The sequence below is a fragment of the Sceloporus occidentalis genome, unplaced genomic scaffold (genome assembly GCF_023333645.1).
Source record: "Sceloporus occidentalis isolate IW3139 unplaced genomic scaffold, rSceOcc1.0.p SCAF_5, whole genome shotgun sequence".
Classification (NCBI taxonomy): domain Eukaryota; kingdom Metazoa; phylum Chordata; class Lepidosauria; order Squamata; family Phrynosomatidae; genus Sceloporus; species Sceloporus occidentalis.
The window spans coordinates 605,039-1,181,754 of NW_028316985.1; the positions used below are offsets into that span (position 1 = coordinate 605,039).

The 576,716-nt window shown below is 46.7% G+C and overlaps 3 protein-coding genes and 1 non-coding gene across 4 annotated transcripts in view; 2 read left to right on the plus strand and 2 right to left on the minus strand.

Moving 5' to 3' along the window:
- Positions 1 to 19,416: 19,416 nt before the first annotated feature.
- On the minus strand, positions 19,417 to 444,451 carry LOC149311503 (SH3 and multiple ankyrin repeat domains protein 3-like). Its single transcript, XM_089526562.1, has 24 exons — positions 444,419 to 444,451; positions 443,381 to 443,716; positions 357,193 to 357,396; positions 351,583 to 351,654; positions 297,796 to 297,904; positions 289,596 to 289,747; positions 283,835 to 284,002; positions 282,626 to 282,742; positions 281,936 to 282,013; positions 273,874 to 273,940; positions 254,670 to 255,003; positions 212,860 to 213,083; positions 199,461 to 199,541; positions 183,772 to 183,885; positions 143,801 to 143,876; positions 116,814 to 116,896; positions 103,644 to 103,768; positions 85,301 to 85,436; positions 75,554 to 75,634; positions 72,931 to 72,954; positions 67,123 to 67,250; positions 66,109 to 66,202; positions 48,771 to 51,078; positions 19,417 to 24,552 (listed from the first exon to the last, which is right to left on the minus strand). Exons 1-24 carry the CDS (start codon positions 444,449 to 444,451, stop codon positions 24,009 to 24,011), a joined length of 5,688 nt encoding a protein of 1,895 aa, XP_089382688.1. The 3' UTR covers positions 19,417 to 24,008.
- Positions 260,737 to 260,849, minus strand: LOC149311504 (U5 spliceosomal RNA). Its single transcript, XR_016281543.1, has one exon. It is a non-coding gene; the product is annotated as a U5 spliceosomal RNA (small nuclear RNA).
- Positions 444,452 to 549,321: 104,870 nt separating the features above from the next.
- Positions 549,322 to 571,997, plus strand: ARSA (arylsulfatase A). Its single transcript, XM_089527324.1, has 9 exons — positions 549,322 to 549,382; positions 550,939 to 551,433; positions 554,841 to 555,081; positions 557,283 to 557,501; positions 561,569 to 561,738; positions 562,278 to 562,402; positions 564,712 to 564,839; positions 569,690 to 569,792; positions 570,488 to 571,997. The coding sequence occupies exons 2-9, from the start codon at positions 551,165 to 551,167 to the stop codon at positions 570,799 to 570,801; spliced, it is 1,569 nt and encodes a 522-aa protein (XP_089383450.1). The 5' UTR covers positions 549,322 to 549,382; positions 550,939 to 551,164; the 3' UTR covers positions 570,802 to 571,997.
- A 4,230-nt stretch (positions 571,998 to 576,227) lies between these two features.
- Positions 576,228 to 576,716, plus strand: part of LOC149311506 (uncharacterized) — a 9,264-nt gene continuing 8,775 nt past the window's right edge. Inside the window, exon 1 of the mRNA XM_089526563.1 lies at positions 576,228 to 576,342. Coding sequence (XP_089382689.1) covers positions 576,228 to 576,342 — 115 coding nt within the window. The remainder of the gene's footprint in view (positions 576,343 to 576,716) is intronic.

A 576,716-nucleotide genomic window follows, 5' to 3' on the forward strand; every position in this document is an offset into this window, starting at 1 on the left:
ATTAATAATAAATAAACATAATAAACGTTTTATTTATATTTCCCGCTTCTCCCAAGATCGAAGCGGGATTCCAACAAAATATAAAACAGAGAACAGTATAAACATTTACAATTTACAATTTAAGGTATAATCACCATAATATAAAATAATTTGTTAAAACAATCTATAAAAATATTATTGATCTAGCAACATATAATATCAGTCATAACATAATTTGGGCTTGATTTAATTTCTATAATATATACTTTATAACGAATTGGAAGGGTATGCCAATTGAAAAAAGTAGGTTTTTAGCATCTTCTTAAAACTTTCTAATGTAGGGATACACCGCATCTTCTCTGGGAGATTATTCCAATGTGAAGGGGCCATAACTGAAAAAGATCTTTGGTGAGTTGATTTTAATCTTACTCTGAGGAGCTCTAGTAAAAGCTTCCCTGTTGTTCTAAGGGTGCGGGGTGGATTGTGTAGGGAGAGGCGTTCCTTCAGGTAACTCGGGCCCAAGCCATGTAGGGCTTTAAAGGTAATGACCAACACTCTGTATTGGGCCCAGAAGCTGATTGGCAGCCAGTGGAGAGATTTTAGTCCCGGTGTTATGTGATCTTGCCTTGAAGATCCGGTGACCAATCTGGCTGCAGCATTTTGAACTAACTGAAGCTTCCGGACTTGGTACAAAGGTAGCCCCATGTAGAGCGCATTACAGAAATCCAAACAAGAGGTTACCAATGCATGTACTACTGTTTCTAGGTCCTTTCGATCCAGACAGGGGCGCAGTTGGCGTATCAGCCGAAGCTGGTACCAAGCACTCCTGGCCATCGCATCCACTTGAGATGATAATTGTAGAGATGAGTCCAGGAGTACTCCCAGACTATGAACTTTGTCCTTTGGGGGAGTGTGACCCCGTCCAGGACTGGGTGACAAATTCCTCCGTCTGGATCTGGGGTACCTATCACGAGTACCTCTGTTTTCTCTGGATTCAGCTTGAGTTTGTTTTCCCTCATCCAGCCCATTACTGACTCCAGACAGGGGTCCAGAGGAGAGATGCCTTCCTTAGTCACTGTCTCAGTCGGAGACATGGAGAGACAGATCTGGGTGTCATCAGCGTACTGATAACACCGAGCTCCATGACTCCGGATGATCTGTCCCAGTGGCTTCATGTAAGTGTTAAATAGCATGGGGGATAGAATGGTGCCCTGCGGAATGCCAGATGTCAGCTCCCTTTTATGAGAGCAGCTTTCCCCCAGCCTCACCGACTGGAACCTTCCCGAGAGGTAGGACCGGAACCACTGGAGCGCAGTGCCCCCGATACCCAACTCTCCCAGGCGTTCCAGAAGGATACCATGGTCGATGGTATCGAAGGCTGCTGAGATGTCTAAGAGCACCAACAGGGTCACATTTCCCCTGTCAATGCTCAGACAGAGATCATCAACTAAGGCGACCATGGCAGTCTCGACTCTGTGTCCCGTTCTGAAGGCAGTTTGAAATGGGTCTAGATAATCGGTGTCATCCAAGACTGCTTGGAGCTGAAAGGCGACTGCCCTCTCAATCACCTTGCCCAAGAATGGTAATAGGGAGACCGGTCTGTAGTTGGTCATTAACAGGGGATCAAGGGAGGGTTTCTTCAAAAGAGGTTTCACCACTGCTTGCTTTAAGGGCAGTGGAAATATACTTTCCTGAAGAGATGCATTTACTATAAGATGTAGTGCAGTTTTTATAGCATCTCCTCCCTGGACGGTCAACCAAGAAGGACAAGGGTCGAGAGGCCACGTCGTCCTTTTCACCTGACCAAGGAGCTTGTCCACGTCCTCGATACTAACGAACTCAAAACGATCCAGAATAACCTTGTTTCCAGAGTCACTGGACACCTCTACTTTAGGATCTATCAAAAACCTGGCTGAACAGAATCCCCAGACTGTCCTTGGCCTTCAGGGTCAGGTAAACACACTCGATGTGTCTGTTTCGGAACCGGATGCCTGGTCAAGGTAATGTGGCTTTTATGGACTATAGCCACGCAGTCCTGCTCTGGCCGGGTGCCTTTCGGTACCTTCACTTTGAGGGAATCTTTGATGAACTACTCTGAAACGCATCAGGCATAATGCATATCACATTAGCATTGACTTTTAACTGAAAACAGGGCAGCCAAATACAAGTCTAATAGGGCCTCAGATATTACAGCCTTTTTCTAGAACAACTGTTTTTGTAAAAAGCCAATCACATGTTTAAATTATCAGCCAATTGATTGGAGACCTGGTCTGGTGTTGTGGTTTCAGTGCTAGAGTATGACTATGGAGACCTGGGTTCAAATCCCCACTTAGCCATGGAAACCCCCAGGTGACCTTTGGCAAGTCACACTCTCTCAGCCTCAGAGGAAAGCCAAAGCAAACCCTTTCTGAACAAATCTTGCCATGAAAACCTTGCTGTTGTTGTGTGCGTTCAAGTCGCTTCTGTCTTATGGTGACCCTATGGCCAACCTACTACAGGGCTTTCTTGGCAGGTTTCTTCAGAGGGGTTTGCCACTGCCTTCCCCTGAGGCTGAGAGAGTGTGACTTGCCCAAGGTCACCCAGTGCATTTTCATTCCCAAGTGAGGATTTGAACCCTGGTCTCCAAAGTCATAGCCCAAACCTCTGCATCACACCAGCTCCTAAGACCATAGGGGTCACCATAAGTTGGAAATGACTTTCATGCACACAACAAGTGACAAACTGTTTGGCCGATATCCTCCATTCGGCATGTAATTACAAGGTTATGGCTATGCTTCACCTCCCCATCTGAAACCCCCCCCCCAACCCACCTTAAATTCATACATATATTTGCGAACACCTGTTGCAACTCCGTTTTGCACAATGGTGGGAAGGGGTCGGATGCCTCATCCTCCAGCATCTCACCCTCAGCACTGGTGACCTTCTCCCTTGATACGGCTGCCTCGATAAGGTGGATTTGGCGGGGCATGGCCAATTGCGGTGATGATCCCACAATAAAAAAAAATGTGCACATCAAACATTTTTTAGGACGAAAGCCCAGATGATGATATTGCACCTGCCTTAGGATGGGGGACACCTGGCTTACGGAGACTTATATGTGTGAAAGGGATCTAGGAGTCCTCATAGACCACAAGTTGAACATGAGTCAACAGTGCGATGCAACAGCTAACAAGGCCGATGCGATTCTAGGCTGCGTTAATAGAAGTACAGTGTCTAGATCAAGGGAGGTAATGGTACCACTCTATTCTGCTTTGGTCAGGACTCACCATTTCTGGGAAACAGCATTCAAAAAGCATGTTGACAAATTGGAGGGTGTCCAAAGAAGGGCCACCAAAATGGTGAAGGGCTTGAAAACCATGTTTATGAGGAAAGACTTAGGAGTTTATCCCACGGGAGGAATTTCTCTTAATTTCGAATGAAAAGAAAGTGGGGCCAGGAGGACGCATTCATGTGAATTTTCTAGTGCAGCCAATTTAGGTGAATGCAAACTGTGTTTGAACTGGCTTCCCATTGCCCAAATATACCTTGCCATTGCCTGAAATTGTGTGTGGTAGTCTATCACCGCCATAGCTCCATGCTATGGAATCCTGGGACTTGTAGTTTGTTGGGGTACTGGAGCTCTGTGACAGAGACTAAGCACCTCACAAAACTACAAATCCCAGAATTCCATAGCATTTAGCTGTGGCTGTTAAAACAATGTGAAACTGCATTAATGCTGCAGTGTGGCAGCAGCCCTAATCCCTCTTTTTGGGACTACAAATAATGTTGGGATTACTGATTTTATCCAAGCCCACGTTGTGGTTTTAAATGCAGTTTTTAAGTGCAATTTTCTAACTTTTGTCAAATTGTTCAACACCCTTTTAGTCAAAATATTCCATATTGTCTAAATTTAGCCAAACTGGTTTGATTTGTTCCCACTCTGGATTCTACGGCAGCAGGATATAACTACGTATTTTGTCAATAACTGTAAATTAAAAGCGAATAACTCCCATGATCCCTCAGCATACGATGTCACACAGCCAGTTTAATTCTGTCCTCGTTTTGGAACAGGCAGTGTCTTATGCTTTGACTTAAATGAGAGCTAGAGGTTCCTCTTGGCAGCCATCATGCCTTGCTGGGAATGGGAAACAAAATGGCATCCCCTAGAAGGCCTTCCCTCAACTTGGCTTATTATTTCCCTCACTGCCTCTCCAAGAGGATCTTGGGAATTGTTGTTTTAAGGCCATGCTGAGGCCCACGTCATGAAAGGCCTCAGGCCTATCACAGAACTACAACCCCCAAACTCCTCAGCTGCCAACCCTGATTATGGCTATGATGGTTTAGAATGTAAATTCCTCAGTTGCCCTTAATGTAAGTCTAAACTAATCTTAATCTAAAGAGCCTGAGGGGCATCTGAGGAAATATATGGGATGATTTTAAGTTTTTGAAGCAGCCCTGCCTCCCTGTAATGGTTCCTTCTTCAGGAGGAAGGCCATGAGGCACAACAACATGGCAGAATTTACCTCAGGAGGCTGATGTGTGTGTGTGTGTCCATTCCTGCCTTTTATAATATGGGCCTATCTAAAGTATAAACTCTTAATTTTATTTCTACTCGCTTCATACACACACACACACACACACACCCTATATATTAACATAAACTTTTTTATATGTTAAATCCAAACATTCATTTCCCTCAGAATTTCCCTCAGGAGGCTGATGGTGTGTGTCTGTGTGTCTCAAAATCCCTCTCCCTTAATGTTTTTATTATTGTATTTTTAAAAAACCACTGTGGAGGGCATTTCTGCCTCAGGTGTGCCTGGAAAACCTGCCAAACATTGGCCCACTTTCTCTTCCGGGATGCCTCTGTTGTTGTTGTTGTTGTTGTTGTTGTTGTTGTGTGCCTTCAGGCCCTTTATGACTTAATGGAACTTATCACAGGGGTTTCATGGCACGTTTCTTCATCGCCATACTCTGAGGCTGAGAGAATGTGACTTGACTGAGCCACAGTGGTTTTCCATGGCTGAGCCAGGATTGAACTCTGGACTCCAGAGCCATAGCCCTCAGACGACTACACCACGCTGGCTCCATTTTGACAACGCTTTAAGTACCATCGCTCCATCTTACAGAATATGGGGATTTGTAGTTTTCTGAGGAACCAGCACACTTTTGGCTGAGAATCAATGTAGAAGTAATGCCATTTGACACCACTTTTAACTGCCATGGCTCCGTTTTGCAGAATCCGGGGATTTGCAGTTTTTGTGAGGCACCAGTGTTCTTTGGCAATAGAAGGCCTTATAAAACTACAAATATCAGGGGTCTCCTTCCTGGATGGGCATCTGTCACAGGGGATGCTTTGAGCAGAAGAAGGTGTTGGACTGGATGCCCTTTTTGGGGTCTCTTCCAACTCTATGGTTCTGTGATTCTCTGCCAAAGAGTGCTGATGCCTCACAAAACTACACATCCCAGGATTCCACAGGATGGTGGAGCCATGGCAGTTAAAGTGGTGTCAGACTGCATTATTTCTGCAGTCTAGATGCCCCCTCACTTTCTGAAACGATAGAAATATAGCGATGGCCTCATTTTGTCCTTTTGTAGCTACACCAACGTGGCACATTGTGGCTTGAGTGTTGGACTATGTATCTCTGGAGATCAGGGTTCGATTCCCCACTTGGCCATGAAAGCCGTTGGGTGACCTTCAGCAAGAAGTCACACTCTCTCAGCCTTGGAAGAAGGCAATGGCAAGCCAGCTCTGAACAAATCTTGCCCAAGAAAACCCCAAGACAGAGTGGCCTTAACGTTGGGAAGACGAAAATTAACAAAATAGCCAATTAGTACTAGCTAGAAGGCCTAAAAGAAAAGATAAAATAGACAAGAATGAGCTAGGAAACAGAGCAGTTATTCTATGAATTCTGTGTATTATATAACATGTTTTATGCATGTAAGCCGCCTCGATCCACAGGGAGAGGCAGGGTACAAATCAATCATAATACTAATAATAATACTAATAATAGAACTGTCTGCATGATAGATAAGAGATGGGTCAGAGAGGTCTCCTCCTGGTCTTCAGGGTCTGTTTTTTGCTGTCAAGTGGTGGTGCCTTAATGCCTCCATGATCTACCCAAAGTAAGGAATGCCAGGCTGGTACTATGTGGGACAGGGATTGAACACATTCTGGGTAAGAGATGTCAATAATGGAGACCACGACTAGGGCCCAGAAAAGTGTATATGTTTTGTACCCAGTGACTGAAAAGGGGTCTAAGTGTTTGTATCCAATCAACATAAGGTTTGTAAGGTCTTTATCTGAAATCCTGTAAGAAGGTAAACCCACTTCTACACCTTGGGTCGAGAATCTGGAAAAGATTCCTCTGGGGCCACAAGCTAATACAACTGCTGGCTTTCCATTCACTTCTGGGTCCTCCTGTCTTGTCTTCCTAAAGCATCTGCAATACCATAAGCGGGAAACTACTTGAATGCGCACAAGAGCCAACAAGAAAGCTACACCTTTGGTTTCTTGTCTCTTAATGTGCTCAGCTCAGGATTTTCTTTTCCTGCTTTACAGGCAGCCAAGGCCCAAGGAAGAGGCACCCACCGAAACCTTTCAGCCAGAATTCGCTAGGCCCCTTTGGAAGAAGAAGGCAATTGAGCAGAGAGCCCCCAGATTTCTTGTGCTGCAGCCTGAAAGGAAGGAAGGAAGGAAGGAAGGAAGGAAGGAAGGAAGGAAGGAAGGAAGGAGGTGTGGAGGTAGGTCCCCTTAATTAATTCTTTTGCAGGAAGGAGTATCTGAGCTCCTGGTGAGCACTGGAAATGTGTGCGCAAGTAAGGCTGGGCAAGTCCTGTGCAAATTGTTAACGCTTAGGAGTAAGCCAGCATGGCACAGAAATCTGTACACTGGACTTACTGTATTTACTCATGTATAAGAACAGGTTGCTCACCGGTAACTGTGTTTCTTCGAGTGGTCATCTGCGAATTCACACAAATGGGTTTATTCTGCGCCTGCGCAGCAATCCTTGGAAACTTCTAGAATCTCCAGGCAGAAAGCAATGTATCTTTCTGCAACTTTTTGGCGGTAGCTCCGCCCACCCATATATAAGGCCCCTGGTGGCCCGCTCCTCTTCAGTTCCGAATGAGCCGCTAATCAGCGCGGCAACAAGCGTTGTCAAATGAGCAGACACTGAGGGGATGGATGGGCGGGTTTGTGTGAATTCGCAGATGACCACTCGAAGAAACACAGTTACCGGTGAGCAAACTGTTCTTCTTCTTCGTGGTCTCTGCGAATCACACAAATGGGTTTAGACTAGCGAGCTGTAGTCTGTGCAGGAGGGAGTGTCAAGATCAAACAGTCACATGACAATAAATATGCAAACTAATACCTGAGTGATTTATTTACAGTAGACAGGTTAGTGCATGGCAGACAGTAACACTGCCCTCCCAAAGGCTGCATCATGCCTGGCCCTTGCGTCCAGCCTATAATGTCTAATGAATGTCAATGGCTGGGACCAGACAGCTGCCTTACACACATCCTCAAGGGGGATCCCGGTCAAAAAAGCTGAGGATGCGGCTACCGCCCTAGTTGCATGGGCTCTAATCCGACCTGGTAGAGGCTTCCCTGCCAGTTCGTAGCAAAGGTGGATGGTGTTGGCCACCCACTTGGAGAACCTCTGCGGTGACACCGGCAGCCCCTTCTTAGCTTCGGAGTAACACACAAAAAGTCTCTCTGAACGCCTGGAAGCAGCAGTCCTGTTCAGATAGAACGCCAGCGCCCTGCGGACATCCAGGGCATGGAGTTGGCGCTCAGAGTCTGTGGTCGGATTGGGAGCCAGAGTCGGCAAAACAATGTCCTGGTTGATGTGAAAGGCAGACACCACCTTAGGCAAGAAAGTGATGTCTGTACGGAGCACCACCTTGTCCTTATGGAAACGAAGGAAGGGTTGGTCCATCCTCAGGGCACACAGTTCACCAGCTCGGCGGGCTGACGTGATGGCTACCAGAAAGGCCATCTTCCAAGTCAGGAGTCTCAGGTCCGTGGTAGCTAAGGGCTCAAAGGGCTTGGATACCAAATGTGCCAGGACGGTGTCTAGACACCACTGCGGTGTAGGGTCTAGAATCGATGGATGCAAATTGTTGAATCCCTTAAGGAACCTCTTTATGAGAGGATCCCCAAACAGGGAAGGTTTGTCCTGAAATAGGTAGTGAGATGAAATGGCTGACAGGTAGCACTTGATAGAACTCAAGGAGAGACCTGCGCCCGTTAAAGTCATAAGGAATTCCAGGACTACCGGGATGGAGACACGGGATGGTGGAATGTCCTTTGCTTGTAGAAAGGTTAGGAACCTATCCCATTTGTAGGCATAGGACCTCTGTGTGGATGGTCTTTGTGCTGCCTTAATGATATACTGTACACCGGATGGAAGTGTCATCAGGATCGTATCCTCCATGCTACCAATGGGAGAGATTGCATCTCGGGATGGTGGACTTGTCCGTCGTGGAGAGATAGCAGGTCGGGCCGGTGCTCCAAGCGGAGATGGTCTTGCGCTCGTTGTAGGAGCGGAGCAAACCAAGGCTGCCTGGGCCATCACGGGGTTATCAGGATTGCGTCCGTGTGGTCTGCCAACATCTTCGAGAGGACCCATGTGATCAGAGGAAACGGAGGGAAGGCATACAGGAGGCCCTGAGTCCAATTGAGCTGGAAGGCGTCCCCTTCCGATCCTGGCTCTCTGTACCGTGAGCAAAATCTTGCAGTGTGGGCGTTCAGCCGGGAGGCAAACAGGTCGAGGAGGGGGGTTCCCCAGCGATTGAAGCGTCGGGACACCACCTCTGGATGCAGTCTCCACTCGTGGCAAGTGGAGGGTGACCTGCTGAGATGGTCTGCAAGGTCGTTCTGGTCGCCGGGCAGATGGATGCATTGCAGCAGAATCCTGTGTTTTATACACCATTCCCAAATGCGGATGGTGACTGACAGCAGAGTCCTCGACTTTGTACCACCTTGTTTGTTGAGGTAGTACATGACGGTGGTGTTGTCGGTGAGAAGAAGTACCACCTTGCCCGCGAGGACCGACTGAAAGGCTCTGAGTGCTTTCTCCACGGCAAGCATTTCCAGGACGTTGATGTGGAGAGTAGCTTCCGCCGGTGACCATTTGTCCTTTATTGTAAGGTCCAGTGTGTGGGCGCCCCATCCTTGCAGGGAGGCGTCCGTAGTCAGGGAGAGATATGGCTGAGGGGGTAGAAATGGCATCCCCACACAGACGTTGTCGGATTGGAGCCACCATCGTAGAGACCTCTGTACAGTCCTCGGGATGGTGAGCAACTTGGTAGCCGTGTCTCGGACGGGGTCGAAGACGGAGAGAAACCAAGATTGAATGGGTCTGAGGCGCAGTCTGGCCCACGGTGTGACGAAAGTGGTGGAGGCTAGGTGTCCCATGGCGACTTGTACGGCACGGGCCTGAAGGCGTCTTTGGCGGAGGCAGGGCTGCAGAGATGTATGGAGGGTTTGGAACCTTGTCTCTGGAAGGAATGCCCTCATCTGTACAGAGTCCAGTGTTGTTCCTATAAAGTCTATTCGATTGGAAGGAGTCAAGTTGGACTTGTCGAAGTTGACCTGTAATCCCAGTGCTTGCAGCAGGGATAGGGTGAATTCGAGTTGCCCGAGTAAGATGTCCTTGGAGGGTGCTGTGAAGAGCCAGTCGTCCAAGTATGGGAAGACTGTGATCCCTCTTTGACGCAGGTACGCCATCACGGGTGCCATGCACTTGGTGAAGACCCTGGGAGCTGTGGAAAGGCCGAAGGGAAGGACCCGGTACCAGTAGGCGTTCTGGCCGACGGCGAAGGCGAGGAACCTCCGGTGGTCCTCCAGGATCGCAATGTGGAAATAGGCGTCCCTCAAGTCCAAAGTCACGAACCAGTAGCCTTCCTGCAGGAGTGGTAAAATAGAAGCAAGGGTTACCATCCTGAATCTTTTGTAAATAATAAATTTGTTAAGGGCCCGTAGATCCATTATGGGTCTGAGGCCAGAGTCTCTCTTCGGTACGGTGAAGTATCTAGAGAAAAAACAGCGCTTGAAGTCAGAAGGGGAGACGGGTTCAATGGCGCCTTTGTCCAACAGAATGCGCACTTCGTCAAGAAGGGTGTCCGAGGGGGCAGTGGAAACAAAAGCTCCAGTTGATGGGAGCTGGGAAAACTCTAGGGCATAGCCCCTACGGACGATGTTAAGTGCCCAAGAGTCACTGGTAATGGCGGCCCAGGTGTCAAAAAAGGGGCTCAGCCTGTTGGAGATGACGAGGTGCGCCGGAACCCATCAGAATCTCTTCTTGCCCCTGCCGTCCTTCTTCCTATAGCCCTGTTGGTATCTGGGCTGGGAAGATGGACGCCTGTCGGTTGGAGGAGCAGGTGACCGGGAGGATTGGCCTTGAGGCTGAGTGTCCTGATGGTAGGGACGGTCCTGTGGTTGGAAGCGGCAGTGGCCGCCTGGATGCCAGGGGCGCTGACTAGTGTACCTCTGTCGGGGGGACTTGGAAGCGGAGGATGACATACCGTGTTTTCTGGCGGCAGTCTTCATCCTATAACGGAAGCTGAGTTTCTCATCCGTGTCCCGGTGAAACAAGCCCGAGTTGTCAAAGGGCATGTCTTCTATGGCTGCCTTCACTTGTGGAGTGAGGTCTGAAGACCGGAGCCACGCGTATCGCCTGAGGGCTATGGAGCCAGAGAGGACCTTTGATGCACAGTCTGTCGAGTGCCTCGCGGAGATAATCTGCTGTCCGCCTATCAGGTGGATTTCATTCCTGAGTGCAGACATCATCCACCTCCTGTCATCCGGCAGGTCAGCGATGGTGGGGTCCATCTTCTCTATGAGGTACTGCACGTAGGCCCCCATGCAGGCTGCATAGTTAGCCACCTTCAAATCCAGGGCCGCTGAAGCATAAAACTTCTTAGCTAGGCCATCCAGTTTCTTACTGTCCTTGTCGACTGGAGAAGACAAGGACTTTGGGACGAAGGTGGACTGGGCTCCTTCCACGATAGCCGAATTAAGCTTAGGGTGGTTGGAGAGCCAAGAAGGTGCCGAAGGAGTGACCCGATAGAGGTTTTCAATCCCACGGGATGTCGACGGGATGGAGGCCGGTGCGTCCCAGGAGCGTTTGGCAATTTTCTCTAGCGATGGGAGATATGCCAAGGCTGGTGGAGCTGGGGCGGAACCGTGGATCCTTCTCTCCACCGGGTCGAGGGCATCGTCCTCGGGGTGGGCGACTTCTAACTTCAGGGCATCCGCCATCCGGATTACCCTGTCGGCAAAGGACCTGACGTCGTCTGTAGGGGACGGAACCGCAGGTCCCTCCGGGACGAATGGAGCCTCGTCATCGTCGGAAGGTGACGCAGAGCGTGGGGATCTCGATCTGGATCTTGATGGAGATCTGCTACGCTTCCTGGGCGACAAGTCGGTGGTGGTCAAGTCATCCAGCCCGTGGGAGGCATCAGTGTGGCGACGGTCCCGTGAGCAGTCCTGGATGTTGCGCCGTAGGCGGGACGGATCTACCGGGATAAGATACTGTCCGGTACGGTGATCAAAGACGAGATCTGGGAAGGCATCAAACAGGTCCTGGTCCCGTTCCATTGAGTCTGGACAGTCCGAATCTAAGGCGGCATCCGCCTCAGCCCCTAGTGTGGCCCGATCCTTCCTCGGGGGGGAGCGGGGGCGCTCTGTGTCCCGTCTGGCGGGACGTGGTCTCACCACAGGAGAGGGAGAACGGGGTCTAGCCCTCTGTGGGGATAGGGGAGCATCGGAGTCATGGAGCTCCCCTTCAGACTCCGAACCCAAGTCCACGATCTGCAGGGCGTCCGCCGGTGCAGAGAGGTGGCTCGCAATGAGGACCCTGGGTTCCAAGGGTATAATCCGGGAAGACGCCGGTACAGGAGTCGGGGTCTTCGCCGGTTCGGCCACTGGGGATGTAGACGGTGCTGGCCTCGACTCAGGCGGAGGCACTGAGACCGTACTTGGAGGGCCCTTGCGACGGCTCTTGGCTGGCGGAGATGAAGAGCGGGCCCGTTTCTTCTCGTGGTCGGAGCGTTTGTCTCCTCTCTTCTTGGAGGCCCTGGGAGCGTCCGCGTCTCCAGAACCACTGGGCTGGCTCAAAACCTTCTCGTAGAGCGCAGCCTTAAGTGTCCGGTCCCTGTTCTTTAGGGCCTGGGCCGACATAGCTTTACAGTGGGGGCAGTTGCCAGGAATATGGGACTCCCCCAAACAAAGGACACATTTTTCATGGCCATCAGCCTTAGGGATTTTCACCCCGCACTTAGTGCACTGCTTGAAAGAGGCCATGGTAATCAAGTCCGTTACCGGTCCGAGGTCAAGCCAAAAGATCACGTAGAAGACAAGCCGATAGGGAAAGTCCGAAGAATGGTCAAGTGAAAGTCCGAAGGTCAAATGCCAGAGATTCAATTGTGGAAAGAGCAACAAGATGCAAGTGAAGTTCCTCGAGCTGCTTAGCGCGGCGGAATGAAGGAACTGAAGAGGAGCGGGCCACCAGGGGCCTTATATATGGGTGGGCGGAGCTACCACCAAAAAGTTGCAGAAAGATATATTGCTTTCTGCCTGGAGATTCTAGAAGTTTCCGAGGATTGCTGCGCAGGCGCAGAATAAACCCATTTGTGTGATTCGCAGAGACCACGAAGAAGAAGCCTATTTACGTTAAAAGATTGACCCAGAAAACCTGAGTCGACTCATCTATGGGTCATCAGTGAAAGTTCTGTATCTTAACTCTTATGTAAAAGAAGGAACCATCCCCTGGTAAAAAGCAAGAGTGTAATGTGTGAAGCACCAACCTGCTCTGCTCTCATCCATCCAGTCTTAAGAGTAGGCACAAAGAGTTATGTCTGCTGGAATTTTATAAGTTCCTTGACATTGTATTCCTTTGCTTCATCTTTTAGATCCTTTGCTATATGCCTTTACGTTTTAACCTTGACGTATCCACGGTTCATAGCAAAACCCACAATTTTGGCCCCAAAACTTGCCCTCGACTTGTACATAAGGTCGACTTTTAGTCAAGTATATACAGTAGACTGGAGACCAGGGTTCGATTCTCCGTTTGGCCCCGAAATCCCATGGGTGACCTTGGGCAAGTCCCACTCTCTCAGCCTCAGGGGAAGGCAATGGCAAACTTCCTCTTCATGCAACACAAATTTAAAAAATAAAATGATTGATGTGCTTATAGGGATGATATAATTTAGCTGAGACTATCAGACCATGCTTATCGCTTCTGTCTAACCAAAAGAAAATGGACCCCAGGAATTCCATTATGATGTTTCTCACAAGAAACTGGAGATTCCTAGGCTTAACTGATTGGGATCTATGTGTCTTCGCATTGTTGATTCGTTTGTATAGGTTTCTGTGGTGGGGGTTGTTGTCTACATGACCGATAACAGTACATAAATTCTGTTTTCCTTTAAATTCCTTAGTTACGTATGTAATGTATGGTAAGTAGACATTGTCTTGTTGGATTCCAAAGTAGTGACAAGCACTATAACGTTGCCTATGGTATAAAAGGATTAAGGGGCCTGTCATTTCTTTGCTAAGACCAGATTTGAGTTGCAGGACTCCGGTGTTAGCCATTTTTTGGTTGTAAACCAATAATAAATCTGCAGGGGTAGCTGTGTTGGCCATTTAGTAAATTCAGACCAAAAATCCATCAAACAGTGATGCCTTTATTGGCCAGCCAAAATGCAGAATATTGCAAGCTTTCGAAGCTCCCTTGGCTTCTTCATCAGGCAAGATGTAAATATTTAAATCTGATGTAAATAGATCTAAATAATAAATCTGTTCCTGCTTTGAATTCTCTGACTCTTGTCTGGACATTGTAGAATGTGCTGGACCTTGTTATTATTGCTTGGCACATAGAATCATAGAGTTGGAAGAGACCGCATGGGCCATCCAGTCCAACCCTCTTCTGCCATGCAGGAACTCTCAGTCAAAGCATCCCCAGCAGATGGCCATCTAGCCTCTGCTTAAAGACCTCCAAGGAAGGGGACTCCACTACACTCCGAGGAAGGAGTGTGTTCCACTGTCGAACAGCCCTTACTCTCAGGAAGTTCCTCCTAATGTTGAGGTGGAATCTCTTTTCCTGCAGCTTGCTTCCATGGCTCCATTGGGTCCTGTTCTCTGGAGCAGCAGAAAGCAAGCTTGCTCCCTCCTCAGTATGACATCCCTTAAAATATTTAAACAGGGCTATCATATCACCTCTCATCCTTCTCTTCTCCAGGCTAAACATCCCCAGCTCCCTTAGTCCTTCCTCATAGGGCATGATTGCTTAATTTCTTTTTACTACATTACTGGTATGAATTTTAAACTATGTTTGTTTTGACCATCTTGAGTCAGAAACCTGGGGAAAGGGTGGGAAAATCATCACCATCACCATCATCTTTATTATTTGACCTGTTTTTAAAAATAAGTTCCATTTTTCACTGAAGGAAAAATGGATGCGGTTATAAATGAGGATGTCGTGTTTCATGCACACTCAGAACATCCGGGACAAACCTGTTGGAGGTCCCTAGGTCTAACCTTGTACGGACCTCTCAGAGGGCTTTTGCCATCGCTGCCCCTTCATCTTGGAATAAGCTCCCCGCAGAGCTTCGCTCCGCCGCCTCACCAGCTATCTTCAAGAAAAATCTGAAGACGTATTTATTTCGGTTGGCCTTCCCGCCTTAGTTAGATTGTTTTTTCCTGCCCCTTATTTTTTTCCCCTTTTGACCCCGGTTTGCTGTAAATTAACTCTTCTTTTTCTCTGCCCTTGACACGCGTATTTTATTGATCTCCTGTTCCTGTTTTTGTAGTAATGTTTTTAACTTTTATATTTGAATTTTTCTTTTCTATTGTACTGTTTTTAAATTTTGTAAGCCGCCCTGATCATATCTATGGAAGGGCGGGGTAGAAATAAATTTATTATTATTTATTATTATTATTATCCTTGTGGTGAGTTAAACTGAAACGCTGTATGCACTACGCTACACTTTCTTGCAATTTGTGCTTTGCAGGGAAAATATTGTTGTCATGATCTGCTGTCAAGACAACTTTGATGATGTATGGCAGCTATGAATGAGAGACTTCCAAGTCCTCCACCGCGCAGCTCAGGTCTTGCAGAGCATTGTGGCTCTGATTGAGTCTATCTGCCTATAATTCGGCCTTCCTCTTTTCCTACTGCCTTCTACCATGCCAAGCGTCATTGTCTTTTCTAGGGAGTCATGTCTTCTCATGATATGGCCAAAGTATGACAATCTCTGTGTAGTCATCTCGGCTTTTAGGGAGAGTTCAGGCCTGATTTGCTCCAAGACCCATTTATTTGTCTTTTTAGTCATCTCTGGTATCGGGAGATATCTCCTCCAGCACCACATCTCAAATTACTGGATTCTTTTCCTATCTACTTTCTTCACTGTCTAGCTTTCATAACCATACAGTGGACCCTTGCTTTATGCAGGGGATCCTTTCTGGACCCCCCCCCCCCCCGGACATGGAATGAATTCTGTGCATGCTCAAGCCCCATTTAGATGAATGGGGTGTGCATGTCCCGTGCGCGTGCGCCACTAATCTACATGAGGCTTCCCATTCGCATGACCTCAAGTCCGTGTATGGAAAGCCCTCGTATGGGGCAGTCCAACTGTACATAGAAACTGGAAATACGATGGCATGGAGTATCCTAACTTTAGTATTTAGAGCTATGAATACATGAATAGTGCAAGGCTGATGACAAACTGAAACAGATACCTAGATTTTAGTTGGTTTGGCATTTGGAAACATATCTTTTTAAAAATAAACCAACCAACAAATAAATAAATAAATAAAGGAATACTGCTCCTGGAATCTCCAGCATGGCCAATGGCTGGAGGATTTGGGGGATTGTCGTCGAAAAAGGTCATGTTCCCAGGCCACAGGTCAGACCTGAGATACCTAACCAGAGGGACAGCAGTGGGATATTGCTAATATGGGTTCCAGACCTAGATGCTTTACTTGTAAAATGGGTAACGGTACATACATTTCATGTTTGTGCAGGATTTGAACCCTCCCTCCCTTGATGAAACAAAGAAGCAGGAGCCAGTTGAAAGGTTTCTTACAAATTTATTACATAATAATAATATTAATAATAATATTAATAATAATAATAATAATAATATAATATAAGAAACATAGATCTCTGTGTGTGGGGGGCATATCACAACGTCAGGGAGAGGGAGGTGTGTGATCCACTCCCCTCTTATTTTGCAGAAGGAGAGATCTCAGGAAATCCATATAAAATAAGGGGTGAAAGTCAAACTGACCCTGTCAATTAAAAAACAATTGAACAAACCAAAGGGCACAGGTGTGTGTGTGTGTGTGTGTGTGTGTGTGTGTGTGTGTGTGAGACAGACAGGGGGATGAGACCGGGAGTTGCTTTTCGGTATGTGTGTACCTCTTCTGTATATTCTCTGTGTGTTCAGGAGAGCGAGGAAAAGAAAATTAAACCGTATTGTACTTTATTTCCGTTCTCAAGCGAGCAGCAGGTAGTATAGCAGCTCACTATTGAGAGGTTAATGCTGAGGATTTAAATTCCTTGCTTCTGAAAGTCTAGAAATACAAACCCAACTTTATGACTATAGGAAAATTAGTGGACCAAAGGGAAAAAATGGAAATTAAAAACCAACAACCTTAAAAAATAAAATTTCCAAAGAGAATAAAACTCTTTTGTCTTTAATTTGTACAGAAGGTAACAAAAAGTCATTGAGAAGCCATGAGAAATCACAGTAGGTCCGCGGGCGGCTGGATCATCCCCAGCTGCCTACCTGGGGTTGGTTCTACGAATGACCTTCTTGCTCAGGTGTCTCGGCCAGGTTCCTTTGCCTGCCTTCTCCAGAATGGCTTTTTGAAATGAAAGGCATGACTTGCTCTGGAGAGAATTGGGACAGAATTGCCCTTGTGGGTAGAGTAGTAAGATTGGAAAGGAGCTATCTACAAATGAAAACCAGTTCCCTTTGCTCCAGCTGGGAGCAAGACACCGAGCAACATCAACTGACTGAACTGCAAAGAAAGCCAACAGCCTTGTTGAGGTGAAAGCAGACATGGGCACTTGCGGAGCCAGCGGTGGTGGCAACGGAGGGACCGGGTACGGAAAACGTTCCTTCCAGCAAAGCGGCCATCTTGGAGCACAGCATGAGTGGAAAGGAACAATGCATGAAGCCTTTCTTTACAACCGGGGAAGCAAAAACAAGAGCGAATGGGCAGAGCCCTGGGAGTGGGCTACCAAAGTGTCTGCAAGGCTATGAAGCAAGAAGCATCTGGTTTAGAACTCAAGACAAAGCCTGTTAAGTCAGTGGGCAAACTGGATGGGCAGGAGAGACCACTTTCCCCTTCTCCCACCTTATTATCCCTTCAGGGCCAAAACAGGAGATTCCAAGCCACTGAGCAAAACTGACACTTGGTCAATCACTTTTCTATTCCAAAGTAGAAGGCTCTGCCTCAGCCATTGCTTCTTCTGCAGACAGGCAAGGATTTCGTTTTGAAATTGGAGCGTGTCTGGCAGGACTTTAAGCAGAGCCTGGGAAGTCACTTTTCTTTCCAAGGGAGCTGCTGCTGCCTGTCTTCCCTGGCCCTTTCTTTGAGGGTATGTTTGGTGAACCTTTTAAAAGGCGTCCCATCAAGTAAATAGATCCTTGCCTCCTTTCCCGTTCTTTCTAGAGCCTGCCGGGAGGGTGCTGCTTCCAAGACTTCTCACTTGGATTAAAACACGACAAGGAGGGTCCTTTTGACTGGTCTGGTCCCCCATACTGAACACTTGGCAATAGGATGCCAAGTCTGTCTTACTATAAAATTACAAACAACTGCGTTATTTAGGCCCTTGCTGGCCAGACTTTTGTTTGCATTGTTAGGGGAAAAGGAATGCTTGGGTTTAATTGATTTATTAGGAGGTAAGTGATGGGGTATTAGGTGATGAATTTAATCAGTTAGCAAAAATATTTGTAATTGTGTTACTCTAAAGAGAAGAAAATGCCCTCTTTAACCTTGTAAATAAAATGATTAGATAAGGCCTAAGTGAAGAGCTGAGTGGATCATTTTTGGACAATCTTTAGTCAATGTTATGTAAAGAGATCTTGTAGCACCTTTGAGACTAACGGAAAGAAATGAATTTTAAGCATGAGCTTTCGTAGGCTTCAGGCTACTTCCTCAGATGCCTTTTAATTTAATTTTAATTTTAATGCATCTGAGGAAGCAGGCTGAAGTCTAAGAAAGTTCATGCTGCCAATTTCTTTCTTTCAGTTAGTCTCAAAGGTGCTACCAGTTCTTTCTACGTACTGATTCTATAGATTAACACGGCTGTGTCTTTGAATTGAGATAGTACTGTCAGTGCTGGAATTATAATGCTAATTTGTTTGAGTGCTAAACTGCAGAGTCCCAAGTGTGTTTACTAAAATGGTAATCCCACTAAGTTTACTAGGGTTTACTCCAGGCCTGGTTTGGGAATTGAAGCAGCCAAAGCTAGTTTCAAAGGAATTAAATTGGCCAAAGGAGAGATTTGATGGATACCTCCAAAGAGAAATTGTGAAGTTCTCCAGAATGCCATAAGATTTGGCAAACATGCATCTGGATTTGGGGTCTTTGGCATCTGGGGGTGGGGGGATTTGGACATGGATTCTTCTTGAGTCTTAATGTCTCATCCAGCTCTGAATTCAGTGGTTCTGACCTCAAGTTGCTCTGTATTTTTCTTTACCCCATTTATGCACCAACATTCTCTCATTACACACAGAAGATGCTTTACATTTTGTAATAATGGTTTACAAAAGAGTAGAGAGCAATTACAGAAAATGGACCAGTTTCAGAGAGATTTAGGCAGGGTTCCTACTAGGGATGTAATTGAATTGTTTTCTTGTTGGATGCGAGGATGGACAATTAAGTTTTTGCCCAGCTGGGGGAAAAGGGAAAAGCAAGCATTTCTCCGCATTATTCTCCTGCTATTACAATCTCTCATTGAGCAGGAATTATTTGGTGAGAAAAACAGGTGGAGGTTTTTTGCATGAAAAAACAGTTTTTTTGCAGAGAAAACAGGTTTTCTGCATAGGAAGTCTATTTTCTGGATAAAAAAGGTTCCAGAATCTTATATTCTATTTACTTACATAACTTTGTGTCTATTTAGCTCCATAGCAGAGGTACTGAGAAATCTTGCTAGTGAACTGCAAAGATGCACACTGGACACCTGTAAGAATGCCTGATGCACATGAAGACCAATGTGTATCAGTGTGTGGCACTTATGAAGACATAACCTCCCTACAAGATTCCCACCTGGATGTTTTTTCTTTTCTCTTGCACGGAAAACTCATTTCCCTCTGCAGAAAAATCCTAAGCAACACTTTGGGATGTCGAATAATAAGAGAAAATTGTACAGAATTGTTGCTGGTCTATTATTCTTCCAGATGGGGGTTCCTGACTGACGGGAAACTCTTTTTTCAACCTAAGCATAAACAATTACCACTATTCTTTCCATCAGTGCTCCCAACTTCAGCTTGGTCTGGTTGGAGGTTTCTTTCCTTTTTGTGTGCTATGCCTGACCAGGACTTAGCCGTGGTGTCCCTGCGGCCGACATCTCGGCGCCGCAGGGTATCACCCAGTGTTTGCAAACACAGTTACGGCTGCAGCTGCTTAGTAGCTAGAAGCTGAGCGGCCCTGCCCCATGCCAAGGGGGCTCAGCCGGCCTTCGCGAGGAGGAGCAGCAGAAATAAGGGTTCATTGCCGCTCTCCAGCCCTCCCAAGAAGAAAAAAAGAGCACCAGGGCAGCAGAGGGCTTTCCAGAGGAAAGAAGAAGGCATCCAGCTTTTCCTAGTCCTGAAGTGAACTTCCTGCAGATAAGTTACAGTCTGCAGTCTTCAAGCCTCCATCCAGAGGAGGCAGCGGGTGCAGGCAAAGTCTCCTCACATTGTCCCAGAAACAGCTGCAGAAGGGACAGAGACACTGAGCCCACGACAGTGTGGGCCTTCAAAAGAGCCTGCACTCAGGCTGATAGCCAACCAACAAGACTCCAACCACTCTCAGGGGCAAGAAGGGGTCCAGGAGGGAGGGTGGTTGTGGGGCAGTACGACGCTGCTGAGGAGGAAGGCTAGCGTGCTGCAGAGCGGTAGGTAGGCTGCAAAGAGAAGCAATTCCTTCCTTGCTAAAAGGAATGCCAATCTAGGTTGCTAAAAGTAAAACATGCCCATCCTACCCACAGGGTTGGTTATGGTGTGTTGGGTTGAGGTGCACATACCATTGCTCTCTATAGATAATGTGGTCATTTTTGTTTCTGGTTTCAGCAATCTCAAAACATGAGGTTGGTTGTATGTTAAGAGTAGGCCAGAGCCTTTGGGTGGGCCTACTCTTGCCTATGTAATTGCTTGGAAGCAATCCTAAATGAAAGGCAGAACATTTTTATTTCTGGAAGCTTCAGGGAGAGTGCAAAGTAGGGTTTTAATCTGATAGCATTAAGCCTGTTTTAGGGGTTAGTGTGTTTCATGCACATTGTGGATTGTGGTCATGAGGACAGAGCCTGAGTGGCAAAGGCTGGAGGATTGCTACCAGCACATTGGGGGGATATTAGGTGTAAAAGGATGCTCTCGAGGTTGATGTCAGCACCCCTGACATTGGACAATATGGGATTTGGCTTTACAGTCGGCCTGTCTACTGTCTGAAAATGGAGAATCGCAAGGGAGTAAGCCATAGCAAAGAGAGTCATACCTATCTGCAAGTACACATACAGAGGACTGTGCTATAAATATATTAATACTGGATATTAAGTGGTGAGGCAAGACATACAGAGTTTAAGGTGGTGGAATGAGGCAGCACTCCTTAAGCTGCTGCCATGGTTGGAGAAGATGGGACTTGTGGCCCAACATATTTGGAGGACACCAGGGTGAGAAAGACTGTTGTGGCATTTTGAGTGTCTACTGTATAGGGTTTTTAACTAGACTGTAGTGTATGAATAAGCTTGGAATGATGGCAGCATATATTACTTTCACTGTTTTCAGACATGCTGTTTAAAAAGTGGACTGAGTAGGTTGGGCTCAAAAAAGGTTTCATTGCTTTCAATGGGGTGATGGCACAGAAGCCCAAGCAGGTATAAAGTACCTGTTGCACTTTTTCCTGGGGTGCAGACACAGATAGCCTCACAGCCCAAGTGTGGTCAGAGATTAGCAACCCTCCTTGAGGTGGCTGCAAATCTTTTGCTGGAGTGTTTACGCTGCCTGGGCTGATTTTGGACGGTTAGTGACCAGCCCTTCCGTCCCTCCATCAGCCCTGCCTACGGGAAGGAAACTTGGCAAAGCACCCCCACCATCTCCCAGCAAGATCCATTCAACAAGAATAGTTTTGGGGGTGGTGATGGTGGTGTATGCTGTGTCTTTGTGCATCCTTGGGCCGACAACCTGCCACTTCCCCCTCCCTGCATTGGAATAAGCTTGGAAAGGTTAAGAGATGTGTGAGGGCAAGTGAGGATTTCCCTCTTCTGCCCCTCTAGCACCAGAAGAATTAATACCTTTTCTGAGGAAATGCACTTTGGGGCACACTGCTCCACACCAACCCACTTTAGGGGCAGAACATTTCTTGCGCAGATGGGACAGTTTGTTGAAGGGAACAACGCAGTCCAGTGGGATGTTGCAGAGGCAGACCCCAGCATCCACAGGCAAAGCCAGAAGCCTGGCCCTAAGCTGGGGAGGAGGCCTGTGCCCATCCCTCTCTCTTACACCTTCATCCTCCACTCCCTCCCTCAAGTCCTCCTGGGTGCCTTGTAGGGCAGGCAGGCTCAGAAGCATGCAACCAGATGTTCTGGCAGAGAAAACTGTGATGATGTTTCCCTTCCAGACTCGGAGCAGGCTTGGTCAAGGCTGCCCATGTCTTTCTGGGTCCTTCTTTCTGGAGGGGCTGGCATCTCCTTGAACTTCTGGCTGTGTCCTGAGGAACAGACCAGGGGTATAAAGGAAGCAAAGTCCACAATGGAGGTCTGACAGAGTGCATGGGCCCCTCATTTTATCTGTGTCCATCTACCAGCTGAGGCATTTTGTCAGATGGAGATGAGCAGCATAGGGTTTTATTTGCTGCAGTCCCCAGATGGCTGTCAAGTAGGTGTTTCGGTCCACCCCCACCCCACGGAAATGCCTTTTGAGGGACACTACCTGACCCCAGTTCAGAGCAGGTCTCCTTCCTTTTCCTGCTTGCCCCAGGGCCTGGGTTCCTGAAAGGGGTTTGGGCTTCCTCTGCCTTCTTCCAGCTTCCCCAGTGGGGCTTCCCCCTACTTTTGTCTTGGCAACATGGGCATTCCTGGCACTTGGAAAGACTACAGTAGATGCAAAGGGGCCGTCCTGCCCCCTTCCCTGGCTCCCACCCCACCCCACCCCACCGGACCCCAGGAAGGGAGGCAAGAGATGGGGCTAAGGCAAGGGAAGCTCTGGCCAGGGTCTGTCCCGCAGCTCTGCCCAGCAAGGATGGAAGACTTGGTGTGTCCCCAAAACCAAGTGCAAGGTTGTCTTTTGGTTCCCCCCTCCCCTCCCCACCCCCCAAATCTGTAAAATTCAGAGCATCTGAAAGGAGTTTAAAAAGACTATTTTTTCTTTTGTTTCTCTCACATTCATTCAGTCACTAAAAACTCCCACAAGCTTTGCAGAAAGGGGGGAGCAAGCCCCCCACTTTCCCTCTAGCCAGATATAGCTTTAGTAAACCATAACAAAACAATGTGGCTATAGATATAGATATATAGATATTTGTTTTTTTCTTCCTTTTCAAATATATAGCTGATTAAAAAGATGCAAAAATGAGTGACTAGGATAGAGTGGGCGGGATCCTGGCATTGGCATCCTTCTCAATAGGACTGCCAAACCTACAGAAATGCACAGAGATTTATAGAGACTCTTTCAAATGCGTCCCACGACCCCCAAGAAAATGCGACCTCCCCCCTCCCCATGAATGTTGGCAAAGCGGAAGCGGCTGGGTTCTCCGCTTGCCCCCTTGGATGCCCCCAAACATGCTTCTATCCATGCGACTTCAGCCCTCTCTCACCAGGGCCAAGGAACACAGTCTTCCAAAAGGCAGGTCCTTCTCTTTGTGTATGTGGTCTCTCTCTCTCTCTCTTTCTCTCGCACCCTCACCCCCCACCCAGTCCATATCAGTCTTCCAGCCTTCCTCCCAATGAGATGGTTCTGTTGGAGCAGGACTTAGAGATACTGGTTGTGTGTCTGTGTCTGTGTGCATGAGTTAGGGGTGGGCAGGCCAGCCCTTTTCTGATTTGTCTTTCCTTTTCTGCTTCGCCAGCAAGACAGCCATTACATGCATTCTGGTATTGCGCCACTCCTCTCCCCAGCATCCTGGAAGGTGCTGCCCAGCCAAGGTACCAGGGCTCTTCTGACCTTCGTGGCCATTGCCAGTCAGAGCCTGCTTCTCCCTCTCCACAACTATTTGCAGAAGGCACACCCAGGCTGAAGTCTTTGGCCCACTGGGCCCATTCAGACCCTTTCTAAGGATGTGCGTTTTACCTTCTGTGCAAGACAACTGGCATACCAGAGCCACAAAGCACAAACACTGCTGTTAACCGATGTGCTCCCCTCAGTTTCCTCTCGTTTTCCCCCCATCCCCAGCAACCCAAACTGACTGGTCTCCATCCAACCCAGAAAGGCCCTTCCTCTTTAGTGCCACCTGCCTGCCACCTGCGCCCCATACACATACAACCCATTCAAGAGGTGTCCCCTGATAATGGGGCACCCTCTCCCGTTCCCCAGAAGCACCTGTCCCGCAGTGACTCTCTTGGGGAAGGGCACGCCAGGCGATAGAAAGACCAGTCCCCCCACTCCGCTCTGGGGTGGGTTGAGGGGTGCATTTCCATGCGGCATTCTTGGCCTCCCATGTGCGTGTGAGAGAGATTGAGAGAGAGATGGGGGAGAGAGAGTAGGTACTTGCCAGCTCCCTGCCCTTCAGTGCAGTGGTCAGAGTAGAATAGAAAGAGAATCCCACGGGTTCCTGTTTACTCGTCTAGTAGAAATGTCCCGTCTGGCCCCTGCGAGGAGGAGGCCAGCACCAGCCGGGATGGTCAGCTATCTACCAGCTGTTTGAGTGCCCGCTCAATGTTCATGCGGTGCCCGACCCGCGTCACCCCCAGCTCTACAAAATCCTCCTTAGTCAGGGCCGGCAAGTGGGTGCCCTCGATTTCATTGTCCTCAAACTTGTCTCGATGCTCCACCAGGTTGATGCTTTCCAGCCAGTCCCCCACATCATACTTGTTCCACAGGTGAAGGGGCTTCTGCATGAAGGGCCGCGGCGGATGGAGGGCGTGCAGCGGGGGCCCCGGAGAAGGAGAGGGGGACGGGGACCGGCTCCGGGCGCTCACGCTCCTCACCACGAAGCGCACCTCCTTGGGTTCATGTGGGATGGAGAGGCTGGAAGATTTGAGGATGGTGGGTGGGGTGAGCCCGTAGGGCCGGACACTGCTCAGCGGGTCTGTCCTGTCCAGGGCGGACTTCACCGGACTGGGAGTGCGTCGGGTCACAGGGTAGCGGCTGCCGGGCCGGATGGTATACGTGGTGCCCGAGCTGCGCTGGGAAATGGTACTCAGTTCTCCTAAACTACTGAAAAGTCTGCAGAGAGAAAGAGAGGGCAACAAAGCAAAGTTGAGGGTGAGGGAGGCACTGAGGTACCCGACCACACACACGCACACGCACACGCACACAAAACCTACAAAGGAGAGCAGGGGATTACTGTGGTTCTGCAGAGCCCCAGGGAACAACCCCCTTGCACCCCAAGGCAAAGCAGGACCCTCTCAAACTCTCCTCCTCTGCGCTCACTCACTATTAATCCTTAGTAAACAGAAAGGAAAACCACCCTGAGATTCTTGGCTTGGAGATAAAAGGCTGGAGATAAATATTTGCATTAGTAAAAGTAGTGATGTGAACTGCATAATGTTAATAGGTTTAGCTTCCTTCCAGAAGGTAGAATCTCTGAAGGGAAAATGGCCCTCACAACCTCTCCTCTGGCTACTGAGCTATTTGCCTTTGGAGGTCAGGCAAAGTGGGCGAGAGCCAACATGGTCTGGTCATTTGGGGGGGTTGGGCTAAGTCTCGAGACCAGGGTTCACATCCTCGTTCGGCCATGGAAACCCATTGGGTGACCTTGGGCAAGTCATATTCTCTTGGCCTCAGAGAAAACTGTCCTCTGAACAGATCTTCCCTTAGGGTTGCCATAAACCAGAAATGACTTGAAAGTACCACAACAACAAGAGTGGGTTTAGCTTGTGAAGTTAGCAGTGTATGTGTTTGAGTGAGGCAGGCAAATGGCAGTGTGTGGGAGGGTGCCAGACTTTTTGCTTTGTTCCTCCATTTTCTTCATCTCTGAAAAACCATTGTGGGTTTTAAGAACCCCAAAGAATTTCTTCTGCAATAAGCAAAATGGCTGGCTTGGGGAAACGGAGGGTTTTTCTCTTCTGTGCTGGTAGAACCTGGATTGTGAGTTTTCTGAGGGCACTTAGACCACAAAAAAGGCATTGAGGATGTTTTGCCACTTGGCCCAGGCAGCTCCTTTGATGGGACTGTGAGCAGCATCCCTTCCCCTTCATGTTCGTTTATCTTGAGAGGAATACTTCTTTGCCTCAGTGCATACAGTACTTGATCATATGGGATTGTGAGACAAAAAGCAAGTCTTGTGCTGGCATGCCACCATTTACGCTTTTCATTGGGATGCCCAACTTTTGCGGTTGCAAAAATGGCTCAATGTTTTTAACTTATAAACTCTGCATTTCCATTATGTGCCAACTGGTGTTACTGTCTGTTGGCCACTGCTGCATGTGATCCTTTGCCTTGAGATGCTTGTTCTTCCTCTGAATGAGGGAGTCTGTAGGCCTCTCTGCTTGTACTCACTTGAGCCAGAGTCTGAGAGCCCTTGCCCAGTGCATGTGTGTGCCAGGCCTCAAAGGAGGAACTGGAAGCCATTTGTTCTGAATGGTTTAATTGGGAGAACAAGGTGGCAACTGGATTTCCAAGGCAGAGGCTAATAGGCCAGAACAAAACAAGGCCTTCATTTGTCAGACCTCTGGCCTAATGCTACACGCAGTGGTCAAGGGGCTGGGAAACAGCAGAGGCATCTCCAAGCCCTTGTCTTTTATAGCTGTTGATGAACAGGCTGTCCTATTCCTAGCCACAAGGACAAACAACACAAAAGGCAGCAATGAAAGATTTTGGTGAACCTGTGGGTCGTGGCATGGAGGAGCAGTGTAGGAGCTGTGGAGCATGTGTAGGAGTATAGTCAGAAAAGCTAAAGCGCAGCATGAGCTCAGGCTTGCTAGAGAGGTTAAAAAGAATAAGAAGAGATATTTTGGATATGTCTGCAGCAAAAGGAAGAAGGAAATGGTAGGGCCACTGCGTGGAGAAGATGGCAAAATGCTAACAGAAGAGAGAGGAAAGGAAGAGTTACTCAAGACCTTCTTTGCCTCAGTCTTCTCAGAAAAGGAAAAGGGTGCTCAACCTGAGGATAATGGAGCAGAGGACAGAATAGGGGAATTTCAGCACAGAATAAGTAAAGAGATAGCAGAGGAATACCCTGTTAATCTCAATGAATGTAAGTCTCCAGGACCAGATGAACTCCATCCAAGGGTATTAAAAGAACTGGCAAATGTCATATCGGAGCCATTGGCCATAATAGTCTTTGAGGACTCCTGGAGAAGAGGAGAAGTCCCAGCCGACTGGAGGAGGGCAAACGTTGTCCCCATCTTCAAAAAGGGGGAAAAAGAGGATCCCAACAATGATCCTCCAGTTAGTCTGAGATCAATCCCAGGAAAGATTCTGGAGCAGATCATTAAACAGAGAGTCTGTGAACATCTAGAAGGCAATGCCATAATCACAAAAAGTCAACACGGGTTTCAGAGAAAGAAGTCATGCCAGACAAACCTTATCTCTTTCTTTGATAAAATGAAGGGAATGCTGTGGATGTAGTAGATCTTGATTTCAGTAAGGCCTTTGACAAGGTTTCCCATGACAGTCTGGCAAACAAGCTTGTAAAAGGTGGGCTAGACAAGGTAACTGTTACATGGATTTGTCATTGGTTGACCGGCCAAACCCAAAGGATGGTCAGCCATGGCTCCTTTTCATCCTGGAGAGAAGTGACCAGTGGGGTGTCCAGTGGGGCTCTGTCCTGGGCCCAGGGCTATTCAACATCTTTATCAATGACCTGGATGACAGAATTGGGAGCATACGTATCAAATTTGCAGATGACACCAAATTAGGAGGAATAGCTAATACTCCAGAGGACAGGATCAAGATCCAAAATGATCTGAATAGACTAGAAAGCTGGGCCAAAGCTAACAAAATGCAATTCAACACGGAGAAATGTAAGGTATTGCACTTAGGGCGGAAAAATGAAATGCACAGATATAGGATTATGGGGGACACCTGGCTGAATGAAACTACATGTAAAAGGGATCTAGGAGTCCAAGTAGACCACAAGTTGAACATGAGTCAACAGTGCGATGCGGCAGCTAAAAAGGCCAATGCAATTTTAGGCCGCATCAATAAAAGTATATAGTGTCTAGATCAAGGGAAGTAATAGTGCCACTGTATTCTGCTCTGGTCAGGCCCCACCTGGAATATTGTGTCCAGTTCTGGGCCCACAATTCAAAAAGGACATTGAGAAACTGGAGCCCTGTGTCCAAAGGAGGGCGACTAAAATGGTGAAGGGTCTGGAAACCTTGCCCTATGAGGAACGACTCAGGGAACTGGGGATGTTTAGCCTGGAGAAAAGAAGGTTAAGAGGTGATATGATGGCCCTGTTTATATATTTTAAGGGATGTCATATTGAGGAGGGAGCAAGCTTGCTTTCTGCTGCTCCAGAGAACAGGACCCAGAACAATGGATGCAAGTTACAGGAAAAGAGATTCCAGCTCAACATTAGGAGGAACTTCCTGAGAGTAAGGGCTGTTCGACAGTGGAATGCACTCCTTCCTCGGAGTGTAGTGGAGTCTCCTTCCTTGGAGGTCTTTAAGCAGAGGCTGGATGGCCATCTATTGGGGATGCTTTGATTGGATTTCCTGCATGGCAGGGGATTGGACTGGATGGCCCGTGCAGTCTCTTCCAACTCTATGACTCTATGATTCTAGTGTTTAACAGCCCAGCACTTAACAAAGCTTGCTTATCCATAATTCTGCATCTGAAACTGTCTGTTCAGACCCAAGCCTGAAGCTGACACTGCTGAGATGTGGTTTGAATGCAGGTTAATGGAGGCTAAAGCAGCACATTTGCGCAGTCGTCAGAGAACCGGGATGAAGCGCTACCTAGTAGGACCTGTCTGTACAAGAAAGCAAGGGAAGGGTCTAAGCTGAGACCCCACTGGGCCAGCAGGAATTGCTCTAGAAAACTGATTTTTAGAAAAAGTCCCAAAGAGAGATCTATCATGAGATGATAATGTGACGTAATAGAAAAGGCAACAATGGTCAGCAAAATGGAAGCCAGGAGAGAAAAAGCAAGAATGCATTACAGGTGGATTCGCTCCACCAAGGAAGCCACTGTTGCCCTGAGTTTGAGCAGGGCAGGGGATGATGGGGGACTCTTCTTGGAGGTCTCTCATTCATAAGGTTGCCATAAGTTGAGGTTGACTCAATAGCAAATAACAACAAACATCATCCAAGCTCTTACTATGTTATTTCTCTGTTCCCTGTGTGGGACTCTTGTGGCCACTGGATAGAAACCAGGAAATTCGAGCATCTGTCTAGGAGAAGCCACTCAAAAATGCTCCCCCCCCCCCCCCGTTAAAAATCCCACATATATTTTGGAGGTAGTGCCATGAATATAATGAAATCACAGTCTTTAGAGTTGGAAAGGACCAGAAAGGCCATTTAGTCCAACCTCATTCTGCCATGCAGTAATGCACAAATAAAGCACTCCTGAAAGGTGAGTCCTAACTCTAAAGACATGGCAGAAAATGCTTAGCTGTCAGAAAGGAAAAGGTGCTGAAGTCCTCACTGGCCAGCAAGAACTCACGAAGCGTATGGCACAGAGACCCACTTGCCTCTTTCCTCTCAGAAGCTGTGGATACAGATATGTTCTGCTAGCCTTGTGCCATCTCCCAGGCCTTGTGCCATCCTATGATTACCCAGGCCAGGGGCACCAAGCAGGTTGAGAAGCTGTCACACTGCTAGAAGCAGCAGTCAACATGTCTATGGATGTGCAGCTTTGTACTATCAGCAAGTGGATGCAAGGAGGCAAAGATGTGCATGTAAATCTCCAAAATTTACAGCTTTCCCAATTTTCCAGTCACTTCCAAGATGATTTCATGGCCATCTAGAACAGCTGAACTCAATGCATGCTCAGCAGTGGCTCCTCTTCTTCATCCTGGAGAGATGTGACCAGTGGTTTGGATGAAGGAATAGAGGGCATATTTATCAAATTAGCAGATGGCACCAAATTAGGAGCAGTAGCTAATGCCCCAGAGGACAGGATCAAAATTCAAAAGGACCTGCATAGATTAAAAAACTGGATCAAAACTAACAAAATGAATTTCAACAGGAAGAAATGTAAGGTACTGCACTTCAGACGAAAAAATGAAATGCATTTCATGGGTACTTAATAAGACTACATCTGAAAGAGATCTAGGAGTCCTAGTAGACCAGAAGTTGAACATGAATCAACAGTGGGATGTGGCAGCTAAAAAGGCCAATGCAATACTATGCTGCATCAAGAGAAGTATCGTGTCTAGATCAAGGGAAGTAATAGTACCACTCTATTCTGCTTTGGTCAGGCCTCATCTGGAATAACATTATGTCCAGTTCTGGGCACCACAATTCAAAAAGGACATTGAGAAACTGGAGCCCTGTGTTCAGAGGAGTGCGACCAAATTGGTGAAGGGTCTGAATGAAGCTCTATGAGAAGAGACTTAGGGAGCTGAGCATGTTTAGCCTGAAGAGATGTTTAAGAAGTGATATGATAGCCCTGTTTGAGTATTTGAAGGGGTATCACATTGAAGAGGAAGCAAGCTTGTTTTCTGCTGCTCCAGAGAATAGGACAAGGAGCAACAGATGCAAACTACAGGAAAAGAGATTCCACCTCAACATTAGGAAGAATCTCCTAATAGTAAGATTTCTTCGATGGTGGAAGACAGTCCCTCAGAGATGTTGATGGAGTCTCTCTTCTTGGAGGTCTATAAACAGAGGCTGGATGGCCATCTTCTGTTGGTTATGCTTTGATTGAGAGTTCCTGCATGGCAGAAGAATGGGATTGGCCTGGATGGCCCTTGTGGTTTCTTTCAACTCTATCATTCTATGGTTGCTTTCTCTCTCTCTCTCTCTCTCTGTATAGGGAAGTCTTTTTTGTTGACATTAGGGGATTATGTCAAATAGGATAGCAGCCTGGGGAGAAACCCAGAAAGGACCCTCCATTATGCAGTGATTTTAACTGCAACTGCAGCCAGTGTTAACAGCTGGCCATATGTCATGGCTGCCATCCTCTGAGGAGCTTGCCATGTGAGCAGATTCCCAATCAGTGTCCAAGGAGGTGATTCATTCATAGAATCATAGAATCGTAGAGTTGGAAGAGACCACAAGGGCCATCCAGTCCAATTCCTCCACTCATTTCCCAGCACATGGTGCCAGTCCATGATGGCTTAATCAATGAACCACTTCACTAGATAACCATCATTAAATGGGAGTCAACTGGAACTGGTCCCATCTGTTCTGAGGGAAAGTGTGTATGTGTGTTTGGGGGGGGGGGGTCACAAAGAGTCTTGTACTTTGGCATATGGCTAGTTGGCAGACCGTGGATGGCATCTTACATAGAGCTTCAGAAATGCTTTACAGTGCTATTCTTTGTAATGTCTGGTGGACAAAGCTTTCTTTATTCCTGTTCTTGATTTCTGGCACACAACGTCTCAGTTTTGTGGGGTTGCAAGGCATCTGAAAGGGTGGTGTGGATGCGGCTTAAGGATTTTAATCTAATTACTGTTTGGTTGCGCCAAGCTGACCAGGCAGCAGATGTGGCTTGGGGCTCCTTTACTTTTGGGGTGGGGAATTCACTCTGGGTTTTTATGGGACACACTCCTGGTTTTAAGGGAATTTCCCAATAATATCATTGAAAAAGTTGATAATGCTTGATAATGCTGAATACAGTAGACAATGAGGATCACACTATAGGTGGATAGACTCAAAGAAGTCATGGCCTTCAGTTTGTAAGACCTAAGCAGGACTGTTGATGGGGCCCTTGGAGGTCTCTTATTTGTAGGGTCACCATCAGGAGTTAATTCTTCACTATGTTTCTTTTCAAAGGGAGCAACATACAATTTTAGCAGATTTACCACTGTGAGAAATCACAGTTTTCAGGGTCTTTTCACAATTAGGGACCAATTTTGCACAAAATTCTTACATAGACATTTTGCACAGAAAACATTTTCTGCACCAGAAACAGCATTTCTTGTGCAGGAAATATTTCAATACAGAAATATAATTTTAACAAAATGCTGTTTCCGGCACAAAACAAGTAAGTGCAAATATTGTACAGAATTAGTACTGAAATTTGAAGATTCTTGCCAGCCCAGTATTTTTCTCATCAGGGTTTCTTGAGACTCAAAAAAGTTTTTGTGACCATTTTCCAAAAATTATCCTGTCTTTCTCCCAGTATGGGGCACAAAGTGGGATCAAAGATCTGGAAGCCAAGCCTTCTGGAGAATGACTGAGGGAGCTTGATATGTTTCGCTTGGAGAAAAGAAGACCGAGATGTAAGATGATAGATGTCTAAGTATCTGAAGGGAAGTCATACAGGAGATGGAACCAGTTTATTTTTTGCTGCTTCAGAGGCAAGAACATGAACCAATGGATTCAGATGGCAAGAAAAGTGGTTCCTCCTAACCATTAGGAAGAACCTACTCATGGTAAGACCTGTTTGACAGTAGACACCCTTCTTTGGGGGTCTTGAAACAGATGTTGGATTAGCATCTTTCAGGAGTAATTCAGTTGTGTCTTCCTGCATGACAGGGGTTTGGATTATATGACCCTTGTGGTCCCTTCCAGCTCTATAAAGATTCTATTATTCTTCCCCTCTTTTTCCTACTGCCTTCCATTTTACCAAGTATTAGCATCTTCTCCAGTGGGTCACATTGCCCCATGATATGTCTAAGGTATGACAACCTCACCTTAGCCATTTAGCTATCTAGTGAGATTTCCTTTGGCAATACATGGTTACCCATAGCACCCTTCTCCCACAATACTTTTCAAAGGAGTTGATTTTCCTCCTGTCTGCTTTCTTCATTGTCTAGGATTGACACCAGACCACAAAAATATCATTTGGATTATTTTAAAAGCCTTGAAAACTACAGCAACAAATACCATCATCTCCCAACACTCTTGCCCAGGATCTCTTGAAGGCCTCTTGTTCACAAGGTTGCCATTCCTCCTCAAATAGTTCCAACACTCTGGAGAGCTCTTGGAAAACTGGGACTCTCTCCTGCAGAAGCCAGCGTGGCTTGACCACCCTCAGCAAACTACCACCATCCGTCTCTGCCAGGCCACACCGGCAGCAGTGGCTATTTGGGAGGCTCTGGTGGTCATACTTGGATGAAATTGCTAAAGGAATTTAATCCCTCATTTAGGTTTGATCTCTCTAAATCTCTTGTGTGCTCAAACTGTTCATAATTCCCACCTTGGCCTCTCAGCAAAGCTGGCACAATCCTTCCTCTGCATCGTGGTGTCTCTGCAGCTTTGCATGCAGCTACTGAAGTTGAAACTGGGAATCCCTGGCCAAGGGACTGGATAGCAGTGCGCCATGGCCATAAACAGCAGTGGTTTGAAGAGCTAATGGGGTGCCGCATGAAACTGTTTGCATTTTAAGGCTCTTGCTGATCAAATGATGAGAAGGTAGGAGAGGGCTGCAGAGAGTCCAGAGGGCTTTTAATGGTGGGCCTGCAGCAATGCTTAGGAGCATCTTCTCAGATGCTATTGCCAACCCTTGCTTTGTTAAGACAGCAGCAATCTCATCTGCACTCTGTCTGGAAGAAATACATTCTCAACAGGTGGGTGTCATCCTCAAAACCACTCTCCTCTTAGGTGAGCCTCCCCCACTGGCTTTAGTTGGACTTATGTAATAACAGGTTATGGCCTAATCAAAATTAAACACTGTTTCCATTCATTTCAATGGAATGAATGAACTTAATATTCACACTGAAATCAACTTCAGTAAGACTGAAAAGTGCTTAAGGGGTTTTGTATTTGTAAATGTTCTGGGTACATTCTTTACAAGCAAAATGGAACTGTTTCAGTGGAGGAGCAAGGTTTTCAGCAGAATGGTATCGGGGAAATGGTTTCCCAAGCATTTAGATCTTGCATGCAGAGCGTTTGTACTGTAGCATCTCTTCTTATCTGACTGACTGCAATAGTCAAAGGATGGACAAAACGGGGCAGTGGAATACCTGACCCGAATGTGTAGATGGGAACAGATTTCTATGGAGAGATGACAAGCAAGCTGCTAAGCACGTAGCCACTTGGAGTTGTGAGTGCAAAATTGTGGTGGGCTTTGCATGGTGGCAGCAAAAAGCATAAGTGACTGGATGTTCTTGCTGATTCTAGTGCCTGTTCACTGTAAGAATTGGGCCATCCTTCTTGTACAGTCATACTATGCCACCACTTTTTTGGAAATTTTGGGGAATGAAATGTGGGAAGCTACTTCATAACCACATTAAGCCTCCACTTCCCACCCAAGAAATGTGAAAATAATGGCTGTTCCTCATTCCCATCTCCCTTTCCACAATCCAGTGCCAGCTTCAAAAGCTTGTCTTCCTATAGACCTTTGGCAAGGTGTGCCCAGGCCAGGCTTGCTGGAGGTGGAAGAGCATCGTACCCATGTTTAGATGGATGAAGGAAATGGCACAGGAGAAGCCACAGCACTGAGAACACCAGCCAAGCTTACATTCAGTCCTAGACTGAAGCACTGGCATGTGTGCAATGGATGGAGCAACAGGGAAGACACAAAACATGGTTCCAAGATCACACATGACTGGATGGAGGTGACACAGGCCAACCCAAAGCTCATCTTCCCAGGGGCTTTGAGACCGAGGTTCCAAATGGAAGCGTTATTGGGCACAACGTGTTCAGGGAATGCCTGCGTCAGCCCCTTGAAAGGTGCAAGAAGGTCAGGGCTGGAGTGAAGGGGAGGTAGAGCCCAGAGCTTTGAGGAAAGTTTGCATGTATGGAAGAAAAAGACTAGCAGTCTTTGGAGCTAAGGTCTCCTCTACACACACTCTCTCTCTGCCTGACCTCCTGGCTGCTCTTCCCTAGTCTCTTTGAGCACCAGTCTCCCAAGAATGAGCCACCCACACATGCAGGTCTGTAAACTGTGCATGTCACAACAGCCCCCATTCCTCCATTTGTAAATAACTTGGAGGAGATCCATGACTGCTGTTTTGTAGACACTGCTATCTGACCTGTGCAGATCAGTCTTTTACAAGGATGTGGGGGGACAGGACAAAAAAGAAAATATGGTCTCAAGCGCTCCTCTCCTTGAAAGTTGCTTCCTCTACTAACACCATGGTCTTGGGATAACTGATGATACATACTCCCAGGGTACACACTCACACAGCTGGGCTTCTGCAAGGATTGTGTTGGACAGGCAGGCCTCAATGGCCTCCCAGCACCCCTACTCTTGTTCAGATGCGAGGAAACTCTGAGTGAGCTGGAGTCACATTTCTGTTGGTGTCCCAAGGGGGTCAGGAAGAGCTTCTAAATACCAGATCACTGAGCTTGGAACCCACAAAGAACCGGCTTGTGGGGTCAACTTGCCCTAAGATTGTTCCCTGGCCATCATGCTGGGTTTGACCCAGAGCAACAGAAGCTGAGCTGCTGCACAGGGGACCATGGAGGTGGCGTGAGCAAGCCACAGCAGAGAATATCAGGCAACCTTACAGAGCTGCTCCCCACTGAAGAAACCCCACAGGACAGCTGGACCCTGGCAAGGCAGTGTGCTGTTTCCGCCTCTTATGTCTGTGACTGATACAGTTCCTAGCGGTGGTGTGGTGATACGTTAGCTACCCCTTTGCTACTCACTTTCTCCAGGATGCAAGGATACAGAACGCAGGTGCCTCCAGGTGGCCCCTCTGCGCTCACGTTCTCCACCAGGGATGCCTCCTCTGGGCCACATGTTTAGCCTCAGATGGGAGCTTCCTCCTGGGACTTGGTGGCACAGAACATCACAAGACAGGGAGACAGACATGCTAGGGGCCACAGAGGGGCAGGACGGGGACAGATCCACACTGCACAGCAAGCGTTGCCCCTCCTCGTCCCTCCCCCTCCCCGCAGGCCACCAACCCTGCCCACTCTTACACACACAGCAGCAGCAGCAGCAATAGCAGCAGCAGCACAAACAGACGGACGGACAGACAGACAGAGGACATGGGGTTGCTATGAGATGAGAACATGCTCACTTACACAACTCGCCCACCCTCCTGAGGCCTGAGGTGGTTCTAGACAGAGCAGCGGAGACATGCAGATGGGAGAGCAGGAAGAGAGGCAATGAGAGAAATGTTAGCATCAGTCCAGGGCGCCAGCAACAACACTGAGAAGAATGAACAGACTTCATCACAAAACCAGTCTGGAGCCACTGCAGCTCCCAGAAGCCACTGCCTGCTGGCCAGGAACCGGCTCAGGAAGGGGAGGACTGCCAGGAGCCATTTTGGAAGATTGGGTGGGTGCTCCTGGATGGCGGCGATGGCAGCATCATCAGCATGGGGGAGCGTCTGCCCTCTCCCCAGACCAGGAAGGGGCAGCGGGACAGCGGCTGGGGTGGGGTGGGGAGAGGACCTCTGGCATCCCACCACCAGCGCTGTTCACCTGCTTGTCCACGCTGGTCCACCACAGACACACCCTTTTGGCCTCCAGGGACAGAAGATGGAGGTTCTTGCCACCTGGGGCCAGTGGATATAACTGGCCAAGGAGGGCTGAGGGGTGAGAAGAAAGATGGTCATGGGATCCAGGCCATTGGCACCAAAGGATTCTGGGAGGCAGCTCAGTTCTGGTCAGTTCAATGTCCATTGAATCACATTCCTGATCTGCAGCTAGAGGAAATGGGACATTCATAATCGCATGGATTCAACAGCCAAAGCCTGAGACAAAGCAACAGTGGATTTTTCAAGTGACCACAGGTGAAGGGGGGGGGGGAAGGCGATGGGTGAAGGAAGGGAGACTGGGAAGGAGGGTTGAAGGAGAGCATTGAGAAGGAAGGAAGGAGAGAGATAAGGAAGGAAGGAAGAAGGAAGGAAGGAAGGAAGGAAGGAAGGAAGGAAGGAAGGAAAGAGAAAGGAGGAGGAGAGTCACATGAGAATGGTGCATCGCAATTCAGCATTGTTTCTGCTGCTTTCCCCAGGAATGTGCAAGCCAGGCATAGCAGCCTTTTCTGTGTTGGCACTGTTGGTGGTTAATGAGAAGTGGCCTGAGAAGAGGTACTTGTGCCCATGAGAGAGACTCGCCTTTGGTAAAGGTCAGTAGATGGGAAAATGTTTCTGCTCACTGACGAACAGATACAGCCTCTCTCCTGAAACCACAAAGGTGACTTGGTTCAATTGGTTCTACCCTGAATTCTCCCTCCTTTTTTTAACATGGGTTGCTAGATGTTGTAATCCCTGCAACTCTGAGAGCTATTCCTGAGGTCTGCAACACATTGGTCACTTCCTAGAATGGCATGTGCCCACTCTGCACCTGCAGCAGGTTGGCAGCTCAACAGGTACAACAGGGTATATTCCGCAGTAAAATTAAGTAAATAAAACTCTAACAACAAAAAGGCCAGATACTGCAATAAGCTAAACCACTTGTCTGGGATATATAAAATTTATGCCACAAGCTATGCAAATGCATACTACATAACTAAGTGTGGAAGTATGTTCACACTTACCTGCAAATAAGCCTCATTGGCCTCAGTGGGACTTGCGACACAGTAAGCATGCATGGGCTTATTCTGCTTCTTTTTAGTCATCTTGGGGTAGTGAATGGAGTTACAGAAAGCAGGGAAATCTTAATTAAATACTGTTTTGGGCTTCTGACATTTATCAAGTGCCTCTGCACTTTTGCATATGAATCTTTGCAATAATCACAACCACGTTTCCTGCTTTTTTTCTTTTAAAAGCTATCCTAAGCCTTCCAGATCTGCTCTCAAGGCTTGCTTAGAAAACCACTGCTTCTAAGCACTAGAACAGCTTTTCAGTTTAAACTTCAGGAGTGTTATTGCTCCGTTGCTGCAGAGGGGGCAAGGGTCTTGAAATGGCAGCTGGGCTTCTGATGTGCACCTGTCCTTCCTTTCCATTTCTTAAATGATTTGAAGTCAGGGAGATAGCTGTGGAAACATCTACATGGTCACATGCTCTCTTCTGTTGTTTTATGTGCTCTTAAAATTGCTTATGTGTAACAGAAATGAGGTTTATTCCCAACTCGGTGTACTTAGCACCAGGGCAGTGGAAGCAAAGCCCATTACTGGTGCACTAGTGTGCTGTGATTTAAGTGCATTTAAAATACAAAACTGCACGTTTACATAGTACTCCACTTTTAAATTGGGAGCTTTGCACTAACCTACTTTTGGGATGTAGAAGCCATTGTCAGGCATGGCATGATAGTGGGCAGGGAGAAGGAAAAAACTTGCTGTTGAAATAAATCCCACAGTGCTCCAAAGGGCCCTTGAGGTTCTGCCTGTCCTCCTGGCTGCAGGGACTGGAAACCTTCCACCTCTTCTGATTCAAAGGGCAGAGGGTCCATCCGCTGGCCAGTGCGGATGCCCTCCCCGCAGTCAGTTCTAAAACTGCACCAGCAGAGGTCAAAGGTGGGGGTTTGCACCTGCATAGTAAGTCAAGTTCAAAGATTCAAAGGGGTTTGCATAGGGTTTTGGAAATCCTGCCCCCGGACAGAATGAGGGGGAGGACAAGCATCGGACCCTGTTGTCCTCATCATCGTCTCATAATGAGTCCCTAAGCCATTCTGCTTCTCAGTTGCTTCTATGGGATGAATGTCCAGTCTCTTCCTGTTAGAAGTGTCTCCCTTTTCTTTCAATCCAGGATGACCTCCCACTTTCCTCTGCTAAGTCTCTCAGGCCAGCTGATGCCTTTGTTTCCATTTCAGAAGAGAACTGACTCCCCCCACAAAACACCCTGTTTCTCTCTGTGTTATGATGTGCACATATTTAAACTCATGCATTTTTCTCGCATCCTAATTAGTCTAACCTAATAAATAAGCAGTCCCAAGATAGACTCCCTAGCAATCCCTTCACCAGTAACTTCTAAGAGGAAAGCCTGACCTTTGATAATCCCTCTGAGCGTGGCATGGACACAGGGCAACTTCAGGGCAAGAGGAGGAAGCCGGGAGCATGGTCCACCAGCAGCCATGATTTGTTTCAGTGAGCCAGGAAAAAGCTTGCTTTAGATTTGGGAGTGCATGCTTTGTAATTTATGAGACCCACACCGTGACTGAGCCCTGTTTGAGACTTATGCAGGTGTATGTTCCCCTGCAAAGTGGTTGGATATTTTTCTCTGATGAGGAACATCTAATTTCATTTCAAGGACATTGAAACAGAGTGCTATATGGGCATTGATACACACTGTCCATGGATGTGCATGATCATTGTGCAAAATTATATCTGTACAACTTGAGTGTACATTTGGTTGTAACCTGATGCCTTGGTTCAGTTGTGCTTTTGCCTTTTAACACAAGGACTGCACAGCACACAATTAATGCACAATTCTGCATGCAGAAGTTTAAACTACATGGGCCTGTGTGGGTTCTTGACCAGTGTTTGCCCTGCCTTTGGGACTGATAAGGAAAAACCCTCAGTGACTTTCTGCCTTGCTGCCCCAGACCTCCCTGAGAATAGAGATTAGACTGTTTTCTCCCATATTCCAACCCTCCACTTTTACCGCCAAGCTTATCTTGTGACTCTGAGAAATGGAAATCATTGTTTTGGGGCTGATAGGAAAAGCTTAACTACCTCCTTTCCCCTGTCCTCACTCCCAGGAGTATTTGTCAGCTGGAATCTTCCAAACTAGAGGGATAAAGAAGGAGAAAGAAAGGATTAAGCCCTTGGGACCCAGTCCAGGTCATGCTCTGTGTAACAAGTCAGGTCCCCACCTCGGATGAACATCCTCATTCCAAGATACATCCAGCCCATCTGGTAGTAAGCCCTGCAGTCTAGCAGATCCCCTTCCTGAAACCTCTAATGTATTTTTATGTATTTACTGACTCTATTTATGCTGACTTTCTCCCAGAGTGAGACCCAAGGAAGCTTCCTTCTCTTACCTATCTCTAAGCCTGTAAGGGAGGTTGTGAGGCCAAAAAATAGTTGGTTCTCAGACAGGTTGTACCCTGATCACAAACATTTTGCATAAGTTGCAGGAAGAAGATGGTGTGGGAAGAATAATGGACAGCACAAGGTGCTCAGATCACAAGAGATCACCTGTGGCATAAACTGCTCCAAAATCTGTGCCTGTGTTACTCTACAGAGGCTTTGCAACAGGGGCTGAAGCCTTCCAAGGAATCCAGTCTACAGCTACCTGAAGGGATGCTTTTGCATGCTGTCACTTTTCAGTACCAGAATTGGCAATAGCAGGAAAGTGTCTTTGGCTCAGATGTAAACCTTTCAGAACTTCCAAGCTGTCTCTCAGGGGCACAGCGTATTGAAAGCACACACTCCTAGGGAATGCATCGCCCCTGCCCCACAACTCCTCCACCCCACCTTCCATGAACATGCAGGAGCCCATGGCCACAATCCACTTGCTGGGCAGAAGAGTGGGGCATGTATGCCAGGATTAGTAAAAGGTTAACGTGGGGATGGAAGTGAAGCTGTCGGGGTGTGGTGGGTTACAAAGCATGCTGTGACTTGTGACCCATAAAACCCCTACATCCTTGTAGGCTGTGCGCGCTCACATTGGAAGCCAAGAAGGTGCTCTCCCCCTCCTGCCCGATTTCTCCAGCAATTCCTTTTGGATTAGATTAGGACCCTTCCTGCATCAGCTCTGTTGGAGGCACCCTTCCCAAATGGATTCTGCAGTTCTTTGTCTTGCAAGGAAGTGAGCCTACAACAGGAGCGGCAGCTGCACCGAGGCAGCGGGCCACGTTTTGCATTGCCCAGGCGCTGTACTTTAATCCCTTTTTTTTCCAGTCTACAAAAATGGTTGCTCCTTGTTTTAATCAAAAGAAAATCTATTCCCTTTTAATCAGAGGCACAGGGGTTGCGGTTTGATTAATCAGTAGTAAGAATAATGAATGTGGCAGTAAAATTATCTGACTCCAGAATTCTTTCACTATTGCCCATTAGGCTGTCTTTAACTACAGTCCACCTCCTTATCAGAGAACTTAACATCCATGGATTTAACCATCTGTAGATGGCATCCCTTGTTTTAATGAATGGTGGCACGTACACGTGACTGTGCTAGCGGGCGCACAGGTGCTGCCATTATTTTCACTGGCACTTGAGCATGCACAGATTTTGTTATCTGTGCAAAGGGATCCCCACAAATATGGCGGTCCAACTGTAAAATCTGATTCTTGTCTGTGATTCTTATCTCTTCCTTTAGGAGGAACTTCCTGACAGTAAGCGCTGTTTGAACACACTCCCTCTAAGTGTGGTAGTGTCTCCTTCTTTTGAGGTCTTTAAACAGAGGCTGGATGGCCATCTGTGAAGTATGCTTTCGTTGAGAGTTCCTGCATGGCAGAGTGGCGTTGGACTGGATGGCCCTTGGGGTCTCTTCCAACTCTAGGATTCTATGATTCTATTATTCTCTTCCATCCCCTCTAAGGGGAATCACTTCAAGGGCCCTCTGATATCCTTTTGATTCCTATTTTACCAGCAGCAACCGACCACAAAAAGCTGTGCCGTCTTTCCAAGTCTTCCAGACTCCATGGCAGTGTGACAGAGGGTCCTGGAGGACTTGGCAAGATTGTCCCCCCTCCACATGATCTTGCCAGGTAGTCCAGGGCTTTGTGATCATTAGACATAGAGCCATGGAAGGCTTCACAAGATTCCTTGCTATTTGAGGAACCAAGCAAGAAAGTTTACAAAGCCATTTCCAGTTTTTTACAACCTGGTTTTGGCCAATTTTTGAAAAAGTAAGGATTTGGGAGTTGGGACTTTTAACAAAAAAGACTGGATAGTGGCTGGAGGTTTTTATGTGTGATCTTTCTTTCTTTCTTTCTTTCTTTCTTTCTTTCTTTCTTTCTTTCTTTCTTTTTTAAGGTAGCAAAAGCCCACTGGTGGCTCCTTCTCTCTTACCTATCTGTTTGTATGTTTTTCTGGGGCTCTAAATGTGCTCCAGGCAAATGGGCAGGGGATGGGTTGGCATCAGCTTTACTAGATCAGTAGTCCCCAAACTGTGCCCTTTAAGAGATTTTGGACTTCAGCTCCCAGAGGCCTCAGCCATGTTGGCCAATAGTCTAGGATTCTGGGAGCTGATGTCCAAATCCCTTAAAGAGTACAGTTTGGGGACTACTACTGTACTAGATGAATGAATGACAGAACCTCTCTGGGGCTGGGAGATGTTGCACACAACCTCTGCCAAAGGTCTCCCTGGCAAGCTCTCTCTGGCAACACTGGAAAAGATGGTGCATAACAAAATGATTGCCTAGAGCAGGGGTTCCCAACCTTTTTGACTCACGGAGCCCTTTTTATAATCATTTTCTATGGCAGAGCCCCTAAGTGGCCTACCCTATATATCTTACAAGTTAACAGTGTTTAGGCATTACTTTTTGGTTTTATCCTTTAATTTCATTCAATTTTTAGTTCTTTCATTTTCCTGGAGAGGCCGTGGAGCACCTGGGAAGTGCATGCAGAGCCCTAATGGCTCCACGGAGCACAGGTTGGGAGCCGCTGGTTTAGAGGAGCATCACTCAATGAATATTATTAAAGACCTTCTTTTCTAATCTTGCAATACTGGGAGCTTCAGCTCTCCAAATGCCAGAGAGATCTGCTTTTCCACTCATGTTTGAGCTTGGAATCACAGAATCATAGGGTTGGAAAGGATGCTAAAGACCATATAGTCCAACCTCCTGCCACACAAGAATACACAGTTAAGACATTCCTGAAAGATGCCATCCAAAAAGATCTCCAAAGAGGAGAGTCTGAAGATGTGCATTTTATTGATGGACATGGATCTTACAGTAAGCAAAAAATAAATATAAAAATTCTCCCTACTGTTTAGATGGAATCTCTTTTCCTGTACCTGTAATTGGAATCCATTAGTTCCTGACTTTATTTATGGAGCAGCAGAAAACAAGCTGACTCCATTATCTATATTTGTGTTACTCAAAGTGGCAGTCGGTGGAATGATGCCAGTGCTGTCTGTCTACAGCTAATTTCCCAGAAACAAAGAAAGAGGTGCAGCCAGTGTTCCCCAATATGGGCCTGGTCCTTGGCACGTTGCAAAATATATATATATATATATATATATATATATATATATATATATATATAATAAAAAATAAAACATTAAAAATAACCTGTGAGCCCACCGCCAACACCAGCTATCAAGAAACAGTGCTCCGCATTGCATTCCTTCAGATATTTAAATCACCTACCCAACGTCTTTTTAAAGACCTCCAAAGAAGGGGAGTCTACCTTGCTCCAAGGATGTCAATTCCACTATCAAACAGCAAATACTGAAAAGAAGTTCTTCCTAATGTTTAGGTGGATTTTCTTTTCTTTGCAATTTGAATACATTGGTTGTTCTTTTTCTGTTCTGATTCTGAAGCAGCAGAAAACCAGTTTGCTCCATCTTCTGCATCAGCGCTTCTTAAGCTATCTGATATGGGTGACCAGGATCTAGCTCCATATTTGTACCCACTGAGTACAGCTTTTCTTTCTTACCTGAAAGCTTGCTGTGGTCCAGCAGCCATTACATTGTGGACTAGCATCAGTCCAGAGACCACCATTTTGGGGAGCACTGCTCTACATGACATCGCTTCTGAAATTTAAAGAGGGCATTCATCTCTTCTCTCATGCCTTTTCTTCTCCAGGCTAAACATATCCTGCTCCCAGGGGATTTCCTTATAGGCCTTGATTTCCAGACCTTTAACATCTTGATGACAATTAAACTGGAAATGTGATTAGGAAAGACTGAGGCTATGGCAAACAGCAGACAGCCATGAGGTTCCATAAAGGAGCAGGGCAAGGGCTCATGCTGCTGGTTTGTTCTTAAGAGGAGCAGAGGAGGCTCTCAAGTCAACTGGAGCAATCAGGTTTTCTTTTAACCTGTTTCCTGCCCCATGCAGTTTCCCTGATCTGAGCTGCTAGTAACCATGCAGTAGGAGGGGGAATGCCTTCCAGGGTAAAGAGCATCTCTCACAGGGGTAGAATTTAGCTCAGTGTGATGGGCTAACCTTCCTGACCCCAAGTATTGCTGCTTCAACAAAAGCCAGCATCACCCAGAAGGTTAAGGGGTGATATTATTTATTTATTTAGGTATTGATATCCCGCCCTTCAGTCCTAATGGCTCTCAGGGCGGCTTACAATATTATTTTTAATCAGACAGTTCCCTGCCTTCAGTCTTACAATCTAAAAGTTATTATATTATTATATTATAACCATGTATAACTATTTGGAGGGGTGTCATACTGAAGAAGGAGCAACCTTGTTTTCTGCTGTTGCTGAGCAATGGATGCAAACTACAGGAAAAGAGATTCCATCTCAACATTAGGTTCCTGACATTAAGGGCTGTTGGACAGTGAAAGATGCTTCCTTGGAGACTGGCAGAGTCTCCTTCTTCAAAGGTTTTTAAACAGAGGCTGGATGGCCATCTGTCAGGGATGCTTTCATTCTGTGTTCCTGCATGGCAGAATGAGGTTGGACTGGATGTCCATCTGGGTCTCTTCCAACTCTGGGATTCTACAATTCTATGCTTTCAAGTGCTAATAGAAGTGTACAAAAAGAAATAGGAGCATCTCATATCATTTTGAGACATCAGCTTCAGGGAAAGAGCTAAGAGGAGAGGCATGATTAATCTGATTAATTACAGGGCTCTTCCTCACTCTAAAAGGGCAGAAGGAGAGGTTGACACTAACAGCTGCTATTCAGGAGGCTTTGGAGGGAATCAGAGCATGAGAAATACCTGGGAACTTGCTGCCCTTCAAACAGGTGGGAGCTTTGCCAGAGCCAGGGGCCAGATGTCTGCCTCCGGTCTTTGCTCAGCCCCAAACAGCAGAAAAAATGCAAATAAATTTTAAAATTATTTTAAATTAGATCAGTTAACTAATGCAACTAATTTTATTTTTTTATTTATTTAAAAAGGAGGTAGCTGAACGTCTACTTTGGGTGTTGCCTTCTGGTTCTGGCTTGTGTTGCATGTGTGAATGTAGGTGAGGCTTGTGTTCCCTGAGCTGTGCAACAGAAAAGCACTGTTCCTGGGCAGAGGCAAAAGCTGGTTGTTTTCCTGTGTGGGCCATAGACCAAAATCAAAGCTAGGTGTGGATGTGTGGAATGAGCTCTTTTCCTTCCCTTCAATAGCAAGGCAGATTCAAGTCCCCTTAGTTCTAAATGAAGGATAGACTTAGATAGGAACCCAGGGAATTTGTGATTGTTATCTGGCTGTCTGACAATATTTGATGTGATGTGATTTGTTTGATATTTGATGTTGTTAACCTGTTTTTTCCTTTCTATATGGTAATTTTATCTATTCCTCTTTTAATTGTTATTATCTTAGAATGTACGCCTTGGGCAGGCTTTTATTTACTCCTAATTTTACCGACTTTGTACAGCGCTGTGTATAATTACAGCGCTATAGAAATAAAGTTTAATAATAATAATAACATACTGTCCATCCATCTCCATATCATTTGCACTGCCTGGAGCGACGTCTCTGGGGTTGAAGCTGGACGGCCTCCCCTAGACTTTCTGAGAAACACTGGTGTGTGTGTGTGTGAACCCAGGACCTTCTGCAAGGAAAAGAGGTGTTCCCCCCCCTCCCTCCAACTCAATTGAATGATCCCAGTGTGGGCTCTTCTGTTTTTGAATGACCAGCATTTGCCATGACAGATGTTTTTGGAATGGAGCTGCCATTCTGTTTTGGCACCTTGCACGACTGAGATGAAAACAGCAACAAAGCCTACAAGGAAATAGGTAGCGGTTAAACTGCAGTAGTTGGAAGCTCACACCAGAACATCAACACCTTTCAACTGAAACAGAATTAATTGATGAGTTTATATAGAAAGAGGAAGCTTTACCCTAGGAGCTAAATGCCTACATGGCTTATTTCTCTTCACTCTCTTTCTCAGATCTGTAGGAATACAAAGCAATGGTGGGTTTTCCAAATTGCATTCCAAATATATATTAGTTTTCTACCTCCCCCTTTACATCTGGATACTGACTTCAAATTATACACTAGAGCACCTTGGGGCTGGTTAGACAGAACAATTTGTGACAATAGGATCCGGCTGGTGGGGCTGGGTCAGACTCTCACTCCAGCAGGGAGGCTCCCTCCTTCCCGGCCCGGGGGTAAGTGGAGCCCGCCTGGCCTTTGGGGCTCATGTCCACCTCGTCCCAAGGTCCTTGGCCACCAAAGGAAAGTGGTGGGCCACTAAGGCATGGCCCCTTGCCTTTGCAGAATTTGTCGGGTTGCGAGGCAGCTCAAGACACAGGGTATGGATGAGAGGTGGAAAGGAAAAGACGGAGGGAGGTCGGAGACAGTCACAGGGAGGGTCACCTCTGGGGAAATCAGCCTCCCTGCAAAGCACTCAAAGCATAAACAACGTTTAAAAACCCTGTTTTGGGGATCAGTGCTAAATGTTGCTATTGTTTCCAAAATATCAGTTGCTGCGGTTGTTTTGTTAATTGTACTGCCTAAGAGCCTTATCACCTTATTCAACAAACTCAGCAGGGAAACGAAAAGACACATGCTTTTTTCTCTCCCTTCGCATGACTTTCCCTCTCTTCAAGTTGTAAAAGCGTGGGAAAACATTGTAAAAGCGTCATTTTTACCAAATGGATTATTTCAGCTTGGCAAATGGGACACTTTTACAACACTTTTACGACCCTCTCCCACAGTTTTACAGGTTTGTTTAATAATGGGATAAGGCTCTAAATGACTTGATATGGAACACAGGAAAACTCCCTTGCACTGAGTGAGAGACCCTTGGGAGCCTGTCTTAGCCCCTGTGTTTCTAACACTGGCTGGCAACAGCAGTAGCTATCTAGGCAGGAATCTTTCCTAGTTGTACCTAGAGATTCACCCAATCTTTCCTCCTGTAGTCTTCCATCCAAGGACTAGTCAGACCCAGCCTTGCTCAATTTCCAAAACCAGACAAGATGAGGTGTGTTCAGGTTGGGATGGTGGTCAAAGCATGCTGTGTCTAGTAGGCATTCTTCTAACTAAACAAATACAGTATAATATCTATTTGGGCAGTTGGTGTTGTAGATTCTCTAGACCAGAGGGTGCCAGGGTGGGGGAGAGGTGGGGCCGTGGGGTAGACAAGTTTATGAGTCCACCTGAGTTACTCAGGGAGGCAAAATCCCAAGGAGACCTTGAGAAGCTCCAAACTGGGTACCTGGATGACAACAGATGCAGTTAAAAACAAATCCAAAGTCGTGTGGACTCAAATGAAATAAAATCTGAACTGGCATAGAAGTGGATGGGCATATGAGTGGGTGGCCTTCACAGACTCACAAGGGAGCCATTAGGGAAAAGGCTGGCAAGCAAAGCAGCAGGTGACACAATGGCATTGTATAAATGTGCTACTTGCATATTTAGGATGCTGAACTTAATTCTGATCACCCCATCCTGAAAGAGATGCCATTGAGCTGGAAGAGGGGCCAGTTTTGGGTCCCACCAGATCCATTAACTGCTGCCTGGGGAGTGGGCCCCGATGCCATCCCCACATGAAGGGGGGAAATTGGGAGTTTCCCCTCTGCTCTCCCTCTATGGCAAAGGAAATTCCTGCTGCTGTGAAGGGGGGATTTACATGGGGAAAGTGTTGCTGTGCACTGCTGGTCCTACCAAACTGGAGCTCCTGCCAGCACCGGCAGGGGCCCAAAAGTTATGCCTTCAGGTTCCCAAAAGTGGGATCAGTAAAAAAAGGGAAGAAAAAGAGAGGTCTGAGACACTGGAGGGAGGCAACAGGAAACAGCAAAGAAGAGATGTGTCCATCAGGAGAGTGAAGAGTCTGTCCAGACCAGCCATTCTCTAGGGAATCTGTTACTGGGCGCTATGGCCCATGTGGGGTAATCCACCACAGGGGTGTAGCTGTGGGGGGCACAAAATGGAGTTGTTGCCCCCCAAAGAAAAAATATTGCTGTTCACTTCTGAGGTCAGAGCAAGGCACCCAGTGATGATTCTGACCTTTGAATGAGTGACCCATGGCAGCAGCGGATGCACAAGGAAGCCCAATGGACATGCGTGCTGAGAGCCATGGTGGCATGGGAATGGAGGGCTCTGGATCTTTCCAGAAGTAATAGGTGTATTTTTAAAAACTCTTTTAAGGGTGTTATACCATGGTTCTGGTGCCGGACATAACTGCTCCCACTAGAACCAGGGGCTTGGCCATGCATCATCCAAACAGGATTTTTGTTGATGCCAGAACTGGGCCGGGGTGGGTGGGTAAGTGGGCCTTTTAGCCTGTGCAGACGAGGTCAGAGTTTAGGCACCCCCCCCCCCAAAAAAAAAAGGTGGCAAGCCAAATGGCCACAAGAAGGCAAACACAGCAAAGAGGAGTTCTAGGTATGAACCATTTTCACTGTATCACTCTCCAGTGCTAGAAATTTGGGGAAGGAAGAAAGGAAGATTTCATTTCGGCTGCAGAATTCCCACGGGGGCAGTGCCCCCACCTCTCCCTGCTCCATCACCTGTTCTCCCTCCACTTTTTTATTCTTTCCATCCCCAAACAAAATCTTGCCTCTCATGAAGGGATCCTTGCGGAAGCTTGCCTTGCATGTCCCTGTTCTGCCTCAGCCTTCCTCTTTATCAGCAAAGATGATGGCTCATGATGAAAGATGCCCATGGTTCTCTTTCTCATGCAAAGGGCAGCTCCACCTATTAAGTTTGCTTAAAAAGCTGTCGACTATGCAGCGTGTGCCCATAGGTGTTTCAGGACACATTTTGGCCATGTACACCCACTGCAGGAATCTGCAGGGCAATAAAAGCAATGCATAGCACAATTGCTATGTAATGCACGGAGAAGCGCTGATTTCCTTTCCATTCCTTTTAGCAAATGCTAAACCCAGTTCTGTGATCCTCTCTCAGAGTTTGCCCTTCGCCAGGTTTACCAGCGTGCATATGGACACAGTTGTGAGAATTCAAAGTTATTTTGGGGGGTGAGGTGGGGAAGGACACATGTAGGCATGCAGGGTCAGCACAGAGCAATAGCCTTTCCACACAACAAAGTTATAGCACTATGATTCCACTTTATCTGACTTGATTCCATCCTATGGAATCCTGGGATTGGCACTTTGGGGAGAGGTATTTGAAACTCTCAGCCAGAGAGTTCCTTTGGTGCCTCCCCAAACTACAAACCCCAGGCTTCCATAGAGTGCTGCTATGGCAATTAAAGTGGAATCATTAAGCGCAGTAACTGTGCTGCAGTGTAAAAGGGCCCTGCGGGACAAAATTGAAACAAAATGGGGGGAAAGAGTACTGGTCTGGACACACCCTTTTGGAGCAGGGAAGGATGGGAAGAAAGAGAGAGGGATTGTGCCAGGGGAACCGGAGAGGGTCACCCAATTTCTCCTAGCCGCCTCTTCTCCCCGCCAACTCTTGAGGTCTTCTGGGGTATTTCCTCCCTGCCCCTTTGGAGCCCTAAGCCTCCCCCGCCCCTCCGCCAAGGAGTGGGGTGTCTCTTGTTGGTCAGGACAGGGCTGCCTCTGTGCCCAACTCCCCTCGGCCTTACCGTGCTGCAACCACTGGTGATTTCTTCCCTGGGTCTAACGCGCTCCCAGCAGGCTCTTCCCCCAGGGACCGCGTGTCCTTGTTCAGCTGCTGCAGCCGGGAACTCAGCTCGCTGATCACAGTTGGTTTGTCATCCTCAGCCCCGTGGATTGGCCTGCTGTCCAGGGGGTCCCCCCACAGCTTGGACCTTCGCTGAAAGAGGTAGCGTGGCCGGCCGATGCTGGCAGAAGCCAGAATGGCCGCATGTTGCTGGGAGATGAGCTCGCTGTCCGAAGACTGCTTCAAAAGAGGGTCCCTGAAGGTAACCGGCCCCTTGCTGAGCTGGGACTTGAGTTTTGGCTTTGGAGGCACTGGCGGCTTCTCTAGTATAAAAGTTTGTCCGTCCGCAAAGGAAGTGTACGTGTCAGTGGGCTCCCCACTCTCAGAGGACAATGTGGACATGCTGGAGACAGTGGAGATGGTGCTTGTGGTCTCCAGGTGGTGGTCACTTGAACTCCTGGTGTCCACCTCTTCCACCCCTGAATCTGCGGCAGACTCAGGGGCTGTGGGGGCATCAGAGGGCTTCCCTGAGGGTGTTCCACCAGTGGTAGAAGGTGCTACTGCTGCCACTGGCATGGATGGCGTGGCAACTGCTGGAGCAGCCAGTTGGCTGATAGGTGTGCCTGGGGTGGTGACCAGGACCCCGTTTGCAAACTCATCCGGGGGAGGCACCAGACCAATCTTGGCCAGCTCTTCCCGCGTTTCTTCATCACTTGAAGACAGCTGAGCCGGGGGCAGCGTCACCGTGTACGGCTCCACTTCCTCTTCTGAGCTACCTTGCCCTAGGGTTTTGTCAGAGGCTGGGCTGACGGGGGCCTTCCCCACCGGACTGGGCTGGGCCTCCACCGCTGACAGCTCCCCTGGCTCAGGGCCTGCCTCGGGGACAGGCACCTTCTCCTCCTTCCTGTCCAGTCCCAAGTCTTGGCCATTGCTGGTCGCATGCACCATGATGAGCCCAGCTGTCTTCTGCTGCGAGGTGTCCACTATGCTGATGATCATCGACTTCCTCTCTTCTGCTTTCTTCTCCTCCTTGGTGGGCGTCTCGGGTCGCACCTCCCCCTCTTTCCTCACAGTTGTCGGTGTCCCCCAGTGGCTCTGCGTTGGGGTCAAGGTACCCGGTGTTGGCGCCTTGGCTCCGGGAGAGTACGCAGGCGACACCAGGCCCTCCAGCTCCCCCCTCTCTTGTTCTTTGGTTTGGATGTCCACAAACAGGGGTGCCGCACGGTCTGAGTCTGGGCTGTGGATGGGAGTGGGCACTCTGGAGGGGACCTGGGTGGAAAGCGCCCGCTCCCTTGCGGCCAGCGCAAGCGCCAGTGGCGAATTGGGGTCCAAGGGTTTCCCTGTGAGGGGGTGGATGAAGGTGGAGGAGGAACTACTTATTAATGGCTTTAAAGCTGAGACGGGCGAAGGCAGAAGCACATCCCGGCTCCCCAGCAGCCGTTCGTCGATGGACCGCGACTGCTGTAGAGATGGCATTTCTATGGTGGGGGGGCTCCCTTCGATGGCCCCCACGGAGAGGAAGACAGTGGATTTCCGCTTTTCATCCAGGCGACGGTCTCTGTCCTTCATCACCCCAGCGATGGCCGTTGCGAAGGGGAGGCTGGCCGTGTCCACCTGCTGGGGCTGGTACTCCATCCCGCTCAGGCGGTGGCCGCGCCGGGTGGGAGAGGGCTCCCGCGTGAAGCCCCCTGCAATGGAGAGGGCCGCACGCTCCTGGGCGTCCTCCACCTGCAGCTGCTTCACCAGGGGGCTCTTCTTCCTCTGCGGCTTGGTGGGGGCGAAGAGGCTGACGTTGAACTGGCCCATGTTGGCATAGGGGTTGTCCACCATGCGCCCCTTGCGCTTCAGCTTCTCGGGAGGTGTGGCGGAGGGGCCCGGGCGGGGGATGTCGGTGGGCTCTACGGGGATGTGGGAGGAGTCCTGCAGGATGATCATGGAGCGTGCCCGCTTCTGCCTTTCTGGGTATGGGATGGAAGTCCTTGCTTGGTCATACATCTCGGCCGCACTTATCACTTGGGGCAGACCGTGGAGTTTGGCCTCTAAGCCTGGCTTAAAGCTGGACCGTATCGTATCGTAGACTCTTCCGGGGGGTGGAGGGGGGGAGAAGGATGGGGGCGGGGCCGTGTCAAAATAATAGGGGGAAGGGGGAGGGGGAGGAGCAGTTTGGGGTGGGGGTGGGATGCCATGCCCTTCTCTGACTGTGTCTTGCATTGACGTACTCCGGGGAAATTTCCCATCCATGAAGGAAGCAGCAAATTTCTCATCTTCACCTGTAAACCAGCATAACAGGAAAGGTCAGAGTTGCTGAGCCAAAGGACACGGTGGGTTCAGAAGCCAAAACCTCTGGGTTAGGAGCAGAGCCAAAGCCTGCCCCAGGGTTCCTCCCTGTTCTGCTGGCCAGTTACACACATGTTCAAGTCTCAAACCTTACACTGAACCTATGGGTTTGCAATGTTAGGGGGCAGTGGGCACCCAGGGAATTTTGAGAGAGGGTTAGAAATGTGTTCACAAAAGGGCTACCCTGGAGATTCTGGCCAGTCCCCAAACACCCGTTCCCCAGAAGAAACAGTAGGGCTAAAAAGAAAAGTGACTTGCTCAAGAATCTGAATGCAAGCCAAAGGTGAGAACTGGGCCCCCAAACACAAAACAGCTGTTCTGAAAGCACATTGTTATGTTCCAAAACACTTTTTCAGAAAGAAACTAGTCCCCAAATGACCACACATTTGCATCCCCACAGCACCAGAGAATATATATTTCACCCAAGATGAACTGTTGATGCCCAGAGAAGCACGCAAGAGAAAATGTCCTCTCAGGCACACACATCCCAGGCAGCGTGTACAAACCACAGACAGGACACAGAAAGCATCCAGGTAACACATGCCACATGAGAGCTGCGCCTTCCCAAAAAGAACATTTTAACCAACCAACCACGCAAGGCAGGAAAAGCACTGCCTTGATCGCTGCAACTATTAAGTCCAGAGGCGACCTGAAGGCACCCCCTCTCATATCTCCCATCGTTCTTTTTCCTGTGGTTGCTTCCACGCTGGAAGGAGGTCTACTTTGCAAGATGGAGGGGGCAGAGGGTCAGGAACCCTCACCCCTGAGGCTGCATTGCCAGCACTCCACATATCTGAAAAAGTATGCTTGGCTTTCATGTGGGTAAGCACAGAGGTCCTACTTTCAGCCTAGCCGGATCTGATTAGCCAAGGTGGCACCAGATGCTGGGCCAACTGTGGCTACCAGCAAACTGGGCATTGATGCCCTCTCTGCCATCTACTCCTCTCTGAGGCATTATATACAAAGTGGAAAAGCCTGAACATAAGTTTAGCATCATTCATTGAGGCAGAAGATGAACAAAGGATGCCTGTGTGACTCACGGTAATTGCTTTTCCCTTCTTTTTGACTCACATATACACACAGCCATGCTTATACTGGAGTCTTCTGTAATTTGCATGGATTCTTCCATGTGGCAACCTGAGGAGCTTCTGAATTCATTCCAAGAAAACCACATCCCTTGATGTCTTTTAACTATTCATCCATGAAAGAACCCCAAAGCCCACCTGTGAAGGCTGAGTCTCCCTTATCCAAAGTGTTTGAGACCTGAAGTGCCCTTGGAGTTTTTCAGATTTTGGAATATTCACATGTACATAATGAACTCTTAAAGATATGAGAGTCCCTCCACATCTGACAGTCCTGATGAGAAATCTGTACTTAGGGCAAGAGGCTACTGTCAGAACAGAATTCAGAGAAACAGATTGTTCCCCAACTGGCAAAGGGGTCAGGCAAGGTTGCATCCTTTCACCCTATCTGTTAACTTTTACACAGAAAATACCATACAAAGAGCAGGCTTGGACACAGAAGAAGGCAGAGTGAAGTGAAGAGGAAGGAACATCCATAATCTGAGACCTGTGGACAACACCATACGTCTAGCAGAAAACATCACAGACCTGGAACAGGTACTTAGGAAGGTGAAGGAAGGAAGAGCAAAGGCGGCAGGGTTACTACTGAACATAAAGGAAACAACAATAATGCTCATGGAGGACCTACACAAATTCAGCCTGGACAATGAGGAAATCGAAATAGTTAGAGTTCCCGTACCTTGGATCAAACATTGATCAAGAGATCAGAAGAAGACTAGGAATGGGGAGGGAAGCTATGAAAGAACTAGAAAAGATCCTAAAGTGTAGAGATATACAACTGAGCAGCAAAGTTAGAATTGTGCAAGCCATCGTATTCCCCATCACCATGTTTGGATCGGAGAGCTGGACAGTTAAGAAAGAAGATAGGAAGAAAATCCATTCATTTGAGATATGAGGCTGGAGAAGAGTGCTGAGAATATCATGGACAGCCAAAACAAGACAAACAAATGAACAGATCAAGCCGGAACTTTCTCTGGAATCCAAGCTGATCAAGTTGAGGTTGTCGTACTTGGGCCATGTCATGAGAAGGCAGGACTCATTGGAAAAGACACTAATGTTAGGAAAGGTGGAGGAAGTAGAGAGGAAGACCACTTGCTAGATGGATGAACTGTATTAAGGAGGACACAGGTAAGAATTTGCAGGACCTGAGCAGAGCAGTGGAGCATAAGGAGCCTTGCAGATGCCTCATCTGTGCGGTCGGCATGAGTTGAGAGTGATGTAAGGGCAGTTAACAACAAGAGCAGCAACAAGAAGAACAACAAAATGACATAACCTGGAGACAGGACCCAAATATAAACATGAAGTTCAGTTAAGTTTCATATACACCTTATACACATAGAATCGTAGCGTTGGAAGAGACCCCAAGGGCCATCCAGTCCAACCCCTTCTGCCATGCAGGAAATCCAAATCAAAGCATCCCTGACAAATGGCCATCCAGCCTCTGCTTAAAGACCTCCAAAGAGGGAGACTCCACTACACTCCGAGGAAGGAGTGCGTTCCACTGTCGAACAGCCCTTGCGGTCATAGCCTGAAGATAATTTAATACACAATATTTTTAATAAGTTTCTGCATGAAACAAAGCTAGTGTACACTAAATGATCAGAAAGCAAAGGTGTTCCTATCTCAGCCACTGGTGGACAATTTTGGATTTTGGAATTCTAGATAAGGGAGCTTCAAATGGTGCAGATTTCACCACAATCCATATGGGTTTTATCTCAGGGGCATCTCCCAGTGTCTTCTCACCCTCTTCTCCTTTCCTTTCTTGCCTTGGCAAGGTCACAATGCCTCCTCATTCTGGGGTCCCCGCATAGAGTTGGGCCTGATGAACAGGGAGGAACCCAGAGCTCCTGTCATCCCACAGTCTCTATGGCCATATCACACAGGCATGGAGCCTCGGAGCATGAGATTAGGCAGCTCTCTGAGCTATAGGGGCCGGCAACTCCCCAAATCTCCCTTGTCTAAGATGAAGTTGAAGGCTTTCATGGCCAGCATCTGTCGTTTTTTGTGGGTTTTATGGGCTCTATGTGGCCATGTTCTTGCGTTTATTCCTGACCTTTCACCAGCATTTGTGGCTGGCATCTTCAGAGAACTTGTCTAAGCTCTGGCAGAGGCACACTAGTGGAAGCCATTCTGGCAAAATTCCAGTTAATAGCCAGGTTTAACCAGAGGGATACATGCCTTTTAAAAAGAAAGCCTATAGACAACAGCCCATAGGAACACATTATGGCACTGAAGCAATTTGTCATTGTAGGCACTCAGAAGAATCCCAGGCATTATGTCAACAAGAGGCCAGTGCAGTCTAGCTTTACAAGCGAATAAGAAAACTAAAGTGGCTGTAAAAGTTTTTGTCCCCTCTGCTTATAAGAACGTGGGGCTGAGATCCTACACCGTCACTGCAGTGTATATCTACACTCACAGTGACATGGTGGTTGTGCTACACTACACTTCTGCTGAACACCAACCTTGTGCAGCCAATGGCACGTCTGCCAGTGTCCCTGCTCACTGTCCCCTTGTGCAATGGGGAATAATGCACAGTGGCTGTTTCTGCCATGCCAGGGAATCAAGAGATGTGCTGAAGGCACTCAGAAAGAATCATAGAATCATAGAGTTGGAAGAGACCACAAGGGCCATGCAGTCCAACCTCCTGCCATGCAAGAAATCCCAATCAAAGCATTCCTGACAGATGGCCATCCAGCCTCTGTTTAAAGATCTCCAAGGAAGGAGACTCCACTACACTCCGAGGAAGGGGTGCGTTCCACTGTCAAACAGCCCTTACTGTCAGGAGGTTCCTCCTAATGTTGAGGTGGAATCTCTTTTCCTGGAGCTTGCATCCATTGCTCCATTGGGTACTGTTCTCTGGAGCTACAGAAAACAAGCTTGCTCCTCCCTCAAAATGACATCCCTTAAAATATATAAACAGGGCCATCATATCACCTCTTAACCTTCTTTTCTCCAGGCTAAACATCCCCAGCTCCCTGAGTCGTTCCTCATAGGGCATGGTTTCCAGACCCTTCACCATTTTGGTCTCGCTCCTTTGGACACATGGCTCCAGTTTCTCAATGTCCTTTTTGAATTGTGGGCCCAGAACTGGACACAATATTCCAGGTGGGGCCTGACCAGAGCAGAATACAGTGGCACTATTACTTCCCTTGATCTAGACACTATACTTTTATTGATGCAGCCTAAAATTGCATTGGCCTTTTTAGCTGCCGCATCGCACTGTTGACTCATGTTCAACTTGTGGTCTACTTGGACTCCTAGATCCCTTTCACATGTAGTTTCATTCAGCCAGGTGTCACCCATCCTATATCTGTGCATTTTATTTTTCCGCCCTAAGTGCAATACCTTACATTTCTCTGTGTTGAATTTCATTTTGTTAGCTTTGGCCCAGCTTTCTAGTCTATTCAGATCATTTTGGATCTTGATCCTGTCCTCTGGAGTATTAGCTATTCCTCCTAATTTGGTGTCATCTGCAAATTTGATACGTATGCTCCCAATTCTGTCATCCAGGTCATTGATAAAGATGTTGAATAGCCCTGGGCCCAGGACAGAGCCCCACTGGACACCCCACTGGTCACTTCTCTCCAGGATGAAGAAGAGGAGCCATGGCTGACCATCCTTTGGGTTTGGCCGGTCAACCAATGACAAATCCATGTAACAGTTACCTTGTCTAGCCCACCTTTTACAAGCTTGTTTGCCAGACTGTCATGGGAAACCTTGTCAAAGGCCTTACTGAAATCAAGATCTACTACATCCACAGCATTCCCTTCATTTTATCAAAGAAAGAGATAAGGTTTGTCTGGCATGACTTCTTTCTCTGAAACCCGTGTTGACTTTTTGTGATTATGGCATTGCCTTCTAGATGTTCACAGACTCTCTGTTTAATGATCTGCTCCAGAATCTTTCCTGGGATTGATCTCAGACTAACTGGAGGATCATTGTTGGGATCCTCTTTGTTCCCCTTTTTGAAGATGGGGACAACGTTTGCCCTCCTCCAGTCGTCTGGGACTTCTCCTCTTCTCCAGGAGTCCTCAAAGGCTATTATGGCCAATGGCTCCGATATGACATTTGCCAGTTCTTTTAATACCCTTGGATGGAGTTCATCTGGTCCTGGAGACTTACATTCATTGAGATTAACAGGGTATTCCTCTGCTATCTCTTTACTTATTCTGTGCTGAAATTCCCCTATTCTGTCCTCTGCTCCATTATCCTCAGGTTGAGCACCCTTTTCCTTTTCTGAGAAGACTGAGGCAAAGAAGGTCTTGAGTAACTCTTCCTTTCCTCTCTCTTCTGTTAGCATTTTGCCATCTTCTCCACGCAGTGGCCCTACCATTTCCTTCTTCCTTTTGCTGCAGACATATCCAAAATATCTCTTCTTATTCTTTTTAACCTCTCTAGCAAGCCTGAGCTCATGCTGCGCTTTAGTTTTTCTGACTTTACCCCTACACATGTCTGCTATTTCTTTGAATTCCTCTTTGGTGATTTCCCCCTTTTTCCATTTCTTATATATGTTCCGTTTAAAACTTAGCTCCGTTGAAAGTTCCTTGAGACACCTCCCGTTTTTCTTTCTCAATGGAACTGTTTGAAATTGTGCCTTCAGTATCTCCCTTTTGAAAAACTCCCATTCATCTTGAACTCCCTTCTCTTTTAGTATTTCTGACCATGGGATCACCCTCAATACTTCTCTAAGTTTACTGAAATCTGCTCTCCTAAAGTCTAGGACGTGTCTGACTCTGCCTGGCTTCTCCAGAGTTACGCACTGCCTTAGAATGAGCAGCTCCATGGAATGAAACCTGCCGTTTGGCCCCATTTAAAGGAGAGCCATTCAGGGGCTTGCTGAATGTTGTTGAGCCAACATGCGGGTCAATCCTAACAACTGGATTTAGGCCCATGTGAAATAGTGGCACCTGTGGAGTTCTGTTTATGCAATCATTAACTGAGTATGTCCATTCAAAAGCAGCCACGGAAGTACAGCTGTGTGAAAAAGGGAAAACCTACACACACGTAAGGGGGTTCCACAGCTGAGCAGAGATTCGAACTCCAGAGTCATGGGCCAACACTCAAACCACTGCACCATGCTGGCTCTCTTGGAATACTGCTGACACACAGGCAAGACACCATCAGAAGTCTTGGCAAGGGCAACCCACTGAATGATTTGAGTCCATCTGTGCCAGAAAACTCTTTCCATTGGTGGAAAGCCCAGAAGCTGGGCAATAGCACTCCCCTGCAGTTGGCATGCAGCATGGAGCCTCTGATCCTGGAATCAGTATCACACCCTCAAGATTTGTTGGCGGTGATGGCTGCTTCCTCCTTCTTTTCGTCTTCCTCCTCAGATCTGTCTAATCCCTTTATATAAAGCCATCGAGGCCAGTGGCCTTGCTGCATCAGCCTAACTATGTTCTTAGTGAAGTGGTACCTTCCTTTTGTCTGCCCTCTGTCTCCCACCATCCCACTTCACTGCATGAGTCACAAAATCCTTTTGAGATAGCCTGACTGTTCACAAAAATGCCACAAAGGATGTGGGGATGCACCTGAGATTAATGCTCTGTTCAGTTTTCTTAGGATTCATAAGAGTTGAATGCAGGCGAGGGACTGATTCCAAGTTCTGGCATAAAAGCAGCCACTGTCCAGAGCAAAACCTGTGCTTTAAGGGCTAAGCCCATCAAGATGCTTTCAAGGTTATTTGAGACTGGCTTTGCAACGGGTCCAGTGCAGCTCAGACTCTTAGCAATTCTGCAGGCACCCAACACAGTGGAGGAGAAACTCAGCCCAATCCATCCCACTGAGGTTTCCTGCTCCCCCCATCTCTCTCTCTTGTTTCCCAATGGAGAAGAGCCCCCTGCGTGCCTCCTACCTTCCCAGGAAGAGGCCATGAAGGCACCCTCTTCTTGTGCCCCACAAGGGAGAATGGGCATGGACCTGGAGGCCTCTCTCCTGTGGCAGCTGGTGGGGTCCATGTCCACCCTGAACCTTAGTTCAAGCTTTAACAGAGCTGCCAAACACAAGTTGCTGAACCTGTTTCAGAGGTGGGATTCAGCCTCTTGGATACTCTGTTAAAATTCAGAGTAAAACCTGGAGCGAATGCTTCACATCCAGTGATCTGGAGGCTACCAGCCAACCAGCACCAGCACCTCTCTCTGAATGGAGAAAGTGAAAAGGGGTAACAGAGCAGGGCCAGAAGACAGTGAGGTTCAGGCTTCTGTTGGGAACCCCCAGAGACATCACCCAGCACCAGTCTGGTCTTGGCCTGGAAGGGAAATTCAGTTCCTAGGGCCAAAACAATGCCCTGCCCCTGATTAAAGAGCCAGGAGAAATGGCTCTCACTTGGTTTCCGGTGTCCCTGAACCACCTTTTATGAACCAAGGGGCTCAAGATGATCAAGGCCTATTTTGTCTCTCTTTCTCTCTTACAAAATGCATGGACAAATGAGAAAGGCCAGCCTGGCAGTCAAGGGACTGGCCTCTCCCACAAGGCAGGGGAGGCACTGGTGAGTCTTTGCATATGTCTGATAGGTGTATTGCCCTTGGCTATGCCGAGCAGCATCTCTTAGACCACTTATCGCCCCTCCAGAGGAGACAGCCCCCAGCACCATCTGCTGCCAGGTAGGCCTTGGCCTTTCCTTCAGATTATGTGGGGCAACTGCTTGAGATGGGAGAGCATTAGGCTGGCCCCACAGAAGGATGCCAGGCTGTGCAAATACCCTTCTAAGACCATAGGATAGCTGGAGTGGGATCAGCACCTGCCCTCTTAAGAATTTTAGCACTTCTGTAATCTGTTAACCGAATAGTGGTTAAATCTATTCAACAATTTTTGAACGGGTCTACTCTAGCTATCTGTTAGGGGCTTGTTAGGATGCTATCCTGATGGTGGCAAGAGCCCTCTTTTTCAGAACCTGGGCAATTGGTCCATCAGCCTGGTACCCAAATATACTAGACCCTCCTGCTGCCCTTTTACCTTCCTCCTCCTCCTCCTCCTCCTCCTCCTCCTCCTCCTCCTCGCAGTCTGCATTTCTGCCACCGGAGCATTTACACTTCTAATTCTGGGTCTACCTGAAAGAGTTCCACTCCAGAGAGCCATTCTTGGATCTCTGTTTCTCCGTTAGCATGGCTCAGCGTCACGCAGAGGAAAAAAACAGTTCAGAAACTGCTGGGTTGTGACTCATAACCATTTGTCAGCTGTTCCTGCTTCCGGAACAAATGACTTGCATCGCTCCTTTCTCAATGGGAACAGCGCTGCAACCATGCCTTCTGAAGCTCAGGCCTCTTGTAAGAGCACTTTGGGTTTACCATTCATCTCCTGTGATATTTACTGGGTTTGGACTCCACGGGGTCCTTCATTCCAAGATGGAATGAAGTTCTCTGTTGTGACGCATTTCCCATGCTATAAATCCCAGCTGCCCTAATGCCAAGCCTGTCTTTCTCTCCGGCTAGCCCACCTCTCTCCACCAAGAGACCTGGTGGGGCTGTGGATACGCAGCTGATGTGATGGAAATACAGTGAGTGACCTTTAATGACAGAGCACAGTTATTTGGAGCTCTGGTGGGAACATTTCCCAGTGAGAAGTCAAAGGCTTTCATGGCCGGCATCCATAGTTGTCGTTGGGGTTTGGTTTTTTTGGTGGTTTTTTTGGGCTATGTGGCCATGTTCTAGAAGAGTTTCTTCCTGACGTTTCGCCAGCATCTGTGGCTGGCATCTTCTTCCTCTGAAGATGCCAGCCAGAGTTGCTGGTGAAATGTCAGGAAGAAACTCTTCTAGAACATGGCCACATAACCTGAAAAACCCACAAAAGAAACTATTTCCCAGTGAATTTGTTCCTTCTTCTTCCAACCCTGTACCCCTTTCATACCCGTTTCCTATTCATTCTTCTGTTACTCTGTTCTGTAAGTTAGAGAGGGCTGTTGATTCTCTTCCTTTAGTGTGAAATCCTCTGTGCAAATCGTGATTCTGCCGCTTGATGTACTGAACTCCGATTGCCTTACTGCGTGTAACCAACCTCCAGTCGCACTCCCCAAAGAACTTCGATCTGGGACTTGTTTTAAGTCATTGTTTTAATTTATATGCTGCTTTCAATCCATTCTTAAGAGACTGTTTTATTTCTGCTGAGAAAAATGGGTTCTAGCAGCCGGAGGACAGAGGCTGGTCTTGTGACCAACATATAAAATATAGCTTGTGATGGACCGACTGGGCTGTGGCAGCACGGTTTTGCATAGGCTCCATTACCCTCCTGGATCTGAGGAGGTAGACTTAAGCTCTGATGAAGCTCTCTTGGTATGAAAGACGGGGGAAATTGCTCGATTGGCCTTTATCAAGCCTCCAGTTAGCCTGTTTGGTAACTGCTTCAGTTTGCCAAATCTGATAGTACACCAGGCTGTAAGTGAAGTGTCTGTCTCTTGGGTGCCTCATTGTCCCAAAGGGCCCTTTTCTGCATGGGTCTCTCGAGAACAAAACTTGCAAACTAATATTATATCTGTGGTTTTTTGTGGGTTTTTCAGGCTCTTTGGCCATGTTCTAGAAGATTTTCTTCCTGATGTTTGACCAGCATCGTCAGAGAATATTTTATCTTATTTTGGTCAGGTCACTAGTTTAGTAGCGGGGGGGGGGGAGGGGGGGGATGCTGTAGATATCATTTATCTGGATTAGTAAAGTCCCCTATGATATTTTGATTAGCAAAGTGATGGAAACATCATCTGATGAATCCATAATTGCTTGGAAAGCCATGTTCAAAGTAAAGTCATTGATGGCAGTACTTCAGTCTGGAGGGAGGTTTTGAGTCGAGTGCCGCAGGGTTCATCCTGGGACCGACACTCTTCAATATTTTTATCAAGGACTTAGATGGTGGGATGAAGGGAAGCCTTATCAAGTCTGTGGATGATACAGAACTGGGACGGGTAGCCAACACACTGGAAGATAGGAACAGAATGCAGAAGCACCTGGATAAACTAGAAAATTAAGCTGCTACTAATAGAATAAAATTTGACATGGACAAATGCAAAATACATTTAGGCTACAAAACAACAGCAACAACAAATGCACAAGTATAGGATGGGGGTTATATGACTCAGCCATACTACATACGAGAAGGACATGGAGGTTATTGTTCACCACAAGCTGAACGTAAATCATTAATCTGGTGCTCCAGCGAAGAAGGCAAATAATATTTTAGCCTGCATTAACAGGAGCTTAGTTTTCAAGGTGAAGGAAGTAATAGTCCTACTATACTGTGTGCTTGTCAGGCCTAATCTGGAGCCCTGGGTTCAGTTCTGGGACCTCATTTTAGGGAGGACATAGGCAAGTTGGAGTGAGTTAACGGAAGGGCAATGAGGATGATAAAGAGGTATGGACCAAAATAGGGACATTGCCCCACAAATAAGAATACTATCCTCCAATGAATTCTTCTTCCAGTCCCAAACTTCTAGCACTGCAAAGAGTGAGACACTGAAAACCATTTGCATCTAGGATTCTTACTATATTTTTTGTTGACCCTTCCTTGGTTGCCTTTGCCTGCTGACCCTTTTCTTTGGAAGCCTAAACTGTATTTCTCAATGCTCAGCTGGAGGTTATGGTGACTACAATGCTGGAAATTTGGAGATGAGGGAAATTCTACGGAGGGGAAGGAGGCCTTCATTTTGTGCCCCGCTGTGGCAACATCCCCTGCTGTGACTTCTACCTGACACAACCGTCTGGGATGTGGATGACTGTAAGCAGACAACAGCCCTTTGAGATGCCCACAAGAGAGGGAAGTGCTCTTAAACAGACACCTCTTGCAGCAATAAGTGCAGACCCAACGGGGATGGGACATTTCATGAAAGCTGCAAAACAGAAGAAAATAATAATGCTGCATGACAGAGAACATTTAGATGTCCTGCCGCACATGAATGCAGAACTGCATCTAAAAGGACCCCCCTCCAGGGAAAAGACTCCCTTTGTTGGAGAAAGGGAGCCTTTTCATGTGCTCAAGAAAGAAAAAGAATCACCAAAACACTATGTGAAAACAGAAAATAACTATTATTTATTTATTTCATGGAATATCAGCGGAATGAGCCATACAAATCTATTGGCTATACTGCCAAGAAGAATGGAACAGAGTCGTATAAATGAAGAAATGACCGATGACTGCCAGAAACCGTGGGCTGCTTTAATTGCATTGCCTCAATGGTAGGGAATTCTGGGAAGCATAGTTTTGTGAGACATTTAGCTTCCTCTGTCAGAGAGCTCTGATGCCACAATAAACTACAGTTCCCAGGATTGCCCTGAGCCCAGGCAGTTAAAGCAGTGCGTTTTGGGCCATAGCGACTGAGATAAGTGTGTGTTTGTGTTTGCAAAAGAAGCATATTTGCCCCTCTTCTACATTCCTTTCATTTATGCACAGTTAAAACAGACAGCCTCGCCGTAGCCACAAGTTTTTCATAAAGGTGTACAGAAACTATCCCTCATTTTAAATTCAGAAGACTTGGCAAATGAAATCGAAAGGCCAGGGCAGATTTCTTTTCATATGGCCCTTGACTGGCACAGGAACGTGGTGCGGTTTGTACGGTGGGCCCTTGTTATCTGCTGAGGTTTGGTTCCAGGAACCCCCCATGGATAGCAAAATCCATGCACACTCAAGTCCCATTCAATACAATGGCATAGAAAAATGGTCACCCTTATATAAAAATGGAAAAATTAAGGTTTGTGATATGGAATTTCTATATTTTTAAAGTATTTTCAAGCCAAGGATGCTTGAATTTGTGAATAAAAGATCCATGGATAAAGAGGGCTGACTGTATTGTTTAAGGCACATCTGAGAACATCTGTATTTTCTCTATCAAATGATTTGGGCCTCAGTCCTAAGCATGGGACCACAGTGGAACATTGGCCTGGTCTACCTCTTGGTCTTACTTAGATAACAGACTAAAAGCACACTATTGTCCTGAAATATACAGGACAAGAGATTCCCGATCAACATTAGGAAGAATATCCTGAGGGTAAGAGCTGTTTGACAGTGGAACACACTCCCTCAATGGAGTGTGATGGAGTCCTTTTTGGAGGTCTTTAGGCAGAGACTGGATGACCATCTGTCAATGGGGATGCTTTGATGGAGAGTTCCTGCATGGCAGAAGGGGGTGGACTGGATCGGGGCCCTTCTTGGGGTCTCTTTCAACTCTAGGATTCTATGATCTCCAACCCTTTGTTGGAACTGCTGTGGTGTCACAGCATAGTGCCATCAGATTCACATCTTAGGGTAAGAGTATCAGCAAAAGAACGTAGGGAAACAGTGCAGCTTCTCCGTGGCCAGAGTGGGGAAGAAATGCCCAGGGTTCTTGATCCTGGAAGGGTTGTGGGCTGCTGTCTGAAATCAGTGGGGTGGGAAGGGTCAGAGGTAGGACTATGTCAGACTGAGAGGCCAGAGGAGGACCAGCTGGTCCCCTAACTAGTTGTCCAATTGAGAGAAGCATCTCTTTCCCAACAGTGTTGGATGATGAAAGAGATGCCTAACCAAGTTTTTCTCATTTTTCCAGAATGCCACCACAGAGAATGGACTTTTCCAGCCAGCCAGGAGGGCATCAGTCCTTACTCACATCTGGAGACCCTTTACTTAGGAGGAAGGCTTCTTGTCAGGTATTTCTAAGAAAGCACATTTGGAATCCATAAAGAGAACAAAATGTTTGAGGAAGGAAGGTCCCCCCCCCCCCAATTATCCTCCAGAAGCCCTTTCTGCAAGAGGCTAGGCTGGTCTCTCCTTGCTTTCCTTTCGCTGGCAGGAAAAACCCTTTTTGTTCCAGCAGACTTTTAATATGCAATTGCACCAAGGAGGCATTCTCACTGGGCGGGTGTGTTTTATTTTTATTTATTTTTAACTTTTGTATGCTTTAAAATAATTTTATATTGTTTTCATTGTGACTATTTTAATTGTTTTTTAAACTGCACTGTAAATTTTGATTTTGATCAATAGAGGTATAGCGTCTAAATCAAGGGAATTCTATTCTGCTTTGGTCAGGCCTCACCTGGAATAGCCCTGTGCCCAGTTTTGGGCACCACAATTGAAAAAGGAAGAAGCTGGAAGATGTCCAAAGGAGAGTGACTAAAATGGTGAAGGGTCTTGAAACCATGAAGCCCTATAAGGAACAACGTAGGGAGCTGGGGATGTTCAGTATGGAGAAGAGAAGAGGTGATATGATAGCCCTGTTTAAGTGTTTGAAGGGGTGTCACATTATTATTATTATTAACCTTTATTTATAAAGCGCTGTACATTTACACAGCGCTGTACATACAATCTTTTAGTTAGACAGTTTAGTTAGACATTGAGGATGGAACAAGCTTGTTTTCTGATGCTCCAGAGAACGGGACACAATGGAGCAATGGATGCAAACGACAGGAAAAGAGATTCCACCTAAACATTGGGAGGGACTTTCTGATAGTAAGGGCTGTTGGACGGTGGAAGATGCTGCCTTTGAGTCTCCTTCTTTGGAGGTCTTAAAGCAGAGGCTGGATGGCCACCTTTCAATGGGGATGCTTTGATTATGAGTCCCTGCATGGCAGAAGGGGGTTAGACTGGATCAGGGCCCTTCTTGGGGTCTCTTCCATGATTGATTTCCTTCTGTGAGCTGCCTTTGGAAAGAGGCAGCATATAAAATAAATGTCATTGGGCCACATGCAGCCCCTAACCCCTTAAATCCTGAAAGCCTAGAATGCCTCCATTAAAAAAAAGAAGAAGTGAATAAATCACTCATAAAAATGCTCCTGGTGATGATTGGAGTATCACTGAGAAATGAAATAACCTTCCTGGTTCCCCAAACCTGTTTTAAATAGGAAAAGCGCCTCCCAATCTACAAAGTCTAAATAATCCCAGAATTATGAAATGGAGGTAAGCCCTAGTCAGTTCTGAGCCACACTTTCAACCTACAGTGTGCAACAGCATCCCACTTTTGGGGATGGAGGGACTGGCCCCATGGCATTTGGGCAGCTGAGCCGAGAGCACAGTCTCCATGCAAATGCCATGCCATGCTTGGTTGAGCTGCTGTTCTAGAAGCAGCAGCAGTAAAGGGCCTTGTGTCTCAATTTTGGGCTTGAGGCAGGGTATAAATAAAGAGACAGACATACTGACAAATAGACAGACAGATGGATGAATTAGGCCTCTGCCGGTGCAGCTGAAGGTGTCCTTAACCCATTCAAATGATGCCTAAATCTGAGAAAGGCTGCCTCCATCATGATAGCAACCGCATGCTAAGCCTTTCTAGTACTATATCTCTATGATGCTTTTAGGCCAAGACCTTTTCTAGGAATGCATGTCAATGGTAGTTTTATTGCTATTAACTTCCCCTCCTCATTTCCTGTTTACCATGAGGACACCTAATTACCTTTGTTCTTGGGTGAAGAAGCAGCAGAGATGAGACTCCATTACTAAACTTGCTTACTTACTAATCAGCATGCCTATGCCTGGAGCTGAGAAGATGCTGGGATAGCGTACTTCTTAAGATGTATGGAGACTACCTTTTCTACCTCATTTTTCTTGCAACATGAAGCTAGACCTGTGTATCTCTTCATACACATGATTTTGTAAGTAAACTTATTTTCTTTTTCACTTTTAACCAAGTGAGTGTGTGTTTTTATTGGGGACACGTGGCTGGGAGAGGAGTGAGTTAGATAAAGTTTTATTCCTGCTTGCACCATCATCATCATTTTTCTGCTGAGTAAGCTTTGCTAGTGAGATTAAACAGTCTTGCTTACTTTCTGAGTTTCTAACGATCCTCAAGGAAGAACTACATTTCCCAACAGTTAGCCTCAGAGAAACACAGGCGGTTCTGCTGAAAACCCAAGGACCCCGGGAGCCGCTGGGGTCCGTGTCTGGTGCTCTTAAGGGATATCAATGAATTTTGGGTAACAGAGGGAGTATCAGGCTTACCTACAGATTTTGTCCGTGGGATTCCTTTGCGTAGGGAGACATGAGGTTTCTCTGGCCCACCATGCGCTGCCATCCCCTGCCGCTCAAACAGTGACTAGAAAAGAAACAGGACAAGAAGGACCCCCAGTTAGCTGGGAACAAGACATCAAGGTATCTTTTTGGGGGTTTTGGTTTCCATCAGTCTCTGAGAAGGAACATCAGGGCCATGAGCGCTCCCACCCCATTACAAACAAGAGATCCTGGCTCCAAACTCTGTGTCTGACACTTACAGGACAACTGCTCAGGACCCTCTAAAGCTCCAAAAAACATTAGATGCTGGTCTCAACCCCAAAAGCCGCATGTGATGGGGTCGGGCCTAGCATGCCTCTGGCTGGGATGCAGCTGCAAGGAAATGAAGCATTTCACCAATGCCCAAGTCAGCTATCTGGCACCTGTTGTGATAGAGAGACCAAACCATGCAAGCACCTTCTGGTCAAGACAGCAGAGAAGTCAAACTACAGTGAGTTACCTTCACTACTTCTTCTTGCAAAGCCTTTAGCCCATCATGCCTAATTCTAACGTAAGACTTAAACCCAACTAGCACCCAGCAAATACTAGAACACTTGGGGACTAATCCCACAAGAGCCACCGAAATTCACCTCTGTCCACTTGACTTAAGTTCATGTCTTCCATCTTTTCAGGTGTGCTAAAGAGTGATGGTTTTTTAGTGCATACCTAAACATGTTCTGGCTTAACAAGGTCATGCTAAACGTTTTATGGAGTGTGTTGTGCTGTGTGTCTGATGAAGATCGCAGCAAATCCTAAGGATGATTCTGCACACTCGAGCCTTCACTCCCAATCTCCTTGTGTTGACTTTTCAGCAAAGGAACATTATCCAGGTATTAATTTGGCCTTGGACAGAGGTCTCTGCTCCTGCTGAGATTCTCCCCTTCCTGCCCCAAACTTCTTCCCAGTTTAGGGCTTTGGCATCCCCCTCCCCACCCCCTGCCCCAATTGCCCCTCGGTTTCTCTCACACTGATCTCTGCAGGGGTGATTCTTCGGCTGGTTGGTCTCTGCTTCACTGTGGCTGCCCTGGAATCTGCTTCAACAATGTCAGCTCTCAATGAAGGCTCAGCAGCTGCCAAGATCTCATCCAGCTTCTCTGCAAAGTCAGACACACCAAACCTGTTAGCTGGGTCTTGAACCTATCAAGTGGGTGAGCTATACTGCAAAGGGGAGGGTTTGGGGTGGCATCAAGGGAGGCTGAAGGCCTTTGCAGGGCCCAGGGCAGAAGAAGGGATATGGCACCCCATTCACTTGGCAGAGAAGAAGTGCCTTCCCCAAACAGCGTGACCCCGCAGCAGCCCCTTGGAAGAAGACTACAAGACAACTCCAGCACTTGGCTGGCTGTTACATCACTGGAATGGAGGAAGATGCCGTCATCCCAAGAGGAGACAAAACACGGCTGTGTCCAAGCAGAGCATCTCCCAAATGATCATTGGGGGCCACATACGAAGAACCATTAGCTGGGAATCACAGTTGCCTGAAAAGCACCCACTTTTGCTCTCCAAGCCCAGGCAGTAGCCATGTTAATGCAGCCCTATTTAAAGCGTCTTTTAAAAGAATGCTAAGTAATACTGCCTTATGTGACATGAACTTATGTTTATTATTTTTTTAATGCACCTAAGCTTTTTATGCCATTCCAGTGATTTTTATAACTGGCCCAGATCTATGACTCCATCCTTCTCGCTGTCTAGGGTCAATATAGACCACCCTTCAACCCTTAAAACTGGTCCCGTCTGGCCTTCCTAAAATCAGTCAATGGTCTTCCAGAAGAAGCACAACAGTTTCAGTTCAGAGCTCCCTCACTCATTCCTGCTCACAGTGATGACCCAAGTGGCTTCTTGGGGTGCAGGTATTTTTAGGGGCATCAACAAGCAGCTTGTGATGAAAGAGAGATGGACCAGCAATCTCAGCAACATGCCCAAGGCTCTTGAACTTGCCTCTAACTTAGTCTCTGCCATGGGTCGCCCACCTTTTCCACCATGTGACTTCCTGCAGCTACCAGAGGCATGGCTAGATACTGATAGCAGCTCAGACTTTCAGGAGAGATATTCCAGCTTCACATATTTATCTCAAGAAGATGTGGCGAAACAAATGAGGAGGAAACATAAGATAGTCAGGAATGTTTCTTAGGTAGTGTGTGATGACACCCGTCTCTGGGACTGCATGCTGCTTTTGCCATTTTAATATGTAAGATGAATGTTGATTCAGGTTACATATAAAAATGGTATTCTCCATTCATGTACTCCAAACATGACACAGACTGTTGCCAAAAGGGAGTAAATGTGAATTTGTCTCTCTTCAGAATTAGCTGCTTTTATTAAAAGACATAGCCATGTTAGTCTGGAAAATCGGTAGGAAAGGGATCTTGTAGCACATTTGAGACTAAGGCACCTTACAGATGGGCCTAAGCAGCACCGTTGTTGCGCCAGGAATACACGCGAGGGGCGGCGCTTCCAGACGCGCCTTGCCCCTCGCGCGTATTCCGTACAGCAAGATGGCGGCGCCCTATACAGACGGACGCGGCCATCTTGACGTAACGGACGCGCAGCGTCCAGACGTCTAAACCCGGAAGAGCCGTCGCGAGTGCGTGCTTTGGCACTTGCGGCGGCTCTTTCGAGTTGCCGGAAGGAGTGCGATTTCTGCACTCCTTTTTTGCAGCGCAGAGGAGTCGCGCGGTTTGGCTGCTGCGGCTCCTCCGCACTGCAACCGGCAGCGGCCCAAGACCGCCCCTTTTGGGTGGTCTGTAATGGGCCATAGTGAGCAAAAAAAGTTGGTAGCATGTGTTTTTGTAGATTTGAGCATCTGAGGAGGTAGGCTCTAGTCTACAAAATCTCATGCTACCACTTCTTTCTTTCAGTTAGTCCCAAAGGTGCTAAAAGATCCCTTTCCCTACCAATTTTTATTAAAGCTCACTTTACGTTATCTGAGCCACCTGAATTATTTGTCCAGAAATCACCTTGGATTTATGCTACAGCAAGTACTTTTTGGGATGCTGTGCAAGGCGACATGCAGTAGTCCTTGCACAATGCTTCCCTCTCCATCTGTGTAATGGCAGGTGTACTGCACCATGGCACATTTCTTCCCTTTCCCTGGCCCAAATGGGCACTGATTGGCGTACAGAAATGGTATGCCAGGGGAGCGATCTCATGAACCTGGCTGGCCACCATTGAACTCAGGACCACCCCCATGGGTACCCTGGTGAAACGTTATACTCTACCCAGTGTCAAAGGGGATGCTGGCCCTTTATATATTTATTTTTGTAAACCAGGGGTAGGCTACTATAAAGGGCATTTCCCCTCCTGTGAGCTCCCTAACAGCTGACTGCGCTTCCACTTTTGGGAAGTCTAAGGTATTGGCAGGCAAGGAGACAAATCTGTTTTGTGATGGCTTGGAAGTATTTGGGAGCTGAACCACTGGCTAAAATGTAATGAGTGGGGCAAGGGACTTTCTAACTCTCCTTGTGGGGTTACAGGCTCCACAAAATGGGCCTGGGTCCAATGTGCAACCCACAGACTGCAATTTATCCACCCCTGGTATGAATCCCTCCATACAAGTCCCAATGTAACTAATGGCAGCACGGCCGCATGCACGCACCACCACTGGAGAGAACAGGGGCTGTCCCAATGGCGGTGCGGCCATGTGCACACACTGCCATTGAAATTTACCATCTATGGACTTTGGTATCTCTATGTGTGGGGTCCTGAGCGGATCCCCCACGGATACCAAGGGCCGACTGTAACAGTACTGTCCGTGAGCATGTGCAAAATGCTTTTTCTTTCATGTCATCCAGTGGCACCTGACAGGGCAGAAAGTGATGCCAATGGCTTTTACTTTCAGACACTGTTAGGTGCGTCAGCTTTCCCTGCCTGATTCTCTCCTCCCCAAATAATGACCCATCTAAATTCTGTTCTTGGCACCTAGAGGCTCAGAACATACACACACCCCACCACCAGCCCATCTCATTTCTGCCAGGCTTTTGGTCACAGGTACGCCTGCCAGCCTGACTCCCGCAGCCTCCTCACATGCAGTGGCTGTGAAAATGTTCCTTTTATTAATTTTCAGTTTTCTCTTCTTGCTCCCGATGGGCTAAGGTCAGCCACACAGAAAGCTATCAGAAGCTTTCCTTCGCTTCCTCTGCCGCCTTCATGCTTGGCAATGCCTGCCCTGCCCTCCTTGACTTCCTTAAGACCAGGTCCCATTTACCTCCCATTTGGCAGTCTGCATTGCCTAGGTCCTTCCAAAAGAGCCCCCTTCCTGATTCTACTCTGGGGAGACTAGAGACCCAAAATGTGTGTCACAAAGGTCTTTGTCTTAAAGAAAAGCAGTTCTGTGGATGAACAGAATGACAAACTGGTGGAGGAAGGCTGGAGATTGGGAAAGGTGCTCCTTAGGTGTGCTGGATGAGGTATTCCAGGGGTTACACTCCAAAGGAGTACCTTTCCTAAGCTCTGGTGAAGGGTTTCTAACCATTGGTGCACCTAGCATGCTTTTACTCTCAACCACTCATGGGGGCATGCACACGTATGCCTGAAAAAAGCCCCATGGGAATAAAACCCCCATGAGAAGGAACAATTTGGGTAATGGTTGGAGGGTGAGAGAGGCACTGCCTCTCTTGCTGCCATGGCAGGCTCTGGGGTGAGCTACCTGGACAGTAGGCCAAGAGGATACAGATTCATTGTGGGTAACATGCAAAGAGCAGCTGGGGCTTGTGGAGGGTACCGTCCAATTGTTCCACTGCCTCCGTATACCATCCTTTCAGTCCTCTCGGGTGGGGGAACTGGGGGCTGGCTCAGTTGCCCCTTCTCAGAGAAGCCCCGCTTGACTTAAGCGTTCCCTGCTGCCTGCTCCTCTTCTCCCTTCTTGCTTCCCCAGGCTGGCCGCCAATCCTTGGCACCCTCCTCCCCTTAAATGGGAACGTCTGGCACACCCACAACTTCCTCCTGCCGGGAGCTCTTTGTAAACATGTTGTTGTGTCTTGCTTTGGGTGCATTTGTCTCTGGTCCCTCCAGCCCTCTAAGGAGTTTATCACATGAAGAAGATCGGGAGTTTGTCCCGTAAATATCTCAGAAAAATCGCATAATTACGCGAAACAATTTCACATGACATTGTGCAAAACCCGCCATTAAGGTGGTCAGAAAGAAGCATTAACGGGCATCTTTTTACTTTCGGGATTTTAACAACAATGCATTTCCAATATCACGCTATTTGTGCAACTGCATGTGATAATCATTCACACAATTATTTGCAATTTCTGCTTCATTTGCGGGATGCTTTAAATGCACTTTAACCTCTCTTCAATGCTAAAATTAGCCCCAGTGTGATAAGCTCCCAAGCTTCTCATCCTTTCTCCAGGGCCTCATTTCTGTCCTACCTGATGGCCTTTGTGTGGCCTCCTGTACATCATGACGGTCCTCTATAGCTTCCCTGGACCTTCCTTCTGAGAGATGTTCTGCGTATCAATAATTCTAGGCTCTAGTTAGAAGAAGATAAGAGATAATTTCCTGGAAAAACCAGGCAGTGGGAGCCTAGGCTACAAGCTGGGTTTTTTTTTTTTTTGGGGGGGGGGGTGAACACTCTTGCCAGCTGGAGTAGCAGATGCCCTTGCTCTTTTCCCCCCATGCCCTTGACCTCTCCATTTGCTGGGCAGCTTGGTTTGTATGTATGCTCCATGATGTTATTCTGCCAGTTTGTCACATCACTATGGTTTCTGCTGTGTCTTCTATGTCAAGGGGATTAGTAGCACCCAGTTAGGTTAACCCATCAAAATCCCATTTGAAGGTGTGAGAATTCATGCTCGCATTTACTTTAGTGACTGAGATTTTGTAAGTTTATGTAGGTTTTAAAATCTGGCTACACTCAGTTTTGCTATCACCGGCCCCTAGTTCTGCTTTGAATGTGAAAGGAGCTCTGCATGTCCATTTTGGGAGCAGTGAATGGAGTTAACAGAAACCTTTCTTGATGTTTTAGTCTATTTTCATCTATTTCTTGCATGATGTATTCTGTTCCTCTGGATATTGAGTATTACTGATTGGAAGCATGTTAGCAGAGAGAAGAAATGGGGCTTTTATCAGAATTGTTCTGATAAATGAAAAGCCCTATGATTCCTGAGCATTGCTCCCATGTTCTTAATGGTGTTTCATTAACTCTTGGTTTTTGATATTTCCCCCACCTAGTATTTTAAATGTTTATCATCTTCTGATGACAAGAAACTTAAAGTACTCCCGAATTCAATGAGTCCCAATGTGGGAGAAAGGCAGGATATACATTTTGGAAATAAACAGTGGCTGCAAAAGGCTGACCAGCCACAATTCCCCAATCCCTTGCAATGTTGCGGAGGCTGTCTGGACTCACTCCTGAACCATGTGCTGCTTTGAGGGTGCCCCACAAATGATCAGTAAAGTTCTACCCATTGGCTGAGAAAGTGCCATCTGCTCTCTTCCTACTCTCCTTGCACACCTGGGGGAGAGAAAGCAGCCTTTGCCCCCTCCACTCCCCAAGAACCCATGGAAACATGTTGGTAGATATGTATACTCTGCCAGGAGGTCAGCAAGGTCTGGCCAGAGTCCAAAGTGGCAGAGAAGTTTCACTTATTTCATTCCCCAAACTGAAGAGTGTCTCCTAGAGCCTGGGAAGGGGCCTCCAGCATAGTGGTCAACTCATTTCTTTCTGGCCAGTCTGCAGTGCACTGCTATGGGGCACCCTCCTGCCACTGGCACTGGCGGGGAGGGGGGCAACCCAGGGTGGGATGAGCCCTGAACCAGGGCGGGTGCACTCACCCCCTTTCCTCCTCCGCATCGAGGCTTGGAATAAGAAACAAAGCACAAGACATCAATGGTTGGTTGGCATGCTTCCCCCTCTGACCCTCCCATCCCACCGTACTCCATCCCACCTGGGCATGCTTGCACCTTGTCTGCAAGCTCTTACGGGGGGAGGGAGCAGCATTTTGGGATGAAGATACAGGCACACTTCCAGAGAGGGAGAACTCCAGACATGCTCCTTTCATGCACTACTCTTCATGCATCCTCCTCCCTTGCTAGCCATGGGTCACGGAGGGTACGGTGCAGGGAAATTCGGCCAGTCATTTCTGCCAGTCCCTGAGCACTTCCTGGGGTCTGGCCTTCTCATTCCCAAATCCCTCCACTGCCCCCCTCCTACCCTAAGGAAACACTCAAGGATTGCCCCACAAAAGGCCAGCAAGCCACGCTTGTGCTTCATGTCTGAGCTGTAAAACAGAAGGCAAGCATGTGAAGGCCAAAACTTGTGAAAAGTTCCTTTGTGGGACCCAGAATTCTCCAGCTAGTTTGGTCACAAGCCACTGGGAGTTGTGCACCAAACATGTCCCTTTTCCAAAGTCTGGTGCAGGTGTCCTTCCCTTCACTACAGAGTAACTCCAAGGGCAACAGGCTTGCTGGCCTGTTCTAAGCCATGGCATTGCTCTTGTTGGCAACCCATCCCCAGGAAGAGAGTGCCCACTTGGAAGGACTCCATCTTTGCTAAGTCTCCCCAACATTTCAGCAGGCCTGGAAGGAATGGAGAGTGCAGTGCATCAGGCAGAGTACTTTGGGTTCCCAGAATATTTGGGTCTCCTGCCTGCTCCACTGTGGTCTCCTTCCCTCCCCTCCCGTCTTTGCTTCATCGAAGGTGAGTGTATTCATGCCCCTCCTGGTCATTTCCCTCTCTGACCAGGAGGCCCTTGGAAAACTGTAAAGGAGGTAAATAACTTTAGTGACAGAAAACTGGCACACAGCCTTCTGAGGGGGAGGCATCATCATCATGCTTCCTAGGGGTCTTGGGAATACTGAAATGGCCTCCTTGGGACTTCTGTTTGAACAAGGTCAGGGACTCCAACCTTACCCCTGGTCTTTGGCCGGAAAGGTCATCTCAGGCCTTCTGAGACCCCACAAAGCCAGAGACAGGTTCATTTTCTCCTCTGTGCGCACTAACTCTTGAGTCAATGGAAGAGATGACAGCCAAACTGGATTAGGTGCCCAAAGGGGACCAACAACATTTCAAGTCACCACCTTACAGAGTCCATACTGATCCCTTCTAATAAGTTATCCCCATGCAATTCTCAAATACATTGTGGATCCACCATCCAAACAACCTCTATTCCAGCATAACAGTCCACAGTCTTGCTGTAATGGGCACCAGGTGGACACAGCCCACCATTCTCTAGGCCTGTATTGGGACTGTTGCCACCCTTGCTCCAGCACTTGACCTGTCCTCTACTGGACACAAGGAAGCTCTAGAACCAGAAAAGGAGTGACCAAGAACATGCACAAAGGCCCTGGCAAGGGTTTCCCCATGCAAAAATGCCAATGAAAGGAATAGAAGGATGAAGTGGGTTGGGAGGGAAGAGAAATGCAAAGGTCTCAAACAAAATAGCTGGAGGGTTGTGGAGAACTGGAAGGGGGGCACTGCTAAACTGGCGCAGACCTCTGTGGAATGGCTTAACATACACCAAAAGAGAGGAGGGAGGCCTGAATCCTTTAGGAATGCTGGACTGCTCAGAAGACCCAGGGGTTCTGTGGGGACCCTCAGGAGGGTAAAGTGGGTTTAGTGGAGATGTGAGAGCACTGGGCCAATCCAGGAGGGACCACAAGGGCCCACTTTGCATGCAGGAGGATGTAGTCCAGCCCCTGAAATCTGACAAAAATGTATCTCTTGCTGCGGCTCTGGGAAAGTCCTGGGCTGAGGCCCTGGCAAAGCTAGATGGGCCAAATGGGGCCTTCTCAGCAGAAGGTATCTTTCTGTGGGGTGAAGGGTAAGGTGAGTTGTTGGGATAGAAGATTCCTATTAGCCCAGTGAAGAGGTGAATGAGAAGGCATGGCCTGAAAGCACCCGGTTCAGTCACCATGCAGGAGTGCCTGGATGGTAGGCTGGCTAGGAACCCAAAATATTCTGCTTTGAATTCCATCTTGGAAGAAAAGAGTGGCATAATACATAGCAGGACCATCTTTGGAAATAGCTTGGCCTGTGGTCGGGTAAAACAGGAGCTTTGCAGGGTTCCAAAGAACCAGGAGGGCCAGTGACCCTCCACATGGACTCCTCCCAAGGAACTTCCAAGAAAGAAGACAGGAAGTGATCAGGAGCCCACGCTTTGTGGCACTGACCTCCAGGAAGAAGTGGGAGTGCATGCAGACCGTAGCAGAAGTGGTGCTGAAAGTCCCTCCCCACAATCTTCACCGATGGCCAGGCATGGAGAAATGGCCCCGAAGCAGCCTCAGCTCAAGTAGATGTGGGGGGAATGGCTGCCAGTAAGGAACTTTGGGCTTCTGGGACTCCTGTGATGATGGGATATGATGCGTCTGTCTGGGGAGGTGCTGCCCACTATCATTGCCCACCCACCATGCATGCTCTTGCTATGTCCGCCCCACAGTGCCATGCGCTGAGACTTACCCAACTCCTCCAATTCAGCGGTCATTGACTTTGAGCGCAACGTCAGCGTCGTGCTGGGGGCCCTCTTGGGGGGCGGCGGGGCTGAAAGGAAGAGAGAGGGCATTTTGCACTTCCGGTCCAGCAACTTGCGGGGGGTGGCCAGGTGGAGGTGCCACTTCTTCTCCACGGCCTGGATCTCCTCGTACTCCCGGGAGGAGGAGTCGCACTGTTGCAGGATCTTGTTGAGGCTGCGCGTGGAGGCAAACTTCTTCATTGTCCCGTGGCTGGGTAGGGGCAGGGCGAGGGTGGGGCGGGCAGGAGGGTGCCAAGCAGGGAACAGCAACAGGCAAGGACTGTAGCAGGGACCCACGGCCCCTCAAGTCAAGAGTTTCCCAGAGATAGACTTCATGGGCTCTGCTTGGTCCGAGAGAGTGCCTCTAGCCAGGGAAGACCTCCTGCTCAACAGTGTCTTTCCTGGGCAAGCGGCCTGCTCCCTGCCATGTGTGCCTTTGGCAGCGGCCTGGCTCCTGTTCTCATGGTGAGGCTCCTATTTCCCTCCCTGCCCGGCTCTCTGCTAACTCAGTAGTTGCCCGGGAAGTGGAGGGCATGGCCCAGGGGCGGCTCCCGCACGTGCCTCTGGCAGCAAGCTGGCCAGAGCAAGCGCTGCCTTGAAGACAGGGCTGGCAGGGGGACTTCCTAGCCAGCCCAGCCAGCAGCGATGCCAGAGCGAGACTCCATATGCCATGGGATTTGCAGGACTGGATGGGGAGGCTGGCTCATCGCGTCGCCTGCTTGCTCCTCCGTAACAATGCGGGCTTCAACGCTCCACGTTGCTATGGAAACCAGCGCTTCCAGCTCCTGCTGGAGATGCCTGCATCAGAGACCCCAAACAGGGGCGGATGGAGCAGAGAACACGATTCCCACACATGGTCCTCACAAAACTGAGAGAGAGGAAGCAGGGTGTGTTTGTGCATCCATCCAGCCAAGGCCACAGAATCCGGAGTGCCAGCGGAAGACCTGGCCCCACAAGGGGCTCTGTGGGTCAAGCCCTCACCAGAGGAATTGTCCAACTTGTACCACAGGAAGGGTGTCAGCTGGATTGATGAACAGGTGCCAGCCTGCTCTGCAAGGAGAGCATTCGAGGATGCCGGCTCGCTGATCAAAGGCAGGGGGGTGTCGGCAGGGATAGAAGGGTCCCTGGTACCAGCCGAGTTGCTGATGGAGATCCTTTGGCGCCGGTCCGCTCGGCACAAGGCAAGGCTTGCTTCGGTGACGATGTCTATGGCACAGACAACGTATGGGTGCCAGTCTCTTTGGCACACCTAGACTGGCCTGCCCTCTGGCAGCAACAGGGTCTGTCGCTCTCCCTCCAGGAATGGGCAATGGCAAGCAGGGTTGGCAGCTCAATCCCAACCCTCCATCTCGTGCGCTTGTGCGGCGAGGATATAATTACCACTCTCGGTGTCAGAGTAGAGAGTAGCCTGCCGCCTTCCTCTCCCCTCCCGTCTGCTGCCTGGTGGAGCCTTCCCTGGCTCTGGGTGCCAGGCTCCCTGCCGGAGAAGGCGGAGTCGGCCCCAGAGCGCCTTCCTCACAACGCAGACCCACATGAATAAAAATAGGCAGAGAGTCTGCCCTCCCCCTCGGTTTCCTTCACTGTGTGGGAGGGAAGCCGCCTCACCTTCTCAGCTCCCTCCCTGCTCTCCACAGGCAATGTTTCTGTGGCATCGGGGCACTGAGACGGCCGCTGCTGCCCTTGGGGCTGGGAGGGTGATGGGTAGCCAGTCTCCCTGGCTTGGCACTTTGCCCTAGGAGGGTGAGATTGGGGCCAGAAAGGGGAACCGGTGTGTGTGTGTTCTGATGTGGATTTAAGGCACCTCTGGCTGAACACGCCATGTCAGCCCCACTTCCCTGCCACTCTGCCTCCTCCTGTGCTGCCACCAATCCTTCCCTGAACCCATGCCTGTCCCATACACAGAAAGACCTCTTTCTTTCTCTCTCTCTCTTTCATTCTCTTTCCTCCAGGTATTATGGACTGGAAGCCCTTCTTGGCTGATGCTAACTCCACACCACATGCATCCAGGAGGCCCTACAGATGCGGCAGTGCACACTGGTGCTCCAAAACTGGAGTGCCCCAAAAGTGATCAGACCCAGCTGACTTTGCTATTTCATCTCCTGTCAAATGTTATCCTGTACTAGTTATACAAAAGGCAGGCTTGGGCAAAGATGGAGGAGGAGTGAAGCTAGAAGGAAGGAATATCAACAATCTAAGATATATGCAGATGACACCATACTACTAGCTGAAAACATCACAGACTTGGAACTACTACTAAGGAAGATTAAGGAGGAAAGTGCAGAGACAGGCTTAATGTTGAACGTAAAGAAAACAAAAATAATAACCACAGAAAATTGTCACAGATTCAGCCTAGACAATGGGGAAATAGAAATAGTAAATGAATTCCCATTCCTGGGATCAATCATTGATAGAAATGGGGACTGTGGTCAAGAAATCATAAGACTAAGACTGGGGCTGCTATGAGAGCACTAGAAAATATCCTAAAATGTAAAGGCATACAACTGAGCATGAAAGGCAGAATCATACAAGCCATTGTGTTCCCTATTTCCATGGATGGAAGTGAGAGCTGGACGATTAAGAAAGCAGATAGGAAGAGAATCAATTCAATTGAGATGATGTGGGGCTGGAGAAGAGGGCTGAGGATCCTATGGACAGCAGCCAAAAGGGCAAACAAATGGGTCCTAAAGCAGAGCAAACCAGAAATCTCCCTGGAAGCCAAGATGACTAACTGAGGCTGCGTTCTTTGGCCACATCATGAAGAGGCACGGCTCACTGGGAAAAAAACAATAATGCTAGGAAAAGTGGAGGGAAGCAGAAAGAGAGGAAGGCCGCATGCTAGATGCATGCTAGATGGATGGACTCTATTAAGGAGGTCATTGGTATGGATTTGCAGGAGATGAGCAGAGCAGTGGAGGACAGGGACTCTTGAAGATGTCTCAGCCACAGGTTCACCATGGGTCCAGATCGACTGGAGGGTGGATAACAACAACAACAACAACAACAACAACAACCTCCAAGAGTACCAGTGTGCAAGGGGCACTTGCCTTTTACTTTGTCAGGTGCTGGTGTGGGGGGGCATTTGTTAGCAAGAGGAGGTGTGACAGCAACAGGGACCCCTAACTTTAGGTCCTTTCTCTCCACACAATTATAGTGGTATCATGCCACTTTAACCACCATGACCACATCCTATGGAATCTTGGGATTTGTAGAGGTGTTACAGCTTTCTGGCAGATGATTTTAAGTATCACCCAAACTGCAAATCCCACAGTTAGGATGGAACCATGGGAGTTAAGATGGAACAATAGTGCAATAACGTGAAAGGGCCCTCTGTAGTAGTCAGGACAGGGGCAACCTTGGCAGAGGAGCCAAGGCACAGATGCTGCTGGGGGAGTGTGAAATCTGCCAATGACAACCTCTGGCTTCACAGGCATTCCTCAGCATTAGAAGTCTAGGACTAGGGAGTCCTAGTAGGAAGAGCAGCCTTTCCCCAAACAGCACCCTCCAAATAAACAAGTGGGACTTACCAATAAATATTGAGAGAAGACCCACCGGTGAAGGTCTTATTTGCCTGTTGTGCAGTGTGGAGTTATGCCAGGGTAGCAACACTGCATTTCGGTACTACACTATTGTGCAATCAGCTGAGCAAGAGGAGGGCCACGGGCACCAAGTAGCCACGCTCTACTTTTGCACATCACTGCTCCTTACTCACCCAACCTCTGAGTAAGTCCAGGCTTTTGCATAAAGCCACAACAGGATTATAAGCAATGTTGGTCAAGTCCTTACTAGAGTATAAAACCCTCTGCCATGTAGGAATACACAACCAAAGCACTCTTGAAAGATGCCCATTCAGTCTGTAATTCAAGGCCTCAAAGGAAGGAGAATCCACTGCTCTCTGAGGCAGTCCATTCCACTGTTGAACAGCTCTTATATTAAAGGCGTTCTTCCTAATGTTTAGGTGGAATTTATTTTCTTGTCATTTGCTTCACCTTCTGGTCTCTGGAGCAGCAGCAAACAAGCTTCCTCCATCTTGTATCTGAATACGGGTGTCATCAGGTCTCCTCTCAAGTCTTCCCTTCTCCAAGCCAAACATACCCAGCTCTCCAAATTGTTCTCCCAATGCTTGGTTTCCAGACCTTTAATCATCTTGTTCTCCTTTCTCTGGGCACGCTCCAGCTTGTCGATAGGCAATCGATTGTCAAACGGTGAGTCTGCATGAAGATAAATGCCGTGGATCCCAAGAGGCTGCTCTGCTCAGGACTACCCATAGGATTCAGCTCTCTTCCCGAGAGATCTGGGGAAAGTGCAAGGTTGCCTGTGCTTTTCTAGATGGGTTGGTAGAAGCTAGGCTTCTCATAATACAACCATCCGGGGATTTTGCCTGTCGTTTCCCCAGGTTCTGCCTTTTGTTGCCTCTGCATCCACTCCCTCCATTCTTTTGCAGCGCTGCTTGTAACAGTATCTTGAATCCGCACTAGGGCTTGTCCAAAGGGTTTTGTTTTCAAATGAGGTGGTTTGAAGGGAAAATTTTCTCCTTGCGGATTTTTAAAAGAAACATCTTGGGGTTACAGCACTACGATACAAAAGTGATATTTTACTGATGCCGTGTAGCTGTATAACTTCATTTTTCAAAAAGTTGTTCTGTTATATCTCAGAATGAAAAAGAAATCCACTTGAGGATAGGAATAGAACCCTGCAGCTAGTGCCAGAAAATAGTCTGGGACAACGGAAATGACAATTGAATTATTTTAAAGAAAGAAATGCTGTCCAAGGGGTTTCTGGGAGGGCTGAGGATGGCTTTTCTAAATGCCGGATGCTCAGAAGAGAGCCGGTGGGGAAATGAAACCTAGTTAATGCACCCTCCCCTGACCAGTTGCACTCAGAAGCCACTTTGGGGCAACCTGCCGCCAGCCCTTGGCCCACTCCCACCACCTTGGATCCCTGCTGGTTTCCTTCCTATGGCCACTCTGCTGGCTTAGTGTTGGAAATACCAGATATACTCGACTCTAAGTCAACCTCATGTACAAATCGAGGGAAAGTTTGGGGCAAAAATTGTGGATTTTGATATGAGCCACGGATAAGTCGAGAGTAAAACTTAGGGGCATGTAAGAAAATATTTAAAGGATGAAGCAAAGAAAAACAGTGCTAAAGAACTGGATGGCCCCCTCTTTGCTCTCTTCCCAGTGGCAGGCAAAACTCTTCTCTTACTCTGGCAGAAGGGTCTTTCAATGGGGTGTGCTATGCTTTCACCCTTGTTAAAAACATGATTTAATGATTTTAAAAACTGTTTTGTATTATTAATAAACCGTTTTTAAATTTTTGTATCAATAGGTTTTGATTTGTTGTTGGCCACACTGGGTCCTGTGGCAACAGGATATAAATTGAATAAATGAATACATGTCATGCCCAGCCTGGAGGATGGCTTGGAGGACTCAGAGGATGAGCTAGAGCCCCTGGGACCTGAACCTGTAATGGAGGAGCCAGAGCCCCTGGGGCTTGAACCTGTAACGGAGGAGCCAGAGGCTGGCCCTAGTTCTGCTGGAGCAGAGTCTATGGCCCCTCCAGAGATTCAGCAGTCAAGTTTGCCTGGTGCCGAGGCTGTGGACACGGAGGAGGATCTGGACAGTGTGCCTACCTTCAATGAGCGTCGAGCAGAAAGAGAGGGCCTTCGAAGATCTCGGAGGCTTTATCAGAAGCGTCTTCGTAATCAGACACAGCTGAGGGCCGGCTCCTTGCCTTCTTAAGCACCTGGAGCATGTGTGGTTCTTTGCCAGTGGATATCTGACTCTTTTAGAGGAAAGACTCTGTCTCTGGCTCCTTTGGCTTCTTGTCTTGACTACCCGGAAACCTTGACCTTGGACTGCTTTATCGACCTGCCTATCTGTTGCCCTGAACCTCGGACCGTCTGACAATTCTCTTGGGAATCCCTTTTGGTAGAACTACTGTGAATCTCCAGGACTGTGTAGTTTACGCTGACTTTGCTGTGCTGGGAGGGGGTTTGTTTGTTTGAGAACTAGCTGCCTTATCAGCCCTTTGGCTGCTTTCCCGGACAATACATGAAATGTTAATCCAGGATTACCTGGGATGTTGTTTTCTAGTCCTGATTCTCACCCCACACCCTCCGCAGCCAAATGGTCTCCCCCTCCTAGGCCCCATGTGGACCTGAACCCAGGAGCTCCTCAACTCCCAGGACCACTGGGCAAGATTTCATGAGTTACGGAAGGTCTGCTTTCCAAGGGCTGTTGGTACAACCAGGGGATTGGCACTTCTGAGGGTGGTGCGGCTTCCGGTGTGTCAGGACAGCCTGTGTTTCATGTGGGAACCAGAGAAGTCGGTGCTGTGGAAGACGAGATGGAAACCAGGAAGATTTCCAGGACTCTGTCTGGACTGCCATCTGCTCCCCGGGAAGAGAAGGTCCGCTGGAGGCACTCGAGGCCCCAGCTGGGAAGACCAGCAGCCCTTCAACGCTGCTGAAAGCAATTTGCAAGAAAGGCAGCCGTGTTTAAATATTTAAAAGGGTCTCATATTGAAGATAGAATCATAGAATCGTAGAATCGTAGAGTTGGAAGAGACCTCACGGGCCATCCAGTCCAACCCCCTTCTTCTGCCATGCAGGAAATCCAAATCAAAGCATCCCCGACAGATGGCCATCCAGCCTCTGCTTGAAGACCTCCAAGGAAGGAGACCCCACTACACTCCAAGGAAGTATGTTCCAATGTCGAACAGTCCTTACTGTCAGGAAGTTCCTCCAAATGTTGAGGTGGAATCTCTTCTCCTGTAACTTGCATCCATTGTTCCAGGTCCTGTTCTCTGGAGCAGCAGAAAACAAGCTTGCTCCCTCCTGAATATGACATCCCTTCAAATATTTAAACAGGGCTATCATATCGCCTCTTAACCTTCTCTTCTCCAGACTAAACATTCCCAGCTCTCTCAGTCGTTCCTCGTAGGGCATGGTTTCCAGACCCTTCACCATTTTAGTCACCCTCCTTTGGACACATGGCTCCAGTTTCTCAATGTCCTTTTTGAATTGTGGTGCCCAGAACTGGACACAATATTCCAGGTGGGGCCTGACCAGAGCAGAATACAGTGGCACTATGACTTCCCTTGATCTAGACACTATACTTCTATTGATGCAGCCTAAAATCGCATTGGCCTTGTTAGCTGCCGCATTGCACTGTTGACTCATGTTCAACTTGTGGTCTACTTGGACTCCTAGATCCCTTTCACACGTAGTTTCATTCAGCCAGGTGTCCCCCATAATCCTATATCTGTGCATTTCATTTTTCTGCCCTAAGTGCAGTACCTTACATTTCTCCGTGTTGAATTTCATTTTGTTAGCTTTGGCCCAGCTTTCTAGTCTATTCAGGTCATTCTGAATGTTGATCCTGTCTTCTGGAGTATTAGCTATTCCTCCTAATTTGGTGTCATCTGCAAATTTGATAAGTATGCTCCCAATTCTTTCATCCAAGTCATTGATAAAGATGTTGAATAACACTGGGCCCAGGACAGAGCCCTGTGGGACCCCACTGGTCATTTCTCTCCAGGATGAAAAGGAGCCATTGTTGAGCACCCTTTGGCTTCGGCAAAGCTTGTTTTTGGCAAGCTTGTTTTCTGCTGCTGCAGAGAACAGGACATGGAGCAGTGGATTCAAGCTACAGGAAAAGAGATTCCACCTAAACCTCAGGAAGAACTTCATGATGATAAGAGTTGTTTGACAGTGGAAGATGCAGCTGCCTCTGAATGTGATGGAATGTCCTTTGGAGGCTGTTTTCAAGGAGAGGCTGGATGGCCATACATTGGGGTGGGGTCTTCCTGCACTGGACTGGATGGCCATTGGGTTCTCTTTCAGTTCTAGGATTCTATGGTATCTCATAGAAGGAAAGATGAGGGTTGTTTTAAAAGTGCTGCATGAATGTCCAGATGAACAGATCATCATTCAGGGACAACTCACAGTTTTTGCAAGAACAGCATCTCCTGCTGTGGCCACCAACCCTGGGGACTAGCAGATAACGGTCTTGGTAGTCCTGATCATTACTCATTTACCAGAAGACACTGGCATTACCTTCAAATGTGGAGCTTCACAAGTATTGACCTGGCATTGCTTTGGTGACACCCCCCCCCCCCCAGTGCTCTGAGCCCCCAACTGTCATAACTCACCCACAGAGCAAGGGTTCCCAAACTTTTCTGTGTCTTACAGCCTTAGGAAATGTTTGATTAATGTTTGCACCCCCTACAAAAATATTATCACATTTGAAGACAAAGAGGTCTAATTTATAATTTTTGAACCACATACAAAGCTTCCGGTGAACAAATTGAACTTTATAAAATGAGCTTTTAACTCATTAAACTGAACAATTAGATTCTAATTTACTCAGGAAAAAACGAGTGATGACTTGTGACTCATCACACAGGGACACACACCACTCTTTGTCACATCCCCTGAAATCCCACCTCGCACCCCATGGGCTGCAGGCACCCCAGTTTGGGAATCCCTGTTGGAGTTAGATGCAGAAAGGCCTCCGGCTCTCCCTCCAAGAACCTGTGTAGTTAATGGCCAAAAGAGCTGATGAGGAATTTCTTCAGGGTGGGCTTCCACCTTGGCTGGAGCTGAGGGGCACGGAACAAATGCCCCTGCCATTTGTGGAACATAATCACAACAAGGAACAGCAGCGAACGAGCCAATCCAGCACCTGGTATCCTGTGGTCAAGCAGCTATAAATTACACAAGAGCTGCTGGGTCCATCGCATCTCAGGCAGAGCCACGGACCTTCTCTCCTGCATAATCAAAGACTCAGTCTTGCCCAAATGAAAATATGTCATAGAACAGACCCACACTTTATTCTGCCTCATGGTTTAGACTTGAGGCTAAGTCGGTTGTCCTGGTCCTTGAACCACTATGCGCTGCATTGATCAGGCATCTCCTGCCGCTTTCTGTTGGTTGGAACACGGCACTGATCCTGGTCGTAGCGCAGCAGCACCTTATGCGGCAGGAGCTCTGTCCGGCACTATGCAGCCTCCCCTAGCACCACAGCCGTCCGGTCCATGCCATCCGGTCTTGGGCTGCAGCACTCTGCGCATGCCTCTGCATCTCCTGTGTGAACTCTGGCATGGCAGTTGTCCAGAAAGGCTGGCAAACATGTGGATCCTTTAATCTGGAATAGCTTTCTTGCTCCAGAGCACAGATTCTCTCTCTCTGAGAGGTGGTGGTGGGTTTTTCATGTGGTCTCTCCTGTGGTTTATGTTCTCAAGGGACACCCCTCGCAGGCTGAAATGGGTCCATTGCATCTCAGGCAGAGCCACGGACCTTCTCTTCTGCATAATCCCACCTGGATGGCTGCAGGCCTCCACTCTCTTGGCAAGTCTGATCAGACACAACCTTGGATCCCTCCGGTCACTCCTGGTAGCAGAGGCACATGGGCATATATCTCCATGTTGGATAATACACTGTTTGACAGGGTCAGCTCACAGTGTCCAGACTTATATATTGGGGCAAACATTGTGCAACACCATAAAAACACAGTGGGCCTGGAGAACAGGAGCCGGGCAGAAAAAAATGAGAGCCATCCCCAGAGAGTGAGAAGGAGATGCAAGCCATTCTGGGTTGTTTGGGCAGGGAGACCTGAGAGCTGGACGGCACCACTGGGGCAGAGGGACCGCATGCGCAGAGGTCGATTCTGTGGGAGCCGCTCTGAACTCACCTTTTTTCCGAACAACGTCTTCTGACTCTGGCTTGCGACTGACAGAGACCACTTTCATCACCAGGTGGTTTCCTCCCTGGCGGATGAGCGACACCACTTGCTTGTGGCCCACCTTGACCACATTCACACCGTTCACCTGCGAAGGAAAGGAAGGAGCAGTGAGGAAGAGGAAGAAAAAGAGGCACCCGCCAGCCCAAACTGAAGCTGGTGGCACACTTGGCAGGTCAGGGAGCTGCCAATTCCCACCCTCTCCATGAGAAGCAGGCAAGGATGTTCTTCTGTGCAAGGTACATGGATGTCATGCCTCTAAGCGCAGGTGGGTAACCATGTGGGTGCCAGGGCTCACTACACATGCAAACACCTTCACTTTCTCTGTAGTCCTTCTCAGTATATCACTTCCTTGTTGCCATTTTGAGAAGGACTGCAAAGGTATTTTTGAAACACCATCGAGTTGTGAGGCGCTTGTCTTGTTGAGGCTGGGATGCTTTTATAGGTTTGTGGCGATTTCTCCATGGCTTGATAGCAAAAATTTGTACCGACAGTGATTTTAATTTTGGGGAGAGTAGGGAAGGGTTTGGACACTTGTGGCACAAAAATGGAGTCCATGGACTTCCTGTGGCCCATGGGCTATAACTGACCCACCCATGCCTCAGTCCGAAACCTCACCAAGTCACAAAGTTCTTCAAAGTGCTTCCCATATTTTGACAGTGACCATATGAGGGTCACAATGAGTCTGGTTCCTTCTTCAGAAGACAAATCTTTTGCTCCTTGCATGCTGCTGGGGAAAGGCCGATTCCCGACCTACCTGTCCCCTCGGACGATGCTTTTCTGCTCAAGGCTGCCACCCAAAAGAGCACCGCTGGCACTTTCATTGGTGGCACCTTAGTGGGACTCAGCACCCTCCCGGTCTCTGCAGGCCTAGGTAGGAAGGTTCAAGGCTCTGAAAGGGAGCAGCACACCGGGCCTGAGATGCCTGGAAACATTGGGACTTGCTCCCAAAGCTGCCAAAAGGTGTAGGTTGGACTGAGCCAGGATCAAGCCAGGCACCTCCATCTTCAAGCAGATAGGTAGCATTTACTCAAAGTAAGCCACCCACTTTCAGTGATGCTTGTTCCCAGGAAACTGTGCCACCTACTCTGTTTTTCTTCCCCTTAAACCCTTGGAATTTAATGCTATAGAACACACACACACACACACAGAGCAAATAATGTACAACAATATACCAAAACATGCCAAATAACTGTCCCTATAATTCAGTAAATTTTGCAGTCTATAAAAAGAAATGCTGGAATACATCCCCATCTCAGTCCAATGCTACAACTTCTTCTATTCCAGTAATTACACGTTTTTAATATCTTCTATTTTATTTCTACTTTATTCAGCTTTCAGACTGAACACGAAATATCCATTTCAAGCAGTTAATAACACCTTAATGTTTGTTTTCCATTAATTTAATTGATGGTATTCTGCATTTCCAAATTCTCATCTGCTCATTCATAGGTTTGTTCTACTCTGCTTCAGCATTAGTAAGATTTATGCATTTAAATCTGTTGTTAGCCGCCTTGGGCCCCACTTTGGGAGAAAGGCGGGATAACAATAAATGGGTCCCACAGCAAAGAAGGTCCTGCTCCCATGTCCTCAGGCAGAGCCTTGCTCCGCTTGGCAGGGCAGGGAGCAGGAGAGCTCCCCTCGGGAGCATCTCAGCTCTTTGGATCAATTTTGGAGAACGTTTCAAAGGCAGCCCCAGACAGGGAGCACTGTGGTAATCCAGACAAGACGCAAGCAAGTCAGGCCAGACGCTCCCAGGAATGGGCACAGATGGTCTTCTGCTTCAACTCGCAAGACATGTTAAACGGAATAAAACAGAAACAAGAAAAGCGTCATCATCTCGGAGAGAAGTGACAAGTGGGGCTCCTCTGGATTCTGTCCTGGGCCAGATGTCGCTCATGATTTGGGTGAAGTGATACAAGACACAGCAGATTTGCAAATCATACCGATTGGGGAGAGGTAGCTAATATCTCAGAAGACAGAATCAGGATTCAAGATGACTTTAACAGATTGGAGAAGTGGGCCAAAAGTAATAAAACTGAATTTCAATAGGGACAAACACAAGTCATATATCTGGGCAGAAGGAATGAAATGAAGCAGGTCGGGTGATACCTGGCTTGACAGCAGCATAACTGAAGAGAACCGAGAGGACATAGTAAAGGACAAGCATAACACTTCAACCAGACTTTAGTACCTAGGTCAAAGGGAGTCATAGTGCCACTGAATTTTGCTGTGACTGGACCTCCCTTGGAGTACAAGATCCAGTTCTGAAGAACCACAGTTGAAGAAGGACAGCGACAAGAATGTGTCCAGAGGAGGGAGATCAGATGGACGGAGGGTGGAAGCCAAACTCAATTCAAAACAAAGGTTTAAGAGGGACCTTGAGCCTGGAGAAGAGAACAGCTCAGATAATACAGCCATCTTCAAACATCTGGAGTACTGTCATCATCTGGAAAGTGGAGCAAGCTTGAGATTTTTGTTTGTTTGTGCTGCTCCTGGACTGGAATCAATTGATTCAAATTACAGTGCAAGAGATTCTGGCTAACAGAATAATAATAATAATAATAATAATAATAATAATAATAATAATATATTTATTTAGGTTTCCCCGCCTCTCCCAATGGATCGAAGCGGGGTTACAGACTACTTGAAATTGTACAAAACATACAATACAATCCATACACATGTAAACCATTAAAACCATTAATTCATTAAAAGCCTCAACAGTTAAACAATTAATAAATTCAACAGACATCAGGCGGCAGAAAATTCTTGGCCATGTCATATCGGGGGGGAGGGGGGGTTTGCTCGACGGAAGAGTTCTGTTTCCACTGCCTTTCTGAGTGGCTCCAGGGAGGTCATCAAGCGAACCTCCTCTGGGAGGCTGTTCCACAATCTCGGAGCCGCTGTAGTAAAGGCCCTTTGCAAGGTTGACACATAGTGAGTAGACGTTGTTTCCATTAAGTTCTTTCCTGATGTTCTGAGGGTGCGGGGCGGATTATGTAGGGAGAAGCGGTCCCATAAGTAACTCGGACCCGAGCCATATAGGGCTTTAAAGGTAATAACCAACACCTTGTATTGCGCCTGGAAGCGAATGGGAAGCCAATGAAGATCTTTCAAAATAGGTGTTATATGGTCAAACCTAGACGAACTGGTGACCAATCTGGCTGCCATATTTTGTACTAACTGAAGCTTCCGAACTTGGTACAAGGGTAGCCCCATGTAGAGCGCATTACAGAAATCTAAGCGAGAGAGTACCAGAGCATGTACCACAGTTTCAAGATCCGCTCGGTCTAGGTAGGGTCACAGTTGGCAGTTGATAGCAAGCACTTCTGGCCGTCGCATCTACCTGAGATGTCAACTGCAGGGATGAGTCCAGTACTCCTAGACTGTGAACTTTGTCCTTCAGGGGAAGTGTGACCCCGTCCAGGACAGGTTGGCAAATTTCCTTCCTTAGACATGAGGGACCTATCACCAGTACTTCCGTTTTCTCTGGATTCAGGCTGAGTTTGTTTTCCCTCATCCAGCCCATTACGGACTCCAGGCAGGCATTCAGAGGAGAGACGCCATCCTTGGTCACTGCATCAGTCGGAGACACAGAGAAGCATATTTGGGTGTCATCAGCGTACTGATAACACCGCGCCCCGTGTCTCCGGATGATCTCTCCCAGCGGCTTCATGTAAATGTTAAATAGCATGGGGGACAAAATTGCTCCCTGAGGGGCACCAGATGTAAGCACCCTCCTATTGGAACAGCAGTCCCCCAGCTGCACCATCTGGAATCTACCCGAGAGGTAGGAACGGAACCACTGGAGCGCAGTGCCCCCGAGACCTAACTCCCTCAGGCGCTCCAGAAGGATACCATGGTCGATGGTATCGAAGGCCGCTGAGATGTCCAAGAGCACCAACAAGGTCACACTTCCCCAGTCGATGCCCAGACGGAGATCATCGGCTAAGGTGACCATGGCAGACTCAACTCTGTATCCTGCTCTGAAGCTGGTTTGAAATGGGTCCAGATAATCGGTTTCATCCAAGACAGCTTGGAGTTGGAAGGCGACCGCTCTCTCGATTACCTTGCCTAGAAATGGTAAACGGGAGACCAGTCTATAGTTGTTTCTCACCAGTGGGCCTAGGGAGGGTTTTTTCAACAGCGGTTTAACCACTGCTAACTTCAATTCAGATGGAAATTTACCCTCCCTGAAGGATGTGTTTATTATAAGTTGTAATAATGTAATTACTGCATCTCCTCCCTGGGCGGTCAACCAAGAGCGGCATGGATCGAGAGTGCATGTTGTCTTCCTATCACTTCCAAGCAGCTTGTCCACTTCATCGGTATTTACAGACTCAAAGTGATCCAGTTTAACACAGACCACGGAAGTGCTGGATATCTCTTGTATCGTTTCTGTTACAATGCCGGCGTCAAGATCAGCCCTTATCCAAGAGATTTTATCTGCAAAGAAGTTGTTAAAGTCGTCACAGCAGGCTTTAGTTGGTTCTAGTAAAGGGTTCGGGGCGGGGGGCTGCTGGACGGGACTTTGCAGACGCAATACGTGCAACACAGAACAAGTTCTTAGCTGCACCCATTGCCACTCCATAGGAATTCAAAAGATTCTCAAGGAGTTTCTTGTCGGATAAGCGCTGATGTTTCCGCCAGGAGCGCTCGAGTCATTGCGCGGCTCACTTCATTTTGCGGCAGATGTTTTGTTGTCTGCTATTAACAACTCTAACGGAGCCACTTCTCTAGGCTTTCAGTCTTGTCTCATGGAATTCGTTCTAGAGAGCCTATCAATGATTCCTGATGGACAGAATTAATAACTTATCAAAGACTCAGTCTTGTCCAAATGAAAGTATGTCATAGAATAGACCCACGCTTTATTCTGCCTCATGGTTTAGACTTGAGGCTAAGTCGGGTGTCCTGGTCCTTGAACCACTATGCGCTGCTCTGATCAGGCCTCTCCTGGAATGATCCTGTGTCCAGTTCTGGGCACCACAATTCCAGACAAGCTGGAAGGTGTCCAGAGATAGGTGACCTTCCAAACGGTAAAGGGTTTGGAAGGCAACCCTAAGTGAGGAACGGCTTGGGGAGCAGGGTATCTTGAGGGTGGAGAAGAGAAGATTGAGAGATGATAGATGAGAAAGATCTGAAAGATAGTCATAGAGAAGTGGGAGCCGGTTTGTTTTCTGCTGCTTCATAGACTAGGCCATGAACCAATGCTTTTAAATTAGAAGGAAAGATATTCCAACTAAACTCTTAGAACTAAAGGTTTCCCTGATGGCTAGAGTTATTTTGACAACGGAACAGACTACCTTGGAAGGCAATGGATTCTCCTCAGTTGGAGGTTTTCCAGCACCATTCCCTTCTAACTCTGCAATTCTACGACTATAAAGAAGTCACACCTCTGAAAACATGGCGACAACGACATTTCTGTATACCCCGCCTTATTCTTTAGGCAACGTACAATAGTTAAAATGAAAAATATTGCTGCAAATTCACAACATGCAAAAGTTCAAAATGTGACTGAACTATCAAAACAATTAAACCTATTAAAAACATCAGCCATTAAAAGCAAGAAACAGAATGAAAGTCCAGCACATTATACAGCCAATTCTCCAAGGCTGAATCAAACGAAAACGTCTTCACCTGACAGCAGAAAGAGAGCAAGGGGAGTGTGGGTCTGACCGCTCTGGAAGGGAATTCCAGACCCAGGAAGCAGCCACCGAGAAGCCCCTGTCTCCTGTGTCTCCACCAGATGCATCTGAGAAAGTGGTGGGACAGAGAGAAGAAGGCCCTCCCCGGTAGGCCTCAAAACACAGGCAGGTTCATATGGGAATCCCAGAGTTGGAAGAGACCCCAAGGGCCATCCAATCCAACCCCTTCTGCCATGCAGGAACTCACAATCAAAGCATCCCCAACAAATGGCCATCCAGCCTCTGCTTAAAAACAGTCTCCAAAAAGGAAACCCCACTATTCTCCAAGGGAATGTGTTCCACTGTAGAACATCTCTTAGTGTCAGGACGTTCCTCCTAATGTTGAGCTGGAATCTCTTTTCCTGCAGCTTCCATCCATTGCTGCACTGAGTCCCAGTCTCTGGAGCAGCAGAAAACAAGCTTGCTCCCTCCTCAATGTGACACCCCTTCAGGATTTAAACATGGCTGTCGTGTCACCTCTTAACCTTCTCTTCTCCAAGCTAAACATACCCAGCTCCCCAAGTCGCTCCTCATAAGGCTTCATGGTTTCCAGACCCTTAATCTGGATATGGTCCTTCTAATAACCTGGACCCAAACGGTATAAATGCTAAAAATCCCAGAGAGAAAGTTGCTGTTTCCCTCCCACTAGACCAGTGGTCCCCAAACTGGGCTCTCTTAAAGGGATTTTGGACCTCAGCTCCCAGAATCCCAGACTATTGGCCAACATGGCCAAGGCTTCTGGGAGCTGAAGTCCAAAACCTCTTAAAGGGTACTGTTTGGGGACCACTGCACTAGACCAACCATGGGGCGAAGGAGGTGGATATCTGGGCATATCTACACAGGCTAAATAAAGCAGTTTCACTTAGTTTTCACCGCAAACTGGCCAAATGATGTTATGGGATGATTTGGGTCAAATTTGGGTCTTTTCATCACCTCAGAGTTTTAGTCTGGAGGAAGAAAGAAGGGGGGATTTATCCTGGTTTTTAGTGGAAAATCCAGATATTCACTTGTGTGTATGAACTTCACTCCATAGCAATGTTGGTGTGAGACCAGGAGCACGTGTTCAAGAAAGACGGACATTTACCCGCATTTAGGGATGCCATATCCCAGTGGCCGCCGGGAAAATCACGCTTTTGGGGGCCCCTCCCGGTCATGGTCCGGTTTGCCCCCAGCCATGCATTGGTCCCGGTTCGGGGCCCGCTCCTGCGGCCATTGCCGCTGCCGCTAATACGGCTGGCCACAGCGCCAACCCACCTACTCCTCCTCTTCTGGAGTGGTGGGCAGCGCCAACCCACCTCCTCCTCTGCAGGCCTCTGAAGCAGGAGCTCGTCCCCTGCTTTGTTGCCAGCCAGCCATTGGCCAGCTGGCCAAAGGGGACGGGCTCCTCTACGTGCGCTGCCCGGGCGTCAGCAGGGGCCAGGGGCAGCGATCGCAGCGGGCCCTCGTGCGCCTTCCTGGCCTTTAAGGAGGCCTGGGACCCCTTAAAGGCCAGGGAAGAGGGAGGAGGCCGGCCGGGATCGCAGTGATCGCGGCCAGCCCTCGCTCTCCTTCCTGGCTTCTAAGGAGGCCTCGGTCTCCTTAGAAGCCAGGGAAGAGGGAGGAAGCCGGCCGTGATCGCAGTGATCGTGGCCGGCCCCCGCGCCCCTCCCTGGCTTCTAAGGAGGCCTCAGTCTCCTCAGAGGCCAGGAAGGAGGGGCACTTTTTTTATTAAATGGAGGATGCCCCGTGCCCCTTCCTGGCCTTTAAGGAGGCCTCAGTCTCCTTAGAGGCTGGGAAGGGGCGTGGGGTGTCTGCCATTAAAAAAAAGTGTCCTACATTTGAAAATGTTGTCCTACATTTGTCCCGGTCTGGCGGTCCTGACGTATGGCAACCCTACCCGCATTGGGGGTGGAGGGGAAAAACCCTGGAGTGGCCGCAGTTGTGTGGCGATTTATCAGACCGGAGTGTGTTCAAAAGGGAAAACTGAATGGGCAGTTCTCCCAAACTTGCCACGGCGTGTGTAGAGAAGCTCATGTTCTCTGCAGATTGGGGTGACCCAAGGTAAACTGGATTTTCCCTTCAGTATAGATGCTCTGTTTGTCTCCAGTTCATACTGAAAGGAGGAACAGAGGCAGGTCCTGATGGGAGGCCATCAGAAGGTGCTCAGCATGGCTCACATCAGTGTCCAGAGGACCTCCTGCCTACAGATCACCTCCCTTCCCCCCAAAACCCTCTCCAGCCTTGCCTTTAATGAAGCAGGGAAGGTTTCAAGAGGGGCCTCAGGGCTGACAGGGAACCCGGAGGTGGGCTTGCAGCAAATCAACACTTCCAGGCAAAAGCCATTTGCTGGAAATGCCAGCTTCTCCCAAAGGCCCTCCTGATCTTAATTCCTCCCTGGTCACGAGTCTGAATGTGTTGGTTCCAAACGGAAATTGTTGTTGTACAGGGTTGGATGTCATTTCTCTTCATCAGAATTGCAAAAACAGTGGGGTTCTACACTTAGAAAGAAAGAAAGCGAGAAAGCAAGCCAGCAACATCAAAAATGCACAATTTAAACAGAGGTGTTTGGACCCAACAGGTTTGGTTAGTTAGGCCTAATCAGGGTTTCCTCAGGCCCTTTGCTAGTTCAGCCTCTGAAGGTGGCACAATGAAGAGTGTGTGTGCGTGTGCGTGCGCTTGTGTGGACACTGAAAAAGGTATCTCTCGATCTCTCCCCATGTTCAGATGCTGCTTCTCCCTCTGGCAAATCTCAGCACTCCAAAGCAAAGGCAGATGAGACAATTCCTTCTCCCAAAAGGCTGGAAACAGCCACCTCATTTGCAAAGTCCCCTTTCGCCTTTCCAGAACCAAAATCCACCCGCCGCTCCTTCCCTCGCTATTTTAAAACCTGAATTTAAAACTTCCTTGCTTCCAAAAGCATTAGTTTTATGCTGTTTTATAATCCTGTATATTTGATTACATGTATGGGTTAGTCTCTTTTATAATACATTGGGCTCTTTTTGTATCCTGCCTAGATAATTTGTTTTATAACTGCATTGTGTGGTTTTATTTTATCATTCCTTTCCTTTGTGTGCATGTGTATGCACACACTTCAGACTGTACACCTCTGGCAGGACTCAGTGTTTCTGGCTATTGTAGCTGCGAAGCGCCTTGTAAATTGATGGCACTATACAACTCAGCAACAACATAACAATGATGGTGATGATGCTTCTGCTCTCCTCCACGCTTTCCTGGGTGAGTGAGGACTGCAACAGCATCGCAGGTCACCTGCAGCATCTGTGTCCCTTGCCATTATGGCTTCATTTTGATCCCAAGGGAAAAACATTGGGGCTTTACCCTTCTTTGCAGCTTTGCAGAGGGGCATTGGGAGCTACTGACGGGGAGGGATCTGCTCTGGGTTTTCACCCACATTTTAAAGGAGCTCTTCATTTTGGGGAAAGAGGTCAGCAATTTGTGTATCTGTTCCTCAAAGTTAAATCAAGTTTTAAAGTCCAAACTAAAATTTAGACCACAATTCACCACAAAACTGAGATGGAAGCCACCAACTGGCACTGGAGAACTGGATCCCTCACCCCGAATGCCGCAGGGCAAATTTATGTCCCTATCATAGAATCATAGAGTTGGAAGAGACCCCAAAAAGGGCCCTGATCCAGCCCAACCCCCTTCTGCCATGCAGGAACTCTCCATTAAAGCAGCCCTAAGGGATGGCCACCCAGCCTCTATTTAAAGACCTCCAAGGAAGGAGACTCCACTAACTCCAAGGAAACACATTCCACTGTTGGACAGCCCTTACTGTTAGGAAGTTCCTCCTAATGTTGAGGTGGAATCTCTTTTCTTGGAGCTTGCATTCATTGCTCCATTGTGTCCTATTCTTTGGAGCAGCAGAAAACAAGCTTGCTCCCTCCTCAGTGTGACACTCCTTCAAATATTTAAACAGGGCTATCTATCACCTCTTAACCTTCTCTTCTCCAGGCTAAACATACCCAACTCCCTCAGTCGTTCCTCATAAGACTTCATGGTTTCCAAACCCTTCACCATTTTGGTGGCCCTCCTTTGGATACGCTCCAATTGGTCAATATTGTTTTTGAATTGTGGTGGCCAGAACTGGACAGAGGATTATTCCAGGTAACCAAGGCAGATTAGAGTGGCACTATGGCTTCTCGACACTATATTTGTGCCAGCTTCCAGCAATGCTCCTCAACCAGAACACTTGGCAAACCTTTTGGGGATGCTGCAGAGCGACCATGTTTTCATGCCACAGAGATTGATGATAGCCCTGTTTAAGTATTTGAAAAGGTATCACACTGAGGATGGAACAAGCTTGTTTTCTGTTGCTCCAGAGAATAGGACACAGAACAGTGGATGCCAAGTACGGGAAAAGAGATTCCACCTAAACATTAGGAGGAACCTTCTGACAGGGAGAGCTATTAGACACTGGAATACGCTGCTGCATTTTTGGTGGTGGAGTCTTCTTCTTTGGAGGTTTGTAAACAGAGGCAGGGTAGCCATCTGCCAGGTGTGCTTTGATGGCATCTTGCTGCGTGGCAGAAAGGTGTTGGACTGGAGGACCCTTGGGATTCCTTCCAATGCTAGGATCCTGTGATTCTATACTCCAGTTCAAGGGTATGACAACTGGTCACATTTTATTCTTCTTCACCTCTGTGAATGCAGCCACCTCCTCCTCCTCACTTTAGCACCAGATGAAGCTGTGAATCACGGCAGCATGCCTGGCAGAGGCAGCGCATACCATGAGCCTAACAGCTGACTTGGGGCTGTTTCACACCTGGAGGTTATTTTCAACACTGAGGTGGAGGCATAATCCAGAGACACATACTCTGGATAATTTGGATCCACATGGAGCTGAACATACAGGCAAAAGTTTCCCCCTCCCCACAACATCCTCTGGATTGAAAAAAGCATGCAGGAATGTGGTTAGTGTAAGAGATCTTTCTAGGGCAGCTCAAGTGGGGAAAGACCAAGACGTCAGGCCAGAGCAACGTTAAGGGAGAGGAGGCTGTGATCCTAAAGCTCAGCCAACACTGGGATCATGGGTTCCCTCTCCCATTAAAAAGGGAGTACTTTGCTCTCAGAGTCATGATTGTTTTAAGGCCAGTTGAGTTGGAAGCGTGGGGGAGGCAGCGAGGAGTGGAGGCCCAGTCCTTGCTCCAGCCTCTGCCACCAAAGCCCATCCAAGTGGACAAGAGAGTAGGGTGGCCATGTTGGGGCACTCATTCTTTATTAATATATTACAATCTCTTGAGTCTTTTTCATCCAAATCACTTGGGACCAGAAGTGTTTGGGAGTCTGGGTCTTTTTGTTTTTGGATTTTGTTATAATTGTATGTACATTATGGAATACAGTGTGCCCTCCTCATACATGGGGCATCTGTTCCGGACCCCTCCCACGTAAGGCAAACTATGCATACGACCAAGCCCTAGCCATCTGAATGGGGTGTGTCCCTGCAGCTCGCAGCATGGCATGCACCCCATTCACCATATTAGGGCTCACTGCTTGTATGACCTCAAGTCCGTATATGATGAGCCTGCGCATGGCGTGGGCACACTATACCTTGAAGATTAGGCTCTAGTCTAAGCATGAAATTCATTTAAACCTTATGCACATAATCTGAAGGTAGTTTCATACACAATATTTTTAAATAATTTTCTGTAAGAAACAAAGTTTGTGCGCACAGAACCACCAGAGAGCAAAGGCATCACTATCTCAGCCATCCATGTGGGCGATTTTGGAGTATTTTGGATTTCAGCATTCTGAATAAGGGATATGGGCTCTTAATGCTCTGTACAAGTAAAACAATAGACAGAACCCTAGCTCATGCTTCTGTAATGTAAATCTACACTCATGTAGTTCCACAGTGGCTGCCCAAAACGATTCTTCCGCTTATTACTAACATTCTGCAGCCAGTGGTGTATCTACTCCTTGTCCCCTTGTGCAAGGGGGGCATACAGGGGACTCCATATCCACAAACTTGCCATCAGCAGGATTTAAGCATATGTGGACGACAAGCTTGCTTTGTCACCAATGGCAATTCATGCATGCGGCCACATCACCATTAGGGACAACAGGATTTCACCTGAAGTCCTGTTGTTCCTAGTGGAAGAGCAGCTATGTGCATGGGCCACCACTGGGGACGATGGGACTTGAGGTCCCACGGATTTTGGTATCCACGGTGTGTGTATGTGTTTCGGAACAGATCCCCCGTGGATACTGAGGTCCCACTGTAATACACAGGGGTTGTTTCTGCCATCCCAGGGGATCAAGTGGCAACACGAACTGACAAATGGCTACACACCATCCACGAATGTGCAGCGGCATGGACTGAGATCCTCTTGGTTAGTCCCAACTAGAGTAGACCCATCCAGTCGATTGCTGAAAGGAGAATCAGCATGGAGGTAATTCAGAGACGCTCCTCTCTTTGGGACTAACAATAGGATTTAGGCCTACTTGTGAACTCCACATACACAATCATGAACTGAATACATCTCTTGCACAAGGGCCAAAAAAGTACAACGGCACACGGAAGGGAACTTGAATGGGAACAGAATACTAACAGGACTGTGGCCCAAAATTCTGGATTTTAAAACAACAATAATATAATTTTAACCGGCTAAAATATGAAGCTAATGGTTTAAAAGGGCTTAAAAACAGTCTTATTAAAAAGATTGTATGTACAGCGCTGTGTAAATTTACAGCGCTATATAAATAAAGCTTAATAGTAATAATAATAATAATAATAATAATAATAATACCATGCACATAAAAAAAAGAGAGAACAGGGTTCCCAAACCCCTTTCCTCTTTTTCATGGTACCAGCCTAGAAAGGGGCCTGGTTCTGCCCTTCATAACTGCAATGGACTCCAGGGCAAAGGAAAGGGCAACAAGGAGACAGGAGCAAAAAAACTCTCCTTCCCTCTCTGTGATGCTATGGATCGGTCGGCTTTAATTATGCCATGTGGGTCTGGAGAAGACATTCCCTGGGCATATTTTGCTTTCTCCTGAAGCTTGGCTTGAGTTGCTTAAACAGAGGCCCTCTCTCCCAGGGAGGGCTTGGATAATGTCTTCCTGCATGGCAGAAGGGTCCTTGGGGTCTCTTCCAGCTCTAGGACTCTGTTCCGTTCCATTCATTTGTGCCAGTGGCTCAGCCAGTGCAGAAGTCCCAACAAGTGGGCAGACAGATGGGATGGAGATCGAGAGAAATCGTAGTACTACTCTGTTATGCTTTTGTCAGACCTCGCCGTGAATATTGCGTCCAATTCTGGGCTGCACAATTCGAGAAGGATGCAGACAAGCTGGAGTGTGTTCAGAAGAGAGTGACCAAAATGGTGAAAGGTCTAGAAACTACCAAGCCCTACGAGGAAGAGGCTTGGGGAACTGGGTGGGCTTAGTTGGAGAAGGGAAGACTGAGAGGTAACATGATAAGCCATCTTTAAATATCTGAAGAGATGTCACATGGAAGATGGAGCTTGTTTTCTGTTGCTCCAGAGACTAGAACATGAGCCAATGGATTCAGATTACAAGAAAAGAGATTCCACCTAAATGTTAGGAAGAACGCAACTGTAAGAGATGTTTAACAGTCGCACGGACTCTATCTTTGGAGGCCTTTAAAGAAGGTTGGGTGGGTCTTTCAGGAGTGCTTTAGTTGTACATTCATGCATGGGAGAACAAAGTTGGGTCAGATGGCCCTTGGGGCTCCTTCCAACTCTAACCTTCAATGAGATTGGGATGGAGAGCTCCACTGCTTCCCTCCGCTCTGGCTGCCTTTTATTCTGTTTTTCATTTTCACTCAGCCTCCTGCAAGCCTCCAGAACTGCTTAAAAGTTCTGCAAAACTCAGCCAAAAAGAGATTTTGGGTTGCTTCCCATTTCTTCTAGCTCTCAACAGATTCACAGGTTTTTAAGGGGAGACCCTCCCTCCCCATCTCTCCAATGGTGCCCCAGTGCCTCAAAGTGCGGCTGTGCCAGCCCTGCCTGGAAGTACTTGGGGCGAAAGAGCCAGAAACATACCCGGCTTGACTTGGGCTGCGTTCCCACTATGATTGAAAGCGAAATGTTGATCGGGTTTAAGACTGTCCTTCTCATTTGAAACCGGTTATGATCCTAATGTAATCAGTTTCAATCATGAAGAAGCAAGGCAAAGGCAAAAAACACACTCTTTCCTGACACTAGTTCTTTGGCGGTTCTTTTGAAAAATATTGATTCCAAACAGTGTTCAACAAGTAGGAATGACGGCTCTGAAGCACATCATTCTGGAGGGAGGACTAATGGCAGAGGAATCTACCATTCCTCCTCAGTTTTTGGTAGATCCCCACTTTCCTCTGCTCTCGGCGCTGCCTTTCCGCTTCCGATGGGACCGATGGGCGCATGGGGTTTTTACAAAAACATTAAATGGATAGATTGGACTCACTGATTTTGCAACTACTTGCAATTCCTTGGGTGGCAAGTCGGGCAACCAGTGAGGCAAGTAGTTGCAAAACTACTGAATCAAATCTTCTATCATTTTAAAAAACAATATATATAGTTCCCAAGCTGGGCTTACGTCACGTGCGGATGACTGACATGCAATTTGAAGTGGCACAAACTAGTGGGGAGGACAATTGTGCCCAAAAAGAAGCGATTACAAGGGGGATAATGAAAAGATCCATTTTCATAGTGGGAACAATGGACCTTTTGGAATCGATTCACCAACACGGAGTGAAGGCGAATCTCAAACTGGTCTAAATGTAAGTGGGAATGGGGCCTAGGAGGCTCCAGTTTATTTCTCACACTTGGAGCAAAATTAGCCAGACTGTTTTCTCACTCCACAGTCTCTCCTCAACCCAAGAAACACATGGCTTTCCCATTTTCCTTTCTGCAACATGAATAGGCAGCTGGGCGGATGGCCCTTGCTGAGGCTCCGGGTTCTTTCTTACCTCTCTCTCTCTCTCTCTTGTAATGAGAGTGGAACTCAGGATCCTCCAAAGACTGGCAAAGGATTTGAGACAGGAAAAAGCAAGGAAGGGGATTCTTTGCACCCGAAACAATTGTACAGTATTTCTGGAATGTTCTGGAACATGATGCGGGGCCTGGGCACCCATGGCCAAGCCACATCATAATGTGGTCAAGGGGGCAAAAGTTATGAACAAGGAAGAACAGACAAACTAACAGGGGCTGCAGCAGTCTGCTTTTGCCTGAGCCTCGCAAGGGCTGCATGTGGGCCCCAGCCCCCTGGGATAAAAAATTAAATGGGGGGCACCAAATACCCTTAAGGGCATCAGGGGCATTTGGCCATGTTTCTGGGTCATCTTGAGAGAGGCCTTGGGAGAAGGAAGGAAACAAGAAAGGACTTCCAGGTCTCTTTGGATTGTTAGAAAGAAGAAGAAGAAGAAAGGCCTGAAATGGTCTGGTGGGGTTTCTAAAATCCTTTGGAAAAGCCCACATACCCCCAGGGGCAATCCCTAGATTTTTTTAGTGCAACGCATGGTCCTCCAAAGTGTTCTGGGGACTAATGTGGCTACCTGATTTGTTGCAGAACAAAAAGGTCTAGGGGAAAAAAGGAGCAATGATCATAAAAAAACAACAGTTTTATAGGAAACAAACTGGAAGAGCTGGATAAAAAAAAGGTAGGTAAAATATATTCATTCCTGCAAACAGACAAAAATGCTCTGGTCTGTGTGCAAAGCCCAAAGATAAACTCTAAAGCTTCTGAGGCAAATGAGTAAAAGAGCCGGTGTAGCCAATATGTTCTAGGCTTAAGAACTATAAATCCCAACGAATAAATCAAATATTGGAGATGTCATACATATAAAATACAAATACAAATACAACTGAAGTTTTCAACAGCTCCAAGGACACAAATAGGAGGGATAACATAGAAAGCCCATTACAAGGGGTAAACTGAAAAAATAGGACCAAACGCCTTTCGACAAAGAGTCTTCATCAGTGGTCGGAACAGGCTGTGGTTGCAGCATGGGGGGCATGTCAATGTATGTGGAAACACCCGGTGAAAGTAAGTAGTTAGTTGTCCAAGATGGACAGTAACCTGGATGTCCCACAGATGAATAAGGCTTATCCAACTCTTTCAGTTTGTTACCAATAAAACTATTGTTATTTTATGATCATTGCTCCTTTTTTACCCCCAGACTTTTTTGTTCTGTAACTCTTTGTTTGGGTTTAGGGTCACACCTCTCTGTCTTCATCAGCTACCTAGTTTTGGACTGAACCCTATACAGTGTACCCTTTCTTTACAGGGGGATCCGTTCCAGACCCCACAACATAAGGCAGGTTCTGAGCGTGCTTGAGCCCCATTGAAACTAATGGGGCTTGTGCATGTGGCGTAGTGTGTCACATGCACTGCAGGCACGCACACCATTTTCTCTTTGTCGTGCAGCTTTTAGCGTAAGCTGAAAGCTGCGTATAGCGCACCAGCTTATGATGGGGGCACACTGTATTCCAAGGCAGTGGGGGTGTGGGGAGGGAGGGGAGGCCAGCAATAGCAAAGACCTGCTGTTTTCATGGCCTGCATGTTCATGGGTTGCATGTGATCCGGCCATTTCTGGAGGCAGGTAGAGATGGAGCTCCCCCTTTGCCTGGAAATTATAAAGTCCTCTGAGGAGCACCTTAGGAAGCTGGGGATGTTTCGCCTGGAGAAGAGAAGCTTAAGAGGTGGCATGATAGCCATGTGTAAATATTTGAAGAGGTGTCATACTAAGAACGGAGCAACCTTGTTTTCTGCTGCTCCAGAGACTAGGACACAGAGCAATGGATTCAAACCACAGGAAAAGAGATTCCAGCTCAACATTAGGAGGAACTTCCTGACAATAAGAGCTATTTGACAGTGGAACACAGTCCCTGGAAGAGTGGTGGCATCTCCTTCTTTGGAGGTCTTTAAGCAGAGGCTGGATGGCCATCTCTCAGGTTTGCTTTAATGGTTTATTCCAGCACGGCAGAATGGACTTGGACTGGATGGTCCTTGGGGTCTCTTCCGACTCCACAGTTCTATGCACCTGTAACAAGCAACAGACCCCAGTGCTTATCCTTCATGGAGTCTTACTGAATTCTGGAGATGTGGCCATTGGCTACGAGGAAAAGGCACAGAGATCTTTTCCACTAAAGTGGCAACTACAAAGGGCAAGGAAATGCCAAATGTGGCAGGAAAGGAGAGTGGCCCTGAGAAGCTGGGAGGCAGCCTCCTCCTGATCCCTTGCAGCGCCTGCCCCATGTTCCAGATGGAAGCCCCCTTTCCTCAACCTTTTCTCAGGGTTGTAACCAGGACCTTCTGCATATCCCTTGTGTGTCCTGTCACTGAATGGTCCTCATCCTCCACCCTCCAGCCACCGCTGTTTGCTAAAGAGACTGGCAGTAATGCTCAAATATTTATGCATGACCTTTTTAGAAATGCACACATGTGCAGTAAAACATTAAAACGACAGATTAACATCCAGCAGTCAAAGGCAAAGTTTTTTTCTTTATAAAAAAAGCTAATAAATAAAACAAGATGGCCACATTTTCAAGGCTTTGTAAACATGACCCAAAACCCTATAGCACCTAACATATAAGATTTCATAGAAAACAGTTCACCTGGCTGTAATTCAGGGCTCCTCACTACATTTGGTAGTGAAAACTGACACCCGTTCCTATTATAAGCTGTATTGGTGGCAAATGGATGCAGCAAGTGGTCAATGGAAAATGCCACTGCAGCCCTTTTGCTGAAGGGTCCTGGCTCAGCGAGTGTTGCAGACCTGGGCTCCTAAACAACAAACACTACCCTGACCTTACTAGGGCCACTATGGCCATTCTCCGTGGCTGGACGATGGGTGCCTTGGGCTCCACAACCAGGTCAAAGCAACTGAAGAATGGAATTTCCCCCTCAAAAGACACTGAACTTTGCAGGAATGCCCCCCCCCCCCCCATCCTCACAGATACAAAAAACACACAAGCAAGTTGCTCACAGGAAGGTTTGCTTTCTTTGACCTGTCCCCATCCTTCAGTACTTCCCCAGCGTTGAACTCCCAGGCCACAGCAAAACTGTCTATCTAGCAGGGCCTTTTGAACATGAAACAACCCCTTTATTACCACTGTTAGCCTTTGGCCATGGTGCTGACAAGGGCCGTATCCCCGCAGACCAAATACCGCATCCTCCCCTTTGTCCTCATGGTGAGTAGTCCTGATGACACAGGGCCCAATCCCCAGTTACAGTGCGGACGGTCCGGATGATGTTCGGTCAGTTCAACACCGAACCCAGAGTATATTCCCCTTATGCTCAGAGGCAGAGACCCATGGCAGCAGCAACAGGTAGTAGCACAGTCGGACAGGCGTGCCAACAGATGCCCACTGTCACTGTGGAGTGCCAGGTAAGGGATGTCAAGAAGGCTTTGAGGCCAGAATACCCTGGTCTGCTCCCAGAGTATTCTGGCCCATGCAGACATCATCAAGGACTCTAGACACCATCTCCCTGGTGGCAGAAGCCACAACGGCTGCACATTCCCAGTCGGAGTGTGGAAAATGAAACAAAGCCCCTATCCCGAGACCATTTCTGGACGCCACGTATCCACAGCAGACTTTTTGAGGCCCCGCAAGCGCCCCAGTTCCTGGGGGTGGAGGGGGGCAGAGGAGAAGCTCCCCTTTGAGACTCACCTCAATCAGGAAGTCTCCGGTGCGCAGCCCTGCTCTCCACGCCACGCCTTCCACGTCCACGGATTCCAAGTACTGGAGCGCAGGGAAGGCTGGCGTTGGGGTGAACTCCTCGATTGGAGTTTCCGCTGGAAAGGAAGAGGACTCTGGTTCAGAAGGCAGAAGTGGCATTTGGCAATGTCAGAACATGTCCGTGAGAAACACTGCGACCCCAATGCGCAAGACAAGAGGAACACCTCCTGCAGCTACATTAAGGGCCTCAAGGCCACTCTGTGGCCCTTGGCCAGACCCTATACCTACCAGTAAGATGACCATGAAAGAAAATAGGGGGCACTCCTCAGTACTTGGATGGGGGGAGCTGGAAGTAGTCCCATTGACCTAGATGTTGACTAGTGAGTCAACCTGAAGGGAAATCCCACTGATTCAATAGGTCTACTCTAACTAAACTAGCCATAGGATTTAGGTGACCATGCTTCCACTTTATTTCTTTAATGTTTTCAGACTTAGAAGCCACAATCCCCAGAGAGTGATAATTCAAACAGACCATCTTCATCACTACCATCCTTTGCCCTCCTTTGCAGTCTGGGAACTCTTTCCCTTTGAGGTTCCCTACAAGACAAAAAAAAAATGACCCTCTTCCTCATATTCATTGCAGTTTTCTTGTCTTTTGTAAGCCTCCTTGTGTCCCAGACTGGGGGAAAGGGGATGATGTCAATAAAATGGATGGATGGGTAGACAGATGGATGGATGGATGGATGGATGGATGGATGGATGGATGGTGTCCCAAGCTGGTTGCCCCATGATGCAAAGGGGAAAACAGATTTTCTTTCTTTTTTTAGGAAGTACAGTGGGGGGTGAAGCTGATGTGGCCCCATAGCCTTCCATAGTTGCCCAACCCACATGTAGATAGAGGCTCACATAAAACAAATAACACAAAGGAGAAAGAACACACACACACACACACAGATGGCAATGTGGCTCAAGAGCAGACAGGGAGCTATCCAGGGAAAAATGGCTTCCTTTCAAAAAGGAAGGAGGAAGAAAAAGGCGTATAAAATGCCTGCAAAATAAATGAGAGCTGACAGCAAGCAAAGAAGGAATGAAGGAAGAGTAGCGCTAGGTGTATGTGCCCATGTGCCTATGCCTGTGTAAATCCATCAGAAGCAGGGAAGGAGCCAGAGAGGCAACAGGGGCAGGAGATGGAGCCTGCTGCTATAAAGGGGAAATTGCAGGGAAGCCAAGCGAGTTCTTTGTGCAGCCTCCACTGCACACGACGTTGGAAAGGTGCCCACACCTTAAATCATTGGGCGACACTGAGCTAATTCACAAATTAAGACTGCGTATGCATGTGCTTTCATTCCCAGAGTTAACACACAAAGGTATGCACACCCATTTCCCTCTCAATGGTAGGAAGGAAGGAAGGAAGGAAGGAAGGAAGGAAGGAAGGAAGGAGTGGTGTGTGTGGGGGGGGCACAGAAGGGTTACGATGGAGGATGCTATTGTATCATGCCCCATAAAATCCCATGATTTGAGACAGGAGGATTGCAGGATCCAAGTCTCACCCACTGGATGTGCTGCATAAGGCTTCTTGAACAAATCAGAGGTTACGTTCTAGAGTAGCCATGGAGTGAGCAGAGTGGTCTTCTTGCAGAATTGTATGAATTCACTGAAAAATCAGCTTCCTTGAGCAATGAAAGGGAGGGCCAGTGTGGCATCTATGTCTTCCTCTCTTTTTCAATGGCCCATGGAAACTGAACCCCTGTTAGCTTAACCTCTGCATCCAGGGCCCAGAGGAGAGCCTGGGACCCCATTGGCAGTTCCAGCTAGAGTAGAAACTCTCTGGCTTCCTCTTCAAACGATGGGAATGGTGGGACTGTTCTCTACATGGGCTACTTTAAGAGAGCCAGCGTGGTGTAGTGGTTTGAGCATTGGACTACAACTCTGGTGAGCAGGGTTAAGATCCTCTCTCGGCCATAGAAACCCACTGGGTGAAGCTGGGAAAGTCACAGTCTCTCAGCCCCAGAGGATGGCAATGATAACCTCCTCTGAAGAAACTTGCCATGAAAAGCAAGACTTGTTTTCTGCTGCTCCAGAGAATAGGAAATGTAGCAATGGATGCAACCTCCAGGAAAAGAGATTCCAGCTTGACATTAGGAAGAACGTCCTGCCGCCTCAATGAAGTGCGATGGAGTCTCCTTCTTTGGAGGCTGATTTTAAACAGAGGCTGGGTGGCCATCTGTCCCAGGGAGAGCTTGCATTGTGCCTCTGCATTCCCTGCAGAATGGGATTGGACTGGGTGGTCCCTGTAGTCTCTTCCAACTCTATGATTCTATGAAAACCCTAGGTTGATTTTGGCGTCACCATAAGTCAAAAATGACTTGGAGACACACAACCCCAACAAGAACAAGAAGAGTGGACTCTCTTTGTAATTGCCTCTGGCCGCAAATACCAGCTCTGGCCACAGGAGGGCGCCAGTGCACTGTAGGAGCCATATTCCTGGGGAAAAGGAAGCCATGCAGAAGCCTGACTCTCTGCAAAGGAGGAAGGCGATAGGGAAAGAGAAGACCACAAGCTCTGGACAAGAGGGCTCTGGGGGGGTTATGTGCTGAAACTCACTTGGCAGCACATAACAACAAGAACGTTGCTGAGACAGCTTTCTGGGGGTGCAGCCACACTGCAGAGTTAAAGCACTTTGGCCCCACTTTAACTGCCATGACTCTGTCCTGTGCAACCCTGGGATTTGTAGCTTGGTGAGGCACCAGAACGCTCTGTCAGACCAAGCTGAATACCTCACCAAACTACAAATCCCAGGATTCCACAGGAGAGTCATGGCAGTTACAGTGGCATCAAACTGCCTTCATTCCGTCAATGTGGCTGCACCTTGAGTGGACACAGGCATAAAAGTGAGCTAGAAAAGCAGCTGCGAGTTTGTGGGCTGCAGGGTAAGCTTTAGTGTTGTTGTTGTGTGCCTTCAAGTTGTTTCTGACCTGTGGCCACCCTAAGGCAACTATAGCATGGGGTTTTCTTGGCAAGATGTGTTCATGTATGTCTACATGTAAATATATATATATATATATATATACACCCCCCCCACCCACTGGTTTACTTGCAAACAGCCCATATGCCCAGAAGGAATCAGTATTAAAACCACTCCACTGGCAGCCCATTAGTTCCTGAGCGCAGTACAAAGCGTTGGCTATAGCCTTGAAAGTCTGACATGGTTTGGGTCCATGTTACCTCCAAGATCCCCCCCCCCCCGCATAATCTGCCCCATATGCTTGGGTCCTCAGGGGGGACATTTATTCCAACAGGCAAGAACTAGACACACAACTGTCACCCAGAAGACCTTTCCATCAGCCGAACCCAGACTGAGCTGCCAGCAAAGTCTCAACAGCTAAATACAGTGGTCCCTCCACATTGGATGGGGTCAGGGGTGAAGGACCCCCGCAATGTGGAAGAAACACAAATAAAAACACGGCTCTTTTTACGCGAAAGAACACCTCTAGGAATCTCATGGTCCTCCAGTGCAACTCTATGGTCAACATCTGCCAGAAGTTGATACAGAATCATGCTGGAGGACCTAGAAATGCCTAGAGAAGTGTTTTCTCTAGGAACCTCATGGATCTCCAGTGCAACTCTATGGGTGTGAGATCCAGAAACCTTCAGAACAGTGATCCACAACAAACCTCTTGAATGAACAAGTGAAATTTATTGTAAGAGCAAGCAGAACTAACCAAACACACTTTTTTGCAGAATCTAAAGCATAAAGCTCCTTGGCCCCCAGCCTTTTCCCCTGTAGCCCCCCCCCCCACCTCCCTCCTGCCAGAGCCATGAGAACCTAGCCCCACCACCTTGAACCCTTAGCATCTTCCCAGCCCATTATCTCATTGCATTCCAATCCCCAAGTAGGCCCCAAAAGAAAGCAAGCAGACAGCAGTAATATTCCACTGCACCCCAACCCCCTCCCACCAAATAAGACAGAACTACAACTTAAAGCAATACTTCATATCAAACGAAACAGTGCATACATAATTGAACTGAGAAGTTTTGGTTATAATTGACTTTGGAGTGCTGAGAATGGGCAGCTTCTGGAAGAGTTGGGCTGAAGGACCTGGAGATTCCCAGAGAGAACATATTAATCCAAACTGCAAATAGTCAAAGCCGCAAATGTGGAGGGAGAACTGTACACTGAATTTAAAAATGGCACTGAAGAGTTTGGATTTGGTTCCAGGGCCCCACATAGATACCAAAATCCATGGATGCTCAAGTCCCATTATATACAATGGGGTCCTTTATATATATATAAAAAAACCTCCCGTATAAAAATGATAAAAGCAAGGTTTGCTTTTTGGACTTTTTTGCAGGGAATGTTTTCAAGCCGTGGATGATGGACTCTGTGAACCATAGAATCCATGGATACAGAGGGATGACTGTGATTCCAGTCTTCTTGGAGGTGTGAACACAAAAAGTGCTGCTTGGCAATGCCCCTTCAGCCCACTGGCCATTGCCCCTTGGGGATTCCTTGGGCTTGGCTTTCCCCATCCCGGATGAACATGTATCAGAGGCTGGGGTTCAGCGGCACCAGTCTGCTAAAGACAGCTCTCCCTTTTTAACACCCAAGAAACTTGTTTCAACACTGCACTAGCAGTCAATAATGGACTGGTTGGTGATGAAGAAAGGGAAGCTTCCTCCACAGAATCACAGAATGATAGAGATGGAAGAGACCCCAAGGGCTCTGATCCAGTCCAACCCCATTCTGCCATGCAGGAAATCTCAATCAAAGCACCCCATTGACAGATGGCCATTCAGCCTCTGTTTAAAGGCCTCCAGGGAAGGAGACGCCACCAGAATTTCCGAGGAAGGAGTGTGTTCCAATGTTGAACTGCTTTTATTGTCATGAAGAATCTCTTTTCCTGCAGTTTGCATCCATTGCTCCATTGGGTCCTATTCTCTGGAGGAGCAGAAAACAAGCTTGCTCCCTCCTCAATATGACATCTCTTTAAATACTGCAACAGGGCTATTATCATATCATCTCTTAACCTTCTCTTCTACAGGCTAAACATCCCCAGCTCCCTAAATCTTTCCTCATAGGGCATCATGGTTTCCAGACCTTTCACCATTTTAGTCGCCCTCCTTTGGACACATGGCTCCAGTTTCTCAATGTCCTTTTTGAATTGAGTTGCCCAGAACTGGACACAATATTCCAGGTGGGGCCTGACCAGAGCAGAACAGAGGCACTATGACTTCCCTTGATCTAGACACTATATACTTCTATTGATGCAGCCTAAAATTGCATTGGCCTTTTTAGCTGCCGCATCACACTGTTGACTCATGTTCAACTTGTGGTCTACTTGGACTCCTAGATCCCTTTCACATGTAGTTTCATTCAGCCAGGTGTCACCCATAATCCTATATCTGTGCATTTCATTTTTCTGCCCTAAGTGCAGTACCTTACATTTCTCTGTGTTGAATTGCATTTTGTTAGCTTTGGCCCAGCTTTCTAGTCTATTCAGATCATTTTGGATCTTGATCCTGTCCTCTGGAGTATTAGCTATTCCTCCTAATTTGGTGTCATCTGCAAATTTGATACGTATGCTCCCAATTCTGTCATCCAGGTCATTGATAAAGATGCTGAATAGCCCTGGGCCCAGGACAGAGCCCCACTGGACACCCCACTGGTCACTTCTCTCCAGGATGAAAAGGAGCCATGGCTGACCACCCTTTGAGTTCGGCCGGTCAACCAATGACAAATCCATGTAACAGTTACCTTGTCTAGCCCACATTTTAGAAGCTTGTTTGCCAGACTGTCATGGGAAACCTTGTCAAAGGCCTTACTGAAATCAAGATCTACTACATCCACAGCATTCCCTTCATTTTATCAAAGAAAGAGATAAGGTTTGTCTGGCATGACTTCTTTCTCTGAAACCCATGTTGACTTTTGTGATGATGGCATTGCCTTCTAGATGTTCACAGACTCTCTGTTTAAGGATCTGCTCCAGAATCTTTCCTGGGATTGATCTCAGACTAACTGGAGGATCATTGTTGGGATCCTCTTTCTTCCCCTTTTTGAAGATGGGGACAACGTTTGCCCTCCTCCAGTCGGCTGGGACTTCTCCTCTTCTCCAGGAGTCCTCAAAGGCTATTATGGCCAATGGCTCCGATATGACCTTTGCCAGTTCTTTTAGTACCCTTGGATGGAGTTCATCTGGTCCTGGAGACTTACATTCATTGAGATTAACCAGGTATTCCTGTACTATGAAATTCCACTATTCTCTGTCCCCTGTTAGCATTTTGCCATCTTCTCCATGCAGTGTCCCTACCGTTTCCTTCTCCTTCCTTTTGCTGCGGACATATCCAAAAGAGCCCTTTTTATTCTTTTTAACCTCTCTGGAAAGCCTGAGTTCATTCTGCGCTTTAGCTTTTCTGACTTTCCTCTACACAGGCTAGCTATTTGTTTGAATTCCCCTTTGGTGATTTCCCCAGACAAGAGAGAGGTGTTTCTAGAGTCCCAGAGTCGGAAGGGACCACAAAGCCCATCTAGACCTGGTGAGCTGAAAGGCAGGGCAGGGAACAGGGACTTGGCTTTTGCTGGGTGGGCTTAGGCTCCCCTTAAAGATGTATGGAAGTTGCTCCCCGGGTGTTGATGCCCAGGTTTCAGCAGTGGCAAAAGTGCATTTGCACAGTTAAAGCTAGTGAATCAGCTGAGCCTGTTCCTTGAGATGTCAGATACGGTGATGCTTGCCTTCATTATATCCATTTGGAGTACTGTAATACCCTTCCCTATTGCCACGTACGGGTGCGAGAGACAGACAGGGAAGAAAGCTGACAGAAAGAAACTCGTCTGAGATGTGATGCTGGAGGAGAGTGCCCAGGATACTGTGGATGGCTAAAAAGACAAGCAAATGGACCAAGAACAAATCAGATCTGGATGCTCTCTGAGAAGGTCCCCAGAGGACAGGGATCTTGGAGATCCCTCATTCACAGGGTCACCAGAGGTTGAAGACAACCTGAGGACAGTTGACAACAAACAACACACTTTACATGGGGCTGCCTTTGGAATCAGCCCCAAAATTTCTGTGGGTCAAAAACTGCTATGGCCAGAGTGCTGACCCAGGCTGGCTTCCCTTGCTGAAACAGCTTCACTGACCATGGTTTGTTTCTAGTGTGATTATGACCGACAAAACCCTACACAGCTTGGGTCCCAATTATCTGAAAGACTGTACTTCATATCTGATCATAAAAGTCTTATGATCTTTTCTTATTAACTGCCCTGACTCTGTGGATGAGAGATCTCCAGTCCCTGCTATGCTCCACTGCGCTGCCTAGCTCTTGCAATTCAGACCCATGGACCCCCTGATTGCGTCTATCCATCTGGTGTGCGTTCTTCCTCTTTTCTTACTACCTTCCATCTTCCCAAGCATTATTGACTTTTCCAAGGAGTCCTGCCTTCTCATGATGTGATCAAGGTACGACAGCCTCAGTTTTGGGGAGAGTTCAGGTTTGATCTGCTCAAGGACCCATTTGTTCGTCTTTCTGGCTGTCCATGATATCCTCGGCACTTTTCTCCAGCCCCACATCTCAAAGGAGTTGATCCTCTTCTCATCTGCTTTCTTCATTGTCCACCTCTCACATCTGCACTTGGCAATGGGGAATACAATGGCTTGGACAATTATGAGCTTGGTGTTAAGTTGTATATGTTTACACTTCCATCTGGTCCAACCCCCTTCTGCCATGCAGGAAATCCAAAGCAAAGCATCCCCATTGACAGATGGCCATCCAGCCTCTGTTTAAAGACCTCTAAAGGAAGGAGACTCCACTGCACTCCGAGGAAGGAATGTGTTCCTCTGCCAAACAGCTCTTACTGTCAGGATGTTCCTCCTAAGGTTGAGGTGGAATCTCTTTTCCTGGAGCTTGCATTTGTTGTTTTGTGTCCTAGTCTCTGGAGCAGCAGAAAACAGGTTTGCTCTATCCTCAATATGACTTCCCTTCAAGTATTTAAACAGAATCAGTCTCCTTAATGTTGTTCCTTACTCCATCCCCCATAAAGGATATATGCCTGCCAAGAAAGCCAACATCCCCCTTGCCCTTGGCAATCAACTGGCGCATGCAGCGCATACACCAACTGAGCAGCTCAGGTTCAGCATTCCAAACTTCTGTGTAAAAGTGGGCATGATCCAGCAGTACAGCATCCATGAACCTACAAGGGAACAAGCAAGTCTTCTGCACATGGGAGGAAAAACTTCCTAAGAATGGATGTATCTCTCTTTGGACAAAGGTGGAAGTCCAGGTCCAAAGCCACATTTCCTGATGCCATAAAATATGACAGCTACATTTAAGATCGGACAACTATATGTAAATACCCGAAGGGATATCATGTAGAGGACAAAGTGAGCTCCTTTTCTGCTGCTCCAGAGACTAGACCACCGTTCTGAAACAGAGCTGTGCTGTAGCTGACCAGGGCTAGAGGCTGCCCTGAGGGCCACTGAATGACCCTTGCAGTGTCCATCCATGCCTCTTTCTGTTCTTCTGAGGAGGGGATCTGCTTCATGGCTTGATCACCACTTTCTCTTTAAATAGTTGGGGGGATGCAAAGTGGAAGTTGGAACAAGCTTTTTTTTTTCCAGTTCATATATACCAGGGACTACTGGATTCAGGTTATAAGAAAAGAGATTCCTCCTAAACATTAGGAAGAACTTTCTGACTGTACAACTGTTTGACAGTGGAATGGACTTCCCTGGAGGGTGATGGAGTCTCCTTCTTTGGGGTTTTAAAAAGAGAGGCTGGATGGCCATCTGTCCCAGGGAGGGCTTGGATGGTGTCTTCTTGAATGGCAGGGGATGGAGATGACCCTTGCAATCCCTTCTAACTCTATGGTTATGTGAGAAGGAGAAAGAGACACTTCACACATGCCTCACACAGAAGGCCCCAATCCCCAGCAACCACCCTGAATCAGGTGGACATGGCTGGCTGAGAACAGATTTCCTTCTTGATAAAGCAATTCTGTCTCTTCCGGAGATCTAGGAGCATCATCTCTGGGCCTTTCTTGGGAGATGCCTTCTACCTGCTGACCCCTCTTTGGCCACAGGTACCTCCTAAAACCTTCTGCACTGACAATTTCCATGATTCCGTCTATCTTCAGTGGCGCCAGACCCAATTCCAGGAGCCTGCTGAGAAAGCCTGACTGAGAACAGTTGGAAGACACTCTGGTTGACCCACATCTTTCATAGAGGAGGGCGGCTGCAGAGGCTGCTTCTGTCATCTCCTTCCAAACACTCTTTGAGCCTCAATTCAAGCCAGAGCCCAGAGCAGCCACTGGTGAGATGCTACAGCTTGCCTTCTGCTTCCCATTCTTGGAAGAAACTTTCTTGCTTGGAGAAAAGGTGTCAATCCTTTTGTCCACTTCATGAACAAGAGCAAGAAGGAATGACGAAGAGGGTCTGTCAGGGAGAACATCTTTGGGGGCTCAGGGAGATGCTGGGTGCCCACAGTTGTTTACAAACACTCCTTTTGATGCCAGGAGAGGACCTGGCTTTTGAGCAGCGCTTTTAACCCTGGCTTCCAAATGCTTACTCTCTCTCTCTAAACCACGCAGTTTCTGTTTACATGTTTGTGTCCACGTGTTCTTCTTAGTAGTTCTTCTAATAATCCAAGGTCCGCTTGTATAGAGAGTGCAGTTGCAACTCCAGAAGTGTCTTAGAATTGAAAAGCCCTTGATGAAGGCCAACTGGTGATAAGGCTGAAACATATTGGGCTTTTGAAGAAATAAAGTTCTGGCCGTGGTATATAGCAGCAGGTGGGACTTTGTCTCCTTGCATTCTTCCACTGTTCTTCTTCGCAGGTCACTCTGAGGGACACAGCTGAAGACTGGCTCATAAATGCATAATAAGATTAAAAGGAGGGAGGGAGAAGGAGAGGGAGGAGAGTGGAATGACTGGGATGAGGTTGGAAGGCACCCCCAAAACCTAGCTAAGTCCAGGCCCCTTTTTTCCAGTACCAGAATCTACTATGAACGTACCCCTGAAGGTGGCCATCCAACCTCTGCTTAAAAACCTCCACAGAAAGGGAGTCTGCCACCCTCTGAGCAAATCTGTTCCACTGCCGAACAGCTCTTACCACTAGGAAGTTCTTCCTAATATTTAGGAAGATGAGGAAGAAGATGAGGAGTAGGAGGAAATGTCTGTGATGGGCATTTAGCAGTGCAAGGTGGAGACAAGCACTCCAGCAATACAAAAGGCAAAAGACCTGGGAGACAAGAGTACATACCCAGGAAGCAAAGCTGTTTGGAGCTGAGCACTGCACACCTGGGAACGTCACACGATCCACACAATTATTATTATTATTAACCTTTATTTATGAAGCGCTGTAAATTTACACACAATGCAAAAACACTTGGGGAAGAAACTGGCAAGGCTGCTGAAGCACCCCTGATGGGGACCCCTCCTCCAACCTCTGCTCAAAAACCTCCAAAGGAAGAGCCCATCACCTTCTGAGCAAATCCATCACCACCATCTGGTAATTTGAAACCATGGACTCGGGTCCTAACTCCTGCAGCCATCAAAGAACAATCTCATTCCACCATCTAGATTTTAATACCATTGCCTCATCATATTTACACTTGGCATCACTGCCTCGGCATGCTTACATCAACCCTGCAAGACACACAACTGTTTCTACTACACTGGAGGCTGAGAAAGAGCAGCTCCCTTAAGGCCTCGTAGCACATTCATGGGGAAGGCAAGGCTTGAATGGAGGGCTGCCTCTTAGCCACAACGCTGGATCAGCCGGCTGCCTGGAGCTCAGTCTCCGTTGCCGGCTGCAGAGCGGAAGCCACATGTGGCCGCCTCCACCAGCCTTGCAGGGCACTTGGGAAGAAGCCTCAGATGATGGAAAACTCACCCCCTCCAACTTTAAGCATGGGGAGGGGGCTGCTGAGGGTTAAAATAAATCACCCCAGACCCAAATGAGCCTCCTGCCTCACTGTCCTGCCTCCACAGCTTCCGTGAATACGCAGAGGAACAGGTCCATCTCCTTCCTTCCTTCCTTCTCCCCTGTTGGCACCAGTCAGGCCTTAAGTGTGGAGACCCTCCCCACAGAAGAAGGCCCTCTCCCTTCTCTCCACCTGATGGGATTACTCTCTTTCCAACAATTTATTCTCTCTCCCAGGATGCAGCTTTTCAGAGAGAAAGACAAGCAGAGATGGAAATACGGCAGGGATGAGCCCCACGGATGCGTACTCAGGTCCAAAGAGATTCCCACTGCCCCTCCCTGGCAGAGACCAGGAATGTGGGGTACCAGAATCAGGGGGTTATAAACAGCTACCTGTGGGGGGGGCAGGGATCAGTGTGTACTTTGGGGAGGTTTTTGCTGCCCACATCTGACCCTATGGATTTGGAAAGGAAAGCAAAACCAGCCAGGTCCCACTGCCCTTCCACCTCCACTAGTGGTGACCCCAGAGGAGGAGGGGGTGCCCTATGGGCTGCCTTTCTTTTATGGGGGGGGGGCTTGGCCTCCCTCTTCAGGGAGCTCTCCCGGCCTCTTAGCCCACAATGGCACCCTCACCCCCCATATCACAGAGGAGATGGAAGGGACCAGGCTTTGTGCTCACACTCAGGGAGGCTGTGTGCCTTTTCTGTGTGAGAGTTGTCGTTTTCCCAGGGAAAGGGATGCTCTGGCTCCATCACCACATTCCTTGCAGCACCTTCCGCTCCAGGGAAGACCTCTCCCCAGCCTCAGCGGACCCCCTGATGTCGCGCTGCAGAAGCCACCCTTCCCCGTTGCCACCAGCCTCTCCCTTCCAGCTCCTCTCTTCCTCCTCTTGGCTCCCCTTTGGAGGCTCTTTCATTGATGTGTGTGCCCCCCCAGCACAAAGCCCACCCCACCCCAAAGGTGCGTGCCACCTTGCACACCTCTCTTTCCCCCAAACACACTGGCTGGAAAAGGAAGACTGTTGCAGGACCACACCAAGGAGCCAAGCCAGTTGGAGAGAAAGGGCCATGCCAGGCAGGTTGGGGGGTGGGAATTTGAGCCCCCAAAGGCAACCCCCCTACTCCCCTCTTCCTTGTGAGTGGCAGGCAGCAACAGGGGGCCTCAAAGCCAGACCTCCATCATTTCCAGACCTTGCTATAGGGAGGGGGCACAAATGCACTTCTGTTGGAAGCCCCCATCTCTTGCCAGAGCCAAGGGCAGCGGGGGTCAGTGTGTGTGTGTGTGTGTGTGTGTGTGTGAGGTGGCGTAGTTAGCTGGTCAGTCCAGGGCAGAGGTTGGGGGTCCATGGGTCACAATGGGGGGGGGGCATAGGCAGGTTCAAAAGGAATGAATGGGAGGAGGGCTGGGCTGGGAATGGCAGAAGAAAGACCCTCCCCACTCCCAAGGAAAAGAAAAGCAGAGGGGGGGAGAGGTAGGGGGTAGGGAGAGGCTCTGAATGGCCCCCTCCCGCTGACCCCCCCCCCCGGTTTTGTGTCTTAATTTGTCTTGAGAGCTGGAGGGGGTTCTGTTTCCAAATGGAGCATGGGGAGCCCCCCAGATCCCTCCACCAGAAAGAAAGCGAGAGAGAGCATGCCTTCCTCATCAGGGTCCCTCTCTGGCCCCCTCCCCAAAACACAGGCATACATGTTCCCCAGACAGAGGGGGCAGGGTTGCTCTCCTTCCAGACACAAAGGCTCATTTGGGGAGAAGGGGGGATGGAGCAGCTCTCCCTTACCACCCCCTCCCCCCAAAGGCAGAGCAGTCCTGGATGAAGAAAGGTCCCAAACCCTAACCCTGAGCCAGCCACTGGCAATGCCCCCACTCCAAAAAAGGTGCCAAGAACCTCCCCCCACCCCAATAGAAGGGAGAGAGAGAGAGAGCTAAGAACATGGGGGGGGGGGGAGTGAGAGCCTTCTGGAGCCCTGGATCCTCTTTTTGGGGTCCCAAAGGGCCGGGAGGAAGGGGTCCCTGCGCAAAGCCCAAAGCCTGGCATGCTCCTCCTTTGGAGAGAGGCGAAAGGGGAGCCATGGGTGCCAGTCTCCTGGGCTAGAGGCAGACACACCTGGAGCCAGGCATTGCCCTTCGGGGTTGTGCCCAGCGCCCAGAGACTTCCACATGACCCACCCCTTGCCAATTCCGTGCAGCTGGAGCCAGGATGCCCGGGAGGGTGCCCGAAGCAGCGGCGGTGCCTTGGCTCTGGTGGCTTACCTTTGGCCCCTCGGAGGACGAAGCCGAAGCCCTCATGCTCCCGCTTCTGGAGGACGGCTGCCTTCTCCTCGATGATGTAGTCACTGGGCAGGAAAGAGCAGAGGAAAATGAAGCTGGGGGGAGGCAGCGTCAGCACCATGGCGCTCCTGGGGGGCCCTCCTTCGCCCGCCTGGCATGGCAGCAGCAGCCCCCTCTCCTCTCTTCTGTTCTGGGGGGGCAAGGGGAGGAGGAGGAGGAGAGGAGGCTGAGGCTGGGGATGCTGGGCACACTGGGAGGAGGAGGAGGAGGAGGAGGAGGAGGAAGAAGGGGGTGAGGGTGGCAGCAGCAGCAGCAGCAGCCTCAGTGGTCCCTGCGCTGCTGGGCACAGAGGAGGCGGGAACAGGGCTGGCAGAGGGTGGGGGGCTTGGGGCTGAGGGGTGCCCTCCCCAGTCACCTGCAGCTGCAGGGGATGCCGAGGGCCTCGGGGTCCCAGGGCTGGGCTCCCCTTTCAGTGGGGCAGAAGGGAGGGAGGCAGGCGCTAGGCTGGGCTGCTCTCCTTGGTCCTGAAGTGGGAAAGATGGGGGTCCAAGGAGGGAGGAAGAGGAGGGGCAGGGGCTGGCAGGTGGCCAGGGGGGGATTAAGTTCCCCGGGGGGGGGGAAAGAGAGAGAGAGAGAGAGAGGAGTTTCCCTCCCGCCATTCACATATTCGCTCTTTCCCCCCTCCCTCCGTTGCTAAGTAACTGTCTGTCATAAAAAAAGAGGGAGGGAAGAAAAGGACCCCCCTCCCCTGGTTCTGCTCAGACCTGAATAGAAGGGGCAGCGGGGGGGGGGGGCTTTGGGATGAGAAGGGAGAGATAGCAGAGGAATGCCTCTGCCAAGGGAGCAGGGGCATGAAGGACAGGTGTTCTCTCTCTCTCTCTCTCTCTCTCACACACACACATTTTAGGAAGGTGCCCCACCCAGCCGCCCCTTGCCCATCCCTTCTGGGTCTCAGGTCTTGGTCCAAACTGTCCTTTAGGACTGGGGGGGGGCAGTGAGGAGGATGGGAGGGAAGTGCAGAGGATTTAGGGGGGCACTCCTGTTCTCCCCCACCCCTCCCCAGACCATGAGCCAAGTATCAGGACAACCCCCCACACACACACACACACATGTGCAAATGACCCCCTCCCTCTCCCACACACTGCAGCAGAGAGACCCCTCCCCAGTGCCTCAGGGGCAAAACCCTCGCGGTGCTGCCTTTTTCAGGGCAGAGGGAGCATGGCAGCCCTTGGGGAAGGGGCCCTTCCTGGCTGAGGATGCCAAGGGGCCAGGTGGGTTGGCAATGGGTGGGAGCAGGGGGCAGTGGGAGGCCTCCTGGGGCAAAGAAAAGGCCAGAGTCAGCAGCCACCAAACCCCACAAGGCGGAGGAAAAGAGAGGAGGAACAGGGGGGACCCACAGCCCCGGCCTTTGGCCCAGTCAGGAGGCCAAGAGGGGAGCAGCCCCCCATCGACCCAAGTTCAAAGGAAGCGGTTGTGGTTGCTCTGTGCCTTCAAGCCCTTCCCAGCTTATGGCCACCTTCAGGCCTCCTTTTGCAGGACACAGTCCTGCAATTCCACTTTCCCTCCAGGAGGAACTCCAAAAAGTCCTTCATTCTGAGCATGATTAAGAAGCATGGCTTTACATTTATATTCGTGTTTTTAGCTTTTATTCTAGTGCCCTACATTTCAATCTCCTACATTGCACCTTGAATGTCCTACATTTTGCAGTGCCTTCTTGGGACATCTGGTCCCCTTGCCCTAAGGTGGGCCTATCCTGGGGGTTTCTTGGCCAGATTTTGTCCGAGGAGGTTTGCCACGGTTGCTTTTTTCCTCTGAGGCTGAGAGAGTGTGGCTTGCTCAAAGTCACCCAATGGGTCTCCATGGCTGAGCGGGGAATCAAACCCTGGTCTCCAGAGCCATAGTCCAGTGCTCAAACCACTACACCATGCTGGCTCTAAAACACACATAAACCAGGGAAATGCCCCCAAAGAAGATTTCTGCCTCTCCAAAGGAAATGGTCCTTCAGTCCTCCACTTTCTAGCAGTGCAGCAACTTAAAATTTCAGTTGATTATTGAGAAATACAGCTTAGGCACTGAAAGAAAAAGAGGCAGCCAAGAGAAGCAGAGCAAACAAAAGAGTTCTAGGAATCGATGGTTTTCAAAATTCCACTCTCTGCCATGCTAGAAATCTGGGGGTTGAAGGAAAATTCATTGGGGTGGAACAGTGAGAGTTCTGTTGTGGAGAGCCAAAGGCTTTAATTTGTCTCCACCATCATCGCTACCCTCTTGCTCAGGCTGCTTCTCTGTCCCAATTCGCTCTTCCCTTGCCTTGCTCTGGACATAGTGGGCCTTGGCACACACCTGGCCCAGGCGCACCTGTGCCCCTTGCTCTGCGCCAATCCCTGCAAACTGTGGTTTGCAGCAGCCTCAGGCAGCAAATCTGCGTTTTGCCACTCTTCAAAACCCAAGCTGGGTGCTTTTGGCCAGCCATGGGCTGCTTGCTTGGCCCTGCAGCTGGCTCTTCATCCCAAGAACCACCAGCTAGTTATAGTCAGGTGCAAAGGTTTGCTGAGGCTCCCTTTCCCTGACTGCTTCCAGTTTCAAATCAATGCAGAGGGAGGTTTGCCCTGTGGCATAAAACACCCGCACCCACAAGGGCCCCATGCCCACTTACAGATAAAGCCATGTGCAAACCAAATCGATGGATTAACTCAACAGCGGAGCATGGTTCCCACTACATTTGCCCTGATTGCATCCCCCCCCTCTAAAATAAATCCACTTGTGCTTCCCATTCACAAATGAATCAATTCAAAATGATTCGGTTCCAGCCAGCCAAAGGGGAAAATTTAATTGATTCTGATCCACATGTGGTTCACACTTGCGCAGATTCAATTTATCACAAAAGAAGCAGAAAAAATCAGCAACAAAAAGACACGGTAAAATGGGTCTGGAGCATGGCCCCCCTTTTGGAATCGCTTCGGCAATTTGGATTAAGTGGGAACCAGGATCGTTTGAACTGGTTCAAACCGATTCATGATCCGATTTAGAAGGTAGTGGGAATGAGGCCAAGGTAGCTTGCTTTCTGAATGTTTACAGCAGGGAAACAGAGGAAGGAAGTAGGAAGGCAAGGGAGAGTCATTTGCCTCCTTTTGTAGACACTTCAGTATCTTTCTCCACTGGAAAGATGGCAGGCTTCTCCACTCAGATCTGAATGCTTCCTCCCTTTCCTGAACCTGTGCAAATTTGTCATTAAGTCTTCACGGGTTCCTAGAAGTGTCAGGGCAAAGTGGAGGTGCCACTTTCCTCCGCCAACACCTGCCACAAATGTTCTGGAAACCAAGGAGACCGGAGTAGGGCCGACCGGATCCTTTTAGGAACCCTCCTTGCAAACAAGCAGACCCCAGCTGCTCAGAAATCAGCCGATTCCTGGGGCCTCCGCGCCCACTTGCTAACCTTAAGACGAGGCGATACTTTTCCAGGGAAATGCCACACTTCCCACCACCCACGTGTGCGCTCCCTCTCTTTCTCTTTTTCCTCGCTTGGAGAGGGTGCGCTTTACAAGAGGAGATCCTCCAGCTGACTCTCTCCTTTAGCAAGTACAAGGCAGTAAAACCAGAGTCTGCCTGCTGAAAAGTTCGGCAGAGATCGCCAAAATCTTGACAGGTTCTTCCAATGGAAGAACTTCCAAGGGAGGAGGGAGGAATGGTGGGGTTACCGAATCCAGGAAGATCCCTCAAAACCAAACCCAGAACATCACTGTGCACAAATAATCCAGTGATCCCAAAGCTTATTTAGTAAAGACAGAGATGCAATACAGTTGACCTTCCGCTTTTGCAGCACTGACATTTGCAAATTTGATTATTTGCAGATTTGATTAATGTGTTCTCTCTAGGAATCTCTTAAGTCCTCCAGTGCAACTCTGCCAGAAGTTGACCATAGAGTTGCACTGGAGAACCTAGACGTTCCTAGAGAAAACACTTCTCTAGGCATTTGTAGGGCCTCCAGCATGATTCTTTGATCAACCTTTGCCAGTTGCATCGGAGGACCTACAGATTCCCAGAGAAGTGTTCTCTTAGGTAAAAAGAACAGTGGTGTTTTGCTTGCGGTTTTGCCACATTCCCAGGGGCCCTTCACCCGTAACCCCAGCGAATGTGGAGGGACCACTGTACATTAAACTCTAGGAAGCCATTGATAAAAGCACACAAATGGAGAGGGACATAGTGCAGCCATCCAACGCAAACCTGCCCTGGGGAATTCCTCCTGCCTTGTCTCAAGAAAACAGGCAAAGCTAAAAGTAGTCCATCATCATCATCATCATCATCATCATCATCATCATCATCATCATCATGCCCACCATCTCAGAGTCTACCAGGTGTGACTGAATGGAGTTTTTGACCATCACTGATTTAGATTCTACCCCAAAGTCAAGACATCTCTAAGGTCTCCTCATATGATGGGGCACATTCCAAGCAGTGTGATGTTTGCATTTGTGCTCTTGTGATCCCACCTATGGAAGTTTCATTCAGACGTTTTGTCACAGAATCTTAGAAATGGAAAGGCCATATCTAGTCCAACCTTCTGCTTTGCAGAAGCCACAAGAACTCCTGAAAGATGATCATCTAACCTCTGTCTGAAGACCTCCAAAGAAAGAGAGTCCACCAGTCTCCAAAGCAGTCCGTTCCACTGTCAAACAGCTCTGACCATCAGGAGATTTTCAAATCACAGAATCACAGGGTTGAAAGGAATCACAAGGGCCATTTAATCCACCTCCTGCCATATAGAAACAGACACCTAAAGCGCTCCTGAAATATCCATCCAAACTCTGCTTAAAGACCTCCAAAGAAGGAGACTCCAGCCGACCCCAAGGCAGTGTATCCCACGGTTGAACAGCTCTTAGAGTCGGGGAATTCTTCCCAATGTTTAGGGGGAAGCTCTTCCCACCTAGGCTTATTTGGGATTGCCCTCCAGGACCCTGGAATAACCACTGCTTTCTTTTTCTAGAGGTGCCAGGGAACATATCAAGGTATAGCATATCTTGATTACAGTAAGGCCTTTGACAAAGTCTCCCACGATATTCTTGAAGACAAGCTGGTAAAATGTGGGCTAGACAGTGTGACTGTTGGTGGATTTGTAGTTGGTTGACAGGCCAAAGCCAAAGGTGCTCAGCAATGGCTCCATCTGGGACAGAAGTGACCAGTGGGGTGTCCAGTGGGGTTCTGTCCTGGGCCAAGTGCTATTGAATATCTTTATCAATGACTTGGATGTAGGAATAGAGGGCATACTTATCAAATTTGCAGATGACACCAAATTAGGAGGAGTAGCAAATAGCACTGAGGACAAGCTAAAAATTCAAAATGACCTGAATAGATTAGAAAGCTGGGCCAAAGCTAACAGAATGAATTTCAACACGGAGAAATGTAAGGTACTGCACTTCAGGCGAAAAAATGAAATGCATAGATTTAGGATTATGGGGGACACCTGGCTTAAGAAGACTTATACGTATGAAAGGGATCTGGGAGTCCAAGTAGACTACAAGTTGAACATGAGTCAACAGTGTGTTGCAGCAGCTAAAAAGGCCAGTGCAAATTTAGGCTGCATCAATAGAAGCATAGTGTCTAGGTCAAGAGAAGTAATAGTGCCAATCTATTCTGCTCTGGTCAGGCCCCACCTGGAATATTGTGTCCAGTTCTGGACACCACAATTCAAAAAGGACATTGAGAAACTGGAGCCATGTGTCCAAAGGAGGAAGACTAAAATGGTGAAGGGTCTGGAATGCATACCTGATTAGGAGTGACTTAGGGAGCTGGATATGTTTAGCCTGAAGAAGAGAAGGTTTGGAGGTGACATGATAGCTATGTTTAAGTATTTGAAGGGGTGTAACATTGAGGAGGGAGCAAGCTTGTTTTCTGCTGCTCCAGAGAATAGGACCCAATGGAGTAATGGATAGAAGCTACAGGAAAAGAGATTCCAACTCAACATTAGGAGGAACTCCCTGACAATAAAAGCTGTTCAACAGTGGAAGACACTCCTTCCTCAGAGAGTGATTATTATTATTATTATTATTAACCTTTATTTATAAAGTGCTGTAAATTTACACAGCGCTGTACATACAATCTTTTTAATTGGACAGTTCCCTGCCCTCAGGCTTACAATCTAAAAAGACACGACACAAAAGGAGAAGGGAGTGGTGAAGGGGAAGGGGCCTCTCTAGTAGGATAATACATATAAAATACATAGCAATACAGGAAATGGTTCCATAAAACAGGCAGCAAAAGAACATCAAATAGCAAGTGACAATTATGCAATGCTGGGAACGCTTCTCTGAACAGGATGGTCTTCAGCTCCGTTTTGAAGCTGGTTAAAGAAGTGATCAGGGCCCTTGTGTCTCGCGGGGGAAGAAGGTTCCAGGAGTGAGGGGCAACGAGTGAAAAGGGGCAAATCCTAGATGGGGCAGAGGAAATCCTGGGCTGAGACAGGAACCCTTGACTACCAGAACGGAGGGAACAACAGAGTGGGAAGGTGAGGAGAAAGAAGGTCTGATAAGTAAGGAGGGCCAGTCCATGGAGGGCTTTAAACGTCGAGAGCAGGAGCTTATACTGAATGCGGAAAGGGAGGGGGAGCCAGTGAAGGGATGCCAAGACAGGAGAGATGTGGTCAGAGCGGTGGGTGGAAGTGATCATGCGTGCAGCTGAATGCTGGACAGAGATTAAGGGACGGAGGTGAGAAAGAGGAAGCCCAGCCAGGAGGACGTTACAGTAATCCAGTCGTGAGATCACTAGGGCATGGACCAGGATCTTGGCAGAAGAGGTGGAGAGATATGGTCGGATTTTGGCAATATTGTATAAAAAGAATCTACAAGCCTTGGCTGTGGTTTGGATCTGAGGGATACACAACAGAGAAGAATCAAAGACTGTGGGCTTGCTGGGCTGGTTGAATAGAAATGTTGTCCACAGAGACAGAAAAGGAGTGTTGAAGGGTGGACTTAGGAGGAAAGACAAGAAGCTCCGTCTTGGACATGTTGAGCTTCAAACGCCGAAAGCGCATCCACTGTGAGACAGCTGTGAGACAAGACGAAACTTGCTGTTCAAGCCTTGGAGAAAGGTCAGGGGTGGAAAGATACAACTGGGTGTCATTGGCATACAGATGGTAGGAAAAGCCAAAAGAGCTAATGAGTTTTCCTAAGGACAGTGTGTAGAGAGAAAACAGAAGGGGACCCAGAACAGAGCCCTGGGGAACTCCAACAGAGAAGGGAACAGGAGAAGAAGTCTGACCACTAGTGACCACTGCAAAAGATCTGCCAGACAAGTAAGATCTAAACCAGTCAAGAACAGAGTCTGAGAACCCAAGGTCAGAGAGTATGTCAATTAGGAGACAGTGATCAACGGTGTCAAAGGCTGCAGACAGATCCAGAAGGATGAGAACAGAGTAAAGGCCATTAGCGTTGGCCTGTAAAAGGTCATTGGAGGTCTTGGTGAGAGCTGTCTCTGTGGAATGCCTTGGGCGGAAACCAGACTGAAAGGGATCAAGGATGGAATTGGCTTCAAGAAACTCAAGACAGCGAGAATAAACAACCCGTTCCAAAACCTTAGAAAGAAAGGGGAGAAGAGAAATCGGACGATAGCTAGACAAAGAGAAGGGGTCAAGAGAAGGTTTTTTCAGAATTGGGGAAATGAGAGCATGTTTGAAGTCCGAGGGGAAGGAGCCTGTAGAGAGAGAGAGATTGAAGATATGGAGAAGCGAGGGCAGAAAGGAGGGAGCTATAGAGATTAGAAGACGAGTAGGAATTGGGTCAAGAGAGCAAGTTGCAGGTTTGCAAGAGTTCAGAAGTGAAGAGTTCATCCAAAGAGGCAGGAGGAAACACAGAAAATTTGTTAGGCAAGGGCAATAGAAGATTATGAGCAGAAGAAGAATCGGGAGGGACTGTCTCAGAGTGAATAGTGGTGTGATGGAGTCTCCTTCTTTGGAAGTCTTTAAGTAGACGCTGGATGGCCATCTCTCAAGAGGGATGCTTTGACTGAGAGTTTCTGCATGGCAGAAGAAGGGGTTGGACTATATTCACAGTGTTGCCTGTATGAAAATAAGGCATTTACATATTTCTGAGGCTGTGGTCCTGTGACTGCTTTCCTAGGAGTAAGATCTTCTAAACCTCTCCTAAGGACTGAAAAGTTGTGCTAAGCATAAACTCTCATGGGACTCCAACCCCCCAATGCATGCAATAAACATGAGCAGGATTGCTCTGTACATTTCACATATATGCAAAGCAGTCCAACTGTATATGCTCCTTATAAATGATGCATTTTCAAGTGAGGAACCCAGTGATCAGAAGTGAAGCGCTGCACTTCTTCTGATCTGTCCCCTTCCCCTCATTCCTGCCGCACCACAATCCAAACTGTGGGGAAAAACACTTCTCCCCCACCTCTTTGAACATTTCAAAAAGCAAAAGACGTTGAGATCTCCAATTAAGAATCAAAGCAACTTTCAGACCAGGCATAAATAAATAAGCAGCAAAAAAAACCCCAGTCATAAAATGCCTTCTAACAGCAGCAGCAGCAGCAGCAACAACAACAACAACAAAGTTCCCTGCACTAATTTAAAAATGAGGATAATGTGTGTGTTTGTGTGTGTGTGTTACTCGACTTCCTTAGGGAGAAAATTTACACAGCTCTCTGAGGAGGATTTGTGTTGGCAGCCATTGACTGAGAGTGCATCTACACTGCAGAATTACTGCAGTTTGACACTGCTTTAACTGCCATGGCTCAATACTATGGAACTCTAGGGTTTGTAGTTTTGTGACATAGAGCAAACTACAAATCCCAGGATCCCATAGAATGGGGGCAATGACAGTCAAAGCAGTGTCAAACTGCATTAATTCTGCAGCGTGGCAGCCGCCTCCATCTCTCCTAGCTAAGGGTCTGGTCAGGTTCATATGGGCATTTGTGACCCCGAAAGCCCCTGACTGCTGAGAGCCCTAGAGGTTATTGCAGCCCTTTAAAGGGAGCCTCTAAACGAAATGGGAATGAAATTGTGTGGGATCCATGTAGCGTCACCTCCCCACGGCGCTTCTACTACCGGCATCCTTTGCCTCCGCTGCAGCTTCAGAGCTGTCTTTAAAGGCAGCCCCATGGGGAGAGTGTTGCTAACCATCCAGCCTAGCAATGTGAGTAATGCATGAGTAACGGAGGTCACAGCCACCTTGGCAAACTGGTGGAAACTGGTAAAAGATGCTCCTGGTGGCACCTGGGCGGATAGCTCCGGATCCAGGAGCTTCCCAGTCTGTAGGCCTGGCTCTTGTTGGCTCTCCTGTGTGTCTTGCAGGTGTGCAGTGACAAAATCAAACCAAAACTAGGCCCAAACGGAGGTGCCAGCATTCAGCACTCTCTGAAGTGCTTGACCTCCACAGAGCAGAGTGCAGAAGCACGACCCAGTATGTAGTATTGCAGTATTTGGCAACCTGAAATGAGGCACAGACAGTCTTCCAAAGTCATTGGAGGCTTTTATCTTCCTGTTGCAATATGTACAATATACACAACGAAAGCTCTGACTTCTGTCAACATACACTTGTCTGATCTATTTACACTCCAAATGCTCCAAACCCACTATCCTCAACCCACACCTGCTCTGGGTTTCAGAGTCCTTATATACATTACTAACAACTAAGGGTTGACACCTGTGTTCCTCACCATTTACAGCCATATAATTATTTTATAACGTCTTACAGGGGCATTTTACCCAACAAAGCTGCCAGGCACTTGCCTCATCATCAGGCATCTTGCGCTAAATCAAATCGTCCACAACTTTCCAGATTTTTACAAACAGCTGCAACCACAGAATGACTGTGTAGTGATCCCTCCGTATTTTCTGGAGTTCAGGGTGAAGGACCCTCGTGAATGTGGGAAAAAAACCCTATTCTTTTTACCTAAGAAAACACCTCTCTAGGAACCCCCAGGTCCTCCAGTGCAACTCTATGGTCAATACTTGCCAGAAGCTGAACACAGAATCATGTTGGAGGACCTACAAATGCCTAGGGATGTGGTTCCTCTAGGAACGTCTAGGTTCTCTGGCACAACTCTATGGTCAATATCTGGCAGAGTTGCGCTGGAAGACCTAGAGATTCCTAGAGAGAAGATATCAATCAAAGCCGCCACTAATCAAATCCACAAAAGTCAAAGCTGCAAATGTGGAAGGACAGCTGTACTCCATGCCAGGAGAGCTCCTTTCAGACCTCCATTTGGGTCTCCCACAGCAAGTGTTGGAGAACCTCAACTGGCCCAGAGCATTGTAAAGCAGATTGTTTATGGGGCTGGGGAGGAACGCCTTTCTTGCTGCAAGACCACTGCTGGCTGCCGTTCTGTTTTGAGCATAAGGGCTGCCCATATCCTAGAAAGCCCTGCACATCCTGAGTTCAGGATATCTGTAGGGCCATATCCATCCCTTTGGGTAAGGCTCTTCTGTCAATTGCACCAACCTTACCATCAGCATGTTGGGTTGGAAGGAGAGAGGAAGGGGCTTTTTGGTGGTTGCTCCCCATATCTGGAGCTTCCTAGGAAGATTAGACCTTTTTGCTGTCTTTTTATTGGCCGGAGAGGACCTTTTGATTCCAGTTGACTTTTGGGAAGAGCCAGCACAGTGCAGTGCTTTGCATATTGGACTATGGCTTGGGAGGCCAGGGTTCGAATCCTTGCCTAGCCACTGGCACGAATCCCACTCTCTGAACCTCAGAAGAAGGCAAAGGCAACTGCACTCTGAACAACTCTTGCCAAGAAAACCATGTTATAGGGTTGCCTTAGGGTTGTCATAAGCTGGAAACGACTTGAAGGCAGACAACAAACTTGTTTGGAGTGGAACACACTTCCTTGGAGTGTTTTGGAGTCCCCTTCTTTGGAGGTTTTTAAGCAAATGCTGGATGGTCATCTGTCGCGGGTGCTTTTATTCTGTGTTCCTGCCTGGCAGAAGTGGGTTGGAGTGGATGACTTCACAGTTCCTTCACAGCATGTGCCAACATGTATCTTGTGCCAATGGGCAATTTAAGGTGATTAAGGCCACTGTTTCTCATACACACCTGCAACTGCCACAGGAAAAGGAGTGGAAGGCAGAAGCCATCTCCAGATGTTTTTCCAAGGTATGTGCAAAGCAGTGGAGGAGTTTCTTCCAGAAGAAAAATGGGAGACTATGGCCAACTATGTCAATTGCCTGTCAGCGCCAGCCCTGTTATATCCTTCGGGCCCCAAACCCCAGCGCTCCCACGATCGCATGGCTCACACGGCCTCTTCCTCCGCTTGGCCTGTCACTAGCAGGGCCACCTGGTGCGCCTTCTCCACCGCTATTCACCAAAGGAGAAGCCGGCACTAGAGATAAAATAGGAAGCACCGAGTGGAAGTGCTTGTCCATCAGCCTAACCGGATTGCAAAGACGCTCAGCCCTGTAGCTCCAAGGGCCTGCTTTCGACTTCTCCATCCTCAGCTCACTTAAAAACCGCTTTGAAAAATGCGAGTCAAATGCCGCTGACATTACAGTTTCCATGGAAACTGCACCAGGGCCCTTCAAAGAACCGAAAGAGATTGAGAGAAAGAGAGAAAATGAGAGAGCAAAGGAGGAGGAAACAGAGAAAGGCAGCATCCATGCAGGAAGCAATGGCAAAGGCATGAGGAGCAGGAGCAAGATGCCAACGCAAGTTGGGAGTGGATCACAGCCCTCAACGAACGAACGATGCCACTGTGGGCCTCCTTGCGGAGCACACCTTGGCCCCTCTGGGATAAATGGAGGGTGATGGGGCCTCCTTCTTTGGGGGGCTTTATGGCTGGGGGGGCCATCGGTCCCAAGGAGGGCTTGGATTGTCTCTTCCTGGATGGCAGAAGGTGGCCCAACTGTAGGATTCTGGGATCCATGTAGAACACAAATTGAACATGAGTCAACAGTATGATGCAGCAGCTAAAAAGGCCAATGTGATTCTAGGCTGCATCAATAGAAGTATAGTGTCTAGATCAAGGGAAGTAATAGTGCCACTGCATTCTGCTTTGGTCAGGCCTCACCTGGAATAATCCTGTGTCCAGTTCTGGGCACCACAATTCAGAAAGGACATTGAGAAACTGGAGCCATGTGTTCAAAGGAGGGGAACTAAAATGGTGAATGGCCTGGAAGCCATGCCTTATGAGGAGAGACTTAGGGACCTGAGGATGTTTAGCCTGGGAAAGGGAAGGTTAAGAGGTGATATATTTGAAGGGATGGCATATTGAGGAGGGAGAAGCTTGTTTTCTGCTGCTCCAGAGAGTAGAACGTGGAGAAATTGTTGCAAGCTCCAGGAAAAGAGATTCTACCTCAACATTAGGAAGAACTTCCTGACAGTAAGAGCTGTCTGACAGTGGAAGATGCTCCCTTGGAAAGTGGTGGACTCTCCTTCTTTGGAGGTCTTTAAACAGAGGCTGGATGGCCATCTGTCACAGGGGGTGATTGAGAGCTCCTGCATGGCAGGGGGTTGGACTGGATGGCCCTTGGGGTCTCTTTCAACTCTATGATGCTATGATTGTCTGAAATATTTGAAAGGAAGTCATACTGAGGATGCAGCAAGCTTGTTTTCTGCTGCTCCAGAGTCAGGGACACAGAGCAGTGGATTCAAGCTACAGGAAATGAAATCCTACCTAAACATTAGGAAGAACCTCCTGATGGTAAGAGCTGCTCCCTCTGAGAGTGGCGGAGTCTCCTTCCTTGGAGGTTTTTAAGCAGAGGCTGGATGGCCATCTGGATGGCCATCTGTCCCAAGGGGTGCTTGGATGGTGTCTTCCTGCACGGCCGAAGGGGTTGGAGTGGATGGCCCTTGAGCTCTCTTCTAACTCTTGGATTCTATGGATGCTTCTGGCAACCAGAGTGATGGAGGCCAGAGGCATCACAAGGGTTGGGGACACCTGGCACAGTAACTCTTGGTGTCAACCCCACACTGACTTCCTCTCAGACCACATCTATACAGAATCCTTAATACAGTGTGCCCTTGCCTTACGGGGGGCATCCATTCCAGACCCCCCCCCCCCCACATAAGGCAAATCCTGCGTGTGATCAAGCCCCATTCATTTGAACGGGGTGTGCCCCATGGTGTGTGGTATGGCACAGCATGCGCGTCCCATTCACCTTATTGTGACTCGCCATCCATGTGACCTCAAGTATGGTGAGCCCGTGTATGGCGCTGATGCGCTGTAATGGTTTTTGTAATGGCTTACTCATAAATTGTAATTCCCATATATCACTGAGTGTAATGGTAATAGTTGCGACAGAATTAAAATTATAGTTTTATTATAGGAGCCCTGGTGGCGCAGTGGGTAAATGCCTGTACTGCAGCCATTCACGTTCAAGACCAGCAAAAGGGCCCAAGCTTGACTCAGGCTTGCATCCTTCCGAGGAGGGAGCTAAAATGAGTACCCAGACTGTTGGGGGCAAATTAGCTTACTTGCTAATTAGCTTACTTGCTGTTCACCGCTATGATCTTTGGAATAGCGGTATATAAATAAAACAAATTATTATTAATTATTAAATTACAATATCACACACACACACATAATAAATGTGTTTACATATAATACTGTATATCCTCATGTACAGTTGGCCCTCCTCATCCATAGATTTTTTTTTATCCATAGATTCAATCATCCATGGCTTGAAAATATTCAAAAAAATATACATTCCAAATAGCAAACCTTGACTTTGCCATTTTATATAAGGGACACCATTTTGTATGCCATTGTGTTTAATGGGATTTGAGTGCCATGGACTTTGGTATCCATAGTGGGGTCCTGGAACCAAACCCAGCAGATAACAAGGGCCCACTGGGTAAGTCTAGATAGTTACCTTAAAAAATTGACCCAGAAACCTTGAGCGACTTATCCATTGTCAATGTAAATACTGCATCTTAACTCTTATTCAAAAGAAGGAACCATCCCCTGGGAAAGGCAGGAGTATAATATGTGAAGCACCAACCCGCTCTACTCTCTCATCCATCCATCCATCCATCCTTAAGAGTAAGCACAAAGAGTTATGTCTGCTGGGATCTTGTAAGTTCCTTGACCTTGTTTTGCTTCATCCTTTAGGTCCTTTGCTATATGACCCTAAATCTTACCCTTGACTTATCTCCAGGTCATAGCAAAATCCACAATTTTGGCCCCAATCCTTGCCCTCGACTTATACATTATAGTCAAGTATATATGGTAGTTTCACGTGGTTAAAGTAAAGAAAAACAGGAAGGTGTCATAAAGGAAGGAAAAATATTACTCCGGAAGATGTTCAGGTTCAGGTAATTCAATTATCTATTTCATTTTGTAAAGCATTTTAATGGTATTGTTGGATAAAGACAGAAGAAAAAAATGTCTTACTACGGGAGTTGCTTAGGTTCAGGCAATTCGGTTATGTATTGTATTTCGTAAATCAGTTCAATGGTATCAATGGATCAGAACAAAAGCGAACAAAGCAAACACAAGGAAGGATAGAGAATGTAAGGTAAAAGAGGGACAGGATTCAGATGCGGTCTATTGTTTGAGTTACGTAGCATGGCACATATGATAATAATAATAATAATAGTAATAGTATTTATTTATATGCCCCCCGATCACTGGGAATCTGGGTGGCTTACAACAGAGGGGATAATATAAGGAAGTGTTTAAAGTGAAATAATATTTTGGTGCATTGTGTGTTGGATTATACTTGGCTGTGTACATGTTGTATAAAAATAACAATTTTAGAAGGGTCATGCCACGCAGGCCGAACGCCATTTGGGCAGAGAGTCGTCTTTGTTTTGTACACACCTTTCACACATAGCCTGCTGGGAACTCTATAACATCTTAAAACTAATTTTGTGCCTGAAACAAAATTTGTGTACACTGAACCACCAGAAAGCAAAGGTGTCGGCTATCTCTGGAGTTCATCACACGGGAAAAGATCCCATGCAGAAACGGGATTTAAAATCTGGAAAGAACCCTCAAAAGCAGGTTGATTTTCAGACACATCGGGGTTCAAAAGCAGTAACGCAACATTAACCCAAACGGAAAAGCGACAAAGCGTCTTCCTTTTTACTTTTGGGATTTTCTGAAAGCAAAAAGGAGCAGATTTTGTCTACTTCCCATTCAGGTTAATGTTGCGCTAATGCTCATGAACCCTTATGTCGTGTGACAACAAACCTGCTTTTAAGGGGTCTGTCCACTTTCTGTTTGGGATAACCTCCGACATCGGCTGAAAATCTACCCACTTTTGCGTGTTTTGTCCAGTTTCAGTTTCTTCATGGGATCTGTCCCATTTGATAAACCCTTATGACTGGAATGTGGAAATAGAGGGGTATAACCTTTATAAGAGAAACAGGCCAAAGAGGAAAGGAGGAGGAATAGCACTATATGTCAGAGATATTTACACCAGTGAAGAGATCCTGGACATCAATCATGGAAGCCAGGTGGAGAGCATCTGGATAAGAATCAAAGGGGAGGGAAACAACAAGGGTGTTACGGTGGGAGTCTACTACAGACCCCCAAGTCAGACGGAGGAATTGGATGATGCCTTTCTAGAACAGATGACCACACAGTCAGAAAAGAGAGATGTAGTAGTGATGGGCGACTTCAACTATCCTGATATTTGCTGGAAGTCAAACTCAGTAGTGCTATTCACCTGGAATAATCCTGTGTCCAGTTCTGGGCACCACAATTCAAAAAGGATGCTGACAAGCTGGCACTCCAATGGAGGTTGACTAAAATGGGGAAGGGTCTGGAGAAGCCTAGCCTGGAGAAGAGAAGGTTAAGAGGTGATATGATAATAGCCCTGTTTAAATACTTGAAGGGGTGTCACATTGAGGAGAGAGCAAGCTTGTTTTCTGATGCTCCAGAGAACAGAACCTGCAGCAATGGATTCAAACTAGAGGAAAAGAGATTCCACCTCAAGATTAGGAAGACCTTCCTGATGGTAAGAGCTTTTTGACAATGGAATATGTTCCTTTTGAGTTAGTGGAGTCTCCTTCTTCGGAGGTCTTTAAACGGAGGCTGGATGGCCATCTGTCAGTGGGGCTGCTTTGATGGAGAGTTCCTGCATGGAAGAATGGGGTTGGACTGGATCAGGGCCCTTCTTGGGGTCTCTTCCAACTCTAGGATTCTATGATCCTATGATTCCTTCTCAGCCACTCATGTAGACCATTAGGAGAATTTTGGATTTTGAAATTCTGGATAAGGGATATTCAACCTGTAGTATAAATGTTAAAAAATAATAATAAAGGAACATTTCTGTCACAAACTATAAACATACAAGGTGAATTTGAAATGTAGTACCTCCACAATCTGATGTGGCAGAAGGGCAGCTTTGCCAGTTTCCAGCACAGAAGGTCTCCAGGGAGGGCTGGGGAAGGAGTCCTGCCGGAAAGCCTACTAATGCCAGACAGAGTTGGCCACATTGAGCTAGATGGACCAAGATGCTGACCCACTGCAAAGGGTTTCAGGGATGGAGACGATCCCTGGTCCACTCCCTGGTGGCATTTCCTGGCAGGGCTAGCGCTGAATCTTGCCTGAAATCCCGACAGAGTTGGCAGTACTGGGATTATGCAGACTGCCCCCCCCCCCCCCCACTTCCCGGTCTGGGTCACTCTGACTGCTTCTGCCCAGGTTTCCAATGGGAAAAGCTCCAGGTTCAGCCCCAGTGGCATCTCCACAAAGCCTTGGAAAGTGCTGCCAGACAGGGATGGCCACACTGGGCTAGATGGGACTTCCCAGGGTTTGAGTTGGCACAAGGGCATCTTTTTATGCTACTGTTGGGAGGATCCTGGGCTCAGTCCCCAAAGATGGCTGGAAAAGACTCCCGCCTGGAAGCCTGGAGAGCCACTATGGTTGCCAGTCAGAGCTAGCAATATTGGGCCTGGCTTGGTGTAAGGGCCACGTCCTACACATCTGTGGATTCAAATGGCTTTGAAAACGATGTGGCTGCTATGGCTTCTCCATCAAGGCAGCGGAACGCCGTGCCCTGTCTCAAAACACCTACCTGCATTTCCCAGATGGAAAACTGATGAAGCTTTTCCAAAGACATTGCGGGGTTAGTCTGGAATATCAGGATGCAAAGGGGTCTTGTAGCAGCTTTGAGGCTGAGAGAAAGACGTCTGTAGCCTAAGCTTTCCTAGACTTTGTCTTCAGCACTTGCACCTGATGATGTAGCCCCCCTTATTGCAGCTACACTGCAGAAGTAATGCAGTTTGGCACTATTGTTATTATTATGCTTTGTTTATGTAGTGCTGTAGATTTGCACAGCGCTGTACATACAAACACTAAAATAGGCCATGGCTCCATGCGATGGAACCCTGAGATTTGCAGTCTGTTGTGGCACAGAGAAGGCTACATATCTGACAAAACTACAAACCCAAGAAGTCTATGGACCTTACCACACAGGGATTTTTTGAGCACAGAAGTAGGGTCAGTTCGCATTGGTCGATTCGTATTCACTTTATATCGCATCGTTCATTCACACCCGCGCTCTCTGAATACGCTTTGCCGATTCGTATTCGCATCATATCGCATCGTTCATTCACACCTGGGCGGCCTTCCGGATCGAGGTTTTGTGAATCAGCCAATGCGTATTCAGGCAAAGCAAGGCAAGTGCAGATGGGATAACCACACCAGCCCAATACAATGTGTATTGGCCGATGCGCATCGGCAGCCTTGCGCATGCTCTGTGGGACTCTGAACGGGGGCAACATTTTTAACTTCCGGGGTGAAGAATGAGGTCACTGTTTAGCGCATAATATCGTGAGAATTGCTGCCTTTAGCCACTTACGAAAGGAGTATGCACCATCTGTATATGTGTGTGTGTGTGTGTATGTACATATATATATATATATATATGCACACACACATAAATACATACATACATACTTATATATATACACACAATGGTACAGCCAAAAGTGAGATGCCTTTTTTTATGTGTACACACATATTTGTCTGTATGAGTGTTTATACACACACACACACACACACACACACACACACACACACACACACAGATATACACACATATACACATAGTGGTACAGCCAAAAGTGTGATGCCTTTTTTATGTGTACACACACATTTGTCTGTATGAGTGTTATTATATATATATCTACATATACATATATATATACACACACAAATATATACAAAAACACACTGTGCCACAGCCAAAAGTGTGATGCCATATTTATATGTGTACACACACATGTCTGCTTGAGTGTTTGTATATATATATATATATGTGTGTGTGTATACACACACACACACACACACACACACACAGATATACACATAGTGGTACTGCCAAGTGTGAAGCTGTATTTATATGTGTACACACACAGCTCTGTGTGTGTGTGTGTGTGTGTGTGTACATACATATACATATATACACACATATATATGTACTTGGAGGACCGCCTCTCCCCATATAATCCGCCCCGCACACTCAGGTCAGCCGGGAAGCAACTTCTGAGGGTTCCTCCTTCGAAACGCTCTACAAGTGCACAGAGGGCATTTTCTACCTCAGTCCCGCAGTTATGGAACTCGCTTCCCGAAGAGCGCCACTCGGCCCCCTCCTTCGACCAATTCAGGAAGAGACTCAAAACCTTTCTCTTCGAACAAGTTTCCCCCAGATGTTGTAACGCTTCTTCCCCCCCCCCCCCCCTTCTCTTGCACCTGCACTTTGGCTAGTTTTTGTATGGTTTTAATCTGTGCTTTTAATTCTTTGGTTTTTATGTTTAATATTGTATTGTTTTTGTTTGTCGTTTGTTGTTGCCATGATGTTGTAACCCACCTTGATCTCAAGGAAAGGCAGGCTATAAATAAATGATTTATTTATTATTATTATATACATATGCATATACATAATAATAATAATAATAATAATAATAATAATAATAATAATTTGTTTTATTTATATACCGCTATTCCAAAGATCATAATCTGGGTACTCATTTTAGCTCCCTCCTCGGAAGGATGCAAGCCTGAGTCCAGCTTGGGCCCTTTTGCTGGTCTTGAACTCACAACCTTGTGGTTTCGAGTGAATGGCTGCAGTACAGGCATTTAACCACTGCGCCACCAGTATACATACACACACACAAACTGTGGAGCAGCTGAAAGTGTAATGCTGCATGTATATGCTTACACACACATCTTTGTGTGTGTGTGTGTATATATCCAAACACAAACATACATGAGCCCCCACACACAAACACACACATACACATTTGCACGTGTGTAGATGCAAAGAGACATGTCAGGAAATTTCAGCATATTACGAATACACACACACACACACACACACACACACATGCGCATGGCAATAGACCTAAGTGTATACATATATGTACACACACACACATGTTGACATGTATACTAATGAGGAGAGTTAGCAGTATATGCCTGCATCTGCTTGCGTCTTTCCATGTATAAAAAAAAATTCATTGGTACAGACCAAGACTTAATGCTTGACACATCTATCTATCTATCTATCTATCTATCTATCTATCTATCTATCTATTAACATATATATGCATATATATATACATATATATATATATGCAGATATTTGTATACACATACATGTATGTACACATGTGCACATTTGAATATGCAAGGGGGCCTATATGGATATGTGTTTGTGCCTGTGCATGCATATGTTTACATGTATAGACAGATACATAGATACATATATACATGCACCGGAGTTATAACGCGACAATACTAATGTAATAAAAACGCTGAATGCTTATTCCCCCCCCCCCCCCACAAAAGGTTTCTGCTTTATCTCGTTGGTCAGTGGAAAAATGGCTCCCCAGCCCCGGCGGTTGTCCTGAAAGGGGAAAGGGCCAACGGAAGGAGAAGGGGGAAATTCCAGTGCAGCATCATGGGAAATTTGTAACCCGGTGGTCTTCAGGAGAACCAGCGGATTGGATGTACACACCAGCCAAAGCAGCAGAGGTTCCGCACTGGCCATGGAGTCAATCATCCACAGCTTGGTAATTCTCTCTCTCATATATATATATATATATATATATATATATATATATATATATGAGGCACACCTTGCTTTTGTCATTTTATATAAGGGACACCATTTTACTATGCCACTGTATTCAATGGGACGCAAGCATCCACAGATTTTGGTATCCATGGGGGGGGGGGGTCCTGGAACCAAACCCCAGCGGACACCAAGGGCACACTGTACTTTGTTGTTGTTGTTAACTGCCCTTGATTCGATCTGGACCCATGGCGACCCTGGGAATGAGACACCCCAAGACTCCCTGTCCTCCACTGCTTTGCTTAGGTCCTGCAGATAAATACTTGTGACCTCCTGAATGGCGTCCATCCATTGATCATGTGGCCTTCCTCTCTTTCCACTGCCCTCCACCTTTCCTAGCACTATTGTCATTTTCCCATGATGTGTCCGAAGTACAACAACCTCAGTTTTGTCCTCTTGGTTTCTTCCAAGGAGATTTCTGGCTTGATCTGCTCTAGGACCCATTTGTTTGTCCTTTTGGCTGCTGTCCATGGGATCCTCAGCCCTCTTCTCCAGCCCCACATCATCTCAAATGACTTTTTACATGTATTTATTAATATTCATAGGTGTGCTTTTGTCTCTGTTTCTTTTATGTCATGTAAAATGATGCCTGAGTCCCAGTTTTGGGAATGGGTGGAATATAAGTGAAAATGATGATGGTGGTGATAAAGGCGACAACGATAATAAGAAGACTGAGAGGTGAGAGGATAGCTATCCTTAAACATCTGAAGAAGATGGAGTAAGCCTTGTTTCTGCTCCTCCAGAGACTAGAACGCAAACCAATGGATTCACATGACAAGAAAAGAGACTCCAACTAACATTAAGAATAAATTGGGAACTGTTGGACAGTGGAACAGATTGCATTATGGGCAGTGGACTTTCATGCTTTGGAAGCCTTGCAACAAAGGTTGGATGGGCATCTCACAGGAGTGTTCTAGTTGTGCATTCCTGCATGGCAAGTCCCTTCTAATTGTAGTACTGTATTCTGTGATCCGGTGGTTCAATAAAACTACGGCTCTACAGAAATGGTGCAAAACGGAGGGAATCCAGACAGTTTGGGGAACAGAATCTCTATACAGATAGAAAGAAAGATCCTGTTTTGCAGGAAAAGGTGGATTAGAAGTGCAACAAATAAATACATTAAAATAAATAAGAAAGAAGCCAATACGTTCATATCTGCAAAATGTCGAGCCGAACATCTTTCTGTCCACAAAGATCCGTTTGCTGACCCTTCCATCTTCACCTTCAGTGAGAGCACAGTTCAGCAGAGAAAAATTACCATCTTGCAAACAGTAAGGCCTGCTGCAACTGACTCTGGGGTCACCATACCAAGGTCTTGCTTTTTCCCTAAGACACCTTCATTAGCAAGCCAGAGACTCCATTAAATACCACCTTTGCCCTAAGGCACCCAAAGGAGGTTACTTGGCTTCAAGGCAGCCCCCAAGTTTCAGCTCCATACTTTGGGGTGAAATGTGCCGTTTGTTACCTTGGATCACCAACTTTTAGTACCTCAGTTAATGCTTGTGTGCATATGTTCTCCTACGGAAGCTGTTCCCATTTTGGTAAACACAAAATATCCACATTCCCTTCAAGGGTTGTGCAACTGGAATGCAGTGTCATTGTTGCATCTAGTGCACCTGAAGTGCGAACACAATGTGGACCCACATTTGGCTGCCCCTTTGGCTGCACACTTAGTGTATGCAGCATTCCCACAATGTTGCCACTCAACAGAAGCATTGTGCAGCATAATCAATGTATAAACCCACACGGAGTGATTTACACTACACAGTCCAGAAGCAAGAGCTGAGTGCAGCTGAGGAAGGTGCCCGGTTTACTCCTAGAGCATTATGTCCAAAAGGAAGGTTTGACTCAACGGGGCTCTGAGAAGCCAACAAGGAAGGTAAAAAGGAAGCCTCTGTGACGCTTGGGGCCTGCGGAGGAGGAAAAGAAGAAGAAGGAAGAAGTCTGCACTATCTGGGCAACAGAAGACTAAGCATGCCTCTGGCTGGTGCATGGAGGAGGACTCCTTCCCAGCGGCCACCCGTCCCCACCAACACCATTCCCTCCAGATGGCCTGGGAACGTTCCCTCTTTTAATCTCTCCTCCTGGACTGCTAATCCTCCCTGATTGAGTCAAAACAAGACCTAAATTATCAGCTCATTCCCAGCTTCTTCATCTCCAGGCCGGATGCTCAGCCTCCCCCTTCCTTCCACCTTTGGTCCAGACAGACTCTTACTAGCTGCAGGGTCTCTCTCTCTCTATGTATGTGTGCACACACCTTCATCTTTTCTGGGACTGGCAAGGCCCCTGCCCCATCGCTTGCCTCTCTGTCCTCTTCTTCCCTGGAGAAGCACAGGGCTGAGAAAAATTGGCTGTCCCCTGACTCCCCAAACTCTCCATCCTTCTTGTTAAGTGCCTTTGAGACAACATTGACTCATGGCAACTCTGTGAATGAGAGGCCACCAAGTTACTCTATCCTCAGCAGCCCTGCTCAGGTCCAGCTGATGGTGAATGGACGGGAAACCATATCTTTTGAGGAAAGACTTAGGGAGCTGGAGAAGACAAGGTTAGGAGGTGATATGATAGCCCTGTTTAAATATTGGAAGGGATGTCACATTGGAACAAGCTTGTTTTCTGCTGCTACAGAGACTAGAACACGGAACAATGGATGGAAGCTCCAGGAAAAGAGATTCCTCCTAAACATTAGGAGGAACTTCCTGACAGAAAGGGCTGTTTGACAGTGGAACGCACTCCTTTCTCGGAGTGTAGTGGAGTCTCCTTCCTTGGAGGTCTTTAAACAGAAGCTGGATCGCCATCGGTTGGGGATGCTTTGATTGGGAGTTCCTGCATGGCAGAATGGGGTTGAATGGATGGCCCTTGGAGTCTCTTCAACTCTATGATTCTATGATCCTATGGTCCATCTGGTCCGGGCGGAGTCCATCCATCTGGAATTTTAATTATTTTATTTCTATGCCACCTTTCTCCCAAAAAGGGATCTAAGACGGCTCACAATGGAATGAGGTCTACCTCTTTTTTGCTGTCTTCTACCTTACCAAGCATGGCTGTCTTCTCAAGTGAGTCATGTCTTCTCATGATATATGGCCATCTCAATCCAGCCATCTTGGCTTCTAGGGCCAGTTCAGGCTTCATTTGCTCTGGGACTCATGTAGTTGTTTTTTTAGCAACCCTGTGGCACCCCACTGGTCCTTCTCCCCAGGATGAAGAAGAGGAGCCATTGCTGAGCACCCTTTGGGTTCAGCCGGTCAAGCAATTACTAACCCACAGAACAGTTGTATTGTCTATCCTAATAGCTTGTTTGCAAGAATATCATGGAGGACTTTGTCAAAAGTGGTGGACTGGGGGAAATCCAATGGGACCTCCTATGGCAGGGAGTTCCACAGTTTGGAAGCTGCCTCTGAGAAGACCCTCTCCCTCTTGTGTTTCACCAAAGGTGCCTCTGATGGTGATGGGACCAAGAGAATGCCCTCCACCAAAGATGTGGAAACTCAGGTTGGCTTCTATAGCTGTGAAAGATGTGGTCTTTCAAATAGTCAGGGCCCAAGCAGTGTGTTAGCCGGTGTGCGGAGAGAAGACAGCAAAGCAAAAAGGAATGTCTGTTTTTTTAGCACCCCCCTGCATACCCTGCGCTGTATTTTGGGGTCCTCGTATCTTCTTATCCCACATTGCATGGAGCATGTTTTTGAGAGACTGAGGACCTTTCAGGAGAACACTAGGTCAAGTTCCCTGGAGGAAAAGAATAAGGCATGTGTACATCCATACTTTGGGGTAAACAAGACCATCGGGTCTAACTGAGTGCTCCTTCCTTCCCCCAAGTAATCTGCATTTCCTCTAATGACTTGAGACGGAGGATCTTCTCGCACCCAAGCAGCAAGCAAACTTCTCTGCCTACACCACGTTGTGTCTGCAGACAAACATCCCTCTCCATTCATCCCAGGGATATCCTGATCCAATCAATGGTTTTTGTCAAACTGAGGCCCTGTCCAGATAGGCCCTTTGTGGTGCATCCACAACATGCTAGGGTTGCCTCGGGATGGTGTGTGCACACACCCCGCAACCCTAGCACGTCATGCATGCACTGCAGTTGTGCAGTGCCATACATACGGCGCGCACAACTATTACCTCGCAGCTGTGCCGCCTCTAAACGGCACTGCGCAGCTGCGATGTAACCGCGCCGTCTTTGGTGCTTTGCGGTGCCGCAAACAGGAGCCGCTTGGGGGAGCTCCTTCTTTGCTGCACAGCTGCGCAGCACAATTTGTATGCTGCGGCGCAGCTGCGCAGCAGAGAGAGGCACCAAGGAGGCACCTATTTTTGGCAGTCTGTACCCTGCCTAAAATTAAAGCTTGTAGGTAAAGACATTCAGCCTTTGTTACCTGACCAGACAGCCCATCACCTGGCCTAGTTTTAAGGTATAAATATGGTTCCAAAACCTAACTTCTATGGACACAGCTGAGTTATGTTCTGTGTCACCCACAGACCTCCCAATCCGAGCCATTCCGGCTTTCTGTGGTCTACTCATCAAACAGGTATTTATAACAACCCCACTTCTACCCACTGGGGATAAATAATCCAAATACATCAATAGAAGAAACACTTCAAGCAGTAAAGGAGAGATGAGAACCAAAAGAAAAAGGAGACTGGTACAGAACCAGGGCCATGAACACAACTGTGTGCAAGGATTTACTGTAATCTATAAAGCAATGCTGATTTCCTTCTGAAATGCCTTGAAATGCTCCATTATCCACTGTATGTTTGCAATGTGGTCCTTAGTGCCTCTTCCTTTCCTGAACCTTGCTTGAACTTCTGGGATTTCCTGCTCAATAATAATAATAATAATGTATTTATACCCCGCCTCTCCAATTAATAGGAATCTCTGCTGGTGAATTGTGAACAACTTTGTTTGTGTGGGAAATCAATGCAAGAACCCCTTATCTGGAATAACAAAATCCGAAATAGTGACATCCTTTGGAAATCTCATCCCTCTTTTGAAATCATACCTAGAAAAATATAATTATTTTTGTGGTGATGGTGGCTTGAGATGGACCTTTGCCAGATTTACCTTTACAGGAACCAGGTGGCCCTTCCTCACTGCCAGTCTCTGCCAGCTGAGTGGCCAAAGTGCAGCCTGGCTGGAGTGCCCCATACGGCTGGGGATGAGCAACCAGAAACGCTGGACCCAGAGGAGCCCTAGCGGCAACCGAGGGGCTTCTGCTCCGGCTGAGCCCCCAGATAACCGCTCAGGAATGGCTCCTTCCACAGTGTTTTTGTTGTCCTCCAGAATGGCCATTTTCCTCCAGCACTTTGAAGCCTCAAACAATGCCATCAAGCTATTGATCTTCCCATTTGGGCGCTCTCTAAAAGGAAGTGAGAGCCGACTGTGGAGAAAACACCCTCTCAGTTCTCTGCTATTTTAATGCACTTTTGAGGCACCTTTAGCCCCATCCCAAGTGGCTCCATTACAGGGAAACAAAGGTGGCTTGGTGCTTTTACGGGAGACAATTCTCACTGCTGGGAGTGCTTTCCCACCTTCCGGCTCAGCAAAAGCCTCCCTTCCGGCTGGACCCAGCATCTGGAAGCCCACTTGGGTCTTTGCCATGAAAACTGGGGAGGGGGGAGGATCTGTGCTCCCCTCCCCATAATACCATCTGATTGCAAAAGGATATTGGCTGGAGAATAGTGATGTTAGAGGGAAACCAAAAGGACTAAGCTGGGGATACCAAGTGCTGGATGCATCCTGGGAGGACAGGACTCATTGGAAACATGACCATTCTGGCTGGGGAAAGTGGAGGGCGGGAGGAAAAGAGGGAGCATGGACTCCATCACAGAAGCCACAGCTGCTGCCCAGCTGACTTTGTAAGACCTGAGCTGGGCTGCAGATGTCCAGGGCTCTTGTAGAAGTCTGTATGTTTGCAAAATTAAAGCTGACTTAATGGCACAGAACAACAAACGAGACCTCAGATCTGACCAGTGAACTCCCAAATTTAAGACTGAAATTTAAGACTCCCCAAGTGTGCTTCTTTACTTGCCCCACATCTTTCCGCTCCCCTCTTTCCGCACAGAGACACTCTGAAGGGTCTTGTCATGCACACAAGCAAGAGGCAATGCAGAAATGGTCTTCTGCCCATTGCATCTCATCTGGACTAGATCCCAAGAGCCAGAGCCATTCCATAACATTGACCTCTCCATCTCCAACCTGAGTCTCTAGACAAAATGCTCCCTTCCTTTAGACACCACACACTCTGTCTTCACTTCCCTGGGACACAAACACATCCACACACATAGAGAGAGTGAGGCAAAAGTCACTTCACAGTTAGATGCAAAGGGATCTTTGAGAGTGAGTGAAAAAAGCTTTCATAGGCAGTTTTCTTCCTCAGAAGTGAACAGTTAGATGTATTTGTTAATGTATGTTGTGTGTTAATGTACATACGTGATAGGAGACATGTTCTCTTCCATTAAAGAAGTGTGCATCGAAAACACCAGATACAAATATGGCTCCCCATGTATTAAGTAATGCATATATATGTTATCCCAACCCTTTCAATGGATGTTCAATATTGGTTGATGTCAAGAGACTTTTGCCTCATCCTGTATTCATTTTCTCCTGGCCTGTATTAGGCACTTTAAAGGAAATTTGAAGAGACAAAGACTGGGTCAAGCTGTAGCACTGCTAAAGGATTCACACTCTGCTTTACTGGCAGCACTTTGAAAGTACACCTTCCTTTGAGCAAACCTGCACACGCTCTCTTTCTCAGTAAATTCAACAAGGAACGGAAGATCCCCACCTCTGACACAGACGCATGGGAGCATCCGCATTTGGAGGAACCGACTTCCCAAAGCCACCCACCCACAGCCTCCCCAAATGCCCTTTCCCTGAGGGGGGGGGGAGTCAAAGTTGGGGGAAGCCCTCGCACACTTGGAGGATGAAGCCAGAAGCCAGAGCTCACCTGTGAGAAGTGAAGTTGTCATAGGAGCCCACAGTGTAATGCCGGAAGAGTCTCTTGGTCCTGTCTTCTCTGGTTTCTGTAAGGAAAGAGCAGAGGTTTCTCAGAGACTGGGAAGGGGTCTGCGCGCTTGCAGGGAAGACCATTACAAGCCACGCAACTCCTGTCGCCTTTCGCAGATCCTTCGTGGAGTTTCCATCCCACCCTCTTCACAATCACAATCACAATCACCATCATCATCATCACCATCATCTCCCCCTCACTCCTCCCCTGTTCTTCCTCACTATCTCCCTTTTTCTTTTTCTCTTCCTCTTCCTTCTGTCTCCTTGTTTGTCTCTTTTTCTTCCTTCTCCTCTTCCTCCTCCTCCTCTTTCTCTGCTTCTCCCTCTTCCTCCTCCTTTTTTCCTTCTCTTCCTCCTCTCACTGCCTATTTTCCCTCCTCCTCCATAGGCCACAGCTGTGCCCTTAAGCCCCCCCCCCAAAAAAAACCCATCCCTCCTGTTCCCCCAACCAACTTTAGGTGGTGATAAGATGTGGGTGGATCCCAGAAGTGTGCAAAGGATGCCATGCACCCACCTCCCAAGGTCCCACTACTCCGACATGCGTGCCACTGTTACCACTGAACCCCCAGAAGTGAATCTACTGGTATGTGTGGTGTGCAGTGATAAACAGACTGAGCATATGGTGAAAAGGGCAATCCTCCTCACCCTCCTCACCCCAAAGACACAGACTGTACCCACATTTTGCCAAATGCCCCTGGAACTAGCACCAATCCTGTCCCATGGACAACGGTCAATGGGGACCAGGGGCATCAGAGCAGGTGCTGTTGACCAGGGATGGGAGGACTGTCCATGGTGGTCTCTGGAGGATTACACAGCCAGACAAAAGGATTCCTGCATGGCAGGGAGTCAGCTAGATGGCCCTTGGGGTCCTTTCCAAGCCTTGAAACTGTAATTCTATAATCTGGTAAGTGGTCATCTGGAAGTTAATAATGGAGCTTCTCCAGCAAGTGCTCACAGGCTGCGCAAAGTCAGCCCAAACCCATATATTTTCAATTACAGGGAAACTATTTTTAAAAGAAGGAGATCTTAAAACACAGTGTAATACACAAAAGGCAGCTTGATGAAGGACCCATTCTGTAAAATACAGAACAGTAAACACCTGGGAAAGAGATGGAGTGTAAATACAGTTCATCATCATCATCATCATCATCATCATCATCATCAAGCTCCAGTGAGACGAACTGGTTTATTCCAGCATGAGGTTTCATGGATATGCGCTCACTGATGTCCATGAAAGCTCATGTTGAAATACTGGAATACCTGGAATCCTGTTTTCCTTTCTGGGCATCACAATTCAAGAAGGATGTTGACAAGCTGAAGGGTGTCCAGAAGAAGGCCACCAAAATGGTGGATGGTCTGGAAACCAACAAATCCTATGAGGAACGGCTGAAGGAGCTGGGTATTTTTTTCTGTGGGGTTTTTTTTGGGGGGGAGAGCTATGTGACTACGTTCTGGAAGAATTTATTCCTGATGTTTCGCTTGCAACTGTGGCTAGCATCTTCAGATGTTGGTGGCATGGAAGTGTGTGGGGTATATATACCTTCCATGCCATCATCCTCTGAAGATGCCAGCCACAGCTGCAGGCAAAAAGTCAGGAATTAATTCTTTCAGCCCCCCCCCAAAAAAAAAAAAAAAAAAAAGCCCCACAGAAAACTATGGACACCGGCTGTGAGAGCCTTCATGTAGGTGGTATGTTTAGCCTGGAGAAGAGAGGAGACATGATACCTGTGTTTAAATATTGGAAAGGTTGTCACTTTGAGAAGGGAGCCAGCTTGTCTTCTGCTGCTCCAGAGAACAGGACACAGAACAATGGATGCAAGCTCCAGCAAAAGAGATTCCAGCTCAACATTCGGAGGAACTACCTGGCTGTAAGAGACGTTGGTCAGTGAAAGATGCTCCCTTGGAGATTTTAGTGGTGGAGTCTCCCTCCTTGGAGGTCTTTACACCGAGGCTGGATGGCCGTCTGTCATGGGGAAGGCTTGGCCTGTGTCTTCCTGCATACAGAGGGTTGGACTGGATGGCCCTGTCGTCATCTCTTTTAAATCATGAGTCAACAAAAGAAACCAGATACTCTCAAAGTTGATGCTAGTTTCCTGCATTTGGAAACCAGCTTTCCATTTGATGCTGAAATAGACTAACATGGGGATCTATTTGAAAATGAAGTCATTTGTATTTCAAAAATACAACAGAAGCAGATAAGCAATTGAATGAGTTCACTCCTGGGACACTCTGTGTGTCTTGACACAAGAGAACATAGGTGATAAATGCTGTATTATTCACCAATAAAGCCTTCAAAGGCCAAACCTCCAACAGAGCAGCCCACACAAGTAAGGAGCATATATTCTCAAAACGCAGGGCTTGTTTATTTTGACTTAATCAGGTCATTTTCTCTGTTTCGTGGTCCTTTCTGCTTCCATTTCTGGTCTCTGAGATCTTCTTGGTGTGTTTCTGTGAGGACAGGGAGTCTTGCCTGCACTTCTGGCGTCAGGAGAAGGGTCAATACATTCAGGTCAATGAATGCCTTCCAAAAGTCTCCTTGCAGATCTCAGAAAAGGAGAGGATGGTGGTGATGGAGGAGGAGGAGGAGGAAGATGCAAGAGGACTCCCTCTCCAAATGCCCTTTGCTCCTCCTCTGGACTCCCCAAGGGCTTTAATTTTTCATCTCCTGACTCCCGCGAAGCTTAGAGGGATGAAGGACCGGTGAGAAAAGCTTCTTAAAATCCCTCTCCTCCAGCTGTCCAGCATCTGAGGCAAAGGAGGCAGCTGCACCATCCTCACGGAAAGGTAGAAAGGGGCAGAACTGTTCAGGGAGGAGAGAGGATTTGTGGCCGTGTCTCGCATCTGGTGGTCTCAGGTGTTAGCCTTGGGATTATTTCCTGTTGAAAACAAAAGCCCCTCCTAGGACCACCTTCCCCCAAATGGGATGAATGTACTCTCCAGGGCAGTGTGATGTAAAACATTTCTTTCTTGAATTGGGGGGGGGGGGGTCTGATAAATGAGAGTCCCTCCTCTAATCAGAGTTTTCGTCCAAGATAACGAAGGGTCAAATGACGGGGAAGGCACATTTTAATGAGGGTTACAAGTGATGGGATGGCAACTGTCCAATGAGATGGGAAGTTGGGCAGAAGCGCACACCTTTGAGATACTTCTAAGAGAGGCTTTTAAGAGCCTGGATGCAACACGAGGCTTTGGGGTGTCTGCCTTTTGGGGTCTGTCTTTGTGGGTCTGCCTTTTGGAATCTGTGTGGATCTGCCTTTTGGGGGTCTGTCTTTGTGGGTCTGCCTGTGTGGGTCTGCCTTTGGGGGTCTGTCTTTCCAGGTCTGTCTTTTGGTGTCTGCCTGTGTGGATCTGTCTTTTGGAATCTGTGTGGATCTGCCTTTTGGGGGTCAGCCTTTTGGGGGTCTGCCTGTGTGGGTCTGCCTTTTGGGGGTCTGTCTTTTGGGGTCTGCCTGTGTGGATCTGTCTTTTGGAATCTGTGTGGGTCTGCCTTTTGGGGGTCTGTCTTTTGGGGTCTGCCTGCCTGCCTGTTGGCTGGAGATGGCCTCAAGCTCTCCTGAGGCAGACCATGAGGAAGATGGTGGAGCTGGACAATGGAGTCCAGGCCCCAAGTTATCCAGAAACACCAAGGACTACAAATCCCATCTGAGCTGTAAATAATATTAGGAACATGTATTAGTCAGTGGTGTTAGATTTTGATTTGTTGTATAGGTTTGGCTGAAATGACTGTACTCTGTAACTTATATTTTCTGTTTGTGCCTGAAGTACAAATTGGTCCTTCATGTAATAATATCCTTTTCCACCAGAACTTCTTTAAGTTAGAATAAAGCTTTTCTTTAAAGCATTCTGCTCCTTGGACTCCTTTTCTCAGGCCTTTAGCTTGGCTAGTTCTTTCCCAAGTTGGCAAGGGAAAGTATCTGTGGAATTGCCCAGCAAAATCCTGATGTGCTGCTGAGGCTGGAGAGGGCCATGCATCCGGTGGCGGCAGCAGCGAGGTTTATTTTGGGGAAACCGTTGGTCTCAAGGGGTCCCATCCAGCTCAGAAGACCCTTCACATGGTGGCTTCTATGTCCACAGAACACTATAACAGGCGGAATCAGGCGGAAGAGGCTCCGGCCGCCAAGGTCTGTGCAGCCCCTTCACCTCCAAAAGCCGCCCACCCCTGCCCCAAAGGGACAGCAGGGAAGCCAGACCTCTCCATTCTCTTCTTCTCTTTCTGCTCCTCATCCCTGAACTTGTAAGGACAAATTAATGCAGCCTGCAAGACAGGGATCAATCATTTTCAAGATGAGCGACGATCCTGTCGAAAGCCACTGTTTGATCCCTAAGAGGCAAAGTGGTGAAAGATGCACAGCAGGGCTTGAACAGCTGCTGCTTCTGCACCACAGAGGAATGATGGAGGAGTGTTTTGAAGCATGTGCAATTCATAAACGTGTAGAATTGTGCCTTGGAAGGCACCCAAAGGCCATCTTTTCCACTCCTTGCCAGTGCAGGAATCTTGACAATCCCCACAGGATGCTGCCTCTCCCTGTGGGTTCTGAAGGCACTTGCGGCAATGGTTTTGGCCCATGTATGTTACTTTGGCCCTTGGGGTCCCTTCCAATGCTATGATTCTATAGTTTTTAAAATTGTTGATTAACTGTATTTATCAAATTATCATAAATTCTCTCCTGCAGATAATGCAGCAGTTCAGGAATGTAAAAATAGATGCCCTACAAAGGCTCTCAGTTGAACTGGGTGTTTTGCTAGTCTTTGGGCATCCCTGTATCAGTCAACATTTGCATTCTTCCATGTCCACCTGCATTAAATGGGGACAGGCCACCCCTGAAAAGCCATGCAAGAACAGCCACAATAATGACAAGGAAAGATAGTAACCCATCAAGGCATTGAATTTACTAGTGCCTTTTAAGTAACTCTCGCACCGCTTGGTGGGTACCTTTGGACCATTTCTACATCCTTCTTAGAGCTTTGGATTTCCCCTTTGGAAGTCTGGACTTGCAACTAGAAAACAGAGGGCCTGGACGGGGGTGTTTCCAAGGGTGGGAGCACTTCTGAGGATCCATCCATCTTTCAGGCTGTTACTGGTGTAGCATCACTCTGCAAACACCAAAACGCTGCTGCCAGGAAAGCGGCCAGAGAGAGGGAGAAGGCGCAAAGCCTCCCATCACCAGCAGATGGGGCTCTTCCCCTGCACTGGAGACACTGCAGCCGCTCAGAGGCTTAGGAAGCGTTTAACCTGCTGACCCTCTGAGCCCTAGTTCCTCATCTCAATCATCAGAAGCACTTTAGCAAACAGATGTTCCAAACGGAGGCCAACAGTAGCCGAGTCTGAGAGCGGGGTTAGCCTTGCTCCGTCGTGGCAAAACCGCCTGTTGCTATCATAGGCAGCCAAGGAAGTCAGTCCCTGCAAAGCAGCTGGGCTATTCTTCCAAGCATAGCCACAGAAGAAGCCTTAAAACAGGGCCAGAGATTGCTCTGCAGCACTGGTTTCCAAACTTTAGTCTTTCACATGTTTTGGACTTCCAATGCCAGAATCCCTTAGTCTGTAAACTAAGCCTTATGAGGAATGACTTTGGGAGCTGAATGTGTTTAGCCTAGAGAAGTCTAAGAGGCAGCAAGATATCTTTCAACATCTGAAAGGATGCCATTCAGAAGACTAGGAATCCATAGACACCTACAATTTCTACCCCCTGCTCCCCATAGGAACATGCAATAGCTTCTCGCATGGAAGGCAGAAGTAGATTCTGCGTTGGCCAGTCAGGAGCATCCCAGGCCTCAAGACTTCAGGACCAAAATCCTGAGACAGAGATGCCTTCTGTTGGTCTCATCAAGTACATGAGACATTAAGCATCAACCACAGCTGGCTTTGAACAGTAATTCATATAATAAACAACAAGACTAACCAGGGACATAGCCAGGATTTTAGGAAGGGGGGGGGGTCCAGACTAAGTGCCACCATTATAATGGGGCTTGGGTGCGGCGGCGCAGCAGCACACACCATTCATTTTTCTAATGGAAGGGGGGGGGTCCAGACCCCAAGATCCCCCCCCCCCCCCCCGCTACATCCCTGGACTAACACAAATGAGAAAATGCTTGTCTGGTTGGAAACTGAGTTCTCCAAACTTTATACTGAGTAGAAAAGAAGTAGTCTGACCAAAGGACAGTTTTCAGCCTTCTGTGTTGAACAGCAAGCAGACTGCAGCAACAGGGGGCCAAGAATACAGAGATGTGCCTTATTTTCCATACAGTTCACTTGCCCTGAGATTCCTCCCCCTTTGCCTTGAGGGCTGGAGGAGAGGCTTCAGGCTCTGAGATTTGGGAACCCAAAATGGACTACGTGGCCCTGGGGGCAGGGGGGGTGTCCCTTTCCAGCTCCATGATTTCTAGGAGTCTATGATTCTTCCCGCTCCATGATGCTATTATTTATTGATAAATAAAGGATGACGTTTCCTTCTCTCTGCGCATGCACACAAGTCCCGCCACGTTGCCTGCTGGCCGGGAATGACAGGCCACTGGTGCAAAGAAAGGCCCCTTTCAGGGGCAGCCAAAGACAGGGGTGCAACAGGCAATTCAACATCCCCCGAAACCCAAAGAAGCCATTTGCTCCATGTGCAGACATGCATGCTCTCCGCTAGAAGGACAAAGGTGTGAGTGTTTCTGTGTCACAATATTCCCTAGTGGGCAGATCAGGCCCTAGGGAGATGAGAAAGGGAAGGGTGGTGATGGGGAACAGTGAGAGGTGACTCCAAACAAACCGTGAAACAAACCATTCCAAGTGACAGTGGAAGCAAGTGGACCTGAGGCATAAATCTTGCAGCAGAAGGTGGTGAAGGAGCCGTCTAATGTGAGAATACAGCAGGACTGGGCAATGCCCTTTGGGAGCGTGACACAACCGGCAGATGGCACATCCTCATGGATCCATTGTGGTGCCACCACAGTCAATGTGACGGTTGTTTCCTCCATTCCCTACATGCACTTCTGCCTCTTTCAGTCCCGGTGCCATGCAACTTGGAGCAGAGGCAATGGTTTACCTACTCCCGAGAAGGACCTCTTGTTAGGCAGGGCAGAGACAGACGGCCTCAGGGCTTCCAGGCGACTCCTCTGGTTCCTAGGCTTGGCCGCTTTTTTGCCAGGCTTTGGTGCTGCGGCCGCCGCCACCGTGGGAGAAACCGGCCCTGAGCCAAGGAATCAATGGCATATGTGTTGTGCTTTGGAACTGGCATGGGAAAGATTGTTTCGTATGGTCATTTCTTTTTTAATAAAGATATTTGTTCATGCGCAGCCTTCCCCAAACTGAAGGCTTCAGGAGGGTTAAAGAAAGACCAAGCAGAGCATAATATTAGATTCTGACATAATTTAAGAGCAGATAATGCAGAATGCTGAAACATAGTCTGGTTTTCATGGAAAAGGTTGGTATTTTGGAGAGCGTGAGGTGGGCACAAACAGCTCCCCTGATGTCTGCCGTCACCCACTTTTTAGATGCCTGTTGCAGTGACACACAGCTCTTGCAACTTGAGAAACGTGTCAGCTGAACCTGACAATGAGCCTTATGGCATTAAAAACAAACCCAGCGAGCAAACGGAGAGAACTGCGTTCATCCTTCTGTCTCCACATGATGCTGAAGCACTTACATTCTCTTTCAGTCGTAAAAGTGTGTTTGTGTTTGTAGGGCGTGGTACAAATGTCCCTTTTGCCACACAGCTTGGCAAAAAGGAACACTTTTATGACCTTCTTCCACGCTTTTACAACTGTAAGAGTAAGAAAGTGCTTCTGCGTCTTGCGGACACAGAAAGATAAACGCTTCTCTCCGTTTGCCTGCTGGGTTTGGTTTTAATGCAATAAAGCTCACTGTTATTTTTTAAAGGACAGTAAACACTTGTTCTTTTTGGAATACCTCGGGTTACACTACTCCCTCCACATCTGCGGCTTTGACTTTTGAAAAGTTGATTATTAATGGATTTTATTAATATGTTCCCTCTAGGCACTTGAACCAAAGGTCACATTGAAGGACTTAGAGATTCCTAGAGGGAACTCTCCACTTGACATTTGTAGCTCCTCCGGTGCAACTCTATGGTCAATGTCTGGCAGATGTTGACCACAGAGTTCCCTGGAGGACCTAGAGATTCCTGGAGAGGTGTTTTTGTTATTTGTGTTTTTTCTACCTTCATGGGGGTCCTGTGCCCCCAACCCCAGCGAATGTGGAGGGACGGGTGCAGTTGCTTAGGAGCTCACTCCTGCCAACCCCTGCAAGGGGAAATAATATTTCAGCCACAGTTATGCCAGCTAGAATGTAATGCTATCTGCCCTTGGCAGATTCACCCAACACCTTGGTGCTTTTCTCATGTGCGTCTAAATGCTGCATGTTCCCTCTTGCTTTCCCCCAGTTCCTTGTGACAACATTGTATTCCTGGAACAGCTTTGTCTATTAAATGATGGTGTGATTGATAGCTCTGAAGGTCCCATCAGCCTCATTGATACTAGGATGCTTCCCTCAGCTGTAAACCAGCTGCTGCTTCCATTTAGCATCAGTAAACCTCATCTTAGACTAGCACTGTGGGTCAGGTTTGGGCCTGGAATTGCAACCGGTTCAGGTACCGAAGGGGGGCAACTTGGGACTGACCCTTGCATCACTGTCATCAAGCACAGTCCGGCAATTTGACCAGGTGTATATATAGTCCATAGTCCAGGTGTGTGTGTGTGTGTGTGTGTGTGTGTGTGTGTGTGTGTGTAGTCCATAGTCCAGCAACTATCCCAGGTATGTCCAGTGGACATAAAAGCCTCCTGCCATCCCTGATTTCCTGAAGGGAAGAAAAGGAGCCAGGCCAGCAGGAGGAGCTCACAGCCTTAAGACGGCCGGCTGCTGTGAAAGCAGAGAGGGAGAGAGAGGGAGGCTCTGATTTGTCAGCAGGATCACAGGGAAGAAAAAGTAGGGATGGCAGCAAAGCAAAGCAGAAGGAAGGGATGCTGACAGGGATCAAGCCCTTGGAAGTGCACCCAGCCTCTTTCTTCTCCCCAAGTTCACCCACCCTGCAAAGCTCTTGGGGTGGGTGGCAGGTGGAAGAAGCCAACCCAGCTCAAAGGTGCCATATTCAGACTGCTGCTACTTTAGATGATTCGTGACAGTAGTGAATGGTATGCAAACAGGCCCAAACATACTCCATCTGATCTTCTGAGCACTAAGCAATATCAGGATTGTTTTTTGTGACTTTTTCATGCTCTGTGGCCATGTTCTAGAAGAGTTTATTCCTGACGTTTCGCCAACATCTGTGGCTGGCATCTTCAGAGAATGCCAATATCAGAATGCTCTGGGCACGGGATGGTGGCAGGAGGAGAGAAGGCAACCAGGCCAGCCAGTGGCTCATGGATCAGACGGGCTGAGGATCTGCACTGGCTTTCAGTCCAAATTTTAAGACCACCTAGTCCCCATATAGGTTCATCTCCCACGAAGTTGGCAGTGAAACCTAACAATGCATCCTGCTCCATTTCCCTCTAAGGGCACTGGATCCCATCTGATCTTAGAAGCTAAACAGAGTCAGCCCCAGTTAGTACTTGGATGAGAGACCACAAATGAATACCAGGCGCTGGAGGCTACAGAAAGGAATTGGCCAACCACCTCTAAGGATTCATTGCCTAGGAAAACCCAATGAGAAATTCATGGGGTTGCCATCACTTGGTTGGTGACTTGACTGCACACTGTTGTTGTGTTCCTTCAAGTCATTTCTGACCAATGGCAACCCTATCGGGGGGGTTCTTAGCAAGGTTGGTTCAGAGGGGTTTTTCCTTTGCCTTCCTCAGAGGCTGAGAGAGTGTGCCTTTCCCAAAGTGACCCAGAAGGTTTACATGGCCAAGTGGGTACTTGAACCCTGGTCTCCGGAACTGTAACCCAACGCTCAAACCGCTGTAACATGTGGGTTCCTAATGCACAGTATGCAAAGGCCCTCACACACACAAATGTTGGGGCAGTGAATCTGCTGGACATGGGAAGGGTTGCTAGTAACCCAGTGACTTGGGGGTCGCTCATTCATAGGGTTTCCATAAGTCAAAGTCAATGTGGCAGCAATTAACAACAACATCATGTTGGAGCAAAGAGGATCTTTGTAGTTGGGGGGCAGGAATCCCAGATATCAGATGAAGACGCAATGAAGGAGAGAGCTACACAAAGTCCATTCCTGCCCCCTCCCTGGCCTGTGAAGATCATGCTTTTCAGTGCTTCTCTGTTTTGCCAACTAACCAGCCCCCAAGTTTGCTTTCTAAGAAGAAAAACAAGCCCCCAGAGTTCAATGTTAGAGCTGTTGAGGAGTGTGGCTCCTAGGCTGCCACTGCTTTGCAATGTTGCACGGATAGGGCAGCAAGAAATGAAACAGCCACAAACCGACCACAAAATGAGCAAACCAGGTGAGAATCCACCTTGTTGCAGAGGATGGAACCATTTTAGGAACAACAAAAAGCAAGACTGAAGCCACTTTCTTCCACTATCTACTCCCAGAGTTTGGAAGCCCCACCATGTGCTTCAAAACACATGAATTGTGTGCCGTCTTGAATCCCATTTTGGGAGAAAGGCAGGATATAAATCCAACCAATAAACAAATAAACAATGATCAATGCTTGCTGAAATTCCATGAGGTCACAGCAGTTCAACCAATGAGAACGGAGGTCTCAAGGACCCCTTAAGGAGAGATGCCTGCAGTTTTATGAACAAGTTGGGGAAAGCTACATCTGTCAATATATTGGTCACTGACCATAATAAATTTTATTCATCTGTAAATAAGGACTCAGTGGGAGCCATGCATCAGTCTGATGCTCAGTTGTATTTCCCCAAATGGCACCAAGTGCCCAAAAGCCACATCTGCAGTGTGTCCATTTGTGTGTGTGTGTGTGTGTGTGCGTGCGCACAGCGTGTGAAATGTATGCATGAGTGCAATAGAGAGACATTCAGAAATCACAGATGTGCGTCTTGTTTGTTGTACTTTGGCAAGTGTTTGTTTTGATTGAAAAATAGGACTGGCTTATGAAACTTTCTGACTTGCAAGAGATGAAGGACAGACTGACCGCTTGGCTGGACAACGAGGATATTGGGGAAAAACAGAGCAAGCATGCTTTCCCTTCCTAGGATTTTGCAAAAAGAGATGGCAGTAGCAAAGGGTTAAAGGTTTATAAAGGTTTATAACAGAGTCAGAATTGAAGGAATCTTTATAGTTTATAGAATATAAAGGACAAAAATGACGAAGTACAATATTTGGTTAGGAGCATAAGGGTCTTAATGTCAGGAAAGCCGAGGACGTTAATTTGGTTCATTTTCGAATATGAGGACAAATATTGTTGAAACGACTTAATACGTTTTGATAATGTTTACATTATATTTTATATATGTCACAAGAATAATGAAATGAGAACTGAGAGCATATAATTTTGTCAAGTATTAATAAAATATATGTATATAAAAGAAATAAAAATAGGACTTTGTTATTTATTTATTTATTTATTAGCTTGCCTGTATGTACATGCTTCTCACATGTCACAAAGACACAGTCCCACACTCGGCCCACAGACCCCTCTTTCACATGACCCAAACCATGCATTCACACATGCACACACCTCCCATTATGCTCTCCATTCTATGTTCCTTGCTCCATACGTAGCAACCATCTTTCTCAACAACAGGTAGGAAAGGTGGCCCTTGGGGCCCCCAAGCATGACCCTTGAAGCTCTCAGGCCCCACAGTATTTTTTTTAAATGGTGATTTTGTACCCCTTAAAATGGTTCAAACATTAGGCACCTTTGCTTTCACAAGCTCCCCAAATACTCCCAAACCTTGAAAAAAGGCAGAACAATAGGCAATAAACAAACAAACAAACCACTCAACTTTGAAACTGGAAGAGTTATCATTTCCAGTTGTGTTGGGAACGCTGTTGGGGAAGGGGGAATGAGAAACAGCCCCCATCACATCCGCAGCAGACCACCCCTGAACCAGGTAGATAAACAGAGGCTTTATTCACCTATTTGGGTGAGATCTGACCTGAAAGATATGAAACATACATTTACGTTCACAGAACTATGTGGCGAATGCATCATGCCACCTGGTTAGCCAAATGCAAAGCGGCACAAATGAACACATGACCAAATACACATTTTCACCTACACCACAATTTGTACTTCCATGTTCAAACTGTGTAATGCGTAATCACGCACAACACGCACCTATGAGCAATGACAGCACATATGTAACTCCATCCTCACAACCTTGAACTTACTACAGCCGTTCCACACTGGATGCAAATGTCCCGTTGCTTCCATGGGAGAACTTAAGGTGTGCATAAGACACCCACAGCATTCTGGCTTTTCTACCTCCACACACACACCAATGCACACCCTTGTCACACACATGCCCCGTTGGTATTCAACGCCACCCTCCCCTTCTTCTGTAGGGGCTCCAGAAGGCTCAGCGCGGGTGAGCTGCCTGCCAAGGTGCTACTTTCGCTGACGAAAACCTAAGAACTGAAGCAGGGCTGTGCGGGATCAGAATGAGTTGGAAGAGACCACAAGGGCCATCTAGTCCAACCCCCTTCTTCTGCCATGCAGGAAATCCAAATCAAAGCATCCCCAACAGATGGCCATCCAGCCTCCGTTTGAAGACCTCCAAAGAAGGAGACTCCACCACAATCTCTGAGGAAGGAGTGTGTTCCTCTGTCGAACAGCCCTTACTGTCAGGAAGTTCCTCCTAATGTTCAGGTGGAATCTCTTTTCCTGGAGCTTGCATTCATTGTTGTGGGTCCTGTTCTCTGGAGCAGCAGAAAACAAGCTTGCTCCCTCCTCAATATGACATCCCTTCAAATATTTAAACAGAGCTATCATATCACCTCTTAACCTTCTTTTCTCCAGGCTAAACATCCCCAGCTCCCTAAGTCGTTCCTCATAGGGCATGGTTTCCAGACCCTTCACCATTTTAGTCGCCCTCCTTTGGAACCACTTGCCCAGAGAGATGGTGGGGTCTCCTTCTCTGAATGTCTCCAAAAAAGCAGGACCTTCTGCTGGGGATGCTCTAGTTGGAGATCTTGCCTTGATGGCCTCTGGAGGCTCCTTCCAATTCTATGATTCTATGCAGAAACTCTTGACTTCTCCATTTCTGTTCTGCCATCACAACATATCAAAGCAAAAGCTCCACTAAGAAAGAACAGAAAGCTAGTTGCAGGCCAGGTCTAGATAGATGGAGTGGGGCTGCTTAGGAACCATTTGCTCCAAAACATTTTTCTCCTGCAAATCTTATTGCTGGAGACCTCCAGTGATCCTGGGCAAAATGCCATGGCCAAGATCCTGCATCAGAGGCTACCATGTATAACTTTGGGATGTCAGAGCTACGCTACTGATAGATGTCCCACTACACAATAGGGGCTTCCACTGTGCAATGCGTCCCAGTGCGCAATGCATCCCATTGTGCATTGGGACCACGGAGTATTAGGCCATGTTACGCACTGGGATACACTGGACATCAGAACATATTGCACATGAACATGTTGTACATTGGGACAGATTGTACAGATTGGGACACACTGCACATGGCCCACTGTGCAATGGCCATGCTGCTGGCTTCATTTGCACAATGGTCCCAGAGATGTAGCAATGTTTCTGCTCTCCTCCTGAGAATGCAAATGCTGCGTAACATCACAAGTCACCTTTCCACAATCATGAGTCAGTTTATGAAGACGCAAACACCTAACAGGATGCCTGCCCACCTATTTTGCTAAATTGACACAGTAGAGTTCAACAAGCGAATGTATATGCTCAGTAATGTGGACATGCCCTTAGCATCCCATTCCTGTCAACATTTCTAGCATTAGTGTCATTATATAGAAATGTGATGTGACAGAGCCTTCTTAAAATATCTGAAGGGCTATCAACATGTAGAAGATGGAGGGAGCTTGTTTACGGCTGCTTCTCCAGAAGTTAGTACATGAGCCGCAATGGATTCAAAATTATAAGAGAGTAGAAGAGAGGAAGAATGTGACACCGGAACGGGCTTCGTATTTTCCTGTGCCACAGTCAGCAAGCGACCAAAGAGATGGGTGACTGTAGGGAAAAGAACTGTAGGGTAGTCAATCCAGTCCAAGTCAGCCTTGGGTAATCCAGCAAAATGAAGGGAGGAAGAGGAGGAAGGTCTTTAGTTGGTGGAAGGCCTTCAGCTGGTCCAGGTGTCATTATGTCAAGCTAGCAGTAGGGATAACAGGCCGAGGAACGGGAAGACACTGAGGCAAGTCATGGCAAGTTTAAAGGTCAAGATCATGGCAATGGGGAGAGGAGAGGACTGTCAGTCACAGAGATAGAACGGCTGCAAGCAACAAAAGCTCTGGGGAGATTTATAGGCAGCCGTCTCATGACACCAGGCGCTTAATGAGCCAGCATCTCCTATTTGACAGCTGCTGGGACTTACGAAGCCTCTCCTTATCTCTTCACTCAATTTCAAAGCATGGGCAGTGCATCCCTGGTGTCTGCCTGCCAAGTCCTGCTGAGGAGAGGACCCCCTTAACTTCTTCAGCCCCCCGCCCCAATTCTGCAGATTTAGAGAGGCTGCCATTATCTGAAGCTGTAAACTCCTGCCAATCTGATTCTTTCTCCAGCTCTTTAGATTCAAGAGGGCATTTTACTGCACTTAGGAGGTTGGTGGGCTCTCCGTTGTTGGAGACCTTCAAGACAGAGTGTGGGGGTCTCCCTGTGGCGGTCACTTTAGCAGCAGATTCCTGCAGGGCAACCAGTTGGACCAGTGGCCCATGAGGCCACTTCCAACATTTCTATGACAGATCTCCTGGTGAGCTTTAAAGGTCGCTCCTGGTCACCCATTAAGGTGTCTTAGATGTAAATGCTGGCACTGGCTGAAGATGGTTGGACTACATGACATAACAGCCCTGTTTAATAGAGCAATGGATGCAAGCTCCAGGAAAAGAGATTCCACCTCAACATTAGGAGGAACTTCTTGACAGTAAGGGCTGTTTGACAATGGAGAGCTGTGGAGTCTTCTTTTTTGAAGGTCTTTAAGCAGAGGCTGAATGGTCATCGGTCAGGGATGTTTTGATTGTGAATTCCTGCATGGCAGAATGGGGTTGGACTAGATGGCCCTTGGGATCTCTTCCAACTCTATGCTTATATGATTTTATATGGCCCCTGGGTTTTTTCCCACTCAACAGCTCCATGACTCTGACATGAAACATACCCATGTGCTGCATATGGCGCAGCCCCTTGGCCTCCCACAGTTGTCCATCCTTGGACTGCATCCTCCATTAGATGGAAAACTTTATCTGGGTAGAGCGGAGCCCCCAAGAGTACCCCAAGGGGTCCACCAGAATCGGCAACGAGGACGGAAGGGCTTGGGGTTTCCGCACCGCCTTTCCTGTCTCCTGCCCTCTTCTCTCCTTCCTGGTTCAGCTCATCGATCCCTTTTCTGGTTTGCCCAGGCACTTGTTTCTCATTTGATCTCATTCCCGATAAGAGAATAGAAACAGAACAGAGTTTGTGTGTGTGTGTGTGTGTATGTGACAAGGAGAGCTGGATTTATGGGCTGTCCGCAGCCAGAAGGCTCATTCTCCCCCTGACTTCTAAATATAGCTGCTGCTAAGCTGGTGCTTAATGGATCTGTCAAGTAGATTTGGGGGACAAGGAGAGATAGGGCCTGGCGGATGGATGGATGGATGGATGGGACCCAGGAGAAGGGGGTGGTCAGTGAAGAGGGGCTGCTGGACAAGGCGGCTCTGGATCAGAGGTGGGGAAAGGGTGGGTCCTAAGCTTGGAAGCCCTTAACAGTGTCCCAAGCCCACTAAAGCCCCAAAAGGTTTTTCTAAATTTGTTTCAGTGACATTTTTAGGCACAAACATAAAACCTCCCCCCCCCCCCCCACACACACACCCCTTCTTTTCACTCTGTTTTCCTGCCAAAATGGCAACAGGAAGAGAAGCTGCATCACTTCTGGTTACCATTGTGGACAGAAACAGAGAGATATGGAGGTATCCCATACCCTCCAACTGCCCTGATCAGCTCCCATTAATTCTGGGTGGTCCCTCATTTTCAGGTGCCTTTAAAATGACCTGGTCTCTCCTCCAGCTTTCCCCCTTTGTCCTCAGCCTACTTCAACGGCTGCAAATAGAGTTCAAAAGTAGTTTTTGTGGGTTTTTCGGGCTATGAGGCCATGTTCTAGAAGAGTTTATTCCTGATGTTTCTCCAGCAGCTGTGGCTGGCATCTAGGGAAAGTTCGGATCCATTTTTCTCTTGTACCCATTTGCTTGTCTTTTTAGCCATCCACGGTATCCGCAGAATAATAATAATAATAATTTGTTTTATTTATATACCGCTATTCCAAAGATCATAGCGGTGAACAGCAAGTAAGCTAATTTGCAAGTAAGCTAATTTGCCCCCAACAGTCTGGGTACTCATTTTAGCTCCCTCCTCGGAAGGATGCAAGCCTGAGTCGAGCTTGGGCCCTTTTGCTGGTCTTGAACTCGCAACCTTGTGGTTTTGAGTGAATGGCTGCAGTACAGGCATTTAACCACTGTGCCACTCTTCTCCAGCATCACATCTCAAATGAAGGAGTGCCATTATTATTTTTTGCAAAGCTAGATGGATTGTGCTTTGCCAAGAGCCATGCTCAATAGTACCCTGGTGAAACCCCATCGCTGTGACTATGAACTGAATGCAGACATGCTGCAGCACATACAAATGTCCAGCCTCTTCCATAGAGAACATGCGCATGGCTAGGACATCAACATCATCCCAGGCACAGAACTTGTATTTAACAGAGCAAGGTGGGCTTGAATTTACTTTGCTTGACAGAGAATGATGGATTCAGTTGTACAGGGAGAATGGAAAATGCAAGGCACTCACTTCAGATTTCATTTTTAAATCATTACTTCTTTTTTTAAAAAGCAAAACTTGCAATGGTCTTGAAGCTGGTGGCTTAGGATGGCATGAGACCAGTTACATTGGTGCAAGTACTTTTTTCAGGTGGGCATCTATCCTGGCTAAGGGCAAACAGCTCCTAGCTGCATCCCTGGGAGCCTTGGTGGCGCAGAAGTTAAAAGCTGGTCCTGCAGCCACAAGGTTGTGAGTTCAAATCCCAGGGCTCCAAGGTTGATTCAGCCCTCCATCCTTTTGTAGGTCGGTAAAATGAGTACCTAGCTTGTTGGGGGCAATTGGCATACAGACTGAAAACTGCTTAGAGAGTACTGAGTTCACTGGGAAGCTGTATAAAAATGTAAATGTGATTGCAATGGTTTTCCCTGCATCCATTGAGTGTCCAGTGGGGAAGAGGCACAGTTGGAGCCCAGCTGCCTTTGCACATGTGGGGAAGGAGCAGCAACCATCTCCCCGACCCACACAACCCAACTTGCTATGGGAGGCTTATGCTCTGCCAGTGAGCCAACAAAAAAGCAATAGCAAGTACAGTGGGTCCTTCCGTTATGCAGGGCACCCATTTTAACCCTCTCCCTGTAAGGGAGATCCTGTGCATTGCAAACAATGGGGTGCACATTTCCAGTGTGGTGCACACACCACAGGCACACACGCCATTTGTTTGATTGCTGCACGGCTTCAGCATATGCTTGAAGCCACGTATGGTGCACCCGTGTATTGTTCAGGCGCACTGTACATTTCTATGCCACTTATCAGTGAACTAGCACTCTAAGCAATTTACAAAGTCTTAGTCAATTCCCCCCCCCCCCACCAAAGTTGGGTACTCATTTTACTGACCTAATAAAGGATGGAAGGCTGAGTGGATCTTGGAGCCCTGGGATTGAACTCACAACCTTGTGGCTGCAGGCATTTGACCACTGCGCCACCACTGTTGGAATTTGCTTTGATTCCTTTGTGAAAAAGAGGAATGCAAATAAATATTATTATTATTCTAGGTTAGATCCATTAGATCCGTTAGGGCTCTGCACCAAGGTGACTTAATCCATGAATAAATGAATCAGAGCAATTTGTTTCTCAGTTTTAACCAATTTTGAAGTAGAGTGCAAGCATGGTGCTGGGGGCCACAAAATGGCCTCCAGGGGTTACTGGTCTATTTTCCTCACTGGTCACTTTGCTCCAGGACAAAGAAGAGGAGCCATTGGGGAGAATTGGTTTTGGCTGGTCAACCAGCTAAAGATCCTCCTGTCGGTCACCATTGTCTAGCCCACGTTGTACTAGCTTGCCTGCAAGAATATCATCAAAAGCCTTACTGAAATGAGGATTCACAGCATCCACCTTGAGAATATTGTGGATATTTTAATTTACTTCCTTTTCTTCCTTTATTGTTTACTTTATTTTAAAATATGACCACGCTAGACTTGAGCAGCTGGGACTGAGGCAAAGAGCCTGCTGCTCAGATTGGGAAAATCCATAGTTTGGGCACAAGGTCTTTGCTCTCAGGGACTGTCAAGGGAGGCGGGGGAGAAACCCAGGATCTCCTGCATACAATGAACCAGATAAAACACTCTTCTTTTGCACAATACTTAAGAATACTTAAGCCTCTCCTTAAAACCAATTGCTTTCTTTAAAAAAAAAAAAGCAGCAACAACAATCTGCACTAAGCAAGCTCCTTGAAATCCTTTGATTTAATGCAAATCCAGAGGAGGAGAACATTAAGGATTTCATGGGAAAGTGGCAGAGATTTCAGGGTGCAGCTGAATGAAGGGCTGAGCGCTCTATGTCTGCCCCTGGGCGCCTTCCTCATGCGGCACAGAGGCGGATCATTGCATTGGTTCAGCTGCTGAGATGCGGCTTGTCAGAGCGTCCCAAATCTATGATGCTAAAGCCGGCACCTCCTTTGCTCCAGTTCTGGAATGAGCCACAGGAAAACCTGCGGGAGGCAGCCAAGACAACCACCAATGTGGAAATTTATCCTCAGTATAAGCACTAACTAGTACGTCTTGTTAATGTACATGGTGTTATGATTTGAGTATTGGCCTGGGAGATGGGGGTTCGAATCTCTGCTCAACTCTGGAAAACTGCTCGCTGGCCTTGGGCAAGGCACACTCTCTCAGCCTCAGGGGAAGGCAATGCTGGCAAGCCTCCTTAGAATAATAAAGCTTGTCAAGGGAAAAAAGGTTTTTAGAGCCAGCATGGCACTGGGGTTCTTGTGTTCAACTAGGACTCTGGAAGAGCAGGGTTTGAGTCCCTGACAGTGCCCCCATCTATTCCACATTTAATCAAAAGATGGTGATAGGATAGAGCCATCTTCAAATGGCTTAAATGATGCCATGATATGGAAAATGCAGTGAGGTTGTTTGCTGCGGCTCCAGAGATTAAGACACGAACCAATGGGTTCAAATCACAATAGGAGAGACTCCACCTAAATGTAAGGATTTCTTGATTGTAAGAGATGTTTGATCAGACTGTCTCAGAAGCCTCCTTGGAGATTTTTAAACAGACGTTGGGCGGTCATCTTACAGGGGTGCTTCAGCTCTGGATTCCTTGTACTCGTTGTGCAGGGTTGGATTAGATGGCCCTTGGGTACACTGCCCAACTCTTGAAACCTACCATCCACTGAAAAGGAGCACATATTCCAAGGCTAAAGGCCAGTCTGGATCCTTGAACCTGGTGCCATGCGCTGCCTCCAGGAGCCAGGCATGTCCTCTGAGCCTGAAGAAGAGACTGAGAGCCCAGGGGACAATCCAGGATTGCAGCCACTTCAGCAGTCTCTGGAAATCAGCCTGCAGCCAGTACTGGGACCATGTTCCCAGGAGCAAACTTACCAGTTCCACTTGAGCTAGACTTACCAGTGCCTACTCCCACAGAGAGAGAGACACCAGGAAAAAGGGAGGCAAAGGCAGCCTCTGAGGTTAAGTAGGAAGCAGGCAAGTAATAGGGAGCACCTGTGAGATCCAGATGGGCTATAAATATTCTAGCAGCTTTCTCGGTCCAGTATGGTTGACAACCATTCCTTGTGCTTGAGAGATGTCCTGCTGTTCCCTTGTACCTTGACCGATCGCCTGTTGCCTGGAACTTTGCTTGGGCCTGGACTACTCTTTTGGGTCTTCCCTCTGAACTTGCTGTACTGGACAGACTGATGCCTCGCTACAAAGCTCCCTTACTCCTTCTCTCTCAGTGCTTGAAATGTTGTAACTCAGGACTGAGGGCTTGACTAGTGTCTCAAAGGCCATGTTACATGTACAAACTCAGACATCCCGGATTTCTGTTCTGAGTCTCTCCCCCTTCTCTCTGCCCCACGACCTTTGCGGGCAACACCAATGTCATTCCCACAGTGCTCTATCCATGGCCCAGGAGTCCTGGGTGGCTAGTGCAACCTCCAGATTTGTTCAGAGCAAGACAAATGGTCTGGAACAAATCCATGACCTCTAAGACTCTCCAAGGACTTCCTGCTGCCAACTCAAAGAGCGTCCGAGGAGGAAACATTGACCAGGGAGCTCCCAGCAAGCGGTTAGTGCTGGACATCCTCTGGACAGATAAAAATGGACAGCTTCTCCCTCCCCCCATCCCCAGGAAGCTCTCTGCACATGATGTGCAAAGAGACGCTTCCCCCATCCGGAGCTTTCTCAGAGTCAGCCAGTCGCAGTTAAAAACGGCCCCAAACTCATGGTGATTGTGAGCAAACCTGATTGTAACATTTAAATACGAAAATGTTAATGATAATCAAGAGCCGCTTAAGAGTAATTAGCTAGATGACTGAAATCGACAATTGCATACGAAGGCTGGAGCAATTATAACCTTCTTGATTTGGAGAGAAAGAGGGAGGCAGCAATTTACTTGAAAATTCCCCAAAAATTATTTCTTGTAGAAAAAGAAACTCAAATGGGGAAGAAGAAGAAGAAGAAGAAGAAGAAGAAGAAGAAGAAGAAGAAGAAGAAGAAGAAGGCGTCAGAAACGTTCCCCAGCCTTCCAGCGACAGAATCTCATCAGCGGCATTTTTTCTCTGATTCTTACAGCTGCCTTCCAGCCGTTCAGTCACATCCTGAGCAGCAAGGCTGCCTCCCTCATTTGGGACAAGGAGCCTGACTGCTCTACAGCCCCATCCCAGGTTGCCAAATGTCTCTCTGGCATTACATGGCCTCCTCTTTGGTGGCCCCCTCCCAGCTTTAATGGTCTGCTTCAGTGCAGTTCTAAGGCTTCTTCCACTGCATTCATTCCATCTACCTTCTATTTAAACCCCACACTGAGCCACGACCATGCTCCTAGTCCTCTCTTTTTGAGCTCTGTTCTCCGTTCTCCACTCTTTCCAACCCTCCTTCTGCCCTGCCCCATTCTTCCTCCACATTCTCTTCAAGAAGGTGAGCAGAAAAGCATTTCCCAAAGTCCTTCTGTGATGTTCCTTGGCTCTATGACCCCACTGCCATCTCTGCTTTTCATGAATCCCAGAATTTCCTAGCAGTTTGGGTTTTGCCCTTGTTCTGCACAGGCTGCTGAGCTTCTTCTGGGAGCTGTGTCCCTCCAGCGAGTATAGCTACCAGGGTGGTCAAAATTAAGGCAGCCCCTTCCTCAAATAAGAATTTGCCCCCTTAACCAAAATTGCCCTCCAGTCTTCAAATGTCTAGCTTTGCAGAGAGAGGAACACTAAGAACTGTTTACACCGAGGACTCTCCAATGAGATTGTGCACATTCACTACAGTCTTGGATCAGATCAGTCTTGGATACTCTGTTCTGCTTCAGCTAGACCTCACCTGGAATTCTGTGTCCAGTTCTGGGCATCACAGTTCAAGGAGGAGTATTGGTCAGCTAGAATGTGTCCAAAGTAGAGTGACAGAGATGGTAAAAATGGTCTGCAGACCAAGTCATAGATTCATAGTGTTGGAAGAGATCTCTAGGGCCATCCAGTCCAACTCCTTTCTGCCATGCAGAAACTCACAATCAAAGCCCTCCCTCCACCATCAAACAGCTCTTACTATCAGGACGTTCTTCTTAATCTTGTTATTATTATTATTATTAACCTTTATTTATAAAGCGCTGTCAGGAAGTTCTTCCTAATGTTGAGGTGGAATCTCTTTTCCTGTAGTTTGCATCCATTGCTCTGTGTCCTAATCTCTGGAGCAGCAGCAAACAAACTCGCTCCATCTTCAGTATGACATCCTTTCAATTATTTAAACATGTCTATCACTTCACCTCTTAACCTTCTCTTCCTCTCTGAGGGAACATTGAGGGAGCTGGGTATACTGAGCCTGGAGAAGCTGAGACTAAGAAATGACTTGACAGAGCCACCTTGAAAGGCTGAAGGCTAAAACTGCCTTGGAGGGTAGTGTCTTCCCATCCCAATGTTTAGCAAGAATCTCTTTTCTTGCAGTTCGAACCCATCGGTTCACCTTTTCTGTGGTTTACAGCAAACTAGACCTCAAAAGGAGGAACAATGACTTGCAAAAGTAGCCAAGGCATTTGAGAGGAACAGTGAATTGCTTAGGGCCAGGGGCAGACACTGTAGTACTGCATTCCCCTCCCTTTGCTCAGCAGTCAGAGGTTCCTTCCCAGAGATCCATCAGAAGACCCATCTTCCATACCTACCCCATACTCCCCTCCCTTCCACCGAGACAACAGGGAAGGTGGGTCAGTTGTTCCACCCCACCCACCGTAATTGATAATAATGATGCTGGCAGAGGGAGAGATGGAAAATCAGGGCAGGTTTGCCTTCTCATCCATCAGGCTAGTGCTCCTCACTTCCACTTGCTCCCCGGCTAATGGCACTCCACTCAGGTGCCCTTCACACAAGGGCACCATTGGCTCCTGAGGCATTTGTATGGGCAGGTGCCAGAATGATTTTGGGGAGGGGAGGCAACCTTGCACCCTCCGTTCACAAAGAACATTGCTGTTGTTTCACTGCTGCCACCGACTGAGAGAGGGGAACTGGTAAAGGCTGGGGGCAAGGACCATGGAAGCAAACTGCTGCAAAAGCTCAATCTTCATCTGCTGCAGCTGGCAAGAGAGGAGAGTTGTTAGGGAGCAGGATAGGATAAGAGGCACTGCCCGCCTCTCAGGAGAAGAAACCTGCTCTTGCTTATGCAGGTTTATTCATCTCTATGCACCTTGCAGCCTCCAAAGTTCTGCACCGGTCGCTTGCTCTCTACCTAGCAAGGAAAACTCAGCACCACCTCTGAGGCTTCTAAATACTCCACTTCTTGTTGTATGCCTTCAAGTCCTTTCTGACTTATGGCACCTCTAAGGCAGCCATATCATTGAGTTTTCTGGGGCTGAGATTGTGTGACTCACCCAAGGTTACCCAGTGGGTTTCCATGGCCAAGCAAGGAATCAAACCCTGGTTTCCAGAGCCATAGTCCAACACTCAGTTCAGGAAAGGAAGAGGCACTAGGGACCAGATTGCAAACATACGATGGCTAATGGAGTAAACCAGAGAATTCCAAAAGAAAATCAGCATATGCTTTATAAACTATATATAGCAAAGCCTTTGACTGAATAGATCATGAAATACTATGGAATGCCTTTAAAGACATGATGGGAGTGCCAACACATCTGATAGTCCCAATGAGAAATCTGTACTTTGGGCAAGAGATTACTATCAGAACAGAAGATGGAGAAACAGAATGGTTCCCAATTGGCAAAGGGGACAGAGAAGGCTGCATCCCTTCACCCTACTTGTTCATCTTGTATGCAGAAGATATTATAAGAAAAGCAGGCTTGGACATAGCAGGAGGAGGAGGAGGAGGAGGAGAGAAAATAGGCGGAAGGAATATCAACAATCTATCATATGTAGATGACACCATAGTACTAGCAGAAAACCTCCTGGACCTGGAACAACTATTGAGGAAGATCAAGGAGGAAAGTGTAAAGGCAGACTTAACGTCGAACATAAAGAAAACCAAAATAATGACCACTAGGACCTTCACAAGTTCAACCTAGATAACAAAGAAATAGAAACAGTAAACGAATTCCCATACCTGGGATCAAACATTGATAGAAATGGGGACAGAAGAAGATTAAGAATGGGGAGAGTGGGTGGCTACGAAAGAACTAGAAAAGGACTCCCCCTGAATACCTGGACAGGTAAGGCTGGCTGGGGGAAGGCAGCTAGATGAGGATGGCATGGGCAGAGGTGGGAAGGGGCATGGAAAGGGAAGACATGTTAGAACAGTGGCTTTTATCCCTTTGCATCTTATATCCAACAGACCGCTCTTTCTAGGATAGAAGTGTCATTCCCAGAGTAGGGCATTCATAGACTTGGGACGTTTCTGTTCTTTCACTCTTATTTATGGTACGTTTTGGGCAGATGGGGCAGTTCTGTGTCTGTGATGGGGAGTTGACTTCTTCACTGCCGCATCTTCCATGTCCCAGCATTTGACCCCTCAAACTCATTGCCTCCCTCATTGTGTTCTCTTTTGAGGGCAAAATGGCTATCATCTTTCCAGAAGCACAGCAGAAAAGACCAGGCAAGAAGTGGCACATCCATGGCATTCTCAGGGGGATAGGAGGAAGCAGGATTAGGCTCAGATGCCAAATCTCTGCATGTGGAGGTGCACATTAATTGTGCGACACAACCCTTGTGCTAAACAAAGCGGTGGCTAATGTGGCCCTTCCCTTTTCCTGTTGCCTTCCACTTCACCAAGCATGAGCACCCTTTCCAATGAGGCAAATCAATTTGTGATATACTCAGCACATCTTAGCCTCAGTTTGCCCATTTTGGCTTCTAGGATCCTAAGGACGACCAAAAGGAGTCACTCTGGGTAGTCTCTGAATCCTCACCACTGCATTTCATCTGGTCTCCTTTCTGAATATGAAAACTTTTCAGGCAGTTGCAGCAAACAGATCAGCATGCAAATTAATTCAGGACTGGGGACTCATCCTCTGCACAGACCCACCTGCCTGATGCCAAGGACACTGAGGTGGCACAGACACAGACACATGCACACACACTCTTGGCCTCTGTTCTTCCTGATGCGGCCTGCAAACCTGCCTGGTTGCAGCATCAGGGGATCCTCTTGTCCCCGGTTCCTTGGCTAGTCCTGGATGCTCTCAGGCAGCCCAGCCCAAACCAGAAGGGAGCCCAGAGCCTTCCTGTTTAGGTCCCAGGTGCCTTGTATTTGTGTACAGACATCTCCGTACATTCATGCCTTCCCACTTTTATTATTCATCACTTGCTGCAGTCCGTCTCTACCATCTGTTCGCTAATTTTAAATTGGAGGAGTGTGCCAAGTTTCTGAAATTAAGGCAGCCCTCCCCTCAACCTCATCCCCACACCTCTCTCTGCGACTCCTGCCCAAGATAAAGCTGCCAGGGGTCTGCCAGTTTTTCAGCTGGGCAACTGCACAGCGCCAAGGGCAGCAGGATTAGGCCTCCCAAAGAGCTTTTCTCTGTCTTCAGTTTTGCTAGAGCCACCTCTCTGCCACAGGGAATACGGGCGTTTTCAAAGAAGGCAATTCTTCGGGCACTGGAGGGCACTGCATCAGGACGGCCCCATCTATACACCTCTGAGCTCCTTGCTTTGTGCCTGGGGCAGAGTAAGTGGCAGCTAGGAGTAGAGTTATGTGAAATAAAGTTGGCATAAATCGGACACGACTTTGCGGCACGCTGCCACCACCAGCACCACATGCACCTAAATACACATTTGGCATGGTTCCCTCCCTAAGCTTGCAGACATCAGCTCTTCAGCAGAAGTGGCATTCTCTCCATGGCCACAAGATCTTCTACAGTGGTGGGGAATTACAGCTGCAAGTGGTTCCTGGAGACCCTCCAGGGTCAAAATACCCAAAATGCATCTCTATGGGGTGCTCCAAAATGCTCAAAATGATCTTTAGGGACTGTAGAGAAGCATCCACATGTTTGCAGCCCCCCTTGCTCCCCCCCCCCCCCCGGGGCAAACTCAATTTTTTTGAAATTCTTCAGTGTGATGCAGCGGCTAAAAAGGCCAATGCAATTCTAGACTGCATAAATAGAAGTATAGATCAAGGGAAGTAATAGTGCCACTCTATTCTGCTTTGGTCAGGCCTCACCTGGAATAATACAGTTCTGGGCACCACAATTCAAAAAGGATGTTGAGACCAAAATGGTGAAAGGTCTGGAAACCATGTCTTATGAGGAAAGACTTAGGGAGCTGGGGATGTTTAGTATGGAAAAGAGAAGGCTAAGAGACCTTGTTTAAGTATTTGAAGGGGTGTTAGGGGGCATTCCCACTTGGCAGATAAAACGGATTATATTGGAGCAATTCTGATTCGGATTATGTTCCAGGAATAATTAGAATTTTTTCCATCGTTTCCATTACCAAAAGGGGCAAATTACCTTGATTCATTTAGACCCTGTTTTCGTTCCCATTTATTTTAAATCGCTTTATTTTAAGCGGATTAACTTGCTCCCCATTCCCATTTGTGTCCACAAGCTGTCAGTCAAGTGCGTATGCTTCAGACGTCACAAGTATTGGGTTTTTTTTTGGGGGGGGGGGGCAGCCAATGAAAATCGGCTGCATCCAAGGCTCTTCTGTTGTGTCTCTCCAGACTAGGAGGAGGCTTGGCAAATCGGATCAAGGAGGAGAAGGCAGCGGGCTTCATTATTGGGGAGAGAATCATTGGGGAAGAGAGAAGATAAGGCTCGATCCCGCCCCCTCAGATCCCTGGGCGTCCAGGCTCTCCATTCCCCAACATCCCTTTGCCTCCCCCATTGCTCCCTGGGCTGTCTGGGGGGCGATCAAGCAGGAATGTCCTGCAAAGCCCATCTGCTGCTCAGGCAGAGGCAAAAAAAGAACAGTTCAAATTGTGTTCAATGGGTCTCCTCCCACATCGGTCTATGAAAGAGGAGCAGAGGGGAGGTTGCAATCTTCCGGGGGGGGGGGGGGAAGGCTATGCGAATTGAAGAAAATCGGGCTAGCGATGCAGAAAGAGACCAAAGAGGGTGACACCCCCAGGCCAGCCCCTTGAGGGCTGCTCCTCCCATCTCCAGGTTCCCGAATCAGACACCCTTTCGTTCCCATTCGGATACAGCGAATCGTACCCTGCTTTCAAAAATAACCCGCATTATAACCTACTATTTTTTAAAACCGGTTTATAGGTGTCTAATTCGAATTATACGATATAATTCTATTTTGAATCGAATCGCAGTGGAAACGATTCCGGGGCATTGAGGAACTAATTTGGGCATCAGTGGGAATGACAACTCTTAATTCGCTTCATGATCCGCTTTATAGGCAAGTGGGAACACAACCCTAGATTGAGGATGCAGCAGTTTTCTGCTGCTCCAGAGAAAAGGAGCCAGAACAATGGATGCAAGCTCCAGGAAAAGAGATTCCACCTGAACATTAGGAGGAACTTTCTGACAGTAAGGGCTGTTTGGCAATGGAAGACGTTGCCTTGGAGGGTGATGGAAACTCCTTCTTTGGAGGTTTTTAAACAGAGGCTGGATGGCCATCTGTCAATGGGATGCTTTGATTGAGAGTTCCTGCATGGCAGAATGAAGGGTTGGACTGGATGGCCCTTTTTGGGGTCTCTTCCAACTCTAAGATTCTATCATCATCCTCATCCTCATCTTTTATTTATATCCCCCCTACTCCAATTAGGACCGAGGCAGCTTACAGTAAAATAGTCAAATCTTAGTAAAATAACAATACGCCCCAGTCCCGAGTTCTACCCTGCCCCTCTAAAAATAACAATTAAATCACAGTTGTATTAAAAATTCATACTAAAAAGATTAATTAAAACAAATAAAAACAAATAAACCGGAAGATGGGCCTTATTATTTTTGGCCCCAGTTCCCTGTCCCATGAAGGGCATTTAGGGGCCAAAGGGCTGGTTATATTTTAACAAGAGCAGGTGTGATGGAAGCCCCCTGGGCCTTGCCTGTTGCCCACCCCTGTTTTACAGTTCGCCTTTGCTATCTCTCTGGTGTTGTATGGCTATGATAAAACAAAAAGAGATGGGAAGAGGGCAGTGATCTTGGGCAGAGAAGCCACAGCCTCATGGATCACTCCAGAGGTTCACTGGAGGGCTGTGGAACAAGGGACCTTACCACACGGGGGCTTCTTGAGCGTCAATTCGCATTGGCCAATGCGATTTCACGTCATATCGCATTGGGCATCCACATTCGCACTCTCTCAATACGCTTTGCCAATCCGATTTCACATCATATCGTACCATTCATCCACACCTGGGCGGCCTTCTGGATCGGCCAATGCGCATCGGCCAATGCGTATTGACGCAAAGCGAGGCCAGTGCGGATTGGAGAACCACACCAGCCAAATAATGTGTGTTCGCCGATGCGCATCGGCAGCTTTGCGCATGCTCTGTGGGGCTCTGAACGGGGCGCAACATTTTTAACTTCCGGGGGTGAAGAATGAGGTCACTGTTTAGCGCGGAATATCGCGGGAATTGCTGCCTTTAGCCACTTACGAAAGGGGTATGCTCCATCTGTATATGTGTGTGTGTGTGTGTATATGCACACACATAAATACATACATACATACATATATATATATATACACACACACACACACACACACACACACACACACACATAGTGGTATAGCCAAAAGTGTGATGCCTTTTCTATGTGTAAATACACATTTGTCTGTATGAGAGTTTTTATATATATATATATGTACTGTGGAGCAGCTGAAAGTGTAATGCTGCATGTATATGCTTGCACACACATCTTTGTGTGTGTGTGTGTATATATATATATACACACACACATACATATACATATACACACACACACACACACACAAACTGGAGCAGCTGAAAGTGTAATGCTGCATGTATATGCTTGCACACACATCTTTGTGTTTGTGTGTATTTATATATATATATATACACATACATATACATATACACACGCATATATATATATATATATATATATATATGCAGGAATTCCCTGTTACAAGGAAATTTCCCTGGATGGCAATTGCCAAGGATCCACTCAGTGAAATCATGCGGTTGGTACATTGCCACTCAGGAATACTGGATCACCCACCCATGGCAATGTACCTACCTTTCCCTTGGGATTGGGATGAGAGTTTATATATATATATGTATGTATGTATGTATGTATGTATGTATGTGTCTTTTTAGATTGTAAGCCTGAGGGCAGGGAACCGTCCAATTAAAAAGATTGTATGTACAGCGCTGTGTAAATTTACAGCGCTTTATAAATAAAGGTTAATAATAATAATAATATATACACACAAACACACACATATATATACAAAAACACACTGTGCCACAGCCAAAAGTGTGATGTCTTATTTATATGTGTACACACACATCTGTCTGCTTGAGTGTTTATATATATATGTGTGTGTGTGTGTATATATATATATATACTGTGGAGCAGCTGAAAGTGTAATGCTGCATGTATATGCTTACACACACATCTTTGTGTGTGTGTGTGTATATATATATATACACACACACATATACACACACGCATATATATATATATATATACACACACACACACACACACAAACTGTGGAGCAGCTGAAAGTGTAATGCTGCATGTATATGCTTGCACACACATCTTTGTGTGTGTGTGTGTGTGTGTGTGTACACACACACACACACACATACATATACATATACATTCCCCCCTCCCCAGACACAAAAGGTTTCTGCTTTATCTCATTCAGTGGAAATAACGCTGCCAGCCCCGGCGGTTGTGCTAAAAGGGGAAAGGGCCACCGGAAGGAGAAGGGGGAAATTCCAGCTCAGCATCATGGGAGATTTGTATCTGGTGGTCTTCAGGAGAACCAGCGGATTGGATGTACACACCAGCCAAAGCAGCAGGGGTTCCGCACTGGCCATCAATACGGATCCAGCCGATCCCCTAATTTTGCGCACTCGGAAAACAGAGGAGCCGGCTGCCTTCAGTTCGGAACCCAGCCGTGAATACGCATTGACCAAAGTGTATTCACATTATATCGCATTGGTCAATGCGTATTCAGAGCTCACAGGTGTGGAACTCCAATGCTATATAACGCGAATACGCATTGGCCAATGCAAACTGACGCTCAAAAAGCCCCCGTGTGGTAAGGTCCAAGGGAATGTGCACCAAGGCAACAAAATGTACGGCTGCTTCAACATGGGATTTGTAGTGATTGTTATAGAATGGAGCATGTGGCTTGTAATGGAGAACACTTACACAATCCTAGAGTTGGAAGAGACTCCAAGGGGCCAACCAGTCCACCCTCATTTTGCCATGCAGGAATACACACTCAAAGCATCGCTGTCATATGGCCATCCAGCTTCTGTTTACAAATCTCCAAAGATGGAGACCCCACCAGCCTCCAAGGCGACAGCGTCTTCCACAGTCAAGCATCTCTCACTCTCAGGATGTTTCCCCCAATGTTTAGGTGGAATCTCCTTTCCTGTAGCTTGGATCCATTGCAGTTGCTTCAATGTGGGGCCTGAAGTGCTTCTATATCAGGGGCTGATATTTCCCTGAACATTATGCTGAGAAAGTTACTAACCAGCTATGTAAGCCTATAAAGAAGTATGTTATAAATTGTACTCCATATGCCACCAGCAAGGTCCAGACAGGCTGATTCTTCCCTGTGCGACATCTATCTGTCCAATCTTCTTTATTGTGGGAAATGTCTCTATGCGCTGTACGTTTTCTCCAGTAAAAGTTTTTCTCTTTGTAAGTAAACTTATGGCTTTCTTGGGATCTCCAGGCTGGTGACTACTGGAAGGGAAAGTCAAAGTCAAAGCCAGAGCTACTTGTCCAGAGACATTCTTGCAAGCCTCTTGGTGGAAGGAAATGCATAGGAAGAGTCTCCTGGGAACCACCTGGTGGATCAGGCCCACAATGCGTCCTGAGGAGGTCTTTTTGAGGGTGGTTTCTTACTTGTGAGGCAGACCATCAAAGGCCAAGAGCCAAAGGCTGTGGACTGTCGATTTCCTCACATCAAGCTACACATTGGTTTTGCCGTGCAAGCCTTGTGTTGAAAAGCAATGTTGTGCAACTCAATGCACAGTTGACTATGCACATCTGAGTCTGCACCTCATGCAGATTTACATTTACAATATCAGTGCATGTGTAACTCCTCTATCACCACCTTGAGTGCAGATGTTGCCCAACAGACAAAATGTCCAACTATTTCCATGGGCGGGTGAGGCACACATAAGACACCCACAGGGTTGCAACCAGAGTCCAAAGGGACTTCCAGCTTTGGTGCTGAGGAATCGTCCTGCAAACATCTTCCATTCTGAGCCCCTCGTGTCCTCCTCCTGTGGCTTCTTCTCCACCATTAAGTAGGAAAAGACAGAATAGCTGAAGGATGCCTTTGGTGGCACCAGGAGCAATCTGTCTGGAAGCCCATCATTCATTAATGGGCAACGCTGGTCTGTGCTTCCATCTGTGCAGGAATCCCACAGTTTGTAACAACACAGAGCCCATATGGCATTCTAGGAGTATGCTAGAAGGGTCACGAAAATGCCAAAACCTGGTAGATGCCAGCTGACCCTGTGCCTCTGCGCAATCACTCTATTGCTGTCCCCAGAGAATTATCTGAGCTGCAGTGACAGCACTGAATGTCCAGCAACATTCCTCCTGCTGAGAGGGGAGGTGTTGGCACCAAAATGTTGACCAACGGTGACACTTCGCAAGGGGAAGGAGGAGGAAAAAACAATCTCCCATAGGATGCAGAGACAGGGATGAATGTAACTGGACAAGGGGCAAAGAGAGGTCTTGAGACCAAACACACACACAACAAGTGGAGGGGAAAGGAACAGCTGAATGTCCCTCTTGATTGCAGGCATCTGCTGCTGTTTGATTTCAGATGCTGATTTCAAATTGAAAGAGGTGGGGGTGCTTCTGTGGAAGGCGTATTTGCATGTCTCAGCATGCGCAGGAAAACAAAACTTAACAAGAATAAATGGGTCCAGACAGCTGCAGCTCCTTCTTGAGACAACAAGAGATACAACAAGAGAGGAATGAGAGAGACAAGAAAAGGCTGTTGTCTGGTACAGAACAGCAGGGCAGGAAATGGTCTTGAAGCCTTGGGCCCAGGGGTGGCCAGTGGCTTCCATGTCAGCAGGACATGACATGGCATGCGCTCTGGATTTGATTCCAAACTTTGGAAGAGCTATTCAGTGTTGAAATGCATCCTGTCCCCACTAGATTCAGCATCTTGGACAGCCTTTTAAATGTCTGCTCATTTCCTTTTGCTCCAGAGACTAGGACACAGAGCAATGGATTAAAGCTATAGGAAAAGAGATTACCCCTAAACCCTAGGAAGAACCTCCTGAGGGTAAGAGCTGTTCATGGTGGAAGACGCTGCTGCCTCGGAGGATGGTGGGGTCCCCTTCTTCAGAGGTCTTTAAACAGAGGCTGGATGGCCATCTGCAACAGAGAGGGCTTGGATGGTGTCTTCCTACATGGCAGAATGGGGTTGGAATGGAAACTCCAACTCCCAGAATTCCATAGCCTTGAGCCAGGGCAGTTAAAGTGGTGCCAAACCAGCTACTTCTCCAGTGTGGATGAAGCCAAAGAACCAGAGAAAAGGGATGCCAGCAAGTGTCTGCAGGATCAGGTCCCAAATATGCAAGGGGGGGGGCAGAGGGACGGAGGAGGCCCTGTTTGGGATTCTGCCTCACTTGTCGAACCTTCAGGGAGATGAGAGGTTATCGGTGTTTTGAGACGATGGATTGCAATTTCCCCATCTTGCTCAGAGCAATCTGTCTGGCCCTGTCAATCACAGCTCTCAACCGTTTCCGGGCTCCAAATGTTATCAGTCCTGTGTCCCCTTCAGCAAATGGCTGCTGAGTGTTCGTGCCCAGTGTTCACAAACACCCCACTGCCACACTGAGAAAGCCTCAACCTAGAAAACACACATTCCCCAAAGGCTCCTGGGCTTCCTTCTTCTGCTCTTGGGGTGGAGGCAGGAAGCCAAACAGCCACCATGGAGCTGAGCACCTTCTGTGCCTTTCTATGTGCAAGACCGGCTGACTCCGGTGGCCACGGGTGAGACCCAATGTTGGAGATGGTCAGTGTGTAAATCTCTCCATGCAGAGGCATGGATCAACCATGCTACGGAAATCTTGTGTTGAATGGCAGTGCACACAACTGAAACGAAATGATGGCTGTCCAGCCAAATGCACAACCACACACACAATGTGCATCCATGTGCAATGTGACCTCATGTGCAACTCTGATTCTGCAACCCTGAGCTGAATTGTAGAATCCTAGAGTTGGAAGAGACCGCAAGGGCCCTGCAGCCCCCTTCTGCCATGCAGGAACTCACCATCAAAGCACCCCAGAGAGATGTCCATCCAGCCTCTGTTTAAAGACCCCCAAGGAAGAGACTCCCCCCCCCAAAGAGTGCTCCTCTCCCCACTGACACCTCTGCTTCTTACGCTCTCGGTGGTCAAGATTTGCATGTAACTCCAGCTCTTGCCAAGACAGAACGAAAACACAAGCAGCCCTCCTGCTCCTCCAGGCAACCGATTCCTCAGGGAATCCTCCTGAAAGCGCATTGACTTTCTTAACCATTCCTCACTGTCATCTGGCTCTCCGCACCTGTTTACAAGCATCCATTTTAAAGATTCCACGAGGTTAAGATTTCTTCAAAACTCCCTCGCCCCCAATTCTTTCTTTTTCTGCTTGGTACATGTTTTATCCCACACTTCCTCCAAGAAGTTGGAAGCAGCAATTGCCATCCCTTCCCATTCCGCTGGATCCTCACAACAATCCAGACTTGTAGATCTGTACAGTTATAGATCTGGAAGGGACACTGAGGGCCATCTACTCTAACCCCCAGCCAGCAGAAAAATCCATTCTGATCATTACACCAAGTTGCCTCTCTTTATGCACAATTTGCATCAGTTATGATATGCTGAAGGAACTTAGCAACAGTATGCTTTGACCACATGCACATTCAATTGATCTGCAGGCCACCTTCAAACTCTATGATTATATTTGTCACTTTACCAGTACCAACAGTTAATCAGTATGTGTCTGTGTGTGTGTGCGTGTGTGTGTGTGTGTGCGCACGCACACACACACACACAGAAAAACACACTGGTACTGGTAAAGTGAAAAATATTTACTGATGTCACTATAGCAATGGCAAAATGTGAGAAGGGGCCCATGCGTTATTTCAGGGGTACATGACCACCATGCTACCTCAGTGGTGAATAGAGCTTCTCCAGGTGCCAAAACTCTTGGTCTAACCAGGAAAGATCGATCCTCATCTTGGTGAATCCCTGGACCATAGAATCATAGAGTTGGAAGAGACCCCAAGGGCCCGCATCCAGTTCAACCCCATTCTTCTGCCATGCAGGAAATCTCAATCAAAGCATCCCTTGTGACAGATGGCCATTCAGCCTCTATTTAAAGACCTCCATGGAAGGAGACTCCACTACACTTTGAGGGAATATGTTCCACTGTCAAACATCTCTTTCTGTCAGGAAGTTCCTCCTAATGCTGAGCTGGAACCTCTTTTCCTCTATCTTTCATCCATTGTTCTGGATCCTGTTCTCTGGAGCAGCAGGAAACAAGTTTGCTCCCTCTTCAATATGACCATTTGATGTCTGCATTCTTCTATGCCCACTGGCACTAAAAAGGGGGCAGGTCACCCTTTAAAAGCCACATGAATAGAAAAGTCACTAAAATGACAAGGAGAGATGGCAATCTGTCAAGGCATTGGGCATCGCAGCTGCCTTTTAAGCAACTGATGTACAGCTTGGCAGAGACAGAAAGGCAGTCCTGGTGGCTCCATTTGCAAGTCTCCTTTTATATACTACCTCATTTCAGGCAGAGAAAGGGGCTCCCCCCGCCCCAATTCCAGTGTGGCAGTGGCAAAGCTGTGCTCCAGTCCTTAGGACTGGAGCATAGCTTTGGTGCGGCTTCCAGCCTCTTAGGGCGCATGCAGCATTGAAACAGCATACCTCCAAAGTGACCCAAAGCAGCTTTATTTTGGCCTGCCTGTTCAGGCCCTCTGTTTCTATAGCATGGCTTCTTAGGCACTGGTTCTCCAGATAATTTGTACTTCAAACTCCAGCATTCCTCTTTCTTGCTGTCTTGGCTGAGGCTTTGGGAGCTGAAGATCAAAACAGCTAAAGGACTCTAGGTTAAGTATGGCCTGAGACAGATGGGCCAAAAGCGGCGTGGCAGTGGCAATGCTAGGGTTCCAGACCATGCAGCAACTGCATGGTCCAGAACCCTAGTGTGTAATGGTGGCAGTGTCCCATCCACATGGGCGCCGCCATCTTGACGCATGGGAAGCGCAGTGTCCACACATCACTGCACACCACTTACGTCATGAGTACGCCAGTGGCACACTCATAACGTAACCCAGGCACCGCAAAAAGAACCTGGAAGAACTTGGTTCTTTTTACTCCAGAGGGACGTTGCGTGGTTTGGCGGCTGTGGCGTCCCTCCGGAGTTAAAACAAGTGCCTGCAGACCGCCATTTTCAGGTGGTCTGTCTCGGGCCAAAGACTCATCTAGGAGGCTCCACTGTTCCCTTCTGAGTTTAGTTGCTATATACAGTCGCTGAAAGGGAAAGCAATTTTCCCAGCAACAACTTTTTGTTATCCATATAGGAAGCCCCCACTTATCTGATGGCTTAGGGACTGGAAGACAGTCAAAAAGTGGAATCAGATGAAAAGAGGAACCCGGTCTCTTTTTAGCTTGCAAATGCAAGGCTTAACACTAGATGGTGCCAAGTTGACAGAGAGATAAAAAGCAGTGTGCGGTTGAAAGTGTGGCTCAGGGTTCGAAAGTGCAATTTAGATCTATTGATACAGTGGGACATACAAAAACGACCTGTCAAAAAGAAGGGGGTGCCTGTGCAAGTGTTTGGAGGTGTCTTGGTCTGGAGTGAGCAGAATTCATTACCTTTAGGAAAGGCCTGATCATGGCGGAGACAAAAACTGCCAAAGCGTCCCTTTGCTCTGAGGTTTTTAAAGCCCAGGTTAGATGGGTGCCTTCCAGGGGTACATTAGTTGGATTTCCTACAATGGCAGAAGAGGGTTGGATTAGCTGCCCTTGCGGGGTACCTTCCCATTGTGCAGCGTTTTAATTTTATGTGTACACACACACACACACACACACACACACACAGATACAGTACACACACTTTTATATGTGGATGTGTGGAAGTTTTTCGGACTCTCCAGGAAAGATGAGAAAGGCTGGCAGAGAGAGAGAGAAAAGAAAAACTGGCAAAGTTCAGAGGAAAGTTACTTTTTCTCTTCCGAGGGCTCTTCCTTCCTGCAAGCTTTTCAAGCATCAAAACGGGACACGAAGTGTAATGCCACCCTCTCACAGCGCCTCAGTATTGGGGGGGGGGGAATCAATCAGTCCCTCAGTCGCTGCTACAAATTCAGTCAATCAATCAATACAAAATGCGTAGTTTCCGTTTTCAGTGCCCCCTTCAACATCCCCGTTTTCGAAATAGGAAAACTTAGATATGAGAGCTTAGGAAGTTTCCTCTCGTATTGGATATATTTGCCATTTCATTGTACAAATCTGAGGCGTTTTGTGCCTCTGAATGAGTTATAGAATGAGCTCCAGCAAACCGCGCTGTTCTTCTTCAGGCTAAACCCAAATAGTTCTTCTTAAAGAAAACTGCCAAGGGAAGGTGTTTCTTTCAAGCCTAAAGGACAACCTTCAAGTATTTAACGAAATGCAATTGCTCTGATAATGCCACCTTTGCTCAAGACGGCAGACGGGATGGAAATGGAGAGACTTAGGCCCTGACTTAAAGAGAAAACAACGGGATCCAGTCTTAAAACCATGGAAAATAAAATGGACAAGTCTCAAAGGCATCCTATAAAGCCAGATTAACAGACTGATAGTGGTAAATGAAAGGGAAGGATTGAGAGAAACACAGAAAGAGAAAATAACAACAACAGAAACAGGTAAATAAGTAAAAGGCTTAAAATAAAAGGAAAGGTTTTCTAACTAGAAGAACGAGGGAAACGGGGACATTTTTGGAGGAACAAAATGTTAATGAGAAATACTGACTAGATGGGAAGTTATCATAAGCAACAACGAAAGGCGTAAAATGTAAATAACTGTCTTATTTTAGTGTCTGTTGATCTGTTCATTGATTTGTTTGTTTTGTGTTTTGATGTTAATAAGAAGAATACCAAAAAAGCTAACGCCAAGCAGTTCCGTCTTCTGCGCAGAGCAAGTCATAAGTGATGCATTTAATGCAGTTATGGCACATCTGGATGCGACAAGAACGTTAATATTGCAAAGACTGTGATTTTTCTTTCTTTAAAAAGAAGGTCCAGGTTTGGGAGGGAGATGCAGGTTTTGGCTGGAGCCCCTCCACCTCCATGATACTGGCACATTTCCCAATCATTTTACAACTCGGCTTCAGCAAATGGGAAAAGCCTAAGAGAGTGATTTCCTTCTCTCCTTCCTCCCGAAACTACTGCTTCCATCCCAGCTCCAGCGGAAGAGCAATCCTGTCCTATGTTCAAAAGCCAAAGTACCAGGAAACGTTTTTCTCCAAGTCAATCATGTCTTGCAAAGAGACCTTTCCAGGATTCAGGAGCAGCCGGTGTTTCAAGATGGAAGCCCAAGAAAGCCTTATGTCCCCCTCTGTTCTCAAGTCTAAAGGCAGGGCTGGCCTAATTCTCTGCCTCGGCAAGCACTCTGTTCCGCATCCCAAGAGCTTCCATTGTTTTAAAGCAACTTTCTAGCCCTCAGTGATGTCTCAGGAACCATGATGGCCCAACATGCAACGCTCAGATATTGTTTATGAATGTCAGAGTTTTTACTGGGAAGCGGTCCTCCACTTGCATTGTGATGCCTCCAAGCCAATTGAAGCTCCTACAACAGAAACAACATCTGATACAAAATGTAGGCCCATGACTTTAACATTGCCATTTTTCTTCTCCTTGACGGTTTATTCAAAACACCTTTTTCCTGATGCAGAGTAGACAGCGGACCTTCAAAAGCTTGCATGATGCACTTTGTGCATTAACTGTATGGCTCTTTTGTAGGTTTTGTAGATGTTGGACTTGGTTGTACAGTTGGCCCTTCTGATACGCGGATTTTTATACACAGATTCAAGCATCCACGGTTTGAAAATGTTCCCAAAAAGTATAAATTTCAAATATCAAACTTGATTTTCCATTTTTTATAAGGGACACCATTTTGCAATGTCATAATATTTAAAGGGACCTGAGCATCCGTGGATTTTGTTATACACAGGGAATCTTGGGACCAAACCCCAGCGGATAACAAGGGTCCACTGTATTTTGCTTTATGGTCACCACAACCAGCCCTGGATATGTTTGTTAAGGATGGAAACCTTCCGCCGTTCCATCCCCACACAACAAGACCAAGCAATTTCAACACCTTTGCTCCTCGTTCCAAGAGGATGCGAGTCTTTCTGCACAGTTTTCAAGCATTATTCCTACTTTGGCATTTTAATGGGGGAAATTCATTTCTGCTAAACAAAAGTGGTTTTCCTGTGAAGTAAATGTATTCTTGTGGGGAAAATCATTGGTGGGTTGTTTGAGCAGAAAATACATGCAGGAAACTTTGTGCCATTTCCTCCCCACAAACAAAAGTGCAGTTTTCCTGCATCAGTTTTCAGTGCAAAAACCAGTACATTTTTTTGCTCTAAATGTTTTTTTCTGCATAGGAAAACCGTGTCTATTTTTGTGCAAATGCATTTCCACCAACAAACTTCCAAAGTGTGAAGAATCTTGCAGCTGTTCTTCTTTTCCTGAGCGGAGGATCTTGAAGGATCATCGAGGATGCAAATATTTATTTACCTTTAAAATGTATATCCTATTTTCTCCCAGGAGAGGAAGCAGGAATGCTTACAACAAATTATTAATACGAATGAGCTTTCTTTGCCATCCCAAGTCCTTGAGCTCAGCTAACTGTAATCTTGTGCACCTCGCAGTGCCATTCGTTCTCATCCAACATGTTGTTGCTGTTGTTGCTGTTGTTTTGGCAACAGAGTCAGTTATGGGGCACATTCACAGGATGCGCACACATGCTCACACACCACAGCTCCATCACAACAATAAAAACATCACTGGACTCCAGCCAGCTTTCATCACAAGAATGGAAACAGTTTGGTCACGACTGAACCAAAGCAGGCATCTTCTTGCCTGGGAGGTCACTAATATAAGCTGTGTTCCAGAAAGGAAGCGGAGAGTGTTGCTGTTGTGTTTTGGTGGGGGTTATGGCCAGGGACATGGCCAGAAGACAAGCCTCAGGGCCAGAGACAGCAGGCCTCCAAGCGCCCGCTACCAGACATGGAGGTGCCTCTGGGATCACTACGTCACCCAACTGGTGCAGCTCCATTGCCACCAAAGATGGGCATCCTGCCAGGCCATGTCACTGGGATAGACCCTGGTGATGTGCTTGGTTGTGTTCCACAGATGCATGAGTAAGGAGGGACACCAGCATTTCCCCATTGGCTAAAAGTGCAAGGGGCAAGCTGAAAAGGCTGGCAGTGTATGGGCTCCGCTCTGCGCCAGGACACGGAATGGGACTGGGATAGCCAGGCTGACCACAGCTTTATCCTCTCTCTGAGCAATGAGCTGGATCTGGACCCTGGACCCGATGCAACCGGTGGGATGCTCCATGGAGCAACTCCTACATTCAAGGGAACCCACTTTGAAACAGATTTGCCATCCAGGAATGCCCGCATCTTGAAGCCTTGACTGCAAGCCTCCTATTGCAGGGATCATGCGGCCAGTTGCCCCTTGGGAACTCTACTGGAATCTCCAATCTTCTTGCCAGACCCTCCATTCCCCCCCCCCCCCCCAAGCAAACCAGTCACAGGAGCTTCAGAATACAGAACAAATCTGTTTTTCCCATTCCTGTGAAGCAAAAACCGCAAACAGTATAACCCCATTCCCTTCAAACTCATCCCAAATGGCAGCCCCAGCAATGCACTGCAACACTCCAGACAGAGCAACCGAAGATTGGTGGCATCAGCATATGCCCTGAGCATATGCCCATCCACTATACAGGACTCAGAGCAAAAAGACCTGGCTGGTGTCTGTGGGTCGTGTGGCACCAGGGTGCTTACCTTGCCGTGGGTCGTACTGCCGCATCTGCACCTCCTCGACACATTCTGCGGGGAACCAGCCAGTCCGTCCTTTCACAGTTCCTTCCCAAAAGCCTCCTTCTCCAATACTCAGCACTGGAGAGAGAGAAAGAGAGAGAGGTTAGTGAGCAAGCTCCAATATGGGCAAACAGTGCCTCAGACAGTGGAGCAACAGCAAGGAGTGTCTCTTACATCGCGTCCACACGGCTTCGTCCCCTTGAGGACCTGGACTGAACCCAATCGCTTGACCCAGAACCCATAATGGCAGCCCGACTCCAAAATTCCATGCATCCGAAAGTGACTCTCATCTCTAGTTGAGACCCTGATCCAGCCTGGCAGGACTGACTTCTTGAGAGCGGAGCCTTCTTTGATGGCTGGTGGCTTCCAGGTGAGTCGGGGAAGTGACCCCACTCCAGGTTTTAGTGAGACTCTTAAAAGATATCCAAGGCAATGAATCAGAGTGCTGATTTCTTTTCAAATTCAGAATGAAACCCAGGAAGGATCCAACATTGCAGAGACCTGGAAGCCACCAGCCAATTATGCAAACCATGCCCAGAAGTTTGGATAGTTCCTTTCAGTTAAAGGTATATCCAGAATGGATTCAACATCCATCCCAATGACAGGGGAGCTATTGGCCAACATGGTTTCAGCTCCACCGCTGTCCAGGGTTTAGATCTGGGGTGCTTGGTAAATACAATATATGCTTGAATATTATTTCTACCACTACAGTTGGCCCTTCGTATCCCTATATTCTGCATCCCTATATTCTATAACCATATATTCTCCATTTATATATTCTGAATCCTGCTGTGGAATATAAATCCTTGAAATAAAATAAAATAAAAAATCCCTGGATTCAAACATTCACAGCTTTGAATATATATATATATATATATATATAGAGAGAGAGAGAGAGAGAGAGAGAGTTTACTTAACATTAAGAGGTATCTAATACCAGTAATATGGCTGCTTCACATATACATGTAACTGTATTAGTGTGGAGATATATATAGGTACAACTACACTTGTATGAAAAAGGTTTAAAAATATAAATAAATAAAAATAGACTAAAATCATAGTTGACTGAGATGGCATTACTCAAGAAAAGCCCCAGGACTCAATGGCTCTTTTCTAGTTGTTAGTGTTGTTGTTGTTATCATCATTATAATTATAATATCTGTTTGTATTCTGCTTTTGCCCCAAATTTGGGACTCAAAACAGTTTACAGTCTAAGAGCACAGTACCATTAAAAACTTACAAAAGTGACCATTAAAATGGAATTAAACTATTAAAATAGTAAAACAGATGATTTGCTTAAAGATAGGTATAATTAAATTAAAAGAACTTAGTTGAGATTCACAAAAGGACTAATGCCAGCACAGTACACAAATGACAGTAATGACAACATTAGATCCATTCATTCTGTTGAATGGCAAGTCAACATGTAAGTAAATCCAGTGGATTCAATGGGTCTCCCCTAGGATTGTGACCCATGTGAAATGGCGACCCATAGAGAATGCTGCTTACACAACCATGCGCTGAATAGGTCTGTTGTGCCACAGCCAAAAAAAGTACAACATATAAAAGGACACATCACAGCTGGTGCACAATCTGGGTTCCTTATCAATTTCTGAGTGGAGAGAGAAGAAGAGAGAGAAGCCGCAGATGGGAGCTTTCCTCCACCGCCTTCCTCCTTTTGCACAGGCATTTTACACACCAATGCTCCCAGGGGCTGCACAGAATGTCTCCATTTGGAGATGTGTAATTTACTCTCTCGCTCCCCGAAAAGGGAACCAGGAGCCGTTGGGCCCAGGCCAGCGACATCAAGCGCAGGAGCAGCAACGGCGGCCTTTACTTCCACCTCATTTCTGGCTACTTCCAATTAAGAGGATGGTAGCGTTCCGCATGACTACCCCAAAAGATAGGCTTAACAAGACCCTGAAAGTCTTATGGCTGCCCAGGGCTGGCTTAAATAAATGCACACAATTACCATATTGCGCATCCGGAGACGGGAAAGGAGAGCGGGAACTGGAGGGAGGGCAGAAAGAAGACTCAGTAAAATCCAACAGTAAAGGCTCTGCTTGATGTCCACAAGTCAATATCTATCGACAGAGACATTGAGAAACAAAAAGCACATGCCTTCCTTTTGCAAAAAAACCAAATAAACCCACGGAGCATGCAAAATCTGGTGGTTTTTAGAGGAGTAGCTAGTGGTCAGTGATGAAAGTCTTGAATTCTGAGATCAATTCTGCCTCCCTGACATCCTTGGCTAGCAGTTCCTATACCTGGCCAGGTCTGCTAATGCACAGCTAAATTGGTGGGGGATTCTGGGGGTTGTGGTCCAATCCTCCACCTCTTTTTCCAAGCCCTACCACTTTCTCCTCTCCTGCAGTGCCAATGGAGGGATTGGACTCATCATCCGTCTTGCAAGCCTTGGTCACTACAGGAGCCAGAGGTGTGCGGCTGCCAAGAGGAGAGGGCTCTGAAAGGCAAAGAACACTTAAGGGTCAGGGACTGGAAGGGAGTCGACTGGCCATTCTGCCTCATCGTTTACCCATTCTAGCTGTTAATCTAGACCAGTGGACTCCAAACTGTGCCCTTTACGAGGTTTTGGACTTCAGCTCCCAGAAGCCTCAGCCTTGTTGGCCAACAGCCTGGGATTCTGGGAGCTGAAGTCCAAAATCACTTAAAAAGGACCGTTTGGGGACCGCTGCTCTAGGCAGAGATACACTGCGCTCACACCTCCTTCCAGCGCAGGGCCATCCTTCACCAGTGATCAGACCTTCCTCCCAGTCTAGGGATGGAAGCACTTATCCGGTTCCTAACTGAAAAAATGGGTTTGCCAAGGGCAAAATGTTGAGCAATTTGGTGTGCATCTCCCAAAGTGTTTTGGGAATAATTCTGCGCAGAAATACATGTGGGTTTCTCCATGAAAATTGTGCTGCTTGCACAAAAGCACAGTTTCCAGAGACACAGATGGGCCTTTTTGTGTATAATTTTGCTATTTTCACAAAATTACAATTTTTGCATTAGAGATTAATGTTTGTTTCTAGAAAGTGTTTTTGTGTTCCCAGAGACCTACGTAGGAGCTGAACCCGACTGTGACTCCCAACTAGTTCACAGTGTTGAATCAAATGGGTCCACTCCAGTACCTCACCCTTCCTCCTCCGCTGATTCAATGGGCCTCTTCTAGTTGGGAATCATTCACCAAGACAGTATTTTGTGCAAAAATGTGTAAATGTGTCTCTGGAAAGTGGGAGGTGGGTTGCAGAGCTACAGCTTCCAAAGACACACATGGGGGTTTCTGCGCAAAATACATTTTCCCTCTTCAGAACAATTGCCTTTTAGAAAGCAGCATTCCCCCTCCCCCCAATGCACATCTATCCCAGTCTGACCAGTCTATCCCAGTCTGAGCAGCTTCTGGGGCCTGATGGGCGCAGCAGCTGGCCTTCAAACATCGTTCTCTCTCTCTCTCTCTCTCCTCTTCCCTCTTCTGCCCTACAAGTTGTTCTGTGCCAAGGCCTCGCTTGTTAGCAATTTAAAATGTAATCACAGGAACACATTTGCAACTACCCAATTAATCTAATAAAGAGGCTGCATGCTGTGCCTCTGGCTGACATCTGTGGGGCTGGAGCATTTCAAACCCAGGCAGGTTTCAAGCAAAGGGAACCCAAGTGCAAGGGGGGGGGGGGCAGGGCAGATGACAAAGGAGCATCCCTTTCTCCAAAAGCCTTTGGTTCTCAACATCCGACAGGACTGGAAAAGCCTTTGGCCTGCTGGCAGGAGGACTGCAAGCCTCTCTAGGGAGGGAGTTACAGAACCTGGAGCAGCCAGTAGGAAGACCCCGACTCACATTCCCACTTTGCAGTGATGCCTGAAAAGGTGGTGGGACAGAGAAGGCCCTGGCACTAAATACCCTGCACTCCTCTGTGATCCTCTCCACACATCCTCTCTTCTCAGTTTCTGTGGTTTCCCAACATGGAAATGATGAGGAGGAGTGCAGAGTGAAGCAAAGGTATTGCACCCAGCAAATGAAAATTAGAATCACAGAATCCTAGAGCTGGAAGAGACCGCAAGAAGGGCCATCCATTCCAACCCCATTCTGCCATGCAGGAACCCACAATAAAAACACCCCAACAGATGGGCATCCAGACTCTCTTTAAAGGCCTCCAAAGAAGGAGACTCCACTCTACTCCAAGAGTGTGTTCCACTGTCGAACAGCCCTTACTCTCAGGAAGTTCCTCCTAATGTTGAGCTGGAATCTCTTTTCCTGCAGCTTGCATCCATTGCTCCATTGTCTCCTATTCTCTGGAGCAGCAGAAAACAAACTTGCTCCCTCCTCAATATGGCATCCCTTCAGCTATTGAAGGGAGTTGAACTATTGATATAACTAACAGGTACAACTCTCATTAGCTATGTGTTGTTTAAAAAATAAGACAGCATGGTGCAGTGGGTTGAGCATTAGACTACAACTCTGGAGACCAGGGTTCAAATCCCAGCTCAGCCATGTAAGGCAATTGAGTGAGCTTAGGCATGCCAAACACTCTTAGCTTCAGAGGAAGGCAAAGGCAAACCTCCCACTGAAGATACTTGCCAAGAAAACTCCACAATAGGTCTGCCTTAGATCTTACCATAAGTCAGAAACAACTTAAAGGCACACAACAACAGCCTTTAAAAACAGTGTTCTTTTGGGTGCAGTCCTAATTTTAAAACTGCAAGAGAAGTATATTCTGTTCTCTTCACATTATCATAAATGTCCCAAGAAAATAATTTCCACACAAAGCTTTGAATGTGTTTGAACATACTGCAATACTTAAAACTAAATGTGCTAAATCAGGTAACATTATCCAGAAAACTAGGGTGGGGAGATCCAATTCTGCTTCTTCCAGGAACCCTCCACCCTTGAAGCTTGCTCACCGATGGCACCATCATCGCTCAGTGGCTGAGCACATGCCTTTTCTGCAACTTGCAATGCCCCAAGACCAATCCTTCCACCAAATCCCATCATGGAGCCTTAGAGAATTGGGATGGGAAAGAGCTCTAGTTCTGCTGGAAACCCCAAAATTCACAGGCAGACATCTCGAGGCCAGGATACACAGACCAGGATACTCTGGGAGAAGCCCCGAATGTCTTGGCCCCAGAGGGACTCGACAGACCGCCCCTTTCCTAGACGGATTGGGGCTGCAGCAACCGCATGCCGCAGCCCCGATCCGGCCTTTCCAGGGCATGAAAGCGCTGCATCATATGGACGCAGCACCCAAGTAGTGCAGTGATGCCACACACCATGTGGAGCAGCGCGCAGCATCACAGTGCCCTGGAGCGGTGGAGTTGGGGCGTGCATGGTGAACATGCTACACCCAACTCTGCCCCCATGCTGGCCCAAAGTGCCAGTCTGTATAGGGCCAGAGTTGCCCTGACCTCCCCTCCATCTCATGGCTGGGCACCTTGTTCTGATTTAGGATTAGCATTTACATTTCTATACAACTTACTAGTGAACTCAGCACTCTCTAAGGGGTTTACAATTGTAAGGCAATTGTCCCCAGTAAGCTGGGTACTCATTTTACTCACTTTACTGACCTATGAACAGATGGAAAGTTGAGTCAACTTTGGAGCCCTGCAGGAATCGAACTCACAACCTTGTGGCTGCAGTACTGGCATTTAACTGCTGTGCCACCAGGGTCGTTGTCATCATCATCATCATCATCATCATCATCATCATCATCATCATCATCATCCCAACTTTCCCAAGAATGACCAACGCTCTCCTGGACTCTTCTTTTGAGACCACCCATTTTGCTCCCGGATGGGGCCTGGATGCCGGCAACGAGGGCATTCCCTCCAGTAGCCACTGCTCGCCCCTGAGTCCCCAGCTGCACAGCGCTTGATCATTTCACACTCATTATGTATTTTAATTAAACATTTATGTATACAAGAGGTGCCAATCAAAGTAAACCAAGCTGGGGGGAATTAATGTATTCTCCCCAAAGTTAATGAGCACTTTCCAGCGTTAAGAATTCATTAGTCCCTTGGAATGAACAAGTGGGTTTTAAATACAGGGTCAGCGCTGCCAATCCAACCCCGAGGGAGGAGGAGGAGGAGGAGGAGGAGGAGGAGGCTGGCTGGCAACAGGAGGAAGAAGGGAAGGTGGCCCTTCTTTCTCGGCTTCTCTGATGTCCCTGTGTGTGTGTGTGTGTGTGTGTGTGGATGGAAAGGGTGAGGAAATTAGACAGATTTGACACCCCCCCCCCAAAAAAAAACAACAACACTGCAGTGGGACACAACAGGAGCCCTTGGCTGCATCTGCACTGCAGAAATAATGCAGCTTGACACCACTTTAACTGCCATGGCTCCATGCATTGAAATTCTGGGATCTGTAGTTTAGTGAGACATTTGGCCTTCTCTGACAGAGAGCTCTGGTACCACAGCAAACTACAAATCCCATGACCTCATAGGATGGAGCCATGGCAAGATATCAAAGAAGAAGAGGAGGAGGAGGAAGCAGAAGCAGTCCAGTGGGGGAAGCGGCATTTCTGCTGCTCAGAAACTGTTAGGCTCAAGGGTGACCTGCAGAAGGAGCCTGCTAGGAAGGCAAAACCAACCCAGGAATCTAATCCCAACCACAAGCGCCATGCCATTGCTCAATTCTCCCACAAAGAGGAAAGTGGAAGAACCAAGGGCCCTTTCATGCAATTATAGTGCTACCACTTTATTTGAATTGCTTTGGTTTTCTCATCCTGTGGAATCCTGGGATTGGTAGTTTAGGGAGGGGTATTGAGAGTCCTCAGCCAGAGAGCTCCTCTAGTGCAGCAGTTCTCAGCATTTGGTCTTCTAGATGTTTTGGACTTCAGCTCCCCAGAGTCCCAGCAAGTATAGTTGGATTGCCCCCCCAAAAGCAAAGCCTGATTTTTCCATTTGACACAAGGGACATGAAACCCACTGAGTAACCTAGGAAAAGTCACACTCTCTCAGCCCCAGGGGAAAGCAATGGCAAACCTACCTGTGAACAAATCTTGCCAAGAAAACCCCAGGACAGGTTGCCCTTAGGGTCGCCATAAGTTAGAAATTACTTGAAGGCACACAGCAGCAGCAGCAGCAACATTTTACCACATCCACTGGTACTTGAACATCCACTGATTTTGGTATCCACAGAGGGGTCCTGGAACAAAACCCCAGCAGATACCAAGGGCCCACTTTACCCACAGGGAGAGAATAGTGCTGACAGGTGTTCAAAGGGGCTGAATGGTAAGTTCCATTGACCGGAGAGTTTATCCCACGGGAGGAATTTCTCTTCATTTCGAATGAAAAGAAAGTGGGGCTAGAACACATTCATCTGAATTTGCTAGTTCAGCGAATTTAGGTGAATGCGAACTGTGTTCGAACTGGCTTCCCATTGCCCAAAAATATCTTGCCATTGCCTGAAATCGTGTGTGGTAGTCTATCGCACAATAACATGAAACCCCATGACTGCGTTCGGATTGCCATTGGATTATACTTCCAATTTCCCTTGTCTGATAACATCCTCAGTGGCTAAACTCTCTGTAGGACTAAGAATAGGACCAAGGCTCTTGTCAAATGGCTACACTTGTGGAACCCCACTTACACAGCCATGAACAGCACATCCCCATTGCATGTGAGTGGGGATTTACGTAGGAGTAGGACATCAACTGGGATCTGGCCAGTGTCAATGCATTATTAAATGTGGCCATCTTCTATTGAGAATAGCTCTTGGACAGTGGAATACACTGCTGCCTTGTAGAGTGATGGAGTCTCCTTCTTTGGAGGTTGGCCATCTGTCAGGAGTCATTTGTGTCTTTCTGCACGGCAGAAGGATGTTGGTCTGCATGGCTTTTGGGGGTCTCTTCCAACTCTAGGATCCCATGAAAGGGGAGAACCTTTGCACATGGGCCACCAACATTCCCCTCATCCCAGGGATTTGGGGAGGAGGTGTTTCATAGGGTCCCAACTTCCCATTGTATTTTTATCTATTGTTCTATGTTCTTGATTTTATTGTTCTTTCTTTTGTATGCTGTTACCCACCTCGATCCAATAAAGGGAGAGGCGGGATATAAATAAATTATTATTATTATTATTATTATTATTATTATTATTATTATTATGCAGGCAAGGTTCAATGCCTAGCATGTTTTGTTCTAGAAAAGAGTCCTTGGAGAGCTGAGGGAGGATGCTGGGGCTTGGGATGACTTGAGATGGTACAGAAAGGAGGAAGAGGGGATGTATGGAGATGGTCACAGAGGAGTACTGGGTGCGTGATGCAAGGGCCTTCTCTGTCCCACTGCCTTTGCATGTACCACTGGTGGGAATGTGAGTTGGGGTCTTCTCACTGGCTGCCCCAGGCTCTGGAACTCCCTGTGGAGGTTGGAATGGGCTCCTCCTTGCAATCCTTCCACCAGCAGGCAAAAGGCTTTTTTATTCTGGAAGGATGTTGAGAACTGAAGGCTTCTGTCCTTTCTCCATCCCACCCCCAGCATGGGTCCCCTTTGCTTGAAACCTGTCTTCCTAAGGTACTCCTCAAAGGGCTTGGGGGCTTCCAGACCTTCCACCATTTTGGCTGCCCTCTGCCGGACACAGCAGAGCTGAGCAACTTGCTTCTGTTCTGCTCCCTGTCCTTTCCTTTCCCATCCTACCTTAGATTCCAGCATAGACACAAGGGATCCCCCCCATAGACCTGCCTGTTAGCCCCTCCTGAGCTGCATGGGCCAAGAGCTGGGCTCCTTCCAAATTCTGGAGCCGCTGCCGGAGACAGTCTTTCTCAGCTCCTGCTTTGGTGTTCCCTTTCAGTCGGAGCAATTCAACCGCCACCTCCTCCTCCTCCTCCTCCCTTCCTCTGTGGGGAGCCCTGCCTTTTCATGAGCATGGATAACAATCAGAACTTTTGCATTATTGATTTGATTGGGGAATAATCTCACATCTTTCAGCTCTGCAGGCCTGCCGACAAGCAAGCCACCAGCAAAGGCACTACAGGATCGCCCAGCGCTGTCAGCAGGGTTAGGCATGGATCATTACTACGCATGTGGCCAGAAGCAGCTGTTCTGAACAGATGTGTAGTTTTTCTGCCCTATAGACTGGGGCTCATTGTTGTATGCCTTCAAGCTGTTTCCAGCTTTTAGCAACCTTAAGGTGATGGGGTTTTCTTGGTGGGATTTGTTCAGAGGGGGCTTGCCTCTGTCTTCCTCTGAGGCTGAGAAAGTATGACTTTCCCATTGTGACCCTTATTACACTGCACAGGTCTTTGAAATTTGAACACCACTCTCATCCATGGGTTGACGTATTCACGGGTCAATGTAATTACTGTACTTTAACTCATATATATATATATATATATATATATATATATATATATATATATCCCCTTTCTTTGAATAGAGTGATAAAAGGTGAGAGCTTAGTCCATCATGGGAACACCAAAAAGAAGCATGGATTCCCTCTACTCTCTCTTCCATCCAGCCTTTAGGATGAACACAGAATTTTCTAGGTTCTTTGGCATCATTTTCCTTGGCATCATCCTTTACATCCTTTGTTACATGCCCCGCCTACGTTTTACCCTTGACTTATCCATGGGTCATATCGAGATCATAATTTTGGCCCCAAAACCTGCCCTTGATTTATACATGAGGGCGATTGATAGTCAAGTATATATGGTCCTTCAGGATTTTCCATACCTTGGCTCAGTCATTAACCAAAATGGAGACTGCAGTCATGAAATCTATAGACCAGGACTTGGAAGGGCAGCTATGAAAGAATTAGACACAAATGCTGAAGTGTCAAGATAATACTAAAGTTAGCATTGTCCGTGCCGTAGATTTCCCCATTTCTAAGTCTGGCTGTGAATGCTGGACAGTGAAGAAAGTGGACAGGAATAAAATCAACTCATTTGAAGAGTGCTGCTGGAGAAGGGTCATGCAGATAGAAAGACAAATAAATGGGTCTGAGAGCAGAGCAAGTCTGAACTTTCCCTAGAAGCTGAGGTGGCAATCTGAGGCTATCATAGCTTGGCCACATCATGAACCCGGAAGAATGGATGCAAGCTACAGGAAAAGAGATTCCAGCTCAACATTAGGAGGAACTTCCTGACAGTAAGGGCTGTTCGACAGTGGAATGCACTCCTTCCTCGGAGGGTGATAGAGTCTCCTTCCTTGGAGGTCTTCAAACAGAGGCTGGATGGCCATCTGTCAGGGATGCTTTGATTTGGATTTCCTGCATGGCAGAAGAAGGGGGTTGGACTGGATCAGGGCCCTTGGGGTCTCTTCCAACTCTACGATTCTATGATTCTATGAGAAGGCTCACTAGAAATGACTAAGGGAGCTGGAGATGTTTGGCCTGGAGAAGAGAAGCCTAAGAGGTGATATGATAATAGCCCTGTTTAAATATCTGAAGGGATGTCATATTGAGGAGGGAGCCAACTTGCAGCTTCAGAGAACAGGATCTAGACCAATGGATTCAAACTACAGGAAAAGAGATTCCACTTCAGTGTTAGGAAGAACTTCCTGATTGTAAGAGCTGGTCAACTGTGGAAGATGCTGTTGCCTGAATGGAGCGTGGTGGAGCCTCCTTCTTTGGAGGTTTTTAGGCAGAGGCTGGATGGCCCTCTGTCCCAGGGAGGGCTTGGATGGTGTCTTCCTGCATGGCAGAATGGGATTGGACTGGATGGCCCTTGAGGTCTCTTCCAACCCTATGATTCTATGACAATAATGTAGAAGGCAGTAGGAAAAGAGCAAGGTTGCATGACAAGTGGATAGACTCAATCAAGGAAGCCATGGCTGCCCTGAGTCTGCAAGACCTGAGTGGCGCTGTTCAAGAATCATAGAGTTGGAAGAGACCGCAAGGGCCATCCAGTCCAACCCCATTCTGCCATGCAGGAATCCAAATCAAATCATCTCCGACAGATGGCCATCTAGCCTCTGTTTAAAGACCTCCAAGGAAGGAGACTCTCTCACCCTCCGAGGTGCACCCTGCAAGACTGAGGGACTTGGAGGCCTCTCATCCATGGAGTCACTATAACTCAAAGTCAACTTAGCAGCAACAATTATTTTCTCTAAAATCCATCCATTTAACAATGGATGTCAAAAACAATTGCCAAAAATGACACTACAAAGAGAAAAACATAGGCAGCCCAGTCAGGCTCTGGTCCTTGTGCTCCGCTGGTCCCCAGTCATTTGTATCAGCTTTCCCTACAATCTTTTGCAATACAGATGGGAAGGTAGCAGTACAAGGTTCCTTCCCCGCAAGTCACTGCTGCAGCAACCAAGAGAGCGGGCAGGGGATGGAAAAAGTTGGGGAGAACATTATGCCATTAGTTACAATGGTGTCCAGGGGCACTTTCCAGCTCCACGGGTTTCTGAGTGTGGCACTAGCCCCAGGTCTGCAAGGATAGACCTAGGCTGGCACACATGCCAATGCACACGCACACCTCTCAAGGTTTGTTCATCAGCTGTGGTGAGGAGGGTGGGCACCCAACAATACTGAGCATCACTGGCACTGAGGATCACGCAACCAGAAAGTGGGCAAGCAAAGCCCCGGATGGGCGCCAGTGGGATGGAGACACTTTTGCAAATCAAGGCCAAGCAAAGCTAAAATTTATTTTTAGCCCCACTGCTGCCTGGCTTTCAACTGATTAATTTTTGGAATATATTTGCCTAAACTAATGCAGGCTTAGAAAATCCCTGGCAGCTTCTCCTCCAAGTACACTCGTCCCTCCCATTCGTGGACTTGGGATTTGCGGTTTTGGTCCTTCGTGGATGGTAAGCAGGGAGGGACAAAAAAGGACGCGGGCGCAGGAACGCACCCCCATTATAATCAATGGGGCTTGAATATCTGTGATATTTCTGATTCGCAGGGATGGATGGATCCTCCACCAATCACGAGGAACAAGTGTACTTTTAATATTCTCTCTATCTATCTGGTTTGAAACCGATTTAACTCTCATAGCTCAATGCTATGGAATCCTGAGATTTTTAGTTTTGTGAGATCTGTAACCTTCTTTGTCAGAGAACTCTGGTGCCACAACAAACTACAAATCCCAGGATTCCATAGGATGGAGCCATGACAGTTAAAGCAGTGTCAAACTGCATTACTACTACTGTGCAGATTAGACCTCAGGCAAATTAGCTAAATGTTTCGTATTCTGCCTTCTTCAGTTGCTGAAAAGGAAAGGGAGCTGCCTCCGAGGCGCCATTTAGGACACTCCATCGCCCACATCCTTAAATGGACAGCGGTGTGAAGCATCATCTGCTAGACTGAGACTGGGAGGTGTTTGGGTCTTAAGACTTTGGATCCAGAAATTCTTCCTTACATTCAAACTACTTGAAAGAGGCGACAACTCATTTCCAAACACAAAGAAAGCAGAGAAGCTTTGGTGCCCAGAGTTAAAATGTTTCCTCACCAATGACTCCATTTTCCTGGCCAGGATTGCAGCAGACCCATGATCCCTGAAAGGCATCTCCATCCAGGTCTCTGGTCGCCTCACCCACCTACGGAAGATGGCATTTTGCACATCTGAACTGAATCACGTACATAAGGTTGGAAGCCATTTTAAGCTATCTGACTTCTGTTTTTGTTATTAACTCTTGTGTGAGTGTGTGTGTGAGAGAGAGATTAAATGCATGCTTCTGGGACCCAGAGCAAAAATGCTGTTTGTCTCCAAATAATCTATATATATTCTCTCACACACATATGCATTCCTAGCTAGTAAAGACCTGGATCATTACAAGTCCTGGATCCCGACCCAGCCACAGGTGTTTCAAACAGCTGTGGTTTCCACCTGAAACATCCTTGTAACACCTAAAACAATGGGATTTGCCAGGTGCGGAACGTTAAGATAGATAGTTTTCAAGAGCAGTTTGCAAGCAGACAACAGATTCCATGAAGCACCTGCTCCCCCAAATGGAAGCCACACTATTAACACTCTGAGGCCTGCAGGACCATGAGTTTAAATGGAGAGCCATGGAAGATCTTGAAGATGAGCCTTGGAGGGTTTCCAAGCCCTGAGCACAACTGCTGATGACCTTAGTGGTCTCTCCATCCAAGGGTCACCTAAGATGGCCAACTCCACAGCAGATAGCACTAAACTGTTGTGCTTTATACTCTTAACACATTTTACATTAGCCAGAGAGTTTGGGTGAGTGGGTAGCTGAAAGACACAATTTTAAAACCAAAACCCAAATATCCTAGCAAAGGGTGTGGGCGGCTGGACACCTCAATCCACAACACATTGTTGCAGGGACTATTCTGCCTGCCCAATGGTGTACTTTTGAAGCACAGCAGGGCTTCTCCGGAATATAATTCAGCATCCCAGGCAAACTTGCTTCCAAAGTTTACATTATTTTTTAAAGCACATGTATTTTATCACAGCCCAGTAGTTGAGACAAAACGTGTTGGGAAATGCTTGGTGGAATTCCAAAAGCCCAGAGAGAGACTGGATGGCAAAAGCAGAGCTAAGCAAAGCTCCCACACTGGGGTTTTGTCCCATAGCTCTCTGCATGTGGAGGGTACCTGCAAGGGGAACATTTGCCACCCACACACCAGTCCTCCCAACACAACCAGAAAGGATGCTGCACCGTTATCTGTAACTATTTTGGCCATTTGTTGGCTGATGGGGGCACTCTGGATATTGGTAAAGGCTGGGAATGGGCAGCGTGGATGAAACCACCACATTTGTAATGGTTTTGAGCTAAGAAGAGCCAGCGTAGTGGAAGGGTTTGAGTGTTGGACTATGATTCTGGCAACCAGGGTTTGAATCCCTGCTCAGCCATGGAAACCCACTGGGTGGCCCTGAGCAAGTCACACTCTCTCAGCCTCAGAAGAAGACAAAAGCAAGCCCCCTCTGAAGAAACCTTGCCAAAAACCCATGTGATAGGTTCGCCTTAGGTCACCATAAGATGGAAATGACTTGATGGCACAAAATGACAACAATTTGAGCAAAACTATATTTTACAACCAAGGGAGGTTAGGGGCTTTTGGGGAGGGGGGGTTCATGGATTCTGTCAGTGAGATGCATCCCCTGGTCCACACTTTCCCCACCCCTGAACTACACACTGATTGTACATCATGCACCTTCTGCTAGGTGGCAATGTTGCACAACTGAATGTACCAATGAATGTGAAACAGAATGCACATGCAATTGTACATCCATGTGTAACACCACTTCCACGACTTTGGGCTCAATGAGACTGTTGCATGCCAGACAAAAAGTCCAACTGCTTGTGTACACATGCGTAATGCTGAGAATTTCTAGTCCTCCTTCCCACGCCACTGCCTTCTTGGGCTGTACTGACTTCATCAAAAACACACAACATTTCTTGCTCGTGGGAATAGATGCTCCTGCCTAGCCCCCTTGCAAAGAAATATAAGATAAATTGGGATATGCATTATAGGCAAAGGAGGCAACCTTCAATTATTTTGCACACATGTTTCAGTCTTGGCATCACTGGGTCAGGTTTCCCCCTAACCTACATATGAAGCCCCCAGCCAACATCCACAATGATGGGGACTTATGTTGGTGGTTGAAGGATCATGCAGAGAAAACAGGGCTGCTCTGTAGAAAGGGAGTTTCAAGGGATCCCCCCCCCCAAATGTTTGAAATCTCTTGATTTGCAAGAGAATCCCTCTTGTGCACACTCTCTCTGGCATGTTAACATTAATGCCATTCTCAAGTGGCCAAGATTGCTCATTAGAGGGAAGAATCAGACTAGTCGGGGAGGCAAATGACCCTCAAAAACCCTTGAGGAAACAAGCTGGACCAGCTTTTTCAATTAAAGATCGAACTGGGAGCTGCCTGTGGGATGGATATGTGTGTGTGTGTGCGCGCGTGCACGTATATATGTGTGGATCTAGCAGAAGATGGATTAGGAAAGCCGAAGGAACCGGTGTCCCCCTTGAAGGAATTCCTGACCCAGCCCCAGGGACTGCTTGGGTTCTAGCTTTGGAAGAGGGATAAGCTGGTGTTTCCCCATCTGATCAAAGGCATGTGTTCCTCCCATCCACTCCATGGCACATGTGTGCTACATTTGCAGCAGTCTCTGATATGCGCCATTAGAAGGTTCACAGCAGAAGTTGGGAACGTGTGACCTGAGGAGCACCCCTGGCCCCCAAAAGCCTCAGGAGAAGCCCCTCTTAGTCCCACCAGGCGAGATTTGTGGGAACATGAGACAAGGCCTTCTTGGACCTCTCTTCCAGGAGTACAGAATGGCCCCCTCTTTGCAGCTCCTCTGTTAGCAAAGGAAGACTTGTTTAGTCCAAAAGGTCAAGGGGCTGGTGAGGCCATTTGAAGCCTTAGGTATTGTGAGTAAACATGAGAACAGAGCCTTCTCAGCCATGGAAGACCTTCCCCTCAGAGGTCTGATGGGGCCAATGTTGGGCTCTTTTCAGCATCGATCCAAAACATGGGATTTTGATTCCAGTTTCTGGACACTGTGGCTGCTGCTGGGGGTCCCAATACCGGATCACCTCCCAGCCCTTTCCCCATGCCTCCCCCCCAAGCAGCTACACTTTTGAGGACCACAAAGGAGCATCAAGGGACGGAGCAAGAGGAGAGGAGTGGGGAGCCCTCCGCCCGCAAAGGAAGACCCCACCAGATGACAGAGAAAGGATGAGGAGAAAAGGGGTGAGTGGATGAGTGAGGAGAAGCAAGGATGGTGGGAGGAGGTCATAGTTACCCAGCAGAGGAGACGTCTCGTCTCGAGTGGAGCATGGATGAGGATGAGAGAGAAGAGCGAGAGATGGGACAGAGCATCCAGCTGGCAACAAAGCAGATGGTCAGAAACACAAACAGTTACAAAAGGAGGCAAAAACCGGCTCGCCAGCCCAGAAGAAGCGCCCTGCCACCCAACAATCCCATCGGTGCCTTGCACACTCCAACTCCATACTATTTCCATGGAGGAAACCCATGAAGTCAAGGAAAGCCTCATCTCCCTCCATTACAGTTCCTCCATCCCAGCTGAGGCCTCGGGGGTTTGGCGCACCCAGCCTCTCTCTCCAGGGTCCTGGTCACTTTTTGCTGGTGCCCAGGACACAGCCAACGCCACTGGCACATCCACTGGGCTCAAACTGTTTGAACAGACTCCCAGTTGTGCCCACTGGTCAGATGGCTTAATACAGGCTGGTTAGTTTTGGGGTTTTTATCCCCTATTTCAATTATTCTGTAAGGACATTTGTTCCCAATTTATGGACCTAATCCTGATAACGTTTCCAGGCAGATCTGAGTGCTTCAATTTTCCTCTTCTGGTTCTTCCACAAATTCTGTTTGGAAGTTCTTTGTGGGTTTTTCAGGCTCTGTGGCCCTGTTCTGGAAGAATTTACTCCTGACGCTTCGCCTGCATTTGTGGCTGGCATCTTCAGAGAAGGCTGGCATGGAACTGAGTGGTGTGTGTGTCTGTGTGTGTGTATATATATATGCACTGTGTGACTCTTGGTTGAGAGGAAGTGATATGCATGGTAATCTCTGTGTTGGACTGTTGGAAGGCTGCAAAGCTTTGCATGCAATAGCAATAGCATATACATTTCTATACCACTTAATAGTGAATTGAGCATTCTCTAAACCAGTGGTTCTCAACTTTCCTAATGCTGTGACCCTTTAATACAATTCCTCATGTTGTGGTGACCCCCAACTGTAAGACTGCAGTGTCTCGGTTCCTAAGGCCATCAGAAATATGTTTTCCGATGGTCTTAGGCGACCCCTGTAAAAGGATTGTTCAACCCTCAGAGGTTGAGAACCGCTGCTCTAAGCGGTTTACAATGTATACACCAATTGCCCCCAACAAGCTGGGGACTCATTTTACTGACCTACGAAAGGATGGAAGTCAACCTTGGATTCCTGGGATCAAACTCACAATGCTTTGGCTGCAGGACACATTAGGGACGAGACAACATGTTAACAAGTGGCTCAAATCCTGGAACAGCTCACTTTAATCCTAGTGACTAATCCTACTTGGCAATGACAGGGAAGCTGCTCTTGAACCAGTTGGCCCTCCATATCTACAGATTCTGCATCCACAGAGTCAACCCTCCAGGACTTGGAGAAAAAATTAATTCCAAAAAGCAAACCTGGATTTTGCCATTTTACGTAAAGGGTGTCGTTTTACTATGCCATTGTATATGGTGGGACTTGAGCATCCATGCACTTTGGTATCAGTGGGGGTTCCTCCAACCAAACCCAGTGGATACCAAGAACCCATTGGAGTCTTCATTGCAGCTTTCTGATATTTCTCTCTCTCTCTCTCTCGCACACACACACACACACACACACACAAGAAATACCAGAAAGCTGCAATGAAAACTCCAAATTCATGTCAAGTGACTGGTGTACAGAAAAACAGACCTTCTATAATGTCAGTTTCTCACTATGGTGAACATGCCCGGTTATGTGTGAAACATCAGCACCAGATATTATCATTTGCAAGCAATAAAACCTAGTTTAGAGCCAGATATAAACTGAATGATTATAATATGTATTAGTTTTATATACTCCTTTAACTGATGTTATTATGTGTTTTAGCTGATGTTATGTGCCCATCTATTGATGTATTTTGAGCTACTGTGGAAAGCGGTTACTTAAATCTTTAAAGGAGTGTTTCCAGAGGTAAAGGTATGGGTATAGTTAAGGAAATTCTGGGATTGTGGCTCCCAAGAAAGTCAAACCATCTTTGGAAAGCCCTGGGGCAGAAGGGGAAGGAGAATCATGTGAGGGAACCATGGAGATGACGGGCCACTCCTGGGCCCTTGGGCAGCATGAGCACATGGAAGAGAAGACATGCGCTTGAACATGAGGAGAAGTTAAGAAGGGGGCAAAAACCCTGCCACATGAGAAAACTGAAATAACTAAGAGGGATAGAGAAGTCCTAACTGTCAGGGAGGTTTAGGTGGAATTGCTTTTCTTGGAATTTGAATTCATTGCTCCTTATCCTAGTCTCTGGAGCAGCAAAACACAAGCTTACTCCATCCTCAATATGGCACCTTTTCCAGTATTTCATAGACTCAGAGAATGCTAGAATTGGAAGAGACCCCAAGAAGGGCCTTGATCCAGTCCAACCCCCTTCTTCTGCCATGCAGGAACTCTCCATCAAAGCATTCCCTGTGACAGAGATGGCCATCCAGCCTCTGCTTAAAGACAGCCTCCAAGGAGGGAGACTCCATTACACTCCGAGGAAGGCGTCTGTTCCACTGTCAAACAGCCCTTACTCTCAGGAAGGTCCTCCGAATGTTGAAGTGGAATTTCTTTTCCTGTAACTTGAATCCATTGTTCCAGGTCCTATTCTCTGGAGCAGCAGAAAATAAGCTTGCTCCATCCTCAGCTTGACATTCTTTCCAATATTTAAATAGGGATATCATGCCATCCCTTAACTTTCTCTTCTTCAGGCTAAATAGACCCTGATCTCTTCATAAGGCTTGGTGGTGGTGAGGTTTCCAACATTTTGGCTGCCCTTCTTTGGACATCCTGCAGGTTGTCAACATCCTCTTTGAATTGTGTAGCCCAGAACTGGACACGGGATTATTCCAGGTGAGGCCTGACCAAATAAGAATAGGGTGCTTCCACTACTTCACTCGATCTAAACACTATCGTCTGCTGATGCAGCCCAGAATTGCCTTGGCTTTCTTAGCTGCTGCCTCAATTGCTGGCTCATGTTCAGCCTGTGGTCCATTAGGGCCCCTAGGGCCCCTTTGCATGTGCTGATATCAAGTCAGGTGTCACCCATCTGTGCATATCTGGTCATTTCATTTTTACTGCCTAAGTGTAGTACTTCTACCTGTTGAAATGAATTTTGTTAGTTTTGGCCCAGTTTTCTAATCCGTTAAGGTCATTTTGAATTCTGATCCTGTCCTTTGGGTTGTGATAATAAGTGTGTACCATGTTTAAAGCAGCTAACCAGGTGAAGAACCACCTTTTCTAAATGGCTGGCGGATTTTGCAAAGGAAGGCAGCGATGCATCCAAAACCCTTCCAGCACCAACTCCAAAGAGAAGTCCCCTGGGACATAAAAAGGGCTGCCTTTAAAAGACAGACACAGTCCTTACCTAGTCCTTGTCTTGCTTAAATTGTGATTGTAACATTACAGGAATCGCAGGACTGAGGAGCTTAACATCTCCATCTGGTGAGGTTTTTAGAGTTAGCTCCAGTTTGCATGTGCATCCTAAATCCCATAGAGAGCCCCCCAAAAGAGTAGAACCACTCAAGTCCCAGAGAGCTCCTTTGGCCTCCTCTTGCTAACAGACAAAGGCCTTTTTTATTGAGACACTCCAATAACTGGTTCTTGCAGGCAAGTGCCTCTTAATGCAACCTTTACTTTTAGCCTCACCATTATGTTGTAAGTGCTTTTAAACCCTTTAAAATTAGTGCCACTTTTAATAGGATCATTTTAATAGGATCAGACACCTGTCCTTTGCTTTAATCCATCCCATGAATGGCCTTTAGCTTTCCTGTTAGAAGAAGGGTGAGAGATTAAATGGGAGATTAAATGATAAAGATATAGATAAATCGTTGTATGTTGTTGTGTGCCTCCAAGTCATTTTTGACTTATGGCGATCCTATCATAAGATTTCTTGGCAAGTTTTTCCAGAGGGAATTTGCCATTGCCATCCTCTGATGCTGAGCGAGTGAGACTTGGCCAAGGCCACTCAGTAGGTTTTTATATTCGATCGGGAATTCGAACCCTGATCTCCAGAGTCTTGGTCCAATGCTCAAGCCACTACACCACACTGGTTCTGTATAGACAAATAGGAGCAGGGAAACCCCATGATAAAATCCTAGAATCCTAGAGTTGGAAGAGACCACAAGGGTCATCCAGTCCAACCCCATTCTGCCATACAGGAATCTTAAAGCATAAATAAATAATAATTAATAAATCGTTTATTTATAGCCTGCCTTTCCTTGAGATCAAGGTGGGTTACAACATCATGGCAACAACAAACGACAAACAAAAACATTACAATATTAAACATAAAAACCAAAGAATTAAAAGCACAGATTAAAAACCATACAAAAACTAGCCAAACCCCTGTTCTGGAGAGAAGTGACCAGTGGGCTGTCCAGTGGGGCTCTGGGCCCAGGGCTATTCAGCATCTTTATCAATGACCTGGATGACAGAATTGGGAGCATACTCATCAAATTTGCAGATGACACCAAATTAGGAGGAATAGCTAATACTCCAGAGGACAGGATCAAGATTCAAAATGATCTGAATAGACTAGAAAGCTGGGCCAAAGCTAACAAAATGAAATTCAACACGGAGAAATGTAAGGTACTGCACTTAGGGCGAAAAAATAAAATGCACAGATATAGGATTATGGGGGACACCTGGCTGAATGAAACTACGTGTGAAAGGGATCTAGGAGTCCAAGTAGACCACAAGTTGAACATGAGTCAACAGTGCGATGCGGCAGCTAAAAAGGCCAATGCAATTTTAGGCTGCATCAATAGAAGTATAGTGTCTAGATCAAGGGAAGTAATAGTGCCACTGTATTCTGCTCTGGTCAGGCCCCACCTAGAATATTGTGTCCAGTTCTGGGCCCACAATTCAGAAAGGACATTGAGAAACTGGAGCGTGTCCAAAGGAGGGCGACTAAAATGGTGAAAGGTCTGGAAACCATGAAACCTTATGAGGAATGCCTTAGGGAGCTGGGGATGTTTAGCCTGGAAAAGAGAAGGTTAAGAGGTGATATGATAGCCCTGTTTAAATATTTGAAAGGATGTCATATTGAGGAGGGAGCAAGCTTGTTTTCTGCTGCTCCAGAGAATAGGACCCAAGGGAGCCATGGAAGAAAGCTCCAGGAAAAGAGATTCCAGCTCAACATTAGGAGGAACTTCCTGAGAGTAAGGGCTGTTTGACAGTGGAACAGACTCCTTCCTCGGAGTGTAGTGGAATCTCCCTCCTTGGAAGTCTTTAAACAGAGGCTGGATGGCCATCTCTTGGGGATGCTTTGATTGAGAGTTTCTGCATGGCAGAATGAGTTTGGATTGGATGGCCCTTGGGGTCTCTTCCAACTCTATGATTCTATGATTCTCCCCCCAGATCCTGTGGCTTTCCTCCCTTCTCCCTGCCATCTTCTGACAGGTTCCTCTGTGTTCCCACATGGCTCCGACAAGAGCTTTCCGCGTAACCATGGCAGTGCGGCTCACTCAAGCCCTTCCCCGACAATCGCAAAGCCTGATCCGCACATGCAATGCACAAAGGGATCGCACAACAACAGCAACATCCTGGTTTCAGATTTCCCACTTTTGCCAGCAGGAAAAGACTTTTTGTTCTGTGGCCCTGAACCCCTTTCCCCGCTTCTACTAGAGGTTCATTCTCAAGGGGCACTTTCTCCTAGATTAGGCCTCTTTAAAATATATTTTACTACTTCCCTTCCTGAGTTGCATCTGGGGATACAAATCTACACAAGTTGTGTTCCTGTCGTTGCTGTTGTTGTTGTTGTGTGCCTTCAAGTCTTAGGGCAACCCTTAAACAAACCTACTGCAGGGTTTTCTTGGCAAGATTTTTTCTGAGGGTGTTTGCCATTGGATTCCTCTGAGGCTGAGAGAGTGTGGTCACTCAGTGGTTTTCCATGGCTGAACGGGGATTTGAACATTGGTCTCCAAAGTCATAGTCCAGCACTTAAACCACTGCACTTACTACTAGCTCTGTAGGAATGAGCAAATCACTTTACAGTTTCTCTCCTTGCTGCAAGAAAGTCAGACCCAGAATAAAGCCTATGCTGCATTGCAAATGGAGAGCAAACAGAGATGGCAGATCTGAGTGGAACTGGTGAGAAGGAACGGAAGGAATATGCAAAAGTATTTAAACAATAGCTGAAAAGTGGCTTTCCCTCCTTACTCCAATGAGGAAAATGATGGATGGACAAGAATCTTTGTCATTCAGGACTTAATCGGTTCAAAAAACGAATGCAGGTTTTCACCCAGAAAGTAGCATTTTCGGTGCAGAAAACAAGTTTTCTATGCAAAACAACAACAGCTTTTCTGCACAAAGAATATTTCTGTGCAGCAAGAAAAATCTACACAGAAAGTACTATTTTCTTCATAAACCCCACATTTTTAAAAAAATGGTGAAGGGTCTGGAAACCATGAAGCCCTATGAAGAAAGACTTAGAGAGCTGGAGATGTTTAGCCTTGAAAAGAGATGGTTAAGAGGTGAGATGAAAGCCCTGTTTAAGTATTGGAAGGGATGCCATATTAAGGAGGGAGCAAGCTTGTTTTCTGCTGCTCCAGAGAACAGGACCCAAAGCAATGGATGCAAGCTCCAGGAAAAGAGATTCCACCTCGACATTAGGAGGAACTTCCTGAGAGTAAGGGCTGTTTGACAGTGGAACAACCTCAATGGAGATTGTGACAGAATCTCCTTCTTTGGAGCTCTTTAAGCAGAGGCTGGAGGGCCATCTGTCAATGGGGTGCTTTGATTGAGAGTTCCTGCATGGCAGAAGAAAGGGGTTAGACTGGATCAGGGCCCTTCTTGGGGTCTCTTCCAACTCTATGATTCTAAGAATAACTTCCCAAATTGCAAATCATCTTTGAAAAATGAGGAGTTTTCAGGAGTTCTCTCACAGCAGGGAGAAAGATGGCTCCACTCTTCATTTTGGGCTACGAGAATGAAATCCGTGAAGAGTCCCATCCCCAGCAGAGACACAGGATCCCCCCTTCCTTTGCAGCGTTGTGGGCTTTCCCTTTCCCATCTGCCTCCCAGCCAACATGGAGGGTTTCTAAAACCAGCATGGTTCATGTGCAGCCTGGCACCACCTCCATGCTGGCAGCTCTCCTCCTTGCAGCCTTAGTGCCAGCGTGTGCCAAGACATGTGGGCTGGTGAAGTTGCAGTGCACAGAAAGGAAGCTGTTTTGAACGCTTCCAGTTAAGCAATCCACACCTTGCTGGAAAGGCATATCAGCATTCAAGGCGGAGGAGGAGGAAGAGGAAAAAGAGGGATGCAAACGGTCCGTGGGCGCCCAAAGTGGTCCCTCAATCCCACCCAGAAATTTTAAAAAGTGCGGCATTGATACCACATTAGTGCCACCCTAGAAACCAGGCTGTGCAATCCAGAGGAGCCTTTTGCCTCCCAAGAGCCAGCCAGACTGTGAGCAGAGTTCATTTAAGTGTGCAATTAAGGCATTTAAGTGTGCAATTAATGCTGTTTATTTAGCAAGCAAGCTTTTAACCTGAGTAGGTTTTCTTCTCCACGGTGCTATTTTAATGTCTCCTGCTGCGCATGTTCCTTCCCCGCCACCTTTAGTTTTGGTTGCTTCTGACTGTGATCAGATCACAGTTTTATTATTGTTGGTTTGACTGCAGTTTATTGTTCTCTGCCACCAGAAACCTCTGGCTGAAAAATAAGCTAAGGAAATGTTCTCAGTAGAATCATAGAATCGTAGAATCATAGAGTTGGAAGAGACTGCAAGGGCCCTGATCCAGTCCAACCCCATTCTGCCATGCAGGAAACCCAAATCAAAGCATCCCCATTGATAGATGGCCATCCAGCCTCTGCTTAAAGACCTCCAAAGAAGGAGACTCCACCACACTCCACTAAATATCACACAGACCTGACTTCTTCAGAGGCTTGTAAAGGTATAATTGTTTCATAATTTAGAGATGTGGGAAAAAAGCCCTCAGAAGCTTGATTCATTTTTAATTGCGCCGGGCCCTTAAGATCTGATGGCAAACCTAGAAGTGGGGGAACAAGGCGCTTGTCCTTTTCTCTCCGCAAGCAAAAAACCCCATCTTGTCTTCCTTTTGCAATGATCACAACTCTCCATCTCTTGAAGCCTAAATGGAACCTCTCCCTCTCATCACCACTTTCTTTTCCTGCCAAAGGCTCAGCTATCTTCTTTAACGTCTGGAGTAAAATCAGGAGTGGATTGACTCTTCCCACTGACATGGCAGCCATCAGCCTCCCCTGGGAAAGGCATCAAGCGCAGATGCAGCGGAAAAGCTGGCATCGTCTTTTTCATCAAGAAGAGAAGCTTTGTGGCTCTGAGCACAAATTCTGCAATATCTGGCTTCTAAGCTGGATCCCAGGAACCACAACTTTGGAGAAGGCTGCCTTAAAGAATCCCTGTGCTGGACTACAGGGCCTGCTATTTCCAAAGCCAGACTCCTCAGAAGATGGACTCGGTTCAGAAGACAAACGCTGGAGAAAAACATTGGCCAGAGCCAGAATCCTTTCCCTCCCGAAGACAGACTTTCATCTCTGAAGCCCCACCTGGAGAACAAGTTGGATCGCAGCAGGCATCCTTGCCCCCAAAGACAAAGATGACTTGCTCTGCCTTCCTTCTCTCCTACTGTACAATCTCAGAAGTGCAACTGAAGAAGAAGACTGGTTATTATCTAAATATCTGGCAGTCCTCGTATTTCGCCATTCAGCCCTAACTCTCAAGACTTCCAGACTGAGAGTGGATACGACAGACATCTTTAAATATCTGTAAGATGGAAGATAGGGTAAGCGTGGAGCTCCAGAGACTAGGGCATGAACCGATGGATTCAGATTGCAAGCAAAGAGATTAAATCTCAACTTTGGGAAGAAGTTCTGGATGGTAAGAGTTGTCCGACAGTGGAACAGAATCCCTTGCAGGGCGGAGGAGGTCTTTAAGCAGAGGCTGGAAGGCCATCTCTCAGGAGTGCTTTACTGGGGTCTTCCTGCAGGGCAGCCCTTGAGGGACCCCTTCTAATTCAAAGATATTAGGAACTATGGGTTTTATATGACTCTGACAATGGGACCCTTCCAGCAATAGGAAGACACCATTTCCTGTTACAAGTAGCTCAGCCTCACACTTGACCGTAATGGAATATGGTTTGGGCGTCCCATTTTAACTTGCACCCAGGTTATGGCCTTGTAGCACAACCTGGTTTTTGGTCCTCTGGGCTGCCTTTCTCTCTCCCTCAAAGGATGCCCTGGGGAATGGTGTGTATGTGTATTGGGACCCTTTGCTTTTGTAATAACCGTGATGCCAGCCTATAAATCTCTTATGATATTAGAGGTTCTCCCACAAATAATTCTGGTCATTTCACTGTAGAGGATTGGTGTGTTTGCAAAACACAAAGAGAGTGGAAAATTAGCCAGCCACGACTGGGGGCATCTCTTGCATGTTCTGGGCATGGCAGTTCCCTAGATTTCCTCATCCATAACAATCACTACTTAAGCTGCTGCCACATTGCAGAATTAATGCAGTTTGACAGTGCTGTAACTATCACGTTTCCATCCTATGGAATCCTGGTATTTGTAGCTCGTTCTGGGACCTGAGCTCTATGACAGAGAAGGCAAAATCTCTCACAAAACCATGAGTTCTGGAATTCCAAAGCACCAACCCTTAGATTCTACCTAAATCTCAGGAGGAGGACAGAACTAGATAGGCATAAACGAATTTTGTAAAAGAAGAAGAAGAAGAAGAAGAAAAGCCCGTCTGTCTTTGAGTGTCTTTGAGCTGAGGAATGCTGGTATACGAAATGTGGCAGACCGGCCCATGGGCTTTCCAAGCCAGCATCATGTCTCCCATGGTGTTCAGTTGGAGGGAGGAAACTTGTTTTCTGCTGTTACAGAGACTAGGACACAGAGCAATGGGTTCAAGAGACAGGAAAGGAGAATCTACTGTTCCAGGAAAGTGAATTCTACCTAAACCTTAGTGAGAGAGTAGTGGAGTCTCCTTCTTTGGAGGCTGTTTTTAAATGGTGGCTGGATGGCCATCTGTCCCAGGGAGGGCTTGGATGGGTCTCTTCCAACTCAAGGATTCTATGGTCCAAAACATACTGCAGAAATAATCCAGTTTGAGACCACTTTAACTGCCCTGGCTCAGTGCTAGGGAATCCTGGGAATTGTAGTTTATTGTGGCACCAGAGCTGTCTGATAGAGAACAGCAATACTAACAACACTAACATTTCTATACTGCTTCATAGTAAACTAAGCAGTCCCTAAGCCATTTACCATGTCTTGGCCAATTTCTCCCAACAGGCTGGGTATTTATTTTACCAACCTATGAGAGGATGGAGAGAAGGCTAAATGTCTCACCAAACTACAGTTCCCAGAATTCCCTAGCACTGAACCAGGACAGTTAAAGCAGTACCAAACTGGATTATTTCTGCAGTGTGTCTTGGACCTGTGATTCTGATTCGATGTCTCTAGGAAGACCACGAATGGGGCATCCATGCCATTGCACTTTCCTGCTCTCTCCCCCAAGTGGCTGCCATCACTGGCTCAATGGGGAGAAAGAGGCTAGTCCTGGGGGCCCATGGCCTGTGCTGGTTTTTTCCAAGGACTGATCTCTTTCGGGCAAGAAAAGAGATTTTGACCAAATAGTAGGAAGCATTTTCTGGCCATTAAAGCTGCTTTGAGGGCAGAATTGGCTCCTTTGGAAGAAAGCAGGCTCTACAGTTTTTGTGGGTTTTGGGGGCTCTGTGGCCATGTTCTGAAAGAGTCTATTCCTGATGTTTCACCCACAGAGAAACATCAGGAATACACTCTTCCAAACATGGCCACAGAGCCCCCCAAACCCACAAAAAACAATGGATGCTGGCCAGGAAAGCCTTCAGGTTGACAAAGCTGACTCTCCTTCGTTGGAGATCTTGAAAGAGAGGTTGGATGCCCACCTCTCTTTGCTTTCCTCCATGGCACAGACCAGAAAGCCTGGCTATGATGCCATGCATCCTTTTCACCTTGCTGAGTCTGTGGATGGTTGCCAGCAACAGGTCTTTTGGTAGCCACTTTTGACAAGGAGGCAGAATGTCTCATAGCAAGGGGGATGCTATAAGGTTTTAATTGCCAGAACTACTTTTGAAGGACACTGGAATGGCCCCAACTTAGTGCCATACACAAAGTTCGTTGGACTGCAGCTCTCAGGCAGCTTAATATACAGGAGTCATGTTCCAACACACCCGAGGGAACCAGGCTGCAGAAGCCGGGCTGAATTAGTATAATAATTATTAATGCTTATTATTATTATTATTATTATTATTATTATTATTATTATTTTCTTATATCCCACCTTTCTCCCAATTTGTTCACTCAAGGCAGCGAACAAATATAAGCATGCGTACTGTATTCCTGCTCCCTTTCCTTTTTAATAGCTTTGGAGAAGCCCATGCAAATATTTCTAGATTAAGATGCACTGGGCTAATCGGAGGAATAGAGCTTCCTTTCCAGGCATCCTGAGGCATGGATCCCAATCCCTCTCTTAGCTCCAACTGGAGAGGAGCCACTGAGTCCGTGGGGCTTACTACTCTGCCGACTCACTGCTCAACAGCAGATGCAATTGGCCTACTCTAGCTGGAGACAAAACCACAGGATCCTGATCTCGTGTTCCTCTTTTGCACCTGATGGACCAAATATTTCTGATTCTTTCTCCTCTGATAGGATTACATGCCCTGAAGTGCAGCCCAGCCGTGGGGGGAAGATGCCAAGCACACGGGCACCGCATGCCGATTCCTCCCCCTTTGGACCTGTTTGAGGAACAGCCCATCTGTCAGGGACACGCTGCAGGCAGACGGTGGCTTTCAGGCTCCAAAAGGCCTCCTGCAGCCCCCCTTCGACCGCAAGGGCTGCTTTGGTGCCTGCACTGTTTTGATGGGGACACATTAGTGGGTCATCGTCACTAAAGTGGTCCTTTTCCCAGTGCCTTTGGAGTGTGAACTCGCAACAAAAGAGGGGTCACTCTGTACCAAGGCTCTTCACAGTGGCTGAGGGATTAAAAAGAGCCAGTTTATATGAACTCCCTGAAGCTACTAGTTTGGGAAAGTGACCTTTTGGACTATAGCTCCCCAAAGATCCTGAGATCGGCAGTCCAAAATGGGAACGTTTCTGACCCATGCTAACATTGCTTAGGAACGTGCTGGAAATACAACACAGAGATGGGTCACTTTGCACTGGGAAGGCACCATCCCATTCCCATTTCAAGAAGCTCACTTGACACAAAGAATTCATCCAGATTACCCAGACAGCTTTGGGGGGGGGGTATAAATATGTGTCTGAGGTCCCAGACCCCCCTCACCTCACTTCAAACATGGATCCTCTTTCACCCAAGTGGAGATCAGCCTCAGCTGCCTTCCCAAAACCAAACAACTTGTGTAGGACCTAGAAGGTCCACTTCCAAGGCTTTGTAGGGCAACAACAACCATGAAGTCACACCTTTCTTTCCTCAAGGTGCCTTTCTTTGACTCCTGAGGGGTCTGACTTTGATCAGAAATGCCTCCAAAGCCCAAAGTAACCAGTGGAAACAGGCCTCACCTCAGAAGGGTAACAAGGCACTTTGGAGCAATATACATGGAGTATCTCTGTGGGACCCTAAAGGCTAGACTGAAAGGGCTGGGGGCCACTTTTCCTTTCCCCTCCATTGGGGCACCTGAGGACCCTCTCAGCCCTGACTGACCCCAATGTCTTTTTATGAGGATTAGGAGTAATGGCCGTTTATTGATGCAGCATCATCAGCGCACAGTGTCACCAAAAGCCAACTAAAGGCTAAAAGGTGCCCTGCACGGGTCCAGAACGCTGCTGCTGACTTTCGAGGGACCTTCCTTCCCTCAGACAGCATGGCAGCAGGGAGAGGGGTGTCTCTGGGCCGCCTTGAAGAGGACATAGCTGCCCAACCTTCTGCTTTCAGAGGCCCACCAAAAGGAAAAATGAAGTGGATGCCACTTGGGAGGAGGGCAGACCCTGGGAGCTGACTGGGGGCAAGACGCCTGGGTCCCCTCCCAAACCCTGTATCAGTCCCTCTGAAGGCCAGTGGGAGCCCCCTGCCCTGAAGCCCAGCTGCCCCTCAGGGGAAGGCAGAGGCCAGCTGGCTGGGGGATTCTGGGTGTTGTTGTTGCTCCCTCCCAAGTTTGGCATCCTGATGGTCAAGAGGGCCTTTGGGTGGGAGGATGGGGGGGTGCTGTGGCCTCCAGATGCCCAACGGAGCCCCTCCTGTGCCCCCCCCCTCAGGAGGGCCAGGCCTTGAGACCTCCCCGCGGCTCCTTCCAGGGTCAGGCCTTTGGGGGGGGGGATACCTTTTTCTGGCAAACTTTTGGTTTTTGAGGGAGGGGTGTAAAGAAGGTTCTGCTTGGCTGCTGACGTCTCCCCCCTCCCTCCCTCCCCGCTCCTTCTCTGGGCGGCTGACCTTTGACGGCTTCTCCGCGGTTGAGCTGGATCTCGCCTTCGCCGAGGGGCGCGTGGCTCTTGACGGCGATGAACCTCCGCCCGGGAACCGCGCTGTACAGCTTCCGCTTCGGGCCCCTGGGCAGCGAAGACACCGAAGGAGCCGCCGCCGACGACGACGAAGAGGCCGGAGCAGGGGGAGGAGGAGGGCCGCGCTCCGGACCGGGACCCTGGGCCCCGCTGGGGCTGAAAACGAAGACATAGGTCACCGTCGGAGCCCAGGAGGAGGAGGAGGAGGAGGCGGGGGGTGCCGGGAAGAGAGCCATGGCCCGGGCGCAGCAGCGGGGAGGAGGAGGAGGAGGAGGAAGGGGCTCAGCGCGTCCCGGGCAGCCGGCGGCCCAGGAGCAGCAGGCAGAAGAGCCGGAGGAGGAGCGGGACCCCGGCAGCCCCCAGCAGCCTCAGGGGGCCCCCGCCGCCGCTGCTGATGCCGATGCCCCGCCAGGGAAGCCCCGCCGCCTCGGCCTCGGCCTCCGGCAGCCCCTCCTCGGCTGGCCCTGGCGGCGGAGGCCCCGGCAGCCCTGGCCCCGGCAGCCTCGGCAGCAGCAGCAACAGCAGCCCCGCCATGGCTCCCCTGGCTCCCGGTCCTCCGCTCGGGCTCAGCTCAGGCGCCGCTCGGCTTCTGCCCCCGCAAAGGTCGCCTCCGCCTCCGCCTCCTGCTCCTCCTCGGGGAGTCTGGCCGGGAGGCGGCGGCAGCAGCAGCGGCCCCGGCTCCTTCCCTGGCGGCTCCGCCTGGCTCCCGTGGCCGCCGTGGCCCCATGACGCAGCGCCCGGGAAGGAGGGAGGGAGGGAGGCCCGCACCGAACACGCCTCCGACGCCGCCCGGGAGGGCTCTCGGCTCAGGCCGGCGCCGGCGCCTCCTCCCAGGAACCCAGAGCCAGCTCCTCCTCTTGTTCCCTCCGCGCCCACCTTCCCCGCCTGCCTCCCGGCTCTCCTTCGCCCCTCGCTCCAGCCGCTCGATCTCCCGCCCCGGGACCCACCCACCGACCTTCCTCCCTCCCTTCCCTTCTTTTTTCCTTTCCTTCCTTCCTTTCCTTTGCCTCCCCCCCGCCCTCCGAGGGGAGATCCAGGGCACCTGCGGCGGGGTCTCGGAGGCGAGAGAGAGGGAGAGAGCAGCCCTGCTCCTCCTCCTGGGCCCCTTCCTCTTCCTCTCCTCCTCGGGGCTGAGGCTCTCTCTCCTCCGCAAGAGACCCCCGATCAAGGCTGTCTCCCCCTCCTCCCTCTCTTTCTCACACAGAGGCACACAATGACACACCTCTTCACAGCTCAGAACACAACAGGACAGGACACGCCACAAGGGCTAGCATGTGCAAAGTGGGGCCGGCGCCACTTCCAGGACACGATTCCTACTCAATCCCGAGATTATAGCCACATTCGTCCAGAAGCATCTGAGGAAGCAGGACTGTTGCCTAGCAAAGCTCCTGCTGCCAGCGTCTTTCACTTGTTCTCAAAGGGCCTCCAAAGCAAACAGAGCTCGCAACTCGTGGCTTTCGGTGGGAGCCTGGATCTATCGGAACGCGCGGGAGCTGTCCGTGGTGCTGAACGGGAGCAGCGTCTTCAGCACCTGGACAGCTCCGCAGATGCCTCCTGAAGAGCTGGCGGTGTTCTGCGTGTGTTCATCTCAACTAGAGAAAGGCTACGTTCAAACAAGGGTTTGTTCCCCCTAACCACAGTTAAGGCCAGCCACAGTTGAAGTTCAGACAACACGCTAAACTAGGACTGATCTGTACCTGAAGAGACCCTGCAGCGCCTTTGAGACCGACTGACAGAAAGAAAGAAAGAAGTTGGCAGCATGGGCTTTCAGAGACTTCAGTCTACTTCCTCAGATGGATTTGGTGGATTGGGCAGAAAGAGAAGCCCCTGGTTTTGCAGCCATGCCAGAATGAGAGAGGAGAAAGTATATGAAATACAGAAAGCCGGATCCATGGAATCTTTATCCATGGATAAAGATTCAACTACCCATGGCTTGAAAATATTTCAAAAAGATATACGTTCCAAAAAGCTACCCTTGAGGGAACACTCTTTGACTCTGCCATTGTACTTAATGGGACCTGAACATCCACAGATGCTGGTTTCCATGGAGTCTTGGAACCAAACCCCAGCGGACAGCAAGAATCCACTGCAGAGCCTCTGTATCTGGAGTGTTTCTGGGGGTCCCAAGGATGCCCAAAAATGTGGACCATCAAGGCCTGTATTATTCAATGGCAACAATGTGAACGCACACACTTCAGGACATGGACTTTGCCACCACTGAATAATACAGAGTGCGGCAATCTGTGGGTGGTCAGATTAGCAGATCTGGAGGGAGGTTGCGCATGAGCCTTCCTGTGATTCAGCATTGTGCTTGGCTCATGGTGCAGCTGAAGCATAAGGCCTTAATACAGTACTGGTTGATGGTTACAACTCCTAGTGTTAATCCCAAGTAGAGTAGAGCCATTGAATCCTGGGATTTACTTACATGTTGACTCATCACTCATCACTCGGTTCCAGGATTCCTTGTCTAGCAGTGAGTCACCCAAAGTATCGCGGCCAATATGTCAGGAAGAGAGAGAGAACAGCCCACAAAACCTCCTCTTTTCGCCAAACTGCGCTCTCTCTTTCTCTCTCTTCATGCAAGCACTTAGGAGCAACTTGGCGACTCTGTTGTGCATCTTCAAATCATTTCCAGCTTATTATGACAAAGTTAGCATAGGGCTTTCTTGGAAAGATTTATTATCCAGAGGACTTTTGCCACTACTGCCTTCCTCTGAGGCTGCTTCCACACTGCAGAATTAATGCAGTTTCACAACATTTTAACAGTTGTGGCTCCATCCCTGTCAAGTCCAGCAGGATACTAAAGTTCAGAGACTCAGGCTCAGTAGTAAAAACTCAGAAACCTTCGTTAAGAAACCTACGGATCCAGTCTGGTGACTCTCATTGTCAGCAAAGGTTACAGCCACATAATTAAGCTGCATAGAACTCAAAGTACAGGCGGGCTTTAATTCTTATTTGTTAATATTAGTGAACACGATTCCCCTGCTTTTTCTCACAACCCTCTTTTCATTTGAGAAAGACTCTTTCCTGGCTTATCTCAGCACCTGGACTGAGTTCCCAGTTCTAAAACATTCTTTAAAAAATACTATCACCACTACATAGCCCATTACTACATTCTGGCAGGACAAAAGCATATGCCATTCCTGTCGATCCTATGAAATCCTGGGGTTTGTAGTCTGTTGTGGCACCAGAGCTCTCTGACAAAGAAGGTGAAATACCTCACAAAACTACAAGTCCCAGAATTCCATATCACTGAGCCATGGCAGTTAAAGTGGTCTCAAACTGGATCATTTCTGCAGTGTAGATGAAGCCTGAGAGATGACTTGCCCATGGCTGAGAGGGGATTTGAGCCTTGGCCTCCCTAGGTCCTAGTAGTACAACACACAAGTCACTATACCACACTTGCTCTCAACATGACAACTACTGGAAACATTTCAGGGAGATGTGTGTGTGTGTGTGTGTGTGTGTGTGTGTGAATATATATATATATATATATATATATATATATATATATATATATCCATAGTTGGTTTATGAATGTGATTCAGAGGGAAGGGACAGTCCCTTGCCCTTCCATAATGGCCATCAGCCAGATCCTCAGGCACAACTGAGACTGAGGTGGCTCCCAAATTCCATTTTAACATGGGGGCACTGAAAAGCCGTGTGAGTAGAAGACAAAGGCATATTTCCCCCAAAGTAGATATGGATTACCAGTGATGCACAGGGGAAGATGGCACTGGCTGCCGCTCCCAGCCTTCAGCCACTTCCACAGAAGAACATATGGGCTGCAAGCTTCCCTGTGTGCTATGCTATGCCTGGCAGAGTCCACAGCACCAGCAAAGGTGGCAGAATCACACAATCCTAGAGTTGGAAGAGACCCCAAGAAGGGCCATCTGCTCCAACCCGCTTCTGCTGTGCAGCAAGACACCATGAAAGCCTTCCCTGGGACAGATGGCCATTTAGCAGAGGGTCCTGGAACCAAACCCTGGGGAATACCATGGGCCCTCTGTATATCCCAATGCTCAACTGAAGTTTTAAATTATTGCAATCCTAGAAACTGGCAGAATATTTCATTTAAGGGGACAGAACTCTTATTTATGGGGCCTCATCCCCCCTGCCCAAATTGCTGAATCCCTGAAAAAGACCCGCTCCCACAGCAGGAAAGGAAATCTAGTTCCCGACTCTGATGGGCCACCCTAAAAGGTACAAAGGTTGAAATCTGCAGGTTATCACTAGTCCCCAATAGCCTTAGTCTGGCAGCTGCTAGCTCTGAAGTGAAGCAGTTAGGAGCTTGAAACCTATTTTGCCAACTCTGGCCTCCGTTTCGGCCTTCCTGGTTCAGCCTGAGGCAGAGTCTTCCAAGGAGAACCTTGGTCTGCCCAGCGGTGGGCCTTGGACTGAGGAACAGACTTGGCCTAAACATAAATAAGGGCTGTTTCATCACCCAGGAACCCAACTCCCTCCACCTGGCCAGAATCCACTTCCGTTACTCCACTGGAAGTGCCACATGTGCTCTTTGGGAAGTAGTGATGGCAGGAGACCTTTCTTCCTCTTGGTCCATATCAAAATTTGCTTAGTATTTATGAACTTTTGGGCACAGGTATTTCAAAAAGGGACATCTGTTTTCCTAGTCCGCGTTGCATTTGTTGTTGTTAAGTGTGGTCAAGTCAACTTTGCCTTATGGTGACCCTATGAATTAGAGACCTCCAAGTCCCCCTTTCATCTGCAGTCCTGCTCAGGTCTTGCAGGCTCAGGGCAGCAGCCTTGGTGCCTTCCAGGACTGCCACCCACTGCTTTCCAGCTGCCTTATCCTTATCAAGCATTACTGTCTTTTCTAGTGAGTCAGGCCTGTGCTGTGTACCCTCCAACATTTCACAGATGGAAACAAGGATGCGTGGGTCCGAGCAACATCAGAGTGTAGTCAAGGTGGCAAACAGTCCTAAGAACACAGAAGCTAGGAGAGCTGGCAGCAATGTGCTTTGGTCTGAGCTTGGGACATCTTTAGGGAGGTGCAAACCTCGCCGAGTGACAGCTTGGGGGTGACACTTAGTGCGCTGTTGGGAAGCAACTGCCTTCGTACTGCCTCTCTATAGGAAGACCTGGGCTCCCAGAAGCTGAAGGAGTTGTGGCACTCCCTTCCAAGCCAAATCAGGATGGCTTCATCTCTCCTGAGTTTTCAATGGGCATGTTCAATGGCATTGTTCCACCTGGCCTTTGGTTTTTAAAAATGCTGCTCCAGAGACTAGGACTCAATGGAGCAATGGATGCAAGATCCAGGAAAAGAGATTACACCTCAACATTAGGAAGAACTTCCTGACAGTAAGGGCTGTTCAACAGTGGAACGCACTCCCTCAATGTCTCCTTTTTTGGAGGTCTTTAAGCAGAGGCTGGATGGCCATCTGTCACATGCTTTGATGGAGAGTTCCTGCATGGCAGAATGGGGCTGGACTGGATCAGGGCTCTTCTTGGGGTCTCTTTCATCTCTATGATTCCATGGGTTTTACAATCATATATATATATATGTGTGTGTGTGTGTGTGTGTGTGTGTGTGTGTGTGTGTGTATGTTTAACATCACTTGGGGGGGCTAGGGGGCAGACAAATAATTAACAATATTACTAATGATTTAATAAGTGAACCAATAAATAAATAAATAGGACCAAGACTTAAAATGGTTTTGAATACCAGGAACCTTATGTAGGTGAGAATCCTGTTGGTGTCTTACACATGTGTAGGCTTCCTTACAGATGTGGTTGGACAATTTTGGTGGAGACTGATCAGTTCAAATTTGTAGGAGCAGAGGTGTTCAAGTGGTGCAATTGAACACTGAGCATGTAGGTGTGTACTGCACACCCACATGCATGCATATGCCCACTGGGCATTGTGCACTGCATGGATAGATGTCCTCTGTGCATCTGGCGGCACATTCAGTTGTGCCGAGTTGCAATTCGCTAACAAGGCAGCACAACCTACATAATGCTAAAAGCTGCTCTCTGTCTCCTCAATGTCAGATCTTGGCCACTGGCTGCAAGAGGCTGTTTTGCACTCTCTTTCTCTCCTTCTGCAAGAGCATCAACATTAATTATGCTGCAGAAGCGCATGCAGTTCCACTCTGACTTAATGCCTTCCTATCACTCCCATGAACAACTCACGCTTGTCCTTCAGCAGTAAGCAAAGGCTTACCCATTCCCACACGCATACACAATATGTCCAACCACTTTCCAAAAAACATGGATGGGGGAGGCAGTCTTAACGTGAAACAAGGGCCCTTTCACTCACACACCCACACTGCCCATCTCATTTGGAAAAGGACAGTGCTTTTTGCCGTTCCTATGGCAGGTAGGAATTGGAAACATAGCAATGAGCTGTCATTAGGTAATGTTTTAAAGGAACACCTCCTTGTAAGTGGATGCTAGAAGGTTTAGCACTGAGCTGCCTGACTTAGGAGGGTTGATGTTCCCTTTGCTACTGATCCAGCGGGCTTTTGGTGAAAGGAGCAGAATTGAGAGGGTAATCTCTCAGTCCACATCTACCTGAGGTTTGAGGTCTGAAGTTGGGGCCCTCCCTATCTGCCAACTCTCTGTTTGGCAGGGCCAGCCCTGGTTAATCTGCTGTCCTTCCACTTTTCCAGCTCTTTTAAAAGGGTTCAGTTTCTTTTACTTCGATTCCAGCAAATTAAGTTCAAAGTGCAAAAGGAATTTGCTCTCAACTCAGAAAGGTGGAGAAGGCAGATCCTTGCCCTTCCCAGTCGGCTCAGGTAAAAGTAAACTGCTATGGCTCCTTCTAGCTTCTCTGATCTTCCTCTTTAATAGCCTTTGCCATCCTGACTATGCTCTGATGTTGTTTGGCCACATGTGTCTCAGTTTTCATCTGTGAAATGGGAGATCTGATGTCCTCTGTGTCCCTTCAGTTGGACAATACAGGGGCTGAGATCTTACGTGATGCTTTCACAGTGCAAACCTAAACTCATGTATAAGGGATCTTGTAGCACTTTTGAAACTAACTGTGTGAAAGACGTTGTAGCATACGCTTTCATGGACTTGAACTACTTCCTCAGATGCACAGAGTGCACTGGACATCAGTTTTCACAGAGCTGATCTATTTCCTCTGGTCCTTCCTGGGAACTAGTTCACTCTATGCATCTGAGGAAGTAATGCCCATTTCACCCCATGGATCTGAGGAAGTAGACCTAAGACTACAAAAGCTTGTGCCCAATTCACTCTGTGCATCTGAGGCAAAACATATGGCTAGTTCACTCCATGCATCCAAGGAAGCAGACCTAAGTCTGTGAAAGCTTATGCCACCAGGCTTTCACTCCATGCATCTGAGGAAGTAGACCAAGTTTATGAAAGGTCATGCTACAACATCTTTCGCTCAGTCTCAAGGGTGCTGCAAGACCCCTTTGCATGCTGATAGTCCAACATGGCAATGCCTCTGAACGCTATGTAGAGGGGTGAGTGCACTATCTCACCCTTTTGCTGAACACCAGCATTGTACAATGACTGTGTACATGTGAACCTGCTTCTTATACAGCTGTGCAATGGGAAATAATGTTTCTGCAATCCCAGAACATCAAGAGGGAAATAAAAGGCACTAAGGAGGCATTAAAGACCATCCAGGTAGGTGCAAGGCTAAAATCCTGTGGATGAATCCCAAGCAATGTATTTATACTGCCAAGTGTCATGCACACTGCTGACACTATATAAATAAATAGAGGAGGAGAGGAGAGCCATTCAATCCATTTTGAATGGTGAAGCAATATGTACATATGTCCAATAGATTCAATGGGTCTCCTGAAGTCAGGTCCACAATAGGGCTGAAGCCCATGAGAAACGATGACACTTGTGGAACTCTGCTTGCACAACCATGAACTGAATGCATTTGTGGCACAATAGCCAAAAAGGTCCAACGATGTATGGAAGGGACCTTCCAAGAGGATTTTGGCCAATGCCTTTTTAGAGAGTAAGCCTGAGGGCAGGGAACCGTCTAAATAAAAATAATAGTTGTAAGCCTCTCTGAGAGCCTTTAGGGCTGAAAGGGGGGTATAAATGCCATAAAATAAATACCGACGGGCACCTTCTCCGCTGTGGCACCCCAGTTGTGGAACCCCCTCTTTTTAGAGAGCACCAACACTGGAGTCATTACAGAATCAAGTCAAAACATTGGTGGCAGTGCTTTTGGATTTTGTCTTTTTAAAATGTATTCAAACCTTTGGTACCTAACTGTTTTCATCCTATATCCAGAGGAGAGTGACCAAAATGGTGAAGGGTCTGGAAACCATGAAGCCCTCTGAGGAGCAACTTAGGGAGCTGGGGATGTTTAGCCTGGAGAAGAGAAGGTTAAGAAGTGATATGATAGCCCTGTTTAAATCCTTGAAGGGAGGTCATAGTGAGGAGGGAGCAAGCTTGTTTTCTGCTGCTCCAGAGAACAGGACCTGGAACAGCTGCATGGATTCAAACTATGGGAAATGAGATTCCAGCTCAACATTAGAAGGAACTTCCTGACAGTAAGGGCTGTTTGACAATGGAAGACACTTCCTTGGAAAGTGATGGAGTCTCCCTTGGAGGTCTTTAAACAGGGGCTGGATGGGCATCTGTCAGGGATGCTTTGATTGGGAGTTCCTGCATGGCAGAACGGGGTGGACTGGATGGCCCTTCTTGGGGTCTCTTCCAAGTCTAGGATTCTGTGATTCCATGATCTGCACATATGAATTATTGTAAATTGTCTCAAACTGTCTGAGCTGCTTTTGAACATCAACTGTGCCGCATTAGCAAGAGCATTGTGCCCTGATCAAGGGAAGGAGTAGTGCCACGCTATTCTGCTTTGGTCAGACACCATCTAGAATCCTGTCTAGTTGTGGATCAGAAATGATACTGACAAGGTAGAATGGGTCCAGAAAAGGCTACTCAGGATGCTCAAAGGGCTGGAAACCAAGTCTTAGGAGGAATGGCTGAGGGAGGTTGATATGTTTCGCTTGGCAAAGAGAAGACTAAGAGATGACATGATAGCTATCTTTAAATACCATGTGGAAAATGGAATCAGCTTGTTTTCTGCTGCTCCAGAGTCTAGAACACTAACCCATGGTTTCAAACCAAAAGAAAATAAATTCAACCTAAAAATCAGGAAGAACTTTTCAATGCTTTTACTGTAAGAACCGCTCAAGAGTGCAACAGACTGCCTTGGAGTCTACTTCTTTGGAGGTCTTTAAACAGGGGTTGGATGGGCACTTCTTGGTGGTAGATTTCCTGCACCAACAAGGGATTCGACTAGATGGCCCTTGAACAATGTTTTTCAAAGTGTTATGGCTTCTATAATTTAAAATCTCTAACTAGTCCTGTGTGCAGAATGGTCGGAGTAGCTATCTTCCCTCTCAAAACGATGCAGGATCATTTTCTTCTTTCAGCACGCTCCAGAGTCTAGGACACAGACCAACGGATTCAAATTGTGGCCAACGAGTTTTCACCCAACACTTGCAAAGAACATCCTGACACAACTAATGCTATTCAAGAGTGGAAAGGCCTGCCTTGGAGGGGGGTCAGGTTGGTGGACTCCTGTTCTTTGGAGCTCTTTAAACCCAGGTTGGATCCTGGCCATCTCCTGGGAGCGCTTGCTCTAGATGCGCAATCCTGCCTGGCAGAAGAGCGTTGCTCCAGATGGCCTTTCAGGTCCCTTTCAACTCAAAGATTCTATGATGATTCTAAGCTTTAATTCCTCAAATTTAATTTTAATTACATTCTTTAATTCATTGAATTGTTTCTCTGTTCACAAATCAGTTTTCTCAGCTGTTTTCCTTAGCAGAATGACCCAAAAGTTCATGTTACAAATAAGCACAGCGAGGACAGTTGGGTTACAGGGACACACATGCTTTGGACTGGTCAGTTTGAGTTTATTTTGCAGACCGCACTGTGAGTGTGAGGTGCAATGCTGGATATAAACACTCAAAGAAAGAAAGGAAGGAAGGAAGGAAGGAAGGAAGGAAGGAAGGAAGGAAGGAAGGAAGAAAGAAAGAAAGAAAGAGATGGAGGGGCCACTGAGACGTTCCCTGTTTCTGCTGGCAAAAGAGCTGCTCTGCTCTGAAAGGCAGCAGATGACTCCACTAAGCCAAGCAGCCAGGAATTCCTAACCCTAACCCTTCCCTGCCTCCTCCTCCTCCTCCATTAGGCACCTCCTGCCCAGGAGCAAGAGCAATAGGGCCGAGAAGGAAGGCTGGCAAAGCCCCTGGCCCAAAAGTGGGGCAGTGCAGGGAGGATTAAGCCAGAGATGGGGAGAATTAAGCCAGTGCAGTTGCTCTGGTGCAACTGAGCAACAACTGCATTGCTTGGAGTGGGGCTGGACTCTTGCCCTGCTTTGAGCCATTTGCTTTCATCCTTAGCCAGGAATGCATTGCAAATGAGCACAGTTACAACAGGAGATGTGAAGTCTCTCTCTCTCTCTCTCTCTCTCTCTCACACACACACACACACACACACACACCTGTCATGAGCCTCTCTTTTGGGCATAAGAAGCGTGTGATGCACTTTCGGTTCAAAGCCAATAATGGCAAAGGGGAACAGTTACTATGTTTGGGGCAGTACATAGTTAAAGCTCTTGGCATGGAGAATCATGAGCCTGTGTGAGTCTTTTACTGGGCCTCTGGGAGACCAGGGTTGGAATCCCAAACATGGAAATCCACTGGTTCGACAGTCACACTCTCTCAGCCTCAGGGGAAGGCAATGGCAAACCTTCTCTGAAGCAATCTGGCTAAGGAAAACCTAGGAGAGGCAGTGCAGTATTTTGAATGTTAGACCACGGGAAGTCATAGTGCCACTCTATTCTACTTTGGTCAGGGCTGACCTGGAATAATACTGCATCCAATTCTGGGCAATACAATTCAGGAAGGTACCTGGAACCAGTGCCATATTTGAGTCCATTGGTTGCAACTGTCCCTTCCTTCCTTCCTTCCTTCCTTCCTTCCTTCCTTCCTTTCTTCCTTCCTTCCTTCCTCTCCAAGAAGCCTTATGCAGGATATTTGAAGGATTGTATCCCCCTTTATCAACCCATCAGAGCTCCAAGATCTTCTGAACAGACCCTTCTCTCTGTCTCACCATCTTTTCAGATTTGTTTTGTGGGAGCAGAGGAGAAGGCCTTCTCAGTGGCTGCTCCCAGACTTTGGGACTCCCTTCCCAGTGAGGCCAAGATGGCTTCTTCTTTGTCCTTCTTCTATTGGCAACTGAAAACATTTTTGTGGCACCAGGCTTTTACAGATGTGATGGGACTCTAATGCTGTGCTTTTTAATGGTTTGTGTGGTCTTTTAGGAAAACCAGCATAGTGTAGTGTTTTGAGTGTTGGGCTACAATTATGGAGACGAGGGTTTGAATGCCCATTCTGATTTTTATTAAGAACCCCGGTTTTATTAAGGTGTCCATTTCTATCCTGCCTGGTTTCAGAATGAGCTCTAGAAATACAACAAGGCTGCATCCAGGCAGTGCTCAACTCATCAGATCATGAGAGGGCAAGTCACAATTCATTGTTTTTCCACACTCAGTGACATCTATATCTATCTTTCAAGGTTTTTCCAAGGTCTGAGGCTCTCGCTGTGTGCCAGGCATGCAACAAAAGAGGGCAACCATTTCATGCAGGGAGGTGTAAATCTACCGAGCGCAATTTGTCATTTGCCAGCGCTGTGAGATTGATTTGCAAATAATGTCAACCGCGAGCAGCAGAAGACGCCAATTAGCCGTGAGCCCTCTGGCTTGGGACATATTTCCAATACGGCCTTCAGCACCCGATCAGTTCAGCAGCTGGCAAAGAGGTCCGCTCCCCAGGGACCACAGCAACAAAACATTCAGAACAAGACAAAAACCGATTCCCTGTTCCCATACACAAATTTGTTCCAAAAAAGGGACAGAATTAGCCTGGTGTGAAGTGAGACTAATAATATGTTCCAGAGATGTCCCATCAGTAACTATCGGGATAACTCTGGAACTTACTTGCTTATTTATTTATGGCATTTGGTGCTTATCATCTCTTCTCCCACCGGGTCCCGGGAGGCAATGAACCACGGATAGAAACGCTTAAAGTATTACATACACTATGGGAAACCACTACAAAACTCCTCTTTAAAAATAAAACCAGACAATTACAAACAGCAGAGCAGATACCCTTCTCTCTGTCCCCAAGCAGCACTTAATATTGTGGTTGTCATTATGTGCCATCAAGGTGGCTTGGACTACGAACGAGAGACCTCCAAGACCTCCTGTTATCAACAGCCCTGCCGAGGTCTTGCAAACTCAGAGTAAAGCTGTGGCTTTCTTGATAAAGTTTATCCATCAGTCATATGGTCTCAGTCTTTTCCTCCTGTCCACTCCTTTCACTGAATGTTCCTAAATCCAAATGTTATGAGAGAGTGAGAGAACAATTGCTCTCTGTGTGTGTTCTTAACCCCAAATCCAGCATGGTGCAGTGCTTTGAGCATTGGACTACAACTCTGGAGACCAGGGTTTGAGTCCCTGGTCAGCCATGGAAACCCACTGGGTGACCTTGGCTGAGTCACACACTCTCAGCCCCAGAAAACCCCGTGATAGTCTTGTCTTAGGGTCACCATAAGTCAGAAATAATTTAAAGGCACAAAACAACAACAACAACAACAACAACAGCAATGACATCAACACACAAACTGCCTGGCCATGGTGAATGGTTGCTTTGCAAGAACGTCACTCTTGCGTTTGGCACCAGATAATGTGGATGCCAACTGTTTGCAAAACAAGTTCAGCCACAGCCAGAGGGAATCCCCCCGACTGTTTAGGGAAGTTTGTATTCAGGTCGCAAGACGCCCAGAGCCTTGCTTGGCTTAACAACCTGCTCCTTCATGTGCCGGCTGCGTGGCTGAATCCATCACTCCCCAAAGAAGTCCTTGGACACATGCTTTCGCTAGATAGCAATTTCAGCTCAGGCCGTTGGCTCCAGGCTTCAGTTTTGCTCTGCTGAGATCTACGATGCTACATTTGCTGCTGTTAAGACCTGCCTTCGGAGCGCATGCAGAGATATTTCATATTTACTTCTAGCATCACTGATTTTAAAAAGGCTCGACTGGAGTCATGCTGCCCTGAGGGCCTCCATTAAAAACCAACCTGCACCAAAGGCCTCGCCAAGGCAGATTTCGCAGCCAGCTGTAAAACATTTCTGACCTTATGCAAAAGAATAAACAGGCACAAGCTTCACGTCAGAAATGACGATATCTAAAAACCAGGAGGAGGAAAACTTCAGCCCCTCCAAAGACAGACTGCAATGTGAAACAGCAGAACGTGGAATTCATACGCAAGTTCAACTCTATCTCCAGGGGCCAGAATAGAAAGAAAGGCTTTTTATCACAACACAGCCAAGTTCCAATGTCACGCTTCTGTGTTGTAAATCTACGCTCCTGGAGTTACATGATGGTTGCATAATTCCAACCCTTGTGCTGAATGTTGACAGTGTGCCACCTATTGTGTCTCTGCCTATGATCCCCTTGGGCAAGGGGAATAATGTGCAGGGGCAGTTTTTGTAACCGTAGGGAATCAAATGGGACACTGGAGGTGCATACGCATTTCCACACACCACCAGGAGGGCACTACAATGGCAGAGCTGGGATTTTGGTGAGTCCCTGGTCTGCATGGGCCAAATGCAGCATCCTCCCCGTCTTCATGGCAGGCAGTCACAAGGCATGGCCCAAACCCCAGTTCTAGTGCAAACAGTCCAAACGATTTCCAGCCTCTTCAGCACCAGAACCAGGGTATATCCCTCTCAAAATGAATTATACTGACTCCGCTTCAGCTCCAGAAGATCCAGAGGATTCCATTCGACACTGGCTGATTTAAACATGTCCCGCTGTGCTCCCCAGTGTTGTTGGTAGTAAACCATTCCCGATGCCATTTGGACAGGATGCCCATTCTGAGCTCAGAAGTAAGTAAGTCATTTCATTGGTGGCTGCACCTGGAAGAACAGTGGGATTCGCCTGCAAACAGCCACCCACCATCAGAACGGAGGGCCAAGGTAACGGTGGGAGGTCAGGGCAGATAGTCCCGGCAAATGCAGACAGGACCCCATTTAATCACACAATGAATATGAGTCAACATGGAGGGAAATCCAAAGGCTCTCAGGACTAACAATAGATATAAATGTTATAAATAAAATATTTTTTAAAAAAGGAAGAGACCCCCAAAAAGGGCCCTGATCCAGTCCAAGCCCCTTCTTCTGCCATGCAGGAACTCACAATCAAAGCATCCTCATTGACAGATGGCCATCCAGCCTCTGTTTAAAGACCTCCAAAGAAAGAGAGTCCACCACTTTCCAAAGGAGCATCTTCCACTGTCAAATAGCCCTTACTGCCAGGAAGTTCTTCCTAATGTTGAGCTGGAATCTCTTTTCCTGGAGCTTGCATCCATTGTTCCATTGTGTCCTATTCTCTGGAGCAGCAGAAAACAAGCTTGCTTCCTCCTCAAATGACTCCACTTCAAATACTTAAACAGGGCTATCATACCATCTCTTAACCGTCTCCTTTCTAGACTGAACATATCCAGCTCTCTTAGTCTCTCCTCATAAAGTGTTGGGATATAGCAACTTCGCATGCTAAGCCTTTCTAGTACTATATCTCTATGATGCTTTTAGGCCAAGACCTTTTCTAGGAATGCATGTCAATGGTAGTTTTATTGCTATTAACTTCCCCTCCTCATTTCCTGTTTACCATGAGGACACCTAATTACCTTTGTTCTTGGGTGAAGAAGCAGCAGAGATGAGACTCCATTACTAAACTTGCTTACTTACTAATCAGCATGCCTATGCCTGGAGCTGAGAAGATGCTGGGATAGCGTACTTCTTAAGATGTATGGAGACTACCTTTTCTACCTCATTTTTCTTGCAACATGAAGCTAGACCTGTGTATCTCTTCATACACATGATTTTGTAAGTAAACTTATTTCCTTTTTCACTTTTAACCAAGTGAGTGTGTGTTTTTATTGGGGACACGTGGCTGGGAGAGGAGTGAGTTAGATAAAGTTTTATTCCTGCTTGCACCATCATCATCATTTTTCTGCTGAGTAAGCTTTGCTAGTGAGATTAAACAATCTTGCTTACTTTCTGAGTTTCTAATGATCCTCAAGGAAGAACTACATTTCCTAACATAAAGCATGGGCGTTTATCACACTGAAGTTATTGGAGCTAAGATCCGGGGTGAGTGCGGGTCGGACGATGCGAATCGACATTATAACGTGACTGTTTTATCACACCTGGTTGCTGTTCCGTGGCCCTTCCGAACCGAGGGGAAATCGAATCCAAGGAAGTCGCGTAATGCGGATCAGGCAAAGCGGAGTGAGTGCACATTGTATTTCCACACCGGTGCATACCATGGGGATTCAACGATTCGAATTGGGACCCTTGCGTATGCTCAGTGGGGCTCTGGACGCATCCTGAACCTTTGCACTTCCGGGGTGAAGAAGGGAGCCTGGCTCCACTTTCACGATAATGACAGCTGCTTCCCCTTTCTTCCTCCCTTCTCTTTTCCCATCCCTGGCAGCCAAATTCAAAGGGTCCTCCGTGTCAGAGCCCCATCCATTTCATCCACATCGACATCTATCCTCTTGTCATTCTCCTCATCTATTCCATCTACATCTCTCCTTCCCTTTCTAGCAGTTGCCTTCTCTTAGGTTGCATCCACACTGGGGAGATAATCCAGTTTAACTCCACTTTAACTGTCCTGGCTCAGTGCTATGGAATTCTGGGAACTTTAGTGTCCTGAGACATTGAGCTTTCTCTGCCAGAGAGCTCTGGTGCCTCAGCTAACTAATAACTTAAATTATTATGGTTATTATTATTATTAGAAAAATAAATTATTATTACTATGGGAGTTGGAGTTTGTTGTGGGGTCCTTGGCTTGAGGCTATGGAATTCTGGGAGTGCCATCTCTCCCTCCAGCCTCCTGTTTCATTTCCTTCACATCTATAATCTGGACTGAAATCCCTTTCCTCTGCATCTGCATTAGAAAATAATCCGGTTTGACTTCACTTTAACTGTCCTGGCTCAGTGCTCTGGAATTCTGGGAACTGCAGTGTCCTGAGACATTGAACCTTCTCTGCTAGAGAGCTCTGGTGCCTCAGCAAACTAATAACTTATTATTATTATTATTATTATTATTATTATTATTTTAAAATAATAAATTATTATTATTATTACTATGGGAGTTGGAGTTTGTTGTGGGGTCCTTGGCTCAAGGCTATGGAATTCTGGGAGTGCCATCTCTGCCTCCAGCCTCCTTTTTCTTTCCCTTCACATCTGCCATCTGGATCTACCCTGCATCCCTAGCTTCACGTGAAGGATAGGGAATGGCACCTATCTCTGAATGCTCTCTGCTTCATCCGGATGTATCACCCATCGGCAAAATTACTGTTGTTGTTGTTGTTGTTATTATTATTATTATTTTGCAGTGAAAGTTTTTTATTATTATTATTAATAATAAATTTCTTTCACTGCAAAATAACCAGTGTAGAAACTGCAGTTCTCCTTGGAAGTAAACCCTGCCTCCCCCTTGGCCCCACTTTGGAGTAAGAGTAAGAGTCCTTTAGAAGCTTTACTAACCCCGCTCTCTCTCTTTCCCCCTCTTCTCCCTTTCTCCTCGCCAGCATGGCTCCTCTCCACATTAAAACGTGAAGGCATTCATTCAGGGGGGAGCACTGGAAGCCAATGGGGCAAAAATGCAGCACGGCATCATGGGAAATTTGCAACCGGGGGTTTTGCGGTGGTGTTCCAGAGCACAAGCAAATTGGAATTCCACACCAGACCAATCCGCAGTGAGTTCGAACCGAGCCTCAATGCGAATCCCTTCAATACACTTATTTAGCGAACCCGCCAAAATGAGGAGCCAGTAAGGATTCAGTTTGGAAGCCCTTCAGAAGCACCACGCAAACAGCTCCCAATGAAAGGAACCAGGTGTGAAAATACACAGCGTTATAACGTCAATTCGCATCGTTCGACCCGCACTCACCCCTGATCTTAGCTCCAATAACCTCAGTGTGATAAAGGCCATGGTTTCCAGACCCTTCACCATTTTGATGGCCCTCCTCTGGACACATGGCTCCAGTTTCTCAACGTCCTTTTTGAACTTACTCAAAGATTCCCAATTTGTGGTTCATATTATTTTTTAAAATCAGAACTACATCTCTGTGTATCTTTGTGAGTTTCGTTGCTCACACATGTCAGAACTAGGAATAAAGATAAAAGAGCCAATGATGCAGATGTATTCAAAACACGTTGAAGACACACAGAGCTTTAACTTGGTTTATCCCAGGTCTGTCTGCGTCACTTATTCACACAGGCAACAATGTGAATCTTCCAGGGAAACTAAAACAACAGCAACAACAACATGAGATCGATTATCCCGGGTTTTGCAGGGGCTTTGGTAGCTGCTCCCCGCACTTATTGGATGCATTTGGAATTCATGTGAACAACAAAGATTCATCCCATGTTCTACTGGGAGTATTTGCACCGTCTGAATAGCCCCAAAGTAGTCTCCCTTTCATCCGCAGCCTTGCTCAGGTCTTGCAAACTGAGGGCAGCAGCCATTGCAACTTCCTTGCTTGACTCTATCCAGCTGCATCTTCCTCCTTATTGGTTTCCAAAAGCATTTCAAATGTGACTATTTTGGTATTTGGGGAGGCTGGCTGGGATGATGAGGCTGATGCTCTGAATCACTTTTAAGAGCAGCTGAATCAGCTCCATTTGTTGTTTTCTTACTGTGCTTTTTTTTTTTTTTTAAAAAACCTTGTTTCAACTCCTGTTTAATAGTATTTTACTGTTTCATCCCATTCACCTTGAGCCTTGCAAAAGAGGCATACAGATAGACGAATTAAGCAAATGAATGTTGAAAGGTCCTGCGAGACTTTAGAGGTCCAGAGTTCAAGTGATGGCAGTTATATCCTTTGAACGCTGGGGAATCTAGATACCGGTTCCGCCAGTGTCTGGTTGCCCAGGGCTTGTGGCCGCCTGGGTCCCAGCCTTGCCCAGCGATGGGCATGGTGTGTAACACTCACCCCTGGCACCTGGCACACTCCTCCACCTGCAAAGAATGGCTTTTATTCCCTCTCTGTTCCTGCCAGACTCTAAATTTTTGTCTTTAATGTTCACAGTCTGTTTGGAAACTTCCTGCCTCAGATCTCTTCCCTGCTTAGCAATGGAGAGCAACATGGCCCTCTCTCTCTTTCTCTCTCTCAGCTAATTAGCGCCAATTAGTGCCAAGTGCCACACTCCACCGGGGCACCGAAAGCTCCATCGTTCCCCATCTCCTTTGCTGCTTTTGCTCCCTTTTGAGAGCAATAAAGCTCATGCCCTCCAGCTCCTTAGTGTCAAAGAGTCAGGTCACGCAGCACGCACCGCATGCAATGGGGGGAGGAGAGCAATATCCAGGGGGCAAAAAGAAAGCCCCAAATAACCTGAGTGTTGCACCCCAGCACCCTCTGAAATGTTTCAAAAAGGGGGGGAGAGCCCAGCTGCGTCCGTACAGGAACTTCCTTACAAATGCAAAAGACATCAGCAGGATTCTATGTCTGCCGGGGAGGCTGGGAACTACAGTTCCAAAAGCATAACATTTGCAAGCTCTGGTCAAGACTCTACATTATCCAACTACATACAATAGGTGTGTACTGAACCCACAATTCTGACCTCCCAGCTCCGCACAGCAGATTTGAATGGAAAACCTAACTGCCTATTAAAAGGCCTGCCATTTGCGTTCATACATGCCAAGCTCTCTGTTCCATCCATTTCTTGCTGCAGTTATTGGCTCTGGAGAGTTTTGAAAATGGTATTCTCTCTTGTAGTTAAAACTAATAGAAACAGGGGCATGTGTGTGTGTGGGGGGGGGAGGGAGATGTAATGTGCTAACTGATCGTCTGCAGACTGCAACAGAGGCACTGACTGATGTGCTGACTTTACCAATGGTTTATTTTAGCATGACTTCCTTGGATGCCTCCATAGAGTTTATTTATGCTGCACCATAGATTCCATTTCATTTATAACCTCTCTCTCTCTCTCTCTCTCTCTCAGTATGGAAGTCAAGGTGGCCTACACCAAATGAAAACAAAGTCTACCTGAAACCTTTGTAGCACGTTGGGCCTGTGCCATGGACTTTAGAGTCCTTGTTAGCGTCATGGCCAAGCATTAACAGCCGCGCGGAAGAATTAAATTGTATTTATGACCTTGTTGGATGAGTTTTGCATTCGCTTTGCAGTTTGAAGCTGGGAGAAGATATGAAGGCCAAGAACGGACTGGAGGAGTGATGCTTTGCACTGTTGCTCACCCGCTTGCACTGTTCGGGGGAGATGGGTCACACTTGTGCACTTTGGTTTTCTTCAAATGTCTTGTGCCAGAGTTAGTGTAGTTCTTGGCCTCTCCAAGGCTTTCTTCGGAGCCAGGTCCTGACAGACATTACTGCTTTAGCATAAGATTTATTGGTGGTCCATGATGCAGTAGATGGTACAGTCAGCCCTCCATATTCACGTGTTCTGCATCCATGGATTCAACCACCCACAGCTTGAAAACAGTTTTTAAAAAGACCCCAAAAAGCAAATCTTCATTTTGCCATTTTGCATAAGGGATGCCATTTTACTATGCAAAGGAAGCTTGTAGCATCTTTGGGACTAATTGAACAAAAGCTGTTGTAGCATAAGCTTTCATAGACTTGATCTACTTCCTCAGATGCACAGCTATGTCTCTGCCTACCACCATTTTATTAGCCACTGTATATAATGCAACTTGAGCACCCATTTATTTTGGTGTCATGTTGTATGCCTTCAAATAGTTTCTGACTTATGGCGACCCTAAGATGACACTATCATGGGGTTTCTTTCCTTGGCCAGATTTGTTCAGAGAGGGCTTCCCTTGCCTTCCTCTGAGGCTGAGAGAGTGTGGTACGCCTAAGGTCAAGGGGGTTTCCATGGCCAAATGGGAATTCAAACTTTGGTCTCCAGAGTCATAGTCCAATGGTTCATATGTTAGGTAAGCATTAAAAAAACCATTTCATCAAAAGCAGTGATTCCCAAACTTTGGTCCTCCAGATGTTTTGGACTTCAGCTCCCAGAATTCCTGACTGTTGGCCAAGTTCATTGAAGCTTCTGGGAGTTGAACTCCAAAACATCTGGAGGACTAAAGTTTTGGACTCACTGAACTAAAGGCTAATTTGATGATTATTCAGTTGTGCAGAATGTTCAGTAAACATAAAAAGACCTTTTCTTCTACAGCTTAATTTGATGATTATTCGGTTGTACAGAATTCCACACGCAGGGATTTGAACTGTGTCCTCCCACGGATCCACTCTGACAGGCAACCATTATACAACGCTGCCTCAGTGACGACCCTCTCCTGGAGTTTTCCTTGCAAGACATATTCAGAAGAGATTCAAGCTCTGGTTTCCCAGAATCCAACAAGCAGACCACTACACAATGCTCCTTCTTTTGTTGTTAGTATGTGCCTTCAAAGTCATCACACGGCACTTGAAATCCAAGCCAGGTGTCCCGCCGCCACAAGCTCTCTTGCCATCCCCATTCCACCTGGAAGAGAGAGTTGGTCTGTCTTATGCTGCTGGGAGGACCTGAACCCAAGCCTTCACACTGCAAGGAAGGAGATTCCACCTCAACCTTAGTAAAAAATCTGCTTACTGTAAGAGCTACTCAACATGGAAAACAGCCCCTTGGAGGGTGGTGGACTCTCCTCTTTGGAGGCCTTTAAACAGAACCAGGATGGGCATCTGTCAGGGGTGCATATTCCTGTATGGGGTTGAACTGGATGGCCTTCAGTGTCTCTTCCAACCCCATAATTCTATGAATGTAGAATTTTTACTATAAATTCTGGGTAGACGTTTCCTCCTCTTTTGAGAAGTGCATCACAAGGGTCTAAATGGAATTGCTAGTCCCAACCAGAGTGGATCATTGAAAGTGATGAGTGGATCTAGGAGTCCATCAAGCAGGATTAGGACCAGCTTTGAAGGGGCCCAAATAGAGGCCTGCATCACCTCCAGACGATGCAAAAGGCTGCCAAGAAAGCAAAGGAGACCACCTTCCATTACCCTCTTGAGACAGAAGCTGGGTGAAACACATTCAATAAAGCAAACAATCATTAAAAGAGGGATTTTATGGGTGAACGCAAAGCTATTTTAAGGGACTTGTGGGAACTGTCAAAACCCCAGAGGACAGAATGCAATGAGGCCAAGAGTGTGATAAATTGAAGGAAGAGACTGATATTAAGACACAAAAATTCAGTGAAGATGACTGTCAAGAATTTGGGAGACAAGTGTTGCACAAATAGATAGAAGGTGGGATTGCTGCTGAGAAAGACCTGGAGGAGTCAGGAGATTACAGGGCACCCTCCGCACCCCATCCTTGGCTGGACTCTCAGCTCCTGAGACTGTGCACCAAGACCAGGCAGGAAGACTTTTATCCAGACCTATGCTCTCACTACATGCTCCAAGTTGATTTAAATACAAATACGTTTCAAAACCTGTGCCCCTACCTCCACCCCACACCTCCCCTACATTGCTGTGGCCATGTGGCTGGGTCCTCTCCCCAAAGGTAAATGGAAATGAATCACTGCCTCACTGCATCTCTCCATTATGAATATTCTATCATACACTTCTCCCAGTATAAGACCCAAGGTGCCTTAGAGGAAAGATTTGAACGAGGCCCTAAGGTATTTAAAAAGTGTAGTCATGCCACCCCTCCGCCTTCTCTTCGCCAGGCTGAACATGCCCCATCCTTCAACCTCTCCTCATGGGTTTTGTTCTCCGTACCTCTTACTCTCATCATTGGCCTTCTCTGAACTCGCTCCATCTTGTCTATATCCTTCTTAAAATGAAGTGCCCAGACTCCGGATGAGGTCTGACCAGCAAAGAATAGAGTGGGATTATGCCTTTTCTTGACTGGATACAATGGTTCTATTCATGGAGGCTAAAGGAGAGTTTGCCTTCCTCTAAACACAATAGACACATGTTTGGTCTGGGAATGTGGTCTGGGTCTAAGCCCTACTTTCCTCATGGATTTTGTTTTCTCAGCTGCCAGTGGGAAACTCCTTCCATCTGGATGACACTTTCCTTATAGCCTGAGCATGTTGAGGATTTAAAAAACATATGGGAACAGTAATTCCCAAACTCTGGCCTTCCAGGTGTTTTGGGCTTGGCCTCCCAGAATTCCAGACAATGACCAAGGTGTTTGAGGCTTCTGGGAGCTGAAGTCCAAAACACCTGGAAGACCAGAGTTGGGGAATCACTGATCTAGAAGATATATGATGGTCTTCATGTAGCCCTATAGTACTCTGAAACCTAGGGATGGAGAGACACCGTCAAAGCTAAGAGCAAAAGCAAAGGAAAAGCAGGCTGCTGGAAAGTGCTAATCCCTGCCAGGCCTTGGGAAAGTTACCCAGAATCCTGCAGCCAGTGTCATCGTCCATCCCTCCCCAAAAAGCTGGATGACAACAAAAATACACACAGAGAGGACATTGTGCATTAGGCGCCACAGCAGTCCTGCATTTGCAGCTTGTGCAACAGACACAAATAATCCACAACTGAAGTGTGCATAGTATGGTAAAGAAGGGATTTGTCATCCCCGGTACCACAAAATAAGAGAGTAACTTTTCCAAGCTCCAGCAAAGATTAGCCCTACTGAAATAGCCGGGTATTTGTGCATGTAATCCATTTATCAACCCAGTAGCAAGTCGAGAAAAGAGTAACGGACGCTTTGCTTGTCCACATCTTCTCAGCCCAAGCAGGGAGCAGGAGGACCTCATGTGCCCCCCCCCCCCCCCATTTCCTTCTTAAAAGGACCCGATTCCTTCCTGACTTGTCTTAGCCCAGAGTCTTGCCTAGGAGCTCCCTCCGGCCGCCTGACTCCCTTGGGCAGCTTCTCCTGGCCAGAGCAGAAGGCAGGAGGCTCTTCCACTGTGCCCTGTTCTGGGTGCAAGGTAGAAGCCATCGGCTCCAGACCAAGAGGAGAGGAAGACAGATGGACAAGGAGGGAAGGGGGCTGGTCAAGAGCCTCACCTGGGCTCCCTCCCTCTCTTCCTTTTCCTCCCTGGAAAAAAGAATTTTGTTCCCTAAAGTGATAGCAGAGAGAGAGACTCTCTCCAAAGCCCAGCGGGGAACAAGCCTCTTGGCTCCTGTTTTCAGGTTTCTGCTGAAAGAACTGGCCTCTCCTTGCCAGGTGCAGGTCTCCCTATATAGCAATGGCCACCTGTCCAAGCTGCTCATGCATGGCCCTACCTGCCCTCCAACGCGGATGGAGGAACGCCAAGGCATCCGAACGGCCACAGCCCTTGGCATGAGGAAGATGCTCTTGTTGTTGCTGACTCTCCTGTCTTGGCATCCCTTCACTGGCTTCCACTCCTTTTCCGCATTCAGTACAAGCTCCTGCTGTCTGGCCTCTCCTTACTTATCAGACCTTCTTTCTCCTCACCTTCCCACTCTATTGTTCCCTCCGTTCTGGTAGTCAAGGGTTCCTGTCTCAGCCCAGGATTTCCTCTGCCCCATCTCGGATTAGCCCCTTTTCACTTGCTGCCCCTCACTCCTGGAACCTTCTTCCCCCACAAGCAAGAGCCATCACTTCTTTAACCAGCTTCAAAATGGAGTTGAAAACCATCCTGTTCAGAGAAGCCTTCCCAGGCATTGCATAATTGTCGCTTACCATCTGATGTTCTTTTAGTGCCTGTTTATCGAACCATTTCCTGTATTGCTATGTACTGTATATGCATTATCCTACTTGCAAGTATGTATTTTCCCTGGAAGAAGATTAACCTTCCATTTTGAAGCCAAGCCCTCCCTCCAGTCCATCTGCCTTGGTCCAGGCCTTGGAGGCAGAGAGGAACTGCTGGACCTCTTACCCTTTCCCTCCACCACTCCCTTCTTCTCCTTCTGTGTCATGTCTTTTTAGATTGTAAGCCCAAGGGCAGGGAACTGCCCAATTAAAAAGATTGCATGTATAGCGCTGTGTAAATTTACAGCGCTTCATAAATAAAGGTTAATAAATAATAATAATAATAATAATAATAATAATAAATAAAAATAAATAATAATAATAAAAAATTTATTTATATACCGCCCTTCCTCAGATCAGGGCGGTTTACATCATTTAAAAACATCATACATACAACATTAAAAACAATACAATAAAAACAAAAAGCCCCGAGTTAGCCAGTCCTCTTGCCGGTGCAGCGGAAGGAGGTCCGTAGGACAACTTAATCGGGGAATGCGTTGCCAAAAAGGAAGGTCTTCAAATCCTTTTTGAATTGGGCCAGGGAGGTGGCCGAGCGGAGCTCTATGGGCAGCATGTTCCAAAGGGCCGGGGCGGCGATGGAAAAAGTCTTCCTAGTCGTGGAGACAAGCCTAGCCCCGGGAACCCTAAGTAATTGCTGCCCAGATGTTCTGAGGGTGCGGGACGGAATATATGGGGAGAGGCGGTCCTTCAGGTATCCTGGGCCCAAACCATTTAGGGCTTTATAGGTCATTACCAACACCTTATATTGCGCCCGGAAGCGGATGGGCAGCCAGTGCAGATCTTTTAGCACCGGTGTAATGTGGCTGGCCCTGGAGGTGCCAGTGACCAGCCTGGCTGCCATATTTTGTACCATTTGTAGCTTCCGGGTTTGGTATAAGGGTTGCCCCATGTAGAGTACATTGCAGAAATCCAGTCTCGAGGTTACCAGAGCATGTACCACAGTTTCAAGGTCCCTCTGGGTCAGGTATGGGCGCAGCTGGCAAATAAGCCGAAGCTGATGACAGGTGCTCTTGACCGTCGCATTCACCTGAGCAGTCAGGCGAAGGGACGAGTCAAGAAGCACCCCCAGACTGCGCACGGAGTCCTTCACAGGGAGCGTGACCCCGTTCAGGACAGGTGGAACCACCGCCATTCCTGGACCAGGGGAACCTATCACGAGTACCTCCGTTTTCTCTGGATTCAGCTTGAGTCGGTTTTCCCTCATCCAGCCCATTACTGACTCCAGACAGGCCACGAGAGGAGAGACGCCATCCTCAGTCACTGCATCAGTCGGAGACATAGAGAAAACTATTTGGGTGTCATCAGCGTACTGATAACCCCGCGCCCCATGTCTCCGGATGATCTCTCCCAGCGGTTTCATGTAAATGTTAAAAAGCATGGGAGACAGAATGGCTCCTTGAGGGACCCCAGATGTAAGGGCCCTCTTGTCGGAGCACACGTCTCCCAGCTGCACCATCTGGAACCTCCCAGAGAGGTAGGATCGGAACCACTGGAGCGCAGTGCCCCCGATCCCCACCTCTTCCAGGCGCTCCAGAAGGATACCATGGTCTATGGTATCGAAAGCCGCTGAGATGTCCAAGAGCACCAGCAGGGACACGCTTCCCCTGTCGATGCCCAGACGGAGATCATCGACCAAGGCGACCATGGCCGTCTCAACCCCGTAACCCGCCCGAAAGCCAGTTTGAAATGGGTCCAGATAATCCGTATCATCCAAGACCGCCTGAAGCTGGAGTGCAACCGCCCTCTCGATCACCTTCCCCAAAAATGGCAGCAGTGAAACTGGCCGGTAATTATTATGTACCAGGGGGTCGAGGGAGGGCTTTTTTAATAAAGGTTTTACAATGGCCAATTTAAGATCTGATGGAAATTGCCCATCCCTCAAGGATGTATTAATAATCCGGCGTAACAGAGAGGTCACAGCCGGTCCCCCCTGGGCTGCTAGCCACGAGGGACAGGGATCGAGAGAACAGGTTGTCTTCCGAACACTTCCGAGGATCTTGTCCACATCATCGGTACTTACCAACTCAAACTGATCCAGTTTAACAAAGTCCATGGAGGCTCTGGATGCCTCTACCCTAGGTTCTGCCTGAATGTCAGCGTTAAGACCTTCGCTTATCCGAGAAGTTTTATCCGCGAAGAAGTTGTTAAATTGGTCGCAGCAGGCCTTAGAAGGTTCAAGGATCTGGTTCAGGGCAGGAGGGAGCTGAGTTAGCTCCCTAACTACCCTGAACAACTCTGCTGGACGCGACTCCGCGGACGTGACACGTGCACCATAGAACGAGTTCTTTGCTGCTCGTATCACCTCTCCATAGTCCAGTCAGGGCGTCAACAGAGTCGCCGTCACTTCCAACCATGTGTCCCTCTAGGGCTTCCTGGAACCTTTTGGGTTCCATCAGCCTTCGAGGGTGGACCATCCTAATAGGTCCACCACCCCCGGGAGGGATCTGGGTAGAGACCTTGATTTTCGCCTCAACCAGGAAATGATCCGTCCATGGCAGGGGGGAAATATTAGTTATTTCCGCCCACGGATTTTCCGCATCCGAACAAAAGACCAAATCGAGAGTATTACCCGCACAATGCGTTGGACCCAAAATCAGCTGGGACAGGCCCATGGCCGCCATGGTATCCATGAATTCACGAGCCGCACCGGATGGAACATAGCTGGCCGTGAGGGAGATGTTGAAGTCGCCCAGGACAAGTAGCCTGGGCGTCTCCAGCATCAGTTCAGCGACCAGCTGTGTCAGCTCGTTAAGGGAGTCCGCTAGCGCACGGGGTGGCCGATACACCAACAGAATCCCCAGACTGTCCCTCGCCTTTAGGGTCAGGTAAATACACTCGATATAGGACGTCTGTCGGATGTGGTTCCTGGTGAGGGGCACGGTGTTCCTGTGTATCAAGGCCACACACACACCCCGCCCACCTAACCTGGGCTGGTCCTTCCCAATAATACATTGGGACTCATGGTAGAGAAGAATGTGGGCATTGCTCTCCAAGTAAGAACTCTCTTCCTAATGATATTCTCCTTGAGTCTCCAAATGTCTAGTATTGCAGCAACTTAAAATGTTAGTGGAGTAATTCAGAAATAGAGTTTAGGTGTCTCAAGAAAAGGCGCAGGCAGCGTTTGCAAAGGGAAAGAAATCACAGCAAATGGAAGAGGATCTCTGAGTGGGGATTATTTTCAGTGTCTCACTCTCTGCATTTGGGCTAAGCATTTGGGAAGTGAAGGGAAATATCATTCCGGAGGGAAACAGATTTCTTATACAGATGGGCAGATTTCCTCATCCAAAGCTATGCTCCTGGACAACCAAGAAACTTACAAATAAACATATGCACAGCTTAGTTAAAGCACACAAAAGGTAAGCATTAAAAGGAAAGGAAACCATTAGCAACGTCCAAAGCAACTGAAAACATACCATTAAAAATAATAATTGTTCCAAAACAGTTTAAGAAAACAAGCATCTCCACCATCATCTATGAGAGGCAGCGTGGTGCAGTGGTCTGAGCATTGGACTAGGATTTTGGAGACCACTGTTCGAATCCCCATTTGGCCCTGGAAAGCCAATGGGTGACTTTGGACAAACCATACTCTCTTCTGAAGAAATCTTGCCAAGAAAACTCTGTGATCATTTAAGGTCAGAAATGATTTGAACAACAACAACAACAACAACGAGGCAGAAAGAATTAATAGGACTGAAGACTGTAACTTCTGTGCAAGATAATTCCCTGAAATACTCTGCAAAGCTCAAATACTGGTGAAAAGTGCATAAAGATCTCGGCTTGGCATTATCCATCCCAACAGAGATTTGGGAGTGCCAGGAAATAAAGGAATGATACAACATCTTACTTGAAAAATGGCTGGGAAATGTGCTTCCCGAAGGGCCCAGAAATCTTGACAGGAAGCGCCCTGAACTGATGACGCTCCTCACCGTTCGGGGCTCATGCCACTTCAATATTACGTTCTCTTTCCATAGGACTTTCTGTGCAGAAAAGGCTGCTTTGTGTGCAAAGGTATCGACATTTTGTGCGGAACAAGTTCTGAACTGTGAATAATCTCCAAAATGCTGCCATTTCTGAAGACTTCCTGCAAACTGGAAGGAAACTGCTAACAAGAGTTTTTGCTTCCTTTGTGAAGAAAATTAGCCAAGAATTACATCCTTATCAGAAACCTTTGAACAAATGAATATTCTTTCCATCTGTACTTTCAGACTCTGCTGGACTAGAGTTGTTTTTGAAAACCATTTAGAGCGAAAAAATATTAATTCTACTGTAAAATCAACAGGGCTGTTAAAATGTCTTGTGGTTTTTAACTGAAAGCAGTAGATACAAAAAAGATTTGGGGGGTCTTAGTAGACCACAAGCTAAACAGGAGTCAACAGGGTGATGCAGCAGCCAAAAAGGCCAATGCAATTGTGGGCTGTATCAATAGGAGTTTCTGAACTTGGGAAGCATTGCTGCCATTTTGTTCTGCTTTGGACAGACCTTGCCTGGAGAGAGTCTGTGTCCAGTTCTGGACACCACAATCCAAGAAGGATATGAAGCTGGAACGTGTCCAGAGAAGGGTAACCAAGATGGCCAAAGGTCTTGAAACCAAGCCTTCGGAGGAACGATATCAGGAGCTGGATCTACTGTTTAGCCTAGAGAAGAGAAGACTGAGAAGTGGCATGACTGTCATCTTTAAATATCAGAAGGGATGCCAGGTACGCAATAAAATCAGCTTGAGTTTGGCTGCTCCAGAGTCTAGATCACAAACCAGTGGATTCAAGTTCAAGAATAGAGATTCGACCTAAATATTAAGGAAAAAATCTTCTTAAGTGCCACTGCTGTTTGACAGAGGAATAGACTGCTTCAGAGGACTCTCCTTCTTTGGAGGTCTTTAAGGAGAGGTTGGATGGGCATCTTTCAGCTTTAGTGGTGGATTCCTGCATGGCAGAATGGAGCTGGAATAGACAGCAACAGCAATAGCAAGGACATGTCTACACCGCTTACATGTGAACGAATTCCTCCCTCTTCTGTGGCTGTGTCCAAGTGGAAGAGAGGTGTATTAAACGCCGAACCCGCTCTGCCCCTAAACCCCAGCTGCTCCGTGACACTACAGCCTTTCCTCCAGACATTTGGGGAGTCCAACTGGTGTCCCCCCAAACTATCCGCATCTGCGTCAGGCATTCCTGAGGTTTGCACTGCTGTGTCTCATTTCTAGACTTGGGCTGGCAAAGCTGACAGCAATATGGCATCTTTTAAATCTTTAGGGAAACAAACAAACCTGTCAATGGAAGGGACCCCCCCCCCCGCCGCCCTCCTGCTTCTGTGTCCCAGTGGGCCCTTTCCAGACGCATCAAGCAGCGCCGCTCAGGGCAGGAGGAAGGCCTTGGTGGCGCTCAGCAATCCGCTCCCTCTCCCTCTCCCTGGTTGCAAAGACGGAAGGCCAAAGGAGCTTTTCATCAGCGGAGCATTTTCTTGTGGTTGTTGGTGTTGGTAAAAACCGGCTCAGTCACAGCTGTGTGTTTGCAAAGAATCCATCAGCACCTTGTCATCTGGGCACACCTTAAAACCATTTGGTCAAGATGATGAATGTCGCTGAAACAGCCTGAGTCTCCATGCTCCGGGTTCTAGTCTGAACCAAGCTTTCCAAGGCTCTAGACCTGCTTCAGGGACAGGATCAATCACCTTTAAAATGCTAGATTCTCACAATCCAAGAAGTGCAGCCAGAACCCCTTGAAATATCAGAAAGGAGTGAAGTCGAAGGCTTTCGTGGCCGGCATCCATAGTTTTTTGTGCGGTTTTCGGGCTTCTAGAACATGGCCACATAGCCTGAAAAACCCACAGAAAACTATGTCAGAAAGGAGGCTGGGAAAGAACCAGACAGGGACTGTGGAAGGCTTCAATTACAGGCCATGGTTTATTAAGCCCTACTTGAGTCCAGCATTTCGGACAGACTGAATCATCCAGATCTGGCGATCCTCAAGGGAAGGCTTTCTCTGGGTCCCACGCTTGCTTAGGCCACGCAAGGCAGGGGCTTCTCAGTTTTGGGGAGGGTCTTTCAATGCTGCAGTTTCCCCCTCTTTATTTAATGTTTTAAACACACTCTTTAATTTAGTACTGTTTTTAATACGACAGCTTCATTCTTCTTCAAATGCTAATACTGATTTTAGCTGTATTCTATTTCAGTCTATGCCATATGCCAGCTTGCATTTTGCATTGACAGAAATGCAGGATATAAATGATATAAAATAAAAAAATAAAGGCGAAGCCTCAAAAGATTAGGCTTTGAAATGCAAGTGCTAGAACTGAAGCTGCTCTCCAAAGGCAGCCGTTGGCACCAAGATTCAAAACTGCCTTGATCTGGGCCAAAACTAACAATGAATTTCAACAGCAATAAAGGTAAGACATGATATTTGGGCAGGAAAAATGCAGAAACATAGGATGGATGATACCTGGATGGAAAGCAGCACCTATGAAAGGGATGATTCGTCAACAGTGTGATGCAGCAGCTAAAAAAGCCAATATGATTGTAGGCTGCATGAACAGGGATATAGCGCCCAGATCCAGGGAAATGTTAGTACCATTCTTTTCTGCTTTGGTCAGCGCTTCACCCGAAATACTGTGCCCAGTTATGGGCACCACAATGATGTCAAAAACTTAACTGAAAACAACAACAACATCTAGACAAAATGAAGACTTGTCACATTTTTCTTTCTCCTGTATGGTTTTTAACCCCTTTGCCTGATGAAGAAGCCAGTGGAGTTTCAAAAGCTTGCGTCGTCTATTTTGTGCCTTTTGGCTGGCCTGATAAAGATACAGTATCGCGGTTTTGGATGTTATCGTACTGCCCTGTTAAAAAGCAAAACCGATTTGTCTCAGAAGATCAATAGCATTATGACAAATAGTCTGGAAGAAGACTGGAAATGATTTGGAAAATGTAAGTGAAAGACGTTTTGAAAACCCCAGATAATATGGAAGCGGTTATAATGGAAAGGATTTCAGGAATGTGAAGAAGGAATAGAAAGAAGGGAAACAGACACAAAATATTCTGTACCGAATGTAAGAATATAGGAGAGAAAAGAAAGCCTGTTCTTTGTTTTGTAGAACAAATTAATAGATATAATAAACTCAATGCCAAGGGAAGAGAAAACAGACAGAACTGGACTGAGTAAGATATATGCTATGTATTACAAGATTAAAAATGAGGGAAATGTCAAAAGATAATGAATATAATATAATCCATATAATCAACTCAGCCTCTGAACAACTTCATATTCTGATGAGAAGGAACACATATCATGTGCAATGCATATTATAGAAATAACGTAAAGCATGGCATTGTAATGTTGACGCTTGTTGCAGATATAGTAAGTGAACGAACAATTAGGATAGTTTTGTGTTAAGTTATATTTCTAATAAAGAAACAAAAACAGTTTTTTGAAAACGTTTGAAGCTTCCTCCTCCTCCTCCTCCTCCTCCTTCCTCTTCTTGAGGACCCTTGTCCTCCTCCCTGGAACCTTATGGATGTTTAATCCATGGAAGGGATTTATTAACCAAGCAGCCCCCGCGTCCTGGATCAACTACTATTATACTTTATTGGGTGACAGCCCTCACATTAAATAATAATCTTTCTGACGCTTCTTTGCACATAGTGCGTTAGACAATGCGTCTTGCTCTGCCTTCTGCTGGCAGCAGTGAGGCCTGGAGGCAAATAACCGACTGAACAGGGAAACTGTCAGCAGGGAGAGAAAAGGAGAGAGACAGGCAGCCAGGTGAGTCAAGGGGCCACGAAACAAGGCTCCGTCCAATGTCAGCCTCGCCTTGTGCAACCCAGGGGCTCCCATGCATCGATAGCATCTCTTTCCATGGCTTCTGGGGGAGGGAAATCAATGGCACCTTCCAGACCACCATGCAATATGTCCCTGGCCCACAGTATTATCTGAAGAGCAGCAGTGGATGGCAAGCACTTCCACCTGTTCCTCCATCAAGGTTGATCCTCTGATACCTTCTCAGCTGCAGGAGTGTTTCAGTTGCACATTCTTGCGTGACAGTGGCGGGACTAGGTGGCCCCTGCGGTCCCTTCCAGCTCTTTTACACCCCCCCCCCTTTTATTTCAATAGGGCTTGCACAAGGGGACTGAGCCCCACTGGAATGAATGTGGTGCCCCCCAGGCCCTGGTCTACGCATGTGCACCTGTGTGTTAGCGCCTCAACCCAGTCGGAGTGGAGGGCGACCAATCTCCTGCTAAAAAACACACCGCTCTGCTTCTGCATCCCATTGCTGAAATCCAATAAATGGATCTCCGGCCACGGCTAACAAACGCAGAGGCAAACCGCTTGAGACAAGGCAATTGGTTATGGCCCTGCCTCCAGGGATGGGCCAGGGAAGATTAAAAATGAAACCCTCTCTGGGCTTTTGGCAGCTGCTTTGTAATAAACCACCAGCTGAAGATTGTGAAGGAGGGGATGGAAGGGATTCGGGTAATAGGGAAGGAATGGACTGGAAGAAAACCTCCGCCAAGAGGGAAGGGCAGCAAGGGGAGGGAGATGCAAGGTGCCCATGGTGCAGAGGGCAGGAGAGGTTGCCAGGCCCCATGAACGAGGCTCTCCCAGGTTGCTGAAAATGGTGCCTCCCCCCTTTTTATATAGACAAAAGCTCACCTAAGGTTCAGTCACCTCATTTTTGTTGCAGTCCCCTGATCTCAAGGCCTGGACCCTTGATCTCTGCTGCTCAGAATGTGAGGAAGGAATCCCAGGGCGAGAGTGCTGTCTTGAAAAGTTTGTGGCTGTAGCTGGCTGAGTCCCAACTAAAGTAGATCCATTCTATCAACTGTCAAATCTTGAGTCAAGACAAATGTAACAGATTCAGTAGGTCTACTCTTGTCATTGCTCCTTAACTTTAGGAAGAGCTTCCTGATGTTAAGAGCTATTCAGCAGTGGAATAGGCTCCCTGGGAGGGTGCTGGACTCTCCTTCTTTGGAGGTCTTTAGACAGCAGTCAGATGGGAACTTCCAGGAGCTCCTTAGTGATGTTATTCCTGCATGGCAGAAGGGGGTTGGCCATGGCCATATGTGGCCCCCTCCAGCTCTGTGATCCCACGACTTACAAGTTATTTAAAATAAGAATTGCCACCTTTGGAGGCTTCTAAGAGAGGCAGTTTGCTGTCTTGCCTTTCCCTTCCTTTCCTTTTCCCATCCAAGGAATCTAGGGGGACTGAGGACTGCAAAATTCAGCCTGGCAATACAAGGGGCACTCACGCATTCCTGGGATTGCCCTTTCGCTACTCCTGGAGCTGCCAGGGATTCAACCAGGGACATTCTGCATGCAAAGTGCATGCTGGCCCCTGAGCTGGGACTCTTCCATGGGCTCCAGGAAAGGGGTCCCTCTGTCACAGAACAAGATGCTTACTGCATTTTAAACCATTGTCAGGGTGGTAGGTTGTTTAAAAACTGCTCTGCTTATTTCTCGGTGGGTCTGGCGCAGTTGCTAAGATCTGCAAGTGAAGCTTAGCAACTGCTTTGGCTCCCCCAGAATAAGAAACAGAGCAAGAAGAGAGACAATGCACACACATTTTTATTTATTTAGCCCAATAAGTGTTTTTTCAATGCAGGAAGCAAGCTGTTGATCTGCAGGAAAAGGCTCACAGACTCCGACGGCTGACGCTTCCTTGAGATTTCTCATCTGTTTTCTCAAACAGGCGGAAAGATCTTTCCCATCCGTCCGCAAAGAGAGGTAAGGATGTGCCATTTGGCCACAGACAGGAAAGAAAATGGTACCCTGCCTTGCTATTTCCTCTGTATGGGAAATCCACTCCTTCCTAAAAAATCCCTCCACATAAGCATGCAGGGAGCTCCCAGTTCAACTGACAAACCTTTGGCAGAGGTGGCCCCAAAGATTTTGCTGCCCGAGGCAAAGCAGCAAATGGTGGCAAAACCTGCTTCCAAAGTCCATCTGCACTGAGGCAGGAAACCTCACCAACGCCTCTTCTTTCGAGGAGTAAAAGTGCAACACCAATAATTCAAAAGAAAGGAATATTATCAAATCTTATTATTAAAAAAAAATAGCCAGCTTACTTCTACTTTTATAACTGAGTACATTCTGGTGATATGTCTTGGTGGAAGCATGTCCTTGTAACTGTATTGTGTGTGTTTGTGTGTTTTGTTTTTACAATACTGTGTCCAGTTCTGGGCCCCACAATTCAAAAAGGATGCTGACAAACTGGAGCATCTCTAAAGGTGAAGGGCTTGGAAACCATGAAGCCCTATGAGGAAAGACTTAGGGAGATGCTGGGTCTGTTTAGCCTGGAGAAGAGAAGGTTAAGAGGTGAAATGATAGCCCTATTTAAATATTTGAAGGGAGTTCACACTGAGGTTCTTCCATTAGGAAGAATGTCCTGACAGTCAGAGCTGTTTGATTGTGGAAGATGATCCCTCAGAGAATTTGGTGGAGTCTCCTTCCTTGGAGGTCTTATACAGAGGCTGGATGGCCATCTGTCTGCGATGCTTTGATTGTGAATTCCTTCATGGCAGACGAAGGGGGTTGGAGTGGATCAGGGCCCTTGGGGTCTCTTCCAACTCTAGGATCCTATGATTAATCACACATGAACCATGAAGCCCTACAGAGAGCCCTTAGGAAGCTGGGTATGTTTAGCCTGCAGAAGAGACAGTTCAGAGGTGTATGATGGCCCTGTTTAAGTATTTGAAATGGCGTCATATTGAGGATGGAGAAAGCTTGTTTTCTGCTCCTCCAGAGAATAGGACACAATCATACTAGAGGAGATACCTCAACATTAGGAGGCTCTTCCTGGTAGTAAGAGCTCTTTAAACAGAGGAAGAGGCTCTTGTCAAAGTCTGGTGGAGTCTCCTCCTTTGGAGGCTGTTTTTAAACAGAGGCTGGATGGCCATCTGTCAGAGGTGCTTTGACACTGTGTTCCTGCATGGCAAAAAGGAGTTGGACTCGATGGCTCTTGGGGTCTTTTCCAACTCTATGAATCTATAATTTGTATTAGTCCTTTCACTTCACTTTATTTTCTTGTTTCTAATTCAACTGCAAACCTTTGACAGGGCTCTTTTATTCTTTCATTTTTGTACAGTACCATATGCACTGATTTTGCATTATAATAAATATACAAACAAACACGCTGTTGTTAAACATCTCCAGAAATGACCTGGATGGTGGAATAGAAGGCACGCTTATCAAATTTGCACATGAAACCCAATTAGGGGCCATAGCTAATAGTCCAGAAGGATAGGATTCAAAATGACCCTGATGGCTTGGAGAGCTGGGCCAAAACTAACAAAATGAATCTCAGCGGGATAAAAGGAAGGTACTACACCGAGGCAGGAAAAACCATATGGAAGGCTCAGATATAGGATGGGTGACACCTGGCCTGAAAATAGTACATGTGGAAAAGATTCGGGGGTCTTAGTACACCAGAAGCCAAACACAAGCCAACAGCGTGATGTAGCAGCCATTGGCCACTGGTCCATTTCTGGGCACAGTTTAAAGGGCTGGTTTTGACCTATAAAGTCCTATATGGCTTGGGTCCAGGCTGTCTGAACACTGAGATCATCCAGAGAGATCCTCCTCTCAGTCCCACCATCTTCCCAGATGCGTTTGGTGGGAAGAAGAGAGAGGGCCTTCTCCCAGGCTTTGAAACTCCCTCCTTAAAGAGGCCAGCTTGGCTCCATCCTCCTTTCCCTTCGGCAGCAGATAAAAACATTCTTGTGCCGGCAGACTCTTTCAGACTGAGAAGGGTTGGCGTATACTATTACTATCACCATCACCATCACCACCACCATCATCATCTCTTGATTTCACAGTCTCCCAGGTGTTGCTATCTGGAGTTCTGGACTATCGGTGGTTGGGATTCTAGCCAGGAATCTAGGCATCAGGGATGGATCATGGAACAATGTGGCCTTTTCCAAGTAGAGTCATTTTTGATAATTGGGCCTGCTGGGGTCCTATCTATGGCAATTCCATTCAGACATTTTGCTTCTTGGTTTGGAATTGCTCCCACCGCACCATTTGCCACCACTGGACGACGACGATGATGATGATGATGATGATGATGATGATGATAACTGCAATTAAACTTATGAAGCCATAGGCACAGAACTTAAACCATCACATATTCTGCAAGGGGGGAAGGGTTAGGGTTTCCTCCAACAGAGGATAAGAGAGAGAGAGAGGCTGAATTCTCATTCCTTTGGTGCTTGGGAAAGGAACATGAAAACAGATTACGACATGAGAGGAATGTCTTTAAGCATGGGTGGGATTGGATTGTGAGACTATATGGAGAAAATGAGCTCCATCCACCATCATCACCTTGGCCGGTAGCCTACATCTGAATTGTGCATTAATTGCGTTCCATGTCCCTACACTGAATGGCAATGTTGTGCAATGGCAGCAAGACACCAAATATCCAACTGAATTCACAACCAAGTCATCCATAAGGGATACACAAGGTGTACCTCTGTATAATAGGCACTGTGCACCTAAGTGTACCTTTACGTGTGCAATAGCACCGCATGCCTTATGAAACCTTGGCCTGAATGTGGATGTTTTGCGTTGGACAAAAATGCCCAGCCGCTTCCATAGGGGAAACTGTGCTCCTGCAAGAAAGCAACAGGATTCTTTTGGACAAATCATTCCTCACATCCCACCTTTTCTCCAAAAATGGGACTCAAGGTGACTTAGGAGTTAAAATACAAACAACACTGTTACAATGTACAAAAGGCTAACATTAAAATTACATTCAGTGCATGCATGAAGTGTTACTGAAGGAAATGGAAGCAGCCGTATGACAGCAGATGCAGGATTCTGTCTAATGGAAAGACAGCACATGCCCAGATGGTGCGTGTGTGCGCGCGCGCATGTGTATGTATTGGGGGAATCAGCTGAGCATGCCCCCCTTCAGCTCCTTCCTCCCCTCCTATGCTGGCCATGTGCCCTAATAAATTCTTTCTTTCTTTCTTTTTCCTCCCCTTCCACTGTGGCCTTCCTTTCCTAGCTAGAGACCAAGGGGCCATTTTAAATGAGGGCGAGTAGACAGCCGAAAACCTCAAGATGAGATAGATAAGCTAAAGGTTGCCACAGCCAGGCAGCATTTCACAAAGAGATAAAGGAAGGAGGCAGTCCCAAGCAGACTCTGCAGGACCCAACACTCAAAGCCAAGGCCGGTTCAATGTGGCTACCAATGGCCCAATTATTCTTAACCATCTCATGTTCCTAGAAATGCAGGAACATAGCGTTGGAAGGGATCCTCAGAGGCCACTGAGTCCAAGCCCATGGTCACTACAGGATCTCCAGCCGGAGCATCCCCAACAATGGGCAGCTGTCCAGCCCCTTTTTGAAGACACCCAGAGAAAGGGAGCCCACCACTTACTTCTCCAGGCAACTGGTTCCATAGCGGACTGCTCTCACTGTCAGGAAATTCCTTCTAACGTCAGAACAAATCTACCTTCCTGCAACTTCCAGCCATTAAACCTGGTTCTACTCTCCAGGGCAGCAGAGAACAAACTGGCCCACTCTTCCCTGGGGCAGCCATTGGGGCATTGCAAGAGGGCAACCAGGTCACCCCTCTGGCCTTCTCTCCACCAAGCTGAACACACCCAGCTCCTCCAGCCTTTCCTCGTCTGTTTTGTTCTCCTCTCATCGTCCTCGTTGCCTTTCTCTGAACATCCCAGAACTGAACACAGGACTCCAGGTGAGGCCTGACCAGTGCAGAAGGTAGTGGGACCATTCCTTCCCCTGAGAGGCCAGCCTCTAAGAGGGATCTGACCTCCTTCTTCCAAAGCTGCCAATAAGAACCCCGTACCCCTGCCCTCCGCAACACAGAAAAGGAGGCGAAGGGGCCCAACATAATCCCTGCAACTCTTTTAATATCATTGCTCTCAAGGGGAGGCTGGAGCAGATGGCTTGTGGCCAAGGTCACACCTAAGAAGCTCAGGTTAAGTGTGCACAGTAATTAACCATCTTTCATCAAATATATGTGTGTACACACACACACACACACACACACACCCACACACACACACACACCCTGCCTATCCATTAACATACAATGTTAACTTTTGATTAGGAGGAGTAAAAGGGTGAAACTGACAAGAGAGGAGTTATGAAAGGAACTCCAGATGAATAGCAAAGCTGAGGAATTTCTCCCTAGTTTCTCTCTAGGAAACCAGAAAGCGTTTGTAATTTTATCCTCTAGCCCCAACCGGCAAAGAAAGCGTAGGATGTCTTGCTGTTGTGAACTGCTGTCAAGATGACTTAGATTAATGGCGACCCGAGGAAAGAAGGACCGTCAAGTCCTCCATCTTCAAGAGCCCAGCTCAGGTCTTGCAGACTCAAAGCTGTGGCTTCATTGATGGTTGGAGTCTATGCATCTTTAAAGGAAATCCAATAAAAAATCCACCAAGCAGTGATACTGTTAATGGCCAACCAAAATGCACAACATACATGTTGCAAGCTTTCAAAGTTCCACCGGCTTCTTCATCAGGAAAGTGTTAAAACCATACAGGAGAAAAAAACAACCCTGAAGATGTTACTCATAGGCCTGCATTTTGCTGTGTCTGCTCTCAATTCGGATGGTATGGAGGGGTATTTCTTGCAGTCTTGCACCTCGTCCTCCTGGCCATTTGGATCCTGGGAGTGTCTCAAAGTCCAGGAAATTTAACACCTATTTGCAACAGAAAAAAGAGACTTCCTTTGCAATCCAATATGTCTCCATCCTTGCGAGGACACAGGCCCCATGGTCTTCTTCTTTTCCTGCTGCCTTCGACCTTACTGAGCATTATGGCTTTCTCTTGATACCTTGTCTTCTCATGGTATCTCTGAAGTACAACAGTCTCTTGGCTTCTAAGGAGAGTTCAGGCTTGATTTGCTCAAGGATCCATTTATATGTCTTTTCAACAGAACTCTTCTCCGGCACCACTTTTCACGCGAGTCGGTTCTCTTGCTATCCACTTTCTTCAATTCCAGCTCTCACAACCATACGGAGAACTGGGAAATATGATGGCATGGATTATGCTGACTTTGGTATTCAATTATATATTCTTACACTTCAGGATCTACACTTCATTGCCGGCATGGTTGGCAAATTCTCATTGGGCACGAGTAACGTATACTGAGCAGACTATGAGAGCTCCACAGACCACAGTTATAGCAATCTGGTGCCATTTTAACTATGCTGGATCCTAGTATTTCCAGCAGGGAGCTATGTGGCCTCTTTTTGAAGATGTCCAGCGAAGGAGACCCCTCCACCTCTCTAGGCAATTGGTTCCATTGCCCAACTACTCTCACTGTCAAGAATCTCCTCCTAATGTTCAATCGAAATCTATCTTCCAGCAACTTAAAACCATCAGGACCTGGTTCTACCGGCACAGAATAGGCTCTGAGAGCCCTTGAAGGGTTTCAAGAGTACAGTTATGCCACACCTCAGTCTTCTTTTCCCCAAGCTGAACCTGCCTCTCCTCAGGCTTTGTTCTCTGTACCTCTTGCTATCTTTGTTGGCCTTCTTGCTCCATCTTGTCTGTATCCTTCTTAAAATGAGGCATCCAGAACTGACGGTAGGACTCCAGATGAAGCCTGACCAGCAAGTCAGAGAGTGATATAGTGGGACAATTACTTCCCTTCCAGTTTGAAGCCAAGCCACTGAGGACGACTCTTGGAGCACAGTTTTCCATCCAGACTCTCATCTAAGGTTGTTAGTAATACGAAAACGCCCTGGCACACTTACTCTGCAGCTCTTCCTTGCAAAATGCCACCCCAAGGAGGTACCAAGACAGTCACTTCTTCAAAAGCAGAAATGGTGCCAGTTCATCCCATCCCTAGAGGCAACTTTTGATAAGGTCTCTGACAATATTTTGGTTAGCAAAATGATTGACTCAGGGATAGGTGGGGGCACTGTCAGATGGAACCATAATTGGTTGGAAAACCATGCTCAAAGAGTCATTGTCAATGGCTGCGCTTCAAACTGGAAGGAGGTCTTGAGTGGAGTGATGCAGGTTTCTGCCCATGGGTTGACACATTTCAATATTTTTATGGAAACCCACTGGGAGACCTTGGCCAAGTCACACTCTCTCAGCCTCCGATGATGGCAATGGCAATCCTCCTTTGAAGAAACCTACCAAGAAAACTCTATGATAGGTTCATCCTAGAGTTGCCGTGAATTGGAAACAGGTTGAAGGAACACAACAACAACTACAGCCAGCCCTTCAGATTTGCAGCTTTGACTTTTGAGGACTTGACTATTCATGGATTTCATTAATATATTCTCTCTAGGAATCTTTAGATCATCCAGTTGGTCAACTTGCACCAAAAACTGCACTAGAGGACCTAGCAATTCCTAAAGAGAAGACTTCTCTGGGCATTTGTAGGTCCTCCAGTGCAATTCTATGGTCAACCTCTGGCAGACGTTGACCATAGAGCTACACTGCAGAACCAAAGATTCTTAGAGAGGTGTTCTCTCAACTAAAAATATAGTGGTTAGTGAGGGGTTTTCATTTGTGGTTTTTCCATCTTCACAGGGATCCTGCACTCCTCACCCCAGAGAATATGGACGATCCACTGTACAAATCAAGGACTTAGATGACTATGTGGAAGGAATCCTGATCAAGTTTGCAGTTGACACAAAACTGGGATAGGTAGCTAACATACTGGAAGATAGGAACAGAATTCAAAAAGACCTAGATAAATTAGAACCTCTAGAACTAGACGCCCCTCACTCCTGGAACCTTCTTCCCTCGCGAGCAAGAGCCATCACTTCTTTAACCAGCTTCAAAACGGAGTTGAAGACCATCCTGTTCAGGGCAGCGTTCCCAGGCATTGCATAATTGTCACTTGCTATTTGATGATCTTTTCTTCCCTGTTTTATTGAATCATATACTGTATTGCTATGTATTTTATATGTATTATCCTACTAGAGAGGCCCCCTCCCCACCCCCACTCCCTTTGTGTCGTGTCTTTTTAGATTGTAAGCCTGAGGGCAGGGATCCATCCAATTAAAAAGATTGTATGTACAGCGCTGTGTAAATTTACAGCGCATTATAAATAAAGGTTAATAATAATAATAATAGTAATAGTAATAATAATAATAATAATAATAATAATAATAATAATAATAATAGAATACTGGGCAGAAATCAATTCCATAGAATTCCACATTTGGCCACAAAACCCAAATACACACATGTAGGATGGGGAAAACATGGCACAATAGTACTACATGTGAAAAGGACCTTGGGATTATAGTTGATCAGAAGCTGACCATAAGCCATCAGAGTGATGCTCCAACAAAGAAGGCGGATGCTATTCTAGCCTGCACTCTGCACATGCACATACCCCAAGCCACCAAAGGACGTTAGACCTCCTTGCAAGAATCTCCACCGCTCCACTCCCTCACCCACGCACAGCCAACCAGGTGAAGAAGGAACCAGGCAGGTGTGGGCCGGTGGTCTCAACAGTGCTACCTCCCAGGGAACAGCTTTCAAGCGATGTGCCGTTGCCATGCCAATGGCAAACATCTCTGAAGAACCAGAAGTACGCACCAAAGACAACAAAGAGAATGGAACAGGTACAAGAGGGAGAGGAGCAACCCAAACACCTCCACAGACAGCCACGCTCATCCGCTACACACGTGCAAGGCATGTATACCCAGTGTGTCCCTGTGGCACAGTGGACACCACATGCACCCAGAACCCCGGACAGCTCCCTGTGTCCACAGAGGCGCTCAAGAGGGAAAGTGATGCAGAGCCAGCTAGAGAGAGCAGAGAGCTGTCCAGCATTTCCGAGGGCTGCTGGTGGGACAGTTCCTCCCAGAAACTGACCCTTGGCCCCAATCCCACCACAAGGAAGCCCTCCTTTGTGCACCGGCGCAAAGAGAACTCAGCTGCCACTGGCGCTTCCCTGCACCCCCCGCCGAGAGGCAGCCAAGGCAGCTAGGAAGGGCAGGTGGCAGTGGAGTGCACCTGGGCAGGTGGCCACGCGGGCGCCCCTCTGTCTCACCTGGCCTTGCCGCGGCTGCTTCTCCTGAGCGTGTGTGGGTCGGCCTCCTTCTCCCCCCGCACGCGCTGCAGCGAAGGGGAGCGGCTGTGGGCACTCCGGGAGCCGGCCGTGCCCACCAGGCCGCGGTCTCCCACCCCGACAGCGGCTTCCTGCATCTGAGCCAGCAGCTGTTGGGGCAGGCTGCGGAGGGAGGGCACTGGCGAGTAGGACGGGCGGCTCTCGGACTTCAAGTTGTTGTCGCTCGCGGACCGCTGCAACAGGTGGGGGGAGGAGAGGCTTCCCACCGCGATGAGCCGTCTCCTCTTCGTGTAGCTGGGGGTCTCTCTAAAAGGCACTGCGGCGGAGAGAAAAGAAGGAGAAGAAGGAGAAGGGGTCAGTTGAGGACGTTGTCACCATCTGCTCATCGTCAATGGAACAAGGCAGCCATGCACTTCAATTCACTTTAGGGCTGTTCGGTTAACTCCAACACACTTTGACTCAAACTCCCCAAATGGACCCCTGTTGGACTCGGAGAGTATATTTATTTATTTGTTTATTAAAAATGTTTGCATCCTTCCCTGCAGATTTTTTTAAAGTCATATTTTATTAGTTTTTTAAAAGAAAAATGCATAAATGATATAAAGAAAAGAAAGTAAGTACATCACGGATCACATAATCTGTAATTACACAATTTAACAGATTGCTATTTAAACACACACACACACACACAGACACACACACTGCCTTCCTATGAAGATTTGGTGCTTATCACTTCTTGTAAACCTCTACTTTCTTTTTCCACCTTTTCCTCTGCCTCTATGTAACTTTTTACTTGCGCCATCTTATAGCCTTTCCTGCCATATATCTGAAGATCTGTTGTGAAATCATATTACAGCAGAAAAGAAGAACAATAATTTTAAAAGATACATTAAAATATATTAAAGAGTGCCGTCAATTTAAAACTGGGTAACGCAATTTAAAATAGTGAAAACTCAGATAAAATGCATCCTGGCTCAAATCAGTGCGGCCTGAAGGATTTAATACAAAGGGGAAAAACTCCTGCAGAGCCCAAATGATACCTATCCTGTTGCCAACCAGGCCTCCAAAGGAAAGCACTGGACTGGATGGCCCTTGCAGTGTCTTTCAACTCTATGATTCTATGAGTTCCCAAGTTTCTTCCCAGTTGTGTTCCCATTTGCCTGTGCCATTGACAAAGGAGAAGGTAAACACACTAGCAGAAGCCTGTCCAGCTGGGGCTATGGCTGTACTGTAACAGGACCAGTCAACTGCTCTGCTGGGAGCTGAAGCAGCAAGACTTGGATTTCTTCACATCTTGGGATCATGCCCAGTTTCCATTGAAAGCACCAACAGCCATGCAATTCCCACTGTCAGAAAACAAGGCGACTTCCCCCCAGTGACTCACTCACTTTCTCTCTTGCACACAGGCGCATGCACACAAGCAAACTGTTTATGTTCTCAGTGCAGTTAACAAAAAACACCCCAAGAAGCAGCCACAATTGCTGAAAACATTCATTCCTAGGCATGTCATTATTAAATGAGAAAGGGCTGCTGGCTATTAAAAGCGTTTTGCTCCTTTGCTGCTTAAAACGCCCACATTCCCTGCCATCAGGATGGGGCAAACCATAAGGAAACCAGCAACCTAACACACATACCCCCAGTTTAATAAGACCAACAGCATTCCAGCTTCTTTTTAAGCTATAGCAGTGACGTTGACATCACTCTGGCTGGGCATGAAAGGTGGCATCGACTCTGGTGTAGCAGTTGCCCCATTCTCCTGCTTGCCCCCAGATTTATTAAAATTAATCAGGACAAAGTCACCTTCCATGCAGGAGACCAGCATGGCAGGGAGAAAGCTAAGCCGAAAGCGTATCTGCTTGAGAAGCTAGGCTTCACTATGCAGGGAATGTTGGCTGGTTCAACACACAGAGCACTGCACTATGCAAGGCCTGCAGACTGATGCGGCTACAACTGCATCTACACTGCTGGAATAATGTGGTTTGCCAACAGTTAATAATAATAATAATAATAATAATAATAATAATAATAATAAATTTTTATTTATATACCGCCTTGTGGCGAACCAATCCGGGCGGTTTACAGCATTAAAATAACATACAGCATAAAAACAATTTATTTCCCTCCCCCCTTAAAAAGTTATTAAACAACATATCTAATTTAAAACCACAATAACTAGTTAAAATAACAATAAATTAAACAAAATAATACCAACCAATAAACCACTGCAACTTCAGTTCTAAAGAAAAGGGGGCTTTGGAGACATTACTGAGGAGGGGGAAATCCTAAGATCCTGAGGCCGGGATATTTCAGTCTGGGAAGGCCTGCCTGAAGAGATCCGTCTTGACAGCCTTTTTGAAGCTGTCCAAAGATGTTAATTGACGGATCTCATCCGGCAAGCCATTCCAGAGCCTAGGGCGACAACAGAGAAAGCCCTCCGGGAGGTCGCCGCAAGCCTCGATTTTTGAGGCTGCAACAAGTTCCTCCCAGAGGACCGGAGAGCGCGGGGAGGATTGTATGGGAAGAGGTGGTTTAACTGCCATAGCTCAGTGCTATGGAATTCTGGTATTTGCAGGTTTGTGAGATATTTAGGCCTCTCCATCAGAGAGCTCTGGTGCCACAGCAGATTACAAACCCCAAGATTCCATGGCACTGAGCCACGGATGTTAAGGTGATGTCAAACTGCACTAATTCTGCAATGCAGATTAAACCCAGGTGATCAACCGGCCTGTTCTGTTGTCCTTGCTCTCTCTGTGTGGGCATGCATATGTGCACGGACTAAGCCTCACAAAGAGAAAAGTTACTAGCTTTATGCACAGGCAGGAAGATTGTGGAAAGCGAATTTCCTGACTTGTGTGCCAGTTTGCAGACTGGCTGCAGACAATGAGAAGATGGGTGCCATATTCTAGATTCGAGGGCTTTCCCTCTTCCCCCAAAGCCTGTGTGGCTCTCCTTTGCTCTAATGTGGAAGGGCAGCCGATCCAAGGCAGCCCAGGAGGCTGGCAGGGAGCAGGGCTTGGGATCAAGGGAAGGCTCCTCTCAGGTCCTCTCCTGCTTCCCTCGCCATCCTGACCAGTTCTTCCTCAGCATTTGGGGTTTTTGTACAGACAACAATTTCAATAGTGGTATCACACTACTACTATCAGCCTCAGTTCAACATTTCCTGAGCATCCCATAAATATCCACATATGGACTTATGCTACTCTGAGCTAAGCTTCTGTAAAGCCCCAAAGCTGCCTTGCATGGCCATTCCCTGCATTGTGGCAAGCAGTCAGGATCAAAGGAGGCAAGCCCCCCGCCCGACCTCAAAGGCACATGGAAGCCATCAGCATTGAGAAACGCAGGGTCCTTAGGTGCTCAGGGTGCTCCTGCCATCATTGTGCATTTGGTGACTGGCTGTGTGTGTGTTGCCAGAAGGGTCTCCAGTGTCATGCTTTGAGCATTGGACTGTGGCTCTGGAGACCAGCCTTCCATTTCCCACTTGGCCATGGAAACCCACTGGGTGACACTGGGCTAATTCATATCTCTCAGCCCCAGAAAACCCCTAATAGGTTCGCCATAAATCAGGAACGACTTGAAGGTATACAACAACAAAAACAAGAACAGCAACAAAAGTTAAGGAGCATCTTGGGTAACTTCTTTCAGGTCTTTGTTTAAAGGCTGGATGGCCATCTGTCAATGGGGATGCTTTGGTTGAGAGTTCCTGCATGGCAGAAAGGGGTTGGACTGGATCAGGGCCCTAATTGGGGTCTCTTCCAACTCTATGATTCTATGAGTCTAGGTTCAGACTAAAATCCAGAACCAAATTCACTTCCCTCAGAGACAGGCCCCAAGGGTCCAAGAGCCAGAAAAAAGGGGTGTCCTTTCTCCTTGTGGTGCAAGGCTCCTCCTGACTTCTCAGAGAAGAGGAGGACTTTTCATTTTGACTCCAGCATCTTGTAACTTCTGTCTTTCAGAGATCATAAGCCTTTGCATGAGGCCTCTCTGTTGCTATGGCAATTCTGACACATTCATCCCACCATCTGCAAATGGGCTCCGTGATCCTAGACTCTCAGGATCCTGGAGCTGGAAGAGACCTCAGGAAGGGTTGTCCAGTCCAAAGCCCTTCTGCCAGGCAAGAAGACACCTTCAGGGCAGACAGGTGGCCATCCAGCCTCTGTTCAAAAGCCTCCAAAGAAGGAGGCTACAACATTCTGAGGCAGCTGCATCTTCCACTGTCAGACAGCTCTTTTCATCAGGACGTTCTTCCTAATCTTGAGCTGGAATCTCTTTTCCTGGAGCTTGCATCCATTGTTCCAGGTCCAAGTCTCTGGAGCAGCAGAAAACAAACTTGCTCCCTCCTCAATATGACATCCCTTCAAGTATTTAAACAGGGTCATCATGTCCCCTCTTACCCATCTCTTCTCCAGGTTAAACATACCCAGTTCCCTAAGCCTGTCCTCTTAGGACTTGGTGGTTTCCAGACCTTTCACCACTTTGGTCACTTTCCTCTGGACACAGTCCAGCTTATCCATCCTTCGTGAACAGTTGTTGTTCTTGTGTGCCTTCAGGTCGTTTCCAACTTACGGTGACCCTATGGAGACCCTATTGTGGAGGTTTCTTGGCAAGGTTTGTTCAAAGGGAGCTTGGCCTTTTCTTCCTATGAGATAGAGAAAGTGCGACTTGCACAAGGTCCCCTTCAGTTTCACACACTGGCCTCCAGTGTCAAACCACTGCACTACACTGCACTTGTCCTTGCCATTGCCAAAATTAGCATTTGAAAGGCTTGTGTGTTCATGGAAAACATGCCAGTGGAGACTCTTGGCTCTGGTATCAGAGATGTGGCTTTGGTCCAATGCTCTCAGGGGAAGGTGTGGGTGGAAGTCCTGAGAGCTGGATTGGGACCCCAGATTCAGCTCTCTGCCTCTCCTCCTCTATTTTGCAAGCACCTGCTTAAAATGCTTGCAAGGGCATCGGTTCTTAGGAGCTGCCACTGGCGTTGCTTCACGCACTGAAAGTAGAATCATAGAATCATAGAATCATAGAATCGTAGAGTTGGAAGAGACCACAAGGGCCATCCAGTCCAACCCCATTCTGCCATGCAGGAAATCCAAATCAAAGCATCCCTGACAGATGGCCATCCAGCCTCTGTTTAAAGACCTCCAAGGAAGGAGACTCTATCACCTTCCGAGGAAGTGCATTCCACTGCCGAACAGCCCTTACTGTCAGGAAGTTCCTCCTAATGTTCAGGTGGAATCTCTTTTCCTGTAGCTTGCATCCATTGTTCCGGGTCCTGTTCTCTGGAGCAGCAGAAAACAAGCTTGCTCCCTCCTCAATATGACATCCTTTCAAATATTTAAACAGGGCTATCATATCACCTCTTAACCTTCTTTTCTCCAGGCTAAACATCCCCAGTTCCCTGAGTCGTTCCTCATAGGGCAAGGTTTCCAGACCCTTCACCATTTTTGTCGCCCTCCTTTGGACACATGGCTCCAGTTTCTCAATGTCCTTTTTGAATTGTGGGTCCAGAACTGGACACAATATTCCAGGTGGGGCCTGACCAAAGCAGACTACAGTGGCACTATTACTTCCCTTGATCTAGACACTATATACTTTGATTGATGCAGCCTAAAATTGCATTGGCCTTTTTAGCTGCCGCATCGCACTGTTGACTCATGTTCAACTTGTGGTCTACTTGGACTCCTAGATCCCTTTCACATGTAGTTTCATTCAGCCAGGTGTCACCCATAATCCTATATCTGTGCATTTCATTTTTCTGCCCTAAGTGCAGTACCTTACATTTCTCTGTGTTGAATTGCATTTTGTTAGCTTTGGCCCAGCTTTCCAGTCTATTCAGGTCGTTTTGAATCTTGATCCTGTCCTCTGGAGTATTAACTATTCCCCCTAATTTGGTGTCATCTGCAAATTTGATAAGTATGCTCCCAATTCTGTCATCCAGGTCATTGATAAAGATGTTGAATAGCACTGGGCCCAGGACAGAGCCCTGTGGGACCCCACTGGTCACTTCTCTCCAGGATGAAAAGGAGCCATTGTTGAGCACCCTTTGGGTTCGGCCGGTCAACCAATTACAGATCCATTTAACAGTTCCTTTGTCTAGCCCACATTCCACGGAAATCTTTAGTAAAAGGCGAAAGATTTATACGATCTGAAGAGAAACCAGAGTATAAAGTATAAAGTATTCGACACCAAAATAAAAAGAAAGCACCCAGGGGCGTCCATGTCTGGCTGCTCCCAAGGCAGGCAGGCAGGCAGGCAGGCAGGGCTGCGCATTCTGTTACGGTTCATGCGCGCTTGTCAGAAGGAGACAGATTTTCAAGGCTTTCCACATAATGAGCTCGCATTTGTCCGCTCCGAAACAGAGACTTCCTGAAAACCTCTTTCTCCGAAGACGTGGTGCTCAATTTGAGGAGGCAGAAACAAGGGCAACACACAGAAACGCTTGCACAGAGCTCTTGCGCGCACACACATATACACCATGACAGCAACTGAAGAATGCAAGGAAAATTTACAACAGTGGAAGAAAATCCAGGCATGAAATACAACCACAGAATCCTAGGATAGGATCCTGTTTGTGTCCTACACCTGTGTAAGCTCCCTGACAGATGCAATTGTACTTTCCAGCCACTGTGCAAGTTATTTACTTAGTACACTGTTGTGTAAACAGAGTTCCACAAGTGTCATCATTCCACACAGTAGAAACCCTGCATTAGCTGGATTTACCTATGTGTTGATGCATTAATCAACACTAATTCCAATGTGTCTGCTCTCATTGGTAGAAACTAACAGGATCCTAGGCCTGCAGTTATGCACTCTTGGATGGTGTGCAAAAAATTCCTCAGTGTCTTCAAAGTCCCCCTTGATTTCCTGGGGTTGCAAAAACAGTGTACATGAATCCCCATTGCACAAGGGGACAAACAGCAGGAGCATTGTTAGAAACACCATTGGTACTTGCACAATGTTAGTATTCAGCAGAAGAGTGGTGTAGAGTAACCTCCATGTAAACTACGAGTATAGCGTTCCACTACACTAGCACATTTTAGGATCCCAGCCACAGAGTTTGAAGGTACCCCAAAGGCCATACAGTGGAACCCCCCTTTCCTCAGGCAGGAAGCCATCCTTAAGCATCTCCTGATTTTTTAAAGCAGAAAATGTAGAAGATCTCCTGCAAATGAAAAGCAGCGCAGCTCTATTTGCCCAGCCCTGGCTGCTGGGAGGAATGAAGCCTTGATGAAAGGGCAAAGGCTGAGCCTGGGGCAGTTAGTGGCATATGGGAATAGGTCGCCCTTGGGGTTGGATTAGATGACCTTTGAGGTCCTTCCAATTCTTTGATTCTATCTAAACCTAATGCTAGAGAGCCAGCGTGGTGTAGTAGTTTAAGTGTTGGACTATGACTCTGGAGATCAGGGTTTGAATCCCTACTGAGCCATAGAAATTCTCTGGGGAGTCACACTCTCTCAGCCTCAGAGGAAGGCAAAGGCAAACCTCTTCTGAACACATCTTGCCAAGATAAGGCAGCCTTGCAGTCACCATAAGTTGGAAGTGGCTTGAAGACATAGAGCAACAACGAAATGGAAAGCTCAGTCACTGAGCTAGCCAAGGCTTTTCCATTGAGGAGGAGGTCTGGTCCTTTCTTTATTTCTTCACTGCCTTTCAATACTGCGCTCATTGCAGTCCTGTAGTGAGTCAGAGCCTAAAGCTTGTGGAAATGGTCTTTCTGGACTAGCAGAATCCTACAGCCAGTGTTAGGTTCTTGGTGACAAACGAATGCTTCAGGTGGCATACAACAGAGGAAAGCATCTCTGGCCTTCTTGCTGATGGGCTCCAGCATTTCCTTGCAACAAATGGCAGAAGCAAGCCTCTCCATAGCAGAGTCTGCCCAGTTGCCCAGGGCTGGCAACAGTTCTCCTGGTCTGGATGCAGCCCTCCAGAACAAGGCAACTGGGAGATGGATCCCACGGTGAGCTAGGATAACAGCAAAGCCAAAAGGAAACTGGCCTGCACACCTGTGATCCATCTTCTATCCCAGAGAAGTGAGAACCATACAAGCATGCCGCTAGTGGGAAAGTTTACTCCCAGAGTCTGTTCCCAGCCTTGGAGTCCCAAACTAACTGAACCTCAAACAATCCTTTGTAAGCCACTGGGCCACTGTTAACATTTGTCCGCTAGGCTGATAAGGACTCTAGAACCCATCTGCCTAGGAGCAGGGGCAACATCCACCACACTGGGCCACATGGGCTCCTGGTAGCTGTCTTTCAAGGCTATGCATTCCCAGCTCAGACAACTGAAACCCTTTGATGCTACCTATATTTCATGTGTCACTTGAGTAAATGAGTAACAAATGTTTGGGCTCTGAAGACTTTTTCAAACTGCAGGACAGAGAAGGGGTTCAGGTGGAAGGATTCATGTGCTTTGAAATATTTGTTGCCCTTGATTCATGGTGACTCTATGGAAGAGACATTTCCATGACTCCTTATCTTCCACTTCTAAATGCGCACCTGTGACCTCCCTATGGAGTCTGTCCATCGAATGTGCAGTCTTCCTCTCTTTCTGCTGCCTTCTTCCTTTCCTAGCCCTACTGTCTTTTCAATGATTCATGCTTTTTCATGATGTGGCCAAAGTACAACAGCCTCACTTTGGTCTTCTTGGCTTCTTCCCGGGAGATTTCCGGCTTGATCTGCTCTAGGACCCATTGCTTTGGCCTTTTGGCTGCTGTCCATGGGATCCTCAGCCCTCTTCTCCAGCCCCACATCATCTCCACTGAATGGATTTTCTTCTTATCAGCCTCCTTCACTATCCAGCGCTCGCATCTGTTCATGATGATGGGGAATACGTTCCCAGTCTTCTTATTTCCTGACTGCAGTCTCCATTCTGATCAAAGTTTGATCAAAGATATGGGAATTTTGATTTCTTCATTATCTAGGTTGAATTTATGTAGAGCCTCCATGTCATACTTTTTGCTTTTTTATGTTCAACAGCAAGCCTGCCTTTGCACTTTCTTCTTTGACGTTCCTCAGCAACTCTTCCAAGTCCATGACGTTTCCCATGAGTATTATGGTCTCATCTGCATATCTATCATTGTTGATGTTCCTTCCTCCTATCCTCACATCTCCTCCTTCTCAGTCTACACCTGCTCTTTGTATGATATTTTCTGCATACAAATTGAACAAACGGTGACAATAGGCAGCCTTGCCTGACCCCTTTGCCAACTGGGAACCATTCTGTTTCTCTGTATTCCGTTCTTACAGTTGCCTCTTGCCCTAAGTACAGATTCTCCATCAGGACTATCAGATGGGTTGGCACTCCATTGTCTTTAAGAGCGTTCCATAGCTTTTCGTGATTGATGCAGCCAAAGGCTTTGCTCCAGTCTATAAAGCACATGCCGATTTTCTTTTGGAGTTCCTTCCATTAGCCATTGTATGGTTTGCAATGTATGTTTTGCTTATTTATTGCCTTTCTCCACCACCCTTGTTCAAAGGAGCTCACCCGCGTGGCATCATTTTTTGGAATTGCTCCAGGGCCCTAATCTCCTTTGCTTGAAGCTCTCTTTGCTGTTTAATTGAGGGACTTCCCTCATCTTAAGTGGATGAAGTTCTCTCTTTACTCTGTGGAAGTGCTGAAAGGCCAGGGGCGGGTGGGGGGGAGTCATTTGATGAAGATGTCCAGGCATGACAGCTGGTGGACCCAACCAGCTAAACCCCAAGGAGTTTAAAAGCCCAGCTGCTGATTCCAATACATTTAAGACAGGGAAAGGCTTCCTCTCCTTAGAAAGGCCTCCAAGACATGAGGACCCCCCCTCTTTTCATCTCCTGGGGTCCCAAGATGGCAGAACAGAGAGGCAACAGCTCAAGCCACCTGTTGAGGGCAAGAGAGGGGTGCACTCCTTTGGGCATCTGCTAAATGAGCCGGGAAAGGAAGAATTCCTTCCAGCCGCGCCATCAGCTGCTTCGGAGAGATGCTTAATTGCAGGTTGGACTGATGGCAGGCCGGCTGGCAAAGTGTCATGTGCCGTTTTTTGGCAAGGGAAAGGCTCATGCTGGCCCTGCTTTGAGCAAAGGAATGCTGAGCAGCTGCTGTTGGGAGTCCAAGAACAGGGCACTTTCTGCAGTTCACCCCTTGGAGAATGATCTGGGAAGTCCTGGAACAGAGCATGGATACTCTACCTTTTCTGGACCACATCTCTCACAATGCCCAGGACGAATCTAGGCTCTCTTTTCACACTACACAGGTATGGCACTTTGATCCCACTTTAACTGCTGTGACTCCATCCTTCTGAAGCCTGGGATTTCTAGTTTGGTGAGGCACAAGAGCTCTCTGGCAGAGAATGCCAAATGCTTCATGAATCTGCAAATCCCAAGATTCCTCCACAGACTATGTGGCACTCCATCACCCTTCCAAATCCTCTCAGGAGAAGCATAACTTCTCTTCCTGGTGTTCTCTGATAGGAATAAGACCCTCGGTGCACCTAGGCTGCAAGATAAAGGACTTTTATACCACTTTAACTGCCATGGCTGCAGCCGACAGAATCCTGGAATGTGTAGTCTTGTAAGGCACTGGCAATGTGCAAATCTCAAGATTGTGTACAGGGTTATGTAACTCTCAATACATAACTAAATGCAAATCCCAGGATTCCATACTCAGTTTTACAGAGATAGTCCCAATTAATTCTCTATCATACAATGTTTCAGCTGTTTTAAACACATCCCAGTTTTTCTCCTCCTCCTCCCACTTTTCCTTTTCATCCTCAGCTTACTTCAGATGCTGCAAACTGAATTCAAAGTGCAAAAGCGGTTTGCTCTCAGTTAACTTGGGGGCAGAGGAGAAGCTTGCCCTTCCCAGTCGGTTCAGGCAAAAGCAAAGTGCTGCAGCCTCTCCTAGTTTGCGTGTTCTTCCCATTAATCACTTTTGCCACTTTGATGTTGCTTGGGCACACGTGTCCCAGTTTTAATCTGTGAAATGTTGGAGGGTACAGGATTCCACAAGACAGAGCCAAGGCAGCTGAAGAGTCCGTACAGACAGGCCAAAAGAAAGCTGCTTTGGGTCACTTTGGAGGTATGCTGTTTAAATGCTGCATGAGTCCCAAAAGTCCGGAAGCCACGCCAAAGCCACTCTTTAGACCTAAGGACTGGAGTGCAGCCTTGGTGCAGCTTCTGCTCTCTTAAGACATGTGTGTCATTTAAACAACATACCTCCAAAGTGAACCGAAGCAGCTTTATTTTGGCCTGTCTGAAGTGTGATCAAAGTGTTAGAATTGTTAGCGGTCTCCCTTCCAAGTCCTAACCAGGATTTATGCTGCTTAGCTTCCAGGATCAGAGGGGATCTGGGACCTTTGTATGTATATGTGTGCCTTCAAGTCGCCTGTCAGCTTATGGCAGCCTCATGAATTTCATAGAGTTATCTCAGGCAAGGAATATTCAGAGGGGATTTTGCCACTGCCTTACTCTCAGGTTTAGCACCTACAGCACCAGGGATTTCCGGCTTTCCAGAGTTGGTCAGATCTCACCTGGAATAATCCTGTGTCCAGTTCTGGGTACTACAATTCAAAAAGGATGTTGACAAACTGGAGCGTGTCCAAAGGAGAGCAACCTCCTTTTGCCTTTTGGAGAAAGACTTATGGAGCTGGCTATGTTTAGCTTGGAGAAGAGAAGATTAAAAGCAGACATGATAACCCTGTTTAAATATTTGAAGGGATGTCATATTAAGGAGGAAGCGAGCTTGTTTTCTGCTGCTTCAGAGACAAGGACCCAGAGCAATGGATGCAAGCTCCAGGAAAGGAGATTCCAGCTCAACATTAGGAAGATTTTCCTGACAGTCAGGGCTGTTTGACAGTGGAAGACACTCCTTCCTCGGAGTGTAGTGGAGTCCCCTTCCTTGGAGGTCCTTAATCAGAGGCTGGATGGCCATCTGTCAATGGAGATGCTTTGACTGAGAGTTCCTGCATGGCAGAAGGGGGTTGGACTGGATGCCCTTGCAGTCTCTTCTAACTCTATGATTCTATGACACCCCCTTAAGTGCTGTAGTTTTATCCTATGGAATCCTGGGATTTGTATTTTTACTGGGTCTTTGGCCTTTACTTCCAAAGAGTGCTGGTAGTGCCTCACAAAACTACAAATCCTAGGACTGTGTAGAAAGGAGCCATGGCAGTTAAGTGGTTTCAAACCACATTATTTCTACCATGTAGGTGCACCCCGAGAGAAGTAACACAACTGATATCTGAAGGGATGACAAATGTCTAGAGGGATGTCATGTAGAAGATGGAGCAATCCTGCAGAGACTAGGGGTCCTGTCACACTAAACTGTTCTAGCACTATATTCCACTTTAACTGCCATGGCAACATGCAACGGGAACATGGGACCTGCAGGTTAGAGCATTTATAATTTCATACAGAGAGCTCTTGACCCCCAGGATTCCATGGGGCATTACAATGGCATTTAATAAAGTACTACAATAGCATAGTGTGATAAGAATCTAGAACATGAATCCGTGGATTCAAACTGCAAGACAGGAGATGCCACCTGAACACAGGGAAGGACCTCCTGATTGTAAGAGCTGCTCAACATTGGAACAAACCTGATCAGAAAGAGAGGGACTCTCCTACTTCTTTGGAGGTTTTTAATCAGAGGTTGGAGGGGCAGGTTTCAAAAACATTTCAGCTGTCTTTTCCTGCCCAGCTGGGAGTTGGATTAGTTGCCTTTAGTGGGCCCTCCAAATCTGTGACTATGAATCCATCTCAGTATAATTAATGAAACGCCCTGGGTTTTAGTCCAAAGGAGCTACAAAAGGCCCCAGCTTTACAGCCCCAATGTATAGCTTCTTGGAAAAGTCCCTTTAAAGTCCAGACTCACCACCCTTGCTGGCATGAAAGCCACCAGCTGTCAAGCCCAAAAGTCTCCAGATTTGAACTTCTTATTGTATGTTTGATGAATGACTAGCCTAGGAAGACAGGAGTGAAGTAACCCCAATGAAAAGGCACACTGAGCCTACTTTGGAGGAAGATCTAGACTGCCTCTTCACAACCCTCTTTCTTAACATTTCATTGGCCAAGGAGACACCTGTTAAGCTACCCTGGGTCTACCAGCACAGCGATTCTTAGCCTCTGGGTCCTCCATAGGTTTTGGACTCCAACTCCCAAAGTCCTAGCCAGCATGGCCAATGGCCAGGAATCCTGGGCACTGAAGTCCAAAGCACCTGCGCAAACCAATTTTGAGAACCAGCGTACTAACGGATCCGCCATACAGACAGACAGACGCCGCTTCTGCAAGTGCCACCGCCATCGGAGGGTGGAAGGCTCCCCTTGACTGAGCTTTAAGCAACTTGCAGGAGGGCCTTCCAAATCAGGCTGGGAAAGGAGCTGCGCAGTCGGTCATTGCCACTGTTTCACATGAGGGTCAGCCTCCCTCCAGGGAGAGATGGGCCTTGGCGGCAGCAGCACCAACAAAGAGGCACTGAGGCACCCTTTGGGAAGCAGTCGATGGGGGAGATCTGAGGAGGTCCCCCCCGCCCCCGGGGATGGAAAGCTATATGTAAGGCCTTGGATAGGGTTAGGTGTCTCTATGTAGCCCACCAGACCCAGCCTTGTGGGCCATGAAGCCCCCAGAGCCCGACAAATAGCAATAGCACTTATGTATTCATTCAGGGGTTTCTGTCATGGGGTTATAAGTTTAGGGTTTCTTAGAATATTGTTGGATTAAGTTAGTAGTTGGTTTATTGTTAGATTTTATAATGGGTTACTAGAATGTACTGGAAAGAGGTAGACTGGCTGTTAAAATAGGTGCTTGCTTATTAAGACTGGAATGCTTGCTTGTTAAGGGTAGAATGTGGAGGGAGTTTCCCATCCAGCAGAGCTTGGTCTTCAAAGGGCTGGAGACTGGTCTCTGTGATGGGAACGGAAACGTAGAGTGCCTATTGCTCATATGATGTTATGTTGATATGTTCATTATATTCTAATATGCTGCTCTATTATGTTGGGTTGTGGGATGATGGGGTTTTTAGTTCTGCTTAATTATATATAGGCTGTTAAGTTTTAATATAACTTAGTCCTGTTGTGGCTTAAGGTTTATACCTGAAGGTCCCAGGTGAAGTGGGGAGATAACGTTGGGTGACAGCCTAATTGTTTCGCCAAGATCCCGGACTGGAGGACATGACATCCCCAGGGAGGAGATTCATCCTTGCGCGGGAAAGAGTTATCCAATTAATTTGCTTTATTGCTTGATGGGGTGGGATTGCTTTGTGGGGGTTATAAAAACAATATGTTCATGCTTACTTTCATTCCTGAGAAAAAAGTCACTTCTGTCTTATGTATCTCTTTCTTCAATAAAGCTGTTCCTTTTTCAAAGCACAGCCTCTGGTTATAAGAGGGGGGCTACAATTGGGAGCCTGACAGCTTGTTTTCTGCTGCTCCAGAGCATTGGATGCAAGCTGCAGGAAAAGAAATTCCAGCTCAACATTAGGAGGAACTTCCTGAGAGTAAGGGCTGTTCGACAGTGGAACCCACTCCTTCTTCTGAGATTATAGTGGAGTCTCCTTCCTTGGAGATCTTTAAGCAGAGGCTGGATGGCCATCTGTCAATGGGGATGCTTTGATTGTGATTTCCTGCATGGCAGAAGAAGGGGGTTGGACTGGATCAGGGCCCTTGGGGTCTCTTCCAATTCTACGATTCTGTGATTCTGTGTGAGCACTCTCTAAACGGGAAGAGGTGAAGGCTTACTATCCAGGTGTCCTGACTTAGGAAAGACAATTCTAATTAGTCCTCGGTCATTCCATCCTCCCCCCCCCCCCCAGCTACTTTTAAAATGTCCCAGATTCTCTCTCCACCTCCTACTTTTTTCCCTTTCTCCTCAGCTAACTTCAATTGCTGCAAATTAATTCAAAGTGCAAAAGTAGTTTGCTCTCAATTAACTCGTCTGGAGGGAGATGAAGCTTATCCTTCCCCAGAGACTCAGGCAGAAGCAATCTGCTGCAGCCTCTCCTTTGGTTCCTCCCCTTCTTCTCCTTTTGTGTCCTGTCCTTTTAGATGCGAAGCCTGAAGGCAGGGAGCCATCTAATTAAAACTAATAACTGTAAGCGCTCTGAGACCCTTGAGGGCTGAAAAGGGGGGAGGGGGTATAAATACCACCAGCAAAAAGTAATTATTGGACTGCCATCTGCATTCTGCTCAATGGTTGATCTATGGCATGGGAAGCCTTTTAACTAGTTCAATTTGCTCCCCATCTAGGATGAATTTCTCTAACTTCTCTTTGCTGACTGTCCAATAGTAGACCTGCTCTGTCTATTTCCCCAGAGCCCTGGCCCTGCTGGGTTGGGGCTGGTGGTTGCTCCCCTTCCCTCTGGGAACACTAACTACTCTCCTTGTAAGAAACATTCCTCCTCCTCAGGCTCCTCAGCAAAGAGAGAGAAAACGCCATAGTTTTTCCTGAGCAAGAAATGCATTTGTCTAGCAATGTTATTAAATCTATTAGATCTAATTCCACCTGCAGATTCTTCCTACAGTAAGCAGTCACCGGGGAGAAGGACAGCTTTCTTTACGCCAGCAACCTCTAGTTGTGTCGAACTACACCTCCCCAGTTTGGTGATTTTGGGAGTTATAGTCCAACTCCTCTGGAAGGCACTGAGTTAGTGAAAGCTCAGCTAGAACTGAGGTGAGAGGAAGGCAGAGAGGATTACAGAGAATATGGACGAAAGCAAGTTTTTCTCATAGGCCTGATCTTCAGGTTCTCTTTCCTTCTGCAAGACTGTTAATGACCTCTGCATCCAGAATCAGAAATAATACGATGAGTTAGGGGCCAATGATGAAGGATGGAAGATCTGTGGAAGCTCTGAGAAGACAGCTAGCAGACAAGACTCTCTCTGGCTGTAAAAGCCGTGTTTCTCGGAAAGGAACCGAAGGCATCTCTGAGAGCGGAGCGCATCCGACAGAAGGTTAAATGGCAGCTCAACTGGAGCCTCTAATTACTGATGCAAAGGAAAAGCACAGCTCAAGCGAGAGGTCATAGACCATTATGATATTCTGTGTGTGTTTCATCTGTGTATTTGTTTTCTTTGGGAGCAATCCGGGAGACAACAGCAGCGCTAAGATCCACTGAAGAGAAGATGAAAAGAGAACAAAGTTCAAGTGAGGAATACTGCCGCACATTTCTTGTAACCCAGAAGCGGCAATTAGAATCGGCTGCCCAAAGCGAGCGGAGAAGGTTTTGCTGCTGCAGCTGACACAGACTGAAAGGAGACGGGCAAAAGATGATGGGCCTCAGCTAATTGGGCTGGAAGCAAGGCATCGCGCAGCCCAATGCGGCATGCCAGCCCTTGGGTCTGGACCGCTGGCTTTGAAGGTGGCTGCACACACTCAGAGAGAGGGAAGCAGGTTCCTTGCAAACCCAGCACCGGAAGGCAGACGCTCCTCATTGCAAACAATACCAGACTGGAGATCAGCTGACTGTCTCTGGAAATTTGCAAGGCAAGGGAGATGGCGATGGGACTCTTGTTGCATGATGTTGTTGCTGTTGTTGTCTGCCTTCAAAGCCATTTTCGACTTATGGCAGCTCTAAAGTAAACCTATCATGGGTTTTTCTTGTCAGGATTTGTTCAGCGGTGCCTTCATCTGAGGCTGAAAGAGTGTGACTTGCCCAAGGCCACTCAGTGAGTCTCCATGGCTGAGCAGGGATTTGAACCCTTGTCTTCTAAAGTTCTAGCCCAAAACTCAGTGAGTCTCCATGGTTAGTCCTTGGATGGGAGAATAGCAAGAAACATCAGGTGCGATAGGCTAGATTTCAGGGGGAGGAACTGGCAAAACCAACCCTTGAGGATTCCTTGCCTGAGAAAGCCCTATGACATTCATGGGGTCACCCTAAGTTGACAAGCAACTTGAAGGCACACATTCCCATGTACACAAGCAGACACACACGAGCCATTCAGCACTGGAGCTGGGAGGTGCTGGACTCCACATTTGTGGCTTTGACTTTTGTGGATTTGATTATTCACAGATTTGATTAATAAGTTCTCTCTAGGGAACTCTAGGTCCTCCAGCATGACTCTGCCGGAGGTTGACCATAGAGTTGCAATCTAAGACCTAGAGAAAACACTTCTCAAGGCATCTGTAGGTCCTCCAGTGCAATTCTACAGTCAACTTCCAGCAGATACTGACCATAGTGTTGTAGTGGAGGACCTAGAGATTGCTTAATAGGTCCTCTCCCTTAGGTTAAAAAAATTGTGGTTTCTTTAATTTGCAGGGGTCTTGCCCCCCTAAGCCCAGCAAAGATGGAGGAACGACTGTGCTTCATTTTAGACCTTAGTTGGCCACCCCTGGGAGATGCCATACTTGTGGACTATATGGCTCTCAGGGCACCTTCTGTGATTCTGTGACTCCTTCCTTCTTTTTAACTCCCCTTTCGATGCTTGCTCTGCCACCTGTCCTCTTTGTCCCCTTCCAAGAACCTGGATGGGCAGCTGGGACAGGACTGGACACAGCCCAGCCTCCATCCTCTGCCACCTGGACCATCTCAGCAAGGCTTTCTCTTCCTCATGCCTAATCCCACCTCTCAGCAGGCATTGCAGACACCTTTTCAAGTGGCTGGGGCCATTCTTTAGCCAATTCCCTTGGCGCACAAGAGGCCGGCCATCTGGACCTGCTGGTCTTTGTGCCCCCCAGTTTTGTATTCCCAGCGCTATCTGACCTACTTGGATCGATAACGGCGTTCCACAAAGTCAGCACGTCTGCTGCCTGTAATTGCTCTCCAGGCCTCCAAAGCCCTGCTCCCTTCCCTCCGCTCTCATAATAGAACCAAATTAAATAAGTTCTTTTTGGTAGTGGAGCCATTTGACAATTCTCATTAATGTAATCTCCCTTTCATTTGTTAATGGGACCCACGCTCGCTCGCCTTCCCTTGATGCTGTGCCCGATAGGCGTGGGAGAAGCTGCCATTCCCCTCTGAGGAGCCTCTCCAGAGGGACAAAAGCAACTGCTTCCACAAAACATTGTCTTGGGTTTTAACAATTCAGTTTGCATCCAAGCTCCAGAGGCCTCTGGGTAGGGACCTAAAGTCTGGATTGGGACATTACAGGCAACATCTGACCAGCATCCACACCATGCAAGCGTTTCTTTGTTTGGGGTAACAGAGAGGCTGGAATTCGTTTGTCCACTCTGTAGAAATAATGCAGTCTGACACCTACATAATCCTGGGAGTTGTAGTTTTGTGAGACGCCAGCACCCTTTGGCAGAGAAGGCCAATGTCTTGTAAAACTACAAATCCCAAGATTCCACAGAATGGAGCTGCAGCACTTACAGTGTTTTCAGACTTGATTATTTCTACAATGCAGATGCAGCCTGGGACAGCATGCATTGGCAAACAAAGCTCCTGCAATATGGACCAGAGTGGGCCAAGCAGGAACAAGGCAAAATGGTACCCCAGACAAGACCAGCCTTACCTTCTCTTCCCATCACCCAAGAGGACAATTGCTCAAGAGCTGCACAGAAGAAAGAAGGCAGACCCCAAAAGACCATTTCCCACAATCTGGTGCATTCCAGATGTGTTGGACTCCCAGCCAGTTAGGTACGGCTTCTAAGTCCGTTAGGCCTGTAAGTACCAGACCTGGATGCTGGTTGAAGATTTTTCAAGAGAAAAATCCCAGTCTCAGTCTGAATCCTGAGAGAAGGTTTCTCCCAAAAGGAACATTGGAACCACAGGGATCCTGCAAATATTGCTCTGGAAGAATCTGCACAAGAGACATAACTGGGCCAGTTCCACCTGCAAGATCTCCTCCCATTTGTCTGAAGGGGCAACTAAGTCACACTCCAAATCTGCAAGCCAACTGGCACTTTTGGAAAGCCTCAAGGGAGTTTGTATCAAGCTGGCTGGTGGCTCCATATTGGCGATGGCATGAATCTGCTCTAGGTTTTAACCTGGCCTTTGATGGAACTATTCACAGTTCTGAACCTTAGCCTTCCCAATTTGGTTTGGTACCTTGGATAGAGTTAATGTTTGGACTAAAAGCCAGTAGACAGAGGAGTCACCAGCCACAAGTTGGATCCATTCAAAGCAGAGGCAGGCTAGTCCTGCAGGGAAAGCCTGAGATCTCTCCAGAATCTCTCCATGGCTGAGCCATAAACACGACCCACCTTTCCTCTTCCTCCGTTTTTACAGGCTTCTCAGCTGCACAAGGAGACATTTAGGCAGATGCAACTGAAAAATTCTCACTCACCAACATCGGACTCTTTGTGGGTTTTGATGATTTCAGCCAGTTCAAAATTCCCCGCAATGATGGCCACCTGAAGGAAGAGGAAGTGGGAAAGCAGAGGAGTGAGTTGGGCAGCAAAACACAAGACAGCATCATGGAATTGTAGAGCTGGAAAAGATCCTACGGATCATCATCTAGTCTCCCTCCTTTCTGCCAAGACAGGCAATCCTCAGCTAAAGCATCCCTGGGAGGCGGCCATCCAGCCTCTGCTTAGAGTTTGAGAGCCCACCAACCTCTGCGGAAAAGCTCTGGCCATCAGGAAGGTCTTCCTGACATTTAGAGAGACACTCTTGAATCACAGGATTTGAAAATACCACCCCCTGGGGCTTTTAACCCCATTCTGCCATGCAGGAAGACACCGTCAATGAACACATTTGAATAGACTGTTTTGCATTTTACTGTCTGGAAGAGCAGAAGACAAACTTATTTCATCTTCCACATGATGACAGCCCTTCAGATGTGTAGAGATGACCATCGTCCCATGTCACCCCAATATTCTCCAGGCTGTACAGTGAGCCCTCCTCATTGGCTGGGGTTAGGGCTGCAAGTTCTCCGTGAAAGTGGGAAAAACCATAAAGAATAAACCACTAATGTTTTTACTTGAGAGAACACCTATCTAGGAAACTTAAGGTCCTCCAGTGCAACTCTATGGTCAACATCCAGTGGAAATTGACCACAGAATTTCATGGGAGGATCTACAAATAGCTAGAGAGGTGTTTTCTCTCGCATCTCTAGGTCTTCCATCAGCACTCTATGGTCAACTTCCAGCAGAGTCACGCTGAAGGACCTAGAGATTCATAGAAAGAACATATTACACAAATCCATGAATAATCAAAGCCACAAAACTCAAAGCCACAAATGTGGAGGGCTGGCTGTACATCTCCATTTCCATCAACTATTCATCATGTGGCTTTTGGTTTCCAAACTTTTCATCATCTTAGTCATCCCTTTGCTGGACTAATTAATGTGAACAGCTCTTTATATCATTTAGACACACAACGACCCTGAGAAGTAGGCCATTAATGCCATCCTTTCACAGGTGGAGGACAGGAACTCACAGTTAGCTTGGACACAAGGTTAATTTACACAGTGTCCAGTCAACCTTTAAGGTCAAGTCTTCTGTAATCCAAGAGTCAACACTTGGATTACAGGAGCATTACATTTTTTCTCACTAGTGATCTCTGCCTCTTGCAACCCCTCCAAAATCTGTACATATCTGCACCTGCTGTGCTTCCTCAACTGTTCAGTTGTCATGTAAAAGGAAGACCCAAATGAGGCTTGCTTTGAAGTTCAGAAACATAGTTATTTTGGACACAGCCAGACACGAACCTCCCTTAGACACCATAGGAGTGTGCAAATATTTTAAAAGGGGGTGAGTGGGTGGGGTTGAGAAAGTCTCTCTGCAAAAAGAACATTGAAGGATATGGGTCAGGGGGAAAGGAGACAAATATGCAAAGTGGGAATCCTTTTCTGAAGACTGGTTAACAGTCAGATTTGGCTCAGAGGATACACTGCAATTCTATAAAGCAACTAAAAGCTCCCACCCCGACCCCAAAAAGAAGGAAGCATGGGAAAGGAGACAGCATCAAGTGTTAGCCCACATGGACACAAAATGATACAGTGAGAAGGGACTGCAAGGGTCACCCAGTCCAAGCCCCTGGCATGCAGGAACCCACTGCGAAAGCACTCCAGGAATAATGCAAACTCCTGACGATGTTGGGACATGCAACATGCTAGGCAGAACTTGGGAAATTGCACTTAAGATGAAAGAATATGAGAACTCACATGCAAGCCATCGATGTGCTCACTTGCACAGCTAAAAAGGGATTATTGTATGGTGAGCATGGTTTTATCTGAGGCACTGATTCCACTGGGATACAAACAGAAAATGGCACTGTGCACACAACAGAGATAATCTGGGACAAATATGTCATGTCTGGTGGCCTGGCATGGAAGAGCTGGGCTCGCCAGAGGCACCTCCATGCCAATGCTCAGTTCCTTGGCCCCAGGAGTGAAAGAAGGTCAGCTTCTGGCCTTACTGGAAGCCTCTGCAGGTGGAAGAGCCAAGAGGACAAGGAAAGTTGACAGGTGGCTCTGAGGGGGCTTCTCCTTTGGACTTGATTTGCAAGGGAAGGAAGAGCTGTCACCCTGGTTTTGTGTAGCAGCTTATCTGAAGCCTTCCCTAGCTGCCATATCTAGGAGGAGAAGCCCAAAATGGCTGTAAGCTGACAGAGCCAGGGAGCCAGGAGAAAGCCCCTCTACAGAAAGTGAAAGCCAGGCAGGTTGGCAAGGCGGAAGGAGTCTAGGGGCGGCTGGTGCAAAGCAGGCTTTCTCATTTTCTCCTCTTCATTGGTTTCATTGTCACGGCTTGGTTTGCTTGGTCCTTGGGACTCTCACCTTCCCATCTCCTCCATTCCTGGGCTTCGCATCCTGCAAACAGCTAGTAGTCTCCGACCAAAGTCCTTCTCCTGAGGCCATTGCAGCTCATCCTGCAGCCGCTCTCACCAGCTCATTGCCAGTTGCCTGTCTTTGCCTTCCCTAAACTTAAAGATCCTTCTCTCTACATGAATGGTGATGGACTTCATTCGAAGCTGGGGGGGCTGATGGACTCCTTCCCGTGGAGGCTGCAACCTCCCACACCTGGGGATGTTTGTCAAGAACAGTGGAGCTGACAGCTTTCAGGTCAGCGGGGCAGTGACTCCACTTTGTGTTTTAAGCCAGCCTTTAAATGTGCTATCTAAGGTGATGAACCTGTTTCAGAGTGGGGTTCAGCCCCTTAAAATTCAGATTAAAGCCTGGATTGGGTTCACTGCCACACTGACATGGAAGCCACCAAGATACACTGATGAAGAGTGCAGCAACGACTGAACTGCAAAGACGTCTGTACCAGAAGTGCTTAATGGCACCATCTGAGCATGAGTTAAAAAGTAGGACATTTGTAAACACTGGCTTGGTACTGGGCCCAGGAACAGTGGGTTCAAAACTCCCCGCACTGCCACTGACCCATGCTCAAAACACATTGGTTTTGTGTGAAAAGTAACTATTCCTGCAGAAAGCTCCTTTTTTCTGCAGAAAATGTACTGTTTTTGCACAATGCTTTTGCAAAAATACAGTGGTCTTTTGTGCAAAAACAATTGTTTGCACAAACATTTTGGGGGGACAAAAAGTCCCTAGATGCAAACAACAACAAAAAGGCAGCCCCCCCCCCCCCCAGTGTGGTGTCGCAACATTTCAAAACAGCCTTTCTCATCAAAGACTAACAACATTGACAAGTATTTTTTGCACCTTGGCAGAGTATAAGCAGACTCTCAAACTCCTTGGAATTGTGAAGCTGCAACAATTCCTTCCTTCTCGGCTTCTATCGGCCACCTCTCCATGAAACAGCCACACAAAGCTCCAGAAATGCCTCCCTGAAAGACAGCTGAGAAACAAGACTCAGCTCAGCTCCTTCTTTTCTCTTGAGACCAGAATATGGCTTCTCATATTCAAGGAGAAGAGGCAACCAAGGAGTTGTTAATAATCGCTTGTGACGATATGGAACTGTAACAGATCCAAGATGCCGCAGCCTGATCTCAAGTATGAAATGGAGGCAGAGGACCGTGAAATGCTGCCTTCATAATGAGAAGCCACAAAACGACACATTCCACCTTAGCAGAGAAGGATGGGTGAAAAAACAACAGAGAGGAGGAGAGGAATGGAACTCTCCAGCATTTTAGAGGAAGACACTGAAATCCCAAGAGAAAGAGAGAATGGGAGAAAGAGGCGTCCTGGGAAGGGGCAGAAGAAAGGCCAGTTGCTCTGGGAAGGGACACATCGACCTATACAGCTCTTCAAGCCCTAAGTTTTGGGTCAGAAGCTTCTTGAAGGAAGCTGTGAATAATTTTAGAAATTTGCTTCTCACTGAGAGAAAGACTTCAGGAATTGCTGCAGTTTTCAAACACTATTTGCAGTATAAGACTTATTCTGCATGCACACACAAAAATGTGCATGGTTATTTGAGCATGTAAAACATTTCCTGGCCACATATTCGGCGCAGGATGGAATGTGCAGAAGGTCACTTTTCCTGTGCATAAAATAATATTTCTGCACTGAAATATTTTCTGAGCAGAAAACAAAATCTCACGTGTAGATTTTGTGAGAATAAGTCTCATATGGAGAAGATTCTCACCAGTTCAGGATCCCGCTCACTAGTGTTTCTTGATGCTCAAGAAGCATGGGTTTCAACATTTTTTTTTCAAGGATTCTCTCTATTCCTCTCAGAAGGAATGATCTTCCAGATCAAGCAAGAAGGAGGAGGTTCTAGGGAAGATTCTTCTCTGGTGTTGGCTCCAGTTAACTTGCTCCCAGGTTTAATTTGCATTTTAATGGAATTATCCAAGAGACTGAACCTATTTTGGGGATAGGGTTCAGGACCCCGAGAGCTCCTTCGCTGAGCATTTCCACCCAGCATCTCCTGGCCAGCCAGTCTGGTGTAGTGGTTTGAGCACTGGACTATGGCTATAGATACCAAGGTTTGAATTCAGAATTCAGAATGACCGTAACAGCTTAGAAAACTGGGCCAAAACTAGCAAAATGCATTTTGGCAAGGATAAATGTAGGATACTCCACTGGAGCAGTAGAAATGAAATGCACAAATATAGGATAGATGACAGCTGGCTGGATGGCAGTAAATGTGAAAGGGATCTGGGAGTCTTAGTAGATCATAGTCTGAACATGAGTCAGCAACATAAAGCCAACGTAATTCTAAGGGAAGTAACAGGAGACACTTCACATGCTCAGAGGCACTGCAGTTGGAAAGCAGTGGGGGAAGATTTAGTTCAAATGTTCATTCACACAGGCAGGGTAGGGTTTAGATATGGAAAGCATAAGATGGGGCTGGCAGAAGTCTTTTTCATGCCTGGCACTCTCCTTATTTTTCCTGGAGATGTCTGCTCTGGCTAAATTGACAAGTGTCTTGGTTGCCTCCCATTTAGATTACTGTAATGCGCTCTATATGGGGCTGCCTTTGCAATGTGCTCAGTTCATAAAATCATAGAATCATAGCGTTGGAAGAGATCACAAGGGCTATCCAATCTAACCCCCTTCTGCCATGCAGGAACTCTCAATCAAAGCATCCCTGACAGATGGCCATCCAGCCTCTCTTTAAAGACTCCAAAGAAGGAGGCTCCACCAAAATATTCAAGGAAGGAGTGCATTCCACTGTCAAACAGCTCTTACTGTCAGGAAGTTCCTCCTAATGCTGAGCCTTTAACTTCTATGGCTGCCTCCTGTGGAATTCTGGGGTTTGTAGTTTTCTGAGGCCTAAGAGCTTTCTGGCTAAGGATTCTCAGTGCCTCCTCCCAAAACCTGGAAACCCCAGGAATCCGCAGGAGCCGGCTGTAGCAGTGAGAGTGAAATATTAGTGCTATAAATTAACCACGGAGGACATGGCCGGCCGTGAGACCGCAGGACCTGAGCAGAGCTGTTGAAGACAAGAAGGGGTCTTGGAGGTGCCTGGTTCACAGGGCCCCATGAGCTGAAGTTGACTCAAAGGCACTCAACAACAACAAGCTTCCTCGAGGGCCAATACTGGGAGAAAAGGGCAGAATATAAAATGAGGAGGATGGGGATGACACTTATGAGACTGTGCTCTACTCATCGCTGCCCAGGGTTGTCTTGGAAGGGAGACACAGCATGAGCGCATGCAGCCCATCCCTGGCCAATGGGCCTATGCTCAGTCCCTTCCATCAGAAGTTGCAAAGGTCTCTGCTTGGCAAAGAAAAGCTGCCTCTGCTGCCCTTCTCCTTCCCAAGGGAGCCTTGCTGACAAAGGCCTGTGATATAAATAGCTCTGGATTTATCACTCACACGGCTGGCGTGCCAAAGCAGAAATGATTCTGAGGGACTGTCTTCAAAGTGCAGCTATCTCAGAGCTTGGAAAAGTTACTTCAATGTTCATAACAACTCTCAGGCCATCCCCTCCTAAAACAACAGCAGCAACCACACCAGCTACATGGAACGTGTCCAGAGGAGGGCAACCAAGATGGTCAAAGTTTGGGGTACCACCACACTTTGGGGGGAACAGCTTAGGGAGCTGGCTATGTTTAGCCTGGAGAAGACTTGAGAAGCCATCTTTAAATATCTGCAGGGATGTCGTGTAGAAGATGAAGCAAGCTTGTTTTCTGATGCTCCAGAGATTAAAATGACAACAAATGTGTTCAAATTATGAGGAAGGAAATTCTCACTCAACATCAGGAAGAACGTCCTGAAGGTGAAAGGTGCTCAACAGTAGAATAGACCATCTTAGGAGGTGGCACCTTTCCTCCTTCATTGTAGGTTTTCAGGCAAAAGCTGGATTCTTCAGATATGGGTTTCCTACACTGACACAGGGCACTATATGATCCTTGGGACCCCTTCCAAATCTATGATCTTTGATTCCAAGAAGGCAGAAGTGTGCTACTGCAGTCACACAGAAGAAAGCAAGAAGAACAGTGAGCATCTTTGGTTTATGCCCTCCTCTAAGAACCAAGTGGTGAAGAGAACTCAGGGCCATAGAATTCAGGACATCAGGAGGAAGAGCATCCTCTCTGGTCAGCACAGCCATTGAGCATGCATTTTGGAGAGACGGAGCAGGGGAAAAGAAGGATTCTGGATGTGCAGCATATGACTTCCTTCCTCTAAGATCGTTCAAGGTTTGGCTGCAGAAGCAATCTTCCCAATCTGCTCCACCTGCACATTTCCTGAAGAAATGCAGGAAGCTGCCCTTCTACTGACACTTTGGATGGTAATCTAGCCCAGTATTGGCAGCTCTGGCTGGTAGCAGCTGTGGCTCTTCAGTGTTTCAAGCAATATACTTTCCTGGAGATACCAGGGATTGACTCTGGGGCCATCTAAATGAGAATATATGCAGCTACCCTTGTTTTGAGTCATATTCTTAGGAAGCCATCTAGCCCAGCATTGCCAACTCTGCCTGGCAGCAGCCATGTCCCCCCAGGGTTTCAGGTGCGATTCTCTCCTAGCTGTACTTGAAGAATCCAGGGATTTCCTGGATGGGGCATTTCCTATCCAAATAATAACCAGGCTTCCATAACTAGACAGGATTGAAAAGGTAGGAAGCTGCTCTTCTACTGAGTAGGATGCTTGGAGGACCATCTCAACCAGTACTGTCAACTCTGTCTGGCAGGTGCAGCTTTCCAGGCAAGATGGATCCCTAGCCATACCTAGGGATGCTCAGCATTCCCACCTGATGCTCTTCCATCCAAGTGGTTATCAGGCCTGGCCCTGCTTAGCTTCTGAGTGCAGTGATCTATAAAACTAATCAGTTGACCTTATACTGGGTCCAACCCTTGAGAAGGAAGGGTCCATGTAGCCTAGTATTGTCACCTCTGACTGGCAGTAGCTATCTCTGTTCTTTCCTGGTCCTACCCTAGAGATCTCTGGTCATCCTTCGGGGTGGTCTTTCATGGAATGGACAACCAAGGCTTATCTCCTAAGCTTTCAACATCAGATGAGGTCAGGAATGTATGAATGTAAGATGCCCTGCTATACTGAATTGGACTATTGGTCCACCTAGCTCAGTGCTCTCAATTTTGATCGGCAGTGGCCACTTCTCTCCTGATAGTCTCCTGTCCAAGAACTAACCAGGCCTGACTCTGTTTCTGAAATCAGATAAGAGGTCAGGAATTAGGGTGAAATGCACCCATTTATGTGCCACTGCCAGGGAGAGGGAATTTGGTAGCTCATTTGGAAGCTATTTTGTTTCTGGGGGTTGCTGAGCTGAGTTGCTCCTTAACCCAACACCATCTACAGTCCTTCTTGCTGAGCAAATCCTCTCCTTCTATTTGCTCTCTCCATAAGTGTCTCTGGGTGCCAGGGCAGGACTCGAGGCTGTTCTTGCTTTGGCTGGAGCAGGGCTATCCCATTCCCTGGGTGGTCAGCAACTTTTTGGGAGAGCCTTTGACAGCATCTTTTTTCAAGAAAGACATGGAGGCTGTGTATGGAGCCCTGGGAAACCTAGCGGGGAGAGAATTCCCCATTTGTTCTCCTACCTGGAATGCCGTCTGGCTATTGTAGTTCCGGATCTCTTTACTTGCACCGCGGAACAGAAGAACCCGGGCACAGCTCTCCTGCAGGATGAAAGAGAGGAGTCGCCATTAGCTAAAGAGGAGGAGAAAGACAGCGGGTGACAAAGCGGAGGGAGAACAGGCTCAGAAGAGACAGAAGGTCTCCTTGGTGCAGCCAGCTTGGAACTAGAGTGCAAAAGTGGGGGCAGATATAAGGGGTGAAATGTGTTCCCACAGGCTTCTGCCTATCATCCCTTCCCATTCATGGTGAGTAGTGATTTTGCACACACACGAACCTGTCTTCCTCCTCACTAGGCTGTTGGTCCATCTAGCCCAGAAGCAGGGGCTAGCTTAATGCCCAGGGGCATGGACCAAAAAGGACACCCCTGTGAGTCACCACTGCTGTTCTGTCTGCCAGAGCAAGGCCTGATGGGCAAGGCAAGTGCCCCCCACTGAGTGAAGGTTGAGGGGATTGCTACCTGCCATCCAAGGGTAGCTGTGCCCAAGACTGTCTCTGCACTCATTGTCAACCACTGCCCAAGGTCTTAGGCACAGAAACTAAGGATCTGGCTGTTGACACCACTTGTGTCTCAATGTTCTCGGGTCATATGAGGATGGACAGGGGCACTCCTGCCCTTGCTGAATTAAGGAGGACACAGAGTGAAGCATTCTCACCTGGTTGTAGAGCGCACAGACGTGGAGGGCAGTGTTTCCCGAGGCATTCTGTGCCGTCATGTCAGCCCCATAGAACAGAAGGTGCTCCAGGTGTTGGACATGTCCATAGCGGCAGGCCTGCTCCAGAAGGGAGGCAGAGAGAGAGGGGAAAGGAGGAAGGGAAGGAGAGAGGGGGAAAAGAGGAGTCAGAGGCCAGCTGGGAAGCATGAAAACCCTGGACTCAGTGGCTCAATTCTACACTCATACACACTTTCACAAATGTGCTTGGAAACATTACTCTGTTAATTTTCACTTCACGTTTACTTTTCAACTCTGGCTCCTAGAATCCCAGCCAAAGGGCAAAAGAAAGAAAAGAAAGAAAAGAAAAGAAACCACTTGCAGAACGACCAAAAAACCATCAAGTTAGATGGGGCCACAAGGGCCAACTAGCCAACTAGCCCAGCCTCTGGGCATGAAGGAACAAACAGTTAATAACTCCTGAAAGAGCCTGAATTGATTTGAGAGAAAACTGATTGGCTCCTAGTCTAACCATTCTGAATTTGGCAAAAGAGACTGTAGAAGTGCAGGGACATCTAATCCTTTCCTTGACAGTGCAGGGGATCCGCAGCCAAAAAGTTCCTCAAAGATGCTCATCCAACCTCTATTTAAAGAATATCTACAAAGAAGCAGAGCCTACCACTGTCCATTCCACGGTCAAAGAGCTCTTAAGAGTTTCATCCTAATATTTAGGAGGAATCTCTTGTAATTGGAATTCACTGGTTCATGTTCTAGTCTCTGGAGCAACAGAAAACAAGCCTTCTCCATCTTCTACATGACAACCCTTCAAAAATGTAAGGCTAACTGTCATGTTGCCTCTCAGTTTTCATTTCCAGGCAAAGTACCTGCCATGCAGGAATACAATTAAAACAATCCTGAATGATGCCCATTCAGCCTCTGTTGAAAGACCTCCCAAAAAGGAGAGTCTACCACACTCCAAGGGAGCGTCTTCCACTCTCAAACAAGGTCTTACAGTCAAAACATTCTTCCTAATATTTATGTGGAATCCCTTGTCATTTGAGTCCATTGGTTCATGCTCTGATCACTGGAGGATCAGAGACATCTAGCCTTGGATCAGACATTGTCCGAAAGTGGGGAGCCTCTTTCCTATTCCAGGGAAAGGGAGAAAGGCAGCCAATCCTTTCCGGAGGGATCCCTGCCCCTGCCACTCACCTGGTGGATTTCTTGCCAGCCGTTTTCATCCATGCAGCCCACCTTGGCGTAGTCATGCAGCAGCAACTCGCAGCAGTAGGGGTCCCCTCCAACCATGGCACTGTGGTACAGAGGCGTTAAGCCGCGGCTGTCCTTGTAATCGGTGGAGGCCCCCAGGTCTAACAACGTCTGTGCAAAACACAGCCACAACAGGCAAGGGCAGTTGGTCAGTCTCAGCTTAGACCTCTTGGCACAAAGGGATACAGCTGGTGGCTTCCACTGCCAGAGCAGGACACTGAATGGATGGCCGGGGTTTCAGTTTGAAGGAGCCATCCAAAGTGCTGAAGCTATTTCAGGAGGTATGAGTTATGCCAGCCCTGGACACTTGGCTGGCATTGCAATACCCCTTTTACTGTCGGGGAAGTGGGGAAAGTCAGGGCAAAGTCCAGCGTGGTTGTCCTGGAATTTTGCACTGAATGCAGGGAGGGGGGATTGTGGAGCTCATGGTGGCACTGGCTGACTCTCCCTTGTCAGAAATGCTTGGGAACAGAAGTGTCTGGGATTTGGGGATTTTTTGGAATTGGGAGTATTTGCATATACAGTTGGCCCTCCGTATCGGTAGACTAGCCATCTGTAGACTGCAGCATTCGAGGATGGCCTGGCCTCATTGCTGTCAACGGAGGTATGTGCCCACAGCCATGCCAACGCAGCCATGCACATGTCAGTGGCCACTGATGATGATGGGACTTGAGGACCTGCAATTTTTGGTAGCTGCAATGGGGTTTGGTGACTTTTATATCTGGGATATTTGTTTTAGATTATGTTTTTTCACTTTTGTTTGTTTTTAATTTTAGTGTTATACTGTTTTAATGGGGTTATTTTAACTATTTTTTTAAAGTGCTTTTTATCTCGTGAGCCACTTTGGGTCCATTTTTGGGAGAAAGGCAGCTTGACTTGAGGACCTGCAATTTTTGGTATCTGCAGGGGGTCCAAAACCAAACCAGACCGAAGCAGAGAGCTGACTGTACATAATGAGGCATCTTGGGGCTGGGATCCAGCTCTAACCCTAAAACTCATTTCTGTTTCATATATGCCTCAGACGCATGGCTTGAAGGCAGCAATCTTTTTACAATCTTTTAAATGATTTTGTGCATGAAGCAAAGTTTGTGTACATTGAACCTTCAGGAGGAAAAAAGTGTCACTTGTCCCAATCACCCATGTCAACGATTTTGGAGTATTTCAGATTTTGGAATTCTAGATAAGGGATACCTAACCTGGATGATGATGATGATGATGATGTACTTGCCTTTCTCTCAAAATTGGGTCCCAGGGTAACACCAACCAACAGTTGATGGGCATGCAACTGTTTCAGGGGCAGAAAACGCCCGTGTGCACATGTGCGTTTATGTATGCTGAAGAGGGCAGTGGTGGCTGGTGATTTCCATGTCAGTGGGATGGAGAGTCCACTCTAGGTTTTATATAGCTTTAAAGGTGGGATCAGTGGCAGAGGCTGCCAGATGCAGCTTCTCCTTCCTCCAGGCCTCTCCTCACTAAGCATCCACATATTTTCATTATTTATTTACTATAGACAGTGTGTGTGTGTGTGTGTGTGTTGACTTTCTTCCAGGCTGAGACCCAAAGCGGCTTCCATAATAAATTAAAATGTTAACCAAAAATTCAAAATAAATTTTAAAACACCACATTAAAGCACTATAAAATACTATAAAACTGATTTTTTTTAAAAAAGATACTGAGGTCCAAAACAAACTGCAGAAATAATCCAGTTTGAGACCAGTTTTACTGCCCTGACTCGGTGCTAGGGAATCCTGGGAACTGTAGTTTATTGTGGCACTAGATCTCTCTGATACAGAGGGCTCAATGCCTTCTACCAAAACTAACTTCCCAGAATTTCCGAGCATTGCGCCAGGGCAGTTAGAGCAGTCTCAAACTGGGCTATTTCTGCAGTGTGTTTTGGACCTTCGTTAAAACAGACAAAACATACAATAGCTTTAAAAACCTTTGCTGCTTAAGCATTAAAAAGGTGGCTTGAATAGGAATGTTTTCCCTCTTCATTCGGGCTTTGGCTCTATGGCAGCACATCACGCAGCTCTTTGCGTTTTCTCATCAACAATCGCAACAATAAGAAACCCGCCGTTCAATTTGGCTTCTATTGACCTTTCTTCTCTCACCTAGTTCTCCGTCTAAAAACATCTCCAGCTTTGCTGCTTTAAAAGAAAAATGCGTAGCAGGGATATAAATCTCCAGTTATTTCATTCCTTCATGTGAGGATAAATAGCTTCTGCACTTTTCTCCCACTCCATGGGAACCTGAGAGTTTCTATACAACTTTGGAGGACTGTTTTGGGACTCTTGTCGGGGGAAATTCATTTGCACAAAATGCACTGATTCCTGGGCAGCAATATTGTTTTGTGAAGGGTTTGTACTGTAAACCCATTCCAGAAAATGCCATGCTGGCCTTCTCTGCAGGAATGTCATCATTTGCACAAATTACACAAACTTGCATGAGTCGCATAATATTTATGCAGTTTGCACAAAGGTGTGGATTCCTGCACAGAAAAGCCACGTCTGGTTTTTCTGCAGGTGTTTTCTATACCAAAATAAATGAATAAACCTACAGCGATCATTGCATTTTGCTCAAAGCAACATGCCTTCTGCACAGAAGAACATTTGGTTTCAAAACTATTTATAAAGCGAGCTTCCAGTCTGTCTTAAAATGTTTTCACAGAATCAAAAGGGTTGGAAGAGACCGCAAAGGCCATGCAGTCCAACCCCATTCTGCCAGGCAGGAACCCGCCATCATTTTCCTTTATGTATGTAATGTTTTAAATGCTTTTGCCTATTTCACATCACTTTGGGGCCCTGCTAGTTTGAGAGCTGGCAAAGAAATGCTGTTATTCTGTGGAGACAAGCCATATGCGTGTCTGCAGAAACGAATTTCCCCCGATGAGAGCCCACAGTGCCAAGCATTTTGCAGCTGGCCCCTTTCCCTCCGGGACTTGTCTCAGGTGTCCAGACAGTCTTCTTCCAAGCTGTGTCTCTTAACAAATGCCCTTCGGTCCCCTCCTGCGTCGCTCCTCACTTCCATTCATTTTCAAACCATCGAGGAACCAGTGCATTTGCCCGAAGGAGCGAAACCGTCCTGAGCAACAGCTGGGTTTTATACTTTCAAGAATGGGAGAACAGTGATTGTTTCTTCTTCATCAGTTTGTTCAATTTGGCAGTCTTTGGGGAAATCTGAGCTGCGACTTCAAGACATTCTTGGGTTTCCCCCCTTTAAAAAATATATTGTTAGGTGCCTCCAAGTGGTTTCCAATTTACGGCGACCCAAAGTAAGGCAACCCCATCGTTGAATTTTCTAAGCCACATTTGCTCAGTATGCGTTTGCCTTTGCCTTCCTCTGAGGCTGAGAGAGTGCACTGTATATCCTCAACTATGAATCGAACTCATGTATTAAGGTTTTGGGGCCAAATTATGATTTTGCCATGACCCATGTAAAACTTGGAGGCTCCTTCGGTGCGTATGGCAAGAGAGAGACTCTCATTTAGTCTTTTCTTTGTTGTTTCAGCTTTTGTTTGAGCCGGACAGACACTTAAACAAACAGCAATATCAGTCCATCACCCAGGACTCCTTCTGCTTGGCTCCAGAGAGGAATAAACTCTCTCTGCAGCGCATGGGCAAATCTGAAACCGCTGCTATCACATTTCCATAGTGACCCATAAATAAGTCAACCTGGGATTTTGGAGTCAATTTTTAGGCATAACATTTTAGACTTATAGACGCGTATATACAGTAACTTGTCCAAGGTAACTTAGTGTGTTTCAGGGCTGAGTGACGATTCAGATCCGGGTCTCCTGGGGCTGCCACTACACTGCAGAATTGATGCATTTTGACACCGCTTTAGCTGCCATGGCTCACTGTTATGGAATCGTGGGATTTTTAGTTTTGTGAGAGATTTAGCATTCTCTGTCAGAGAGTTCTGGTGCCATAACAAACCCCAAGTCCCACGTTTCCATAGCATGGAATGTCTAACTGCATTAATTCTGAAGTGTGGCAGCAGATGGAGTCCTAGTTCAACACTCAAAGCTAGCATTCTCTAATAAAATAAACAAACAAAATACGGACAAACAGTTTCTAAAACGGCCAAATGGTAAGAAATGTAGTCCATTTCCATTGCTAATCAATCCTAGAATCTCAGAGCTTGAAGGGGCCACAAGGGTCTTCATGGGTAGATACTCTTCTGAGTTCATTTTGGAGTTATTATTACTTCAGTCCTGCACAACAGTTCACTAGGATCTGAATGTTAAACCGTTCTATTGCAGGTATATGACAATGCATGGAACTACTTGCAAATCAGGAGGGTTTGTGCCACAATGTCAAGCAAACGTTTAGAAATCTATGTGTTGACTTCTAAATTTTCCCAGAATGGGGACATTTTATATTGTAAATGCAAGAAACATGTCACAAGGAAAATGCCGGAGTCTGCTTGCACAATGGACTGCAGCCGCGAACCCTGTGCAAATTGGCTGTTCTCTCAAAAGAAACCCAAGCAGCCTCCTTTTTCCTTCCTGGAGAGAGGAATCGGATGAGGAGGAAAGCACCAAAGACATGAGGCCAGCAACAAGAGGAAGAACCTACTGAGCTTTCCAGGATATGGAAATGCAGAGGGAAAGGGGGCCAAGGAGAAGGCAAAGGCTTTCATGGCCAGCATCCATAGGTTTTTTGTGGGGTTTTCAGGCTATGTGGCCATGTTCTAGAAGAGTTTCTTCCTGAGGTTTTGCTGGCATCTTCAGAGAATGCTTGCCTGGGAAGGACTTGGATGTATGTATGTATGTATGTGTATATACTGTGTGACCTGGAAAGGCAGGAGTGATTTGCATGTGTAAATCAAGCAGGTACAAATCCTCTTTTGCAGACCCTCCCATCCTGAGGCCTGCCATTAGCAACAGAACAATACACTGCAAATCACTCCTGCCTTTCCAGGTCACACAGTATATACAGACCCAACTCCTTTCCAGGCAAGCATTCTCTGAAGATGCCAGCCACAGATGCTGGAGAAACCTCAGGAAGAAACTCTTCTAGAACATGGCCACAGAGCCTGAAAACCCCACAAAAAACTATGGGGGCCAAGAGGTTTGGTTCAGGAGTCTAAGCAGCGTGGGCAGTGGGCACCTAGGGCAAGGCATATGGTCAACAGGATTGAGAATTGTGACGTTTTCCAGATGCTGTTGGACCGCAACTCAAAGTGTTGCTAGACCCTGGCTATGCTGCATATAGGGCTGCTGGGACTTGCAGTCTGAGAACCTCTCGAGGGCCTCCTGAATCCCACCCTTGTTCCACAAGGAAAGGAGAAGCAAGTGAGACAAGAACCGAGCTCAAGACAACCTCCTTCTTCCATTTGCTGGGATGTGTCTTTGTTGCCAGTGTGTTGTCAAGTTGGCTTTGACTTATGCAAACTTGGCAACCCTGGTCTCTTTGAGGGGCTCAGTTACTGAGTAATGTTCCTGTCTTTCCTCCCCCCCCCCCCCTCCACATCTTCCAAAATTTATCCAGAAGCAGCAAATCAACCAGCTGTGGTCCTTTGAAATGTAGCCACACGGCACTGAATGGCACAGAAGTGGGTAGCTAAGCCCCAGAGAGAAGGCAGAGGAGATGAAGGGTAAATGCAAAAGTGAGAGGCTGGCTCTGGCTCGGCTCTTGTTAGGTGAATTTTGGGGGAAACCAAGGTCAGAGGAAATTAAAAATGGAGGAAATGAGGGACTCACCATCAGGGCAGTGTGATTTCGGCACCGGACAGCTTTGTGGAGTGCCGTCATCCCCTCCCGCGTCCGGAAGTCCAGGTGAGCGCCGCCATTCTTCAGGGCTTTGATCACTTCGACGGAGTACTCCAGCTGGACAGCCATGGTCAGGGGGCATTCTGGAGCAGGCAGAGATCTCAGCATCATATTCAGAAACAGGCCCTTTGGGTCCCCAACCCCTTTTTCATGGGCCACAGGCAGCAGCCCACCCCCTCCGTGGCCCTTCCTTTGCTTCTTCCCCATGCCAAATACGTCAGAATTTGGCCAAAACCAGCCACATACGTCGCTTTCTACATCTCCATCTCTCAAAAGCCACAAGAGGTGTTTCCTGCCACTGGCATGCTTAGAACAACAGAAGGTGGGCTCAGTCTTGGAAGGGTAATAAAGCGGAGGGAGTGTAATGTGCCCAAGCTCACCCAGGGATCCTCTGTGGCCGAGTGGAACTTGAACCTTGTTCTCATGACGCATTGATCAAACATTCAGTGGCTTTCATACCACACTGCAAATGACATCCATGCTTTCCAGGGGCAAAGAGATCTCCCCTGGGAACCCCTTGCTTTATGTCCTAAAAACACCTGAAGCCATTTGGGCCAAACTGGGACACAGATTCAAGCAGCCAAGGCTTGAAAATATTCCAAAAATATATACAATCCAAAAAGTAAACCTTGATTTTGCCGTTTTATATAAGGGACAACATTTTACTAGATTTCTGGCATCCTCAAGGGCTCCTGGAAGCAAAGCCCAGCAAACAGCAAGGGCCTGCTCTATTAGGAAGATGGTTAAAAAACCCAGCATCAAAACGCATTTCTCACTTTGGTAAGAGGCAGCTGGACCTGATGGCAATCTTCACTCCTCAAGGTTTATTGTCCACAAAATTCACACCAATTTATTTATTGGAAGCAGGAAACATTTTCTGCACAGGAAGCAGCCTTTTCGGGACAGAAATGTCATCTTTTTCTGTGTAGAAATATTATTTTCTGCACAGAAGATGCTGTTTCCTACACAGAAAATGTTGTAGTTTGGGATTTACTCTGCACACAAATTTCACAGGCTATTCTGTGCAGAAAAAGCATTTACTTTGTGGGGGGGGGGGGGGGGAATGCTATTTTTTCATAAAGAATGCAAATTTTCTGTCCCCAAATGCTAACAGTCTCAAAAAACGGCATCCGCACCAGCAATCCATGTAGCCCCTCCGTCTGCAGAAGCTTGGCGTTTTGTGAAACTCTGACAGACCTTCAAGGGATCCTTGAAATGTTTTGGAAACACAGACATTTCTCTGTAATCCAAAAGGATCATCCGCCTGTTAACAATCTTCCTTCATGGCTGGGTGAAATCCAAGGAAGAGCCAATTTCTTGTTGGTGGGGGTGCCTTCAAGTCATTTCTGACTTATCAAGACCCTAAGACAAACCTATCATGGGGTTTTCTGGAGCTGAGAGTGTGTGACTCACCCAAAGTCACCCAATGGGTTTCTATGGCCGAGCGGCATTCGAACCGTGATCTCCAGAGTTGTAGTCCAATGCTCAAACGGCTCCACCACGCTGGCTCTCATTTATGAAATGATATTTGGTAGAGAAGGAAATGCAAACATAGCCAAGAGAAGAGTTCCAGGTGTGAAAGAGTTCCAATGGCCCACTCTTTGCACTGTCTGAAATTGCCGAAATGAAGGAAAATGACATGAGGGGTGGAAAGCAGAACCCTTCTTCGGGGCCCGTGTTCTAATTTTGCCCTCTCTGCCATAGCTACACCCCGGTAGGGCTGCCAGGCGTCCCTTTTTATAAGGGTTGTCGCTTCTTTGGGCTTTTCCTCTTACACAGACTGAACAAAATGCCCCCAAACCCTGCAATGTTAGATGCAGGCTCTTCGTAAAGGCAGAAACGTAAGCTCCGTGTAATTGATGAATGCGGATGATATGTTAATTTTGCAGAGAAATGCATGGCCAAGTGAACTGAAATCAATACTTTCACTGGCTATTTCAGTCGAACATAAACTTGCTAATAGCTACCTCCTGGTTGTCAAACTCGCAAGGCATGGATTCCCACTGCCCCTTGGCGCTGTTTTTCAAAACAAGTTGAGTCTCCCTTATCTGAAATGCCTGGGACCAGAAGCATTTGGGATTTTTAAGGATTTTATAATATTTGCATATACATAATGCGATATCTTGGAGATGGGACCCCCGTCTAAACATGAAATTCATCTAAGCTTCATATACACCTTATACACATAGCCAGCCTGAAGGTAAATTTATACACAGTATTTTTAATAATGTTGTGCATGAAACAAAGTTTGCATAAGCAAAGCCATCAGAAAGCAAAAGGGTCACTATCTCAGCCACTCTTTGGGGCAATTTTGGGGTATTTTGGATTCCTGAATCCCAGGTAAGGGAGACTCAACCTGTATTTGGTAACGCTTTCCTGGAGTTAGAGTCTATCTAGAACAATACATATAGGTCCAGAATATTTATGGCTGGCCAAAGCCTTTAATTGTCCTTTTCATACACAGAGTATGATAAATGGAAGTCCTTGCATTTTATCAGAGCCTTCTCCCCAGATAACAAAGGTCTAAATGAAGGAGGAGAGACAATTACATTTTAATGATGGTCAGCGAGATAACAGTTGTCCAATACGATGGGGAAGGACCATGAAGAGAAGTTTTTAAACAAATGAATATGTTTGATCAGTTGATCATAATAAGTTTATCTATCTATCCGTCTGTCTGTCTATAAACAAAGGAACATCTGGAACAGGGGTTCCATGAGAGGAGGCTGGTGGAGCTGGACCACGGAGTCGAAGCTCCCATGAACGCCAAAGACAACAAATCCCATCTGTTCTGTGAGCAGCATTAGGGAACGTATTAGCTAGCTGCGTTAGGGTCATAGAATCATAGAATCATAGAGTTGGAAGAGACTGCAAGGGCCCTGATCCAGTCCAACCCCCCTCTTCTGCCATGCAGGAAATCCAAATCAAAGCATCCCTGACAGATGGCCATCCAGCCTCTGCTTAAAGACCTCCAAGGAAGGAGACTCTATCACCCTCCGAGGAAGGAGTGCATTCCACTGTCGAACAGCCCTTACTCTCAGGAAGTTCCTCCTAATGTTGAGCTGGAATCTCTTTTCCTGTAACTTGCATCCATTGTTCCGGATTCTGTTCTCTGGAGCTACAGAAAACAAGCTTGTTCCCTCCTCAATATGACATCCCTTCAAATATTTAAACAGCGCTATTATCATATCACCTCTTAACCTTCTTTTCTCCAGGCTAAACATCCCCAGCTCCCTCAGTCGTTCCTCATAGGACATGGTTTCCAGACTTTTTGATTATCTCTTGATAATCTTTTGATTATCTTTTTGATTTGGCTGGAATGACCAACTCTGTTTGTATCTTGTAACTGCTAAATCTACCCAGGGGAAAGGTGTTATCAAGAGTCCCTACTTGGAATAAAACTCTTTTCTTTCTCTCATACACACTCTTTCATGCCCCTTTACTCAGTTTTTCATCTCCCCGCCAAGGCTGGAGATGGGAGGAAAGTCTCTGCAGCATCAGGGACAGAAGGCAACCCCAAAGTAACTTCCTACTGAGTTACTAGGAAAAGGACAGGGGCAATTCAGTAGCTGATAGCAACTTAGCTCATTTAAGCTGGTCTCAAGGGGTCCCATCCAGCTGAGGCAGAAGCAGGGAAGGGGCGACAGAAAGACCCATCACACAAGGTGTTGGGATCTTCTTCAGGGACCACTTTGAGGATGTTTTGCATGACAAAGGAAGGCTCTGGGGTCTGAATGGGGCAGCAGGACTTTTTAAAACCAGATATGAGGATGCCTCTTTCACCCCCAGGGCCACATTCAGTGTCCAAGAAGCTCCTCGGAGGCTGCATTCTGGGTTGGGAGTGATGGGTATTGCAATCTGGCACATCCAAGAGGTACCACTTATGGGGAAGGGATGTTTCTCCTATTTCTGAACCAGGAGGTCAGGGACTTCAATTCCTTTCCAATCCTAACTAAGAAAACATGGGTGATTTCTATTTCCAGCTCTTCTTATTCTACCCGGCTCCTGTGGCAAAAGCGGCTGACAAGCGTTGCCTCCGGAAGCATGGCGTTCCTCTCCGTTTCCAGCCCTGTGTATCTTTGTAATTAATTATTGTTTGAATAAAAAAGGAGAGAACTGATACAGCTCGACTTCACAAACGTTCCAGGCTGGGAGCACTATTAGAGGAGCGAACCACTAATTTAAATGATACGCAGCGCATTTCATGTCCTTAAACTGCTAACTAAAGTTTCATAAGAACGTGGTAATTGCTGATGAAACTCCCCCCCTCCGACTCCTTTGCCTGGCTTCCCCACTCCTTCCGCGTTCGGCAGGAATCCCTCCTCCTGAACTTCAAAGCTTTCCACGGAATGAATGAATTTCTACTTTTCTCCTCTTGTTTTTCCTGCAGCTCTCAACCCTTGCCAAGCCCCTTGGCAACATTGTGGACCATTCCCCCTTTTCCTTTGGCTTAAGAAAACCCTGGCCTTGCTGCCTCCTGACCATCAGTTCTGGACCCCCAAAAAGCCCAGCTTCTCCTACAGTACTAGGAACCCTGGCCTTTGCACATCTTTGCACATGAGGATGCATAACATACCCTCTCATTGCCCTGATCTGGCAGTCCCAATTAATCCTCTGTTATCCCACCTTTTCAGCTGCCTTTAAAAGGTTTCCTGGCTTCTCTCCTTGCCTCACACTTTCCCTCTTTGTCTTCAACTTGCTTCCATTGCTGCAAATGGAAACTTCAAAGTTGCCAAAGTACTAGTTTGCACTCAAGGAGAAAGGGAAGAGGGGTGGGATATTTTCCTTCTTGGAGGTATGGCGATGAGGTGACAGTTCATTTTTTAACTGTGGGCATTGGGGGACAAAGACATCCTTCTCCTGCTTTTGCCCACAACTTTTGCATTTCCATTACCCTTCGCACACTCAGCTTGCTTATAGAGATCTGTCCCTGGACCATGCGCTCCATGCATCTGAGGAACTAGGCTCAAAGAAAGTGCACACTGCCAGCTTCCTTCTGTCTCTCACTCAGTCTCAAAGGTGCTACAAGGTCCCCTTGCCTAGTGATGCAAACTAACATGGAGATGTCTTTTTAGGGAATTTTAAATCAGGGATGGAATCATACTATCCTGTGAACCTCAGCTTTCACCTGTGGTTGTACTTTTTTTGGCCACTGTGCAAAGGATGTATTCTGTTCATGGTTGGGGAAGCGGAGGACTGTAAGTGTCACCATTTCACAGAGGCCCCAGTCTGATTGTTAGCCCTTACTGGATTGCTTCATGGGCATTAGGGGACTATACTGGAAAACCAAATATCCTCTTTGTTGTTGTTAAATGCCCTGGAGTCATCCCCGACTCATGGCGACCCTGCGGATAAGACGTTTCCAAGACTCTCTAGCCTCCACTGCTCTGCTTAAGCGTTGCAGATTCATGCCCATGACCACCTTAATAGAGTCCATCCATCTGGCCTTCCTCTCTTTCTGCAGTCTTCCACCTTTCCTTGGAGGTCTTTAAGCAGAGGCTGGATGGCCATCTGTCAATGGGGATGCTTTGATTGAGAGTTCCTGCATGGCAGAATAAAGGAGTTGGACTGGATCAGGGCCCTTGCGGTCTCTTCCAGGTCTACAATTCTATGATTCCTAGCATTATTGTCTTTCCTAATAATTCATGCTGAAGTAGCACAGCCTCAACTCAATCCTCGTGGCTTCTTCCAGGGAGATTTCCGTCTTGATCTGCTCAAGGACTCACTTGGTTGTCTTTTTGGCTGTCCAGGGCATCCTTGGTGCTCTTCACACCTCAAAAGAGTTGACTTTCCCTTTATCCACTTTCTTCTCTGTCCAGCTCTTGCATCCATCTGTTCATGGCAATAAGGAATGCAATGGCTTGGCATTCCTCACTTTTGCGCTCAGTTGTATATCTTTGTTTTTTAGGATCTTGTCTAGTTCTTTCATGACTGATCTTCCCGTTCCTTGTCTTCTTCTGATTTCTTGACTACATTCACCATTCTGATCTATGTTCGATCTGATTTTGTTTTTCAAAAGTTGTTCCAAAACCACACACACACACACACACACACACACAAGCCCAGCATCCTTCGGTGGAGGGGGGGGCAATTTTGTGTATTCAGCCCTCTCTGGGTCAATTTAGGCCTAGAAGGAGCCACTTTGCCCAAAGGAGGTCAAGGTCCAGACGGCTACCTGCTGGAGAAACTAAACTAGATTCATGAAATTAGTTGTTTGCTTTGAGGGAGATATTAGCAAAGAAGAGCATGCTATAAAAGTGTAACTACCATGCTTTAAGTACCGTGGCTCAATGCTACAGAATTATGGGATTTTTACTTTTCTGAGATATTTGGTTTTCTTCTTCAGAGTGTTCTGGTGCTACAACAAACTACAGATCCCAGGATTCTACAACTTGGAGCCATGAAGTTTGGGTCCAGGGTACTTGGAGGACCGCCCCGCACACTTAGGTCAGCCGAGAAGAATTTGTTGAGGATCCCGATGGCGAGATATGTGTCCACCTCGCAAAGGGCCTTTTCCATCTCGGCCCCTAGGATCTGGAACACTTTTCCCGATGAGCTCCGCTTCACCACCTCCCTGGATCTCTTTAAAAAGAGACTCAAGACCTTCTTGTTTCGGCAAGCCTTCCCAGATGCTCCTTGATATCATGTGACTCCCCTATATGTACTGTGTTATCGACAGCACTCAGCTGGCTTGGATTTGATGTAATGGTTTTAATTTGTATAATGTTAATGTTTTTATTGAAGTTTTATTTATATATTGCAATTTTTAGTCTGTATTTTGTATTTTGTTATTGCAATTTCTATCTGTACACCGCTTTGATCACTGCGGAAAAGCGGTTTATAAATAAAACTTATTATTATTATTATTATTATTATTATTATGGTAATCAAAGAAGTGTCAAAGTGTGTTACTTCTGCAGAGTGGCAGCAACCCTGGTGACCCCACGAACGAGGGACCCCAAGTCACTCTGCCAGCAACAGCCCTGCTCAGGTCTTGCAAACTCAGGGCAGTTGTGGTTTTCTCAAGGAACACAGACTCAAGGAAGGGACCATAAAGGCCATCGAGTGCAGCCTCCCATTGAATACACAGGATATACAACTACAACACTCCCGAAAGATGCCCATGACACTACGATTAACTGCCATGGCTCCATCCTATGGAACCCTGGGATTTGTAGTTTGTTGTAGCACCAGAGCTCTCTGACAGAGAAGGCTTAATATCTCACTACATGTTCCTGAAGCAGAGGAAGGATATGGGAGGGGGAATGGTCAACATAAAGAGCAAAATAATGTACACGTAATTAAGGGTTTTTTCTATTTTTTTATCATATGAAACTCAATAAAAATTTATACATACACACAAAAAAAGACTGTTTTGTATATTGCTCAATATCCTCTCCATCCCTAACTGCTGCTTTAGTGCTGCTGCTCCAAAGCATCCCCTCTCTGCCAGTCCAGAGGGTCCTTAGTATCCGCTGGGGTTTGGTTCCAGGAACCCCCATAGATACCAAAATCCATGGATGTTCAAGTCCCATGATATACAATGGGGCATTGTTGTTGCTGTTGTTATTGTTGTTATTATTATTATTACAGTGGGCCTTTGGTATTCTCTGGGTTTTGGTTCCAAGACCTCTGTGGATGCTCAAGTCCCATTATACACAATGGAGTTGTTGTTGTTGTTGATAATGTTGTTACAATGGGCCCTTGATATCTGCTTATCTGCTGGGGTTTGGCATGGATACCAAAATCTGTGGATGCTCAAGTCCCATTATATACACTAGGATATATTATTATTATTATTATTATTATTATTATTATTATTATTTACCACATTGGGCCTGTAGTATCTGCTGTGGACCTTCCATGGATACCAAAATCCATGGATGCTTAAATCCCATTAAGTACAACGGCACAGCGACACGGTGTCCCCTTACATAAATTGGCAAAATCAAAGTTTGCTTTTTGGAATTTATAGATTTTTGGAGTATTTTCAATCCATGGACGGTTGAATGATAAAAATAATAATAATCCATGGATGTAGCTGGCTTCCTTTCTCTTCCAAGGGATGCCCCATCTTGACCAGCTCTGGCTGCCCATCAGCAAAGCCCTTCCTGGGCAAAGGTCTCCTCACCTCCAGAGTCTGGATCATGGAAATTGGGGTCCAGGCCCTTCTCCAGCAACCGGCTGACCTTCTCCACATTCAGGGTCTGCACATACTCCATGAACTTCTTCAGATTCCCCTGCAGCCAGAAGAAGAAGAAGAAGAAAACATTCCCCGTTAAGAGCCTCAGAATACCACCAGCCTGCGGGAGTTTTAAAACCAGACTCATGATGCCACAGTCCGGGTGTCCAAGACGGCATTCGCACTGCAGGATTAACGCAGTTTGACACCACTTTAACTGTGCGCGTGTGCTGTGTGCCTCCAAGTCATTTCCCACTTGTGGTGACGACCCTATAATAGGGTTTTCTTGGCAAGGTTTGTTCAGAGGAGGTTTACCACATTGCCTTCCTGAGGCTGAGAGTGTGTGACTTCTTGCCCATGGTTCCCCAGTGGGTTTCACGGCCGAGCTGGGAATCAAACCTGCTATGGCTCAATGCTATTCAATTCTGCAATTTGTAGTTTTGTCAGATATTTAGCCTTCTCTTTTAAAGACAGTCTTGGTGTGACACCAAACTACAAATCCCAGGATTCCACCGCACTGAACCAGAAAAGTTAAAGCGGGGTCAAACTGCATTATTTCTGCAGTGCAGACGCAGCCCAGGACAGAGCCTGGAAATTTCAATGCTGATGCTAATGATTCTGCATGAAACTGTCACAGCCAGACAAATGTGCTAGGACTTAAAACATTAAGGAAAAGAAACATTTCCACGCACCGATTCCTTTCTCAATCAATCAATCAATCAATTAAATTTTTCAAAAATTAGCCAGTGGAAAATTAAAGCTGCAAGAACAGTTAATCTTTACTTTATAACAGGGGTGCGCAAAGAGAAGTGCGCTGGTCACATGTGAAATAGCGAAAACTGTCCCAGCCCTTTCCGCAGTTGCCCACTTCTGCTCTAGAATAACACTCTTGGCATTGAATTGCAGACACATCTTTAAACCACTTCTTGTTTTAAAGGATACCTATTAAGCAATATACAAGTTGAGCCTCCTTTATTCGAAATGCTTGGGACCAGAAGCGTTTGGGATTTTGGAGTCTTTGCATGTACATAATGAGATATCTTAGAGATGGGACCCAAGTCTAAACATTTATTTGTACCTTATACACACAGCCTGAAGTTTTAAAAAAAATTACATCATATTTTAAACCATGCTGTGCATGAAGCAAAGTTGGCGCAGACTGAACCATCAGAATGGTGCCACTGTCTCAGCCGCCCATCTGGACAATTTTGGGATATATTTTGGATTTCAGGATCCCAAATGAGGGATATTCGACCTGTATGTCTGTCCAATACATCATGCCATGCTTACAGTAAAATTTATTCAACCGGTGTGAAAACAATACAACAGTAACAACACATTTAGAGACACTAAAAGCAAATTAAACCATTTGACAAGTGAAAACAGAACTATTAAAACCAGTCAAAAGAGTATAAAGCAATTGGGTTCGCCATCTGATGGCTTTTTCCCTATTGAAGCATTGAAATTTGTGGATTCAGACCCTCCAACTCAGCAAATGAATAGACAGGGCCAGGGATGTTAACCCTCCATTATTTCATCCTCCCATGCAAGGAAGAACAATGGTAACAATGAGTTATCCTATGGAGAGTACAAATATTTTAGCTCTGTTTTCCTCCATGTGTTACCTGCCTGCCGGGTTCTCGGTGAAGGACCAGCCCAGGTTAGGTGGGCGGGGTGTGTGTGTGGCCTTGATACATAGGAACACCTTGTCTCTCACCAGGAACCACATCCGACAGACGTCCTATATTGAGTGTATTTACCTGACCCTGAAGGCTAGGGACAGTCTGGGGATTCTGTTGGTGTATCGGCCACCCCGTGCGCTAGCGGACTCCCTTAACGAGCTGACACAGCTGGTCGCTGAACTGATGCTGGAGACGCCCAGGCTACTTGTCCTGGGCGACTTCAACATCTCCCTCACGGCCAGCTATGTTCCACCCGGTGCAGCTCGCGAATTCATGGATACCATGGCGGCCATGGGCCTGTCCCAGCTGATTTTGGGTCCAACGCATTGTGCGGGTAATACTCTCGATTTGGTCTTTTGTTCGGATGCGGAAAATCCGTGGGCGGAAATAACTAACATTTCCCCCCTGTCATGGACGGATCATTTCCTGGTTGAGGCGAAAATCAAGGTCTCTACCCAGATCCCCCCCCTGGGGGTGGTGGACCTATTAGGATGGTCCACCCTCGAAGGCTGATGGAACCCAAAAGGTTCCAGGAAGCCCTAGAGGGATACATGGTTGGAAGTGACGGCGACTCTGTTGATGCCCTGACTGGTATCTGGAATACCGGTCTCTCGAGGGCTATACACAGTATCGCTCCCAAGCGCCCTCTCAGACCCGCTTCCAAACGTAAGCCCTGGTATACGGAAGATCTCCGGGCAAGGAAGCGGGAGCTGCGACAGCTAGAGCATCGCTGGCGGAAACACCTTCGCTTAGACGACAAGGCTCTCCTAGACCAACTGTTAGAGGACTATGGAGAGGTGATACGAGCAGCAAAGAACTCGTTCTATGGTGCTCGTGTCACGTCCGCGGAGTCGCGTCCAGCAGAGTTGTTCAGGGTGGTCAGGGAGCTAACGCAGCTCCCTCCTGCCCTGAACCAGATCCTTGAACCTTCTAAGGCCTGCTGTGACCAATTTAATAACTTCTTCGTGGATAAAACTTCTCGGATAAGCGAAGGTCTTAATGCCGACATTCAAGCAGAACCTAGGGTAGAGGCATCCAGAACCTCTGTGGACTCCATTAAACTGGATCAGTTTGAGTTGGTAAGTACCGATGATGTGGACAAGATCCTCGGAAGTGTTCGGAAGACAACCTGTTCTCTCGATCCCTGTCCCTCGTGGCTAGCAGCCCAGGGGGGACCGGCTGTGACCTCTCTGTTACGCCGGATTATTAATACATCCTTGAGGGATGGGCAATTTCCATCAGATCTTAAATTGGCCATTGTAAAACCTTTATTGAAAAAGCCCTCCCTCGACCCCCTGGTACATAATAATTACCGGCCAGTTTCACTGCTGCCATTTTTGGGGAAGGTGATCGAGAGGGCGGTTGCACTCCAGCTTCAGGCGGTCTTGGATGATACGGATTATCTGGACCCATTTCAAACTGGCTTTCGGGTGGGTTACGGGGTTGAGACGGCCATGGTCGCCTTGGTCGATGATCTCCGTCTGGGCATCGACAGGGGAAGCGTGTCCCTGCTGGTGCTCTTGGACATCTCAGCGGCTTTCGATACCATAGACCATGGTATCCTTCTGGAGCGCCTGGAAGAGGTGGGGATCGGGGGCACTGCGCTCCAGTGGTTCCGATCCTACCTCTCCGGGAGGTTCCAGATGGTGCAGCTGGGAGACGTGTGCTCCGACAAGAGGGCCCTTAAAACTGGGGTCCCTCAAGGAGCCATTCTGTCTCCCATGCTGTTTAACATTTACATGAAACCGCTGGGAGAGATCATCCGGAGACATGGGGCGCGGGGTTATCAGTACGCTGATGACACCCAAATAGTTTTCTCTATGTCTCCGACTGATGCAGTGACTGAGGATGGCGTCTCTCCTCTCGTGGCCTGTCTGGAGTCAGTAATGGGCTGGATGAGGGAAAACCGACTCAAGCTGAATCCAGAGAAAACGGAGGTACTCGTGATAGGTTCCCCTGGTCCAGGAATGGCGGTTGTTCCACCTGTCCTGAACGGGGTCACGCTCCCTGTGAAGGACTCCGTGCGCAGTCTGGGGGTGCTTCTTGACTCGTCCCTTCGCCTGACTGCTCAGGTGAATGCGACGGTCAAGAGCACCTGTCATCAGCTTCGGCTTATTCGCCAGCTGCGCCCATACCTGACCCAGAGGGACCTTGAAACTTTGGTACATGCTCTGGTAACCTCGAGACTGGACTTCTGCAATGTACTCTACATGGGGCAACCCTTATACCAAACCCGGAAGCTACAAATGGTGCAGAACATGGCAGCCAGGCTGGTCACTGGTACCTCCAGGGCCAGCCATATAACACCGGTATTAAAAGATCTCCATTGGCTGCCCATTCGCTTCCGGGCGCAATATAAGGTGTTGGTGATGACCTATAAAGCCCTAAATGGCTTGGGCCCAGGATACCTGAAGGACCGCCTCTCCCCATACATTCCGCCCCGCACCCTCAGAACATCTGGGCAGCAATTACTTAGGGTTCCTGGGGCGAGATATGTCTCCACTACTAGGAGGACATTCTCCATCGCCGCCCCGGCCCTTTGGAACACGCTGCCCAATTTAGACGGGACTTAAAGGCCTTCCTGTTTGGGATCGCATTCCCTGATTGAAGTCCTCTAGGCCTCCTCCCTCCACACTGGCAAGGGATTGGCTAATCCGGGGCTTTTCTGTCTTTGTTTTTATTGACTTATTGTATGGATTACTATGTATGTATTGTTTTTAATTTGTTGTAAACCGCCCTGATCTGATGGAAGGGCGGTATATAAATAAAAATTTTATTATTTATTATTATTATTACACAATTTCCTGAGACTACGCAAAACAGGTTGGAATCACACAAACAAACAAATAAATGTAGTCTACTTCCTCAGGTGGCATAAGCTTTTGTAAATGTGGTCTGCTTCCTGGGATGCACGCAGTGAACTGCGCATAAGCTTCCGTAGGCCAAGTGTACAAAAGCTTATGCTGGAGTTACCTTGGGGAAAGGATTCCTGTCCAGAGGCAGGAGGAACCCTCTTGGCCCTTTTCTAAGCACCCAGGCCTTGGGGAACCCATCCATCTGGCCTTTCTCCAGCCCTTGGCTGCTGAGAGCCTTTGCAACCAACGCTGGTGCCAGGCCAGCGTCCTCTGCCATAAATAAAAGCCGGGAGCGGGATGTGAGTGAAGGAGAGCGGCACCGCAGTGCGGGCAGCGCCAGGCCTCCGCTTGGTCCAGCTGCTGCCCTGGGAGGCTGAGGAGGAGGAGGAGGAGGAGGACCACTCCAGTCTCCAGAGCACCTTCTGTACAGAAACATTGCAGAGAAATACTCTTTTCTATCCAGGAAATGTTGTTTTCTGCACAAAAACACAACAGGCACCTTTTTTTTTTCTTTTGCAGAGGAAGCCCTAAATTGCAGATAGACTTTGCATGCTGTGAGGTTTTGAAAGACCTTCTTGCAGTGAGAAGAAGTTTGCTCAAATTAGGGTGCATCTACACTGCTGAAATAATGCAGCTTGACTCCACTTTAACTGCCATGGCCCCATGCTACAAAATCCTATGATTTTGACTTTCTGTAGAGCCAGTAGCCTTTGGCAGAGAAGGCTCAAGACTTTGCAAAACTTCAAACCCCAGGAGTCTGTAGGATGGAGCCGCAGCACTTAAAGTGGCGTCAAACTGCATTATTTCTACTACAGTGTAGTCACTGCTTCCTTTGAGAAGAAAATGAGTCTACTCCTAGTCTGGAGGCCAGTTTTCTGCTCCAGAATCACCAAAATAAATTGCACAAAAACAAAGCAAAACCCAGCAGCCTCCGCCACAAGGCTAGAAGACGCCTGAGCCATGATTCGATGATGATGATGATGATGATTTTAAGCTATGCCAGCGAGAGCGTCTTAAGGGCCTTGCAAGGAGGGCGTTCTCAACTTAGACCCACAGTTTCCACAGGTCCATCTGAGGACATGGCAGGCAGGGCTTCCCAATGGCTACTCCTGGCCTGTGGGACTCTCTCACACAAGAGGCTTGCCTGGCTCCCTCTGCTTTCTTTCAGTCAATAGACCTTTTTTATTGAGACAGGCCTAAATGGGTCTTTGAAAAGGAAGATCTTTTTACGGGGGTTCTGTACTTTCATCCTCGTCACTATGGTTTAGTGGTTCCCCAGCTTTGCTTCCCCAGGTGTTTTGGACTTCAACTCCCAGAAGCCAGCTTAGTCTACAGCCAGGGATTCTGGAAGCAGAGGTCCAAAACATCTGGAGGACTTCTGGGGTCCTCTAAATCTGGAGATTTGGGGAATCACTAGAAAGGCTTCTAAAACTATTTTAAATTAGCATTTTAATAGGCTTGCTTATTTAACATTTTTTAAACTTTTCAGTATCGATATTAGTCTTTTTAACTATACTTTGCTTCAATCTATGCCAGCCTCTTGGGGTTCTCCATGCCAGAAGCAATGAGGGACATTTCAGGGACGTTAAAGAAAGAAATAAGCCAGTCAGTCAGTCAATGGCCAAGCTGGATGGGTTGGACCTTGCGGGTCTTTGAGAAAGAGTTCATAAGAAGTGATGGGGCAGCTAAAAAGGCCAACATGATTCTAGGCTGCATCAACAGAAGTATAGTGTCTAGATCAAGGGAAGTAATAGTGCCACTCTATTCTGCTCTGGTCAGGCCTCACCTAGAATAGCCCTGTGCCCAGTTTTGGGCACCACAATTCAAAAAGGATGTTGAGAAACTGGAGCCATGTGTCCAAAGGAGGGCGACTAAAATGGTGAAGGGTCTGGAAACCATGAAGCCCTATGAGGAAGGACTTAGGGAGCTGGGGATGTTTAGGCTGGAGAAGAGAAGGTTAACAGGTGATATGATAGTCCTGTTTAAATACTTGAAGGGATGTCATATTGAGGAGGGAGCAAGCTTGTTTTCTGCTGCTCCAGAGAATAGGACACAATGGAGCAATGGATGGAAGCTCCAGGAAAAGAGGTTCCAGCTCCACATTGGGAAGAACTTCTTGACAGTAAGGGCTGTTCAACAGTTGAACACATTCCCTCTTAGTGTGTTGGAGTCTCCTTCCTTGGAGGTTTTTAAACAGAGGCTGAATGGTCATCTGTTGGGGATGCTTTGATTGAGAGTTCCTGCATGGCAGAATGGGGTTGGATTGGATGGCCCTTTTTGGGATCTCTCGCAACTCTATGACTCTTGTGATTCTATAGTGATTGAGTTCTGGGAAAACTGACTGCTGAGAGAAATCCCAGTTGGTGGTCTGGCTCTGTACCAGCTGCAAAACCCTGGTTGTCTACTTTGTGTTTATCAACACACCATCCACACTCTCTTGGCGTGCGCACTGCCTATCTCACAAGGGCAAAACCTGTGCATTCCTGGGTTGCACTTTTGCTTGCTTGTTCAGTCTGTCCGCATCCCATTTGTTCCACAGGATGGCAGCACATGGCCGCTTACCCTGGCCTCCGTCCTCCTCCTCCCTGGCAGCCTGCTCTGTGAAGGGCTTCATAGAATCCTAGCACCGGAAGAGCCCCCAAGGGCCACCCGGTCGAACCCGTTCGGGCATCAGGAAGGCACAGTCAAAGCCCTCCCTGTGCCAGATGCCCATCCAGCCTCTGTTTACAGAGGGCCTCCAAAGAAGGTTTCACTACCTCCTCTGCACATATACCCTGCACACTTTACCAGCCACAAGCAGCACCAAGAATTTACTGTATCCACCCAGGTGTAAGTCTATAAATTTTAGTCAAAAGATTAACCTCAAAAACCTGAGTCACGTATCTATGGGTCAATGAGAGTCCTGTACTTGAACTCTTGCAAAGAAAGAGTTCTGTCAGGTATGCTTTGATTGAGAGTTCCTGCATGGCAGGGGTTGGACTGGATGGCCCTTGGGGTCTCTTCCAGCTCTGTGATTCTATGGTTCTATGAAAGGAACCACTGTGCGACGTCGAAGGCTTTAATGACCAGCACCCATAGTGCTTTGTGAGGTTTTCTGGCTATATGGCCATGTTCTGGTGAAAGGCAAGAGTGTCTTCTGCCCTGGAAGCACTGACCCCTTTCCTCTCTCATCCGTCCAGCCTTTAAAGTTTAGGGGGAACACAAACATTTATGCCTGCTGGGATTTTAAAGTTCTTTGGCATCATTTTCCTTTGCTTCGTTCTTTCCGTCCTTTCCCTACATACCTTTAGCTTTTACCCTGGACGTATCCATGGGTCTTTTCAAACCCCATAGATTTTGGCCTCAACCTTATACATGAGGTTTCCCATATAGCTGAGTATATATGGGAAGTAGACTGAGGTCTAGGAAAGCTCATGCTGCCAATTTCTTTCTTTCTTTCAGTGAGTCTCGTAGGTGCTAGAAGATCTCTCTATGTACTGATTCTAGAGACTAACGCGGCTATATCTTTGAATTCTATATTTGGTATGTCCAAGTGGCTCGGGTTTCCTGTGGGTGAGGCAGGGACACATCACTTCTGAGCCTCTGAGTCCACTCTTTCTCATTTCCCTTCAATCTCAGGGACACCCCTCTGTCCCTCGGCAATCTGCAATGGGATGTTAGCTCCCACACTTTTGCTACACACCCTTCACTGCACTGCATTTGCACCACCGATCTGGCAGGTTTGGGGCACTATTACTGTGAACCGATTTAGCCATCGCAAACTCACAAAGCAGGAGGGGGGTATATCAAAGGGCATTTGGCCTATTCCATAAGACAAGATAATTCGTTTCAAACGGCTGCTGAGACAGATTTGCCGTGTGGAGACCCTATGAAAGAGAGACCTCCACATCTCCCAGTCATCGCTAGCTCTCCACAGGTCTTGCAAACCATGGCTTCTTTGACTGAGTCTGCATCTGCACGGCAGAAAAGCTTTAACTGCCATGGCTCCATGCTGTGGAATCCTGGGATTTGTAGTTTTGTGAGAAATAGTGCCCCAACAGATTATAAATCCCAGAAATCCCTATCACTGAGCCATGGCAGTTAACACAGAGTCAAAATGCATTACTTCTGCAGTGCAGAAGCAGCCTGCGTCTATCCACAATGCGGTCTTCCCTTTTCTAACTGCCTTCTGCTTTACCATGCATTATTGTTTTTATGGGTCCTGTCCTCTCATGGTACGTCCAAAGTATCTGATTAACTGTCCTCCATCACTACTTTTCAGATGAGTTGGTTCTCTTCCCGTCAGCTTTCTTCACTGTCCAGCTTTCTCAACCATCCACACAAATCAGAACTATGATGCCATGGACAACCCTAACTTTGGTATTCAACTGTGTCTTTACACTTGAAAGTGTGGTTTCAGCAGGACTCCTCTTTAACCCCACAGTACCCCACTTGGCTTGACTTCCCATGAGACCACAGAGGTATCCCCAGAGATCATGTAGTTCAATGGTTCCCAAACGTTGGTCCTCCAGATGCTTTGGACTTGGAGTCCCAGAATTCTTGACTGTTGGCCAAGCTGGCTGGGGCTTCTGGGAGCTGAAGTCCAAAACATCTGGAGGACCAAAGTTTGGGAATCACTGATCTAGTTCAACCCTCTTGCTAGTCCAGGAAATCCACAACTAAGGCATCCCCAAGAGGCGGCTGTCCAACCATGGCTTAAAAGTCCCAACAAAGTATTTCCAGTCCTGCCAAGGGCTTCAGCTTGATGGTCCTTGGGCTCCTTCTTCCAATTGTGTGATTCCATGGTTTTATGATCCAACAACCGCCGGGCTTTTTGGCAAGCAGTCAGTGCATTGACATGATCATCTTTTGCTTGGAACTCTTCCTGTGTCTGAAGTGGAATCTGAGAGCTTTGATTCCTCCCCAGCAGCCAAGAGTTGGTGGGAGGTGACCCCCCCCCCAAAAAAAAAAAACCCACTAGGCTGCATTGGACCTTGCATCCGGTGTACTGGATTCTGGACTCCATCCCACTGGGCTCCATGTCACATTCCTACATGCTTCCTGAGGCTTTGCACATTCTTTAACCTGTTTGGCCTCACTTGGTAAAGAAAACACACCACTGCATCCTCAGAATAAATACCATCTGCCCTACTCAAGTGACCGTTTCAATGCATCCTATCATCCTAGGCTTGCCAAATCACAAATGCAAAAAGAGAGTCTCAGTAGGTGTTCTTAGAAGAATCATAGAGTTGGAAGAGACCCCAAAGGGCCATCCAGCCCAACTCCCTTCAGCCATGCAGGAATACACCATCAAAGCTCTCTCTGTGACAGATGGACATCCAGCGTCTGTTTAGAAACAGCCTCCAAGGAAGGAGACTCCATCACCTGCCAAGGAAGCAACATATTCCTCTGTAGAACAGCCCTTACTGTCAGGAATGTTGAGCTGGAATCTCTTTTCCTGGAGCTTCCATCCATTGCTCTAGGTCCTATTCTCTGGAGCAGCAGAAAACAAGCTTCCTCCCTCCTCAATATGACATCCCTTCAAATACTTAAACAGGGCTCTCATATCACCTCTTAACCTTCTTTTCTCCAGGGTAAACATCCCCAGCTCCCTGAGTCTCTCCTCATAGGGCTTCATGGTTTCCAGACCCTTCACCATTTTCGTCACCCTCCTTTGGGCGTGCTCCAGTTTCTCAATATTCCTCTTGAATTGTGGTGCCCATAAATGCACAGATGAGGTTTGACCAAACCAGAATAGAGTGCTACAGGTACTATTATTTCCCACAATCTAGACACTATACTCCTATTGATGCAGCACTTAAAAGTGGTGTCAAACTGCATTATTTCTAGATGCACCCTAAATACCTCCAGGGCTGTCACAGAGAGGAGTGGGCAGCCCTCTTCTCTGCTGCCCCAGAAGGCAGGACCAGGTCTAATGGGTTTGTTTGCTTCTTTCATTTATATGCTGCTTTTCCCCCAAAGTGGGGCCCAAGACAGCTCACAGAAGAGATCAATTAAAACTTAACAATACATTACAATTTTATAAATCATCCCCCTGCATCACTTCCAAGGTGGGTTTTAGGGATATTGTTCTGTGACTGCTCAAAAAAGAATTGCAACCTCTGCAATGACCAAACAAGTGAATTGCAATGGCATTAAGATGAGGAGTTGTTGTTGATGATGATGTGTGCCTTCAAGGGATCTCCAACTTATGGCCACCCTAAGACAAACCTATCATGGGGTTTTCTCAACAAGATTGGTCCATTGCCTTCCCCTGAAGCTGAGAGTTTGTGACTTACCCAAAGTGGGTTTCATGGCTGGGCTGGGAACTGAACCCTGGCCTCCAGAGTCATAGTCCAGCACTCAAACCACTCCGCCACGCTGCCTCACATGATCTTAATCCACCAAACAAGTGTCAGTTGTGGTGGTGCTTGCAGTGTGGGCTGCACACTTACAACGGCTGCTCCTCCCGAACCTGACAACAGTTTTCCTAATCTCCTCCCCTGTTCGTTCCAGATGTCAGGAAAGGAGACCCAAAGTGCAAGAGAGGAAAAGCAAAATGAGTCAGTATGAAGTCAAAGGCTTTCATGGCTGGCATCCATAGTTTTCTGTGGGTTTTTCGGGCTATGTGGCCATTTTCTAGAAGAGTTTCGCCAGCGTCTGTGGCTGGCATCTTCAGAGAATTCTCCAAAGATACCAGCCACAGATGCTGGCGAAGCATCTTTAATAAACTCTTCTAGAACATGGCTACATAGCCCAAAAAACCCCCAAAACCCAAGAGACAACAGTTCTGTCAAATCCAGAATAACGTGAGCTGATCCTTTCCCCTGCAAACACAGGCGCATGCATGCAAACACACACAAACGCAGCCCTGGATCAATTCGGTTCTCTCTGACACACACACAAACACATGCCAACACCGCTCTGTGATGATCAATCCCTTGCTGATCGATGTGGCTTTCGTGCGCCTGTTCTCCCCTCCCTGGCTTCTCCATCAGCTTTGGGCCTCCAGCCCATCAGTCAATAGGGGCTGCATTTCTGAACAGGCCTCCGCTGGAGACGCAAACACACCCCTGGCTCCACACAGTTTGCAGAACCTGAGTTGCTGAATCAACAAGACCACTTCGAAGCAAGATACGCCTCCCTTCATCTCGAATTCAGGGCCTTGCTGTACTTTCAGGTTGCATCAAAGGGAGAAGGGGAGAGGAAGCCAAAGAAGGGAGAGCAGAAGGGGGGCAGCCGGGATGAAGAACAGAAGCAGCCTCCATTCAAAGACTTCTCAGTGTTAAAAAATTAATATGGAGAAGGCAAACCAAAGAGAACCAACATCAGAAATTCAGGAGGCAGGGCACTTGTGTGCAAATGCTGTTCTCTTGCAACCTTTTCCCCAGGCAGGGGCACAAGGCACTGGCATGGTGCCATGCCCCCAACGGAGAAGGTGCTTTGGGGCTCTGCTCTCAACAGGGGTATGGAAACATAGAATTTGAAGAGACCCCAAGGGAAAGCCAGTCCAACCTTCTTCCATGCAGGAACTCACAGTCAAAGCACCCCTGACAGATGGCCATCCATCTTTTAAAAAGTTCAAACAGGGAGATTTCACCACATATACAGTAGCCACAGGGGGTCCAATATGAGGGCATTCCCCCCCCCCATATGAAGTCTGCCCTCCCAATGAAATTTCCTTCCATTCCTCACATTTCTAGCATTGCAATACCTTAAAACATTCATTTGAGCCTTTGGAAATAGCATTTAGACCCAGGGAATGCAAACACAGCAAATGGTAGAGTTCTAGGTGTAAACGGTTTTCAACATCTCAGACTGCGTCTGCACTGAAGAAACAACACAGTTTGATACAACTTTAACTGCTATGGCTCATTGCTATGGAATTATAGAATGATAGAGTTGGGAGAGACCGCAAGGGCCCTGATCCAGTCCAACCCCATTCTGCCATGCAGGAACTCTCAATCAAAGCATCCCCTGACAAATGGCCATCCAGCCTCTGCTTAAAGACCTCCAAGGAAGGAGACTCCTCCAAAATCTCTGAGGAAGGAGTGCGTTCCTCTGTCAAACAGCCCTTACTCTCAGGAAGTTCCTCCTAATGTTGAGCTGGAATCTCTTTTCCTGGAGCTTGCATCCATTGCTCTGGGTCCTATTCTCTGGAGTAACAGAAAAAAAGCTTGCTCCATCCTCAGTGTGACACCCCTTCAAATACTTAAAGAGAGCTATCATATCACCTCTTAACCTTCTCTTCTCCAGGCTAAACATCCCCAGCTCCCTAAGGCATTCCTCATAGGGCTCCATGGTTTCCAGACCCTTCACCATTTTAGTCGCCCTCCTTTGGACACATGGCTCCAGTTTCTCAATATCCTTTTTGAATTGTGGACCCAGGACTGGACACAGTTTTATTCCAGGTGAGGCTTGACCGAAGCAGAATAGAGTTGTACTATAATTTCCCTTGATTTAGACACTGTACTTCTATTGATGCAGCCTAGAATCGCATTGGCCTTTTTAGCTGCTGCATCACACTGTTTACTCATGCGAAGTGTAAAATCCTGGTGTTTGTAGTTTGGTGGCGAATCTCACATGCTCTCAGCCTCAGGAGAAGGCAACGGCAAGCCTCCCGAGAACAAATCTTGCCAAGAAAACATCACTACACAGGATCACCATAAATTGGACACGACTTGAAGACACACAACACACAAAGGGAAGACGCACTTTTGACAGAGAAGGCTAAATATCTCACAAAAAAGCACAAACCCAAGGATTCCCCAGCACTGAGCTGTGGCAGTTAAAGCAGTGTCAAAGTGCATTATTTTTTCAGTGCAGATGCAGCCTCATCGTCTGCTAAGTTAGAAATTTGGGTGTCAAACTGGATTAACCCTGCAGTGTGGATGCAGCCTGAGTCAGCGCCAGTCCTGCTCAGGTCTTGCAAACTCAGAGCGGCAGCTGTGCTTTCCTTGACGCAATCCATCCTCTTTTCCTATTGCCTTCCATTTTAAAGAAGTACTACAGTCTTTCCCAAAGACCCTTGCTGCTGCAGACATCTTTAAACAACCAAAGGGCCGTCAGTGGAGACGGAAGGGAGCAAACCTTTCTGTCTGTCTGGTTTTTGCTGCTCCAGAGGCAGGGCCCCAAACTCAATTATTGAAGTGACAAGAAAGGAGATTCCGGTTCAGTGTTAGGGAGGACTTCCTAATGGTGGGAGTTTTTCAACCGTGTGCTGGATTCCCTCCGAAGGTGTTGGGCTGTCTTGGGGTCTGTTGGCCACCACACCAGGTTGGAAGAGACAGCCCTTGGGGGTCCTTCCTAATGCTATGATTCCATGGATCATCACTTCTTTTAGAGTATGGAGACAGCCAAACTTGGCTCTAAAGCCTCCAAAGAAGGAGACTCCATCGCTCTCCAAAGGAGTGTGTTCCACTATCGAAAAGCTCTTACTGTCAAGAATCTCATTCCCTGTAGCTTGCATCCATTGCTCTGCGCCTTATTCTCTGGAGCAGCAGAAAACAAGCTTGCTCTGTCCACTTCAGACTGTAAGGTCTTGCATCCCTCCCTGTGGTATGTACCACTGTGTACAGCCGAATCCAAACTGACGTACTTCAGATTTGTCTGCCTTGGGTACAAACGCAACAGCTGTTGTATTACAAATCGCCTCTGCAATAACTGTTCAGCCTGTCTTTTGAGCTATTCCCACAACACTCTTTCAAAGTAGGTCAGCATTCCCATTATAAAGCGAGGGAACTGAGATGGAGAGGGAGTGATTCACATCAGAGAAAGCCACACAGCTTCCAGGAACGGGGCTGAACCAGGGCTGTGGCGGTCTTCATCCTGACAGCCCCCAAAGCAGCACTGCCAAGCAGAGTCCCAAAAGACAGGCAGCTGGGCTGCTTTATACAGAGAGGCCCCTTCCAGCTGTTTCCACCTCTGGCAAGAGCAGCTCTTTTGTCGGGTCCATGGCTCTTGCCCACTTGAGACCAAGCCGCCCCGAATCCGCCCTTAAGATCCACCTTGAATCCCATTTTGGGAAAAGGTGGGATATAAATCCCATAAACAAACAAACAAACAAACACTGGAAACCAGCAGCACTGCTTTCTCAATCCTTGCTGAAGACATAGGCTGCATCTGCACTGCAGAATGAATGCAGTTTGACACTGCTTTAACGGCCACGGCTCAATGCTGGGATTTGTAGTTTTGTGAGATTTTTATCCTTCTCTGTCAGAGCTCTGGTGCCACAGCAAACTACAAATCCCAGGATTCCACAGGATGGAGTCACGACGGTCAAAGCAATAGCAATAGCACTTTGCATCTCTGTACTGCTTCATAGTAAACAAAGCGGTTTACAACCTGTAAGCAAAAAATGCCCCCAACAAGCTGGGAATTGGATACTAATAAATAGTATTGTAGAGATATTTGTAAAATAAATTTTATTGTGCTTTCATATATATATATATAGAGAGAGACCTTTATGGTTCCTTGCATTACAACGCTATTACAATATAGATATATCGATACATATTCCATAATTACATAGTTTTCAAGTGTCTTCCTTCCTTCTCTCGGATTTTACTCTTAATATCACCTCCTGGATCTACATTTCAGCTTATCAATATTCTTCCTTGATTTACATATTGATTTCCATTGCAACCCGTCCCTTTAAAATATTGTATTCTGTTGAGTATTATAGACCTTGCTTTAATTTCTCTGACATCTAATAATAGTGTTAGTTTATTTATTTATATAGCCTCTTAATCTTGACCTTCATTTTCTCAATAATGAACTGTTTATTAATAATCAACTTTTACTCTGCTTACTCCAGATTTCTGATCTATTTGATCCATCTCCCATTTACAATATTTCATGACGGCTTCCCAGTCTTCTTTCCGTTTCCTAATCGATTTCCCATTTATTAAAGCTATAAGCCGGTCCATTTCAACCAAAGCACTTTATTCAGGCAGTCATCTAAGATCCTCTCCATTTTAGGGATATTGTTGTTTTAGATTCTCCAATGCTTGGCAGATTTTTATTACAATAATAGCAATAATTTCATTTATTTATATTCCGCTTTTTGAACCTTACTCTATAAATAAATGTTAATAATAATAATAATAATAATAATAATACTCATTTCACCAACCCACGAAAGGATGGAAGGCTGAGTCAACCTTGGAGTTGGCATCGACCTCACAACTCTGTGGCTGTGTGCTGCAATATCGGCATTTAACCATTGTGGCTAATAATGTCAGAAGAGAACATGGAGAAAGAGACTGTTCCCCAATTGGCAAAGCGGTCAGGGAAGGCTGCATCCGCTCAGCTTCTCTGTTCAGCCTATATGCAGAAAATATGATACAAGGAGCAGGTTTGGAGGTGGAAGGAGGAGTGAATACAGGAACGTCATCAGTCTAAGATATGCAGACGACACCATAATACTAGCAGAAAACATCGCAGAGCTAGAGCAAGTATGAGGAAAGTCAAGGAAGACAGTGCAAAAGCAGGCTTACTGATCATAGAGTCACTGAATGATATATTTGGAAGAGACCGCAAAGCCCACCCAGCCCAAGCCCCTTCTTCTGCCATGCAGGAACTCTCCATCAAAGCATCCCCCACAGATAGAGATCCAGCCTCTGCTTAAAGACAGCCTCCAAGGAAGGAGACTCCAACAAAATCTCTGAGGAAGAAGTGTGTTCCACTATCAAACAGCTCTTACTGTCCTCCGAATGTTGAGCTAGAATCTCTTTTCCTGGAGCTTGCATCCATTGCTCCATTGGGTCCTATTCTTTGGAGCAGCAGAAAACAAGCTTGCTCCTTCCTCAATGTGACATCCCTTCAAATATTTAAACAGGGCTTTCATATCATGTCCTAACCATCTCTTCTCAAGGCTAAACATACCCAACTCCTCATAAGGCATGGTTTCCAGACCCTTCACCGTTTTGGTGGCCCTCCTTCGGACACATGGCTCCAGTTTCTCAACCTCCTATTTGAATTGTTTTGCCCAGAACCGGAGACAGGATGATTCCAGCTGGGGCCTGACCAAAGCAGAATAGACTAGCTCTATTACCTCGCTTGATCTGAACACTAGAGTCCTATTGATGCAGCCTAGAATCGCATTGGCCTTTTTAGCTGCCGCATCACACTGTTGACTCAAGATGAACATAAAGAAAACAAAAAATAATGACCATAGAAGATATCCATAAACTCAACCTAGAAAAGGAGGAAATAGGAATAGTAAAAGAGTTCCTGTTGGATCAAACATTGGTCAGAATGGGGAATGCAGTCAAGAAATCAGAAGACTAGGAATGGGGAGGGCAGCTGTGAAAGCGATGTCAAAGTGCATTAATTTTGCTGTGTGGCAGCAGCCTTAGATACAAAGGCTTTAGTCCTGCTTTTTAGGGCAGGGACTTGTGTTCATCTGAGGCTTCTTCAGGGAAGCATCAGCAGGTTCATGGGAAGCCTGGCATTTTTGCAAAGCGGTTGCCAGAGTTACAGGATTAGGACTCAGGCACCACAAAAGTGCAATCTTAAAATTTGATTTTGGTCTTGTTTGTGTGTATGTGTGAGAGAGAAATCAACAGCAGACACAGACCCACACATACACACGCACACCCGGAAATTTTCTTATTGCCAGCAAGGCACATTGAGACACATGGGCCCCAATCCTGACACAAGTCCCCCACAGAGTGTTGTGTGCTGTTGTGTGCTTCCAAGTCATTTCTGACTTATGGCAACCCTAAAGCCAAGCTATCGTGGTGTTTTCTTGGCAGAAGATGTTCCGAGGCTGAGAGAGTGTGATTTTCCCAGGCTAGCCAGTCGCTTTTCATGGCCGCACAAGGACTTGAACCATCGTCTCCCAGAGTCCAAGGCCAGCACTCAAAGCAAGACGCCGCAACGGCTCTCTTCCTAGTAGAGCAGAACCTCTGAATCAGTTGGATTTTCCTATGTGTTTAATCATCATTCAGCAATTGCTCTACTCAAGAAGGAACTATGTTGCAAGGATTCAGGACAGACTGTGGCAAATGAGAATCCAGAAATGAGATTGTCTCCTTTGCACACACATGCGCACAATGCCAGAAACACCCTCGTTCCTTCCTGGCACAGCTGGCTTTGTGAAATGGCAGCAGGCACCCGGTGACCCTCTCTCTCTCTCTCTCTCTCTCTCTCTCAGCTGCTGGGCTCCAGGCAGCCGTCCTTCCGATGACAGGCGTTCCCTGAATCAAGGGCTGAGAGTGCAGAGCCACTCCATTGCCGGCTTCCTCTAGACTTTGGCTTCGGGGGGCAAACTCCTTGGCAGAGAGATGTAATGGATCGCCCGCTCACGGCGGCGGTGCCTGCCAGCCTGCATTATGTCCAGCGCTTGGATAAATGCAGCTGTTTGCAGACATGCAACATCCCTCCGCCGGCCTTTGAAGCAGGTGAACAGCAGATATAAAAAGTATGTTGTGTGCTTTCAAGTCATTTCGGACTTACGGCAGCCTTAATTTATATAGTCAGCCCTCCTTAACCACAGATTTTTTATCCACAGATTCAATCATTCACAGTTTGAAAAGTATTTAAATATATATATAAATTCTGAAAAGCAAACCTTGATTTTTCCATTTTATATAAGTGACACCATTTTACTATGCCATCGTATTCAATGGAATTTGAGTATCTATGAATTTTCATATCCATGGAGGATCCTGGAACCAAACCCCAACAGATACCAAGGGCCCACTGTCTCTCTTTGTGTATGCATATATATATATATATATATATATATATATATATATACACACACACACCTTTATTTATGAAGCTCTGTAAATTTACACAGCGCTGTACATACAATCTTTTTAATTGGGCAGTTCCCTGCCCTTGGGCTTACAATCTAAAAAGACATGACACAGAAGGAGAAGAAGGGAGTGGTGGAGGGAAAGGGTAAGAGGTCCAGCAGTTCCTCTCTGCCTCCAAGGCCTGGACCAAGGCAGATGGACTGGAGGGAGGGCTTGGCTTCATCATGGATGGTTAGTCATTTTCCAGGGAAAATCATATACAGTGGTACCCCGGGTTACGAAAGTAATTCGTTCCGCCGCCGCTTTCGTAACCCGGAAACTTTCGCTAGCCGAAAAGCCCATAGGCGCTAATAGCGAAAGCCGCGATTCCGTGTGAAATCGCGCCGAAAAGCACCAAATTTTTGTTCGTAACCCGAAATAACCTTCGTAACCCGGAAATGTTTTTTTCAATGGATTTTTTTCGTAACCCGGAAATTTCATAAGGCGGCGCATTCGTATCCCGGGGTACCACTGTAGTAAGTTCCTCACTTCCTGCATGGCAGGGGGTTGTGTATGTATGTGTGTATGTATACACACACACACACACACACAAGCATCATAGAATCCAAGAGCTGGAAGAGACCCCAAGGGTCATCCAGCCCAACCTCGCCATACATACAGGAAGCCAGGAATTCACAATCGAAGCATGCCCTGAGACAGATGGCCATCCAGCCTCTGCTTAAAGACCTCCAAGGAGGGAGTTTGTTCCACTGTCGAACAGCCCTTACTCTCAGGAAGGTCCTCCTAATGTTGAGGTGGGATCTCCTTTCCTGCAGCTTGCATCCATTGTTCCATGTCCAATTCTCTGGAGCAGCAGAAAACAAGCTTACTCATCCTCAATGTGACATTTTTGTTTCTGGCTGCTTCACTGAAGTTGCCACTCTTCTGCTTGTTTTAATTGTCTTCAAGGGTTTGACTCCTCAAATTCAGCATTATGATTTGCATCTGAACTTTGGCGGTGTGGTCTTGGGGGAGCTGGAGGTGGCATGTAGTCTGTGGGCGAGGTGTTGTTTGCTCACCCTTTTGCAAAGTGTGCAGCCTGACCGAATCCTCCAGACTTCTCTCCAATGGGTTCAAGTCAGGATAACGGATTCTTATCACTCCGCCGGTGCTAATTGGCTTCCCTGGTGCCAGGATGTTTGCCTTATCATTAGCACACGTTTTGCAATGAGCTCCAGGGTTCATAACAGCTTTATTACTCTTGGTACTTGATAGAATCATAGAATCATAGAGCTGGAAGGGACTTAAAGAGCCACCTAGTCCAATCCTTTGTAATACTACAATACACAACTAAGTGCACATGTGTATATATGCCTTCATGTCATCTGTCGACTTATGGCAATCCTACGAGTTGCACAGGTTTTCCTAAGCAAGAAATACTCACAGGTGGTTTGGCCAGTTCCTTACTCTGAAATATAGCCTACAGCACCCAGTATTCATTGGCAGTCTCCCATCCAAGAACTAACCAGGGCTGATCCTACTTAGTTTGCAAGATCAGACATGTGTGGGTTTGTGTGCGTATGCCTCCTTTTTGATAGGAAAAGGGGATTCTGGAGCCAGCAAGGGCCACAAAAACAACCTTTCCCCTCCCCTGCTCTATTCAAACAGGTGGGCATTTTTACACCATCTGGAATGGCTGCCTTCCCATTGCATTTATGCAAATGTACATAGCATTTACATTTCTATACTGCTTAATAGTGAACTCAAGCACTCTCCAAGCAATTTACAGTCTGTATGCCAATTGGCCAGACAAGCTGGGAACCCATTTTGCTGACCTACGAAAAGGATGGAAGGATGGGTCAACCTTGGAGCCCTGCAGGGATCCGAACTCACAACCTTGTGGCTGCAGGACTTGTGGCTCCTTAAGCAGAGCATATTGTTGTGCATAGGCATTTGGCTGTAACCGTGCTGCTTTGGTTCAGTTGTGCCACATTACCATTGAACACAGACACTGCGCAGCATCACTATGAAAAACCTCTGGCTGTGGAAAGGTTTCTGCTGTGCAATTCCAATACGGGATCTTTGGTGTACACAAACACACACACACACACACACAATCTGTGCATAATGAAAAAGCAAACCAACTGCACTTCTCACAAGTTTGTCCTGGATGCAGTTAATTACTCAATCAAATATATAGTATAATGTAATGTAATATAATACAATAGTTGTTGTGTGACTTCAAGTCGTTTCCGGCTCACGGCGACCCTAAAGCAACCCTATTGTGGGGTTTTCTTGGCAAGATTTGTTCAGAGGGGGTTTGCCATTGCCTTCCCCTGAGGAGGCTGAGAGAGTGTGACTTGGCCAGGGTCATTCAATGGATTTCATGGCCGAGCGGGGAATCGAACCAGAGTCCTAGTCGATGCTTAAACCACTAGGCAATGCTGGATCTGATATGTAAATGAGATATTTTGAAGCAATTAACAAATAGAACTAAAAATATAAAGCAAGCAAAACGTTCCACATTCTTCAGTGGCAAAATACATAGATATGGATACAGATACATAGATACTGAGTCCCTACATTGGGAGAAAGGTGGGAAATAAGAAGATAGATAGATAGATAGATAGATAGATAGATAGATAGATAGATAGATGATGATAGATAGTAGATAGATAGATAGATAGATAGATAGATAGATAGATAGATAGATAGATAGACAGAGGGGTGGACCTGAAATTTGGGACAAGATTCCATCATGAGAGGAGAAGGTCTACAGTCTACAGAAGCTCAAACTGTAATAAATGAGTTAAGGCAGGGAAAATGGGAACTGGAGAATATCCAATAGAAACCACAGAGAAAGCGAGGGAGAGAGAGAAGACGTTGAAGAACGATGTTCAGGAGATAAAAACACCAATGGTGGGCCATGGACCAAGGATATTTTAAGCCCTTCTTCGGAGGGCCACAGAAACCCATCCTTCTCTCCACTGGCTTTCCTTTGCAAGTAAGCAATACCAGAGTTTTTTAAATCAGACATTTCCATGGGCTGAAACAGGCCGGGCTTTTCAATGATTAAATGTCATTCTTCAGCAGAGTCACAGAATCTTAGGCTGCCTCTGCACTGCAGGATTAATGCAGTTTGGCACTGCTTTAACAGCCACATCTCCATGCTCTGGGATTCTGGTGTTTGTAGTTTTGTGAGATGTTTAGCCTTCTCTGACGGAAAACAACAAACTACAAATCCCAGGATTCCACAGCATTGAACCACAGTGGTCAAAGTAGGGTCAACCTGCATTAATTCTGCAACCCTAGAGCTGGAAGGGACCCCAAGGGCTGTCTCATCTAACCCCATTCTGACATGCAGGAACCCACAAGTAAACGCCTCCTGAAAGACGCCCATCCAACCTCTTTTTAAAAAGGTCCAAGAAAAGAGGTCCAGCAACCTCTGAGAGCCAGTTTCTTCCTATAAGATCTCGCTCTCTCTTTCTATTAGTCTCTAAGGAGTTTATCAGACAAGGGAAATGGGAAGTATAATCCAATGGCAATCTGAACGCAATCATGGGGTTTCACGTTATTGCGTGAGAGTTGATCACATGCAATTTTGGGCAATGGCAAGATATTTTTGGGTAATGGGAAGTCAGTTCGAATGCAATTCGAATTCAGGTAAATTGGCTGAACTAGCGAATTCAGGTGAATGCGTTCTGGGGCCCCTTTCTTTTCATTCGAAATTAAGAGAAATTCCTCCAGTCTGATTAGCTCCTAAGGTGCCACAGGACCATGCAATTTTCAGTCCCTACATTGCAGAGATGTGTTTCGTTCTGCGTCTGAGCATCTGTTCAAATAAAGTTCAGAGAGTTTCCAAAACCATTTTGAAACCTGTGTACCAGCAGCAAAGGAGGACCAATGTCTACACTGGGATCAACGTTTCCTCTTCCAAACCACCCTTGACTCCATGGAAAACATCTGCTCTTTTATTTCTAAAGCCCTGGAAGTCAAACGCTCTTGCAAATCCAGCTTCTGCCTCTTGCAAAGAAAAACCAGCCACCGCCAGAGTCCTCTTTGCACCAAGCAGCACCAACATGGAGGGTTCCTGCCCCACAAAGAGACCCCAGAGGTCTGCCCTGGTCTTCCCATTAATGACCTTCCAGCAGATCCTTGGCCCTCTGGCTCCACCAGCGAAGGAGTCAATGGAGATCTTCCTTCTTTCCTACACTTGGCCGGCTGGCTGAGCGCCACCGCAGAAGAGCTGGCACATGAAACACGGGCAGTAATAAGAGCGACTGGAAATTAATTTGGTTCCTTTCTGAGCCTCTGCAAAAAGGGCACCAGGGAGATAAAAGGAAGCCCCAGCCTTCCTTGGGCGCCAGAGCTGCAGCCAAGGATAAAGGCTGGCCAAAGGCATTTTGCATTACTAGCAAGCCAAACAACCCACCCTGCGGTGTATGTGCAGCAACATTTGCTCACGCAGGTTCAACCGCCTGCATTGATAATCATTGCCAAAGGGACAAGGTGACTAGACATCCTCCTTTTCCGAGGCATGTCCTCCATTTCAACCTTTGGTCCAGGAGGAATTCCAAAATGCCCTCCATCTTGAGCATGACCAAGAAGCATGGATTTATAGGGAGCTGGGGATGTTTAGCCTGCAGAAGAGAAGGTTAAGAGGTGATATGATAGCCCTGTTTAAATATTTGAAAGGATGTCATATTGAGGAGGGAGCAAGCTTAATTTCTGCTGCTCCAGAGAATAGGGCACAAGGAAGCAATGGATGCAAGTGACAGGAACAGAGATTCCAGCTCAATATTTGGAGGAACCTCCTGACAGTAAGAGCTGTTGGACAGTGGAAGATGTTCCCTTGGATTCTGGTGGAGTCTTCCTCTTTGAGGGTCTTTAAACAGAGGCTGGATGGCCATCTGTCAATGGGAATGCTTTGATTGAGAGTTCCTGCATGGAAGAATGCGGTTGGACTGGGTGGATCTTCTTGGAGTCTCTTCCAACTCTATGATTCCATGATTCTATTATTCTGTATTTATATCCATGGTCCAGGCCTCTGAGGGAGAGAAGAATGCTGGACCTGATCCCCTTCCCCTCAACCATTCCCTTCTCCTTCTGTGTCGTATCTTCTTAAGACTGTAAGCATGAAGGCAGGGAACCATCTAATTAAATGATTTTATGTACAGTGCTGTGTAAATTTACAGCGCTATATAAATAAAGCTTAATAATAATAATATCCGTGTTTTTAGCTTTCATTTTGTCATGTCCTACATTCTGCAGTTCCTTGGCCTCCTTTGCGGTCATGATATCAGGTCTCCCTGCAAACGGACCACAGCATAGTAAAAAGTAAGTAAGTAAAATGTTATTTATATACCGCCTTTCTCAGACCGAGGCGGTTTCCAACATTCCATATAGCAATATAAAATCACAAAAAACATAGCATTAAAAGCATGCCACACTTTTCTCAGTCTTCTGATTTCAAAGCACCTTCTGACAACCACCTTTAAAGTTTGTCGTGGCCCCAGAGCGCTCAGACAGATGAGGCTAAACATCTCACAAAACTACACATCCCAGAATTCCATAGCATTCAGCCATGGGCAAGTAAAGCGTTGTCAAACTGCATTATTCCTGCAGTGCAGATGAAGCCCTAGTTGAGTCCAGGAACAGTGGCTCATCTTTTAAACAAGTCAGACGACCCTCCTGCCTTGTTTTGGGTTTTTAAAAGCAGGTTCCTGGCCATGGATGGGTTTTGGGGTTGTTTTTTCCGGAGACATTTTTAGCAGCAGGGCCAGACGTTTGGTCCCTGGAACCACTGCTTACCTCCGGTGCAGCAGACAGCATGGAATGAGATGCATCAAGGTCTGGCTTGGTCTGGATGAAAGAAACTGCCTACGTTCCTTCCAACCTGCCAGTCTTTTTTAAATGGGTTTCATTCTACAGTCATTTAACGGCATTTTAACGTTATGAGGGGTAGTGTGATGCAATGGTTTGGCTGTTGGACTAGGACACTGCGAGACTAGGATTCAAATCTTCACTCAGCATCACACTTTCTCAGCCTCAGAGGAAGGCAAAGGTAGCAAATCTCCTCTGAAGAAATCTGGCTAAGGAGAAGATGTAGGAATCTCCAAGAGGCCGGAGTTCAAATCCTGCCTCAGCCATGAAAATCAACTGGGGTCCAAAACATATACAGATATAATCCAGTTTGAGACCACTTCAACTGCCTGACTCAATGCTAGGAAATTCTGGGAACTGTAGTTTTGTGGGACATTTATCCTTCTCTATCAGAGAGCTCTGGTGCCACAATAAACTACAATTCCCAGGATGCCCTAGCACTGAGTCAGACCAATTAAAGTGCTCTCAAACTGGACTGTTTCTACAGTCTGTTTTGGACCTGGGTGGTCTTGGGCAAGATACACTCTCTCCGCATCCTTAGAGGAGGCAATGGTGCAAACCTTCCCTGGATGAACATTGCCAGGAAAACGCCATTTGTAAGAGCCAGTGTGGTGCAGTGCTTTGAGTGCTGGACTAGGACTCCAGGTAAAACAGAATTTAACATAAAGGGGACGGTGGCTATACACAGCTTATGGTCAGTTCCAACAAGAGTAGGGCCACTGAATCCATTGGATTTAATTATATGTTGAATCACCATTCAGCAATAGATTTAGTGGGACTAATCTAATTGGAAGACACCAATGGGATCCCAGCCAATCTAGAATCATAGAACTGGAAGAGATCATAAAGCCATCCAGTCCAAACCCCCTTCTGCCATGCAGGAACTCACAATCAAACCACTCTCTATGACAGATGGCCATCCAGCCTCTGCTTGAAAACCTCCAAAGAAGGAGACTCCAACACACTTGAAGGCAACATCTTCCACAGTCGAACAGCCCTTACTCTCAGGAGGTTCCTCCTAATGTTGAGGTGGAATCTCTTTCCCTGTAGCTTGCATCCATTGTTGTGGGTGCTATTCTCTGGAGCAGCAGAAAACAAGCTTTCTCTATCCTCATTATGACACCTTTCCAAATACTTAAACAGGACTATCATATCACCTCTTAACTCTCTCTTCTCCAGGCTAAAGGTCCACAGCTCCCTAAGTTGCTCTCAGAGGGCATGGCTCCCAAATCTAGAGGTTCCTCCTAATGTTGAGGTGGCATTTCTTTTCCTGCAGTTTGCATCCAATGCTCCATGTCCTATTCTCTGGAGCAGCAGAAAACAAGCTTGCTCCTGCCTCAACATGTCACTCCTTCAAATACTTAAAGAGGGCTATGATATTACTTCTCTTCTCTTCTCTTCTCTTCTCTTCTCCAGGCTCCCTCCTGATAAAGCTTCATGGTTTCCAGACCCATCACCATTTTGGTCGCCCTCCTCTAGACATACTCCAGCTTCTCAACATCCTTTTGGAATTGTGGTGCCCTCATACAAACATCTTTGTTTTTACTTCTGTCTAAGCACGTTTAATTGTATTTGTTTCCATTTTTGTAAAGCACCTTGGATTCTAATATTGGGAGAAAGGAAGGGACATAAAATCATCATCATCATCATCATCATCATCATCATCATCATCATCATCATCATCATCATCTCCTCTATCATCATCATCCGCCACTGCCACCAAAGTTTATACTTTTTGCTGGAGATGAAAGAACAGCAAATAACCACAAGGACATACACACCCAGAGACACACAACCCCAGAACAAGCTTGTTGGCCGGTCTCCAAACACCAAGCGCCACGCTGTGCTCCATAGCAAACTTGCTCCTTGGTTCTGGTTGAATTACTCTTCTGCAGAATGAGGGTTAAGAGAGCAGATGCATTCGTCCAAAACAGCAACTTGACAAGAAGTCATTTCTGTAGCAGCCCACAACAACCGTGTCCCTCTTATATATTTAATTACACACACACACACACACACACACACACACAGTAGGTGTGTGTGTGTGTGTGTGTGTGTGTGTGTGTGTGTGTGTGTCTGCATATGCCATCAATTCACCTGTTGACTTATGGCATCCCCATAAATTTCACAGGGGTTTTGTCAGGAAAGGAAGTTTGCCATTGCCTTCCTCTAAAGATTTTAGCCAACAGCACCTTGTATTCCTTGACAGTCCCCCATCCAAGTAATAACCAGGCCTGGCTCTGCTTAGCACTGAAGATCAGATCTAATGGCTTCAGGGTATTTAGGCTCTTTGTTGTTGTTGTTGTTGTTGTTGTTGTTGTGTGCCTTCAAGTCTTTTCTGATTTATGGTGATTTTAAGGCACATCTATTATGAAGTTTTTTTGGTTAGTTTCTTCAGAGGAGGTTTGCCAATAATGCTCTTCCCTGAGGCTGAGAGAGTGTGACATGCGCAAGGCCGCCCAGTGGGTTTACATGGCTGAGCCAGGATCTGAACCCTGGTCTCCAGAGTCGCAGTCCAAGACACAAACCATTACACCAGGTTGGCTCTCGTCTCATATCTTTACATCTCTGGATGGATTCCAATAATGGCGGTTTAATGCCATTTACAATGTCAAAACTAGAAAATAATCTAAACCTTCTGAAAACGACTCAGCCCCTGAAGAGTTTAACAAGTAAAAATAATGGTTTAAAACCTAGTTCTAGGTACAAGCTCTGGATGAACTCCTGAGGCTTTAATAAGAAGCCAAGCCTCAACTGTGCTCAAGGTCCATCCAGAGAGGTTTGCCCTCTGGGTTTGTCAGAGAGGTCCCAGAAGGTTTCCATGACCGGAGGAGGAACTCGAACCCTGGACTCCCAGAGTCCATCTAACCCTCCAACCACTATAACACACTATACACCGTTATTCCAACCCCCTTAATACACATAGAGCAACTCCTAATTGCAGCGCTTCCTCATCTCCAAAACATCTCCAGCTAAACATCCCCAGCTCCCTGAGTCTCTCCTCATAGGGCTTCATGGTTTCCAGACCCTTCACCATTTTAGTGGCCCTCCTTTGGACACATGGCTCCAGTTTCTCAATGTCCTTTTTGAATTGTGGTGCCCAGAACTGGACACAATATTATTCCAGGTGGGGCCTGACCAGAGCAGAATAGTGGCACTATGACTTCCCTTGATTTAGGCCCTATACTTCTATTGATGCAGCCTAAAATCGCATTGGCCTTGTTAGCTGCCACATCTCACTGTTGACTCATGTTCAACTTGTGGTCTACTTGGACTCCCAGATCCCTTTCACATGTATAAGTCTCTTGTTCAGCCTAGTGTCCCCCATAATCCTATATCTATGCATTTCATTTATTCTACCAAAATGCAGTACTTTACATTTCTCTGTGCTGAATTTCATTTTGTCAGCTTTGGCCCAGCTTTCTAGTCTATTCAGGTCATTTTGAATTTTGATCCTGTCCTCTGATGCTGTCCCCAGAAGCCCAAACAAATAGGTTTAGATTACAAGAAGGTGGATTCTACCCGTAATCTTGGTATGACCATGCTGACAGTAAGAGCTGCTGGATGATGGAAGGGACTCTCTCAGAACGCTCTCTTTCAGGGAGGATTTTTAAAGAGAGGTCGGATGTCTGCTCCTCAGGGTGCTTCAGTAATATCTTCCTTCACTGGCAAAAGAGGGTTGGACTAAACCTACTTATGTATTTGAAGGGATGTCAACAAAACAGCAAGCTTGTTTTTGTTAGGGATGATGGGAGTTGCAGCTCTTCTCCTGGCTTTCACTCTCACCCCCTTGGTCAGCGGAAGAACAACCAGTTTGACCAGTAGCTCTGAGAATTGGCTGAAGATGTCTTCCAATCTTCTCTGGAGTCTGCTGGCTCTTGTTCAGCTCTCAAGACACCAGTCAACACAGTAGTCTTCTTAAAAAGATCTACTTTTATTCTACTATATACACTATGCACAAAACAATTCACTACTCACAAAACTCTCACTACTATACTCCTCAATACCCACACTACTATACTCCTCAATACCCACAAAAAGTATTGCCATACATTATTGTTTATATAGACATTTGTCTCTCTATTCATTATACAGTTGCCACCTCCTGGGCGTGTACATACATTATGATTGACATACCATACTTGGCTCAATCTAGACCTCACATTGCATCATACATTACTGTCCACTCAATGACTCTCAGGTGATATCAATTTGCACCTTTTCACTTTGTCATTGCCTCATATGTCCTTGGCTTTCAGGACCTTCTAATTACATTACTTGCAACACCTGTGTGACAATTCAATAACTTTTGCTGTGTCATGTTACTTTCAAATACATTCATATACATATTATATTTCTTGTGACTATATATCCCATGTGGCTTTTTTTTCCTGACAGTTTTCTGCTGCTCCAGAGAATAGGACCCGGAACAATGGATTCAAATTAGAGGGAAAGAGATTCCATCTCAACATTAGGAAGAACTATGTGACCATAAGAACTGTTTGACAGTGGAATATTAATCCTCAGAGAGTGGTCCAGTCTCCTTCTTTGGAGGCTGTTTTTAAGCAGAGGCTGGATGGTCATCTCTTGGGGGTGCTTTGATTGTGAGTTCCTGCATGGTAGAATGGGGGTGGACTAGATGGCCCTTGGAGTCTCTTCCAACTCTATGATTCTGTGATTTTAGAGAGCCCTTGGGGTCCCATCCAACACTGTTGTTCAGTGATTCTGTTGTGTGCCCACCATGCAGTTTGCAGATTTCCTTCAGCTGCAGGTTTCTTGCTCTGGCACCAGATTGGAGTAAAGGGCCCTATTCTCCCCCTGCAAGGCTGAAGAAACCTTTCCTCTTTGCAGAGCAGCTTGCAGTCGGCTTCAGTGGAAAGGAATGCAGGGTTCAGTTCCAGCACATCTGGAGCTGCCATATGGATGGAGTCATGCATTCACACACACAAAAGCATTCCCCACAGCTGCCTCCTCTCCCAGTTTATTTTTTTAAATGTATTTTTGGCCCAAGATCCAGTTTACTTCAGACTCTGTTTCAACAGACACAACTCACAGGATGCTGAGAGAAGGTCTTTTAAGAGCCAAGACTCTAAGGTTACAAACAAACAAGTAGGACCTCAGTTTGGGAGACATCTGCTGGGATGGGGTTCCTAGGAGGGCCTTGCATGCTTAGAGAGGCAGCCCTTCCCAGGAAGGCTATCTGTCCGTCCGTCCATCCATCCATCCATCCATCCATCCTTTCCTTCTATTGTTGTTGTTCTGTGCCTTCAAGTCGCTTGCAACTTATGGCGACACTAAGGTGAACATATCCTGGGGTTTTCTTGGCAAGTTTTTATTCAGAGGAGCTTTGCCATTGCCTTCTCCTGAGGCTGAGAGAGTGTGACTCGCCTAAAGTCACCCAGTTGGTTTCATGGCCCAGCTGAGAATTGAACCCTGGACCCCAGAGTGCTCAAACCATCACACCATGCTGGCACTCTTCTTTCCATTTACTACAATATAAGTATCCTGCCCTTTATCCAAAGACCTCAGGGCAGCCTACAATAAAACCAGTCTCACAAATTTAAAACAATATAAATGACTATATTAATTTTAAAGGCTTAAAAATGCCATAGAATCATAGAGTTGGAAGAGACCCTAAGAAGGGCCCTGATCCAGTCCAACCCTCTTCTTCTGCCATGCAGGAACTCTCAGTCAAAGCATACTCAACAGATGGCCATTCAGCCTCTGTTTAAAGATCTCCAAGGAGGGAGGTCTTTAAACAATTGGCAATTAAAAAACAGATTGAAAGGGTGAAAACGGTGTAAAACTGGGGTGTAATCTGCACTGCACATCTAATGGAGTTTGACACCGCTTTAAGTACCATGCTTCAGTGCTATGGAATTCTTCAATCTGCAGTTCTGAGAGATGCTTAGTCTTCTCTGTTGGGGAGCTCTGGTGCCACAACAAGCTACAAATCCCAGGATCACATAGGATGGGGCTGTGACTGTTAAAGTTGTGTCAGACTGCATGAGGCCCCATTCACATTATATTTTGAACTGTTTGGAAATCGGTTGAAAAGGGGGTGGTTCATATGTGCACCTGTTTTCCCCAACCTGAATTTCGGGGGGTGGGATGGCACAAATCCCCCTTAACCCAGTTCTTTTGAAACCGAGGCATTTGCTGCGTCTTTTCAAAAGAACTGGGTTATCTTAAGGAGCTGATCCCATTTGGGGCATCCAGGAGGAAGGGGCAATGGGCAGAGGATGGGCAGAGGGGTGGAACATACCCCTCCCACAGGTCTTGGGAAACCGCCATTGTTTTTGGCGCTCGCGGCTGGTGGGTGAAGATACTGGCTCTTTACATCCAGTGATGTCAAGTGGTCTCTTTAAATCACCGCACAGCTGTTTGCCCCTTCTGCTGCTGAATTTTGGTTCCCTTTTGCCTGTTGGCCGGAGGTTGGGGAATTCTGGGAGGGGGTTTCTTGGGGGGCATGGTGCGGCATGGTTTTTTAAAAAAATTGACAGTTTCTGCGCACTGTTGCATTTGCGTGGCTTGTGCAGGAAATACATTCCCGGATTTACAGTGCAAATGTGAAACAACAGATAACTCTAGCAAACCCCATTGAAATGAATAACTTCCTTCAGAAGCATGCCAAAGAACTATGCTGCAGGGCCTAAAAATGCCTAGAGAGAACCCCTTCCTAGGAATCTCTAGGTCCTCCAGTGTGACTCTGTGGCCAATTTCCAATGGAAGCATACCACCGAATCATGCTGGAGGTGAGACAATTCCTAGGAAGGACACCTTTCTAGGACTTTCTAGGTCCTTCAGTGTGACATGGTCAGTGCCAGGTGGAAGCATCATAGAATGATGTTGGATTCTAGGAATCTCTACACCCTTTAACATAACTCTATGGTCAGCTTCTGGTGGAAGCATACCATAGAATCGTCCTGGAGACCTCGGAATGGCTAGAGAGAACACCTTTCTAGGAATATCTAAGTCCTCCAGTTAACTCTGTGGTCAAGTTTCAATGGATGCATACCATAGAATTGTGTTAGAAGACCTAGAAATGTCTAGAGAGAACGCCTTTCTAGGAATAACTAAGTCCTCCAACTTCTGATGGAGGCATACCCTTGAATCATGCTGGAGGACCTAGAAAATGCCTAGGGAAAATGCTGGCAAAAGCAAACTGCTGCAACCTCTCCTAGCATGTGTGTTCTTTCTCATGCGCGACTTTTGCAACTCTGGTGCTGCTTGGCCAGAAGTGTCCTGGTTTTCATTTGTGAAATGTTGGAGGGTCTGAAGCTGGCCTTTGTTCAGAGCCATGCATGCTCCAGTTTTCGGCACAAAGCAAAGTCTCAGGGAGCCCTTGCAGTGGAGCCGGTTCCAGCTCTGCCCAGATCCAGGCTTTTGAAAGCAAACACTTGGAGACGCAGCTGAGCCAGGCTGGCATCCATGCCAGCTTCTAATCACTTTCTTAAGCAAAACAATGTTTATGGGCTTTGCTGTTAAGCCACCCGTCTCTCCCTCGCAAAGCACCTGGGTGAAGATCCACGCTCATGTGGAGGCATACTGTTCTACTCTTGAAACAGGACCTGGAGCAATGGATTCAAACTACAGGAAAAGAAAGTCCACCTCAACATTAGGAGGACCTTCCTGAGAGTAAGGGCTGTTCGACAGTGGAACACACTCCTTCAATGGAGAATGGTGGAATCTCCTTCTTTGGAGGTCTTTAAACAGAGGCTGGATGGCCATCTCTCACTGGGGAAGCTTTGATGGAGACTTCCTGCATGGCAGAAGAAGGGGGTTGGACTGCATGGCCCTTCTTGGGGTCTCTTCCAACTCTAGGATTCTATGATTCTAGGAATCATACAGCTGGAAGAGACACAAAGGTCATCCAGTCCAACCTAGAATCATGTAGAAAAGATGACCACTCATCCTCTGCGGAAAGATTTCCAAAAAAAAGGAGGGTCCTTTGCTCCCTCTAAGGCAGTCGATGCCACTGGCAAGAAAACTTCTGACCATCGGGAAGATTTTCGAATGATAGAATCACAGGGACGGAAGGGATCACAAGAGCATCTAGTTACTGCAGGCACAGACAGGTAAAGACTCCTGAAAGCTGTCCGTCTATAAACTGACTTTACGCCATGCTGCTCTGAGGTCTTTGGATATAAGGCAGGATTCGGATATTTAAAAGCAGCTACCAGTCTTCTCTTCTCCACGATAAACAGACCCAGCTCCCTCAGTTGTTCCTCAGAAGGCTTGCTTTCCAATCCACTGACCATCTTGGACATGTTCCAGCATGTCCATATCCCTCCTGAATGATGATGCCCATCATCTATTTAAAAAGGATTCTCTCCCTGCCATCTCCATTCATGTTTTGCAATGGAAACGGAGGGAAGCAACGCCTTCCTTGTGATGAGATGCAATCTCTTTTTCGATCAAAATCTCAATTGCAGAAGGAGGCACAGATAAACTGGAGTAATGATCTGGCATGGATCATGGGAGTTAGCATAGCTTAGTGGTTTGAGCGTTGGACTTGAACTCTGGAGACCAGAGTTCGAATCCTGGCTCAGCCATGGAAACCCACTGGGTGACCTTGGGCAAGTCGCACTCTCTCAGCCTTAGAGAATTTGCTTTATTATTTATTTATTTATTTATTTGGAGGATTTATACCCCGCTCTTCAACCACAAACCATCTTAACTAAGGACAGAAACAACAAAGTGCAGGCGTCTTACTAACATCAATTGTTTTTCTCCTGCTTGGTTTGTAACCTCTTGCTTGATGAAGAAGAAGCCAGTGGAGCTTCGAAAGCTTGCAATAAGTATATTGTGCATTTTGGTTGGCCAATAAAGGTATCCCTGTTTGGTGCGTTTTTGTTTAAGTTTTCTCAATGGACAACGCAGCAACCCCAACACTTTTACAAATGGTTAACTAGACAGTTCCCTGCCCTCAGGCTTGCAATCTAAAAAGACATGACACAAAAGGAGAAGGGAACAACAATGGGGAAGGGGATCAAGGATCATGGCCATGGCAAACCCCCACTAAGAAAGTTGACAAGAAAGCCCCAGTATAAGTTCGCCTTAGGGTTGCCGCAAGTGGGAAATGACTTGAAGGCCCGCAACAACAACAAATGATCCAGCATGTCTTATGGAAGACCATCCTTTTCTCATATGGACCTTCCTTAAAACTTGCCTTATGTCCAGCTCTGCATTCCCTCTTTCACCCTTGAAGGGTCTCCTCTTGCAAGAGAGGAAACTGAGCAGCAAATCTTGAACTAGATGGCCCCTGGGGTTCCTTCCCTTTTAGTTGTTGTCATGTGCCTTCAAGTTGTTTCCAAGGTAGGATGACCATAAGACAGGATCTGGGCTCACCCAGGGGACTTCCATGGCTGAACAAAGATTCGGACCCAGGTTTCCAAAGTTGCAGCCCAATGCCCAAACCATTAGGCCATGCTGTCTCTCTCCTTTCCCTTTCACAATTCTATGATATGAAGGAGTCTTCCAGGGCTGGTACTTTTGCATTTCCTCTGGTTGCGTCCTTGTGGTTGCTGTTTTTATGACTGGGAGGAACTGGCTGTTAAAGAGGTTTAATTTAAGCCTGGCTTCTTTGCTTTTTTTAATGCTAGTGTCTGCTGTTTATTGCTTTGCATTTTTAATGTCCTTCGGATTCTTCTATTTAACTGGAGAGGGAAACTCATCAATTGGAAAGTGCTAAGCAAACACATGGGATGGGGATGGATGGATGGATGGATGGATGGATGGATGGATGGATGGATGGACAACCTGTCTTCTGGGGGTTGCCAGATTAGATCTGGGATAGGAACCCTGAAACTTTAATCCTGAACAGATCCAAGAGCAGGAAAAAGCCCATAAAGCTCCATCAATCATCAGAGAGGCAGAAAGAGCAAGACAGAAAGGTAAGCAGTGGGAGGCTTTGAAGGAATTTGCAAAGTACTGTCTTAAGGCTGCATCCACACAGGAGAAATAACCCGGTTTGGCACCGCTTTTCAGCATCCTGGTTCAAGGCCCCAATTGGCTAAAGTGTTAGTGGCCTGTGCATTTCATCTGCACCTGACAGGTGACATTTATGGAGCACAGTTACAATTAACTGGCCTTTATGCATCCGGGGAATTAGACTTAAGCCTAGGAAAGCAGATGCTACCACTTCTTTTGCCCAGTTAGTCTCAAAGGTGCTGCAAGATCCTTTTGCACATTCAGGTTTGTCAGGGTCCAAGCTGAAGCTTTACAACGGGACAAGGTCTCATCCAGCCTTTTTATTCTTTGTTTAATATATTTCTTTCCTGAATTGTACCCTGCCTTTCTCTTCCAAGGCGGCTTACAGAAAGTTAAAAGAAGACTGCATTTAAAAAAAATCCTATCCTACAAAAGTTAAAAAGAATTAAATGCCAATGTGATTAAAACCATGATTGAAATGGTTAAAACATACAGTTGGCCCTTGATATCTGCTGGGGTTTGGTTCCAGGACCCCACTATGGATACCAAAATCCATGGATGCTCAAGTCCCATTAAATACAACAGCATGGTAAAATTGTGGGCTGCATAGAAAATGGCAAAGTCAAGGTTTGCTATTTGGAATGTATACTTTTTGGGAATGTTCTGAAGCCATGGATACTTGAATCCGTGGCTTAAAACCCGTGGATAAGGAGGGCCGACTGTATTTAAAACATAAATTACTAATAAAAAACAAAACAAAACACAGCACAGGGCTTCACAGAAACCACTGCTGTGTAATTTAAGACTCAAAAGCCTGCCAAAATGGTCAAAAAGCCTTCATTCGCTGGTGGAAAGAGAGCAAGGAAGCACTAGCCAGATTTCCTGCAGAGCTTTCTTTTCCTATCCTGTTTCACATTTAAATGGGCTTTAATTTTTAACCTCTCTTCCCCTTCTTTGCATGGCTTTCTAGTTCCTTTATGCTAGTTATTATATGCCCGCATGTGTCTGCATGTGTTGGACTACAGTGCCCATAACTCCCAGTCCAGTGGGAGATGCACTTCCACTCTTGGGGGAAAGGTGCAAATATGGCAATTGATCTGATGATTTGAAGAGAGACGTCCAGGCCATTGCAATGCAGAGTCCATTCCATCCTAGGCAGTAATGCCAGTCTATTCTGCTTTGGTCAGGCCCCACCTGGGATAATATTGTGTCCAGTTCTGGGCCCCACAATTCAAAAAGGATGCGGACAAGCAGGAGTCTGTCCAAAGAAGGGTGACTAAAATGATAAAAGGTCTGGAAACCATGAAGCCCTATGAGGAGAGACTCGGGGGAGCTGGGGATGTTTAGCCTGGAGAAGAGAAGGTCAAGAGGTGATATGATAATAGCCCTGTTTAAATACTTGAAGGGAGGTCATATTGAGAGGGAGCAAGATGGTTTCCTGCTGCTCCTGAGAATAGGACCCAATGGAGCAATGGATTCAGTAAAAGAGATTCCACCTCAGCGTTACAGAATCACAGCATCCTTGAGCTGCAAGAGACCCCAAGAGTAACCCAGTCCAACCTGTTTCTGCCATGCAGGAACACACAATCAAAGCACCCCAACCATCCAGCCTCTGTTTAAAAGCTTCCAAAGAAGTGCATTTTACTACTGAACAGCTCTTTCTGTCAGGAAGTTCCTCCTAATGTTGAAGTGGCATCTCTGTTGCTTGCATCCATTGTTCCATTGGGTCCTGTTCTCTGGAGCATCAGAAAACAAGCTTGCTCCCTCCTCAGTATGACATCCCTTCAAATACTTAAACAGGACTATCATATCTACCCTTAAGCTTCTCTTCTTCAGGCTAAACATCCCCAGCTCCCTGAGCCTCTCCTCATAGGGCTTCATGGTTTCCAGACCCTTCACCATTTTAGTTGTCCTTCTCTGGACACATGGCTCCAGTTTCTCCACATGCTTTTTGAATTTTGATGCCCAGAACTGGACCCAGGATTATTGCAGGTGAGGCCTGACCAGAGCAGAATAGAGTGGCACTATTACTTCCCTCAGTCAAGATGCTAGACTTCTACTGATGCAGCCTAGAATCGCATTGGCCTTTTTAGCTTTTCTGAGGGTAAGAGCTGTTTGGCAGAGGAACGCACTTCCTCAGAGATTGGTGGAGTCTCTTCTTTGGAGGATTTTAAACAGAGGCTGGATGGCCATTTATCATAAGGAGGGCATGGATGGTGTCTTCCTCTGTGGCAGAATGGGGTCAGACTGGATAGCCCTTGGAGTCCCTTCGAACCTCAAGATCCTGTGATTCCATGGACTGCTGCAAAGGACTTACCCTGGGTACTGAAAGTATTTATGAAGAGATAGGTATATATTGCTCAGCTCCATCCAAGGCTAGGCTAAAACATGGAAGTGGTGTCTCTGCCCCACTGACATGGTGCTGCCAGCTGGCATTGCCCCAGCCATCACTTGGAGGGCACCAAGTCAGAGAAGGATGCTGTTTCTGTCCTCATATCCTCACTGAATTATGTTAGACCTCTGCAACACTTAAAAAAACTTGGCAGGCATCCTGTGTTGCAGTTATGGATTCGTAACCCAGAGTTATAGATCTGTAACTGCTCTGCGTTCAGCAATGCTGCATCTTCATGGCTGTGACACCAGGAAGAGGCAAGAAGGCTGGTTTAGTGTGTTTGTGTTGCTATTGTCGAGCAATTCATGTTCCTTTTTTAAATTTCCCTGTGGTAAAGAGTTCAGAGGAGAGGCAGTGTGGTGTAGCGGTCTGAGTGTTGGACTATGACTCTGGAGATCGGCGTTCAATTCCCACCTCGGTCTTGAAACCCACCAGCTGAGTCCCACACTCTCAGCCCCAGAAAATCCATGGATAGGTTCACTTTAGGGTTGCCATAATTTGGAAACAGCCTGAAGGCACACAATAATACATAAGAATTCGAAGACATAGCCTTGTTAGTTTGGATCAGTATTCAGAGGGGTCATGCTTTGCTGGAGAGTTCCTGCATGGCAGAATGGGGCTGGACTGGATGGCACTTCTTGGGGTCTCTTTTCCTGGAGCTTGTTAGTTGCCCTCCTTTGGACACGCTCCAGTTTCTCAACATCCTTTTTGAATTATGGTACCCAGAACTGGACACAGCATTATTCCAGGTGGGGCCTGACCAAAACAGAATAGAGTGGCACTATTACTTCCCTTGATATTGGCACTATGCTTTTATTGATGTAGCCTAAAATCGCCTTGGCCTTGTTAGCTGCCGCATCACACTGTTGACTCATGTCCAGTTTGTGGTCTACTTGGACTCCTAGATTCATTTCATGCATATAAGTCTCTTTAAACCAAGTGTCCCCTATCCTATATCTGTGCATTTCATTTTTCTGCCCTAAGTGCAATACCTTACATTTCTCCATGTTGAATTTCATTTTATTAGCTTTGGCCCAGCTTTCTAGTCTATTCAGGTCATTTTGAATCTTGATCCTGTCCTCTGGGGTATTAGCTATTCCTCCTAGTTTGGTGTCATCTTCAAATTCGAGAAGTATGCCCCCAATTCTGTCCTCCAGGTCATTGATAAAGATGTTGAATAGCACTGGGCCCAGGAAAGAGCCCCACTGGACACCCTAATGGTCACTTCTCTCCAGGATGAAGATGAAGAGGAGCCATTGCTGGGCATCTTCTGGGTTCGGCCGGTCAACCAATGACAAATCCACCTAACAGTTGCATTCTCTAGCTGACATTATACCAGCTTGTTGCAAGAATATCATGAGGGATATAAATAGATGGAAAAGGGGGAAAGCAGATAAGCTGCCTTGTCCGGCACAAATCTGTACGCTTGGCCACCAAAACAGAAAAACCATAGCTCTGTAGGTTTGGCCATCAAAATAGAAATTACACAAAAAATGGAGGTTGGTGAAAATGAACATCATCCCCAGATGCATTGCGTAAGAAGCTTTTGCATGGTCTCTGGAAGATTCAAAAAGTTGTTTGTTTGCAAGCCTTGCCCGACCTGATTGCTTCACCTGACATGTGCAGAAGGTTAGTTTGGGGATGAAAATTTTATTGAACCATGTTCAACTGCTCTTCTTTTTCACGATGGCATGAGAAACACTCCCTAGATGTCATATCTGACTCTGTTAACCAATTGTCTGCTAAAGGAGGGATGCCCAGGAAGGGGTCTGCTTGGTTAACTCAGGTACCCTCCTATATGCATTTTTCTCTCTTCCTGTAATAGTCTACAGGCATCTCAATCACCCCATTTTGGCAATTCTCTTCTTTGATGCCTCCAGTCAACTATGCAAGCAGCCGCTGGCAAGTCTAATATTCACCAGTCAAATGGGTCTGCCGGAAAGTCAGAGCAAACAGGAGATGATTAAAGCAGTCCCAGCGGAGGAGAAAGGCATTTGCAGAATGGAGAGCCAGAATAAACACAGCACTTGCTTACGAGGAGAAGGCTGCCTTTTGCCCAGGAACTCCACAGGCAGCAATGGCAAAAAGGAAGGGTTGGATTTTGCCCTGAAAGAGCAGCTGCGGAAATCGCAGCAGAAGATGAGAGACGAAACACGGGAAACTTCCAGCAAGAAGGATAAATGACAAACAGGGGGCACCTATGGAGTACCTGCTTCCCCCTAAATAAAAATGCTGCACCCCCTTGCATTGAAACTCTCCTTCAGTCCCCAAATTTCTAGCATTGCAGTCACTTTAAACTTCAGCAGATTCTTTGGGAATGGAGTTTAAACAGTTATCTAAACTTACCCATCTGTCATAGTTTTGTATTCATGGTCGCTACTTGTGGTACATCTACACTGTAGAAATAATCCAGTTTGACACCACTTTAAATGAATCAGAATCAGAGAGTTGGAAGAGACCCCCAAAAGGGCCATCCAGTCCAACCCCATTCTTCTGCCATGCAGGAACTCCCAATTCCTCAAAGGATGGCAATGATAAACCTCCTCTGAAGAAACTTACCAAGAAAATCCCACCTTAGGGCTGCCATAAGTTGGAAATGACTTGAAGGCACACAACAACAACATCAACAACAACAACAAATATTCCTTGCTTAAGAAACCCTATGAAATTCATGGGGCCACTGTATGTTGACAGGCGACTTGAAGGTACAGATACCATGTACACATATTTCTAAGAATGGATATGAAAGATGGTCAGTGAAGAAAGCCGACATGCGAGACAGTGTGGCATAGTGGCTTGAGTGTTGGAGACCAGGGTTCAATTCCCAGTTCGGCTATGAAACCCACTGGGTGACTTTGGGCAAGTCACACACTCTCAGCCTCAATTGAAGACAATGGCAAACCTCTTCTGAACAAATCTTGCCAGGAAAACCTCATGACAGGGTGGCCTCAGGGTTACTATAAGTTGGAAATGACTTGAAGGCACACAACAACTACAACAAAATGATCAACTAGTTTTTTTGTGGGGCCCAATCTACAGGTTCAACAGGCAAATGGTTACTCCATCTCAGACATCAGAAGGGCTGCCAGGCCCAGAAAAACCCAGAGGAGAGAAGACAAGCAGCCACCCAAAGGGAAGGTATTTTCACTATACATCAAAGGAGTCACAGACAGAATAGGGAAACTGGTGAAGAAACATAACCTCCAAATGGTCTCCAAAGCGACCAAGAAAATCCAGCAAATGCTGCGCTCAGCCAAGGACCAGAGAGACCTTCTCACAGCCGCAGGAATTGACCGCATACGGTGCAGCTGCGGACAAGTCTTTATAGGGGCCACCAAACGAAGCGTCCGAACGCAAATCAAGGAACACGAGAGACACTTCAGACTGGGCCAGCCAGAAAAATCAGCAGAACATGCCACAAACCCTCCTGGGCATAAAATACTGTTTGAAAACACTGAAATTCTGAACCATGCCAACCACTCCCAGGTCAGGATGCACAGGGAAGCCATTGAGATCCACAAACATCTGGATAACTTCAACCGGAAAGAAGAAACCCTTAAAGTGAACAAAGTTTGGGTACCAGTCCCGAAAAACACCTAAACCAAGACCCAGCAAATTCAAATGGAAATGAAAACTTCCCAGGATCAGGGGTTTCCCAGCAGACATGCGTTACCGAGTTTGGATTTATATAAATTTTGGGTGCCAAGCGATCAAAAACCATGAGCCCTGACTGACCCCATCGCAGCCGCCATTACCCCAAAAGCGAGCCGACCACATAGCCAGGCAGCCTTGCAAGGCATGGCTAAAGCAGAAAGGTAGATTTAAACCTTTCAGAACCTGTTCTGGGAGTTGCCATTGTCGCAGGCAACCTAAATGAGGACAAAGGAAGTTTGTACCCAGCCATCTAGATAGTGATCCTCTCCCAAAGAAGTGGCAGACCCTTTTATGTATCCATTGTTTAACTTTAGACTTAGTCAATAGACAGCCATCAAGGCCTTTGTTCCACAGGTAGCTATAGCCTGAGGATAGGTTTCACAGTATAAGTAAGACCTAGATCCCACTCTTCTTTGGGGCTTGTGAGCTACAGTTCCAAACCTCAAACTCTGTTGAGCAACTGCTCCGGAGATCTCTTGGGCACCGCGCCCCGCTGAAATCACTTGGGCAAGCCAAAGCCCACTGTCTCTTTTGGGCCTCTTGCTAGCTTTGCCCACTGGAACTCAGCTCCTCGCCACCGCGGTCGCCGCTTGCTTTCCCCGTTCCCCACGGCCATGTTCACCTTCCAACATCCCTCACATCCGTCGCTTGGAGAAGACTCCTAAGGTAATTATTTCAACGGTGCCTCTATCCTTTCTCCTTTGCTCCCAAGCTCTCCCCCTCCCTTGCTTTAGCATTGAATGTGTGTGTGCGGGTGTGATCCCTTTTGTTGCGTGGCTTTAATAAATGTTCATAGTTTTATTGCAACTCATTGGCATTGGAGTCTCTGTTTCTTGGGGTTGGACTAGATGACCTCTGGTATACACATAGGGACACGATCCACTGTGTGCGTTGTTAGGATACGCCTCTCGTAATATTTGAGCTAATTAAATTCCACTAATTCGATCCTTCCTAACACATGCATCATTAGTTCAATAGACCCCCTGAGGCCTTACCATTCAATAACAGAACAACACACAAATTAACATATAAATCACTTTCAGCCTACAGTATATAGACCCCACTCTCTTCCATGCCAGCATTTTCTGAAGATGGCAGCCACAGCTGCTGGTGAAATGTCAGGAATAAACTCTTCCACAACACATAGCTTCCCAAAACCCACAAAAAACTATGGATGTCAGCCATGAAAGCCTTTGACTTCACAAAAGAACCAAGTATTTTGAAATGTGGTGCAGGTGGAGGAGGGTTCTGCGGATGTCCTGGACTCCCCAAAAGACAAAGGGAAGGGCCAGATGGGCACTGGACATTCTTGCAGTGTCCTGATACGCATCTTTGCAATTCACCGACTGGCTTCCTTAGTGTCTCTGCTAGTGTGCATCCGTGTAGCATTGGCTGTGAGAGAGAATTCTGGCCAATAATGTACATGGCATGTGGAACACCTTCCATTTGGAGGTCGAATGGGCACCAACACCGGTTTCTCCTTTTTTCCAAGTCGAAACACAGACTTTTATTGAAAACATGGTGGCCCAACTTACTTTTCTGCCAAAGGTATGTGCACACAGCTCACAGCATTAACTCTTTTAAGTTCACTCAGATGTTACATTGATTGACTCAGCCAATTTCAGTTCATTTATTACAGTCAGCCCTTCTTATACACGGATTTTTTATCCACGGATTCAAGCATCCATGGATTTGAAAACGGTCAGAAAAAGTATACATTTCAAATATCAAACCTTGATTTTCCATTTTTTATAAGGGACACCCTTTTGCTATGTCATTATATTTAGTGGGAATTGAGCATCCACAGATTTTGTTATCCACGGGGGATCTTGGAACCAAACCCCAGCGGATAACAAGGGTCCACCGTAGAGCAATAGCAACAGAATTTGCATTGCTATACTGCTTCATAGTGAACTCAGCACTCTCTAAGCAGTTTACAATCTGGGAGTCAATTGCTCCCAACAAGCTGGGGACTCATTTTACTGACCTACGAAAGGATGGAAGGCTGAGTCAATCTGGAGCCCTGATCTAGGATCGAACTCACAACCTTGTGGCTCAGTGTTTCAAGGCTTTACATTGTTTTACTGGATGGCTTCCCCATGAACACATGATGTGTGATGAAATATAAATATTCTAATAGAAAATGAAAATAGGGGAGAACCAACAGCATTTCAATGGCTTTGGGCAAGAGGCCGATGAGTCAACAATGTGATGCAGCAGCTAAAAAGGCCAAAGCTATTTAAGGCTGTATCAATAGAAGTATAGTATAGATGGAGAAAGGGAAGTAATAGTGCCACTCTATTCTGCTTTGGTCAGGCCTCACCTGGAATACTGTGTCCAGTTCTGGGCCCCACAATTCAAAAAGGACACTGAGAAACTGGAGCCATGTGTCCAAAGGAGGGTGACTAAAATGGTGAAGGGCCTGGAAACCATGAAGCCCTACGAGGAGAGACTTAATGAGCTGGGGATGTTTAGCCTGGAGAAGAGAAGGTTTTTGAGAGGGGACATGATAGCCCAGTTTAAATATTTGAAGGGATGTCATACTGAGGAGGGAGCAAGCTTGTTTTCTGCTGCTCCAGAGAACAGGACCCAGAAGAATGGATGCAAGCTCCAAGAAAAAAGATTCCATCACAACATTAGGAGGAACCTTTGATAGTAAGAGCTGTTTGGCAGTGAGCTAGAGTCTCCTCCTTTGAAGGTTTTTAAGCAGAGGCTGGATGGCCAACTATCACAAGGGATGCCTTGATTGTGAGTTCCTGCATGGCAGAAGGAGGAGGTTGGACTGCATGGCCCTTCTAGGATTATGTGAACCTGCCCGCCAGGTGAGCTGAGGTGCTTGAGGAGCAAGAGAAAAACCTCTACTTTCTCCTTGCTTTTATTCCCCACATGTAGAGGCCTAATAATTTACGGACACTAAAGAGACCTCAATACAACTACTGACCCATCACAAGCTGTGATTTATCTGTGGGCTTTGACGAAGAGTTATGAGCAGGTCAGTCAGCCGCAGGGAGAATGAACTCTGTGGTCTTGCAGCTGCGCTGGACATAAGATGGACAAGAGAAAGCCGAGGGAGAGCTTAGCTCCGTCTTCTGTTCTAAAAGCCTTGGTGGAGATGCCCACAGCCATCCATGGGCCCCAAACAGGAAGGCAGAGGCAGGTTGAATCCCCATAAGTCTAGGCTGGAATGATCTGAAATGAGCAACAAGGATCTGGACCACTCAGGCTCTTATCTAGTTGGGCACCATGAGCAAATCCCAATCCGAAGAGGTCCTGATTTATGGTCACTTTTGCATTTGCTTAACAGGGTCTGATATATATTTCTCCGTACTTGTTATATTCACTTTATGCATTCAACAATTTTATAATGCTTCATACATTATTTTGACATTGAATTCATGGTAGTCATAGAATGTTGTTGCTGGTGTTGTGTGCCTTTTTCCTCTTTGTAGGTCTTTAGGCTGAGGCTGGATGAACAGATGGATGGATGGATGGATAGATAGATAGCTAGGCAGACAGACAGATGATGGACGAACTGAAGAATGGCAATTACCTTGCAGTTGTACAACACTTAGAGACTGTTCAGTGCGGTACGAAGCAGTATATAAATGAAGCTGATATTGCTATTGTTATTGCTATTGGTATAATGATATCATAGAACGATAGAGTCATAGAGCTGCAAGAGTCCCCCATCCGCTCCATTCCCGTCCGAAAGAGCTGTGCTTTGCTCCTCCAGGAGACTGCAAGAAGGGCTCCTTTGGGCCCAGCTTGCATCCCATTCCCCAGAAGAGAGTAATTTGGGAGGAAGGAAAGCAGGCCTGCTTGCCAACAGCCGGACTGAATAGTCAAAGAGTGTGCCAGCCAAGAAGGGAGAGGTTGGGAAGGGAGGATGTGTGGGCTTGGCACACAGCTACCCAGCTGGCAGGTGCAAGCCCCCTCCTCATGTGCCGCAACCCATTATCCTCTTGCCTTAGCAAGCAATTGCAAGAAGAAGGGGAATCAACAGCTTACAAGAAAGGTTTGAGGAGGGGGAGAGAGGGGAGGAAGGGAAGAAGAATGGTCTCATTAAAAGAGAAGAAAAGAAAGAAGGAGGAAAGGAGAGGGGGAAGAGAATGTGTGCAACAGACTCCTCCTTCTCCTTCTCTCAGACTGTAATGTAAGAGGGGAAATGAGCTATTCTGCTGGTAGGGAAACGCCTGCCACTGTCACTTGCTATTCATCATCATCCCTGGGCTGCAGAAACTCCAAGAAAGAGGGCAAAGGTAGTGGGCAAAGGAGGAGCCCAGCAAGAGGCCATAAGGGGAGCAGGAGAACGGATCAGGTGCCAAGGACACAAGCCTCATCTCAGCCTGGGCCCAAAGTGAGGGAGAGAAAGGCATTGGGGGCTTGTACCAGGGAGTCCCAGCAACCTGGGGCACCCTCCTGGTGCCCTTTCTGCCATTGCAGAGGAGGAGGTGGTCAGAGGAAAGACTGAAACTCAGGCCCACCTTCAACACAGGCAAGGCAAGGGAAGTGTTCAACAAATATCCCACCCACCAGTTGCCAGCAAATCAAGGTTTCCAGGCACAGAAAAATCCCAGAGAGGTCTGCAGCTGCCACTTCAGCACTACAAGGGTCCCAAGAAAGGCTGCGTCTCCCTGGCCTGGCTGCTCAGACCCTCCCAGGTGAGGAAGCGGACCCCCAGCAGGCGAGCATCCCTCTCCCTGGATCACAGACCCTCTTCTCACCTCCTGCTCCAGACACCAGCAGCATGAAAAAGATCCCGGGTCATGAATTTGCATTCCACTGAGACCTATCTCTGTATCTCTATCAGTCTGTCTATCTGTCTATCTATCAGTCCATCCTCTATCTATCTGTCTGTCTGTCTGTCTGTCCCTCCCTCCATTCGTCCACCCACCCATCCCTATTTATCTATCCATCCATCATCTATCTAACCATCCACCCATCTATCCATTCTTCAGTTCATCTATCTATCTATCTATCTATCTATCTATCTATCTATCTATCTATCATCTATCTATCTATCTATCTATCTATCTATCCATCCATCCATCCATTAGTCCATCCATCTCTCTCTCTCTCTCTCTCTCTCTCTCCCTGCATCCAGATAGCTCTCAAATATGCCACCATTCCCTTAAAATGTGTCATGACAGAATTAAAACAAAACAAACCACAGGTTGACGCTTCCTTATCTGCAATGCTTGGGACCAGAAGTATCTTGGATTTTTCCTCCTGGATTTTGGAATATTTGCAGATATACAAGGAGAAATCTTGGTGATGGGGCCCAAGTCTGAACACACCATTCATTGATGTTTCCCATGCGCCTTAGACACATAGCCTGAAGGTAATTTTATACACAATATTTTTGTGCATGAAACCAAGTCTGTGTACACCAAACCAAAACACTGACATAGTGGCAATTTTGCACATGAAGCAAAGTTTGTGTGTGCTGAACCATCAGAAAGCAAAGCTGTCACAATCTCAGCCACCTGTGAAAGAAGTTTTGGTTTGGGGAATATTTCAGATTGCAGATTCGGGAAACCCAGCCTATATTATAACAATAAACTGTCCTATTAAAAACAGTGCCACTTTAAAGCTTTTAAGATGTATTCATGAGAATTAAGAACCCCACAGTCTGCAGAAAGTCTTTCCAGAGCAACCAATCCGTGGTCCAAAGCCTGTCGGAATGAAAGGGGTCTTTGCCAGCTTTGGAAGGGAAAGCGGAGAGGAACCCAGCTGAGGCTCCTGTGGCAGAGAGTCCCACAGACTCCTGGGAGCAGCTATTGAGAAGGGGCCACATTTCCTACCAAACCCAGACCCCCCAGACCAAGCAGCCTATGTCTGGTCTTCCAAAGAGGCCATGTTGCCAAGTGGTTTTGAAGAAGAGAGGAAGATAGGAGAGGAGGTGGGTACCTTGCGTTTGGCTCTGGACCTGCCATGCCTTGGCCCTGGCTTCCGCTCTCCCCGGGGCAGCTGCTTTCTTCCTAGAGAAGCCCCCATCTTCCTCCCCACCCTGTTCCTTTTTAGCTCTCTCTCCCTCTTTCTCTGTCCCTGGTTTGTTTCCACACTGCCTTTGGGACAGGGAGTAGCCCGGCTCCACACCCAAATGGACAGAAACACCATCATGTACACAAATACACACACACACACACACACACACACACACACACATTCCACAACCATCCTCCTGTCCAAGCATAACAGCAGCAGGCTGTGTCCAAGGGACATGTCCCCCCCTCCCCTTCTCTCTATCTGCAAGCTCTCTTCTTTCAGCCTGGACCCCCATCCCAGGCACAAACACTCCCTTTTGCATCCTCCTCTTGGCTCTTTCGGGCCAGCTGTCCTGGCCGGGGGCCCTCTTCTGCCGCCTGGGCTACACACAAGTCCAAGAATGAAGGGAACATGTGCAAGGGCACACCTGCCAGCCCCATCGCCTCCTCCTCCTCCTCCTCCTCCTCTTGGCTTCCAAAGAGCCCTGAAATCAGACACCTGGCCTAAAAGACTCTAGAGGTCATAGAATCCTAGAGTTGGAAGAGACCCAAGGGCCATCCAGTCTAACCCCCTTATTCTGTCATGCAGAAACTCTCAATCAAAGCATCCCCATTGACAGATGGCCATCCAGCCTCTGCTTGAAGACCTCTAAAGAAGGAGACTCCACCACAATCTCTGAGGAAGTGTGTCCCACTATCGAATAGTTCTTACTGTCAGGGAGTTCCTCCTAATGTTGAGATGAAATTTCTTTTCCTGTACTTTGCATCCATTGCTCCATTGTGTCCTTTTCTCTGAAGCAGCAGAAACCAAGCTTGCTCCCTCCTCAATATGACTTCCCTTCAAATACTCAAACAGGGCTATCATATCACCTCTTAACCGTCTCTTTTCCAGGCTAAACAGACCCAGCTCCCTAAGTCTCTCCTGAAAAGGCATGGTTTCAGGCCCTTCACCATTTTGATGGCCCTCCTTTGGACACGCTCCAGTTTGGATTCAGCCTGTACTCGATGGGGTCACACTGCCCCTGAAAACTTAGGATCATAATTTGGGGGCACTCCTGGATTCATTCATCTCTGAGCCTGGAGACCCAGGTATTGGCAGTGACCAGGAGTGCTTTCGCACAGCTAAAACCTGTGCTTCAACTGTGCCTGTTCCTTGAGAAGTCAGATCTGGACACAGTGCCACATGCCTTGCTTACATCCTGTTTAGATTACTGTAATGCATTCTCCTTGGGTCTGCCTTTGCAAAGTGCTCAGAAACTTCATTTGGCCCAAAGAACTGCAGCCAGGCTGGAGCTGACTATTGTCCCTTGTTGCAACAGCTCCATAGGTTGCTGTATATGGCTTGGGTCCAGGCTATTTGAAGGACCATATCTCCCTTTATGATCCCATCAGAGTATTGAGATCATCCAGAGAGGCCCTCCTCTCTGTCCCACCTTCTTCCCAGGTGCGTTTGGTGGGAACAAGAGAGAGGGCCTTCTCCTCAGTGGCTGCTCCCAGGCTTTGAAACTCCCTCCTTAAAGAGGCCAAGATGGCTCCATCCCTCCTTTTTTCCCCCCAATCAGGCTTTCTCACATTGACATGGGAGCTGTATGAGGTTATACAGTTGGCCCTCTTTATCCATGGATTTTTTATCCATGGTTTCAAGCATCCACAGCTTGAAAATATATTTTTAAACACTATAAATTCCAAATAGCAAGCCTTGCTTTTGCCATTTTATGTAAGGGACGCCATTTTGCTATGCCATTGCATTTAATGGGACGTGAGCATCCACGGATTTTGTTATCCATGGGGGGTCCTGGAACCAAACCCCAACCGATAACAAGGGCCCACTGTATAAGGATTTTTAAAATGTTAAACTTTTTGAAATTGTTTAACTGTTTTCTACTGCTTTGTACTGTCTTAACTTGGACTGTTTTCAGTTATGTTAGCCATCGCTTCTCGGCCTTTTGGCTAAGATCAAGTGTGTGTGTAATGTTAGCCACCGTGAGTCCCTACACCGGGAGGAATCAAAATAAGAGAGTTCTCGACACCATCCACGACCATGGCCTCCTCTTTTTCCCCTGCTTTTATTCATCTGCCTCCCCAAGAGTTGCTCCAGTAGACAAGACTTAACATTAGGAAGGTCTTCCTAGTGGTAAGAGCTGCTCCGTGGTGGAAGGTCTGCCCCGGAAGGCAGAGAGCTCACCTTCATTCCAAACTTTTCAATAGAGGTCAAGAAGTCTTTTTGCCTTTTTTTTGAAGAGAGGGACAATGCTTGCTCACCTCCTTGTTCACCCTTCTCTGAACTTGCCCCAACTACAATGGGCCTTTGGTATCCGCTGGGGTTTGGTTCCAGGAGTCTTCTCTTCATGGATACCAAAATCCATGGGTGCTCAGTTCGCATGAAAGGGTGTCCCTGATATAAAATGGCAAAATCAAGGTTTGGTGGGAGCTGGAGCCAAAATGTGTCAAACAACAACTAAAGGGCCACATCTAACTGACCCATCCTGGAATCTTGTGTCCAGTTCTGGGCACTACAATTCAAGAGGGATGTGGACAAGCTGGAGGGCATCCAGAGGAGGCCAAACCAAAAGCCCTAAGAGGAATGGCTCAGGGAGTTGGGAATGTTTAGCTGGGAGAAGAGAACAGCCTGATAAAATCCTAGAGCTGGAAGAGACCCGAAGATCCATTCAATCCAATGGAGGATAACACCATCCAAACCCTCCTTGTGACAGATGGACATCCAGCCTCTGTTCAAAGACTTCCAAAGAAGGAGACTCCACCAGCCTCCATTGAGGCAGCAGCATCTTCCACCATTGAACAGCTCTTGCCCTCATAAAGTTCTTCCTAATGTTTAGGAGGAAAGATAGAGCCATCTTTAACTACCTGAAGGGAAGCCGTGTAGAAAAGAAGTGAGTATGTTTTCTGCTGCTCCAGAGACAGAATATGAACTAATGGATTCCAAATGGAAGGCTGGAGATTCCATCAAAATATTAGGCAGAACTACTTGACTCTTTCAGCTACTTGACTTTTTCACACGGAGGAATGTATCACCGTCCCAAAAGAAGAAGAAAGGGAGGACAATCCCAAAATGCAAGAAATTACATAGTAGCTCCTCATTTGCACAAACACAGCGTCCATCTGAAAGAGAAAGCAGTGCGGATGCAAATGAACTCATCACATAAGTACATACCCATCCGCTTCTTGATTTCGAATTAGCGTGTTTGCGCATGCGCAGGGAGGACAGCATCCCACGGCCGACAGTAATCCCATGGCCGAAGTGGAGATGCATTTCATACTAAGGCAAATGCGAATTGACTGCGAATTCGCAGTGGAAAAGGATTTATAAATTTGATATTTTTCTAAATTTAGCTATTCCTATTTGAATCTGCAGTTCAGTAGTAGCAACAATTAAAGTTTTATCAGTTTTCTCCAATGTAAAACCTCCCAACCCATATTGTATACCACATTTTGTTGGGATTTCTAATAGAGCCATTTCTTTTGGGGAAAAACTATTCTTAAAAGTTGCTATAGTTTCCAACTTTGGGCTCTTTTAAACAGATGCATCTGTCAGGGTCCTTTGACGGTGGGTTCCTGCATGGCAAAATGGAGTCAGCCCTTGGGGGTCTCTTCCAAGTGTATCGTTCTATGATCATCCATGGACCCTTGGAGACAAGCAAAAGGCCCCGACAAGAAATGCAATACGTTTTTCCTGCGGTCCAAGGAACATCACAGGTGCTCTGCAGAATAATATTTTGCCCGCTTGAGCGTTGGTACTGTTTGGAGGGGCACAGCGGGGCATCTTTATCAGAAAGTGTAATCTCATAAAGGCTTCCTTACAGAATGGATCACAAGCCTTTGGAAAGAGCTCCGGCTGGATGAGGTTGGCTTTCAACAATGCCGCACCATTGTGAGCCACGGTTTCAAACCCCAAAGAAAAGTCTCTGTGAAAAATCCTGCCTTTAATCGGTTCCTTTGCCATCTCAAGGTCTGCTATATTCAGCATATCCAGGGACGGGTCACTGTCCTGAAACCGCCTTGTGCTGCCGCTGAAGGATGCTGGCAGCTCCGCCGGGGAATCTTTTTGGAGAACATCGATTTCCCCGTCATTTCGGCCATTCTTGCCCATGCTAAAATTCCACCTTCGCAGAAGGGAGCTTGTCCTCTCTACACAATTCTGGCACATCGGCCATGCTGGCAGAAAGCGTTCTTAAAATTGGTTCTGAATTTCCTCCAGAGACTGTAAAGCATTTAAAATTTGCATCCCTACGCACACACTCACAGACACACAAACGTTCACTGAATTCTTAAACTTTGTCTTGGAGTATTTTAAACTGTCAGTCTGCTCTCAAGTGAAGCCAGCCATCCTCAGGTGCCTTCCTGCCTGCTTCACATTTACAGAGAGCTGCCTCTCCCTCCCTTCCTTCTTTATCAATTTATGTCCCCCATTTCTCTCATCAAAAGGACCAAGGTGGCTTTGTTTCCAGCTTATAGCAACCCTCTCAGGGATTCTTCTGGGGGTGAGAATGTGTGACTTGCTTAAGGTCAATCCTAGAGTTGGAAGAGACCCCAAGGGCCCTCCAGTCCAACCCCATTCTGCCATGCAGGAACTCTCAATCAAAGCATCCCCATTGGCAGATGGCCATCCAGCCTCCACCAAAATCTCCGAGGAAGGAGTGTCTTCCACTGTCAAACAGCTCTTACTCTCAGGAAGGTCCTCCTAATGTTGAGCTGGAATCTCTTTTCCTCTTGTTTGAATCCACTGTTCCATGTTCTGGTCTCTGGAGCAGCAGAAAACAAGCTTGCTCCCTCCTCAATGTGACATCCCTTCTAATACGTAAAGAGGGCTGTCATATCACCTTTTAACCGTCTCCTCTAAACATTCCCAGCTCCCTAAGGTGTTCCTCATAGGGCTTCATGTTTTCCAAACCCTTCACCATTTTAGTCTCCCTCCTTTGCACACATGGCTCCAGTTTCTCAACATCCTTTTTGAATTGTTTTGCCCAGAACTGGACATAGTGTTATTCCAGGTGAGGCCCAACCAGAGCAGAATAGAGTGGTACTATGCTTCTATTGATGCAGCCTAAAACCGCATTGGCCTTGTTAGCTGCCGCATCACACTGTTGACTCATGTTCAACTTGTGGTCTACTTGGACTCCCAGATCCCTTTCACACATGAAAGTCTCCTTAAGCCAGGTGTCTCCCATCCTATATCAAGGCATTGCATTTTTCTGCCTAATTGCAGTACCTTACTTTTTCCCTGTAAGTTTTGTTAGTTTTGGCCCGTATTACTAATCTGTTTGGGAAGTCACACTCTCTTAACCCCAGAGGCAGGCAATGGCAAACCCTTCTGAAGAAATCTTGCAGAGAAAACCCCATGGTTCACCCTAGGGTCGCCATAAGTTGGAAATGACTTGAAGGCACACAACAACAACAACAACAACAACAACAACAACCTATTAAAATCAGATAGTTGAAACTGATTTAAAATACATTTAAAACATATTTAAAATAAAAGTGAGCAGGGAAGAATGCATTCACACAGCAGCCCTGCGCAAGCAATCATGGCTGCCAACTGTCTCCCAAAGCCACCTGCTGAGTGAATATGAGCACAGCAGCTGGCTTCAGGAAGATGTTGGCAGCTGGCATCACTGCAAGGCGCAGGAGGGAGAAGGGCAGAGGAGCAGAATCACAGCCACTCTCTCCATGTGGCTTCCTGAGAAGCAGAACTGCAGAGGAAGGGACCCATCACATGGAGGTAGTCATAGAATAGCAAGGAGATTGGCGGCCTATTAATGGGCTTTGCACATCAGTGAAAAGATGCACGATGGATACAACATCATGCAATAAGTACCAGGCAAAGACACTTTTGTCCTGCTATAATTCCTCTTTTCTAGCCTCAGATTATAAATTCCTTGGTCTGAATCCTACCAGGAGCAACCCCATTGAATCTATGGTGAGTTAATACACAGGTAAAACCAACCGAGTCAACAGGTCTCCTCCAGTTGGGAGTAACAACAAGTTGCAAGCCATTACTATGACCTCTGAGCCTTGCCTTCACAAAACCAGGACAAAATAAACAGGACAAAGATACAAAAAAGGTGAACATTCAAGTAAAATCAAGCTATAAGTAACTTTAAAAAACAATTTAAAGCATACAATTTACCTTATAAAAAGCAGCTTAAAATACCATTAAGAGCACTATTAAATGAAAAATGCAATTAAAAATACAATTTAAGGAATGCAATTAAAACAGGGCAATTAACGACAGTGCCGCAGCCTATTCAAATTCTGTCCTGAAAGGATCATCCTCGCCCTTTGCTCAGTTTCGCCCCAGAGAGCAGGTGAGTCCCAGGTGAGGAAGAGACACACCTGGGTTGCCTCCAGGTTGCTCTGCTGCAGCTCCTGCTCCGTGGGGCGACCTTTGGGAACACCTTTGGGGCCAGAATAGGTTTGCAAGGAAGACCTTTGGGGGGCTTGCGCTTGGGAACACCCACAAGAACCAGGGTGCCTAGATCACAGTGCCTGGTCCCTCTTCTTTGGTGCTCAGGAGGAGCCATTTCAGGGCAAGGATGCTGCTGCTTTGAAAAGTGTAAGAAGCTACCACTTTGAAAAGGGCATGTATATACAGTCAGTCCTCCGTATCCACAGATTCTTTATCCACAGATTCAAGCATTCTTGGCAAGAAAATATTCCAAACAAATATAAATTCCAAAACAAACCTTGATTTTGCCATTTTATAGCAGGAATGCCATTTTACTACACGGTTGTATTTAATGGGATTTGAGCATCCACAGATAGTGGCATCTACAGGGGATCCTGGAACCAAACTCCATTGGATACCAAGGGCCCACTGTATATATACTTTCCTCATTTTGTTGAACTTGGTCTTTTTAATTTGAGTGATATACTTTGTGCAATTGTGGTCGATGCTTAAGCTATTGCTGTGGTTAAGAGAGCGTCCCTTGTAATACCATGATGGCCAAGACCCTAGGGTTGCCAGAGTGAAAACTGGAGATGGCTCCTGTACCTTTAATGGTTAGGTAGACGAGGGGAATTCAGCCGGTGCCGGCTGTTATCCGATTGTGTGACACCTGCTCAAATCCCCCCTTCTATAGCAGGGGTAATAATTTGAGTATTCGACTAAAACTCCAAGAGACCAGGGTGCAAATGCCCACTTGGCCATGGAAACATGCTGGGTGACTTTGGACAAGTCCTACTCTCTCAGCATCAGAGGAAGGCCACAGTGATCAAACCTTGCCAAGAAAATTCCCCTGATGCACCCACCTTTTGTTTTTGTTATGTGCCTTCAAATCATTTCTGACTTATGGCAACCCTATCATAACGTTTTCTGGGCAAGAATTGCTCAGGGAAGGTTTGCCATTGCCTTCCTCTGAGACTGAGAGTCACCATAAATCAGAAACTACTTGAAGACAAACAACAAATGCAACCACTGAAGGCATAGGGGCCCTATCCAGTTTTCATTTTGGCAACCCCATCGTCCCCCTGTGATATCGCAAGGTCTTGTCCCAAGGTCCCACATTTAAGACTTGAAATCATTGCACTTGGGACAGTCCTGACCTGGTAAAGCTGCCCCCCAACTCCTGTGTTTTCTTGCAAAGAGCTTTTGGGGGCGGCCTCTCTTACCTTGGTGTGCAACTTGGCAAACTGCTTGTCATCCAGCAGGCTCTGGGTGTAGACGCGCCTCTTGTACCGGAACTGGAGGGAAAAGCCAAGGGGAAAAGAAAGAAAGAAGCATCACCCAACAGCCCTCTCTGCACACTCACAGCCCAGCCTTCCTCGCCTTTTGGCAGGCGTTACCCCCGTCTGAGTGAATTCCCAGGCATCCCTTCCCTGAGTCTTGCAGGGAATCACAGCAGTCCCCTAAGCACCAAAACACCCGCTTTTAAAACAGGGCTGTCTCAAGCTGCATCCACACTGGAGAAATAACCCAGTTGGGCACCACTTTAACTGCCCTGGCTCAAGGCTATGGAATTCTGGGAGTTGGAGTTTGTTGTGGGCCCAGAGTGGAGCTCAATAAAAGTATCACTCTTCTATGGATTTTGGATGTCATTGTACTTTGTCAGATGGCCAACGTATTGAATACTAAAGTTAGGATGCTCTGTGCCATCATATTCCCCATTTCTGTGTACGGCTGAGGAATCTGGACAGTGAAGAAAGCAGATAGGAATGAAATCCTATCCCTAGGAATGAATGCGGTGCCGGAGGAGAGTCCTGCCTATACTCTGTTGACAGAATAAAAGACAAACAAATGGGTCCAAGAGCAAATCGAGCCAGAACTCTCCCTAGGAGCCAAGATGACTGAACTTTGGGCAGATCATGAATAGACAAGGAGCCCTGGTTGTGAATTCGATCCCAGGGCTCCTAGGTTGACTCAGCCTGGCATCCTTTTGTAAGTCAGTAAAATGAGTCCCCAACTTACACGCTGTAAACCACTTAGAGAGTGATGAGTTCACTACTAAGAGTATAGAAATGTAAACGCTGTTGCTAATGCTATTGCTAGACATGGCTCTCTAGAAAAGAGAATAACGCTTGGAAAGACAGAAGGAAAAAGAGGAAGGCTGCACTCAAGTTGGATAGACCTGGTCAAGGAAGCCCCAATGTCTGCAAGGCCTGAGCCGGCCGGCTGGTACTTCCCTGGCACTAAAAATATCCGTCAAAGGTTTTCTAGATGCCAGAACATCAGAGAAAATTATTTGAAGACGGCACTTGACACCTACCAAAACTGCAAAAATATACAAAAATAAAGACGTTAAATGCTGGAAATGTGGGTATCAGATGTGGTGGCTATGTCCTAACATTAAAAACATTGGGAAGATATACACAAGGAAATCCACAAGATGTTAGATGTGAAGTTCAAAACGCTTTCTGAAATATACCTACTAAATGTGACAAACAAAATATTAGATGTAGAAGCAAGAAAACATTGGAAAACTATATAATGTATGATTACATCAGCCAGGATTCTCATAGCACAGAAATGGAACAAACTCCCTCTGAGTGTAGTGGAGTCTCCTTCCTTGGAGGTCTTTAAGCAGAGGCTGGATGGCCATCTGTCAATGGGGATGCTTTGATTTGGATTTCCTGCATGGCAGAAGAAGGGGGCTGGACTGGATCAGGGCCCTTGAGGTCTCTTCCAACTCTATGATTCTATGATTCTATGAAAAGAACTACCCACAATAGATGAATGGTTAATAAAAGCACTAGATAATATAGAATTGGACAGAATAACGAATATGACAGGGGAAAAATCACGGACGGAGAAACTATAACAAATTTCTGCAAAATAAAAAGATGGCCACAACACACAACAACTGTATACCAAAGCTCTGAGACTGCTCAAAGATATCAATAAGATTTGGATATACGAAAGTCACAAAGCAACTCTACATTGTTAATATTACTTTCATTTACTCTACATCCAAACAGAACTGATGAGAAGTCAAATAATACAGATAAAACTTTTTACTTGCTGTTAGACTCATAGAATCATAGAGTTGGAAGAAACCACAAGGGCCATCCAGTCCAACCCCATTCTGCCATGCAGGAACTCTCAGTCAAAGCACCCCAACAGTAGAAAATATATATATAAGATGTGTGTGTGTTCTTGTTTTATTTAATCTATATAATAAATTTCAATAAAAATTAAATTAAAATAATATCAGTCAAAGGTGGGAAAACGCAAGGTCAGAACTGGGGCAAAATGATCCTTGGCTGGTAGTGCTAGCAACCCTCGACCCATACCCTCCAACATTTCACAAATGAAAAGGTGGACATGTGTGGTCAAGCGACATCACAGCATGGTCAAGATGGCAAAAGTTATTAATGCGGGAGACCATACAAGCCAGGAGAGGCTTGCAGCGGTTTGCCTTTGCCTAAATCCACTGGGGAAGGTGAGACTGCACCACTTCCTCTTCTCTCCCCATTGCACTGAATTAGTTTGCAGCAACTGAAGTAAAGTGAGGGTAAAAGGGGAAGGAGGAGGGGGGAAACCAGGACATTTTACAAACACCTTAAAAAGTGGGATGACAGAGGAGTTCCCCCCCAAATCAGGACTGTTGGAAGGTGGGTCCAAGGAGATGCTTCCAGAGATGGCTTCTTTTTGTCTCTGGCCCTTGCCACCAGCTCCGCAGCTTCAAGCAGATCTTGCTTCACTTCTCCTTCCTAAATTTAGCTGGGCAGTGAATCACCGTTTCGTAACTGCGCCCAAAGAACTCTGCCAAGCAGAAGTGAGCAGGAAGGTTGGCATTTCAGGACTAATCGGCAAATCTGAAAGGAGCAAGGCCACCGGGGCTGTTTGGCATCCGCCGGGGAATCTTTCCCCAAAGTGGGGTCACCGCTCTCTCAGCTAAAATATATGCACCTGTCACTGCTACTGCAAGCAACCTGGAAGGTAGCTGAAGTTGCATGGGACTGGAAAGGAGTTTGTGGGCGAGGAAGAAAAACACAGAACAAACAGGTGTAGAACTAGAACCTTGGCAGCATCCACATTGGAGAAATAACCCGGTTTGGTGCCACTTTAACTTGTCTGGCTCAAGGCTATGGAATTCTGGGAGTTGGAGTATGTTGTGGGGTCCAGAGTGGAGCATTCCATAGCCTTGAGCCAGGGCACTTAAAGTGCAGCCAAACTGGGTTATTTCTCCAATGTGGTTGCATAGCTTATTACCTTTGCTGTTATGTGTCTTCAAGGAGTGCATCAACACTGTAGAAATAATGCAACTTGATACTACTTTAAGTGCTGCTGTAACTCAATCCCATGTTATCCTGGGACTGTACTCTTAGGCCCCATACCCACAGGGTTATAAATCGAATCAAGAATCGGATTATAGGGGCATCATTCCCATTTGAACTCGTGTTCGATCCGTGTTTAAGGAAAACCGTCCCCATTTGAATCCGTGTTCAATCCTACTTTGATCAATTTCTCTAGCTAAAACCCAAATCAGTGTTGGATAACCCGGGTTATCCTGACACCACATTTCCAGAGGGGTTTTTTTTGCAGCTGCCATGTCAGATCCGCGTCAAAATACAACGGAGAAATATCAATGGGAACGAGAACACGGGTCAAGAAAAACTGAGTGCATTTGCTCCCTTTTGTAATGGGAACGATGGATCTGATTCGAATATGACTCGGAAACTTGATCCAATCCAGACTCGCAGTGATATACGTCGCTTTATATGCCCAGTGGGAATGGGGCCTTGCAAGGTCTTTAGCCTTCTCTGCCGAAGAGTGCTGGAGCCTCAGCAAACTACAACTCCCATTATCCTGCCATGGCAGCTGAAGTGGCATCGGACTGCATTATTTCCGCAGTGCAGATGCAGCCTGGTGGGAAACAGTCAAGTGAACCGAATGCCAGGCTGACCTTTCATGGGGAGCGTTTAGGAAATGTTTGAGGTCATTGCCGTCCCTGAGATCTCCAAGCCAAAGGGAGGAGGGGAGCGAGAGGAGGAGGCCATTGATTTCTGCCTATTTTTGGCAGCCTTATTATGTCTGTGAAAAGTGCTATCAGCAGCAGGGATCTTCCTCTAAGACATCCCCTCTCGGATTGACAGAAATGCCGATCCTTTTCCGTTGGAGCCAAGCCACGTCCGTCACCTGCCTCCAAGGCTCAGGTCTGCCTGCTCTCCTTGTTGCCCTTGCAGGACACCTGATGCTGCCAATGCATCCTTGGGTGCATCTACCCTGAAGGAATAATGCAGTTTACTGCTGTGGCTCCAGCCTACAGAATCCTGGGATTTGTAGCTTGGCTAGGCACCAGCACTCTTTGCAAAACTACAAATCCCAGGATTCCATACAATGGAGCTACAGCACTTAAAGGGGTGCCATACTACATTATTTCTGCAGTGGAGAGGCACCCCTTTAGTCAGACCTCAGGTAAGGTATACCTTCTGGGGAGAGTCAAAATGTCAACATTGTGAAATGTCCTTTCCCTCCCCAAACCTCTAGCATCGTAGAGAGTGAGACACTGAACATGGTTCACATCTCGAACTCTGCCATTTGCTGGGTTTGCATTTTCTGGCTCACTCTGCCCGCTCCTTTTCTTTGGATCCAAAACTGGATTTCTCAATTGCGCAACAAACGTTTTAAGTCACTGCAAGTTTAAAAATGTGGAGACTGAAGGGAAAATGCATGGTGTGTGTGTGTTTCCCTTCTTCTTTGGGAGGGACAATGCACTCATTTTGAATGTCTCCCATGGCTAGACTCCTGCTGGTCAGATCCCTGGATTTGAATCCAGAACAGTTCTACCAAATCAGCCAGAAGGTGGGCAAAATGTGGTCTGGAGGGTTGCATGTGGCCCCCGTGCAGCAATAAAATTATTGATTCTTTTTATTGGGGGAAATCTATTTATTTATGTATGTATCTATTTTATATTCCACCTTTTGGGGAAAAACCTGGTTTGCTTCAGAATGACCCCGATGGTGGCGCTGGTGCTAGTGGATTATTGTCATCATGTTTAGAGCACCTGGAGGAAAAGACTGATTGATTGATTGATTGATTGATTGATTGATTGATTGATTGATTTTGCAGGAGTGGATGCAGTGGGGGAGTGCAGCCCCTCAAACTGCTATGGAATTCTGGGAATGGTATTTTTTTTTTTGCAGCGCCAGAGTGGAGCAAACTACCATTTCCACAGCACTGTTGCAGAAAACCATAACTTTAACCAGAATTAGCTGATTGGAAAGGAAACTTAATTTATTTAGCTGCAGCTTGCCCCCAGAAGGACACACATCCAAATTACTGGGGCCCAGATTTCAAAGTGAACTAAGCTTTTACAGTACTTTGAACAAAGAAAACTACACATTACATTTCATCGGTTACATATGAATTTAAACATATACACCCCTTCACCCTTACTGGAGGGTCATTCATACGTCTGGCCTGCTTTTCTCTACCCCTCGTGATACTCATCAATCAAATGATTATCTATATGTTTTCCTTTTACTGCCCTGTGTTACATTCTTTTGTTTTGGATAATAGCTTAAAACAGGAACCGCTTCAGGGCCCTTGTGTCCCAGAGCCAAGGATTTGACATGACCTGATGTCCATCATCCTGGCAACCCTTGCCCTCCATACATTTCAGTACTATCTGAGCATAGTAAAATTCCAATTTAAATCTACCCTCTGCAGCATGGACCCAGGGCAGTTCAAGGGGCCTCAGACCAGACTATTTCTGCAGTGCAGAGACACCCATCAACAGACAGACAGAGAGACATCCAGCCGTGGCACCGGGTCTTTACCTCCAGGTAAGGGACCGGTGTGTCCGGGTTCAAGGGGTACTCCCTCAGCAGCCTCTCTTCGTCCAGGAACTTCCCCGCCCGGCCATTGAAGGCTGGCTGGAAGAGGCCATAGTTCAGGACATCCTTCAGGCTGTGGTTCAGGGTGCAGAGGATGCGCTGCTTGGAGACCCAGACGGGGACATCGGGGTTCAGCCGCAGACACTTCTGTGGAGGAACGGAGACAGAGAGGAAGGAAGAAGCCAGTCAGCGGAAGGTTGCAAAAGGAGATGCATTGCAATAGAGACACTCTGTCATATATTCTGTGGATGGAGGGGATTTGCAGACTGTCCCGACTTTTCATGCTGGTTCAAGACTGTGGCAACCTCACGCTGCGGCCCTGATCCGGCCTTCTGAGGGTGCAAAAAGGAGCTGCAAAAAGTGGCTCCTTTCTGCACCCTCGAAAGGGCATAATAATAACAATTATTATTATTATTATTATTATTAATATCCTGCCTCTTCAACACGATCAAGGCGGCTTACATTAATAAAACAGCTTACATCAATAAAGCATATAACATATTAAAAATAAATCCCATTGTCCCTCCCTTACTCAATTCATATATTTGTAATACAATAAAACTAAGAATACAATTAAAATCATTAAACATTAAACATTAAAACAGTCATAGCAGGACATCATGGGGTAATCATTGGGCAATCCTTTGGTTCTGTGTCATTTGCATGTGGCGCCAGAGGTGTGCCATGAAACCGCACGCCATCTGGAGCAGCGCACAGTGCCATGGCGCCCTGAGGATGGAGTCAGGGCATGCGTCATCTCTAGTTGTCTGGCTTAGAAAACAGGATTTCCTAAGCAGAAAACAGTATTTTCTGCACAGAAAATAATATTTCTCTGTAGAAATCCTATTTTCTGGGGGGAAGCCGTTTACTGATTTGAAAATACCGTAATAGGGAGATGTCTTCTGCACAAACTGCAGTTGGTTGATTTGCTTAGAAAGCATCATTTTCTGCACAGAAAAAATATGCCATTTTTATGCAAAACAACATGTGAATTTTCCAAGACTTTCTCAGAAGAAAAGTGTGAAAATTATTCAATGCTTTCTTCGAGAAGAATTACATCCCTAATCTGAAGAGATAAAGATAAAATTCTGCCAAGGCTTGCAAAAGTAAAACTGTCTTGCCTCCCATTTGAAACCAGGAGGATAGGAGCAGGCACACTTTCCTTGGGAGGCTGCTCCGCTTGGGGCCATAGATGGAAAGGCCCTGTTTGGGAAACCCTGGGCTGACCCAGTATTTTGGGATCCTCAGAAGCCCTTGGGTAGGCAATCTGAAAGCAAGGCCAGCAAAAAAGATGGCTTAGTATTGATCCATGCTTGAGCTGAACCTTCTCCCAGGGCCAAATTCAAATTGCGGCTTAGCCAAGGAACTCATTGCAGCGCTTGGAACAGTTACACAACATCCAAGGAGACACACACACACCAACACAAAGGCAGCCGCACAACCAGATACAGTTCTCAATGCATTTCAAGGAAACTCTCTACAGAGGACATTTGGAAGACTTTTTAGGACTTTATCACACGGGGGAAATTGGGGGTTTAACCAGTGATTATTCCATGAAAATCACACAGTCGCAATTAAGAGTTTCACACACATCACGATTAAGGAGTCATTATCCTGGGAATAACTAGGCAATATACAGCAAGAAATCATTCACAGGATTCCCCCGGTAGTGATTTGTTGCTGTTTATTGCCTGGTTATTCCTGTTCTGTGTGACATCATGCGAAAACGTTTCGCATAATTACGCAATTTTTCCGGGAATTGCTGCTTTCGCCTATCAAAATGAGGGAGTTGTGTGCAAACTTCTGCGGATTAAAATGGTTGCCTTGCTGTGGATCATGATGCACCCCAGTTGTCGCTCAGCCGACTGCGCAGTTTCCATTGACCCTTCTCCCTCCTTGGAAATGACAAACCGCATCTGCTTGCAGCGCCCGCCATGGCTGTGCAAAATGGGGGAGAGGAAACCATGCGCCTGGTCCTGGTTCTGATTTGTAGGATTGGTATACAAAGAGAGAGAAAGAGAGAGAAAGGCAAATTTCCAAGCCTTGATTGCTACACTGCATAAAAAGAAAGAAAGAATGAGAATGACCTATAGCTGGATTTGGAGGAAACTCTGAATTGAGAAGCGAAATGAATAATACAAAGGCTGGTGTGCAGGTGGGTACACACAGCTCCCATCCTCCTCCGTCCCTTTGGGGAAATGGTCATTTTTCCTTGTGGAAACGAAGCCCTGGATGTCCAGAGGACCCACGGCCACAACTGCTTTGGCTTGCAGCCAGCCGTCTCCTCAGTCCACTTGATCAGCTGGAGCCTAGCTTGGAGAAGTTACTTTTATGGCTGACAACTGTGAAAATTCCCTTCCTGGCAGCATAATCAGTTGCCACACTGAGATGCGTTTGCGTGTCAGATTACTTAACCTTTGGTTCAAATAAAGGAGTAACTTGTCCAAGCGCTTCTGGAGACTCAAGTCAAGATTCTACATTGCATTTGTGTGGTATAAATCTACACTTAGATCATTGTGCAACACCACCCAATGATCTAGATCAATGATCTAGATGATCCCTGGGATTCCTTCCAACGTTATGATTTTGTGAGATAATTTGAATCCTGCTTCTCCCGCATTGGCTGGGGGTCGGTCTACATGATCCCTAGGATCCCTTCCATTGTTATGATTCTGGCTGCATCTGCACTACAGAAATAATCTAGGTTGAACCCACTTGAACTGCCCTGACTCCATGCTACATAATTCTGGGATTTGCAGTTTTGTGAGACATAGGGCCACCAGAAATGACAATTCGCAGGGTTCCATAGCATTGCACCAGGGCAGTTAAAGTGGTGTCAAACTGGGCTATTTCTGCAGTGCGGATACAGCCTCTGTGCAACAATCCACATGCTCCTTCTCCCATGTTGGCAAGGGTTGGGTCTAGATGACCCTCTTCCAATGTTATGATTCTATGGAGTTTATCACACGAAGGAGATTGGGAGCTTATCCCGTGAATATCCTTGAAAAATAGCGTAATTATGTGAAACAATTTCACACGGCGTCACACAAAACCCGCCATTAAAGTGGTCACAAAGAAGCATTAACAAGCATCTTTTTACTTTCGGGGATTCAACAACAGTGCATTTCCACTATCACTTTTTTTGCACAATTGCATCTGATAATCATTTGCTCAATTACTCACCATTTTAGCTTGATTTGCAGGATGATTTAAATGCGCTTTAATCTCTCCTTAATGTCGAAATTAGCCCCAGTGTGATAAACTCCAATGATGAGATCATTGGCACCCTCCTCCTTCTCCACAAGCCACCCTCCTCTCCCCGCCAAAAACTCCTTTGCACCCAGTTATCTCCTTCCCACAAACTGGAGCATCTGCATCGCTGTCACACTGCCACTGAAGGCCACAGTTGGGATGGATGCGCCTCCCCGCTTCCCCAAGTCCCAGCAAAAGACGGCTTGACAGATTCAGGGCAGAAGCAGCCGAGACGGGAGCAAAACACAAGCCCCGCATCCTCCCATCCCCATTGCCTTCCATTGAAGAAACAAGCCCAATGGCAAAGAGGACAGGACTTGGAGCAGGGAAGAAGGCCAAGGGCTGCGGGGAATGGGCCCCTGGCTCACCATTTCCCCCTGAAAAGCAGACAAAACAGCTTGCAGGGAGGTGGAAACGCTGAGAAAGAGGCAGACATGGTCCCTAGCCTTCCTCCTCCCTCTCTGCTAGGTCTCTACTACAGATTTCCATACACATACCTAAAATATTTTTTAATGTAATCTATTTCCCACCTTTCTCTCAGAGCACACAAAATCATAGAATCCTAGAGTTGGAAGAGACCCCTAGAAGGGCCCTGATCCAGTCCAACCCCTTCTTCTGCCATGCAGGAACTCTCAGTCAAAGCATCCCCATTGATAGAAGGCCATCCAGCCTCTGTGTAAAGATCTCCAAAGAAGGGGACTCCACCACTCTCCAAGGGAATTTATTCCACTGTCAAACAGCCCTGACTGTCAGGAAGTTCCTCCTAATCTTGAGCTGGAATCTCTTTTTCTGCAGTTGGCATCCATTGCTCCATTGTGCCCCATTCTCTAGAGCAGCAGAAAACCAGCTTGCTCCATGACCTCCCTTCAAATACTTAAACAGGGCTCATATCACATCACCTCTTAACCTTCTCTTCTCCAGGCTAAACATCCCCAGCTCCTTAAGTCGTTCCTCATAGGGCTTCATGGTTTCCAGACCCTTCACCATTTTAGTCGCCCTCCTTTGGACACATGGCTCCAGTTTCTCAATGTCCTTTTTGAATCATGGTGCCCTGAACTGGACACAATATTCCAGGTGAGGCCTGACCAAAGCAGAATAGAGTGGCACTATTAATTCCCTCGATCTAGACACTATACTTCAATTGATGCGGCCTAGAATTGCATTGGCTTTTTTAGCTGCTGCATCACATTCCTGGCTCATATTCGGCTTGTGTTCTACTAGGACTCCCAGATCCTTTTGCATGCACTGCTATCAAGCCAGCTGTCACCCATCCTATATCAGTGAATTTACTGTCCAAGTGTTTGTTGTTGTTGAGTGTCTTCAAGTTGCTTCTGGTTTATATCGACCCTAAGACAAACCTATCATGGGTTTTTTTGGCAAAATTTGTTCATAAGAGGTTTGCCATTGCCTTTCCCTGAGGCTGAGAGAGTGTGACTTGACCAAGATCAGCCAATGGGTCTCATGGCCAAGCAGTGATTCGAACCCTAGTCTCTGACATCATGATCCAACACTCAGAAGACTATGGCACTGTAGCATCCGGCACTTCTCCCTGTTGAAATTTATTCCGTTAGTTTTGGCGTAGCTTTCTATTCTGCTAAGGCCATTTTGAATACTGATCCTGTCCTCTGGGGGTATTAGCTACCCCTTAACAACAGAATACAATTAAAAACGCTTAATATAAAAGTTAAAATACAATTAAACTAACTAATTTAAAAACAGCATTACGTGGCACTGAAAACCTGGCGAAGTAAAAACCATGACCCCATTTCCCCATTGAAAGCTCTATCTGCTGTCACCAAAGGCTTCCTGAAACAAGAACCTCTTCACCTCTTGGAGGAAAGAGAGGCGGATGGAGTCCAAATGGGACCAAGAGAAGCCCATCCCCTGCAAACCTTAAGGCACAGGCTGGTTTATAGAAGGGGATGATGGCTTTTCAGATCATCTGGAGCTATGCTGTGCAGGGCTTTAAAGGACAAAACCAGCATTTTGAATTGTGCTGGAAAACAAATCAGTAGCTGTTTCAACAAGGGACTTCTATGCTTGCAATAACTGTCAAAGAGTTCCCATGCCTTGGATCAAGCGTTGGTCAGAATGGCAATAGTAGTCAGGAAGGGCAGCTATGAAGGAACTGGACAAGATCTTAAAAGTGCAATGACTAAACTCTAAATACTAACATGAGGATCATCCAAGCCACTGACTACAGATGCGAGAGCTGGACAGTGAAGAAAGTGGAGAAGAGGAAAATCGAGCCATTTGAGAAGAGTGCCGAGGACACCGTAAGCAGTCAAGAAGACAAAAAATGGGTCCTTGAACAGATCCAGACTGAACTCTCCCTAGAAGCCAAGAGGCCCAAACTGAGGCTGTTGTAGAATCATAGCCCACAAGGGCCCTCCAGTCCAACCCCCTTCTTCTGCCATGCAGGAACTCTCGATCAAAGCATCCCCTATAGATGGCCATCCAGCCTCTGTTTAAAAACCTCCAAGGAGGAAGACTCCATCACTCTCCGAGGAAGGAGTGGGTTCCACTGTCAAACAGCCCTTACTCTCAGGAAGTTTTTCCTAATGTTGAGCTGGAATCTCTTTTCCTGGAGCTTTCTTCCATAGCTCCATTGGGTCCTATTCTCTGGAGCAGCAGAAAACAAGCTTGCTCCCTCCTCAATATGACATCCTTTCAAATATTTAAACAGGGCTATCATATCAGAGCTTCTCTTCTCCAGGCTAAACATCCCCAGCTCCCTAAGTCCTTCCTTTTGTCATGTTCACAAACTCATAAGGCATGGTTTCCAGACCTTTCACCATATTGGTGGACCTCCTTTGGAGACATGGCTCCAATTTCTCAACATCCTTTTTGAACTGTTTTGCCCAGAACTGGACACGGTCTTATTCCAGGTGAGGCCTGGCCAAAGCAGAATAGAGTGGAAGACTATGACTTCCCTTGATCTGGACACTATACTTTTATTGATGCAGCCTATTGTACTTCGGTAGCATCCTGAATAGCCTTGATTTACTCGAAAAGACACTAATGCTAGGAAAGGTGGAAGGAAGTAGAAAGAGATGGATAGACTCAGTCAGGGAGACACAGGCCTGACTTTGCAGGACCTGGGCAGAGAAGATAAGGACAGGGGGCCTTGGAGGTGTCTCATCCACAGGTTTGTCATGAGCTGAAGTCAACTCAAGGGCAATTAACAACAATAACAATCACAGGTCATTGTGTTTTGAACTCACTGCAATTTCCAAACAGTTTCCAAAGGCAGCCCCACATAGAGTGCATTACAGTAGTCCAAACCAAGGCATGTGTGACCATAGCCAGATCCGACATCACATATGATATTTCATATAACAACAAATTTCGTATAACAAATTCCCAGAACCAGAAAAGAGTGATACCTTTATTGGCCAATTAAAATGCACAAAATACATCATGCAAGCTTTCAAAACTCCCCTGTTTTCTTTAACACCTTTTGCCTGAGGAAGAAGCCAATGGCGCTTCTAAAGCTTGTGTGATGTATTCTGTGTATTTCAGTTGGCCAATAAAGGTATCCTTTGTTCATGGATTTTGTTGTATTTTGAAGCATGAAGGAGACTGTCATTGCCTTTCTCTTGAATGCATCAGCTGCCTTGTCTTCTTCAGTCCACTGATGGATGACTGCAGGAGGCACAGTTTCTCCAACAAATGGGGGGAAACATTCACCATTTATGCCTATTATTAAATCATAATAATACAGGTTGTTTTCTTTATCCAGAATTCCACATCCTGAAATATTCCCAAACAGGCAGAGTCCCTACTCTCTGATATGGCTCCTGACTGACCAGGAGCACCCCGTCTTCTCTGGATTAAGCTCCAGTTTGCTTGCTCCCATCCAGTCCATTGCTGACGGCAGGCACTGGTCCAGTATGGAGACAGCTTCCTTGGGACCTGACCAAAATGGAGGGTCCTCAGCATCATCTGCTGGCTCTAAAGGAGCTGCCCAAGAGGACTGGATCCTACCTGAAAGACAGGGTTAGTACCTTGGACCGCTCCTTTGCTGCTCCTGAAAAAGCCTGCAGTGGAGTCACTGACCCCATTTGCACAGAAACTGGCATGAAGGCTGGCAAACTGCCTCCTTGCTCCTTTCACAGAGACACCTTTTGTCCTTGCACACATCTGCCAGCTTTCGCTTTTGTCTGCCCCATCAAGGTAAGTTTGAGAGCAAAGCATAAACTTTATTCAAAGAAAGGGCAGAGAGAAAGAAAGAGAGAGCTATTGATCCCACTTCCATAGCACTTTGCAGCCCTAAACAAACATTAAAACACACTGATAAGAGACCTCTCTCTTCCCTCTCTGCTGCTATGATACTCAGCCCAAGCCAAGCCAATGGAAGGGAGAAAGAGTTGGTGGCAGAACCTCTTTGGAACACACTTTGCCAAGAAATCTCCAGGAAAGGAAGGGTAATATCATGGTTTAAGTGCTGGATGTGGCATAGGGGTTTGAGTCCAGGGTTCAAATCCCAGCTCGCCCATGGAATCCCACTGAGTCACGCTCCCTCCAAGTTTTGCCTAAATAGAGTCCTTCCTGGGAAGGGAGTTTCACATCCTGGGAGTGACCACCAAGAAGGCCCTGTCCTTGCAAGATGGACCTTGGAGGGCAGTGGGCCTGAGAAAAAGCCCTCCCCAAAGGATACTAGGATTCAAGTGGGCTTGTAGATGGAGATACAGTCTTTCAGACAGTCTGTCAGATGAACACCAAGAAAGCCAACACAATTCTTGGTTGCATTGACAGAAGTATTGTGTCTAGAAGTATTGTGTCAAGGGAAGTCATAGTGACACTCTGTTGTTTCAGTCAGGCTTCACCTGGAATAATCCTGTGTCCAGTTCTGGGCAACACAATTCAAGAAGGACGTTGAGAAACTGGAGTGTGTCCAGCGGAAGGCAACCAAAATGATGAAGGGTCTGGAAACCCCAAAGCCCTATGAGGAGGAGTGACTTGGGGAGCTGGGGATGTTTAGCCTGGAGAAGAGAAGGTGAAGAGGGGACATGAGAGCTCTGATTAAACATTTGATGGGATGTCACATTGAGGAGGGAGCAAGTTTGTTTTCTGCTGCTCCAGAGACAAGGACACAATGGAACAATGGATGCAAGCTCCAGGAACAGAGATTCCACGTCAACATTAGGAGGAACTTCCTGACAGTAAGAGCTGTTCAACAGCCGAACATACTCCCTTCAGCAGTGATGGAGCCTCCTTCCTTGGAGGTCTTTAAGCAGAGGCTGGATGGCCATCTGTCAAGGGGATGCTGTGATTAAGAGTTCCTGCACGGCAAAAGAAGGGGGTTGGACTGAATCAGGGCCCTTGCGGTCTCTTCCAACTCTACGATTCTACGATTCTATGATTTATGAAGACTTGGAGCCCTAATTTAGAGCCAATGTGAACGGATGTCCTTGAGAACCCCCCTCTCTGGATAAAGCGAATGCAGAGAATACAGACCAGAGTCGTAGACGTGATTTTTCATGACGCAAGAGCATCTCTGTCTATTTAGATTCCCTCTAAAAGTCAACACTGAGAACATTTTTTAAGGGGGACAAAAAGTGCAAGTGTTAAGTGCACAACTGACACATGGACAATTACAAGTGGGCCAATAAAAGGACTTTGATGAAGTGTGTGATTATACAATGTTCTACACAAAGAAAACATATTCAAGGGAAGCCAGCAAGAAAATACAGCAGGCCCTTGGTTTCTGTTGGTGTCTTGGTTCCATGACTCCCTGTGGGTCCCAAAACACGTTCAAGTCCCATTAAATACAATGGCAGAGTAAAATAATGTTCCTTATATAAAAAAGCAAAATCAAGCTTTGCTTTTTGGAATTTACCTATGAACACACTTTCAAGCTATGGCTGCTTTGAATCTGTGGATACAGAGGGCTGGCTGTAGAACAAAATCCCAGAACCGCAAAAGAGTGATACCTTTATTGGCCGATTAAAATGCACAAAATACATTATGCACTCTCTCAAAGCTCCACTGGCTTCTTGAACATCTTTTGCCTGATGAAAGTCAATGGAGCTTATAAAGCTTGCATGGTGTATTCTGTGTATTTCAGTTGGCCAATAAAGGTATCATTCGTTCATGGATTTTGTTGTATTTTGAAGTGTGAAGGAGACTATCATTGCCTTTCTGTTGAATGCATCATCTGCCTTGTCTCCTTCAGTCCGTCGATGGATGACTGCAGGAGACACAGCTTCACCAACAAATGGGGGGAAGCTTTCACAATCTGTATTCCATGTCTATCTATGTCTAATAATCCTATGTTTATTCTATGCAAAATTTGTACTTGGTTGTTTTGAACAGAAAACAGCATTTTTCTGTGCATTATATTATTCACTGAATATGCTGTCTGTTTTCATGCAGGAAAATATAATTTTCTGTGCATAGCAACCATCTATGATCTATGATTGTTTTGCACAAAGCCTCAAATTGCAAATACTTTTTGAAAAATCTTCACTTTGTGCAGCAATAAAACAGCTAAAAACCACCCATTGCTTCCTTCAAGAAGAAAACTGGCACAGAACTGCATCCCTAGTGTTGCTGGGTTTGTCACTCTATGTTTTTGGGATCATGGCAAAACATGGTTTGCAGCAATCATGGCTCAGGACTCAAACCATGGTTGAGGCTGATTGAAATTTTGGTTCTTTCAAGGGCTCAAAACTTCCTGTCTTCCTGGGAAAGATGGGCAGCCATCATTCAGCTCTCACACCAAATTCTTACTAACACAATCCATGGTTTGCCAGTTTACTTGTGGTTAAACAAATGCAGCCCACAGCTTGTGAATTCAGTCATTATGCCAAACCAGAACTGGTTTCAGATAGGTACTGAACTGGGCCAAGCAGTCAGCACTGAATCCATCGATACCCCTTTGCATTCTCAGAGCTGAGTTTCAGTGTTAAGCAATGAATTGCAAAGTAATTCTGCATTTCGTGCCATGTACACAGCTTGGTTGTTGTAATATTTATGAGCTTCAGCGTTGTTCTATCTTTGCTTGAAGGACATCGTTCAGGTAGCAGGACTGGAAAAGAGTATTACCAGAAACCCTGGACTGGTACCAAGTTCTGTGACCTGCTCAGGACAGTAGCTGCCCTTGTAACTTGAGACGCCAGAGGAAGGAAGGAAGGAAGGAAGGAAGGAAGGAAGGAAGGAAGGAAGATGATGAGAACAGGGAAAGGTTTAAGTTTGCATTGCTCCTCTGCTAAGTAACAGAAGGCTGATGGGCACCTTTGCACAAAGAAGTGGAAACTGCCATGGCTGAAGATGTTGGGGTCTCTCCTTGTCCCACCACTGCCAACCCCATTGACCCCACTCACTCGATATGCCTTGGATGGGCATAATCCACCTTCTCCCATACTGTGACTTGGACCTTGGCAACTCTCTCTATTCCTGGACACCTTTATCCCAACACCCCACCAGGACCCAAGGAGACCCAACATCTTTCCAGACCCAGCATCCCCACAGATACCTTGGACCTGACCTATTGCCACCTTAGCACCCCATAGAGCGGTGTAGTTATTAGGTGGTGATGGTAAGATGATGGCATTGCCTCTGCCCCCTGTTAAATTTTCCTTCAGTCCCCAAATTTATAGCATTGCAAAGATTGAAAGACTGGAAAGAGAAACAGCTGAGTTGGAAAATATCTATAAACTCAAGTCCATCAACAAGTCCATCAACTCAACACCATCTTCCAAAACTCCCTCTCCCATTCATATGGCCATCCACATAACCAGGCCTTAGGCAACATCTTTCCAGCTTCCTATGTCCCTCAACCATCATAATTACAATTGGACTTGTCACCTCATCAATAGACCCACACATTTTGCATTTCTTTGGCTATTCATAAAGTCTGATTATAAGGGTCCTTTGTGGGCACCAGATCACTCCATGCATCTGAAAAGCAGACTTAAGTCTACAAAAGGTTATGCTACCACTTCTTTTGCACAATTAGCCTCAAAGGTGCGAAGAAAAGATCCCTTTGCACAATGAACGCAGCAATGTCTCTGAGCATTGCAAAGAGTGAGACATTGAAAATCCTTCACACCAACAACTCTTCCATTTGTCATGTTCACATTCCCCGCTTGCTTTGCCTTTTGCCCTTTGCTTTGGAGGCTTAAACTCTATTTCTAAAAGCTCAACTGAAGTTTTCAGCTGCAGTCGGCCCTCTCTATGCACAGGGTTGTTGTTTTTTACCCAAGGATTCAACCATCCACAGATTGAAAATATCCCAAAAAATATAAATTCCAATAAATAAAGCTGGATTTTGTAATTTTATGTAAGGGATACCATTTTACTATGTTATTGTATTTCATGGGACTTGACCCTCCACGGATTTTGGTATCTGAAGGGGTCCTGGAACCAAACCCCAGCAGATATCAAGGGCCCACTATACTACAATGCGAGAAATGTGTGGACTCAAAACAGATATCATGGGGGTGGAAATCCTATGGGGAGAATACCTTCATTTTGCCTCCCTCCCACAAATAACTATATGTTTGAACCATGGGCAAATTTTGTGTGACAGACATCCCTACAAAAGCCAGCACAGTATAGTGCTGGTTATAACCTATAACCTATAAAGCCCTAAATGGCTTGGGCCCAGGATACCTTGAGGACCGCCTCTCCCCATACAATCCGCCCCGCATTCTCAGGACATCTGGGCAGCAGCTATTGAGGGTCCCAGGGGCCAGACTAGCCTCCACATCTAGGAGAGCCTTTACCATCTCGGCCCCGACCCTCTGGAATTTGCTGCCCAATGAGCTCCGCTCGGCCACCTCCCGGCCCAGTTTAAAAAGGGGCTAAAAACCTTTCTGTTTAGGTCTGCATTCCCTGATATTTGCCCCAATTAGTTCTTCCCCGCCCCAAGCCAACAGTGGCAAGTTAGTTTTGATTGTTTTGATGTTGATGTATTTTAACCTTAACTGTATGTATGTATATGTATATTGAGGACTGTTTTGTAATGTTTTATGATGTTGTACACCGCCCTGATTGCACAGAAAGGCGGTATAGAAATAAAATTATTATTATTATTATTATTATTATTATTATTATTATTATTATTATTATTTCTGCAGTGTGGATACAGGCATGAAATCATACTGCCATACAGGAAGAACCCTACTGAAAGAGGCCTCCAAAGAAAGAGAGTCCACCACCTTTTATGTCACTCTGTTTCTTCTCAGAACAGGATGGTCTTCCTACTCTTTGGCTGGATTTTCCTTCCTTACAATTCAGATCCATTGCTTGAAATCACCTGGTCCAGTCCTTCTCCAGCGATCTAATGCTGGGGAAGTTCTTCCTAATGTTGAGGTGGAATCTCTTTTCCTGTAGCTTGCATCCATTTTCCAATATGCCAAGGACTGATACCATATGTGCACCATATTAATATTCTGTTCACATAATTTTCTGGACGCTCACCACAAACTGTTACCTGATGACTCAAAGAGTGACATCATTCAATGGAGGGCCACATTGGGTAGAATCATTCAGTTGGAAGAGATCCCAAGGGCCATGCAGTCCAACCCCATTCTGCCATGCAGGAACTCTCAATCAAAGCAGCCCCAACAAATGGTTATCCAGCCTCTGCCTAAAGACCTCCAAAAAAGAGACTCCATACAATCTCTAAGGGAGTGTGTTCCACTGTTGAACACTTCTTGCTTTTGGGAGGTTCCTCCTAATGTTGAGCTGGAATCTCTTTCCCTGCAGCTTGCATCCATTGCTTTGGGTCCTATTCTCTGGAGCAGCAGAAACAAGCTTGGATTAATGGGTTCAAACTACAGGAAAAGAGATTCCATCTCAACATGAGAAAAGTCTTCCTGAGGGTAAGAGCTTTTTGATAATGGAAGATGATTCTGCCTTGGAGGGTGGTGGAGTCCCCTTCTTTGGAGGTTTTTATCTGTCAGCAGTGCTTGGATTGAGAGTTCCTGCATGGCAGAATGGGGTTGGACTGGATGGCCCTTGAGGTCTCTTCCAACTCAGGAGTCTATAAAACTAAAAAAGACCATCTTATCTCCCCAAAGCAGCCTCTACTGTAGAGGGAAAATCTGAAGCATCGCTGCCCCATGCGTGACAGTCAAAAGCATGGCAGGAAAGTCGGAAACCTTCCATTTCAGGCTGACAGAGGAAGTATCCCTCCTTCCTTGAATCAGTGCAAAACCTCACAGTCCCAAGATGAAAGTGGATTCTACTAAGGATGACAATATTTAGTCAATTTTAACCTTACAATTAACTCAGCAGCACTGCAGGGGAAAGGTACGGACGGCAAGGAGGGGATGAGAGAGAAAATGGAAATGCTGGCATCCAAGTGTGAAAGCAAAAATACACAAGAAAACCACAGAGAGAGCGGTTTGCTAATATATTCGGGGGAGAGAGAAAGAATTAGGATCATTAATACATGAGGAGGGAGGTGGAATTAATGCTGAATTGGAAAGAAAGCCAGTTGCTGAACGGCATATTTAAGGCAAGTCTCTTTTAACAAGCTCACAAAAAAGGGAGAGTCGGGGCGTTTAAGGATCCCTGGCAAAACACCGCTGAAATTAGAGGCTACCTTCTGCAAAGCAATTAAACTGGCACTTTGGTCTCCCTGGAATTCAAAAACGGCTCCATCTGGATAGTTGGAAACAACAAATACGCACAAAGCCACCTTCTCTGGCAGGTCTTTGGCTTTCCCAGAATGTTTTGTCCTTTGCTGGAAGGAAGGGCTGCCCCATTGCGTCTCACAGTCCCTGGCTCTCCAGATGTTTTGCACCTCAACTCCTGCACCCCTGGAGAAACTGGGGCCTTGTTTGCATGAGCAAAAAAACCCCATTCCCACCTTCATGCTGGCGATGCCCGTTTGCACAATACACAGCAACGTTGTGGAAATACCACTGTTTTTACACATTAACCCAATTTGGCCCCAGAGGCAGCAAAGTCAAGCCCTGGTATTTGTGGCATGCAAACAGCTGGACTGGGCCCAAATTGGGCTGTCCCACTGTTTGCACACCGTGCCACGTGCCATTTTGCTCCCCATGTTGAGCAGTGCAAGAAAAGGGAATTATTATTATTATTATTATTAACCTTTATTTATGAAGCGCTGTAAATTTACATGGCGCTATACATGCAATCTTTTTAGTTAGACGGTTCCCTGCCCTCGGGCTTACAATCTAAAAAGACATGACACAGAAGGAGAAGAAGGGAGCGGTGGAGGGAAAAGGTAAGAGGTCCAGCAGTTCCTCTCTGCCTCCAAGGCCTGGACCAAGGCAGATGGACTGGAGGGAGGGCTTGGCTTCAAAATGGATGGTTAATCTTCTTCCAGGGAAAATACATACTTGCAAGTAGGATAATGCATATACAGAACATAGCAATACATAGCAATGGCCTGTCTCTGGAGCTGTTGCTGCTGGATTCATACCTGCAGGAGGTCCATAGATGGGTTGCCCAGCACACCGGCACTTCTCACCTGTGTGACCAATGAGAAGACAGGGGAGAAGGACCCCCTGATCACATGTGATCAAAGTGGTCCCCACCATATGATCAGGGGTCCCTCCAGCATCTCCCCATTGGTCCCGCAGGTGAGCCCACCCTCAGCAGAAGCAGCATCATGTACAGGTACAAAAGCAGTAGGAGGAATAGCTAATACTCCAGAGGACAGGATCAACATTCAAAATGATCTGAATAGACTAGAAAGCTGGGCCACAGCTAACAAAATGAAATTCAACACAGAGAAATGTAAGGTACTGCACTTAGGGCAGAAAAATGAAATGCACAGATATAGGATTATGGGGGACACCCGGCTGAATGAAACTACATGTGAAAGGGATCTGGGAGTCCAAGTAGACCACAAGTTGAACATGAGTCAACAGTGCGATGCGGCAGCTAAAAAGGCCAATGCAATTTTAGGCTGCATCAATAAAAGTATAGTGTCTAGATCAAGAGAAGTAATAGTGCTACTGTATTCTGGTTTGGTCAGGCCCCACCTGGAATAATATTGTGTCCAGTTCTGGGCGCCACAATTCAGAAAGGACATTGAGAAACTGGAGCGTGTCCAAAGGAGGGCGACAAAAATGGTGAAGGGTCTGGAGACCATGCCCTATGAGGAACGACTTAGGGAGCTGGGGATGTTTAGCCTGGAGAAAAGAAGGTTAAGAGGTGAAATGATAGCCCTGTTTAAATATTTGAAAGGATGTCATATTGAGGAGGGAGCAAGCTTGTTTTCTGCTGCTCCAGAGAACAGGACCCGGAGCAATGGATGCAACCTCCAGGAAAAGAGATTCCAGCTCAACATTAGGAAGAACATCCTGAGAGTAAGGGCTGTTCGACAGAGGAACACACTCCTTCCTCAGAGATTGTGGTGGAGTCTCCTTCTTTGGAGGTCTTCAAACGGAGGCTGGATGGCCATCTATTGGGGATGCTTTGATTTGGATTTCCTGCATGGCAGAATGGGGTTGGACTGGATGGCCCTTGCGGTCTCTTCCAACTCTATGATTCTATGACAAGAGATGGGCCAGCCATGCTGATGTGGTATTGTCCCAGTCAACCCATACGAATGATTCTGCACTGGGTCCAGCATGTGGTCACCATCGTGACCAATCTAGTTCAGGCCATATTGCTCCAGGAGTGGCCATGGACTTAAAGCCATACAAGAGAGAGACAAGGCCTCTCTCAAAAGGGAAGGAAGAGACACAGAAGAAGGATGATGACGATGATTCAGGCCTCCCTTCTTCCTGGGAGAAAGCGATTTAATGAAGCCAGTGAACATAATGGACCTGATCCAGCCTGCAAAATGAACTGAGTGCCACAGTCAAGTGGGGACATTTTGCATGGCGCTGTGCTTCTTTCTGTGTCTCATCCTTTCACATGGATTCATGCGGATCAATAAAGCCCTGACTGTGATAAATCTATATCCCTGCAACCTGGAATTTAACTAAGGATTGGAGTAGCCAGCTCCTGTCTTGTGTTTTTTACACTCCAAGTTTGGGGAAAATACAAACATTTGCTATTTGTTATTCAATGGTCAGAAGAGCCCCACTACTTGAGCTATGCGCGAATGTGTGTTTTATTGATGCCAGTAGTGTTGCACCCACCTCCTGACCCCCTTCCCTGGAAGTCCATAGGTATCAATGGGGTGCAAAAGGGAAGGGCATCAAGTAGACCACAAGTTGAACATGAGTCAACAGTGTCATGTGGCAGCTAAAAAGGCCAATGCTATCTTAGGCTGCATCAACAGAGGTATAGTGTCTAGATGGAGGGAAGTCATAGTGCCACTCTATTCTGCTTTGGTCAGGCTTCATCTGGAATAATAAAGAATACAGTTCTGGGCACAACAATTCAAAAAGGATGTGGAGAAACTGGAGCATGTCAGGAGGAAGGCAACCAAAATGGTGAAGGGACTGGAAACCATGAAGCCCTATGAAGGGAGACTTAGGGAGTTTGGGATGTTTAGCCTGGAGAAGAGATGGTTAATAATAATAATAATAATAATAATACTATTTAAGCAGAGGCTGGATGGCCATCTGTCAATGGGGATGCTTTGACTGAGAGTTCCCGCATGGCAGAAGGGGGTTGGACTGGATGGCTCTTGGGGCCTCTTCCTACTCTATGATTCTATGATTCCAAGCAACTGTGGCAAATGGAGGGGGCAAGACGGAGGCAGCCTTGGCACAAAAGATAAGAACCAGATCAGGCCTGCTGCAAATGCATTCGTTCCCTTCTTCCTCCGCCTTCTTCTTGGATGGAATTGCAAACTCATGGATGGGAAGCGAGAGAGAAGCCTGCTGGTTTTTAAGAAATGTTTAAAAATGAAGTGCTGCATTGACTCCTGGAGTCTTTCGTAGGGAATTAATTCAAATTAACTCAGAGGCAGCAGCTTTGCCACCAGCCAGGAAGGCAGGCAGGCGGGGGCTCCGGGGTTTGCAGCATCACTCAGGCTGCATCCACACTGGAGAAAGAATCTGGTTTGGCCCCGTTTTAAGTGCCCCGGCGGAAGGCTATGGAATTCTGGGAGTGGAGTTTGTTGTGGGGCCCAGAGCGGAGCAACAAACTCCAATTCCCAGAATTCCATAGCCTTCAGCCGGGGCACTTAAAGCGGTGCTACATAATTATAGCAGCTGGATAGCACTTTACCTGTCATTGATTATTACTACTATTATTGCTGTTGTTGTGAGCCTTCAAGTCAGTTCTGGCTTATGGTGACCCTAAAGCACAACCATCATGAGGTTTTCTTGTCATGATTTGTTCAGTGGGGGCTAGGCAGGGAGTGTGTGAGTTGCTCAATGTCATCCATTGGCTTCCATGGTCGAGCGGGAATTTGAACCCTGGTCTCCCAGTGTCCTAGTCCTACACTCAAACCACTACACCGCACTGTCTGGCTGTTTGCGCCATATTATTATTGCACTGTCAGCCCTCCATGTCCGTGGATTCTTTACCCGTGGATTCAACCATCCAGGGTTTGAAAATACAGTATTCCAAAAGTATATAAATTCCTAAAAGCAAATCTTTATTTTGCCATTTGATGTAAGGGACACCCTTTGACTACACCACTGTATATGATGGGTCTTGAGCATCCATGGATTTTGGTATCTATGGAAGGTCCTGGAACCAAACCCCAGAGGCTACCAAGGACCCACTCTGCTTGCACAATGTGCTGGAAGCTCATAGGAAATGCACCAGTGACTGAGGGCTTGTGGACCGCCGAAAGTTCACAAACCACCAGTTTGACTAGCACTGATCCAGTGCTAAAGTTAAACTACAAATCCCATTGCTCCATGGGAGGGAGCCATTGAGAATAAAGTGGCATCAATGTGCTATAATACACGTTCCAAGCTACGTGATGATTCTGATTTGATTAAGGAGATTGACCCTTCCTCCTGACAGGTAACTGTAATGTCTACCAGTTACTTTCCTAGTCACAAGAAGCTGTGGCCAGAGAAGCAGTGGACAAGGGACCATAGAATCATAGAAGTGGAAGAGACTCCAAGGGCCATCCAGTCCAACCCTATTCTGCCATGCAGGAACTCCCAATCAAAGCCCTGCCTGGGACAGAGGGCCATCCAGCCTCTGTTTAAAGACTTCCAAGGAGGGAGACTCTACCAAAATCTCCAAGGAACTGTGTTCCACTCTCAAATTGCTCTTACCATCAGGAAGTTCTTCCTAATGTTGAGCTGGAATCTCTTTTCCTGCAGCTTGCTTCCATGGCTCCATTGGGTCCTGTTCTCTGGAGCAGCAGAAAACAAGCTTGTTCCCTCCTGAATATGGCATCCCTTCAAATATTTAAACAGGGCTATCATATCACCTCTTAACCTTCTCTTCTCCAGGCTAAACATCCCCAGCTCCCTAAGGCGTTCCTCATAGGGCTTCATGGTTCCCAGACCTTTCACCATTTTAGCCATCCTCCTTTGGACACATGGCTCCAGTTTCTCCACATCCTTTTTGAATTGTGGGGCCCAGAACTGGACACAATATTCCAGGTGGGACCCGACCGGAGCAGAATAGAGTGGCACTATGACTTCTCTTGATCTAGACACTATACTTGCTCAGCTCTGGCCTCTCGCTGTTTCCCTTCCCTTCCCTTCCGCCTGCAATCTGGGCTGCAGCTCTAAGAACAAGGTGCGCTCCTGAACAAGCCTGGGGCATTGATACAAGAGGTCTGCTTTAGATGGGAACAAACATTAAGATATGGTCTCTTTCCAATGGGACATTTCAGACTGCATTAACTGCCATCTGGGCTCCATCCTGCAGACTCCTGGGATCTGTCGTTTCGTGGGGGACTAGGGGTTTTCTGCCAGAGAGCTCTGGGACCTTACCAGCCTAAATAAATCCCATCATTCTCTAAGATATAGCCACAGCAGTTTTGGGCTTTTGCCTGAACCTATTGGGAAGGGAGAGATCCCACCATATTTTGGCCTGTGATCAAAATACATCTATTCATTTATTCAAGATCTCTGCCCCTCCTCTCCTCTCCTCTCCTTTCCCTCGGAGGGAACAGAAGATTGAATAAATGAATAGATGTATTTTGTTTACAGACCGGAATATGATGGGAACTTTCTCCATTAGCTCAATGAAGTGCAAACTACTTTTGCACTCTGAACTGTGTTTGCAGTCCTGGAAGCAAACGGAGGACAAAAGGGGAAAGCGGGAGGAGGAGAGTTGACAGGAAAAGGCTGACAGAGGATTCGTTGGGACTGCTCCTGCCAACTGGTGATGCCACGGGTGCCACAGGGCCCAGCCTCAGGCAGAAGGATGTATTAGGAATGGGAACCACAGTTGCTCAGAGTGTGCCATTCAAATAATGTTTTCAAAAAACCACAATGTTGCCAAATGAAGAACCCATGCAGGAACTCACAACCCAAGCCCTCCCTGGTTCAGATGGCCATCCAGCCTCTGTTTAAGACCTCCAAAGAAGGAGACTTGGCTACACTCGGAGGGACGAGTGTGTGCCACTCTCAAACAGCTCTTACTGAGGTTTATCACACAGAGATTTTTAGAGCTTTTGCAGGTTAGTCCCGAGGTGAGTGCACTTCCAACAACGTGAATGTGTTATCAGACCCATTCCTTTTTATGGGAGCTCCGTGCGAAGTGCTTCAGCAGTGTTTCCAAAGTGACTCCTCATTTTGGTAAAACTGGTAAAAAGTGACTTCACAGAATTCGCATTCATGCTCCCTTCAATTTCATTGCCAACTGGTCTGGTGTGGAAAACCACTCCGATGTCACACTCCTTGGCCCCTGCGTCCTGCTCCATCATCCCCCTCCTTGTCCTTCATGGCATCTCGCCCCCTCTGCCACCCTGTAACCCATCCCATCATTCCCATTATCCCCTGCCTTTTCCTGCATCCCGATCCTGGTCCCAGGGACCCCCAGTGAGTTATCCCATCGTCCCCTGCCTTCTCCTGCATCCTGATCTTGGCCCCAGGGACCCCTAGAGAGCTATCCCATCAACCCTTGCCTTCTCCTGCATCCCAATCCTGGCCCCAGGGAACCCCAGTGAGCTATCCCATCATCCCCTGCCTTCTCCTGCATCCCAATCTTGGCCCCAGGGAACCCCAGTGAGCTATCCCATCATCCCCTGCCTTCTCCTGCATCCCAATGTTGGCCCCAGGGACCACCAGCGAGCTATCCCATCGTCCCCTGCATTCTCCTGCATCCCGATCCTGGCCTCAGGGACCCCCAGTGAGCTATCCCATCATCTCCTGCCTTCTCCTGCATCCCAATCCTGGCCACAGGGAGCCCCAGTGAGCTATCCCATCATCCCCTGCCTTCTCCTGCATCCGGATTCTGGCCTCAGGGACCCCCAGTGAGCTATCCCATCATCCCCTGCATTCTCCTGAATCCCGATCCTGGCCCCAGGGACCCCCAGAGAGCTATCCCATCATCCCCTGCCTTCTCCTGCATCCCGATCCTGGCCTCAGGAACCCCCGGTGAGCTATCCCATCATCCCCTGCCTCCTCCTGCATCCCGATCCTGGCCTCAGGGACCCCCCTGCCATCCATTCCATCATCCCCCGATTGCTCCTGCATCCCCATCTCACCCTCTCTGCCAAACTGCCATCTATCCCATCATCCCCTCACTGTTTCTTCACCTCGATGAAGGATGACAGCTAAGGAGGGGGCAGGGAAGGAGGACAGTGTCCAGAGCCCCACTGAGCATGCCCAAGGATGCCGATTCGAATTGTTGACCCCTCAAAGTATGCTCTGATGTGGTAATACAATGTGCACTCACTCTGCTTTGCTTGAATCCACATCATGTGACTTGCTTGGAATCAAACTGACTCCGCGTCCCCCTCAATTCGGAAGGACAATGGAAAGGCAACCAGGTGTGGAAAAACATCCTGTTTTAACCTTAATTCGCATTGCTAGACAGGAGCGACTCTGGATCTGGTGTGGAAAAACGTCACGCTTTGCATTGCTAGAACAGGAGTGACTGCGGATCTGAGCTGCAACCCCCACCCCCCCCCGACGTGTGATAAGGTCCTCTGTCAGGAAGTTCCTCCTAATGTTCAAGTGGAATCTCTTTTCCTGTAGCTTGCTTCCAATGTTCTGTCTCCTATTCTCTGGAGCAGCAGAAAACAAGCTTTCTCCCTCCTCAATATGGCATCTCTTCAAATATTTAAACAGGGCTCTCATATCACCTCTTAACCTTCTCTTCTCCAGGCTAAACACCCCCAGCCCCCTAAGCTGCTCCTTACTGGGCTTCATAGTTTCCAGACCCTTTGCCATTTTGGTCATCCTCCTTTGGACACAGTCCAGTTTTCCAACATCCTTTTTGAATTGTGTTGCCCAGAACTGGATCATTCCAGGTGAGGCCTGACCAAAGCAGAATAGAGTGGCACTATTACCTCCCTTGATTTTAGACACTATACTCCTATTGATGCAGGCTAGAATCGCATTGGCCTTTTTAGCTGCTGCATTACACTGTTAAGCAGAGGCTGGATGGCCATCTGTCAGGGATGCTTTGATTGTGAGTTCCTGCATGGCAGAATAAGAGTTGGACTGGATGGCCCTTGGGTTCTCTTCCAACTCTAGGATTCTATGATTCTATGGTTCATGTTCAACTTGTCGTCTACTAGGACTCCTAGATCCCTTTCACAGGTCGTCTTGTTAAGCCAGGAATTAAGCTTCATGTATATCTTGCCTTTCCCCAGAACAGGGAGGGTCTCAAATGAAAGAACTGGGACTCTTCCTTGTCACCTTCTCTCATCAAGAGGAGCTTCTGGAAGGTGCAGCTTGGGAGGAAAGACCCACCTGCCAGACATCTCTCTCCTCTTACAGAGCCTTTCCCTTTCCATCTTTTCCAGCTGGCTTTCCTGTAGGGTGAAGGGAGGCTATCCCACAGTGGCCCTGCGTTTGGTTTCATGCTCCTTCCACCCTCTTGGTCACTCCTTGAGATACTAAACAAGGTGCCCAGAACCAGAGACCGTCCGGTAGTCTGCCTCCTTTGCTCTGAGAAACTAGCCATGGCTTCTTCCTGCTCAGAGATGCAACCCTTTTCATCCAGGTCCTTCAAAGGGATGGCTGGGGGAGGTTGCAGAAATTGCAAAGAGCACAGAATATGTATTTAATTGTATGGGGAGGAGGAAGAAAAGACCTTTCAGCCTTTTGCATGTCAAAGCATTGCAGTGCCATGAAGGAGGGCTGGCTCTCTTGCGGTAAGCATTTCTGATGTCAAAACCAGGCAATATATTCATGTTTCATAAGAACTGTGCAACACTCTCCATTCCAGCCTCATCCGGCGCAGATGTTAAACAGCATCTCTTCAAGAAAAGCAATTTCAGATCCAGAGAGCCTGACAGCTTTCACCCAGGAGAATGTTTTTTAAGGGAAAGACATAGATGCTAGGAAAAAAGCCTCCAAGAAAGTCAATGAAAAACAGTTTAATATCAACGTTTGGGGAGGGAGGCATGCACCCCATGTGCATGTCTGCAGTCTGCAGTCCACCTGGAGGTCAGTCATGTCCACAGGTGCAAATACAGCCTTTGCTTCTTCAGTCCCTCACAACTGAGGTCTGGTTGAGGCTTCTCTGTGGCAAGAGAAAGCCAAGATCTTGCAGCTATATTCAACCTGACTCTCCCTTGGGTGTTGACAATGAGACTTATGGGTCACCTGTGGCCACAAGACCGTTTTTATGGCCCAAAGGCCCATTAGGATTCTGCTGTAGAGTCAACTCTGGAGGGCAGAAGGGCCTATCCATCCAAGCGGTTGCACAGATGGTCCATCCAGAGGCATTGTAGATCTCACCTGGAATAATCCTGTGTCCACTTTTGGTCACCACAATTCAAAAAGGATGTTGAGAAGCTGGAGCCATGTGTCCAGGGGAGGGCCACCAAAATGGTAGACAGTCTGGATGCCAAAGCCCAAGAGGAAGCTGGGGATATTTAGAATGGTTAAGAGAAGACAGAGGCTGCATCTGCATTGCAGAATTAATGCAATTTGACACCGTTTTGATTGCCAAGGCTCCATGTTGTGGAACCCTGGGATCTCTAGTTTTGTAGCCTTCTGACAGAGAAGGCTAAATATATTGTGAAACTACAAACTCCCAAATCCCATAGCAATGAGCCATGGCAGCTAAACCAGTGTCAAACTGCATTAACTCTGCAGTGTAGCTCCAGCCAGAGGGGACATGAGCGACCATGAAATATTTGAGGGGCTGTTGCGCAGTGAGCTTATTTTCTCTTGCTTCAGAAGACAGGACCTCAAGACATGGATTGAAATTGCAAATCCAGCTAAGTATTCAGAAGATCTGCCTTTCACTGGGAGCCAGCGTAATGCAATGGTTTGAGTGTTGGACTATGACTCTGGGGACCAGGGTTCGATTCCCAGCTCAGCCATGAAACCCACTGGGTGACCTCAGGCAAGTCACACTCTCTCAGCCTCAAGGGAAGTCAAAGGCAAAACCTCCCCTGGGACAATCTTGCCAAGAAAACCCTGTGACAGATTTGCCTTAGAGTTGCCATAAGTCTTAAAAATGACTTGAAGACACACAACAACAACAACAACAACAACAACAACAACAAGCCTTATGGTAAGAAGGTTTCAACACTGGAAGGGGCTCCTCTTCTTCACAAGGGGAGTTTAGACCGAGTTTGGACAGCCACCTGTCTGAGTCGATTTGCCAGTGGGTTTCTGCATGGCAGGGGGTTGAAATAGATGTCCCTCGGGGTCTCTTCCAACCATGTGATCCTATGAAAGCCTGACAAAGAGATGGTTAAGAGATGATATGGTAGCCCTATTTGAAGGGGTGTCACACTGAGGAAGGAGCAAGCTTGTTTTCTGCTGCTCCAGAGAATAGGATCCAGAGCAATGGATGCAAACTACAGGAAAAGAGATTCCACCTCAACATTAGGAAGAACTTCCTTGTGGTGGAAATATTCCTTGTTGAAATAAAAAACTATAGAAAGATGGAGTCACCTTTGTCAGCCAGAGAGATGGTTTTTGAAATAAAGGCTTGGAGTTTAGAAAAACTAGAGCAAAGGAATAAGGAGTGCATCTTGACCTGGATGGAAGCTGGCACCAGTAAAAAGACATAACATAAACTACTGAGATAAGGACACATAGTTGACATTCAGAAGCAAGGTTAGGAGGAAAGCCACTGAATTCGTACAGGAGGGGGTAAGGAGTGATGATGCAGTTTTAATGTATGCATGTATTTTTGTTCTGATTGTAAGAATTCTGTATGTTTAAATTGTAATTAGCCAATCAGGTGTATTGAAGAAGCTTCTTTGTCTTGAATAATATAAAAAGAGCCATTTTGTCTTGTTCGGGGTCTCAGCTTTTGGAACTTGAATTCCACTGAGTTCATTGTTTTCCTTTGTCGACAATTGGAAATAAACTTATGGATTTTCAATTACTAGGTCCTCTTGCCAATCCTATTGCTCTGCAAATCCTAGAAATTTAAGTTTCCTGAAATTTCTGTTACACCTGAGGATAAGAGCTGTTCAATAGTCGAATACGCTTCCTTGGAGTGTTTGAAGGTCTGGATGGCCATCTGTCATTGGGGATGCTTTGATTGAGAGTTCCTGTATGGCAGAATGGATGGCCCTTCTTGGGGTCTCTTCCAACTCTATGATTCTATGACACAGTGAAGCTTCCACATGCCTAAACAGATCTCATGTCCTCACATCTCTAAGGGCTTTCTGGAGGCCAGAAAGTAGTGCTTTCCAGTTCTCCTTCTAGCCTCTGTGAGATATTAAACATTGCACCAGAACAGCAGGGAGGGACAGCATTTGCAACACTTTAAAAGCCATATCAGAGCAACAACTGGAGCCTGAGGCCACTTGAGGTCAGAGCAAAGAGTGCAAGCATCTGCTGCTGGCAGCCCTCTTAACATTGCTCAGCATGACTTTGTGGCTGAAACACATCTTCTCCAATGGAACCTCATCCCTTTCAAATGAGTTTGCCAAGTGGTGTGATGGAAGTCATGGTGCCCCTCTATTCTGCTTTGGTCAGGCCCCACCTGGAATAATTCTGTGTCCAGTTCTGGGCATCACAATTCAAAAAGGATGCTGAGAGGCTGGAGCGTGTCCAGAGAAGGGCAACCAAAATGGTGGAAGATCTGCAAACCATGAAACCCTATGAGGAGAGACTTAGGGAGCTGGGTATGTTTAGCTTGGAGAAGAGAAGGTTAAGAGGTGATAAGAGAGCCCTTGAAGGGGTGTCACATTGAGGAGGGAGCAAGCTTGTTTTCTGCTGCTCCAGAGAATAAAAGCAATGGATGCAAGCTACAGGAAAAGAGATTCTAGTTTAGCAAGAATGGCCTGATAGTCAGCGCTGTTTGACAGTGGAAGACGCTGCTGGTTGGAAGATGCTGGAGTCTCCTTCTTTGGAGTTTTTCAACCAGAGGCTGGATGGCCATCCAAGAGGAATGGATGGAGTCTCCCTGCATGGCAGAAAGGGGTTCGACTGGACAGCCCCTGGGATCCCTTCCAACTCTAGGCAGTTTATCACCCTGGGGCTGATTTCGGCATTAAAGAGAGATTAAAGCACATTTAAAGCATCCTGCAAATGAAGTGGAAATGGCGAGTAACTGAATGAATGCAATTGTGCAAATAAAGTAGTATTGGAAATGCATTGTTGCTGAAATCCTGAAAGTAAAAAGATGTGCGTTAATGCTTCTTTGTGACCACTTTAATGGTGGTTTTTGTGCAACGACATGTTAAATAGTTTCATGTAATTACGTGATTTTTCCGGGATATTCACCGGATAAACTCCTGAACTCCTTTGTGTGATAAACTCCTAGGATTCTATGATTCAACGATCTTCTCCAAAGGTTTTTTTGGGGGGACTTTCTGCTGCTTCTGCTGCTGCTCCGTTTTTATTGTTGCAGCTTTTATCTTGCTCCTCCAATTTTATGAGGTGATCTTTTATTGATGTGGATGTTTTATTGATATTTGGTATATTTTCAGCTACCCAGTGGGCTCTTGAGAGCTGCGAAGGGTGGGGTGTTCGTTCCAAAAATACCGGATGCATAGGCGATATAATTGCCAACACTGACGCAGCGTGAAGGAAAGGGAAAGGAAAAGGAAATCAACATCTGAGAAAATGGGGCTGGGGAACGCTGTCCTCTTCCCAAGTGTCCCATTCCTAGGTGCTGGTGGTTACCTCGAAAGCCTTATAGAGTTGGGATCCCAAATAACTAGAGAATACCCCCCCCCCCTTTTCACCCTTGGGATACATCCACACTGGAGAAATAACCTAGTTTGGCACCGCTTTTCAGCATAATGGCTGAAGGCTATGGAATTCTAGGAGTTGGAGTTTGTTGTGGGGCCCATGGCTCTGGCCATCCACAGCTGATCATGGTGGATCCTCCAACTTCAGAGGCAGTTTATCCCAACCCAAAACAGAGAGTGACCCTTTCCATTTCCGTGGGTCATCTGGGTGACCACTGCTGGGGAGACAAAGCACTGGGTTGGCAGGGCCTTTGGCTTTGGCACAATGCAGCACCCATCGCCTGTAAAAACATATCCAGGAGGAGCCGTGCTGCACATGTAGCAAAATACAGTAACATCCAACATCCATAAAAGATGCAAGTGTTCAGAGCTCCACTGGCTTCTTGATTAGGCAACGATGTTAAAAATCATACAGGAGAAAAAATACTACTACTAAATTAGTTAGCTTGCAACATGTATTTTATGCCTTTTTGTTGGCCAGAAAGGTATCACTGTTTGACGGACTTGGGATGTTATTGTACCCATCGACCCTGTTGAGTTTCGAACGCCAGCAACCAGAAGGAAGTTTCTGCAAACTGGGAGGCTTTTCAAAGAAAACAGACAAGCATTTGTGAGCACTAAATGACTAACATAAGTAAAGATTAGCTGAACCAGGCCCCCGTCTTCCATCCTTCTGTTTGCTTTTCTAACAGAAAGCGAGAAGCCGTGCCAATCATACTTATGAGGTGGCAAACGTTCTGGTACAAAAGGCCTAAGAGGGGTATTTAGGATTGTAACAGCAAGGGGATTTTTAGATGTCGTTTTCTGGAGTTGCATCTCTCCCGCCTCCCTTTTTCCTTTCAGTCACTAGAAATAAAGAAAAAGAAGCCAAGCCAAAGCAGGCTGTCTCTCAGAAGAACCGGGTGCGCTCCGAGGGGGCTCAACCTCCGCTCTTTTCTGGGGGATCGCCTGGGGCACAAAATCCACACAATCTGCACCAACACAAAAGGGAGACTCAGGTGCATTTGAGTCAGTGGGTACTGGGTGCTGGTAAGTTGCTATCCTCTGAGGCTGAGAGTGTGTGACTTGCCCAAGTTCGGCCACTGGGTTTGGCATTCATGCACTGGCTGCATGCTCCTCCATGGGTCTCTGTTGCCCATCTGGGCCACCTGCTTTAGACGGGCACAGACACCTTTGGACCCCGAGGGGCATGTCACTGGACCTTCTGATCAATAGGGACGCTCGCCACTGCATCCCATTCCTCTCCCAATCCTGACAAAATGGTGGAAGTGGCCATGACAAAGGAAACCACCGCTACTTTTAAGCCAGAGGTGGGGAAAGTGCATGGTAAATGGTTCCAACATATAAGTCGATACAGTCTCTAGCATCTTAGGAACTTAAGTGGTGGAAGGGAACTCAAGGGCTATCTAGCAATAGGAATAGCATTTACATTTCTATACCGCTTCATAGTGAACTCAGCACTCTCTAAGTGGTTTACAATATGTAAACCAATTGCCCCCAACCAGCTGGGAACTCATTTTACCCATCTCCAAAAGGATGGAAGGCAGGGTCAACCTTGGAGCCCTGTGAGGATTGAACTCACAACCTTGTGGCTGCAGGACTGGCATTTAAGGTAACCACCGTGCCACCAGAGCTCCCTATCTAATCCAACCCCTTCTCCCATGCAGGAATGCATAACTAAAGCTGCATATCCTGCATATCAGGGTTTCGACTGGATGACCCTTGTGGTCTCTTCCAACTGTATGATTCCAGGATTCTATGATTCCAAAGCACTCTGGACAGATGTCCATCCAACCTCTCTTGAAAGGCCCCCAAAGATGGAGAGTCCATCACCCTCCAAGGCAGCCCATTCCACTGCTGAACAGCCTTTACTATAAGAAATCCCCCAAGGGCCACCGAGTCCAACCCTCTGCCTTGCAGGAATACATAGCAAGAGCACTCCTGAAAAAGACCCATCAAATCTCTCTTTATAGAGATTCAAATAGGAAGAATCCATCATGCTCTGAGGTCCATTCCACTTCTGAATAGCTCATACAAGTGGAATCTCCTCTCTTGTCATTTGAACCATTTCGTTCATGTCCCAGTCTCTGGATCAGCAGAAAACAAGCTTGCTCCACATCTTCTACATGATGTCCCTTCACATATATAAAGACAGCATTCCCATAACCTAGAATCATAGAGTTGGAAGGGACTCCAAGGGCCATCTACTCCAACCTCCTGACTTCACAACTAGAGCACTCCTGAAAGATGGCCATCCAACCTCTACTTCCAGAATGTCCCTTGCAAGAATCCAGACAACCAAACCTCTCCTCTCAAAGGACAGAGGAAGGCTGCTGTAATCCCAGGAAGGACATGTTCCCACCCTGAGAGACCGCTCAACCCTAGTTAGTCCAAGCACACAAATACAAGCCAATATGCAAAGGGACCTTTGAGATTAACTGAAAGAAAGAAGTTGGTAGCATGAGATTTTGTAGACTTCAGCCTCCTTCCTCAGATGCATGTTAGGAAGTAGGCTGAAGTCTACAAAATCTCATGCTACCAACTTCTTTCTTTCAGGATCCCCCCTTGTGGATACCAAAATGTGTGGAAGCTCATCATCTCTTACGTCCGGTTGCCATAATTGTCCACTTTTACCAGGGACAAAATGTAGGACAAATTCAAGACCAAACTGTAGGACAACTGCAGGACAAAACTCAGCCCAAAATGTAGGACATTTAAGGTCCACAATTTTTCTTCAGTGTCCTACATTTTGGGCTGAGTTTTGTCCTGCAGTTGTCCTACAGTTTGGTCTTGAATTTGTTCCACATTTTGTCCCTGGTAAAAGTGGACAATTATGGCAGGATCCGCCCCTGTGGATACCAAAATGTATGGGTACTGAAATCCCATTATGTGGTAGTATTATTATTATTATTTTGGTGGGCCCTTGGGATCCACTGGGGTTTGGTTCCAGGACCCCCATGGATACCATTCTGGTGCCACAACAAACTACAATTCCCAGAGTTCCCTAGCATTGAGCCAAGACAGTTAAAGTGGCGTCAAACCGGATTATTTCTGCAGTGTGGCTGCAGCCCTAGATCCAGCCCTTTTGGGCCCCTGCACTGCTGTTTCTGTTCACAGCTTAAAGCAGGGGTAGGCAACCTTTTTGATCCGGGGGCCGGGTTGCTGTCCCTCAGACAACTGGGGGGCCAAAGACAAAAAATAAATAATTAAATAATTTTTTAAAAAAATTAAATATATAAATAAACCAGGGCAAATGTAGGACATACATTTCAAATGGAACACACTTTTTTTTAAAAAATGGAAGACACGCGAAAAAATTTGCTGATTTTTTTTAAAAATGTTAATATAAATGCATGTTTCTGAGGCTTCTATAGACAATTGCCCCCCAAAGGCCCCGGCGGCAATCGGCGGCAGGACCAGGCTGGGGCCAGTCCCAAGGCCTTGCCGGGCCGCATCCGGCCCGCGGGCCGCAGGTTGCCTACCCCTGGCTTAAAGGCTAAAAGGCTTTGCCCACCATCCTCCATCCGCCAAAAGCACTGAAGCCAGAAAGCGCTTGGTCCAGCCTTGCGCTCATTCGGCTGGGAGGCTAATTAGGCTGCAATTGCCAGAGCAGCCGGTCAGTCTAGCTTTACTTGGGAGAAAGGAGGGGGGACCTTGCCACAAACTGCTAGTTTTCAGAAGACAGTTCTCTGGCTTCAATGTGGTTTTATAAACACTGTACTGCTAGAAAGAATGGAAAGCTTGGTTTTTATATTGATATGTTTATGTCTTTATTGAAAAGGACCTATACAATCCTGATCAAGTCAGCCAGGCAGCCTAAGAAAGCTCCCAGAAGCCCAAGCCAGCTTGGCCAACCTTCAGGAATTCTGGAAACTGAAGCCCAAACCATCTGGAGGATCTATATCATTATCTCTCTCTGGCTTTTCTTCGCAAACGAAGATTCAGGAAGAACTCATGATCCCGCGCTTTTTACAAGCAGCGCGTTGATGACTAAAAAGGCCAATCCGAGATAGACAAGTCCGGTTGCAGAAAGCACAGCAGAAAATCTCCTTGGGTGATGTTTCTGGGTTGCGGTTCTTTCTGCGTTGTCATTTCTCTTCGAGACTCGTTCGGCATGAGCTTTCAAAAAAGGCTGCAGCATCGTGGATAGTGCGTCTCCATGCCTCCCGATGCGAGGCCAGGGAGGACCATTGTTGGTGATCGATTTGGCCAAGCCTGAGATGTTGTTTCAGGGAGTCCTTGTATCTCTTCTTTGGGGCGCCCCTCTTACGCTCTTGACCCGTGGCGAGTTCACCGTAGAGTACTATTTTTGGGAGGCAATGGTCCTCCATCCTAGAAACATGTCCTGCTCAGCGCAGCTGCGTCCTCAATAGCATGGCCTCAATGCTGGTGATTCCTGCTTGCTCAAGGACAGCAACATTTGTCACATAGTCGGTCCAGTGTGTGTTTAGAATTGTGCGTAAACAGCGCTGGTAAAAGCGTTCAAGGAGTCAAAGGTGTTGGCAATAGGTGACCCATGTTTCAGACCCATAAAGGAGAATAGATCAATATCATTATAATCATATACAGTTGGCCCTCCACATTTGCGGCTTTGACTTTTGAGGATTTGATCATCTGCAGTTTTGGTTAATATGTTCTCACTAGGAATCTCTTAAGCCATTCTGCTGGAAGTTGACCATAGAACCTAGAAGTTCCTTGAGAAGACATTTCTCTAGGCATTTGTAGGTCCTCCAGCATGATTCTATCAACCTTTGGCAGATGGTGACCAAGGAGCCGCACTGGAGGACCTGGAGATTCCTACAGAGGTGTTCTTTCAGGTAAAAACAATAGAGTCACACGGTGTGTGTGTGTACACACACACACACACACACACCCCACTCACTTCCATGCCAGCATTCTCTGAAGATGCAAGCCACAGATGCAGGCGAAATGTCAGGAATAAATTCTTCCAGAACAGGGCCCCATAGCCCAAAAAACCCACAAACAGCTATGGATGCCGGTTGTGAAAGCCTTTGACTTCACATTCAAAAGAATAGTGCTTTTCTGTTCGTGTTTTTTCCACATTCATATGGATTCTCCACCCCAAACCTCAGCGAATGTGGAGGGACCACTGTACTAACACTTTCCCCATTTTCCATTCTTCCTCCTCCTTCCACATCTTTCTTCTTCTCCATCTATCAGACATCCTCTGTACTTTCTACTAACCTACTCATCCCATCATTCACATCCCATACTCCTTCTTCCCCCATTCACACATCTTGACCTCCTCCCTTGTCTTCTCCAGCTCTTCCAGCTAGTTGTCCCATCATCCTGGTCGGATGTGGGCAGCAGGGGACCCATCATCCACCCAGAGGGAGCAGGAATATTGGTCCTTGGATACTCTAGGTGGAAGTTACCCTTTACAGGTCCAGTTCTACCACTTGTTGCAAGAGGATGCTAAAAACCATTCCTGAAAGGGCTGAGATTATTTCCTCTGCTGTAGACCACCGTCTGCATCCATTTCCCACCAATAAAGCCGATCTTATTGCAGAGAGGGGTGTCCATTTTCAGTACGAAATGAACTTCTGGGGAGGCCTAGCACCGCAGCCACTTCCATCAGAGAACACCCTCCAAGGCACCGCTGTCCTGTGAATCCAATAAAGCGTATTTCCCTCCTCTAATGCCTCTCTTCAAATCACTTGCTAACTGCATTTCCCTCAAACATTTGTGAAATCTGTTTGCCTTGAGCCAATTTGCAATCCCATTAAGCCAAATGGAGATGTGTGACCCTCCCAGTCAACCAGATTTCCAGAGCAGCTCTACTTCTGTGAGTTTAGGAAGGGAAAAACACACACACACAACCCCTTACTGTTCAGTAATGTTGACTTATGGTGTTGAATGGTGGTTCCTATGTCAGTAGGGCAGTGAAGCTGACCCAAGGGTCAGTCTCAACCCTAACAGAGCTATTCAAGTGGCTAAGAACCAATGTAGTGGTTTGAGTTTGGGACTAGGACTCAAGGAGACCAGGGTGCAAATCCTCCCTCAGCCATGAAAACCCACTCTCAGCCAATGTATAATACAATCATATAGTTGGAAGAGACCCTCAAGGGTCATCCAGTCAAACCCCAATTTGCCATGGACAGAGGCCTGCAATTCCCATGTTGGATCAAGCCAGGAAAAGTGTGTGCCAACTTCTCCTTAACCAGCTGTCTCACTCATTCATGTTCAGTGAAGCATTCTGAGTCCAAAATCCTCCACAATCACACAATATCCTAGGTATAAACCATCCTTTGCTTTCATGCACATACCTGGTTTACTTGCCCTGCCCAAACATTTTCCTTGACTAAAATGCCATCCAGTCCAACCTCCTTCTGCCATGCAGGAACTCACAATCAGAGCATCCCCATTGGCAGATGGCCACCCAGCCTCTGTTTAAAGACCTCCAAAGAAGGAGACTCCACTACACTTTGAGGAAGGAGTTTGTTCCCCTGTCAAACAGCTCTTACTGTCAGGACATTTCTCCTAATGTTGAGATGGAATCTCTTTTCCAGGAGTTTGAACCCATTGCTCAGTATCCTATTATCTGGAGCAGCAGAAAACAAGCTTACTCCATCCTTAATAGGATGCCCCTTCAGATACTTAAACAAGGCTATCTTATCATGATATTATAGACTATGAATTATAGACGATGTTATTATAGACGATATTGTAGCATATTATAGACTATAGCAAGGCCTTTGACTGCATAGATCACAAAAATAGAATGCTCTTAAAGAAATGGGAATGCCACTATATTTCATAGTCCTGATAAGAAATCTCTACTTAGGGCAAGAGAGTAATGTCAAAACAGAACACGAAGGAACAGACTGGTTCCCAATTGACAAAGGGGTCAAGCAAGAAGCATTATTTTACCCTATCTGTTACCCTAGTTGTACGCAGAAAATACCATACAATGAATATCAACAATCTAAGATATGTAAACGAAACTGTACTACTAGCAGAAAGCATTACAGACCTGGAACAATCACTAAAGACAGTCAAAGAAGACAGTGCAAAGGCAGGCCTAATGTGAAACTTAAAGAAAACAAAAATAATGACCACAGAGGGTTGGTGACACCAGGAGTCATTGCACTGGATAGTGCCAACCCTAGTGAGGCCACGCGTGGAGTGGGGTGGTTCAAGGAAAAGGTATTCAGCTTTCCAACTGGCCCCAGCCGCCTCTCTCATTCTCTTTCTCCCCCCAGAGCTCTCCTTCTCTGCAACATCACTCTGAGTTTGGAAAAGCTCTTGCTTTTGGGCATCTCCAATCCTGGAGACCTTTGTCTTCCAGCCCCAGGAAGGCAAATTCCAGTTGCTCGGCCGGCGGCACGTGAAGGAGGTGGCTTTTGGAGCTTCCGTTCGCCGGCATCTGTGGGGAACCATCCATTAAGAATGACGTTAATCTCAGCACTTGCCATCTACCCAGATTTTAATAAAAATAATCTCCCCCGGAGAGGGCTGTAATATAGAACTGCGCTGCCGCTCTTCTCATTATGGCTTAGGTTTTCTCCAGGAACACTGAGTTATTGCTCAATTACGCTCCCTCTCCGCCCTCTGCGCACGGCCGATGTGCAAAGGAAGGAGGGCGAATGGTCCTTCCCCCCACACACACACACACACCAGAGGGTCACAGGTGTTTGCACATGCACAACAAGATAGCAAAAGGACACAACGGGGAGCACACGGCACTTTCATCAGGGGCTACTCCCTTTCTCCTTGAAAGGTCAGGCCACACATCCAGGATTTCTAGAGCATGCTTAACCTATGGATTCACTCAAAAGCAAAGAGACTGAAGGATGGTTTAGTTGCTACCTAAACCTCAAACTTTGCTTACAAAGCCCTACATGGTTCCGGTCCAAAAGACTGTGGGGCATAAAATCTATTCTAAGTCCCAGAGTTGTGTGCCTTCAAGTCATTTCCAACATATGTTAACCCAAAGGCAGCCCTATCATTGCATTTTCTTGGCATGTTTCTTCAGAGGTTAGCCACTGCCTTTCCCAGAGGCTGAGAGCTTGTGACTTGCCCAAGGCTATCCAGTGGCTTTCATGACCAGACCAAACCTTGATCTGCAGAGCCATTGTCCAATGTTCAAACCATTTTGCCACACTGGCTCCCCACCTACAGTACAGATATTGAATCTATGGGATTTACTTGTATGTTGACTTACTACTCAGCAATGGCTGCAATGGGTCTACTGTATTTTGCTTTGGTCAGACCTCTCTGGGAATCCTGTGGCAAATTCTGGGGAAACCACCATTCAAGAAGGATTCAGACAAGATGGAATGTGCCCAGAGAAGAGCAACCAAGATGGCCACAGGTCTGGAAACCAAGCTTCATGAGAAACGACTTGGGAAGCTGGATCTCTTTGGAGGCTTTTAAAGAGAGGCTGGATTGCCCTCTGTTGAGAGTGCTTTGGCAGAAGCAGGTTGGGCTGGATAGCCCTTGAGGTCTCTTCCAAGTCTGGGAAGAGGAGGTTAAGAGCTGAGATGACAGCCATGTGAACTGAATGGATGTCATATTGAGCAAGCTTGTTTTCTGCTGCTCTAGAGATTAGGACATGAAGCAATGGATGCAAACTACAGGAAAAGAGATTCCACCTCAACTTTAGGAAGTATGTCTTGAGAGTAAGAATTGTTCAACGGTGGAAGACGCTGCCTTGGAAGGTGATGGGAGTCTCCATCTTTGTAGGTTTTTAAATAGAGGCTGGATGATCCTAGGGAGGGTTTGGATTGTGTCTTCCGCATTGCACAAGTAGGTTGGACTGGATGGTCTTTGGGGGTCCCTTTGAACTGTAAGATCCTCTGATTCTACTCTGTAGTTCCAGCACTGGATAGAGATACATTGGTACCCAAAGTGAGAATTCCCAGTGGCAATAACAATTTTTAAACAGAGGCTGGGTGGCCATATGTCACAAGGAGGGCTTGCATAGAGTCTTCCTGCATGGCAAAATAGGGTTGGACTAGATACCCCTTGGAGACTCCTCCAACTCTAGGATACAAGGATTCGATGATTTGTGTAGTGTGAATGGGCCCCTGGACAAAAGGGATTCCTGGGGTTGCAAGCACCACAAAGCGAAAGCGGCCCTGAGTGGCATTTTCTGGGCACCGCATTTGGAAGTTCTGCGCCCAGCTAAGGAAGCATTAAGGCGAGTCTGGCTGGCAAATTGGAGAGATAGAAGGAAAGGATGAACAGCTGCCTCTTCTCTCCGCCTCATCCATCATCCGCTCTGAATGAGGCAGGGGGTCCTGCCAGGAAGAGAGGAAAAATGGGCTGTCATCACAAAATTAAAGAGGGCATCATCCAGAATCCATCCCATAAGTGGTGGTGGTGGGCTCATTCATCATAGCTGCCAGCGGCGGGGGACAGAGGGGTCTGGGTCTGGAAATGAGGGGGGATGATGGAAGTCGCAGGCCTCCCAGCCTCTCTGCTTCTTAGTCCTCCTCTCAGCCCTATTACATGTGAAACAGGACAGGTATACCTCCATTAGCAAGGAGGATGTGTTCCTGGACTTCCTTCTTTAGCAGAAAATTTAGGACCAGAGGTAGAAACGAGAAGGAAAAAATAGGGAGAGGGTCCTATGCCACACAAAAAGAAGAGTGGTTCAACAGATGTTTGGCGAAAAATTTATCCAAGGTAACAATAAGCACGTGAAGGAAAGAACCAAGTTGCCTAAGTAGACAGAATTATTTCAAACCTTCTGCACTGTAGACATAATGCAGTTTTGCACCACTTTAACAGCCGTGGCTCCATCCTATGGAAACCTGGGATTTGTAGTTTGGTGAGACACCAGCACTCTTTGGCAGAGAAGACTAAAGGTTTTGCAAAACTATAGATCCCAGGATCCCCCATCTCTGGTCAGGGCTAGGATAATCCTGTCTCAATCCCTGGGCAGCCACTGCTAGTCAAAGCTGGCAATACCAGGCTAGATGGAGCAAAGGTTTGACTGTGTGTATGGGCAACTTCCTATGCATGGGAGTCATTGCTGGTGGCCAACATAAATGTTGAGTTATCCTCCTAAGTGCATATTTCCAGCTTTGGTCAAGATCTGGTTCCTCAATGGACATCGTAGAGCAAACAACACACACAACTCCCTCCCCACCAAGAACTCTGAAATGGGGTTTCTGGAGGTACCTGAGAAATCTGATGGGTCACGTCCAAAACCGGACACGGTGGGGGAATTGTCCTCCTTTTGGTCCCATGAGATGACATGCTAAACCTGGTGATGCCGGGCTGAAGCATGTGGATCTGTGCATCGCCCCCTCAAGATCATCACTGCCTCCCACCCTCCGCAGCTCTCTTTATTTTTTTAAATGAAAAAGGAGAGAGCAAGTGAGAGAGCATTTTAGCCTCTCCCATAAATCAGAAGCTCCATCCCACCCTATTCCTTATGGCATCCCTTTAGCTCTCTTCCACTGTGTAGTAAACCATGGAAGGAGAGGAGGAACTTAATGGCTGGGAGCCTTTCTTGGCACCTGGAGCCCCAATCCACCCCACCGGCTACTAGCTCTTGGCCATCCCTACATTGATCTGCAAAGTGAGTTGGAGCACATCCTGCTCCAATGGAGCAGAGGGTCATGCCATTGGCCAGACCGGACACAGGCTTGGTTTGGAGCTGGATCCCTGGACAAGGAGGGCCAGCTTTAGGCCCCTTATGTTAGAAAAGATGGAGGAGAGAGGGAGAAAAGGAGAAGAAAAGGAGAAAGGGAGGGTAAGATGATGGTGGAGGAGGAAGAGGAGAGGAAGAAAGTGGCTAACCAGTTGCCCCAAGTGAGGTCCTACCACCAACTGAAAATAAGCCCCGGGAGCCTTTCTGCTTCCCTTCTCCAGCAGCCAACAAAGTGAAAGGCCTCTGGTCCTGGAAGGACACAGGACTAACTGTCCCGACTTGCAGCCATGGATGGCTGTGTCCTCCTCCATGGATGGTCTGACCAACCATCTCCATGAATTTCAAAGCCGTCCAGTTTGGTGGCCAAAAGGACCCTTTGTGGGAGCAGATGTCCTTCCTTCACAGCGGAACTCTCAATCAAAGCATCCCCATTGACAGATGGCCATCCAGCCTCTGCTTAAAGACCTCCAAGGATGGAGACTCCACCACAATCTCTGAGGAAGTGTGTCCCACTGTCGAATAGTTCTTACTGTCAGGGAGTTCCTCCTAATGTTGAGGTGGAATCTCTTTTCCTATAGTTTGCATCCATTGCTCTGGGACAGCAGAAAACAAGTTTGCTCCATTTTCAACATGACATCCCTTCAAATACTGTGATGATAATAATAATAATAATAATAATAATAATAATAATGGTAAGCTCCTCTGAGAGCCTTTACGGCTGAAGGGCAGGGTATAAATACCGTGAATAAATAAAAATAAATATAATACTTAAACAGGGCTATCATCTCACCTCTTAAGCATCTCTTATCCAGGCTAAACATACCCAGCTCCCCAAGTAAATCCCCAAAGAGCTTTTTTTGGTTTCCAGACCCTCCACCATTTTAGTTGCCCTCCTTTGGACACACCAAATTCTCTCAATATTCATATTGCAGGATATGACTGAGCATGCACCCCATCCTCCCTGTCTCTCCCAATGGCTGCCAATCTCCCTTTCCTGCCCGCCTTCTCTTCCTGCCCATCCATCCTAAAAGCAGTAGCGGGTGCGGGTCTAGAGTCATGGCCGACAGGTTGCCCAGCAGGTGCCACTCAATGAAGCAGCAACACAATAATAAGGTACCTCTGCCACTGCGGTGCTCATTTTTCCACTTCTCCAACCTGGTTATCTGTTTATGGCACAAAGAGAGAAATAAGAGCAGAAATTGCTATCATTTGGGCCTGCCCTCAGAAAAAAAAAAACATGGGCAGAAGCCAGCCACTTCTGACCGTCATTAAAAAGTGTCATTTGGGGCTTATGAAGCCATAATGGTCCTCTTTAGCAAGAAGTTTCTCTCCTCCCGGTTTCCGCCACCTCCCTCTTGGCTCCAGAGTTTGGAGGGTTTACAACGTTCCTTCACAGATCGAATCCCAGGGTGATAGTTAAAGAGGTCCTAAACTGCTAGAACTGTGTAGTGGAGGAACAAGGCAAAAAGGGGGACAGCTGCAAAGGTTCGTCTCCAAGGATTTGCTCCCCACAAAGGATGTAAGGCCTCCAATGGTGGGACGGAGGTAGTGGGAAGACCCCAGGAACACGAAGGCCAATGCTTACAACCACCCCAATGGACTGAGCAGATGTAATTCCACAATCCTTATGGCAAGGGTGGACCACAGCTTCCATCCTTCCTTCCCATTGTCTGTTTTGAGAGTGAGGTTGATGGGAATTGTTATCCAGCCACATCTGCAGAATTCCCAACCCTGATGCATGGAGAACAGGTCCACACCAAGTATGCTGGGATGGTTTTGTCCAATAATAATAATAATAATAATAATAATTATTATTATTATTATTATTATTTATATTCCACCTTTTCCTTGTGGAATCAAGGTGGATTACAAGCAAAGGTAACAAAAAACACAACGTCTTCTTGGTGGCCATAGAGAGGATTTAAAAAAGCATCTTCATGGAAGCACCTGTCACACTGTTGGTGGAAATCTGCTCTGGTCAGGCCCCACCTGGAATATTGTGTCCAGTTCTGGGCACCACAATTCAAAAAGGACACTGAGAAACTGGAGCATGTCCAAAGGGGAGCGACTAAAATGGTGAAGGGTCTGGAAACCATGTTTTACGTGGAAGGACTCAAAGAGCTGGGGATGTTTAGCCTGGAGAAAAGAAGGTTAAGAGGTGATATGATACCCTGTTTAGATACTTGAAGGGATGCCATACTGAGGAGGGAGCAAGCTTGTTTTCTGATGCTACAGAGAATAGAACCCAAGGGAGCAATGGATGCAAGTGACAGGAAAAGAGATTCCAGCTCAACATTAGGAAGAACTTCCTGAGAGTAAGGGCTGTTCGACAGTGGAACACACTCTTTCCTCGGAGGATGATGGAGTCTCCTTCTTTGGAGGTCTTTAAGCAGAGGCTGGATGGTCATCTGTCAGGGATGCTTTGATTTGGATTTCCTGCATAATAATAAATAAATAAAAGTTTTATTTTTATACTGCCCTTCTTCAAATCAGGGCGGTGCACAACAAGATTATACAAATACAATGTACAACAAGGCAATTACAAAAAACATATCACAATAAAAAGCCTAAACTTATTAAAAACATTACAGACTCATGCCAGTCTATTATGCTGGCAGAGAAAGGTGGGGGGGGGGGAGGTGAGCAATTCTGGAGGGGAGTATTCAGGGGTAGGCCTGCTCAAATAAATAGGTTTTCAGCCCCTTTTTGAATTGGGGTAGGGAAGTGGCTGCGCGGAGCTCTGTGGGCAGCGAGTTCCAGAGGCTGGGGGCCGAGATAGTGAATGCCCTCCTTGATGTAGAAGCTAGTCTAGCCGCCGGAACTCTTAAAAGTTGCTGCCCTGATGTTCTGAGGGTGCGGGGTGGATTATATGGGGAGAGGCGGTCCATCAGATACCCTGGGCCCAAGCCATTTAGGGCTTTATAGGTAACGACCAACACCTTGTATTGCGCCCGGAAGCGAATAGGCATCCAGTGCAATTCTTTAAGCACTGGTGTTATGTGACTGGCCCTAGATGTATTAGTAACCAGTCGGGCTGCCATATTCTACACTAATTGCAGCTTCCGGGTATGGTACAAGGGTTGCCCCATGTAGAGCGCATTGCAGAAGTCCAAGCGAGAGGTTACCAGAGCATGTACGACAGTTTCAAGGTCCCTCTGGCCCAGGTAGGGACGCAGCTGGCGTATCCGCCGAAGCTGATAGCAGGTGCTCCTGACTGTCGCATCCACTTGAGGTGTAAGGTGGAGCGACGAGTCAAGGAGCACCCCCAGACTGCGTACAGAGTCCTTCACGGGGAGCGTGACCCCGTTCAGGACAGGTGGAATTACCGCCGTCCCTGGACCAGGAGAACCTATCACAAGTACTTCCGTTTTCTCTGGATTCAGACTGAGCCTTGCGGTCTCTTCCAACTCTATTATTCTATGATTCTATGATCCTACCTCATGGTTGTATAGTAGACAACCCAACCCAGGGTGACCACATGTCCACCTTTTCCAGGACATGTCCTACATTTCAACTTTCTGTCCAGGAAGAATTTCAAAATGTCCTCTATTTCAAGCATGAATTTACATTTATAGTAGTGTTTTTAGCTTTCATTTTTGTAACACCCTCCATTTTCCTTAAATGCCTTATGTTTTGCAGTGCCTTGTTCTCCATTGCAGTTATGACATCAGGTCATTGTAACCCAATCCACAATCCAATGTGCATCTACACCACATGCATAAGTCTGCTTCCACAACTTTGAAATGAATGAGAATGCTCCCCATCAGGAAAAAAATATATATGTCCAACTGTTTCCATAGGAGAACTTAAGCATATTTAAGACATCAGAAAAATTCTGGCCTTTATAATGTTGAGAACCAAGACTGCTATCACTGTCATGACTTCACTTGTTGCATCCATTTGGTCCCAAAGGATCACCTAAGCTACAAGTCTTCATGTCCACTGTTCAGATCTTTTCAGAAGCTGCCTTAGACTGAATCAGGTCCCTGTCTAGGCCTGGCACTGCCCACACAGTCTGGCAAGTGAGACTGGAATTTCCCAACCTCAATAAACCAGGAATACAACTGGAAACATTGCACACGCAAAGCATGAGAGTCCACCTCTGACTTGCAGCTGGACTCTGATGTTCCTTGGCCTTCAACAAGTTGCCATCATGATCAAAATCCACTTCCCATCATGCGCAGTATGGAAATACAGTCAGCCCTTCTTATGCACGGATTCAAGCATCCACGGTTTAAAAATGTTCCAAAAAAGTATACATTCCAGGTAGAAAACCCTGATTTTCCATTTTTCATAACACCATTTTGCTATGTCATTATATTTAATGGGACTTGAGCATCTATGGATTTTCTTATCCACGGGGGATCTTGGAACCAAACTCTAGTGTATAACAAGGGTCCACTGTAATCATCATAGAGTTGGAAGAGACCCCCAAGGGCCATCTAATCCAACCCCTTGCCATTCAACAATACACAACAGATCTATTTCTGAAAGATGTCTATCCAACCTCTGCTTAAAGATCACCAAGGAAGGAGTCCACTGCCTTCCAAAGACAACAACAGTGGGTCCTTGGTCTCCACTTGGTTCCAGGATCCACCATGGATGCCAATATTTGTGGATGCTCAAGTCCCATTAAATAAAACAGCATAATAAAATGGTGTCCCTTATATAAAATGGCAAAATCAAGGTTTGGTTTTTCAAATTTATACTTTTTGGGACTACAGTGGACCCTTGCCTTACGCGGGGATCCGTTCTGGAACCCCCCATGTAAGGCAAATTCCACCTATGCTTGAGCCCCATTCATTTGAATGGGGCTCATGCACGCGGTGGTGCGCACAAGCCACACGCCCCATTCATCCGCCCCTTTCCCCCCGCATGCTCCCCGCGGCTTGAGTGCATGTGCTCAAAGCCGCGTATAGCGCGGGCGTGCTGTATTTTCAAGCTGGGGATGCTTGAATCCATAGATAAAGAATCTGTGGATATAGAGGGCTGAATGTATTTCATAGTCAAATAGTTCTTACTGTCTGGAAGTTCTTTCAAATGTTTAGGTGTTTTCTTATAATTTGAATCTATTGGTTCATGCTCTGATCTCTGGAACAGGAGATTGCAAAAAAAGCTGCAACAATAATAGCACTGATTTAGTTTATGGTTGACCATATGAATTACCATAAAAGAATCCAAATGCACGCAAAGACCTTGGGAGGCTTACATACTGCTCTCCTTGACAGGCAGCAGCTGCTGATCCTTCCTCATCTCAGGGCCAGTTTCTGGCCTACATAAACCTCAGCACCATCCCAAAGTGACAGTTCTGCGCTTTGGCGGCAAGATGCAATCTCTGCTCTGGCAGGGCCTGACAGGAGGGACCAAGCTTTGTGCAAGAGCCTCTGGGCAAGTCAGACCAGCTTTTCTCTTCTTTCCCTGGCAAAGTCAACCAAGTTGATCTCAGCCCCAACCCATTTAGCTCAGCCGGTGTTTTGAATACTCCAGTCACTCCTCTAGAATACCAGGAAATTGTGGGAAGGTGTCTTGCACCAGGACAAGATCAAGGGAAGTCATAGTGCCACTCGATTCTGCTTTGGTCAAGTTTGGATTGAGGTGGTTTGGGGATTCTGGATTATTTCCAAGTTTGGGGTGGGAGGGTGTCTGTTTCGAACACATGCGTGAACTATTTTCAATGAAATAAGAATTCCAAGAATTCCACCTAAAGAGTAGGAGGAACATCTTTACTGGAAGGAAAGGGAGCTTGTGGCAACTTTCAGGCTGACTGAAAGATCAAAGTTGGTAGCATGCACTTTTGTAGATCTGAGTCTACTTCCTCAGATGCATAGGATGGAAAGGAATGTCCAGGGACAGGCCTAGATAAGCATTCTGTGTATGAGAATAGCCATAGAAATGCAATGTTTCAGATGTGCATTCCTGGCAATGGGGTCGGACCATATGGCCCTTATGGTCCCTTCCAGCACTAAGATTCGATGATTATAGGGAATACGTGAATACACACAAAACCAAACATGAAATGTAAGTGACCACAGAGCAAAAACCTTCGTGTGCAAACCTGTTTCAGCCAGAAACTCTGAAAAGAGTAACACCTGGATACCAGCCACTTTTAGTCAATTACTCAATTAATGTAAAACAAAATGTTGATAAGAACAGAAACATATGGAGAATCAGGAAAAGAAGAAGAAGTGGAAGCAAGAGATACAGTGGGTCCTTGGTCTCAGATCGGGTTTGTTTCCAAGCCCCGCTATGAATGCTCAAATCCCATTAAATGCCCCCCCCCTCTCTCTCTGGCTTTTCTTTGCGAACGAAGATTCAGGATCATAGTAAAATGGTGTCCCTTATATAAAATAGTAAAACCAACCTTTTTTTGGTTTGTTGCTGTTGTTTTGTTTGTTTGTTTTGCTGTTTTCATTTACCATGGTGGAATCCACAGATAAGAATCCAGAAGGCTGTCTGTACATACAGTGGCATACGAAAGGGTATGAAACCCTTGCGTGGTTTGCTTTTTGAGATTTATATATATATTTATAATATTTTCAAGCTGTGGATGGTTGAATCCATGGATAAGGAATCTGTGGCTATAGAAGGCCGACCGTACCTTCTTTCATTCAGTCCTGAGGTGCTCATCTAGTGAGGAATCTGGAGCAATTCACCAAATGAACAACTCATCATCCAGTCACCTGAAACTTACTTGACTGTTCCCATGTTGGCACCTGCTCCAAGTGCAAGTGGGCAGCCCTCTTGGAAGAGAAGGTCTGACAGCTGGAGGCCCAGGTATCTAGACTTCAGCAAATTAGGGAGCAAGAGGTTTTCCTGGACAGGAGCTGAGTGGGGAGCAGAAGACAAGCTTGCTCCATCCTCAATATGACATCCCTTCTAACACTTAAACAAGGCTATCATGTCACTTGAAAAAGCAATAATGCTTGGTAAGTAGAAGTTATCAGGGGGAAAAGGAAGACCAGGTTACAGATAGGGAAATCGTGACTGCCCTGAGTTTGCAAGATCTGAGCAGGACTGTGGATGACTGGGGACTTGGAGGTCTCTCACTCACAGCGTCACCATAAGTTGAAGTCAACTTGATCATAAAATGAGAGATCTGGAAGAGACCCCAAGAAGGGCCATCCAGTCCAACCTTATTCTGCCATGCAGGAACTCACAATCAAAGCACCCCCGACAGATGGCCATCCAGCCTCTGCTTAAAGACCTCCAAAGAAGGAGACTTTACCACTCTCAGAGGGAATGTGTTCCACTGTCGAACTGCTCTTACTCTCTCTTACATTTCTCCTAAAGTTGAGGTGGAATCTCTTTTCCTGTAGTTTGCATCCATTGTTCCATTGTGTTCTAGTCTCTGGAACAGCACAAAACAAGTTTGCTCCATCCTCAATATGACATCCCTTCAATGGCAACTAACAACAATGACAACACAACAACAAAACAACTGGGCAGGAAATATAAAACACAGAGAGATAAGATGGGTGACACCTGGTTTGCAAGCAGTGCATGTGAAAGGTATCTAAGGGTCTTAGCAGACCTCAAGCTAAACATAAGTCAGTAGTGTCACGCAGCAGCTAAAAAAGCCAATGTGATTCTAGGCAGGATCAAGAGGAGTATAGTGGCTATATTGAGGGAAGTCATAGTGCCTCTCTCTTCTGCTTTGGCCAGGCCTCACCTGGAATAATGCTGCATCCATTCCTGGGCCCCATCATTTGACAAGCTGGACCACGTCCAGGGAAGAGTGAACAAAATGATGAAAGGTCTGGAAAGCAAGCCTTTTGCGGAATGACTGAGGCAGCTGGGCATGTTTAGCTTGGAGAAGAGAAGACTGACAGCTGATATGATATAACCATCTTTAAATATCTGAAGGGCTGTCATCACACAAAAGACGCAGCAAAGTTGTTTTCAGCTGCTCCAGAGGGGAGGATCTGAGCCAGCGGATTCACATTACAAGAAGGGAGAGCGAAACTAAGCATTAGGAAGAACTTCCTGATAGCAAGAACTGTTCGGGGGCAAAGGACTGGGCGCACTGTCCAAACCAGCTCTTCTATGGCTGTAGACATAGAAATAAATTGTTGTTGTCTGCCTTTAAGTCCTTTCCGACTTACGGCGGTCCTAAGGTGAACCTATCATGGGGTCTTGAGTCGCTGTTTGGGGAGAAAGGTGGGGAAGGAAATTTGCCAGCCTGTCCTAGACGGGGTCACACTTCCCCTGCAGTGCGCAGTCTGGAAGTATTTCTGGATCCGTCTCTACAGTTATCATCTCAAGTGAATGCAACGGCCGGAAGTGCTTGGTACCAACTACGGTTGATACACCAACTGTGTCCCTACCTTGACCGAAAGGACTTTGAAGCTGTGGTACATGCGCTGGTAATCTCTCGTCTTGATTTCTGTAATGCACTGTAATGTTATGTAAGTGGGGCTACCCTTGTATCAAGTTCGGAAGCTTCAACTAGCGCAAAACATGGCAGCCAGACCGGTTACCGGATCTTCGAGGTTTGACCATGTAACAGCAATTTTGAAAGATCTTCACTGGCTTCCTATTTGCTTCCAGGCGCAATACATGGTGTTGGTTATTACCTTTAAAGCCCTGTATGGCTTGGGCCCGAGTTACTTATGGGAACGCATCTCCCTATACAATCCACCCCGCACTCTTAGAAGAAGGGGGAAGAATTTGCTAGAGTCATCAACAACTAAATACATCTCAACTTTCCAAAGAGCATTTAGTATAGTTGCCCCAAGACTGTGGAATAGTCTCCCGGAGGAGATCCGTCTTACCAGCTCCCTGGAAACCTCCAGGAGGGCGGTTAAGACGGAGCTCTTCTGGGGAGCACATCCACCTGGCCTTATGTGAAATATAGATCTGTTCCCTGTACAGGACGAGAACATCCTGCCCCACCGTCACTTCCGGCGAGCAGATCCACCTGATCTTTGTGAACCATAGATCTGCTCCTTGTACAAGATGTGCCCACTCTGCCCCATCCTCGCTTGTGAAATTTGATTTTAATTGCTTATTTTGGATTTTATGAATTGTTTGCGTGATTTGTAATTATTCTGTCATATTTTATATTATGTTGTAATCCCGCCTCAATCCATCTGGGAGAGGATAGGAAATACAAATAAATTGTATTATTATTATTATTATTATTATTGGCAAGTTTCTTCAGAGGGCGTTTGCCATTGCCATCCTCTGGGGCTGAGAGAGTGTGACTTGCCCAAAGTCACCCTGTGGATTTACATGGCCAAGCCAGGATTCAAACCCTGGTCTCCAAAGTCATAGCCCAATGCTCAGCCCACTAGGCCACACTGGCTCACCTGAGACATAAATTGCTCCCCTTCATTGCAGTCAGCAGAAGAACCAGGCTGGAATTTTTGCCAGGCCAGGTTTGCCAGGGATCATTTCCACATAGAACATGCTCCCAATCCTCCCATTTGCAATCATTCCCTTCCTGTGGCCATTTTAATTATGTGCCCTTGTAAATGAGGATGAAAACAATTGCATTTCAAGCATACGATTCAAGGTGTGTGGAGAAATGAAAATATCTGCAACTGCAACTCCAAGTATCCCCAAGTCTGCTATTGGAACATTTCGGCTGGAGATGGAGTGAAAAGAGAAAACAGAAGACGGAGCAAGATTCCCCAAAGATGATGCGCTCAGAATATTCACATCGCCCTTCCGCAGATTTCCAGCCACGTTTGCTAGCTATAGATTTCCCAGCCTTCATCCTCAGGGGCTTTGTGGCATTTCGGGGGGATTTTGAAATTAAACTAAACGAAATTACATTATTTATTTATTTGCAATGTGGCTGCAAGCTAATGCAGCCCCTTCGCCTGCCACAGCTGCCCAGCTCAGTTCTAGTTAAAACATGCAAGATCAACATTCAAACAGTGTCAGACTATCAAAAATGATTTTTAAACATACCAAAAAAGGTCATTTTAGGGGAAAGTGCAATAAATACAGAACAGTGACCTCTCAAAGAGAAAATGTGTTGCTGTTCTCCTTCTTTGCAGGTCTTTAAGCAGAGGCTGGATGAGAATCTGTCAGGATGCCCAAATGTGAGTTCCTGCATGGCAGAATGGGGTTGGACTGGATCAGGGCCCTTGGGGTCTCTTCCAACTCTAGGATGTTACAATTCTATGATTCTTGAACCAGGACACAGGGAGACCAGGGTTCAAATCCCCACTTGGCCATGGAAACCCTCTGGGTGATGAAGCCACATACTCTCTCCCTCAAAGGAAGGCAATGGCAAAACTCCCTCTAAAGAAATCTTGCAGGGTAGGTTCTCCTTAGGGTCGCCGTAAGTCAGAACTGATTTGAAGGCACACAACAACAACAACAAGATAGCCTTTGCCGTCTTTGCTGCAGCTGCATCATCCAGCAACAAAGTTGGAAGGTACCCCAAGGGACATCTACTAGGACATGGAATCACCACTAAAGCATCCCTGAGAATGGTCTCCTTAAAAATCTCCCAGAGAAGGAGAATTCATCACCTTCTGAGTGGATTTGGGGATTCACCCCATATACGTATTTTCAGACAGAATCTCCCTTCTTGTCATTTACATCCAGGCACAGAGGTCCTACGCTCTGGAGCAGCAGAAAACAAGTTCACCTCATCTTCTACGTTACTGTTCTTCAGGTATTTAAGGATGGCTGTCTCACGTTTTCCTGCATGGCCAGGGATTTGGACCGGGTGGCCTGTATGGTCCCTCCTGACTGTATGGCTTGAGGCTTCTAGGAGGTCATTCACACTATGAAATAATCTAGTGTGGAAACTGGGTTATTTGAGGGTTGTTCACACTGGCACCAAATTGCTTCGGTGCAGTTTGCAAGGGGCAGCAGCACCAAAAAGTCCATTTAAACTGGTGCATTTGGCACCAGATCCTTTAGTGGTTCTTTTTTTAAGAACCGTAACGATCCACAGCTCTGATAGTGTGAATGTGCTATTGGATCGATTCAGATCGCGCAGCCACCGCTGAGGAAATTGAGATGCCTCCATTTTGATCTGGAACTTCAGACTGGATTTAAATGCCATGGAGAGATTGGCTGTCTTAAAACATAGTGGGGATGGTGACTTGATTTTGAATCGATTTGCAGATGTGTGCTAATCTTGCTGTGCAAAAAACATAAATGTGCCTGACCCTTTGAATGGATCCAGCCAGTCTTGTGTGGAGCCAAGGGATATGGAGCCTAAGCCCTGCCACTCTCTCAGCCTCAGAGGAAGGCAATGGAAAACTTCCTCTGAACACATCTTTGCTGCAGCTGCATCATCCAGTAACACAACTCCTGGGGATAAAGCAGCGCCAGCGCATTCCTAGAGAAAAGCTGTGCAAATAGCCTGGGTGAGTTTCTGGTGTCGGTGCATGTCTCCTTCCAAGAATGCCCTGCTTCTTCTCTTGAATGAGCAAAAGAGCATCACCACCTGAGGCAGCTGGCTCAGGAGATGTGCCCCTGGGTCTTCTTCTGAGCAACTTGTGCTTGTGTGTCTGTGTTTGTGTGTGCGACAGCGCATGAGTAAGGACAGACCCTGTGTGGCTCTTCACACACCAGAAGTGGAAGCACTGCCAGGCTGTCGCTGCAGCTTAGTAACAGCTCTCCATGCCCAGAATTTGTCTTCTCTCCACATTGGCATCAGAAAAGGGAGCTATGCAAAAGCAAAGGCAGACTGAAGGCATTTTTGGGAACCTGGGCTGGGGAAAATGAATTTGGGGGGTACAAGCAGATGGAAGCCTGTGTTACTCCTGCAGCACTGCTAAAGCTGAACTGGCCTGGCCTGATCCATCCCTTGGATGGGAGACCACTGAAACTGGGGAGGGAATTATGCAGCGCATCAAGATGCTTTTGGATTGCAGTTCCCATCATTTTGTATTGTAGGTATGCTAGCTCCAAGGCTGATGGGAGTAGCAGTGCGAGACCTTTAAACCAAAGGAACACTCCAGCAAACAATGCCAAGGTGTTGTGGTGTGTGTGGTTGTTTTTAAAATGAACTTTGGAAGACTCCTAGCACAGTGGTCCCTCCACATTTGCTGGGGTTCAGGGCAAAGGACCACCGTGAATGTGGAAAACCCAGAAATAAAAAAGCACTCTTCTTTTTACCTGAGAGAACACCTCTCTAGGAATCTCCAGGTCCTCCGGTGCAACTCTATGGTCCACATCTGCCAGAGGTTGATCAGAGAATCATGCTGGAGGACCTTCAATGCCTAGAAGTGTTTTCCCTAGGAACCTCTAGGTTCTCCAGCACAACTCTATGGTCTGGCAGAGTTGCGCTGGAGGAGGACCCAGTGATTCCTAAAGAGAACCTATTAATCAAAACTGCACATAATCAAATCTGCAAAGCCACAAAATGGAGGGCCAGCTGTACAGATCCCAGGAATTGTTGCAAAGAAAGGAACAAGTGGGTGCAACAAGAAGAAGGTACAAACCGAAAGAGTTATACATTGCAAGAACTCATACATCTTTACACCACTCTGGAACAGCCCCTATGTTTTCTTAAAAGAAAGGGAAGGGAACCCCTGAGCAAGTGCAGAGTATTTTCCCCTCATCAATGCAATAAGCCCAGACCCATGATGTTGGTGCTTGCAGATCAGCCCTGCGCCCGTCCTGTTGGAAATGCATGACAAAAATCCATCGGTCTCTTCCTCTCTCTTCAGAGGAGCCCAAAATATTTTGGTGCCTGACGCACAAAACGCAAATGGAGCTCCTTCCCTGCCACACGCCCACAAGGGTTAAAATAACTAACTTGATAGCTTACAGCGCATATATATATATATATATATATATATGCCATTTACAGCACTGTATCTGTGTGATATAGTGGTTTCAGCATCGGATATCAGGATTTGATTCTCCACTTGGCCATGAAAACGCATTGGGTGAGTCACACTCTCTCAGCCCCAGAAAACCCTGTGATAGGGTTGCCTTAGGGTTGCCATAAGTTGAAAATGACTTGAAGGCACACAGCAACAAATCTGCTACATATCTACTCAAGAAGTAAATTTCATTGAGCTCACGGAACGTACTCCCAGATCCGTTGCAGCCTTCTTTCATTTTTCTATTATCTCAAGCGTTTATATACTTCTCTTCACTTATAAGCAACTCCTCCAAATAGTTTACAGCAGTATTAAATCAAAAGATCAATTCAAAATTAATGACAGAAAGAATGAGAAGGAGCGGAGAAATCTTCTCTGAAAGCCAAATCAATCCAGGGGCAGCCATTATGTCTTCTGTTATTGCGAAAGGGGAGCAATCTTAAAAGCATATCACACGGAGCTTTGGGGTGGTCTTGGGGCTCAGTTCCAGCTCACTTCCAACGATGCGGCTTCACCTCATAAAGGGACGGTTTTATCAGACGCCATTGACTTCTATGGGAGCCCCTTGCGAATTCCTTCAGCAGCGTTTATGAAGTCACCCCTCATTTTGGTTAAAACAGAAAAAAAGTGGCTTCAGAGAATTCGCTTCCAGGCTGCCTTCAATGGCACTGGGACTTGGTCTGGTCTGGAAAAGCACTCCCATGCCGCCATCCTCTTGGCCCCTGCGTCCTGCTCCGTCATTCCCCTCCTCCTCCTCCTCCATGCCATCTCCTCCTCTCTGCCAACCAGCCGATCCCATCATCCCCTGCATCCCCTGCGTCCTCCTAGTCCCCGATCTGCTCCCCTCCTTCAGTCTGCCACCAATCCCATCATCCCTGCCTTCTCCTAGACCCCCATCTGCTCCCCTCCTTCAGCTTGCCACCAATCCTATCATCCTTGCCTTCTCCTAGACCCTGATCTGTCTGCTCCCCTCCTTCAGCCTCCCACCAATCCCATCATCCCGTGACTGCTCCTGCATCCTGATCCTGGCCCCAGGGACCCCCAGTGACCTATCCCATCATCCCCTGACTGCTCCTACATCCCGATCCTGGCCCCAGGGACCCCCAGCGACCTATTCCATCATCCACTGACTGCTCCTGCATCCCAATCTTGGCCCCAGGGACCCCCAGTGACCTATTCCCATCATCCCCTGACTGCTCCTGCATCCCGATCCTGGCCCCAGGGACCCCCAGCGACCTATCCCATCATCCCCTGACTGCTCCTGCATCCCAATCCTGGCCCCAGGGACCCTCAGCGACCTATCCCATCATCCACTGACTGCTCCTGCATCCCGATCCTGGCCCCAGGGACCCCCAGCAACCTATCCCATCATCCCGTCTCCTCCTTCACCTCAATGAAGGAAGACAGCTAAGAAGGAGGCAGGGAAGGAGGACAGCGTCCAGAGCCCCACTGAGCATGCCCAAGGATGCCAATTCGAATCGTTGACCCCTCAAAGTATGCTCTGGTGTGGTAATACAATGTGCAGTCACTCCCCTTTGCTTGAGTCTGCATCACGTGACTGGCTTGGAATCGGAGTGACTTCTCTTCTCCCTCACTTCGGAAGGACAACAGAAAGGCAGCCAGGTGTGGAAAAATATTACGTTTTAACCTCAATCCGCATTGCTAGAGAGGCGTGACTCTGGATCTGGTGTGGAAAAACATCACGCTTTGCATTGCTAGAACAGGAGTGGCTGCAGATCTGAGCTGCAACCCCCCCCCCCCCACACGTGTGATAAGGTCCTTAGCCTTCATTAACAGAAGCACAGTTTCCAAGTGGAAAGAAGTCATAGTTCCACTATATTCTGCATTACACACACACACACTATATATAGTCAGACTTTGCCTGGAGCCTTGTATTCAGTTCTGAATGTCTCATTTTAAGGACAGAGAAAAGTCGAGACTATTGGACTACAACTGTGGAGACCTGGGTTCAATTCCCTACTTAGCCATGGAGACCCACTTGGTGACCCTGAGCGAGTCACACACTCTCAGCCCCAGAAAACTACATGATAGGATCACCTTAGGGTTGCCATAATCATAGAATCATAGAGTTGGAAGAGACCACAAGGGCCCTCCAATCCAACCCCATTCTGCCATGCAGGAAATCCAAATCAAAGCATCCCCATTGACAGATGGCCATCCAGCCTCTGCTTAAAGACCTCCAAGGAAGGAGACTCCACTACACTCCGAGGAAGGAGTGGGTTCCACTGTCGAACAGCCTTTACTTACTGTCAGGAAGTTCTTCCTAATGCTGAGGTGGAATCTCTTTCCCTGCAGCTTGCATCCACCGTTTCATGTTTTAATCCCTGGAGCAGCAGAAAACAAGCTTGCTCCCTTCTCAATATGTCATCCCTTCAAATATTTAAACAGGGCTCATATCATATCCCCTTTTAATCTTCTCTTCTCCAGGCTAAACATCCCCAGCTCCCTAAGTCCTTCCTCATAGGGCTTCATGGTTCCCAGGCCCTTCACCGTTTTAGTCACCCTCCTTTGGACACATGGCTCCAGTTTCTCAATGTCCTTTTTGAATTGTGGGCCCAGAACTGGACACAATATTATTCCAGGTGGGGCCTGACCAAAGCAGAATAGAGTGGCACTATTACTTCTCTTGATCTAGACACTATACTTTTATTGATGCAGCCTAAAATTGCATGTGCCTCAGAAATGACTTGAAAGCCCCTAATCCCAGTGAATGTGAAGAGCTCACTGTATATCTTTTGCATGCTTTTTATGTATATTTAAGTCCAATAAAGGTAATATTTTTTTAAAAAGAAGAATCTCATTTAGAGTCTCGATTCTTCCATTTGCAGCATAAGGACGCTGGAACCCATGTGCTAAAAGCCTAACAGTGCTGCAGACCATTTACTGCATTGATTCACCATCAATAAATCTGATCTTATAGCAAGGATGTCTGTCAGTTTTGGGCACCAAATGAAACCACGGAGAGGCTTGGAATTGCAGTTACATCCAGCCAGGGGATACTGGGAACAACAATCCTTCATTGCAAATACTCCCCTTCTCCATCTTTTCTATGGATATTTTGTCCAGGAGCCTCTGCTCTCTTACTTGCGCTTCTGATGGGCCACTCTACCCATAGTCTGCTTAAAATAAAATAAACAGGAGATAGAGTGAAAAAGAAGCGCAAGCGTTGGCTTCATGCCACCGTTGGCGCGCAGCTTCATGGAAGGCTTTTGTTCGCCTTTGTTGAAACTGGGACCAAGGCTTTGGCCAGGCCAAGCTGGCTTTGCCTTGAGCCCAGGGAGGCAGCCTGGATGTTCTGGGTCAAAAAACAATCCTGCAAAGGCAAGTCAAAGAGAAAAACCTGGCTCAGAACAACAGCTGCTCAAAAGACGGCCAAGTCCCACAAGCGGGACGACCGGTAACTTAATTCCTGAACACTAACCAGCGTCTTTTTCTGCTCCAAATCAACGAAGCCCTTGCATTTTTAATGCTTGGGAAGATGAACTAATTTCCTATAGATATGTGTACAGGCCCTAGCATTCTGTGATGGCACTCTATGCATTTGGTGGGCCATGCAGATGGGGTCTTAAACCAGCGCCTTTGCCTGGTTGGGTTGGCAAAACTGGTAGGGATCAAACCTGCTGGAAATTTCATCGGGAAAGGGAGAATTTGTCCAGAAAATCCTACTACAGAGGCCCCTTGGTATCCTCTGGGATTTGGTTCCAAGACCCCTGTGGATACCAGAATACATGGATGCTCAAGTCCTATTATATACAATGAAGTGTTGTTGTTCTTATTAAAGTGGTCCCTTGGTATCCGCAGGGGTTTGGTTCCAGGACCCCCGGCGGACACCAAAATACATCGAAGCTCAAGTCCCATCATCTGCATTGGTGTACTAAAATGGTGTCCCTTATACAAAATGACAAAATCAAGGTTTGCTTTTTTGCAATTTGTGTATTTTAAAAAATATTTTCAAGCTGTGGATGCTTGAATCGATTGATAAAAAATCTGGGGATATGGAGGGCTGGCTGTATAAATTCATTTCATATGGTTCATTTACAGCTATAGTACATACAGTATACTGTATTATTTATTTATTATGTTGTAGTTTGCCTTCAAGTTGTTTCCAACTTATGGCAACCTTAAGGCAAACCTATCATGGGGTTTTCTTGGCAAGTTTCTTCTGAGGGGAGTTTGCCTTTGCCTTCCCCTGAGGCTGAGAGAGTGTGACTTGCTGTTTCCATGGCTGAGCTTGGATTTGAACCTTGGTCTTCAGAATCGTAGTCCAACGCTCAAACCATTGCACCATACTGCTAGTTTCGTCAACTGACTGTCTGCTCAGCAAGTGACTTTTCAGTGACTCCTCATACCGTTTTCGATAAACGTACTTTTAACTTGCCTTTTCATTCAGCGGTGCTTTAATAAGATGGTGCCGGCATGTAACCATAATGATAGTTTTAAGATACTAATTATGCTAATTGTGTTTTACCCTAACAGCCTCTGCTTCTTTGTCTTCTCTGGACCTTTGCAAAACATTTGCTATCAGCCACCTCAAAGCCCAGCTCCAACAGAAAGGCAGAATGCACTGAGAAAATAGACAAGTTAATCTTAGACCCATTGCAGTTGCTAAGAGAAGCCTGAGTCCAGTCCAGGAATGCAGCAACTGCCGGTAAACCGAGCAAGGCTTTATCTGCACTGCAGAATTAATGCAGTTTGATACGACTTTAACTGCCATGGTTGAATGCTATGGAATTCTGGGATTTGTAGTTTTGTGAGCTATTTGGCCTTCTCTCTCAGAGAGCTCTGGTTCCACAACCAACTTCAAATCCCAGGATTGCACGGCATTGAGCCATGCTAGTTAAAGTGGCGTCAAGCCGCATTATTTCTGCAGTACGGATGCTCACAAACTATGGAACGGTCTGCCAGACGAGATCCGTCAAATTGCCAGCTTAGACAGCTTTAAAGAAGCTGTCAAGATGGATCTCTTCTGGCAGGCCTTTCCTGAATAAAGTGCCAGGCCGCAGAGTGACCGCCCCCCCCATCATGGATCAGCCCCCGCTCTGTCCTCGCTGTATTTTTAATTGTGTTTTTAATAGATGTTTTAATTGTAACTTGTTTAATCCTGTTCTAAGGGGGGGAATTTGGGACATACATTTGTAAATGTGGATTTTAACGTGTTGTGAGCCACTTTGATTGTCTTGTCACAGAAAAGCGGGATAGAAATAAAAGTTTTCTTTTCTTCTTATTATTATGCAGCCCAAGCCAGGGCTCGATCCAACACCACAATTGCAGAGCACATATGTCTATATTCAGTTACACACTGATTGTGTTGAAAGACCTTGTTGAACCACTGAATAGATACCCCTAATCTGCATGCACAATCTGTAATTTGTGCAACCAAATCTGCATTTGCAAAGTTACCATGAGTGCAATTCCACTTCCGCAGTCTTGAACTGAATACAGACATCACACACCACACCTCACACAAAGATGTCCAACTGCATAGTTTTTTGTGGGTTTTTCGGGCGCTGTGGCCATGTTCCAGAAAAGTTTCTTCCTGACGTTTCGCCAGCATCTGTGGCTGCCATCTTCAGAGAATGCTTTGCCTGGGAAAATTGCTGGTGAAACGTCAGGAAGAAACTTTTCGGGCCACATAGCCCGAAAAACCCACAAAAAACTATGTATGCTGGCCATGAAAGCCTTCGACTTTACATGTCCAACTGCTTCTGTAGAGGAACTTCGTGCCCAAGATCATCCATGCCATACTCTTTCTATGAAGGGTTATGGGAAATGGAAAATAAAGAAATCTGACAACTCATTTGAAATGTAGTGCTGGAGACGAATTCGACAGATATGACCAAGAAGACAAATCCAAGGGTCCTAAAACAAATCATGCCTGAATTTTCCCTAAAAGCCAAATCAGACCTTAGACACAGAAAAGGCAATAATGTTTGCTAAGCAGAAGAAGAGTTGCTAGTTACTACTAAATTTAGTAACACCCCTTCAAAGAGTAATGAACGGAATACTAACAGGTAAGCTACCGGAAACATGGAAATCATCATTTATCACACTTATCCCAAAACAAGACAAACAATTAGACGACCCTAAAAATTATAGACCGATAGCCCTTTTAAATGTCGATTATAAAATTTTTACAACTATTTTGGCAACAAGGATAAAAGAAATATTGAAAGACTGGATAAACAAAGACCAAAGCGGATTCCTACCCAATAGACAAATCAAAGATAATATTAGAACACTTATAAATTTAGTGGAATATTGTGAAAAAAGGCCGGATAAACATGTGGCAGTAATTTTCTTAGACGCGCAGAAAGCTTTCGATAACATACATTGGGAATTTATGATAGCAGTATTAAAGAAAATGGAATTAGGTGAGAATTACATTAAATGGATAAAAGAAATATACAGTGAACAAAACTCAAAAATTCTGGTTAATGGAGAAAAAACAAATAGTGTCCACATAGAAAAAGGGACTAGGCAAGGCTGCCCGTTATCTCCTTTACTCTTCATTACGGCTTTAGAAGTGTTGCTTAATAAAATAAGACAAGATAAGAACATTGCTGGTATAAAAATTAAAAACTTTGAATATAAAGTTCTCGCATATGCAGACGACCTGGCTATTATATTATCCAACCCGATAACAGATATTATACAACTGCTCAACACGATTGAAGAGTACGGGAGATATGCAGGTCTGAAAATTAATAGAGAAAAATCAATTATTCTACCCTTAAATATAAGTCAGGAAGACTGTGATAAAATTAAAATTTTGTCAAATTTTGAAATTAAAAATAAAGTAAAATATTTGGGTATAAATATCACAAGAAAAAACTCTGATCTATTCAATAACAATTATGTACCCTTATGGAACAACATAAAAAAGGACTTGAAAAATTGGGGAAACTTACAAATCTCCTGGTTGGGAAAAATAGCAGCTATTCAAATGTGCGTCACCCCCAAACTTCTATTTTTATTTCAAAACATTCCCATTGTTGTAAACGATAAGCCATTTAAAGAGTGGGACAAAGAGATAAGCAAATTTGTATGGGACAAGAAAAAACCCAGGATTAAACTTAAAATTTTACAAGACAGTAAAGAAAGAGGAGGCATTGGACTACCCAATTATAAGTTATATTATCATGCATGCTGCCTCGAATGGGTCAGAGAATGGGTGCAGCTTAAGAAAGAAAAAATCTTACAATTGGAAGGGTTTGATAACGTGGTGGGGTGGCATGGTTACTTACTTTATGATCAAATTAAAATAAACAATAACTTTAACAATCACTATATAAGGAGATCGCTCTTAAGAATCTGGCTTAAATATAAACCTTTCTTTGTGACGAAAATACCTACCTGGGCTTCGATCAATGAGGCTTTCTTCAGGAGAGAAAGGATGAAAGGTGAGGAGTGGATGAGCTATAAAGACATATTGATATTAGACAAAGGGACTTATAAAATTAAAGATATGGAGGAACTTTCACAGGAAGGTTTTAATGTTAACTGGTTCCTATATAGGCAAATTGTAGAAAGATTCAAATCAGACAATAAAAAATACCAAATAGAAAAAGAAGATACAGAATTTGGGAAAATTATGAGAATAGAAACAACACATATTATAGCTAAATTATACAAGCTGTTACTCAAAACAGAATTAGAAGATGAATCTGTCAAACAATTCATGATAAAATGGGCCCAAGATTTAAGAACACCAATAATGTTGGAAGAGTGGGAAAAAAATTGGAAGACGAGATTAAAATATACAGTATGCGCTGAGGTAAAGGAGAACTATCTGAAAATGCAATATAGATGGTATATAACACCTGAAAAATTGAACAAGATTGATAAACAAAATAGAAACGAGTGTTGGAACTGTAAAGAGAAGAAGGCAAATTATTTTCATATGTGGTGGGGATGCAAAAAAATAAAAAAAATTTGGTGTCAAATCCACAAAGAATTAGAGATATTACTAAATTCAAAAATAGAATTTGAGCCTAAATTTTTCCTATTGGGGATGGTGAATGATTCCAAGTTAGAAAAGGAGTATGGGAAAATCATCTTTTATATGATTACGGCCGCCAGAATGGTTATTGCAAGAAAATGGAAGAGTAAAGAACCCCTATTAATTAAGGACTGGTATATGAAAGTACTTGGCATGATACAGGCAGACAAACTTACAAGTATTTTGAAAGATGACGGAGAAACAAGATGGGAAGATATATGGGCACCTATTATAGATCTATGTAAAGAACAAATAAAGAAAACATCAAATTAGTTCAGAAACGGAACTAGAGACTGTAATCATTATCATAGATAATATTTAATATTACAAGATGTTCGTTAATCTGACTATTAGAGTCAACATTTAGAAGCACATAAGTCTGTGATGGCGCATGTAGGAAATAATAGTACCTATTAAATATGGGATGTACGGAAGAGAATTTCATGATAACCAATATTGAAAAATATCGAACCTAGTCGGACTTAAATACAAGATATGGATACATCGTTTCTAGGTAGTAGTTTAAGAGTATGTGTTTAGGAAAGCAATTAGAACATAAAAGGATTTGTTAAGAAAGATCATAGTTAACAGATATCTTCAATTTGAGAGAGGGGAAGGAATTTTAATGTGTAGTGGTATTTGTTTGTCATTTGTTTTGAATTGTATTTAGGTACTTATATGCTTGTAATTTTTTTTTCTTTCTTTTCTCTTTCTCTTTCTTTCTTTTTCTTTTCTTCTCTGTTGATGTTATATTTGTGGATTTGTGTATCTGTACATTGTGATTTTTTTTTCTTTTTTTTTTTTAACCAATAAAATTTAAAAAATTTAAAAAAAAAAAAAAAAAGAAGAAGAGTTGCTGTGGAGTAGTGGTTGGACTTCTGGACTGCAACTCTGGAGACCGGGATTTGAACCTTTGCTTGGTCATGGAAACCCAGGTTTCAATTCGCAGCTCGAATCCGTCACTCCTTCAGGGCTGTCGATCCTTAAAAGAGGAGCTGCCAAACTCCCTGCTGCTCCCATCTGCCTCGCTCTCCATGTTCTTCCTTAGCCCAAGCTTGGAGAAGCTGGGCCCTGTCCAGCCGGGCAGCCCCCTTCTCCATCAGCAGTTCGTCTGCGAGGGTCATCTTAGGACAGATGGCTGCTAATCAGTTACACCGTGTAACCAATTTGCTTCCTGATTTAGAAAGGTCTCTGCCAGGCCCTGGCATGCCGTGCCAGGCCAGACCAGGTTTCGGTGCCCATTCATGAAGCTGTAGCAAACCAGAAGCAAACAGGCCTCACCTGGAATACTGCATCCAATTATGGTCACCACTATTCAAAAAGGATGTGGACAAGCCGGACCATGTCCTGAGGAGGGAGACCAAAATGGTGAAAGGTATGGAAACCATGAAGCCCTATGAGGAGTGGCTTTGGAAGCTGGGTAGGTTTAGCCTGGAGAAGAGAAGGTTAACAGGTGACATGATGGCCCTGTTTAAGTATTTGAAGGAATGTCCTATAGAGGATGGAGAAAACTTGTTTTCTGCTGCTCCAGAGAACAGGACCAGGAACAATGGATGCAAACTACAGGAAAAGAGGTTCCAGCTTAACATTAGGAAGAAGTTCCAGATTATAAGAGCTGTTCAGTAGTGGAAGATGCTGCTGCCTTGGAGAGTGGTGGAATCTCCTTCCTTGGAAGTCTTTAAACAGAGGCTGGATGGCCATCTGTCACAGGAGGGGCTCTGATGGGGTCCTCCCGCATGGCTGAAGGCATATTTACTGGATGGCCCTTGGGGTCTCTTCCAACTCTAGGATTCTATGGTTCATTGCTGCAGCATGTGGGAGATTTGGTGGCACCCACCCCGCTTCCAAGAAGTCATGAACATCATTGTCTTTATCTACACCCTGCTTTGCCCTGTTATGACTCAAGGCATCCAGAGACCAGTCCTGGGCCATATCTGCATAGAGAAGGAAGAGGAAGCATTCTGTAGCAGGAAAAGGTAGATTCTGCAACCAGGATAAAAACTGAATTCTGAAACCTGTATGAGCAATGAGTCCTTGTTATCCACTGGGGTTTGGTTCTAGGACCCCCCCCCCCCCCCGTGGATAACAAAATCCGCAGATGTTCAAGTCCCATTAAATACAATGACACAGTAGAATGGTGCCCCTTATATAAAATGGAAAAGCAAAGTTTGCTGTTTGGAATTCATCCTTTTAAAAAATATTTTCAAGCCGTGGATGCTTGAATCCATGGATAAAAAATCCGCGGATAAGGAGGGCCAACTGTATTATGCAAATCATGCAGACTTGTGTTAACTCTGCTGCATAAAGTAACCCGGTTTGGTCATCAATGGAAGGGGAAATGGGGTAATGCAGCCTCCGGAAGCTGCACTTCCAGCTGCTAGGTATCTCATTCGGGAGCTAGCTCTGTCAGTTTTGAGATTTCAGCAGGAAATCTTTAAAGGAGACATCATTTGCGTCCATGAGAGCTGTGTACCTATACAATTCACATGGTGCTGAATTTTGTGCTTAATATTGCATTCTGAGCTCCTGCAAACCTAGAGCATGCACCACAAAAAAGACACACACACACACAGTGAGGTTGCCTAGTGATACCTCTAGAATCTAGATGCGCAGCAACTGGGGACAGCTGAGTTTGCCTTGAGTCTTGGACCCCCTTATTACCACACCAGGATGCAAAATCTCAACCCAGAGAAGCAATGCCTCCCCAAAATAATTCTCCTTCCAGCGTGTTATTTTTTCCGGTGCAATATTCCCGCGCTCGTGTTTTGAAAAGCATGCAGGAAACCAGGAAGAAAACGGCATCTCGCTCATTTCAGGATGCTCAGATATTAATATCAGCCATCCCATAAATGGCAAACTGGGTCTCTGAGGCCTTGGGAGAGAGGAGAGCTGCATCTTTGCCTCTGGCCAGTGAGAAATTAAAGGTTTTAATATGCCGTCTCCGGCTCCGCTGCATCCCCCTCCCCGACGCACGCTGCCTCCTTTCTCCAAATGCAAGAAGGAACACTTAACTTTCAAAAGGGCTCTTGTCGGTCAGCCAGAGGAGAACTCTAGCCACAGGGCTCTGGGATGCCAGGAGGGACCAAAACAGATGAAGCTGCCGCACAGGAATCAGATGACTTTGGTTCACTCAGGTCAGTCTGGCTTGATGCTGCTGCCAAGCCTGGCCATGGGTCCAAAACAGAGCTCAAGAAACGCTGCTTTTTTTAGACTCCAAAAACTGAAGAGCATCACCTCAGGCCCAAATCTGAGAGTCAGGGATTACTCCCTGAGGATGTCACACCTGAGGATGTTGGAAGGGAAACCCCAGTGATGTCACAGGGGAGGGTCCCTAATTACGTCACCAGGGACATCACAGGGGGCAGCCCTGAGAATGTCATTGAGCACAAGACATGAAGCGTGAGACATTCGGCATCAAGCAGAGTGGCTCACAGTCAGTGATTCACAGAACAGCATCCAATTAAACACAAATGCACTCAACAGCGAAACACACACACACACACTCTTTTCCTCCAGCTCTGACACATTTGCTTTTGTGAGCATACAGGGTTGCATCCACACTGGAGAATTAACCTGGTTTGGCACTGCTTTGCCTTGGCTCGAGGCTATGGAATTTTGGGAGTTGGAGTTTTTTGTGGGGCCCAGAGCGGAGCAGAGCTCAATGCCCACAACAAACTCCAACTCCCAGAATTCCATAGCCTTGAGCCAGGATGCTGAAAAGCGGTGCCAAACCGGGTTATTTCTCCAGTGTGGATACAACCCAGGAGTTGTAACCCAACCAAAGAACATTTTTCTGAGCTCTCATCTGGTACTACAACAAACTGAAAATCCCAGGATCCTGTAGCATTGAGCTGTGAACGTCAAAGTGTTGTCAAACTGCATTATATAGCCTAGGACTTCATTTAAGTCTCCAGGACCAGATGAACGACATCCAAGGCTATTAAAAGAACTAGCAAATGTAATATCGGAGCCATTGGCAATAATCTTTGAGAAGTCCTGGAGAAGAGGAGAAGTCCCAGCCGACTGGAGGAGGGCAAACGTTGTCCCCATCTTCAAAAAGGGGGAAAAAGAGGATCCCAACAATTATGGTCCAGTTAGTCTGAGATCAATCCCAGGAAAGATTCTGGAGCAGATCATTAAAAAGAGAGTCTGTGAACATCTAGATGCCAATTCCATAATCACAAAAAGTCAACACTGGTTTCAGAGAAAGAAGTCATGCCAGACAAACCTGATCTCTTTCTTTGATAAAATGACCATCTTGTTAGATGATGGGAATGCTGTGGATATAGTATATCTTGATTTCAGTAAGGCCTTTGACAAGGTTTCCCATGATATTCTTGCAAACAAGCTTGTAAAATGTAGCCTAGACAAGGCAACTCTTACATGGATTTGTAATTGGTTGACCGGCTGAACCCAAAGGATGGTCAGCCATGGCTCCTTTTCATCATGGAGAGAAGTGACCAGTGGGGTGTCCAGTGGGGCTCCATCCTGGGCCCAGTGCTATTCAACATCTTTATCAATGATCTGGATGACAGAATTGAGGGCATACTTATCAAATTTGCAGATGACACCAAATTAGGAGGAGTAGCTAATACTCCAGAGGACAGGATCAAAATTCAAAATGACCTGAATAGACTAGAAAGCTGGGCCAAAGCTAACAAAATCAAATTCAACACAGAGAAATGTAAAGTAATGCACTTAAGTTAAAAAAAATGAAATGCATAGATATAGGATTATGGGGGACACCTGGCTGAATGAGATTTATACGTCTGAAAGGGACCTAGGAGTCCAAGTAGACCAGAAGTTGAACAGTGCAATGTGGCAGCTAAAAACACCAATGCGATTTTAGGCTGCACCAATAGAAGTATAGTGTCTAGATCAAGGGAAGTAATAGTGCCACTCTATTCTGCTCTGGTCAGGCTCCACCTGGAATACTGTGTCCAGTTCTGGGCCCACAATTCAAAAAGGACATTGAGAAACTGGAGCCATGTGTCCAAAGGAGGGCGACTAAAATGGTGAAGGGTCTGGAAACCATGCCCTATGAGGAACACCTTAGGAAGCTGGGGATGTTTAGCCTGGAGAAGAAAAGGTCAAGAGATGATATTATATCCCTGTTTAAATACTTGAAGAGATGTCATATTGAGGAGGGAGCAAGCTTGTTTTCTGTAGCTCCAGAGAACAGGACCCAAGGGAGCAATGGATGGAAGCTCAACATTGGGAGGAACTTGCTGGTAGTAAGGGCTGTTCGACAGTGGAACGCACTCCTTCCTTGGAGTGTAGTGGAGTCTCCTTCTTTGGAGGTCTTTAAGCAGAGGCTGGATGGCCATCTGTCAGGGATGCTTTGATTGAGAGTTCCTGCATGGCAGATTGAGGTTGGACTGGATGGCCCTTGTGGTCTCTTCCAACTCTACGAGTCTATGATTCTATGATTTAGGTAATGAATCCCACTCAACTATGGATACCCACTGGGTGGGACCATAGGCAAGTCACAATCTCTCAGCCTCAGAGAAAGGAAAAGGCAGCCCTCCCATGAATATATCTTACTAACAAAACTTTGGAATGGTTTGCCTTAGGGATGCTGTGTGTTGGAAATGGCTTATAGGCACACGGCAACCCTGGGATTCCTCCCTTTGGCCTGAGGTCCAGCAAAGGGGAACCAGAGCCTGAGATCAAGGAACCCTGTCAGTTCCCAGAATCCCTCAGTCAACATGGCTATGGGCATCTTCTGCTCATATAAACCCCAGTGGGTTTCCATAGTTGAGTTGGATTCATAGCCAGGTTACCTGGAGTCATAGGCTGCACCTGCACTGCAGAAATAATATCATTATTTACAGTGTTCATGCCCCGGCTCAATGCTATAGAAGCCTGGGATTCGTAGTCTGTTGCTGTACCAGAGCTCCCTGATAGAGAAGGCTAAATATCGCACAAAACTACAAACCCAATAATGACAACGATGATAATAATAATAAGGCTCTTGCCGTCCAGGGTGAGGACAGCGATGCCTTCCTGAGGCCTGCGCAGGAGGAGACTAAACGGAGAAGATTATTCAGCTTCCCAGAGTGCAGAAGTTGCTTAGTGTTGCATTAAATGTCATCTCCTTTGCCAATTCTGGGGATGAATTATTGGACTGTTAACTGATTGTTCCAGCCGTTGGTTGTTTGCCTAGTTTTGTTAACCGTTTAGTGTTATATTGACATAACTTTCTTGGAGGTTTTCAAACAACAGTTGGATGTTCGCCTCTCAGCAATACTTTGGCCAAGAGCCGGTGTGGCATTGTGCCTTGAGCGCTGGACTATGACTGGAGACCAGGGTTCGACTTTGGGTGACTTTGGACAAGTCACACTCTCTCAGCCTCAGGGGAAGGCAATGGCAAACCTCCTCTGAACAAATCTTGCCAAGAAAACCCCATGATAGGTTCCCCTTAGGGTTGCCATAAGTCAGACATGACTCGAAGGCACACAACAACAACCAATGCACTGGCATCAAGGGGCTGGTCTAGACTGCCATTGGAGTCCCTTCCAACTCTATGATTCTATTGGAGCAGGGGGAGGCATCCATAGAACATATCCCTGTTTGGGAGGACATGAGTGAGAAAGATGCCAGAGGACGAGGAGCAACAGGTGCAAGGGACAAGCCAATGAGAAATAAGACTCTAAACTCTGCATAATTTATTATTAGCCAAGGTGAAGTGTAACCCTGTTGGTGCTCTTAGACATCTCAGCGGCCTTTGATACCATCAACCATGGTATCCTTCTGGAGCGCCTGAGAGAGTTGGGTATCGGGGGCACTGCGCTCCAGTGGCTCCGGTCCTATCTCTTGGGTCGGTTCCAGATGGTGAGGCTGGGGAACAGCAGCTCTCGTAAAAGAGAGCTAACATCGGGCATCCCTCAAGGCGCCATTCTGTCCCCCATGCTATTTAACATTTACATGAAGCCGCTGGGACAGATCATCCGGAGTCATGGAGCTCGGTGTTATCAGTACGCTGATGACACCGAGATCTATCTCTCCATGTCTCCGACTGAGACAGTGACTAAGGAAGGCATCTCTCCTCTGGACCCCTGTCTGGAGTCAGTAATGGGCTGGATGAGGGAAAACAAACTCAAGCTGAATCCAGAGAAAACAGAGGTACTTGTGATAGGTACCCCAAGTCTAGACAGAGAAATTTGCCATCCAGTCCTGGACGGGGTTATTCTCCCCCTAAAGGACAAAGTTCGCAGCTTGGGAGTACTCCTGGATTCATCTCTGCAGTTATCCTCTCAAGTGGATGCAATGGCCAGGAGTGCTTGGTACCAGCTTCGGCTGATACGCCAACTGCGTCCCTGTCTGGACCAAAAGGACCTTGAAACAGTAGTACACACACTGGTAACCTCTCGCTTGGGTTTCTGTAACATGCTGTACATGGGGCTACCTTTGTACCAGGTTCGGAAGCTTCAGTTGGTCCAAAATTGCTGCAACCAGATTGGTCACGGGAACCTCTAGGTCGGACCATATAACACCCGTGTTAAAATCTTTGCACTGGCTGCCAATCTGCTTCCAGGCCCAATACAAAGTGTTGGTTATCACCTTTAAAGCCCTACATGGCTTGGGCCCGAGTTACTTGAGGGAACGCCTCTCCCTACACAATCCGCCTCACACCCTTAGAACAACGGGGAAACTGTTACTCGAACACCCCAAGGTGAGATTGGTAGCAACTCACCAAAGAGCTTATACAGCGATAGCTCCAACTCTTTGGAACGCACTCCCGGAAGAGATTCGTCTTAGCAGTACACTGGAAGCCTTTAAGAAGGCAGTGAAAACCTACCTCTTCCGGCAAACATATCCTCCTGATTCTCTCTAGAGAAAGTATTCCCCATTTAGATTAAGATGTTTTTTAAATTTTATAGTCCTGACTGTTTTAATATGCTGTTTTTAAACACTTTTTATCAGTTTGTTGTAACTGTTCTTATACTGTAATATGACATATGTCATATAATTCTATCGTATGTGAACCGCTTTGATCTCGAGGAAAAGCGGTATAGAAATAAAAAGTTTATTATTATTATTACTATTATTCTTCTTCATCCACCAACCACATCCAAGGCTGCTGCCACACTGCAGAACTAATGCAGTTTGACACTGCTTTAACTGTCCTGGACCCATCCCATAGAATCCTGGGATCTTTGTGGCACCAGGGCTCTCTGAGAGAAGACGAAAGATCTCACAAAACTACAAAGCCCAGAAATCCATAGGATGGAGCTGTGGCAGTTAAAGTGGTTGCCAAACTGCAGTGTGGATGCAGCCCAAGTTAGACCAAGGAAAGGAGGAGAAGAGGAAGCCAACCAGGACTGAGACTGAGCTGCCTATAGAAGGAGGAACCCATGGCAGGAATGCAGAGGTTAAATGCCGGTCCCACAGCCACAAGGTTGTGAGTTCGAACCCAAGGCTCCAAGGCTGATTTCCATCCTTTTGCAAGTCGGTAAAATGAGGATTGTTGGGGGCAATTGGCTTACAGATTGTAAACCACTTAGGGGCTCCAGAGTTCACTATGAAGCGGTATAGAAATGCACAGTACTACTACTACTACAAGTGGTGAGTTGGACTCTAGCAGCATCCCTGGGGGTTTCTGCTGTGCAAGAGTCTTTCTGCACCCAGGACACCCTAAGTGCCATTTCAGCTTCAGCCCAGCATGCCTCGAACCTGGCTCCAACCCAGCTCCGTTCTCTTGCCAGCCAAGGAAACTTGGCAATGGATCTTCCTTGGAAGGGCTGGAGATCTGGAGCTGAGGATTCTCATTCTCCAGGGTCCTTTGAGGGCAGCAGCAATCTATTTACTGTGGCCAAGATCTTCCATTATGCAAAGCATGGTGTAAATTTATACTTGAGGTAGATTTATATGGAAGAGTTGCGGTACACCACCTTTCTGCAGAATAAATGCAGTGAGCAGCCACTGATTGTATATCTAGATATATGTACCTGGGGACTGTCCCTTTCGGCACGGAGAATCATGCCCAGGGGCTGTTTCTGCAATCCCAGGGAATCAAGGGGGAATACACTGAAGATGCTAGCAAAGAATTACACACCATCCAAAAATACACAACTGCGGGGCTGGGATCCTGCAGGTTAGGTCCAACTAGAGGAGACCTGTTCAGTCCATTGCTGAATGATGCACCAGCAAGTTGGTAAACGTTCATGATTCAATGGCTCTACTAGACTAACAAAGGAATTGAGGCCCATGAGAAAAGATTGCATGTGTCGAACTCTGCTTATGCAATCAGAAAGTGGCTATGTCCCTGGCACAATAGCCAGAAAATGACATGAGCATGTGGAGGGAACTTAAATAGGTATTAGACACCTATATCCATGCCATTTCTGGTTTCTGTGTACGGTTCTGGAAGCTGGAGAGTGAAGCAAGTGATAGGAAGAAAATCAACTCCTTTGAAATGTGGGGCTGGAGGAGAGTTCGGCAGATACTATGGACTGCCAAAAAGACAAACAAATGGGTCCCAGAGCAAATCGGAGCCAAGATGACTAAACTGTCATACTTTGGATGTATCATGAGAAGACAGGACTCACTGGAAAAGAAACTAAAGCAGGGCGAAGGCTGGAGAAAAAGGGGAAGAGCACAGAACAAGGGACTGGTTCCTTCAAAGAAACCACAGCTTCTCCATCTTTCTACATGACATGCCTTCAGGGATTCCATAGACTCACAGAACCATAGAACTGGAAGAGGCTTCAAGGGACATCCTGTGCTACTTCATTCTGCCATGCAGGAACTCTCAGTCAAAGCACTCCTTGTGATAGATGGCCATCTAGCCTCTGTTTAAAAAACAACACCTTCCAAGGGAGTGTCTTCCATCGTGGAACAGCTCTTACTGTCAGGAGGTTTCTCCTAATGTTGAGCTGGAATCTCTTTTCCTGGAGCTTGCATCCATTGCTCCGGATCCTATTCTCTGGAGTAGCAGAAAGCAACCTTGCTCCATCCTCAATGTGACACTTCTTCAAACATTTATTATTACCATTAAGAAGTTCTTCCTAATGTTTAGGTGAAATCTCTTTACCTGGAGCTTGCCTCCATTGTTCTGTGTTCTAGTCTCTGGAGCTACAGAAAAGAAGCTTGCCCCTTCCTCAATATGACACCCCTTCAAATCTTTAAACAAAGCAATCATATCACCTTTTAACCTTCTCTTCTCCAGGCTAAACATACCTAGCATAGTGGTTTTCAGACATTTCACCATTTTGGTTGCCCTCCTCTGAACTCTGGATCTAAAGATGGCTTTATCATATCGCTTCCCTATCTTCCCTTCTTCAGACTCAGTCTGCCCCAAACATGTCTTCCTCATAAGACTTGAGCTGCACCTACAGTGCAGAATTGATGCATTTTGACACGACTGCAATTGCCGTTACTCAATGCTATGCAATCCTGGGATTGGTGATTTTGTGGGATATTTAGCCTTCTCTGTCAGAGAGCTCTGATGCCACAACAAACCACAAATCCCAAGTTTCCACAAGATGCCTGCCAAACTGTATTAACTCAGCAGTGTGGCATCAGTCTTGGTTTCCATTTTGGTGGCCCTCCTCTGGACATACTCCAGTTTCTCCACATCCTTCTTGAACTGTGGAGCCCAGAACTGGACACAGGATTATTCCAGGTGGGGCCTGACCAGAGCAGAATAGAGCAGGACTATGGCTTCCCTCATCTTGGAGCCCTTTCGCCCTACAAAGATTATGATTCTACCTTAACTGCCATCCCTTTATCATCAAATGGAATCTTGGGATTTGCAGTTTAGGGAAGGGAGTACTTAGAAAATTCTCAGCCAGGCAGCACTAGGGTCTCACCAAACTACAAACTCCAGAATGTCCTGGGATGACACCATGGCAGCTAATGCAGAATTATACAGCACTTACAATTATATAATGTGAAAGGTCCCCAGGACGCTGTATTCCTGCAGTTGATGCAGCACAGAATTGATCTGGGGCCAGTTTGCTGTTGCATCACGCTGGGCTTGGAAGGCAGGAAAGGAAGGGCATCAAGAGGCAGCTTCTATTGCATCTCACAAGGAAGGACTCCTTTCAAATTGCATTTTTGGATCTGAGTTTGATCTCCTGCATCACCCAGGCCATAGCCATCAAAGCCAGCTGCCTCAGCTTCTGAGTTTGGAAGAAGAAGGTAGATCAGGATCCTTTCTGACTCAGCGCTCCAAATTTTTGCTTTGCAGACATCCAGTCATCAGAAGCTATAGACACCATCCATCCCTTCATCTGTCGGTGGCAGAGCTGATGGCTCACTGGAGCCCCTGGCAGGAATTACGGAGAAGGCATTTCTTTTCTTATGCATTTCTCATCAGGGCTAATATTTCGTACAATTGCAGAATCAGAGTTGGAAGAGACCCCAAGGGTCACCAAGTCCAACCCTATTCTGTCATGCAAGAAGACACCATCAAAGGACCCTTGACAGATGGCCATCCCGCCTCTGTTTGAAAACCTCCAAAGATGGAGACTCCACCATCCTCCAAAGAAGCATATTCTATTGTCGAACAGCTCTTACCCTCAGGAAGTTCTTCCAAATGTTGAGCTGGAATCTCTTTTCCTGGAGCTTGCATCCATTGCTCTGGTCTTTGGAGCAGCAGAAAACAAGCTTGCTCCATCCTCTATGTGACACTCCTTCAATACTTAAACAGGGCCATCATGTAGTTTGCCATAGCACCAGAGCTCCCTGACAGAGAAGGTTAACCATTTCACAAAATGAACAATCCCAAAATTCCACAGTATGATGCCATGGTAGTTAAAATGGTGTCAAACTGCATTATATTTGCAATGCAGACAAAGGCATCAGGCCGGCCTATGAATGAGGGACCTCTGTTATCTCCATCATCAACCACTCTTCTATTGTCGCTTCACATTATCTATTTTTAGCATGTCATCTACAGTTGATATATATTGGAGATAGGTTGCACATTGTAATTGTTCCTTTCATTGTTTCATTGCAGTTCATTATTGCTGGGATGTATTATCACAGTATGGAAGCCTTTGTGTAACTGTTCATCTTTATATTACGTGTTGCACATGTCATCCTACATTACCTACTTTAGTACATTACTCATAGTATATAAAACTGCTCTTTGTATATAAACTTTTGTATAGCATTATAGACTTATATGTTTCACATTTATTTTGTGACCGGTACAGTGGGCCCTTGGCATCTGATGGGGTTGGTTCCAGGACCCCCATGGATACCAAATCTGTAGATACTCAAGTCCCATTAAGTACAATGGGATATTACTACTACTACTACAATGGGCCCTTGGTATCCACTGGGGTTTGGTTCCAGGACCCCCCCCCCCCCCCCCGGTGGAAACCAAAATCCATGGATGCTCAAGTCCCATTAAATACAATGGCATAGTAAAATGGTGTCCCTTATTAAAAAGGCAAAATCGATATTTTAATATTTTCAAGCCACAGATGGCGGAATCTGTGGATAAAAACATGGAGGGCATACCGTACACTGTTTTGAACCTTGCCCCCCCCCCCTTGGTTCTCTTGTTTCCAGGAGGTGGGTTGTGTTGTGTGTTGCTGTTGTCGTTTTTCCTTTAACGCAGGGCAACCCTGCGAATGGGAAATCTCCAGGGTTCTCAACCTCCCGGCTCAGGTCCTGCAAACTCAGGCAGCAGCTGTGGCTTTGAAGCCCATCCGCCATTTTTAATGGGGTCTTCCTCTTTTCCTACCACCTTCCACTTTACTACTCGTAACCATTTATTCCAAAGAACCTTGTGTCTCATGTTGTGTCCAACGTACGACAGCCTCAGTTTACTTATCCTGGCTTCTAGGGAGAGTTCAGGCTTGATTTGCTTTCGGGTCCATTTACTGGTCTTTTTAGCATTCCATGTTATCCATAAAATTCTTCTCTAGCACCACATTTCAAATGAGTTTATTCTCTTCCTATCTGCTTTCTTCACTTTCCAGCTTTCACGCAGAAACTGGAAATACAATGGTCTGGCTCATTCTGACTTTCACATTTAAAGTTATATCTTTACGGTTTAGGATCTTATCTAGTTCTTCCACGGCTGCCCTTCCCAATCCGAGCCTTCTTCTGGTTTCTTGACTGCAGTCTCCAAGTTTTGATTAATGATGGAGCCGAAGGAGAGGAAATCTTTAACTATTCCAATGTCTTTGTTATGCACTTTAAAGCCTTCGCATCCATATGCCAAAACTGGAAATATTAAGCCACAGTTGATCCTGAATTTGGTACGCAACGATTCAAGACAATGATTGCAACATAAAAAGTGAAAAAGGAGAATAGAGAAGAAGGAATCGACCAACATCTTTAAGACTAATAGAATTATACAGTATTTGCAAGAGTTTTTATCATGAACATGCTCAGCTAAATCAATTGGCCTTAAAGGTGCTTCTAGATCAGTGGCTCCCAAACTTTGGTCCTCCAGACATTTTGGACTTCAGCTCCCAGAATTCCTGACTGCAGGCCAAGCTGGCTAGGGCTTTTGGGAGTTGAAGTCCAAAACACCTGGGCCTGATTTCCACTACCTTTTAAACTGGATCGCAAATCGGTTTGAAATGGTTTAAATGACCATGGTTCGCATTTGAACTGAATCAATGAAGCAATTCGGAGAGGGAGCCCATGCGCTAGACCCATTTAACCTACACCTGTTTGGGGCTGAATTTTTCCACATCATTTTGGATAAATCGATTCTGCGCAAGTATGAACCAAATGTGGATCAGAATCGATTTGAATTTGCCCTTCAGCCGGCAGGTGGAGGCCATTTTGAAACAATTCATTCGTGAATGTTAGCCACAAGTGGGTTATTTTACAAGGAAAAAATGTGATTGGGGCAAATGTAGTGTGAACCACGCTCCGCTGTCGAATTGATCCATCGATTAGGATTGCAAACCAATTAATTTGTAAGTGGGAATGAGGCCCTGGAGGACCAAAGTTTGGGAACTGCTGCTCTAGATTGTCCATCTTCCCGCTTTATGCTGTGACAGACTGCTAAGGCTATCTCTTTGAAAAACTAACACATTGATGGGTAGCATCAATTTCAACTGGACCATTTCAAAGCCATGTCTCCATCCCTGCAAGATGCACATAGCATCCTTCCTAACCCCAGGGCTCCTGATTTGTTTTTTCCGCCCGAAACGGACACGTGCCGCTGTCTTTGCTTGCTGAGTTAAACTCACACGCTGTTCCCTGTTTGAGTTTTCTTCCATGATCAAGAGCGGAGGCTTGCTGGTTATTCACAAGGCAGCGTGGGCTGGGAGCCACAAGGTCTCTCCCCAGGAGTCGGATTTTCTAGACCTCAAAGATTATCCGCTCTCATCTAAACCCTTTTAAATGTCCGCCTCTGATTTGAAAAATGTGAATAGTAGCCTTGGTTAAAAGACATTGGTTGCACGGATTCCGCTCCGACTCTCTTGCCTAGGAATAAACCTGGAACACAAAGATTTGGGGCAAGAGTTGCGGGGAGAACATAACTTTTTGGTGCTACAACTCTTCAGATCTAGTGGTATGCAAGCGTTCCACTCCATTTTCTGGTTGCTGTTGCTGTTGTTGTGTGCCTTCAAGCCATTTCCAACGTATGGTGACCCTAAGGCTAACCTGTCATGGGGTTTTCTTCGCAGGATTTATTCAGAGGGGGTTTGCCATTGCCATCCTCTGAGGTTGAGAGAGTGTGACTTGCCCAAAGTTGCTCTATGGGTTTCAATGGCCAAGTGAAAATTCAAACCTTGGTCTCCAGCGTTGTAGTCCATAGTCACCCAATGAGTTTACATGACCGACCCAGGATTCGAACTCTGGTCTGCAGAGTCATAATCCAATTCTCAAACCACTATGCCATGCTGGCAGGGAGTTTTCTGGGGGCTGAGAAAGTGTGACTTGCCTGAGGTCACACAGTGGGCTTCATGGCCAAATAGACTTTAGCCTAGCAAAGCTCCTGCTGCCAATTACTTTCTTTCAGTAAGTCTCAAAGGTTCTACAAGGTCTCTCTATGCATTCTTCTTATTCTTATTATGTGTATACCGCTCTTTTCTCAGAACTGGGATCCAGAGCAGCTCACAATATTAAAAGAACAGTACAATTTAAAAAATAGAAAAGTGGTACATTAAATGCAGCTTTTTGCGACAACAACTTGGGGAAGTTACCTTTTGGGACTACAACTCCCCAAATCCCCTGCCTGGTTCTTTGCAATCATTTTGCTCTGGTCTTTCACCTTGGTGAAAATCTGGGAGATGGGGATTTGGAGATCAGATGTTACTTTTGGGGACTGCAACTCCCAGACTCCCCCACCATGCTGCCCAGGGAACCCTAGGATCAGTGGGTTTTTGAAAAGGGAACTTTCTGAGCCCCATTGTTTGCTATTCCCATGTCCCTCTTCCTCCCAGGAGCTCTGCTCTTCCTCTGCTCTTTTCTTCCTCTTCCCCATCCCTTATTCCTTATCCCCTCTCCACCCCGCACACATCATTTGTAACCGCTCAGTTCAACCCACTCAAACCACCTGAGTGAACACGCATTCATTTGCACTGGATTAGTCATGACAGTGATTTAATTCCAAGATTTGCTGTGATGTTTGCTACTCCGTTTGATACCGCTACGTCGCTAAACTGTAGGCAGAGCCTGCAAATGAGTTGCCGACCCTGTGGAGCCGGCCCAGGCTGGAGCCCCCACACTCTTCCCCTGTCTAGAGACAAAGCACCAAAACCCACAAACCCACCAGCAGCAACACCGGCTCTGACCCTCCCCTGCCAGTCTCTACACACACACCGCCCCCAACAACACTTTGCACTCAGCAAAGGCCTGGCCCCCCACCTTGGCCTTGCGTGAACAGTACAAACCGCGCACGTTCCTCTGGCAGATTTCCACACGGCTCGAAACACGGCCAGGCAACCTCAATGGAGTGAGACAGAATCAAGGAATCAGAGATCCCCAGGGGCCATCCAGTCCTACTCCCTTCTGCCATGCAGGAGTACACAGAATCCTAGAGTTGGAAGAGACCCCAAGGGCCATCCAGTCTATCCCCATTCTGCCATGCAGGAACTCACAATCAAAGCACCCCCTGTGACAGATGGCCATCCAGCCACTGTTTAAAGACCTCCAAAGAAGGAGACTCCATTGAGGCAGCAGCAGCAGCAGCAGCATCTTCCACTCTTGAACAGCAATAATACCATCACAAACTTCTTCCCAACATTTAGGAGGAATCTCTTTTTCTCTAGCTTCCATCCATTGCTCCATTGTCCTATACTCTGGAGCAGCAGAAAGCAAGCTTGCTCCCTCCTCAATATGACATCCCTTGAAATACTTAAACAAGGCTATCATATCGCCTCTTAACCTTCTCTTCTCCAGGCTAAACAGACCCAGCTTCTTAAGTCCCTCCTGATAGGGCTTCATGATTTCCAGACCTTCCCCCATTTTGGTTGCCCTCCTCTGGACACATTTCAGCTTCAGTATGTGGGTGACACTTTCACCATTTGGAGCCATGAAGAAGAGGATCTGGCTGTGTTTCTGAACCTTCTGAACAACATTCACCCAAACATCCAATTCACGATGGAAAAAGAAAAGGAATGAACATTGCCATTCTTGGATGTCCCGATCATTGGCAAACTGAACCAACTTTTGTGCCACACAGTATACAGAAAACCTATCCACACAGACAGATACCTACACAAGAACTCCAACCATCACCCAGGACAAAAAAGAAGCACAATAAAAACACTGGTAAACCAGGCAACACACATCTGTGAACTCCACTTTTCCTGGAAGATGAATTGAAGCACCTAGACCAGGCTGTACAGTCTAATGGTTACTCCAGCTCAGACAGCAGAAGGGCTACTAGACTGAGATAAGCCCATAGGAATGAAGACAAGCAACCACCAAAAGGGAAGGTATTTTTACCATACATCAAAAGAGTCACAGACAGAATAGGCAAAGTGGTGAGGAAGCACAACCTGCAAATGGTCTCCAAAGTGACCAAGAAAATCCAGCAAATGCTGCGCTCAGCCAAGGACCAGAGAGACCTTCTCACAGCCGCAGGAGTTGAAAGCATACAGTGCAGCTGCGGACAAGTTTTCATAGGGACCACCAAATGCAGTGTCCAAACACAAATCAAGGAACATGAGACACACTGCAGACTGGGTCAGCCAGAAAAACCAGCAGAAGCAGAACACATTATGAACCATCCTGGGCACAAAATGCTGTTTGAAAACACTGAAATTCAGGACTATGCCAACCACTACCATGTCAGGATGCACAGGGAAGCCACTGAAATCCACAAAGACCTGGACAACCTCAACAGGAAAGAAGAAACCCTGAAAGTTAGCAAAGTTTGGCTGCCAGTCCTGAAAAACACTAAATCAAGACCCAGCAAATGCAAATGAAAACCATCCAGAGTCAGGGAGATTCCCAGCAGACAATGGATCTCCAATGAAACAGACACAAATCCTCTTTCGCATATCCTCCCACCCTGAAATGGCCTTGCCATTCAACAACACAACAGTACACAGATTAACATGGAATTGAAATGTGGTGCCCAGAACTGGACACAGGATTCCTAGATCCCTTTCAAGGTACTGTTGTCAAGTGAGGATGGGGGACACCTGACTTGACTTCAGTACATGGCAAAGGGATCTGGGAGTCTTAGTAGACCGCAAGCTGAACATGAGCCAACAGTGTGATGCAGCAGCTAAAAAGCCAATGCAATTCATGTTGTTCTTGTGTGCCTTCAAATCATTTTTGATTTATGGCAACCCTATCATAGAGCTTTCTTGGCATGTTTCTTCAGATACATTTTGACACTGCCATCCTCTGAGGCTGAAAGAGTGTGACTTGCCCAAGGTTTTCCATGGCTGAACTGGGATTCCAACCCTGGTCTTCCAGTGTCCTAATCCAAAGCCCAAACCATTACACCACACTGGTCCTCAATGCAATTCTCAGCTGCATCTATAGGAGCTTTGTCCAGTTCTGGGCACTACCATTCAAGAAAGATTATGGACAAGCTGGAGTGTGTCCAGAGGAGGTGACCAAAATGCTGAAAGGTCTTGAAACCATTAAGCTCTATGAAGAGTGGCTGAGGGAGCTGGGAATGTTTATCCTGAAGAAGAGAAGGTCAAGAAGTGACATGAGAGCCCTGTTTAAGTATTTGAAAGGGTGTCACATTGAGGATGGGGCAAGCTTGTTTTCTGCTGCTCCAGAGACCAGAACATGGAACAATCGGTGCAAATTGCAGAAGAAGAGATTCCACCTAAACATTAGGAAGAACTCCCTGATAGTAAGAGCTGTTTGACAGTGGAAGATGCTACTGCCTTGGAGAGTGGTGGAATCTCCTTCTTTGGGGGTTTCTTTGGAGGCTGGATGGCCATCTCTTCAGGGTGGTTTGATGGTGTCTTCCTGCATGGAAAACGGGTTTTGGACTGGATGACCCTTGAGGGTCTCTTCTGTGTTTCTGAGACCCCTTCACCCCCAGTTGTTCTATCCTGATCTAAAGCAGCAGCCCCCCATGAGAGCTATTGACCCCTTAAAATCAGCTGCAGATTTGGACCAGAGATCTGCCTGGCTCGGCCACAATTCCCACAGTGCCAGTAGGAACACTTTTCCTCTCCCACTGACCCCTGCCTGCCCCTCACTAGTGGCTTTCTTCTGCCAAGAAGGTGTCTCCCCAAGTCTGCACGGCTGGATGTGGGCCTCCATGAGGAATCTGGGTGCTCCTGATACCTCTGTGCCCCTCTGAGCCTCAGAGCCAAGAGGCTCCATGGATGGCAGTGCTCCAAAAGCTGTCCTTGCCCTCGTATCCAGCGCGATCTTCTCCTCCTCCTCCTCCATCGTCTCCATTTCTGCCTCACCGCTTTCCAGGATCCAGCCTCCTCTCTTTCAGTGTGACCTACATTTGGTGTTCCTAGACGGGAGTGTCTCTGCGCTCACTTGGCTGTCACCAGGGTGCCAGGGCTGGCGCCACGAAAGGGCTGGAGGAAGATATGGGGGGAATCTGCATGCTTAGCAAGAGTAGTTCTTGATACAAGTCTGCCTTGGTGCGTGTCTGTGGGTACACACACATGTGCAACAACCCAGTGTGCAACAGCCACATCTCTGGGAAGAGAGAGGCATGGCTCTATAGAATTATAGAATCATAGTATCTTAAAGTTGGAAGGGACCACCAAGGTCATTTAGTCTAAGCCCATGTGATGGAGGAAAACACAAGTGCTCCTGAAAGATGTTCATCCAATCTCTGTTTAAAGACCCCCAAAGATGGAGGGTCCACCATTCTCTGAGGCGGTCCATGCCATTTTCAAATGGCTCTAAGAGTCAAGATGTCCTTTCCCCGTCATCTGAACCACTGCTTTGTGTCCTTGTTCTAGCAGCAGAAAACAAGCTTGCCCCATCATCCATATCTCATATCTTCAGATATTTAAAGATGGCTAAATCATATACCATGCATCCCAGTCTTCTCTTTTCCAAGCTAAACATGCCCAGTGTTCTCTTAAGGCATTTCTGCAGGTTGCATGAATCAATTCAGGTTAACCACCAATGCTTAGGACTAAATGCCCTAAAGGGGATTTCTGGGGATCCGAGGGGATGTAGGCTTTATTTATTTATTTTGTATCCCACTTATCTCCCAAAACTGGGACCCAAAAGCGGCTTACAGTCTAAAAAAAGAAGGAACAGGAAAAGCACCTCTGAGTATTTCATGCCTGAGAAAACCCTATGAAATTCACAGGGCTACCATATGTTGACAGGCAACGGGTGCGCGCGTGTGCGCGCACACACACACACACGTATACACACACACAGCACGTATCCCATCTGATCTCTGAAGCTAAGGCGGGTCAGCTCTTGGAAGCTAAGGAGGGTCAAGCCTGGTTAGTCCTTGGATGAGAGACCTCCAATAAATACCAGGTGCTATAGGCTACATTTCAGAGGAAAGAACTTGCAAAACCATGTCTAAGTTTTCCTAGGGCAAAGAAAACCCCATAAAAAATTCATGGGGTTGCTGTAAGTCACCAGGGGACTTGAAGGCAGATATATACACACACACACACACAGATACACACACCCCAAATGCTTGCCTCTGCTCCTATCCTCCCTGGTCCATCTGAGGGTCTCAGCTTGGACCCCACCGAGGGAAAGTCAGGAGAGCCACCAGACACGTTTTGACGCATTTTCACAGGAAACTGTTGCATGTTTCTAGGTATGCGCTTTTACCTGCATTTGTTCTCATTCACATCAGCTGCCATGCGTCACACTTTTGGGGGCAAAGAGGAATATAAACAAACAAACAACAACAACAACCAGGGAAGCCACGCAGCTACATAAAGATCTTGAGAAGACCCAAAAGTTACGGAAGCATTGTGCTTCCAAGGGCATTGCAATTCAAAGAAGATGTTTCTTTGAATTCCAGTATGTCTCCTTCCTTTGTGTAGGTTCTCTACCTACAGAGGAGCTGTGGCTTTCCCAAGTCTTTCCTCCTAAGACATGGTTTCCACCCTTCACCTTTTTTGGTTGCCCTCCTTTGGACATGCTCCAGTTTCTCAACATCCTTTTTGAATTGTGGTGCCCAGAACAATTGTGGAGCCTGACCAAAGCAGAAAAGAGTGGGACTATCACTTCCCTTGATCTGGAACTATACTTCTATGGATGCAGCCTAGAATCGCATTGGCCTTTTTAGCTGCCGCATCGCACTGTTGACTCATGTTCAACTTCTGGTCTACTAGGACTCCTAGATCCCTTTCACACATAGAAATCTCGTTCAGCCAGGTGTCCCCAATCCTATATCTGTGCATTTCATTTTTTGCCCTAAATGCAGTACTTTACATTTCTCCTTGTTGAAGTTCATTTTGGAAGTTTTTTGTGGGTTTTTCATGCTCTGTGGCCATGTTCCAGAAGATTTTCTTCCTGACGTTTCGCCAGCAGCTGTGGATGGCATCTTTCTCTGAATGCTGGCGAAACATCAGGAAGAAAATCTTCTGGAACATGGCCACAGAGCCCGAAAAACCCACAAAAAACTATGGATGCCGGCCATGAAAGCCTTTGGCTTCATTCTGGAAGCTTTGGCCCAGTTTTCTAATCTATTAACAGGTTAAATTTCCAATCTATTAATCTATTAATTAACAGATTTCTATTAGTTTGTCTGTTCTAGGTCATTTATAGTTTTTGCCACATTCTGATGCTTCTGGGTCACATGTTCCCGTTTTCATCTGTGCGATGATGGAGGGTAGTCCCTTCCAAGGGTCAGAGCTGAGTTCAACAGCCCATGCTGTCTCTTCCCCTTCGCCGGCATCACTCCCCCAGCCCTCTGCCAGGTGCTTCCCGTCTTCCCTGGGTATCTGGTTCAAAAGAGGAGGCTTCCTGGGCTGGGCCACTGTGGGAAACAGGATGCTGGAGGAGAGAGGCTTGTTTTGCTCAATCCAGCTGCTTCCACATCTCTGCTGGGCTGCCTTGTTTCTCACCCATAATGGTTGCGAAGGGGGACACGGCAACCGGGAAAGTGCACAACAAAGCTCTGGGAAGGGGTCTACTATAGCAATAGCAATAGCAAGTACGTTTCTATACCGCTTATCAGCGCACTTAAGCACTCCCTAAGCGGTTTACAAAGTGTAAGCTAATTGCCCCCAACAAGCTGAGTCCTCATTTTAGCAACCTCAGAAAGATGCAAGCCTGAGTCGAGCTTGAGCCCTTTTGCTGGTATTGAACTTGCAACCTTGCGGTTTGTGAGTGAGTGGCTGCAGTAAAGGCATTTAACTGCAGTGCCACCAAGGCTCATACTAGGGACCCAGCAAAGGGGAAACACCCTCCTGGCATCCCACACTTCTTGGCTGCAGTCTTTTGCTGACACAGGATGCCAAGTCTCTTATGGTGCCAAATGAATGCAAACTCAGAAAAACCTAATTTCCTGCAGGTTTGGACACCTGGGCAGCAACCATCCAGGAATTCCCTAAACTAAGCCAACCCCCTTCTGCCATGCAGGTTGGCACCATCCAAGCCCTCCCTGGGATAAATGGCCATCCAGCCTCTGTTTGGAAACCTCCAAGGAAGGAGACTCCACCATTCTCTGAGGCAGCTCTTTCAGCTCTTACTATCAGGATGTTCTTCCTAAGGTTTAGGTGGAATTCCCATTGCTCTGGGTCCTACTCTCTGTAGCAGCAGAAATGAAGCTTGCTCCATCCTCAACATGACACCCTTCAGATATCTAAACTGGGCCATCGTGTCACCTCTCTTCTCCAGGCTAAATATACCCAGATGCCTCAGCTGCTCCTGATAGAGCTTGGTGGTTTCCTGACCTTTCACCATCTTGGTTGCCCTATGTGATAGTTTTAGCGGCCTTCCATTGTTGCTTTAATGTTGAGATGGAATCTCTTTTCCTGGAGTTTGAATCCATTGCTCCAGGACCCACACTCTGGAGGTGCGGAAAGCAAGCTTCCTCCATCTTCAGTATGACATTCCTTCACATATTTAAAAAAGGTCTATCATATCACCTCTTAAACATCTCTCCTCCAACTAAACATCCCCAGCTCCCTAAGCCTCTCCTCATAAGGCATGGTTTCCAGACCCTTCACCATTTTAGTTGCCCTCCTTTGGACACACTCCAGTTTCTCAACATCCTTTTTGAATTGTGAGCCCAGAACTGGACACAGTCTTATTCCAGGTGGACCTGACCAGAGCAGAATAAAGTGGCTCTATAACTTCCCTTAGATACTATACTTCTATTGATGCAGCCTAGAACTGCATTGGCCTTTTTAGCTGCTGCATTACACTGCTGACTCATGTTCAACTTATGGTCTCCTAGGACTCCTAGATCCTTTTTCCATCTTGTCTTGTTAAGCCAGGTGTACCCAATCCTATATATCAGGATTATTCCAGGTAAAACCAAAGCAGAATAGACTGGCACCATTACTCCCCTTAACCCAGATTCTATACATCTGGAAGATGTGATGATTCCCTTCTTTGCTCTAATGGCGTCATGCCCATATATCCGTTCGGTCCATCCTGCCAAAACTCAGCACTCTGACCCCTTCCCTCTCTGAAAAATCCCCTCCATGACCCAGACCCCTTCTGAAAACCAAGCACCTCCTTTCTCCACTTGTTACAAGCACTTACACGCACACAAATACACACTAATGTACATAATCTCATCCTCTTTGGCTGCAGAGGTGGGCAAACCACAAATCTCCAACCCCCTGCTCTCCTCTCCTCCATTTCCAGCTCTCCTTAAAACAAAAAGAGTGGAACAGAAACCTAGCGGAATAAATGCAGCGCAATAAAAAAGGCCGTTGGAGCCGGAGGGGAAACCTCTGGGAAGCCAGGCCCTTGGAGCGAAAGGAGCTGGCCTTATGGCTTATTTTTAGTTATACATTTAATTCCCAACCCATCTTTCTCCTGCTAAGGAACCCAAGGCAGCTCACAACAAGTTAAAGCAGAAGTACAGCTGAAACCTAGGACTCAGCATAGTGGCATAGTGGTCTGAGCGCTCAATTAGGACTCTCGAGTCCAGGGTTCGAATTTCTGCTCAGCCATGGAAACCCACTGGATGACCCTGGGCAAGTCACACTCTCTCAGCCTCAGAAGATGGCAACGGCAAACCCCTCTGAAGGAATTGACAAGAAAAACCCATGATAGGTTCCTCTTGGGACAGCCGTAAGTTGGAAACAACTTGAACACGACAACAACAAACAGCTAAAATCTATCTGATAAAGAAAGTTTAAAACCATTAAGTAAACCATTTAAATGGCAGATACAATATTTTTTTGTCATCAGGCTTTTTCAAACTGACAAGAGTTGGGCTTTAAATGCTGCATAATTGAGATTTGAAGGTGGGTATAGAGGTTTTAACGCATTTTGCATTCTAATGCATAGGTGTTTTAAATTTTAAAACTGTTTGTTTTTATAAATTTTATATTTATACATTTTAATGCTCTTGTACTGTTTTTAAATTGCATTGTTTTATATTTGCTGTTGACTGCCTTGAGTCCCTGTGTTGGGAGGAAAGTGGGATATAAGATGATAGCAATAGTAAGGACAGTACAGCGTTAAGATTATATGAGTTGCAATATTGGGTGGCTATTACTTTTAATCATAATATTTCTCATTTGTTCTATAGGGTTCTTGTAGGAAACCCTAGGAAAAGGAAAACTAAGCATCCAAGCAAATTCTGGGATTTGCGGTTTCACAAGGCACTTGGGAATTTGCTGCCAAAGAACAAGAATGCTTCAGTGCAAGGAACTGCACACTTAAGAGCTCTAAGCAGTCTATAAAACTTTCCCCAGTCTATAAATCCCAGGATTCCATAGGATGGAAATATGAGAGTTAAAGGAGTATTAAACAGCTATATCTATAGAGTGTGGAAGGATCCCTGCCCTACTAAACCTGAGCCAACAGTGTGATGCAGCGGCCAAAAAAGCCAATGTGATTCTAGGCTGCATTTGCAGAGAGTACAAGGTTCAAATGCAGGGAAGTCATAGTGCCACATATTCCAAGCAGGTTTGCAATAAGCTTGTTTTCTGTGGTTCTGGAGGCTAGGACCTGAACCCATGGAGTCAAATTACAAGAAAGGAGATTCGAATTAAACGTTAGGAAGAACTTCTTAACCATAAGAGATGTTTCGACAGTAAAGTAGACTCCTTTAATAGGAGATGGGAGCATATGCTTTAGATGTCTTTAAAGAGATGTTGGAAGGGCATCTCTTGTGGATTCCTGCATGGCAAGGGACTGGACTATATGACCCTTGGGGTCCCTTCCAACTCTATAGTCTATGAGTCCTCCCTGCCTGGGTTTCCCTCTCCAGCACATCAGCCATTAATCCTCCTGCCCAGAGGGAGATACTCCAGTACTCTCTCTGCATCCCTGTAAGAAATCGCTCATGTTACTCTCCTTCCTAGCAGAGGCAGCTAAAAGGCTCTGGGGATGGAGTAAGTCATGGGCTGGAAGAGTGAAGGTGGCAAGGGTTCTGCAAACCAAGAGCCTTCATGGTTCAGGGACCCGCTTGCTGGATGACAGTGGCATCTAGTGGGTTCCATGTCAGCCCCATGGACTCCCCTTGCTAATGGAATTTAAATTTTATTTCCTGGACTTTAAAATAAGCTCCCAGCATCCACATCACGAGAAGGAATGGCCTCTGCCTGCACAAATACCTGTTCATACCATCTGAATTGAGAACAACAACTGCGACAGCTTGACAAAATTCAGAACAGTGACTAACATCATCATATTTTTCTTTCTCCTATATGATTTTTAACACTTTTGCCTGAGGAAGAAACCAGTGGAGCTTTGAAATCTTGCAACATGTATATTGTGCATATAGAATCATAAAAACATCGATATGGAAGAGACCACAAGGGCCATCAAGTCCAAACCCATTCTGCCATGCAGGAACTCTCAATCAAAGCCCTTCTGGGACAGATGGCCATCCAGCCTCTGCTTAAAGATCTCCAAAGAAGAAGACTCCATTGCACTCCGAGGAAGTGCTTTCCACTCTGGAACAGCCCTTACTATCAAGAAGTTCCTCCTGACGTTGAGCTAGAATCTCTTTTCCTGTTGCTTGCATCCATTGTTTTGGGTCTTATTCTCTGGAATAAGCAGCAGAAAACAAGCTTGTCCCTTTCTCAACATGACATCCATTCAAATGCTTATAATGTGCCCCATAAAGGCATCACTGTTTTATTGGATTTCAGATGTCACTGTGTTCCAGGGTTCAATGGAAATCTTATAGGAGCTTTCCATGGTGCTGAACTTCATCTCCAGGATCTGCCCAGGACCTTGGACAGCACCTATGGAGGCTGGAGCCAAACATGTGGATTCAACCGTCCATGTGACAGAGAAGCCTTCAACCACCATGGATGGACCAGAGGGTTTTCTGGGGACACTGGGAAGCTGTTAGCAACATAGAATCATAGAACTGGAAGAGACCCCAAGAAGCTATACAATCCAACCCCCCTCTGTCATGCAGGAATACACCATCAAAGCACTTCCTGGGGAAGATGACCATCCAAACATTGTGAAGCCGAAGGCTTTCACGGCTGGCATAGTTTTTGTGGCTTTTTCAGGCTATGAGGCCATGTTCTAGGAGAGTTTATTCCTGCTGTTTCATCTGCATCTGTGGCTGGCGTCTTCAGAGAATGCAGGCATGGAAGAGAGTGGGGAATACATATACTGTGTGACTCTAGGTTGGGAAGAGGATACCCCATTCACTTCCATGCATCTCCAAATAAGCAATAAATACCGGTCAAGACACCAGATGCCACTATTCCCAGCATCCTTCACCACTTCCTGGGGGGTGTGCTGCTGGGAGTTATAGTCCAGCAACTTCTAGAGGAAGGCCTTCTTCTGTTCCTCCAGTTCAGGGCTTCCTCTGCTTGGTTGCCTCTGCCAGATGAACTCTATTTGCTGTGTATCATCGAGTCGTTTCCAACCCTATGTTGCTGTGTGTCTTCAAGTCCTTTCTGATTTATGGCAACCGTAAAATAATCCTATCATGGGGTTTTCTTGCCAAGGTTCATCAGAGAGAGGTTTGCCATTGCCATCCTCTGAGGCTGAGAGAGTGTGAATTGCCCACAGTCACCCAGTGAGTTTGCACGGCTGATCCGGGATTCAAACCCCTGGACTCCAGAGTCACAGTCTAATGCTCAGACCACTATGCCAACTCAATTCGAGCGCTGACCCTTCCTGTTGGATTTCAAGCCGGTTGGAGAAATGGGGGCCAAGCAAAATGGGGCAGGACAGGGGCACACTAAGACCCTCCCAAGGCACCTGCACCCCAAAGAATTTTGGAGATGCATGATCTGATAGCTACACACTCAAACACACACAGAAAGCAAATATTCCTACTCTAGGAAGTCTGTGAAGTCTCTGGTAGCCATGGGCAGCTCAAAAAAGCCCTCTGCATTCCCATCCTGGTGGTGCAGGACGCACACAACTCACCCCCAACACACACACACACACACACACACACACACATACAACTTGAGGCCTGGGCAGCCGTCCCTGTTTCGCCCCCCCCAGACCTGAATTGGGGGTGTTGAGACCCCCAGGGTTGGCTCTGCATTGAAACCAATGGCCTCCCCACAGAACAGAGATGGCTTCCGAGTTCACTAGAGAGTCAGAAAAGACCCACATGCACACATACACAACACACATATGTACATACGCACACCTCTGTCCCAGCCCCACTGAAGGGGGGCTGATGACCCCCATCCTGTTAAAGTCCACAATCTGTACACAGGAAAGGGGGCACAATTCAATGGGGCAGCCTTGAAAAGGGGCACATACAATTCTTCACCCCACAGAAGAGGCACACAGAAACAGCCTCTACATGCCCCACCGGAGTTGCGGGTATGGCCAGGTTGTCACTGTCCAGCCCCCCAACACCAGAGGAGGAAAACAACCAGGAGCACCCCAAAACAAGAGATGAGGACCCACAAAAGGTGTCCTGCCACACAGGACACCCCAGCAGTGCCTCACCCCACGGAAGAGGGGCACAGCATCCTTTACAAGCCCCACAGGACTTATGGGTGCAGCCAGGTTGTCCCTCTCCAGTACCTCCCGCCAGAGGGGGGCAAGAACCCCATAACAAAAGAAAAGCACCCACAAAAGGTGTTCTCCCACATAGGGCACCCCAACAGTGCCTCACCCCACAGAAAGTGTGCCCCATGTCAGACCTTGGCATAAGGTGTCACCAAACAGCCTGCCAAGGGGGGCACCAGAAATGTAATGCCCCCCACCCAGGCACCCCAGAGGATGCAAACAAGGGGACCCCACCCCACAAGACCCCGGACAATTAGGGGGAGACCCCATAGAGCACTTTAGACCTCTCCACTGCCCCCTATACCTCCTGACCCCCACTGCCTCCCCAAATCCACCCGACTGGGACTGGGAGGGGGGCACTGCCCTACCTCACCCCACACAGCCTCCCACCCATCCACCCCAAGCCCAGCCCCAGAGAGGGAGGGAGAAGTAGGGCACCTCACACTGCACCTTGGATCCCCCCATTGCATGCCCCCCCAGCATTAGTGGGGTGGAGTTGGGTGTATGGGGCAGTGTGGGGGGGGGGAGTCGAAAGTGCTTCATGGGGTCTCCCCCTACTTCTCCCTCTTCTCTGGGGCTGCTCTTGGGCTGAATGTGGGGCTCCTTGGGGTGAAGTGGGGCTGCTCTTGGGATGGGTTCTGAGTGGGGTATTGCCCCCCCACAGCTTTGGGGAGGCTGTGTGTGTGGGGGGGGGGGTCTAAGGTGCTGTGTGGGGCCTCCTCGACTCCTCTGGGTGCCCCCCACTGCCCCCATCTCCCTCCCTCCCTCCCTCCCAGAGCCCCCCTGGCGCCGGGGCTGACCGTTTGCTGGAGGTCGGGGATGCCGATGCGGAGGAGGAGGAGGCTGGGGCTGGGGCCGGGGCCCGGCGGCGGCTCGTCCATCCGCCCAGGCGCTGGCGCCGGCGTCCCAGGCGTTGGCAGCGGCGGCCGAGGGGCCGGGGCTGGGCTGCTGGGGCTGAGGCCGGGGCCCCGGAGGGTCTCATACAGCCGGGTCTCCTGGTGCTCCTCCGGGGGCGCGGCGCCCAGCCCAGCCTCCGCCTCGCCGTTCAGCGCCCAGGGCGGACGAGAAAAGGGCCGGCGGAGGAAGGATGCAGCGGGAGGATGCTCTGCAGGACCAGGCGCCTCGGGAGGCTGTGGCTGCCCAGGAGCAGCAGCAGCAGGAGCAGGAGGAGGCTCTTGCTGCCGCTGCCGCCGCCGCCGCCGGGGAAGATGCTCGCCCCCTTCCTCCTCCTCCTCCTCCTCCTCCTCCTCCTGCTGATGCTGCTGATGCTGCTGCTGGTCTTCTCGCCGCCGCCGCCGCTGCTCCCGCTCGCCTTCCTCGCCTTCCTCTTCTTCCTCCTCTTCCTCCCGCCTTTGCTGCTGCTGCTGCTGCTGCTGCTGCTGCTTCTGGGGGGAGCCATGGTTGGCGGCGGGGCTGGGGCTGCTGCTGCCTCCTCCGCCGCTGCCGCTGCTGCCGCTGCCGCTGCTGCCGCTGGAGGGTCTTCCTGGCATGATCCCGGAGGAGGAAGAGGAGGGAGGAGGAAGGCCAAGGGCTCAGCAGGGAGAGGAGGAAGAGGCCCGGCGGGCGCTCAAGGGCAGCGCATCACCACACCGCCCCCGGGAAGAGGGCGCCGCCTGCCGGAGGGGAAGGGAAGCGCAGCCCCAACACACACCACACACCCGGCACCCCCCCCACACACACACACACACAGGCCATGCAGGGACACGGGACAGAAAGGCAAAGGCACAACGCACACAGGACATACAGCCATGCACAACATAGGCACAATTTAACACCACACACACACACAGCACAAAACGCACAAAGCACACAGGCATACGCAACATAACAACACATACCGGATGGGCACACACAATATAGACAAGGCACATGTGCCCACAACACAAAATACACAAGACATAAAAGCATGCACAATGTATGCACAACACACAGACACACAATATAGACAAGGTGTGCATGTCCACAACACAAAATGCAAATGCACAACACACACAAGACATATAGACATGCACAAGGCAAAGACAGCACACATGCAGAAGACATAAGCAACACACAACCCAGGACACAGAAAGCACACATGTGCATGCAACATACACGAGCACCCATCCACAAAACACACATCCACAAATCATATCCATGCACAACACAAATAATGAAACATTGTATAACATATAGCACATGCAACGCAACACATGCACAACATACATGCATCAACATGAGGGGTAGATCCCAGAGGATGCCAGTTTTGAGGGTGGGAGGAAGGAAGAGGTGGAAGAGAGTGGGAAAAAAGGAAGGAAGGAAGGAAAAGAGAAACAAAAAAGAAACATGAAAATCAAGGCCTGCCACTTAAGCTCCTTTAGCTGCCATGTTCATGAGCCCCAAATGGCAGGCAAGCACTTAAGATCCATTTCATAGAATCATAGAACCATGGAGTTGGATATAATGCTACAGGAATGACCCCACTTTTCCATGGAGGAACTCTCAGTCCAAGCATCCCTGGCAGATGGCCATCCAGCCTCTGTCTAGAGACCTCCAAAGCAGGAGACTCCACTACTCTTCAGTGGAGCCTCTTCCACTGTTGAACAGCTCTTACTGTCTGGAAGTTCCTCCTAATGTTGAGCTGGAATCTCTTTTCCTGGAGCTTGCATCCATTGTTCCGGGTTCTAGTCTCTGGAGCAGCAGAAAACAAGCTTGCTCCTTCCTCAATATCTGACATCCCTTCAAGTATTTAAACAGGGCTCTTCACCTTCTCTTCTCCAGGCTAAACATCCCCAGCTGCCTAAGCCACTCCCCATAGGGCTTGGTGGTTTCCAGACCCTTCACCATTTTGGTTACACACCAGCTTGTCCACATCCTTTGTGAATATTTGTGCCCAGAATTGGACACAATATTATTCCAGCCTGACCAAAGCAGAACAGAGGGGCACTATTACTTCCCTTGATCCAGACCAGTGGTTCCCGAACTTTGGTCTTCCAGATGTTTTGGACATCAACTCCCAGAAGGCCCAGCCAGCTCAGCCAACTGTCAGGCAGGGACATAGCCAAGGGGGGGTTCTTGGGGTCCGGACCCCCCTCTTCCATTAGAAAAATGAATGGTGTGTGCTGCTGTGCCGCCGCACCCAAGATCCATTATAATGGTGGCATATAGTCTGGAACCCCCCCCCCCTTCCTAAAATCCTAGCTACATCCCTGTGTCAGGAATTCTAGGACCTGAAATCCAAAACATCTGGAGACCAAAGCTTAGGAATCACTGATCTGGACACTATACTTCTATTGATGCAAGCTAAAATCGCATTGGCCTTGTTAGCTGCCGCATTGCACTATTGACTCATGTTCAACTTGTGGTTTACTTGGACTCCTAGATCCCTTTCACATGTACTCTTGTTCAGCCAAGTGTCCCCCATAATCCTATATCTGTGCATTTCATTTTTCTGCCCTAAGTGCAGTATCTTACATTTTTGCTTTGGCTCATCTATCTATTCAGGTCATTTTGAATCTTGATCCTGTCCTCTGCGGTATTAACGACTCCTCCTAATTTTGGTGTCATCTGCAAATTTGATAAGCATGCCCTCTATGCCTTAGAATCATAGAATCGTAGAGTTGGAAGAGACCACAAGGGCCATCCAGTCCAACCCCATTCTGCCATGCAGGAAATCCTTAATCCAAGTCATTGATAAAGATGTTGAATAGCAAACTGGTCTCAGGCCAGAACCCCACTGGACACCCCACTGGTCACTTCTCTCCAGAATGAAAAGGAGGAGCCATTGCTGAGCACACTTTTGGGTTTGTTTCCATTGCAATCTCCACCAGGAAACAGCTCTTGTTCACTCCAGAGCAGATTGCCTAGAAGACCATCATCTCCCTATATGACTCTGCCCAGCCTTTAAGATCTTTGGGGAGCATCTTCTCCCAGTCCCCCCAATGCTCCAGGCCTGGCAGCTGAGGATGCAGAAAGCAGGGGCTTTTCTGTGGCTGCTATTGGACTTGGGAACTCTTTTCCACATGAGGATTATTTGGCCACCTTCTCCCTTCTCTTTTCAGTTTCGCTATCAGGCAAAGACTGGTTTCTTTAAGAAGCCCCTTTGCTTCTAACTGAAGGGTTTGCTTTGAATGGGATGCCCTGGATTTCTTTCTATTATGCTTTATTCTTTTGGCTGGATTGCCTGTTTAATATTTTCTTACATCTTATTTTGCATGATGCATCGTTTCCTGTTCGCTGCCGTCAGTCTCATATTGTGATAAAATTAAAATAAAAAAATATTATTAAGCAATAATAAATAATAAATGATAATGTATTATTAAATGAGACATAAATGAGATAATAAATAATAAATTAGTAAATGGGAGCAAATGTTTCAAAACATTTCTTGCATTGCATCAAGGATGAGCTCACAGCCATCTGCCCTCGCTGGAGAAAGCCTTCTCCGCTTCAGCTCAAAGGGAACCGGGAGCCTGAAAAAGGGGTCAGGAGATGTTGGGGCCCCCTTTGCATGGATCCCAAACATTTCTTTGGGGATATAAAACCACCAAAGCCTCTCCCACCTCTGCCCAAAACTGCCCCAGCACCAGCCAGACTCTGCTTCCACAAGGTCAGAAACACAGAATCACAAGGGACCTCAAACGCCATCCAATAAAAGGAGTTTAGCGCACTTGGGCTGATTTTGGCATTAAACAGAGGTCAAAGCGCATTTAAAGCATCCTGCATATAAAGCAAAAATGGGGAGTAATTCCACGAATGATCATCACACACAATTGTGCAAATAAAGTGATAACAGAAATGCATTGACGCTGAAATCCCGAAAGTAAAAAAATATGCATTAATGCTTCTTTGTGACCACTTTAATGGTGGGTTTTGTGTGACATTGTGTGAAATCATTTCATGTAATTGTTTCTGGGATATTCACAGGATAATCTCCTGATCCGCTTTGTGTGATAAGCTCCCAACCCTCTTCTGCTGTGTAGGAAGACACAATCCAAGCAAACACAACACAAGGCCATCCAGCCTCTGCTTAAAAACCTCCCAAGGAGGAGACTCCACCACACTCCAAAGAAGCAGCCATTAACAGCTCTTGTCCTCAAGAAATTCTTCCTAATGTTGAGCTGGAATCTCGTTTCCTGGAGCTTGCATCCAAAGGTCCATTGTTTCCTATTCTCTGGAGCAGCAGAAAACAAGCTTGTTCCCTCCTCAGTGTGACACCTTTTCAAATACTTAATGCTCCTTCAAATGCAAATGCTATCTTTGATGCCTTAATCCTCTCTTCTCCAGGCTAAACATCCCCAGCTCCCTAAGGCCTTCCTCGTAGGGCAAGGTTTCCAGACCCTTCACCATTTTAGTCGCCCTCCTTTGGACACAGGGCTCCAGTTTCTCAATGTCCTTTTTGAATTGTGGCGCCCAGAACTGGACACAATATTCCAGGTGGGGCCTGACCAAAGCAGAATACAGTGGCACTGTTACTTCTCTTGATCTAGACACTATACTTTTATTGATGCAGCCTAAAATTGCATTGGCCTTTTTAGCCGCCGCATCACACTGTTGACTCATGTTCAACTTGTGGTCTACTTGGACTCCTAGATCCCTTTCTACGCAAGTGGATGAATGAAGAAATAGCAACGATTGCATTGCATGAACACAAGGATGGTAGATGGACGTTAAGGGTAGGTCAGCATAGAGCTCCTCGCCCCATTTCTGCCCCCACTCATCCCATGCCCCCCTTTGCTTTTATGTGGACCTGAAATGCGCCAATTCCATTTTCCATCCATCTGCAGCTGAGATACAAAAACCCTCTGGCTGACTTCACAGTGGGTGCATCAGTGCACAAGCGCACCGTCGGCAGACAGTCCCTGCCAGGCATGCACTGACCGGCGCTGGCACTGTGTCCTCACATGCCACGGCGATATTAATATTCACATTAATATCCCTCCTCCTTCTCCTTCTCCTCCTCCTCCTCCTCCTCCTCCTTTACAGGGATGTCCCTGGGAACAGGGGCAGGATCAGGGCATTGCTCCCCCAAATAAGAATCCTCATGAAATTCCCTTTCAGTCCCCACATTTCTAGAATTGCAGTAACTTGAAACCTGAGTTGAGTATTTACAAATCCAAATTGAGGGGTCCCAAGAAAAGAGGCTGACAGTGAATAACCAAGGAAATTCAGAACCAGTCAATGCAGGTCAAGATGGGAACAGTTTTCAATGTCCCACTCTTCACAACACTAAAAATTGGGGGAACATTTTATTGGGGGTTGCAGAATTTATATTTTGGAGAGGCAATGCTCTCCTTTTGGTCCCCTTCGTTGCATTATTCCTCCTCCTTGCCAGCCAACGTTTAAGCCTACTTTCAGCTATTTTGCACCAGGACCAGTATCAATTTGTTTGGGTTGCTGGTTGGGAAATGCTTCACAAACCACTTTTTCTAACCCAGACTTATTGGCAAGATTGTTGTTGGTGATGTGTGCCTTCAGGTTGTTTCTGACTTATGGTGTGCCAAACGCAAACCTATCATGGGGTTTTCTGGGGCTGAGAGAGCGTGGAGTTTATCAGACGGGAGGAATTTCTCTTAATTTTGAATGAAAAGAAAGTGGGGTCAGAACGCATTCACTTAAAGTCAGTAGTTTAGTGAAATTACGTGAATTCGAATTGCATTCGAACTGGCTTCCCATTGCCCCAAAATAGCATGCCATTGCCTGAATTTGCGTATGGCAGTCTATCACGCAATAATGTGAAACCCCATGATTGCATTGAGATTGCCATTGGATTATACTTCCAATTTCCCTTGTCTGATAAACTCCTGTGACTCAGCCAAGGGCACCCAATGGCTTTCTATGGCCAAGTAGGGAAACAAACCCACTGGCTCCTATTTGCAAGGTGGTTGTCGTTATTGTTATTATGGTTGCTGTTGCTGTGTGCCTTCAAAGTGTTTCTGACTTATGGCAACCCCATCAGAGGTTTTCTTGGCAAGAGTTGTTCAGAGGAGGTTTGCCACCATTGTCTTCCTTTGAGGCTGAGAGAGTGTGACTTGCCCAAGGTTATCCAATGGGTTTCCAAGACCAAATGGGGAGCTGAACCCTGGTCTCCAGACTCTGGAGTTGGACTCAAAATGCTATGCCATGCTGGATCATATCTGCTGGCTTTCTACTGTTCTGATCTGCCCCCCAACAACAACATGCTGAGGGGTTTTGTTGTCATTCTTACACAAAGCATGGTATAAAACAGGGTGGTCCAAATATTCTTAGACTGCCACTCCCAGCAGTCTTAGCCCAGGGTAAAAAACTGGAGGCCTTAAAAGAGAGGGAAGTACAGTGTCATGGTTTGAGTGCTGGACTAGTAGAGTAATAGCAGAGTGTTGGACTAGCAGACACAGTTTGAATACTGCACTAGGAGAACTCTAGGAGACTAGGATTCGAATCACTGCCCAGTGATGGAAAGCCACTTGGGCAAGTCCCACTCTCTCAGCCTTCCAAGAAAGCAAGGGCAAGTCCCATCTGAACAAATCTGACTCTGAAAACCCTGTGATAGGTTCAACTAAGGGGCATCGAGAGTCAGAAAGCACACAGCAACACAACATGGGATAGACACTCATCTCTCAGGCATGCCTTCAGCGTAGCTTCTTGTATGGCAGGACTATATGGCCTTTGGGGTCCCTTCCAAGACTCTCATTCTGCAATCCTATGACCGGAACCGCTGGGTTTAATGAGAAGAAAAAAGATTCTGGACTAAACCTTTGGAAAACTAGCAAGAGCTGTTTGACAAGGAAATGGACTGCGGACTCTCCTTCCGTGGAAGTTTTTAAAGAGGGATTAGATGGCCATCTCTCAGAGATGCTTTAGTATAGTGTCTAGATCAAGGGAAGTAATGGGGCCACTCTATTCTGCTTTGGTCAGGCCAGACCTGGAATAATCCTGTGTCCAGTTCTGGGCAACGCAATTCAAAAAGGGTGTATTGTCAGGGGCTGGAACAGACGGCCCTTGGAGGTCCCTTCCAATTTTAAGGTCCTCTGCTTCCGTTGTCTGAAACCACCTGTTTTTCCATCATCAGCAGCTAAGGAAGCCCCCCTTTTGTTTCTAGCTGCTTGCAGAGACACAGAGGAACCCTGGAAGAGTTAAGGCCTCCTGAGAAAAGAGGGCAAAAGGCCGGGCAGAAAGCTGGGCATCAGGGAGGGAAAAGGGAGGAATGACTCACAGAGAGCTCCGCTTTCTGCAGCCGGAAGGCATCAAAAGACAATTTGGGGCCCTGCAAGTAAGGCAGGAAGGGAGAAAAACATACAGATGCCCAGAAGAAAGGCCCAGAGCAAGGAAAGAGGAAAAAAAGGGCACAGCTGTAATTGGCAAGAGAGGGGCAGGACTTGGCAAAGGGTCGTCTTGGCCCGAGAAAAAGTAACTGCCCAAAGCAGAGCAGATCTTTGCAAAATCCTGCCCTTCCAGCATGATGGCTGGGGTTAGATGTTGGAGGGGCACTTATATGAGAACAAACATCATAGAATCCTATGAGTTAGAAGAGACCCCAAGGGCCATCCATTGCAAGCCCCTTCCGCCATGCAGGAAGAAGGCACAGTCCAAGCCCTCCCTCCCTCCCTGGGACAGAAAGCATCCCCACTCTCTTTAAAAACCGCCCCAAAAAGGAACTCCCAGCACTGTCCAAGGCCAGTGTCTTCCACTCTCAAACAGCATGTTCCTCCTAATGTTTGGTGGAATCTCTTTTCCTTTAGCTTGCATCTATTGCTCCATTGGGTCCTAGTCTCTGGAGCTGCAGAAAACAAGCTTGCTTCCTCCTCAATGTGACACCTCTTCAAATATTTAAACAGAGCTATCATATCACCTCTTAACCTTCTCTTCTGCAGACTAAACATCCCCAGCTCCCTAAGTCTCTCCTCATAGGGCTTCATGGTTTCCAAATCCTTCACCATTGGATGCAGTCCAGTTTCTCAACATCCTGTTTGAATTGTTTCAAACTGGACACAGTATTATTCCAGGTGAGGCCTGACCAAAGTAGAATAGAATGACACTATTATTTCCCTTGATCTAGACACTATACTTCTATTGATGGAGCCTAGAATCGCATTGGCCTTGTTAGCTGCCGCATCGCACTGTTGACTCATGTTCAACTTGTAATCTACTAGGACTCCTAGATTCCTTGCATACATATAAGTCTCCTGAAACCACGTGTCCCCCATCCTATCATATCACCTCTTAACAGTTTGTCATTCAAACACACACACACAAAACATACTTCAATCTCTGTCAGAGAGCTTGGCCCCCCAACAAACTACAAATCCCAGGATTCCTTAGGATGGACCCATGGCAGTTAAAGCAAGTTCAAACAGCATTATTTCTGCAGTGCAGATGCAGCCTTAGAAAGCTAGGAAAGAGAACATTTAATCCTGTCTGCTTGCTTCTAGCCTGAAGGTGGACGAAAGCAGAGTGGAGGGTGAGCCCTGGGAGGAACGGAGGAAAATAACGAAGTAAAAACACAGCTCTCTCCCACTGGAAAGCCTTTGCAAATTGCAGCAAGAATGAATTAAGCCTTACAAATTGTAGTTAGCCACTTCCCTACTTGCTCAGCAGGAGATTTGCACCCAGCTCTTTCTTCTTTGCCTGGAGCTGAACCCCACAAAATTGGGGAATTTGCAGTTTCACGCCTGGAGAGGACCCACAAAAACTGGAGACTCAGGTACCAAGCCCTGAGAGCTGGCAATACTAGCAATAAATAAATTAGGCCATCATTTCCTATCCCCCTGAAGCACTTGGAGGTCCTTTACAAATGTGTGGCCCTGTTTCTGACACCCTCAATCCCTTCAGATACCAACTTGATACTCTCGACTCGAGCAGCAAAATGTTTTGAGTCTGCCCACTAAGGAGAACCAAGTTCTCTCTTTTTGCTCATCCTGCGCCGGCCCAAATGAGATTCTGGAAGCTGCCTGCTGGGCAAATGTGCAACCCCGAAACAGCAGGGATCATTTTTTACATTCCATTCAATCCCAAACCCAAGTCATGTTTGTGATTTGCATGACCAGCGCACCAAGTATGCAGATCACTTGTGCATATTAGCATCCTTGCCTCAGCAACAAGTCCCGGAGGGACGGAGGCCTGTTTGCATTCATCTGTGCGGAGCTCCTCAGATACTCCAAGCCATATTTTGCAGATATTAACAGGGCCCAGATAATCCCAGAGATGACCGAGGCAGGGAAGCTGACATGGGGATGCGCAACTTGGGCGGCTGGTCAGTCCTTGGAGGCAGAACCAAGCCAGGTGCACCAAAAGCCAGTTTGAAGAATGATGGGGTCATAGAGCTGGAAGGGTCCCCAAAGGACACCTAGTTCAACCTCCTTCTGCCATGCAGGAATGCACAACTGAAGCACACCTGAAAGATGTCCATCCAACCTCTGTTTTAAAAGCTTCCAAGGAAGGAGAGTCCATCACCTTCTGGGACAGCTCTTACTATCAGGTGGTTCTTCTAATGTTTGGGTGGAATCACTTTTCTTGTCATTGGAATCCACTGGTTCATAGCAGAAAACAAGCTTGCTCCAACTTCTACAAGACATCCTCCCTTCAGGTATACAAAGATGGTTCTACGAAAAGGTGAAGGGCCTGGAAACCATGAGGAGAGACTCAGGGTCTGTTTAGCCTGGAGAAGAGACAGTTAAGAGGTGATATGACAGCCCTGTTTAAGTATTTGAAGGGATGTCAGATTGAGGAGGGAGCAAGCTTGTTTTCTGCTGCTCCAGGGAATAAGACATAGAGGAATGGCATGGCTCAGTGCTATGGAATTCTGGGAATTGTAGTTTGCCATGACAGAGGGCTTTCCGAAAGAGGGGCTAAATGTCTCACAAACTTACAGTTCCCAGAATTTCATAGCATTGGGCCATGGCTAACTGCTGTCAAATTGGATTATTTCTGCAATGCGGATGCAGCCTAGGTCTGTTTTAAACCTGCTCCTGGCAGACAAGGATATCCTTGTGTAGCTACACAAGTTGCCAACAAAGACAAGAAAGTGTTTCCTGGGACGTTAGAAATCAGCCAGTTTCCTTTAAGCCTAGTTTTGGCATTTGCTAGAGAAAACTTGCCCACGTTTAAGTTGCCATGAAGTTGTTGCTTGCTTTTCCCACAAGAGACTCACACTGCTACTAATACTAGCACTAATACCCAGAATTTACAGCAAAGGTTGCAGGGACGACAACGTTAACAACTCATTCAAAGCCAGAAGTAACCGTAGACTGCGAACCCGAATCTCTGGAAATCTGATTATCAGACAGATTTGCTTGGTTAATTCTTTTTGCAGCACTGTTCGCGGAAGAGGTTACGGGAAAAATCAAATATGTGGCAATTAGTGAGAAGTCCCCAAGCGCAGATGAAAGGAGATATTCCGTCCCCAAAAGGGGGTCTGCTTGCCCACGCAAAGAGAGAGGCATGTTTACAGAGCCATGGCAGGGAAGTGCGCACAGCCCTTGGGGGCCTTCTTGGCTGCGTTTCTGCTCAAATCCAAAGGCTGCATCTACACTGGAGGGATAATCTGGTTTGGCACTGATTTAATGGTCTTGGCTCAAGGCTATGGAATTCTGGGAGTTGGAGTTTGTTGTGGGCCTGGAGCCTCCACTCTGGGCCCCACAACATACTCTAATAGTCTTGAGCCAAGACCATTAAAATCAGTGCCAAACCAGGTTATTTCTCCGGTGTGGATGCAGCCAGAGTTAGGAAACAACACCAAAGCCAGCAACCTCTGCATCCACAGACTGTGCAACCCTCTACACAATGCAATTCAATGCAATTCAATGCAACACAACGTGGCGCAATGGCATTTAATGCAACAACACCCAATGCCCCTTCCAGCAGGGTGACCTCCTTTTCCAGGACGTGTCCTACATTTCAACCTTCCTTCCAGGAGGCATTCCAAAGTGTCCTCCATTTTGAGCATCAGTAGAATCCTAGTGAGTAGCATCATGTTTGCCATTCATGTTTGGGAATCTGTCCTTGGTGCAAACGGAGACAGAGGGTAACCATTTCTTTAATAAAGAATAATAATAAATGAAATAAAACCTTTATTGATATCCCAGCTCTCTGTCCATGACAATCGAGGCAGTTTACAGATTAAAAGTGCATACAAACCCCAGCAGTTCGCACCCTCCCAAATTAGAAAGGATTTCTTTAGAAAGTAACCATTTCTTTAGCAATTTAGCCAAGTGTAGTAAGTCCTGTTTGGCAATAAACTTAATTTTGCAAAACGCTGTTTGTTACTTTCTGTATACGATTATACCATTCTTAGTTACTTTCTGGATATATTTTGGTTTATATTATAACGTCAGCTCACTATATGATTAATAAACATTCAGGGGGAGCTGCGTTGGCCATTTGACAAATACAAACAAAACTCCATCAGCGATACCTTTATTGCACAAGATGGAGCTTCAAAAGCTTGCAACAAGTATATTGTGCCTTTTGGTTGGCCAATAAAGGTATCGCCGATGGATTTTTGTTTATATCATTAATAGTTACTCTCCATATGATGTTTATTCATTTTCCTATCCTATTTGGTACCCATCTGGTTTTGCCCAAGGTTGTGAGGCATATTATTCCCTTGTTTGCCATTCCAAATTGTTGAGCTGATTTTCCCGCAAGCTGCCCAGGGCTCTTAAGAGGCAGGATGGAAATATTGAAATCCAATCAATCAATCAGATGCGAAAGAGGCTTCCAAACTCCTGGAGGACACTAACTCTCCACCTGGCCAGCCAACTTACCTCCTCCCCCAGAAGAGCCTCTCTCCACAAACCAAGAGGCCAATTAACCTCCAGTGACGGGGACGGATGGAGCTGAGTTCGAGTCCTTTGGTTTTGGCCAAAGGGGTACTGATGGAGAGATAACACCGAAAGAAAAGCCCCCTGCCCCGGCTGAAGACGGAGATGTGCTTGAATGGACCTTGGAAGGACACGAAGGCCTCCAAGCCACCCACCCCCAATGCAACAATGCAACCGCTTGGAGCTGCAACTAGTTTCCCTGGTATGCAGAGGGTTTAATGAGTAACTAAGAGCAGGCATGGGCCCAGGAGGAGCCGCTGGGAGTCGGTCAGTCAAGGGCAGCTGTGCTTTCTCTATGACCTTGGCCAGGGATGGCCTGAGAGGGCTCTCTGGCTCCTTGCCTGTTGGCCCAAGTGGCCCATTGGGAGCCCTCCCAGGCCATCCCCCCAAAAAACCCAAGCCTGGTGGTCCTTGAGCATTGGATGTTATGCCCACCACTCTGCCCTCCTCTTAGCAATTCTCCAGCCTGGGGCTGCTGGCTGTGCCATTGCTCACCAACCAAAAGTATGAGTCTGCGGGGAAGGGAATTTAAATCACCATCTTCACCATTATTAACCGTATTCCTTTCCCCCCCCACCTTCCTCCCAAAATAGGCTCATTGCTTAACATTGCAAGGGGTCCTACTGGCCCTGAGTCCCAGCCTTGGCAGAAGGGTGTGATATAAATAAATAGAATAAATATTATTATAGGGGCTCAAGCCTGACTCAGCCTGGCATCCTTCCATAGGTGGCGAAAATAAGTCCCCAGATCATTGGGGGCAATTAGCTTACACTTTGCAGACCGCTTAGGGAGTGCTTAAGTGCACTGATAAGCGGTATGGAAATGTACTTGCTATTGCTATAAATAATAATAAATAAACAGTGCTGCTCTTCCACTTTATCTGCCGGCTGCCTCCTGTTGCATTCTGGGATTTGTAGTTAAGGGAGGGGCACTTAGAATTCTCAGCCAGAGCTCTTAGGTCTCACTGAACTACAAAATCCAGAATGCAACAGGAAGCAGTCAGAGCAGTAAAAGTAGAATAGCAGCACTATAAGAGTGCAGTGTGGTAATCTATTTAGGTCCTGTACCGACTGCCACTTGGAGCCAGCTGGAGGATGGAGTTGGGGCATAGCATCTCCATTACGCACACCCCAACTCCGCCCTCAGGGCGCCATGATGCCGCCACTGCCGCTCCATATGGTGCACAATGTCACGGCACTCCTCTGGTGCTGCATGCGCATGGTGCAGCACCAAAGGGGTGCTGTATAGCCATGGCGCCATGGCTACCATGCCCTTTCCAGGGCACAAAAATGCAGCTTTTTGCGGCTCCTTTTTGTGCCCTGGAAAGGCTGGGTTGGGGCCGTGGCGTGTGGTTGCTTTTTGAATGAGTCATGTCATCCATGATATATCCAAAGCTTCAGATTGGTCAGAGTTTGAACTCAGTTTGCTCTCAGACCCATTTGTTTGGGTCTGAGATTTGCCTGTGATTCTGCAGAGTTTATCACATAGGAGACAATTGGAAGTATAAACAGTGATTAACCCATGATTAACTAATGGTTTTCACACGACATTGTGTTCAAAGAGCTATTATCCTGTGAATAACCCCGTGATAATGCCGCAATTGTGCTGATAGTTTTCACATGACATCGAGATGAAATGTGATTAAAGTGCCATTATCCCGTGAATAACCAGGCATGAAACAGCAGCAGATCTTTCACTTTGTGCTGTTTATTGCCTGGTTAATCCCTGGTTATTCCAGGGATAATGGCTCTTGTGTTAATCTCATTTTTTTGTGTTATAATGTCAATTGTGCAATTTTCACGGGTTAATCACTATTTAAACTCCACATTTTCCCCATGTGATAAACTCATATGGCCTCAGGGATGCTTTTCAGCACTAAATTCTCCTGTAATGTCAGAGGGTTGGAGTAAATGGACTTTGGGATCCCTTAGCAACTCCATAATCTTATAAATGTATGATTTTGGCTTTGGGACCATCCGTCCCAGTTCTAGCAATGGGCCCCTGGGAAGCATCTGTGGCTCAATGAGGCAGCTGTGGCTTTTCTTGAGGAAAGCACCATGGTAGCACATTTCCAAGAGAGCGCTGTGTCAGTCAGTTCAGCATGAAAAGAAGGGAAGGGAAGGGAAGGGAAGGGAAGGGAAGGGAAGAGGGAGGCCCAGTGACACCTTAAAGACAAACGGGATTTATTTTAGCATGAGCTGCCATGGCTGTGCACTCCATCCATGCGCTCACAACTGGCGCAGCTGATTGGAATCCATGAAAAGGTTGTTTAAAACTCTCTTTTCCCAACTAATGATGGCAATTTAAAAAGGAACATGAATTTGCATGGATTTGTATGTGGGGGGGGGACCCAAACTAGGCTCTGAGAAAGGAATGCCTCCAGGATCAATAGCCAACTTGGGGTGCATTCACACTGGAGATATAACTCGCTTTTCAGCCTCCTGGCTCAAGGCTATGGAATTCTGGGAGCTGGAGTTTGTTGTGGGCCCAGAGCGGAGCAGAGCCCCACAACAAACTCCAACTCCTAGAATTCCATAGCCTTGAGCCAGGAGGCTAAAAAGCAGTACCAAACTGGGTTATCTCTCCAGTGTGGATGCTGCAGACAAGTGTGTTAAGTGAGCCACAGACCAAGTGCAAACATGACTCCTTGCACAGACTAGTTGCACCCTCTTGATATGGCGTTATTCCATCTCCCACATTTCAGTACTTGTAAGAGTTTACGTTTCAGCTCACAGCTTTAAACCTTTTTTACCTGGCAGGTTTATATATTCTCTTTGGAAGTTTCCACACATGCCGCTGGAGAAGGGCTTTGAGCTTTTCGCATTGTGAAACGCAGTAAATACGGCAGGACAGCAAGAGCGGGAGAGAGAACGAGCGAGAAAGAGGCAGCCGCGCTGTTCTGGAACTAAAAGCAGAGCGTTTCGACCTTCCTAGACACACAAGCTGTGGCTCTTGAACAAAAAGAAAAATAACAAAGGAAGGCTGGGAAGAGAAACAGCCAAAATGGGTATAGACACAAATTGCAACCCATTACCAGAGGTATGTTGGTGTTGCTAACTGCTTCCAGTTTAACCTCAACTTACAGTGACCCTGCGGATAAGACACCTCCAAGACTTTCTGTCTCCAACTGTCTCCAGCGGCTCTGCTCATGTCCATGGACTGAGTCCATCCATCAGGAATGTGTTCTCCCTCTCTGTCTTCTGTCCCTTACCTTCCCCAGCATTATTCTCTTTTTTAGTGCATTGTGCCATTTCATGATGTGGCCAACGTCCGACAGCCTCGGTTCCATCATCTAGGCTTCCAGGGAGACTTCAGGCTTGATCTGTTCAAGGACCCATTTGTTTGTCTTTTTGGCCATCCATGGTGCATCCTCAGCACTCTTCTCCAGCCCCACATCATCTCCAATGAATGGATTTCCCCCTTGTCCACCTTCTTCACTGTCCAGTTCTTGCATCCATACATGACAATGGGCTTGGATAATCTTCACTTACCAGCCTCAGAGTTACACCTTTTGGGCTTTAGGATCTTGTCTAGTTCTTTCATTGCTGCCCTTCCCAAACCTAGTCTTCTTCTGATTTCTTAAGAGAATCATAGAACCATAGAATTGTAGAAGAGACCGCAAGGGCCATCCAGTCCAACCTCATTCTGCCATGCAGGAACTCTCAATCAAAGCACCCCCGACAGATGGCCATCCAGCCTCTGCTTAAAGACCTCCAGGGAAGGAGACTCCACCACAATCTCTGAGGAAGGAGTGTGTTCCACTGTCGAACAGCCCTTACTGTCAGGAAGTTCTTCCTAATGTTGAGCTGGAATCTCTTTTCCTGGAGCTTGTATCCATTGCTCTGGGTCCTAGTCACTGGAGCAGCAGAAAACAAGCTTGCTCCCTCCTCAATATGACATCCCTTCAGATATTTAAACAAGGCTATCCTATCACCCCTTAACCTTCTCTTCTCCAGGCTAAACATCCCCAGCTCCCTGAGTTGTTCCTCATAGGGTTTTATGGTTTCCAGGCCTTTCACCATTTTAGTTGCCCTCCTTTGGACACGCTCCTGCTTCTCAACATCCTTTCTGAATTGTTGTGCCCAGAACTGGACACAGGATTATTCCAGGTGAGGCCTGACCAAAGCAGAATAGACTGACACTATTACTTCCCTTGATCTGGACACTATACTTTATTAATGCAGCCTAGAATCGGATTGGCCCTTTTAGCTGCTGCATCACACTGTTGAACTCATTTTCTTAACTGTAGTTTCTGTTCCAATCAACATTTGATCCAATGTGTCTTTGGGGACTCTTTGACTATTTGAATTTTCTTGTTACCTAGGATAAATTCTTGTTGATCTTCTATGGTCATTATTTTTGTTAACGTTCCTCCTTGACCTTCTTTTTGCTCCAGGCCTTTGCTGGCTTCTGCTAGTAGTATGGTGCCATCTGCATATCTTAGGTTATTGTTCTTCCCCGATCTTCACTCCTCCTGTCTCTTGAGTCAAAGCCTGCTCTGTGTAGGATATTTTCTGCATACAGCTTGAATAAACAGAGTAATAAAATGCCCCCTTTGCCAATTGGGAGCCATTCGGTTTCTCCGTATTCAGTTCTGCTGGCAGCCTCTTGTCCTGAGTATTTGTATCAGGATGATCAAATGCAGCGGCTCTCTCATTCCTTTAAGAGTATACCATAGCTTTCCATGGTCTATGCTCTCAAAAGCTTTGCTGTAGTCAATAAAACACAGGCAGATTTTCTTTTGGAATTCGCTGGTTCGCTCCATTATCCACCGCATGTTTGCAATGTGATCTCTGGTGCAACAAAGTAGATCTCCCCAATAAAACTTCTGAACTCAAGGATGTGCCTCTTGTTAAGCAGATTTATTCCTTTCTCACCTCAGAACTGTTTGAGAACCAGACTGACAGAGAAGTGTCACTTTTCATGTAACTGTTGAAAGGTTTATAAGCACCGTCACAAATTGCACCTTTCCGTCCCCTGTTCCTCGCTGATCCTGCCCCTACAACTGCTGATATACCTGCGATTTGATATCAACTCCATCAGTGCATCTGGAGAAGTGGATCTGAAAACCACAGAAATTCAGGCTCCGATAAATCCGTTCATCTTGAAGCTGCGGCCTTCCTGCCCCTCCACCTTTCTCCTTGCCATGCCTTGGCAGAGTCGCACAGCCACCTCTCTGCAAATTTCCCGGCCAAAGTAAGCTTTGCAATCCCATTACGCTCAGGGATTCAGAGAAACAGAAAGCACTTTAAGTGTGTCGTGTGTGAAAAACTGCTTAGATGAAATGACAGGGAAGGCTGGGCTGGCATAGGAAAAGAAGGCCAAGCGAGGATGGAGAGGATGAACCAAATCTTGCAGGTGAGGACAGGTGTCCGTCAGCAAAGGAGGGCTTTGCAACCTGTAGAAACAAGAGGGAAAGGACTCAACACGGAACGGGGGGAGGGAGGGGAGCTTTTCCCTTCCAAGAGAAAGTTGTAGAGGAAAGAGTGTGAAAATTGGATCAAGACTGTCAGCAGAAGGAGCGGAAGAGTCTAATTCTCAGCTGCTCTCTTTCTGCTCTCAGAGTGATTCCTGGAGCTGGATGCTCTTTTGGGGCCTCAGGAGAAGGACTGCTGGCCTGCCATCCATCTGAAGACCCAGCGGGGTTAGGAATGGGGCAAAATTAGGACACTGCCCCCAAAATAAGAATCCTGCTCCCTCAGTGACATTTTTCTTCAGTCACAAAATATCCAGCACTGCAGCAAGTGAGAAAAGGAAAATTGTTCAGCCCTAGAACTCTACTTGCAGTCTTCTCTTTTTCTGCCCCTTCTCTTTGGGTGTGTAAACTATATATGGCTAAATGCTCAACTGAAGCAGTTACTGCAATGTTAGAAATATGGGGAGAGAAGGAACATTTCATTTGGGAGGCAGAATTCTTATTTGGAGGCAATGCCCACATTTTGCCCCATCTCAGCAGCTACAGCCTCATGGTCTCCTCTTCCTCTCCTCCTCCATTTTCCTTGTCTTCTTCCTCTTCCTCATTTTTCTCCCTTTTTATCTTCTTCCTTTCCTCCTCCTCCTTCCCTTTATCCTTCTCCTCCTCCCCCTCCTTTTCCTCTTTCTCCTCCTTTTCCTTCTTCCTCTCTTCCTCCATTTCCACCTCTTCCTCTCATAGAATCATAGAGTTGGAAGAGACTGCAAGGCCCATCCAGTCCAACCTGCCTCTGTCTGTCTGCAAGAGGACACCATCAAAGTGCTCCCTGGGACAGATGGCCATCCAGACTTGGTTTAAAGATTTCCAAATGTTGAGGTGGAATCTCATTCCTGCAGCTTGCATCCATTGTTCCGTGTTCTAGTCTCTGGAGCTGCAGAAAAAAAGCTTGCTTCATCCTCCTTTCAAATACTTAAACATGGCTATCATGTCCCCACTTAACCTTCTCTTCTCCAAGCTAAATATACCAAGCTCCTTCATAGGGCTTTGTGGTTTCCAGGCCCTTCACCATTTTTGTTGCCCTCCTCTGGACACACTCCAACTCTTCCACATCCTTCTTGAATTGCAATGGCCAGAACTGGACACCATATTATTTCAGGTGAGGTCCCACCAAAATCAAATAGAGTACAGTATCACTAAGTCTTCCCTCCATCTGGACTCTTTGCTTCTTGTGACGCAGCCCAGAATGGCATCAGCCCTTTTTTATTTTATTTTTTTGCAATTGAGATCCGTGATGAATTCAGGTCTTACCTATCTTCCACAGGATATCCCTTCAGATATTTAAAGAGGGCTGTTTCTGGTGGTCACTCTCAGTCTTCTTTTTCCCAAGCAAAACATCCCTTAGCAGTTCTTCCTATCAGGCTTGCTTTTCAGACTCCTAACATCCCCCCCTCCAAAACACACAACAATACAACGGCAGATGCAGACCGCACCACAATGTCCTGTGAAGAAAAAGAGAGGAGGAAGAGAAGGACCCAAGGAGGGTCTCTCCAGCCAGCAGGAGGCATTGATCACGCCTGGTTACCGGGCTTGATGGCTAATTCCACAGCCAATTGATTTTCATTCTCGCTTCTTGCCAAGGTTAGTGGGTCACCCGGGATGCGCAACTGATTAAAAGCGGAGGGCCTGACAACTGCGGCTCATCAGCAGGCGGATAAGGGCATGGGATGGATGGCCAGGAGGCCAGGACCGACGGAGGCAGCGCTTGGCCAAGTCGCTCAGCCGCAACACGGCCTGCAGCTCCAAAGCCCTGGCAATGGGGCAATTGGGGGGGGGGGGGGTCTCAGTGATAGCTCTGATAAGTACCAGGGTAACAACCAAGGAGTTGGGGGGCAGGCTGGAAGGTCTGTAGCATCCCACAACTAGGAAGGAAGGGCTCGGGCACGGCACAATTATATATTTTTGCCTGTGCAATTACAGCACATTGATCCCACTTTTACTGCCATGGAAGCTAAGGAATTGTAGTTTGGGAAAGTACTCAAACTCTCTGGCAGGGAAGTCTAAGCCCCTCGGCAAACGGCAAATCCCAACATTTCTCAAATGGCAGCCAGGTAGACGACCAGATACTCTTGAGAACAACACTTTGGATTTACAAAGGCATAGCTGTGTTAGTCTGTGAGTCTGCATTCTGCATCTGAGGGAGTAGGGTGAAGTCTTGGAAAGCTCATGCTGCCAACTTCTTTCCTTCAGTGCTACAAGATCTCTCTACTACTACTACTACTACTACTTATTATTATTATTATTATTATTATTATTATTATTGCAGTGAGTCTCAAAGGTGATACAAGATAGACCAAATGGACAGCAAATGGAAGAATTCTAGGTGTGAATTATTTAGGTGGCTGCTCTGGCCTGGCCCCATGTCTCCCTCCCTCTTCTGCCTGCCAAATAGATCCTTGGGCATCTCCTGCAACATGCAGATGCTTGCACAAGTCCTTCTTTCCCTAGTCCTGGATTTGGAGGCTTTTTATTGGTGGTGGTTGGGGGGGGAGACACAGCTAAGCTGTTGCTCTGCAAAAAGGCAATTGCATGCCTCTAACAGGGACGCACATTAAGACGCACCCTCAGGCCTTGAATGAGAGAGGTCAGTCAAGGACACAGAAAGCAAGAGAAGGGAAAAGCATGATGCATATGTCAGAGAGAGTGAAAAAGGAAGAGAGTGCATGGGAAACAGGAGGAGGAAGACAGAGGCAGGGAGGAGGAGGAGGAGGAGGAGGAAGAGCGAGAAGAAAGGGAATCAAGACTCTGCAAGGCACTTGGGAAGCATCTCACGCTAGGACATGGAGCAATGGATGCAAACTCCAGGAAAAGAGATTCCACCTAAACCTCAGGAAGAACCTTCTGTTGGGCATATGTTCGACAGTGGAAGACGATGCTGCCTCAGAGAGTGGTGGAGTCTCCTCCTTTTGAGGTTTTTAAACAGAGGCTGGATGGCCTTCTATCCCAGGGAAGGCTTAGATGGTGTATTCCTGCATAGCAGAATGGGGCTGGATTGGATGACTCCTTGGGGTCTCTTCCAACTCTAGCATTCTATGATTCTATGAAATATATATTATATTGGGGATGGGGTGAGCTTGTTTCCTGCTGCTCCAGAGAACACTGAGCTATGGATTCAAACTACAGGAAAAGAGATTCCTCCTGAAAATTAGGAAGAACTTCCTAACAGCACTGTTCAACAGTGGAAGACGTTCCCTCGGAGGGTGATGGAGTCTCCTTCTTAGGAGGTTTCTAAGCAAAGGGCAGGTGGCCATCTGTCACAGGGATGGTGTCTCCTGGCTGGTACTTATTGCCTGCTTGGAGATACAAAACTCCTCTATGCATGTGTGTGAGCTGCCTCTGGGCATGTGTGTGTTTTATGGGACACACAGAGCCAGGCCCATAGCTAGGCCTTTGGGGTCCCTGGGGCAGAAAGTAGGGCTCGGTAGGGTGGAGTGTTTGCATGCTCCCATGTCCTACTGCACACCGTGGGTGCCATCTTGGTACACTGTTATTTGGGGGCCCAGCCATCCCAGCCTAGCTACGGGCCTGAACAGAGGGACCCTAGAATTTGTTTCCTACACATTTAGAACAACACAATGGAGTATGGTGGAATCTCCTTCTTTGAAGGTCTTTAAGCAACGTTTGGATGGCTGTCTTTCATAGGGAGTGCTTTGATGGTGTATTCCGTCATGACAGAAGGGGGTTTGACAGATGGCTCCTGGGGGTCCCTTCCAAACCTAAGATTCTATGATCTCTCACAGCAAAAGTTGTGGAACTCCTTGAAGACTAAGGCATGCACTCTGGGCCAATGTGGCCCCTTCGTTGCATGCAGGAAACAGGAACCGGATGTACTATCCCCATCGTGACTGTGGAGGGTCTTTGCATGCAGAGCGAAGGGGAAATGCCTGCAGTGAAGGTGTTTCCTTTTCTTGCATCCTTCAGCTCTGTGCCTTACTGCCTGAGGCTGAGTCACATCCAGGCTGGTGGACAGGCTAGGAGAGGCTTAGTCCGCTGTGAGGGTCAGATCTGCTCTGAAAATGAGCCCATGTTCCTCCTCCTGTTTATCAGTTTTTTCTGTTATTTGTTGCTATAAGTTGGAAATGGTTTGTAGGGACACAACAACAACAAGAAGAAGAAAATGTGGAGTATGAAAGGACTGTCTTTGCCAAACTGGGACAGTGGAAGGATATGGCCAATTTCTTTGAGGCAGGATCTCCTTCTCAGCTTTGGTGGTTAAATGCCGGTCCTGCAGCCACAAGGTTTGAGTTCGATCTCAGACATCTCCGAGGTTGACTCAGCCTTCCATCCTTTCATAGGTTGGTAAAATAAATACCCATCTTGTTAGGGCAGTTGGTTTACAGACTGCAAACTGCTTAGAGAGCACTGAGTTCACTGTGAAGCGGTATAGAAATCTAAATGCTATTGCTCATGCTATTTGTGGGAGTGGGCAAAGGCAGCAAGATACCTTGCCGTAGCTTTGCTTAGGCCATGCAGAGCATGCAGCCAGGAACCCAGCCCTGCAGGCTTCATCTTGGCAAAGATCAAGGGCACACCCAGACATATGCATCCCAAGGGAATGCTCCAAAGAGTGAGTTTCAAACAGCGTTATCTGATTGCTATTCATATCACAAATAGAGAGATCACAGGAGTCCTGGGAACTGGCCATGGGGCCACTAAGCCAGCCACGGCTACCACGCGGTGGATGCCAAACCTAATGGTGCCAACTCCACCCATGTGGATTATTCCGGTGGCACCTGAATTCCACCTGGAGCAATGCCATCATGCCAGGTGTGGGTGACAGGAGGGAGAGTGGAGGAATTTTTTACCATTTGCAGCACATCCAATTGCTACAGCAACACTGTGAAGCAAAACCTGCCTCCGTAGCCATAGGAACATCAGTTAACACACTAACCTGAGTAACCATAGGAACCCGGGGGGAACATCACAGCAAAGGAAAATGTGGGATACTACCATGGTTCCGAGGTGGAAAGCATGGTCCCCTTCCTTCCCTTCGATTTCTGCCCCACGCCAGACGGGACGGGACAAGGGAGTGGGGCTTGGAAGTCATTGCTGACTCACTCGAGTTGCAAGCACCTCTGCCAAGCTCTCAGGCCTTCCTAGGGAATGCCCAAGGACATCTTTGTGGGTCCTTCATTTTGACGTCTCATGTAGGAAGATGCCATTTTAAAACTACAACAAAAACAATTAGAGGGAACAATTGTGATTCCATTGGTGGTTGGGGTTCTGGGAACAGTTCCAAATGGACATACGTCTGAGTGAAACTGTCATAGATAGGACCACAATTGCACAATTGCCACACACACAAATATCCACAGTGCTTGGAATGGAAGACATGATCTAATGAGATCTCCCTGATTGTATGTAGATCCTTGGATAGATGTAAGGTACTGCACTTAGGGTGGAAAAATGAAATGCACAGATATAGGATTATGGGGGACACCTGGCTGAACAAGAGACTTATTCGTGTAAAAGGGGTCTAGGAGTCCGAGTAGACCGCAAGCTGAACATGGGTCTATAGTGCGATGTGGCAGCTAAAAAGGCCAATGCATTTTTAATAAAAGTATAGTGTCTAGATCAAGAGAAGTAATAGTGCCACTCTATTCTGCTTTGCTCAGGCCCCACCTGGAATACTGTGTCCAGTTCTGGACACCACAATTCAAAAAGGACATTGAGAAACTGGAGCCATGTGTCCAAAGGAGGGTGACTAAAATGGTGAAAGGTCTGGAAACCATGAAGCCCTATGAGGAAGGACTTTGGGAAATGGGGATGTTTAGCCTGGAGAATAGAAGGTTAAGAGGTGATATGAGAGCCCTGTTTAAATATTTGAAAGGATGTCATATTGAGGAGGGAGCAAGCTTGTTTTCTGCTGCTCCAAAGAACAGGAAATGGAACAATGGATGCAAGTTACAGGAAAAGAGATTCCACCCCAACATTAGGAGGAACTTCCTGAGAGTAAGGGCTGTTTGATAGTGGAACACACTCCTTCTTTGGAGATTGTGGTGGAGTCTTCTTCTTTGGAGGTCTTTAAAGAGAGGCTAGATGGCCATCTGTAGGGTATGCTTTGATTGAGAGTTCCTGCATGGCAGATAGTGGTTGAACTGGATAGCCTTTGGGGTCTCTTCCAACTCTATGATTCTATGAATCTGAAATGCTGATGGCCCCAAACTCCAACCAATTGTTGTTGTTGCTGTTGTTGTTGTGTGCTTTCAAGTGGTTTCTGACTTATGGCAACTCGAAGGCAACTCTATCATGGGGTTTTCTTGGCAAGATTTCCAGCCAGTAGCATCTAGTAAACTGGGAAACTATGGACTTTATCACACGGGGTCGGGGACCTATGTGCTTCCATCCCGAAAATGGTTAAAGTGTTGGCATCCCGGAAAAGCAAGCACCATTGGAAATCTGGGAACAGGGAGAATCCGGCACATGGTTTTCAGACTGCTGCAATTATGTGAAGAAAGCGAATTCGTGAATGAACTGGAAATGAAAACACAGTGTTTTGCGAAAATGCTTATTTCCCGATTCACCTCACTTTCTGTCTGGATTGTAACCAGTTTGTGCGCAGCATTGTCTGAAAAGCAATTGTGAAATTGTCCCCAATGCCCTGTATGACCCTGCATTGTGACCAGTTTAGCCTTCCAATTTTTCCCGTGTGATAAGGTCCTATGCTGTTGTTGTTTTCCTGCCTTTTTCCTAGACCTGAATCTCAAGACTGCCTCCAAAAGTTAAAATAGATACCGGTAAAAGTCCGCAACATGGAGGGTGCGGGTGGGGAGAGGGAACTCTACAACATACAAAATGTAATTACAATCAGCCCTTTGTATCCACAAATTCTGCCTCCATGGATTCAACCATCCATGGCTTGAAAATCTCCTCCTCCCTGCAAAAATATCCAAAAAGCAAACCTTGATTTTGCCATTTTATATAAGGAGCACCGGTGTATTTAATGGGACTTGAGCATCCACAGATTTTGGTATCCATGAGGGGTCCTGCAACCAACCCCCCGCGGATACCGAGGGCCCACTGTATAAGCATTGCCATGTTTTCTCCTGGGAGAGCAGAGTCTGACTCCCCTCTTGCCAAGGAGACCCACTGGGTGACTCTGGGCAAGTATCACTCTCTCAGCCTCAGGGCAAGGCAATGGTGGTAGTTTCCAACTTATGGCTACCCCAAGGCAACCCTGTCATCAGGGTTTCTTGGCAAGATTTGTCCAGAGGGAAGTTTGCCAAGGCCTTGGTCTGAGGCTGAGACAGTGTGACCCAAAGTCACCCAGTGGGTTTCGTGGCTGAGATGGGAATCAAACCCTGGCCTCCAGAGTCATATAGTCCAATGCTCAAAGCACTAGGCCAAGCTGGCTGTGAAAAATCTTGCTAAGAAAAAACTAGGATGACTAGGTCACACCACCCAAATGTCCCTGATGCAAAAACATGGAGAGTTCTTGAGGAATCCATTGTTCTCTGCCTCCAAAGAGGCCTCTGACCTCTCTGGAATGGAGACAGATTGGATTGCAAAAGAGGGGCCCCTCTTGAGATGCAAATGCACCCTTTGAAATTCCCTGGACTTTGCAAATCTCCCTATAGAAGGAGGAAGAGCCTGCCTGCAAAAGATATCCTCCCCAGCATACCATCTTTACTAAGGACTCAAACAACATGCAGGCATCTGACTAACATCTACAGTTGTGTTTTTCTTTCCTCCTGTTTGGTTTGCAACATCTTGCCTGATGAAGAAGCCAATGGAGCTTCAAAAGCTTGCAACAAGTATATTGTGCATTTCGGTTGGCCAACAAAGGTATCACTGATGGATTGTCATGTTGGAAACAGCATGGCGCTGTGGTTTATATGTTGGTTTAGGATTACGTAAAATCAGGCTTCGACCTTAAGCAAATCATACACATTCAGATTAGTCCAGACTAACAAGCAGGAGTAAAAAGAAGGCAACTTCTGGTTTTGAAAAACAAAACACCTGAACTCTTGTTAGTCTCAACTAGAGTAGACCTATTGAATCAATGGGGTTTACTGATGTGTTGATTCATCGTTCAACAGTTGATTCAATAGGGTCACACCAGTTGAGATTAAATGATAGGACGCAGACCGTTTTTGGGGTTTTGAGAGTGTTAGGTCACACTCTCTCAGCCTCAGGAGAAGGCAATAGCAAACCTACTCTGAACTAATCTTGCCAAGAAAGCCCCATGATAGGTTTGTCTTAGGGTTGCCATAAATGCAAAATGGCTTGAAGGCACAGAACAACAAACGGGGCAGGCTATTTGAATGCGAATTTTCCCATTTGGGGGGATCCTAAGGGCCTCATTCATTGGGGAGAGCATGGGAAAAAACAGGGCTCCTAGATTTAGCAAAAGATGGTGCGCTGGATATTTCTAAAGACATCAAACACAAAGAGGCGGTAAGAGGAAGGTCACAATGGTATCCTTGTCAACATTGTTCAGATACAAACATCAGAATTCACTTCACTCTTTCTTGAGAAGGCAGGCGGCTCTTTGAAATATTTATTCAAAATGTGTGTTCCTTTTGCCTTCGCCGCTCAGCTCAAAGTAACAGAACAGAATGAGATGCCAGCAGAACACAAAAAACACACTTCTGGATCAATGAATAGGTTTGGGGGGGTTGGTTATTCATGGATCAGAAAGACAGAGATGCCAGTCTGGGATCCTGAAGCCAGAGAGAACTTAAAAACCAACCGCCACAAAGTCCTAGTCTCCAAGCTATCGGGAAATCCTACCTCTGAAATCTAAACCTCTGAGTGGGAAGCGTTTTCAGACTCTATGCGAAATGTCAGAGAATTCCTAGGCACGGCTTAGAGTAAAAACAAAAAACCTCCGTATCCATTCATAATTCATATGGAAGAAGGAGCAAACTTGTTTTCTGCAGCTCCAGAGAATAGGACATGGAGCAATGGATTCAATCTAAAAGAAAAGAGATTCCATCTAAACATGAAGGAGAACTTTGTTTATGGCAAGAGCTGTTGGACAGGAGACTATGCTTCTGCCTGAGAGTCCGGCGGAGGCTCCTTCTTTGGAGATCTTTAGAGACAGGAAAAGCTTGCCCTGCAAATTCCTTCCTGGCAGGTTGGGGCTGGACAGGGCAGAGAGTGGGGGCTCCTGCAGCCCTAGGATTATGTGAGTCTGTTATTCATTCATTGCATTTGCTCATAAATTTGATAAGTATACCCCCCCAATTCTGTCCTCCAAGTCATTGATAAAGATGTTGAATAGCACTGGGCCCAAGGCAGACCGTGTTTTCCTCTCCAATGTGGGAGAAAACAAATATTCCTTTGCAGTTTTCTTCCTGTATCTAAATCTCTCAAAATGCAGCAGAGGAATTATTCAGCGAGAAAAACACTTGGGGTTTTTTACACAATAAAACCTGTTTTCTACACAGAAAGTAGATTTCCAATGCAAGAAACAGTGTTTTATGTGCGGGGGGGGGGGGGAAAGGAAACAAAACCTGGGGAAGTCCTGATAAAATCAGCAGAAGACAGAAGTCATGTTTCAATGCGCTCAAGAGATGAATGATTTATTAATAGAAAGGCCCACACATTTCATCCCCTTCATGCTCTCAAAGGCCTTCTTCGGGGGCTGTTTGAAATTCAACTTCAGAAACCTCTGGAGCTGAAACTCTCACGTCATTTACTGGACAGAAAGAAGAAAGGTGTGTTTTTCTCCATGAAAACAATTCCTCCGCAATACTCTGGGATGCTGAGTCCCAGGAGAAAAATGCACCTAATGGTTGGCTCTCTGTCATTCTTCTCAATGGGGTACCCAGATATTGGGGACCCATTTTTCCACCAGGGAATGATTAATAGTAAATATCCCTTCCATCTGTTGCCAGGACCCAGAACAGAACTGACCACAGAACTGAGACCACTGGTCAGTGGCATGCTTGGCTAGTGGGAGTGGCAACCTCGACTTGAATCCCTCTCCGGTGGGTCAAGAGATGGCCCTTGGGAAAGGCCCAGGGAGAGGCGGACCCCCACTGGACACCTACAGACCATCCATCCCATTTTTCTCTTTCCTCCCTCGCCAGCAAAGGGCCCAAGGAGCCATGCAATGTAAACCCAGCCCACCTCCTCCTGAACATAACAGTAGGCATGAAACTGACCTGGTCCCAGGGACATCACCATCGGCCAAAGTGGGCATCACCTTCTGACCATCTCTTTTTGTCCCCCAGTCCTGAAAAGGAGCTGGGGCCCAGTCTGAACATCCTGCTGTGGCCGAGGGGCCCGAGATCTCGGCCGGCACAACAACACCGGGGCCTGGCTTTGGCCTTGCTGTGCTAATAGGATCAAGAAAACTCCATCTGCTTGTCTGGCACCGAAGAGGCTAATCTGGTCCTGGCCCTCCCTCGGGAAACGCCTTCCCAACCCCACCTTGCTCTAAACTCCCCTTCCCACAAGAGACCCAGCATCTCTCTCACAAACACACAGGGCATCATATAATCACAGAGTTGGAAGAGACTTCCAGGGGCCATCCACTGCAACCCCATTCTGCCATGCAGGAACTCCCAATCAAAGCATCCCCATGGACAGATGGCCATCCAGCCTCTGTTTAAAGACCTCCATAGAAGGAGACTCAAAAATACTCTGAGGGAACATCTTCCACTGTCCAACAGCTCTTCTTTAGGAAGTTCCTCCTAATGTTGAGGACGAATCTCTTTTCCTGCAGTTTGCATCCACTGTTCCAGGTCCTATTCTCTGGAGCAGCAGAAAACAAGCTTGCTCCCTCCTCCGTATGACATCCCTTCAAATATTTAAACAGGGCTATCCTATCACCTCTTAACCATCTTTTCTCCAGGCTGAACATACCCACCTCCCCAAGTTTCTCCTCATAAGGCTTGGTTTCCAGACCTTCCACTATTTTGGTCACCCTCCTCTGGACATGCTCCAGAAGACATATCCACACAAATACACAATATGTGTACTCTCCAGTATTTCACAGATGAAAACTGGGGCCTGGGTGGCCAAGCAACATCAGATTATGGTCACGTTGGCAGAAATGAGTAAAGAGGAAAACCCAGGGCTGGCTCTAGATGTTTTGCCACCCTAGGCAAGAAATATTTTGGCACCCCTGTCGCCCTTCATAATTATTTTCACTCCTTGATTTCCGCTGTTTCGTTTGTTAAAGCTAAACATGACATACAACTTAGGTTCCAATCTTTCATCATAGTATTGAGAATTAGTCAAAAAGCCAATTAGATTTTTACAGGGTAAAGATTTATTTATTCCTTGTGAATGGAGACTAATGCACACATATTGCTTTTGCAAGCTGGAAGCGTTATTCATTCTAATGATGTGGGAAAATCTGGATCCCATCCCCATGAATTTGTGGGATAATAGGGGTCCATCTATGACCCCATAAAACTAAAAATCTTCACCCAAGGGGCAGAAAAGGGTGTCAAAAGAAAGAGAAGAAAACCAGCAGAGTCGCCAGGTGAGAGGACCAGGGCTGCAGTTTGACACCACTTTAGCTGCCTTCGGCTCCCATGCTGACCAGCTGTCCTAACCGCAAAGGAGGACCAGGCACCACAAAAAGTAGGGCTTTCAAGTAAATAGAGGACATGGACAAGTAAAAGCTGATACCCCTCATAAAATATAAATTCATGCTTCATAGTAATGCTCAAAGGGGAGGACATTTTTGGAATTCCTCCTGGACAGAAGACTGAAATGTAAGATATACCCCAGAAAAAGAGGACATCTGCTCATCCTGCCTACTATGTGTCTTTTCTTTCTCAACCTGGAGCCCTGGGATTTGTAGTTTGGTGTGGCTCCACTGCTCTCTGACGGAGAAGGCAAATTCTCCTTCAAAACTCCAAATCCCAGGATTCCATAGCATGGAGCCAGGGCAGTTAAAGCGGTGTCAAATCACATTATTTCTGCAGTGTAGATGCAGCCCATGAAAAAAGGATGGGAATGGCTCCAGGTTGAGAAAGAAAAGACACATAGAGTAGGCACTACCACCAAGAGTAGGCAAGCCACACTCTCTCAGCCTCAAAGGAAGACCTTGGCAAAGCTTCTCTGAACTCATATTGCCAAGAAAACCCCATGGTAGGTTTGCCTCAGGGCAGGGCAGACCTCCCTCCTCCTTTTCCAGGACATGTCCTCCATTCCAACCTTCTGTCCAGGAGGTATTCTAAAACATCCTCCATTTCGAGCATGACTAAGAAGCATGCATTTACATTTCTAGGAGTGTATCTGGGAAGAAGACCAAGCTTTTAAAGCAGATTGTTGGAGGCAGTGTGAACTAGTTGTTTCAGCGTTGGACTATGACTCTGGGTTCAAATCCGAGCTGGGCCAAGGAAACTCACTGGGTGGGGGCATCACACTCTCTCAGCCTCAGAGGAAGGCCATGGTGAGCCTCTTCTGAACAAACCTTGCCAAGTAACCCCATTAGAAGATGGTCATGAGTCTGAAAGGACTTGAAGACACACAGCAACAAACAACAACAACAAGTGATGGGAAGGGAGGCAAAGGTGGGTGGATTGGGAAGGAATAGGGCCAAAGTCTGGGAAGGAGGAAGGAGGGGTTTTTTGGAGGGGAATGGGGCCATGGAAACCCACTGGGTAACTTTGGGGGAGTCACGCACTCTCAGCCTCAGGGGAAGGCCATGGCAAGCCTTCCCTAAGAGTCTCTCTCTTGGCAAGAAAGAGAGGGAGAGAGGAAGGAAGGAAGATAAGAAGAAGGAGGGAGGGAGGGAGAGGGAAGAAAGGTAGGAAAGAAGGAAGGGGAGGGAGGGAGGAAGGGAAGGAAGGAAGGAAGGAAGGAAGGAAGGAAGGAAGGAAGGAAGGGGGAGGTAGGAAAGAAGGAGGGAAGGAAAGAAGAAAGAGGGAGGGAGGGAGGGAGGGAGGGAGGGAGGGAGGGAAGGAAGGAAGGAGGGAGGTGCTTTGGACTCCACAACAAACTCCAACTCCCCGAATTCCATAGCCTTGAGCCAGAAAGAGTTAAAGCAGTGCCAATCTGGGTTAATTCTCCAGTGTGGATGCAGCCCAGGAGTTGAAGAGCACAGCAAACTTCTTCCCTCCTTTCAGCCTCAGCAAGCAGCTCTCTCTTCCTGCGACTTGGAGGCTGGCAGTGCTGCTGGCTGCTCTGCTTGGCTGATTCTATGATCCTCTGGCTCCAGCCACTCTCTCTCTTTCTCTCTCTCTCTCTCTCTGTCGCCCCCTACAGTTTGGCACCTTAGGCAGCTGCCTAGTTCACCTATATGGACGAACCGGCCTGAAAACCAGACGCCAGAGAGGCTGCAGCAGCTTACCTTTGCCTGAGTTTACATGGAAGGACAAGATTTCACCCTTGTCTTGACTTGCTTCACTTCTCTATTGAGTTAATTGAGTGAAAACTAGATTTGCAATTTGCATTTCAGTTTGCAGCAGCTGATGTAGGCTAAGCACAAAGAGGGACAGTGGGACAAAGAGAGAGAAACCGGGACATTGTTTAAAGCAGCTGTAAAGTGGAATTGTTGTTGTTGTTGTTGTTGTGTGTCTTCAAGATATTTCTGTGGCATGGTGACTCTAAGGCTAACCTGTCATGGAATTTTCTTGGCAAGTTTCTTCAGAGTGGGTTTGCCATTGCCATCTTCTGAGGCTGTGAGAGTGTGACCGTCCCAAAGTCACCCAGTGGGTTTCCATGGCCAAGCCAGGAATAGCAGAAGACCACAGAATTCAGACTGTCCCTGCCAAATTTGGATAGTTGGGCTGCATCCACATTGGAGAAATAACCTGGTTTGGCACCACTTTAAGTGCCCTGGCTCAAGGCTATGGAATTCTGGGTGTTGGAGTTTGTTGGGGGCCCAGAGCGGAGCTCCAACTCCCAGAAGTCCATAGCCTTGAGCCAGGGCACTTAAAGTGGTGCCAAGCCGGGTTATTTCTCCAGTGTGGATGTGATGGTATGTTAGCGCTCTGTCCAAGGTAGTCTAAGCTAAAGGACTGGTGCCATCCCTAGGCGCAGAGTTGCCAGACCAAGACTCCTCCAGGCCATGAGATTTCAGAGCCAAAACCCGGAAATAGCCTCTTGTGATGTCACACGGTGTAATGTCATTCTACACAACACCTTGTGCAGTCAGATATCATATATAAAATGCCAGGTCTAAAAAATGAAAAACGCACACCTATGTACACACTCTGCCCTCTGAGTCACTGCCCTCCGAGGCAGTCCAGTCCACTCTCAAAAAGCTCTTACAGCCAAAAGTGTTCTTTTCCTAGATTAAGTGGAATCTCTTTTCTTCTGTATTCTGCTCTGGTCAGGCCCCACCTGGAATATTGTGTCCAGTTCTGGGCGCCACAATTCAAAAAGGACATTGAGAAACTGGAGCCATGTGTCCAAAGGAGAGCGACTAAAATGGTGAAGGGTCTGGAAACCATGAAGCCCTATGAGGAACGACTCAGGGAGCTGGGGATGTTTAGCCTGGAGAAAAGAAGGTTGAGAGGTGATATGATAGCCCTGTTTAAATATTTGAAGAGATGTCATATTGAGGAGGGAGCAAGCTTGTTTTCTTCCGCTCCAGAGAACAGGACCCAATGGAGCCATGGAAGCAAGCTCCAGGAAAAGAGATTCCACCTGAACACTAGGAGGAACTTCCTGACAGTAAGGGCTGTTCGACAGTGGAATGCACTCGTTCCTCGGAGGGTGATAGAGTCTCCTTCCTTGGAGGTCTTTAAAGAGAGGCTGGATGGCCATCTGTCAGGGATGCTTTGATTTGGATTTGCTGCATGGCAGAATGGGGTTGGACTGGATGGCCCTAGTGGTCTCTTCCAACTCTACGATTCTATGATTCTTGCCCCATATTCTTGTTAAAGATAGACTGCTTCCATACAGGGAGGCTTCACCCAGCTGTCATGCTTTGCAACCATTCTCAGCTATGTCTTCTTGCATGAAACTAGCCAGCCATGGATGCCGTCTCTGGCCATCTGCTGAGGCAGAAGCAAAGAAGCTGACTGCAAATGGGTCAGCGTAATGCATGCAACAAAGCCAGAGCAGGGCTGCTTCCATCCTTCTTCGAGGAACCCACTGGGAAGAGGAAAGGAGAATCAGAGGAAAGTGAAGGGCCATGAGAGAGATGCAGAGTTGTGCCAGTAGCAAAAAGGGCACATTTGTCTCCCCCAAGGCTGCTCTAGGTAAGGGAGAATAAGTGAAGAAAGAGGAGGGTGCAAAATGGCATGTGAAATGGTACCACTTGGCAGCAGTTCCCCTCTGGGCAGCATAGAAATCAAGTGTACAAATGGACAGGCTGTAAAATATCTACCCAGATGTAAGGAAGAATGCTTACAGGACAGGATTCTCAGAGAACCAGGGCTGTACGTCGTACATTGCATTTGCAAAGTGCATACCCTCCAAACTGGCCCAATCTGGTAGGGACAGTCCTGTTTAATCCTCTGCCGTCCCACTTTTTTTGGCTGCCCTTAAAATGTCCCAGTTTCTCTCTCTCTCTCCCACTTTTCCCAAAGTTTCTATCCTGCAAGCAAGCCACAGTCATGGATGAAAACCACCCTGGACAATGATGCCTACTTTAAAAGAAGCGATAGTCCCACTAGATTCTGCTTTGGTCAGATCTCACCCATCCAGTTCTGGGTACTCCAGTTCATATAGACTTTTGACAAGCTGAAATGTGTCCAAAGAAGGGTAACTTCTGATGATCAAAGGTCTGGAAACCAAGACTTGTGAGGAATGGCATTGGGAGCTGGATACATTTACCTTGGAGGAGAGAAGCCTGAGTGCTGACATAATAGAGCCATCTTTACGTATCTGAAGGGATGCCAGATAGAAGGAGAACAATTTAGGGAACTGGGGATGTCAGGCCTGGAGAAGAGAAGACTGGGAAGGGCTATGAAAACCATCTTCAAATATCTGAAGAGTTCCCAAGTGGAGTTTGATATGACTTTAGCTTTTGCTGCTCCAGAGGACAGGACCTGAACCCAAGCGCGCAAATGGTAAGGAAGGAGAAAGATAAAAATGAGACAAATGAGAAGCAAAAAGATCAGTGCAATTCTTGGCTGCATCAACAGGAATATAGTGTCCAGACTGAGAGAAACATAGTCACACTCCATTCTACTTTGGTCATAACCTTGCCTGGATTATTATGTCCAGTTCCGGGCACCACAATTCAAGAAGGATGAGTGTCCAGAGAAGGGCAACCAAGATGGTCAGAGGCCTGGAAACCAAGTCCTATGAGGAATGCCCAAAGGGGCTAGGTATGTTTAACTTGGAGAAGAGAGGATGGAAATGTGACATGATACAGTATTCATTTTTAAATACTTGAAAGGACAGCATGTAAAAGATGGATTGAGAATGTTTTCTCCTGCTTCAAAGTCAGAAGATGAACCCATGGATGACCTCAAGAAAAAAGATTAGAAGACGCTTCCGGAGTGTAAGAGCTCTTCAACAGTGGAACAGATTCCTCCAGAAGTGGAGGGACTCTCCTTCATTGGAGGTTTCCAAACAGAGATTGGATGACCTTCCTCTCATCGTACTTGAACTGTGGATTCCTACATGGCCAAGGGTCGGAATAGATGTCTGACTCTATGATTCTTTGCACAGTCTTCATCCAGTCATCAGTTGGTTTCCTCATCCATTCCTTATTGCTTAGCAAGTCACACACAGTACCAGAGGGGCTCAGATAAAGGGAGAGCAACACCAACGAAGGGAAACCTGCCATGTGTGCAACACACCACTCTCTCCAAGACACCTGTGCAGTGATAGAGGGATGCAAGGAACTGCAGTAAGCACATGTGGTGCAACGCATTTTGTGTCTGTGGTGGGCGAGAGCTGGGCCTTCAGGTTGAGAGAGTGTCCACTGGCTTCTATCCAGGAAGGGAGAAGGCCTGTTCCTAAGGCCTCTGCCGACATCTCTACCCAGGACATCTGAGACACAGGCAATCGCGCACACACATATACTCACAAGCACACCCTGCCTGCTCCCGCAGCAAGGCGGGCGAGATGCCTGCTGCCTTGTAGGAAATTAAAAATGCATGGCTTGGGATTTCTGCACGCCACGCTTCACTCGCTGTAAGGCAATACTTAACAGGAGCAACGGAGCCCAGACAAGACAAGAATGTTGTGCAGCAGGGAAGGCCTGTGGGGTGTGTATATGTGCGCACAAAAGGAAGTCAAAGGAGGAGAAGGCTGTGGCAGGCAGGGGGAATGGGGATGGAGGAGAGGCCATATGAGAAACCATGCCTTTTGAGGAGAGACTTGGGGATCTGGGGATGTTTAGCCTAGAGAAGAGAAGGTTAAGGGGTGACATGAAAGCCCTATTTAAATATTTGTAGGGATGTCATATGGAGGATGGAGCAAGCTTGTTTTCTGATGCTGCAGAGATTAGGACAGGAGTTTCCAAACTGTGCTCTTTAAGTGATTTTGGACTTCAGCTCCCCGAATCCCACACCATTGACCAACATGGCTGAGGCTTCTGGGAGCTGAAGTCTAAAATCTTTTAAAGGGCACAGTTTGGGGAACACTGGTCTAGGACATGGAGCAATGGATACAAGCTCCAGGAAAAGAGATTCCAGCTCATCATTGGGAGGAACCTCCTGACAGTAAGAGCTGTTTGACAGTGGAAGATACTCTATTGGAGTAGAATGGAGTCTCCTTCTTTGGAGGACATTAAACTGAGGCTGGATGCCCATCTGCCCCAGGGAGGGATTTAACTGTGATTTCCTGCATGGCAGGGGATTGACATGATGGGCTTTGAGGTCTCTTCCAACTCTGTGATTCTACGAAATGCACGCAGCCTGCTTTGCTCACCACTTCCATCCCCCACCAGCGGCCATTTCTCCACAGGACTCAATAGCACTAGTGGCCTGGGTGGCTTCCATGTTGGCAGGGCCATTCTAGCACCATCCTAGCCTTTGCAGGAGGTCTCCATGGCACTGAACCTCAGTTTAAGAATACAGTTCATCTCCTTGGAGATTTTCTTTATAAACCAGGGGAAATCGTGGAGTGGATTCATGCTCCACTAACACAGAGGCCACCAGATGCCACTAGAGCTCTCGTGTAGGGTTACCATAATATCACATAGGGCAACCAAGATGGCGAAAGGTCTGGAAGCCACCCTTCAGGTGAGGTGAGAAAAGCAGGAACATCCCTGGTATGATTCACACACAATGTGGAGTGGACCCAGACACAGAAAGAGCTGTATAGAATCATAGAATCATAGAGTTGGAAGAGACCACAAGAAGGGCCATCCAGTCCAACCCACTCTGCCATGCAGGAACTCTCAATCAAAGCACCCCCAACAGATGGCCTTCCAGCCTCTGTTTAAAGACTTCCAAGGAAGGGGACTCACCAAAATCTCCATTAAGGAAGGAGTGTGTTCCACTGTCAAACAGCCCTTGCTCTCAGGAAGTTCCTCCTAATGCTGAGGTGGAATCGCTTTTCCTGGAGCTTGGATCCATTGTTCTGGGTCTTGTTCTCTGGAGCAGCAGAAAACAAGCTTGCTCCCTCCTCAATATGACATCCCTTCAAATATTTAAACAGGGCTATCATATCAGCTCTTAACCTTCTCTTCTCCAGGCTAAACATCCCCAGCTCCCTCAGTCATTCCTCAGAAGGCTTAGAATCATAGAATCACAGAGTTGGAAGAGACCCCAAGGGCCCTGATCCAGTCCAACCCCATTCTGCCATGCAGGATATCCAAATCAAAGCATCCCCAATAGATGGCCATCCAGCCTCTGCTTGAAGACCTCCAAGGAAGGAGACTCCACTACACTCCGAGGAAGGAGTGTGTTCCTCTGTCGAACAGCCCTTACTGTCAGGAAGTTCTTCCTAATGTTGAGGTGGAATCTCTTTTCCTGGAGCTTGGATCCATTGTTCCGGGTCCTGTTCTCTGGAGCAGCAGAAAACAAGCTTGCTCCATCCTCAATTCAACATCCCTCCAAATATTTAAACAGGGCTTTCATATCACGTCCTAACCTTCTCTTCTCCAGGCTAAACATCCCCAGCTCCTTGAGTCGTTCCTCATAGGGCTTCATGGCTTCCAGACCTTTCACTATTTTAGTCGCCCTCCTTTGGACACATGGCTCTAGTTTCTCAATGTCCTTTTTGAATTGTGGGCCCAGAACTGGACACAATATTCTAAGTGGGGCCTGACTAAAGTAGAATAGAGTGGCACTATTCCTTCCCTGATCTCGGCACTATACTCCTATTGATGCAGCCTAAAGGCACATTGGCCTTGTTAGCTGCCACATCACACAAAGAACAAAGTCCAAGTAGAGCCCAGAGTATCCATCCCAAAATTCTTCATTTATTTGTTGTTGTGTGCATTTCTATCTTATGGGGACCCCAAGACAAACCTATCATGGGGTTTTCGTGGCAGGATTTATTATTCAGAGGAGGTAAGTCTGAGAGAAGGGCTTCCATGGCTGAGCAGGGATTCGAAACTTGGCCCCAGAGTCCTGGTCCAACATTCAAACCACTACACCATGAGGCAATATTCAGAAAATCCAGAGGCAAAATTCAGATCACACCTGGAAAGAGAGGAAAGACTGTGAGGCCGGCTGAATATTGTGCATTTGGCTCACTCGCTCCCATGCTGTGAGAACTGATGGACTATCAAGCATGCAAACGAACAGACTTTTTTGCAGCTCCCTATTGCTGAAGAAGATTTTATTAAAGCAGAAGAGCTGGACGTGTATCACTAGAAAGGGGAGAGATTAGCCTGTCGGTCAGGATGGGGGACACATTCTTGCACTTGTAACCCCCCAAAAAGCAATAGCAAGCTCCGATAAAGTCTTCTCTCAGAGCTGGAGTAGGAGATGATCACATGCAGCTTTTAAACTGCAGGAAATATAGCACCTTTGCCGATATTTAACGTACAACATCACCTCCAAGTCATAGCTTCTGAGTCTGTGAAAAGTGGTTAGGGTGATCCTTTGCATTGATGGGGGAAACCCGTCAATAAGCTCCCAATAGTGCTGCTATGGCATTTGTCCGCTGGTGCGACACTTTCTTCCCATGGTAGTTTTGACATTTGGCTGTCATGTGGTGTTAGTCCCCCCAAGCAGACTGTTTTCTTTCTTCCCCCACTTTCCCTGTATCATTGTTTTACGGAACTGCATTGCCATAATTGGTAAATGGCACTACAAATAAAAATAAACTTTAAAACCAAAAGGATACAAGGTGAGGCATGGGATGAAGCAGGAATGCGGAAGAAAATGGAAGGGACTGCCAATGCCAGAAACAGCCCCAGTCACACTTTTAGAGGGATGTGTGATAAGGATAGCTCCCAAACCGGTATGTATCCATGTGATGCAGCTGCTAAAAAGGCCAATGTGATTCTAGGCTGCATCAAGAGAAGTAGAGTGTCTATACTGAAGGAAGTAATAGTGCCACTCTATTCTGCTTTGGCCAGGCCTCACCTGGACTATTGTGTCCAGTCCTAGGCACTACTTTTCAAAAGGGATGTTGACCATCTGGAGCCATGTGTCCAGAGAAGGGCAACCAAAATGGGGAACCGTCTGGAAGCCATAAAGCCCTACGAGAAAAGATTTAGGATTATTTCTGCAGTGCAGATCAGGCCAAAGGCTGAGTCCGGCCAGGTTTTGGGAGCTCCAAATTTTGACAGAAATAAAACTTACTGTTTGAGGCCTCACAAAAATGTTCATGAGGCATGTACCACCTTGCAATCTTTTGTGAGTCTTTTGGGTACAGTCACACAACCATTGTTCCTCCAATCTGTTACTGGAGGAGGGCATGTGGGGACAATCCATTCCTATCACCAAGGCAACTTGCAGTGCGCAGTGGGGATAGACGTTTGATTGTGGATGCCGTTCCCATGCGTTGTGTTATTTTCAATGGGATCCACATGTGGATGCCAAGAAAAGTCAGTTCGGTTGCCTTAGCAACATTATGTCTCAATGAAAAATGAAAAAGAAAAACCACAACCGGGAATTAACCCCCTTCCAACCCTTGTTGCTTAACAGGAACAGACCGATCAAAGGATCGTCATAAATGTCCATGATGAACAGGAAGGCATTCGTTCTTTGGAGGTCTTTAAGCAGAGGCTGGATGGCCATCTGTCCCAAGGAAGGCTTGGATGGGGTCTTCCTGCATGTCAGATTGCGGTTGGACTTGATGACCCTTGAGGTCTCTTCCAACTCTATGATTCTATGTGATGAAGTGAGTGGGACAGACATTGTCCAGCAGAGCTCTCTCAAATGGTCAGAGACTGTCTACACTTTGACGCACAAATATAAAGGTCTTTGCTTGCTGGTGGAAGGAGAGAAGGAAAGAGGCCCAGGATAGGATCTTGTGGGAGAGAGTTCCACAGTCTCCTGGGAGCAGCCACTGAGAAGACCCCACCTCTCGCAAACTCACCCAATGCCCCTGTGAGGATGGCAGGACCTAGAGATAGTAAGGAAAAACAAGGATGCCCATCACTGGCAACAGATGTGCCCTCAACATAGAACAAGATTCCAACATTGAATTACAACGTACGCCACTTTGAATCCCTATGCTGGGAGAAAAGCAAGACACAAATAAATAAATAAATAAATAATGACATATGAGCTGGTGATCCCTCTAAGCTTCAGAGATAATAGAGATGGAAAGGGATGCTGGTAAGAGATCTGGGTGCCTCAGGGTAGAAAGGAAGGGACCCCTGGCCACTTTGGCCCTTGGCGCAGAGGACATAGCAGAGAGTATGTGCCCACCCATCTCCTGGCAATTAATGCCCTGATATCTCTTCCGCCAACTCTATTAGGTGGCAATTATCGCAGCCCAGGCCCAAGAGGCCGTGGCAACTACTGACCCCCATTTCTGCTAAATGAATCTGCTCTTGGTTTTAAGCCCAACTTTAGAGGCACTCTCCAAGGTCCTGAACCTATTTATGGGGCGAGGGCTCAGTGTCTTGGAGAATGATCCAAAGATTAAAAGATGGCATGGATTCAGTGCCCCCCAACACAGATGTCACTGCCGTCTGCTTCCAAGAGGCAGGGGCAGTCAATGGATCATTGCCTAAGGAGCGGTAAATCTGCTCTCTGTTTTATGAGCGCTCTTGGCACAGCTGCTCCAGGATTTACAAGGGTTCTTCAGGTGTTTGACCCTATAATTTCCAAGAGAAGTTACAACACTGGGAGAGTGTTGACTTATAAACTAGAACAGCAGTAGCAGAAGCTGCTGGAAAACCAAAAGCAGATCCGCTATGCTGTTCTGAGATGGAAATGGCTGCAGGTATTTTTTTTTGCAGGGGAAATCACTCCACTGCATTACTTTAGCTGAGGGAGTCCACCATCTCTCCCCAGTGAAAGTGGTAGAGCCAGGCCCCTAAATCACATATTCTGCCCCCAAATAATTCATTGCCAAGAGGCCAGTTTACCATGGCTGGTTCAACAGGGTTTCTGAGCTGGACTGCACACCTGACAGCAAGAGATGTCTGACAGTAGAAGACACTGCTGCCTTGGCGAGTGGTGGAGTCCTCTTTTTTGGAGGCTGTTTTCAAACAGAGGCCGGATGGCCATCTGTCCCGGGGAGGGCTTGGATTGTGTATTGCTGCGCGGTAGAATTGGGTTGGACTGGATGGCCCTTGGGTTCTCTTCCAACTCTAGGATTCTATGACTCTACAACCCCCAAAGATGAAGCCCCTGGAAGGTCATTCCCAAGATTTATGTAGTGCAGGAGCAAAGAAAGGAAATCCAGGTCTGCAGGTGTGACCCATCTTCCATCCTATGCAGATTTATAAAAGTCTTTTTCCAGCTGCCTATCTCTAGAGGGCAGGTTAAAGTGATCTTTCTGTCCATCCATCCATCCTCTATTCTGGTCGACACAAGTTGGGTTACCATAAGAAAAAAAGTGCAAGGACCCAACAGTGGGAGGCAAAAAAACTTGCACAAGCAGCAAGTAAATGGGACCCGTGGTCTGCGATGTCTCTGCACTAATTCACAGAGCATGGGAAATAAGCAAGATGAACTCGAACTCCTAGTACAACAAAGCAAATATGATATAATAGGCATCACTGAAACCTGGTGGGATGAGTCTCATGATTGGAATGTGGAAATAGAGGGGTATAACCTCTTTAAGAGAAATAGGCCAAACAGGAAAGGAGGCGGAATAGCACTATATGTCAGAGATATTTCCACCAGTGAAGAGATCCAGGACATCAATCATGGAAGCCAGGTGGAGAGCATCTGGATAAGAATCAAAGGGGAGGGAAACAACAAGGATGTTACGGTGGGAGTCTACTACAGACCCCCAAGTCAGACTGAGGAATTGGATGATATCTTTCTAGAACAGATGACCACACAGTCAGAAAAGAGAGATGTAGTAGTGATGGGCGACTTCAACTATCCTGATATTTGCTGGAAGTCAAACTCAGCAAAATCCTCAAGGTCTAGCAAATTCCTCACTTGCCTGGAAGACAATTTCATGGTCCAAAAGGTGGAAGAGGCAACAAGGGGGTCAGCTATTTTAGATCTGATCCTAACCAACAAGGATGACTTGGTTAATGGGGTGCAAGTGGAGGGATCCTTAGGTGGAAGTGACCATGTTCTCCTGGAGTTTGTTATACAATGGAAAGGAGAAGCCAGGCAGAGTCAGACACGCATCCTAGACTTTAGGAGAGCGGATTTCAGTAAACTTAGAGAAGTATTGAGGGTGATCCCTGGTCAGAAATACTAAAAGATAAAGGAGTTCAGGAGGGATGGGAGTTTCTCAAAAGGGAGATACTGAAGGCACAATTTCAAACAGTTCCAGTGAGAAAGAAAAACGGGAGGTGTCTCAAGAAACCAGGATGGATGACTAAGGAACTTTCAACTGAGCAAAGTTTGAAACGGAAGATGTATAAGAAATGGGAAAAGGGGGAAATCACAAAAAGGGAATTCAAAGAAATAGCAGGCATGTTTTGGGGTAAAGTCAGAAAAGCTAAAGCGCAGAATGAACTCAGTCTTGCTAGAGAGGTTAAGAACAATAAAAAGGGCTTTTTTGGATATGTCCGCAGCAAAAGGAAGAAGGAAACGGTAGGGTCACTGCGTGGAGAAGATGGCAAAATGCTAACAGAAGACAGAGAAAAGGCAGAATTACTCAAGACCTTCTTTGCCTCAGTCTTCTCAGAAAAGGCAAAGGGTGCTCAACCTGAGGATAATGGAGCAGAGGACAGAATAGGGGAATTTCAGCACAGAATAAGTAAAGAGATAGTAGAGGAACACCTTATTAATCTAAATGAATTTAAGTCTCCGGGACCAGATGAACTCCATCCAAGGGTACTAAAAGAACTGGCAAATGTAATATCGGAGCCATTGGCAATAATAGTCTTTGAGGACCAGAACAGGAGAAGTCCCAGCCGAATAGAGGAGGGAAAGCGTTGTCCCCATCTTCAAAAAGGGGAAAAAGGGGATCCAAAAAGGGGAAAAAGGGGATCCAAACAATGATCCTCCAGTTAGTCTGAGATCAATCCCAGGAAAGATTCTGGAGCAGATCATTAAACAGAGAGTCTGTGAACATCTAGAAGGCAATGCCATAATCACAAAGAGTCAACATGGGTTTCAGAGAAACAAGTCATGCCAGACAAATCTAATCTCTTTCTTTGATAAAATTACCATCTTGGTAGATGAAGGGAATGCTGTGGATATAGTATATCTTGATTTCAGTAAGGCCTTTGACAAGGTTTCCCATGACATTCTTGCAAACAAGCTTGTAAAATGTGGGCTAGACAAAGCAACAGTTACATGGATTTGTCATTGGTTGACCGGCCGAACCCAAAGGGTGCTCAGCAATGGCTCCTTTTCATCTTGGAGAGAAGTGACCAGTGGGGTGTCCAGTGGGGCTCTGTCCTGGGCCCAAGGCTATACAACATCTTTATCAATGACCTGGATGACAGAATTGGGGGCATACTTATCAAATTTGCAGATGACACCAAATTAGGAGGAATAGCTAATACTCCAGAGGACAGGATCAAGATTCAAAATGACCTGAATAGACTAGAAAGCTGGGCCAAAGCTAACAAAATGAAATTCAACACGGAGAAATGTAAGGTACTGCACTTAGGGCAGAAAAACGAAATGCACAGATATAGGATTATGGGGGACACCTGGCTGAATGATATTTATATGTGTGAAAGGGATCTGGGAGTCCAAGTAGACCACAAACTGAACATGAGTCAACAGTGCGATGGGGCAGCTAAAAAGGCCAATGCAATGTTAGGCTGCATCAATAGAAGTATAGTGTCTAGATCAAGAGAAGTAATAGTGCCACTATATTCTGCTCTGATCAGGCCCCACCTGGAATAGTGTGTCCAGTTCTGGGCCCACAATTCAAAAAGGACATTGAGAAACTGGAGCCATGTGTCCAAAGGAGGGCGACTAAAATGGTGAAAGGTCTGGAAGCCATGAAGCCCTATGAGGAACGACTCAAGGAGCTGGGGATGTTTAGCCTGGAGAAGAGACGGTTAGGACGTGATATGAAAGCCCTGTTTAAATATTTGAAGGGATGTCGTATTGAGGATGGAGCAAGCTTGTTTTCTGCTGCTCCAGAGAACAGGACCAGGAACAATGGATGCAAGCTCCAGGAAAAGAGATTCCACCTCAACATTAGGGGGAACTTCCTGACAGTAAGGGCTGTTCGACAGCAGAACACACTCCTTCCTCGGAGTGTAGTGGAGCCTCCTTCCTTGGAGGTCTTTAAGCAGAGGCTGGATGGCCATCTGTCAGGGATGCTTTGATTTGGATTTCCTGCATGGCAGAATGGGGTTGGACTGGATGGCCCTAGTGGTCTCTTCCAACTCTATGATTCTATGATTCTATAAGTTGGAAAAATGTGCACAACAACAAGAACAGCATTTAATTTCTATGTCACCACTCTTAGAAGAGCTGGAGCTTGTGCGCAAATGGGATTCCATTTTGAAACCTTGCCCAAGATCCACAGTCAGAGGGTTTACTCTCTCCTCCCTGGAGGCTGTTCAGGTGATAAATCCAATACCAATTGTATATGCATCTTGTCATTACCCAACCGCTTCTAACTGGGTGGAAGATTTATGAGCTTATTATTGGAACCGATATATTAAATCTCTTCAGAGGGATATACATTATGCAGACGGGCTGGTGTCGTGATCCAAGGAAAGCATCCGGCATTTGAAGATAGCCCTGGGGGCATTGGGAGAGAAGGTCTTTCCAGAGGCATTGAGTCAAGGGGTTCTAGCCAGGTGCCCAAGTCTTGCAACAGAGCAGAGCGTCACTTTTGCTTAAGTTGTTCTAAAAACAGGCAAGGGCCAGATCTTGGGGGCCAAACATGTCTCACATCTGTCAGCCCAAGAGAGTGGCTCACAGTCTAGTGGTTAAAGCACCTGCATTGGTTTGCTTGGATGTGCCACATGGATGCCAGGTGGTGGCAGTGGTGACTGTTGTTACTGTTGTTGTGTGCTTTCACATTGACTCCAACTTATGACCAACCTATTGTAGGATTTTTTTTAGCAAGACTTTAGCAAGACTGAAAGCCTTAGGGTTCACCTTAGGCTCACCAAAAGCTGGAAATGACTTGAAGGCACACAACACAGAGAGAGAGAGCAGTGGATTCCTGCGTGGCAGAGCAGGCTTGAGCTATATAGTTCTTGGGGTCCCTTCCAGCTCTGTGAATCTATGGCTCTATTTCCAAGTGGAGGGAAGAATCAGTGAAATTTTCAAGTAGTTAGTTGGCTGTTAAATCGTACCAAAACATGCAAAGATTTCATGGAACCAGTCCCTGGACACTCCAACCTGCCTAGCCTTTATTTCAGCTCCAAAAGGCCCTTGGATATGGCCATGTGAATTGCAAGGAGGTAACATAGGAGAAAACCCATTCTCCCCTGCAGAATTGTCTGCTTCTCACTGAGATCATTGTCTCAGTATCCAAAAGCAGCCTCACATGTTTGCGCATCTGCTCCCTGCTTCTAACCAGTGAGAAACTCCTGGGGGCCCAATGGTTACCCAAGGCTACGTTTCCTTAGAAGTGGGTCACTTCCTTAGAAGGAGGGTTACTCTGGCAACTCTCTGCTCCAAGGCTTATTTCAAATTATGTGCAAGCTGAGCATAAGATGGAAAGGGTCACAGTGTTAACCCTCCAATGGAATCCTCTCCCCCTCTAAAGGATCCCATGAGAGCAAAATCAGCTCTTGGCTTCCTTTCCAGTCCCAGCCCAGACTGTCCTAAGCTAACAAAGGGGTTCCAAGGGTCATCTAGTACAACCCCCTGCCATGCCTCCAAATTAGCCCATTCCTTGGGGGACTAAGGAGGGGAACAAGCAAGCACCCTTCCCAAACTAGCTGGCCTTAGACGCCTCTTTGGACACTCAGTTTATCTCCACAATGGCAAGATAACAGATCTTGGAAATCTGCCAGGCTAACTTTGGCCAAACAGTTTGTCTCCTTCTAAAACATTGGTCCCCAAACTGTGCTCTTTAAGGGAGTTTGGACTTCATCTCCCAGAATCCCAGACTATTGGCCAACATGGCTGAGGCCTCTGGGAGTTGAAGTCCAAAATCTCTTAAAGGGCACAATTTGGGGACCACTGTTCTAAAGGAATATTGTTACAAGATGGTGCCGGTGATTAAACCCTCCCAAACACACAAATGCACATGCAACAATGGCAGAGGGTGCATCTACACTGTAGAAATAATGCAGTTTGACAACACTTTTAAGTGCTGCAGCTCCTACAAATCCTGAGATTTGTAGTTTTGCACAGTCTTTAGCCTTCTCTGCCAAAGAGTGCTGGTGCATCACAAAAATACAAACCTCAGGATTCTGTAGGATGGCGTCATGGCAGTTACAGTGGTTTCTAAGGGCATTATTTCTACTGTGTAGATGCACCTTGAGATCTTGCATTGGGACTGAATGGTGTAAATCTCTACCTGCAGAGTTATAGGCTGACTGTGCTACACAGTCCTTGTGTTGAATGGCACTGTTGTGCAACTGAACCGAAATACCCAATATGGAAAGGAATGCACAATCCAATGTGCATGCACATCTTTCCACGATGCAAAATGCAAACTCATGCTCATTGGAATTACACATGCAACTCCATTTCCATATATGTGAACTAAATGCAGATGTTCTGCATCAGACAAAAATGTCCAGTTGTTTCCATACGGGAACTATGACATGCCTAAGTTCGTAGCCATGCTGCAGAATTAAAGCAGCTTGACGCCACTTTAACTGCCATGCCTCTGTTCTAAAGAATCCTGGGATCTGCGCAAATAAGGTGATAATGGAAATGCACTGTCGCTAAAATCCCAAAAGCAAAAAGATGTGCATCAATGCTTCTTTGTGACCACTTTAATGGCAGGTTTTGTGTGACGTCGTGTGAAATCATTACACATAATTATGCGGTTTTTCTGGGATATTCATGGATAAACTCCCAATCTCTTTTGTGTGATAAACTCCTATGTTTCTCTGATTTCACATCCTGCTTTTCTACCCGTTGCAACTACTGCATTGTTCCCCATCTAAAAATCCCCAGACGGTGGCAGTGTCACCCCACTGTCTTGGCACACAATGCAAATGGGCTTGTAAGAGAACGTCTGTCCTGAGAGCTAGGAATTGTTGCAAGTCACGATTGCTTCCCATGGTTTGCACACAAAGAGCCTGGCTGAGCCGGGTGAAGTTCACCATCAAGAGCACCATCAAGTTCACATTTGCTTCTTCTCTGGTTGCTTCTCTCTCTCCTGTCCATCTGCAACACTTCTGTATGCTACGTTTTCACACAGCTGGAGGCATCTCTTCCTTCACAATTAAAATGGAGCTACTAGCACCGAGCTTCACCGCACTTCCAAATTGTTTGGCCTGAATAACTCAAGTCTCGGCAAATTGCTGTCAAAAGCCCTCCACTCTGGAAGCTTTCAAGAGCTTTTCTGCAAGCGGCAATTAGCGATATTCAGAAACCAGGCATCTATGCGAAGATCCTGGACGTCTCCACTTTCTCTAGAGTCTCTAGCCCTTTCCCCACACCCTCCAACTCTCCCATTTTGGAAGAGACAATCCCAATTCATCCTCAAGCCTCCCACTTTTTCCAGCTGCTTTTAAAATGTTCCAGTTTCTCTCTCTGCCTCCCATTTCCCCTCATCATCCTGACTTACTTTAGTCACTGCAAAGTGAGTCCAAAGTGCAAAACTCATTTTCACCCAATTAACTAAATTAAGGATGGCGAGGAAGGGCAGAATCATGCTTTTCCTAGTAAGTTCTGGCACATGCAAACTGCTGCAGCCTCCCCTAGTTTGCAAGTCTTTCCTCGTGGACAAATTTTGCCATCTTGACCACGCTCTCATGTTTGGTCACGCATGTCCTGGTTTTCATCTGTAGAATTTTGGAAAGCATGTTCCCAGGGCTACCATAAAACACAAAAGGGAGAAGAAGCAAAGCTGGGTTGAATATGCCTTTTTGGACTTTATTACATAGTGGGATTCCAAGAGGATAAAAGCGTATTTGGGCGGTATTTATTGGATGGCATTTGTCTCTCTTGTTGCTGCTCTGCATTTAAGTCATTGGTGGAGTGCATCTTTTCCTGGACAGGGAATGCCTATCAACAGTTCCCAATATCAATGCTGTTTCATCAATCCCCCGGTGCAATAGGCCTCTTTCGCTGCAGGAAGGATATGACAGCAATGCTGTGGGTGTGAAGGAATGTGATTCTCCTCCTCTGCTTCCTCCCCATTGCTTTCAGATTTTTAATTTTTATTTTTGCTATGGCTGCATAATTATGGCCAAATGGTAAAAGAAAAATAAGTTTTAAAATCATTTCTCCATAAATACAGAATCACGGCTATATATATATATATATATATAGGTATGCACACACTGTGTAGGTAGGGCATTCACAGATAGGAAGGTGGAGTTACAGATGCAAGTTACAGGAAAAGAGATTCCAGTTCAACATTAGGAGGAACCTCCTGAGAGTAAGGGCTGTTTGACAGTGGAACCCACTCCTTCCTCTGAGATTATAGTGGAGTCTCCTTCCTTGGAGGTCTTTAAGCAGAGGCTGGATGGCCATCTCTCAATGGGGGTGCTTTGGTGGTGAGTTCCTGCATAGCAAAATGGGGTTTGGACTGGATGGCCCTTCTTGGGGTCTCTATCAACTTCAGTTACAGGGCCACTTGGGAAGAGGCCATAAGTTACCAAAGAAGCACACTCGCTGCACACTCACACACAATTGCAGAAAAGTATGAAGCTGAACATTTTCAAACCAGTATGTTCCTGTATGCTTCATTAACACAATTATTGTGAAAAAGCAGACAGGTGTGACAAAGTCCTTAAGCCATACCTCCCCCCTCCTCCCAAAAAACACAACAGCAGCATCACGAGGGTTTCCTTTATAGGAGGAGGGAAGTAATAGCATCACTCTGTTCAGACCTCACCTTGCGTATTGTGCCAAGTTTGGCCACCAATCATGGCTTCAAATGAAAGGCACAAATGGGTGACGCCTGACTTGGCAACAGTTCATGTGAAAGGGATCTAGGAGTCAGTAGACCACAAGCAAAGCATGAGTCAGCAGTGTGATGCGCCAGCTATAAAAGCCAATGTGATTCTAGGCTGCAGCAATAGTAGTGTCTAGAACCTAGATCAAGGGAAATAATAGTGTCCCACTGTCCTGATTCCCCAAACAACTACACAGGATGGCCAGGAGGAAACCATCAACTGATAATGCAGGCAGAAGTAGTGAATTACAAGTAGCTAGAAAGCAACCTTGCCTGTGGGAGTCCATTAAGACGTTGGTCAAGCAGTCTGAGTCAAGGGAGGCAACAGGAATCAAGGACAACACGGTCCAAGGGTCAAAGAAGTAGGAAAGGCAGGAGGCTGGGACAGGGATGCTGGCTAGCGAACAGACCATTTGTTTCCAGCAACTGCCTTAGGCAAACTCAATGGCCTGACCCCAGCTGCTTCTAATCAGAGCTAAGCTTGTGTTGGATCCTTGTGTCCCTCCTCCTTGATGGAGGACTTAAGGCCCCAGCTGTGTCCTCTTCCTCATCAGCCGCAGGTGAGTCTTGCCCTGGTCCTGCTGGCTGAGGCTCTGCAACAGGGAGCACTGTAGGCTGTTTCCTGTCTGGAAGACTTATCACAGAATGCTAGAGTTGGAAGAGACTCCAAGGGCCATCAGCCCAAGCCCCTTCTGCCATGCAGGAACTCTCAATCAAAGCATCCCCATTGGCAGATGGCCAAAGACCTCCAAGGAAGGAGACTCCATCACCCTCCCAGGGAGTGTGTTCCATAGTCAAACAGTCCTCACTGTCAAGAAGTTCCTCCTAATGTTTGGGTGGAATCTCTTTTCCTTGAGTTTGAACCCATTGCTCTGAGTCCCAGCAGAAAACAAGCTTGCTCCCTCCTCAGTATGACATCCCTTCCAATATTTAAACAGGGCTCTCATATCATCTCTTAACCTTCCCTTCTCCAAGCTAAACATACCCAGCTCCCTAAATCTGTCCTCATATGGCATTGTTTCCAGACCCTTCACCATTTTGATGGCCCTCCTTTGCGCATGCTCCAGGTTCCCAACAATTCAAAAGAGATGTTGAGAATCTTTGAAGGGAGCAAGCTTGTTTTCTGCTGGAACTCAGAGCAATGGGTTCAAACTACAGGAAAAGAGATTCCACCCAAACATTAGGAGGAACTTCCTGACAGTAAGAGCTATTTGAGAGTGGAAGACACTGTCTCAGAAGGCGGTGGTCTCCTTCTTTGGAGGCTTTTAAATGGAGGCTGGACGGCTATCTGTCCTCTGTGCCGAATGATGTTGGACCGGATGCCCCTTGAGGTTTCTTCCAGCTCTATGAATCTATAGCAGCTACAGCCAACACTGTTTGATATTCTGGGTGTTCTCTATGACACATGGAGGTAAAATTAAAATCTAGTAAAATTTGATTGGAGAGAGGAAAGGGGGAGGCAAGAGAAAGGCAGACCCCCCAACAGAAGATGGCAGTGAAGCTCTGAAAAAGCTCCTGAAATGATAGAGAGATTTCTTTACTGTCCTGGAAAAGGAGGGTCTTAGGGAAGGAAGACTCCTTTGAAATGCCCTCTTGGAGTAAGACAAGGGACCTTTCCACACAGGGCACAGAAGTAGGGTCAGTTCGCATTGGTCGATTCGTATTCGCATCATATCGCATCGTTCATTCACACCCACGCTCTCTGAATACACTTTGCCGATTCGTATTCGCGTCATATCGCATCGTTCATTCACACCTGGGCGGCCTTCCGGATCGAGGTTTTGCGCATCGGCCAATGCGTATTCAGGCAAAGTGAGGCAAGTGCAGATTGGATAACCACACCAGCCCAATACAATGTGTATTGGCCGATGCGCATCAGCAGCTTTGCGCATGCTCTGGGGGGCTCTGAACGGGGCACAACATTTTTAACTTCCGGGGTGAAGAATGAGGTCACTGTTTAGCGCATAATATCGCGAGAATTGCTGCCTTTAGCCACTTACGAAAGGGGTATGCACCATCTGTATATATGTGTGTGTGTGTGTGTGTGTATGTATGTATGTACATATCTATATATATATATAGATATATACACACACACACACACACACACACACACACACACACACACATATATATATATACACATAGGGGTACAGCCAAAAGTGAGATGCCTTTTTTTATGTGTACACACACATTTGTCTGTATGAGTGTTTATACACACACACACACACACACACACACATACATATACATTCCCCCCCCCCCCCCGACACAAAAGGTTTCCGCTTTATCTTGTCAGTCAGTGGAAAAATCGCTCCCAGCCCCGGCGGTAGTCCTGAAAGGGGAAAGGGCCACCGGAAGGAGAAGGGGGAAATTCCAGCGCAGCATCATGGGAAATTTGTAACCGGTGGTCTTCAGGAGAACCAGCGGATTGGATGTACACACCAGCCAAAGCAGCAGGGGTTTTGCACTGGCCATCAACACGGATCCAGCCGATCCCCTAATTTTGCGCACTCGGAAAACGGAGGAGCCGGCTGCCTTCAGTTCGGAATCTCGCCATGAATACGCATTGGCCAAAGTGTATTCACATTATAACGCGAATACGCATCGACCAATGCAAACTGACCCTACTTCTGTGCCCTGTGTGGAAAGGTCCAAAAACTGCTTTTGGGGGGAGAGGAATGAACCAATATTCTCTGACACCCAGCATAGGTTTCCAGGAGCAAAGGGAGAGCTTCTCTTCTGGTGATTAGAAATAAAGACAGAGGACTTTGCGAAAGGCTTGCCGTTCCCAGGCTGCTTCTTAACAGATGCCACACCATGATTTATTAATTCGCCGTGCCATTTCTATCCCAACTTTCACCTTGTGCTGGACCTCAGTGGCCCACAGACTAAATGCAAAGGAAATGCAGCCCCCATTTATTTACTTTAAAGGTTTAAAAAAGCAGTTTCATCCCCTGTTCTAACAGAACAGCAACACTGCTGACTCTGTCCTTCTATGATTCTGTGAATCCAAACAGGATAAAACCATTTGAAAAGCCTTTGACTTCACATTTGAAAACAATGATAGCAGGGGTATAAGATTACAGCACACACCCTCTTGGAAAGAAAAGCCTTCTGCAAAATCAATGAATCACCAAATGCCTGCTTGAATAAAAAGGTCTGTTGGGGGACAGTGTGGTACAGTGGTTTGAGTGCTGGAGCATGACTGGAGACCAGGGTTCAAATCCTTGTTCAGCCATAGAAGCCCACTGGGAAACCTTGGGCAAGTCACACTCTCTCAGCCTCAGAGGAGGTCCATGGTGGCAAATCCCACCCACCCAGAACAAATCTTGCCAAGAAAATGCCAGGACAGTTTCGCCTTAGGGTTGCCGTTAGAAAGGCACACAACAGCAACAACTTTATCCGCCAGTGGAAAGAAACCAGAGAAGGAATTTAACCTAAGCCTCTGGTGGAAAAGAAGTCCACACTTTGAAGTGAATCCCACTGGGTTCAAATTGCAAGAGAAAAGATTCCCCTAAACATTAGGAAGAGCTGCTGGGGTCCTCTTCTATGAACATCTTCAAAAAGAGGTCAGATAGACTCCTGCCAGGGGTGCTTTTGCTGGAGATCCTGTACTGAATGAATGCGGGATTGGACTCTATGGGGGCCCTTCCAAAGCGAGGACTCTATCATTCTGTGATAAGAAGTTCTTTACTGCAAGAGCTGTTCAATAGAGAGACAGTCCAACTTGGAGGGTGGTGGGCTCTCCTTCTTTGGGGGTCTCTAAAGAAAAGTTGGATGGACATCTTTTAGGAGACCTTTAGTTGCACATGGCAGAAGGTTGCACTCCGAGGCAGCATCATAGAATCATAGAATAGAATCATAGAGTTGGAAGAGACCGCAAGGGCCATCCAGTCCAACCCCATTCTGCCATGCAGGAAATCCAGATCAAAGCATCCTCAATAGATGGCCATCCAGCCTCCGTTTGAAGACCTCCAAGGAGGGAGATTCCACTACACTCCGAGGAAGGAGTGTGTTCCTCTGTCGAACAGCCCTCACTGTCAGGAAGTTCCTCCTAATGTTGAGGTGGAATCTCTTTTCCTGCAGCTTGCATCCATTGCTCCAGGTCCTAGTCTCTGGAGCAGCAGAAAACAAGCTTGCTCCCTCCTCAATATGGCATCCCTTCAAATATTTAAACAGGGCTATCATATCACCTCTTAACCTTCTTTTCTCCAGGCTAAACATCCCCAGCTCCCTGAGTCGTTCCTCATAAGGCATGGTTTCCAGACCCTTCACCATTTTGGTGGCTCTCCTTTGGACACATGGCTCCAGTTTCTCAATGTCCTTTTTGAATTATGGTGCCAGAACTGGACACAGGATTATTCCAAGTGAGGCCTGACCAAAGCAGAATAGAGGGGCACTATTACTTTCCTCAATCTAGAGCAGTTATTCTGAACTTTTCTAATGCTGCAACTCTTTGGCCCGTTACACATGGGCATAAAGTACGCGCTCCACACGTACTAGGGTTAGAAAGGGGCTTCACTTCATGACGCCCCTAACCCTAATACACGCGGAGCGTGCACAAAATGGCGGCACCCGTTCCACACGGGGGGGCGCCATCTTTACGTAGCGGACGTGCTGCGTCTGCATGACGCAGAGCGCATATGACGCTGCGAGTGCGCCATTGGTGCCTTGCAGCATCATATCCACGCCGCAGAAAGAAGCACCATTTTGGGGCTTCTTTTTGCTCCACGAGGGAGCCGCGCGGTTTGGCTGCTGCGGCTCCCTCGCGGAACAACCGGCAGCGGCGCAAGACCGCCCGTTTTGGGCGGTCTGTAATGCACTTTCAATACAGTTCCTCAAGTTGTGGTGACCCCCACCCATAAAATAGTGGTATCTTGGTTCCTAAGTCCATCAGAAATATGTTTTCTGATGTTCTTATGCAACTCTTGTGAAAAGGTTGTTCGACCCCCACGGGTTGAGAACTGCTGATCTAGAGACTATACTCCTGCTGATGCAGAATCACATTGGCTGTTTAAGTTGCCACATCACACTGCTGGCTCATGTTCAGCCTGTTGTCCACTGAGACTCTTAGATCACAAGCTGAACATGAGTCAACAGTGTGACATGGCAGCGAAAAAAGCCAATGCGGTTCTAGGCTGCATAAATAGGAGTAGAGTGTCTGGATGGATCCCTGAAATTTATAGTTTGAGGAACGATTAGGAATTCTCTGCTGTACTTTAGGAGAGTGGGTTGGAGCTTAACAGAAGAGAAATCTAAGTGCCTTCCCAAACTGTGTTCCTGAATTGAATAGGGCAGAACCATGGAAGTTATGGTAAAATGCACATTTGCTTCAGATGAGTTTTTAGCAGTTACGGCAGACTGCTGCTGCCATAATGGCCTTTCGCAAATCTTTGCCACGGCTGCACTTGGAAAATGCCAGGTGCAGTTTGGGTTGATGCCACTTTGCAAAATGAAATGGGATCCTTCTGCAGATAAGGGAAACCGAGTTGACACAAGGGATGGACTGGTGAGAGTTGCTTAATAATACTATTTCAGGCTTTTTAGTTAAGGGGAAGGTTGGCTTGAAAGAGGGACCTGAGCGAGGAGTCTTCAATTATGTATGGCGTGGAGAAAGCAGATAGGAATAAAGCTTTCCTCTCCTCCTTTCATAATACTAGGACCCCAGAGGGAGATCATCCAGTGAAGCTGAATGGGGAGAGTTTCAGGACAGACAAAAGGAAGGAAGTCTTCACGCAGCACAGAGTTTAATGGGGGAATAAGATACGGCAACATAGAGTTACAAGCCACAAACTCAAATGGTAAGATTAGACAAAACCAGGGACCTCTCAGTGGCTATGAGTCACGCTCTGTTATCCCAGGCAGCCTCAGGAACTGGCATGTCTTCTCAGGTCCTTCTCATGGTGAGGAAGAGGAGGAGGGACCTCAGGGCAAGAGCGCTACCTTGAAAACGGTCTGGCTAGATCAGTGGCTCCCAAAATTTGGTCCTCCAGATGTTTTGGACTTCAGCTCCTTGAATTCCTGAACGTTGGCCAAGCTGTCTAAGGCTTCTGGAAAATGAAGTCCAAAACACCTGGAAGATCAAAGTTTGGGAACCACTGGTATAGATTCAGAGTAACAGAACCCTAGAATGAGTTGGAAGTGGCCTCCAGGGCCATCCAGTCCAAGCCCCTTTTGCCACGCAGGAAGACACCATCCAAGCCCTTGCTATGAGCAACTGTAAAGTAATACAAATTGGGGCAAGAGAATCATCCCACCTTCAGAAACGCAGCGATGGGGTTTAGCTAGCAATGCTGGGTGCATCTGCAGTACAGCGCTGCAGGAGTTGGATCCCCCATTAAAGGTCATGGTTCCATCTTAATCATAGAAGGCGTCATAGAATTCCATCTAAACATTAGGAAAGCCTTCCGGATGGTAAAAGCTGTTCAACAGGGGAAGAGGCTGCTTCCTCGAAGGGTGATGATGTCTCTTCCTTTGGAGGAGGGAGGGAGGAATCTCAGGGTGAGAGGGCTAACTTGAAAACTCTCTGTATTGATACAGAATCATAGAACCATAGAGCTGGGAGAGACCCCAAGCACTGACTATGCAGTCCAGGTCCTCCTGCCATGCAAGAAGACACAGTCCAAGCCCTCCCTGGGGCATCCAGCCTCTGTTTACAAGCCTCTAAAGAAGGAGACTCCACCAGCCTTTGAGGCAGAGTCTTCCACTGCTGAACATCCCTTACTGTCAGGAAGTTCTTCCTAATGTTGAGGTGGAATCTCTTTTCCTGTAGTTTGAATCCATTACTCCATGTTCCAGTCTCTGGAGCAACAGAAAAAAAGCTTGCTCCATCCTCAATATGACACCCCTTCAAATATTTAAACAGGGCTATGATGTCCCCCCACTTAACCTTCTCTTCTTTAGGCTAAACATCCCCAGCTCCCTAAGTCTCTCCTCATAAGGTTTCATGGTTTCCAGACCCTACGCCATTTTGGTCACCCTCTTCTGGACATGCTCCAGTTTCTCAATATCCTTTTTGAATTTTGGTGCCCAGAACTGGACACAGTATTATTCCAGGTGAGGCCTGACTGAAGCAGAATACAGTGGTACTATTACTGCCATTCATCTAGACACTATTCTTCTGTTGATGCAGGCTAGAATTGCATTGGCCTTTTTAGTTGCTGCATCGCACTATTGACTCATGTTCAATTTGTGGTTTACCAGGACTCCTAGATCCTTTTTGCATGTGGTCTTGTTCAGCCAGGTGGCTCCCATCCTATATTTGTGCATTTGATTTTTTTTTCTCCCTAAGTGCAGTACTTTACATGAAATTCATTTTGTTAGCTTTGGCCCAGCTTTCTAGTCTATTCCGGTCATTTTGAATCTTGATCCTGTCCTCGGGAGTATTAGCTATTCCTCCTAATTTGGTGTCATCTGCAAATTTGATAAACATGCCTGGACATTTTTTTTTAAAGCAGCTGAAAAGGTGGAATTGTTGTAGCTGTGTGCCTTCAAGTTGTTTCCGATTCATGGCAACCCTAAAGCGAATCTATCATGGGGTTTTCTTGGTAAGATTTGTTTAGAGGAGGTTTGCCCTGAGGCTGAGAGTGTGCGACTTGCCCAAATTCACCCAATGGGTTTCATGGCCAAGCAGGGAATCGAACTCTGGTCTCCAAAGTTGCAGTCCAAGGCTCAAACCAATGGAGCCTGTTGCCCAGGTTTAAAAGAATTTGGTACCAGACATCCAGGTTGGCTTTGGTGAAGAGCCAGGTTTTTGCTTGGCACCAAAATGACACCAGTATTGGCACCAACGTTTGGGTGGGGGTCCACATCAGAGAAGACCCTCTTGGGAGATAAGCTCTTATGAGATTAAACACGTTTGCAAAATTGGTGAATCTCTTTTTCAAAGGTGAGAATGCAGACATTTTTGCAGGGGGAAATGTCACGTTCCCAGACGGACGGACCTGCTGTTGCAAACCCGATTGGACCCATTTGGGAACTCGACTCCTGAGATCTCCAAACAGCAGATGGTGTCTCAGCAAAGAGAAGCCGCAGTGGGGAGTTTCAGGCTCAAAGCTTTGCAATATCCCTGTATAATACTATGCCAAGCTGCCAAAAGGGTGCTAGTCTTGTTTTCCTCTCCAGGAGACCTTAAGGCATTCAATGGATCTTGTCCACCTGCACGCTTCAGGAGCGACCCATGCCCAGACTGTGGCTTGCTACCACATCCTCAGTTAAAACACAGCACAGATATTTCTTAAGGTATTTTAAATGGCGCTCTAGATATGGCACGAACTGTTCCCGGAGGGGAATCTTTTGCAGTCAAACACAGCAAAAAGTCACTCTAGGTCTGGGGGAAAAGGCAGAATACAAATGCAACAGATGAGCAAAAACAAATCCCTGAGGTGCATGAAATTCAGAGGTAAGGCTGACCCCAAAATCCCACCCACTGTTTTATATTTATACCTGAGATGTCTGGAAAACACTCCATGCATCTGATGAACTCAGCTCTACTCCACAAAAGTTTCTGATAGAATTAATGTGTCAGTCTTCCAGATGCAACAGGTTGCTATCGTGTTTGTCATAGATGATGATGATATCATCATCATCATCATCATCATCATCACCATCATATCTGACCCTGCCTTTGCCCCCAAAACCAAAACCAGGCCATATCTCCCAACAGTCCCAATCTGACAAGGATAGTCCTGATGTTTGAAGTCGAAGGCTTTCACGGCTGGCATCCATAGTTTTTTGTGATTTTTTCAGACTATGTGACTGTGTCTAGAAGCCTTTATTCCTGACGTTCATCTGCATCTGCATCTGTGGCTGGCATCTGCAGAGAGACAGCCTGAAAAACCCACAAAATCTATAGTCCTGATTCATCTTCTGCCATCCCACATTCTATGATTCTATGATCCCACTTTCTCAGCTGCTTCTAAAATGTCCCGGTTTCTCTCTCCACCTCCAGAGCTGCTTTTTAATCCAGCTATAAGCAGGAGATGCCTCATTTTCAAGCGGCAAGCATAACAGAGTAATAAATGATAGCCCATACCTTCTATTTCAGCTTTAAAATCCTGGGCTTTCCCAGATGGGTCAAATGGGTCAAGAGATTTGTAGTACTGGATGCTCTGGTTCTTGGAGTTTTTGTTCAAAGTTATGCAAGCAATGCTTCTCTTGTTCTGAATTCCTGGCGCCGGCCGCAAAACCTCAGATGGGTTTCTTTTTAATTCTACAACATATCAGAACGAAAATGGCTCCTTGTCCTCTCCTCCTTTCTTTTATATGTATATAAAAATGCTTAGTACTATAATACATCAATGAAATGACACTTATAACCCTATAACTCTGGGGGGTTTATTTTGAAAAAGTTAGAGAGGAGAAATTTTTTGCACTTTAATGCACAATATAGAGACACGGGAAGCTATGGGGAGAGGGATGCACTGAAATTCTCTGTGTGTTCAGGAAATGTGTGGAAAGTTCATGCTCAAGATACCCCAAATGTTAGCAATAACCCTCAATACACTGGAATCCCATGCGGGTCTGTATTATCTAGACTATTGTTTTAGACAACTCCTCATTCGGGGAACATACAGGTGATTTACAAGGAAAACCAACAGAAATAATAACTACATAAACCATGGAAATGTATCGGGTGCAAGAGTTCTGCAAGGACGCAGCAAAGCAGCCTGACGCGTTTATCACCTGCCCTTTATTTCCCCAAGCAGAAAATAATCCCCCCCAAAGTTGTTCGGAGAAAGGTCCTCTTTGCTGGCGATGATCATTTGTTTTGTTTTATCGGCATTACGCTTTTGTAAGCCTTGCTCAGAATTTTATTCAGTGAAGGGATATAAGCTGCAAGAATAAATAAATCAGACGGAGAGGGACAGAGGACAGGGACAGGCCAGCAAGGAAAACACCTTTGGCTTCCCCTCTTTATGGCTGCAACCTATGACCACAGCTCAGAAAAGTTACTTTTGGGAACTGAGTAACCTCTGCTCCAACATCACCCACCTTTCTGACCCTCCATCATTTCACGGATGAAAACTGGCTCACTTCTGGCCAAGCCACACTAGAATGTGGCCAAGACAGGGAACGTTATGAATGAAGTTATGAAGAACAGACAGGCTAGGAGAGCATGCAGCAGTTTGCTTTTGGCTGGGCCTACAGGGAAGGGCAAGCTTCTGCCATTTCCTCTCTTCTCCCTCTTGCCCATTTCATGGAGTGCAAACTCCTTTTGCACTTGGAACTCAGTTTGCAGCAAGTAAACCATGGAAGGAAAGCAACGAGGAAGAGGAAAAGTGAGAGGAGAAGAAGCAAGCGGGGATATTTTAAACCACCTGAAAAAGTGGAGCGACGGAGAATTAACCAAGATTGTCTCTGCCTGACCAGGACAGTTGGAGGGCATGACGTGGTACCAGCCCTGAAGAAGGGCAACTGTCCCTCCTCTGACTGGCCATGGCCAAGACCTGCCCTGCCCTGGACAGAGTCAGCGTCCGGCCTTCTCTGAACAATGCGGCTGAGACTGACCTTTGGCTTGGCGGGGCCTTTTCCGGATATTTTCCCATGGCCCCAGGGGAGTTTCTATTAAAAGACAGAGGGGACGCTCTGGTCAAGAATTTCCATCCACTCCTGTAAAGTCAAAAGAGCAGCCCTTCTGCCCCTGGCGATGTCACTAAGCATGACAATGCGCTAAGCGTCTACCGCAGTTGCACAGAATATAGTCTTCTAAGATGAACACCAAAAATAACAAAGCAACACACACACACACACGGCTCTCTCTACCCATGGATTCCTTATCCACAGATTCAACCATCCACAGTTTGAAAATACAGCTGGCCCTCCACATTTGCGGCTTTGCCTTTGGCAGATGTAATTATTTGTGGTTTAAATTAATACGTTCTCTCTAGGGATCTCTAGGTCCTCCAGCGCAACTCTGCCAGAGGTTGACCATAGAGTTGTGCTGGAGAACCTAGAAGTGCCTAGAGAAAACCCTTCTCTAAGAATTTGTAGGTCCTCCAGCGTGATTCTATGGTCAACCTCTGGCAGATGTTGTCCATAGAGTTGCACTGAAGGACCTGGAGATTCCCAGAAAAGTGTTCTCCCTGGTAAAAAGAATAGTGATTTTTTTAAAATTTGTGTTTTTTCCACAAATTCCACTCTGCTCTGGGCCCACAACAAATTCCAACTCCCAGAATTCCATAGCCTTCAGACAGGGCAGTTAAAGTGGTGCAAGACCGGGTTATTTCTCCAGTGTGGATGCAGCCTGGGATTGCAAGCAAAAGTTGCAACCGCAAATGCGCAGATGGCCTCCCCATGCTCCCTTGTAGTTGTACATCTCTTGTTCGGTGACTAAAGAGACCTTTTGGACTGGAGGCAAGGCTGAAAGAGAGAAGGCCTCCCCTTTTCCCCACCAGAATTCACAGGCAGCCGATGAATTCGGGAAAAGGGGGGGGGGATTAGAAACGATTTCCGATCCCTTTCCCCCGACAGAGCTGCCTTGCTGCCTTGCAAGAACAACCACGCTGCCTGCTGCCGGGCTTTTTATAGAAAGCCAGCCCCGGCTGGGAACAAGCAGAGAACAAGAGGATGGAGGGGGAAGGCAATGCCAGCCAGGCCTGGGCACAGTCATTGCCACTGTGAGATGCCTACCATCATCACCGCCCAAAAGACAGGTTTCTCTGCTCAACAATAAAGCCACCCATGTACGCAAAGGTTGCAAAGACTGGGGAAAGAGTGGGTCAAAATGCATGCGAAACCTGCCTACATTTCCCAGGAGAAAGCCAACTTTCTCCTGGGAAGCCAACTCACCAATAAGCCAACTCTGGATCCAAGCAAAGCCCTTCACCCAGCCACCGGTGCACCTTGAATTTTTGGGGAGGCCAAACTCCAGGACTTGCATGCAAGCCCTGAGTTGAACTCCAAAGCAGAGAAGGAAACAAGTGGCAAGGAGGCATTCAATATTTAATGACTGCCCCAACTCTACCGGCGTCTCCGGTAGCAGCATTTGGCGCATTGGCACCGTGTCACCCATGACAACCAGGCTCAGTGTCCCCAGGCTGCTTTCGGAAGTGATGTAAAGGGCAGTTTTTTGGCCTCCCCCACATGTGTCATAGGTGTGCAATGCTCAGAGGAAGGCTCGTTGCTGTTACGTGGCAGAGAGTGACAGAGTTTTAGACTCAGGTGCTATTAGCTGCCCCAAGTCATGCCATTTGTACAGCCATGCTCCAAAATAGTTGTTGTTGCTAACCACCTTTGAGTCAGACCCAACTCTGGGTGGCCCTGTGGATGAGACATCTCCAAGACCTCCTGCCCCCCAATGCTCAGCCTAGGTCTTGCAAATCCATGCCTATAACCTCCTTGCTTGAGTCCATCCATCTAGACTGCAGTCTTCCTTTCTTTCTACTACCTTCTTTCTTTTTACTACCTTGCAAAAAGGATGTTCAGAAGTTGGAGCATGTCCAGATGAGGGCGACTAAAATGGTGAAGGTTCTGGAAACCATGCTCTATGAGGAACGACTGAGGGAGCTGGGGATGTTTAGCCTGGAGAAAAGAAGGTTAAGAGCCTTGTTTAAACATTTAAAGGGATGTCATACTGAGGAAGGAGCAAGCTTGTTTTCTGCTACTCCAGAGAACAGGACCCAAAACAATGGATGCAAGTTTCAGGAAAAGAGATTCCATCTCAACATTAGGAGGAACCTCCTGACAGTAAGGGATGTTCAACAGTGGAACACACTCCTTCCTCAGAGTGTGGTGGAGGCTTGATGCTTTGATTGAGAGTTCCTGCATGGCAAAAGGGGGTTGGACTGGATGGCCCTTGGGGTCTCTTCCAACTCTAGGATTCTATGATTCTACTTTTCCTAGTCTTTTCTATTGGGCCGTGTCTTCTCATAGAATCATAAAGTTGGTAGAAACCCCCAATGGCCATCCAGTCCAACTCCTGCCATGCAGGAATACACAACCAAAGCACTCCCAACAGATGGCCATCTAGCCTCCAAAGAAGGAGACATGAGCACACTCCGAGGCAGCAGTGCCTTCCACTGTCAAACAGCCCTTAATGTCAGGAAGTTCCTCCTAATGTTGAGGTGGAATCTCTTTTGCTGTAGTTTGCATCCATTGCTCTGGTCCTAGATGTCCTCTCTTGATTTGTCCAAAGTACAACAGCCTCAATTTGATCATGGCATCTAAGGAGACCTCTGGGTTGATCTTTGCAAGGACCCATTTGTTTGTCTTCTTGGCAGTCCACTGAATCCTCAGCACTCTTCTCCAGTATCACAACTCACTTGAGTTTAATTTTCTACTTACCACTTTCTTCACCATCCAGCTCTAACTTCCATCCATTATGATGGGGAAAACAATGGCTTGTATAATCCTAACTTGAGTGCTTGTACCTCAAGTAGATTGGCTTCTATCCCCGTATGTTTGCTTTACAGATTTATTAACTCTAACTTAATTCTCTTATATTTGATTTGTCTCCTTGTTTCCCTATCTTAGTCCATCTTTATTCTCTCCTGGTTTCTTGTTGAGTATATATATCTTATATATCTTATCCGTCTATTGCATATTTTGCATACAGTATAATATTCTTCACTAGAATCAAAAGTCCTTCATTCTGCTTAATGTCCATCCATCCTTAGAGGGATCATATTGCCTTGTTTGTATCACCTTCCCCCGCTTCCATTCTGGACTTTCACTCCTCTTTCTGATCTTCACTGTAATGTAGTCCTATCTTTCCCTATTAGTTGTCCTTAACTCAGTATTATTGATCATTTTATAGCGACCCTAAGGCAAATCTATCATGGGGTTTTCTTGGCAAGATTTGTTCAGAGGAGGTTTGCCATTGCCCTCCTCTGAGGCTGAGAGAGTGGGTTTCCATTGCCAAGCTGGGGACTGAAGCCTGGTCTCCAAAGTCCTAGTCCAGCCCTCAACCCACTCAGCCACATGGGCTCTCTAGCGCACTATCTAGGCTGAATTTATGTAGATCCTCTGCGATCATGAGTAGTCCGAAATGGACTATCGGGACCAGATTAATGCACCTGTCAGTCATTACTCCCTGAGCATTGGTGGCTTCCAGGTCAGTGGGGTGCGGAGCCCATGCCAGGTTTTATTCCAGCCTTTAATGGAAGTATTCAAAGTGCTGGCCTTTTTATTTAAAAACAACAAGAACAACAACAACCTAGGATTCTAGAGCTTGGAGAAGTTCAAAATTCAGGTTGAAACCCGAAGTGGCAAACAGAGAGCAGAATCCCGGATTGCAATATTTGGCTCCTGACAGCAGTTCCTCACAAATGTAACATGAAGCGAGTTCATGGACGGAGCGGCCATATCAGATCTGCCCAGGCTGGGATCTCTTTCTCTTTCTCAAATTCTCTCTCTCTGTTGTTTTTAAGAGCCAGTCTGCAGAGAAGCCAAGGTGCAGGTAAAGTGGGCAGCACTCTCCAATTACGTATCCAGAACTTCTTTATCCACGGATTCAAGCATCCATGGCTTGAAAATATCCAGAAACATATATACATTCCAAAAAGCAAACCTTGCTTTTGCCAGTTTATATAAGGGTCACCATTTTACTATCCATTCTACATAACAGGACTTGAATATTAATGGATTTTGGTATTCACAGGAGGTCCTGAAACCTAAGCCCAGCGGATACCAAGGGACCCCTCTACAAGAGAAGCAACTCTAGCTACATTTGGGGGGAAACCTCTTGAGGGGAAGAGATGTTCCAGAGGGGAGCAGAGGGGACTCCCCGTCTTTGGAGAGCTTTAAACAGAGGTCGGAAGGGCATCCGCCAGGAGTGCTTTACTTGTGGATTCCTGCATGGCAGGTGGATGGACTACATGACCCTCTTCCTAGAGCTGGAAGAGACCCCAAAAAGGGCCATCCAGTCCAACCCTGTTCTGCCATGCAGGAACTCTCAATCAAAGCATCCCCAATGACAGCCTCTGTTTAAAGACCTCCAAGGAAGGAGACCCCACCAATCTCCATTGAGGAAGGAGTGTGTTCCACTGTCAAACAGCCCTTACTCTCAGGAAGTTCCTCCTAATGTTGAGCTGGAATCTCTTTTCCTGGAGCTTGCATCCATTGCTCCAGGTCCTAGTTTCTGGAGCAGCAGAAAACAAGCTTGCTTCTTCCTCAATGTCCCTTCAAATATTTAAACAAGGCTATTGTATTCTAGGGAGGCTCGGGTGGCCCCATCTTTGCTTTCCAGTAAATGAATATTTTTCTGTTCCAACTGGCTTTTAGGAAAGGACGGCATGGGGAGAGATATGCGTAGCGTGACTAAGGCATGTGCTATGCCACTAACAGAACCGACTGCAATGAGCTTTGGACAGTGTGCTCTTTTTGTTGGTTTTTATCTTCTATCTTTACATGAATTTTTAAGGCAGTTTTAATACCATAGATCATTTAATTTCATTTTAAAGTAACTTTCATGTATTTTTAACTGAAGTTTTTAACGCATACAGGTTGCTATATCTTCTAAGCCACCTCAAGGCGCAGTTTGGCCCATTTGTGTTGTGTGGTTTATGCATTATATAAATCAATAGATTAAAAATAAATAATATTTTTGAATCTGAGGCTGCTGACACACTTCAGAATTAATGCAGTTTGGCACTGCCTTAACTGTCATGGCTCCACACTATGGAATCCTGGGATTTGTAGCTTGTTGTTACAGAGTCACCATAAGTCGGAAACACACAAGTAGCACCAGAGCTCTCTGAGAGAGGCCAAGTATCTCTCAAAAACTACAGATCCCACAATTCCATAGCACTGAGCCATGACAGTTAAAACAGCTCCAAACTCCATTAACTCTGCAGTGTAGATGCAGCCTTTGTCAAATCTAGCACCCAGAAAGAATTAGATTATGGTTGCAATCCAACCTCACCTCAATGCAGTGCTAATATCCATGCACTAGGATAAGCTGCACAAGCACGACACAACCTGCTCACAAAACAGCAACACTGTACAACACATGTCAATGTCTCGGTGCTGTTATACAATGCACGGTTTACAATAGGCAATGTGCAATGCACAATGTGGTGTGTGCACTGCACAAGAGCAATGCTCATAGTGCAACAGCAATGCACAAGGTTGTTGCATGTGCAGCAGAATTGCTGTCAGCAGAAATGGTCTGTTACTCTGGGGCAAAACATTTGCCCCATATGCATTGTGCGATTTACGCATTATGTCACTAACAAGATGCCACTCAATGCATGGATGTATGTTTTAAGCCCAATTCAGGAAGGAGCTGAAAACCTTTCTGTTTCAATCAGCATTCCCCAATACAAGTTCAGCTAGTCCCCCTCACTGACAGCAAGGGTAGCTGGCTGAAGGGGTTTTAATGTTGGTTTTAGCAGTTGTGTTGTATTGTATTGTTGTTTTGATGTGCAGCTGATATTGTGTTGTTTTATCCTGTTGTTCACCGCCCTGATCATGGGAAGGGCGGTATACAAATAAAATTTTTATTATTATTTATTTATTTATATTAATTAGTTTATAGGTATGTGTACTTGTATGTGGTTGAAGGTTTTTTTTATGTAGGTATGTATGCATGCACCTTAAAGATTATGGGGCTCTTCAGAATGGCCATTAAGACCAGCCTGGGGTCGGAGTTGGGGCATTGTGTCCACATGACGCACGCCCCGACTCCACTCGCAGGGCGCTGTGACACTGCGCGCTACTCCACACGGCACATGGCGCTCCTCCGGCACTGCGTCCGCACAACACAGCACCAAAGGAGTGCCATATAGCCGCAGCACTGTGGCTATCGCATCCTTTCCAGGGCGCAAAAAGGAGCTGCTTTTTGTGGCTCCTTTTCGCGCCCTGGAAAGGCTGGATCGGGGCTGCGGCGTGTGGTTGCTATGGCCCAGAATTGGCTTCTGAGTTGTTTGTACAACTTGCTCACAAAACACTGGCTTCTGAGTTGTATGTTATGTTTATGTGTAAAGTTGGAATATTCAGTAAAGATTATATATAATTTTTTTTCTTAAAAAAAGGATGCCACCCAAAGCATGATAGCTGAACATACATTCCCAGGAAAAAGGACCCATTCATTGCACACCTACACAACTCTTTGTTGCACATCTATGTTTGCAGGAAGAGAAGCACAGCCCTTCCACCTAGCACTCTCCTCTCTCCTCTCTCACAGCTTGAATGATTCACGAAGCTGTTGCCTTCCTCCCCCACCCCTTTGGGAAAGTCTAGCCACAACCAGGCTTGCAATCATGCCAGATGTGGCTGACTCCATTTCCCAGCATGCCCTGGGAAGAACGTCTGAGGCCCTCCCTCTGTCCCTGCTGACTACAAAGCCTAGGCGGGGGGAGTGGTGGTCTCTGTGTTCTCCTCCGCTTCTTGTGCATCAGACCTCCATCCCACCCACATGGTCCTCTCCAAACATGCAACACAGGAGCCATGCCCTGTTCTTGGTATATCTGAATGCGCACAACATCCAAGTCACTGCCAAAGACTCTCCCAACTCCCACTCACAGGAATGTTTTGCAGGTATGGGGAAAATGACCACATGGCAGGCATGTGGCACAGACGCATGGCAGCACATAAGAACACATGCTTTCTGACATGCTCCAAGGAGCAGGCTCTCACGGAAACACCAGATTTTCCTTTAGACTATAGTTGTTGTCACACAAACAGATACACACTGAGCCATAACCTTTAATGCATAAATTCAGAGACATCATAGAGTTGGAAGAGACCACAAAGGCTATCCAATCCAACCCCATTCTGCCATGCAGGGATACACAACACAGTTTACACTATGGAACAGTCATACTGTATACATAGTCATGTTTGTTAGTCTAGTATATCTGACAAGGTTCCCCATGACATTTTTGCTAACAGGAGAGTAAAATGTGGGCTAGACAAGGCAACTGTTAGATGGATTAGTAATTGGTTGACCGGCCGAACCCAAAGGGTGCCCAACAATGGCACCTTTTCATCCTGGAGAGAAGTGACCAGTGGGGTCCCACAGGGCTCTGTCCTGGGCCCAAGGCTATTCAACATCTTTATCAATGACTTGGAGGAAAAAATTGGGGGAATACTTATCAAATTTGCAGATGATACCAAATTAGGAGGAATAGCTAATACTCCAGAGGACAGGATCAAGATTCAAAATGATCTGAATAGACTAGAAAGCTGGGCCAAAGCTAACAAAATGAAATTCAACAGGGAGAAATGTCTGGTACCGCACTTAGGGCAATAAAATGAAATACACAGATATAGGATTATGGGGGACACCTGGCTTAAGGATACTTATACATGTGAAAGGGATCTAGGAGTCCTGGCAGACCACAGGTTGAACATGAGTCAACAGTGTGATGCGATGCGGCAACAAAAAGGCCAATGTGATTCTAGTCAGGGATGCTTTGATCATGAGTTCCTGCATGGCAGGGGTAGGACAAGATGTCTCTGCCAACTCTACCATTTTATAATTCTATGATTCTGTCAGTGTGCAAAGTGCTCTTGTAGCACTTTGGAGACTAGTTGTGCAAAAGAACATGGTGTACTTCTGTCACAGCCTTCTACTCTCACTGCCTTCTTCTCCCAGTTTCTTTTGCACTCTCTCCACCTGTACAAATACACACGTGTTTGCATGCATGCTCTTTGCAGACCCATGTGCATCTGCAGTTTGACAAGGCACACGCAAATGCACCTGAACCAACGCATGGACTCACTTTCTGGCACAACTGTTCAGATCCTCCAACACTGTCTGACTGAGGAATGATGGCTCTTTGCACATTTGTCTCCCACCAAATGCTGCCAACAATCTCCTTGCTTGTGTTCACTTGACAGGTCACTCTGCACTTCTTTGCTTCATTCATGAAACACCCGTCCAAAGACCCCCCAAAGAAGTCTTACCTTTGGAGGAGAGATGGCTGGTGGTAGTTCAGGAGGACCAAAGTGTCCGGATCCAAAGGACCATAGCAGCTCCCTCTTGCTCTCTCACTTCCAGCCCAAGGAGAGAGAGGAATGGGGGGCGGATGGAGGGGGTGCAAGATCGAAATCTGGAGAGGAAAGAAACAAGAGAGATCTTTCTTTGCTTTTCTTTTCTTGTCCCTGTTGTTGTTGCTGCTGTTGCAAAAGCAGCCCCCTCGGCAGCCTGGGGAACAGAGTGTTAGTTTAAGGGACTGTCATGGCAACGGGAGGATGGGTGATGGAGAGGAGGAGGAGGAGGAGGAGGAAGAAGAGGAGGAGGTGGAGGAGGAGGAGGCTGGAAAGTTCAGAGATGGCTTGGGCTCCAGCCCAGAGGATAGGCCAGGCCTTGCAAGGAAGGAGGCCGGTGGAGGTCACTGCAATTGCCCTCCCCACACCCTACAAATTATGGCCCAGATCCTATGAGTTACTATTCAAAATAGGATGAGTGCATGCATGGGGCCAGAACTGGCTCTTAACCATGTGCAATGCACACTGAAGTGCAATGCACGCCACATGCACAACTCGGGTCCTGCAATTGTCAACTGAATGTAGCTGTCCCACGTTGGACAGAAATGCCAAGCAGATTCCATAGGATAGGAGAGCATACACATGCATGAGACTCCAAGCTTTCTTTCCATCACTTTCATGAGACTCCAACCTTCCTTTCCATCTGAGCTGCCTTGGGTCTCATAGGGTCAAAACACACTGAAAAAATAATCCAGTTTGAGACCGCTTTAACCGCCTGGCTCAATGCTAGGGGATCCTGGGAACTGTAAATTGTGGTGGCACTAGAGCGCTCTGATAGAGAAGGCTAAATGATGATGATGATGATGATGATGATGATGATGATGATGATGATGATTTCTGTTGCAGAAAATGCCAACTCCTGCACAGAAAATGCTGGGGTTTTTTTCTGGAAAAGAACCAAAAGTGTGGGATTTGTGCAGAATAAGTCTTGAACTGCAAACAGTCTTGTAAGTTCTGGACTGTTTGTCAAGTTGTCTAGCACTTGAGAAACACATATTAATTAATTAATTAATTAAAATACAGTTTAAGATGTAAGTAACAGAAAAACAAAGACAAACCATGGGGGGGAATAAGCTAAGAAGAAAAATATTAATATGCTTTTTAGGAAAGGAAAGGGGATGCAGGAATTAAATTATATATTTACTTTTAAACATCATGATGATGATGATGATGATGATGATGATGATGATGATGATGATGATGATGATGATGATTTGTATCCCGCTCTTTTCTCGGAACTGAGAAACAGAGGATTAAGTAGCTAAGATGTTATATTTTATATAAATGTGAAGGATGTTGAAGAAGATGAAGCGACAAGAAAGGAATTAGATTTGATTTGAATGACTGCAGTAAGCAAATATGGGGTTTGCAATTCATAATTTTTATTTGCATGGTAATAAAAATATCCATTAAAATTAAAGAAACACTTTTTTGAACATTAAAAAAGAGAAAAGACTATTCTTTCCATCGTTAAGAGCAGGGGTAGGCAACCCTTTTGAGCCGGGGGCCGGGCTGCTGTCCCTCAGACAACTGGGGGGCCAAAGCCAAATAAATAAATAAACCGGGACAAATGTAGGACAACATTTTCAAATCGAGGGCACTTTTTAAATAAAAAATGGAGGACACGCGAAAAAATTTGCTGATTTTAAAAAAAATGTTAAGATAAATGCATGTTTCTGAGGCTTCTATAGACAATTGCCCCACTGTGCCCCTCGCGCAAGACACCAAAGACCCTGGCGGCAATCGGCGGCAGGATCGGACTGGGGCCGGTCCCAAGGCCTCGCCGGGCCGCATCCAGCCCACGGGCCGCAGGTTGCCTACCCCTGGTTAAGAGGGTTGCAGTCCTCTTCTTCCTCCATCCGTACCATCTTTGCCCATCATCACTTTGAAGGGGAAAATGAAGGACTTTCTGGAATGCCCAGAGTCTTTGGGGGGCTTTTGCAAGAAGCAACCCATCCTGGGCCACTTGGGTGATGATGTCTACCATTTCCAGTTAAAGCACTCTCCCGAACCATTCTTTGGCAAAGAGCAGACTGCTCTCCCCACCCAAGCCAGACCGGCTCCAATGTGCATTGTGACTTTTCCGGGCACACCTTGCCCATTTCTTGCCCTTTGTTAAGACATGGGACTCATTCACAAAGGGAAAGAGAAAACAGAGATGCCTCTGGGATGATGAAACAAGTCAAAGTCTGGAAACTATAAGGCCTTTTGAGGAGAGACCTAGGGAGCTGGGGATGTTTAGCCTGGAGAAGAGAAGGTTAAGGATTGGCATGATAGCCATGTTTAAACTAATTGTAAGGATGTCATATTGGAGGAGGAGGAAGCTTGTTTTCTGCTACTCTGGAGAAGAGGAAATGGAGCAATAGATTTAAGCTCTGGAAAAAGAGATCCCACCTCAGCATTAGGAAGAACATCCTGATGGCAACAGCTGTTTGATTGTGGAAGGCATTGGTGCCTCGGAGGGCGGTCAAGTCTCCTTCTTTGGAGGTTTCTGAACAGAGACTGGATGGCCATCGGTCACAGGGAGGGCTTGGATTGTGATTTCCTGCATGGCAGAAGGGGGCCTTTGATGGTCTCTTCAAACTCAAGGAGTCTATCCTATTTCGTATATTAAATCCCCAAAAGGTTTTGCGCACCACCCTCCGCATACGGATGATCATGGCTACACAGAAAATGGAGAGCCAAGAATCTTGCCACGTCCCAATTTTCCTGCCAGGATTTCCTGGCAATTGGAAAACCTCTGTTTCCAATTGTCAAGTCTCTCCAGGGGAATCAACCTCCCTGCTTTGGAGCACCATTTGTTCTGCATTGTGGCTTCCCTTCCGCCCCTTTCCCCCGGGACCTGGCCTTGCAGATCCCTTTGCTGATCATCTCTCTGGAGGGCACCAGCTCTTGTTCCACGCACAACGAGGAGGACCATTGTCCATGGAAAGTGAGCAAACTCTAATCCAGCTGAGGAGAAGAGGAAAGCTCCCGGGACACACTCAGGTCGAGTAAGCAAGGGCTGCCTTCCCACTATGATTTAAAGCGAATTGCTGATCGGGTGGTATGACCGCCGTTCCCATTTGAAACCGGTTTCGGTCCTACTGTGATCGGTTTCAATCGCAATGAAGTGAAGCAAATGCAAAAAAACCCACTCTTTCCTGACACTAGTTCTTTGGCAGTTCTTTTGGAAAGAATCGATTCTGAAACATGTTCAAAAAGTGGGAACGATGGATCTGAATGGCATCATTCTGGAGGGGAGGGAATAATGGCTCAGTTTTTGGGAGATCCACCATCCCCCCCCCCCTTTTCTCAATGCTGCCTTTGTGACCTACGGGCGCATGGTTTTTTTTTAAAAGAAATGCAACTGATAGAAGATTTGATGCATTGATTTTGCAACTACTTGCAATTACCCGGGCGAGCCGATGGCAGCTCATAGTGAGGCAAGTAGTTGCAAAACCAATGAATTGAATTTTCTATCAATATATATATTTTAAAAATGTGTTTGTGTGTATTTAGTTGCCAAGTCAGGCTGCCTGGGCTGCCGCTTACGTCGCTGATGACACACAGATGATTGACATGCATTTTGAAGTGGCGCAAACTAGCAGGGACAACAACCGTCCCAAAAAAGAAACGATTACGAGGGGATAATGAAAAGATCCACTTTCATAGTGCGAATGACGGACCTTTTGGAAACGATTTTGCAAAGGCAAATCGCAAACCGGTTTGAATGTAAGTGGGAATGAGCCCATAGAATCATAGACCTGGAAGAGACCGCAAGGGCCCTGATCCAGTCCAACCCTCTCCTTCTGCCATGCAGGAACTCTCAATCAAAGCATCCCCAACAGATGGCCATCCAGCCTCTGTTTAAACAGCCCAAGCTGTTCTTACACAGGGGGACATTCCCAGAATTTGGAAAAGTGATTCTTTTTTGGCACTACAGCTTCCAGAATCCCCAAACAGCCATGGGGGATTTCCAGAGTTTGGAAAAGGAACTTTTTGGACTGCAACACCCAGAATCCCCAGCCATCCAGAATCATAGAATCCTAGAGTTGGAAGAGACCCCAAGGGCCATACAGTCCAATCCTATTCTGCCATGCAGGAACTCTCAGTCAAAGCATCCCCATTGACAGATGGCCATCTAGCTTCAGTTTAAAGACCTCCAGAGTTTGGAAAGGTAATCTGTTGGGACTGCAGCACCCAGAATCCCCAAGCATCAACACGGGATTTCCAGAGTTTGAAAAAGTAATCTTTGGGGACTGCAACACCCAGAATCCCCAGGCATCCACAGGGGCTTTCCAGTTTGGAAGAATGACTTTTTTAACTACAGAATCCCCAGTCTCCAAGGGAGATTTCTAGAGTTTGGAAAAGTGCCTTTTTAGGCTGCAACCCCAGAATCTTCCATCAGTCATGAGTTTGGAAAAGTGGCTTTTTGGCACTGCAACTCTCAGAATCCCAGCAAGTCATAGGCGATTTCCAGAGCTTGGGAAAGTGTCTGTTTTGGGAGGACTACAACTCTGAGGACCCCCACCATCCAGCTCAGAGATGCAGTCTGAAAAAGGTCACTTTTCCAAACACTAGGAATTTAACACTGAAAATGGGAGTCTCAAGCCATCTGACTGTCGGAGTGGGTCTGGCTCTGGGGGCCTTTTCCTTGGGATGCGAGTTCGAGGGAAAGAGAGGATTGCACACAAAAAAAAGCCCTCTTGGTGTGGTTGGGGATCCCTGTCCTGCGGTGTGTTTATTTGAGAAGCCATATCCTGCCAAATATTTGCACCTGGTTGTTTTCCGCAGGAGGAAAAATAAGCATTTTCTGTTCAGGAGACAGCATTTCTGGCACAGAAAATGCTATTTATTTATTTATTGGATTTATATCCTGCCTTTCTCCCAAAATGAGATTTAGCTAAAAGCTAAAACATTTCTACACGGAAATATTTTCTTTGGAGAAAAAAGGTGTTTCCAGTGCAGAAAATGCTGTAACTGGGAACAAAATTTTTCTGCACGGCCAACATTTTTCAATGCAAAGCCACCATTTGTGCATTATTATTATTAGTAGTAGTAGTAGTATACACATAATGCAATAATATTATTGCATCGGCCTGGCGGAGTGGGGTCTGGCTATGGGGAGATGTAGTTTAATCCTTGCATCTCCAGCTCTATCGCTCTGATCCCAAGGCAATCCTCCAGCAGTTAGAAAAAGGACAGAGAGTGATAAATGAAGGGGATAACTATGCTAATTGCCCATTTAAGTAACTTTTAAAAATTGTATCCGACCCTAGCCCATAAAATTTCCTGGCCCTATGGAACAAAATCAATCTAAACACTTCCAAACCTTGTATGAATAAAAATAATTTTAGCCACCTTAATATAATAATAATAATAACTTTATTACGGCCATTTGGCCAGCACAAATTTTAGCCACCAAAAAGCATATTCAACAACCTTACAGTCAGAAAGATGCTTTCAAGAAACCCACTGTCACACATGTATTGCCAGCATAGTAATGTTTATATAGTATAAACATACTATAAATAGTACAGTACGACTGTAACATAACCTTCCCTTGCTCTGGCATATCTTCTCTCTAGGTTTAGCATTAAGCATCTTTTCCACCAATTTGCATGGAAGAGATTAGCAAAAACAAACAGAACAAAAAAATGTAATACAAATCAGTGAAGAAAATGAACTCTTCTATCTTATAGGGATGGGGGCATCCTTGAAGCCCCAGACCAAGGTTTTTGCTGTACCATGGCAGCTATTACTAAGTCCCTAAAGGATACAGAATCAAAGAATCCTAGAGTTGGAAGGGACCCCAAGAGGCAATCCAGTCCAACCCACTTCTGCCATGCAGGAACTCACAGTCAAAGCACTCCTTGCAACAGCTGGCCATACAACTTGTGTTTAAAAACAGCTTCCAAAGGAGACTCCATCACCTTCCAAGGAAGCGGAGTCTTCCAATGTTAAATAGCTCTTACTGTCACAAAGTTCTTCCTAATGTTCAGGTGGAATCTCTTTCCCAGTCGAGTATCCCTCCCATCCCTGATCCTCGGAAGAATGTGGACATACATTGGTGAGTTGGAGCTACCATGGCATAGTGGCTTGAGTGTTGGACTGGGACTCTGGAAGACCAGGGTTCGAATCTCTGCTCAACCACAGAAACCTCCTGTATGAACTGGGGCATCTCACACTCAGAGGAAGGCCATGGAAACACCCCTGTGGCCAAGAAAATCCTAGGAGAGAGTGGCCATAAATCTGAGAGATGGTGTGGAGTAGTGGTTTGAGTGCTGGACTTAGGGCAGAAAAATGAAATACATAAATATAGGATGGGGGACACCTGGCTGAACAAGAGACTTCTACATATGAAAGGGATCTAGGAGTCTTAGTAGACCACAAATTGAACATGAGTCAACAGTGCGATGCAGCGGCTAGAAAAACCAATGCAATTCTAGGCTGCATCAACAGAAGTATGGTGTCTAGATCAAGGGAAGGAAGAGTTGGACTGGATGGCCCATGTTGACTCTTCCAACTCTATCATTCTATGATTCTGTGGAGTGGGAATCTGGAAGACCAGGGTTCAAATCTCCGCTCAACCACAGAGATCTCCTGTATGACCTTGGTCATGTCGCACTCTCTTGGCTTCAGAGGAAGGCCATGGCAAACCTCCTCTGATGAAATATGGCCAAGGAAATCCTAGAGGAGAGTGGCCATAAGTCTGAGAGAGTGGTTTGAGTGTTGGACTAGGACTCTGGAAGACCAAGGTTTGGATCAAGGTTAGCCTTGGAAGACCAAGGTTAGCCATAGAAACCCAGTGGCAGACTTTAGGCAAATCCCACTCTCTCAGCCTCAGAGGAAGACCATGCCATGCCTCCTTGGAATAAATCTTCCCAGGACAACCCTATGAGAGGGTCCTCATAAGTCATAGTTGACTCAAAGGCCGAGGTCCACAATAAGCTGGTTGTTTCCATGCCGGAGGAGGACAGCAAATCTACTTCGGGGTTTAGTACAAATTTTCAGGAGCAACACAATGTGTTGACCTTGTTTTGGGTTTGAGATTCAACACCGTGGAACTGAATCTGGTGCAGGAAGACCGAAATGCATCTCCCAAAAGAAAACTTGGTCAACTGCTTGAAGCCCCCTGGGAAGGCAAAAGCCATTCATGAAAGGAGAGCTGGCCGCACAAAAACATTTTCGGCGCACAAGTTATTTTGCTTGGATCTAGGCGGAAGGGTTGACTTTCATCTCCTTCCAGTCCATGCAAACCTCTTGCGGTCTGGCTTTGCGTCAACTGGGCTTAAATGCTCCACGCAGAGAGCGAAGCCGGCCTTTCGCTAACCCTTGGCCACAGAATCTGGGATTTGGAGTCTGGGCCTGGCATCTCTGCGATGCGCAGCAAGAAGCAGCATAAAGGTTATTATGGTGTTATTGTAATCTCTCTCTCTTTCTCTCTATGAGAGACAACAAGGAATTGCAAAAAATATTATGATGGTGTTATTGCAAGGACAGTCAGCTGGCATTTTAGTTTCTTGGGCTGCCCTCTTTTAACCTGTTAATGGGTGGGTTTGAAGTATATTTGCATATCCTTTCTTTCCCCTGGCAAAACTTTGTAAAAATGGATGCTTTGCAACAGAGAATCAATAACAACGAAAGCAAAACATAACATTCATATAACAAAATGTAGGGGAGTGCAATTGAAAATAATAAATAAGTTATTAGGCTCAACAATGTTAATCTTTTGGCTCAATAGGAAGAGGATCTTTCCAATGGCTGTTTAATCCGTGGAGGAATGTCAAAAGCTGCCTTTTAACTGAGTCAGACCATTAGTCCATAAAGTCTGGCATTACCAGCTCTGACTGGCAGGAACCATGGCTCTTTCCGGCATTTCAGGCAGGATCCTTTCCGAGGGACCAAGGTTCGAATCCCCCACTTGACTATAGAAACCCCTGGGTGATCTCGGGCGAGTCACAGTCTCTCAGCCTCAGAAGAAGTCTCAGAGGCAGGCAACAAATGAATTCCCATCAAACAAATTGTGCCAAGAACATGCCGTAATAGGTTCGCCTTTTGTTGTTGTGTGTCTTCAAATTGCTTCTGACACATGGCAACCCTAAGGCAACCCTGTCATGGGGTTTTCTTGAGAAGTTTCTTCAGAGGGTTTGCCATTGCCATCCTCTGAAGCTGAGAAAGTGTGACTTGCCAAAAGTCACCCTGAAGGTTTACATGGCCAAGCTTGAATTTGAACCCTGGTCTCCAATGCTCAAACTGCTACATGAACCTTAGGGTTGCCATAAATCAGAAACAAACTGAACCCATGCAACAACAACAAAGGCCCCATTCCCAGATTAGATTGAAAGGATCATTTAATCTAGTCTACGTGCTTCTAGCTAAAAGGTGAATGGAAAGCAGAGCAGAGGGTGAGTCCTGGTGCCAGAAAAACTGCAAGGAAAGGAGGAAGTAAATACATAACCACCATTCCCACCCCAAATGTTTGCAAAGCTGCAACAACAAATCAATTAAGCCTTGCAAAATTATACCAAGCTGCAGCTCTATTAGCAGAGCTGCAAATTTGCGCACAGTCCTTTCCTTTTTCCAAGCTTCCCAAAACCAGAAAATTTGCGTGGTGTAGTAGCTTTGGCACTGGACTATGAGTCTGGAGACTAGGGTTCAATTCCCAGCTCAGCCATTAAGCCCACTAGGCGAGAATGGGCAAGTCACACTCTCTCAGCCTCAGAGGAAGACAACGGCAAACCTTCTCTGAACAAATCTTGCCAAGAGAAGCCCAGGATGGCCATAAATCAGAAATAGCCTGAAGGCACACAACAGCAACAACAAATTCCCATCTGGAGATGACCCAGGGGAACTAGGGACCCAAAGACAGGCCCTGAAACCTGGCAGCACTCGCAACTGACCCAGCTCTTACCTCTTAGAAGCTCAGAGGGCTTGGTCCAGCTCCCAGCGCAAGTCAGAAATGACTCCAGGAGGGGAACTGACCATCGCTGGGCTCTGCCCCCTTCCTTCCTTCCTCCATCCCGCCTATCCCAAACTAAGAGAAGGTCACTCGAAACTACAGCTCTCGCCCCCACCATCCCACTTCCCAGCTTGCCAGGCATGATTCCAGTGTGCAGCTGCACATATTATGCGCAAATGTTATTATTTTATGTGCCTTCAAATCAACTCCAACTTACGGTGACACTCTCCTAGGGCTTTCTTGGCCAGATTTCTTGTTAGAGGACACTTGCCAAGTTTTTGCTGAGCAGGCGGAGAGGAAAAAACAAACAGTTTACCTCCAGGGTTTCCCGATTCGTAGGGAGAACCCTGCAAGTTCCAACAAGGGTCTGAGTGCCCAAGGGCAGTCTGCAAGGCTCTCCTTCTTCTGCAAGAACAGACCGGCCAAAATGGGGCATTTATGGATACAGGCTGCCTTGCACCATTATTTTTTTCCTGTTCCAGTACTAACACATGTGCACAGAATTGCTGCAACAGGCACCAATCGCCTCCCTCCTCCACTCCCAGCCATTTCAGCCTCCTACACAACTGGCCATGCAACTCATACGTTCATAGAATCATAGAGTTGGAAGAGACCACAAGTGGCATATAGTTCAACCCCTGCCATGCAGGAATTCACAGTCAAAGCATTCCCAATAGATGGCCATCCAGCTTCTTTAAAGACCTCCAGAGAAGGAGACTCCACCATTCCCCACTGAAGGAGTGTGTTCCGCTGTCAAACAGCTCTTACTGTCAGGAAGTTCCTCCTAATGTTGAGCTGGAATCTCTTTTCCTGGAGCTTCCCTCCTTTGCTCCATGTCTGTTCTCTGGAGCAGCAGAAAACAAGCTTGCTCCATCCTAACAAGTATCTAAACAGTGTTGGGCTAGGACTCATGGTGACATGGGTTTGAATTCCTGATCTTGGGCAATTCTCATTCACTCCCTCAAGCTGTAGCCACACTGCAGATTTAAAGCAGTTTGACACCACTTTAACTGCCATGACTCTACCCTACAGAATCCTGGGAAGTGCCATTTTGTGAGGTGCCAGAGCTCTCCGATAGACCAGGATCAATACCGCACCCAACTACAAATTGAACCCAGGTCTCCAAGAGTCCTAGCCCAGCATTAAAAAAAACCCACAAAATAAGAAGTCTCCTGAACTATGATTCTGTTATTCTCTCAGGCACTAAGAACTATGAAGAGTGCCATTTGCATTGAGGCTGCCCAGGAGTAACAAAGTTTGCCTGCAATCTATCCTCAGCACCCTTCATGGTTGTTGTTGTTGTTGGTATTGTTGTTGTTCTTGTTCTGTGCCTTCAAGTCATTTCTGGCTTATGGTGACCCTATCAGGGGGTTTTCTTGGCAAGATTTGTTCAGAGAGGGCTTGCCGTTGCCTTCCTCTGAGGCTGAGAGAGTGTGACTTGTCCAAAGTCTCCCAGTGGCTTTCATGGCTGAGGCGGGACTTGAACCCTGGTCTCCAGAGTTGTAGTCCAACACTCAAACCACCCAGCCACACTGGCATCCTTATTTGCTACTTTATCACTCTGGGAAAACTGGACGTTTAACCAAGGTATTTCACGTAATTTCGCAAAAGATTTTCAAACACAAATGGAAAGCAATCCAAATGCAATTGTGAGACATCCCAGAAACAGCTGAATTCGGAAAAATATCAAATTGATAAATCCTTTTCTACTGCATATTCGCAGTCAATTCACATTTGCCTTAGTATGAAATGCATCCCTGGTTCGGCCGTGGGATTACTGTCAGCCATGGGATCCTGACCTCTCTGCGCAGGCGCAAACAAACTCATTCAAAATCAAGAAGCCGATGGGGACGTACTCATGCGATGAATTCATTCACATCCACACTGCTTTCTCTTTCGGATGGACGCTGTGTTCGTCTGTGCATGTGATAAACTACAACGTAATTTCTTGCATTTTCGGATTGCCCTCCTTTCTTCTTCTTTCAGGACGGTGATACATTCCTCCGTGTGAAAGAGTTCTTGGAGGTAATCTATACCAGGCAAAAGGAGGGTGCTGATAAGTATACACAGTCCTGCAACAGTCTTCTTGTGTACCAAAATTTCAGTGACAATGAGTGAGAAAAACAAACTGCCCTCCCACTGCAGGGACCCACAAGGAGGCAAAATAACAGCAACCTGCCTCCCAATGCTGAGCTACCCATCCAAAAAGCATGGCAGGTCCCTGTTTGCATGCTGGGGGCAAGGATATTGCTAGGGTTGGGCAGAAAGAGTGCCACACATGGCAAGTGTGTTTCTGGAGACTGGGGCAAGGAGAAAGAGGAAGAGCTGGCTGTTGTCTCAGGATGCAGCCGGACGGACTATCTGCCCAGGCCAGGAATCCGCTTTCCGGCGCCGTGATTGGGATTTCCTCCTGGTGCAAAGCAGCTCAGCTCAAAAGCCCCTCCAGATTTGCATCGGTTTCTCCTCCTCTGGGAGTTCCTATCTGTTCTTGTTGTCCTGCACAAGAGAGATTGGGGGGGGGGGGGGGACATCCTGCTGTGATTAAAAACACCAGAACACATACCCTCCAACTCTCGAGATTGATCCTCTTGTTGTTGCTAACTGCTTTTACATTGATCGCAACTCATGGCGACCCTCTGGTTGAAACATCACCCAGGCTCCCAATCCTCCACTGCTTTGCTTAAGTCCTGCAACTTTATACCCAGGACCTCCTTAGTAGGTCCTAATAGGGTCCATCCATCTCGCATGTAGTCTTCCTCCCTTTGTATATCTCTCCACCTTTTCTATTGTCTTTTCCAGTTAGTCATGCCTCATTTCTTCCGGTGCTTTCCAAATGTCCCAGTTTCTCTCCTAATTTACTCCTTTGTTCTCAGCTTAGTTCAACAGAATTCCAGCCACCATTGTACTTTTTTGGCTATTGTGCTGCAGTTGCATTCAGTGCATGGTGGCCTTAGCAGAGTTCCATAAGTGTCACTGTTTCATATGGGCTTCAGTCCTACTGTTAGTCTTCCTCACTACAGTAAAGCAGCCACTGAACCAATGGAGCTTACCTATGGCTTGACTCAATGGAGTTTACCTGCTATGAGTCGCCCAGAGGAGGGCCACCAAAATGGAGAAGGGTCTGGGAACCATGCCCTACAAAGAAAGACTTAGGGAGCAGGGGATGTTTAGCCTGGAGAAGAGAATATGATAGCCCTGTTTAAATATTTGAAGGGATGTCAAACTGAAGAGGGAGCAAGCTTGCTTTCTGCTGATCCAGAGACTAGTGGGACATAAGAGCAATGGATGCAAGCTCCAGGAAAAGAGATTCCAGATCTACATTAGGAGGAACTTCCTGGCAATAAAAGCAGTTCGACAGTGGAACAAAATCCTTTGGAGGGTGATGGAGCCTCTTTTTTTGGAGGTTTTTAAACAGAGGCTGGATGGCCATCTGCCACAGGGAGGGCTTTGATTTTGAGTTCCTGCATGGCAGGGGTTAGACTGGATGACCCTTGGGGGTCTCTTCCAACTCTGTGATTATTTGATTCTGTGACTCCTCATTCAGCAACTGGGTTAATGGGAGAATGCTAGTTGGAAAGAACTAACAGGGCTCCATCCATCCAGTTGCACATTCTGGTACACTGTGTCAGTCTTCATGCATGCAACCATGCCCATTGATTCAATGGGACTGGAGAAACAGCCACTGTGCATAGGGTTGCCAGAGTTAAAACAGGAGGTGGCTCCTGCACCTTTAAAGGTTGCGTGGAAGAGGGTTAGACCCTATGCAAGCACAGTGTAGCTTCTCAGCCTCAAAACAGGAATGAGAATGGTGCTTTCTACCAGGTCTGAGCATCTCTTTAGCATTGTACTTTTGACCCAGCCACTGTGGAACTATGTGGGAATCGATTTACCCCACAGCAGGATGTGGGATCTCTGCCATTACCAGGCTGGATAGACCCATGATAGACTCAGTATTAAGCAACGCAGCATCTCTATCCCTGTTTTGCCTGCAAGGAGGCCTCTTGAACTTTCTGGGGTTGCATGATCCAGCATCCTGAGCCCACACCAGCTTGGAGACAGAGGAGCAAGGCAGACCAGCATCCTTCTGGGCCTCCTGCCCTCAATCTTTGGAGAGGGGGGTTGATTGCAAATAGCCAAGAAGTGAGTAACAGGATTAGTGCCACCAGTATTGTAAGGGACAGGAAGCAGACAAAGCCACCGAAAGGGTGAGGAAGGGAACTGAGTCATTGGAGAGACACGGTAATGCCATTAGATGCTCATGGAGGGGACAGGAAGAGCGAGCCGAGAGGAAGTCTCCCTGATAAGGCCTGTCATCCGAATCTGGCTCATGGAGAGAACAAAGCCGGCTGGAAGGGAAAATCGAACGAGGGCCCTGCTTCCTTTGGAGGGCCCCAAATGGGGAAGGCAGTGAAAGGGTGTGCATAGGCCTCCGGCAAGAAAACAATCTTCAGCCTGAAACATGCTCTCTGCTTTGCAAGGGATTTGCATTGGAAGCGGGAAACTGATAGCAATCCATGTTGCTTCCAACTCCCAGGGGCTGTTGGGAGTGCATTTGCACAGTTACGAGTACAGTGGTCCCCACCACGTTTGCTAGGATTAGGCGTGCGGACCCCCGTGAATGGGGAAAAAACGCAGTTTTTTTAAAAGCACTATTTTTAACCTCTCTAGGAATCTCCAGGTCCTCCAGTACAACTCTGTGGTCAACATCTGACAGAAACTGATCATAGAACAAACAATTCAAGCCATTTCATGCTCCCTGTGAGATGCTGCTGGAAAAATGTGCACTTTTTAAGGAGTATTTGCCAGGCCAGGCTTACTTTGCACCAAAAAAGGAGGGTTGCAATAAAAATAGGATTATCTCCACAGGGAGTATGTCTTTCTGCACACACAAAAATCACTTTTTCCTGCACAAAATACCTAATTTTTAACTCCCTTGCTTAAGCAGAGATAGCTTTTGGTGGGGGGCCAAAATGTGCGCATTCCCCTCCAATACTAATTCTGCTCCTCACGAATTTTCCTTCACTCTCAAAATATACAAGCATTGCAAAGAGAGAGACGGTGAAAACGGCTTGCATTCCCTGGGCCACTCTGCCTTTTGCTCTTTTCTTTGAATGACTAAATTCAGTTTGTAAGGCTCCTGCCACACTGCACAATTAATGCAGTTTGACACCACTCTAACTATGCGATCCTGGGATTTGTAGTTTGTTGTGGCAACAAAGATCTCTAACAGGGAAGGCTAAATTGCTCACAAAACCACAAATCCCAGAATTCCATAGCATTGAGCCATGGCAGGTAAAGCATTGTCAAACTGCATTTATTTTGTAGTGCACACTCAGCCTAAAAGTCCGAGTGAAGTTGCCACTTACTACAATGCTGGAAATTTGAGGACTCAAACTTTCATTGGGAAGGAGGAACCTTGGTTCAGATTGAAGCATTGGCTGGCATCCTATTCGAGCAGACCCTGCTGTGCGCACGCATGCGCTTCAGTCCTGTAGCCCAGTCCAGATAGCTATACCCCCAAACCATGGGCAAAATGATTTGAATATCTTTGAATATTCTTTACAGCTCATGCGCAAGCAAAGGGATGTCTCCAAAAAGCATGGACTTCTTTCTCTCCCTCCAGAGAAGGCCTGTCATCTCAAGGGGAACAAATCCAGGATAACAACCTCTTGAGCCTGCATTGTGTAAGCAAACCCAGAGTTATGCCAATTTGCAAGGTGCGGTAGCTATTTCCGCCCCAGGCATCCATTTGCCGGTGGGCGCAGTATGGATGCAGTAATACCGGCTCATATCCTCTTAAGAACGTACCTATTTGGCTGGGAGAATGCCAGCTTTTGTTTATTGTGTACCCAGCCTAGGCACTACAAGGAGGTTTTCAATTCTCAAAATTACAGTATTTGGGAGCTAGGCTGGCATAATACACAAAATTATGTTGTCGCTTAGGGCATTTACACATTTAATATGCATGCATGCGTCCACATGCTCTCAAATGATGGAGGGGGGGAACTTGCATTCTGGAAGTAAGGAGATCCTATGTGGGATTTGAAGGTATACTTGTGTGGTTCCACAGTAGCTGGCCAACCACATTTTTTTTATGTGAAGTTGAAGGCTTTCATGGCCGGCATCCATAGTTTTTTGTGGGTTTTTCAGGCCATGTGGCCATGTTCTAGGAGAGTTTATTCCTGACATTTCGCCAGCATCTGTGGCTGGCATCTTCAGAGAATAAAGTCTCCTTGACTTCTCTGAAGATGCCAGCCACAGATGCTGGTGAAGCATCAGGAATAAACTCTTGTAGAACATGGCCACAGAGTCCGAAAAACGCACAGAAAACCACGTTTTTTCCGCTAACTGCAGCAGACCCATTAAATCTACAGTTGAATGGTGAGTCAACACTTACTTAGAAGCCATTGACTCAATAGGATGCCAGCCAAGGCTTCAATCTGAACCAAGGCGTCCTCCTCCTCCTCCTCCTCTGTGCAAATTCTCTACATTTTTCAGCCTTGCTGGAGCTGCTCTGTCCTCCCCCTTTTCCTCCTTTTTTGCATTGTGTGCCTTGAGTTGAAGGTCGGCGGGTGCAGCGCCAGAGCTAAAAACAGCCGGGAACAAGGCAAGAGGAAATGAGCTCAGCTGAGCCCAGCCATGGCCAAGCTGTTGGGCCTCTCGGCTTCTGCAAGGAGAGCAGCTGGCAATGCCGCCTGGGTTTTCGGAGCAGGAAGCGCCGAGGAGGAACCGCTTGGATGAGCCCCTGGAGAGGAATGCAGAGGAAAGGCTTCCTCCTCTGGCCAGGAGAAGGAGACCCTGCCCCAAGAGGTCTCCAAAGAGGCTGCAGGAGAAGGGTCTGGGGCACCTCTTCTGGCATGTCTCTTCTTGCCAGGGTGGCACTGGTGGGAAGCTCACATGCAGAGAAAACGGTCTACAAACCGACCAAGAAAATCAGCGAAGGACCAGAGAGACCCTCTCACAGCCGCAGGAGTTGACAGCATACGATGCAGCCGCGGACAAGTCCACATAGGGGCCACCAAATGAAGCGTCCAAACACGGATCAAGGAACACGAGAGACTGCAGACTGGGTCAGCCAGAAAATTGGCCACAGCAGAACACATTAAAAACCATCCTGGGCATAAATTGCTGTTTGAAAACACTGAAATTCTGGACCATGCCAATAACTATCAAGTCAGAATGCACAGGGAAGCCAGTGAAATCTATAAACACCTTGACAATTTCAACAGGAAAGAAGAAACCCTTAAAGTGAACAAAGTTTGGGTACCTGAAAAACACCAAAATCAAGGCCCAGCAAATGCAAATGAAAACCATCCAGGATCAGGGGTTTTCCCAGCAGACAATGGATCATTGCCATTCATCAACAAGACAATACACCGATTAACATGGAAATTACTCCTCTCAACCCAGGGTCACACAGTGTGTGTGTGTGTGTGTGTGTGTACATACACACCCCACTCTCTTCCATGCCAAGCATTCTCTGACAATGCCAGCCACAGATGCTGGCGAAAGGTCAGGAAGAAACGGTTCTAGAGCGCGGCCTCATAGCCTGACAAAAACTAGAAAAAACCCTGTCTTATTTCACCCGAATGGAGGAGCGAATCCCAGAGTTGTGGGAGAGCTCCAAGACCCCTTTGGTGTGAGAGCTGGACACTGAAGAAAGCAGAGGAGAATGAAGTCAAAATGCGATGCAGGAGAAGAGTGCTGAGGATACTGTGGACAGCAAAAAAGGACACACAAACAGGTCCTCAAACCAATCAAACCAGAAGTCTCCCTGGAAGCCAAGGTGACTTGAGGCTGTTGTACTTTGGCCACTTCATAAGAAAGAATGACTCATTAGAAAAGACCATAATGCTGGTAAAGGTGGAGGGATGCAGAAAGAGGGGAAGACCCTCAAGCAGGGAGGGCTTGGGCCTGAATTTGCAAGACCTGAGCAGGACAGTGGAGGACAAGGGGGCTTGCAGGGGTTAAAGGTGGCTTGAAGGCAGCTGGTAACAACAACAACAACAACAACAACGCACTGTATGTGCTGTTTGTTTTATTCATTTGTTCATTTCATTTCTACCTCTACTATGCAGGAAGACACAGCATGGAATGATAGAAGAGTTCTTCTTCCCTTCTTTCTTCAGAGGCCAAGGCCAAACGGTCCCATCCCAATGGCTGCTTGGGGCTCCAGTTTTGAGGCAGGTGTGTGTTTGTGTGTCTGTCTGTGTTTGTGTGTGCATGACTGAGAGAGACAAACAGGCAGGCAGATAGAGAAAGGGAGATAATCTGTTCCAGATTTTACTCTGAATTTCAAGGAGTTCTCGAAGGTGCTGAAGTCTCCTTCAAATTTTGGGCTGAAGCCCACCACAGATTCACCGCCGCCTCGTTGGGTGACGCTGATGCTGCCAAGAACCAAACCCAAAACTTTTTGTCACAAACCCAGAAAGACAGAGGGATGCCCAAGGGGTCTCCTTAAGCCTCCTGTTACAAAATGGAGAAACTGGGGATGGACCAGTAAAGGAGAAAAGAGAATCCTGGGACGACTGGTGTGGCGTTGGATGCATTTTTGATGTGCTGTTTGCTCCACTTCCCTCTCCAATTGCCTTCACGGGTGGCAGAGTGAGACACTTTCCACATCTCTGCACCCGTCCTTTTGCTTTGCCATCCCCCCTTCCTCCCACTCAAACCCCAAAATGGCTTCATCTTCCTCTTCCTCTTCCTCTTGCACCCACTCTTGCACCTTCATTTTGGGGAGAGAGAGACGTTGCTTCTGGTTTCCATGGTGACCTTATTTAGGAAGAGAAGGCTGCTTTTCTGGGCATCTTGTCTCTCTATGCGCGTGCACACATGGTCCGCTCCAGAACAGGCCATGCTTGCACAAGGATAGGCAGCCCACCCCATAACAGGGCATCCTGGCACAGACGTGGGCATCGGCAACACCTCCCATGTTGCACAGTACAATTTGCAAAAAACGGTACTCTTACACTTTGCTTGAAACACATTAAGTTCCAGGTTTGAAGTCGAAGGCTTTCCCAGCCAACATCCATAGTTTTTTGCGGGTTTTTTGAGCTATAGGTCTGTGTCCTGGAAGAGTTTATTCCTGATGTTTCCCCAGCATCTGTAAATCGCTTCCTCTCAACTACGACTCACACTGTGTGTGTGTGTGTGTGTGTGTGTGTGTGTGTGTGTATTCCACTCTCTTCCATGCCAGCATTCTCTGAAGATGCCAGCCACAGATGCTGGCAAAATATCAAGAATACACTCTTCCAGAACATGGCCAAATCGCCCAAAAAACCTATAAAAACCCTAAAGTTCCAGATTACCTTCAAAATCTGACTTTGCTGCACCTTCACTGCCCCCAAAATCAACCAACTACTGGTAACATATAATTACTATTTCTACTTTGAAGCATTGTCAGTAGTTCAGTAGTCCAGCCAGTAATATTAATGTATAGTTACTGCAACTTCCCAGTACTCCTAGTACTAGCAGTAGCAGTTTTGGGTTCAGTTCCTGGACCTACTAGTAGTACCAGTAATGCTCAGGAGTTGTAATAGGAGTAGTAATTGTTGTTATACTTTACAAGTTATTGCAGTCGCCCCTCCATTCTCACGGACCTGACACCCGCAGTCTTGAATATCCACAGAGATATGGGGCGTGCCTCCGCAGCATGTGTTCCACGCGTGCTTGCAGACATGTGCCCCATTCAAACATATGGGGCTTGAATATCGGTTATCGTTCTGGACAGAGAGCTGACTATACTTGCTTTTGGGGACAATTGAGGATGTAGGAAAGTCAAACCATTATTAGTACCACTACCTAGCATTGTTGTTGCTATGCGCTGTCAAGTCATTCTCGACTTATGGCAACCCTAAGACAACTCTATCATGGGGTTTTCTTGGCAAATTTCTTCAGAGGGAGCTTGCCATTACCTTCCCCTGAAGCTGAGAGCGTGTGACTTGCCTAAGGTCACCAGGTGGGTTTCATGGCTGAGCTGAGAATTGAACCCCGGTCTCCAGAGTCATAGTCCAATACTCAAACCACTATGCCACACTAGCTCCCCTACTGGTACTAATACTATCAGAGCTGAGACATACCACTAGCAGTACTCTACTGCTCCAGAGAATACGATCTGAAACAATGGACGCACACTACAGGAAAGGATATTGCTCCTAAACCTCAAGAAGAACCTCCTGAGGCTAAGAGCTGTTTGACAGTGGAAGGCATTGCCTCAGAGTGTGATGGAGTCTTCTTCTTTGGAGGTTTTTCAACAGAGGCTGGATGGCTGTCTGTCACAGGAAGGGCTACGAAGGTCACTGTCACGAGAAGGTCTTCCTGCATAGCAGATGGGGGTTGGACTGGATGGCCTTTGGGATCTCTTCCGACTCTAGGGTTCCCTGATTGTATGTATTCCTGCATGGCAAAAGGGCTGGACTGGATGGCCCTTGGGTTCTCCCCCAGCCCTAGGTTCCTGGATTCTATGATTTTAGGTGACTTAATTCCGTTAATTCTGGCACAAGGCAAAGATGCTTGGCCTTGAAGCCCAGGCCTGGCAGAGCAGCAATAAAACCGTGCTTAGCTTCCAGCAATGAAGCTCCTGCCTCAGTGGACTGTGTCCAGTGTTGCCCAGTGTGCTGCTATGGGAATGGGAACATGGGGAGCACCAATGTTCCACATCAGGTGCAAAAATATCTTGCGGTTGCCCCTGCCCCTCTTTGGTTCCAGAGCAAATCCAGGGGGAGGAGGTTTGGAGAAGGTTTGAGTGCCGCTAGCTTTCTCCCCATTTCACCCCAAAAGTGAGTCATGCTTTAGAACAGGTGTCAGTCACAGTGCTGTCGTGTGGGAGGGAGGACCGTGACTCATTGCCATGGCAACAGCCTCCCAGGCCCACGGGGGAAGTCAGCAAAGCACCGCCACAGGCCATTTTGCCCTTCCCTTGCTTGGTTGGCAGCGGCTGCCCTATATGTCTTGCCCAGGCCAGAGCCCAGCTTGCAAGGACTGAGTCAGCCATGTGCAGAGATGGAGCAACAGCAGCCCTGATGGCCAGCCATGGGAAGCGCATGGGGATGCATATGCACCACCAGCACCAGGCTTCTTTCCCTCTTTGGCAGCAAAGAGAGTGAATTTTTCAAAAATTGGGGGGGGGGGGAGCTTTTAGGAAGGGAGAGAGAACAGAGATGCAAGAGGTTTTTTTAGCATGCATGCTTTTGGAGACCCCAAAGTAGGGTTACCAGATTAAAAGCTTATTAACTGGTTGCATGAGAAGGAGTCCTTGCTGAAATTCCCTCTTTGGCATAACCATTATGGCAGAGGTGGGCTGGATCATATAATCATAGAGGTGAAAGACACCCTGAGGGCCATCCAGTCCAACCCCCTTCTGCCATGCATGCAGGACACCATCAAAGTCCTCCCTGGGACAAATGGCCATCCAGCCTCTCTTTGAATGGATGCAAGCTCCAGTAAAAGAGATTTCACCTAAACATTAGAAGGAACGTTCTAACAGTAAGGGCTTTTCGACAGTGAAACACACTCATTTGGAAAGTGGTGAAGTCTCCTTCCTTTGAGGTCTTTAAATAGAAGCTGGATGGCCATCTGTTGGGGATGCTTTGATTTGGATTTCCTGCATGGCAGAAGAAGGGGGTTGGACTGGATGGCCCTAGTGGTCTCTTCCAACTCTATGATTCTATGATTCTTTTCCTATAGCTAGCATCCATTGCATACTATTCTCTGGAGCAGCCGAAAACAAGCTTCCTCCATTCTCAATATGACATCCCTTCAAATGTTTAAACAAGACTATCATATCACCTCTTAACCTTCTCTTCTCCAGGCTAAACATCCAATGCAGTGTGTTTCACTATCAAACAACTCTTACTCCAGCTCCCTAAGTCTTTCTTCATAGGGCTTCATGGTTTCCAGACCCTTCACAATTTTGGTCACCCTCCTCTGAACATGCTCTAGCTTCTCAACATCCTTTCTGAACTGGAGTAATCAGAACTGGACACAGGATTATTCCAGGTGAGGTCTGACCAAAGCAGAATAGAGTGGGGCGATTATTTCCTTTCATCTAGACACTATACTTCTGTGGATGCACCCTAAAATCGCATTGGCCTTTTCAGCTGCCATATCACATTGTTGACTCATGTTCAACCTGGCATCTACTAGGACTTCTAGATCTATTTCACACGCAGTCTTGCTAAGCCAGGTGTCCCCCGTCCTATATCTGTGCATTTAATTTCCAAAACAGTTGGAAGATACTACAAAGGACATCCAGTCCAACCCCCTGCCATACAGGAACACACAACGGATTTGTAATTGGTTGACCAGCCAAACTCAATTGGTGCTCAGCCATGGCTCCTGTTCTTCATCCTGGAGAGAAGTGACCAGTGGAGTGTCCAGAGGGGTTCTGTCCTGGGCCCAGTTTGCTATTCAACATCTTTTATGAATGATTTGGATGAAGGAATAGAGGGTACGCTTATCAAATATGCAAATGACTCCAAATTAGGAGGAGTAGCTAATACGCCAGAGGAGAGGAGCAACATTCAAAATGACCCTAAACTATGGGAAAATTCGGCCAAAAACGAACGAAATGAATATTAACAGGGAGAAATGCAAGGTACTGCACCTGGGCAAAAGAACTGAAGTGCGCAGACATAGGATGGGGGCACCTGCCTTGACAGTAGTGAATGTGAAAGGATCTAAGAATCTTAGTGTACCACAGGCTGAACATGAGTCAACCATATGATGCAGCAGCTAAAAGAGCCAATATGATCCTAGGCTGTTTCAATAGCAGTGTAGTCTCTAGACTGAGGGATGTAATAATGCCACTTTACTCTGCTCTTGTCAGTGGCATCACTAGGGTTGGCATCACCTGGTGCAGTAACTCATGTGCCTCTATTCCGATGGAGATACCTCCTTACCACACCACACAGAATCCTTAGTAATGTTTTTTGCAGTGTTACTCATAAATTATAGGTTGTCACTTTAAATTAAAGTATAATATCTTGATCTAGACACTACCCTCCTGTTGATGCAGCCTAGGATCATATTGGCTTTCTTAGCTGGTGTATCACAGTATTGGCTCATGTTAAGCCTGGGAGGCCTACGGACGAAGGCTCCTGGAAGCAGCAGCAGCAGCAGCAGTTGCGGCACGCTTCTGAAACTGTCGGAGCCAGAAAGATGGAGGAGAGGCCGCCAGCCCTGTGAGCTGTCAAGTCTTCATCGAGAGGGAGGCCTTCCTTGCTCCGAGGAATAATTAGCCTCTGTCAGGATGTGTGTGGCTCCCGCTTTTCAAAGGGACTAATTAAGAGACAGACGCAGCCAAGAAGCAAAGGCACAGAGAAGGCGGAATGGTCTTAAGGCACCAAGCCAGGCTTAGCATCTTGCCCCATGGCTCAAGACACTTCTCCAGCAAAGACTCAGTTGCCTGGCTGCAAAATGGGAATTTATTGTGGTTTGCCTTGCTAACGCAGGTGCATATGAAATGAAACGCAGTGGAGAGCCCATTGAGAACATCATCTGCGTGCTGCAAAACAGCCAGAAATCTCTCATTATTTTTGTTATGGTTTGCCATCAAGTTGGCACTGACCTATGGTGACCCTATGGATGACAGACTTGAAAGACCCCATTCTTAATAGCTGGGCTCATGCATTGCAAACTCAGGATGACTTGCAAAATGTCACTTTTGGGTGTGCATGAAGTTAGCTAACATGGTAAACACTTCAAAGCATGGAGCTGTAGTCACGCTGAACATACGACAAGATGCAAAATACCCATGCTCTGTTTTGTGTCTTCAAGAATTACATTGACCCTAAAGCGAACCTCTCATGGGTTTTCTTGGCACAAATTTCTTCAGTGGGGGTTTGCCATTGCCATCCTCTGAGGCTGAGAAAGTGTGACTTGCCCAAGATGATCCAGTGGGTTTTATGGCCAAGCAAGGAACTGAACCTTGGTCTCCAGAGTTACAGTCCAACATTCAAATCGCTATGCCATGCTGGCTTTCCATGCTCTGTAGGTGAACCAAAAGATGCATGACATTGTAGCTTAAAAGCAACAAAGAAAGCCAGCTGGTGAGGAGAGTCAGGGAAGATCCTGCAACTGTCCCAATTAATCCTCTGTCATCCCACTTTTCCAGCTGCTTTAAAAAAGTTCCAGTTTCTCTCTCTCCTTCTCCCGCTTTGTCTTCAGTTTATTTCCATTGCTGCAAACTGAGTTCAAAGTGCAAAAGTAGTTTGCATTCAGTGAACCTAACTGGCAAAGGGGCCAGACAAGGCTGCGTCCTCTCACCCATCTGTTCAACTTGTAGGAAGAAAATTTCATACGAAGAGCAGGCTTGGACACAGAAGAAGGCAAAGTGAAAATAGGAGGAAGGAATATCAGCAATCTAAGCTACGCAGACGACACCCTACTACTAGCCGGAAACATCACAGACTGGGAACAACTACTGAGGAAGATCAAGGAAGAGAGTGCAAAGGCAGGCTTATTGTTGAACGTAAAGAAAACCAAAACAATGACCACTGAGGACCTTCAGAAGCTCAACCTAGACAATGAAGAAATAGAAACAGTAAAAGAATTCCTATACCTTGGATCAAACATTGATAGGAATGGAGACTGCAGCCAGGAAATCAGAAGAAGATTAAGAACGGGGAGAGCGGCGATGAAAGAACTAGAGAAGATCCTAGAATGCAAAGATAGACAACTGAGCACAAAAGTTAGAAACCTACAAGCCATTGTATTTCCTATTGCTACATATGAATGTGAGAGAATTCTCAGAGGGAGCCATCAGGCAGACCCAGCAACATCAGGGACTGCCTGAAGGAAGAGGCCCCTCCCTCCTCAACTGTCATCTCGGCCTCAGAGGGAGCCAGCAGGCAGACCCAGCAACATCTTGGACTGCCTGAAGGAAGAGGCCCCTCCCTCCTCAACTGTCATCTCGGCCTCAGAGGGAGCCATCAGGCAGACCAGCAACATCTTGGACTGCCTGAAGGATGAGACTTCTCCCTCCTTTAACTGTATTTTTATTGTATTAACGATTTTACTGTACACCGCTATGATCATCGCGGAATAGCGGTCTATAAATAAAACATATTATTATTATTATTATTAGAGCTGGACAGTCAAGAAAGAAGATAGGAAGAAAATCAGTTCATTTGAGATTATCTGGGGCTGGAGAAGAGTGCTTGACCGTTCTTCCTTATTAATACTTTTTTGCCCTCTTGACCACACTCGGATGTTGCTTGGCCACACTTGGCCCAGGTTTCACCTGCAAAACATAGAAATATGTGGGAGAAGGCTTTCCAAAATGTCTTGGGCTGAGACTGTAGGAGGGTCAGGTCAGAAGAGTTGGAAGAAGCTGCTGTGCCTATAAGGGAGAGATGCCATGGGCTTCCTTCCCAAGACTGATGCGCTCTTCCTCCTCCAAAGCATTATCTGGCCTAAATGTGCGCAGCAGTCATAGGAGGGGAGAGAAGAAAGAAGGAAGCCTGGGGCCCTAAAAGCCTTTGCACTGCAGCCTGGGATTCACCCCATTCCTCTGCCTGGTTGCTGCCTGCCTCCACCGCTGCCTCCATGGCTATTACTTTGAGCTCGTGCGCATGAAGGAGACGGGAGACAACCTGGCAGAGGGATGGTATTTTTAGATTTGGTGGAGTTTCTACTGAAAGAGGAGGGAAAAGGAGCAAGGAATGGGGCACGACTGGGCTGACCACAGTGCAGCATGCATGACTTACAATGGGTTGCAGAACAGAGCTGGGAAAGTTATTACTGTCACAGCTTTGCTTCTGAAGTCCCAGCTATAGTTACTCGACAACAATACCCACCTAAGGAGGGGAGAATATTTTAGTTTAATAACTACAACAGCAAAGCAAGAATAACACCCACAAACCACATACAATGACAGAAGACCCTTTGTGGTTGCCTACAATCCCCGGCTGAAACCACTCAGACACTCCATCCATGAGATACAACGCAGCCTGGCTCTCACAACAAGCTCTGGGAGGTAGATCTTTCTTGCCCTACAGACAGCCTCTGCGTCTTAAACAACTACTCGCTTACAACAGAATTGCGGCATGAATGGTAATACAGGGACAAGAGACCCTGCCACAAACCAAGTTGACAACTTTGTCCCCACATCTGTCTACCCAAGGAGCAGTAACACAAGGTCAATAACATCGCCCATAACATCTGAGGTGCATTTGCTTGCTTTTCCGCCAGTGTGATATATGCCTCCTTATGCCAGCAACATACAATGGTTAATGGAGCATACAAAGAAATTCCAGGGAAAAATTGGTCAGCTTGGGCTTTATAGACTCCAGCAAAGCATTCTTAAATAAGAGCATTTAAGGAGGCTCTTAAAAAGAGAGGAGTGTCACCACATTTGATTCTCCTGATGGGAACTCTGTACTTAGGACAAGAGGCAACTGTCAGAATGGAATGTGCAGAAACAGAATGGTTCCTATTGGCAAAGGGATGGAGCAAGGCTGCTGTATTCTGCCACCGTACTTGTTCAGCTTGTATGCAGAAAAGATAATACGAAGAGCAGGACTGGACACAGAGGAAGTAAAGATAGCAGAAAAGAACACCGAAAATCGAAAATGTGTATGTGGCACCATACTACTAGCAGAAGACATCATGGAGTAGGAACAATTACTAAGGAAGGCCAAGGAAGAGTGCAAAGGCAGGTTAATGCTGGACATAAAGAAAACAAAAATAATGGCTATATAGGATCAACGGAAATTCAAGCGAGACAATGAGGACATTGAAATAGTTAAAGAGTTCTTGTACCTTGGACCAAACACTGAATCACAGAATCCTAGAGTTGGAAGAGACCCCAAAAAGGGCCCTGATCCAGTCCAACCCCTTTCTTCTGCCATGCAGGAACTCTCAATCAAAGCATCCCCATCCAGCCTCTGCTTAAAGACATCTAAGGAAGGTAGGGTTGCCATAATTGTCCACTGCAGGAAAAGAGATTCCAGCTCAACATCAGGAGAAACCTCCTGACAGTAAGGGCTGTTTGACAGTGGAATATCTTTCCTTTGAGTTAGTGGAGTCTCCTTCCTTTAGGGTTGCCATAATTGTCCACTAAAACCCGGAACAAAATGTAGGACAAAACTCAGCCCAAAATGTAGGACATTTAAGGTCTTCCATTTTTCCTAAATGTCCTACATTTTGGGCTGAGTTTTGTCCTGCAGTTGTCCTACAGTTTGGTCTAGATTTTGTCCTACATTTTGTTCCGGGTTTTAGTGGACAATTATGGCAACCCTAAAGGAAGGAGACTCCACTAACTCAAAGGAAACATATTCCACTGTCAAACAGCCCTTACTGTCAGGAGGTTTCTCCTGATGTTGAGCTGGAATCTCTTTTCCTGCAGCTTGCATCCATTGCTCCATTGGGTCCTGTTCTCTGCAGGAGCAGAAAACAAGCTGCTTCATCCTCAATATGGCACCCCTTCAAATACTTAAATAGGGCTCTTATATCACCTCTTAACCTTCTCTTCTCCAGGCTGAACATCCCCAGCTCCCTAAGTCCTTCCTCATAAGGCTTCATGGTTTCCAGACCCTTCACCATTTTAGTGGCCCTCCTTTGAACACATGGCTCCAGTTTCTCAACATCCTTTTTGAACTTGGTGCCCAGAACTGTTTAAATACTTGAAAGGATGTCATATTGAGGAGGGAGCAAACTTGTTTTCTGCTGCTCCAGAGAACAGGACACAGTGGAGCATGGATGCAAGCTGCAGGAAAAGAGATTCCAGCTCAACATTAGAAGGAACTTCCTGACAGTAAGAGCTGTTTGACACTGGAACACACTCCCTTGTAGTGGAGTCTCCTTTCTTAGAGATCTTTAAACAGAGGCTGGATGGCCATCTGTCAATGGGGATGCTTTGATTGTGAGTTCCTGCATGGCAGAAGAAGGGGGTTGGACTGGATCAGGGCCCTTTTTGGGGTCTTTCCTGACTCTATGATTCTATGATTCTAATTACAGAATTGGTTTTCCCCATTTGGTGCAAAGCACAGCGTATCCAAGCTACCTACACACACACACTCACTCCAAGGGAGAGTTTGCAGACCACAGTCAAGACACAATAGCTATTCACTCCTGGTGCATAGGCACCATTTCCTTCCTCCGGTCTCCCTTGGCTGGACACTTATTAAAATTGAAGCTGAATAAAGGAGAGGCAGCCATGCAGAGCAGCCTCCCAGATCTCATAATCCATCCTCTTTGCCTCCTTCCAGGTGCCTAAGTTAAGCCCCCCAAGGGGGTCTGGCCTTTGCAAAATCCTCAGGGCCAGGGTCCCAAGAGAGGGGTGTGTGTGTGGGGGGGGGTCCTGTCCCCAATCCCCACCCCAGGCCCTCCTTACTGACCCACACAGGGTTGCTGGGGTTTTTTGCATTTTTTCAATTGTAATTTAGCAAGTCTTTACATGCTCCCAGTGGCGTCCCTAGGGTTGGGGTCAGCCACTGCGGTCACTCATGGCGTCACCCGCCGTCTTGACCTCCTTCTCCCATTTCGCACTCTACATAATCTTTAGTAGTACTTTTTTGCGGTAACGTTACTCGTAAATTGTAATTCCCATATATGCCACTGAATGTAATGCTAACAGTTGTGACATAAACAACTGGCACAATTAAAAATTATACCTCCAAATTACAATATCATACACAAAAAGTAAATGTATTTACATATCCATAGTGAAGATTTGGCTAAAATGAAATGTTTTTAAAGACATTTTAAAAAATCCTTTTGGGACGCATTTGGCATTTCCATTTTGCTTTTTGCAAAGACGGCAGCCGTGGGCAGAAAGGAGCAAAGACTCCGGGGCCCAAAGCACCTACCTCTGCTCTTGTTCCCAAACCGCCTTTTGTAGTTCTCCCCAGACTTTGGTGGTTCTCCTTGGTGCCTTAATGGCAGAGAAAGGCCTCCCTGGACTGATGGAAAGATGGAGTTGCTTACTACTGGGTTTTCTTATGCTGGGCACGGTTTTCCAAATGCCAAGAGGCAGAGTGGGTGGGTTGCACAAAGCGTGGAGGGACCACATCTGGAGGGAAAAACAGGCCCCACCGGGCGCACTTTCCAAATATGCACAGCTGGACGTCCCCTTGGAGCCGCCTGCCATCTTCCACCCCCGTCCCTGGGTACAAAAAGGCCTTTCAGGGTGGACTGGGCAGGGAAGGAATCCGTTCCCACACCCCATGGATGGCTCAGACACAAGCACCGGTCACTACTAGGCCTTGAAGCTGCAGAGCGGCCAGTGGCTGAAGCTGCTGCCCACTCAGTGTGTGCCCCATGGATCTGCCATGGCAGGCAGAAGGCTGTGTGGGAGGGTGGCATTGTGACCTCCAGTGCTCTCTGAACCAAGTGCAAGCAAAAAAGAGGGAGAGGAGGAGATGCTGAACCAGCGTCTTTGGGGTGCAGAGAGTGAGGGTCAGTGCAAGGCCAAAGGGATGCCAGACCATTCTGGAGGATGCTTTTTGCCATCCACAAACAGGGCAGGAGGCTGCAGTCGTATATAGTGGGCCCTTGGTATCCTTTGGGGTTTGGGTCCAGGACACCTGTGGACACCATGCATGCATGCTCAAGTCCCATTCAATGCAATGAGGTATTTATTATGACATTGGGTCATTGGTATCCACTTCCAGTACCTCCCACAGATACCAAAATCTATGGATGCTCAAGTCCCATTAAATACAATGGAGTGGCCCTTGAGAACTGCTGGTTCTAGGACCCCTTGTGAATATTGAAATCTGTGGACACACAAGTCCCGTGATATTCAATGGGGACGGGGATGGTTATCGTTATGGTTGTTATTAATTACTGCAGTGGGTCCTTGGCATCCGCCAGGGTTTGCTTCCAGGACCCCCCCCCCCCCCGCCATAGATACCAAATAGATATCCTATCTAACATTGATTCCTTTATAGCCTGCTCTTCAGCCAGAAGAAGGCGATCAGAGCGGATTACAAATGGTTCATTAGACAAAAACTGGGGATGCTCAAGTCCATAGCCCTTATCAGATGAGTCTGGAACTGGGGGTCTTCAGCACTGGGCGGTTCGAATTCACGTTATTTCGCACAATACCATCATACCTGGGAGCCCCTCCGAATTGGCATGATTCAAATTGGCCAATACGCATTCGCGCGTTACCATGACCTTCCCTTGCAACAAATTAGCAATGCCCGGTTGTACGTGTGTGTGTGTGAGTGTGTGAATATGTATTCTGGGGGGGGGGGGGGGGAGGACCAGTTCCAGCGGCTGTCAAAGAGGCTGGATGGCCATCTAAGTAAATGGGGATGCTTTTTTCCTCCTCCTCCTCCCGGCTTGGGAGCCAGCATAAGCTGCATCCCAAGAAGGGAACAGGCGCGGGGCCGCTAGAATCGCGGCGATCGCCGCCGTTCCAGCGGCCCCCGCGCCTCTTCCCTTCTTGGGATGCAGCCTATGCTGGCTCCCAAGCCGGGAGGAGGAGGAGGAGAAGGCTGCCGGAACCACGATTCCAGCGGCCCCCCGCGCCTCTTCCCTTCTTGGGATGCAGCTTATGCTGGCTCCCAAGCCGGGAGGAGGAGGAGGAGGCCGCTGGAACCGCCCCCCCCCCCGCTTCCCTGGAACCGGCAAGAGGAAAGACCCACCGGAAGTTAAAATTGGAATCTGGGGGTCTTGCGATGGAATTCAGGATTGGGTAGTCACACCAGAGCCATTCGCACTGAGATCGAACAGAGCCCCAATCCAGGATATTGCCAATCCCCTTATCAGCGCACTGGCCAACACGCTCCAAAAAGAGGAGCCAGTACGCATTCAGTTCGGCATCTCGCGCATTCACGTGAGTTCGGATTGGGCCATTCGAATGCTGGTATGATGGTATTGTGCGAAATAACGTGAATTCGAACCGCCCAGTGCTGAAGACCCCCAGTTCCAGACTCATCTGATAAGGGCTCATGAAAGACAACGGCAGAGGAAGATACTGTCCCTTATACAAAACGGCAAAACCAAGCTTTGCTTTTCGGAACGTATATAGTTAAAAGGTATTTTCCAGCCACAGATGCTTGGATTCATTCATTCATTTGCAACTAGGTTGCTTTTTTGTTTTGTTTGCAACTGGATTGTGGCTTCCTCTTTTTTGCAACCACTGGGCTGCTTTCCCCCTTCATCATAACGGGCCCCCCTTGCAATCCCCCAACCTCCAAAAAGGAAAGGAAAAGATGGTGCACTGTCCCTTTAAGAGTGCCTGCCTCCCACCAGACTACAACTCCCGGCATGCCCTTGCGGCACGTGACCGCCGGTGGCAGCAGCCAGTGTAATGCAGTCCCAGGGATAGTTCTCCGGAGCAGAAGAGCCTCGGGGTGGAAGCTGCGGCAGGTGAGTGGCTGGCTCTGCCAAGGTCCCCAAAGGCTGGCCTTTCCCTTGCCTTGTCCCCCTCATTGCAAAAAGGGACCCCAGGCTCAAAACAGGGGGAGTTGCCCTGGAGTCACTACTCTACCGTTACCCTGGAGTAATTAAATATATACATATATATTTAAATGTTTTAGCCAAGGGATGAGGAATGGAACTGTAGTCTGCAAACATTATGCATTCTTCAGCTATTTTGTTTATTGGCTTATGTTAATCATTGATGTACTTCGTGTACTTTTGCAGACCGCCTGGATCTTTTGGAAAGGCGGTATAGAAGTGAAATGTATTCTTATTCTTACATTATTATTATTATTATTATAGAGCCCTAGAGTTGGAAGAGACCCCAAGAAGGGCCCTGATCCAGCCCAACCCCTTTCTTCTGCCCTGCAGGAACTCTCCATCAAAGCATCCCCATTGAAATATGATGGCCCTCCAGCCTCTGCTTAAAGGCAGCCTCCAAAGAAGGAGACTCCACCAGACTAGACTCTCCCAGGAAGGAGTGGGTTCCACTGTCAAGCAGCCCTGACTCTCAGGAGGTTCCTCCTAAGGTTGAGCTGGAATCTCTTTTCCTGGCGCTTGCCTCCATGGCTCCATTGGGTCTTATTCTCTGGAGCAGCAGAAAACAAGCTTGCTCCCTCCTCAATATGACCTCCCTTCAAATACTTAAATAGGGCTATTATCATATCCCCTCTTGACCTTCTTTTCTCCAGACTAAACATCCCCAGCTCCCTAAGTCCTTCCTCATAGGGCTTCATGGTTTCCAGACCCTTCACCATTTTGGTTGCTCTCCTCTGGACACAAGGCTCCAGTTTCTCAATGTCCTTTTTAAATTGTGATGCCCAGAACTGGACACAGTCTTATTCCAGGTGGGGCCTGACCAAAGCAGAACAGAGTGGCACTATGACTTCCCTCCATCTAGACACTCTCCTTCTATTGATGCTGCCTAGAATGGCAGCAGAGCAGCAGAGCTGGGAAGGGACTGAGAGAAAGGCCTCCCCAAAAGATCTGAGAGCCAGGAGGGTTCGGAGAGGAAGGCTCAGTCCTTTAGAAGAACCCACTCACTGAATGATGCTGAGCAATGGAGAGGCCTCAGCCTTGCACAAGACCTGCTCCCAGTGGAGGCAGAAACAAGGAAAAGAGACTCCGTTACTTTAATTGCAAGGAGGATCAAAGATAAGGGCAGTGCCTCACATTTATGCCACCATAATTCTCCGCGCATGAACTTTGCCAACATGCCAAGAGGCAGGCAGCGCACAACATGCAGCTTTGCAGTGTTCCTCACACTCACACCTTTCCTCCAGGGAAGCCCAGGAGTCATGCACAAACAGGGCCTGACCTTCCCCTCCTCTGCACTTATTTAGGGACACAACAACCTGGCAAGGTAGGCCAGGCTCAGGGAAGGGTGTGCATTTCCTCCCACAGAGTCCCTATATAAGATAATAATAATAATAGTAATAATAATGATGATGGCTGGGTGGCCATCTCTCACAGGGAGCGCTTGGATGGTATCTTGCTGTGGGGCAGAAGGGGGCTGGACTGGATGGCCCTTGGCGTCTCCTCCAGCTCAAAGTTTCTATGATTTCTCAGTCACAAACCGGAACATTGAACATGAGTCAACGGTGTGCTGCGGCAGCTAAAAAGGCCAATGCAATTCTAGGCTGCATCCATAGATGTATAGCGTCTAGATCGAGGGAAAGAATAGTTTCCCTTTGTTCTGCTTTGGTCAGGCCTCATCTGGAATAATCCTGTGTCCAGTTCTGGACAAAACAGTTCAAAAATGATGTGGACAAGATGGAGCATGTCTTGAATGGACTTGAATATTCACAGGGGGCAATCTCCGTTATTTTCAATGGGGTGCGCCCTGCATGCGCTTGTGGGCACGCGGCCCATTCAAGCCTATGAGGCTTGGATATAGGAGAGTCTCTATTTTCGCAGGGGGTCCGGAAGGGATCCTCCATGAAAACGGAGGGCCTACTGTACTGATATATTTATCTATTTCTAGGATTTGTATTCTGCCTTTCTCCCAGAATGGGATTCAAGGCAGGTTACAGCAATGCAAAAAGACAGAATAATTTACAAAGGCAGAAGTAAAAGCTTGAATTACAAAAGTTAAAAAAATTAAACATTATTAATATTAAAAGGTTAAAACGCATCGTTAAAACTGTAAAAAGCATTTGTAGCGCACAACACAAAGAAAACCCATCCACTGAAGTGAGTGTTTTTAGCTGTGACTTTGGAACGTCCAACGTTTTTTCCTTGAATGTCCTACATTTTATGGAGCCTTGTCCTCCTTTGCAGTTGTGACATCTGGTCAACTGTCCCTAGAGATGCCCATGGCATGGCCCTACCTCATACTTATGGGTATGAATTATGCACCCCACAAGTCCCATAATTCATGTCAGACTTGCAAGCGGCATTTGCCCAACTGGCCCACAGCAGCCAGGTCACTCTTGATGGCCAAAAAGTGGCCGTGACCAAAATTTTTGGGTGCCAGCTTGCTTGATCCCTGAGGAGTGCCAAGTCCAGGCCTGACTCGGTTGCACGATGAAGCGCACAACAAGAGCACACCTTGCACAACTGTGTCGGTGAGTGCAAAAGGAGGCCTTGGATCCCAGTCTGGGACAAAGGCCGGATATAAATCCAGCCATCAGATAATCAGTACTTGTCCTCCCAAGACCTGGGTATCCTATTGAAACCCCAAAGAAGAGGAGGCCAAGGGACTGGGACTTTATAGGTTTCTACTAAAACAAAACTCTTTTGTTTGGACTCTGTTTTGCACGTTTTACCTATACAACAGCTAACCCTTTCTTCATATGCCACACTACAAAGACTTTCCAAATGCAACAGGATAGAGGCTTTTTGAGAAATGTAATTTGATGTAATTTATTTCATTGATATCTGCCTTTTTCCCCGGAGGGACCCAAAGCGGCTCACGGAGAGAGCCTTTAAAATTATGATTATCAAATTCTGACCATTAAAACATCTATATACTGTATATACTCATGTATAAGTCTAGAAATGTTGGTCAAAAATTGACCCCAAAAACCTTGGTCGCCTTATCCGTGGGTCAGTGTAAATCCTCTCCTTTAACTCTGATTAAGACTGGAACCTTCTTATTACGAAAGGCAAGAGGGCAATCTGTCCTGGAAGCACTGAGCTCCCGCTACTCTCTCTTCCATCCAGCCTTTTAAGCCAAAACAGTTATGTCTGCCATAATTTTGTAGGTTCTTTGGCATTGTTTTCCTTTACTTCATCATCTAGATTCTTTTTGGTGTGTCCCTAAGTTTTACCCTCGACTTATACAAGGGACACATCAAAATCCATAATTTTGCCCTTAAAACTTGCCCTCGACTTATACATAAAGTCAACTTATAGTTGAGTTGAGTATATGGTATATAAAATCACATAGAATAAATACAGTGAAATATAATAGAGATCAAACATAGTTAAAGCCAGCTATTGCAGTGTTCTCTGCCTAGGAAAGGGGAAGGCAGCCTTACCTGGGACAGAAGCAGCCTGGTCCTCAAGGGAAGTTACTTTTTCCCTGTTGCTAGCGGAGTTGACTTGCCTGGACTTAACTGCCTTTTGCTGCTTGGATTTTATGGCTCTTGTACCTTGTCCCCATTTGGCCTCCGCCTCATTGAGATCCCTTAATGCCATCTGAACTGACCACAGAAGTTACACCTGAGACAAAATGTCCATCTGTGATTCTCAGCATCATCATTTTAATTCTCCTCTATGGTTTTTCATATCTTTGCCTGAAGAAGAAGCCGGGGAGCTCTAAGAGTTTGCAACAGGCGCTTGGGGCTTTTTATTTTATTCCATCAAATAATCAATTTACATTTAGACAAATACATTTCATACCTTGCTTCCAATACAAAATTCTTAATATCACTGATATTGCTTAGTATTATATTCTTGATATTACTTACACTTTGTATATCCATTGGTTTTCTTAATCTAAAGGAGATAAAATAAAGCTATCCTTTTTACAATTCCTAATTTATGTTGATTTATTCTTAGTTACTTCGGACTCATAAATTTTTAAAAGATCATTGTTATGAAAAGTTTATTATACTAAAAAGCAATGAGTAACACTCACCTTACATAGACACACATACACAACGCACAAATAACAAAAGTACCTAACTGGAAAAACACAGTATAGACATACCTTACAGATATATCTAACACATATCATACATTGACAACAACAACAACAACATATGTTTGTAAGGTGTGTCTATACTGTGTTTTTTTAGTTAGGTACTTTTATTATTTGTACAATACATATTTATATAACAGAACTTCCCAAACTCCAACAAAGCCATAACTTTTTGCTAATGCCAGCCATTCCTACCTTTCTTCAGGTTACAGGAGACATCTCAACTTAACGTATTTACACGTATTTACATCCTTTAACCTATCTATGCTCTGGTAAGATGCCTCTTTCTCATCCCTCACTCCCTTCTTACTTACATATCGATACAAGGGTTCCCAGGTTCCTTCATATTCTTCCCAATCTTGTTCTCTTATAGGACAGGTCAGTTTGTCTGTTTCTATTAAGTCCATTGGCTTAAGTCCTTTGGACATTCTGAAGCTTTCCGTTTACCGGCATAAACAATCCTTGCACTCGTTGTAATATAGAATAGCAGTTTACCATATTTTTGTCCTGCCTCCGCATTCTCACACATGCTTAGTAAATAAAGTCTTGGATCTATCCTCATGTTGCATTATAAGATTCCTATAACAACCCCATGGATTGCTTTCCAGTGTTTTGTTGCCAGCTTACCGTTCCGCCAGGTGTGTAAAAGGTACCCACCTGCACTTGGTGCGTTTTCAGAAAACTAAGTAAGGCCATACATAGCACAATGCAAATGCTTACATCTGCACATACCTTGGCATAACCCCATAAAAACAGAGGCAAATACAATGCAGATTTCCTGGACCCTTTATTTTTTGTCTGCTAGAGCAAACGCTTCACTTCTTCTTACAAACATTTTATCTTCATGCCTTTACTTTATTTGTTGACCCAATAATATCTGAATTGTTCACCCCACAAGTTCCAAAAGTCACGTCAAACTAATGATAGCATTTCTCCCCATTCCTTTTGCCAAAGAGCTGTTAATGGCTCCCAGTGTCTTCCGCATCTCTCCCATGACGTTCCTATTATTATTTTCATATATCCTGACTTTTCCCCAATGCAGGGATTCAGTTTATCTATTTCCATATAATGGTATAGTTTTAACAGCCTTCTTTTGTGTTTGGGCAGTCATCCTTTTTCCACATAAAGGATTTGTGCGTTGTTGTCATATAAAATAATAGTTTGCTTTCATGATCAGCCATTGCAAGGAGGTGCATTTTGGGGTCTAAATTCTCTTTACAATTTAAGATTTTATTATTTGTCTCTGATATCATTTGGCACATTTACAGGAGATGGCAAAAGGTATCCAGTTCTTCAGAGCACTTCCGACATTTGGTATGTATACTTTTATGCATTTTGGCCAATTTGCATCGTCTGAAGATATTTCACGGTCCAGGTATCGCTGCAGCCTTCCTTCGTTGGTTTGTTTAGGCGTTTCTTCTTCGTTTCTGCTGAATTGCTGTTTGATTGCGGTCCTTGAACCGAGTCCAAAGCACCATCCGATAAACAGGGAAAGTCACCTTAAATGTCGGGGAGTTGCGAGCAGAAATGTCCACAAGACTCTTGTGACGACAGACCGGCCATAAAAAGCTGAAGGCGGAAAGAATATTCACAAATATAACAACAACAAATCAACAGCAGAACAATACTGGAAAAGAGACAGTTAAGGGGTGATATGATAGCCCTCTTTAAGCTTTTGAAGGGATGTCACACTGAGGAGGGAGCAAGCTTGTTTTCTGCTGCTCCAGAGAACAGGACCCAGAACAATGGATGCAAGCTGCAGGAAAAGAGATTCCACCTCAGCATTAGGAGGGACTTCCTGAGAGTAAGGGCTGTTCAACAGTGAAAGACACTCCTTCCTCAGAGTGTAGTGGAGTCTCCTTCCTTGGAGGTCTTTAAGCAGAGGCTGGATGGCCATCTGTCAATGGGGATGCTTTGATTGGGATTTCCTGCATGGCAGAATAAGAGTTGGATTGGATCAGGGCTCTTCTTGGGGTCTCTTCCAACTCTAGGATTCTATCATCATCAATATACAGATATAATATACATATAACATGGAAATTATTCCTTCCTACCTAGGATCACAGTGTGTGTGTGTGTGTGTATGTGTGTGTGTGTGTACACACACAAACACACCCCACTCTCTTCCATGCCAGCCTTCTCTGAAGATGCCAGCCACAGATGCTGGTGAAACGTCTGGAATAAACTCTTCCAGAAATGGCCACAGAGCCCCAAAAACCCCACCAAAACCCCTAATATTAAAAAATATGTGAAGCGTAGCTGCAAAGGGGCGTCGCAAGTGCTGGGAGCCCCAGATAAGGAGACTGTTGTGCGGACAAGACTCTTGGCTGTCGGGAAACCTGTTCTGCTTGGAGAAACCCATGAGTCGTTTTTGCCCAGGAAACAGCATCTTCTGCACAGAAAACATGTTCTGCACAGACCCCAAAAGGACCATTTCTGCTCTGGAAATGTAGATTTCTGCTCTAAATAAAGGATTTTAAGAAGGTTTCTGCTTTAAAAAAGTTACCTTACATCTGGGTTGTGAATAGGCATCATGGCTCATGGTGCAGTTTTGGGGGGCTTTCTGACGGTGGGTGAATGTGAAATTGAAGGTTTCACAGCCGGCAGCCCTAGTTTTTTGTGGGTTTTTCGGGCAATGAGGCCACGATCCTAGAGATTCAATACTCTTTTTCTCCCAAACTATATTTGCTTATATACTAAAAACAGAGGATGAAAGAAAATGTTGGAGAGTGATCTTCTATCTGATCACAGGCGCAAGGATCCTGATGGCAAAGCCATGGAAAAAGGAAAGAAAGAGCCTCCTCTCATAGAGATTTGGATTGGAAAAAATTCAGGATACGAGAGAGATGGACAAATTAACACTTATCTTGAATTACAGATCTATAAGAATGGAAATGGGAGAAAGGAAATGTTGTGAGTTAATAAAGAATGACATAAGTGACTAAGGATAATGAATATATTTAATACGGGATGTAGATATGATTTTCCCAGATTTATACTTAATACCTGTGCATTGGGGGGGAAACTATACCTCATTTGCTGTATTTACAAGAATGTTTTTCAGAATTCATTTTTACTCCATATGTTAGATTATTATTATTATTATTAATAATAATAATTTGTTTTATTTATATACCGCTATTCCAAAGATCATAGCGGTGAACAGCAAGTAAGCTAATGAGCAAGTCAGCTAATTTGACCCCAACAGTCTGGGTACTCATTTTAGCTCCCTCCTCGGAAGGATGCAAGCCTGAGTCGAGCTTGGGCCCTTTTGCTGGTCTTGAACTCGCAACCTTGTGGTTTCAAGTGAATGGCTGCAGTACAGGCATTGAACCACTGCGCCACCAGGGCTCCATTATTATTATTATTATGCTTTATTTGTATAGTGCTGCAGATTTGCACAGCGGTGTCCATGCAAACAGTAAGATAGATAAGAGTAATCCTGCCCATGGCATACAATCTAAGAAATAGTAGCATAATACATCTAAATAATACATAACAATACAGGAAAGGATTCAATAAGAGATAATAAATTGTATGAATTCTTATATAATATTACAGAACTAAACTTTTTTTAAAAAAATTGAATTAGAGAACGGAGAAGACTCCTTTTAGAAGAAACAAGGATATCTCTCCAAAGGCAGACATTTCAGACTTTGACAGACGACAAAAGAAGGAAGTCGCTAGAAAGGGAAATAATGCAAAATCAATGACTAGTCAATGAGCCGGAGGACGGAAAATGGAAGGAAAAACAGTTTAATTTTATCTTTATATACATATATATATATATATATATATATATATATATATGCATATGCATATGTATATACACACACAATTTTTGTTACTGCATTTATATATTTGAGCTATGCCTAACATAATGTTGATCTGTGGAATGTAAACTTGTAATAATAATAATAATAATAATAATAATAATAATAATAATAGGAAAACACATGTTTCCAATGGCCTTAGGAACTGAGACACCACAATTTTATGATTAGGGGTCACATGAGGAACTGTATTAAAGGGGCGCAGCATTAGGAAGGTTGAGAACCACTGTTCTAGACGACACTGGAGACGAATACAGACCTTGGTCACTAAGATCTCAAATTGCAAAGAGAATTTAGACCCCAAAATGCACCTGCTTGGAATGGATAATAATGAACGGCTGAACAATTTAACCCTTTTTACAGGTTTTTGTGGGTTTTTTGAGCTATGTGGCCATGTTCTAGAAAGGTTTATTCCTTAAGGATGGAACTCTTCCAAAACATGGCCACATAGCCCCAAAAACCCACCAAAAACTGGGAAGTCAATCCCTGTCTGCTGTTTGTTCAAGTGTCTCCAGTTGCATACCGCATATCCTCCGTCTGTCCCAGTTTGGCAGGACCAGCCCTATGCAATCCCCTGCCATCCATCCATCCATCCATCCATCCATCCATCCATCCATCCATCCATCCCACTTTCTCAGCTGCTTCTCAAGTGTCCCACTTTCTCTCTCCTTGGTCCTCAGCTTCCTTCAATTGCTACAAACTGAACTCAAAGGGCAAAAGTCATTTGCAACCAATTAACACACTGGAGAGGAAGAGGTTGAAGCTTTCCCTTCCCAGGAGACTCAGGCAAAAGCAAGCTGCTGCAGCCTCTCCTTTCTGCCTTGTTCTTCCTCATTCATAACGTTTGCCGTCTTGACCAGTCTCCAATGTTGCTTGGCCACAAATCCCAGGTTTCATCTCTGAGATTTTGAAGGTTTGGTCTAGGGTTCCCAGATCCCAGGGACCTTCTTTTCAGGTATTCAGGGCAAAGGGGAGGAATCTCAGGGAGAGAGTGCTGCCTTGAGGTGTGTGCATGCACGCATAGATGTGTGTGTGTGTGTGTGTTGGAGCTGGTGGTTTTTGTTTGAATGGCATAAACTGTGCAGCTGTGGGCAATGCATGGCTAATGGCATCACCAGGACCCTTTTGACATCACAAAGGCTTGTCTCTGACCTAAGGTTTTGCCAGTGGATGTGCATTGTGCATCGGTTTGCATTGAACATGGGTTTGCATCGCACACGTTTATCCATACCTCAAGCACATACAGTTTTGCAGGGTTGCAATTGACTCATGAGGTGGCATTACACAACTACTATGTGAGTCAGTGAGTGTAAAGTTAGGAGTAAAGTCCAGGGTGGGAAAGCAAGGAAGGGCCTTCTTATGGGTGCCCCAAATCTTGGATTTCTCTCCCTACAGAGCTCCAAATGGCCCTTCCTTACTCTCCTTCCATCAGCAAGCAAAGGCTTCTTATTCAGCTTTCAAGCTTTTAGGACTCAAAAGGGAGCTCCTTCTGCAAGACTGGTGTGCTGTTGTAACACACTTTTGTTGTTGTTGTTGTTGTTGTTGTTGTTGCAATGGCCTCTTTTTTAGTCTATACTTTAAATTGTTTTAATGCTGTTAAAAATTTGACTCTATTTCAGTGCACCAAAACACATTACAGAAATAATACAGTTTGAGACTGCTTTAACTGCCCTGGCTCAATGTTAGGGGATTCTGGGAATTATAGTTTTGTGAGATATTTAGCTTCCTCCGTCAGAGAGCCCTGGTGCCACAAGAAACTACAATTCCCTAGCACTGAGCCAGGGCACTTAAAGCGGTTTCAAACTGGAATGGTTCTGCAGTGTGTTTTGGACCAGTGTTGATCTTTTGCATGCCTTTGATTATACTGTCATCATTTATGAAGTCACTATCATCCCATTTTGGGAGAAGGGTGGGATATCAATCCCATAAATAAATTTAAAAATTACTTTCGTGAAGGTCTACGACCATAATAAAGATTTAGGGAATTCTATTCTAATTTGCAAGTCCCCTTGCATCCTGCTTTTGGGGAAAGGTGGGACAGAAATAAAAATGATGATGAAGATAACAGTATCAGCAATGAGGATGATGATGATGATGTGATCCTGTAGATACTACTAGACTGCCACTGCCAGCATTCTCACCTTCTGCTGGAAGATATATGGCCAAAACACACTGCAGAAGTAATCCAGTTGGACACCGCTTTAACTGCTTTGGCTCAGTGCTGGGAAATCTTGGGATCTGTAGTTTGTCGTGGCACCAGAGCTCTCTGATAGGAAAGGCTAATGTCTACCAAAGCTACAGTTCCCAGAATTGCCTAGCATTCAGCCAGGGCAGTTAAAGGATGATCAACTGGATTATTTCTGCAGGGTATTTTGTTTTGCAGCCCAGCCACATCCGAAGGGCCCCAAGACCTCCATCGTGGATTTAGTGTCCTTTGCAAAGCGTTGGTCTCTGTGTCTTTAGTGCTTTGTTCCTTGGATCCTTATCCTGGCCTGCTTCTCTTCTCTGCAGGGCTTTCTTCTCCAAAGCTTGAGCTGCTCTCCAGGCGACTAGGCTTGCTTGCGCTGAGCTCCACAAGATCCTGACTCTCTCGGTGCTGAGGCCCGGATCCTGCTGTTCCAACACGGCAAAGGTTGCTCAAGGCTGGGACTTTGCATCTGCTGCATGATCTCTGCATTTGGGTTGAGGTCTTCCTCCTCTGGTGCCCCATGGGGCCTCTTTTGCCCTGAGCATCCCCATGCTGTGCCCATTTGCCAGAGGTCAGGGGGACCCCTTGGCCATGCCTTCCCTGGGACCTTCTGCCCTCTTTCTCCTTCTCCTCTCTTCGGTGGGTTCGGCCAACCAGCCCCCCAACTTTGTCCTGATTTTTGCGGATGACCTGGGCTTTGGGGATCTGGCCAGTTATGGCCATCCGACCTCCGCCACGCCGAACCTGGACAAGATGGCTGCCAGTGGCCTGCGCTTCACTGACTTCTACAGCAGCAGCCCGGTTTGCAGTCCGTCACGGTACGCCTTTCTTATTGATCGATTGGTCTATTGATTTATTTTATATGCCACCTTTCTCCCAAATTCAGGGTGACCAGACATCCTCCTTTCCTCAGACATGCCCTACATTTCAAGCCTTTGTCCTGGATGAATTCCAAAACGTCCTCCATCCAGGGGGACCAGATGTCCTCCTTTTCCAGGACATGTCCTACATTTCATCCTTTTTCCAGGAGGAAAACCCCATGAAAGCTTTGCCTCTTAGGCTCACCGTTGTGACATTTTATAGGGTAGGTTTCTTGTGTGTTAATGTTCTGTAAACCACATAATGATTACAGAGGAACAAGAATGACTTGGAACCATCCGAAGGACAGGTTCAGTCTTTTCGGCTCTTGGCTGCTCATTTTGGGCCAAGATCTGATAAAGGAATTTTACTACGCTGACTTGGAAACATTTTGGAAGGCATGGCATATGGCTGTGTGTGTGTGTGTGTGTATGAATATGTGTGTTGACAGATGGATATAAGTACACATAAAAGAGATACATAAATGCACACAAAAGCATGTAGCTGCATGCAGGACCACAAAATAAGATTTCTAAGGAGGAATCATTGCACATGCCAGCATTTTGCAAAGTGCTGGTGGTCTATGGTGGTTTGCCCCATAATGGTGGAAGTGGCCAGAAATTCGCTGTACTTTCAGCCAAACATGAAAATATAGATGTTTGCTTATTTATTTACTTTGTTTATATGCCTCCTTTCTCCCAGAGTGGGACCCAAGGCAGCTTCCAGAAATAAGAAGTCAGAAGCATTTGCAATAAGATTTTTAAAAACAATTTAAAATCATTTAAAAGCCATACAAAAGTTAAAGTGAATACAGCGGTCCCTCCACATTCGCTGTGGTCAGAGCTGAAGGACCCCCGTGAATGTGGAAAAACCTCAAATAAAAAACTACTATTCTTTCAAGACTAAGAGAACACCTCTCTAGGAATTTCTGGGTCCTCCAGTGCATCTCTATGGTTAACATCTGCTGGGGTTGATCATAGAATCATCGTGGAGGATCCACAAATGCCTAGAGAAGTCTTATCTCTAGGAACTTCTAGGTTCTTCAGCGCAACTCTATGGTCAACTTCTGGCAGAGTTGCGCTGGAGAACCTAGAGATTCTTAGGGAGGACATATTGATCAAATGCGCAAATAATCAGATTCACAGAACTCAAAGCCACAAATGTGGAGGACCAACTGTACAACACGCATCTAAATAAAAACACATCTAAATAAAAAGGCTATCTCTTGTGTTCTCACCAAATGAGATGGTGGCAGGACTGAGAGAAAGCCTTCTCAGGTAGATCTTAGGACCCTGGTAGTTTTGTATGGAGAGAAATGGTGTTTCAGATGGTCTGGACCTAAGCTTTATTGCTTTAGCACTTTATTGGTTATGACCATTGCTTTGGATCAGGGGTAGGCAACCTGCGGCCCGCGGGCCGGATGTGGCCCGGCGAGGCCTTGGGACCAGCCCCAGCCCGGTCCTGCCGCCGATTGCCGCTGGGGCCTTTGGGGGGCAATTGTCTATAGAAGCCTCAGAAACATGCATTTATATTAACATTTTTAAAAAATCAGCAAATTTTTCCACGTGTCCTCCATTTTTTTTAAAAAAAGTGTCTTCCATTTGAAAATTTTGTCCTACATTTGTCCTGGTTTATTTATATATATATTTATTTTTTAAAAATTATTTAATTATTTACTTTTTGGGTTCGCCCCCCCAGTTGTCTGAGGGACAGCAGCCCGGCCCCCGGCTCAAAAAGATTGCCTACCCCTGCTTTGGATTGTGCCCAGAAACAAACTGGTCACCTTTGAAGTTAACTAGGGACTCATATGCACCTATAACTGGCCTTGGCCAGCATTACGGCCGCCGTGTTTGGCACCCGCTGAAGTTTCCGAACAGTTTCCAAAGGCATCCCCATGTACAGTGTGTTGTTGTTGTGTGCCTTCAAGTTGTTTCTGACTCATGGTGACCTCTGTACTTTGTGCTTTATAGGCCATTAAAACACAAGACACCTGCCCTATAAAATGTCATGCCAAAAACAATATAAAACAGACAGAACAAGTAACATATTGCAGTTCTTTAACATCTTAAAACAGAGTCCACGTAGTTTTGCTGTCGTCGTTGTGTGTCTTCGAGTTGCTTCTGACTTATGCCCTCCCCCGCTAAGGCGACCCTATCATAGGGTTTTCTTGGTAATATTTATTCAGAGGGAGAGTGCCTTTGCCATCCTCTGAGGCTGAGAGAGTGTGACTTGCCCAATGGGTTTCCATGGCTGAGCGGGGATTTGAACCCTGGTCTCTAGGGAATGCAGTGGCTTAGTGGTTAAGACACTAGTTCTGATGATCGGAAGATCAGAAAGTTGGCAGTTCGGCAGTTTGAGGGCCAAGTGCTGCATGATGGGGTGAGCTCCTGTCACTGGGCCCAACTTCTGCCAACCTAGCAGTTTGAGAGCAAGCAAAAATGGAAGTAGATAAATAGGTACCACTTCAGTGGGAAGGTAACAGCATTCCTTGCAACCAGGAAAGGAGATTCGACCTCAACATTAGGAGGATGGAGCAAGCTTGTTTTCTGCTGCTCCAGAGACTGAACATGGAACAGTGGATGCAAGCTTCAGGAACAGAGATTCCAGCTCAACATTATGAGGAACTTCCTGGCAGTAAGAGCTGTTCATTTGGAAGTAGACTTAGGGAGCTGGGGATGTTTAGCCTGGAGAAAAGAGGGTTAAGAGGTGATATGATAGCCCTGTCTAAGTATTTTGAAGGGGTGTCACATTGAGGATAGAGCAAGCTTTTCTCCTGATGCTCCAGAGAATAGGACAATTAATGCAAGCTCCAGGAAAAGAGATCCCAGCTCAATATTCGGAGGAACTCCTTGACAGTAAGGGCTGTTCAACAGTGGAACACATTCCTTCCTCGGAGATTGTGGTGAAGTCTCCTTCTTTGGAGGTCTTTAAACAGAGGCTGGCTGGCCATATGTTGGGGGTGCTTTGATGGTGAGTTCCTGCATGGCAGAATTGGGTTGGACTAGATGGCCCTTTTTGGAGTCTCTTCCAACTCTTATTCTATGACTCTATGTATGAAAGCTCCAGCTGCCAATTTCTTTCTTTCTCTTAGTCTCAAAGGTGCTACACGATCTCTCTACATACCTTTGAATTCTGAAATGTAAAGATTCACTTGTTGAGCCTCCGTTGCATGTATTCTGTGGGATTAGGATTTGGCAGCTTGGATAACTACTGTGGAGCGAGACCTGGAGGAGGTTGGCTGCCTCATTGACAAGGGAGACATGAGCTGCCACTGCATTCTGGGTCAGGCATGCTTGGCCAGATCCGTCTCTTGGGGTTGCTGCCATCCCTTTGGGTCTAACCTCCTTCTTCTCTTCTTCCCCTGTAGGGCTGCCCTGCTGACAGGACGCTTCCAGACCCGCTCCGGCGTCTATCCTGGGGTCTTCTACCCGGGGTCCCAAGGAGGCCTTCCTTTGGCTGAAGTGACCGTGGCAGAGGTGCTGAAGGGCCGGGGCTATGCCACCGCTGTGGTGGGCAAGTGGCACCTGGGATTCGGACCCAATGGCACCTTCCTGCCCACAAACCAAGGGTTTGACCACTTCTTTGGTGTGCCTTACTCCCATGACCAGGTGAGCAACAGCGCCAAAAGGGAGGCAGATGCAGAGAAGGCTTTGACGGGGATGATTGGAAACGTTGTACTAATATGTTTGGCTGGGAGAGAGAAAGAGAGAAGAAGGTCATGCAGAATTTCATGGAGAAGATGGAGCCAGTTTGAGTCCAGAGCTGCATCTCCACTGCAGAATTAATCCAGTTTGACACCACATGGCTCAGTGCTGTGGTAATTCTAGTATTTGCAGTGTTGTGAGATATTTGGCCTTCTCTGTCGGAGAGTTCTGGTGCCACCACAAACTACAAACCCCAGGTTTCCATAGGATGGAGCCACAACTGCAGAATTAGTGCAGACTGCAGCACTCATGCAATTAATTAATGTTGATGCAAACTCCATTTTTAACAGTTGAAAGTTAAAGCGTTGTCCAACTGCATTAATTCTGCAGTGTGGTAGCAGCCTAGTACACAAACCAATGGATTCAAGTTACAAGAGAAGAGATTTCACCAGAACTTTAGGAAGAACCTCTTGACCATAAGAGCCATTCAGCAGTGGAATGGACTGACTTGGAGGATGGCAGACTCTCCATCTTTGGAGGTCTCGAAACAGAAGTTGGATGGGCATCTTTCAAGTGTGCATTAGTTGTGTATTCCTGGATGGAAGTAGATTAGACTAGATAGCCTTTGGGTTCTCTTCTAGCTCTTAAGATTATGTGATTTTATTGGAGATTTTTAAAGGGGGGTTGGATGCTTGCCTGAGGGACATTTTAGCGGTAGATTCCTGCACTCACTTCAGGGCCAGGATTGCAGTACACAATCCTTGGGGTCCCCCCCCACTTCTGTGGTTCTGCCTGCATCCACACTGCAGCATTAATCTGGTTTGACACTGCTTTGACTGCCATGGCCCAATGCTATGGAATTTTGGGAATTGTAGTTTATTGAGCAAAGCTCTGGTGCCACAGCAAACTACAATCCCCAGAATTGGAAAATGTCTGGAAAATGAACATGCAGAAGGATGTAAATAAACAAATCAAATTAAATCTTGTAGCAACTTTGAGACTAACTGAAATAAAGAAATTGGTAGCATGAGCTTCCATAGACTTGAGCCTGTTTCCACTCCAAACATGCATCTGAAGAAGTAGACTCAAGTCTACAAAAGCTCATGCTAGCAAGTTCTTTTTTTCAGTTAGTCTCAAAGGTCCTACAAGATGCTTTTGCATAAATGTCCCATGTGCCAGACTGGGGGATTCTGGGTGTTTCAGTCCAAACAAAGATCTCTTTCCTATGCTCTATTAAAGCAGCAAAAGGGGAAACCACCAGATGGATTTCTATGGTAGCAAGTGGCTGGAATCTTTGGGGCAAGGGATTTCTTTTGCGCTGCTTGCATGTATTGTGCCTTCTTACCTTCCATGAGAAATGGGGAAAAAGGGAGAGCTGCAGCATAAAATGAACTGGTGATACATTGCATATATTTACTCCAACAATACCATTTAAACCATCCAATAGAATACTACTACTACTACTACTACTAATAATAATAATAATATTCTACATTATATAATAATATTATAATATGATTCTTTCCTTGATGGTATTTTTTAAGTTTCAGGGATAAGATGCCTTACATTGTTGTTGCTTTGAAATAATCTGTTTTTTTCTTGCATGATGCAGTAAATACACTCATCCCTCCACATTTGCTAGGCTTAGGGGCACAGGACTCTCACGAAAGTGGAAAAAACTACAAATAAAAAAGTCTATTTTTTTAATCCAAGGGAATACCTCTCTAGGAATCTCTAGGTCCTCCAGCACAATTCTGTGATCCACATCCACCAGAAGTTGACCATAGAGTCATGATGGAGGCCCTACAGATTCCTAGAGAAATGTTTTCTTGAGGAATCTCTAGGTCCACCAGTGTGACTCTGTGGTCGACTTCCAGCAGAGTGACTCTAGAGATCCCTAGAGAGAACCTATTAATCCAATCTGTGAATAATCAAATTGCAAAAGTGAAAGCTGCAAATGCGGAGGGTCGGCTGTAGTTGGTTACAGCATATATTGTATTGACTAATCCATAGCATCTTCATTCTTGTAAATATACCATTTTCAGTTTATTTGACTTGTCACACTTGATTCTCCTTTGCCTCCTGGTGCTTTTGTCACTTCTGCCATTGTTCTCCTTCTTCCCTTCTTCCCTCCTGGGGCTGTCTTCCCCTTCCTTCTGCTGCAGGGACCGTGCCAGAACCTGACCTGCTTCCCTCCAGACATACGATGCTTTGGGACCTGCGACCAAGGAGTGGTCACTGTCCCCCTGATTTGGAACCAGACTATAGTCGAGCAGCCGCTCTCCTTCCCTCGCCTCCAGCCCCGCTACAACGCCTTTGCCCGGGACTTCATCGCTGACTGTGCGCGGCGCAACCAGCCCTTCCTGCTGTATTATGCTTCCCACGTAGGTCCTGGGTAGGGGCTGCCCAAGGTTGGGGGGGGGGGCTCTGCGCATGGGAATTGAGCATTGCTGTCACTCATTCATGTGTTTGAAAAGTAACTCCCTGCATGTCTGGGAAACATATTCAGGGGTAAATGTTTTGTCCATGCAGCAAAACAGAATCCAGAATCTATAAAAACGTGATACTTTTATTAGCTGACCGAAATGCAGGAAATACATCATGCAGGGTTTTGATGCTTCGCAGGCTTCTTTATCGGCCAAAGATGTTCAAAATTGTACAGAAAAAAGAAGAGTAAAAATGTCACTTGCGTGTCTGGCTACTTAAGAAAAAGGTTTAGAATAGATTGGTGGAAAGCATAAGACTGGGGGAAAATCTATGTCAATACCTCTGAAATGCACTTTTAAAAATAACCTTCAAAACAATCTCAAAAAGACATTATCGCTTAACACTGATAAAGTAATTATAGAATCATAGAATCGCAGAGTTGGAAGAGACCGCAAGGGCCATCCAGTCCAACCCCATTCTGCCATGCAGGAAATCCAAATCAAAGCATCCCTGAGAGATGGCCATCCAACCTCTGCTTAAAGACATCCAAGGAAGGAGACTCCACTACACTCCGAGGAAGGAATGGGTTCCACTGTCAAACAGCCTTTACATACTGTCAGGAAGTTCTTCCTAATGTTGAACTGGAATCTCTTTTCCTGGAGCTTGCATCCATTCCTCCCTTGGGTCCTGTTCTCTGGAGCAGCAGAAAACAAGCTTGCTCCCTCCTCAATATGACATCCCTTCAAATATTTAAACAGGGCTATCATATCACCTCTTAACCTTCTCTTCTCCAGGATAAACATCCCCAGCTCCTTGAGTCGTTCCTCATAAGGCATGGTTTCCAGACCCTTCACCATTTTGGTGGCTCTCCTTTGGACACATGGCTCCAGTTTCTCAATGTCCTTTTTGAATTGTGGTGCCCAGAACTGGACACAATATTCTAGGTGGGGCCTGACCAAAGCAGAATACAGTGGCACTATTACTTCCCTTGATCTAGACACTATACTTCTATTGATGCAGCCTAAAATCGCATTGGCCTTTTTAGCTGCCGCATCACACTGTTCACTCATGTTCAACTTGTGGTCTACTTGGACTCCTAGATCCCTTTCACACGTAGTTTCATTCAGCCAGGTGTCACCCATCCTATATCTGTGCACTTTATTTTTCCGCCCTAAGTGCAGTACCTTACATTTCTCCGTGTTGAATTTCATTTTGTTAGCTTTGGCCCAGCTTTCTAGTCTATTTAGGTCATTTTGAATCTTGATCCTGTCCTCTGGGGTATTAGCTATTCCCCCTAATTTGGTGTCATCTGCAAATTTGATAAGTATGCCCCCAATTCTGTCATCGAGGTCATTGATAAAGATGTTGTATAGCCTTGGGCCCAGAACAGAGCCCCACTGGACAACCCACTGGTCACTTCTCTCCAAGATGAAAAGGAGCCATTGCTGAGCACCCTTTGGGTTCGGCCGGTCAACCAATGACAAATCCATGTAACAGTTGCCTTGACCAGCCCACATTTTACAAGCTTGTTTGCAAGAATATCTTGGGAAACCTTGTCAAAGGCCTTACTGAAATCAAGATATACTACATCCACAGCATTCCCTTCATCTACCAAGATGGTAATTTTATCAAAGAAGGAGATCAGATTTGTCTGGCATGACTTGTTTCTCTGAAACCCATGTTGACTTTTTGTGATTATGGCATTGCCTTCTAGATGTTCACAGACTCTCTGTTTAATGATCTGCTCCAGAATCTTTTCTAGAACTGATGTCAGACTAATTGGACGATAATTGTTGGGATCCTCTTTTTCCCCCTTTTTGAAGATGGGGACAACGTTTGCCCTCCTCCAGTCTGCTGGGATCTCTCCTGTTCTCCAGGAGTTTTCAAATATGATTGCCAATGGCTCCGATATGACATTTGCCAGTTCTTTTAGTACCCTTGGATGGAGTTCATCTGGTCCCGGAGACTTAAATTCATTTAGATTAACAAGGTGTTCCTCTACTATCTCTTTACTTATTCTGTGCTGAAATTCCCCTATTCTGTCCTCTGCTCCATTATCCTCAGGTTGAGCCCCTTTGCCTTTTCTGAGAAGACTGAGGCAAAGAAGGTGTTGAGTAATTCTGCCTTTTCTCTATCTCCTGTTAGCATTTTGCCATCTTCTCCACGCAGTGGCCCTACCATTTCCTTCTTCTTCCTTTTGCTGCGGACATATCCAAAAAAGCCCTTTTTATTGTTCTTAACCTCTCTAGCAAGACTGAGTTCATTCTGCGCTTTAGCTTTTCTGACTTTACCCCAAAACATGCCTGCTATTTCTTTGAATTCCCTTTTTGTGATTTCCCCCTTTTCCCATTTCTTATACATCTTCCGTTTCAAACTTTGCTCAGTTGAAAGTTCCTTAGTCATCCATCCTGGTTTCTTGAGACACCTCCCGTTTTTCTTTCTCACTGGAACTGTTTGAAATTGTGCCTTCAGTATCTCCCTTTTGAGAAACTCCCATCCCTCCTGAACTCCTTTATCTTTTAGTATTTCTGACCAGGGATCACCCTCAATACTTCTCTAAGTTTACTGAAATCCGCTCTCCTAAAGTCTAGGATGCGTGTCTGACTCTGCCTGGCTTCTCCTTTCCATTGTATAACAAACTCCAGGAGAACATGGTCACTTCCACCTAAGGATCCCACCACTTGCACCCCATTAACCAAGTCATCCTTGTTGGTTAGGATCAGATCTAAAATAGCTGACCCCCTTGTTGCCTCTTCCACCTTTTGGACCATGAAATTGTCTTCCAGGCAAGTGAGGAATTTGCTAGACCTTGAGGATTTGGCTGAGTTTGACTTCCAGCAAATATCAGGATAGTTGAAGTCGCCCATCACTACTACATCTCTCTTTTCTGACTGTGTGGTCATCTGTTCTAGAAAGATATCATCCAATTCCTCAGTCTGACTTGGGGGTCTGTAGTAGACTCCCACCGTAACACCCTTGTTGTTTCCCTCCCCTTTGATTCTTATCCAGATGCTCTCCACCTGGCTTCCATGATTGATGTCCAGGATCTCTTCACTGGTGTAAATATCTCTGACATATAGTGCTATTCCTCCTCCTTTCCTGTTTGGCCTATTTCTCTTAATAAGGTTATACCCCTCTATTTCCACATTCCAATCATGAGACTCATCCCACCAGGTTTCAGTGATGCCTATTATATCATATTTGCTTTGTTGTACTAGGAGTTCGAGTTCATCTTGCTTATTTCCCATGCTCTGTGCATTAGTGTAGAGACATCGCAGACCATGGTTCCCTTTTACTTGCTGCCTGTGCAAGTTTTTTTGCCTCCCACTGTTGGGTCCTTGCACTGTTTGCCTTGTTTCCTCTATGTCAGTTTGACTATTTTCGCCATCTCTTTTGCCTTCCTTAATATTGTCTCCCTTCCCCTCGGAACTCAGTTTAAAGCTCTCCTGATCAAGTTCTTGAGACTGTTGGCAAAAACATTTCTTCCAACTGGCATGAGATGCAACCCGTCTGTTGCAAGAAGTCCCTCCTCATGGAACAGCAGCCCATGATCAAAGAATCCAAATCAATTCCCACTTCTTAATGTTACTTTGCAAATGTGATTTCTTTAAACACTTGTTACTAGGGCTTCGTCAGCAATACAGAAATAATGGTGTTTGACACCGCTTTAGCTGCCATGGCTCTATCCTATGGAATCCTGGGATTTGTAGTTTGTTGTGGCGCCAGATCTCTCTGGCAGAGAAGGCTAAATACCTAAAAAAAAAAGTACAGATTCCAGAATTCCATAGCATTGACCCATGGCAATTAAAGAGGTGTCAAACTGCATTATTTCTGCAGTGAAGATGTGGTCCAAGAAAGCTTTTGTTTATTATTACACGGCTGATGCATTACTTGCAGGAATAAATTTGTTGCTTCCAAAGTTTGTAAATATTCAGATTTGTAACAGATTTGGGGGCATCAAATTGATTTATAATGACTTTTTTGCAAGACTTGTTGACAGGTAATGTGTGCTTTTTTTCTCCAGCACACGCACTACCCCCAGTTTGCAAGCCAAGAGTACACTGGTCAGTCGCCCCGGGGGCCTTTTGGAGACGCTCTCCTTGAATTTGATGGGTCGGTGGGGCACCTCTTGCAAGCCTTGCAGGTCAATGGGGTGCAGAAGAATACTTTGGTCTTCTTCACTGCTGACAACGGGTGAGTATGAATCTGATCTCATAGAATCGTAGAGTTGGAAGAGACCCCAAGGGCCATCCAGTCCAACCCCCTTCTGCCATGCAGGAACTCACAATCAAAATATGGCTGTCCAGCCTCTGTTTAAAGCCACCACATCTCTTAGGATTGCCATAGGTTGGAAGTGACTTGAAGACACCCAACAACAACAAAAAGATAAAAGCACTTAAAAACAGCACATGTTAAAACAAAAGTACAGCCCTCCCTCCGTTCTCGTGGTCTTCAGACTCATGTCCCTCACTTATGTGCAAGGTACAAATGGAGAGGGAATGAATGGGGCACGTGCAGTATATTCAAGCCAATGGGGCTTGAATATATGCGAAACTCCATTTTCACGAGGGGGTCTCGAACGGATCCCCTGCGAAAAAGGAGGGGTGACTGTACTAAAATGCTTTGTCTTCTTCAGATGCAAAGTTTCTGAGAGTCATCTGAAGGTGAAGGGTGAGAGGGAGAAAATAGGCTTTAATGTGTGTTCCTCACTTGGCTTCCTTTGTTTTTTGCAGCCCTGAGACCATGCGCATGTCCCGGGGAGGCAGTTCTGGCATCCTCAAGTGTGGCAAAGGCACCACCTACGAAGGAGGAGTGAGGGAGCCGGCTGTGGCCTACTGGCCTGGATGCATCACTCCGGGTAAGTCTGGCCATTTATATAACCATAGAGTCATAAAGATGGAAGGATCCCCAGAGGCCATCGACTCCAAACCCCTGTTCAATGCAGGATCTCTAGCTAAAGCTTCCCCGGCAGGTAGCTGTCTAGCCTCTTATTTAGATGTCCAGAGAAGGAGACCCTGCCACCTGTCCAGGCAACTGGCCCCGTTGCCCAACACTCTCACTCTCAAGACATTCCTCTGAATGTTCTGTCAGAATCCACCCTCCTGTAACTTTAAACCATTAGACCTGGTCCTACCCTCTGGGGCAGCAGAGAACAAACTTGTCCTCTACTTTCTCGGGCAGCCAATGAGGTATTTAAAGAGGGCAATCATGCCACCCCTCAGTCTTCTGGAGTGTGCCCAGAGATGGGCGACCAAAATGCTGAAAGGTCTGGAAATTGTGTCATATGAGGAGAGTCTTAGGGAGCTGGGGATGTTTGGAGAAGAGAAGGTTAAGAGGGGACATGATAGCCACGTTTAAATATTTGAAGGAATAGCATATTGAGGAGGGAGCAAACTCGTTTTCTGCTGCTCCAGGGAATAGGACATGAAGCAATGGATGTAAGCTCCAGGAAAAGAAATTCCACCTAAACATTAGGAGGAACATCCTGACAGAGCTGTTGGACAGTGGAATATATTCCCTTGGAGAGTGATGGACTCTCCTTCTTTGGAGGTTTTTAAGCAGATGCTGGATGGCCATCTGTCAATGGAGATGCTTTGACTGTGAGTTCTTGCATGGCAGCAAGGGTTGACTGGATGGCCATTGTGGCCATTCCAACTCTATGATTCAATGACTAATTGGTTCCACTGCTGAACCACTTTCACCATCAAGAAGTTCCTTCTAAGAGACAATCAAAATCTGCCCTCCTGTAACTGCAAACCCTTACACCTGGTCTTCCTCTCTGGGGCAGCAGAGAACAAACCTGCCCCTCCTCTCTGGGGCAGCTATTGAGATATTTAAAGGAGGCAATCATGTCACTCCTCCATCTTCTCTTCACCAAGCTGAACATGCCAAGCTCCTTCAGCCTCTCCTCATCTGTTTTGTTCTTCATACTGCTTCTCAGCCTCATTGGCCTTCTCTGTACTTGCTCCAACTAATCATGGAAACATGGAATCGCAGAGTTGGAAGGGGCCTCATGGACAATCTGGTCTAACACCCCACAGTCCATGATCTCCAACAAAACCATTGCCAGCAATAGGTACCTTCCCAGCCTCTTCTGGAAGAAGTCCAAAGGAGGAGACCCCGCCACCTCTCTAGGGAATTGGTTCCATTGGTTCCGTTAAGACGTTCCCTTCAATGTCCAGCTGAAATCTAGCCCCTTGTAATTTAAAACCATCAGGCCTGGTCCCATCCTCCAGGACAGCAGAGAACAGGCCCACCCCTTCCTCTCTGGGGCAGCCCTTGAGGCATTGAAAGGGTGCCGTCATGTCACCCCTCAGTCTTATCCTCACCAGGCTGAACATGCCCAGTTCCTTCAACATGTCCCAACATGCCCAGCTCCTAGTGGTGATAGCAGATGCAAAATGCAGGTAATGTCAGGTTTACTCCATGTTGTTTGGACACCAGGATCTCCCCAAAAGGACTGTTTATGTTCTTTTCTCTGTGTGCGCACACAGGGGCCCATTTTAGAGCTTGTGTGCCAAGATGACCATCAAGTTCACCTATTTGATCTATTTGATGTGTTTATCTGTTGCCTTGCAACCCAACAGTTCCTTCTCTGCAGCAGAGTTAGATATGTGAAATTTCCAATACATAAATTAAGAACATTTTAAAAACTGACTAAAAGATCTCTTTATAAATAGTTTAAACTTAATTTAAACATCTTTAAAGAGCAGGGGAAATATTCAGTGGGGGTGTGTGGGAATGAGGCCTTCCTTACCATGGCTTTTGGTCAGATATTTTGGGATGAATTGATTTCATCCAAATTCTTACATGTGCTTTCCTTTAACTAGCTTTAAATTGCTTTGTTTAATTTAGAACTTTAAAAAAAATACATCAGATTTTTAATTTGATTTTGGCCTATTTCCATTTCCTTTGCTATTCTAAATTGCTTTAAATGTTTGAAATTGCGTGTAGGACCACCCTGGGATCTTCAATTAGAAGGTTAGAAAGAATGATTTTAAATGACAAATGATAAACCATTTAAGTTGGTGGGGTGGGCTTTGGTTTGCCTTTGGACAGGGCCTATTTGGGGGGTGGGGTAGCAGACATCTCTTGGCTAAATGGGGCAGGAGGGTCCCTACCCCATGCTCGTTCCCTGACCCTTTTGTCCCTTTTCTCGGAGGCCAGGCGTCACCCATGAGATGGCCAGCACCCTCGACATCTTGCCAACACTAGCGGCCATGGCTGGCGTGCCCCTTCCCAATGTGACTTTGGACGGCTACGACCTCAGCCCCGTCCTCTTTGGAAGCGGGAAGGTGAGTCTTCTGGTTGGCTTTCTTGTCTGAAAGATTCAGGGCAGAGGGCCATTGTGTCCTGCTGTCATGTTGCAACAGAACGCAAGGTGACAAAAGTGCAGTAGCTAAAGGAACAAGCAGAATCCAATAACAAACGGTCCAGGGTCAGGGACCGTAAATCAAAGCAGAGTCTAAGTAGGAGAAACATGATATCAGAGTAAAAAGAAACAGTCCGGGGTTGTAAATCACAGGGTCCTATCTCATAGTCGATGCAGACTGAGAGAGAGAGAGAGACAGGTTTCTTCTAGAACCAGGGAGACCAGGAGCCTGATTGAAAAGGAAACAGAGTTTATTTGGCTGCAGAGGAAAACATCCAAATTCTGGAGGTCTTGTTTACAAGTGACTCAATCTTTTATAGAACTTTGAACAAAGAAAACTACAAATTGCATTCATTGGATATACATAAGTTAAACATATACACCCATTTACACTCATTGGATGCCAGAGATACGTTTCTCCATCCTTCATGCAAACCCATCAATCAAACTGTTATCTCCACGTTTTTCCTTTTACTGTCCCCAACTGTCCCTGCATTATATCCTCTGATTTGGGGTAACAGCTTGAATCAGGAGCCATTTCAGGGTTTTTACATTCCAGAGCAGATGCTTTGATCTGACCTCATATCTGTCATCTGGGCGACTCTTGCTCCCAATATTTCAGCACGATAATTCTCTGCTTCAGTTTTAATTGATCCTCTTCAAGACCACGTTTTCTTCCAGCAACCTAAGTGAGGAAAAGCCTTATAAAGCCCGCCAACTCAGCCCCACCGAAGTTGCAGAGTGTATTTCCAGAGGGCATTAAGCCACTGCATGTGCACAGTCTGTCTCTTCACCTGCAATAGAAGCACCGGGTTAGTGCCAAATGCAAAAGCCTTCACCTTTCCTGAGGATTTGAAACTTTCCCTTCCTCTGGATAAAGAACTCAGGTGGTGATCGGAACGAGATGGAGGAGGGCATGGCTGCGGTAGATCTGTTTTGTCTTCTGAAGCCAAACTCTCAAGGTGGGGCATGATATAATGGCAGCAGGCAGGTGGCCATCTTTGGCTGGCTCTGGTGGCTTCCCTCCAGGACCAGCCCTCCAGCATGGACACTGCCTCCCACCCAGCTAGACTAAGTGGTCCTTGGCCCTATGTGCTCTCCATGTGGGACTCCTTGCTACTAGCTGAGTGCTGGTGGTGTGCATTGTTGAGCCCCAGCTTCACAGAGAGTTCACGTATTATAGTTTTTGTGGGGGTTTGGGGCTATATGGCCATGTTCTGGAAGTGTTTGTTCCTGACGTTTTGCCAGCAACTATGGATGGCATCTTCAGAGAATGCAGGCATGGTAGAGAGTGGTGTGTGTGTGTGTGTACACACACACACAGTGTGTGACCCTGGGTTGGGAGGAGTGATTTACATGTTCATCTGGGTATTGTTCTGTTGCTGTTGAATGGTGAGGCCTCAGGATGGGAGGATATGCAAGGAGGATTTGAGTCTGCTTCTTCTGGAACATGGCCACAGAGCCAAAAAACCCACACAAAAACCTACGTTCAGATATTGTTGGCAAGGAATGGAGGGCAGGCTTTGAGATAGATGGTCATATATTACAAATATTAAAGACAGGATAGACCTAGGATTTTTAATTAATTAATTAATTAATTTTATTTGCATCCCATCCCCCCCCGACACACACACAATTGGGACCCAAAGTGGCTTATACTCTAAAAACACAAAACGATTAAAAACATACAAAAGTGACAATCAAACTTTATTAAGATCTTTGTTACTTTAATAATATTTTTTTTTTATAAAAGAGAGAAGCATTCATTAAGAGAGTAATACAAACAATAGGTTTAAAGACAGTAAACTAAATATACAGCTTTAAAGCATAGTATATTATTTTACACAATCGTAGAGACTTTCTTAAAAGACGTCATAATGAGAAACTCATATTACAGTAATTAAAGATGAGATCAACACTTGTGTAGGAAGTTTGTAAATAGAAGGTAATATTGCTTCAGTTATCTATCTGCCGTGTTATTTGTTTGTTCCTGGTGTGTAACTGTGAATTGTCTTTATTTGTGAGTGTATGTAATGTACTTATTAGTTGTTTGTATTAGTGATTTGTGGTTGTATGGTTTTTTTTTGTTTTTTTTAAAATACATTTTATTAAGTATTAAAAACCCAAAACAAAAGACATAGAATAAAAGAATAAAAATCTTATATGCAAAATATACTCCAATATCTAAATAAGACTATTCTAAACAGTATATTTTCTCTCCTTCATGGCTTCCTTAGATACTGACCAAGTTCTAACATTGTCTATTTCTATTCCTACTGAACTCTATTTCATCCTCATCATAATCTTCCGTGATTCCTTCAGATCTTCTTAACTAAATAGGTTATTTCATATCCCTCCGTATTAACGACTACTCCTTTCCCCTGTTTTAACCTACCTTTATAAACACATAACTCTCTTTTCTAAGCTTTGTCTGCATGCAGTTGATATCAGCATTCTTGTTTATAATCATAAAATAATAGAAAATAATCTAATAATAATCAAGAGGTGTTATTATATATATAAAAAAACTAAATTTACAAAAAACGACCTAAACCTATATTTATCCCACCTAAGCAAACATTCCTATTTTATCCTATGAACCTTCGATGATATTAGACATCTTGTCTTCCTTTAAATTACTCAGATACATTTCCCACACTTTCCATTCTTGGTCAAATTCTTCCAAAGGTCTGTCTTTTACCGGTTGTGCCAGTTTTTCCATCCCATAAATCTCTATCCTCTTCCATCTCCAGGTTTCTTTTTTCCACTTCTCGGCCGCGATGAGGGCCAGCAGCATGACTTTTTCATGGGTTTTTGGATGCTCTGGGTCTTCCGTCATATTTAAGAGATAGGACTTAACAGTCGGCCTTCCCTTTAATCCAAATTTTCTTTCATTTCTGAGTGTATCGTTCTCCAAAATGTCTTTACTTTAGGACAATTCCTAGCTCTTTATTGCATTTCCAGCAAAGGTTCTTATTTTTCTTAAACGTTTTGGATAATCGATGAGGGGTAAGGTCCCATCTGAACATGGACTTATATATGTTTTCCTTTAAATCCACACTGATAATTGGCTTGATTTCCCCCTCCCAAAGCCTCTCCCACTGATCCAATTGTATTGATTCATTTATATCTTTAGCCCAATTTAACATCAATTCTTTCACCACTTCAGTTTCCAATTCATACTCTAATATTAATTTATTTAAATGTGATATTTGTTTCTGTGGGTATTTAATTATCCTCTCAAATCTGGGATCTCCTTCCCCATTCCTCCTCCTCTCAGATCAACTGAGAAACGTTCTCGAATTTGTCTGTAGGAGAACCAGTTACTCTCCAAACCCTCCAAGTCCAAGTCCTCTTGTGATTTCAGCACTCTTTTAGCATCTGCCTGTTTTGTAATCTCTTTATAAGGAACCCAACCCTCTTTTTGTATTGTTCCCTTCCAAACATAGCTTTGTTTGATGAAGTCCACAAAGGGTCTCTAGGACACCATTTTTCCTTATACTTTAACCATATCTTTAACAACGATTTCCTAATAATTTGATTATTAAAATTACTATCCGCTTTTAATTTATCATATATTAACTATCCATGCAAGCCAAATTTTAATTGATAGTTTTCCAAATTCCAGTTTCTTTTACTTCCCAATCGTATCCCGTCGAGAGCAGAAGCATGAGAGAGCGTTTCGGGCGGGGGAATGCCAACACACCTCTCTCCACCGAATCGCACAATCTTTTCATTTTCATTCTGGGCTTTTTCCATCCCATATAAATTTGGATATGTCTCTTTGCCATTGTCTAAACGGCGTTTCATTAGTTATTATAGGGAGGCTTTGGAAGAAGAAGATCATTTTTGGAAGAACAGTCATCTTCATAAGAGCTATCTTCCCCATCCATGAAATGTTTACATTTTTCCAATTCATTAAATCTTTTTAAATCTTTTTCCAGGTGTTACCATAATTATTTTCAAATAGGTCTTTATTTTTTGTAGTCATGTTGATACTCAAATATTTCACCAGTTTTTTATTTTGGAAACCCATTTTCTCTACCATTTCATTCATTTCTTCTTTTGTCATATTCATCATGAACACTGCTGTTTTTTCCTTATTTATTTTATATCCGGCAACCCGACCAAACTTTTCAAATGCATCTAATATTAATTCGTTACTTTCTACTGGATTTGCAATTGTTGTATGTGGTTGTATGTTTTTAATGTTGTTTAAATGGGAAAAAAGTGGCGCTCAAACTTTATTCTCCATTGTCCTGTATCTTGGAGAGTTTTGGAGAGTGTTTCCAACTTCAGTGATTCCTTTTGAAGTGTGTATATGTTTTTAATATGAAAAATGTGTTTTAAGTGGGTTAGATTCAATTGAGTGTTCTGTTTTTTATAATACTGATATGTGTTTTTGTGCTTGTTTCTATCCCTTTGTTGTGGTTGTTGTGTTCCTTCGAGTGGTTTCCGACTTACGGCGACCCTAAGATGAGCCTATCATGGCATTTTCTTCTTCAGAAGGAGTTTGCCATGGCCATCCTTTGAGGCTGAGAGAGTGTGACTTGGGTTTCATGGCTGAACTGGCATTTGAACTTTGCACAAACCAGTACGCAACGCTGAAGAAGAAGAGGCTGAAATGCATTGGGCTTTTTACAAAAAGTGTGTGTCTGTGTCCCCGCCGCAACCCTGGTCAGCAAAAGGATTTCTCTTCTTCTCTCCTATTAACTTGTTAAAAGATGTGTCAGCCCCACATACCGCATGCCGCCATGTCATTTCTTCCCACAGAGCCCCCGCCGGGTGATGTTCTACTACCCACCATCCCCGAACCAGTTGCTGGGTGTCTTTGCTGTCCGCTACCAGAAGTACAAAGCCCACTTCTTCACTCAAGGTGAGTCTTCCTCCTCCTCCTGAAAATGGGAGAAAAAGAGGTGTGAGCCCAGCCGGCTCTGCCCCTGCCTTCCCCACATCTCTGGTGGTCTTCGCTGCCCCTTTCAGCCAGGAAAGTGAGGGATGTAAGGGAACCTGGCCCTTTTTAGGCTTCAAGCATGGAGTCATAGACTCATAGAGCTGGAAGAGACCCCAAGAAGGGCCCTGATCCAGTCCAACCCCTTTCTTCTGCCATGCAGGAACTCTCCATCAGAGCATCCCTATTGACAGATGGCCTTCCAGTCTCTGCTTAAAAGATCTCCAAAGGAGGAGACCCCACCAGACTCCGAGGGAAAACAAACTTGCTCCCTCCTCAGTGTGACACCCCTTCAAATACTTAAACAGGGCCATTATATCACCCCTTAACCCAGGCTAAACATCCCCAGCTCCCTAAGTCTTTCCTCTTAGGGTTTTATGGTTTCCAGAACCTTCACCATTTTAGTCATCCTCCTCTGGATGCAGATACAAACCCCCTCTGAAGAAATGTACCAAGAAAACCCCATGATAGGGTCGCCATAAGTTGGAAATGACTTGAAGGCACACAACAAGAACACCAAGGGGATGCTTGTCCTTCAGCGTGGTTCTCCCTTCCCTTGGCCTTGTGGTCACTCTCTGACCATCCCTCTCACCCGTCTCGTCTGTCTCTCTCTGCTCCAGGTGCCTTCCACAGCGACATGACTCCGGACGCCGACTGCCACGGGACCGCCCTATTGAAGGCCCATGACCCCCCGCTGCTGTTCGACCTGGATTCGGATCCTGCTGAGAACTACAACCTCCTCCAGGGAAGCACCGTGGAGCCAGACGTTCTGGCTGTCCTCAAGGAGACCCGCTTCCAGAAGGCGCTTTTTGACAAGCAGATGGAGTTTGGAGAGAGCCAGCTTGCAAGGGGCACGGACCCCTCTCTCGAACCCTGCTGTGCCCCCCAATGTAGCCCAAAACCCTCATGCTGCAGCTGTGCATCAACCTCTTAGCCCTTGTTCCCTCCAGGGCTTGGAAAAGTTCCATTTAACAGGCCGCAACTTTGCAAAAAGTACAGTCAGCCCTCAGTATCCATGGATGGATTCAAGCATCCACAACTTCAAAATGTTCAGAAAAATGTTCAGATTGACCTGAATTGATTCAAGAGCTGGGTCAAAACTAACAAAATGAATTTCAGCAAAGAGAAATGCAAGGTACAGCCAGCCCTCCAGGTTCACAGAGGCAAACATCCATGGCTTGCAAATATATATTCCAAAAAGCAAACCTTGATTTAATACAAGGGGCACCATTTTGTTATGCCATTGTATTTAATAGGACTTGAGCATCCATGGGTTTTGGTATTCTTGGGTTGGTCCTGGAACCAAAACCCGGCAGATACCAAGGGCCCACACTGGTGGTGGTGATGATGATGATGATGATGATGCCGATGCCTCATTGTATATAATAGGACCGTGGGGAGTCCTGGGACCAAGCCCCAACCCACAGTAGTAATAATAACAATACCATGGATTTTTGTATCCTTGGGGGGTCCTGGAAATAAACCCCAGCAGATAACAAGGGCCCACTGTAGTAATAATAATAATAATAATAATAATAATAATAATAATATCCCATTGTTTATAATGGATCTTGAGCATCCATGGATTTTGTGTCCATGGGGGTTCTGGAAACTAATCCCAGCAGATAAACAGGGCCAACTGGTGGTTGTGGTGATGATGATGATGGATAATGAAATCCCATTGTCTATAATGGAACTTGAGCATCCCTGGATTTTAGTCCCCATGGGGAGTCCTGGACCAGCAGATACCAAGGGCCTAATGTAGTAATAATAATAACAACAACAATATCTCATTGTCACCATCAAGCCTCCCTAAAGGAACTCAGCCTTCCCAGAAGGCCTGTGACTCCATCCTGGCCTCTGAGGGAGAGAAAGGTAGGCCCAACGCCTTCCCTAATGGGTCCTAACCAGAGTAAGGAGAAGGGCCCTCCCTCCAGCCCCTCTGCCCTGGTCCAGGCCTCCCAGGGAGAGAAGATCTGCTGGACTTTTCCCCTTCTGTCCCCACTGCCATTCCCTTCTCCTTTTGTGTCTTGTCTCTTTAGATTGTAAGCCTGAGGGCAGGGAAATGTCGCTCTGAGAGCCTTGGCTGAAGAGTGGGGTATAAGTAAATAAATATTATTATTATTATTATTATTATTATTATTATTATTGTCTGTAATGGAACTTGAGCATCCTTGGAATTTGGTATCCAAGAGGAGTCCTGGAGCCAAACCCCATCAGAAACCAAGGGCCCACTGTAATTGGTTTGCCTATGCAGAAGCCATCTCTGGAGGTAAGGTTTCATTCCCAAGTTTGCAAAAATGCCTTTTGGGACTGCATCTCCCAATATCCCCATTCAGTGTGGCCAGTGGCTATCCCTGAACAACTGACTCCATAATTTTCCTCCACTCTGTACAGGCACAGAGGAGCTGTTATTGCTATTTAACAGTCCCCTAAGTGTGGGAGATTTTAACACAGTGCTTTTAAGGCAGGAAAAACCACTTTTTGCCTTCAGAGGTGGTGATGATGATCATCATCTGCATCCTTCCTCCCGTGTTAAATCCCAGTTACCTTATTAATTCTTGTACTAACATTTTTATTGTTTATCTGTGATGCTCAGTGTCCTTCAATGCAATAAGATTTTGGGAAGATTTGGGGTTTTTTAATTTTATTTTGTGCAAAAGTGAAGCTGTAAAGATGGGGATTTTCTGTGCTTTGGTGACTGTTCCAGCTCTCACCACTTGGGGGCGCGCGAACACCACAGATCTGCCATGCAAGTGGATGAGCCAAAAATACAGCCCTCCCTCCATTTCCAGAGACTGAAAATGGTCCCAGAAATATAAAGGCCCCAAAGGGAACCTTGATTTTTGCCATTTTATATAAGGGACACCATTTGACTAGGCCACTGTATTTAATAGGACTCGATCATCCATGGATTTTGGTATCCGCGGAGGGTCCGGAAACTTGCAGGTTTTATTATTGACGGATTTGATTAATATGTTCTCTCTAGGAATCTCTAGGTCCTCCAGCTGAACTTTATGGTCAACTTCCAGCAAAGGTTGCACTGCAGGACCTAGAGATTCCTAGAGAGGGGTTCTCTCGGGTTAAAAACACAGTGTTTCTTTATTTGCATTTCCCCCGCTTTCATGGGGGTCCTGCGCCCCTAACCCCAGCGAATGTGGAGGACCACTGTACTTTCTGGGCCCCGTTCACCAACTTCCCAAATAATAATTTTGGATTGGAATTGAAGCCAAAAGCTGAAGCAGGGGAGAAGGGAAGAGAGGACCACTCCCCATCCGTGTTTGTTCCTTGAATCATCGCAGGGCAGGAATTATCCTTGCAACTTGGTTCCTGGTCCTTCCCACAAGAACATAAGGATAATGCTAGTTAGTTGTTGTTGGGTGCCTTTAAGCCATTTCTGACTTATGGTGGTCCTCCAATGGACCTCAGTTTGTGTGCGTATGTGAGACACTCCTTTAAGTATCAAAGTCCCTTCTGAATAGACAAAGGCCTCTCCAAAAAAAATATTGTTTTTGTTGTTGTTGTGTGCCTTCAAGACATTTCTGATTTATGGTGGTCCTCCAATGGTCCTCAGTTCTTGCACAAATGTGTGTGTGTGTGTTTGTATACTGGTGGCCTGCCCCATACACAGGCTTGCCTTACTCAGACTTGAGGTCCTGTGGACTACAAGCCCAGGCAGACTAAATGGCGCGTGTGGTGCAGGCATACGCACATGCTGCTAATGGCAGCCCACACCCAGTGATTTTAATGGGACTTGAGCATAGGCAATTTTCCTCATACGACAGGGGTATACAAAGGGTCCACTGTATGTATGTGTGTGTATGTATATATGTGTGTGTGTATATATATATATATACACACATACATACATACACACACAGCCACCCTTGCCATCTGTTCTGGATGCACCACACACATAAGACAAAAACCACAGGACCTCAAGTCCTGTTTGTATGAATGGGGTGTACTCCCATGCGCTGTGTGGTGCGGGTGCATGCCCAATTCATTCGATGTGAGCTTGCTGTCCACGTGACCTTGAGTCAGCATATGGCAAACCCACATATGGTGCAGGCGCACAGTGTGTGTGTGCGTGTGTGTATATATATCATCATCCAGCCTGGGGGGGAGTGAGGGGGCGGGTCCAACACCATTGGGACCGCCCTGAAGAGTCAGAGCCCTCCCTCCACGGCCAGCTGTCATCATTCAGCCTGGGGGGAGTGAGGGGGTGGGTAGGGGCTAATTTTGCATTGCAATTTTTACTGTACACCGCTATGATCATTGCGGAATAGCTGTCTATAAATAAAACTTATTATTATTATTATTATTATTATTATTATTATTATTATTATTATCTATAGTGGAGTCTCCTTCCCTGGAGGTCTTCAAACAGAGGCTGGATGGCCATCTGTCGGGGATGCTTTGATTTGGATTTCCTGCATGGCAGAAGAAGGGGGTTGGACTGGATGGCCCTTGTGGTCTCTTCCAACTCTATGATTCTAATATATGTGTGTGTGTGACACTCCCCCTAGCATCAAAGTCCCTTATTAACAGACAAAAGCCTCCCTAAATAAAAAGATTTGTTGTTTTTATTGGGTGCCTTCAAACATGTAGACCCCATGGTGAACCTCTCACAGGGTTTTGGTGGCAAGATTTATTCCGAGGGGCATCGACATAGCCTTCCTCTGAGGCTGAGAGAATGTGACTTGCTCCAAGTCACTCTGTGGGTTTCCGTAGCCAAGGAGGGATTTGAACTCTGATCTCCACAAGTAGTAATCCAATGCTCAGGCTACTACACCGCGCTGGTTTTCCTGCTAATTGCACCACACACAGTTGATCCTCTGTATATTTATTCATGGATTCAAGCATCTGTGGCTTGAAAATGTTTTTAAAATATATAAATTCTAAAAAGCAAACACTGACTTTGTCATTTTATATAATATTTTACTGTGCCGTTGTATTTAACGGGATTTTGGTATCCGCAGGGGGGCCTGGAACCGAACCCCAGCAGATAGCAAGGGCCATCTAGATCAGTGATTCTCAACAGTCAGGAATTCTGGGAGCTGAAGTCCAAAGCACCTGGAGGACCAAAGTCTGGGATGCATTGTAGCCTATAGGCACCTGTTCCCATCTGGTCTTGGAAACTAAGCAGGGTTGGCCTTGGTTAGTACTTGGGGATGGGAGACTGCCAGGGGATGCCAGGTGCTGCTGGCTAGATTTCAGATGAAGGAACTGGACCACCCTGGGAATTCATTGCTTAAGAAAACCCTGTGAAATTCATGGAATCGCCATCGAAATCAACAGGTAACATGAGGGCATGGAGACACACTCTCTAGTTAAATATTAGATTTAGGTAATTTTAACATTATTACTTTTTTTCCCTAAACAATTTCGAGCAACTCTTTGAGGGAGGCAGAGGAAACGAGAGATGACTTTCTAAATATATGTGCATGTGTGTGTGTGTGTATGTGTGTGTATATATATATATATATATATATATATATATATATATATGCACATGGGTATTTGCAAACCAGCTTTAGTACAAAATGTCACTAAAGCAAAAGGAAGGAGAAAGAGATGATCTTCTCCGTAACCCAGAGGAGCAATTTTTGGATTGTGCAAAAGGCCAGGTAACTAGTAACCAACTCTAGCCTCATCCTAAGGCAGAGGTCCTCAAACTTTGACCCACCAGATGTTTTGGGCCTGGACTCCCAGAAGCCACAGCCAGCTTGGTCAACAGCCAGGCATTCTGGGAGCTGTAGTCCAAAACATCTGGCGGACCAAAGTTTGGGAAGGCCTCTTTTTGGGGGAAGCAGTGGGCTTGGTATGCACAAGGTTGACCCTCAACGTTCTGCTCTCTGACCTGAGCGTTGCCCCCAGTCTCTCCAGGAGTGATGGGGAAAACATCCCCAAATGCATCTGAGGTGAATTCTTCATTATCCATCCAAGTTCCCATTATTGGTGACAATGACCAAGACCGGACCAAAGAAGGTTCATCTGATGGTTGAGGTTCCAACCTGGGCTCTTCTGTTCCATCCGGCCCCAGCAGCAAGGCCTTCTGGTGGTGCTTCCAGAAGACCCCCAAGGTTCCAGAATGCCTTATTGTGCTGATGTTCCAAAGGCCCCCCGGCCATAGTCCTCTCCTAGCTTGTAAAGTCTGCTCGGTCCCACACTGGATGCAGAGTGGACAAGGAGGCGTCTTCTTCTTTCCAGAGTCCTCTCCCATGGCCAATGAGACGATGGGGTGACCTCTTCCTTCCAGCCCCCGTCCCGGTGGCCGAAGCCAGGCCACATCTCCTAGCAACGCAGAAGAAGAATCCACGGATGTCGGCACCTTGGTGATGCTGAGGCATGACTCAAATGACGTGGAACCGGTGCCAAGAGCCCCAGCTTATGATGGGCGCCCCTGCCGGGCTGCTCCTGGGGATGGTGACCTTCCTGCGATTCATCGGGACGCATGGCTATGATCCGCAGAGTGAGTATTGAGCCTGGGAGGTGTACGCTCTCTACTTGAGTCATAGATGGGACATCCCTGACCCTATGTCCTGTATCCCACCTTCACCATATTAATGGAGGTCCCCCATTGGTGTTTTGGGGTCTTACTATTGTGGGGACCTGAACTGTGGAAGAGGATTTGACCCATTTAGGTCCAGGAGGCAACGCAGGGTAAGATCAGGCCTATCTCCTTGATCTCAAATAGCTTTGCTTCTTCTATTTTGGAAAGGGGGAATGCCCAGTCTGCCCCAGTTGGCCACCTTGGGTTGTAGCCAAGTCTCAGGATCTGGCTTTGGGCCTCGTGTTTCAGAAAGCCACTTGTCCGGGCCTCAAGGTGGCAAGACCAACAGCCAA

What these genes read in the sequence shown, in the direction of transcription:
- LOC149311503 (XM_089526562.1), bottom strand. Translation starts at nt 444,451, where the DNA reads ATGTGCCTTGTCTATATTGTGTGTGCCCATCCG. An exon ending in AGCAGCCGCGGCAAGGCCAG is followed by an intron (nt 213,084 to 254,669) that starts GTGAGACAGAGG and finishes CTTCGTTTTCAG; the next exon opens with CCCCAGCGGGGCCCAGGGTC. An exon ending in CGCTGAATTGGAGGAGTTGG is followed by an intron (nt 72,955 to 75,553) that starts GTAAGTCTCAGC and finishes TCTTATTCCAAG; the next exon opens with CCTCGATGCGGAGGAGGAAA.
- ARSA (XM_089527324.1), top strand. Translation starts at nt 551,165, where the DNA reads ATGCTGTGCCCATTTGCCAGAGGTCAGGGGGACCCCTTGGCCATGCCT. An exon ending in CCGGTTTGCAGTCCGTCACG is followed by an intron (nt 551,434 to 554,840) that starts GTACGCCTTTCT and finishes CTTCCCCTGTAG; the next exon opens with GGCTGCCCTGCTGACAGGAC. An exon ending in TCCTCTTTGGAAGCGGGAAG is followed by an intron (nt 564,840 to 569,689) that starts GTGAGTCTTCTG and finishes TTCTTCCCACAG; the next exon opens with AGCCCCCGCCGGGTGATGTT.